This window comes from Geotrypetes seraphini, chromosome 5, assembly GCF_902459505.1.
Source record: "Geotrypetes seraphini chromosome 5, aGeoSer1.1, whole genome shotgun sequence".
NCBI lineage: Eukaryota > Metazoa > Chordata > Amphibia > Gymnophiona > Dermophiidae > Geotrypetes > Geotrypetes seraphini.
In genome coordinates this window covers 220,467,251-220,954,837 of record NC_047088.1, presented here as the reverse complement: position 1 = coordinate 220,954,837, position 487,587 = coordinate 220,467,251, and the positions used below count along the sequence as shown (strand labels likewise).

Sequence of the window (487,587 nt, the reverse complement as noted above, 5' to 3'; positions counted from 1 at the left end):
GTTCCATCTACGAGGGTTGTGCCTGCAAAGCACACTGAACATATACTGAGACAAAGCTGATGGGTAGTTCAGGGTAGTTCAAGCTTTCTATTTGACACCTTTCCTTAAGCTCTTCTAAAAGAAGTCTTTCCTTCCTCACACTTAAAGGTAGACAAAGGTTAATTTCTCAAAATCAAGTGTTGGGGGTGATAGAGGCAAAATTCAACAAGAAAATTTTGATGACCTCAGAATTTAACAGGGTAGTAACTATTCCAGTCAGCCTCTTAAAGGCAGAGAGAATCAAGGAGAAGCACCTGTTACCTTGCTTTTGGATTGTTTTGGCCATTCTTACCCCAGTGCTTTTGGGTCTATACTCCAGTATCTTTAAATGATGGACAGGATATGACACATTGGTTGTTTTGTGGGCAGAGGGACAGAAAGTAGGACCAATTAACAACCCCTAAAAAGGTATTTCAGAGTCCTGAGGGTTTTTGTTTTTTTTAACTCGACGTTAATAAACAAAAATGTGATATAATAAAAAAGACCATTTAAATTAAATGATCAATTTATGGAGCATGTATGGTTGGGCAGATTGGATGGTCCATTTGGGTCTTTATCTGTTACTATGTAATCCTATATAATAAAACTCTAAGCGCGCATGCGCACTTAGAGTTTTATGATTCCTGGCTCCGTGAGGTGTGTCTCCGTGCCGAATTCGATTTTCGAACACGGAGGCAGGCCAGAACACGGAGCAACTCTCCCCTCGCTGTCACTCACCGCCAGAGTGCCGCCTCACTGCTGCCGCTGATTCGGAGGGGGGGGGGGCACAGGCACACCTGCCAGCATCTTCTTCTCACCCTCCTCCCTCTTGCCTTCTCACCCACCCGCAAAGCGCTGCGCAGTGCTGCCGCTGGCCTCGCCATCTTCTCTCCACTGAGGCCCACCTTCCTCCAACGGACTCTTCTCAGCCTTTGTAAGCGGTACCGCTCGCCCAATTCCCCTTATCTCGGTGGCAGCAGCAGCAATGGTGGCCCCGGTGGTTTTCGCAGCCTTCCATCACCAAAATGGCCCTACCGGCCGAAGTTTACTTTTAAGTTAAAAGCCGCTGCGGCGGCTCCTCTCATGAGCCTCAACTGCATCGGAGAAGGCTTCCGACGCAGGTGGCGATCGTGAAAGGGGCCGCCATGGCACATTTAAACTTTTTCCTATGATCGAGGTGGAGAGCAGGGAGGACAGAGAATAAAGCTAATCCTGCATGCTATATCGCGGCAAGGGGGGGGGGGGCAGGGAGCTGGCCAGACCACGGGAAGGGAAAGAGGGGTAGGGGGAAATGCTGCTGCTGCTGCTGCACAGGGATATGGAGGGAAAGCAAAATACCGCTGCTATTGCTGCACAGGAAAGTTGGGGGGGGGGGGGGAGGGAAATGCTGCTGCACAGGGAAGTGGGATAGGGGCAGGGAGACACAGATAGACCAAGGACAGAAAAAAAGACAGGGGCAGGTAGAAAGACAGAAAGAAAGACAAACAGACATAAATTCTAGCACCCGTTAATGTAACGGGCTTAAAGACTAGTAATATCATAATAACATAGGCAATGGTCCATCCAATCTGCTCAAGGTTGACAGAGTTGTACCTTCCACTGCTCTGTATTCATGGTATTCTGTTTACATGTTTGTAGGAGTTCTTTATATTGTGTGGGAGAACGAGGGAAAAAAGGTAATTTATATTCCGATTAAAAGGCTGTTCTTGCACTGTTCTGCTTTACATAGAAGCCTAAGGGTCAAGCATAGATCGGAACACGTGTGCTGCAGAAAAAACTGTACAGCTGCCCCAAACACGACATTTAACAGCCCTCAGAACCGCTCCAGGTTCACGACGTCTAGCCACGCCGGATTCTACGCCGAGCTTACATCATGCGCGCGCAATGGGCAATACAACCTGGGCACGCCAGTCACGTGGCGGCATATCGTCATGACAACAGTCCAGCAGCATGAGGTCATGGCTGCGAGCGGGGGGGTGGGGGATAGGACGCCCTTAAAGGGGCTATGCCTCTTAAAAGGGCAACGCGAACGGAGTCGGCGGCACACAAAGAAAAACAAAGCCTCCAGCTACAGGCTTTAAAGGGGAATGCAGAGCGGATAAAGGAGCTCACTCCTTAAAGTAGCAGTAGCAGCAGCGCTCTTCTAAGTGACACACGGATCGAGGTGCACCATCGCCTCGGCGGAGACCGCTCACCATGGGCAACGCGGGGAGCATGGATTCTAATCACACCGATTTCAGGGCTCACAACATGCCTCTGAAGCTGCCGATGCCCGAGCCAGGTGAACTGGAGGAAAGGTTTGCCATCGTCCTGGTAAGTGCATTTCATCTGTGATCTTGCACAAAAAATTAAAAAAAAAAAAAATGCGGCGGCGATTCGAGCTCTTTCTCGGCACCGGGTTTAAGTGTGACTTGATTTGAATGGTGTATTTGATCGTTAAAAATCTGTAGCTTATTAGGCGGTTTCATTTAGGATTTTTTTTTTTTTTTTGCCCTCGCGAGTCTGGCTGCTTCCGAGGACGGTGTTCTTTCCCGGAACATTCAGCGTGAAGCTGCCCCTGCGTTCAGATCTATTGTCTGGCACGCTCGGGAGTGAGGGAAGCTGATTTGTTAGCAGGGAGGTGGCATTTCTTCTTCTTCTGTTTTTTTTTTTTTTTTTTAGCAGGTTTCCAGCGATTCATTCCTCCTTCAAAAACCATGTGGAGGTATTGGTGGCTAAGGGCTGGGTGCACTGCAGTTGCTTCCTAGATTTCCTTTGAATACCTGAGGAGAAGGAATTGAGAGCCATCTGTATCTCATTTGCAACTAAACAAAAAAAAAAAAAAAGGGAGGTGGGGAGGGATGGGATCTGAAGTCCCTAACGTGAAATCGAGAGCTGAAATGTCCCGCTAGTTAGTAAGACTCTGGAGAGCCGGAGGCGGGTGTACTGTGGGGCTTTTCGCGTGGGATATCCCCTTTCTCGTTTTCGCGGCAGGATCTGGCTTTGCTTGCATTTTGTAAGGAGGAAGTTTTAATTTTTCTGAAGTCACACGAATGGGAAGCGTGGGGAAGGCAGAGAGGGTGTGGTGTCTTGAGTTTGTCCTGCTGAGGGATTTTTTTTTTTTTTTTTTTAATGCAATCTCTTAATGTTGGGGTCCGCTACGGGGGCGTTGGAGTTTCCCTAGTTACTTTGTAGGTACCCGATTAATTTTAGGTTTTGCCTACTGGCTCTACACGTTGACTTTCGGGGGGGGGGGAGGGGGGAGAGACGGTACAATTACTTCTCAGCAGTTTGCATTTGGCGTGGAGGTGTGATAGATGGGAATTACTCGCCACCTCGATTCGGTGTACGATTTTTTTCAGGATTAAAAAGTGTAAAATGGGGGGCAAGGGGGTACTAGAACCGGTGGAGGAAGAAGTGAAAGGAGCTTCCTTGCCACCCGCTCCAGGCTGTATTCCTAATAACGTTATGATTCAACTTTCCCCTCCCTGTTCCTTGCTTCATGCTCAGATAATGATCATATTCAGTTTCCTTGAGTGTTAACTTGTCTTAGTCTGTCCAAGAGCAATGGATATAAATGAAGGAAAAAAAAAATCCTTTTGTCTTACTATTTCTCTAAAATGGCTATTATGGCACCCAGATAGCTTTAAAGATAGGGTAGACTATACTCTTTTAAATAACCAAAATAGTATAGCAGCTAGTAAGAACTGCATCTCTTTCTGACCACCATGTGAGAGAAGTTAGGGCATTTCCCTGACCTATGACCTTCATATATGGCTAGCACAACCACCTGTCACCCACTTCCAGTGCACTATTAATGGGGGGGGGGGTGCTATGTTATGCAAGCTTCTACTGGGTGTATCCACTCTTCATAACTTGAAGTAACTAGGATGTATCGGGTCAAAATAAAATTGATTCCAAATAACAAGCATGAAAGTAGAAATTTACATCATGCTTATTGGTACTAACGGTTACAATCCTCTGGCAAGTAATCAGCTAGCCAGTAAGTGAAGTATACGGCCATCCATGCAGCAAATGGCAAAGGGGCCTGCTCACAAATCTTTGCAGCTCCTAAAGAAGCAGCATTAATGCCTTCCCCACTGTTTGTGCAGTGTGCTTTGAAACTTCCCAAATGGCCACTCTAGAAACAGCCATGGCTTTAATATTGCATGTCTAAAAAGCAATTGCAGTCTGCCAGCTTGTTTAGTTCTTTTGATCATAATGGTTAAGTGAATGCAATGCTTCTGTAACCTGGATCTTCCAGAAAACGCCTGGGCCACATGATGCTTGCTCCTCCTGTTTCATGCATCTGGTGCTTGGTCTGAGATTCAGAGTTGTGCCATCCTTCTCTCTTTTCTATTCTAGAATACTGTACTGAGTTGTATATTTGCAGTGCTCAAGGCCATAACTCTACTCCTTCCTCTCCACCAGTGGTACACTTCCCTAAGTTAATTGAAATCTGCACTGCTGTTAGTGAGGAAGTGCCCCAGCAAACTTGTACTTCCACTGCATCAAATGCTACCACGGCTGCCATATTGGAGTGGAGGAAGATCAGGACGGGGAAGAGATTAGAAGAGGAGCATATGAAAAGGCCTTTCTGGTTCAGACCAAGGTCCATTGAGCCTAACATCCTGTCAGTCCAGGTCACAGATATCTGGCAGATCCCCAAAAGTAGGTCTTACTCATAGCTCATGTCCAGGGATGAGCAATAACTCTCTCAAATCTACTTGGCTAAATTTTGTTGAACTTCCCCTCTAGTTACTTGTCAAAGCCTTTTTTAATCCCACTGTGTTAGTTGCTCTGACCACATCCTTCAGCAACAAATTCCACAGCTTCTTGGTGTGTGTGTGTGGTCTTTTTTTTAAAGACTTGTGCCCTCCTTCCACCTCCCACACTCCTGTGCCGACTCCCCTGCACCCTCCTCTCTATCCCCCCCCACTTCTTACATGCCCTTATGCCACAGTCACACCCTCCCTTCCCACCCACCTTCTTATATCTTTGCTAGTGTGAGCAGCTTCTCCAGCCTGCAGTTTGTGCTGGCATAGGCTTTCCCTCTGACATCACTTCCTGGCCCCATGACCAAGAAATGATTTCAGAGGGAGCCAGGCCAGTGCGAGTAACAGGCTAGAGTAATTGCTTGTGCCTGTAAAGATTTTAAAGATGTACAGGGGGCGGGGAAGGGAGATTGCAAGCATGTCATGGGGGATGGAGAGGTGCCAGAGCCCCTACCAAGACTGTGCCCAGGGTAGTCCACCCCAGTGTTCCCTCTAAGCGGGCGGGTGTTGTGAGCAAACTTTTTTCACCGTGAGCCAAAAATATCGGGCGCCAGCAAGTTATGAGCCAACTCGCCCGATTCTCCTCTCGCCGCCCTGCCATCTGCCGTACGCCTCTTCCGATCGTGCGCTGTGACGAGAAACGTGTGCGCTGCGATGTAATATTTTGTGCGCCAGCGCACGCCAGCGCAGCTTAGCGGGAACACTGGTTCAAATGGTTTTATTTATTTCCCCAAATTTATTTTTGTTATACGCATTGAAAATATTTGATATTGCGTTTAAATCAAAATCTCAATAAACTTGAAACGAGTGCCCGTGAGATTGTGGGAGGGTTAAATACTCAAAACTTAGAAGTTTTTGCTACGCCAGCTTTCTGGTATCTTTACATACAGTGGCGTACCTAGCATATGTAACATCCGGGGCCCATCATTTTTTGGCACCCCCCCCCATCTGTAAGAAAAACATGATTTTTAGTAACAAACCACACGTCACACATGAGTACCTAGGAAAAGGCAGCATCTTACATATTGCAGTGAGCAGTACATCAATACACCCATTGTAAAACTAAACAAGCCAGACCAGCACAGATCAATCCTACACCGTCAATCCTAACAGAAAACCATGTCTTTCGAACACACAGAACACAGAAAACACCTTCGCCTAGTAAGGAATATGTAATCACAAACTAACCCCTCCCTCTTTTACAAAACTGTAGTGTGGATTTTAGCTACGGAGGTAACAGCTCTGATGCTCATAAAATTCTGAGCATCAGAGCTGCTACCACCAAGGCTGGTGCTAAAAACGCTTCACAGTTTTGTAAAAGGGGGGATAAAATAAAAATACATAGACAAAGGTTAAATTGAACCAGCAAGAAGCTGGACTCTGCATACAATGCTTCACAGAAACAGTGACACATGTCTCCTAAAGCAATAAATAAATAGAAATTTTTTTCTACCTTTGTCTTCTGTGGTTTCTCCTTTCCTCATCTTCTTGTAACTCTCTTCCTTCCATCCACTGTCTGCCGTCTCTCTTCCCCTATATGGCATCTTCTCTCCTTCTATGCCCCTTCCAGAAACTGTATGCCTCCCCCTTCCATCTCTCCTTTCACCCCATTGGTCTGGCATCTCTCTCCTCGCCTTCCCTCTCCCACACCTCTCCTCATAGTCTGGTATCTCCCCTTCCCTGATTCTCTGGCATCTCTCTCCTTTCCTTTTCTTCCATCTTTCGCTCCCCCTCCATGCTCTCACATCTCCCCCTTCCTTTTCCCTTAGACTGGCATACCTTCCTCCTACGCTCCAAGCCCTGGCATCTCCTTTAATTCCCTCCCTCATCTTCCTTCTCCCTCCAGCTGGGTACCGCAACACTCTTCCCTGCAGCTCTGCACTTCCCCACAATTGCCATGCTTCGGTTCCTCTTCTTCCTTCCTTCCTCCCCCCTCCCCCCCCGCGGGACCCTGCGGCACCATCAACTCTTACTCCCTCTAATGTCGGCCCTGCAGCTCCAGACTTCCTCGCACCTTCTCCCCTCCCCCTTTGGATCGCTATTATTTTAAATGTTATAGCCGCGGAGCTGTATCCATCAGTGGAGATGTCTAACCTCGGCCTGCCCCGGAACTCTTACTGCAGCAGCCGCCCGTCTAGGCAGGAACAGGAAGTCACTGTTGCAGTAAGAGTTCCGGGGCAGGCCGAGGTTAGACATCTCCACTGATGGATACAGCTCCGCGGCTATAACATTTAAAATAATAGCGATCCAAAGGGGGAGGGGAGAAGGTGCGAGGAAGTCTGGAGCTGCAGGGCCGACATTAGAGGGAGTAAGAGTTGATGGTGCCGCAGGGTCCCGCGGGGGGGGGGGGGAGGAAGGAAGGAAGAAGAGGAACCGAAGCATGGCAATTGTGGGGAAGTGCAATCCCCCCAATGCGTCCCCTTACCTTACCGACGCGTGTGTGCGCTGTGAAGAGAAACTTTGCGCTGCGATGTAATATTTTGTGCGCGAGCGCAGGCCAACGCAGCTTAGCGGGAACACTGGTCCACCCTCCCTCCCCCTTTACTGCGCCACTGGGTGTAAGTTCTCGTATCCAAAGTTGGGCACAGAAATCCACTCTTAAGCAGGCTGCTTTAGCACAGATCTTAACAGCAGCTGATTTTGGACACCATTTAATGAATTTTTACTGAATGGTCTTGTATCATTCACCAATTTGACCATTTCACTTGCCATTCCTATTTCTAGATCATTCATGAAAATGCTAAATGGCCCAGGTCCCAGTACAAATCTGGGAATACACCAGACTCCCCCCCCCCCTCCACCCCCATGTGAGTAACTGACTACATAATCCTGCTGTATGTTTCCTGATTTAGCTGGTTTGCAGCCCACTAAGGGGCATTGCCTTCTATCCCATGACTCTAATTTTCTTAAGGAGCTTCTCATGAAAATCCAAATACACTGTATCAACTTGCTCACCATTATCCACATGTTAGTTTTTTAATTTTAAAATCTGTTTATGAGGTCACTAGTTTTTCATGACATTGGTATGGGCCTTACAAATCTATAATTTCCCAGATTACCTTGAGAGCCCTTTTAAAAATTAACATTATATTGACCACTCTATAATGGCTATTTTGAATAATAAGTGACAGATAACTTGTAATGAATAGATTAGTAATTTCATGTGTGAGCTCTTTCAGGATTCTCTTCTTATATTTTAAATTCTTGTAAACTGTGCCGCGCTCCACTTTGTGGAGAGGATGCAGTATATAAGCTTAAGGTTTAGTTTAGAATTCTGGGGTGAGTTAGTGAGTTCTGATTTACTATAAATTCCAGACTTTTGATGTACTTCTGAATTATTCCAGTCAAATAAAGTACTGTGGTGTGGGTATGACCCTCAACATCCTCAGTAAAAATCAAGACAGAGAACTTTAGTTTTTCTGATATTAAAAAGTTTTTACTACTTTTTTTTTTTGTCTCATTTTAAAGCAAACTTTATATTCAAAGTCTTTCTTGGCTTGTCTTTTATTATTCTTTTACATCTAACTTGCCAGTACTTGTAACTCATTCCTATTTTCTTCTTTAGGGTCTGCTTTCCATTTTCTGAAAGATGGCCCTTGGCTTTGATTGCCTCTATCTTGTCATTAAACCACACTGACTGTTTAGCTTCCTGTATACCTTTTTTGATACATGGAATGTATTTTTGGGCTTCCAAAATGGCTGTTTTAAAAAAGGCAATTCATCTAGGAAGAGCATTGGACATTTGGGAAGAAGACGATAAAGGAACATAAAACAAATGAGGGAATGGAAGATTGGGAAAGAGGGTAAGAAGAAAGAAAAATTGGGAAATAGGATGGGAGTGAAGGAAAAAAGAGGTAGCAATAGCTGGAAAAAGGAAAAAAACAAATAAACATAGTGTAGGGAAACCATATTAAAGAATAGATATAGGAAAGGAGACAGGAAAGATGAAGAAAATCCAAAGAGGTAGAGAAATGTTTTTGATGTACAGATATTTATATGAATTGTCATCTTGTCCGTTCATCACGAATCGTATTTCCATTGATGACCATATTTCATCTACTCTGTCTTAAACTTCAGCAAGATCCTGTACCATACAAGGACTATCCTTATTTTGTGTGGTCTACAGTCTGATTCTCGCCACAGTTGCAGTTCTCAAGACTGGTGGAGTATTCCCACTTTGCTATGTCAGCCCTTGACTTTCTAACTGAGGTACAGAGGTAATTTTAGGACTTTGCAGGAGGTCTGTTTGTAGAAGGTGCTCCATGGCTCCAATATCGGCATTAACCACAGTGGCAGGGTTCTCTAAGATGCACATCTTGGATGGTCATAGTTGCAATGTTATGGTGTTCTTCGTGCCAACAGAAATGATTAAGCTTCTTTGCAATGTTGTGATTTTTATTCAGAATATGCATAGAGGCCTCTGGAGGTCCATGACTCTCTTTTTAGATGTCTGACAGTATTTATTCCAGTAATAGTATATAAACTGTAGAAATTTAGTTGCTTTAAGGCTGCCTTTGATAACAAATTTTAAAAGATAAAGCATACAAACTTCTTTTTAACCTAGCACTGTGCTAGTTGGACAACAGTAGTTCTGACAATTTTCTCCCCTCCCCCCCGGCCATGTGCTATTGGTTTGTTTTGACTCCGTCACCCAAGTCCATATTTCTTTGCAATGTTCTGCACTCTTGTGCGATTTGTTGATTGTTCTAGCCCCTAGCTGGGGCATCCTGGAACCAGAATACTCGGTATCCTGGGTAGAACTATATTGACCTGTTGATGCAGGGCTGTAATTTGCAATTCCAACTGAGATTGACTGTGTATTGAATGTGAAGATGCATGACTGGTGAGTTTATTAACTTAAGTGAGGTAAATTCATTAGAACTGCTGAGCTAACCACTTCCAGGAAGGAGACCCCTTATTTTTTTTGATCCATCCTAATTTTGAATTTAAATCCCAAAGCAGTGTGGTATCTGTAGTCCCTGCTTCTGCTGAATGCTTTCCATAATGCATCGGTCATTATTTTTATCAGCTAATGTGATTTTACTGGGTGTGATTGTGTTGTTAACTTGCTAGGTCAAGTAGAAAAAGGACAAGTCGATATTTGATACTCAGTTTGTAGCAGCTGTGAAATCAAGCAGGGTCATTTTATGTGTGTTAATTCTGTTATTGTATACAGTACTAGTATTAAAACACAGCAGATGCGGAATGCCCCTGGTCATTTCCTGGAGCAGTAATTAATGGGTGAAAGTAAAAATTGTCAATATTTTTAATTTGTAGTGAGCCATAAGTATTTTTGACAGTGTTTCCAAACCTTCTCCTTTTTAAGAATGCTGCTCTGCTCATGTGGAAACCCTAGAGCAGTGTCTCAAACTTTCTCGAGCCGAGGCAACACTAAAGGTAATGGCCACGGCTTGAGGCACCCAGAAGTGCGCGGACATTGCCGTGATGACATCATGCATATGTGTGACATCACGTCGTCCGCATGTGCAAAGGCCCTCCAGATGGGCCCTGAGACGCCAGTAGGGGGTGCCAGCAGGGAAGAAGGCTAGAGAGAAGGAGAGGCACTGGCGCCAGCTGATTGCCTGCAGCAGTGTTTCTCAACTACTTCAAGCTAAGTACCCCCTAAGTCTAACAAATATTAATTGAGTACCCCAACCACAGACCTCCCTAGGCCTACCCAAGCTCTGCCCCTGATCCCACCCCCTTTACTAATTGTAATGCAATTTTTCCATTCATTTTTCATATCCACACAATATACACAGCAGATATAAATTCTCAAAACTGACACAAATCAATCACTACATTGAAAAGAAAATCATTTTACCTACCAGCTATCCTCTACAGGCTGCTGTAATTAGCTTTAAAGGTGAGACCGGGAGGCCAGGGGGGAAGCTGGAGGACGCTAGAGAGAAGGGTGAAATATGCAGGCTTTCGGCAAATTGGGCATCCTCCTGTGTGCCTCGGCACACAGTTTGAGATACATGTGCCCTAGAGCCACATGATCACCTGATACATTTTGTTGTTTTTACCATATTAGAAATGCACCTGAGGCAAAGTACAAGACAGGCCAACATTAGAACCTGAAAAAAATAATCATTCTATATTATTGTGTATGATGACATCAACCCCTCCCCCAATCATTGTGCAAACAGATGGTGAAGAAAACATGCATAAACTAATCGTATGACCGTTCAGTGCTATATCAAGGGCTATGTGTGACAAATAGGGAGGTGCACATAATTACTCCTAGCCCATCATCTTCTCTTATTGGCGGGGAGGCACACTAGTGGGTTAGTTGCACAGGGTGAATCTGTGGCTCAGTAGGGTCCTATAAGTATATGTAGGAGACTAACAGACTATGACACATTTAATTTTATTGAAGCGGTCTATGAAGTTCATCCAGGCTGGTGGCTGAATCCTAGCTGCAGTGCTTCGGAGTCGGAGGAAATTTCGGGTACCTGGAATCGGAGTTGCCAAACAATGCACCGACTTCGACTCCGACTAAATTTAGATTGGAATTAAAAAAATGCAAGTTTAAATGTCCCAATTCACAAAAAGTTATAATTAATGACTTCTCTACTGTAAGAATAAAGACCAATGCATGCAGTGCCTTACGTAACCGCAAAACGAACACGTGCTTCATTATATGGCACGCAACGCACAATTTGGAGCACCAATACTTATAAATGTATTCTCCCTTGTTGTTGTTTACAACTTATTTCCAACGTTCAACAAGGTTTTCAATACCTCGTTGGTAGAAATCACCTGGTGTAGACTCGAAAAATTCATCCAACCAAGCTCTCCCACCATACGCACAACATCTTTTTACGCGGATGAAGATCTTGTTTCACGCGCGGGGTCGTTTGTTTACCGGAGTCGGAACATTTATCTACCGACTCCACAGCCCTGCCTAGTTGTGAGAGGTGCTGATGGAGGTTCAGTGCTCTGCTGTGGAGAGAGAGAACCACTTTCTTTAAAGGGGTCCCAGTTTTCTCATATCTGACCATGAAGCTTTATGTTGCATGCAGGTAGAAATTTGTGATAGTAAATGTGACAGTAGCAAGCTTCATTTCAATTTAGAAACATAGAAACATAGAAAAAGACGGCAGATAAGGGCCGCGGCCCATCTAGTCTGCCCACCCTAATGACCCTCCCTTATTTAACTCTGTGCAGAGATCCCACATGACGATCCCATTTCTTCTTAAAATCAGGCACGCTGCTTGCCTCGATCACCTGAAGTGGAAGTCTATTCCAGCGATCAACCACTCTTTCGGTGAAAAAGTATTTCCTGGTGTCGCCGTGCAATTTCCCGCCCCTGATTTTCCATGGATGTCCTCTTGTCGCCGTCGGACCTTTGAAAAAGAAGATATCTTCTTCTACCTCGATACGGCCCGTGAGGTATTTTAACGTCTCGATCATGTCTCCCCTCTCTCTGAGTTCCTCGAGTGAGTATAGCCGTAATTTATCTAGCCGTTCCTCGTACGGGAGATCCTTGAGTCCCGAGACCATCCTGGTGGCCATTCGCCTCAGTACATCCTTGCGGTAATGAGGCCTCCAGAATTGTACGCAGTACTCCAGAAGGGGCCTCACCATGGATCTATACAACGGCATAATGACTTCAGGCTTGCAGCTAACGAAACTCCTACGTATACAGAATAAGAAAACCATTTTAGAAAATGGGGCTGCTATGTGTTTCCCTGCTGATGCGCCCTGGATATCATATAGCAGAGCGGTGTTAACCCTGAATGCTAGCTACAGTAGACTAACGAGTTTATTAAGCTTTCATATTCTGAAGTAGTCAAAACTGTTCCAAGTTGCACAGACATGAAGTGCCCGTTGTGGGTGTATTTTGGTGCAAAGTTTATCAGCATAGAGTCTTAAACTTTAGTTCCCAAGGACAAACAGGAAGCACTACAGACATTTTGGCTGCCAGCTGACTCCATTCTGTTTCGGAACAGGCTAATCCAGTCCAGATTTTTACCTCACAGATTTGGATCCCATTTTATTGTGGGGCAGTGGATCTCAACACATTCCTCTGGACACACCTGGCCAGTTAGGTTTTCAGAATATCCACAGTAAATAAGCATGAGAGAGCTGCATGCATTATCTCATGCATGTTAATCGTGGATATCCTGAAACCCTAACTAGCTGCATATTGCCTGAGGACTGGGTTGCAAACCCTTGCTATTTTTTTTTAAATTAGAATTTAAAATAATAATAATTTACAAGATAAACTCTTGCTTCAGAAAAACAGAAATAACATAACAAGAATAAAGGAGAGACAAAAAATTATTCCCCTTTTAAACAAAACAAGTAACAATATATCTTCCTTAGACCACAATACACTCAAAGAGAAAAGCCCAGATATAGTGAAGCGAAACCAAAATAGGAAATCCTATATATATAAAAAAAAGGAATTGACCTAACAGCTAGTTCCCGCTATTTAAACTGCTGTTCCCTGTTGACAACTTCTTCATATCCAGAAAAACTCACAACTGCTTGGGTGAAAAATACATATTTAACTCCAAGGTATTTGATCATACATTTACATGGGTAGACCAACAGAAAAGTAGCACCAAAAGTCACTGTTTCAATTCTCATATCCAAAAATAATTTTCTTCGTTCTTGTGTTTGCCTAGTTACATCCAGATAGATCCAAACTTTTTTTTCCCCCCATAGAACAGAGCTTGCAAATTACGAAAGTTTAGTCTTAACAGATCATTTACATTTTGTTTGAACAGAAGGGTAACTTTCTGATGTATCGGATACCGTAGTTTCAAGCAAATCAGTAAAATTCAATGGCTCGCCTTCAATAAGTTCCTAGCTCCTTCCTCTGGGGTGGCTCCTACTTCTTTCTTAGCAGTTATAATAATAATAATAGTAATAATAATAATAATAATAATAGTTTATTTTTATATACCGCCATACCCATGCGAGTTCAAGGCGGTTTACATTGAGTTACATTAGGGTCTGCATAGACAGGCAGATTTACAATTATTTGTCAGAATTACAGATTTGTTATTAGAATTACAGAGTAACAGAGTTTCAATTATTTATCAGCTTTATTTGAACTAGACAGAGGATGAGGAAAGAGGGGAAAAAAGGGGGAAGGCCTCATAAGGGGGCCAGATTGGGGAGGGGGGGAGATATTGTCAGGGGGGGGGGAACAATTCGGGTCTTGTTTGCGGAATAGGTAAGTTTTAAGTGATTTTCTGAACCCGAGGCGGAATATTTTCAGGGGAATATCTTGGCACATCGATTTTAACTTTTTTTTTTTTTTTAACAGTTCTATAGGAGTTGCTCCCAAAGACTTCGGAAAATTTTAAGGAGATGTACATTCAACCTGCGGTTAAAATTCTCTAGTTGCTCTATTTTTCTATTAAACAGAATTTTGTCCTTTACTATTACAGAGGATAAGTCTGAAGACCTTCCACCTTCTCCTTTACTTGTTTAAGCTCTAAGGTAAAGTCTTTTTTTGTACCTTTTTTGAGTTTTTTACCCAAGGTATTCAAAGTACTTATGAGTGTCTATTTCCTGGGAAGACTTGTTGACAGAGGTGTTGAGCTTAGAGAGAGCCTCCCAGAAGCTCTCTGTCACCATCGCAGGTTTTACTAACTGGGAAGGAGCTCCCATTCTCTCTCCCACTGCTCCTCGATGACTCTTGCAGCTTCTGTAATTGGGACTTCTCCACGAAGAAAGGTTCCACCAACTTAGCCGCAACTGACACAGGATGCGGTGGAGGAACAGCCACTGGAGGGGAGCGAGAAACCTCCAGGTCTGATTCCTCAGCCTCTCTTCCTGCCGAGGACAATGCTGGACACTCCTCCAGAATCAAACTCGGGAACTCCTATGAACAGCAATGAACTCAGAAATAGAATGCTACGCAGGGGTAGACGTCCGAACAACAAATGATTCGGTTCGGATGCTCCACTTTGAATGGGGCATAATAACTTGTAAATAATTTCGAGCTCCTCTGACCAATCTCTCTGAGACGCCAACACAGAGCTGCTACCATTTTGGGCTCAAAGCAGAACAAATGACAATATTTTGAATATCTCAATCCTGGAGCTGTATCAAAATATCTGTCTCTAACTCAAAGCTCCAAATGTAATGTGTTTTGCTATGTGTGCGAAACATGTTGGGGCACAACTCCTGTTCTAAGGCTGAGCTAAGTGCTTTATATTAATATTTATCAATATAAGTATATTTTGTTATACTATTTCATACTATTTATACTCTATAAATGACCTAAACAACAAAGCTATATTTACATGTTGAGATCAATGATGAAAGGCACCACGTGATTCTTCCCGCTTTTGAATGATCTACAGCGTTGGAGTGGTGGGGCTGAGGTCTCCTTATAGTGAAATATTGGATACTACTAGTGGTGATAAGATTACATTTGGACCATTTTGGGCTCAGCATGTTTTCTGCAAACCCTTGCTATTGATGGTCCTTTTTCATTCCCACCCTTGAGCTATTGGATTCAAGGAGAGGCATTTTAGACGCATGCTCAGGGCACTCTAACTCAAAAGATCAGTGATTTGTACTTAAGTATTGTTAACGTTTCCTGGTCATAGTGGTAGTGCTACAAATAAGCATGATATTACCATGTTCCCCTTCCCTCCCACCCCCCAAATCTGGCTGAAGATTTTAAAATACAGATCATGGCAGGCAAATTATGGGGCTCATTTTCAAGGTACTTTGTGTTTCTTAAGTGCTTTGAAAATGAGCCTCAACACCTCGTAGAATACTTCTGTGTATCTTTCTTTATTTAGGTCTTTTAAATGAATTCTTTTACATCCAGATGCTCTCTGGTGCTTTCATTGCATTATGTGAAAGTTGCGCGTGGGTGAGGGAGGGAGGGGTTTCCCCTCAGGCATGGCAAAACTTAACATACTGAAGAGAACTTTTTGATAGAGAAAAGTAGTTAGTTTAGGCTCCTAGGAATTGTGTAGTATACAGACATACTTGAAATTAAACACTGCCAAGTTATTTCCGGCTCAAGAAGAGAGTTTGAGGCCAGTCTTAGCCTTTGCCTCTCTACCCCAGTGCATTATGGCATTCGTAGACCTGCTTATGTCGTGTGAAATAAGTCACTGCAGTTAGCACTTATGCATCAGGATGGAGTCGGATATCCGGGACCTATTGGCGCTGACTAGAATAGAGATTGCTGAATATCCATTGAGCAGACCATCACATATATGCCAGAGCTCGACTCTGTGCTCTCTATCTCCACCTGCTGGTAGGTGGACTTCACCCACTTGTCTGGATTCATCTGCTGCAGATACAAGGAATGTGACTGTATAAAACATGGGAGTAGCTTATGACACACGGGCACTTGGCACGATTCTATAATTTTTAAGGCATGCCCATTTAGGCCAAGGAAAACCAGGCATAAATAAAATTCTATAAAAGTGTGCCTAATTCTTAGGAATGCCCATGATCTACCTGTGCTGCTTCCTTTTCAGGTTTGCACACTAGTACTGATGCACAGCACTTTATAGAATGTGTTTACCAAGTTATGCGTGTAATTTCTAATTAGTACCAATTGGCATCAGTTATGAAGTGCCAATTATAGGTGCCAGTTAGGCCTGTTAAACAGTTAAGTTGTGCGTGCAAGATATCTGTTTGCACAATTTGCGCATATAACATAAGACACCACATACAGAACTTGGGGGTGGGGGGGGGGGTGGGGTAAATGTCTTGAGAGTGTATACATAAAATTGCAGTTGTAGAGGGTTTCATGCTTGGATTTTTTTTGACTTTTACTGCACCTCGATTTACCATGGGAGTCGCTAACTGGTGGTAGCAAAGTACCATAAGTTACTGACTCGGTAAATGAATATTGCTGCTTTGAGCCACTTCTCCAAGCAGCAACAGTATTCCTCCATCCTGGAACCATTTGGGCTATAAAGAGGCAGCCCAGTGCACCCAGGCCCTTCTTAAAGGGACTGGCCAAACAGGCAAAGAGCTCCCCTGACACAGAAGCCCTCTCAAATAGCTCAAGTACCTTTTCCCCCAAGTCTACCTTTTTAAAATCTCTGGTGTGTAGGTATGAACAATTGCCAGGTGTTTCTGCAGTTGCCGGTACCAGGTTCAATAACCCCAATAGTAAAATACCAAGAATTATATTTCCAGCTATAACACAGCTGGCGGTCAATACTTAAACCACATTCTAAGATTTAAGTAGCAATGGAGTATTTTGCATGACAGACTTTTTTCTCTGTGTTATGGCAATGTAACTTGAATTGGTGCCTTTTTAAAAACATGTTAAAAGAGCAAGCAACAAGTGGTACAAGTTGTAACTCAGCTTGAGAAGCATCCTTAGTAGATGGGAGATTCAATGAATAAAACAAAAAGTAGGATTCTTTTTATGGACGGCAAAAGACACTAAAGTGCTATAAAGAGAATTAATAACTAGGAAATGTCTGCGTAAAATGCAAGAATCCTCTGCATCAGAAATGTATTAGAAGACCTAATTTGCATAGGTTCTTACTGCTTGGTTCAATATATATGGTGCACTGAGCCATCCGGGTGCTTACAAACGGTTATTGATAATTGGCACTCATTAAAATTTGCATGCTATTCTCTAAGGCATGGGCCATGGCTTTGGAGTAGATAATATAAGAATAGCCATACTGGGTCAGACCAATGGTTCATTTAGCCTAGTCTCCTGTTTCCAGTGGCCAAGTCACAAGTATCTGGCAGAAACCCAAATACACTGCCCCCCCTCTCCATATTTACAGGTGTTAGGGGCAAAGCCAGCCCGTGAGTAACTTTAGGGCCAACTCTGACGCCTCCTGGACCCCCCCTCTCTCCCCACAACTTACTTAGGGCTGACTCTGTGCAGAAGGAGCTCGGAACAATTTACATGAATTTATTCAGGTACTCTTGACATTTAATTCTGTCTGTCCCAGGGGACTCACAATCCATCTAATGCACCATGGTCACAAGGAGCACTTTGGGTTTGAACCCACAACCATGGGGTGCTGAGGCTATAGCTTTAACCACTGTGCCATACTCTCCCCTTTTTTATAATAATTTTTTTTTTTTTTTTAAATCCTTTAGCCTTAAATTTGTATATAAGTGGTTATTTCTGTCTGTTGTATGTACATGGCAGTCTGTACTCAAAGCATCCCTATTTCTAACACGTACGCCCAAGGCAGGTAAAGGTTGCAGACAGATCACAAAAGAGGTGAAAAGCAGTAGGAAACAGAGCTGTGGAGTAGGAGAATGACACGGTGACAGAATTCATCACCGTTCCCGTCCCCGCGGATGACCGCAGGAAACCATCCCCATGTCATTCTTTAAGGAGAGAGGGAAGAATCGGAGTGTGATTGGGCACAACCACTGACCCTCAAGCCTTGAATTGAAGACTTCTGGTGTAGAAGGACTGAGATAAGACACTAAAGAATGACACGGGAAGGTTTTCTGCGGGGACTGGAATGGTGATTAATTCTGTCATGTGTCATTCTCTACTGTATACACCAAACCTCCGACTCCAAATCCTAGAGAAATTTGATCAGTAACAGAAATATAGAATATTCCCATTTACCCATCTGCTCTAGAAAATTTGTTTCATCTGTCTTATCCTTGAGTTCACTAACCATTTGTTTAGGATCAGATAGCTGCATGCCAGAAAGGACAAGTTGATCTAGTCTCCGTTTCTCCCTGCTGCACTTATGGATTTGAAATCCTGCTTTTCTTGAGAAACTGGACTTAGAAGGGAAAGCAGAACTGACCTTAGCTCCATGTGATAAGGACAAGGCCATCTGATCATGTTATAGTTACGTGAAAACAGAGAGGTTGATATTCAAAGCCACTCCTCTGGTTAACAACTGTTTTAATTAGTTAAGTGTCGGCAAGAGGGGATAATTCAGTGACACTAAGGGGGGGAATTTGTCAATGTGTGCTGCTGTTAGGCGGGTTATTTTACCACAAGTCATGTTATTTTAGGCACAATGGGCTAGATTCACTAACCCTCCGATCCGTTTCCGTTTGCATGCAGGCTGACGAATTCACTAAAGGCCTGCATGCAAATGGAAACGATCGTTGACACGCCCCCAGCCAACTGCACGGATCGCAAAAGCCCTGACAGTAGTGACAGGAGAAACAGCCTCCTGCTCCTTAGTGCAAGGCTCCCTCCATCTTTGGGAGCAGGGCGGCCAGAACAGGAGAATCGGGGCAGAGAGCAGGGCGGCCAGAACAGGAGAATTGGGGCAGAGAGCAGGGTTTTAGCTCCATCGATTGGTCCTCACCAGTCGGTAAGTTTAGGGAATTGCGTCCTTCCTGCTTTGCATGCGCGGATCGAAATCGGATCGCAAAACAGGTTAGTGAATACTGCAGGAGGGAAATCGGGTCACAAAGGGCTCACAAACCGATCGGTACACGATCAGTTTGCTTAGTGAATCTAGCCCAATGTTTCATTGGACAAATTGAGACCCTGTGCTAAAATAGCACGACTTGTGGTAAAATAACCCGTCTTTAACAGTTTTACACACTGAATTTCCCCTAACTGGATAATGCCACTGAATGTCCTCTTACCACTACTATCCAGAATGGAACCCAGATACTATTCTTTTTTTCTACTATCAAGATATCTTTGCTATGCTAATGGCTTTTTATCACATTCTCTGGCAACAAATTCCAGAGCTTAATTATACGTTGAGTGAAGAAATATTTCCTCCGATTTGTTTGAAGTGTACTACTTAGTAACTTTATTTCATACCTCCCTAGTCTTTGTACCTCTGGAAAGAGTAAACAAGTGATTCACATCTACTTTTTCTACTTCTCTCATAATTTTAGAGACCTCTTTTATATCTTCACGATTTGTGCAGGGTTCACATGCGATAGTCTCTGTTCTGGAGTGTTTTTTTAAAAAATTCCTTTCCTAACATTCTATTTGCTTTCTTGGCCACCACTGCACGTTGAACAGTTTTTTTTTTTTTTTAAAATTCCAATGAATCATCAAATGACACCTAGGTCCTTTTTCCTGGGTAAAGACTTCTACTGTGGAACTCTGCATCACAAAGTTTATAGTTTTGGATTGTTCTTTCCTACGTGCATCATGCAGCCACTTTTCTTCCTGCTGAACACTGGTTACCCCCTTGAATCAATGGTTCCCAACCCTGTCCTGGGGGAACTTCCTCCATTGCTTGCAAATCGAAGTCATGAATATTCATTGCAACATAGAAACATGACGGCAGATAAAGGGCAAATGGCCCGTCCAGTCTGCCATCCGTAGCACTCATTATCGTCTCTCCCTAAGAGATCCCACATGCATGTCCCATGCTTGCTTAAATTCAGACGGTCTTTGTCTCCACCACCTCTTGGGGGGGGGGGGAAGGCTATTCCATGCATCTACCAACCTTTCTGTAAAACAATATTTCCTTAGATTACTTCTCTCACTCTGGAGTTTCCTTTCAAATGAGACTCGCATCATGTGTGTTTATGCCACATAGATATTTAAACGTCTCTTATCATATCTCCCATTTGCCACCTTTCCTACCAACAACCATTTTAGTTGCCTTCCTCCGAAGATCGTACTTTCAAAAAGATATAAACAGGATGGAGTCGGCCAGAACTGTACACAATATTCTTTTTTTTTTTTATTTATCAAGTTTTTCATCATTATCATTTATACAGATAATAATAAAGAAAGGAAGATCACAAATAAATCATAACTACTACTAACATAAAACATCTCACTAACTCCTCAAGTCCACATAATTGGGAGAGGATATCCTAATAATCTAAACAAATCTATCAATATAATCCTTGATCAAAGACCAAACATTAATGGTGCATCCTTACTTTAAACTCCAAATATTAATTCACGTGATGTCTAACTAACTTCATTAAGTTGTAAAAATTGTTCCAACTGAATCGAGTCCCAATATACATATTCAATATCTTTAAATTTAATTAAGCATTTACAGGGAAATTTTAAATAAAAAGTGGCTCCCAAAGCCAACACTCTTGATTTCAAAGCTAAAAAAGCTTTTCTTCTCAATTGCGTGGATTAGGCCACATCTGGAAAAATCAGTACATTATCTCCACAAAATTTCACTTGCTTATTCCGAAAATAAGCTTTCATTATTAAAGATTTATCTATTTCTTTTGCACATGTTATCAATAGGGTAGATCTAGTTTGAATTCTATCTTGAGAATCCTCCAGGAAACCAGTTAAATCAAAATCAATTTGTTCCAATTGATCTACACCCAATTCTGTGGAAATTTTCTTTCTCTGAGGAATATAATATAAATTAGTTATGGGCAAATTCTCTGCGTCAGTTAAACCCAATGTTTCCTTAAAGTATTTCTGAACCAATATTTCTGGGGATAATAATTGAGTTCTTGGGAAATTAACTAACCGTAGATTTTTTGCCCTTTGAATGTTTTCCATTTTCTCAAATTTCATATGAGTAATATGAGAATCTTTAACTGTTGTTGAGATCACTGCTTGCAATGTAACCACATGAGACTCAGTTGTTCTAATACATTTTTCCATAATTTTCAAATTAGAATCAACATTTTCCAACTTATCAATCACTTCCTGTGAAAATTTTACATCCTGAGTCACCACTGACTTTAATAACCCCTCCATTCTAGTATTTATTTGCCATAAATCTTTAAGCGTAACCTCCTGTGGCTCTACCTGGGAGTCTCTTGCAAATAAAGCCTCATCTTGAAATGATAAGGCTTTAGGTATGGCCCCATAAATTAATGAGGACAACACCTGTTGCACAGGTACTCCAACAGGTTGAGAACTGGAACCTGAATTAGGATCCAAACCTACTGGAACATTTGGTGGAGGCGGTGGAGTTCTTCCTGGGGGACTAAGAGACGCCCCTGATAGCGAGTCAGCTCCCTGACTTTGGCCCAAGGCACTGGTTGAAACAAGGTGTCTCTCTATGGGACCAGGCAAATTAGGTGTTGATACTTTTGGTTTCCCCTTTCTTTTCCCCATAGTAATTCAAAAATACATACAGTTAATGGCACTTCCCTTGTCTCCCAGAGTCTCCAAGGGGCTCCCAAGGGGCTGGCCCCTTAGGGCACGCCCCTTTGGCCACGCCCTGCGGCCGCGCGCCGCAGTCGCAGCGTCCCTTTCACTGGCAAGGAAAGGACCCGCGTGACATCAGGGCAGCTATCCCCACAAGTGCCTGCAAAGATGTGCTCCCGACGCTCTGACTCGGGCTGTTAGGTGAGTGCTGCAGTCCTGGACAGGTATAGTCCACCACTTCTGGCACCTCAAATAGAATATTTTCTCCAGGGGAATGCAGTCGCGGCATCCCTTTCACTGGCAAGGAAAGGACCCGCGTGACGTCAGGGCAGCTTTCCCCGCAAGTGCCTGCAAAGATGTGCTCCCGACGCTCTGACTCGGGCTGTTAGGTGAGTGCTGCAGTCCTGGGCAGGTATAGTCCACCACTTCTGGCACCTCAAATAGAATATTTTCTCCCTGTACACAATATTCTAAATGAGGTCTCTCCAGAGTCTTATATAGGGGCATCAATACATCCTTTTTCCTACTGGCCATGCCACACCCTGTGCACCCAAGCATCCTTCTAGATTTCACCATCGCCTTTTCAATCTGTCTGGCCACCTTAAGATCATTACATACTATCATACTCAAGTCCCGCTCCTCTTTCGTGCACAAAAGTTCTTCACCCCCTAAACCAGTGTCTCACAAACTTTTTTGAGCTGGGGCACACTAAATTTAGTGTCCCCGGCTCAAGATGCACCTGAAAGTGTGCAGCCGTCGGGTGATGATGTCATGCACGTGCATGATGTCGGCGCGCTGCCATCAGCGCACGCGCAAAAGCCCTTCAAACAAGCCTTGCGCAGAAAGACCCGTGCTGGAGAGAAGGGCCGGCAGAGAGAAGAGGTACCGACTTCAGGAGATTGCTTGCAGGACGTGCCTCTCTTTGCGAGAGGCACGTCCTGTAGACAGTCATCCGGCACTGGCACCTCTCGTCTTCCCCAGTGTACCACGGCACATCAGAAATCTCGGGAGGCACACAGTTCGCGATACACTGCCCTAAACTTTACTGTTCTTTTGGGTTTTTGCAGCCCAAATGCATTACCTTGAATTTCTTAGCTAGCTGTCAAATAAATGTCGGACCATTCCTTAAGCTTCACTAGGTCCTTCCTCTTGTTTTCCACACCATTGGGAATATTTTCTAAATCTGACTGGCTGGGGCTTCCCCAGGACAGGTTTGGAAACCACTGTGTTAATAGTTAAGATTACCTTCAAAATTCTGATCTTGGTCCATAATGTGAAATCTACAGGGGTGCTCCTCTTTCTACTTCCAGTCTCGTTGCCATTGTCCCTTCCAGAGCCTGCCAATCATCACATCAAGCTTTCTAGTTATACCATTTTAAACAAATTGGACTAGATACAACTCGGCACTGTCTTCAGTATTGTGATAGGGACAGAATTTGGTCTCCGTCCCCGCAGTTAACTAAGGGACACCATAGTTGTATCATTCTTCAAGGAGAGAGGGAAGAATCGGCGTATGAATGGGCGCACAACCACACACCCTCAAGCCTTGCATTGACAAATGCTTGTGTAGAAGGGCTGAGGTTGAGATAGACACTAAAGAATGACACGGGGCTGGTTTTCCTGCAGTTATCCATGGGGACAAATTCTGTCCCTATGTCATTCTATAGGCAAGAGGTGTCTTCAGGCTGCTTTTAAAGATATGAAATGAGACATTTATTTCAGGATATGTTAATCTTAGTATCATGAGCCAGTTACTAATGAACAGGGTAGGATTAATTCTTCGAGGGTCCCTAGGCACACAAGTACACTGGGCCCCCTCCCCTGTTCTGACGCACCCTGGCAGAAACGGGAAGCTGCGTCAGAGGGAAGCTTTGGGCAAGCAGCACCGCTTGGAAAATTATAGTTGGTGTTGCCTTTCTTACCCATGTTCCTTGCTCATCTTACTTTCCGTCGATGGGGGGGTCCATTGCCGATCAGTCCGTCGATTGGGGAGGGGGGCCTGTGTTGCCAACTGGGGGGGACTGCATTGCTGATCGATGCTGGGGGGGGGCCCATTGCCATTTGGAAAAAAAAAATACTCTCCTTCATCGAGGCCTCCCTGACCATTTCAGGCCCTAGGCATGTGCCTACTGGATCTATTCGTTAATCCTGCCCTGCTAGTGAAATGGGGTTTTGGGGCCTGGGGTGAGTGTAAGACTTGGAACCAATATGTAGACTGCCTCTGCTATCGGTTAATATGTAACTTTTGTTTCTCTTAGATCAGTGTAGTGCAAAACTGTGTGCTGCGGCACACTAGTGTGCCTTGTGAGATTCCAAGTGTGCCGCTGCACACTGAGGAGGAAGAGAGGTGTTGGCCAGCTGACTTGCCTACAGGATGTGCCTCTCACCGAGATCTACCATATATACTCTATTATAAACCCATCTAAATATAAACTGATGTAATCTTTTTACCCAAATAAAAGGAGAAAAAAAGGTTGACTTGAATATAATATAAACTGACCTTGTGGCAGTCTCGCGAGGCTATTGTGGGAACTTGTGTCAGGGGGCAGGAGCATCGAAGGATCACTCTTGTCTTGGCTCGCCAGTGGACCAGCAGAGCTTACGGTAGGGCTGGGGAGAGGCCTGTGATGGGTCAGAGAGGGAGAGGGAGGGCTCCTCTTCTTGCTGGGCCTTGAGCATCTGCGCATGCTCAAGGCCTGCGAGTTCACGTTTTCTCCGAGATCTCCGAGAATCTCGGAGAGAGTGTGAACTCGCAGGCCTTGAGCATGCGCAGATGCTCAAAGCCCAGCAAGAAGAGGTGGCTGATCTTCGGGTACCGGCACCAATGCAGAGGACATGCTGGTGCTGGTGCTGAGGCCCAGATGACAGTAAGAAGCGGGTTCAGGTGGGTCGGGGGGGACTTCAGATTGCGGTGGGGGGGGGGAAGAGTGCCGGATTGCGGGGAGTGCTGCGTGCAAATTGAGGCATGCTTGGTTTCTGAGGTGCCGATTTTGTGAATGTTTTGCTCGTCTTGCAAAACACTCACAAACCGGTGCACTCGTAAACTGAGGTACCATATACCGCCAAAGCCGTAGTAGTTCGAGGCGGTTTACAGTAAAGAACTGGACAATCAGCGAATATAGGTACAATGTAAAGTCATCAACATACAGGTGGGCAGGATGCAGGAGGTAAAGAGAAATTGAGCAACAATTCGGTTTGTATTGGAGAGATAAGGCTTAAGTCTTAGGTTACAAATCGGTTAAACAAGTTTATTTTTACTAATTTTCTGAAATTTAGGTAGGATGAGGAGTGCGTGATAATATACTCAGCCAATCGTTCAATATGGAGAGGGGTGAAATGAATCTTCCACTGGAATTCTACATATAGGAGGAGGTTGGTTTACAGATGGAACACTTCAATGTCGGAACCTCTCCCCCTTGATGGGAGAGGGAGAGGTTCTGTTGTTGAAACGATTTGTCCCTCAAGTTAAGACAAATTGGGAAATTCTCCAGAGCTATAACTAGTTTTTGGTGTAGTGTTCTCTCCCCCCTCCCCGAGTCACTCATCCTTTTTAAAGACATTCAGATTCTGTTTTTAAGCAGTGGCTATATAATATATAATAGCCAACAAAGCTAGTGTCTGTTCCATGAGTTGCTTTGAATAAAGAAATAAAACAAAACAAAACACCAAAACAGCCAGAATACACATGCACAATGTCTTAAAATAGGTCATGCATTTTTGTGCTGTGCCATAGGGCTGCCTAGTGCTTCTCCATAGAGGGATTGTGAAGATCCATGTTTTCAATTGTAGCATATTGCAAGGGCTACAGATCTATGTGTGAAAAGTGAGGTGTTTTGTTTTGTGTTTTTTCTCTCTCTCTTCCCTCTTTCTATTATTATACTGATGGGGAAACATGCTTAGCAACTGGAGTCTCCAAATTGTTGTTTGGTTTGAGAGTTTTGCCATCTTTTTCAGCAATTGATTTTGTGGTCAAGTTTCTGAATTTTTTCATAACTATTTCTAAAATCAGAGGAAACAAACTCTTTAACATTTCTGCTTAAAACGCTGGCTTTTAGGAGCCATTTTACTAACTTGCAACTAGTGCATGTTAGATGCAATAATTAAAACACAATAATTGCAGAGCATTTGTGATTAACTTTATTATTTTTTTTTTGAGGGGGGGGGGAAAGGTGTATGCTCAGCATTCGCCCGTGCTGTTAACTTGAAGAAAATACAGGGTGTCCACAAAGTCTCTTTATAATTTCAAGATTTTATTAAAAAAAACAAATGAATAGACAAATCCTCTGGAAATTATAAAATGAGGAGTAGATATTAAAGGTTGTCTTTTTTTTTTTTGCCTCATTTAACACACCTCTATACGGATGGAGTTTTGAAGGCGAACGAGCAAAGGATTGTCACTCCTTTCTTTATCCAATGCTGTCCCTGTCTACATAAATTTTTTTGTGCCGTGCATGAATTGACAGACGTGACAGTGGATTTTTTCCTTACTTAGTCCTGTAGTTTCGCAGAGTCTGCGTATCCGATTTTGTTTCAATAAACCATGATACACATTGTGCCTTTTCTTGAGGAGTAACCATTTTTTTTTTAGGGGTTTATTCAACAGCCTCTTTCATCAACAGGGTACCTGAAATACCCAAATGCAATGTGTTTACAAACTTTGATAACGACCGAGTACATAGGACAAATTTGATTAACATATCTCGTCAATTGCCTTTTTAGAATTTTTTTGAAATTGTAAAGAGACTTTGTGGAGTATATTTGGAATCGGGGCTGACTTTTACCTATGGGCCAGGTGAGGCTCTGGCCCAGGGTGGCAAACACCTAGGGCCATATTGTTGCTGGCCCACAAGTTAAGTTATAAGATGGCTTGAACACTCTCTAACTTCTCTCTCCTCCATTGATGCTCAGTCCTGACAGGATGCAGCTTCATAAGCCACCTGCCCTGAGGGGGGAGGGCTAGTGTTGGCATCGGAGGAGAGGGGTCCACTCTTGGGAACAGCTAGCCTTTGAAGCCATATCCTGTCGGGACCAAGCAGTAGTGTTGGAGGAGGGGGTGGAGCATTGGCGAGGGGGGGGGGAATCGTAACCTTTTGAGCTTGCCCTGTTTACAGTATGCTTTTTAACATGGATGTATTTGGTGCAAATCACTTGACACCTGGAAAGACGGTGCTGATATGCAGTGCCAATAGTTGAAGTGTAGTAAGTTTGCAATGAGCGAAGTCCATGCCCAGTTCCCATCACATGCCATGTTACGCACTGAATGTGTATTAGCACTAAGCATTATTTTCTGATTTTAGATCCTCTGTGTTCATCCCACGCTTCTTTGAACTCCGTCACCGTTTTCCTCTCCACCACCTCTCTTGGGAGCGCATTCCACGAATTCGCTCCTGAGAGAGGTGGTGGAGAGGAAAACAGTGATTGAGTTCAAAGAAGTGTGGGATGAACAGAGGATCTAGAATCAGAAAATAATATTAAATATTGAACTAAGGCCAGTACTGGGCAGACTTGTATATGGCCTTTTGGTTGAGGATGGGTTGGGGAGGGCTTAAATGGCTGGGAGGGTGTAGATGGGCTGGAATGAGTTTTGACGGAGACTTCGGCAGTTGGAACCCAAGCACAGTACTGGGTAGAGCTTTGTATGCTTGCCCAGAAATAGCTAAGAAGAAAAAATTTAAATTGAATCAGGTTGGGCAGACTGGATGGACCATTTGGGTTTTTATCTGCCGTCATCTACTATGTTACTATGTATCTGGCCAGTGTAGGAAGAGAGCACCAATTCATAACGTGCTTAATCCATTTTACTAAAAGGTCTTCTCACTCTTTTTGGTAGTCTTATTTATTTATTTATTTATTTATTTTATTATCTTATTGTAAGAATCCAGCAGAGAAAATCCATGTGTCAAGTGTTACCACAGCATTTGGTCAGATAATTCACTTGTGAAGCACATCTGTTCTGAGCAACTGTATATTTTTAAGTCCTGTAATGCTACTTTTTATTTTTTTTTGCTTTGATTTATGATTTGAATGTTGTAATAGTAAAAGAGAGAGAAGAAATCAGCAAGCAAGACCATATTTCCTTGCCAACTGTATTTCAACTCCACTTACTTTTGGCAGGCATTTCTGGGGCATCATTTCCTTTGTTGCAAACAGGACTATGATGTAAATTTTTTTTGTCTGGAAGTTTTGTGAGGTAGATTTGTGGCTTGGTGAGGAAAGTTAGAGGGCCCTGAAAACATTGTTCTTCCTCCCTCCCTTCCCTATGACCTCAAGTGCTGGCCTTACTTCAGAGGAGGCTCCCCCTCCCCCCCCCCCACCCCCGAGTTCAGCATTGTGGTGAGAGAGAGTCCAAGGCACAACCATGCGGCTTGAAGCCCATGTGAATGTCGGAAACTGAATCGTTGAAAAATGTGCCGTTTGATCCGGAGTTGCTGAGATCTTGACAGGCACTTGCACTGTTGCTAATTTAAAAAAAACAAACTGGACTTTAGCAAAGCATTCGATAGCGTACCACACCGCAGGTTGCTGAGCAAGATGAGTTCTATAGGATTAGGTGACACATTGACAAAATGGATTGGGAACTGGCTTGGAGGTAGGCTTCAAAGGGTGGTGGTGAACGGCACACCCTCTGAAATGACGGAGGTGATCAGTGGAGTGCCACAGGGCTCGGTCTTGGGCCCAATCCTATTCAACATCTTTATAAGGGACTTGGCAGAAAGGCTTCGGGGTAAAATAACATTATTCGCCGATGACGCCAAACTAAGTAATGTAGTGGGCAAATGCACAATAGATGATGTACTCCTACTGGAGCGCTGGTCTAGGTCCTGGCAACTCAACTTCAATGCCAAAAAATGCAAAGTTATGCACCTGGGCATCCAAAATCCATGCAAGACTTACACCCTAAATGGAGAGATCCTAACAAGAACTGAAGCAGAACGTGACCTAGGGGTGATCGTCAGTGAGGACATGAAGGCTGCCAATCAAGTGGAGCAAGCTTCATCCAAAGTAAGACAAGTCATAGGTTGCATACGCAGGGGTTTCGTCAGCCGAAAGCCGGAAGTCATTATGCCGCTGTATAGATCCATGGTGAGGCCCCATCTGGAATACTGTGTGCAATTCTGGAGGCCGCATTATCGCAAGGATGTGCTGAGACTGGAGTCGGTTCAGAGAATGGCCACCTGGATGGTCTCGGGACTCAAGGATCTCCCATACGAGGAACGGCTAAACAAATTGCAGCTATACTCTCTCGAGGAGCGCAGAGAGAGGGGGGACATGATCGAGACGTTCAAGTATCTCGGGCCGCATAGAGACGGAGGAAGATATCTTCTTTTTCAAGGGTCCCACGACAACAAGAGGGCATCCGTGGAAAATTAGGGGAGGGAAACTACGAGCTGAGACCAGGAAATTCTTTTTCACAGAAAGGGTGGTTGATCGCTGGAATAGTCTTCCAATGCATGTGATCGAGGCCAGCAGCGTGCCTGATTTTAAGGCCAAATGGGATCGTCACATGGGATCTATTCACAGGGCGAAGGTAGGGGAGGGATCTATTCATAGGGCGAAGGTAGGGGAGGGACATTAAGGTGGGCAGACTGGATGGGCCTTGGCCCTTATCTGCCGTCTATTTCTATGTTTCTATATTTCTCAGTATTTTACCATTTTCTATCCTGAACAGTGAGTTTCCCTGCTTTTGAAAATGTTGAATTCAACCCCCCCCTCCCTCCTTTTCTCAGATGGAAAGAGGCTGGTGGTGGGATTAAACATCACCTAAAAAGCCATACAATTTTTTATTGGTGAAAATTCTAATGCATAGATGCAGGCCTGTCATGCTTTCTGGTCTCTCTCTTTCCTTTGCTCTGAAAATGTACTGTGGGGCCTGCACAGGAACTGGGCCCAGAGTGTGGCATAGTGGTTAAAAGCTACAGCCTTGGCATCTTGAGATTGTGGGTTCAAACCCACGCTGCTCCTTGTGACCCTGGGCAAGTCACTTAATCCCCCCATTGCCCCAGGTACATTAGATAGATTGTGAGCCTGCCGGGACAGACAAGGAAAAATGCTTAAGTACCTGGGAGAACGGTATAGAAAATTGAATAAATAAATACTGACACATATATTATAATTTATTGGTGACATATAAATAGTCCAAAAGTGTGGCATTCTTCTTTTATATTGCCAGCAAAACCATAGTAAGAAACTTTTTTTTATTTGTTGTGAGACTACATAAGGGCAAAATCATACTCCAGAGGAGACGAGCCACAAATTCATACCAGAGAAATAATTCGCTAATAATAATAATAATAATTGTATACTGCAACAACTAACAAGTTCTGAACGGTTTACAGTAAGAATAAACCAAATATCAATTGGGAATGTACAATTTCAAAAAGGCATAAATACTACAATATCTACAATCTAATCCAATTTTTTATATAAGTAGGTTTTTACCTGATGTCTAAAAATTAAATAAGATTCAGTAAAAGGAGGATGATCAATTAGCTTTTTCCAATATCATATCAATTGATATGCCAGCAACTTCTCAGTTATAGCATTGATTAAGTCGGCTAAGAAGCTGAATGCTTCCCTCACCTTGCCTCTGGTGGAGGAGGGGAGACTGATGTCCTGCTCACTGCTGGAGCTACACCTGAGAAGCCAGAACAGCTGTTGAAGGGAGGCATAGGTATGTCGTATTGGGAGGAAAGAGATAGGGATACTTTGTAGGAGGTGAAAGAAAAGAGAGATGGGGAGGATTTGGTGAAGAGGATATACCGGGAGGGGTGGAAAGAGGAGAGATGCATGGTGAAGAGGTCCATGAATAGGACCATCTAGAGTCCTATCAATGCTGTCGATGCTTTTAAAAGTGATAGGACACTAAATAGAACTTGGTAACCCCTTGCCTAGAATCTTAATCTGCATACAATATTTCTGTACTGTTTTTGGCTTTTGTCCTGTTGCCAAATATAAAAGCATATTTTGGGATAAATAGAGACAAGGATGGGGGTGCTGACTTATATGCATGCCCCATGGATTGCCAATAGCAGACCAACCCATCCTGGAGAGGGCCAACAGTGGAAGTATATGCATAGATTTTTCCAGGAGAAGCATTGCAGGCATCTGTTGGCTAGCAGGACTGCAAACTACTGATGTTGTTGGCGTCCGTGAGGAGCCCTTTTGTCCAAATCTGTTAGTGAGCGAAGTAGGTTATAAGAGCAGCATGTTATGTATGGATGGTGGAGTTTTTCTCTTGTGCTCTTTAGCACAGTACAACTCTTGTGTGGGGTTTTTTGTTGTTGTTGGGTTTTTGGTTTTTTAAAAAAAAATATTCGGCATATTTTATTTTATTGCCAGAATTGCAAAGTAAGTACAACCACATTGGGCTTGCAAATCCATTGGTTAAAAAAAAATGCACTATTTCAATTTTCATCATCTCTATATAGTAATAACCATTTTTGTATACCATGTTCATTGTAAAATGTTATACCCATATGATCCCTACCCCCGTAACATAAGTGCTGAGTGAGGATAGAAACATGATGGCAGATAAAGGCCAAATGGCCCATCTAGTCTGCCCAGCCACACTAACCATTATCTCTTTCTCTCTCTGAGAGATCCCACCTGCCTATCCCAGGCCCTCTTGAATTCAGACACAGTCTCTGTTTCCACCTGCTAAGGGGAAGAAAGACTCCATTGGAATATCTTACCTGCTGGCATTCAAACTTGGGAAAAGTTGCCTTTCAGTTAAACAATAGTGCCTGATTAAAGAGCAAAGTCAAAAGGTCAGGATCAGTGCAGAGTGCTTCATCCAGGAGATGTAGCCAACATCGCTTTCACTTTAGAAGCACAGCTGACAAAAAAGGTAACCCAGACCTCAACTGCTTCTTGTCCTGAAGAGGTGCTGAGTGAGGATCTGCTAAGGCAGTGTATTGCAAACTGTGCTGCCAGAAGCCAAAGAGGAGGAAGAGAGGCGCCGGCTGACTGCCTACAGAACGTGCCTCTTGAGAGGCACATCCTGTGGGCAGCGCCTCTCCTTCTCGCCACGTGTCTTCCCTTCCAGCACCTCCCACTAGTGGCTCAGGGCCCCGTTAGAGGGCCTTCATACATGCATGGATGCCTCGAGCTGTGACCACCACGTTTAGTGTGCTGCGGCTAGGCAAAGTTTGAGACAGTGTGCTAAGGGGAAGAAAAACTCACTGGAATATCTTACCTGCTGGCATTCAGATTTGGGAAAAGATGGCTTCAATAGGTTATTTTTACTTTTTATTTTAGTTCAGTACTCTACTTTTTCAGCAAAGTCAGTTTAGGCAATAGTGTAGCCTTTAGAGTTTCTGTTATGTGTTTGTTTTTTTTTTTTTAATAGTCCAGATTAGTATTTTAGGTTGCATTTCAGAGCATAAGATAGGATCAGATTAGGGCACAGATAGCCGCTAAGTTCCCACCCACTCCTGGCCCGATCTCCGATTTATAGGCCATTGAACCAATTAGAAGACTAAAAAAGTAATTGGCTAATCTCTATTAGCTGGTAATTACCTGAGCTCTTAAGAAATAGGTTACCCTCTGAGGATTTCTTAGACAATCAATTACAACATTACAAAATAATAATAAAAATTAAATATTACTATAGCCTAACATATAACTAGCGATCTTAGGGGATCTTGGTGTACATATTCAACTCCTGTAGCAATTTAACAAAGAAATCGCCAATATTAAGATGCAGGCAGCAGTCCAGCAGCAATGTGGGGGGCTATCCAGTCTTTTCCTTCGAGTGTCCCTGGACAAAGACAAATGAAGGCTCATGGTGCCAGATCTGGCCTTGGTTCTAACTGAGCTAGAAGCTTTAAGGAGCAAGAAGGAACACAAGTGCTATTTTTCAAAAGAAGAAACGAATCCATGCCCTCCTGCTATATGTGAATACTTCTCTCTTAAAATCTTAGAATAATATGGATTGGTAGGGGCATTGGGTAACATTGTCAGAGGTCCTTGGTAGCAAAAATTGTAACCAAGGACTGGATGCACAAAGCTCTGACACTTACCTGTGGTGGGAGTGTTTTTTTGGGTGGGGTTTTTTTTTTTTGTTTGTTTGTTTTTTTTAACTGGCAGTGCTCAGCACAATAGCATGCACATTTTTATATGCATACTATTTGTGTGGAGAAAAGCCGGTAAAATGGGGAAGAACGGTGCCTGGCACTCAGATAAGCAGTCACTAGGCACAGCTCCTCCCTCCTGTCAAGCTGCTCTCCCTGCCCCAATCAACTGAGTTGCAGATCTTCCCAAGGCCACCAGTTGCTTCAGGGCTTCCCCTGCTGGCTTAGCTATTCGGGGCTGGCTCAGCTGTTATCATCTGAGCTGGCAGGGTAAGCCCTGAAGCCACCGATCGGTGGCTTTGGGGGAGCCCTGCAGGCTCAGCTGACTGGCGGGCAGGGAGAGCGGAAAAAAAAGTTGACAGACAAAACCCTGATGGTCTAGTGGGCTGTGTGCTGTCATGTGGACCCTCCCAATTCTGCAAGCCCCCCCCCCACACCCCTGATCTATAAAAAAAAAAAAAAAAAACTGGCAGGAGGAATGCACACTCCTTTTCTTCCACAGGTCTGCCCCTCCCACCATGCTGGGATCCCCCCTCTATACCTTTTTGTTAAAAGTTGGGCAGGAGGGATGTCTACTCCTTCCTGCCGGCAGGCCTGCCTCTTCAGAATAGTGGGTCTTTCCCCTTCCCAGGACATCCTGGACTAAAATGGGAGGGGCCTTCAATAATAATTGTAAAAAAGGTATTGTTTGTATTCTTTTTGTTTTATTTTCTTTTTTACTTCTACATATCTATTATGTAGGAAGATTACAGTAGTGGAATAAGTTAATAAAGTAGCTGACAGAGAACAGATTTGGAATAAAATAGATTTATTTTAGAGAGCAATATTTTGGCTCTTGTCTTGTTTCATTGAGCCCAGGTATATCAAACATTCAGCCCAAGTCGTAGTATCTAATAAACATTTATGATGATATACAACAACTGGTTAATTACATAATATAAACTTGGATCCTAAGTAATTGTAACGGGAAGAATAGGAAGGATGTATATGTGGCTGCCTTAGAGACCATCATTAATCATGATTTTGACATACCTGATTTGGCCCTACAAGCTAAAGACAAGAATTTTTAAAGAAAAAGCTGTTAAATAAATGACAGGATCTTTATTTCCTGCAGTGATTTTTTTTTTTTTTTTTTTTAATGTCTTATCAATAGTGTCTGATTATATGAGCCACTGTTTGAATGTTTTGACTGGAATAATGTACTTTTACTGGGATAATGTCAACAAAGTTCATATTCACACAGCCATCTGTGATCAAGAACCTTAAACTTGTACAGTTGACTCTGCTTAAGTGCAAGCTCCTTGGACAGGTTTGCCACGTGCGCTTAAATGGAGTGGGCTCTTAATCGGAGTACCATGTGAAGAGAATCGAGTATCATTTTTCTCATGAGATCAGTGGCTCGGGGGCAGGATTCCGTGCTTGCATCGATCACTGCCATCACATATCTTAGGACAAGTGACCTGTAATCACGTTTGAAGTTTGTGATTATCCCTTGGTTGTTTTTTTTGTTGTTGTTGCTTTCATATTCAACAGGCAGACACCTTGAAGCCAACAGCTTCGCTACGTTTGAAAGCGGTGTATAGGTCTCTATCGCTTTAATTGGGAGACCATACGTGAAAGACCTGGAGTTATATCATTCTCGGGGGGGGGGGGGGAGGACAGGCCCTTCTAATTTATGTATAAGTACTGTAATAACGCCAAAGTGGCGTCTGACATCAGCATGGTGGGCACGTTCAACCAAAGACAATGATTTTTGTCCACGCGATGCCACGGTGCAGTTCCAAAAGTTCGAACACATGGCCAGGCTTAGACTGCTGTTCCAAAAAACATGGATCATCTATGTGATTGCTTTTAACCGGAGTGAACTTTACATGAAAGAATACAGGTGGGACCTATGACATCAGTGCGCATAAGCGGATTGTGTGCTTATCAGAATTGCAAACATTCAGAGTTTACGTTCATTGACTTTAATGTTAACCCCCCCCCACCCAAAACCAGGACCATGGTGGAAGCGTGTGCTTAACCGCCGTGCACTTAGGTGGAGTCAACTGTACATAGAATGACTAGCATGTTATGGCAGCTCTGGATGGGGAGCCCAGCTCCAGTTCGTAAGGGCTACAGATGGATATAGTAGATGTTAGGGGAAAAGGTTATGCAAATATTGTGTGTATCCTTGACCAGATGTTTGTAGCTGTGGCTTGTATAACTTTCTTTGTGAATGTTCTGAATGCTGGGCCAGTTTGGGGGGCCCTGAGGACCTGGAATTGTGCAGCCCTGCTTTAGGGGTGTGGTTGTATTTGGGTGGGTATTACTATTACAGCACTGACTTGGCTGTGCCTAATGTTTGAATGCTCTGGGGATGCTGGTTCCACCCTTGTTATGCGTTATTACTTAATGGGCCTGTCTGCTTTCTGACTTGCAGAGAAAATCTATTTAAGATGAAATACTGTGTCAGTCTGGTATTTGCTCAAGGAAGTCTTCGCATCCAAAACTCCTGTATCTGACATGTTATCTCTTTAGAGTGAACTGAAGTGGTGGCTGCACACAAGTGTCATAAATGGATCTCTGTTATACTCTGCTTGTTTTCATGCTTCTAAACCAGATTTTGAAATGTATTTTAAGCCACTGAAATAGAACTCTTTTTTTAATGTCTTTGCAGTAGACACCACAACTAACAGCTTCTGGTTAGTAATGGAGGAATCTTCAACCCAATGGGAGTTTAAACATTGCATAAAAGTGGAAAAAAAACCCTCAGCACCTAGACATGTGACGCAGCAACAATGTTCATAGACGACAGCCTTAAATAAAAAAAACGCATCGTAAGTCCAAGAAAAATATTCCACTTAGCAAATACATAGCCCCATTAAATTGAAAGATTCACTCACAAAATAAACAGGAGGTATCAAATAAGAAATTTAGCATACCAGAGCATTAAAAACAAAAAAGAATTTTGCTTCATGCTGATTTTCACAGATTTCACCCAAAACTCTTGGACCTATGATGACATTTGTGGGGGGGGGGGGGGGGGAGGAGGGTTTAAAGGCTGTCATTAGTGCACACTGTTGTTGTGTCAGATGCCTATGTGCTGAGGTCTCTTTAATCTCTATAAGTGTTTAAGCTCTTATTGGTTTGAAGACTCCTCCACTAATAAGCTGTTGGTTGTGGAGTTTATATTGAAGCTTCTGTCTCGAGTGTGAGTTTTGACTTGCAGTAGACGCACATTTTTCAGAGCATGTCTCTGAGATCAGTTTAGACAGTTTAGGGTTTTTAATCGCCGGCCGCTGTGGTAAAAACTCTGATGCTCATAGAATTCCTTTGAGCATCTGAGCTTTTACTGCAGCGGCTGGCGATTAAAAATCCCTAAGCGCTGAAAGGCGTATGTAGTGCAGTACATTTAACATGCAATAGGTGGTCCCTTCTCAGAGGAGCTTACAAATTAGACAAGTCGTAAGTGAATAACTACATATCTTCCTTCATATTCACAGGGGTTAAGAGGCACAGCTCCCTCGTGACTATCTTAAACTGGTATGAATCTGGGAAGTATAAGGTAGAAATATATGAATGTTTTCTATGTAATTCCTGGATGTCTCTTGTTGTTCAGTATATTAAATTTGTAATCCGCATAGAGCTGAGAGATCTAATGGTGGAATATAAGTATTGTATTGTGTCCCACACATACTTGTATATAGGCACTGTATTTGGAATTCTGAAATTCAGATATCTCAGGCTTTGGCCTGCTGTGTGTTTTATTTTCTATCCTAGTAGCTGTGGTGTGGGGAGGTGGGGTTCCATTTTTACTTTGTAGGAGATGGGATAGCAGGGTTGATATTTTGCCATTAGGGTACAGACTCCTGAAATGGTCAGCTTGTGTTTAACATTGAATGCACGCTTTGAGGCTTGCACATGTTTCCATGCAGTGCTTCGGTTGCCATGGAGTTGAGGCAACAGAAGGCTTCTATAGTACTGGGGATGCAGCTTCTCTCTAGCCAGGTTTGCTAGCAGCCCCGGTGCTGATGTCGGAAGGTTGCATGTTTTGGCTTGGCCGTGAAGTGATCCTTGTTATACTTGTAATGGTAACACAGGATTTTTATATACCATCTTATTAGCTCAGCACGATTAACAAGCGGCATCATTTCCAAACGCCAATTGCAAACATACAACCAAAGTAATATTACGACTAGAGGGTAAAAAGACAAAATCTAATAAGAATACTTAGTAGGCAGGTTTTCATGAATTTCTGGAATCTCATATAATCCTGTTTCTGTCTAATTTCAGTAGGGAAGGCATTCCAAAAGCTTGGAGCTACTACGATAAAAACATTTTCCTGCGAGAAGATATCAAAAGGAGGGAAGGGGGAAAGCTGCTGGAAGATCATCTGTTTATAGTATATGAACCAAACATTTTGATGAAAAATCAGAGTTAACCTTTGTTAAGGAAGTCATACAAAGACCATTACTAGACAATATTTTTAAAGCAAGACACTGTTTTAAATTTGCAAGCAGCCACAGGAATGTATGATTTTCAAAAGTCTAAAACCCAAAGCCCATGTATGTAGTAGGATATATTTACAGCCTTTGAAGAAATTCACTCGAGGCAGTATACAGCAAGAATAACTCAAAACATAGGCAATAGACAAGTACAGCAGTAAAAATATTCAAATAACAGTATGGGTATGGCACAGTATGCTATAGCATAGGGTATGAGCAAAAATGGAACATTATAGAGTGTGGCGCAGTTGTTAAAGCTACAGCCTCTGTACCCTGCGCTTGGGGGTCCAAACCCACGCTGCTCCTTGTGACCCTGGGCAAGCTACTTAATCTTTCCATTGCACTAGGTACATTAGATAGATTGTGAGCCCACTGGGATAGACTGGGAAAAATACTTAAACTGTACTGGGAGAACAGTATAGAAAATTGAATATATAAATAATGTGAAAAGTTTCTGCTTCTGGTAACCAGGGCTGGCATTGTGATGTCATTAATGCCTCATTCCACCAGTGCCTACCTCATCAGTGATGTCACAATGGCTTGATTGTCCTATACTTGGCTCACTTTTACTACATTTTGATTTCTAGAGTGGCTCGGTGGTTAAAGCTACAGCCTCAGCACCCTGAGGTTGTGGGTTCGAACACAGAGCTCCTTGTGACCCTGGGCAAGTCACTTAATCCCTCCATTGCCCCATGTACATTGGATAAATTGTGAGCCCACTGGGACTATTGGGGGGAAAATGCCTGACTGCCTGAATTAATTCATATAAAACCATTTTGAGTTCCCCTGGGAGACCAGTATAGAAAAATGAATGAATAATGGAATTTAGAAAATAAGAGGACTAATTTTAAATAAGGTTGCATGAGGGTTCAGAAGGGTGCTTGAATAATTAGCTCAGCTAGGGTCGGTGTCACTCCTTTTGTGTGTGACTAGCAAGCTAGTTCTTCCATTAAAGACCTGACTAAAGAGCTAAGCTTTCACCTGCTTGTGTTAAGCTAAACCTTTCATTCCAGTGTGGGTTGGTACTCCGGAGAAGGCTCACTGGCAGGTATGACATCGTGTGATCAGTGGCCTAGCGAGGGTGAAAGGCGTTGGGCTGATGGTGCCCATACCCCCTCCTGCCAGGTGCACGCACCCCTTCCCTACCCCGTACCTCTTAACTTCTCCGGCGCGAGCAGCATCATCAACTTGCTGCCTGCGTCGGCTCTTCCTCTGATGTTGCGTCCTAGGTGCGGGACCCAGAAGTGACAGAGGGAGAACCGACGCTGGCGCAAGCAGCAAGTTGGAGTTGCTGCTCGTGCCGACAAAGAGATACAGGTAGGGTAGGGGGAAGTGAAGGCACGCATGTGGCAGGGGAAAGAACGAGAAGGAGTGGGAGGTGCAGAGAGAGAGAGAGAGAGAGGAGGAGGGGTGCCGGTGCCCTCGTGAAGATAATGCCTGGAGCGGACTGTCCCCCCCCCCCCCCCCCTTTACTATGCCATTGCATGGATGTCCTTTTGGAAAGGGTATAGTTAGGGATACTTCTTGAGGACTCTAGTGATCTTGGAGGAGTGTAGAATGAGATCTGCTCACGTATTCGAGACCCTTGAAGGAAGTGGCCCTGAAAATTGGAGTTTAAATTTAACCCTGTATTGTACTGGTTGCCAAAGTTTTTTTGCAGCAATTGTGTGATGTGGTCACATGGCTTACAATCTTCCATTGTTCTTGTTACAGCCTTCTGAATTATTTGGAGCTGGTGTAAACCATTTGTAGTTGGACCATTGTAGAGTCATCCAGACTTGATGTTATGGTGGTACGGTATGCACAACCGTGACAAAGACTTGCTTCTAATCATTAGCGACAATTGTGTCGCCTCTCTCCTCACATTAAAAAGGAAACTCTTGAAGATTGCTTGGATTTTGGGGGATCAGCGCAAGTGTTGAGTGAAGCTATATTCCAAGGTTTCCTGTCTCGGTTCCTGTGAAGATCTAGTAGGGATAAAAGGACTGTTTTTGCTCCATAACTGGGTATGAATCCAGGTTGGTTAGAAGAGAGAAACAAACGTGGTTCTTTCTTTTACATAGGATTTTTTTGGACCCCAGTTAGTTTGCAAAAGTTGGACAGTTCAAAGTCTAATAGATGTTGGCATTGTCATCTTGAAGTAGGGACACTGGATCATTTGTTGTGTTATTGTTCCTTGATGCTCAGTTTTTTGAAATCAATATGGGGACAAATTAATAGGATATTGGAAACATCGATTCCATTGTCCTATGATGTGATCATTTGTGGGACATTGTTGAACGTTAAAAATCCCATTAGACAGGTATAAAAGTGGACTCTAAACTAAACTAAACTAAACCTTGGGTTTATATACCGCACCATCTCCACGAATGCGGAGCTCGGCACGGACTCCTTATAATTATGACAGGGATTGCCATGCAAATGATTACTAAGAATTAGAAAAACTGGGACGGGCTAAATTTTTCCTTTTGGTGGGAAACTTTGTCTGTTATAAATATGAAAAAATGAATTCAGAAATATTGGGTCATAATAAACTATTTAAAACAACAAATTTTGTTAACTCTAGTTGTATAATGCCTTTATTTCCTATTTGATTTGCACACACATCCAGGTAGGGAGGGAGGAAGTAAATTTTGTATTATTCTTTGATCAAATGTAATGATATTAATTGTATGTAAAATTTATTGAAAATCAATAAAGAATTAAAAAAGGAGAGAAATGGATCAGATCCATGTCAATCACTAAGTTGAACACACGCTGTTTGTTCTATAAGTTTTTGGGTTTTTCCCCTAGAAATGGGGTGTTAGATACTGGCTGGCAACTTTAAAGCTTGTCTTGGTCAAAGTAGTGGCTCTTTAGTAAAGAACACACCACTGCTTTTTTTCATGCTGTTGGTAGTTGACCATTAGAGAGGATTTCATGATTTTTTTTTTTTGGTCCCCTTTTATGAGGCCCTGCTCTTTGGTGGTTAGAGTTTGAGGGAGCAGGTAGTTAATCAAAGGCTTCTTTAAAATTTTGGCAAGGTACTTTTATTGTTGTGTTAAGAGTCCTATACGTCCGTGTCGGGACGGAGCAAGTATGTGTGCTCCTGGTTAGCTGACTGGAGACTGGGTGGGACTGCAAATAGACTTAAGTTTGTTGACAAAAAATTATGCAGCAGACTCGTTGCAGGTCAGCTTTGACTAGACAGGCTGGTTCTGTTATGGGGGTTACATTTAGGCTCTTTGCTATGCTTAACAGGTGCCTGGTGGAATTGGCAGCCTGTTCAAATCATTGACAGAAACTTTGTTTTGTTGGCTGCAGTTGAAGCTTGGCATCATGCGTTTCCTACATCCAGGCAAGATTTATGTCATTTCCTTTACAGTTTCTGACCTTCATGTTTTAATGGTCTGAAGTTCTAGAGAAACCCAAAATGAGGTGTTGGTGAGTGGTACATAAGACCTTAGTAGTGCTGTTTTCTTTAGGGTCTTGGTATGTATTCTTTAGGGTATGTATTCAAAATATCAACCTGTTTCGACAATAGTATGCAGAGCAAGTTGAAATGAGATGACCATGATATAAGAGGACAAGATGGGTCAGTGTTAACCTTCTCCTTTGCTTCAATGTCCTTTTGTACTTCCAACTGTCTTGCGGAATGAAATGGAGACCTTGCAATGATGTTGTCCAGTACCTGTATCATCCATAAGATGCCAATCACAGCATTGTGATTCAGCAAAACAGAGCAACCTGGTTCCTGAAGATCCTTGTCCACAAAAGACAAAATACTCTGATCCCACAGAGGTAGACACAATAGAGTGATTATCATCAATAATCTTCTCCAAAGTACCCATGGATATAGGGGTTCCTCTAAGGTCATCCACCTTGAACCTCTCTTCTTCGTGCTTTTCTTCTAGTGACTAAATTTCTTCTTGATTTCTGATAAACTCTTCTTCCACCAGCAAGTAATCTTTAATTCACTCTAATTTCAGTAACTCCAGTCTGCACTCCATGTGAGGTGTAACCAGGGGAGGTTTACTGGCAGTATCTGGTCCTTTTTGGTTTTTCTTCTTCCCAACTTTGGTTGGAACAGGAGGCTCATATTTTCTTCTTGGTTTATCCTTATCCTTTTTGTCTCCTCTAGGACCTGTGGTGCTGGAAATGCATCATTGGACGGTGCTCGTGTTGGAACAGACAGGCTTGAGGAGGCGGGACGCTTGGGGAAAGTGTGGAAGGGGGTGGGCAGTGTAGGCAGTGTAACCATGAGCAGAATGGCTTCTGTCCTTAACCAGCAGAAACAGTGTAGTTACGGTAGCTGACGTCAGCGCTCACTTCAGTGTAAATGATTTGTAAAAAAAAAAAATTTGATTGGGGAAAATACCAAGAATATTTGAAAGTTTATATTAGACAATGCGTACCTGAATAAATTCACATAAACCATTCTGAGCTCCCCTGGGAGAATGGTATAGAAAATTGATTGAATAAATAAATAAATAAATGAGGTTCTTTTGTTACAATGAATGAGGAAGGGGTTTAACTGCTTTCTGCAAAGCAATAAGCTAGTGGCTGAAATTACGCATATAAAATCTAGCATGCATGTCTTTGTGGGCAGCAGCACTCTATTCCTAAAGCCATGTAAATGATGATATATATGAAGAACACTTTGTTCCCATGATTTTCATCTGCAGTAGCCTCTCTAGACTTCATTCTTGCCAGTGCAGGGCCCCAGGGGAAGGATGGCTGAAATGCAAGCCACCTCCAAGACTTATCATTGATGCCATCTGGCAGTCGCTGGGAGTTGCTTTTGGCTATGAGACATTCTCCCACCACTCTCTGGTGCCTGAGTCAGAGCTCTGCAATATGCTTGGACTCCCGGGTTCTTCTGATCTGCAGTACATACCGCAAAAGCCTCGCTACGAACAAATATTCTTTATGGGTCCCCAGCTCATATTCTGAATGTGATTTCCTCCCAACCTGCTGCCAGATCAAAACAATTAAATCAAGAGATGTGGAAAAGGAATAAGCTAAACTTTTGAGATTTTATACAAATGAATGAAACCATTGAAGGCGACCAATTACAGTTTGCCTTTTAAGTTGAACTCTGTTCTACTTGCACTGCTGATGTTTAATAAATTCAATACCACAGACACTGAAAATGAGGAGGGCTGAATAGGTGTTGCTTGAGTGCCTGGACATGTGGATGTTGGTGCCAGACTGGGAAGAGAGTCTGTTACTTAAGAAAACTATAGGAGAAGAGATGTTACTACTGCTGTCTTCAGAGATACGTTGCTATTTTCATAAGCAAGGCCAGGGCCAAGGAGAAAAAACCATGAACCATGACTTCCTCCCCTGCTTTGGTCACCAGTAAGTTAGACTACTGCAATTCTCTTTTAGCTGTACACTGCAAATTCAATCTGCAACATTTTGGAGCAAAACATGGCAGCTAGGTTAATGACAAGAGTGTAAGAAATTTGAACATATTACACCTGTGTTGTATTAACTGTGTTGACTGCCTGTAGCCGCATAAAGTAATTTGAAATTCTTTTGTTTGTTTGTTAGTATTTATATACCGCTCTTTGTTACAACATCGGTGCGGTGTACATCAATTTAAAAGAAAAGAACGCCAATCTTTAAGTACAGTTACAGACAGAGAGAAAAAAGTATTAAAATTAAATTTTTTTAAAAAGTTTATTTGGTTACTATATGATCCAATGCCCAAATAAAATTTAAAAACCATATAAATATTTAAAAATCAAAACTAAGAAGAAAATGCCAATTTGCCTGGTATATAAATTGTTTCAGGTGAAACAATTGATGACTATACTTCTTACAGAGATCTTTACTCATCACTAAAAAGCCTTCTGCCGGTCTTGATGTTTAAGCTATCTACAACTAGGAAAAGAGCATTGTCATATGTGGGACCTTCACTCTGGAATTCTCTACCTGAAGAACTCTCGCCAAGATACATCAATCCCCTCTTTAGCCTTTACTGCACCAACAAAAAATCCCGCAGAATTCAACTGTTCGCCTACCCCTCACTAAAGCTTTGTCATCTCAATAGATTCCTAGACAAAACCTTTGCCTTCCTAGCAGCCAAGATGAACCCATGGCTCGCCCAAATGATACTCGAGGCCCCCACTTACCTCGGCTTCAGAAAAACTCTCAAAACTTACCTATTCAACAAACAAGACCCGTAACCGCCCTTTCCGATATTACAGGGCCCCACTCGCGGCCCTCTCCCCCCCCTCCTAAACGCTTTCTTCCCTCTCTTCTACCCACCCCCTTCTTCATCAGCCAAGTTCGGCTAAATTTTGTTGTTAATCTAATAAACTGTTGTAAATCGGCATGTCAATGCGGATCCTAATGTAATTAATGTGAACCGCCTAGAACTCGAAGGGTAGGGCGGTATATAAGAATAAAATTATTATTATTAAGATACTTGTATACCACACTTCTCAATGCCATCAAGATGGTTTTACACTCAGATGTTGTTGTTTTTTTTTCATATATGTCCCTGTGTGCTCACAATATACCTATGGTACCTGGGACAACAGAGGATTAAATGACTTGCCCAGGGTGACGGGGCGTAACACAGGGATCGAACCTGCAGCGTCCAGGGTTCCAAGGTAGCAGTTCTAGCCCCTAGGCCACTCTTCTCAGCCTTATCTAACCTTTCATAAATAGCTAACGGCCTCCTTTTACAAAGCCATGCTAGCGGCTGCTGCACGGCAACAGCCCGGAAGCCCTTTAAATTTCTATGGGATTTGGGGCCGTTAGCGCAGGCGGCTTTGTAAAAGAGGCCGTAAGTTTTTTTTTTTTTGTTTTTTTTTTAACAATTTTCACAATTTTAATTAATGTATTCTGATTTGCTGTTTTATGGAACAGCATTGTAGTCATTGTTAATTTTGCAAACTGCTTTGACACTAAGCAAAATTGTGGCATATTAAGTCGCTAAATCCAACCCAATTGCGCAGTTAGAGGTGGTACTAGAGCCGAGTGTGTGGATGGATGGGAAGATGCTGAAAAAGGTTGGAATGGAGTCTGGAAGAGGAAAAAAAGGAAATGCAAATTAAAGTAAGCAATAAAAATAATAATGTCTGCTCCTCCCCCCCCCCCACACATACACAAAACTGGACAAGGCAAAATAAGAAATTTTACAGAAAATAAGCAAAAAAACCCAACAACAACCCAGGACAAATGTGGAAAAAAAAAAAATCAAAGAGCATATTTTTCCTGGCTTCTAAAAACTGTTTAGTTATCCCAGGACAAGCAGGCATGATATTCTCACATGTGGGTGACGTCATCTACGGAGCCCCGGCGCGGACAGCTTTTCAAGCAAACTTGCTAGAAGTTTCAAGTTTGCACACTGCACCACGCATGTGCGTGCCTTCTGCCCACTAGAGGGCGCATCCCACCTCGTGGTCCTCAGTTCAAATTTTTCCGCGGAGCAAGAAAGCCCTGTGGATCTGAGCTCCAGTGTTTTTGCCTTCTAGCTGCCGCGTTTAGTTTGTTTATTGATCGGATTAATCGCGGTGCTGCTTTATTTTCCGTTTTACACCCCGAGGCTCGCCTCGGCGCGATCGTTCCTCGTCGTTCGGGGGCGAGGCGCTGCAGGTGTCGGAGTTGCGCCTCGATAATCCGAGGCTCCTCCGCTCACCCCGGGGAAAGTCTTCCCGTGCCGCCTCGCCGAGGAAACGGGAGAGGACCCCACGGACCCCGGGATCCTCCCCCAGGGACTCCCCTAGGAGGATGATTTCACCCTCCCCCTCGAGGGCCGTGGAGAGAGGATCCTGGGATTCAGGATCGGTTAGGAATCCTCAGTATTCCCATGAGGCCTCCCCCCGCTCCTCAGCGGGACGGTCGAGAACCCCGTCCCCCCAGGCTAGGCCGTCCTCCTTCTCATCTTTTGTCCAGGACATGGCCCAAGCCCTGGGGATTGACCTGATGGTAGGTTCCAAATATTCCAAGGAATTTCTAGAGGAACAGGACCTTCCCACTCCCCCTAGAGAGGTACCTAGACTCCCTCTCAACAGTGTCCTCCTGCAGACCTGGCTGAAGAACTTGTCGAGCCCTCTTACAGGCACGTCTGTCCCGTCAAAAATGGAATCAAAGTATAGGACGATTCCCCCGAAAGGGTTTGATAAGGCGCAGCTCTCCCACCAGTCCCTCCTGGTGGAATCTGCCCTTAAAAAATCACAGCCCTCACGGGTTTCTGCGGCGGTTCCACCCGGCAGGGAGGGGCGGACCCTGGACAAGTTTGGCCGTCGCCTCTATTCAAACACTCTGATGGCCACCAGAGTTCTAAATTACTCCTTCACCTTTTCCTCCTACTTGCGTGGGATGGTGAAGGACCTTCCTCAATATCGGAACTCGTTACCGGACTCCCAAAGAGCAGGATTCGATAAGTTTATGTCCAACCTGTCTCAATTGCGGTTGTACCTATTCCATTCAGTGTACGACACCTTTGAGCTGGTTTCGAGGGTGTCGGCCCTCGCAGTGGCCATGCGCCGCTTGGCCTGGCTTCGCACCCTCGACATGGACCCAAACCTGCAGGAACGTCTTGCAGACCTGCCCTGTGTGGGGTCCGAATTATTTGACGAGTCTTTGGAGGCGGCGACCAAGCGGTTGTCGGAACAGGAACGCTCTTTAGCATCCCTGGTCCGCCCCAAACCTAGGCCCCCGCCGCAGAAACCTTTCCGGCCTCCGCCGCGCCGGTACCCCCAGAAGTCGACCCCGTCTTTCTCAAGACCGCCTCCGAGACGTCCGTCTCAACGAGGCAGAGGGGGACAAACCCAAGCCCCGGCGCAGGGCCCTTCTAAGCCCGCGCCTTCCTTTTGACGGGCTGAGCGGACGGGGCGGGTTCCCCTCCGCACCTTCACCAGAACCCCTTCCCATCGGGGGGCGTCTTCGGTCCTTCCGGAAGGCATGGACCGCGATTACCTCAGACGCTTGGGTGCTCCGGATCGTCTCCGAAGGCTACTCGCTCAATTTTGTGTCCTCGCCACCGGACAGTCCCCCAAATTTAGCCTTGTGCAACCGGTCGCAACTACCGACCCTTCTGACCGAAGCCAAAGCTCTCCTGAAGCTTCGGGCGGTCGAGCCGGTCCCCAAGGACCAGTGGGGGACGGGATTTTACTCCCGTTACTTTTTGGTCCCAAAAAAGACCGGGGACATGCGCCCCATACTCGACCTCAGGAAGCTCAACAAATGCCTGGCCAGGGAGAAATTTCGAATGCTATCTCTCCCGGTCTTGTATCCTCTTTTGGAGGAAGGGGACTGGATGTGCTCCCTCGACTTGAAGGAAGCATATACCCATGTCCCGGTGCACCCCACCTGCCGAAAATTCTTACGATTCCAGGTGGGAGACCTACACCTCCAGTACAGAGTCCTGCCCTTCGGCCTGGCCGCGTCCCCACGAGTATTCACGAAGTGCATGGTAGTAGTGGCGGCAGCCCTGAGGTCTCGCGGGCTCCATGTGTTCCCTTACCTGGACGACTGGCTCATCAAAGCCCCGACCAGGGAGGAGGTTATCTCAGCGACCCGACAGTCTATTGCCTTCCTGCAAACCCTCGGATTCGAGATAAACTTTCCAAAGTCTCAGTTGAGGCCGGCTCAGTCTCTTCAATTCATAGGTGCGGTGCTGGACACGGTGCGCCTGCGCTCCTACCTTCCGACCCAACGGTTGGAAGTCTTGGTACGGATGAGCCGCCAGGTCTCTCAACTACCAAGGGTGTCGGCCAAGCGCATGATGATGCTGCTCGGCCATATGGCCTCGACGGTACACGTCACGCCATTTGCGAGGCTGCATCTGAGGATCCCTCAGTATACACTCGCATCACAATGGCGCCAGGAGTGCGATCCGGAGTCGCGCCTCATTTCGGTGACTCCGCTTTTGCGGAAATCGCTAAGTTGGTGGACAGACTCTTCAAATCTGTCCACGGGACTAATGTTTCGCACTCCCCCATTTCGCAAGGTTCTGACCACGGACTCCTCGGACTACGCGTGGGGAGCCCACCTCGACGGTCTTCGCACACAGGGCCTGTGGTCGGCAGAGGACCGTCGCTGTCACATCAACGTGCTAGAGCTTCGGGCCATCTTCCTAGCACTTCGAGCCTTCGTTCACGTAGTACAGGACCAGGTGGTCCTCGTCCGCACGGACAACCAAGTAGCAATGTACTATGTGAACAAACAGGGGGGAACGGGGTCGTGGCCCCTCTGCTCCGAGGCCCTTCGCCTCTGGGAGTGGGCGGCCTCCCGGAACATCTTCCTCCGGGCGGTCTACATCCAGGGGGAACTGAATTGTCTGGCGGACAAACTCAGTCGACTCCTGCAACCCCACGAGTGGACTCTACACTCAGCAGTTCTGCACGAGGTCTTCGCTCGCTGGGGAACGCCACAGGTAGATCTGTTCGCCTCTCCGGAGACACACAAACTACCACTGTATTGCTCTCGGATGTACTCGCGGGATCGTCTGGAGGCGGATGCCTTCCTTCTCGATTGGGACGGGAAGTTCCTCTATGCATTCCCTCCTTTCCCTCTGATCATGCGAACGTTGGTACATCTCAGATCGTCCACGGCCACGATGATTCTCATAGCTCCTCGGTGGCCGCGTCAGAACTGGTTCTCCCTACTGCTCCAACTCAGCGCCAGGGAACCCCTTCTTCTGCCTGTCTGTCCTTCTCTGCTATCTCAGAATCAAGGATCCATGTTACATCCCAATCTGCAGTCATTGCACCTGACAGCTTGGTTTCTTGTTCCCTGACCCCTCCGGACCTGTCTCAATCAGTGAGGGAAGTGCTGGAAGCCTCCCGCAAGATCTCGACGAGGCTTTGCTATTCGCAGAAATGGACCAGGTTTTCCACCTGGTGCTCATCTTTCCTCCTGGACCCGGTATCGGCCCCGGTACCCTCGGTTCTGGACTACTTATTCCATTTGTCGCGCTCTGGCCTGAAAACCACTTCGGTGCGTGTCCATCTTAGTGCGATTTCCGCCTTCCACCAACACCTGGATGGACGCCCTCTGTCTCTCCATCCCTTGGTGACACGCTTCATGAAAGGATTACTCAGGGTTTGTCCCCCGCTCAAACCTCCCCCAGTCGTATGGAATTTGAATGTGGTTTTAGCTCAACTGATGAAACCACCCTTTGAGCCACTCAACAAGTCCCTCTTGAAATTTCTGACTTGGAAGGTGGTGTTTCTGATTGCCCTCACCTCCGCTAGGCGGATTGGGGAACTACAAGCCTTGGTTGCGGACCCACCCTTCACCGTATTCCATCATGACAAGGTGGTCCTCCGCACCCATCCTAAGTTCGTCCCGAAGGTTGTTTCTGATTTCCACCTCAATCAGTCCATTGTCCTTCCTGTGTTCTTCCCTAAGCCCCACTCCCATCCTGGCGAGACGGCGCTTCACACGCTTGACTGTAAGAGGGCGTTGGCATTTTACCTTCAACGCACCAAGTCCCATCGGAAGGTCCCGCAATTATTCTTGTCCTTCGATCCCAATCGATTAGGGCACCCAGTTTCCAAGCGCACTCTGTCTAACTGGTTGGCGGCGTGCATTTCCCTTTGCTATACTCAGGCTGGCCTCCCTCCCCCGGGTCGAGTCACGGGGCACAAGGTCCGAGCAATGGCAGCTTCGATAGCCTTCCTCCGTTCCACCCCGATGGAAGACATATGTAAGGCTGCCACTTGGTCTTCGGTTCATACATTCACCTCTCACTACTGTCTGGACACTCTGTCCAGGAATGACGGCCGGTTTGGCCAGTCAGTTTTACAAAATCTGTTTTCTTAAATTTGCCATCCTCCCACCTGCCCTTTTTGGTTTGGCTTGGAGGTCACCCACATGTGAGAATATCATGCCTGCTTGTCCTGGGATAAAGCACAGTTACTTACCGTAACAGGTGTTATCCAGGGACAGCAGGCATATATTCTCACAACCCGCCCACCTCCCCGGGGATGGCTTCTAAGCTAGTTATGGAACTGAGGACCACGAGGTGGGATGCGCCCTCTAGTGGGCAGAAGGCACGCACATGCGTGGTGCAGTGTGCAAACTTGAAACTTCTAGCAAGTTTGCTTGAAAAGCTGTCCGCGCCGGGGCTCCGTAGATGACGTCACCCACATGTGAGAATATATGCCTGCTGTCCCTGGATAACACCTGTTACGGTAAGTAACTGTGCTGTTTCCTTTGTCGAAATGGTTTAAAATCAAGAAGCATGCCTAATAACATCTGTCTGATAGACTGGAGTCACCTGTGTTTGTTTTGCCAACATATTTACACCGTGGCATACAGAGCCCCATATTTAGTGGACAGCTGTTCCTCCTTCTGCATAATTCTCTTTCTGCCATTTAGAAGTGGCACCGTGTTTTATACGATAGGTTAGCTGTTGCTTGAGGCATTTCACGCTGCTTTGGTTTTAAGTTGGAATGTCTTAATGTCTCTCTTACATTGGCTGCCATTCTTTTGAAATTCTTTATACTGCTATGCACATATATTTTTGTGCAATATTCTGAAGCTCTATAAATGCCTTACCAGCTCAATGTGCTAATACTCCGTGTAATTTAAAATTTGTTTAGTCTGGTTTATGTAAACCCAGACCCTTTTTGTTTAATTGTGCTTTTTTTGTCCTGGCAGAGATTAATAGCTCTTGTCGACTTCCTCATTGGCTCATATGTGGCCATCACACCCTTGAAATATTTAAGTTGAATATCTATGCTGAAAACCTGGAAGACTTAACAATCTGGTTTGCGTTTCAAATGCACTTTATGCTCTTGAAAAGTACCGTACAGAAAGTTGGACCAACCATTCAGCTGTTTTGCCAAGAAGAATGAGTGTGTGATAATAGCCGGTTTGATGCTAGTGATTCATTAAATATTTGGGCTATGAGAAAAGGCTGTATGCTACTTATACCGACCACCCTAAAATCTAGTGAAAGATCAAACATCTTTGCTTTTCATCTGCAGTTTCTAAGTTGATAACTAGTTGTGTCAAAAAATATTGCACATGTTTTAAATCCTATAGGTTATACTTTTACAGTTCTAATATGTCAGCTTTGCACAATTCTTGGCCCAATACATTTATTGCAACTAAAGAACCTATCCCCCCTTCAAGAGCCAACAGGGCTTACTAGAATTCTGCGGGAGATTCCATGGTGACACTAGGAAGTACTTCTTCACCGAAAGAGTGGTCGACCTTTGGAATAATCTTCCACTTCAGGTAGTTGAGGCCAGTAACGTGACTGATTTTAAGATCAAATGGGATCAACACGTGGGCTCACTTCAAAGAGGAACTTAGAGGGGAGGGTTATTTGAGTGGGCAGACTTGTTGGGCCGTAGGCCCTTTTCTGCCGTCATATTCTATGTTTATAGCCAGAAAGCCAGAATTATGAACACACTACCATGTTAGAATTAATGCCTGTTAGTTTACCAGCAATCCTATTTTGTTCAATATAATGTGTTGATGGTGTTGGTAACTCGGGTAGCAGTCTGTTTCTAATGAACTACTCTATTTAATTTGTTTAATTATGAAAAGTTGGTTTCTATTCTGAGTATCAGTTTTTCAGACTTAGTGGTCATTGTTAATGATGGCCTTACTCTTTCCTCAACTAATGGGAATTCAATTGTATTACCTTTTGGTGCTTAGGGATATTTTCTTTTTTTAAGTCATCAGGTTTTACTAGCAGAAAGTCAGTGATAACCTGTCGGAAATCTATATTTGGTTACCAGCTATCAAAGTGGCAATAGAAACACCTAACTTTGACTTGTAGAAGTGGATAGTGCAGTGGAAGATGGAAATAATTGGATGCTAGTGAAGGAAAGTTATGGGAGGGAAATGGGATACCTACAGAAAATGTCCAGCTCCGAGGGTGATAAGTCTGTGGTGGAGGGCTTGATGAACAAATTGGCCTAGGCTAACTGTCTAGATAGGCTGTTCATGATGCCTGGTCTGTTGCTGCTAAGAGCATAGTATAATCTCTTCTGGTTGATCACCACAAGCTATATTTTGGCACCCTGTGTGTTTTGTGGGAGAGATGCAAGGATATATGTAGAGACTCATTGTGGGACCTCCATTTGCATAAGTCTGTAGAAACACAGGACCATGTGCAAAACAAGTTGCTCAGTGCTAGGGCCAGGTTTTCTGTGTACATCAGCTGAAGACATTGTCTTGTAGTATATGTGCTTCCCATTTGGGCTGATTGGAACACTTGACAAATACACAATGGAAATACAGCCATGGTGGCATTTAATTCACGAAGGCCACTATCGTGTGTAAACACAATTTCATGAGAGATTCCAACTTTGATTGTAAGCTTTCTTTGTATCTGAATTATAAGTAACCATAAATACAGGTTTAATTTCTTTGAATAAATTTAGGGGTCTTTTTACTAAAGAGTACAAGCCCTAATATGGCCTTAGCATGGAAATAACAGAACTACCACAGAACACGTTAAATCGCTTAGCATGGGCAAACGGGCATAATACTATCATGTTAATTATCGGCTGAAAACCATTTTATAGGGGAGTGTCATGGGTAGTAATTGGGGAGTTCCTCTATTAACCAACTAGTTTGTTCACATTAGCGCATACTAACTGGACATCTTTGCATTTAAAAAATTGAATATTGGATATAATTCTGACCACCGAATCTCAAAGATACAGCAGAATTAGAAAAGTTCAAAGAAAATGAAGAGGATGGAATTTCTTCCATTGGAGGAAAGACTGAAGAACCAGGGCTCTTCCTTGTTATCAGCAGCAGATGAATCCAGAGACAAATAGGTTATGACCAACCAGCAGGTGGAGATAGAGAACACCAAACTGAACTCTGTCGTATATAGCTAATTGATAATCCAGTATTCTCCGTCTCCAGCAGGTGGATGGATGGTCTTCTCAGGCTCCTGGTTTCATCTGCTGCTTTGCCAGTTCCCTACCCTATACCCTGTGGCCCCATGTGAAGTCCTTCCTGCACTCTTTGCTCCTTCCTTATGAAAAAAAAAATGTTCTTAAACCCAGCATGAGTGCAATGTACTGAGTACAAAGTGATTTGTCACTCCTCCACAGGTGTATGTTAGGGTGTAAATACCTGCTTTGCATTTTCTTTCCCATAGGACGTGGTTTCCGGGTCCATTCATCTGTATGCCAGCCCTTTGACGTGTGGTCCATTTGTTCACGGCCATGTTTTCCACCATTGGCCTCTGCTGGTGGTCTTTTTTTTTTAGGGAGAGAGATCCTCTGGGACTTGGGCTTGTCTCCTTATTTCCTGCCTTCATGCGGGCTGAGCCTCAAGTTGCAGGGGTTAGCCTCGGTGTGATTTGGAGAGTAAAAAAAAAAAAGAATAAGCAGGCTCATCAACAGCGGTCAGTTTGCAGGCTGTTGGCAGATTGTGGAGGTTCCTTGCTGGTCAGGCTTAGGATCCCCACCTTTCAGCCACCGACATTGTGATTTGGTACTGGAGCGCCTTCTCCATGTTTATTGCTGTCAGTGGAGTTTTGGGGGGGCAATTCCCTGCATCAGCCTTCTTGTCAATGCTTGCAGTTTTCAGATGGCTCGGCAGACATGCTTTTGCAATCGGTCATCTTTCTAAACAATAGTATACTGTATACGCATGTATATATAATATTATTTTTTGAAAATTTTTTCATTTACTTTGAGGAACATAGAGGCCAAAAGAGGAATTGGACAAGTGTTGAAGGTACATGTTTTGATATTTATTAGAGAATGACATGGGGAAAAAATTTGTCCCCATCACCACCCCGTCCCTGGCCGACTATCCTCTGCACCGCCCCGTCACTGCCATTCCCTTCACCGTCCCGTCACCGCCACCGCCATCCCATTCACCGCCCCGTCACCGTCACCGCAGCATGCATAAAAGCCTCAAACAGGTATGATTTTATATACTTATCTTTATTAACGTATAAAGGAAACATTCTTTACAACTTAGTTAACTATACAAAAACAAAACGCAACCTGTACTTTTAATTGTCCTTATTTTTTAACCCGTGGATGAACAACAAATCATCCACAATCTCTGGATTCAGTCTAGTTCTCCTTTCTTCCACAGTCCTTCCTGCAATAGAGAATGCCCTCTCTGAAGATGTGCTAGTAGCTGGAATGCACAGTATCCCTCGTGCAACTTTTGCTAATTTTGGCTAGCATTCTTGTTTATTTCTCCAAAATCTTAAAACATCAGCATCAACATCAGTAGAACAAAGATAGCTATCCACCTCATTAACAGCAGCCTTCTGAGGTGATAATGTTTCAAAAAAGTCACTCAGGAAACCAACGGTTGCATCTATTTTCCTTCTTTTGGAGGGACCTGGCCCTGGGAGTTCATCCACTGTAGCGATCTCTGGAAGTGTGGAATGTTGGTCCAGATTTGAAGTTGAGGGGGCTTCCATTTCAACCTCTTCATACAACCTCTTTAAAGATATGATTGCCTGTGTTTTTTCATCTTCTGGGAAGATAACTGAATTATTTTTCAGACATGGGTTTAACAGAGAAGCAATGCTGTGTAATGGATAAACTGGGAAATAAGTGTTGATTAACTGTTCAAAATGTTTCTTTATGGAAGCAATAATTGATGAATCTGTTGCAGTAACAGTTAGATGTTTGAACAACTGAGCATGTGTTGGAAGGACATTGCAGAGGGTAGGTGTTTTATCAGCAGACAAGGCAGTTGTAGCTTCATTAAAGTTGCGCAAGACACAAATTGTGTCATTTAATAGTGCTTCATTCAAATCCAAAAGCAGCCTCTGCAGTTTTTTATCCCTATACTCACTGGCCAGTTCTTTAAGATGTGGTAGGTTTTGAGACACCGATTCCAGCATTTTATAGATGCTATTCCATCTTGTTGGAACAGCCTGCTTAAGGCTAGTCTCTAGCTTGTGATGCATTTTTGAATGCTTGACATGTGCGACGGTGTCTTTTGCAAGATTAATCAGCACACTTACATCGGCAATCGGAGAATCAAAGTTGTCATTGTGCTTCAATCCATGAACCAACACAAGATTCAAATTGTGGCCTGCACATGATAGCCACTGTTGATCTTTGAAGGCAGCCTTAACATTAGCTCCATTGTCAGTGATATAGACATTGTTCCGACGATAAGCCCCAAACTCTTCCAAGATTTCCCTCACAGTTGATCGAATGTTAGCTGCAGTGTGCTTATCAAGCAGAGTTCTGGTGGCAAGAATTATTGTGTGGAGATGAAAATTGTCGTCTACATAGTGTGCAGTCACGGTTATGTATGGCATACCAGTTCCATCTTCAGTCCACAGATCAGTTGTAATGGCAAACTTATTTTGCCGAACCAACACCTCAGACAATGCAGCCTTTTCTTTTTCAGCAATTGCTGAAATATGTCTGGACACTGTTCTGGCAGAGGGGAGTACTAGATCAGAAGAAACTTGACCATATTTTGCACCAATGGAAATCAACATGTCGGCAAGGCGAGCGAATCCTATTCCCTCGACAAGAGAAAAAGGTCTGATGTCCATGGCGCACATCGAAGCAACTGCATTAGTAACATCTGCTTTCGCTGCTGTAGGCAAGGTACTTCTGCTGTAGTCTTCCTTCGGATTCTCTTTATGTAAAAAGTCCTTGATGCTTTTCGTCACAGCAGTATACTTTTGCCCAGTACAGATTGCTGCATGTGATTTCAGGCCACTGGTACCATCACGCGACCTCCACCTCAAAGCTGACTTGCACTTCTTGCACATGGCCAAACTGCTGCATTGACCATCCACGTAGATGACAAGAAAGAACTTCCACACCGGACTAGCTCCATTATTTTCCATCAGAGACAATCGATTGCTTTTGGTAATGATGAGATTCTGCACGGTACTTTTATCCATGATAGTCTAGAAAAAAAACAAAAAAAAACACTATGTGAATGACCAAATAAACAAAAAAAAGCAATACCAAAAATAGCAGCAAATTACAAACTGCTACTTTGGATTGATTGAATTCATTGCAGCAGTTTGCCTCAGTCATTGTCTTAAATATAAATACTCACCTTTATCATTGAAAGAAGTATTGTCATTTGGCAATGTTTGCCGAATGACAGTATCTTTCAATGAAAAGCTTTAGTCGAACAGCCCGAATTTTCTTTTACCAAGTAAAAATTTCCTAGGACCGACACGAAAAAAGGAAGTATGGTTATGAGACAGTGTAACACACTAAAAGACTAAACAGCACATTTTAATTTCTTTATCATTTAGAAAGCATACAGTAGATATACCGGCTGGCAGCACCAAAAAAATAAAACTAAAAAACAAACAAACCATATGATAATCAATATGTACTACTACCAATCGTGGAGAAAATGGAAGATGGAAAATAGAGAATGACACGGGGACAAATTTTTCGCCATCCCCGCAAGTTCATTTCCATTCTCATTAACAAGTGGGTTAAAATGCAAACCTGCTACCATGAAATCTGATTTTTAAGGGCATGCATTCATGCAATTGTGCCACAGCAAATGGACTTTGGTGCATTTGCCAAGGGAGAATCGCTACTGTGGCTTTGTAAAAGGGGACCTTACTGAGTGAAGTCCATAGTCACCTAGACCAGTGTTTCTCTCATTCAAGTTTCCCAGGCCAATCTCCACCCCTGACCCCCATCCCCATCATAATAGTAAATAGTATTGTAAATTACTAATTGTAATGCAATTTCTTCCATTCATTTTTCATGTACACTACTGTATATAATATTAATTCATTATGGTAACCACAAAATTAAAAGAAACACAAAGCACACTGTATGCAGAGAAAATATTAATTAATATTTGTTTCATTTTTCAAAGAGGTCAAGACAGATGACTAAAATATGCAATGTCACTTCAGAAACAACTATAGAAAAATAGACAAATATAATGCAAAATATAGATAACTGATATAAATTCTCAAAACTGACACATTTTGATCACTAAATTGAAAATAGTCATTTTTCATACATTTTTCTATCACTAATCTTCCCTCACCCCATATATATTCCGCAGGTTTTCAAAGAGATCAAGGCAGATGATTTTATGCAATGTCACATCAGGAACAACTATACAAAAATAGACAAATATACCCCCCTCCTCTTTTACTAAATCGCAATAGCGGTTTTTAGCGCAGGGAGATGCGCTGAATGCCCTGCACTGCTTTCGATGCTCATAGGCTCCCTGTGCTAAAAACCGCTATTGCGATTTAGTAAAAGGGGGGCCATAGTGCAAAATATAGACAGCAGATATAAATTCTCAAAACAGACACATTTTGATCACTAAACTGAAAATAAAATCATTTCTCCCACAAGTGGACATGCTCTATGGCTGCTTTAACTGTAAGGCGCCTGAATCTAAGGCTATATGCTACCATTCTGTAATGGAACCTGGGAGCCCATTCACTGCTATAGAATAGGCGTTCCCTGTACAGTCTCAAGGTGCTTACGAGGAAGAACCCACTTGGAAAATTGCCCCTTATTTTTTAAGGATTACAAAAACAGAAGCAATACTATGAAAAACAAAACCCAGCCTTAAAACAGACTGAATTAATTTGTGAACCATTATTTAAAGGATACTCAGAAAAAATATTGTTTTCCCTTAACTTAAATGAAATAAACCTATTCCTATCCATCATTTGACTATAGCTAAGGGCAAAAGAACCTCATAGAGCTGCAGTGAAATAGAAAAGTGATTTTGTTTTACTGTAATCTCTGCATTAAGTAGATTTGCACACCCCAAGCTCCTTAAATCCTGATGCACTTCTAGCTTTTCCTGTATCAGACTTAGATTAATAAATGGAGTATTCTTCTGCCTGCCAGTTAAAGGATGGAAAAAAAAAAGCCTATAAAGTTCAAATCACAGCTTGACTAAACTCGAACTTTTTTGATTTCATTCTTCCTGGCTGACCACAATAAGCACCAAGGTTGGAGAAGGGGTAAAACGCGGACCTGACGGACCTCGCGGATCTAAACCCGTACCGCCTTAAAAATCTGAGGTCCGTGTCGGTCCGTGTCCGTGGCGAGAGCAAGCAGAATCAGGTCCAATGTCCGTGCGTTTTTTTCCCCCCTCAAATTGTATACCACTACACTTGCTGCTTTTACTTGCTTCGGGCCTTCCTCGTTGCCGGGACCTGCCTACTTTTTGTTTACGCGAAGGTAGGACCCGGCAGCGAGGAAGGCCCGAAGCAAGTAAAAGCAGCAAGTTGTAAGCTTCTCTCCGGGGCTCTATTGTGTGCGTGTACTGGCTTCCCTTCTCTTCCCTCCGAAACCAGAAGTAGCATCCCGGGGGGGGGGGGGGAAGAGAAGGGAAGCCGGCACGTGCACGATAGAGCCCCGGCCCGGAGGGAAGCTTACAACTCGCTGCTTTTACTTGCTTCGGGCCTTCCTCGCTGCCGGGTCCTGCCTTCGCGGAAACAGAAAGTAGGCAGGATCCGGCAACGAGGAAGGCCCAAAGCAAGTAAAAGCATGCTGGCAAAAAAAGGCAGGCGTCAAACAAAATTTTCGGCGGCGAGTTAACCTGGGAAGGAGCATCGGCGGCAGCAGCAGGATTAGCTGGGTGGTCATCTAAATCACTTACTTGTACCTGACGAAGTGAAACGAGTGAATCCAAGCGAGGCAGCGACTGCAAACAAAATTCAAATCCTGGGCTCGGCTCCGAAATCCAATCGCTACTGCTGCACTACAACCCATTAAATATCAGGTGTGGCAGTAGCGATTGGTCCCCTTCTTTGAGCAAAAAGAACTGACCAATGAAGAGCCTGTATATTAGGGGGTGGAGTCAATGCGGCAATGTGCAAGTCGGGTAGAGACTAGAGAGTTGAGGAGACAGACCACGCGGAGACAAACATGGCCACCGGAAAAAATCTGACACCCGGTCCCGAACCAAAGACTCACGGTGAAGACAAGGTAAATAGCGGTACATAGAAGGGGGTACATTTGCCTGCGGGGACAAATCTTTTCACTGTTTTTGCAGGCAGTGAAAACTTTTGTCCCCGTATCTGCGGCGATTTGGCTATGGAGTCTCCAAAGCCCGCAGCCATGCCGCGGCTCCCTGCGGGGATCGCTCCCTGTGTCATTCTCTAATATTTATCCTAGAGAAATGACTGCTTTGGAATTGGCATGCAGTTTACTATCTGATTGTGTGTGGTGCAATGGTTAGAGCTAGTGCTGCCTGATTCACGATTCGAATCGATTTGGTTTGGCAAAAAATCGAACTCACCGATTCAAGATCCATTCACGGCGTTCATGCTTTCCCTCTGCTGCTGCCACCCACTGGAGTTGTCCCCATCTAAAGTAGTTACATCAGAAGGACTTGGGGAGTGCCGAGCGGAAGTTGTGCTGGCTTTCTCCTTCACGCCGCAAAAACATTTCTCCTCTCCTCCTCGCGATTCCCAGTATAAGTTTGAGAATCAGGCAGGGGGCTGGGGAAGCTGAGAATTGGGCTGGGGAAGCTGAGAATCAAGCAGGGGGGGGGCTGGGGAAAATTAGAATCGGGCTGGGGAAGCTGAGAATCCAGCAGGGGGGCTGGGGAAGCTGAGAATCAGGCTGGTGAAGCTGAGAATCGGGCAGGGGGCTGGGGAAGCTGAGAATCGGGCAGGGGGGCTGGGGAAAATTAGAATCGGGCAGGTGGGCTGGGGAAACTGAGAATAGGGCAGGGGGCTGGGGAAGCTGAAAATCGAGCAGGGAGGCTGGGGAAAATTAGAATTGGGCTGGGGAAGCTGAGAATCAAGCAGGGGGAGGGGGGGCTGGGGAAAATTAGAATCGGGCTGGGGAAGCTGAGAATCGAGCAGGGGGGCTGGAGAAAATTAGAATCGGGCTGGGGAAGCTGAAAATCGAGCAGGGAGGCTGGGGAAAATTAGAATTGGGCTGGGGAAGCTGAGAATCAAGCAGGGGGAGGGGGGGCTGGGGAAAATTAGAATCGGGCTGGGGAAGCTGAGAATCCAGCAGGGGGGCTGGGGAAGTTGATAATCGGGCAGGGGGGGCTGGGAAAATTAGAATCGGGTGGGGAAGCTGAGACTCGGGCAGGGGGCTGGGGAAGCTGAGAATCAGGCAGGGGGGCTGGGGAAGCTGAGAATCGGGCAGGGGGGCTGGTGAAGCTGAGAATCGGGCAGGGGGCTGGGGAAGTTGATAATCGGGCGGGGGGGCTGGGAAAATTAGAATCGGGTGGGGAAGCTGAGACTCGGGCAGGGGGGCTGGGGAAGCTGAGACTCGGGCAGGGGGGCTGGTGAAGCTGAGAATCGGGCAGGGGGCTGGGGAAGTTGATAATCGGGCAGGGGGGGCTGGGAAAATTAGAATCTGGTGGGGAAGCTGAGACTCGGGCAGGGGGGCTGGGGAAGCTGAGAATCGGGCAGGGGGCTGGGGAAGCTGAGAATCGGGCAGGGGGCTGGGGAAGCTGAGAATCGGGCTGCCCGATTCACGATTTGAATTGATTTACATGACAAAAAATCAGCCTCCCGATTCGTTGACTGACCCCCCCTCCCTAAAGCAGGAGCGGCAGCGCTGCCTCTTGCTGGCCTGCTGCTCCTGCTTTAGAGGGCGAGTGGGGAGGGTCAGTCGGGAAGTGTCTTCCCCGCATCAATTTACATAATTTCAGCAGCCTGCCCTGCAGAAGATCACTGGCTTTTGAAGACAATCAGAGCCTGGGACCAACAAGATTTGAACAATGACCAGACAACAAAAGGTAGAAAAAAATAATTTTTTTTTCTGTTTTGTGATTACAATATATGTCAGATTTGAAATGTGTATCCTGCCAGAGCTTTTGTTAGACCACAAACATGAGCTAGGATTTAACAGAGAGAGGAAAAGTCTTTTTTGTTTATTTTGTTTACACCACAGCGCCAGTGTGGTAAGGAGAAGGCAAAGGGGGTGAAGAGGCTATAAAATAAACCTACCATGATGTTTGATAAAAACACCCAATTGGGCAGGAAAATCAAATTGAAAAATCCATTCAGTAGGCTGAATCGAATCGAATCCAATTTTTTTTTTTCTTTTTTTCTTCCTGAATCGGCCAGCACTAGTTAGAGCAACAGCCTTAGCACTCTGACATTGGTTTGAATCCTACTCTGCTCCCTATGACAGAAACAAACTAAAACAAAAAAGGGGGATTAAAAGATAAATTAAAATACAGTAAAACCTTGGACTGCAAGTAACTTGGTATGCATGTGTTTTGTAAAACTTTTTTATTAAATTTTAACTTGATAAACAAGCAAGGAAAGTACACACATCACATCATCACAACTGAGCCAATGGTTCTTCTCTCTCTGACGCAGTGGGACTGTAGTGACTGTTCTAAATGAGCAAGGTCTTGCAGTACAAGTATGCATGGTATTTTGACTAAAGATTTTGGGTTGTGGAACGAATCGCCTGAGTTCCCATTATTTCTTATGGGGGAATTCGCTTTGATATACGAGTGTTTTGGATTACAAGCATGTTTTCGGAATGAACTATGCTCGCAAACCAAAGTTTTACTGTATAATAGTGGTGCTAGCATTTCACTGCATACAATTTTAATGGAAAACAGCATAACATCGCCGTTCTAATGACATCATAATAATGAGTCCTGATAATGTTATAGACGTTGTTTAGATGTCTATGTGACACCTCAAAGGCGATTCTGTAAATGAAGTCTCACTATTTAGACGCGTCTAGACTTGCTGAGCACGATTCTCTATAGTGCGTTTATATATTATAGAATCGCGCTCAGCTGGACGTCTAAATCGCGCCTGAATTTTAGATGTCCTTTACAGAATTTGGCCCTATGAGTAGCAGCACAATCTAATAGAGGCCAGTAACTGACCTGAGCTGCATTTTGACAAGTGACATGAAAATACTTCGATAAAACCACCAACGAAAGTTTTTCCAACCCTGTATGTGTTCAATCTGATCTGTCTGATAGCATTTCAAGGACAGAATTACATTTATGTGAAAAAAGATTATGTAACATGTTCAGTGGATTTAACAGAACAGATTATCCAATTGGATTAGCCTTCTATTAATCCCATAAAGTAGTTCATGAAAGCTTTGTTAGTGCTGTGTGATGATGGATGCTGCACATTCTTGTTGGAAATATTTTAAGATAAAGTTTTATTTTTTTAGATGCTTACACCTGATCCCTTTTTCTTAAGCAAATTGGATGCGAGACGTAATCATGGTACTTATCTCAAGTGTATTTCCACTTTCCTCTTTGCCCTGTCGCATATTATAGTTTTGTCCTCTTTCCTTCACCGTTGTCATTTTCTGCTCATGTCTTCAACCTCTTTTTGTTTAGTACGTGTGTCAGTCGTTCCTCAAGGGCCACAATCCAGTCGGGTTTTCAGGATTTCCCCAATGAATATGTATGAGATCTATTTGCATGCACTGCTTTCATTGTATGCTAATAGATCTTATGCCTATTCATTGGGGAAATCCTGAAAACCCGGCTGGATTGCGGCCCTCGAGGACCGACTTTTGACACCTATGGTTTAGTACAGTGGTTCCCAACCCTGTCCTGGAGGACCACCAGCCAGTCAGGTTTTCAGGATAGCCCTAATGAGCATAGGGCAGATTGGCATGCCTGTCACCTCCATATATGGAAATCTCTCTTATGCATATTCATTAGGGCTGTCCCAAAAACCCGACTGGCTGGTGGTCCTCCAGGACAGGGTTGGGAACCACTGGTTTAGTATATAAGCCACTCAGACATACTCATTGATGGGCAGGATAGGAAGTCATTTAATAAACTTGTTAACAGTGGAATGCTTTTATGCTGGAAGGGACAAACCCACCAAGCTCTGACCTTGCTCCTCTATCTCCATGGCTGCTGATGCTTTATGGGGCAAAAGACTAGAACCATGGTGTCTTGTGACCTACCTGATTCTACTGCCTGTAACCTCTAGTGTGCTGCAGAAATTGGATGCGGGAAGATGGGATAATTTGGTGCTCAAGTCCAAAAACTAGGAAATGGGACCTGCTGTTGAATGGAGGAGTGACCTGAGGAGCGGGGGAATTGGCTCTTTATGACCCTAGGCCAGTGGTAGGCAATTCCGGTCCTCGAGAGCCGGAACCAGGTCAGGTTTTCAGGATATCCACAATAACTATGCATGAGATAGATTTGCATCTCAAGGAGGCAGTACATGCAAATCCATCTCATACATATTCATTGTGGATATCCTGGAAACCTGACCTGGCTCCGGCTCTCGAGGAATTGCTTACAAATCACTTGGTGTGCTAAATGCTAAGGTGCCCTTAGAATATAATGGATGCCTTTAGCATTTAGCGTGCACTAAATGGGTTAGCGCACGCCTTAATAAAAAGACCCCTTTTTTTTTTTGTAACCAGAGAGGTGGTATATCAAATCCTTTTTCCTTTCCCTGTTAATATAGAGAGAGGCTATTCTTAGTTTACAGCGTTTTATTTCCAGCATTTTCAAATATGCTTCTGCTTTGAAACATCTTGGCATTTAAAGAATAATCTCGGTATTAAGTCATGGTAATATAAAGAAATAAAACAAATAGCAAAGGAAATACGGTAATACCTTTTTTTTAAAATTTTGTTATATTACCTTGGAAAGTAGACTAACGGGCCACCACACCATTTCACTCAAGCATTTATTAATCAAAACTATCCTAAATTTGCTTAGCTTGATATTAAGGACCTTGATTTTTATGCTTTTTCATCTTTTAGGTGTGTGTCTTGACTATCAAACCAGCTCACTGTACTTAAGTCTACTACATTTGTTTGTTGGGTTGTTTTTTGGTTTTTTTTTTGCTAGGACCAAGGCAAATTCCACATATCTCCAAGCAGAGCATCATTTGGGGTAGCTGGAATGAGTCCAGCCTCCCACATGTGTTCACTTGTCTGATTCAAGAAGGTCAAATTAAGGAGATGTGGTGCTCATGGAAGTTACCTGGCTGCCTTCCATTCTCTTTGCTCTGGTGACCGATTTCTGGAGGCTGTTTCTCTGTGTTTATTCCATATGAAGCAATAACAGCAGTCACAGTGGGTTTAGCTGGTGGAAAGAAGCCATAAAATCATTGAATCCAGCCCTCATTAGCTGTGATTGCCTGGGTTCAGTGAAGGGTGTTCAGTTTTGTAAATCTTTTTTTGGGTAGGACTGTTAGAAAGTAGTAGAAGAAGCAGAAAGGAATTTTCCAGTACAAATTCCCATTTTAGGAGGCCTTTTACAGAGCAGCCAGGTTATCCAGATCCGGGATTTCTAACATCTAAGTTGTGGTGCGTTATGGAACTTGCAGCACTAATTTCAATACAGAACACTGGACTACACATTCCAAACTACTTTGGGATGTCATTTCAGAACCAGGACATTGGCCAGTAGCATAGCTGCAGGTGAGCCTGGGTGGGTACAGGCCTACCCATTATTGGCTCAGGCCCACCCAAGACAAATCGGTAGTTGCCGCCTTTCTCTCCCACATCTGGATCCATCTTTTGTCCTTCTTACCAGGCCACAACCCAGCATCTCCCACTCCCTTTCTAAACACCCCCCCCCCCCTCTTCCCAGTGTACCTCATTACCCTTGAAGGCAGGGGCAGTGGCACACATCTGCTGCCTGCACCAACCTTGCAGACATTCCTCTGCTGTGCCCTGCTCTTGCAGATGTCGCTTCCTGTTTTCTTTCTGTCATGATGTTGCAGAGGAAATCCTGCGGGGCTGCCGCATGTGTGTTGCTACTGGGCCATGAACAAGGCAGGATGACATCAACTGCCATATCCCTAGCCAAAAGGAGAGGTTTGTTTCAGTGAATGTGGCGGTGGCAGTTTGGGAAGGCCCACCCAATATAACGGGTCTGGCTAAGTTACTGGGACTGGCCAAAAAGTCTCCCTCCTGAACTGGATAACTTGGCAGCTCTGCCTTTATCCTTTTCATGTTTTTTGCTAAGGCTCATAAGGGGGGGAAACTGCAGATATTTTAAGAATCTGAGTCTTCACCACAGGTACTAAAATAATTCTCAAATCACAATTGTTTTCCATAAAAAAACGAGATGCTGAGAATGATCGAGTTGATGACTGACTTGTATGTGTGAAGGGTGGTACTAGGGAACATTATTGTTGTTGTTATTTTTTTTTTCAAAGAAATGTTGACTGGCATGGGGGAGTACTCTAATGGTTCAAGCAGTGGGCTGGGAACCAGAGAAGCCACAGCTCAAAACTCACTGTGGTTGCTTGTGATCAGGGAAAGAGAAATACCTTGCGCTACAACTGAAAAAGGCATAGGCTAAATCCAAATTGCTTTCTTCTTTTAAGAACTAAACAAAGGTCTTAGAAGCTGGGGAATAAAATTTCCTTTTGGAGGGTGTGGATTTTTTTTGTTTTGTGTGGGTTTTTTTGTTGTTGTTTTGTTTTTTTTTTCATTCCTATTTTATCAAAGCTTCTTTGTTGCTTCTTTTTTTTTCTCTCTCTCTTTTTAACATAGTTCTTGCTGTTGCTGTCCCCTTCCCTTCCCAAACTTTCTACTCTGTTCTAGGCTTTCTTTTGCAGCCTGGGGATAGCAACTCCTTAAAAGCTCTAGTCCTGGCTGTTGCTGTTCCTCAGTTTGGTAGCAGGTGCCCTAGAATTCCTTGGTTGTTTTAATTGATATAAGACAAAACGGGGTTAGGATGGACTCTATAGGTACATTTGGGTTGGGTTTTTTTTTTTTTTTTGCTCGGAGACGGGAACAAGCAGACTTCTTCCAGGGCACTAGACTTCTGGCATTTTTAATATACTGTACACTGGTATTCACGGTGGCTGTGGTTTAATTGTGGAAAACATGCAAGATGTGCAGTTGACATTTATTTTTTGTTCAGTGCATTTCTTTCTTTTTTTTAGTTCATTGACTAGATTGCTGTAATTCAGAGATGTTCAAATAGCAGACTAACCCTACCGAGGCATATTTCTCACCAGACACAAGCACACTGAGCAGGGGCTATCTATTTCTGCTTTTTATTTTTTTTTTCTGCCTCCTCATGTTTAATGCAGAAGGTACTTTCTCACATACTTTGTGGAGCTATCCAGATACAGTGCTTTATATACTATTTAGAGGATTTAATGAGGCGGCAAATCATAAGATCCCCCTTGGGAATTTTGTTTGGGAAGTTAGCAGCTTGTGGCTCCTTTATGTAAGTGTGGTGACCCCCCCCAAAAAACAAACAAACACAAAACAAAAAACCTACACTGGGAAAAAAACAAACAAACTGTGTGGTGGATTTTTCAGGTGGTCACTGAGACTTTGAACACAATTTCAATAGGAGCAGAGGGGGGGGGGGGGGGGGGCAGGTGTAAAAGGGACAGCATTAGGCAGTTCAAGCCAGGCTTCTGGTTGTTTTTCCCCTGCCAGAGCCCTTCGACTCCAAAACTTAATTTGGGAGAGATCAGAGACAACGAAAGGGAGCCAGGCTTTTGGATGTTCCTAGCCCCACCAGAGCTCAATGACCTGAGGGGACTCCTAATTTTCTAGGAGGGGGAAAAAGCCTGTGCTTACCCTTGGCTCTTGCCCAGGCTGGCTATTTGGAGGGAGGCTTTCCGAGTGGTCAGAGGAACTGAACTGTTTGTATGGAGAAAAAGGGAGTCATGTGGCCTGAGTGATTTACCTGAATCAAATTAAGATTTTGTACATAGTCGCTGTGAAGCACTACAATCAAGTTGATTAAACCGTTGTGTTTGTTCCAGTTACCTCTTGGCTCTCGCCTGCTTCTTGCCATCCGAAAGAGGGAGAGGCTGGGTGAGTGATTGGAATCTTGGAATTGTCCCTCTTCCAGCCTACCGGAGTAATCCGGCCCCAGCCTGCACCCAAGCTCGAGTGTGAGATTGAGATTGAGAGTGACTGTGACCATCACCATGGTGGTAGTGAGTAAAGATGAGTTTTTTCCTTCTTTTTGTGAACCCTGGTGTCGGGCAGGTGATCTTCCCAACTCGATGAGCTGCCTGGAGCCCCTATGCCGTATGGAGTGCGAGACCAAGGAAAGGGGGCTTACAGGGCAAGGCATGTGTATTCAATGTTGGACAAATAGTCTCCCCCCCTCCCCCAACATACAGGCAGTAGAGAAATGCTGTCTACACTTTAATGGCACTGGCAACCGGAGCAGACTGACTGTGTTCTAGTCCCTTGTTCAATAAGGGCCAGGAGCCCCTAACCACTTATCAAAAGAGATTAAATTACTTGGTGAGAGTGGCCTCCCTAATGCTATGGGCCATCAGGCACTGCTCTATTGTTCCAATGGTCAGCCTGCCCCTGTTGGATACTAAAGACACATGCCACGTGCTCAAAAAAAGAAAGCATTTGGGTCAGTTTGGAGGTTTATGTTCATTCACTTCCTGCTAGAATATGAAGCAGGATTTTACATGGGATTGTAATTTAGTCTTAATATCCAATCTTTTCCAACACTGGCACCATTTTATATAAGGCAAAGGGGAGTGGGGATGGGGACCTTTTGGTGCTCATACAGCAAATGGTTCTTTTGTCATTTATCTAAAATCACATTAGAGATTAGAGCTGACTAGTACACAATTTAAAGAGACTATATTAAACAGCTGACAACTGTGAAGAAGCCCCAGCTATCGTCATGCATTGGTTCTCAATTCAGTCCTCCAGATACCCTCAACCAGTTGAGTTTTTTCAGGATATTTCCAATGAGTATGCATGAGATCACATGCATTGCTGCCTTTTTATACGTCAATCTATCTCGTGCATATTCGTTGGGGATATTTTGAAAACCTGACCTTGTTCAGTATACTTCAAGGACTGGGTTGAGTGGGTCCAGTGGTTCTTAACCCTGTCCTGGGCGACTCCCAGCCAGTCAGGTTTTCAGAATATCCCTAGTGAATATGCATGAGTTTCAAGTTTCTTTATTTTTTATATACCGTCTATCAAAATACATGTCTAGACGGTGTGCATATAAAAGATTATAGGAAACGATTAAAATAGGTAAATAAAAACAATAATTTATCAACTATTAAAAATACTGGACAAATTCAGATTAACATAAAGGAAAGTAGGGGAGGGAGAGGTTGTTTAAAATACATCGAAGTAAAATTAATAAAAAGGATGGTAAGTGGGGAGTGGTAAAGACATTAGGAGGGGAATCACTTCAAAAGAAGTACCGTATTAGATGTTTCAAAGCTACACATGAATCAGGGAATTAAGAGGCAGAGGTTGATGCTAAAGAGGAAAGTTTTTTTTTTTAAAGTTTGGTTTTAAATTTTCCGAGTGAGTTCTGTAATTGAATGTCTAGTGGAAGGGCATTCAACAGAGAGGGGGCGGTAACTGAAAAGATGGATTTGCAAGTAGTATCGTAAGACAATTCCTGCATTGACGATATAGAGTAAATTTTGATTATTTGATCGTAGGGCCCTTGATGGTAAGGGATCAAAAGTTTATCTATGAACACCGGTTGGTTAGAGTTTTTTGTTTTAAAAGTGAGGAGGAGTATTTTATAGGAGAGACGATGAGTGAGGGGTAGCCAATGTGTTTTACGGAGGAGAGGAGTGACGTGGTCAAATTTTTTGCGTGATAGATTAGTTTAACAGCAGTGTTTTGCAATAGTTGTAGATGGCAAATTCTTTCTGAGTTATGCTTTGATAAAGGGCATTACAGTAATCTATAGTTGAAATTATTAGGGAGAAAGATTTGCATATAATGGAGACAGACATGCAAATGTGTCTCATGCATATTCATTGGGGATATCCTGGGAACCACTGCTCTAGCCTAATAGCTCATGAACATAACAAAACAAAATTTCTTATATACCGCAGCTACCTCGCAGTTCTGTGCGATTAACAAAAATTAAAATACAAATGTACACGGTATAAACACAATCTACTGTCACCTTGTAATCGCCCATTTCTTTCCCTGCTCCCCCTACCTTTTTTAGACTGGCATTGTAATGCTTTTAAAAATTTTCATATTACTGATGAATTTCAACTTTTTTCTTTTTTTTTCTTTATTCTGTTCTGACCCAAAGAAAGAGAATGTTGGGTCCTGTAAGCTTGTCAAGAAATGTGCCACATTTTAGTTCAATGAAAATGTATTATCTTGCATTTTTTTTTTTTTTAATTGAAAATTGCCTCTAAACACGGTATTTTACACCCTTGACCTGAACATGTCCCTAGCAATGCCTTTCTTTTAATGAGATTACATAGGCGCACTGAGGAATCCGTTCAGTTAAGGGAGACAGAATTTCAGTCGGACTGTTTTTACCCAGGCAAATACTTACAGGGCCTTGTAAAAATTGCCCTATAAACTAAAGCTCTAATAATAGTCTGTCTGCCTGTATGTAACTTTCAGGGTTGCCTATTTTTAATAAAAGTAAATGAAGAAAAAACAGCCTACCCCTCACAACTTTGCTTACACCTAAAATAAAAACTTGTTTGAGACAGGACCATCATAAATAAAAGCTCGTTTCTGACCATCGGTCCATTAGTTGAACCTTTTTAAAGTATGTCCTGCATAAATTATTCTAACAGTGATCGCTACCGATGGGGTTAGTTGCATAGCAGGGTAAAAAAAAAAAAAAAAGTTTGGCAGAAAAGTCGATAGCCTGCTATTGAATTAAAAAAAGCCACTGTTTCCCTGAGATTGGTATCACGGAATATTGATACTATTTGGCTTTGTCGGGTACTTGTGACCAGCCACCGAGCTAGATGGACCATTGGCCTGCCTTACTATGGTTATTTTTATGTTCAGGTGACCCTGTGAAACTACACGTCCCAGAATGTGAAGTAAGGGCAATTCTATAACTATGTACATAGTTAATCATGCCTTGTGCATGTTAAAATGCACAGAACATCATTACTTACACGTTCACTATGCACTTTGCTATGAAGTTACGTGCTGCAGAAAATTATCTAAGCTTATTATGAGCAATCAGATTGATGAAGAACTGAGCGAATTACAAGGCAGAGTTCCCTGTATGAAAAGGGTCGCTGCAGAGATCTCAAGGAAAACATAGGATGATGATGCTTCATGAAGATAACTTGGGCTCCCATATACATCCCCAGTAGCATGCAGATGCTAACAGACATTTTGCATCTTTTCTGAGGGTGTAAGTTATTGGGGGTGGGTTTTTTTTGGGGGGGTGATGTACCACACAGTATAGCATATGTGCACACATCACAACCCTGCTTCCCTTCGGCCCAAACTATTCCCCCAGGAATTCCTATAGAAAGACAGTAGGAAAACATACTTTGAGGTCATGGCATAAAGTGGGCATCGACATTTACATGCTAATTAAAGCTCAAAAAACTACCTACATATTCTGTAAATACATTCATATTTTACCCAGTGTAAATTCTACAGTTATGTGGAGTCTGGGTGGGATTCAGTCTTATGCATATAACTCACAGTATTCTTTAAGTTATGTGCATAGCTCCTGCATTTTTTCCAACAATACTACCGTGTTTCCCTGAAAAAAAGACCTAGTGCCTTTTTTTGGACCCAGAATTAATATAAGACCATGTCTTATTTTTGGGGAGGTCTTATTTTTTTTCATGTACAATGATTATCTCTCCCTTCCTCTCCTCCACCCCAATTCTTCCTATTTCATTTCTTTCCCCCACATGTGCAGCATCTTTCCTCCCTCCTTACCCATCCCCTGTGCAGCATCTTTCTATCCCTCCCTCTTCCTCCCATCCCCCTGTGCAGCAGAACCCTTGCAGCTTCTATCCCTCTCTTCCTCCCATCACCCCCTGGAGCACTCTGCACCTCCCCCCTCTCCCTGCTGACCCTTTCATCTCTCCCACCCATCCGAAACCGACTGCGAGACCAAAATACAGTACTTTATAACAAACCGCATCGTTGGCAGCACAGATCCCATCGCGGCTTTCTCACGCCCGGGTATTCCTACGCTGATTGTGTCTCTAACCTGTTATTTAGTAAAGGAAAATGGATCTCTACTGTCCTTTACAGAATATGCTCCAGTTGGGAGCCCTCTGAGTTCTTATACAGAATTTTTCTCTCTCTTTTTTTTTAACTTATGGATGTGGTTGTAGTTTTGTAAAAGTCCTAGTTTGCATATACTGTAAACCATGTTTGTATATGCAGAAAAGCTGGATTGGCCACTGTGAAAACAGGATACTGGGCTAGATGGATCATTGGTCTGACCCAGTATGGCTATTATGTTCTTATGTTAAACATTATAAAATGAGCCCCAGAAAATGGATTGGTTGATAGTGGAACAGAATTTGGGTGCTATTAATAACATATATTGCAGAGCCCTTTCTGGATGAAATGTAAACAGGACAGGACTGGCCCCATCCTGCACTGTCACACTCTGCTTCTGCATATACATCCGAGGAATTTAACACGCATTCCTTAACATCCATTCTGATCCAAAACATTCAAGTGCTGCATGTGTTAGTTAAAATAGAGCTGGGGTTTATCTCTTTTACAAATGTTTTGTTACATTTAGGGTGAGTTGCCTGCTCAGAATAAGTGTGGATATGAATGCCTTGGTGTGTGGTGTGTGTGCTACGGAAAATTATCTAAACTGAGTATTTTTTAAGAAGCGATATTGTAATAAGTGTGATAAAGAATAAATTTATTATGAACAATCAGATTGGTGAAGAGCTGCGCAAATTACAAGGCTGAGTTCCCTGTATGAAAAGAGCCGCTGCAGAGACCTCAAGGAATTCAGAGACAATTTACCGATGCTCTTAAAATGCTCAAGCATGTGTTTTGGGTTGTATATTTTACATCAGCGTTCTTCAACCACCGGTCCACAGAAATTTCCTGCCGGTCCACAGGGCCAGCACGTGCATCAGGCCCAAAACAGTGTTCTTCAACTGCCGGTCCACAGTGCAATAGATGCGGTTATCTTCGAGCCAGCTCCCTCTTCCTCACTGATTCAGTGCACAAAGCCACAGGTAGTGGCTCCTACGCGTGTCCTGTGCCTGAACCGGAAGCCTTCTCTCTGACGTTGCAACGTCAGAGGGAAGGCTTCCAGATGAGGCACAGGACGCGCAAGGAGCCGCTGCCCGCAGCTTTGTGCACTGCCTCAACGAGGAAGAGGAAGCCGGCCTGAAGATAACACCGGGGGTGGCATAAAATGGCCAGACAGGAGCAAGCCAGAAGGTAAGGCACAGCATGGAGGGAGGGAGACAACAAAGGTAGGGGGGAATGATTTTATTTTTGAATTTAATGATTGAATTATGTCAGTTTTGAGAATTTACATCTGCTGTCAGTGTGCTTTGTGTAGTTTAATTTTGTGGTTAACCATTATGTGTTGTTAATAAGATTATATTGTGTATCTGTGAAAAATGAATGGAAAAAATAGTGTTACAATTAGTACTATTATGGGGGCGGGGTCTGGGGTGGAGATTGGGTAGAGATGGGCAGGGTCTGGCCCACGACTTAGCCCAGTGTTCTTCAACCGCTGGTCCACAGAATAATTATTTTATTTCTGCCGGTCCATAAGTGAAAAAAGGTTGAAAAACACTGTTTTACATAATAGAATTGTTACTCGGGCACATGGTACTGGCATGCCTAACTGGAGGTGCCCTGTCAGAACTGCTCTCAGGAGCTGTATATACATTACTGGGATTTAGCCTAGTATCCTGGTTCCACAATGCACAGTCCAGGTCATAAGTACCTGGACAAAATGCCAAAGAGTAGCAGCATTCGATGCTACGAACCCCATTGGCAGCGATCACGGATAGAATTTTTTATGCAGGACATACTTTAAAAGGCTTGACTGGTCGGAAACAAGCTTTTATTTGATTATAAATAATCATAAAGAAAAGCTTGTTTATGATTTATATATATGTAAGTGTTATGAAACCCAAAATAGCAGACATTCGCCTTTGTTTGAAAACAAACAAATCCCATTATCTGTATTTCATTTTTCTGGCAGTTCGGCTGTCAGTTTAACTCTCTGCTAACCTTTTTGTTTGCAAAATAAGTGTCCTGTGGGATGTTCAGAATTGTCTTGGGACAATTGTTACTTTTATTGAGAAAAGGACGTGCCCCACATGTTGAGTTTTTGTTTGTTTTTACAGTAGAATAGTTCCTTTGTGATGCTGCCATGCATTGTGAAAGTTACTTTGCCAGGGCCAAAATTTTAGAAACACAATGCTGTGATTGTGTCTTTAGCCTCCTTGAAGACCACTTCTCTGTTGCCGTACATTTAGAAAATGACACGGGGACAAATTTTTATCCCCTTCCCCGTGAGTTTCGTTGCTGTCCTTGTCCCTTTCCTGTAAGCTCTGCCTTAACCGCACAGGCCTCGACCACTTATGATTGAGGCTTGTGGAGATGAGAACAGAGTTTGCAGGAATGGGGCAGGAAAAGAACTGGCTGGGACGGGAAAATGAGTTCCCGTGGGGACGGGGAAAAATTTGTTCCTATGTCATTTTCTACTTTACATTACTTTATAGAATTGCAACTAATACTGCTTTTAGGCTGGCTTTCAGGGCTCGCCACTACCGTATTTTCTCGCATATAACGCGCGCGTTATACGTGGTTTTTACAAACCGCGCATACCCTTGCACGTTATACGCGTGAGTGCGTTGTACAAAAACTTTTTTACATAGTTCCCCCCCCCGACGCCCGATTCATCACCTGGAAGGAGCGCTCGCACTCCCACCCCGAAGGACCGCTCGCACCCCCACAGCCTTCCCCCCTCCCCCATGGAGAAGCTGTCTACCTTGTTTCCGGATGCCAGCCCAGCTGCTTCCTCTGCCGGCGGTCCTGCCCCTTCTCAGAGCCCTGTGCTGCGCTGCTTCCTCTTCAGGCGGTCCCGCCCTTTCTCTGATGTCAGAGAAAGGGCGGGACCGCCGGAAGAAAAAGCAGCACAGCAGGGCTCAGAGAAGGGGCGGGACCGCCGGCAGAGGCAACAGCTGGGCTCGCTGGCATCCGGAAACAAGGTAGACAGTTTCTCCATGGGGGAGGGGGGGGAGGCTGTGGGGGTGCGAGCGGTTCTTCGGGTGGGGGTGCGAGTGGTCCTTCGGGATGGGAGTGCGAGCGCTCCTTCGGGTGGGGGTGCGAGCGGTCCTTCGGGATGGGAGTGCGAGCGGTCCTTCGGGGTGCGGGTGCGTGCGAGCGGTCCTTCGGGGTGGGGGTGCGAGCGGTCCTGCGGGGGGGGGGTGAATCGGACGTCGGGGAGGGGCATCAGGCTTTCAGGGTAGGGACAAGACTTCAAGGAGGAAAGGAGAGTCGGGGCGGGCGAAAACAGAGTCAGGGTCTCCAGAGGAGAGTCGGGGCGAGCGAAAGGAGAGTCGGGCAGCATGCGCGGTATACGGGTGTGCGCGGTATATAAAAATTTATGTACATAAATATGTGTTTTTTGCACGCTATACCCGTGTGCGCGTTTTACACGGGTGCGCGTTATCTATGTGAAAATACGGTAACCTATTTCAAGTAGCTTTCTCTTGAGCAACCAACCAATCAAGCTCGACTCTTTCCAACCACTGGTACGTTAGATAGATTGTGAGCCTGCCGGGACAGAGAGGGAAAACTGCTTGAGTACCTGAATAAATGCATGTAAACCGTTCTGAGCGCCCCTGGGAGAACGGTATAGAAAATTTAAGAAAAAATACCCCAAAAACCCAGTAGCTTAGATTGTAGTTCCCTACTTCTTGGGCAGACAAGGTAAATGCTTTGACACGTATAGAATTCCTATGAGTGTTGGAGCATTTACCTCGCCAGCCCACGGTAAAAACATGTACCGTGGCTTTGATTGCCTATTTTAACAAAAAAAACCCAACTAAGCAATCAATGTACAATATAATTAAAAATAAAGCGCAGGAAAGGAACGCCATTCTCTGATGGGAAGGACAACAAGCGCACAAACATTTGCCATAAAATACAATCTGAAACTGCAGTGCCATCCAATCTCTCCACCAGTAAGCCCTGATTGTTATTGTCCGAAAAGGCTCTTTTTTTTTTTTTTTTAGAAAAAGAATTTTGTGCAGGATCTTACAATTTTTCAAAGATTGCTATGTTCGAATTGACAATGGGAGATTACTCCATAAATAAAAGGCCAGGAAATAAAATGCACTGGATTCATAATCAGCCTGCTTAGGGCTTAGCAAAATGAGTCTGCGATTGTTCTTGGATCATAAGAACATAAGCAATGCCTCTGCCGGGTCAGACCCGAGGTCCATCGCGCCCAGCAGTCCGCTCACGCGGCGGCCCAACAGGTCCAGGACCTGTGCAGTAATCCTCTATCTATACCCCTCTATCCCCTTTTCCAACAGGAAATTGTCCAATCCTTTCTTAAACCCCAGTACCGTACTCTGCCCTATTACGTCCTCTGGAAGCGCATTCCAGGTATCCACCACCCGCTGAGTAAAGAAAAACTTCCTAGCATTTGTTTTGAATCTATCCCCTTCCAATTTTTCCGAATGCCCTCTTACTTGTGATAGCATGTACAAGACTTCCTTAGATTTAAGCATAGGAATAGCCATGCTGGGGGTAGACTGATGGTCTATCTAGCCCAGTAGCCTGCTTCTAAAGGTGCCAATCCAGGTCACAAATACCTGGTAGAATCCCAAATAGTAGCAGGATTCCATGCTACTTATTCCAGGAACAGCAGTGGCTTCCCCACTTTCTATCTCAATAGCACACTGTGGACTTTTCCTCCAGGAATTTGTCCAAACCTTTTACTGCTAGAATTGGCCAGGACTTTGAATGCTTCTGAAGTGGATTTCGATATCTATGTGAAGGGGAACTGTGTACTTCCAGTATGGTAATATCTGGTGGCTAGTCTGATGAGCTCTCTTGGCTGCAGTGATCTGATGCATCTAGAGAATGATATATAGGGGACGGGCAGGCAGGGAATATTCTCCACGGCGGCCAGGCCATGTAGCCCGAACCAGTGGCCCTCGTACCCCCAAGGGTACATGTACCGTGTATTGAGAAACACTGTTGTATTAGACCAGGGGTGCCCAAATGGTTGATCGCGATCGACCAGTAGATCGCAGAGGCAACGCAAGTCGATCGTGTTGCCTTTGTGATCTTGTTCTTCCTGCCTCCCCGAGCCAGGCGAGGCACGTACAAGCGCCGGACCCACAAGCCTTCACCTCCGAAGTCCATTCTGGACCAGCCAAACGCTGCTTGGCTGGCCTGGAACTTTCTCTCCGACGTCAGAATTGATGTCGGAGGTGAAGGCTTGTGGGCCCAGTGCTTGTACGCGCCAGGTCTGGCTCTGGGAAGCAGGGAGAAATCGGTGTGGTAGCTTGGGGGGAGGGCAGGGGGAGAGAAAAAGAAAGAGAGACAGAAAGAAAAGTGGAAGGGGCAGAAAGAAAGAAATATTGGATTTACAGAAGAAGGAAGTGCAACCAGAGACTCGTGAAATCACCAGACAAAAAGGTAGGAAAAATGATTTTATTTTCTTTTTAGTGATCAAAATGTGTCCCTTTTGAGAATTTATATCTGCTGTCTATATTTTGCACTATGGCCCCCCTTTTACTAAACCGTGATAGTGGTTATCCCAGGACAAGCAGGCATGATATTCTCACATGTGGGTGACGTCATCTACGGAGCCCCGATGCGGAAGCATTTTCAAGCAAACTTGATTGAAGATTTAAGTTTGCTCTGCTGCTCCACGCATGCGTGCCTTCCTGCTCCACTAGGGGGTGCATCCCCTCGTGGTCTCCAGTTCAAAATTTTCCGCGAGCCTAGAAGACGTGTTTTTCAGGCTCTGCCCCAACTGCCTTCTAGCACCGCGATTTTTTCTTGTTTTTCCACGATTAAGTCGCTGTGCGCGAATTCCTTACCTTTTTATTTGATTCCTGCTTCGTTTTCGACGACCCGGAGGCTTCTGGGTCCCCGTGGCCGCGTGGCTAATCGAGCCGCGGCTACTTTCGATTTAATGTCCCGGCCTTTGACCGGCTTTAAAAAGTGCACCCGGTGCGAGCGGCTCCTTTCTCTCACAGATCCGCATCACCGGTGCATCCTCTGTCTGGGGGCGGCTCATCCAACCGACTCCTGCCCCCAGTGCGCTACTTTCCAAAACAGGGCCCTACGCCGAAGAAAAGCCCGCATGGCGGACCTCTTCACCCCGGACCAACCCTCCACCTCGGCCTCGAGGTCGGCCTCGGCCCCGGCCTTGACCTCGGCCCCGGATACCTCGGCATCGCCTCGAGACTCGACCCCGAAGTCCTCGGGACAACAGAAAGCCTCGGCTCCGGGTAAGTCCCCTCTTCCCTCTTCAGGTTCTGTAACAGCGAAGAAGCCAGCCTCGGGGACAATGGCGACACATGGCGGAAGCCCCATGCTTTCAGCCCCGTCTAAGCCCTCCAAGCCTTCGGGCCGTGCCTCCACCACATGGGAATACTCTGATACGAGGTCGCCCCCGGTGGAGCGCACCGAAGCAGTGGACATGCCATCGATGCTGTCCGTGCCCGTCTTCCAGGACCTACTCCGAGCGATGATCACGTCGGAGTTGTCCGCTGCAATGGCCCAGTTTCAATCGGCCTCGACCGCGAATGTGCCAGACCAGCCTGAGCCTCGCACCGAACAACCTCGAGGAAAGGTGCGCAATCCTCGCCGCATCCCATCCTCCTCGGACTCTTCGCCAAGGCACCCGAGACGTTCCCCCTCCGCAGACCGCCGAGGGGCAAAACGTCGAGCTAGAACGACAGAAACCTCGAACCGCCGTACCTCCAAGAAGGCCCGAGGTTCACCAACTCTACGAGGCCGTTCCCCCACACCTCGTACGGGACCGCTCAGGGTGGCGGAGTTATCACTCTCCAACCCGCGCATCCTCCGAACTCCCCCTCGGACGTATTCTCCGAGGGAGTCCGGTTCGGGGTCACCGATCCGACATCGATCGGTACCCCTAACCCCGGCATCGTCTCCGAGGGGCTCCTCGAGACGCCGAAGATCGACAACCCCGGAACACTCTCACAGTGCTTCCCCAGTCTCGGAGCATGGATCAGAGCATGAACCTCGATACTCGAGGGAAGCCTCCCTATCCTTCTCCACCCGACGAAGGTCTCGTTCCCCGACCCCGCACGGGGCCCCGGGGACATCTCGCCCATCCTTCACTCGCTTTGTCCAAGACATGGGCCACGCATTGGACTTAGACCTCCAGTCCGACTCCAGATACTCCAAAGAGTACCTGGCGGAACTGGATATGCCATCACTGCCCAGAGAGTCCCTTCGCTTACCACCCAACCCGGTACTCCAACAGGCCTTCTTCAGGAACCTGGAGACCCCCTACATGGTCACGGCCGTACCCTCCAAAATGGAGGCCAAGTACCGCACAGTACCTTACCCGGGATTCGAACAACCACAGCTCTCCCACCAATCGCTGCTAGTAGAATCCTCCTTGAAAAAGGCTCACCCGTCCCGGGTCTCAGCAGCGGTGCCCCCAGGCCGAGAAGGCCGAACCCTGGATAAGTTCGGCAGGAGACTATACCAAAACGCAATGATGGCCTCTAGGGTGCAAAGCTACACTTTCACCTTCACATCATACCTCAAACACCTCATTGGACTATTGAGAGCCTTTGAGACTGACCTACCGGCCTCCCGGCAAGGAACGTTCGGCCTGCTCTTAGGGTCCCTCTCCGACCTGCGCCTTCATCTATTTCACGCGGCCTACGGTGGCTTCGAACTCTCCTCCAGAGAAGCAGCCTTCGCTATCGCCATGCGCCGACTAGCCTGGCTGCGCCTGGTCGACATGGACCCCAACTTACAGGACCGGTTGGCTAACCTCCCCTGCGTGGGAAAGGAATTGTTCGATGACACTATCGAGGCGGCGACAAAACGCCTCTCCGAACATGAACGCTCGTTTGCCTCCCTTGTCCGGCAAAAGCCCAAACCGCCAGCGTCCAGGCCATACAGGGCCCCTCCGCGCCGCTACCCACAAAAGTCCACCCCTGCTTTCTCGCGGCCCCCACCCAGACGTCCGCAAGCCCACCACAGGGCCATGCCCAAGTCTCAACCGCCCGCGACCACCAAACCACCCCCGTCCTTTTGACGGGAAGCGCGGAAGGGGGCGGGCCCCCTCCGCCATAGTCCCAGGCCACCTTCCCATCGGGGGTCGACTCAAAGCTTTTTACCCTCACTGGGAACAAATCACGTCGGACGCATGGGTCCTTGGCGTGATCTCATCAGGGTACTCTCTCAACTTTCGGGCCATTCCTCCGGACAACCCCCCAAGGAATTGCCCTCCCAACCGGACTCAGCTACCCCTACTCCTCTCCGAAGCTCGAGACCTGCTTCGCCTGAGAGCAGTGGAGAAGGTTCCCCCCGACCAACGGGGGAAGGGCTTCTACTCCCGCTACTTCCTGGTACCGAAAAAAACAGGAGACCTACGCCCAATACTAGACTTGAGATGCCTCAACAAATTCCTGGTACGGGAAAAGTTTCGGATGCTCTCACTACCAACACTTTACCCCCTGATCGACGAGGGCGACTGGCTCTGCTCCCTCGATCTCAAGGAGGCGTACACACATGTCCCAGTACACCCCGCTCACCGCAAGTTCTTGCGCTTCCAAGTAGGGGACTGGCACCTACAATACCGAGTCCTCCCCTTCGGACTAGCATCATCACCTCGGGTCTTCACCAAGTGCCTCGTGGTGGTAGCAGCAACCTTACGTTCCCAGGGCCTCCAGGTATTCCCCTACCTGGACGACTGGCTAATCAAAGCCCCGTCCAAGGAAGGGGTTATCTCAGCGACCCAACAGACTATTACCTACCTACAAAGTCTGGGGTTCGAAATAAACTTCCCAAAATCTCAGCTACGCCCCTCGCAGACCTTACAGTTCATCGGAGCCACGCTGGACACGGTTCGCCTCCGTTCCTTCCTCCCCCCTCCGCGCCTGGAGGCGTTAGTAAGTCTGAGCCGAAGGATCTCCCTACTGACCTCAGTATCAGCTCGACAGATGATGACTCTTCTGGGCCACATGGCCTCCACCGTCCATGTCACACCCTTCGCCCGCCTCCATCTGAGAATCCCTCAATGGACCCTGGCGTCTCAATGGCGTCAAGACCGGGACCCGATCGACCACTCAGTGACAGTGACTCCTTCATTGCAACGATCGCTCCGCTGGTGGGCCGACTCTTCAAATCTTTCCAAAGGTTTGCTCTTCCTCACCCCACCCCACAGCAAGGTACTCACCACGGACTCGTCGGAGTACGCTTGGGGAGCCCATCTGGACGGTCTACGCACCCAAGGAATGTGGTCAGCACAAGACCGTCGCTGCCACATCAACGTGCTAGAACTTCGGGCCATCTATCTCGCAGCTGTAGCCTTCCAACATCTGCTCCACGACCGAGTGGTTCTCATCCGAACCGACAACCAGGTAGCGATGTACTACGTAAACAAACAAGGGGGGACAGGGTCTTGGCCCCTTTGTCGGGAAGCCCTGCGCCTCTGGAAATGGGCAATCTCCAACAACACCTTCCTTCGAGCGGTGTACATACAAGGAGAACAAAACTGCCTGGCGGACAGACTCAGCCGTCTCCTCCAGCCACACGAGTGGTCACTACACTCTCAGACCCTGCGAGGAGTGTTCGAACGGTGGGGGACACCTCAAATAGACCTGTTCGCGTCCCCTCACAATCACAAACTGCCTCTCTTCTGCTCCCGGATATACTCCCCGGACCGACTCGAGGCCGACGCCTTCCTCCTCGACTGGGAGGGAAGGTTCCTATACGCGTTCCCGCCGTTTCCTCTGATACTACGGACGCTTGTCCACCTGAAAACAGTACAAGCCACCCTGATCCTGATTGCCCCTCGCTGGCCGCGCCAGCCGTGGTTTTCCCTGTTACTTCAACTCAGTGTCAGAGATCCACTGCCTCTGCCTCTGTTTCCCTCTCTACTGTCACAGGGTCAGGGTTCACTGTTACATCCCAATCTTCAGTCTCTTCATCTGAATGCTTGGTTTCTCTCCCCCTGACTGCTCTCCCCGTGTCTCAATCAGTCAAGGAGATATTGGAGGCCTCCAGAAAAACCTCGACGAGAACCTGCTACTCCCAAAAGTGGACCAGATTCTCAACCTGGTGCTCCTCCCACAGCCAGGACCCGGTGTCAGTCCCCGTCCCCCTGGTCCTGGACTATCTACTTCAACTATCTCATTCCGGCCTAAAGACCAACTCCATTCGAGTACACCTCAGTGCGATTGCGGCATTTCATCAGCCCCTGGAAGGGAAAGCCCTCTCGCTCCATCCCTTAGTCACTCGCTTCATGAAGGGTCTGCTGAACGTCCACCCCCCTCTCAAACCTCCCCCGGTGGTTTGGGACCTTAACGTGGTTCTGGCTCAATTAATGAAACCTCCATTTGAGCCACTAGACAAATGCCATCCAAAATTCCTCACTTGGAAGATAATCTTCTTACTCGCGCTCACTTCCGCGCGGCGGGTTAGTGAGCTGCAAGCGCTGGTAGCGGACCCACCCTTCACGGTATTCCATCACGACAAGGTGGTACTCCGCACCCATCCAAAGTTCCTACCTAAAGTAGTGTCTGATTTCCATCTCAATCAGTCCATTGTCTTACCTGTGTTTTTCCCCAAGCCCCACTCTCACCCCGGAGAAGTGGCGCTCCACACTCTTGACTGCAAAAGAGCGTTGGCCTTTTACCTCCAACGCACTCAGCCACACCGGAAAGTCCCACAACTGTTTCTGTCCTTCGACCCAAACCGGTTAGGCCACCCAGTTTCCAAACGCACCTTGTCCAACTGGTTGGCCGATTGCATCTCCTTTTGCTACGCTCAGACTGGTCTCGCACTACACGGTCGAGTAACGGGACACAAAGTCCGAGCGATGGCAGCCTCCGTAGCGTTCATCAGGTCCACACCTATTGAGGAAATCTGCAAGGCTGCCACATGGTCTTCGGTTCACACCTTCACCTCCCACTACTGCCTGGACTCCCTGTCCAGAAGCGATGGCCGGTTCGGCCAATCGGTATTGCGAAATCTATTTGCTTAAATTGCCAACTTCCCTCCATCCCTCTTCAGTAAGCTTGGAGGTCACCCACATGTGAGAATATCATGCCTGCTTGTCCTGGGATAAAGCACAGTTACTTACCGTAACAGGTGTTATCCAGGGACAGCAGGCATATATTCTCACAACCCGCCCACCTCCCCGAGGTTGGCTTCTTGGCTAGTTAAGTGAACTGGAGACCACGAGGGGATGCACCCCCTAGTGGAGCAGGAAGGCACGCATGCGTGGAGCAGCAGAGCAAACTTAAATCTTCAATCAAGTTTGCTTGAAAATGCTTCCGCATCGGGGCTCCGTAGATGACGTCACCCACATGTGAGAATATATGCCTGCTGTCCCTGGATAACACCTGTTACGGTAAGTAACTGTGCTTTTTTGGCGCAGGGAGCTGCGAGAGGTATTCAGCACGGCTCCCTGTGCTAAAAAACACTATCATGGTTTAGTAAAAGGGGAGGGGGTATATTTGTCTATTTTTTTTGTATAGTTGTTACTGAGGTGACATTGCATATTTTAAAGTCATTTGCCTTGACCTCTGGGAAAAAAACCTCCAAATACAAATGATAATTAACATTTTCTCTGCGTACAGTGTGCTTTGTGTTTTTGTTTTAAAATTTTTTTGTTAGTAGATCATTTCGACTAGGTCATTTTTAAAAGTAGCTCGTGAGCCAAAAAAGTGTGGGCACCCTTGTATTAGACTCTTGACAAAGGCACGTTTGCCAAAACACTGCCAGTATCGAGTCCATCTGTCCACCCCTTGTCTACCAATAAAGAATACCTTGGATTACCCATCGCTGAATACGCAACATCTTTTGTTTTATGACTCCCCCATTTGCAAAATACCTCTTGCACCAGAATGCAGGCTACAACTGAAACGGTATTTGAGCTAAATCCAAAATCCTTACTTATCCTCCCAAAGTTGTCTACCCTTTTATTTTAAACCAGTGCTTCTTAACTTGGTTCTTGACACATGCCCAGATAGTCAGGTTTTCAGGATACCTACACTTGACTAGGCTTATGTATTGATTATTTGGTTTTATATTCAGTCCTCCCCAGAGACCTCAGAACAGGTTACAATATTACATTGCATAGGGTTACTGTTAACACTCGTAGGGTTACAATAACAGTTTATGCAGGGGTGTCCAACCTTTTGGCTTCACTGGGCCGCATTGGTCAAAAAAAATGTTTCTGGGGCTGCACAAACGTGCAAACTCTGCAGCAAGACAGAGGAGGGAGCCAGCAAGACGGTAAACACCCGGGAGCAGCAGAGGAAAGCACTGCATCGTCCTTGACCAGGGCCGCACAAAATACTTCACTGGGCCGCAGGTTGGACACCCGTGGTTTTATAGGGTTACTGTTCAGCAGTGCATGGTGTCACGGCTTTGCAATCAAGGTGGAGTTAGATCGGTGGTTTCAAACTCAAACCCTTCCCAGGGCCATATTTTGGATTTGTACTTGGAGGGCCTCAGAAAAAATAGTTAATATCTTATTAAAGAAATGACAATTTTGCATGAGGTAAAAACTCTTTATAGTTTATAAATCTTTCCTTTTGGCTAAGTCTTAATAATAATATTGTAATTTATAGCTAAAGAGACATATGATCAAGAAACTGTTTCACTTTACTTTTGTGATTATGATAAACATACCCAGGGCCTCAAAATAGTACCTGGCGGGCTGCATGTGGCCCCCGAGCTGCGAGTTTGAGACCACTGAGTTAGAGGGATCTATCTAATGGTACAATCTAGCACAACTCCTTATGGCAACATCTCTACAGAAGCTAATGTATCGTAACACTTTTACAGAAGCTCATGTAGACCGATCTGAATTGACTCCCCAGTCATTAGTTGCAGTATAGAAGCTCTCAATCATAATCGTATGTTCCATAGGGATTGAAATGGCTTGGCATAGACAATATATAACTTCCACAAGTGATAAAGAACCAGTGTTAATAGTGAGCTTAACTATGCATACATCAATGCTCAGGTATCCAGGGATTTTCAGACAGCCACCCGAGTAGCATAACTCATGGTGGTAAAATCCTCATTAATCCTAATTCATAATGCTTACATGCTTCAACATAGTCTCTGGCAGCTTAAAATGGCCGCAGCGTTCTCTATCACTCTAAAATAGGGCAACTCCGATGACATCATCCCCAAACCAGGCCAATCACAAGCTAAAGAACTCAAAAAAAGGGCGAAAAGCAAACCCAGGCACGAGGAACGAGCCCAAGGAACGAGCCCAACTTCAGAATAAAATCCCTGGATACTTGAGCACTGATGTATGCGTAGTTAAGCTCACTATAACACTGGTTCTTTATCACTTGTGGAAGTTATGTATTAGCTGATTTGGTGAATTGATAAAGAGGAAAGAAGTTTGGAAATTGGCATAGACAAGACAGGCCTGACAAAAATTTGGCTATCAAGGCAAATAATCTAACACAAATGCGCCATAGGAATTGAGCTAGCTAGCATAGGCATGATGTGAGAGAGATTTGCATACACCACCTCCGTCATATGCAGACTTACCCCGCCAGTCCAGTTTTCGGGGATCTCACGTGCATATTCATTGTAGGCATGAACCCCATTACTATTGCAGCTAAACTGACTTGGCAGTAGGCTGCTTGCTGAGAACACCTAACTAATAGGTCTGGCTCGCTGAGAGAGCAGAGACCAAGAAAAGCGGAGGGGGGGAGGGAGAATCAGTGGATAATTATTTGTGTTGGGTTTTCTTCTCGGAGTATTATAGATTTATTGTAAACCACTGTGCTGCACCCAGCTGGCTTCTTTCAGCTAAACCAGAGCGCAGCTTTACAGATGGCTTATTAGAGGAAAGGATAATGAGAACCTCCCACATTACAGTAGGTGATTAATTTGCTGAATATTTTTTTCGGTGGAAGAACTGTTGCAAGACAGCGGTTGCTTCTTTTTGCTATCAGTACACACATGAGAGTAAATGGTTCCCAAGGGCTGAGTAAACTCCTCTGTAGCTTCTTAGTTGGAGATGACTTATTGCTTTGGACACTTTATAGGGACAAGTCTATTTTTTATTTATATGAATTCATTGAGTTCACTAGAGGAGTCATCTTCCCTGTCTGAACAATTTAATGGCAGAACAGACGAGGCTTGTTTAGACCAAAACTGGATTCCCTTTTCCCTCCAGCAGGACTGAAATCCATTTGCCTTTAAAACAGGGGTGTCCAACCTGTGGCCCGAGGGCCGCATGCGGCCCCATGAAGTATTTTGTGCGGCCCCAGTCGAGGGTGATGCGATGTTTTCCTCTGCTGCCCCCCGGGTGTTTACCGCCTTGCCGGCTCCTTCCTCTGTCATGCTGCAGCGTTTGTGCGGCCCTAGAAAATTTTTTTTCCCAGCCAATGCGGCCCAGGGAAGCCAAAAGGTTGGACACCCCTGCTTTAAAACCTGTATTAACGTGTCCAGTTAACACTGTAAAGCTCTCTCAAAACATAGGGCCTCTTCTATCAAACTGCGCTAGCGGTTTTTAGCGCAGAGAGCCGCGCTGAATGGCCTGTGCTGCTCCCGGCGCTCATATTCAGCGTAGCTCACCGCTAGCGCAGTTTGATAGAAGAGGCCCATAGTATCCCAAGTCTTTGGAGACATGAGTAATTTAGTTGTTTTGACACCATGGGTAACTGTACGCTCATAACTCGTAGAGGAATTCTTAAATAAACTGCATCCTTGATTTGGGCTTTGATGTACAGTTTTCTAAAAGATAAAAAGAATGCTCGTTTGCAAATAAATCTGGTAGTTTTTTCAGATGGGAAACACATGTTTCAGCATAATAGGCCTCAATAGAGTTTTATTTATTGTATTTTATTTTTATAATGAATATTCAGGGAGTAGAAAATTGTGTACAAAGATTTGGTTACTAGCCAAAAGCTTTTGGAGAATGTTACTCTCTTATTTTTCTTTCTCATAATTACTTTATTTATGATTATTCTATTTTATTTCCCCCCCCCCCCACTTTCCCGAGGGAGTATGTTTATTTTTATTTATTTTAATGCTTTTCTTTGCTTTTCTTCCCTTCATGGCTCCATCATGCTTTTTGAGTTCTGCTCGCCCTGAAATTAGAAGGGTTTGAAGGAGGCGCAAAGGGTGAGAGGGAACTGTATGAACTTTTATCTATTCTTCTCTTACCCACCAGAAGTTTTTTATTTTTTATTTTTCTTCTATTAATATTGACTACAAGATCATAAAAAATTTCTTCTGTTTTGGCGTGTCTGCTTGATTTTCTGACTCGTTGTCTCATTTTCTACCCTTGTTTCTTTTTCATTTTTTTTTTTTATTTCTCTTGAGCCCTAGTATGTCATTTTTTCCCCTTAATCACTACCATCTCATTGTTTCTTCATCCCTCCCTTTTTTCCTTCAGCACACATTGTAATACTTTCTCTTCCTTTTAGTTTCTATTATCCTTTGCCGTCTTTTTTTTTTTTGTTTGTTTTGTTTCTGGACTCCTTGCTTGCTTCTTTCTTCCACTGCTTATCCTACCTTCTCTCTCTTCACTGTTTCCCCCATAACCCAACAACACAATCTTGTTCTCTTTATCTTTCTTTTCCCTGCTGTATTACTTTCCTCTGTCCATATTCCATACCTTGGCTCTTGCTACTGATTTGGTTAAGTTTATCAAAATTATTCCCTGTTGTGCAGTCCCTCTAATCTCCCCATTAGGTTCTGATGGGTACTGCCAGGTGACCTAGACTGGCCACTTTTGGACTCAGGAAGTAGACACCCCCACCCCTTGAAGAGGCCACTAGAACCCCAGACTGGTTCGGTTACCAATATGCAATTCTTTGTACTCCATGGATCAAGGGCAGGGGGTCAGATGAAGAGGTGTATTTTTTGTTGGGGGTTTTTTTTGTTGCTTTTCTGAAGTTGAGGAAACCTTCAAGAGATCTGATTTGTGAGGTAACTGGACCAGGGTGGTGTGTGGTTTTTATGTGTGTCCTGACTCTGATCATGCCATTCCTGGCATTTTTGGGAAAGCTGTTCCATGGTTGATGTAATGGAAGTGGGCTGCTTCAGACAATATGCAACTGCTCTCCATGAAATGCACCATTGATGCACTCGGAGGCCTCTGTGGCCAGCCAAACAGTGGCTATTTTCTTTCTCTCCTGATGGAGCATGGCACTTAGCTCTCATTGAACATTCAGTGGTCTGATATGTCGGTATAAAGCTTGCTAAGGGATGATAAGCCTTGAAAAAACCTTCTGTAGGTGAAACAAGTTAAGTACCCTTGAAATATGCTAGAAGGGTTGTTAAATAAAAATTTAAAAATAAAATTTGTGAGTAAAAATTGATAACAGCTCCAGTGAGAAGGTAGTACATAAAGCCTAGGGCTGTGAAAGCTTTTTACCCCAGGTGGTACTTCTGAGGAGCTGGGGATTACTTATTGGAGGTGAGGAGTTTGAGATATATACTGAGCTTGGTATATATCTTGGTGAGAGTTTGATGGGTGTAGAATAGGGGGTTAATAATAATTTAAAAAAACGTCTAAAAAGTGTCCTAAATGGCTACTTGGACGATCAAAAAGCCTGATCGTCCAAGTACCCATAACCAAAGTACCCATAACCAAAGACATATCTAAAAACAGCTTAGGCCTTTCACCTGCCACTAAACGCACAGAGAGAAAAGAGGTGTTTAAAGGAGGGGAAAAGGCGGGCAGTGGGCGGGAGGTGGGCCGACCTACACCTAGGCGTACAACAGGTATAACCAAAACATTAACAGGTTGCCTAGTCGGCACTTAGACCTTTTTGACTTAGACGAAGTCAAACCAGGTCTAAGTGCTGAATAAGGGGCCGCTGAGCTGATGGCCGCTGGTGCCATCAGTTCAGCGGCCCGGCAACCTACCCACCGCAAGCATCGCGGCAGGAGAGATGCCTCATCTCCCCTACTACGATGCCATCACTCCTTTATCCGAACTGCCGCGACCCGCGGCAGGAGAGATGCCCATGGGCTGGGGCCTATTCTGATAGGCCCAGGCATCATAGGCCCCACCTATGGGCAGGGCTTTGGGACGGCTTGGCCAATCCGGGCCCACTCTGGCGTCGGCTGCCTGCTGGACGGGCGGGTTTGGCACCCGTATGTCCGGCCAACTTTAAAAGGTACGGGGGTGGGGGTCATGGGGGCGATTGGGGGTTCTGGGGGGGCGGTCTTTGGGGGTAGGGGGGTTGCGTCGAGGGCAGGAGGTCCTGGGATCCCTCCTGCCCGTAAGGTGGTGGGGGGTAGGGGGTCGCCGGGGCCAGGAGGGCTTGGGCTCCCTCCTGGCCCAATCCGGTCACGGGGGGGGGGGGTGGTCACCGGGTCCAGGAGAGCTTGGGCTTAGAGAGTTGCGCGGGGACAGAAATCCCACCCGTCCCCACCCGTCCCCGCCAAAGTCCCACCCGTCCCCACCCATCCCCGTGAGGAATCCCACCCGTCCCCACCCATCCCCGTGAGGAATCCCACCCGTCCCCACCCGTCCCCGTGAGGAATCCCTCCGTCCCCACCCGTCCCCGCGAGGAATCCCCTCCGTCCCCACCCGTCCCCACGAGGAATCCCCTCCGTCCCCGCCCGTCCATATAAACTTCAGAAATAGTTATTTCATTTAATTATGCTACTGAATTAAAGGCTCTGGTAGAAACCCATTTACAAATAAGCAAAAAGACTTTATTAATTTGAAAATATTAATTGGGAAGAATACATACTTTGCAAATGGGTTTCTACCAGAGCCTCTAATGTTTATAAATTTTTATCAACACAACTAATATACTACTTTATCCTGAAGCAAAATAAAAAAAAAGAAATATAATTATTTTTCTACCTTTGTTGCCTGGTTTCTGCTTTCCTCATGTTCTCATTCAATTCCTTCCATCCACTGTCTCTCTTCCTTCTGCATCTTCCATTTGCTCTGTTACTGTGCCTCTCCCTTTCTTCCCCCTTCCAAATTGGTCTGGCACCCATCTTCTCTCCGCTCCCCCCATAGTCTGGCATCTGTCTTCTTCCCTGCCAGCGTCTTCTCCCTACTCTCTCTTCCCCATTTCCTTTCAGCGTCCTTCTCCCCCCATCTTCCCCATGTCCTGTCAGCGTCCTTCTCCCCCCTCTGTCTTCCACATGTGCTTTCAGTGTCCTTCTCCCCCCTCTGCTTCCCCATGTCCTTTCAGCGTCCTTCTCCCTCTCTGTCTTCCCCATGGCCTTTCAGCATCCTTCTCCACCCCCCACCCCCGTCTTCCCCATGTCCTTTCAGCGTCCTTCTCCACCCCTTTGTCTTCCCCATGTGCTTTCAGCATCCTTCTCCCCCCTCTGTCTTCCACAAGTGCTTTCAGAGTCCTTCCCCCCGCCCTTCCCATGGCCTTTCAGCGTCCTTCTCCACCCCTTTGTCTTCCCCATGTCCTTTCAGCGTCCTTCTCCCTCCTCTGTCTTCAAGTGCTTTCAGAGTCCTTCCCCCCCCTCCTCCCGTCTTCCCCATGGCCTTTCAGCGTCCTTCTCCCCACTCCTTCTCTACCGCCCCGGGTGCAGCACAGCCGGCCAGGTCCCCTTACTTTTGTGGCACTTCCCCGACCGACTGACAACAGCCCCGGTCCGACAAACCTCCCTGCCCTTAACTGCGAATCTAAATTACCTTATTACAGCTGCTGTAAGAAGATAATTTAGATTCGCGGCTACAGGGCAGGGAGGATTGTCGGACCGGGGCTGTTGTCGGTCGGTCGGGGAAGTGCCACAAAAGTAAGGGGACCTGGCCGGCTGTGCTGCATCCGGGGCGGGGTGTGGCGGGGCGGACCGCCCCCTCCCTTGGTAGCCACTCGAACCGCGAGGCTACTCTCCTCCTTACCTGCACTGCCTGCAGCACAGAGCCAAACGGAAGTCTTCCCGACGTCAGCGCTGACGTCGGAGGGAGGGAGGGGTTTGTTTAAGCCCTCCCTCCCCTCCGACGTCAGCGCTGATGTCGGGAAGACTTCCGTTCGGCTCTGTGCTGCAAGCAGAGAAGGTAGGGAGAAGAGCCGCGCGACTGAGTACATCCAGCCCCGCAGGAACCCCGCGACCCTAGGGGGCGTCCCCACGGGATCCCCACGACCCTAGGGGGCGTCCCCACGGGATCCCCGCGACCCTAGGGGCGTCCCCACGGGATCCCCGTGACCCAAAGGGGGAACCCGCGGGATGCCCGCGGGTCCCGCGGGATTCCCGTCGTCCCCGTTCCCGTGCAGCTCTCTACTTGGGCTCTCTCCTGGCCCGATGTTAATCGGCAGGGCAAGAGGGCTTGGGCTCCCTCTTGCCCCGATGTTGTCGGGGGGGGGGGTCGCGGTTCAACATGGCAGGAGGGTTTGGGCACCTTCCTGCCTGGATCGTTGTGGGGGGGAGGGGTTCTGTAACCGGTGTTGTTTTTGACAGACACCGGTTACAGAATCCAGCTTTTAGGCGAAGGACTGGCTCCTCCTTCGCCTAAAAGCCCTTCTGTTGGATGTTTGGGGCTTAGGCGTTTTTTTTGGTTCATTAGGCCAAAAAGTGTAGACGTCCTGGGGATGTACTTTTAGACGTAGTGGTGATCTGGGCGTTTAGTAGAGGCAGACCATAATCAAAACAAGGACGTTTGTTTTGGTTATGGACACTTTCCCTGCTTCTGCTTTGAATGTTTAAGGACTTAGGCCAAAAGGGGACTATGACGTTTTTTTTGATTATGCCCCTCTAGGCATATGTGTTAGTGCTAACTGGTCAACATAGAGTTAATCTGTGTGTACTTACTGCCTCTTAAATAGGAGGCAGTAAGGGTTCCCACATTAACTTTTTTTACTTTTTTATTTTTTTTTATTTACAAGGACTGTGTGCTGATGTGAAATTAGCACTTGATTTGAAATTGCAAAGAGAAAAAATGCCATAAGTACTGCATTAAATCCTGGCTTTTACTAAAGCCTGGTGTGCACTAATAGGCATTAGCATATATTAAGTGCCATATAGCCCATGGGTATAAAAAAGGACATGCAGCATTTCGTGTACACTAATTCTGTTGAGTGCACTAAATTTTAGGGCAGGGAAACTCTTGCATTTCAGCACATTATGCCCGGATTTCAGAACACTTCAGTAAAGAGCCCCTATGCTCACAAGGATTTTAGATAAAACACATCATACTGTAGCTTGATCATCTCTTTCTGCTGCCCTGGCTCTTCCCCTCCCCAGTCCTGTCAGATTGCCACTGTGAAGACGTAAATTTATTTGTTGTGCTCATGGCACCGGGCCCTTTAATTTTATACGTTCTTTGCTTTTCTGCTGCCTCCTTTTTAAAAACGAAAGCTCATTTACATTCACATCTGTTCTTGGGTGCTGTGCTGTAGGAGCTTGGCTGCATTAAGCTTCGCTGGAGACACAATGTAGATCTCATTTCAAGAGTCTGCAGTGCTGTTTCCTCTGCCAAGTGAATGTGGCCAGAAGTGCCAGCAGAGACACCAGCATTTACAAGACTTTGGAATAGAGAGATCTTGTCACTTGGCTGGAGGCTGTCCAAGCTGTTGCCTTAAAGTTTGACGTTCCATGACACTAACGTTACTGCCACAGAGTGCTTTGATACAGCGACTGGAGCTTATAAAGTTTCCCTGTAGCCTTCTAGCAAGATATACATCCAATCTGAGACGACTGCTTTATATTATTCTGTTTGTGGTTTGTTGCTGCTGTGTAAAAATGATTTTGCAATTGTGATAGCGAGCACTTTCTGTTCAGTTCTTTCACTTCATAAAGAAAGAAGATTTAGAGCCTACAAAATAATCTCAATGGTGGTTTTTTTTTTTTTTTTTAATTTTGCAGTTTTAGTAGCTTAGCTTTTTAAAAGGGTCTTCTTTATTGACAGGAAAATTGGAGAACGTATGTGACCACCTCTGGAAAAAGGTGGTTAAAGTCTTGAAATGTGGGTTTAGGTGTAGATTCTCAAAACTTTAATGTAGTCGCTAAACTGGTTCCAGACAGCTTAGCGTTCATGTATTGTAGCGGCGAATTATAAAAACAGCCTACCGTGGTCTTTTCCGAGCTTCCTAGCCGTCTCCAACTCTGCCATGCAAATGTATTACAATGGCAAGGAGGTCATTTAATATTTAAACAAGTGTTCCAGGCGATTCTCTTTTTTTTTTTTTTTTTTTATAACTTATATTCTGCATATCCTACAATTCTATGTGGATTACAAATTATTCAGGTACTCGAGTATTTTTCTCTAACTGTCCTGGTGGGCTCCCACTCTTTCCGCCTTCAAGCACTCCCCCCCGCCCGCTCTGCCCCTGACCTTGTTTACGAAGGCCAGCCAGAGTGTTGCCTACTCCCTCCAGTCAGCAGGCCCGCCTTGTTCAAAATGGTGGGCCTTCCCCTCCCCAGTGCATCCTGGTATATGTCAGGGAGGGGCCTAAGGCTCTGATCGGCTCAGGTTGCTATGGGGGTAAGGGGTGGATCGTCGGGGGCAAGGCTGTGGCAGGAGGGAGTGGGCATCTCTCCTGCTGCCAGTAGGGGTGTCTGAGGGAGATGTTGCTTGATAGTATTGGTGGGAGGGAGTAGGCATCTGTCCCACTGCTGGGGTAGAGGGAGTTGCTTGACAGCAGCAGCCGGAGGGACTGGGCATCCCTCCTGCTGATCTTCGATTTATGGTCTCTTTTTTGTGTGTGTGTATGTGTGTGGGTTTATTCTGCGCATGTGCCAATCTCTATCGCCAGCAATAGGCATATGCAAATTTAGCGACCATCCACAAACCTCATTTTCATGCACAGGTTTTAAAGAATGACTCGCCTTTTTTAAATCGTTACAGTAGCCGCTGTAACATCGGCCTGTCGGATTTTACCGTGATCATTTTGAGAATCTTTCCTTTAGTGAATTCTTTTAGAGCAAACAATTTGTAATATATCAGTCCACACCCCATCCTTTTTAAATGAAAAAAAGTTACAGTAGTTTTAAAATGTGTAACTTTTTTTTCTTCTTTCTTTCTTTTTTTCTTCTTTCATACTCTTTATAGACACTTGCCTTGAAAAACTGGCCATCCTCAATATTTGGATCTGAGACGTTAGCCACCTTTCCCAGAGATGGCCACATTAATATAGGTTTTTCTAGCATCTCACACTTTAACAGATTTCAACATAGTTTAGATTTGATTTCATTTCAGAGAGATACTAAATCAAGACCCTTTCTTCTGGAGTTCATAAGATGTAACGTGGATAAGCAACTTTATCCAGCTTCACTTGGAAGCTCTTTTTGATCAACTTTGTGGCACCCAAAATGATGGGAAATTATTTCTGTACCTTTCTGCCACATTTTCTTGGTCTCGGTCTGCATTTCCTGGTACTTGAGGATCTCCCCATGATTCACCAAGTAATCACTTGCAGTGAGCAGAGTCATTGTAGTGGTGGGGTGGGGATAGACTTTCACTTATGCCTGTATTACTGTTTTGTTTTGTTTTTAAATATGCACATAGTGAGCCTGTGTACCATGAGACACACTAGTTGACCATCATCTTTTTCTGATGGACTACAACTTTTTAAACTTTATGTCCCTTTTACCTATCATTTTAAATTATTTTGCCTTAACTTTTTAGCTGTGGTAGGTAGTATGAATCTGCCTACATTTAGGTATCAATTACACATGCTAATTTTATAGAATACCAAAATATACCAATGTGGACTCGGGCTAAAACAACATTAACCTATGTTCTTGTTGCTAAAGGAAAGCCTCAGCCCCACCACTCCACCGCTAGTTATGAAATTCAAATGCGGGAAGAATTATGCAGGAACTCATCATTGGCTGCCAGTAGCGTGTTTTATCAAACTAATTTTTTTGTGTGTATATATCTTAAATGCTTATATAGTCAACGTTTTCAAATGTCATGTTTTTAAAGCTTGTACTTAGCTCATTCAATTACAGCCAATATCCAGGAGTGGAACCCGACATGCATGTTTCGCACCATATAATAGTGCTGTGTCAAGGGTCTCCCTAGGATAAAAAGGGGAAAAAAAGGGGCCATTAGAAACATTCATAACCCCCTCCCCCCACCTACAAAAGCGTTCACATCAAATTTATCACTATACTCATGCCTACCAGAAACGCTCATGTCATCCGACTCCACTAGTTAAAGGAGTAAAAGATGGCTGCGGCGTCCTGACCGGGAGTTTAAATAACCCGCTCGAACAGAGTAAAAGAAGTAACGCCCCTCGAGTCCCATTGGCCTAAACTCTTAACCAATCAAAGAGACCCACTCAATTTCACCATTTAACCCCCGTGGCTCCACTGTATCAAGCATAAAAATATGCCTCTGTTCGCATTCATTAAGTTTGAAAGGATCCTTTTCCCCGTGTGCCCTTGTGATCTTCTTTACGTTGGCAGAACAAGTAGGGCGATTCGGGTTCGTCTTACTGAGCACAAGTCCCGTATCGCCAATTCTGTCATCCAAGCCCCCCTGGTTGCCCATTGGTTGAGACACCAACATACAGTGGATCAAATTCGGTGGCGAGTTATTGAACAGGTGGATGGGAGGGATGGGGGAAAAGGATCCTTTCAAACTTAATGAATGCGAACAGAGGCATATTTTTATGCTTGATACAGTGGAGCCACGGGGGTTAAATGGTGAAATTGAGTGGGTCTCTTTGATTGGTTAAGAGTTTAGGCCAATGGGACTCGAGGGGCGTTACTTCTTTTACTCTGTTCGAGCGGGTTATTTAAACTCCCGGTCAGGACGCCGCAGCCATCTTTTACTCCTTTAACTAGTGGAGTCGGATGACATGAGCGTTTCTGGTAGGCATGGGTATAGTGATAAATTTGATGTGAACGCTTTTGTAGGTGGGGGGAGGGGGTTATGAATGTTTCTAATGGCCCCTTTTTTTCCCCTTTTTATCCTAGGGAGACCCTTGACACAGCACTATTATATGGTGCGAAACATGCATGTCGGGTTCCACTCCTGGATATTGGCTGTAATTGAATGAGCTAAGTACAAGCTTTAAAAACATGACATTTGAAAACGTTGACTATATAAGCATTTAAGATATATACACACAAAAAAATTAGTTTGATAAAACACGCTACTGGCAGCCAATGATGAGTTCCTGCATAATTCTTCCCGCATTTGAATTTCATAACTAGCGGTGGAGTGGTGGGGCTGAGGCTTTCCTTTAGCAACAAGAACATAGGTTAATGTTGTTTTAGCCCGAGTCCACATTGGTATATTTTGGCATTGTTTGAATGACCTGGGCTTTCATTATTTTGCTTTAATCTAAGCCATTTATTTTGAATTTTATAGAATAGACATGCGTACACCTGTGGATAGGTTGCAATTCAGTGCTAGATGCTATTCTTATCGCAATATTATAATTATTCCAAGTGTATTACCACTTTATTTCAACTTGTGAACAGATAACTTCGGGCCTCGGTACCACCATCCCACCGCTCCTAATAATTTTGCATGGCCGGGAGTGACGATTTTACACGTAATTCTCCCCGCCTTGCAAAATTATTAGGAGCGGTGGAGTGGTGGTGTTGAGGCCCGAAGTTATCTGTTCACAAGTTGAAATAAAGGGCTCCTTTTACTAAGGTGCGCTAGCGTTTTTAGCGCATGCAGGATATTACCGCATGCTACATGGCTAGAACTAACGCCAGCTCAATGCTGGCGTTAGCGTCCAGCGCAAGCGGCAATGCCCTAACGTAGCTTCGTAAAAGGAGCCCAAAGTGGTAATACACTTGGAATAATTATAATATTGTGATATCTAGTAGACTTCCAAGTATATTTTAAAATAAAAATAACATCATTACTTTGGAGATGCTATTCTTATTCATTGATTACAAAAAAAAAAAAGTTTGTTAGGAAAAATAAAGCATGTCGAGCCACTCCAACCTCTTAATCCTTGTACTAGGCAGTATTCTATAAAACTTGCACACTAGTCGCAGGGTGCGTAAGCAGCTAAAGGGCTGTGCCAGTGGGCAGAGCATTGGGGGTGGCGTGGATGTTCGCCTAGCAGTGCATGCACCTTATTGAACAGTATCAGATGTCCACATTGTGAGGTGCACTTAGACGTACCAACTTATGCGTGCTATTGATCTGGCATAAGATGAGCCTAAATTTTGTCATGCTAGAGCGCCATTGTGCTACTAGTTTATAACGGGCTAGGCATGCCTTAATACAGTTATAGACTTGGCGATAAACACATTTCTTGGCCGTGCCACTTTGTAGAACTGCCCCCGATAATTTGTATGGATGGGATTATTTTTTTTTCCAGAGAATTTTGCAGGTGGAATTGTTTTGCAGGTAGGTGTGGTGGGGCCATTTTTAAAATAAAAATACGGGCATGATGTTGAAAATCATTGTAAAGTGTGTCCTTATTTGGATTTTAAAAAATAGGAGAGCTGACGACAATATTTCTCTTGTTTGAGGCACTACAGTTTTGTCTGCAAGGATGCCAGTGCTGGTAAAGAGTAGGGAAAGATGCATTACTGTTATATAATGAAAGTGTAATGGCTGTGTCCATGGCCAGCAATGAGTTTATAGATGTTTCCACTTAACAGAATTAGGACTCTTGACTTCTAGTTGTGTGTTCGAAGGCAAGAGTTTCAGCTTGTGTTAATTACATTCTTTGGTACTTCAGGCAAATCTAAAATCCCTTATTCATGAGGAGAGATGGAGTAATAACATACCAATTGGGGAGAGGAGAAGCTTCTTTTTTCTGCATATATTTCTCCAGGGCAATGGTAATGTAAATGTAAGGTTTGCTAGAAAGGAGCTGACGTGAGAGAGTTGACCTGAAATGCAAGCACCTGCTTCCATTCCCAAAGAATGGTCTTCAAGAGACCAATATGAAAAATAAGGTGTTGGGTGTGTGCGTGCAGATAAAGTAAATAGTGCACACAAACATTTTTCTTTTTCTTTCTCTTTTTTTTCTCTTCTCTTTCTTTCTCTTTCTTTTGTTCTCTTCTCTCTTTTTTCTCTCTCTTTCTCTTTTCTCTCTTCTCTCTCTTTCTCTTTTCTCTCTCTTTTTTTCTCTCTCTTTCTCTTTTCTCTCTTCTCTCTCTTTTTTCTCTCTTTTTTTCTCCAGCCGCAGCCCTGAGTTTAGTGTGCCAATGCTTTTAAAAAGTTTGTAGGGCACTGGGTTAGAGCTACAGCCTCGGCACCCTGAAGTTGTGGGTTCAAACCCCAGGCTACTCCTTGTGACACTGGGCAAGTCCCTTAATCCTCCACTGCCCCGGGTACATTCAATAGATTGTAAACCCTTCGGGACAGATAGGGAAAATGCTTGAAGTACCTGTATGTAAACTGTTTTGTGTGGTTGTAAAAACTGCAAAAACGCGGTGTATAAGTCCCGATCATTATTTGTGGAAGCTTTTTTTAACAGATGAAGAATACTGTTTATTGGGAAAATATGGATATAGAATGAATACTTTTTATGCTATGTTATTGTCTAGTATGCTATTTTTTTTTGTTTTTTTTCTCTCTTCATTTTATGTATGTATTCTGTAATCCAGTTAGGTGAGGTATAAGTCTGTTAAATAAATAAATAATTATGAATCTGAACGTTTGGACTATAGCAGGCTCTGTACAGTGCTATATTTTTTTTATTTAACCGAGACTCCCTTTAATGCACTAGTACCACAAACAAGCCACTTTTGGGTGTGCTGTTTGGCTTCATCAAGCAATTGGAAGAAGCTGTGGAAAACAGGGAAGCATGGCAAGGACTGGCCTATAAGGCAGTGGTCCCCAACTCTGTCCTAGAGGACCACCAGGCCAATCGGGTGTTCTGGATAGCCCTAATGAATATGCATAGAGCAGATTTGCATGCCTGTCATTTCCATTATACCGGAGCTTTACAGCGCTCTCGGGACTAGAGGCTCCGGCTCTAGCCCCGAGAGCGCTATAAAGCTCCGGTTCTGGTCCCGGTAGTACAAGACAGCACAGAATTAAGGAAGTTCAGGAGTGAAAACAGAATAACTAAAGCACTAAAGATAAGTAACCTTCTGTTTTTCAAATTCTGAAGCGGTCTGCACTTTATTAGCTATTGTGTAGAATAAGAGATATAAGTTATAAAAAAAAAAGTTCAAAAAATAGTTTGAATTAGTAGAAGCACAATACGGATAACAAAGTAAAAGAATAAGAAAAAGTTTTAATCAGTAAAAGTATACCATCAATAAAAAACGCACCTAGCGGGTTTTTGGCCAGTGATTGTAGTATGGAGTACGTGTTTGGAATACAACTAAGCCGGTAATGATTACCGATGAGATTATAAGCGTAGTACTCCCTATTTCTGAGGCCTTTTCCTGTGTGAATACCAAGCTCTAAGCACAAGTAATAAGAGCGGAGTGCGATTGATCGAGTACAGACTCCTTCATATGAGTGGAGAATTGTTTTTTTGTTGTTGTTGTTGGGTTTTTAAAAAAATATATACTGATACTACTGTCAACATAACCTCTGCGGCCCCTCGGTCTTAGTGCAGAGACAGGGCTATGTTTTATGAGCAATCATATATCCCGCTGAATCCTTACAAATTGGAGTTCTAGACAGGTTGCAAGTAGAATATCACTACCTAGTTACCCATAGAATCATAAATGCTACATTAAAATTATACATGCAATGTAAAATAACATATCTAAAAGAGCAAGTAACCCACTAACATTGCTGTATAGAATAATCATTTATTATAAAGTCTGAGGCTCTTTAAGTCCCTAACGAGGACTTCTTGAAAGCCATTAAAAAAATTTTTTTTTGCAAAATACTGCAATAGGAAGTGCGTGGCACACTTTCGCAATTTGGTAGTTAAATGATTTGCTATGAGATGTCTTATTTTATATCTTTCAGAGTTTGGAATGATAGGTTCAAGTGGTCAGAGTTCAATGGTTAGCAGATCTACCTAGTAGTTCATTAAATCTAGGGAAGCTGTTAGGGGTGTTGCCATATAGCGTTTTGAATGCTAAGCAGCATATTTTCAATTCCATTCGCTTTTCTTTCAGGAGCCAGTGTAGCTCCACAAGTAGTGGTTTGAAATGGTCAAATCTTGATTTGTAATTTTAGTTTTGCTGCAGGGTTTTGTATCAACTGGAATTCTCATTAGGTTCACAGCAATTTCCTGAATGTAGTGCATTGCAGTAGTCTAGGTAGAGAGTATAGTCGACTGTACTAGTATTCTGTAATATTGTTAGACGAAGTAAGAGCTAACCCTTCTTAATTTTTGTAGTGTTAAGAGAGGATTTCTGAACTAAATTGTTAACATGGTCTTCAAAATTCAGCAAACTGTCTAGAGCAGTGGTCTCAAACTCGCAGCCCGGGGCCACATGCAGCCTGCCAGGTACTATTTTGAGGCCCTCGGTATGTTTTATCATAATCACAATAGTAAAATAAAACAGTTTCTCGATCATATGTCTCTCTAGCTATAAATTACAATATTATTATTATTAAGACTTAGCCAAAAGGAAAGATTTATAAACTATAAAGAGTTTTACCTCATGCAAAATTGTCATTTCTTTAATAAGACAGTAACTATTTTTTCTGAGGCCCTCCAAGTACCTACAAATTCAAAATGTGGCCCTGCAAAGGGTTTGAGTTTGAGACCACTGGTCTAGAGTGACTCCCAGAACCTTTGAGATTTTCTCAATGTTGGGTAGACAGAATTAGTTGTCTGTCACCCAAACTGTAATAGTTTGGGGTTTTTTTTTTTTTTTTTTTTTTGTTTAGTTTGAGATGGTATCTTATCAACTATTCTTGCACTTTGGCTACCATACTGTCCAGAGCGTTAAATGTTCTTGCTTGGTTCAGATCCAAGGGAATTGATAGAAAAACATTGTCTGCATATGAAAATAGCCATTCCCCAGGTCAAAGAGTGATAAAATGTAGTGTGGTCATAAAGATGTTATATAATGCTAATTCTGTATGTAATGTTAGTTTTACAGAGGCTCATGTATTTATAACATTACAGACAGACAGAAACTTGTTCTTGTCCCAAGTGAACAGTAGCTTGATAAGAGGTCTAATACGAAGAGAACCCTTCAGAAATCTGGCGATGTCAGGATGAGACACAAGTGAGGAAGAATGATCCTGGGCTCTGAAACAGGAGAGCCAAGTAACTTGATCCAAAGGTAAGGCCTTTATCAAGACCCACATGGAGGAAGATGAGAACCACTGAAATCAGAGCGGTATATGGCTCAACCTTTCCTGGTTGTACCTATGCTGGAAAGTCTTTCAAGCCTTAGCATATGCAGACACATTAGTTGACTTCTTAGACCTCTAAAACTGCTCTGAATTGACTTCCCAGTCATTAGTAGTGATATAGAAGCTTTTATTAAACATAATAAGTGATAAAATTGTAAATCCTTGTGATACACTCCATGGTGGAGACCAGGAGTCGGAGAATGATCTTTCTTTTAGTACTCTAGTATCTTTTCATTAAAAAGCCTTGAAACCATTGTAATACCAGTCCTGAGATTCCTACCGTATATACTCGAATTCACTAAGCAAACTGATCGTGTACTGATCGGTTTGCGAGCCCTTTGCGACCCGATTTCCCTCCGACCCGATTCACTAACCTCTCCTCCGATCTGATCCCGATGTGTGCATGCAAATGAGGAGAATCGGCATGCAAAGCAGAAAGGACGCAATTCACTAAACTTACCGACTGGCTGGCCAATCAAAAAACTAGTGACTGGTGAGGACCAGTCGCTTGTGCTAAAACCCTGCTCTTTGCCCCAATTCTCCTGTTCTGGCCGCCCTGCTCTTTGCCCCGATTTACCTGCTCTGGCCTCCCTGCTCTCAGCCCCAACTCGCCTGTCCTTCCTCGTAGTGTGAGCCTGTGGTTTTAACCTGCAGGTTAAAACCACAGGCTCGTGAAGTTAAAAAAACTACTTTAAAAAAGAAACAAAACGGGCACGAAGGACCACCAGCGCATGTGCAGACCATCTACAGTCTAAGAAGATGGTCTGCGCATGCTCAAAGATTGCTCTCCAGTGATCCATGCAGTTGGTGGGGGGGCGTGCCACCAATCGCCTCCATTTGCATGCAGGCCTTTAGTGAATTCATTGGCCTGCATGCAATCGGGCACAGATCGGACGCGGAAAGGAGGTTAGTGAATCTAGCCCCAAGTGACTTTATAGCCAGGTTAATATCTATTTGAAAATTGCCCATTCTCTTTTGTGGTAAAGGTGTGAATAGGATGAATGGAATTTGTACTTTTTTTACTCGCAGGAAAAGAGATGTTTTCAGGAGGAGATAGACTGGGGGAGGCAGTAACACACTTTCAAAACTGCATGTTCTTTTTAAAGAAGTACAAGCATTGTGGAGCGCATTTGGAAAATTACCATCCGCCGCTCCCCTTTGTTACTATTCCTCATTATTTCCCTTGTGTACGGGGAGCAGCCGCTTTCCTTAAATGGACTGTTCTAGTGGCCCTGAAATGCCTTATGCTGAACTGGCTTGAAGATGCAGCTCCAGATTACTCTCTTTGGAGATGCTGGATGATTTCCCTTTTGATGTGGGAACGGAGAGATCTGATTGACCTATCTTCTCCCCCAGGCTGTATCTTTCAGCGAACTTGGGAACCATTTTGGACAACTATGACCCCCGCTGGCTCGCAGCCGCTTGTTGAATTGTTGAATTTTTGTAATTTGTTTCCATTTGTTACCCCTGGTTAACCTGACCATTGTTTGATTTCTCTGAGTGTATATTGCTTGCAAGGAGGACCCTGGGGGGGGGGTATTTATTTTGGGTAGGGTTGCGTTGGGATGGGGGGGGGGGGTTTCTTGGGAGGCTGTGCTCTGTGGAGATCGGGTATTGTTATTTAAAATGCTGAGCTTGCTGTTCTTGGTTTATTTCCTGTTTGTTGATTTTATTGAGCTCAATAAAATATATTTGACCATAGAAGTACAAGCAGAAAAAAAGCAGATGTCTTGGTGGGGTTTCCTCTCTCTTCCCTGGGCATTTGCAAATGGTTCATAGACAACGGCGCGAAAGACAAAGGCGCGCCCAGACAATTGAGCGCAGCGCGGAGGTGCGTGCCGCTCAAAATTACTATTTTTAGGGGCTCCGACGGGGGGTTTTGTTGGGGAACCCCCCCACTTTACTTAATAGACATCGCGCCGGCGTTAGGGGGGGATTGGGGGGTTGTAACCCTCCACATTTTACTATAAACTTAACTTTTTCCCTAAAAACAGGGAAAAAGTGAAGTTTTCAGTAAAATGTGGGGGGTTACAATCCCCCACACCCCCCACAACGCCCCCACAATGCGGCGTGAGCCCTAAAAACAGTAATTTTGAGCGGTGCGCACCTCCGCGCTGCGCTCAATTGTCTGAGCGCGCCTTTCTCCTGGTGCGCTTTTGACCTGACACCTTTGCAAATACTGCTTATTTGAGAATTGGTGCAAAAATAGCTGGGGACTTTGCTCCTGCCTATACATTTTTGAAAATCACCTTATAAATATACTTTAATGTTTTATGATGCACTAATAACATTAGCAGTTCTAAATTTGACGTTTGGAAAGCTGAAGTGTAGCACAAGATCAAAACCATGTCATTTTTTCTATTTCCATTTGTAAGATTTAATTTTGACTTCTTTGAAAAATCTCTGCTTCAGTTTTGCATTCTTTCAAATGGCAACCCATTAAAATCTCTAAAGGTCTGTAACTTTCATAGCACTCTTTGCTTAATGAAGGATTCTGAGTGGTGAACTTGTGACCTTGGGTTTCAGAGAGCTGAGGACACCATAGTGTGAACCGGAGCATGACTGGGTGTTAACTGCAGCTCCCACTGAATTGCTCTTCTTTCTTCAAACACAATTACTGAATGAAAAATCTTTGTTGGAATAAAAATAGAGGCATAGCTTCTAGGAGTCTGCTTTTAGATTAATTTAAGTAGTAGGCAAAGGATGACACAGATTATTCTAAATATAAAGATCCAAAGACTAAAGGTAATACCTATTTTCTTGAGCTAATTTTCTTTTTAAAAAAATATCTTTATTCATTTTAAAGCCAAAAATAAGTGCAACATATTTTACACTTTAACAACACTTAACTTCTATCAAATTATATTTATGACAAATACATATATCATCCCCCCCTTTATACATATCCAACAATAGCACTCTAATTAAAAGTATCTCCCCACCCACCCTGGACATCTATGATCAAAAATTAGTTACAAACATATTAGTCTGATAAAATTATAATAAAATCCAATAATATATGTATTTTATGTTGTAATCAGATATTAGATATATCGATATAAATTGAATATATCAGATATATATGGGATAGGGACTTGCGCACCGCCTTTTTGTAGTTACACAACCGCATTCAAAGTGATTTACATACAGGTACTCATCTGTCCCTGTGGGCTCACAATCTGTCTAATGTACCTGGGGCAGTGAAGGATTAAGGGCTCCTTTTACTAAGCTGCGCTTTCGGTTTTAGCACGCGCTACAATGCCGCGCACGCTAGTCGCTAACGCCTCCAATGAGCTGGCGTTAGTTTTTCCGCATAGCGTGGGGAGGGGGAGGGGCAGCACGCGCTAAAAAAGCTACAGTAGCTTAGTTCAATTTTCTCTACCGTTCTCCCCAGGGAGCTTGGAACGGTTTATATGAATTTATTCAGGTTCTCAAGCATTTTTCCCTGTCTGTCCCAGCTGGCTCACAATTTATCTAATGTACATGGGGCAATGGGGGGGATTGCCTTATTTTCACGCATATAACGTGCGCGTTATACATGGTTTTTACAAACCGTGCATAACCTTGCGCATTATACGCGTGAGCGTGTTTTACAAATTTTTTTTACATAGTTCCCCCCCCCCCCCCGACGTCCGATTCACCCCCCCCCCGCAGGATCGCTTGCACCCCCACAGCCTCCCGACACACCCCCCCTGCTCATCATGTAGAAGCTCCTACCGGTGTCCTGCTACTTCCTCTTGGCGATCCCGGCCCATCTGTGAGCCCTGCGTCTGCGCTGCTTCATCTTCCGGCGGTCCCGCCCTTTCTCTGACATCAGAGAAAGGGCGGGACTGCCGGACAACGAAGCAGCGCAGACGCAGGGCTCCCAGAAGGGCCGGGACCGCCAAGAGGAAGCAGCAGACACTGGTAGGAGCTTCTACATGATGAGCCGGGGGGGGGGGGTCGGGAGGCTGTGGGGGTGTGAGCGGTCCTTCAGGGTGCGGGTGTGTGCGAGCGGTCCTTCGGGGTGCGGGTGTGTGCGGTCCTGCGGGGGGGGGCATCAGGCTTTCAGTTTGGGGACAGGACTTCAAGGGAGAGAGGAGGGGCGGGGGAAAGGAGAGTCGGGGTGGCCAGAGGAGAGTCGGGGCGGGCGAAAGGAGAGTCGGGGCAGCATGCGCGGTATATAAATTTTTTTAAACATATATTTTGGTTTCCCGCGCGCTATACCCGTGTGCGCGTTTTACACGGGTGCACGTTATCTACGTGAAAATACGGTAAGTGCCTTACCCAGGATTACAAGGATTAGCATGGGTTTGAACCCAGAACCTTAGAGTGCTGAAGCTGTAGCTTCAACCATTGCGCCACACAGTCATGCTGTGTGTTCTACACTGTAGAATTATTTTTTTATATTTCTAACCTTTTGGGAATGTATGGGTGGTTGTTTGTTTTATTTTTTAAGATTTTGAAATGTTAAGCACTTAGTTATCTGTAGAGAATAAAATTTGTTTGGTTGAAGCGCACCTTGTTAGTACGTCAACTGAATCCAACTCGGAGAAGGCAAAGATCAGTTTCACTGTGCCTGAAACAAGCTGTGGTCAATTTTCAGCCCAATACACACTACATTAGCGCAGGTCAAGGAACAATTGGAAAGGGTCAGTCACTCCGGGATCATGCTAAAAATGAAGACATTGTGTAGTGGACAGGCATTCCCTTGTTTTGAACTGAGCTTTGTTTCTGTTGGTGCTAGAACCGCTGGTACAGATCATATCGCTTTTGTTGCTGGGAAAGAATGAGAGCATCCAGCAGATGCATTTCTGTAATTTTCCTGTAGTAGAGTTGCATTTTTTTATTGACACAGATTCCAGTGGAATGGATTAACTAGCCATGTGGCCGTATTTCAGTCTTGTGTACTAGCATGCATTTGTTATGTTAATTGTATGCTTGTTCCGTGGGCCTGGCTGAATTGTAAATTCATAAATCTGGAAATTGTACTTCTATTTGTCATTTGGCAGAGTTTATCACCTTGCAGCCACAGATCACGGTAGAAACCTAAGAGTAAGGAAAATAAATGGTCGTCTTGGAGTCTATAATACTTCGAGAATACTACGGTCAACTGAACAACATCTATTGGTTGTTCCTTCGTTAAAAGTTATTGGTACACGACGTCATTCTATTTTCTCAGTTACGGCTCCCCTAGCCTGGAACGCCCTGCCAATTTATTTAAGAGAAGAAAGAATTGCAGATAAATTTAAGAGCAAACTTAAGGGATTCCTTTTTAAAGACGCTTTTAGTGATTAATTGAATTTTTTTCATTTTTATATTTCATATTAAATCTCTTCTCCTTTTCCCAATGTTATTCTACCTTCATTGTTTCTTTTATATTGAACTGTTATTTCTTCCCACAACTTCACCTTTCATTGATGAGATATGTTAATAGGCTTGTTGCTTATGTTTAGTTATGTTATTTTATGTCATGTACTTTTATGACATTTTAACATGTTTAATATTAATTTTTATTAGTTATGTATGTTTACCCTAACTTTGTAATTTTTAGCTGTACATCGCTTAGAACCTGGAGTAAGCGATTAATCAAATCTTATAATAAACTTGGAAACTTTGAAACTTGTGCATCAGGGTCTGCTTTAAAACAAATAAAATGGAGAAGTGTAAAATATGTTGGCAATGAAGAACCAATTGATCTACCCAGTGTATCTATTGATATTTTGCTATAACAGATTCCATTTACCCTGCTTTCCCACTAAAATCCCTTTCTATTTGTTGCACTTATGTTTCAGTTCTTTTACTAAGAACATAAGAATAGCCTTAGTGGTTCAGACCAATGTCCATCAAGCCCAGCAGTCCGTTCTCACGGTGGCCAATCCCAAAAGAGTAGCAACATTCCATGCTACTGATGCAGTGCAAACATTAGCTTCCCCTATGTCTTTCTCAATAACAGACTATGGACTTTTCCTCCAGGAAATTGTCCAAAACTTTCTTAAAACCAGCTACGCTATCCGCTCTTACAATAACCTCTGGCAATGCATTCCAGAGCTTAACTATTCTCCTAGTGAAAAAATATTTTCTCCTATTGGTTTTAAGTATTTCCCTGTAACTTCGAGTGTCTCCTAGTCTTTGTAATTTTTGACGAGTGAAAAATCGATCCACTTTGTAGACTTCAGTCATATCTCCCCTAATTTCATTGCAACACTCAATAACAACCCAGTATAAATTGTACCTCCAGTTCTTAAAATACTACAAGCTGTCTTGGGAGTATCTATTTGGAAAAAAACAGGCTAAAAAATATCAGTTGCGTCTGTCTAGCATTTATGCTGTAATAAGAACTATCAACCGTTGACCACTGTAGGTTTCAAGTTTCTCGTCCAAGTAGCATGACATAAGGCCTAAGGTGTATAGTTCATAGTTTATTATTTAAAGTCTGCTTTTAACAAAGCAGATTACAGCATAACATACATAAATATATCAAGCCAAACAAAACAAACACACAAAATCATAAAACTTTTCCTCTCATTCACATTTCTCTGCGTCCGAATTTCATTTTGCAGCACAAATAGCGCATTAACAGTTTTTTGAACGAGATTGAGCCTTCTTCACTTCCAAAGATCATGCTTATTTGGCAGAAGGGCTTATGTGGTTGACTTCAGCATGGACAGGTTCATGTCCTCCTTTCATGGAACTGCTAAAACTCTTTAGCCTTTACTAACGTCAGAGGCAAGGGACTCGGGTTGTACCTGGACGAAAGAGTCGAAGAGAGGGAGCCCAAAGCACACACCAAACAACAACAATAAAGACAAACACCAAAGGCCTTCAAGTTTGGGACAGAAGAACTGGCCATTTTATTGATGGGTGAAAGTCACCAAACCACAAAGAAAATCAGTATGTAGCTACAAGATTTTTTTATTTTTTTATTACTAAGGGCTTCTTTTACTGAGCTGCAATGGCGGTTTTAGCACGCGCTTAGCACATGCTGAATTGCCGCGTGTGCTAGACCTTAATGCCAGCATTGCGCTGGCGTTAGTTTTAGCCGCGGCACGTGCTAGAATCCTGTGTGCGCTAAAAACGCTATCGCAGCTTAGTAAAAGGAGCCCTAAAATGGTACCATAACAGAGCACAGAAGAACCTTCAAACAACTGATATTCTTTAAAAATTACTATTTGCCCTGTACTGACATTTTTATCATATTTCTGGGTTTTTATGTCTATATTTCTGACAACTGTGGCCAAGAAAAATGGAGTATGACAAACATCCAATTTTTAGTCATAGTGGTAAATGTAAACATAAACCCAACAGGACCTAACACGGCCAATGTTTCGGTGATGAGGGCACTTTCCTCAGGGGCGCAAAAAGTCACCGAACCTCACTGAAAATCATTCCCAGTGTTCAGTTCTGCCAAAAAAGCAATGCAAGGAAAATAGTGCAAACCAAACTGAAACCCTCTCGGTCCCTTTCTTTTGAGTGACACGGACAAGTGTCACGTAAAGGGGGGTGGGACTTGCTATACCACTTTTTTCTTTTTTTTTTATTTCTTCAAATTTTACAATTTTACAAGCAAGAATCTTGACAATGAAAATAGAATCACAATGCAATAAAGTAAAGTAAATTCCTTATCCAACTAGGAAAAACTATAAAGTTAATTTAATGCAATTCTAATTACACCTCATCAATATAAGAAAACCGAAGACAGGGAGGCAAGATGTAGAAAAACCATGGAACTAAAGTAAATTAATAATGGAAAAAGCTTTTATAATCGGTGGGTTAGCACATATAACTATCTATGATTCCGCTTCATTTACATTTGAAGGTGTGGAAACTGCTATTGGAACTAGAGGTTTCCTTGAATCCAAAAAATTCTGTAAATGTAAACGGTCAAAGAATGCAAAAGTTTTCTCTTCCATTTTAACAAAACATTTACATGGAAATTGGAGGAAAAAAGACCTTTTGAGGTCCAATACTAGAGGTTTAAAAGCTAAGAAAGCCTTCCTCCTCTGAGTGGACCTGCAAAGGCCAGAAAAAATCAAAACAGAGTTACCCAGAAATTCTACATCCTTAAATCTAAAATACATTCCTAATATCCAGTTCCTATCGTATTCTAATGCAAATGTAGCAATAAGGGTAGCTTTATTCAATGTTTCCTCTGATTTTTTTCCAAGATATACTACTTTTTCTGTGTAGTTTACACGGTCAAAACAGTTTACATGGGGCAATGAAATGTTAAGTGACTTGCCGAGAGTCACAAGGCGCTGCATTGGGAAATAAACTCACAACCTCAAGGTGCCGAGACAGCTGCTCCAACTGCTAAGCCACTCCTCATTGGGATAAAAAGAACTGCAGGGTGGTTTTTGTTTCCCCAGGAGGAGCTGAAGAAGTAGCGGACACCCCTCCGGTATCATGTTGCTCAAGAGAAAGGGACTGAGAAGGCTTCAGTTTGGTTTGCACTATTCCATTGCTTTTTGGGTGGAATTGGATATTGGAATAATTTTTTCAGTCCCGACTCTTTTTGGACCCCTAAGGGAAGGTGCCCTTCTCACCGAAACATTGGCCATGTTGGGTCTACTTGGGTTTGTTTACATTTATCACTGTAAAGAAAAGTTGATGTTTGACCTCATCTCCAGAGTGGAAGCATCTTTCTGTCCCTACTTTCTGGTTTCTTTTGGATTTATCATGGGGATGGTTTCCTGTTTTTTTGTTGCTGTGTTATAATAAAACTAATATTAACCTAATATAGCAAAAACAAAGCTAACAAAGTGGACATAAACATCACAACTAAAGAAAAAACCTATCATCCCATATGCTTGTTAATTTATGTTGAAATATATTTATTCAATATCAAAGTGCATGCGAACATGAATAACAAAATAAAACAGGCTTCTTGAAATTTGCACAATAAACACCCCCCCCCCCAACATACAACCCTACACAGCAAAGAATGTGAGCCTGCAAAACAATTACTACTCCAAGTCAGACATTCAAAAGTCTATTCCAGGCATGAGGAGTAAGGTCCATCCAAAAATGTTCCCAAATCAGTTGAAATAGACGTCCCGGACCCCCATCCAGAGATGTAAAGTGTCTACGCTCCAAGGAGGCTTAGACGATCATCAGAGACCTCCAATGACTATACGTCGGAGGGTCAGTTGACAGCCAACTGGTCAAAATGGCTTTTTTCCCCCCCAACAGCAACACTCTGGCAATAAAATCTGATGTTCCTTTAGGTTTGGGAGACGTTATCTGGTAAAATCCAAAAAGTGCTCTGGGCGTGGGCAGCCAACGCCTCCCCCATAAGGAAGTCGTGTAGTGTCCCAAACTAGTCCACAATTGCTAGATACACGGGCAGGACCAAAACATATGGCCCAGTGGACTGCTTGTCAATTTATACATATATCATTAGAAAGTCTAGGGGCTTCCTGTTGTCATTTAAAGATGATAAACTTTGAGTCATGTAATCAGCAAACATCGGGACAATAACAGAAAGTATGAGACTATAGTCTCGCTAATAATAGTGTAGATTAATTTCTTTCCTAGTCTAAGATCCGTTTGCTATATGATTCTAAATAAATAGATACATGTATGATGGGTCTAAATACTTGCTAATGACATTCCGGGGGAAAAAACCTTAGGCGTTTAAAGATGCAGCGAGTATCGGGAACCTGTATCATGTTTAGTCCTATTACTAGGTTTTTATTGCATATTATTTTTATCGAAAAGAGCTCTGCAAACAAAGAACATGAGAGACTGTACACTGAGACTGTTCAGCGCTATAAACCATATACACAAATAGCTGATACAAAATAAGATGTGATTTCAATTTTATTTATAAAGATAACACCCCCCCAATAGAATTATCTACAACAGTGAACATAAAACCAAATATGTAATATAGGTAGTTTGATTTGGTGGGATTTGCCATTTCTAAGTTTACTTAATTGGTTTCTATTTGGCCTTACTACTGTTATGTTAACAAAATTGTAAGTTTTATGTTAAACTGTACTGGTTCTCTTCATAAATGTGGTTATTAAATCTCAGTGAATGAATAGGGTGAAGGAGGTGGGAGGAGATGATTTGCTGAGGGTAAATACAAAACACTGCCCTCAGACTGATCTGCTCCCTGAGAAAATATGATCATATTACAACTGCCTTCCTAGACTCTCACTGGCTACCTATGCAAGCACGAATTCAATTCAAATTCTACTGTCTATTATTCAAAGCATTAAACGGCTTAGCCCCCCCCTATCTAAACAACCGACTAGACCAGATCCTCACCTCAAGACAAAGAAGAACTCCGAACCCTTTTGCCTTTCCTCCACTCAAGGGCACTCAGCGCAAAAAGATGTTTGATAACCTTCTGGCGACGCAAGCAGCAAAACTTAACCACTCCATCTCCAACCTGTTGACGGCAACGGGTGACTTCAAAACTTTTCAAAAAGAAATCAAAACCCTACTTTTCAAAAAATGTATCCAGATATCTTAACCTAACCCTTCCCCCTCCTCCTAGATAAATTCTCCCCCAAAACCTCCACTTAAATAATCTCTTCCTCCCCAAAACACCAACCAAGTATTCAGATCCCTGAAATGTAACGTAATCTTATTTGTACTCTAACTGTAATCTATTTGTTATATCACACAGTAACGTACAGTCAATTTAATGTCCAATTTGCAAGTTCTTCCAGAATTAATCCAGGTACCTCTCCTCCCTTGTAACCAAAAAAAAACAAACCAAAAAAACCCCAAAACTGTTGTAACTTCACTGGAAATGTCCAGTTAGCTCTTTTGTAATCCGCCTTGAACTGCAAGGTATAGGCGGAATAGAAGTCCCTAATGTAATGTAAATACTTTAGATGGGACAATGGAAATTGATTAAAAATTTCTGCATTTTGCCTTTGGAAGCCAGTTGTTCGATTTAACAGTTCATAATTTGAATTGTGGACTAGGAGATTAGAAATTTGCTGAAACATTTTTCAGAAAAGTTTCAGAACAAAAGTGTTGCTTTTAACGAAGGATTTCTGTGTTGTCATACTAGTTAATAATATAGTTTTCTGTACTGTGTGCAGAGCTTTTCAGTGTTGCTCTTTCCAACTTGGCTGGGCTCCCTCCTTTGTTTCCTGTACCGGTAGTCCAGATTTCATTTGTATCTTCCGGACAGTGGCCCATCACAGGATACCCCTCTTGCTCTTAGTGCCTGGTCACATCCTGTAGTTTTTCCTTTTTTTTTTTTTTCCAAAGAGGAAAATTTACAAACCTTCTCATGAAATATGCGTTCTGAATAAAGTCAATCCATGTCATCGTTCAGTTTAACCCTGTTGGAGGGTCTGAATCTGCAGGGAAGTGGCTAAAAACACACTTCACCACTTTAATATTCTTTTTAATGTAAGGCCTATGAGCCAATAATAATAATAATAGCTTTATTTATATCACGTCATACCTTTTCAGTTCAAGACGATGTACAATAATAGCAGAGTACATTGAGCTTACCGTGCGAATAGGTAGGCATTAGTTTAGAGTGGGAACGTACAAGTAGAGCTTACAGCAATAAAAGAAGATACAGCAATGGATTAAAGGAGGTTCCTTTGATGCTGGCTCCCATCCCATCTCCTTCAGATACTCCCTCAACAGCCCTCAGTTGTGTACCCCCCTCCCCCTCACACAATTCACCTGGCACTCCTTTGACTCTTTGACAGGGGCAATGCCCAATTGCTTCTGTCCTGGCACTACAGTCTTTTGAAATGTCAATGCCTGAATCTAGGGTTACCAGAGGTCCAGATTTCCCCAGACATGTCCTCCTTTTCAAGGACATGTCCGGGGGGGGGGGAGGCGGGAGGGGGTCCAGACGGCTTTTCAAAACCCAGCACTTTGTCCGGGTTTTGAAAAGCTTCCCGTCAAGAATCGCGTTGGGAAGGGGCATCTGCACATGCGCAGCCATACCGCAGTGATGTCATGTGTGCGTGATGTTGTATCGTGTCCGTGCATGTGTGGATGCTGGCTGTGGGTAGAACTGGGCGAGTCTGGGGGCATGGCCATGGGTCTGGATTTTCCTTCAGGAAAATCTGGTAAACCTACCTGAACCCTAGTGGTGTATTGCAAGACACCACTAGGGGTCAGCCTTCCAAATAAGGCAAAATGCTTGAAGCGCTGAAAGATGGCGGTGTTGGAGCAGAAGCTAATGGGCAGGGGTGCCCACACTTTTTTGGCTTGCGAGCTACTTTTAAAATGACCAAGTCAAAATGATCTACCAACAATAAAATTTTAAAAAACACACTGTACGCAGAGAAAATGTTAATTATCATTTAATGAGGGCTAGATGGAATTTCTGATTTTGTAATGATTTTGTAATAATTATGTAAAACGATTTGTTATGTTTCCATATCCTGTTATGTTTCTTTGTAAACATTATTTGAAATTTCAAACAAAAATTATCATTTATATGTGTGTGTGTGTGTGGGGGAGGTTTCCAAAGAGGTCAAGGCAGATGACTCTGCAATGTCACCTCAGTAACAATTATACAAAAAAAGACAAATATACCCCCCTCCCCTTTTACTAAACCGCAATAGCGGTTTTTACCACAGGGAGCTGCGCTGAATGCCAAGCGCTGCTCCTGATACTCAAAGGTTCCCTGTGCTAAAATCTGCTATTGCGGTTTAGTAAAAGGGGGTCATAGTGCAAAATATGGACAGCAGATATAAATTCTCAAAACGGACACATTTTGATAACAAAATTTTAAAATAAAATCATTTTTCCTACCTTTTGCTGTCTGATTTCAAGAGTCTCTGGTTGCACTTCCTTCTTCTGACTGTAAATCCAATATTTTTTTCTTTCTGCCTTTCTTTCAGCCTCCTGCATGCTTTCTCTCTAGACCTCATTTCATTCTCCAATCAACATCTCTCTGTCCCTTCATGAATCCAACTTTTTCTTCCTCTCTCTCTCCCCCCTTTCTTTTTTCTTTCTCTCTCTGCCCCTTTTTCTCTATATATTCCTGCCCCCCCATTTCTTTCTTTCTGTCTGTCTTTCTCTCTCCCTCCCCTCCAAGCCACCGCTGCTGATTTCTCACTGCTTCTCTGATGCCCGGCTAGACGCATAGAAGCGCCGGGCCCACAATCCTTCCTCCCCCCCCCTGACGTCAATTCTGATGTTGGAGAGGAAGTTCTGGGCCAGCCAGGCAGTGGAACTTCTTCTCCAATGTCAGAATTGACATCTTGGGGGGAGGGGGGGAGGCTTGTGGTCTCGGCGCTGGCGTCAGGGAAGCAGAGAGAATAGAACGCAAAGGCAACACGAGTCTCATTGGCTCGCGTTGCCTTTGATCTACTGGTCGATCACGATCGACCTTTTGGGCACCCCTGCTATTGGGCATCACTCCTGCTTTGAGAAGTGGGTTAAAATCGGGGATAACTGTGGAACTGAGATTGTATTAATTATAATAGGTGTAAAGCAGTATGACTTGATTAGTTCACTACTAATTTAGCCCTTCTTACCAGGATCATTGAAACATGGCTATAGTGATTGTCGGGTCAAATCCTATCAGCTTTTTAAGATGGGAATTCATTAGCATATATTTGACTCCTCAAGGTGCCTTAAATTAAAATTTTTTTTTTAAAATGTGCTTTAACATTCATTAATGTACGACTTCTTACCTGTAAAATCTATTCCAGTGTGTCGACATTCTAATGCTAGTTAAAATTGTTCTTATTAACCAAATATATAAAACATGTCAAGAGGTGTTTAGTGTGTTATATAGTCCAAGAATTATAACATTTGAACGGTAAAATATTTTGGAGGGTCTTGACTGTCTCCACGCCTTCCTGTCTTCTCCTTTTGTTTTCCGGATGCATTGGCAGATGGCTATATAAGAGCTAAATGTGTCTATGGAGTGACCTTTTATCAGTTGGATAGGTAAATCACTGCTAGCAGTTCTTTCCCAGAAGTCTCTGAGGACCTTTTCCCTATTGTTACAAACAAACCTAATTAGAGATGAGTCTTGCAAGTTCTTTTCTAATGTTTTAATTAGTAGGCTGGAGTTATTTTTATCAGGATGCATTCCCTGGAAAGGAAAAGATGTATAGAGAAATAAAAGAATTGAGTTAAAAGGAATGTTAATCTGAAGAAAATAAAATAAGTGGGGAACAGATGTATGTAAAGAATAAAGATAACACGATTTGAGCAGTACTGAGGGGGGTCCTTCTAGATCACCTGTAACAGTGCCTCGGTAACCCGTGGAGCTTGCGCGATAAAACAGTCTGTAGCCCTGTGTTAGTACACTGCTGGGTATATGCAGCATTTCATAATTGTGATAAGAATGTATGTATTGGAGAATATAAACATCAATGTAGTGGGTAACTAAGAAAGCATTCATACCAATACATCAAGAGAATTGTAGCAACGGGAATTCAGATATTGACCTTAGAGTTTAAAGTACTCATCCGGTCTGTCATTCGTCATTAATCCCTGCTGATATTCTCATATTTTTTCATATTTTTGTATACTTTTTATATTCTTTTTGTTTTATATTTTATCACTTGTATTATCAATAAAATAGTATTGTCAATAGTATAATGTTTAGATCACTTAGCTATTATACTATTGACAATACTATTTTATTGATAATACAAGTGATAAAATATAAAATAAAAAGAATATAAAAAGTATACAAAAATATGAAAAAATATGAGAATATCAGCAGGGATTAACCCTTTCAGGACCATAAGGATCGTAGGCCAATTTTTGTGGTTTTGACGACATTTTTATGGTAAAAAGGGCTTGCAGATGCCAAAAAATTGATTTTTTTTTTTTTGTGAAATATCATTATTTTTTTTTTTAAAAATCAAACTTCTGGCTTATGGACAGTGTGGCAAGTGAATCTTCTCGTCAATCTGGCAACGACGCTAATGAATGAATGTCGGAACCAGTTTGTTTACATAAAGGCAGTATCATATGGAATCCGTACATATCAAATTTAGAACTGTAGACTATCCCAATCAAAATTTATAGGATTTTAAAGTTATGGGACAAATATGTCCCTTGGTCCTGAAAGGGTTAATGACGAATGACAGACCGGATGAGTACTTTAAACTCTAAGGTCAATATCTGAATTCCCGTTGCTACAATTCTCTTGATGTATTGGTATGAATGCTTTCTTAGTTACCCACTACATTGATGTTTATATTGATGTTTAAAATTGAATGAAGATACCCTATACTCGAACTATATGCATTGGAGAATGACATGTGGACAAATGTTTCCCCGTCCCCGCAGGAACTCAATTTCCCTGTCCCATCCCCACAAATTTTGTCATTGTCCCTGCCCCATTCCTGTAAGCTCTGCCATCGCCACACAAGCCTCGAACACTTATGATTTTAAAGTGTTTGAAGCTTGTGCAGATGAGGACGGTGCTTGCAGGGACAGGAAAAGAACTCGCCGGGATGGGAAAATGAGTTCCCGTGGGAACGAAGAAAAATTTGTCCCCATGTCATTTATCATACTAGGTATGATAAATCAAGTTTCAAGTTTCAAGTTTATTGACTTTTTAATATACCGACCATCACAAAGTATCTGGCCGGTTTACAATAAGATTTATAAAAGTTTAAATATAAAATATAGTGAGTGAACATTAAAACATAATTTGACTAACATGAACGTGTGGATAAGAGGGGAAGGGAGGGGGAAAGTTACATATTTTAGAGAAGAAAGGGAGAAGTAGGGATGGGAAAAAACAGTTTGGGTAGGGTCGCTTTTTTAAATCCTTGCAGAACCAACAAGAGAGCTGATCCAAATATCGAGGTCAAGGTGAAAAAAAAAAAAAAGATAACCAAAAGGTGAAGGACACTTGTCATCTAGGCACCCTCATTTGGAAGAAAGAAGACAGGAGATTTAAATATCTCTGCGGCATAAATGCACAGGAGGCAGATCCCTTTAAGAAAGCTTGGGAATGAGAGGGCATAAGATGAAGTTGAAGGATTGACTCAAAAGTAATCTAACAAAGTACTTCACAAAAAGGGTGATGAATAGGTGAAATGACCTCCTGATAAAGGTGGTTGAAGACGACCTTTTTTTGAATTCAAGAAAGCATGAGATAGGCATGTGGGGGTCTCTTGGGAGGAGGGGGAGAGAGCAGATAATATGGATGGACAGACTGGATAGACCATATGGCCTTTATCTGCTGTTAGTTTCTATGTTTAATCAATGCAGCAATTGGACATGTAAATGTCTGAATACTAGCACTTATACAGGTATGTGTGTGCTTAAGCACACTTGAAGTGCTTTATTTGGTAAGTGTATCTCCCACTTATGCACAAATTGTACATAATACTGCAAGCTACATGTGCTGCTGCTGCATTGAGAAATCTGCATAAGAACATAAGAATTGCCGCTGCTTAGTCAGACCAGTGGTCCATTGTACCCAGCAGTGCGCTCCCGCGGCGACCCCTAGGTCAAAGACCAGTGCTCTAACTGAGACTAGCCCTACCTGCATATGTTCGGTTCAGCAGGAACTTATCTAACTTTTATCTTGAATCCCTGGAGGGTGTTTTCCCCTATGCCACACTCCGGAAGAGCGTTCCAGTTTTCCACCACTCTCTGGGTGAAGAAGATCTTCCTTACGTTTGTATGGAATCTATCCCCTTAACTTTAGAGAGAGTGTCCTCTCGTTCTCTCTACCTTGGAGAGGGTGAACAACCCGTCTTTATCTACTAAGTCTATTCCCTTCAGTATCTTGAATGTTTCGATCATGTCCCTCTGTCTCCTCTTTTCAAGGGAGAAGAGACCCAGTTTCTCTAATCTCTCACTGTATGGCAACTCCTCCAGCCCCTTAACCATTTTAGTTGCTCTTCTCTGGACCCTTTCAAGTAGTACCATGCCCTTCTTCATGTACGGCAACCAGTGCTGGAAGCACAGCGGCATGATATCCTTCTCCAATCTGTTCGTGATCCCTTTCTTAATTTTTCCTAGCATTCTGTTCGCCCTTTTCACCGCCTCTGCACATTGCACGGACTGCTTCATCAACTTGTCGACCAATACTCCCAAGTCTCTTTCCTGGGGGGTCTCTTCAAGTACCACCCTGGACATCCTGTATTTGTGTATAAGATTTTTGTTACCGACATGCATCAACTTACATTTATCCACATTGAACCTCATTTGCCATGTTGCGGCCCATTTCTCGAGTGTGTTTGTTATGTTGCAGATCTTCGCAATCCTTCTGCGTCTTCACTACTCTGAATAACTTAGTATCATCTGAAAATTTAGTTACCTCACTCATCCTGCCAATTTCCAGATCGTTTATAAATATGTTGAAAAGTACGGGTCCAAGTACCAAACCCTGCGACACTCCACTTGATGCTTTTCCAGTCCGAGTATTTTCCATTTGCTCCCACTCTGTTTCCTATCCGCCAGCCAGATTTTAATCCACGTGAGTATTTTACCCTTGATTCCATGGCTCACAATTTTTCAAAGTAGTCGTTCATGTGGAACCTTGTCAAATATCTTCTGAAAATCCAGATTTTCAATGTCGACTGGGTCACCTTTGTCTATCTGCCTGTTTACTCCCTTGAAAAAGTGCAGTAAGTTCATCAAGCAAGATCTTCCTTTGCTGAAGCCGTGCTGGCTGGGCCTCATCAGATTGTGTTCGTCAAGGTGCTCAATGATGCGGTTCTTTATCAGCGCTTACGTTTTCTCTGGGACTGGGTTAACTACAGGCACCTAAATGTTAGGCACGCCGATACAAGGTTACGCTAGTATTTTATGTTTAAACTTTTTTTTTTTTATATTGGTAAAAACTAATATTAAAATAACCCCAAACTTATCTGCATACAAAATTGAAAGATAGTAGTAGAATAGAAACCATCACCAGAACACTATAAAGAGTCATGAGACAATTTTCAAAATTAAGTAACCCGCTCCCATCCCTCATCCAAACTAAAGGTAAAACCATCCACCTTACAAAAACAAATCTGCCAAAAATAATATTGCAGTTTACAATGTAATATGTAATCAAGTACCCATCATCTCTGCTCCTTAGCCTCCCCCAACTGAAATTTGGTTTTTATACATCAGAACTTTTTATATCCTTCTGTGGACTTCCAAGTAGGGAAGACCATCTACATTCACACTTCCATCTTATGCATGGCAAGGTGCCTGGGACTAGTATGAGGGGGTGCTGTAAAGTTCTCAGCCCAACCAATAGAGAATGATGTGAATATGGTTCAATCAATGATCTGAAACAATGGCAAAACTTAGAATTTCGTTTCTGCAGATTGGTACTTAACAAAATAAGATAACACTCTTTTTTTTTTTTTCATCTACCATGACAAAATAACGCTCAGAATTTAGGACGTTGATAAGTTGGTGAGAACTTTTCAGCACCCCCCTTGTACTCCTGTGGCACACCTTTTAATTTGAGTACATGAAAACCGGAGGGTAATCTGTGAGGTAAACGACACAAGGAAAAGAATTAGGAAGGGGGTCTCCTTGCTCCCTCTTTCATGTGTGTTATGGCACCAAAGTGATGTGTACTAGGAGCCTTCTCTTTCCCGACCTTGGAAAATGCACTGTTAACAAAGTGTGAAAAAAGATAGGAAATAGAGCTCCATAGACAAAACAGGAAAGCTGTGAAATATAAACAAAATGGATGATAAAATGCTTCATATTTAACTTACTCTGATACAAGGAAACTTATATAGAGAGCATCGATTCACTAGTTTTACTGTAGTGGCAGCAGGCTTGACGTTGACAGGTTTTGCCCAATTTGTTTCGCTTTACTTTAGTTAAGTCAACACAGTAAATCATTTAAGCAATGGTTGCACAGGTTAGAGGCCGAGGAAACAACTCCTTTGGCTTGTCTCTTGGGTATTGGAGACTTGCAGAGGTCTTATGCAATGTTTTTAAGAACATTGACACAGAGGCCAGGAAGGTGGCCATCTTAGGTTCCAAGAGTCCCTGATTACCATGATGCACTGCAGCTGGTGATTGCACACTAAAGATGATGGAGGAGGCCTGTACGAATCTCTGACTGACCCCCCATAGCTGCAGATGCTGACTTAGAGGCCCAGCTGCAGCATGTCCACGTTAGAAGGAATGTCTCATTCTCGATCCAAGTTTCACTTGTTCTCACACTGGTGCCTTTGTAGTACCGCTTCTTTCATTAATCTAAATTGGTAACACGAGCAGTTCTGAGCTGTCGGCCAACTCTTGTCTCTCTGTCTGCACTTTCCTTCTGAATGGTGCCTAAACCCATGTAAGATTTGAGTGCTTCACTTTCCCTCTTCCTCATCCATAAGCTTTTCCACATTTTTCTGTTTATTGACTTATTTCCTGTTTTGTTCCCTGAGTGAGGTTAAAAATTTGTTTTAAAATGTGTGCATTTACATGTTTACTTAACCAGTTCTCTGTGATAGCAGCCTCCATAGTGCCTATAAAATACCTGATGTTTGCCATCTCTTCCATTGTGCAGTTTTTTGGTTGGTTTTTTTTTTTCCTTTCATGCATAGGATTTTGTGAATGATTAATCTCTTTAGCTTTTGCTGTTCTTTATTCATCTATTGAAACTCCCACAAAGTGCTGTTGCTCAACTTTTTGTGTTTTTTTTTTCTCTCTCTCTGTCTGCCTCCATATTTCCATATTTCTCTGCTTATGGCTTCTTTTCTCTGGCTCCCTGTCAAATTTAATTCAGTCTTCAAATCTGCAATCATGTCTAAATATATTCACAATCTGGCTCCTCCCTGTCTTTACTTCATTCACAGTCACTCTGCCACACGCCCTCCATATCTCAGACACATTAAGTATTCCTCGGTCTGCTTTCGTGACATGTTTTCCTCTGGCATGATTTTCCTTCTGACATCCATGGTGCCAGGTCTAGGTGTTAAAACTTGCCTATTGCCTGCTTTTTTGCTCAATTTCCTCAGTATTGCTTTGTTAGTGTTCCCAGTTCCTTTTTAACTCTGTGTTTTGTGAATGCTGTCACGATGTTAGGTGCCCTGAGTAAGGTATTATGTAGGAACTGAAGATACTCGTAAATTAGCTGATTGTGAAATAGAGATTTACAAAAAATTGGATAAGATTTTTTAAAACTTCTATTTCATTTCAACCTTCTTCACCACTTCTTCTTGCTTTAGTAATTTTTTGGAGATTATAAATTTACTCCTTCCGTTTTATGAAGCCGCGTTAGGCTTTTTTATCGCTGGTCACATCGGTATTAGCTCCGATGCTCAAAGAATTCCTGTGAGTGTTGGAGCTAATACCACTGTAGCTGGTGATGGGGGGGGGGGGCTTCATAAATACATGGCTTCATAAATACATGGCTTCATAAAAGGTGGTGGTGGAGGGTTAGTTATTTATATACTATCTATTAATTGTCTAAGTGGTTTACATTCAGGTACTCGGTCATTTGTCCCCAGCTGTCCCAGTGGGCTCACAATCTATCTAACGTACCTGGAGCAATGTAGGATTGAGTGATTTTGCCCAGAGTCACAAGCAACAGTACAGGGCTTGAACCTACAACCATATCCAAGTCATTCTCTTCTTGGTTGGGCTGAGAACTTTACGGCGCCCCCTTGTTCTAGTCCCAGGCACCTTGCTATGCATAAGATGGAAATATGAATGTAGATGGTCTGCTTCCAGTTTTTCACAGGGCAGACTGTATATAGATCATGCTGCTCTTTATCTGCCATTTGTTATTAAGTTATAGCCTCATTAGAGGAACACTATACGACCTGAAGAATTAAAGGATATTTGTATGGTGAGCATTAGTTGGAAGCAGGCAGTAGGATAATGTCCCCTACTTAGGGCCGGATTTTCAAAACTTATCTTGCTTTTCACGATTGTTGCTGAACTGGTCTAGCCCGTTTAGCATGCCAGGATTGTACCACCCAATTATCGCACGGCTCACTGTGGTGTTTTCTGAGCTCCCTAGCCGACTCTGCCATGCAAATGTAGTACAATGAGGTCATTACTACTAAAATTGCATTAAAATAGGCTCATAAATATTTAAACGAGCACTCGTCACCGGGTGATTCTCCAAACGAAGCGCTGGCTTTTAATGACCAAAAATTATTGGTTGTCCGGGGGTGCTGGTACTGTGAAAAGTGTGTCTCCGGCTATGGCTTATAATAAAAATTTTAAAAACTACACTATTTACATAATTTACAGTACTATAGTAATCGGGAAAAAAAATCCCTAAAAACATGCATCTCGAGTGCATGTATTAAAGGTATGTCTTTATAAACACTTGTTGAAAGCCAATAATTGCACCTCCCTTCCCCTCCATCCAATAGCACTGGTATTCCTATGATTGACACAACGATGTAGAATTTGCTGGTAGTTCTCTGCCCCTCCTATCAACTCAGCACATGCACATATTTCTGCCTCTTTCCATGGACTATTATGTGCATGTGCCGATTGCCATCTCCAGCAACTGATCTCATGTAAATTTGACAACCCTCCACAAACCTCATTTGCATGCATGGTTCATTGAAAATGGCTTTTTTTTGAATTGTAAGATTTACAGCCGCTACAGCGACCCGCTTGGATTTTACCAGTGATTTTAGAGAATCCATCGCTTAAAAGTGTTTGAAGATGACTGATTTGCCTAATGGGATGTAATTGAGCAAGTTAAGTAGTCCAACAGATTATAGAGAGGGACTCTGCTTTCTTTCTCCCATTCCCAAAAATATCTTTTTATTGCCTTCATGGATTATTAGGACCAGCTTTTTTTATCCAAATAACTGTTTTCTTTCATTCCTTCAGAGTGAAATTAACAGTTCATGTTCAAAGGGCTTCCCACAGGCTTTATAATATACCCCATCTGCTTCAGTATACTGAGTAGTTAATAATTCTAGCTACTTTTAAATGTGCCACTGAGCAACGAAATTGACGTTTCTGAATTGTGGCCTAATAAAAAGGATTGAGTTCAGGCCTAGAAATAATAAATAACGATCTCCCAGTGACTCTTTCATGCCTAGTCAGTAAATATTATGTACAGAGCAAATATTTCAAATGCTTTTAAAGCCTTGTCCAAGGGGTAGTAATAGAAGTATAATAGATAAGTCAAATGTACAAATTGTGTAGCTTTGTATTACTGGAAACCTTTCGCCGAGTTAATTTAGCCTCTATTTAAAAGCTTGTTGTTCTGCAATAAACTTTTTCATTTCAGTGGGTTAAGAATTAACCAGTCAATATTCAGCCACTGGCAGTCAGTGTGTTTTTTAAAAGCTCACCTCCACAAGCCCTGATATGTACAGTATGCCATGTACAGTAGGCCATGTCCAGGCACTAACACTGAATATGTGGGGCTCACCAGCTAGGAGTTTGTTGATTTAACAGGTCCCAGGCCAATATTCATTTGGGCTCTCATAAGGCACTACAGTACAGTACAGTGGTACCATGGATTACGAGCATAATCCGTTCCAGTAGCATGCTCGTAATCCAAAATGCTCGTTTATCAAAGCGAGTTTCCCCATGGGAAATAATGGAAACTCGCTTTGATAGGTTCCCACCCCCCCCGAGGCCAGCAGCGCTGCTCCCCCCCCACGAGAACCGGCATTGCTCCCCCGAAGGCCCCCCCGCGAACCGGCACCCTCCCCCCCACGATCTGCAACCCCCTGCCGCCATCGGGCACCCCCCCGCTGCGAACTGAGGTCTCCCCAACCCACCCGAACCCTCTTCTTACTTTTCTGTAGCCTCCACAGCAGCACCAGCATCAGCATGTCCTGTGCGTGCCAGTGCCTGAAGATCTGCTTCCTGTGCTGGGCCTGAGAGTTCACGTTCGACGTGAGAGTTGGATCGTGGGGGGGGGGGGGGGGAGGGTGCCGGTTCGCAGGGGGGGCGCTCGCAAATCGAAGCGTGCTCGGTTTCCGAGGCGCCTATTTTGCGAATGTTTTGCTCGTCTTGCAAAACACTTGCAAACCGGTGCACTCGTAAACCAGGTACCACTGTACTTTACTTTTTTTTAAATTTTTTTAAAATATGGACCACGGCTGAATATTGGCTTGGATCTGCATGGGTTTCGTGCCAGCCCCATTTTATTCCCCACTACAAGAGCAGGGATACCCATAACAAGAATATCCCCTCTTATAAAATAGGCCTACAAAAGGTAATACTTGGTGATTTATGGTCCAAAGGGCAGGAGCGATGCCCACTTGTTCTGTCCTTCGCAGATCCAAATTCAAAATGGCTGCCACAACCCTTTAGCAGCAGTCTTCCAGTACTAGTGAGGATAGGACTGGGGAGGAGGTTCTAAAGTTCTTTGAAGATTGGAATGGGGGGAGGGGATGGATTTAGGCATTAGAATGGAGGGTTGGGGGTGGTTTGGACAAAAAGGGCAATGGACGACCTGGAGAGCTGTGCTGCCATGGTGAGGAAGTAGGGGAAAATTCACCCCTTCCTCTCTGAGCACACTACCCGGACTCTTGCCCACACTCTCGTAACCTCGCGCTTAGATTACTGCAATCTACTTCTAACTGATCTTCTACAGTACCGCCTCTTCCCCCCTGCAATCTGTGCAAAATTCTGCTGTACAACTCATCTTCTTCCAACCTCGCTACACTCATGTCACCCCGCTCCTTATAATGATTTCACTGGCTCCCTATCCACATTTGCTTACAATTCAAGCTCCTATTGCCGACCTACAAGTATGTTCATTCTGCTGCCACTCAATCTCTCCTCTCTCCTTATACACCTTCCAGAGAACTCCATTCCTCAGATAAGCTGCTCTTAGCTGTACCCTTCTCTTCCACTGCCAATTCCAGACTTCGTTCCTTTCATCTAGCTGCCCCTTTGTCTGAAATAAATTACCCGAGTTTGTCCACCAAGCCCCTTCCCTTACCTTGTTTAAAAGCAGACTGAAACCCCACCTTTTTTATATAGCCTTCAATATAACCCTACTAACCCTATCCAACAGATTAACCGTTCCCCTTAATTGTATCCGTGACATCCTGTTTGTCTATCTTGCCTGTTTAGACAGGTTGTAAGCTCTTTTGTGCATGGACTGTCTTCTTTGACTCTGTACAGCACTAAGTATGTCTGGTAGCGCTATAGAAATAATTATAGTAGTAGTATTTGGCCTTCCGTGTTGTTTTCTTCTTACAGTAGATAGATGTGATAATCTTGGGGGACGAGAAGGAGACTTTCACCATTGAGATCCAAAGGGACATCCTTGATTTCTGAGGAGGGAGAGTCCCTCCCCCACATCCTACTTGTAAAATTGATGTGTCCTCTAGTAATAATTGTACTAATGTTAGTTTCTGATCATTTCTTGGAACAAGTCATCCTTACTTTCTGTAAACTCTAGTCCATATTAAAGCCCATTTCCAGAGCTGTTGGCAGAGATACTTTTTTTTTAGGTGTTGAGATTTTTATTGATGGATGTAAAGAGGTTATGTCAAATGGAGGAGTTGCTCTGGGAGACTGTTCCCTAGCTTTGTTTTTAACTACTAATGCAGTTAGGAAATTTTCAGGTAGTATAGAATAAAGTTCCATTATTGGAAAAAAAAATATGTGTGTGCTCCATCTTAGGGTTCAGTCCCTGCAGGAGGTGAATATAACAGACTTGGTACCCCACAAGATGGATTTTATTTTTTTTATTTTTTTAAGAATATGGTAAGGATTAAGAATTTGAGGTTTCTTAATGTTCCTATAACTCATCTTCTGGCTCCTGATATTTTGTTCTGAAGGCACTTCAAGGATTAGGTTTTACACCTAGTTAACTCTGATGAAGTATCCTTACATAAATGTTTACTTGCCCAGATTCCTTTTGGTTAAGGAAAGGCTAGAGCTAGGGAGGACCTAAATGCCTTTTTTTTTTTTTAAAGTTCTCAAGATAGGCTATTTTTCTGGTTGCTTTCTAAAAAGGATTGTATTAAAGGCCTGCATTAAAGTAAAGAAGATCTTATATAGACATTCTGGCCCTGATTCTATAAATGGCGCCTAACTTCTAGGCACCGTTGAGTGTGATTGTCAATCATCTGCTAGGTGCCATTTATAGAATTGTGCCTAGCAGCGCCTAAGCAGTCTTAAACACCATCAGGCTTTGAATCCTTAAGCGCACTGCCAAATGAGTACGCCTAAGTCATACCACTCCCCAAATCTGCCTCAAATCTCCTAACAGTGCCAATTGCTGATAGGGGCCTCAGTAGGTGCCTACCACATTAAGGCAAGCATCTACACTAACGCCCCCCCCTTTACTAAACCGCAATTGCGGTTATCCCAGGACAAGCAGGCAGGTATTCTCACTAGTGGGTGATGTCATCAGACAGAGCCCCGGTACGGACGTCTCACAAGCACGTGTTGCTTGTAGAAACTTAAAGTTTCTAGATGCCCGCACCGCGCATGCGCCGGTGCCTTCCTACCCGGAGATCCGGGCGTGTCTCCTCAGTTCTTTCTTTTCCGCGGAGCTGAGAAGTTCAACTTCATCATGCGCTAGCTGAATTCAGTTAAATTTGCCTTCCTTGTCCGCGTTTTCGCTTTCTTTTAATTACAGTTAACAGTTCTTTTCTTTTTCAAAAAAAAAAAAAAAAAAAGAAGATTATTTCCTCCGGCGGGTCGAACGGGCCGGCCACGTGGCTCAGGCCCACTGGCTTCGACCTCGCGGCGGAGATTTTCCGGCCTATGTCCCAGCCAATCACCGGGTTTAAAAAGTGCAGCAAGTGCCAACGCGCGATTTCACTCACGGACCCTCACTGGCGCTGTTTGCAGTGTTTGGGCCCTGACCACATCCCGAAATCGTGCAGGCCTTGCTCTACCCTTACGGCACGCTCATTCAAGCGGCGTTGCCTATTGTGGGAATCGATGTTCAAGATGGACGCAGCTAAGGATCCCTCAGCCTCCACTTCATCTGATACCTCCCCGGTTCGGGCGAAACCGGCATCGACCCCTCCTGCATCGAGTGTGGTGAAACCGGCATCGCTCACCCCGACACCATCCACGAGCTCGACGTCGGTGCCTGCCCCGGTCTCCTCGGTTCAGGTACCTCTTCCTTCCACAGTGCCACCAATGGTCATCAAAGTGCCGAAAGCTACTAAGCAGAAGCACTCGGCCTCGAAGGAGCGCGATGTCCGTGCAGGAGGACCCCCTTTCGGTGCGGATCCCTCCTTATCGGCTTCGCTACGGTCCGTGCTGGAAGCTCAATTCGTTGAGCTCATGCAGACCATCGGACCCGGGCTCATCGCTGCCATACAGGGTGACCTCCCGGTACCGGTCCAAAGGGGCGGTCCGCCCCCTCCCCCTCCCCCACACCGTTCGACCTCGACAACCGACGAGGACGAACGGGGGAGGGCGGCGATGCCCACGCGGCAAGCCTCGCTTACCGATATGCCGCCATTAGAACCCATTACGCCTCCGCGCCAACATGGGACCAGACCTCCGATCGATACTCGAAGCCCTGGGCATAGTCAGGAAGAGTTCTTCCGCACTCCTTACCAGACTTGGGTAGCATCGCAAGAACCCGCATCGCAAACCCAGTTGCGATCCACCGCTTCCAGCCCTATCCACTTGGGGGCCTCGGGAGACCATGCGATGCACAGACGATCCCGATCCCCGTCCCGCCACCGAGACGGGCACCGATCGAGACACTCATCCTGGCACTCCTCACGCCATTCGGAGGTGTCACCGCAGAAAAAACTGCAACGTATGGGATACTCCTCATCAGAGGTGTCCCCTCCGGGGGGCCCAGAGTACGAGGAGACACCGGTGCCCGATTCTCCTTGTCACTCCCCGATGTCCACGGACCTGGAGGCCTCCTCCTCCTCCAGCCCGTCCCACAGACCGACGCTGGCGGAACAATTGTCCTTCTCATCATTCCTCCGACAAATGGCGGATGATCTGGATGTGACCCTTGACACGGGCTCCCGATACTCCAAAGAGTATCTGGACACCATGCATTTACCTAACCCTCCAACGGAGTCGCTTCGGCTCCCCTTGCATAAATTACTGGACCAGACCTTCATGCAGTGCTTCGAAACACCGTATTCCATACCGGCGATCCCCAGCAAACTCGATGCTCGATACCGCATCGTGCACCATAAAGGGTTCGAGGGCCCTCAACTCTCCCACCAATCCCTACTGGTCGAGTCCTCCCTTAAACGCTCTCATCCCTCCCAGGTCTACGCCTCTGTACCGCCGGGCCGAGAGGGGAGAACGATGGACAAATTTGGTAGAAAATTCTACCAAAACTCCATGATGGCGTCACGGGTGCTAAACTACAATTTCTTTTTCTCTTCCTATCTGGAGTTCTTCTTGCCGGTGCTCCGCAAGTTCACTCCGTTCATAGACAACCAAGCTCGATTCGAGTTCGAGGAAGTGGTAGCCTCCCTCTCCCAATTACGCCTCCAGCTGATGCAATCCTCCTTCGATGCATTCGAACTCTCGGCATGCGCCGCCGCAAGCGCGGTAGCTATGCGTCGCCTGGCATGGCTCCGTACAATCGATATGGATCCCAACCTACAGGACAGACTCGCCAACGTACCATGTGCTGGAGCTGACCTGTTCGATGAGTCTATCGAAACTGTTACCAAGAAGCTGTCGGATCATGAAAAATCCTTTCAATCCATCCTGCGGCCCAAACCCAAACCTCAACAGTCTCGACCTTCCAGGCCACCCCTGATTTACCAGCGGCGTTACATGCCCAGACAATCGCCTGCTGCGAGACAGCCTGCGAAGAGACAACCTCCCCAGAAGTCTCAGCAAAAACCTCAGCCACCGGCTGTACCTAAGGCTCCCCAGCCCTTTTGACGCCCCTCCCGGGAGCATAACCTCGGCCTCTCCCATAGGGGGCCGCCTCCATCTTTTTTACCATCGATGGGAGGCCATAACCACGGACCTATGGGTCCTCACCATCATAAGAGAAGGATACTCTCTTCAATTCCACCGGGTCCCCCCGGACCATCCTCCAAGAGAGTATCCTTCAAGCTCGACGCAGACCGCCCTTCTTCTTCAGGAAGTCCAAACCTTACTTCAGCTTCGGGCTGTCGAGCCGGTCCCGTCAGACCAATTGAACCGAGGGTTTTACTCCCGGTACTTCCTCGTCCCGAAGAAAACGGGCGACCTGCGACCCATTTTAGACCTTCGGGCCCTCAACAAGTTCCTGGTCAAAGAGAAGTTTCGCATGTTGACTTTGGCTTCTCTATACCCCCTCCTCGAGCAGAACGACTGGTTATGCTCCCTGGATCTCAAGGAGGCCTACACTCACATCCCCATTCACCCGGCCTCCCGAAAGTTCCTCAGATTTCGGGTGGGAAATCTGCACCTACAGTATCGAGTGCTACCATTCGGCCTATCTTCGTCCCCCAGAGTCTTCACAAAGTGCCTGGTGGTAGTGGCCGCAGCACTCCGGGACAGGGGTCTACAGGTGTTCCCATACCTCGACGACTGGCTCATCAAGGCCCCGTCAGCCCCAGAGGTCACTTCGGCGGCCTTGGCTACAACCTACTTCCTCCAGAATTTGGGCTTCGAGATCAACTTCTCCAAGTCTCATCTACAACCCACCCAGTCCCTCCCCTTCATCGGAGCGGTCCTGGACACCACCCGACTCCGAGCATTCCTGCCTCTGCAACGCATGGAGTCTCTTCTTCATCTCTGCCAGTTGGTGTCTACTCGCCAAACCCTACCGGCGAGACAACTGATGGTGCTCCTGGGCCATATGGCCTCCACAGTACATGTGACACCCTTTGCCAGACTCCACCTCAGGATCCCCCAGTGGACCCTGGCATCACAGTGGAATCAGACGTCCGATCCACTATCCAAACGCATCTTAGTCACACCTGCTCTTCGGCAGTCTCTACTTTGGTGGATGACCTCTTCGAATCTATCCAGAGGTTTGCTGATGCACTCTCCCCCCCATCAGAAAGTTCTCACAACCGATTCGTCGAATTATGCATGGGGGGCCCACCTGGAGGGTCTCCGCACCCAAGGATTCTGGACCAGTGCGGAAAGACTACACCAAATCAATCTACTGGAACTCAGAGCCATCTTCAATGCGCTCCAAGCTTTCCAACACCTACTCCACGACATGGTAATCCTCATTCGCACAGACAATCAGGCCGCCATGTATTATATCAACAAGCAAGGAGGCACGGGCTCGGCCCTCCTTTGCCAGGAAGCTCTACGAGTCTGGGACTGGGCGGTGCGCCACAACGCCCTACTCAGAGCAGTATACATCCAAGGGGAGAACAACGTCTTAGCAGACAAACTAAGCCGTCTGCTACAACCGCACGAATGGACTCTCCATTCCAGACCCCTTCACCAAATCTTCACGCAATGGGGGACGCCTCAGATAGACCTCTTTGCGGCTCCCCACAACTCCAAACTGCCTCAGTTTTGCTCCAGGATCTACACTCCACATCGCCTCGAGGCAGATGCTTTTCTACTGAACTGGGGGAAACGATTTCTATATGCGTTCCCACCATTCCCGCTGATCCAGAAGACCCTGGTCAAGCTGAAACTCGAACGGGCCACCATGATTCTAATAGCTCCTCGGTGGCCCAGACAACCTTGGTTCTCCCTCCTACTTCAACTCAGCAGCAGGGAACCAGTACCACTTCCAGTGTTTCCTTCACTACTTACTCAACATCAAGGATCACTACTTCATCCCAACCTGCAGTCTCTCCACCTGACAGCTTGGTTCCTCTCAACGTAACCCCTCACCAATTCTCACAAGAAGTGAGGGAGGTCTTGGAAGCTTCCAGGAAGCCCGCCACTCGACAATGCTACTCCCAGAAATGGACCAGATTCTCCTCATGGTGTGTTTCTAAGTCAAAGGAACCTCAGCGAGCTTCCTTATCCTCCGTGCTGGACTATCTCCTACACCTATCTCAATCTGGGCTCAAGTCCACATCCATACGAGTCCACCTGAGCGCTATTGCGGCGTTCCACCAGCCCCTACAAGGGAAACCCCTCTCGGCCCATCCGGTGGTCGCCAGATTTATGAAAGGACTCTTCCATGTTAACCCTCCTCTCAAACCACCCCCAGTAGTTTGGGACCTCAATGTAGTCCTTTCCCATCTCATGAAGCCCCCGTTTGAACCACTCAACAGGGCCCCTCTTAAGTATCTCACCTGGAAAGTGCTTTTCCTTGTAGCCCTTACGTCCGCTCGCAGAGTCAGCGAACTCCAGGCATTGATGGCGGATCCACCATTCACAGTATTCCATCATGACAAGGTGGTCCTCCGCACTCACCCGAAATTCCTGCCTAAGGTGGTCTCCGAATTTCATCTCAACCAATCCATTGTACTTCCAGTATTCTTCCCTAAGCCTCATTCTCACCACGGAGAATCGGCCCTTCACACTCTAGACTGTAAACGTGCCTTGGCTTTCTACCTGGATCGCACCAAGCCACACAGAACCACTCCTCAACTTTTTGTCTCCTTCGATCCTAACAAGTTGGGAAGACCCGTATCAAAGCGCACCATCTCTAATTGGATGGCGGCTTGTATCTCTTTCTGCTATGCCCAGGCTGGACTATCACTTCCTTGTAAGGTCACAGCCCATAAGGTCAGAGCAATGGCAGCCTCAGTAGCATTCCTCAGATCAACACCAATCGAGGAAATTTGTAAGGCTGCCACCTGGTCCTCGGTTCACACATTCACCTCACATTATTGTCTGGATACCCTCTCCAGACGGGATGGACAGTTTGGCCAAACAGTATTGAAAAATTTATTCTCTTAAGTCGCCAACTCCCCCTCCATCCCACTGAGGTTAGCTTGGAGGTCACCCACTAGTGAGAATACCTGCCTGCTTGTCCTGGGATAAAGCAATGTTACTTACCGTAACAGTTGTTATCCAGGGACAGCAGGCAGCTATTCTCACGTCCCACCCACCTCCCCTGGGTTGGCTTCTCAGGCTAGCTACCTGAACTGAGGAGACACGCCCGGATCTCCGGGTAGGAAGGCACCGGCGCATGCGCGGTGCGGGCATCTAGAAACTTTAAGTTTCTACAAGCAACACGTGCTTGTGAGACGTCCGTACCGGGGCTCTGTCTGATGACATCACCCACTAGTGAGAATAGCTGCCTGCTGTCCCTGGATAACAACTGTTACGGTAAGTAACATTGCTTTATTAGCGAAGGGAGCCACGCAGAATGGTCTGCACTGCTCCCAACGCTCATAGGAACTCTATGAGCTTTGGGGGGTCTTACTGCCATGGCTGTCACTATAAGCGCTAGCGCGGTTTTGTAAAGGAGGGGGTAGGGTTAATGTAAGCGTGTGTTTAAAAAATTGTTTTTAATGGCACTTTCAATTATCAGTACTGATTAAGCCAATTAAGAAAATTTAAGTTAGGTGCCTAGATCATCTAGGTCAGGGGTAGGCAACTCCGGTCCTTGAGAACCGGAATCCAGTCAGGTGTCTTTAATTTAGACACTCCTGCGCGTTTCAAAAGCTCACCAAGTATATCGTCCCAGGACCTCGGCGATAACTCAGGGCTCAAATACTCTCGTAAAGCTTTATTTATCAGATCGTCAGAGACCCTTAATACAGGTTTTTTCCTGCACACTAAGGCAATTTTAATGCAGCTGGAAATTGTCCGATTTTCTGGCTTTTTTGGAGTATGGTGTTTTGTGTTGTTGTCTTCAATTACCTGTAACCCGTTCTTGAGCTCTTTGGGGAAAACGGGATAGAAAACAAATTAAATAAATAAATAAAATGAGCATGCGCTAATACTGCCTTTACTATACAGCCACTAAAAAAAAAAAAAAAAATTACTGTAGGGGCACTTACGCCTATTTTGGATGTGTTAAGGGCTCTTGTGTTTAAAAGAGATGTATTAACTGATTAGTGCTGGAGTGCTTACGCTCCAATCCAGACGCACCTCTTCTTGGTAAAAATAAAAAAAAAATTTTTTGTACGTGAATGGCGCGTGTCGATTTAGGAACTTACAGCAGGATACCTGAGCACTTCCCTTTGTAAAACCCTTTTAAACTGTGATAAGATTATGCTACTGCTTCTCACGGCTTAGTAAAATGACTCCTGTGAGATGTAAATTTTAGAAATTCTTAAAAAAAACAAAACATTCCATCTTACCCTGTCTCCACCTGTTCCTTTTACGTTTATTCAAAATTATCAAGATCAATCAGCAACATATGAACAGAACCAAAATACACAGCAACAAAATCCATCCTCCCACCCCAACTCAAAGAAATAAAATGTCTCTCGCGCTACAATCAAAATCAAGATGGTGCAGTTAACCATTTAACAGTTTGCTGCGTGCAAAAGGCGTTAAAGTTTGCCAAAAAGGCTCCCACACGAGCTGATGTCGCCGTCCCTGAGGGGAGTTTATGTCCACAAAATCACGGCGCTCCAAAGCAGCCTGACCAATCATGAGGGATCTCCAAAGAGAATAAGAAGGTGAGCCATGCTATCAAAATCGTCTTCAGTCCCAAAAGGGCAGCACATGCTATAAAGGCAGACATTCCCCCTTGCTTTGGAAGAGAGAGCGTGTAAGTACCAAAAAGAGCACCTGTTCCTTTTAATCTCTGAATATCATTTACTCATCTAATTTGGAAGTAAAATACTAGTGGTCTTGACCGCATTCTGTGGAGTCGCCCTCGCCTTTCGAAAAATAAATGAAAATAAACAGTGCACACAAAACCACAACTGAAAGCAGTATAAACCATAACACACAAATTTCAAGCATGCACACACACACACACACACACACACGTGTACACACATGTACGCAGTTTGCAGAGGGTTAGAGCGCTGCATGCTTTCACTACTTGTCTCTTATGTGTTTAATGTACAGCACTACGTACATCTGGTAGCACTATAGAAATAATAAATAGGGTTACCAGCTGTCTAGATTTACCCAAGCATGTCCTCCTTTTCTGAGGACTGTGTGGGTGTCTGGACAGATTTTTAAAAAGTAGCAGTTCTTCCAGGTTGTCAAGTTCGCATCTGTACATGCTCAGAGGCCTTCTAGATGCGGATCTGAACTTGGGGAGAAGAGGGGTTTTTTGGGGGGGGAGTTGGGCAGGGGTGGAACCACATGTCTGAGTTTTACCTTAACAAAATCTGGTAACCCTATGTTGGCTTATTTAAAAAAAAATCAAAACAAAACAATATGAAGGCTGTCCTCAAAGAAATATTACAAGGTCTTATGTACTAAATGGCGAGACCTTGGTTAGGACCACGGCGGAACGCGACCTAGGGGTGATCATTAGTGAGGACATGAAGGTTGCCAATCAGGTGGAGAAAGCTTCCTCCAGGGCAAGACAAATGATGGGGTGTATCCGCAGAGGTTTCGTCAGCAGGAGACCTGAAGTTGTGATGCCGTTGTACAGAGCCATGGTGAGGCCTCACTTAGAGTACTGTGTTCAGTTTTGGAGACCACACTACCAAAAGGACGTGCTGAGGATCGAGTTGGTTCAGCGAACGGCCACCAGGATGGTCTTGGGGCTCAAGGATCTCGCGTATGAAGAAAAACTAAAGAAATTGCGGCTTTACTCACTTGAGGAAAGAAGAGAACGGGGAGATATGATTGAAACGTACAAGTACATCACGGGACGCATCGAGTCAGAAGATGATATCTTCTGGCTCATGGGACCCTCGACCACCAGAGGGCATCCGCTGAAAATCAGGGGAGGGAAGTTTCATGGTGACTCCAGGAAGTACTTCTTCACCGAAAGAGTAGTGGATCATTGGAACAGACTCCCACTCCAGGTGATAAAGGCCAGCAGCGTGACGGATTTTAAGAGAAAATGGGATACTCATTTGGGATCTTTAAGGGAGTAAATCCAGGGGGGGGGATACTTGGAATGGGCAGACAGTGGACTATAGCCCTTTTCTGCCATTTTTTTCTATGTTTCTATGTTTTTTAATCTGTTCTTTCCTGCATCTTATTCTTAAACCTCTTTCCTTCAGAGATGGTTTTCTCTTCTATGCTTACATTTCCTGGGCATAAAAAGTGGTATCGTTTATTACTGCTGAGTCTGTGTTTTCAAGCTCTTGCCCTAGAGTCGGTTTCAGCTTTTTCTGTTGTATTCATATTTAATAGGGATGTTCAGTTGTTTCATATCATCTTGAAATGAAAGGGAAACAATGAATGACATTTCTTCTTCTTCTTCTTTTATTTTTTTTAACTCTTATGTGGGTTGCTGGCGGAACATTCTATGTGTGGCACTGAACTACTTCTGGCAAAAGTGTTTCAATGGATGCAAGGTGCTAAAACAAGAGTAGATCTGTGTGAAAACGCATGTGCCCGTTTATAGAATATCTCATAAAGTGTTCCGCATGGCTCTGCAAAAGGGGTGTGGCCACAGGCAGGTCAGGGAGGGTTCCTTTAAAATGCATGCAGCCCAATTTTCAAGCTGGAATTTTTATACTTGGTTTCAGCTGGTCTAACTCCTTGCACTCAAAAGCTTAGCATGCAGTGCCTGGATCTGTGCTTTTCTCTAAAGCAGTGGTTCCCAACCCTGTCTAGTAGACTCCCAGCCAGTCAAGTTTTCAAGATATCCCTAATGAATATGCATGAAAGAGATTTGCATATAATAGAAGTAACAGGTATGCATATTCATTAGTGATATCTTGAAAACCTGACTGGCTGGGGGTCCCCCCAGGACAGGGCTGGGAACCACTGCTCTAAAATATGCTGATCTTGGAACATCTATTATAGAATATCGTTTGTCTTGTATTGTGAGCACCATTTATAGAATTTCCCTCTTAGGGCACTCTATGCTCTTAGGCCTTGATTCTATAAATAATGCCTAAAATTAGGCGCTTAGATCGATACACCTAACTTAATTTTCTTAATTGGCTTAATTGACACTGTTAATTGAAAATACCATTTAAAATAACAATTAAAAATTGTTTTTTATTTTTTTTATTTTTTTAATTAGCTGTTAGGTGCCTACCATTTCAAAGTAGGCATCTACTCCAAAGTGCCTACCAGCAAGTAGGCTTAGGGGCAGATTTTGGGTGTGGTTTGACTTAAGTGCACTCATGTAGGTCAAGAAAACACTGATCTAAATTGAAGTGTGCCTAAGGTTTCATTGCCTACTGCACGATTCTATAAATGGCGTCCAGTGAATGATTGACAATTGCACTCAACGACGCCTAAGAGTTAAGGGCCAAATTCTGTAACCAGCGCCTAAAGTTAGGTACCTATTTCGGAGGCGCCCAACTAGAAAGGCGCCTATCTAAATTGGAGAACAAGCTCAATTAAACTTTTTAATCAGCATTGATTGAAACATAGGCACCTATCAAGAAAGAGTGATTCTGCAATAAGGCGCTTCTAAAAATTTAAGCGGCCTTCGAAAAAATAGGCAAGGGAGGGGAGATGGATGGATGCTGGACCCATAAGTAGGGGGAGAAGGGGGGGAGAGAGAAAGTCACCCTGAAAGAAGGGAAGAACAGATGCTGGACCTACAAGTGGGGATGACAGTGAGGTGGAAAGGGAGACAAAACTAGTTGTACAGTAACTCTCAAGCAACCAGAAACTACAGTTATTCAGCATCCACCAATCCCCATGGGTGCCGGATACCTGAAAGTTTACTGTAATGGCTTATGAACTTCTCTTTTAGGAAATGAGCCAAAACTTTTTAAAAACCCTGCTAATCTAACTGCTTTTACCACATTCTCTGGGAACAAATTCCAGAGTTTAATTACACATTGAGTGAAGAAATATTTTCTCCGGTCCGTTTATAAATTTACTATTTTAGTAGCTTCATTGTATGTCCTCTAGTCCTATTAAATTTTGAAAGCATAAACAAGTGAGTCGCATCCATTTATTCCACTCTTCAGTATTTTACAGACCTCTATCATAAGAACATAAGCAGTGCCTCTGCTGGGTCAGACCAGAGGTCCATCATGCCCAGCAGTCCGCTCACGCGGCCCCCTCAGTCATCTCTTCAATAACTGAAAAGCTCTAGCTGCTTTAACCTTTCCTCAAAGGGAAGTTATCCATCCACTTTGCTGCTCTTTGTACCTCTTTCTAATTCCACCACCACTACTACTACTGTTAATTATTTCTATAGCGCTACCAGACGTACGCAGTGCTGTATAGATTCACAAAGAAGAAGACATGACACTTATTGGGGGCATTAACAGTATTTTCTATTCCAGGTCGTATGATGCTCATCAGTTTTGGTTGTATTAATTCTGTCCTATTGAAGGGCTTCACTGGTTCATGTAGGGATAAATCTGAGTGCAGAAGAATGGCTTCCTTCACCCCTTTTTCTGCCTTGGTCTTTCATAAGCGCAGAACAAAGGCATACTCAAAAAATTTGGGAGACCCACCCATTTTAAAGGGCCTGGCATGTCTCCCTACTCCTCTCACTGGATGTGGCTAGCAGAAGTACTGGTCAGCAGTGTGTGTGTGGGGTGGGGTTGGGAAGGGTGTGTGTGTGTGTGTGTGTGCGCAGGGGTTGTTCCTATCTTGTATCAGCAAGAAAGGAAGACAAAATGCTCAGCAATCTACAAATATAGACACGATTTCTTAATAAAACCAGGCTGCTATGTTTATTTTTAAATATCAAAAAAGAGCCCACATAGACTTTAAGAGTGCATGAGTTCATATTTTCAACTTTTTTTTTTTCTGTCAACAATAGCTAATGAGGCTGTTGACCTACAAGAGAAGCTAAAGATCATCTAGCCTGTGTACCATCTGCCTGCATAGTTGCTGGTTTTGAGGTTTCTGGTCTGACTTAAGCAGGCATGCAGCTTGGATAGATCCCACGTTGTCTAATGGTTTTCCTATATTCAACCTTTGTCTTATGTAGGTTTCAAGTTTCTCAAGGTTTTATTAAAAATTTGATATATTCACTTATCAAAACTACTAAGCGAGTTACAATTAAAATTGGGGGAAATGACAAGCATAACTGATTTTTCCATTAAAAAAAAAAATAAAAAAATTAAAGACAAATAAGGACAAAACTGAACAAACGGACAAACGTGACATGAATGGCTAATTGAGTAGAATTACAATTTTAGATAGGCACTACTTCCAGAACTGATTCATGCTTTTTATTTATTTATTTTTTTAATACATAAGTTATAAGAGTCTGAAACAGGAACCTCTGTCTACTAATCGCAATCATTCAAGTAGGGAGAAAGGCCTACAAACACAGAAGTTTAAAAAAAATTTTATTCTTAAATTGTTGCAGCCTAGCATAAAATTGAATGTGGCCTGGAAGTTTATTCCATAATGTGGGCCTGCCACAAAAAGATACAGGCTGATGTATCTGTTGATATGACTGTTCCTGTACCAGGAAGATGAATTTCGAAGACAAGATTCTCAGCAATACCAGTGCTAGCCTTTGGACAACCCCCTAATCTGAAGTTAAACTGCTGTGAGAAGCTCAAAAGGAAAACAATGGCACAATCCCTGCAATATACCAGTCTGCAAACTGTGCCAGTAGATATCAAAGGACCCAATAGTGGCGTAGTGAGGGTAGGAGGTGCCTGGGGTGGTGGCTCCCCTGCCCTTTTCTCCCCCCCACCTGTTGTGTGCATGCCTTCCTCCCTCCCCCCCCCCCCCATATCTCTAAGGGCCTGTTTTACAAAGCCGCGCAGCAAAAGCCCCGAAACCCTTTAAATCTCAGTGCTGCAGCCACTAGCGTGGCTTTGTAAAACAGGCCCTAAGTCTTCGCTGCCATGAGAATCTCCAATCTGCTGCCCACACTGGCCTCGGCTCTCTCTCTGATGTCACTTCCTGGTCCCATGAATAAATTGCAGGGAAAAGATACTACCGTTGATTCCTTAAAGCAAGGCCTTACCTTCAGCTAATTTTGGCAGCCTGCAGAGAGGGTCGCCTTAGCTGTAGCAATCCTTGCAGGCTGCCGTCGTCCTGAACACCACATTCCCTCTGCCGCTATCCCGCCCCTCTTCTGACGTCAGGGTATGGTGACTGACTTTATGGCAGTACTACACTTATTGTGAATTTTGCTGCCACTTTACTCTGAGGCTTTTTTTCTCCATCTTGTTGTAATTATAGCAGTGGCTGTTAATTGCTCACTCTAAGGTTCTTCATTACCTTTGTTTTATTTATTGTTCACCAGTTGGGACCCTTATTGTTTGTGCCTTAACTTGAGCGCCAGTAGGTGCCCTACCAGTGCTTAATAGGGAAACGCTTTTTGAAATGGCAAATAGCTTTAAATTTAAAGTGCCTACCGGCGCCTAAAGAAAAGGTGCCAGAATTGTGCCTGTGGAGGTGTCTTTTGGTGCCTAATGCCACTATGGGCATGGATAGTACCAGAAGTGATGTCAAGTGTTCTAAATCGCCTACTTAGGCACGATTCATGACAAAGATAAGCGCTGGAAATGTAGGCCTTGGAAAACCCTGGCCTACATTTCAGGCACTCGTCTTTCCCAGAGGCGCAATTCTCTATAAGGCACTGTCATTAATGAAGTAAGCACGCTGCCTTTGGCGGCCCCGGAAGCTTTCCCTCTGCTGCAGCTTTCTACCGTTGGGACAAAAAGCTGTAGCAGAGGGAAAGCTTTCAGGGCCACCGAAGGCAATGTTTACTTCATGCGGCCCAAAGAGTGCAGGACTGTAGAGCTGGAAATAAAGTGCCGGATCCCGACGACAGAATGACATTCTGCACAGACTCCACAGGCCACCACAGAGGTCTTGGAGGGCTGCCATTTGGTCTCGAGCCTTGCAGTGAAGACCACTTAGCTAGAGGAAAGATTCTTTGCTAGGGATACAATGCATTTTTTTTTTTTTTTTAAGAGTTGGCAGAACAATCCACCCAGCATAGCTGGGAGTCGGCCAGCTTGAAAGAAATTTTTCTGAATCAACATAAGTCATTTTACTATTAAAGCTAGTGAATCAGACATCAAATATGAGGGACAACTATCCGGTAAACATGATCTTGATAATTTCTTCAATAAGGAGCTTATTTTACTAGTTGCAATAGGGTGGGACAGACTCAGACAGAAAACAGTCTGATAAATGAATAACTGTTGTCTGCTTCCAGATCGGAAGGAATAATCTCCCTGATTTTATCAATCTTTTCTGAGAAATATTGTGGTAGATTTTCCACCAAAGGAGAAGACACTTGTATATCATATTGATTCAAGGAAGCATTGGTCATAGAATGAAAATTTAAATAGTTTCCTTTGAGCTAGTTTCCTTTGAGCTAGTGATCTAATTGTTTATCTTCAGTCTGTAGGGAATTAGGAGATGGATGTTAGGTGCACAGGGAGGGAGTGGAAGAGGACCTGGTCTGAAAAATATTTTTTTTCTACCTATGGTGGTGGTACTGTCAGGTGGGGGAAGGTTTTAAGCTGGTCTACATGGATAGTGAGAGTGAATTTGGGTGGGTTTAGTAGAAGGAAAGTGTTCAAGGTTGGAAGGGAGGGCATGGAGAAATATAGTAGAGGGGAGGTATGGGTCTGCAGGGAAGACATGGGTGGGGGGAGAGGATACAGAGGTGGTAGGTTTCAGGTAGGTCTGCAGTAGACAAAGGAAGAAACAAGAGTGTCTTCCAGGAATCTTCCATGATACCCCTCAACTCCTCCCTGCAAACCAGGGGTATCGTGGAAGGTTCCTGGAAGACACTCTTGTTTCTTCCTTTGTCCCTTAAGTTTAGAAAGAGGTGAACACAGTACAGACTACTTTTACCTCCAGCTGTGCTGCCCTGCTACCTCCCAGCTCTTAAAGCAGGTCAATGGGGATAGGAAGGGTATAGGACTTGATGTACCATCTTTGGGTGGTTCCAATCAAAGCGGTTTACATATTATGTACAGGTATGTATTTTGTACCTGGGGCAATGGAGGGTTAAGTGACTTGCTCAGAGTTGCAAGGAGCTGTAGTGGGAATTGAACTCAGTTCCTGTAATGCTAATCACCAGGCTGCTACTCCACTCCAGAGCTTCACCTTGGGCGACCATGGGGCTGAAGTCTTGCTGTATGAGCGATGAGATCTCACTACTCTTATTGTGGGACTTCAGCACCATGGCAGCAAGAAATGGGTTCATAGATAGTAACGCGGAAGACAAAGGCGCGCGCCGACAACTGAGCGCAAGACGGAGGCGCGCGCCGAAGAAAAAGACTGATTTTAGGGGCTGCGACGGGGGTTTTTGTTGGGAGCCCCCCACTTTACTTAATACATATCGCGGCGGCAGTGTGGGGGGTTTGGGGGGTTGTAACCCCCCACATTTTAGTGAAAACGTAACTTTTTCCCTAAAAACAGGGAAAAAGTTAAGTTTTCAGTAAAATGTGGGGGGTTACAACCCCCCACAACGCCCCCACAACGCGGTGCGATCTGTATTAAGTAAAGTGGGGGGGTTCCCCCCACACCCCCTGTCGTAGCCCCTAAAAACAGTCTTTTTCTTTGGCGCGCGCCTCCGCGCTGCGTTCAGTTGTCTGCTTGCGCCTTTGTCCTGGCGTGCTTTTGACCTGACACCCAAGAAATGAGGAACTTCAGGGCTTTATTTGCTGCCAGGTCCTATAGGGAAGAGTTTAATGACTAATCAAGAGGTGGTGCAGTAGGACAGCTGTAGGTGGGTAGTGTGTACTCTATTCACCTCCTTCCAGCACCTTCACTACTTAGAAGTAGCTCAAGCCAGTCTGCTGCCTGAGGCGAGGGATAAGATAGTGTCCCTTTCCAAGCCCTCCCCCCCACCCCCATGCACCCAAAAAGAGGTCCTCTGGAAAATATTTGTAAGGGAGGAGAGTAAGAAGGTTCCCTTAGTTAAAATACTGTTCAGGCAGCTACCCAAGGGAACCCCCCCTCAAAAACAACAACAACAACAAAAAAACCCCAAAAACTTAGGATCCAGGATGTGCACTAGAACAAATCTGCAAACATTGGCAACTCTGCAATTATGCAAATTATTTAACCTGGAACTCATGTACATACAAAAAAACAAAAACAACCCTAACTAAATAAATAATACTGAGAAGGCAAGAGCAGCAGGCCTTTGAGCATGTGCAGATGCTCAAAACTCTGCTCTAATTCAGTTGGTGGATAACTTTGCCAGCATGAACCAGGGTAGCAAGTACCCATAAGTGAAAAGCTGATTATCTGGGGTAAGGAGGTGGGAAATCTTTGTAGTAGCAGCAGCAGCAGCAGCAGCAGCAGTGTGTGTGTGGGGGGGGGGGGGGGTCAGAAAAAAATGTCAGTTGCTGTTGGGGTGGAGGCAATGGGGAGGCAGGAAATGATGGATGTTACAGCAAAAAAAGTAGTATAAACCCGGGGGGGGGGGCTTATATTCAAATAAAGTTTTCCCCCCTTTTGGAGGGGAAATCTGTTATCTTGGTTTATAGTCAGAGAGGCTTATATTCAAATATATACAGTAATGTAAAACCTTGTAAAAATCTCTCAGGTTCTATAGAACAAATGTGTTATTCCCATAACACTTTCATTGAGCACTTTCCTAGGGAAAGCAACATTTATAAATATTGCAATGAGCCCTTGAACACCAGTACAATGGGAAAATTGAAATTGAACAAACAAGCTGGATTGCTACAGATTCCCACAGACACTTAGGCACCATATATAGAATTTAGGTGCTCATAAAAAAAAAATATATATATTTAGTGTAATTCTATAAAAGGCACTCAAAGAAGGGCATGATTTTAGAACAGCATTGTGTTTTTGTGTGCAGGGGTTTATACCAGTTAAAACCTGATGTAAATTCCCTTGCCTAAATTATGTAGGATATTCCTTATTCTTTAAAATTGTGTGTAAATTCCAGGTATACCCCCTGAACCACTCATATTCCTCCCCTGATCGTTACCCCCATTTTTGGATCTACATGTAAAACTTACAGGTGGATCTTGCTACCTAAAGATGGCAGCCTTGGTTCTGTCTTGCACTGGACCTCTGCTCTGTATGCTAACAGAAGTTTTCTGGGGTATTTTTGTTTTTCTGGTTCGATCCTGCACAGGAGATGCACTATCCATCACATTGTAGTAAAAGTTGTGTAAAGGCAGTAAACAGTCCTCTCGGATCCAGTCCATCAGAGTTGGCTACCCAGACTTGCTGCAGCAGCAAAGAATGCCTCCTTGGCCTCGTCTTGTTTTGTTGTTTTCTTCAGAGACACTGGGAGCGATCAGGAAATTACGAAGGAAACCAGTAATCTGAGAAAGGAGCGTGGAGATTCAGGACCCCTCCAGCTTGGACTCCAAGGTTTTCCCAAACAGCTGTGCTAAAGACCATTCCTTGCTTGCTTTAGTTTCCAATTCAAGAGCAACAAAAGCTTCACTGTGTTTCTCTCCCGGGGTGTTTCTGCCCTGAGAGTCCCGGGCCATGCAAGGGAGGGGGAAGATGTTGCATTGTGTGAGGGGGGGGAATGCTGGAGAGGAAGTGGATTGAATTAGGAACAGCAAACAAAGCAAATGCAGGATCCAGAGGAATCGGCAAAAAACTGCAACCAAAACAAAGCGCACCCAGCTGCATGATGAGGATAGGAGCAGCAGGCAGGCTTTGTTTTGTAGCACTTTACACACTGGATGCAGTGCATTTGGTAGCGCTATCTCTTCATGCTTAACGATTAGCTGTAAAAGCTGTTACCTGGGAAAGTGAAAGTTGACGCCTGTAGTGATTGTATTGATCTCTCAAGTTTGTTGTGCCTCCTTTATGTTGCTCAGAACTTCCTCTTTATCTACATTTACCTGCTAATTATGCATTGTAGATTATTCTGAGTTTAAAAGCAGGTCAGGTCCTGACATATAATTTGGCAAGAGACACTGCAGATTGGCCTAAATTAAGAAAGTTTAGTAGACATGGGAGATAAAACTTGGAAGCAAGTCTTGTTTTTGTTTTCTTTTTCTATGTTCTAGGTCAGGGGTGCCCAACACGTCGATCGCGATCGACAGGTCGCTCGCTCAGGCGACCCCAGTCGATCGCAGAGCGGGTTCCCTTCTTCCCTTCTCTTTTTTCCCCTCCTGACTGGCCTGCTCCTGAATTCTGCTGCTGCCTCCGCTGCTCAACATTTAGAAAAAAAAACGGCTTGGAGAATTTATGCTCCAGGGGCTAACGTGTGCTTGTACCGGCTTCCCTTCTCTTCCCTCTGAAACCGGAAGTTATGTCCGGGGGGGGGGGGGAGAGAAGGGAAGCCGGCACTCACATGTTAAGAGCCCCATTCGCGGGCTAAAGCGGGAGATAGGTCAGTGAAGCTTGCGATTTGCTCTTCTTGCTGCCAGGTCCTGCCTACTTTCTGTTTCCTCAAAGGCAGGACCCAGCAGCATTTCTCCCAATAGGTCGATCTTGGGCCGATCAGCCTTCCTCTCCCCGACGTCAATTCTGCCGTCGGAGAGGAAGTTCTGGCCAGTGGAACTTCCTCTCCGACGGCAAAATTGACGTCGGGGAGAGGAATGCTGGTGGGCCCGAAGCAAGGAGAGCTTGGGCGGCGGCGGGCGGCTTTGGGGGCCTGTTATCCGATGGCAGCGGCAGTGGCAGTGGCTTGGGGGAGGGCAGGGAGGGAGAAAAAGGGCAGGCAGGGAGACAGAAGGAAAAAAGAGAAACAGAAAAAAAGAAAGGGGGCATGAAGAGAGAAAGAAAGAGAGGGCAGGGAGAGAAGAAGAAAACGTTGGGGGGTGGGTGGGAATGAGGTCAGGAGGAGAGGAAGCATACAGGCTAAAAGAAGGGAAGAAAGATTGGATGCACAGTCAGAAGAAGAAAGTGCAACCAGAGACTCATGAAATCACCAGACAAGGTAGGAAAAATGATTTTATTTTAAATTTAGTGATAAAAATGTGTCTGAATTTATATCTGCTCTCTATATTTTACAATATGGTCCCCTTTTACTAAACCGCAATAGAGGTTTTTAGCGCAGGGAGCCTATGAGCGTTGAGAGCAGCGCTGGGCATTCAGCGCAGCTCCCTGCGCTAAAAATTGCTATCGTGGTTTAGTAAAAAGGGAGGGGGTGGGTATTTGTCTATTTTTGTATGGTTGTTACTGAGGTGACAGTGCATAGAGTCATCTGCTTTGACCTCTTTGAAAAAATGCGTACAGTGTGCGTTGTGTTTTTTAAAAATTTTATTGTTGGTAGATCATTTTGACTTGGTCATTTTAAAAGTAGCTCGCAAGCCCAAAAAGTGTGGGCACCCCTGTTCTAGGTTAAGAGGGCATTTTTTTTTTTTTTGTATACTTTAAGCCAGATGCACAAAGCATGTCCCCCACTTACATAAAATGGAAAAAATACTGTTTCCTTCTTATCAGTAGCAGATGAATCCAGGTGAGTGGGTTAAGTCCACCTACCAGCAGGTAGAGATAGAGAGCATAAAGCTGAGCTGTGCTCACTGGTACTTCAGTATTCTCTATCTCTACAGGCAGATGGATGGTCTCCACCCTGCTCCTAGTCTTATCTACTGCTCAGCATGGTGTGCTAGCATGGCTCGGTCTAGCTACTGCCGCAGATTTGCTCCTGTTTTAGACTCTGCTGACTCAGCATAGGGAAAGGCTTCCTTGGTGCCTCTTGGGGGTATAGCTGATGATGCTAGTTTCTTGTCCATCCCCTATATCCCCTTCTGCTATATCCTGCACTCCTTCCTCCCTCCTCTCCTACTAAATGGGCTCGGTGCATTTCTGGAGCAAAACTGGTTCCAGCAACTGCAGCATAGGAACTGTTTTGCACACATGCTTTACCTACCACTCACCTCTATGGAGCTGCTCCACCTTTAGCTCTGCTGGGTTGGTTGTTAGTGAGTCAGAATTATATTTCATTTCATTTGTTGAAACTGAGCCTTTTAGTTAGGGTTACCATATTTGTTAAAAAGAAGAGGACACATGACTCTACCCCACAAAACTCATCTGTTACTCTCTTTCCCTCCCCTCTCAAGGGATGGGTAGTTCTCTGGTAGCAGCAGGGAAGGGGTCATCCATGGGTGGAAGCTGTGTCAGTCACTATCCTGCCATGGGTACTGGTGGTTCAGGAGTAGGAACTCCTGTTGCGAGCCTCTGGAGGCTCATTTAACACTGGCTGGAGGTGGCAGGAAAGGCCCTGGCTCTGCTTGAGCTTGGGGCCTGCATCTGGAGGGCCTCTGAGCATGCACTGGGGTTCATTTCTGACCACAGAAGAAGCCATTAGACCACCAGGGCTTGCTTATTAAGGTAGGGCCTATGGGTGGTTGGGTGGAATGTGGGGGTGGAGAGTGATGCAGGGCAGGGGGAAGATGGTGTTTTTGGCTGACACTTGGATTTCAGGCTGGTTTTGGTGCTGAATCAGAAACGGAAATAGAAATTTGGTCAGCCTCTAAACCCTGTGGTTATATTAACTGCTTTGGCTGTCACAGTTAAGCTTAAGCTATTGTGCACTACATTTAATAGCCTTCATGGTTTGTCTTCATCTTAAAACTGTGGTAATTCTTGGGTAAGTAGGTCTTTATATTCTCTTTAATGAAATACTCTTGATGTACTTTCTGTGTATGCTGTGTAGCACGTTTTGACACGTTCTCTCGGGGTTTAAGCAGTTGTACCAGGCAGTGTTGTGGAATACGTTGACTTGGGGCTAGATTCACTAAAGTTAGCGACTCAGTCGCTGTTGGCCGATTTTCCAACAGCGATTGATTCTCTATCAACTTTGCATGCAAATGATTTGCACGGAGGTGCCAGTCATTTGCATGCAAACCCACTGACTCAATCACTCAGTGAGCAATTGACACAATGCAGAGCCCTAACAGTAGTAACAGGGGAAGCAGCCTCCTGTCACTGCTGTCAGGGCTTCTGCTTTTTTTTTTTTTTTTAATGGAACAGATATTCTGCGTGACTTAAACACACGCCATCTGTCCCACTGAAAAAGGCCCCCCCCCCGCTAGCACCCCCGAACCCTGTCCCACTCACCCCCTGATGCCCACTCCCTCCTGCCAGGAAAGACCTCCCCCTTACCCTCCTGAAGAAAAAGCAGGAGGGATTCACCGCTTGACCACCAAGGATACTAAAGGTTCGCGTGGGAGGCAGGAGGGAGAGAAAAATATTGGAAACTGGCTGGGACAGGAGGCGGGAGTGATACCTCCTATCCCAGTCACTGCTGGACTACCAGGTTTCATGGCAGGCCTTCAGGGGACTGCAGTCGACAGAGACAGAGACCCCTATTTTTAGTTCTCTTTTTTTTTTTTTGCCCAAAAATCTTGGTTTATATTAGAGAATATATATGGTAAAACGTTTTAAATAAGTACTGTTTTGAGATGGTATTCTAATATTGTTGATAAAGGTTGTGTTTCCTGGAGAATCTTCCAGCTCAGTAGGTGTACATTAGTGGAAAATGTGGGGATATCTGCATAGCTCTTCTCTTGTCTATCTTCAAATTAAGGTTATACTTAGCGTTTCTGTTCTTAGATGCTTAATTGTAAATGTGGGTGTTTATTACCCTGCTAATTAGAGGCTCTATCAAAACATACCTCTGTGTGGAGAGGAAGTAACACTTGTTAAAATATTGTACACGTCATTCAGCGTATTGTTAGAATGTTGATGGGGTTTTTTTTTAACAAGCATAGTAATTTTAAAGATGAATACTTCTGTCATGAAATACTAGTATACCATATGATCATTCTGCATTGTACTTTACTGGAAATGAGGGTGTTCTTCCCCATCTGTTTGAAAGTGTCCTAAAACTGTTGCACAATCCATGGCAATGCACTATTCTTTCATTGTGCTTTGTGCAGTTTTTTTTCCCCTTTAATAGGTCCAGAAGTATAATTCTTTTCTGCCATAGTATGTCTTGAAGAAATGGGAGAGAGCCAGAATGACGTACTTTTTGCAGGCTGTGAAACATTTTTTCCCCATGCATGCATTCATTCTATCTGCTTTCATTTTTCCTGGAAGGAGAAAGCTGTTTTCTGCAGTATGGGCATTTTATGTAATTACCCCCTTCTGATTGCACTTGGATAGATTCCCCGTGGTAAATAACTTTTTTAAAGGTTACAAAAAGAAGGCAGTGCATTCTAAAAACACCCAAGTTTCCCTTAGGATTCCCATACCAGCAAAGCAAAATTGCTATTCTAGTTTGGACAAGAAGCATGGGAAGCAAATGTTGTTTCTGCAACTGTTTCTGTGAGAATGGATAGCAACCAAGTGTGATAGTATATGCAAATTTCAGCTTGTTGTCAATTGGTGGTTCTTAATTGCCAGTTCTATGGCGGCTGACGTTTAGAAAAAAATTGAAGCGTTGAATCATCATTTCCTGAAGAGAAGTTTGACCACGTGTCTTAGAAATTTAAGAATGGTCGCATATCTTTTCAATTTATTTAATTTCAATAGACCTGGATTTGCTATAATCAAATGAACACTGAATAGAAGGTTGCATCACCTTATTCTCCTAGGCTATGCTGAGGCTGATAATGTCAGAGCCATGACAGCATTGGAGTGACTTCAACAGAGGAGATTTGCAGGGCTGTCACGGATTTCTGTTCATTCATATTCCATTATATTTTAGCCAATAGATATGACAGCATTGACCAGTCTGTCCTGCAGAATGCCTTTAAGGGGTAAAATTTAAATTCAGTCTTCTATAGGGCCCCTTTGTATTGTGGTTGTCTTTTTTTTATTAAAAATAACAGAAAATAAAATTGAGGAAATTACCATTACCGTTACCATTGAGGAAATTATTAAACCCTCTTTATTGGAAAGCAGCCCTTTTGCTAAGGATGCTTACATGTGTGGGCTAAACTATCATGCTTATTAGGAGCCAAAGTAACAGATGACAGCTGTAAAGAAAAGAGCTCTGCCTTATCTGGCTTGCTGCTTTTGCTCCATGACTCGGCTCTATCTCTGATGGGAAAAGGAAGGAGAAGAATTGTGCTGTCCCTTCTGATCCAGCTTGAGTACTTGGGTCAGTGTAGATGCTGCTGGAGGGCTTTAGTGTCCTTTCCTGAAATGAAGGTGAAGCCAGTCTGACTGGGATTGAGACTATCGGTTGACTACAGCTCTGAAGGGGAGTCACTTAGCCCCAAAGAAAGAATGGCTCCATCACGACCCAGAAACACTTCTTGTTGGGAAGAAGGTACAAGGTCACCCATGTGCTCAAAAGCTGGGAGTTGAGTATTCAGAGGGTACTCCAAGAAATTCTTGGTGTAAAATCTGTTTTCCCAAGTGGAGGAGGCTAGCACTTCCGGGTGTGGTTGTGGATGATGGAAAGACCAGCTGTTGTACCCTTTAAACTAATTCTGAGATGCTGTCGTAGAAGATTTGGATTTTTTTCTCATCCTTTGTTCATAATTTTAAACAAGATTTAGCTAATGTTTCTGGGACAGTGGAAGATGAGGCTAACCATTGAATCAGCATACCATTAGGTTGGAGGTATGTGCATGTGAATGATCGCCTCATCCGAATCAACTCAATCAGACCAAGGAGAAACCAAACAACATTCATCCACCCCCCTCTCAAAGGCACACAGCGCAAGAAAATGTATGATGGCCTACTAACGACTCGAGCAGCGAAACTAGACCACCAAACCTTCAATCTACTGATCTCAACTCCAGACTACAAAACCCTCCAAATAGAAATAAAAACCCTGCTATTCAAGAAATTTGTCATGACAAACTAATACTATACCTTAAAAATCCCTGCGAACTTTGGAACAAATCTCGATCCTACAATTAGTCCTTGTAATCTTTTCTTGATCATGTAATTCACCTGGAAATGTCCGGCTGACCTCTTTTGTAATCCACCTAGATCTGCAAGGTTAAGACGGAATAAAAGTCACTAATGTAATGTATATGTGGATAAGCATAAGCAAGTCCTGTTGCTGTATGTGCATTTGACTGATGTTTTTTATTTTATTTATAACCCGCTTTTCCCAAAGCGGCTCACAAGTATTAACATACATAATATGAGTACATAAAATACATATAAAAACAGTCGCACAAACAAGCGATCAGCGCTTGCACCTAAACAGCTGCCTTAATGCGCATATTTCATATTACAAATGTTAATCTGTGTGTGTCTGACTAGCTATTAAAGGCTTTGGAGAAATCGGACTTCTGAAGAGGTTCACTTGCATGTGACACTCACTCATACTCTTAACCATGCCTCCTCTTACCTTGTCTTCCTGCACCCATTGTCAAATCTTTCATTTCCAAGTTCATTTATCATTTTGATATACAGTAGAACTTTGGTTTATGAGCATAATTCGTTCCAGAAGCATGCCCGTAAACCAAATTGCTCGTATATCAAAGCAAGTTTCCCCATAGGAAGTAAGGGAAACTGCTTTGATTGGTTCCACCTCCTCCCCCCCCTCCACGAGGCTACCAGCGCTGCTCCATTCTCCCCCCCCTTGAGGAATCCGACGCTGTTCCAAACCCCTCCCCGCGATCCAGCTTCCCCCCCCTGCGAACCAGCATCCCCCCCTGCTCGCGTTGCCCCCCCTCCACTGCGATCCTACTTTCCCCCCTCCCGAGCAGTCAATAACACCCTTTACCCGACTTGGCACCAGTGCCGGAGCCCGAAGATCCTCCCTCTTCTGGCGCAGCTGGGCGGTGCGTCGGAGATCCTCCTTCTTCTGGGCTGGGCTGGGCTGGGCTGGGCTGGCTTTGAGCATTTGTGCATGCTCAAAGCCTTCTGGTTTCGCTCCCTCAAAGATTGAGAGCGAGACCAGAAGGCTTTGAGCATGCGCAAATGCTCAAAGCCAGTCCAGCCCAGCCCAGAAGAAGGAGGATCTCCGACGCACTGCCCAGCCCAGGCCATGCCAGAAGAGGGAGGATCTTTGGGCACTGGCACTGGTGCCAAGTTGGGTAAAGGGTGTCATTAACTGATCGGGGGGGGGGAAGTAGGATCACGGTGGAAGGGGGGCAATGCGAGCGGGGGGGGGGATGCCGGATCGCCGGGGGGGGGGGGGCGCTCGTACAGCGAGGCAAGCTCGGTTTACGAGTCACCAAGTTTGCAAATGTTTTGCTCGTCTTGCAAAACACTCGCAAACTGGTGCACTCGTAAACCAAGGTACCACTGTACCGTCCATCGGTTATCGATGGTTTACAATCATAAATGAATAAAAACATGTAATAAAATGAAATCCACATACAGATAATTAGGACTTGCTAAAGTGTGTGTGGGGGGTGGTGGTTTACAGGACCTGTAAAAGTGACTGGACAGAAGGGAAAGAACATTATTAAGGGCTCCTTTTACGAAGGCGCATTAGGGCCATAACGTGTGGAATAGTGCGCACGCTAGCCACTACCGCCTCCTCTTGAGCGGGCGGTAGTTTTTCAGCTAGCGCGTGCCAATCCAGTGCGTGTGCTAAAAACACTAGTGCACCTTCGTAAAAGGAGCCCTAAGTAGTTGAAATACATTGAGATTAAAAAAAATTAAACTGGGAGGAAGAAACGGATAGTACATGAAGGGTGGGATCACTTCAAAAGGAGTGTTTTGTTGAGAGCCAAGAAGAAGTCTTTAAGGAGGAGCCAAAGGTTCAAGTATTAAAGGCACCCTTAAAATGGAAGGCTTTAATTTTGGACCAAAATTCATTTTGAGAGGGCTTTTGTTTAATGAAAAGGGGAAGAGCATTCCAGAGCGAAGGTGTCGCCTTTGAGAAGACGGTTTTTCGGGTGGAATCGTAGAAGATTTCGCGAGTGGAAGGGACTACTAACAGATTTTGATTATTGGAGCGTATTGTTCTGGTTGTGGAATAGGGAATCGGAAATTTGTCAATAAAGGATGGGATCTTGGAGCATTTAGTTTTGTTTGTGAGAAGGAGAATTTCACTATTCTATTGAGAGGTCGCAGCTTTCCTCTCTTACTTCTCGAGGCCAGGCTTTTCATCCCAGACCTCAGGACAACCGGCCTGACAGGTTTTCAGGATATCTATGATAAATCTGCAGGAGATATACTGTGTATGCATACAGTGGGAGGCACTACATGCAAATCTCTTTTGCATATTCATTGTGGATATCTGAAAACCTTACCGGCTGGGTCTGTCCTGAGGATTGACTTGAGAATCACTGTTGTTGGCATAACTTTAATCTTATCTATTGTTTTGCCTTTCTATCATTTAAATTTCTCCAGAATTCTACTGTTCAACGGCTCCCCCTTCTGCTTCTATTCCTTTCTCTCCTCTCTTCTACCTTCCAAAGTATTTAGATCAATGCTGTCTTGTTAAAATGTTTATTTTATTTTTATTTTTCCTCTAACTCTACTTTTCACTTCTCTATTACCCTCCAGGTACTTTAGTTAGATTGTGAGCCTTCGGGATAGTAAGGGAATTTTTCAAGTACCTTTCTTATTTCTAATCTTAATGTATATTTTCTGTAAACCGCTTAGAACCTAACGGATGTAGCGGTATATAAGAAATAAATTACATTACATTACATTACATAACTTCTTCCTTCCAGGGTTCCCAGTGTAGTGAAAATTTATAAGCCTTTAGTGCATATTAATGATGCTTTTTGAAATGAATTCAAGTTTCTAAAAAGAACCAGATCTCAGGTAGCTAGGACTGTGCTTGTATTAGATCTGAATGCATTTGATTGGTAACTGGCACAGTATTTCTAGATGCAGCATTATGCACTGGGATTGTATTGGGAGCATTCATAATACCTCTCATTGCACCTATATTGTTGTCTGGCCAGATGCTCTTTTTAAACTTCTGAGCATATCAACTAGGGCAGTGGTCTCAAACTCAAACCCTTTGCAGGGCTACATTTTGGATTTGGCGGTACTTGGAGGGTCGCAGAAAAAAATAGTTAATGTCTTATTAAAGAAATGACAATTTGCATGAGGTAAAACTCTTTATAGTTTAATTCTTTCCTTTTGGCTAAGTTTTAATAATAATAATATTGTAATTTATAGCTAAAGAGATAAGATCAAGAAACTGTTTTATTTTACTTTTGTGATTATGATAAACATACCGAGGGCCTCAAAATAGTACCTGGCAGGCCGCATGTGGCCCCCGAGCCGCGAGTTTGAGACCACTGAACTAGGGTATATCCTTTTACTGAATTGCCCGAATGCTTTTATTTGCTGCAGGATAGGGGATGAGTATGATCATGTCAGCAGTGCTCTGGTAGAATTAATTCTGCCTGTCATCTTGGTAATGCGCTAGTTGACTTGGCTGGGAGTTCTTAGGAACATGTCCACTCATTTTGATTCTCTTTGGCGTTTCCCTTTTGTGAACTGCTTAACCTAATCGCCATCATAGAGATTTATTTAACAGGATGCCAAGGTTGCCAGGAAGAGCCAAAGCTATATTAACTGAGATACGTTTCAGCAAATCTCGGAGCATTCCGACATGACTTCCATAGGGACTTATTCACTAAAATACATAGGTTTTCCATAACAATGTCGGAGTACACCTGATATGTAGTGCATAGATGGCCTGGCCTGCCTCTGACTGTGCGGCTCATCTAGGTGTGGGCAGGGAAGTGCAAGTGAATACATACTTTGCAGGCTCACACTGTGGGGAAGGGCAGGAAAATCGGGGAGGCAGAGAGCGGGTTTATTTCAGAGCTGCAGGGCTGGCAGGACAGTCGGAAAGGAGGTGACTGACTGGTCCCCAGCAGTTGCTTCTTGGTGATCGGCCAGCCCTGTCGGTGTTCAAGATTTTTGTTTAGTGAATCGCATCCCTGCCTACTTTGCATGCCATTTCCCTCATTTGTATGCACGGATCGGATCGGTACACAGCTTAGTGAATCGGGTCAGAGGGAAATCGGGTCGCAAAGGGTTTGCAAACTGATCGGTACACGATAGGTTTGCTTAGTGAATCTAGCCCAAAGTATTTTACGTTCAGACTTGACCACATATCTTGGCTGAAAATCCATATAAAGATGTGAAAATAAATAATTTATTTTGCATTTCCCATCTCCCAAAGTAACTAAAGGGCGGATTGTGTTTGACTCTTTCAGAAGCTCAACGGGTAGAGGTATAGTGTTGTCCTTTTGAGCACTGTGAGCCCTTTCCTAAACTGTTCCCGAGTTTCACCATCACACATAAGATGCATTAATTAGCTCGCATCATGCAGTGGCCAATTTACTAGTTAATTTGTGCTTTAAAAGTGCTGAGTCTTTTAAACTTTTATTGCTTCAGAGGCCTTGCAGGTTCCTTTAGTGGATGTTGACATTTTAAAGTGATCATCAAAGTCTGTAAAGTGAATTAGAGAAGCTGCTAGAAAAGAGACTCGTGGTTCACAGTTGGATGTGTTCAAAAGTACTTGGAAGAGGGGTGGTGGTCGAATTCGTACTGCAGAAAGAAGATGGCAGTGTGCTCTAGTGCAAAATAAGCCAAAAAAACTGTGGAAACAGGTGTTGCTGATTGAGGCTTTTATTTAAAAAAATAGAAGGATCAATTGTATCCACGTCTTGGAAAAGGGGTCCCAATATGGTTTGTGTTTTGACCTATGTGTCTTCCTCAGGGATCCAAGTGTGATCACAACACTATAAATATAAATGAAATCCTAAATGCCAAGAGCACCACCAAGGTGTTGTCGGCTTTGCACTGCTCTGGGAGGAGGAGGAGGGTGGCCGCTGTCGCTGGAGGGGCCTGGGCCCGGAAGTGGGCTCCAGCGACAGTGGCCGCCCTCCTCCGCCCGTCCCAGAACTGCTAAACTGGCTGGCAATAACAAAGCCAGTCACCACGGGGGCCTTCCCTCCTGCCAAATCGCTAAAGGCTCTGTCAGTCTCGATCCCGCCCCTCAAAATCAGGAAGTAACTTCAGAGGGGAGCGGGATTGAAACCGGCCGTGCCTTCAGCGATTTGGCAAGAGGGAAGGCCCCCCATGGTGTCTGGCTTCGTTATTGCCAGACAGTTTAGCAGTACCGGGACAGGACTGGAGGCGGGCTGCTCACAATCCGGATGCGCTGCTGACTCCTCACTCCCACCTCCTCCCGGTGGCTGGCAAACAGCATGGAGGACTGCCGCAGTGGCCACAGGGAGGAATCGGCTGCCTGCCTCGCATGCTGGGCCTGCCCCTGACCTGCGACTCCATTCCCCACAGCCCGGTAGGCTTGAGTTTGGATATTTTTTTAAACTAAGGTAGAAGACTCAAATATAAACAGAGATCCCCATTTTGGGGCCAATTTTTTTTTTTTGGGGGGCCCAAAAATCTCAGTTTATATTCAAGTATAAACGATAAGAAGGAGTAACAGCAGCCAAAACAACTTAGACAATAGATCGGGGAGATGGAAGGGGGCCTGGATGAGCTTCAGATCCCGGTCACAGTCTCAGGCTTAGAAGAGGTACTGTCCCAATCTCATATACAGAAAAAAATGTCATTAACATGCTTAATTTTTTTTTTTTTTAAACCTTTTGAACCATGCAACAGCTCTGTAATGATTACTGCTACACTGCATGCTTTTTCTAAAATTTATTCTGCCATACATGGTGGGGTACCTACCTCTACTACAGTATCTTCTCCTACCAATAAATCGTTATTATTTTTCGCCAGTTCCTTCTTAAGTGAATGGTGATGATTCAAAAGTTATTTGTCTCTCCTCTCTGACAAATCGCACTTTGCACTTTATCCATACCTGGTCTTACTATCTCGCTTCCCCCTCCTTTACAAAAGCGCGCTAATGTTTTTAGTGCTGACCGCAGCAGTAACAGCTCTGACACTCATAGGAATTCTATGAGTGTTGGCGCTGTTACCATTGCGGCCGGCACTAAAAATGCTAGCGCGGCTTTGTAAGGGAGGGGGTTTACCACTTCAGCTATCTTCTGCTCTCATCCTCTACTGTCCTATCAGCTCTGCTTCCCTCTCTCCCCATGTTTAGCAGATAAAAACTATGTGAGTTCATGAAGAAAAGTTTTGTGGGTTTTGTTTTTTTTTTATTTTTTGAAAATCAGCAAATGCGAGGCATACATGCTAGAAGTGCCCACATAGTATACAGCTGTGGTTTGCAGAGGAGAAATCAGTGTAAATATGTACTTTGGAACCAATTTCCATGGTCTGTTTTCTCCCCACAGTCCTCCACCCCTGGAAGAATGCCTCTCTTCCTAATAAAAATGAGTATGATGTGGAAAACTATATGTGCTCTTAACCACTCTGTGGAGAGCAAATTTCAAAAGGCTAATTTTACGGCCTAGTACAACACACTTACCAGGATAAATGGCTTTGAAAGCTGCCTTCTGTGAAAGCTAATCTTTTCACTCACTCCTATTTATTTTCCTAACACAAATACTTGTGGCCATTACCATAGCTCTATTTTAGCCAACTATTTTGCTTTACAAGTATCTTCCCACCCTGACAGCACATCTTTAATGTACTATTTTTTCCAAGCTGATACCCCTGAAGTCCTGAGCTTTAATAACTGTATATCCTCTCCACTTTGGCTCTTCAACACACTCATACCATTCAATGATCAGTGGATTTCAGGTGACCATCTACCAGACAGGATGTGAGACAGCAGTATTGCCTCGTTTTTGTTGAACCAGTCCAAGTGGCATCTTAAAGACTAACCAATTTATTGAGTCATGAGCTTTTGACAGAGGATTCTGCTTCTCAAAAGCTCATGCCTCAAACTGGTTTGCCTGTAGAGTGTGATTCTACAGCCAGGCAGGTCCAGTCAAGCAAAAGAAACACCTCCCCCTTCTCTTCCATTAGGTCTTACACACCTCATTGACTGGATCTCTGTTCCACTATCTGTACTACAGTCAAGGTCACTTTATTGTACATGAAAGGGACTCTCTCACATCCCACAGTTACTTTAATATTTTGGGAGGAGGAGGGCTGGCATTTCGGGCCGTATTCTGCAAACAGCACCGCAATTGGTGGCCGCCTGCAAAAATAGTGCCGCTCACCTGTCAATCACATTACAGCACCAACGTCAATGGTCGGCACCAGAAATGTAGGCCAGGGTTTTGATGGCCTATGTTTCTAGCGCCCATCTTTGACGTGAATTGCATCCAAGGTCATTGCCAGCGCATACCATTCCTACATCAACTAGGTGCCTCTGTAGACGTGATGCCAGTGCCATTTTTGTAGGCGCTTCTGGATCTAAGGGTAATGTTGGGTCTATACACATAAAATTTCTCTCCTTAGAGACCTATATTTTCTGTTTTTGTATCAACGGTGAAACTAAAGAAAATAGAATTGCTAATCAGTGTGATGGATGTGCTTGTTTTTGAGTGCAAATTAAAACGCAGCTCAATAGTCGACAAGCAAATACGCATGTCATCATCCATCATCTGCAGTTCTCTTTTTTTTTAATTTAATTTGTCTGAACTGAAGATCCAAACTGCAACAAAGCCTTGATTGCTTTGTTCCTCAAGTTAGGATAGCTACTGCAAGTTAGGATGTCTTACTGTTAGTTTTCAAGGACCAATCACGTCAAAGAATGATGCTTGTCTGGGAGGTTGTATCCTTATGCAAAGAGATGCTGTTAACATTGACAGACTCCGCCCCTAAGCAGTCTTTCTGTCCTCATCTCCTCTGCCGCCGCGAAGCGGCGGCCCGCCGGACTCCGCCCCTAAGCAGGTCAGCGCATGTCCTATATAATAGGTTCCTTTGCGGCGCACGCTTTGCACTACAACTCACCTCACCAACTGGCTGCACGAAGATTTTATTGTCTTAGCGTTTTATTGATTTTTTACCTGTGAATTTTAATTTCTGTGCTTATTTTACTTTGTAGTCTTTCTGTCCTCATCTCCTCTGCCGCCGCGAAGCGGCGGCCCGCCGGACTCCGCCCCTAAGCAGGTCAGCGCATGTCCTATATAATAGGTTCCTTTGCGGCGCACGCCGCAAAGGCGCGCGCCTTGCTCCTTTAGCGCGCTCCTTCGGTCGCGCCCCGAGGACGCGCCCATTAATGATCTTTCTACTTCAAGTTCGATGCCCCTGATTCCCAAGTGTAAGGGAATGATTAATACCTGGTTAGTTTTTTTCTTTTTTCTTTCGTTTTGTTTAAATACTTTTACTAATACTTATTCGATCAGAAATATGGATCCACAAAACATTCCTGTCCAACTATACAATAGACCCAACTATGTTAGACCTCAAAGATTAATACCAAGTTCAATATTACCAATAACCATTAATAACTTTCAATTAAACACTTCAGAGTCAAATAACATATCACAACCTCAAATTTACAGTAACCCGAAATATTTAAACCTAAAACTAGGCCTAATTAATTCTAGATCCCTTAAAACCAAATATCATCTGATAAAAGACTCTATTCTTCAACACAATTTACACATTCTCTGCATTACCGAAACTTGGCTATCTGAAGGTGAGGAAGCCTATCTTTCTTTTTGCTGCCCCCCTAATTATAATTTCATATGGAACCACCGTCATAATCGGAAAGGTGGTGGATTAGCTATAATATTCCAAAATAGCCTGATTATTCCTCAAGACCAATCGATCAATAACTCAACAATTGAATTCCTTCATATCAAAGTTAACCTGAAAATAAAAATTGATCTTCTCTTAATGTACATTCCACCTCCAATTGACTATTCGAAAATAACATTATTCCATAACTTACTTTTTGACTTTTGTTCAACTGCTACATGTCCAATCATATTGGGAGACTTTAACATTCATTTTGATAACTGCAATAACCCTAATACCTCTGATACTTTAAACCTTTTCAAAGACTTAGAATTAAAAACACTGATTCATGAACCAACACATCAAGCCCAACATATCTTAGACATGATCTTGAGATCCACGAATCCCTTAATCTCCAACTCAGCACCAAATATTTTGGCAGTCCCATGGTACTCTAAGGAATTATCCCAAATAAAAACGCAACTCCGTACCTCTGAAAGGAAATGGCGTTCTTCAAAAACTCTCATTAATCTTCAAAGATTTAAAGACATCGCCACTTATTACAAAGACAAAATAGTACAAGCAAAAAAACATTATTACAATGAAAAGATCCAAAAATCAAAAAACACTGCAGTCTTATATAACCTTTTAAAATCATTAAATCCCGATAAACAAAGGAACAAATCAACTCAAAAACCAACTTTAACTGCTCAAGACCTAGCAGAATACTTTTGCAATAAGATTGAAAAGATCAGACAAAAATTCAATATCACTAATAATACAATAATCCTTCCTGTACCAGAAAATCAAAATACAAATACTATCATTCCAGTAGCAAAATGTTCAAACCTCAGAGTTCCAACTTTAGAAGACCTAGAAAGATACTTTAAATCAATTAACCTAAAAGGCTCATCCTTGGAAACCATTCCACCGTACTATTTAAAGAAATTTTTCCAAAATTTCGGTCCTTTTATTCTCTCCCTTATTCACAAGAGTTTTTCATCTGTCACTGTACCAATCTCGTGGAAATCCTCTATCATTACTCCAATCAGGAAAAATATGAAAATCAACCAAGATGACATATCCAATTACCGTCCTATCTCCAATCTACCTTTCCTAATGAAGCTCTCCGAAAAAATTGTCTTTGAACAATTGACGGACTTCATTGAATCCACAAATGCTCTACATCCAAACCAAACCGGTTTCAGAAAACATTACAGTACAGAACATTCTATGATTGGTCTGGTAACTAACATTCATTACTATCTTGACAATCACAAATCCGTTGCGCTCTTTTCTTTAGATTTATCTGCGGCATTTGACACAATTGATCATGATCTGCTGCTTAGCCGTTTGCAATCAATAGGCATACAAGGACAAATTCTAGAGTGGTTAACGTCATTTCTATCTGACCGGACCTCTAAGGTCAAATTCAATGATGTTTTCTCTGAAAGCTTTACATTATCATATGGAGTCCCCCAAGGCTCTATATTATCCCCTCTTTTATTTAACATTTTTTTATCCCCGCTTATTACCACAGCACAGTCACTCGGTTTCACAGCTTTCTCTTACGCAGATGACATCCAACTCATGCACCCTCTTAATCCTGAAAAGGCAGAAGAAATAAAAAATATCAACGACAAACTGGATCTAATAAAAAACTGGTTAATTGACAACAAATTATCCCTGAATGCTCAAAAAACTAAAACAATGCTTTTTACATGGAAAAGTGATATAACTCTAAAAACTCCATTCTTACTAGATGATTCCCCTCTTGATTCTGTTTCACAAATGAAAATTCTTGGGGTAATAATCGACACGGACCTTTCATTTCATTATCATATCAGCGAAACAGTTAAATCCTGTTTTTACAGACTCCGTCTTTTACGCTCAATTTCTACTTTCTTAGACCCAAAATCTATAAACATTTTGATTCACTCATTAATTATTTCAAAATTAGACTACTGTAATTCTCTCCTAATAAACATATCTCAGAAAGAAAGGAGACGACTTCAAATCATACAAAATACCGCTATCAAATTAATTTACAAAGCTAAGAAATACGATCATGTCACCCCCTTACTCATCAAATCTCACTGGCTTCCAATCTCTCACCGAATCACCTTTAAAACTTTATTCCTAGTTTATAAAACTTTAATATCAAACGAACCCCTTTTTATATCAAAAATGATAGTTCCGTATAATCCTCCACGATCCTTAAGATCATCTTTATCTAACCAACTTTCAGTCCCTTCATTAAGAATTATTGGCACTAGACGTAAAGATATGTTTTCAGTGGTAGCCCCCTCATTATGGAACTCTCTCCCTAACTTTATTAAAAATGAAAAGGATCTTGTCTCTTTTAAAAAATTGTTAAAAACCTACTTGTTTCAAGATGCATTTGACTTATGAAATGATCTTTCTTATAAACTCATATGTTTTTAAGATTCTCTTCTTCTTTTCTTTCTTTTTTTTTAAATTTTTTTTTTTTTTTTTTTTTTTTTTTTTTTTATTTCTTACCTATTTATACCCATTGTACTTTCCCCTTTATGTAAATTTTAACAATTAATGCAACTGTAACTTTCCCCTTCCTTCCTTCTCAATCATGTTTGTCTAAATTCGTTTTGTCAACTGTCCACAGTAGTAAAATTGTATGTATTACCACAATCTGTTGGTTTTTAAATTGTACATCGCTTAGAAATTTGTAATAAGCGATACATCAAATGTAAAATAAACTTGAAACTTGAAACTTGAAACTTGATATATGTGACATTATTTGATTCCCCTGTGGGCCTTCAGGGATCGTTGAAAATACTGTTCCTGGGCAGGGGTAGAGGAGACACTTTATTTTCAGGGTGCACAGGCCTTGAACTGAAGCTCTGGCCTGCGTGCCGGTGCCAGACGGGGTGGGGGTGGGGTGAAAGTTTAAGTTGTTTGGATGGGGGGGTGCCGGTTGGAGCGAGGGGGCCTTTGCGAGTGGGGGGGAGCAATGCCGGTTATCGGGGGGGGGGGGGTGCTTGCAAATCAAGTCAACACTCAGTTTGCGAGTCAAAAGTTTGCTGAGTGTTTTGCAAAACACTCGCAAACCGGGTTACTCGCAAACCGAGGTTTGACTGTACTTGGGAGATTGTGGGACAATTTTAAAGCGGTTTTAGCAGGCAACAGAAAAGGTGCTGCTACTCAGTACTGATGAGAATCTCCTGAAAAAAAAAAAAAAAAAAGACAGGGATATGCTAAATTCCAGCACAAGCAGTGACTTAAAAACCGCTGACCTAGAACTGCTGAGTGTTACACCCTCCACCCTTAGGAGGAAGAAAGTTATGCTTGAGAACTTTGTAGTGTTTGATTAGCAAATATTAAGATGTCCCACATCAGTTACAGACTTTTCTGTAGATTTATGGCTTTGAGATTTTCTGAGCAACTTCCCTGTGGTGTCTCCAGACCTCAAGGTTCTTTCATGCTTGAGAGAGCAGCATCTTATTCTAAATCTAGCGTGTGTGAAATAAATGAACACATACATTTGAATTACTTTGACACAGCTTCTGGCTTGTCCTGCACCAGTCACAATAGGCTAATGTAGCTTGCTGTCACTAAATGATGGTCTTGCACGATCTACAGTGTTACCAGCGTTTTTTGACAATAATTAAAAAAAAAAAAAAAATGTAGTAATATACTTTAATCAATGACTAATTAAACTCCCATGATGATTCTGTAGTAGTATACAATGGTTCTCATTTTCAAAACTCACATCTTAAATGTCTAAAAAAAAATCCTCCTGCTAAAGATGTCCAAATACTGATTTTAGAAACTCCAGAATTTGGACGTTTCGCCTCAGTTTGTCCAAATAGCATGGGGGAGGGGGGGGGGCAAGGTTGGGCCAGACTAGGAAAAGCTCAAAAAGTAGGACATCCAACCAGGCTTTTCAAATGGGAAGAAATGTCCATGTTTAAAAGGGGCATTTGGGGAGCCTTGTCCTACCTATAAGGATATCATTGAGGGGAGCCGATTGTGGATTCCTGGCCTCCTGCAGCAGCACTTCTTTAACATTTCTCACCTACAGAGACGGACCCCCTGACATCATCGGGTCCGTCTCCAACTCTTCAAAAGCAAGCCGCTGCCGCGGTTGTGGCCGCAGGGCGTGGCCCTTGGAGCCACAAGGAGTCCGGGAGCGGGAACTGGTCGGTAATATAAAAAAATTTTTCCTATAATTTTTACATGACAGTTATAATATGGGTAAAAGAAAAATCAAACCAAAAAGCTCTACACCAGTGATATCAGGTCCAATGGATAGACACTTAACACTATTTTCTGATAATTTACCTGGGGCACCACTAAATGCTGATTCCTCCCTGTCAGGAGCTTCAATAAGTCCCCTCAATCGCACTCCTCCCCTTCATCCGGTACCCAGTGATAGTGGGAATATAAACCCTACTATATCCAATGTTCAAGTGGTTTCATCTATCCATACTAGTAATTTAGAATATGCTGCAATACCTAAACCACTGACATTTTCTGGAGGAGTTGATGAAAACCCAAGAACAGAGGAAACACAGGATATTACTTTGAAGGACTTATGGTTAGGAATATCCAGGGTTGAAGGGTTTCTCAGGACAACGATGGAACAAATGGGAGATTTTTCTCAGTTGGTTTCTTCTAAATTAGAAAATGTGGACTCAAATTTAGGTCGTTTGGATAAACATTTAAATGTTGTTGAAACTCAATGTAATAACTTACAAGCTGTCTCGGTATCAGCTGTTAAAGATTCTACAGTGATACACTCTAAAATTGAATCTATAGAGAATATGAATAGAGCGAAAAATCTCCTTTTGGTCAATTTCCCAGTAACTCATTTGTTGTCGCCTGAGATTTTATTGAGGAAGTTTTTCAAAGAAGTACTGGGAATGGCCAATGCGGAGAACTTTCCAATAAATAATTATTATTATATTCCTCCTAAAAAAGTCGAATCTGCCCAGGATGTGGACCATCTGATCACACCAGAGGTAAATTTGACTGAGTTTTTGGAGGACACACAGGATGTGATTCAGAGTCGGTCCACCCTGGTAATAACATACATGAGCGAGATGGACAAGATGCTGATTATGAAACTTTACTTTAAAAATAGGCTAATGAAATTTTGCGGGGATCTGGTTAGGATTTTTCCAGATGTATCTAGAACCACTCAGTTGAGGAGGAAAGAATTTTTGAAATTGAAAGATAAGAGTGTTGGCACTGGATGCATCCTTTTATCTGAAATTTCCGTGTAAATGTTTGATTAAATTACAAGATATTGAGTATTCATTTTGGGACCCCATACAATTACAACAATTTTTAGTTGCAAGAGAATAAAAATATAAATGAGATTTGTTTCACCTGGCTGAGATTATGAGGAGAATTAATAATAAATATCCCTATTTTAAGGAATGATTCAGGGTTCTTTAGTGGGAACCAAGAATCAATGTCCTTTATTTTCTTTAACTTTAGGTATTAGAAATATCAAGGTACTCCCCATTAATGTGGGCTTAAAAGGAATTATGTATGTATATTTGATTATGTATTGATTTATGTGATTTTCCTTTTTTCTTTTGAAGTATTTTTTCTTTTGAAGTATTAGATATTGTAATGTATTCAAAATTATAAATAAAAAAAAAAAGGGGCATTTTTATCTAGACCTGTTTCAGTTATGGCTAAGTTACAAAAAGTTTGTTTAATAGAGCAGCTAACCACTGAGATTAAGGCATGACTAAATAACCATTTATTTTTTTCATCAAAAGGGGACATTATTAATTGTCAATCTTGCCCTAACCCCACCCCAATCCTACGCTAGACCCGCTCCAATCCCGCCCCCAATTTCTTCCATTCATTTTTCATGTACACATAATATCTTATTAATTCATAATGGTAACCATAAAATTTAAAAAAAACTACAAAGCTCACTATATGCAGAGAAAATGTTAATTATCATTTATATTTGGAGGGTTTCAAAGATGTCAAGGCAGATGACTTTAAAATATGCAATGTCACCTCAGTAACTATAGAAAAATAGACATATATAGTGCAAAATATAGACAGCAGATATAAATTCTCAAAACTGACATTTTGATCACTAAATTGAAAATAAAATCATTTTTCTTACCTTTGCTGTCTGGTGATTTCATGAGTTTCTGGTTGCGTTTCCTTCTGACTGTGCATCCTTTCTTTCATTTCTTTCTTTCTGCACTCAGGCCCAAGAATTGTCCCTTTCTATACCCTCCCTCTTTCCTTCCCATGTCCTTAGTGCCCCCGGTGCCTCCTTCCCATGTCCTTAGTGCCCCCGGTGCCTTTTTCCCATGTCTTTAGTGCCCCCGGTGCCTCCTTCCCATGTCCTTAGTGCCCCTTCCCATGTCTTTAGTGCCCCCAGTGCCTCCTTCCCATGTCCCTCTCACTGCCTTCCAGACTTTGTCCCACCCCCGAAGCCAGCCTGCCTGCCTGTCTACCTCTCTCTCTCCCTCCCTAGCCAAAGCCAGCCTGCTTGTCTGCCTACCTCCTTCCCTCCCTGCTGCGCAAAAAAAAAAAAAAAAAAAGCCTCCCTCCTTCCTTTCCCCCGGTCCGCTATTATCTTACCGCCCTGCTGCTGCTGCTAAAGCTGACAGGAAGTCTTCTTTCCGACATCAATTCTGACGTCGGAGAGGATGTTCTGGGCCAGCCAGGCAACGATTGGCTGGCCCAGAATGTCCAGCATTGGGTTCAAAATGGCACCAGTGACTCTTGGCAGTTCCCCTTATGTGGCAGCTTGACCTCTTGCTGGAGTACCACAAGACTCTACCACTAGAGTAGGAGGGTCAAAGTCCCTCCTTGAGGGCCGCATTCCATTCGTGTTTTCAGGATTTCCCCAATGAATATGCATGAGATCTATTAGATTACAATGGAAGCAGTGCATGCAAATAGATCTCATGCATATTCATTGGGGAAATCCTGAACACCTGACTGGATTGCAGCCCTCGAGGAGGGACTTTGACACCCCTGCACTAGAGCAATGGTTCCCAACCAGCCTTTTGGTTTTTTAGGAATATGAATATGCATGAGAGAGATTTGCATATAATGGAGGTGACAGGCATGCAAATCTGCTCCATGCATATTCATTAGGGCTATTCTGAAAAGCTTGACTGACTGGTGGCCTTCCAGGAGAGGGTTGGGAACCACTGCACGAGAGGTTGGGGCACCATTTTGAATCAGGTGCCGGCAAGAGCAACCAGGAATTTGCTCCTGCTCTGACCCCAGGGGTAGAGGTCTTTGGAAATGGGAGGGGTAGAAGTCTTTGGAAAGGGGAGGGGGCATTGATAGGAAGGGGTTTTTAGAGGTAGGAGGGGCCAGGACCTTTTTAGATGTAGCCCAGGAGCTTTGGACCACAGGTTAGCAGTCCTAGTATTCCAGGTACTGCTGGTGGATTAGAGAGATGCACGGGAACGGGGACGACGGGAATCCCGCGGGTTCCCCCTTCGAGTCGCGGGGATCCCGTGGGGACGCTTCCGAGGGTTGTGGGGTTCCTGCGGGGCTGGATGTACTCAGCCACGAGGCTCGTCTTCTCCCTACCTGTCCTGCCGCAGCACACAGCTGAACGGAAGTCTTCCCGATGTCAGCGCTGACGTCGGAGGGAGGGCTTAATCAAAGCCCTCCCTCCCTCCGACATCAGCGCAGACATCGGGAAGACTTCCGGTCAGCTGTGTGCTGCGGCAGGGCAGGTAGGGAAAAAGCAGTGGCGTACTAAGGGGGGGGGGGGGGGGGGGGGCGGGGAGGGTTGGTCCGCCCCGGGTGCAGCACAGCCGGCCAGGTCCCCTTACCTTTGTGGCGCTTCCCCCGATCGACCGACAACAGGCCCAGTCCGACAAACCTCCCTGCCCTGTAGCCGCGAATCTAAATTACTTTCTTACAGCAGTTTCAATACTCCAGCTGCTGTAAGAAAGTAATTTAGATTCGTGGCTACAGGGCAGGGAGGTTTGTCGGACTGGGCCTGTTCTGTTGTCTGTCGGGCGGGATAGCGCCACAAAGGTAAGGGGCAGGGAGGGAGAAAGGGAGGAAAAGTGGAGTTGAGAGGAAAAGACGCTTAAGATAAAACTGAGGGGGTGAAGGACGCTGAAAGCACTGGGGAAGACAAAGGGTTGGAGAAGGACGCTGAAAGGACATGGGGAAGATGGGGGGGGAAGAAGGACGCTGAAAGGACATGAGGAAGACGGTGGGAGAAGGATGCTGAAAGGACATGGGTAAGACAGAGGGCGAGAAGGACACTGAAAGCACATGGGGAAGACAGAGGGGGAGAAGGACACTGAAAGCACATGGGGAAGACAGAGGGGGTAGAAGGATGCTGAAAGGAAATGGGGAAGAGAGAGTGGGGAGAAGACGCTGGCAGGGAAGAAGACAAGAGATGCCAGACTATGGGGGGAGCGGAGGAAAGAAGATGTGTGCCAGACCAATTTGGAAGGGGGGAGAAAGGGAGAGGCACAGTAACAGAGCAAATGGAAGATGCAGAGAAAAGCGAGACAGTGGATGGAAAGAATTGAATGAGAACATGAGGAAAGCAGAAACCAGGCAACAAAGGTAGGAAAAAAATTATTTCTTTTTTTTTTTTTTTTTTGCTTTAGGATAAAGTAGTATATTAGTTGTGTTGATAAAAATTTATAAACATTAGAGGCTCTGGTAGAAACCCGTTTACAAAGTATGTATTCTTTCCAATTAATATTTCCAAATTAATAAATATTTTTGCTTATTTGTAAATGGGTTTCTACCAGAGCCTTTAATTCAGTAGCATAATTAAATGAAATAACTTATTTCTGTAGTTTATAGGGACGGGTGGGGACGGAGGGGATTCCTCGCAGGGTCGGGTGGAGACGGGTGGGATTCCTCATGGGGACGGGTGGGATTCCTCATGGGGACGGGTGGGATTCCTCACGGGGACGGGTGGGATTCCTCACGGGGATGGGTGGGATTTTGGCGGGGATGGGTGGGATTTCTGTCCCCGCGCAACTCTCTACGGTGGATACCATATTTACCCGAAAATAAGGCCTAACTGGAAAATACCATATATACTCAAATATAAGTTGATCTGAATATAAGTCGAGACCCCTATTCCCCCCCCCCAAAAAAAAAAGGATGGAAAATGGTTGACTCGAATATGACGGGGGGGGGGGGGGCTTAATATTCACATACCATGCCCTGCCAGGATCTGCACCCAGTGTCTCCTCCCTCACGCCCTCCCCTGCCAGGCTATGCACCCAGCCCCCTTCCCTCCCTGCCCTTCCAGGCTCTGAACTCAGCCCCCCTCATTCCCTTCCAAGCTCTGTACCCTGTCTCCACTCCCTGCCAGGCTCTGCACCCTGTCCCACCTTCCTTCCCTGTACTCTCTTCCCCCTCTAGTTGTCTAGTGGTAGGCCGGGACAGGAGGGATCCCTCCTGTCTCCCATCCCGGCCCATACTAACAATTTTTTACCCCCCCTCCCCCACCCCACTTACTTTTCCATGGTGGTCCAGCGGTGTATGGGTAGAAGCAAGCTTTCCACACTTCTGTCCGGCACTGAGCTCCTCCTTCCAATCTCGCGGCCAGCGGCACACCCAGGTCTGCACGCAGGAGCAAGCTTTTCGAACTCCCGCCTTGCCCTGCGCTGCTCCCTGAATGGCTGCTGCTATTTCTCGCGGTCTTGTTTTCTGGGAAAAATGGTAGTATGAATACCTGGTCTGCCTGTGGTCCTTAAGGACCGGAATTGAGTAGCCCTGGTTAATTGTTTACTTGTAAAATTGGTGCTGTTCTGTGTTATTGCTGGGGGAATTCTGTGCATCTGCAAAATGCAGAATTTATGCAGAATTTTACATCTCAGAATGCAGAGATTTCTGCCCAGGCACCTGCATCGACTGGTCTCCTCAATCTCTCTCCCCCTTCCCTCTGAGACTGCTCGACAAGAGAAGCAGGAAGTAAACCACTGCACAGCTGGCTACTTTCTTCTCCAGGCTCTGCCGGTCTAGACTCGACTGCTTATTTGGACCTTGGGGCTGTACAGAAGCATCCTTATTTATATTTTATAAAGGCTTTGTGTTTAGCAAAGCCTTTTGTAAAATACTGGGAGAATAGTGCTATGTCAGTGTGATATGGAAATTATTCTGATGTCCTTCAAAAACCAAAGGTTGATTGAAATACCTAAATAACACTCTGGATAAGGACTTCGGAATTTAGTGGTCCTATATTACATGGCTCAAGCTTCATGGAGAGCCACATGGAGGTAGGAAACAGCTCAGTGACAACACAAACAGGATATTCAAGACAAGCAACACTGCCCTAAGAATAGATGTGTATACGCTGGACACGGGGTGGGGTGGGCATTGATGACATGTGTAAACATGCATACAGATGGATGAGCAAATGGACAGATGGACTTTGATCCTTGATGGTAGGGTTTTGAGCTTTTGTGCGAGAAACACCTAAAAGCTGTGTATGTATTAAAAAAAAAAAGTACTCTAAAAAGTCTTGAGAATTTTAGGAATGTCAAATAGCCCCAGCCTCAGTTTCTTCTTCAGAGAACATGTGGTTATATCCAGGGTAGAGATTTCCTTAACCTATTTAATGCAGTCTTGAAATTGGAGTTCAGTTGACTAGTAAATGACACGTTATATAGCCTGTGCTAACTGGTTAACAGGCTTCCTGGCATTCTTGGTAAAAGCCGAATTAGGCCAGAGCGTTAAGAGATTGATAAGATTAAGACTAAATGAAATTGCAAATGTTTTGGACATCTCCCCTTCAGATATAAACCCAAATCTCTGCCCAATAGGACTTTGGCGTTTCTTATGTTCTTATAACAAGGTCTTCATCGGGGAACACCTGGCTTGGCCTCCGCGTGTGCGGGTCACCCGACTAGATGGACCAAAGGTCTGATTCGGTGAAGGCGTTTCTTATGTTCTTATGACTTAGTCTAGTCAGGAGCCTGTGAGATGACTAGTTTTTGCTTTCTAGCAACAAGAATTGGTGGGTAAAAGCAATGGAGAATCTCTCTAGGGTAGTGGTCTCCAACTCAAACCCTTTGCAGGGCCACATTTTGGATTTGTAAGTACTTGGAGGGCCTCAGAAAAAAAATAGCTAATGTCTTATTAAAGAAATGACAATTTTGCGTGAGGTAAAACTCTTTATAGTTTATAAATCTTTCCTTTTTGGCTAAGTCTTAATAATAATATTTCCATTTATAGCTAAAGAGACATGATCAAGAAACTATTTTATTTTACTTTTGTGATTTTGATAAACATACCGGGGGCCTCAAAATAGTACCTGGCAGGCCGCATGTGGCCTCCGGGCCGCCAGTTTGAGACCACTGCTCTAGAGGCAACACAGATGCAGTTAAACTCCCTTTTTTTTGTGTGCAGCTGGTGCAGAGATCATATTTATTTAATTTTGTAGAAGGATTTGATTAGAAAGCACTTCTTGATTACTTTTTTTTATGTTGCCCCCGTTTTGTATCCTGTCACTATATCTTAGGTAGGAAACCTGGCCCTAGAAATTCAAGTCTGGTTTAAAATCTTTGTTTTATTAGATGGCTTTGAGCCATAACTCCTTAGGCCTGAGTGGTGTGTGGGCCACTGCTCTCTTGGTATCCCCTGTCCCTTAGTTGGATGTGTGTGGCTTTTATAGTTTTTGTTTCAAAAAATGTTATACAAATTTTGCTTCCCCTGTCACTGCTGTTGGGGCTCTATGCATATGTCAATCGCTCATGTTTGCTTGCAAACTTGATGGCGCTTTGATCACTGCTTGAGAATTGGCCAGAGAATAGCGATCCAGGTGATATCTTTAGTGCATCTAGCCCAGGGGTGTCAAAGTCCCTCCTGGAGGGCTGTCTTCAGGATTTCCCCAATGAACATGCATGAGATCTATTAGCATACAATGAAAGTAGTGCATGCAAATAGATCTCATGTATATTCATTGGGGAAATCCTGAAAACCTGACTGGATTACTGTCCTCCAGGAGGGACATCGACACCCCTGATCTAGTCCATTATTCCTTTAGAACAGGTTTGTAACTCCCCCTTGTTAGGTATGTATTTTCAACAGAGCTATAAGATAGTGTTTCCCAAGTCAGGCCTAGAGTACACACCCTTGCCAGTCAGGTTTTCAGAATATTCACAATGAATATACATGAAAGAAATGTGTATAGAATGGAGGCAGTGTATGCAAATCAAGTTCATGCATATTCACTGTGGCTATCCCGCAAACCTGACTGGCAAGGAAGTATTCCAGAGCTGACTTGGGAAGCACTGCTTTAGGAGACTAGACCCGAGATTTAGGCCTGTTATTCACTTTCCTAATTGTGCCGAGTGCTTAACTTACCTGGTGGCTTCTAGACACCAAGTTTATATTTGCAATTTTCCAAATCTAAGCACTTAACCCCAAACATTAGACATCTAGAATTAACTATTTATCTGGTTTCTTTGATACCACAAAACATTTGGTTACCTGATAAGTTCTATGCAAATAGTAAATGATTTTTACCGATTGCCACTTCTTGACCTCTTTCTCCCTGTCCCTTTTCTTATAATCACTTTCTTTTCTTTTCATCCTTTTTAACCATTGTTCTCAAGATTAGCGTTCCTCCTTTGTGATTTGACAGTTATTTTACTGGGCTCAGGACTGTTTTAACATCTGATAGCTGGTTTACTTGAATTTTGGTGATCTTCTCTGTGCTTTAAAAGTGAGGTTATATCATGTCCACAGAGCCTAAGGGCTCTTCTTACAAAGCCGCGCTAGCGGGATTAGCGCACGCTAGCGGGATTAGCGCACGCTAGCCAAAAATCTACCGCCTGCTCAAAAGGAGGCGGTAGCGGCTAGTGCGCGTGGCAATTTAGCGCAGGTTTGTAAAAATTGAGTGCCTCAACAAATTAATGTAAACTGTTTTGAGCTCCCCTGGGAGAACGGTATAGAAAATTGAATGGATTAAATAAATAAAATAAGATCCCTTATTTATTTGTTGGGATTTATTAATTCTTTTTCATGAAAAGATTCAACCAAAGTGGGTTTATAATTTGTATGGTACTCAGGTTCTCTTGCGTATTTTCCCTATCTGTCCCAGCAGACTCGCAATCTAGCTGTGTTACCTGGGGCAATAGAGGGTTAAGTGACTTACCCAGAGTCACAGGGAATAGACTGGGATTGAACACACAACCCCAGGGTGCTGAGGCAGCAGCTGCAACCATTCCTCCCCTCCCTTCCCATGGGTTCATAGACAACAACGCGGAAGACAAAGGCGCGCGCCGACAACTGAGCGCAAGATGGAGGTGCGCGCCGAAGAAAATTACTGTTTTTAGGGGCTCTGACGGGGGGTTTTGTTGGGGAGCACCCCCAGTTTACTTAATACAGTGGGGGGGGTTTGGGGGGTTGTAACTCTCCACATTTTACTGTAAACTTAACTTTTTCCCTAAAAACAGGGAAAAAGTAAAGTTTTCAGTAAAATTTGGGGGGTTACAACCCACCAAACCCCCCACAATGCCCCCACAACGCGGCATGATCTGTATTAAGTAAAGTGGGGGGGTTCCCCCCCCCCCGTCGGAGCCCTAAAAACAGTAATTTTCTTCGGCGCGCGCCTCCGCGCTGTGCCCAATTGTCTGCTCGCGCATTTGTCCCGGCGCGCTTTTGACCTGACACCCTTTCCATGTACAAATTCTTTTCCATTATATATTTGTATACTTCACTGCAATTACCACACAAATGTGGTTCATCGAGTTTTGCACAATAAGAGCAGGAAAAGGTTATCCTATTTCCCCCTAAATGTTAAAACATAATTCTGTTTTAAAATCCCATTGCCATTTTAAAAATGATTTTGTAATATGTTACTTGTGCTTACCCTGTTTGCCACAATCAGCTCTACACATTTGCTTGAAAACACTGTCCTCTGAAGCATTTAAAAAAAAAAAAAAGAAAGCAAAAGCACAGAATAGTGTAATTCTAAATCATTATCTTGTGCCTTTAGTGTTGGTGTGTGTATATGGGTCTGCAGAAGGAAGTGATTGCTAGAGATACAGCCAGGAGACATGTAATAATCAGATGTATGTTATAGTCATGCTGAGTCTGGTTGTTCTTGTGTCTAATAAGGATTGCGGACTGGATGAGAGGAGAGTGTGGTGCAATGGTTAAAGCTACCTGAGGTTGTGGGTTCAAAAACCCATGCTGCTCCTTGTGACCCTGGACAAGTCACTTAATCCCACCATTACCCCAGGGACATTAGATAGATTGTGAGCCCGCTGGACAGACAGGGAAAAATGTTTGAGTACCTGAATAAATTAATGTAAACTGTTCTGAGCTCCCCTGGGAGAACGGTCTAGAAATTGAATAAATAAAATGTTTCATGTTTTTTTAAAATTTGATGCAAACGCTTATAACATAGTTTCAAAGCGAATTACAAATATAAAAAAGGGGTAATAAGAACATATCACACATATGTTAACCAAAAAATAGACAGACTTACAGAAAACAATGGGGAAAGGGGGTGGAACTCCAAAATTTTTTGAGAAAGATAACATTGAAGGGTCAAACAATGTGGAAGGGCTAAAAACAGAAGCAGACATGTTTAAAAGTTTTTTGTTTTTTTTAAAACATTTCTTTTGAACGATGCTTTCGGAAATTAAAATTCACCAATCAAATTTTTTTATAGGTCTTTAGAGCGGATTCTCCTCTGATATATCCTGGCAAAATGTGGGACTGTTTAACCCTTTCAGGACCAAGGGACATATTTGTCCCATAACTTTAAAATCCTATAAATTTTGATTGGGATAGTCTACAGTTCTAAATTTGATATGTACGGATTCCATATGATACTGCCTTTATGTAAACAAACTGGTTCCGACATTCATTCATTAGCGTCGTTGCCAGATTGACGAGAAGATTTACTTGCCACACTGTCCATAAGCCAGAAGTTTGATTTTTTAAAATAAAAATAATGATATTTCACAAAAAAAATCAATTTTTTGGCATCTGCAAGCCCTTTTTACCATAAAAATGTCGTCAAAACCACAAAAATTGGCCTACGATCCTTATGGTCCTGAAAGGGTTAATTGAGCATCAAGGAAAGAGAGACAAAAGTGCTGCTATTGGGTAGGGTAGACCTCTCATGACATCAGTTAAATGTATGCACTAGTTAATGGGATGTAGCTCATGCTGGGGGAGGGGTCCTTTTGAAACTAGGAACAATACATGTAAAGGCATTTTGAGGACGACCATTGTTGTAGCTCCTGACTTCTTAAATAGACCATGGCTATCTAACGTTACTACCTACTCCGGAGATGTTGTGATACTTCCACTAAATTAATTTTGGTAAAGTAGCTTTATACTGTTGTATTCGTAGCTTAAAAAAATCAAATGTAGTAATAATAATCTGCAGATCCTTTTTATGTAAAATAGCTAAGGTGAGATTGCCATGGGGATAGACTATGATAGCTGTGACACTGTGCTCGTTATCACTCTGGGGCGCGCCAAGCTTATATTTGTGCCAGAGAGCTGGCAAATGGTCTGGCCAAGTTGAGCTTTCATGGGAGCTGCTGCTTTGTTGAAAACTCAAATACGGACAGGCTGCAGATTAAGGCATCACTAACACGTGAGGAGTCGGAGCAATGTGATCAAAGAGAGAGAGGGGAAAAAAAATAGGACAAACAGTGTACAGAAGAGAACAGATAAACCCGAGGGGTTTTTTAAATGAAGGAATCGGTCTGTGATGGAAGGAAGCCCAGATTCAGATGTTGGCGTAGCACTGTGGATCCTTTGTGACGATTGTTGCCGAGTCAGCTGAAGCCACGAACTGTGTTCTTGATGCACCATCAGCACCTAGGGCACCTCTGGAATTTCTTGATGTTAGGCTTTTGCACGCTTCTCCTTCCTTGTAAAGCAGTGGCCTTTGTTCCAAGTCCGAGGGCTACGACTGGGTCAGGTTAGCAGGGTGAACTCCTAATGAAGATGCATGAGAAAAATGTGCATGCAATGGAGGTTTTAGGCATCTAGTATCTCTGAAGCATATTCATTTGGGGTACTCTGAAAACTTGTCCTGTTGGTAGTGGGAGTTGCTGCATTGCATCTCCTGAGCAGTTTAGCTCTGTGTCAAAAGGTTGAACTTGTTTGTAGGAAGAATATGTAGTATCGTGGGTGGCTGTGTTTTGCCCTTTTCTTGTAGTCTAATCTAGTCTTCAATTTATATACCGGGTCATCTCCCAACAGAACTCGACTCGGTTCTCATGTAATTAAGACTAGAGTACATAAACAAAAGAGCATAAAAGAAAAAAAAACAGCTGGATTATCGTCAATTTTTTGATACTAAAGTTAAGCCATTGAAATGTTGTGTAAACAGCAGAGTTTTCAGGGCTTTACGAAATTGTTGTAGCTGGCCTATCAGTCTAATGGAGTCAGGAAGTCCATTCCATATCTCTACCAGCTTGAAGGCAAAAGATTGACTAAGCTTTCCTATAGATTTAATACTCTGTCCAGAGGTATTTAAACCTATCCTGGGGGACCCCCTAGCCAGTCGGGTTTTCAAGACATTCCTAATGAATATGCATGAGTGAGATTTGCCTATAAAGTAGGTAGTAGGCATGCAAATTTCTCTTATGCATATTCATTAAGGATATCTTGAAAACCCAACTGGCTGGGGTCCCACTGGTCTAGAAGAGACAACTCAGGGGTGATATGATAGACGTCTATAAAATACCGAGTGGAGTGGAAAGGGTAGATGTAAATTGCTTTTTTACTCTTTTCAAAACTACTAGGTCTAGGGTGCACGTGATAAAGCTACTAAGTAGTAGATTTTAAAACAAACCAGAGAAAATATTTCTTCACACAATGTAGAAACATGGCGGCAGATTACATGACGTGTAATTAAACTCTGGAATTCACTGCCAGGTAATGTGGTGAAATCAGTTAACTTAGCAGGGTTGAAAAAAAGGTTTGTATAATTTCCTAAAATCAGTCTATAGGCTGTTATTGAGATGGCTTGGGGAAATCCACTAGTTATTCCTAAGATAAGCAGCATAAAATCTGTTTTACTACTTGAGATCTAGCTAGGTATTGGGACCTGTGTTGGCCACTGTTGGAAACAGGATGCTGGGCTTGATAGACCTTCAGTCTGTCCCAGAATGTCAATTCTTACGTTCTTATGTACTTAAATATATTTGGAAGATAGCTATATAAAGGGTGCCTAATTGGGGCCTATTCTGTAAAGGAAGGTATAAGAGAAACTAGGCATCTAGTGTACTATTGTAACATGGCATATATGCACACATACATTTAAGCCTGCCATAGAGCTGGAGTAAATGCTTGAAACTAGATTAGAGAGATACACTTGTAGCTTATTGTAAAAATGTGCCTTTTTACAGAATGGCATGTAGATGAAATATTACATAGAAACATGATGGCAGATAAAGGCAAAATGACCCATCTGGTATGTGGCTCCATATATCGCAATATCCTGGTGGTTTACACGAGTTGAGATGCCTTCCTTAAAGAATTGTTTCCTTAAAGTATAATATAGAATGTATGCATATAATAAAATTACTAGCCGAAAAAGTAGCAGTGACCTCATCTATTGCGAGGATAATTCAGGAGGACAATTTTGACAGGTTCGCAATCTCATTTTCGGAAGTTCCGCCAGTTTACTCTTTAAAACTGTGGATAGCTTGCAATGATTTGTACTCGCATGCCTATGGCCTGCCTCTGCTCTGCCTATATGTACTTCCCTTTACAAATACTTGCTAAGCAAATTTGATGCATAGGTCCAGATTCTATAAAAGGCGTAAAGTTAGGCTTCTAAATCAGCACACCTAACTGATCTAGGGCCTAACTTACTTGAAAAGCTTAATTGGCACCAATAATTAACAATTAGGATCTCATAATTGGCTTAAATTAAAATTAATTGGATGGTAGGGGCCTAACTTGGTAGGCACCTACCAGGAAGTAGGTGTGGTTGGGGGGCGGATCACGGGTGTGTGTGATATGGTATATGCCTAATTTTAGGCACTGTTATTTAGGCCATATGACACAGCGATGTCACTCGAAGCCCGAATGATGAAGTTACAACTGTCTTATTCTGGTCACACTGTCAGAAGAGAAAGATCATTGGAGAAGGACATCATGCTTTGGAACATCGAAGGAACCAAGTGGAGAGGGCGACCTGCAATCAGATTGCTGGTCAAGTTGAAAACAACTATGGGGATGACACTGGAGGACCTTACTGGACTAGCACAAAACAGATCTCTCTTTAGATCTGTAATTCATCAAGTTGCTAGGACTCGAACATGAGCCAATGGCACTTAACTAATTTAGGCCAAGAAAACCCTGGCAAATAAAAAGGAGAGCTTAAATCTACTTTAGATGTGATTCTATAAACTGCGCCTGACTTAAGATTGACATGCATTAAGTGCCTTGTTCCTTGGCACCTATCTTTTAGGCACTGTTTATAGAATGAGAATAATACTTTTTATCAGGGCTGTGGAGTCGGTAGATAAACGTTCCGACTCCGACTCCTCAGTTTTTTGTACTTCAGACTCCGACTCCAACTCCAGGTACCCGAAATTGACTCCGACTCCACAGCACTGGTTAATTTTCAGATCGTTAAAATGGAATGTCAAGTTGAGAGAAATGAGCATTTTCGACACCACCTTCTTTTTGCTTTTAATCAAGGTTCTAAGGCCGCAGAAGCTGCTCGCAACATTTGTGCTGTGTATATAGTGGGTGCTAAAGCTGAAAGAATCGCTCGTGATTGGTATGCCAAGTTCAAAAATGGAGTCGGTAGATAAATGTTCCGACTCCGACTCCTCAGTTTTTTGTACTTCTGACTCCGACTCCGACTCCAGGTACCCGAAATTTCCTCCAACTCAGACTCCACAGCCCTGCTTTTTATAAGACACTTGTGCGCATAACATAAATGTTAATTGTTGTTGCTAATAATATGTAAGTTCTAGAGTTCTTTAACCCATGTACTTATTTGGCAAGCAGCATTAAGTCAATTGGATGCTCTGACTATAATTCTTTTTTTTTTTTTTTTTTTTAAGCTTTGCAATTTAAAAATCAGTTTTCAGAGCTGTTTTGAATAATTTGTAATGGTTCAGTGCAGTAGAGGCAGAGTCATGGACAATCACCCCGTCCTCTGCTTTTCTAAAATAATTCCATCAAGCAGAGAACCAGGAAAGCCAGAGTTTAAATCCTACTTTTCCCACTGATCCTCCTTGTGGTTGGGGGCAAGTTATTTCACCATCCATTGCCCCAGGTAACTGCTTAGACTGTAAGCCTATTTGGACAGGGAAATAACTTGTCTTGAGTTCTGATCTGGCAAAGGCAAGTAGATGGAAAAAAAATCTAAAAAGCATTTTTAATAACTATTCCAGAAATGATCAAACCCACAAGATTAGCTGCTGGTTTCTAAACCGGTTTGTCTTCTCACGATGTTCCAACGTAAAGATGAGTCTTAAGTAATGCAAAAGATGGGCATTGACTGAAAGTAAGCAGTCCAAAGGCTACATTACTTTGCAGTGGTGACGCAAAAGCCTTTAAGATGGATTAATTTCTGATTAATAGAGGAAGTACAGTAGTTTTCATTCATTCCTGTTAGCTCAGTTTTCTTGCCTGCTCTATACACCCACACATTTTGGAAAACAACAAACTTAAGATGTAAAAAGGAGATTTCAAATGGATTTCTACTCTGTTTTATGTACCATGGGCAACATCCAACTGTCTCCTGTGGTATTCCCCCCCCCCCTTAATTCTGTCATTCCCTTTTTTCTAAGTGTCTCATAAGTTCTTTCACCCTGGTGGTAAAATGTGTTGTTCCAAGTGAAGATAGTATGACAGCAGTATGGAGGACATGTCAGAGCAAGCTTCACTAGTTGCCTATTGAATGGAAATTCACTCTAAGATTCTCTTTTTTTAATTTTTAAAGTTGTCGGTAACTATTGCCTGAACTATTGCGTAATATAAACTGGCCGGACTTATCGGTTCATCAACACAAGACCTATTTGGATGTTCTTTCTTTTCATTCAGTTAAACTGGAGGAATATGGAAATTCTATTTTTTTTATATTGCTGGCCCAAAACTATGGAACAGCTTAAATACCAATATGAGATCAATTAAGAACCTAGAGGCTTTGAAATATCTTGCAACTTTATTTTATTTCAGCAAGTTTTTGATGGTATGTAACTTATTTAATGGGTGTATATCAGTGACAGGAATCTTAAATGGTGTTTGTGAATCTACTGTTTTAATGTTTGTTTATACCCTGTCTAGATTTTTAAATAGAGTGGGTAACAAATTTTTAAAATAAAATAAACTTTAAGATTCACTTGTGACTTGGGCCATAGAGAATTGTGCTAATCAGGACCAAAATCACATCCCTAGACAAGGACATGAAGGGCAGGGGACGGGCTGGGACTTATGTAAACAGCTTCTCAGCAAGACCTTTTAGCTAACTACAACACTAATCATCCCACATCCTTTGAAGAGGAAGATTCTCAAAACTTTAACATGGTCGCTAAACCGGTTCCAGCTGGTTTAGCATTCATGTATTTTAGCAACACATTATCAAAACGGCTTACCATGGTCTTTTCTGAGCTTCCTAGCAGTCTCCAACTCTGCCATGCAAATGTATTACAACGAGGTCATTAATATTTAAATGAGCACTCTGTGTGATTCTCTTATCGCCAAGTGATTCCCTAACCTCGCTGTCCTACATTTGCAAGCAAAGTTTTCTAGCAGGTCTGAGCTGTTCTAGCCTCACTTTCTGATCATTGCCTGAGCGCTGATGACCCCCCCCACCCCTCCCCTTGTTTACGAAAGCTGCTCAAAATGGCGGGGCTTCCCCTCCCCAGTGCATCCTGGGAGGGACCATAGGCGTCTGGGCCAATCAGAGCCATAGACCCCTCCCGGTGCATCCCAGGATGTACCGTGGAGCATCTCTCTGGCCAGCCTTTGTAAACAAGGTAAGGGGTGGTGGTTGTCTGAGGCATATGGGGGTCGTCTGGGGTATGACGGCATCTGGGGATGTTGGGGGGGGTTGCATGGTGGGAGGGAGTGGGCATCCCTCCTGCTAATCACATACGAGGAAAGGCTGAACAGATTGTGGCTATACTCTCTCGAAGAACGTAGGGAGATGGGAGACATGATTGAGACATTTAAGTATATCACTGGTCGTGTCGAGGTGGAAGATGATATTTTCTTTCTTAAAGGACCCTCGGCCACAAGAGGGCATCTGCTGAAACTCAGGGGCGGGAAATTTCATGGCAACACCAGAAAGTATTTCTTCACAGAGAGAGTGGTTGACCATTAGAACAAGCTCCCAGAGCAAGTGATCATGGCCAACAGCGTGCCTGATTTCAAGACTAAGTGGAATGCCCACGTCGGATCTCTACGAGGGCAGTGTAAAGGTATTGCAACCTGAGTGTGATCTCTAGGAGGGTAGTTAGGGAGGGTTAATAGAGTGGGCAGACTTGATGGGCTATAGTCCTTTTCTGCCGTCATTTTCTATGTTTCTATGTTTAATCTTCAATTTGGGGTCTTTTTTATTTTTATATTTGCCAATCGCTATCACCAGCAAAAGGCACCTGCAAAATTAGCGACTCTCCGCCAACCTCATTTGCCTGCATGTTTTTTAAAGAATGACTTGCCTTTTTGAAATCGTTACAATAGCAGCCTGTCAGATTTTACCGCCAACAATTGAGAATATTCCCCTAAGTTTTGTGAATCTGGACTTCTTGTTGTCAAGATTTCTACCCCAGGTTTATTTATTATTGACTTCTGATTCAGATTCTGGCCTGAATTCCTGGTTCAACTTCAGATTGCTTCCAGCTTTGCTTATCAGAAATGTACATCTGTCTACACAAGCATAAGTTTCTGATTTCTGGATGCTTCCGACTTGATGCCTAACACGGCCTGTATGACCACACCAACTGCAAGCCCTCTACATACCACAAAGTCAGTAACCTTGCTGACACAACACTCATCACACCTGGCCTGGAGCTTGAGCCTTCTATACATTCTTGAGGTCTCCTGGATACTGCTCCTTTTGAAATAGGAAGTTTGGAAGAGGCAAGACCCAGAGAGCTTTGAACATGCTCAGATTCTCAAGGCCCCACACTGGGTGCAATGAGTATTTTGTCAACAAGATAACCAATATGCTGGTGTCACCATGGAAGAAGTAAAGAAGGGAAGGGAAGCTGCTGAACACCAAGGGTAAACATAACATAAGAATAGCCTTACTGGGTCAGACCAGTGGTCCATTAAGCCCAGTAGCCCGTCCTCACAGTAGCTAATCCAGGTCATTAGTACCTGGCAAAAACCCAGAGTAGCAACATTCCATGCCACAGATCCAGGGCAAGCAGTGGGAGGGAGAGGGTGGAGGATGGGAAGATGCGGAACATAGATATATTGGTTGTTACAACTGTGCCCTTCTCCCAAATTATACCACCCAAGGTAGATACCTAATCCACCTAGTGGCTGGGCCAGCCTGAAGGCAATAGCATGAATTCTCTTCACAAATCTCAGCATGTTTCATGAAGGACATAACCCAGGGGGAAGATAAAGTGGACAAATGCCAAGAGTTGACATGGCAAGGAAAGGATGATAAGGACGTAGCACAGGACAAGGAAATGAAGACAAGACAATACCAAGACTTAAATTGCATGTATACAAATGCGAGGAGCCTAAGGAACAAAATGGGGGAATTGGAAGTCATGGCCATAAAAGAGAACCTAGACATCATTGGGGTCACTGAAACATGGTGGAATGAGGAAAACAATTGGGACACAGTACTGCCAGGGTACAAACTCTGTCGCAAAGATAGGTCTGATCGGAAAGGAGGAATAGCCCTATACATCAAGGATAGCATACACTCGACCAGAGTGGACACAGTGGCAGGGAATGACAAACTGGAATCGCTATGGGTTAAAATACCAGGAAGGAGCGGGCCCGAGTTAAGGATGGGCCTGTACTATCATCCACCTGTGCAGACCAAAGAAAACGACGAAGAAATGGAAGCCGAACTGAGACTGGAATGCAAAAATGGTAATAACATTGTCATGGGAGACTTCAACTATCCCGGGATAGACTGGAGTCTTGTAAACTCCATATGCGCTAGGGAAACTGGATTCCTGGAGGCAATCCAGAACTGCTTCATGGAGCAGCTGGTCTGAGAACCGACGAGAGGTAACGCAACTCTGGACCTGATCCTAAATGGGCTCAATGGACCTGCAAAGGAAGTGGAAGTAGTGGGATCGTTAGGAAACAGTGATCACAATATGATCCAATTCAAAGTCGATGCAGGGATATCGAAGGGGAAGAGAACCACAACGACAACTTTTAACTTCAAGAAAGGAAACTACAAAGCGATGAGGGCAATGGTAGGAAAGAAACTAAGGAACAACTTACAGAAATCGCAGACTGTGGAGCAAACCTGGTCTTTATTTAAAGACACGATAAACACTGCACAAAATCTGTATAGCTCCAGATTCAGAAAGGGATGCAAAAAAGACCGAATAAACGAGCCGGCATAGATAACTAAGGAAGTGAAGAAAGCGATAGGAGATAAGAAAAAGTCATTCCGGAAGTGGAAAAAGGACAAAACCAGGTAAAACTGGAAAGAGCATAGGAAGCATCAAAAAGAATGCCACCGCAAGGTTAGAAGAGCAAAAAGAGAATATGAAGAGAGGCTAGCCAAGGAGGCATGAAATTTCAAACCAGATATTTTAAAGGGAAGCAGCCGGCAAGAGAGGAGGTGAGACTGCTGGATGACGGAAATAGGAAAGGAGTAGTGAAGGAGGAAAAGGAAATGGCAGATAGATTAAACATGTTCTTTTCATCAGTTTTTACAAAAGAGGACACATCCAGCATGCCAGAACCTGAAAGGATCTTTAAAGATGATCAGGCAGAAAAGTTAAGATCCATGGAGGTAAGCCTCGAGGACGTGCTCAAACAGATAGGCAGATTAAAAGCTGACAAATCTCCGGGCCCAGACGGAATCCACCCCAGGGTATTGAAAGAGCTAAAAGTGGAAATAACGGAGTTACTACAGCAGGTTTGTAACCTATCCCTGAAAACAGGGATGATTACGGAGGATTGGAAGATAGCAAATGTTACACCCATCTTTAAAAAAGGTTCGTGAGGCGACCTGGGGAACTACAGACCAGTAAGTCTCACATCGGTTCCGGGGAAGATGGTGATAAAGACACCATCGACAAGCATCTAGAAAGGAATAAACTGATGAACATAACCCAACATGGCTTCAGTAAAGGAAGATCGTGCCTAACAAACTTACTACACTTCTTCGAAGGAGTAAACAAGCAAATGGACAAAGGAGGCCCCCATAGACATTGTATACTTGGATTTCCAAAAAGCCTTTGACAAGGTACCACATGAACGCCTGCTAAGGAAACTAAGGAGCCATGGGGTGGAAGGGGATGTACATAGATGGATCAAAAAGTGGTTGGCAGGTAGGAGTGAAGGGCCACTACTCGGACTGGAGAGGGGTCACGAGTGGTGTCCCGCAGGGATCGGTACTCGGACTGCTGCTGTTCAATGTTTACATAAATGACATAGAAACAGGGCTGAAGTGCGAAGTTATAAAATTCACAGATGACACAAACTTTTTAGTGGGGTTAGGAGTAAAGAGGACTGTGAAGATTTACAAAGGGACATGAACAAACTGGGACAGTGGGCGATTAAATGGCAGATGAAGTTTAATGTAGAGAAATGCAAAGTCTTGCATGTAGGACACAGAAACCCGATATACAGCTATACGATGGGGGATGGGGGGTGGGGCTGGTAATGGGTGAGAATAGCCTTGAGAAAGACTTAGGGGTAATGGTAGACAAATCAATGAAGCCGTCGGCGCAGTGTGCAGCGGCCTCAAAAAGGCGAACAGAATGCTAGATATAATCAAGAAGGGTATTATAACCATAACAGCAAAGTTATCCTGCCGCTATATCGGGCAATGGTGCACCCTCATCTGGAGTACTGCGTTCAATTCTGGTCGCCTGACCTTAAGAAGGATATGGCGATACTCGAGAGGGTTCAGAGGAGAGCGACGCGACTGATAAAAGGTATGGAAAACCTTACATATGCCGAAAGATTGGAGAAACTGGGCCTTTTTTCCTTGGAGAAGCGGAGGCTTAGAGGAGACATGATAGAGACCTACAAGATCATGAAAGGCATGGAGAAAGTGGAGAGGGACAGATTTTTCAAAATTTCCAAAAATACAAGAACGAGGGGGCATACGGAAAAGTTAAGAGGGGTCAGTTTCAGAACCAATACTAGGAAGTTCTTCACCCAGAGGGTGGTGGACACCTGGAATGCGCTTCCAGAGGGTGTGATACGACAGAGTACGCTACAAGGTTTCAAGAAGGGTTTGGATGATTTCCTGAAGGAAAAGGGGATTGAGGGGTTCTATGCAGGTCCTTGACATGAATGGGCTGCCGCGCGGGATGGACCTCTGGTCTGACCCAGCAGAGGCACTGCTTATGTCCTTATGTTGTGGTCTTCTTAAATCTCAGACAGCTCAGGAACTTGTTTGAAGGAAGTTCCTCAAATTCCAGTTATAGACTGGGGAGCTTTGGTAAACAGATGGCAGGCTTGTGATTTCAGGAAGAGCACCTACAGAACTAAAACCAGCTAAAAGAATAATCTCTGCCCAGAAAACAAGAAGGAATCGGTTAGAAAGAAGTTTGCCCCTGGAAGTTTTTTTGACCATCCAGTGACACAGCAGTTGTCGCAATCACAGAATATAATTTTGGAGCGATATTCAGCCATGGCAGTCAACATTTGTTTTACACGCCAGCTGTTACAGTTAAGTTACACCTGAGTATTTGATGCTAACTGTCTTACGTTATCCAGATAATGAAGCATCACCAGCCTCTGGTAACTCCTGGACCCCTCTGGCGCTATCCAGACAGTACTGGGGCAGTCTGTAGAGAATTTCAGGAGCAGTATCGGGATAATGCTGCTGAAAATCCAGGTGTTGTGTTGGTCAGCAGCACTTATCTAAGTAAGAGATGCAGATACCCTAATATCAGGCCATTTATGCCTTAAAATGTATTGGTAAAGAAAGTATTTTTCAAATTAAGGGTTTTGCGTTAGATTGAAAAATTTACTGTCAAAGAGTAATTTCAGGATGCCTCTAGTAATGCCATTATTTGATTACTGTATTTTTTTGGTGGGGGGGATTACCAACTTATCAACTGAGATCTTTTACAGGTAGCTCAAAAAGCAGCAGCACGGATAATTTCAGGTTATCTTTAGGTTTGCTCATATAACCCCAGAATTGCAGAGACTACATTGACTTCCCATAAAGTGGCGGGTACAGTTTAAAATAACATTGATATACAGGGCTGTTCATTGTGATACACCTCTTCGTTTGGCTACAGCCTTGAGAATTTATTGTCCTCTGCAGCCTTTTAAGGTTAATTGATAAAATGTTGAATATCCCAACATTTAAACATTGAATTATAAGATGTAGGTCATCGTATTTTTATGTTGAAGGAGCAAGGTTATGGAATGGACTTCCTGATGACTTAAAACAAATCAAGAGCTATTTACAGTTTAGGAAGCTGCTTAAGGCACTTCTTCAACAGGCTTATTAGTTCGGCTTTATTTGGCTGTGGTAATACATAAGCTGATTTTAATTGGGGTGCATTTTATGCTTTAACTGTACAATTTGTTTAGAATTTAAGTATTATGAATGTATTTTTGTGAAGCACCTAGGACTAAATATAGCATGATATATAAACTTTATTATAATAATTATGCAGTGGTATAGCCATGGGTGGACTTGAGTGGGCATAGGCTCATCTGCTTTGAACTCGGATCTACCCAGCAGCAGTCCCCAAGCCCCTGAAGACTCCTGGTATCTCTTCCTCCCCCCCACTCTCCAGGTAATTTGGGGTTCTTAACTCCACATTCACAACACCCAGTACCTTTTGAAATCTGTTTTCGCTGGCAGTGACTCCACGTGCTGCATCACTGGCACCAAGCTTTCCCTCTAGGACACAGCTTCTGTTCACAAGACAGGAAGTTTTATGTTGTGTTAAGTTTACAAGTCGCAGCTCACTGCTGATGAAGAACTAAACAACTTAAAAGGTAATGGAGATTGGGGGAGTAGAATTAAGATACCCTCAATCACCTGGAATGGGAGAGGAGGAAGAGATGCTCATTCTCATTGGGCACTGGCCCATCCAAAATTGGATGTCTGACTATGCCCCTGTTATATTATCATTTATGGAATAGATATGTCTTGATTTATAAATATTTTTTTAAGGTTGTTTTTAAGCATTTTCATATTTGATTTTTTTTTTTGGTAATGTTTTATGTTTGTATTTTATATTTCATGTATCACATTGGGCTTTATTGAAAAGTGATTTTTAAACCTAATAAAAGGAAACAAGAGGGCTCCAGCCTATTGTTACCATATGGCTCAAGAAAAAATTGCCAAATGATCGGGATGGTGTGGAGCTAAAGTAGAAGGGGGGACTCTTTTCTTGATACAGCCTTCGGGTGAAACATGTCGGAATGACAGGTCCCTTCCCGATAATTACTGACAAAGGGAAAACTCAGAAAAAGAAAAAAAGATAAGTTGAAAGATTAATTATTTATTTACTCAAGTATTGAAGCACTAATGCACTAAAACACTTTATATAAAACACAATGGTCTGATGAAGAGGCTAGTGTCACATAGTATTTGGCCACTCACATCAAATGGCTAATACTGGCACTTCTGAAGACCAATGAATAAGTAAAAAGCTATAAGTAAACATACTGTGAAGTACTGTTTTTGGAGAACACGAGTGATGGTATAACAGTACAAAGGATTGCTGCACACATTACTTATTCAAGAAAAAGGAGGACATCCTGGTTTTACAATGGAAGTAAAATCCGGATGTCTTGATCTTTCTAGAGCCATATGGTAACCAAACTATAGCCACTCCCTTCCCCAAAGATAGCATATGTAGATGTTACTGGTAAAATACGGAATGGTCAGAGAGATATCTCTTCCATCTGTACCATTCTTTAAGTCTGGCAGGAGCTGCCCCAACTTCGCTCCCTCTGTCCCTTGAATCAAATCGGACCTCAGCTAACCTCACTGGATAGCAAACTCGAACTAATCTATACTAGTGCTGCGATTATCAGTGGCAACATGGCATGAGGCGTGAGGAAAGACTTTTTAGTCTCCTTTAAATTATCAAAATACATGAGAGAAAAAGGGATATTTTTTAAGTTAGTTTGCTCTATTACTGTTCCAAATACTTTAAGAGTAATTCTATAAGCTGCTACCTAATATTATTTTTTACTGTAGAAAAACAGAAGGAATGGTGGCGTTCTGATGGTCCAAATTAAATTTACATGCACAATTCTACCAGGCAAATAAACATGAGCATTTTTTGTATACTCAGAAATATCACATATTATCATTACACTTACGTTAGAACAAATAAAATATAGTAGGAAAAAGCCTCAACAAGCTGCTAGCAAGAGGAGCAGGTCTTGTTCCTTAGGCCCGCTCCTTGGGGCTTGTTCTGGGGTAAACGATGGGGCAATTATAGAGGGCTTATCTGCTCTTATTCCGGTTTTGACCGGGAAAAGGCCAGGCCAGAGTTATATTTATGATCCTGTTAAACCGGTTCGGTATTTGAAACCAGTTTTATTAAACAAAGATAAGGGGAATTCTAGATTAGTTAAGCATTTTAATTTCCTCTTGGTAAATTGTAGATCAGTAAATAATAAAAACTGCAGCTATATCTGATTTTGTGGAAAGCAGAAATGTGGATACGAGTGTTGTGTGTTTTACAGAGACATGGATACGTACTGATGAGGAAGCTTATTTATAGTGAGCAGCGCCTGCAGATTTTGAAATACGGTACTTTCTCATTCTAGACCTTGTAGGAAAGGAGGAGGGTGGCTATAGGCTCTAAGACCTCTTTACAGGAGTTTGAATTAACATTGTTGATTTTTTTTTTTTTTTATATAAAGAACTGCTAATAGTTCAAATTAGTAAGAAGCTCCCATAAGAACATAAGAATAGCTTTGCTGGGTCAGACCAGTAGCCTGTTCTCAGTGTCCAATCCAGGTCACTAGCACCTGGCCAAAACCCAAGGATCCAGGGCAAGCAGTGGGTTCCCCCATGTCTTTCTCAATAACAGACTATGGACTTTCCTCCAGGAACTTATCCAAACCATTCTTAAAACCAATTTATATATCAGTTTGTTTTTTTAATTGGCTTATCAGCTAATACTTGGAATAATATATCAGATTATAGCAGATTTAACAGTGGCTTTTCCATAGTTGATAATAGTAGGAAATTTGAATATTCAAATTGATTGGGTGATTGAGCGTAGACAAAACAAAAACTTATTAAACACTGACATATAAAACCATGAAAATTCAATTAAAAAAGTACAATGATAACAAATACAGTAATAAAAATCCAACCGGACCTTACACGGTCTGTGTTTCGTCAAACACGCCTTCCTCAGGGGCCCAATGGTTTGCAAACTCACATATAAAGAATTGGACTGAAAACAGTCTATTGTCTTTAAACCTGTGAGCAAAGAACACTGCAGACAAGCTGAAGTAGCCAAAAAAATGCTAAACAATGGGTTGATGTAGTAACTCACCAAAAAGGTCACACTCTGGATGGATTTAGTGCTGTCATCAATTAATATTAGTGGAAAAATTTTTCAAGATTAGAAATTGAATCACTTTCAAGGAGTGATCATTATGCAGTTAGCTGGTTACCAGTAAAATTACTTTACGAATGTAGAGATGATGCGGTATACAAACCTAAGGTTTCAATTAGATTAGCTGGAGTTTAACTTTCCATAACTGAAAAAAATTTAGGACGGAAGACATTAGATACTATAGAGTTTTACATTCTTTTCAGTTAAATTATATCCCTTCTTTCTTTCCTTCCAATTTTTGTGAGGTTTTATTATCAGATCAAGTTAAAATTTGTAATACAATCTTAAAGCAGGTTTTAGATGAAATAGCACCTTTAAAGGTAGGGAAAACAATGGTAAAAGATAATAGATGGTTTCATGGAGGATTATCCTTACTTAGCAGGCAATTAAGAGCAGAAATGATTTGGAAAAAGAACAAAATCAGCTTCAGGTCATTGTAGGAATATTCAAGGTATTTATAATAAGGAGTTAAAGAAGGCGAAAAAAGGACTTTCATATGGAAAATAAAAAATGCGAAAGTTCCAACTAAACAACTCTTTTCTATTGTATCAGCTTTGAAAGGAGGGAAATCAAATATTAGGAATAAAGTTGGGCCAGGAGTAGAGGATTTAGCAGATTTTTTTTCTCTCTAAAATTTCATCTTTACCTGCAGATGGAGGGATTTATTTGGCAATTTACAATATTGATGATTCAAGCATAGCAGGAATTGAAGAGAACGTTAGCCTAGGGAAATCAAGTTGGTCAACTTTTCAAATACCTTCTTTGACAAATTTAGAAAAAAGTTTGGATAAAATGCGTGTTACTTATTTAAAAATTTATACTCCGCTTAAACCTAAGCGGTTCACAAGATACATACACAGTTTTTAAACACAATACAATGAATATTTTTTAGAAAAACCTCTCAAACAGTATGAGCAGCTTTCAAGAAAAGGCCTGTATAAATAGTCATTTTTAACACCTTTTTAAATCTCTGAATGTCAGAGAGCATCCTAAGTGACCCGGTCATATTATTCCATAGTGTCACCACCAGTGTTCCCTCTAAGCGGGCGGGTGTTGTGAGCAAACTTTTTTCACTGTGAGCTAAAAATATCGGGCGCCAGCAAGTTATGAGCCAAATAAATATGTTGCTTTCTACCACAGAACTTCCTTACGTTTGTATGGAATCTATCCCCTTTCAACTTTAGAGAGTGCCCTCTCGTTCTCCCTGCCTTAGCTACTAAGTCTATTCCCTTCAGTACCTTGAATGTTTCTATCATGTCCCCTCTCAATCTCCTCTGCTCAAGGGAGAAGAGGCCCAGTTTCTCTAATCTTTCGCTGTACGGCAACTCCTCCAGCCCCTTAACCATTTTAGTTGCTCTTCTCTGGATCCTTTCGAGTAGTACCGTGTCCTTCTTAAAGTACCAGTGCTGGACGCAGTACTCCAGGTGAGGGCGTACCATGGCCCGGTACAGCAGCATGATAACCTTCTCTGTCTCTTCAGTCCAGCATCTGCCCCTTCCATTCACAGTCTGTCTTTCCCTGCCATCTCTCCTCCTGCCCCCCCCACCCCCCAATTTGGTCTAGCATCCATCATCTTCCTTCTGTTCCCCTCATGGTCTGGCATCTCTATCCTTCCCTCCCCCCTGTGGTTTTTAGCATATCTCTCTTCTCATTTCCTCCACTCAGATCTGATCATTCTCTGCTCTCTCTTCCCTTTTCTTCTCTGGTCTTCCTTCTCTATTTTCTGCCTCCATCTAAATTAAATTCTTTCTTACTATTTAGTCCCGTTTCCCTCTTTTCACTGTGTCTACACACAGCTTGTCACCCCTTTCCCTCACCCCTCCATTATCTTACTATTTTCTTCCCCCTTTATTTATCTCCTCCTTCCATCCAGTATGTGTTCTTTCCCCACTTCCATTCAGCATCTGCTCTCCCTTCTCAACTGACATCCATCTGCCTTCTGCTCTCTCTCCCTTCTTCTCACTTCCATCATCTGTCCCCTTCTCTCTCTCTCTCATCTCCTCCATTCCATCATCTGCCCCTTCTCTCTCTCTCTCTCTCTCCCCCCCCCAACTTCCATCATCTGCCCCCCTTCCCCTCACCTTTGTGGGTCACTTTCTTTCCCCTGAGGGTGGCTCATGTCACAGGGGAAGCTTTGGCCGAGCAGAACCGCTTGATTGACAGTGGAACTTACTTGATTGATGTCGATGCTGGGGCCCGTTGCCGTTTGAAGGAAAAAAAAAAGGTGGAAAAAAGGAACCTGTAAAGGCGAGAGGAAGGGAAACCTCCAGGACAGCTGCTTTTTGCCCTCCTTCAGCGGCCCAAGAGTTCAGACCAGCAGCGGCAGCTCTGTATGCTTTTAACTTTGGCACAGAGCTGCCCCTAATCAATAGTTTAGCGCGGTTTCATGAGGCAGCCTCGGGGCCTTTGATAGCCGGCCCGCTTCGATGATGCGATGTGGGCCGGCCTAGCAAAGGCCCCGAGGCTGCCTTATGAAACCGCGCTAAACTATTGATTAGGGGCAGCTCTGTGCCGAAGTTAAAAGCATACACAGCTGCCGCTGCTGGTCTGGAGGTGCGGAGACAAGGCAGGAGGCAAACGCGGTGGAAGGCAGGAGTCCCGGCACAGCGACTGCAACAGGAAGTTGCAAGTCAGCTGACGCCGGCCTTTCGTTGCGGCGGGGACCGAATCCTTCGCGGACCGGCAAGATTTTGTTTGCGGACCGGCGGTTGAAGAACTGTGCTCTACACTGTGTGCGCTGTGACGAGAAACTTGTGCGCTGCGAGGTAATATTTTGTGCGCCCGCGCACCCCAGCGCAGCTTAGCGGGAACACCACTGCCACTGAGATTACTGAAGCCCTTATTTTTGCTTAATGTACACTTGTCAGCCCTTCGCTAACTACACATAATGTCCCCTCTGACCTCAGGGCTCGACCTGGTTGATATACTTCTAGCACCTGAGTCAGATACCAGGTGATATGAAAGTGTATCGGTTTAAAAATCAACAGAAGAACTTTATAAACAATCCAGTATTTTACTGGTAACCAATGAAGTCGTTTCAGTAAAGGTGAGATACGATCTGCTCCCTCCACAGAGCAGGTTTGGGGAAGCCCTCAAAGCAGCCTTCTGCTGTTGGTGCTTTTGTCTTTTTTAATGGCACAGAATGCACTGGGAAGGCTCGCCATTTTGCTGTGGCAGGCCTGAGGAGCATCCCTCCTGCTGTCAACTAATTTACAGGTATGGTTTGGGGGGTTTGGGGAGCTTCTAGTGGCAGGAGGGAGTGGGGAGAGGGGAAAGGTTGGATGGGGGGGGGTGTTCGGTAGGCAGGAGGGAATGGGCAGCCCTCTTGTCCAAATCTTTTTTTTAAACCAGCTACGTTGACCGCTCTCATCACATTCTCTGATAATGCATTCCAGAGCTTAACTATTCTTGGAGTGAAAAAAACTTTCCTCCTATTGGTTTTAAAAGTATCTCCCTGTAACTTCCTCACGTGTTCCCTAGTCTTTGTAAATCTTGATGCAGTAAAAAATTGATCCAGAATTTTGTAGACTTCAATCATATCTCCCCTCAGCCATCTCTTTTCCAAGTCAAAGAGCCCTAACCTTTTCAGTCTTTCCTCATACGAGATGATTTCCATCCCCTTCATCTTGGTCACTCTTCTTTGAACCTTTTCTAGTTCTATTATATCTTTTTTTAAATAAGGAGACCAGAATTGAATACAATACTCAAGGTGAGGTCGCACCATGGAGCAATAGAGGCATTATAACATTTTTTGTCTACAAAATTACTGTGGAGCCTCTTAATGCGGTTGACAATAAGCAGTTACTATGTGATAAATCATGCGTTAACTGCTTAATGTAATTTAACGTCTAGGAGCCCTTTTGCTAGTAAATAATCTCTTGAGGGGTTAAGGTAAAAAAAGTCTGTTTATAGACGATAGCTTAATAATTTCAGAATCTGTAATAACTGTTTAAGCTTGAGGATGGAATGCAGATACATTTTTTTCCACTTTTCTCCAGATGCACGGAATGGAGATGGACATTGTGATAGAATCAAGAAAACCTGGGATAAACATAGGAATTCCTGGTGTATAGACAGGAAGAGGGAAATCCAGAGAGAATTTGGGGTCAGTTAAACAAAAATGAAACAGGGCAGACTAAATGAGACAACTTGTTGTCATCTGTTGCCATATTTTATTTTTCGGTGTAATACGGTAGAAATAATTAACCGTTATTAAAAAAAAAAAAAAAAGGTTAGAACATTCCTGTCAACGACCTTCAGAAGAAATATGGCAAAGTGCATAGAATGATTTTTTGGCAGTGTTAGTTAAAGGTGCCACGCTAGAAAGGAACTTGTCATAGTGCTCTAGCAAGCCTCTTCTAGAAAACTACATGGGGGGAATTCAGCGAATTAAGTTCTGAAATGCATTGCCAGAGGTTGTGGTAAGAGCGGATAGAATAGCTGGTTTTAAGAAAGGTTTGGACAAGTTCCTCGACAGGTTCCTGGAGAAAATATCCATAGTCCGTTATTGAGAAAGACATGGGGAACCCATTGCTTGCCCTGGATGGGTTTTGGCCAGGTACAAGTGACCTGGATTGGCCACCGTGAGAATGGGCTACTGGGCTTGATGGACCATTGGTCTGACCCAGTAAGGCTATTCTTATGTTCTTATTACACATTAATTTTTGCATGTAACATGCAAGACATTTAAACTTTACTGCATTTTGGTAAAAAGACTCCCTTAGTTTGAAATATTTTTCGGGCAAGTAGATGGGATAAAAAATAAGTTTATTTTAATGTAGCTAAAAATCAACTATGAATTCCTGTTTAAAGCTTTCCATTAAAATAAATGTTATTTATGATGACATACTTCAAGTATATGCACATTTTCTTGAAGTTCAAGATCTGTCTGCAAGCTGAGTGACTCAATTAGTATGATGCCCGGTACGTTAGATAGATTGTGAGCCCGCCAGGACAGATAGGGAAAATGCTTGAGTACCTGATTGTAAAACCGCTTAGATAACCTTGATAGGCGGTATATAAAATCTTAATAAACTTGAAACTATATAATGCCTTCTAGCACTGGTTGATGAGTTGGTTGCTTATAAGTGCAGCTGTACAATGGAGATCTTCACTTGGAGGACTTTTTACAAACATGTTAAAGTATTTTGTAGTGTTTTGGTTGCACTAACTTGCGCATTAATGAATTTTTTTATTATTGTTTTGAAGGCGTGTGTCGGCTGCAGAATATGGGTATTTCTGATTTATCCAGCTAGTGCGTTATGATTAGTGCATGATAACTGGATAACAGACCCCCCCCCCCACCTTTTTACAAAACCTTGAAAGCAGTTTTTAACGCAGGCTGGCACGCTGAATGCTCTGCGCTGCTCCCAAAGCTCATAGGAACTCTTATAAGTGTAGCGCAGAGCATTTAGTGTGCTAAAAACTGCTTTTGTGGTTTTGTAAAAGGGGGGGGGGAGAGTTAATGCAAAGGACTGTGTACCTCCTACATAGGCGAAGGTGAGGGGGAATGGGACTTGTATATCGCTTTTTTGTGGTTACACATTCAAATCGGTTTACATATATACAGATACTTATTTTGTACCCGAGGCAATGGAGGATTAGGTGACTTGCCAGGGTCACAAGGAGCAGCGCCGGGATTCGATCCCACCACTGTTTGAGGCTTGTGCAGGATGAGGACAGCGCTTGCAGGGGTGCGACAGGGACAGAACTCACGGGGACAGGACGGGGGATGGAGATAGATCCCACAGAGACAAATTTGCTCCTGTGCCATTATGGAAGGCATGGAACAAAACAAGCATAGATGGCAACACCAGTATTTGAAAAGCAAAGCCAGTGCTGGGCAGACTTCTATAGTCTATTACCCCAATCATGGTTGGAGAGATTTGGATGGGCTGGAGTGGGGCTTCGATGGTTCTTCCGTAGTTGGAAAACAAAGCTAGTGCCAGGCCAACTTTTACGGTCTGTGCCCTCAGGATGGCGAGGAAAAGTCAGGATCAAGTACATATGTGTAGTTTCACATCTTACCTTATGCTATGAATTTGTCTCTTTGGGCAGACTGGATGGACTATGAGTATACTATGTTACTGTGTTTTGGTAAAAGAATCCTTGAATGTCCCTAGTGTGCAGGGACTGTACATGGATTGCTGGGTAGCATCTCTAGCAGTACGTTTCACTGCTTTGGAAAGTGAACTTGAGATTATAAGCTGCTCTGTGTGCAGTCTAAACCCTGAGTTGAACAGCAAGGCTTGTCTAATCTAATCTAATCTGTGGTTTATATACCGGTTCATCTCCCAGTGGAGCTTGACTCGGTTCACATATAATTAAGACTAGAATACATAGCAGAAAACATAGAAGGAAGAACTAATTAAAAACTAAAATACATAAGAAAAGCGTAAGAAAAATAACTATAATATTATCATTTCATTGAAACTGTAGTTAAACCATTTAAAGATTGCGAGAACATCAAAGTTTTAAGGAATTTACGAAATAATTGCAGCTGGCCTAATGGAGTCAGGAAGTTCATTCCAGATCTCTACAAACTTGAAAACAAAAGATCGACTGAATTTCCCAGAGAAGCTTGAAGATTATGCATGTGCATTTAAACTGGATCTTAAAGCAAACTGGGAGCCAGTGAAGCTTTATCAACAAAGGGGAAACATGCTCATACTTCCATTTCCCAAAAATGAGCTTAGCTGCAGTATTCTGTATTAACTGAAGTCGTTTTAGACTGCCCTGCTTAAAGCCCAGATAAACTGAGTTACAATAATCTAGCTGAGAAAGCACAGTAGATTGTACCAACAATGTTCTTGATGGAAAAAAGAGCCCAAGAGCTGGTCTCGATGGGCGACTATAACGAGGGGCTGGATGGCCCAGGTTGGTCGACTATGGAGAATCAGCTTATAGGTGATGGGAAGGGGTGGGGAGGGGTGGAGGAGGAACTGGGCATGATGGGAGAAGGTGGAGCAATATGTGTCTCTGTGATTCAGGGTCTTTCCTGTTCATCGGAGGCAGCTTTGCAGGTACCGTGTTCCTTGCTCTCTTCTCTGTCTAATTCCCTGTTGAGCCTTTGCCCTTGCATACCTGCTAATAGTTTGCTGTCTCCATGTCTTCATTCATATGGGATGGGGTGGTTTGCAGGGCAGGAGTTGCTGCAGTTGTCGCCATCTGCCTGTTGGTTTGTACCGGCCTCGGGTGCTGCACGTGCCTGGGGCCTATGGATGAGCGCCGTTGGGGTTGTGGTTGCGTTTGTTGTTGCATTTGTGTGGATGGCCGAGACTGTGGGGTAGTCAATTTCACCAAATTCTGCCTCCTCAACCTCTCCGTATTGCTTTGAGCTGCAGCGGTTTGGGATGTGATCTTGCTGTCTGTTGGGGTGCGGATTGCTTCGCACTGTGGGTGTCCTGGTGCTGGCTTGAGGGCGGGAATTTGTGTTGTTCTCCCGGGCGGGCGGTGGTTGCCTGGGGGGAGCAGTGCGCCAGGCCTCTGGTTCAGCGGGCGTCCCCCGGTCTCCAGCAGCTCCCTCCTGTTGTGCAGCTGGCGGTTCTGGCCGTTCCAACAGTGCGCGGAAAGGGTGTGCATTTGGGGACAGTTGCCTCATTCATGCTTACATGGGGCTTGTTTCGTGCAGTGGGCGGCGCTGGGTGAGTGCAGTGGGGCTCACGCTTGCTGCCCCTCTCCCGGCCGCCTTAGCAAAGGATCCTGGATCACTGGGGGCAGGAGTGGGGGTGCTCGTTGTGTGCTGCCTGTTTCTTTGCAGGGTTGCCGGGGTAGGGGGTGCCGGGCTGCTGTTTTTGACTGCCTCGTGGGCGGCTGCTAGGCCTTTTGGTGTGGCAGTGGGGCGGATTTTGGCCCCCTTTTCCTCTGTACCAATATATTATACTGAACTATAAAAAAAAAATAAATAAATAAAACCGAAACCAAACCTCATTGAATCAGGTTCCTCAGCCTGTGCCTGATTGGGGGGGAGCTTGGGGCGTGGTGGATACAGATTCTGCCTTGGCCCCTGCAGTGGGGGGTTTCCTGCCTTGTGGCTCCTCTCAGTGGCTCTTGCACGTGGGCGCTGCTCTTATGCGCGGGCTTCGGGTCCGTGCGGCAGGAGTCGGGCTCCTTCTGTTGGAGGGCGGGTGCCTTGGTGGCAGGTGGGGGAGTTCGCTCTGGTGGCTCCTTGCTCTAGGGCCTTGTTCCCTCTTCTCTATGGGCTTGCGGACTCCTAGTGAGTCGGCTCCTTCACCTTCTTTTCCTTATTTCCTGGGGCAGGGGTCCAGATGGGAGGGGGGACTTGGCCTGGGAGGTGGGGATGACAGTAGGGGATGAGGCCACTGGCGGGTGTTCTATCGGGTGTGGATGCTTTGGGAGTGGGTCTGGGGCGCTTCTGGACAGTTGCTGCTGCTCTTTTGGTTTTGTTTCAGGTCTGGTGATGGCTGTCTCCGGGGATCGTCTCTTCTTTGCTGGTGGTCCGTGGACAGAATATCGGATCCTTTGGAGCCAGCGTGCGACGGGGTCAGCAGGCTTGGTGGTTGCTTCGGATGGCGCCACTGCCTCCCGGGTTCCTATTTGCTTCGCTGCTGAGCAACGGCTAGGACTGTTAGAGCCGTTGGTGGCTCTGCCCCTGGACGACACGGATTACAGCTGGGGGTCAGCGGACACATTGGTTGCTGTGAACGGCGCCATCCTTTCTTCCAGTCTGGTTTTGGGATCGCTGAGTGACTGGTGGTTGCTTTGAGGGCGCCACTGCTTCGGTGGCATGCCCTTTTGCCAGCTGTCTGCAGGACATGGAGTTGTTCTGTGGCAGCAAAATGTGGCTTGGTTGGTGGCCTGGCTTCCCCTTGGGGGATTGGGCTGATCTGGTGCTGTGGACCCTCCGGGAGGACAGGACCGGGCGGTTCTGTGGTCTCTCCGGGGGGGGCGGTGCTAGGACGGTTCTGTGGACTCCTCGGGGGGGCAGGACCGAGGTGGTTCTGTGGACTCCCGGGGGGGCGGGACCGGGGCGGTTCTATGGACTTCCCGGGGGGAACACCCAGGGTGGTTCTGTAGACTCCCCGGGGGGGCAGGACCAGAGTGGTTCTGTGGACTCCCCGGGGGGGCAGGACTGGGGTGATTCTGTGGACTCCCTGGGGGTTGCAGGACTAGGGTGGTTCTGTGGCCTCCCTGGGGGGGCAGGATCGGGGTGGTTCTGTGGCTCCTCGGGGTTGCAAGACTGAGGTGGTTCTGTGGCCTCCCTGGGGATGACAGGTCCAGGGTGGGGTTCGGCGGCATCCCTGAGGTGGGAGGACTGGGGTGGTTCTGTGGACTCCACGGGGGGGGCAGGACTGAGGTAGTTCTGGGCCTCCCCTGGGGGCAGGGCCGGGGGTGGTTCTGTTAACTCCTGGAGGGGAGGACCCAGGCAATGGTTCCGGGGACTCCCGGGAAGGGCTAATGCTGGCTTGGTTTGGATGGTGTCCTTGGGGCTAGCTGGGGTAGGTTCTTTGGTATCCAAGGATGGGGCGAGCTTGAGGAGGTTCTGGTGATCTCCTTAGAGCACGATTGGGAATGGGTATGGTTTAGAGACCTCCTAGGGAGGACTAGGTCAGTCTGGGGGTTTTCCAGTGCGGGCTGGGTGGTGCTGGTTGCACGCCGCTGGTGGTGCAAGGCGTCGGCCTGAGTTCCATGGGTTTGCAGTGCCCTCCCCCTAGGGCGAGGGGTGGTGATGGATGGTTGGTGCTTGTCCCGGATGGAGCGGGTGCTCCTGGTTCGTGGGGGGTGCTGTGGCTGAGGGGCCCTGGTTCCGATGCTGAAGGACTTTATTCCCTGCCCTGCAAAGTGGGGCTATTTCGGGGTGCCTCGGTGGCGGGTCGTAGTTGGACTAGGTGTTTGGTGGTTTCTTGGGGGCAGGGGCCCAGGTGGTGCGTGGGCTCGTTGCTGGTTGGTGGGTGTTGCGGAGTTGCTATCATGGTTCCTCTGGTGATTGGCTCCTGTTTGGTTGTTTTCATATTTCGGGCGTGCGCTGACTTGTGGTTGGTCTGGTGGTGGCAGGAGTGGGTGGTCCTGGTTCTTTGGGGCGCGGGCCGTATGGGGCCGGTGTGATATAGGGTGCGGTCCAGGCGCCTCGGTCTGCGACCCTTTCTCTCCCCCTTCCTCCTTTGGCTGGCTTGCCGCTGTCCGTGGCGCTGTTCTTGGGTCGTTTTGGGTAGGCAGGGCTAGGGTGGTCCTGCAGTATCTCGCATTAGCTCTGGGAATATCCGTTCATTACCTGGTGGTGGGTCCCGTCCTGAGTTTATGGCCATCCCTTTTTGGACTTGGGGTTTTATTCGGTGGCCCCGTCGGGTTGGAGTAGAGTTGTTCGGTGCATGCCCGGGTGGGGCTGTGTCGGGGGGAGGCCCATTTTGGATTTGGTTAGTCTCAGTCGGTTCCTTCGGAGACTTCTTGGGGCAAGACTAGTTTGCTGGATTTGGAGCCGGATGCGGACGTGGTATTCCTTGTCACCCCTCCGGTGTATAGGTGCGAATTGGGCTTGGGGTCTTAGTCCTGGTTCTTCGGGTTCTCCTGGCGCCTTGTTGGCGTTTTTGCGATCGGTCGGATCGGCTCTCTTTGTGCTTGGTGCCGGTGGGGGTGTGCCTGGGTGTGGGTCGGCCGCTCCCTGTGGGGGGATTGCCCTGCGGCTGTGTTCTGTGGTGCCTTCCCTCCAGTTTTTCCAAGCTGCTATGCTGGGCAGTTGGTGCCTTGGGTTACAGTCTGGAGATTCAGGGGCAGGGGGCTGTTCTGGTGATGTCCAGGGCTGTCGACTTGATTTGTCTCACTTGGGCTTTGTGGACTGTTCAGGGGGTTCCTCCATGGGGGAGGTGCGGGGCGGGCAGAGTCCTTGCCGTCCTGTTAACAAGGTGGTTTCAGCAGGGTTTGGGTCTCGTCCTTGGGGGTCCGATTCTGGGTTTCGGCCCGCCCTCCTGGTGGGTCCTGGGGGCTTTGGGGTTGGGCTTGGAGGTCAGCTGGCCTGGGTTGTGTCTTTCTGGGCTTCTGCTTTGTTGACGCCTCGTGATTGGCTAGTGCAGGGGTGTCCAATGTCGGTCCTCGAGGGCTGCAGTCCAGTCGGGTTTTCAGGATTTCCCCAATGAATATACATGAGGTCTATTTGCATGCACTGCTTTCATTGTATGCTAATAGATCTCATGCATATTCACTGGGAAAATCCTGAAAACCCGACTGGACTGCGGCCCTCGAGGACCGACATTGGACACTCCTGGGCTAGCGGGTGTTCCATTCTTCTGGCGGTGAGGCAGGTTTGCCTGTCAGGGGTCATGTGTTCTGCTGCGGGTTTTCACGGAGCGTGGCTAGGTTTGGGGCCACAGGTGGTGTGAGTCTTCCGCCTTTTCTGGAAGGTTTTTCGGGTGTGCAGGCTCATCAGTGTGCGAGTGGAAGGGCGCTGATTTGTGGCGGTTCCAGTGCGGGGTGTTACTGCTGGCCTTGTCCTGGGGGTAGGGGATGGTTCTGGCTTTCCTTCGGCCATTCTTGTGGTCTTTATCCCTTCGGGCTCCTGGGTTTGGGGGTTCAGTCCAGGATTCAGTGGTGGTCCAGGGTGGTGGTCTGCCGGTATTACGCATGAGTTTGATGGTTCCGGTTGGGTGGGCTTGATTGCCGTCGGTGGTGTTCTTGGCGGTGCCCCTCTGGGGGGATGATGGCCTTGTGGTTGCTCAGTCGCGGAGCTGGGGGGGGGGCTTTTCAGTGCCTCACCTTCCTGGGGGTCGCAGCTTTGTTTTTGGGTGGGGGGGCCTGTAGTTTACAGGCCTGTGGCGGTGATCCCGAGCTACAAGCTTTGGCTCATCAGAAGATGAGCGGTTATGTTGTAGTGTGATCAGATGAGGGATGACGTCACGGGTCATGTGACCCGGCAGGGGGGGCATGGAGGTACATGCCTTACCCCCGCAGGCTCATCCGGGGATGAGCCATTAGAGGGAAGTGAGCTCAGGGGAGCTAATGGGCTTTTAGCCACGTGTCACGAAAAGGGGCATGGAGGTCCATGCCACCCCCTAGACTCTTGCTTCATGGCGGGGTCAGGTGGAATTTAATTTTGATTTGTCAAAATTGTAATGTTTTGTAGCTCAGGAGGTGACGCAATTGTGAATTGCTTATTTACTTCTTGTCCCAATAAACAAAGCTGCGGCCTGGTTATGACCATCAATAAGAGTCTGTGGTTATTTAAGGTTGTCATTACTGTGGAGGTGATAAGGGATCTGATAAACTGGAAAGCTTGGAGATTGGTGTACATAAAGGTAAGGGGGCGATGGGTGAGGTGGGGCGACAACTGGGCCATTCCAGATCCATACGTTATAGTGATCTGACCTTTCTCAACATGCGCTTGTCCATGTAAGATTCCAGTGATGAAAACACGTGGCCTGTCATTTGGCAGCAGTGAGCAGATTCCTTCACTTCCTTAGCATGTTGCAAACCAGAACTGTAAAAAGCCTTTGACCTCTGCATTAGTTCATTTCACATGTCAGCCTTCTGGCTTTGACCTAGTGTAAAGCGATATCTCTGTGGTGTCAAAGAACATAGCTGTCAACAAGTTGGCAGTGTGGAAGTGTTTGATTATGTCAGCAATTCCTTCCATTCACTTAGGGACTTGGCCTTCACTCCATGTTTACAAGGTTTTCAGGATACTCCTAATGAATATACACAAAGGAGATTTGTATGCATACTTACCTCCATTTTATGCAATTTTTTTGCATGCATATTCATAGGGATATTGTGAAAATTTGACCTGTTGGCGGTCCTTGAGGGACGGGAAGTGAAGACAAAGGGTATATATAGGTAATGCAGTTGAGAGGGAACACAGTTAAAATGGCAAGCATATTAAAAACACCTCTCTAACAATGTATTTTCATACAGTTTTTTCTGATTCTTCAATTGTATACATCAGGGGTGCCCACACTTTTTGGGCTTGCGAGCTACTTTTAAAATGACCAAGTCAAAATGATCTACCAATAATGAAATTCTTTTAAAAAACCCACAAACCAACAAAGTCAGAGAAAATATTAATTATCATTCATATTCTGGGTTTTTTTCAAAGAGGTCATGGCAGATGACTCTATGCAATGTCACCTCAGTAACAACCATACAAAAATAGACAAAACCCTCCCTTTTTACTGAACCACACTAGCAGTATTTAGCACTGCTTTCAATGCTCATAGGTTCCCTGCGCTAAAAAACGCTATTGTGGTTTAGTAAAAGGAAGCCATAGTGCAAAATATAGACAGCAGATATAAATTCTCAAAACGGACACATTTTGATCACTAAATTGAAAATAAAATCATTTTTCCTACCTTTGTTGTTTGGTGATTTCATGAGTCTCTGGCTGCACTTTCTTCTTCTGACAGTGCATTCAATCTTTCTTTCTTTCTTTCAGCCTCTTGTATGTTTCCTCTCCTCCAGACCTCATTCTCTCCCCCAACTTTTTCTTTCTGTCTCCCTGTCTCCCTGCCTGCCCCCTTTCTTTCTTTCTCCCTGCCCTCCCCCAAGCCACTCAGTTTGCTGCCACCGCCATCGGGGAACAGCTCCTAAACCACCGCCACCCCAAGCTCTCCCTGCAGAAGCGTCGCACTGACCAGCATTCCGCTCCCCGACGTCAATTCTGACATAGGAGAGAAAGTTCCGGGCCAACCAGACATTTCTCCACATTCCATCCAGCCTGAGCCCCATCTCTCCTTGATCCAGCATTTCCCTTCTGTGTCTGTCAGAATTACCATTCCACCTATTTTCCAGCATCACCCTTCTTTGTGTCCATCTCACCTATATCCCTATCTCACCACTTTTTCAGAATCTTCATTTGTCTTTGTCCTTGTCTTTACTCCATGTTCACCATTTACCCTTTCAATGTCTTTATCTCCCCCCCCTTTTTCAGCATTACTTCTATGTCTCTATTTCACCTCCTCTTCATGTCCCCTCTGTATCTCTATCCTTATTCAGTAGGTCCTGCTTACCCTTTCTCTTCTTTGTGTCACTATCTCCATTTTCAGCTTTCTCCCCTTTTCCTTTGTTACTACACCCTGTAGCCAAAATCTTTCCACCCTCCCTCCACTCCGGCCCAGCCCGGTATGAAATATTTCCTTTTGTTTCCCTCCCCTCTCTCTTTCTCTCTCTCGTTCTCCTCCCTCACCCACGAGTCCTGCATCTGGCCCTCTCCCTTCCACCTGCATCCAGCCACACACCCTGCCCTGCGGCCCTCTTCAGCAACTCGTCAGCAACGGTGATCAAGACAGGCTGCCGACATTGAGGCCTTCCCTCTGTGAGTCCCGCTTTTGTAGAAAAAGGAAGTTGAAACAAGCGGGACTTGCAGAGGGTAGGCCCCGACGTCAGAAGCTTGTGTCGATAGCTGCTGCTGAGTTGCCGAAGAGAGTCGCGGAGCAGGGGGTGTGGCCAGATGCAAGTAGAAGGAGAGGGCCAGATAGGAAGGCTGTAGAAACTCCGGAGCATGACACCGACCCCAGCCAGGGTGATTTCTTTTTCAGGCTGCTGCCGCCGCAACCACCCTCCCCCCCCCCCAAAATGACAAAAAACAGACTAAACTGGATGCCCGGCATCGGCGTCTTTGACGTCGGGGAGAGGAAGGCTGATCGGCCGGTAGATTGGCAACACGAGTCTATCAAGGGATGGGCTCCGCGATCGACTCACGTTGCCTTTCCGATCTACCGGTTGATCGCGATCGACGTATTGGGCACCCCTGTTATACATTATAAAGCTTGAAATGTTAATAAAGATTTACAAAAAAAATAGGTTATTTTTGTTTCCAACAGTTTACTTTTAACTGAAGCTATTCCATACAAAAGGAACAGCCTAGGGATGTTTGAGGTCTAAAATGTCACTCAAAAGGAGAAGTTTATAAATGGCCAGATGCTGATCCCCCAGGTGGATACCTGAAGGAACCTTGGGGTCATGGACACAGGCTGAGGTTTGCACCACAATGATTGGGCAGAATTGTGAGGGAGATATAAAATAGGGGTGTCCAAAAAACAACTCCCCCCCCCAAAAAAAAAAAACAACAACAACCTAATAGCTGTGAAAGAGGACCCAGTTTGATTCAGATGGGAACCCAAAGGAAACTGCTAGTCCAAAGAAAAATAGCAAAAAAGGTCCTATTTTTTAAAGTTGCCGTTTACCGTATTTTCACGCAAATAACACGCACCCGTATAAAACGCGCACACGTGTATAGCGCGCAGAAATCACGCTGATAAGCACAAAAACTTTGGTATAACGCGCTCACGATTATACCGCGCATGCTGCCCGACTCTCCGTTCACCCCCCTGACTTCCGTGCACTGCCCCGCCTCTCCGTGCGCTGTCCCGACTCTCCGTTCACCCCCCCTGACTTCCGTGCACTGCCCCGACTTTCCGTGCGCTGTCCCGACTCTCCGTTCACCCCCCCTGACTTCCGTGCACTGCCCTGAATTTCCGTGCGCTGTCCCGACTCTCCGTTCACCCCCCCCTGACTTCCGTGCACTGCCCCGCCTCTCCGTGCGCTGTCCCGACTCTCCGTTCACCCCCCCCTGACTTCCGTGCACTGCCCCGCCTCTCCGTGCGCTGTCCCGACTCTCCGTTCACCCCCCCCTGACTTCCGTGCACTGTCCCCCCTTGAAGGTCTGTCCCCATCCTGAAAGCCTGATGCCCCCCCCCCGACGTCCGATACATCCCTCCCCCCGAAGGACCGCCGACTCCCCAACAATATCGGGCCAGGAGGGAGCCCAAATCCTCCTGGCCACGGCGACCCCCTAACCCCCCCCCGCACTACATTACGGGCAGGAGGGATCCCAGGCCCTCCTGCCCTCGACGCAAACCCCCCTCCCCCCAACGACCGCCCCCCCCCAAGAACCTCCGACCGCCCCCCCAGCCGACCCGCGACCCCCCCTGGCGACCCCCACGACCCCCCCACCCCCCTTCCCCGTACCTTTGGTAGTTGGGCCAGAAGGGAGCCCAAACCCTCCTGGCCACGGCGACCCCCTAACCCCACCCCGCACTACATTACGGGCAGGAGGGATCCCAGGCCCTCCTGCCCTCGACGCAAACCCCCCTCCCCCCAACGACCGCCCCCCCCAAGAACCTCCGACCGCTCCCCCAGCCGACCCGCGACCCCCCTGGCGACCCCCACGACCCCCCCACCCCCCTTCCCCGTACCTTTGGTAGTTGGCCGGACAGACGGGAGCCAAACCCGCCTGTCCGGCAGGCAGCCAACGAAGGAATGAGGCCGGATTGGCCCATCCGTCCTAAAGCTCCGCCTACTGGTGGGGCCTAAGGCGCGTGGGCCAATCAGAATAGGCCCTGGAGCCTTAGGTCCCACCTGGGGGCGCGGCCTGAGGCACATGGTCGGGTTGGGCCCATGTGCCTCAGGCCGCGCCCCCAGGTGGGACCTAAGGCTCCAGGGCCTATTCTGATTGGCCCACGCGCCTTAGGCCCCACCAGTAGGCGGAGCTTTAGGACGGATGGGCCAATCCGGCCTCATTCCTTCGTTGGCTGCCTGCCGGACAGGCGGGTTTGGCTCCCGTCTGTCCGGCCAACTTCCAAAGGTACGGGGAAGGGGGGTGGGGGGGTCGTGGGGGTCGGCCAGGGGGGTCGCGGGTCGGCTGGGGGGGCGGTCGGAGGTTCTTGGGGGGGGGACGGTCGTTGGGGGGGAGGGGGGTTTGCGTCGAGGGCAGGAGGGCCTGGGATCCCTCCTGCCCGTAATGTAGTGCGGGGTGGGGTTAGGGGGTCGCCGTGGCCAGGAGGGTTTGGGCTCCCTTCTGGCCCGATATTGTCGGGAAGTCGGCGGTCCTTCGGGGTGGGGGTGCGAGTGGTCCTGCCGGGGGGGGGGGGGATGTATCGGACGTCGGGGAGTCGGCCGGGCAAGAGGGCTTGGGCTCCCTCTTGCTCCGATCGTGGATGCGGGTGCGGGTGGGAGCGCGTGCGAGTGGTCGTTCGGGGTGGGGGTGCGAGTGGTCCTGCTGGGGGGGTGAATCGGGCGTCGGGCGGGGTGGGAACTATGTTTGAAAACTTTCGTATACCGCGCTCACGCATATAGCGCGCGAGGGGTATGCGCGGTAGGTAAAAACGCGTATAACGCGCGCGTTATATGCGTGAAAATACGGTAATAACAACAAAGAACCAAATTCAAACAGAAGAAATGTCAAAACAAGACAGCATCTCATATTAATGTTTTTAATTACATCCTTAAAAAAAAAAAGGAAGACTCTTCAGTTGGTATTAATGATTTTACTGTTTTTATTTTGTTTTGCTTTATTAGACAGCTAATCTTTGACACAAGGTGTAATCGGCCATCTTTTTTTTCTATTTTTATTGAATTTTTAATTCAAATCGCATACATTGTGATAGTAGGGAAAACAATAGAAGCCGCCCCCCCCCTGAATATATAGGAAATGAACTTTTCCTTCATAAAATAATTACACTCGTCCACATCAAAGGAAAATTAGATCCAAGTCATGAGCAAATTATCTACAACAGATAATATGAAACCATGGACCTAATAACTAATGTCAAAGCCTCCTCTTACAGTGTGTTTATCCTCTAGAACAGGGGTGTCAAAGTCCCTCCTCGAGGGCCGCAATACAGTTGGGTTTTCAGGGTTTCCCCAATGAATATGCATGAGATCTATTAGCATACAATGAAAGCAGTGCATGCAAATAGATCTCATGCATATTCATTGGGGAAATCCTGAAAACCTGACTGGATTGCGGCCCTCGAAGAGGGACTTTGATACCCCTGCCCTAGAACAAACTACCTGGACTGTCAATTCTTCCCTAGTCTGAACAAAATCAGTCAGCTGTTTATGGATGAAAACCAAACAATTCTTGCCCTCATTAACTATCAAACAATTACAAAGAAAACATAACAACAAAAATGGCATCCAGGGCCCAGAGCTTTAAGTTTCAAAGCCAGCAACTCCTGGTGCCACTTCTGAGAATTCTTAGCCGAATCAGAAAATATATGAATTTTCAAACCCCAAAACAGCCAATTTTGGTGGGTTTTTAGACATATTTCTGTTTCAATTATGAGCCCCATACCTCTTTTCACTATAGTCTCTTACCCTTTACCCCCTTTTTCCTAAACCAATGCTTCTGCTAACTTGATCTAAATCTTATTGTAGACTGCTTAGATTCCTTGCAGAGAATATAAGACGCTGTATTGTATTGTATTAAATGTAACTTGCCTTAATCATTACGAGTCTACTCATGCCGCTGCTTCTTGTTTCTTATCTCCATCGCTCTGGAATGGTCTTCCTTCTCACCTTCATTCAGAGTTATCTTTTCCAAAATTCAAATCTCTATTGAAGACCCACTTTTTTTTCATATTGCATTCAATACCCTTCTTCCACAGTAGCCTTTTTGGGTGGCGGGGGGTCAGGAGCAGTGCGCACGGTGAACAGTTCTATATAATTGTTCTTTTATACGATGAATATTACCCTGGCCTATTTACTAATGGTGGTCTTTTCTTTTATATTTTATGGGGCTTTTCTTGTAAATTGCTATGTCTTATTGCATTAGTGGGATATCTAATAATTTTAGGGCTCCTTTTACAAAGGTGCGTTCGCGCCTTAACGCGCGGAATAGCTCGCTCTAAAATTCCCCCCGCTTGGTAGCCGCTACCGCCTCCTCTTGAGCAGGCGGTAGTTTTTTGGGTAGCGCGCGCTAATCCGGTGCATGCGCTAAAAACGCAAGCGCACCTTTGTAAAAGGAGCCCTTGGTAAACAGTACTTGTACTGCAAAAGAAGTAGGTTAAATATTTGAGAATTAGGGAACAGCTTTATTGGGGCCTTTTCTCCTGAAACACCTGATGAATTGGGCCTTGCATGGATAGTCATTACTCAAACTTGCCATCTAACTGTATCTAGACAGTGTACTTGATATTGTGAACATTAACTTGGATGATAGTCCCAAATTCAAGTTATTTATATGTAGAAATTGTATTTGTGTAGTATTCTGCATTTTTTTTAAATCTAAACTAAACTAAACTAAACCTTAGGTTTGTATACCGCATCTTCTCCACAATCGTAGAGCTCGGCACGGTTTACAGAGTTAAGATAGAAAGGACCTCCAAAGGAGGGTTATAGGATTAAGTGTAAGGAAGATAAAGGGGTGATAGGGTACCAGAGAGGGGGGGGATGTTACATTTTTGAGAAAAGCCAAGTTTTCAGATGTTTTCGGAAGAGTTGGAGGGAGCTCAAGTTTCGGAGAGGGGATGTAAGGTTGTTCCAGAGCTCAGTGATTCTAAAGGGGAGGGATGTCCCTAGTTTTCCAACATGGGATATACCTTTTATAGAAGGGAAGGGTAGTTTTAATTTTTGGGAGGGTTTGGTGGAATTAGGATTAGAGGAATTCAGAGATAGTGGAATAACGGGAGGAAGAATGCCGTGAAGGATCTTGAAAGTTAGGCAGGCACACTTGAAGTGGACCCTGGAGATAACTGGAAGCCAGTGAAGCTTGGACAGAAGTGGTGAGACGTGATCAAATTTACTTTTTGCGAAAATAAGCTTAGCCGCGGTATTCTGTATCTGCTGGAGTCTGTGGAGAAATAATTAATAGTAATAGTAGTAGTAAATATTTGAGCTATTTATTGTATGGCATTTAAAAGTCTGAAGGGCAGCAGCTTTGAATGAAAATATTTAATAGAACAATTTTTAAATGATATTTCTATGACTTTTTTTCTTTCTTTTTTTTAATATCTTTATTCATTTTTAAATTAAAATCAGTGCATACAGGTCATACAATATCATCTTTCAATAATATTCATGAAAAACATTTTCACCCCTCCAATCTCAATGTAATAAGTAAACCATTCAGTATTTTGTCTGTATATATAATTTAAAAAAAAAAACAATCCCAATATACAACCAGAATCAATGAAATTAGTCAATGGGACCCATGTCAGATTGAACTACTTATTATTGCCTTTTTGATCAGAAAATGTCTTCTCATATTGGTAACATAAGCATAATAAATTCCATCAGAAGGTGAAATTCAGTTGGTCATAAGTTTTTCAATTTTTTTTTTTGTAATCATAACTCTTTCAGTTGTTAAATCAGGAGCCTTAGAAGAAAGATGCTGAAAAATATTCCTTTTGTTTCCAGACTGTCATGTCTGTAACCTCCAGTGTGTCGCTTGCCATATCCCTTCAGACAGGTCCTGTGCTTCTAAGCTGAATTGTTCAGTACAACCCTGGTGTGCGTGGGACTTAGAAATTTTGACCTTGGAAACTGGAGTCAACTGTCTGACCTTGAACAAATCATCGAAGAACTCTGCGCATAAACTTGGCTTTTGAGCTGATTGAAGCAGGGTTATTTTAACCCAATGAATTATGTTGCACAGTAATGTATTCTATGTCAGATCCTCTGACCGCATGAAACCAGTTTTGCAAAAGCATTACTGGCTCTCTGCTTAGAGTAAGAGTACAATTAAAAGCAAAATAGTTTCCTGAGTAGGGTTATCATATGTCTTATTTTAAGAGGACATGTCTTCATTTTGTACTTCTTCAGATATGTCCTCCCAGATTTTTTTTACGTTTTAGGAACATATCCTCTTTCTTTTATGTGCTTATAACCAATATACCTACTAGTGCTACCCGATTCGCTGATTCAAATCGATTCATGATTTCACTTCAGTGAATCGATTCGAATCAATTCGTTTTCCCCCCAAATTGGACTCGTCGATTCTGGGACAACTCTCCTTCCTGGTGAGACCTGACATACCTCCAGCTTCCTAAAGCAGCAGTGGTGGTGGACGGCAAGCAGAGGCAGCGCTGTGAGCAGGCTGCTCGTGGCCTGCCTCGCCAAGGCCTTCTCTCTGCTGCATCACTGATGACATGGCTGAGGGAAGCCCTGGCAGGGCAGGCTGCAAATGGCCTGTTCAGAGTACTGCCTCTGCTAGCTGTCCACTGTTGCTGCTGCATTAGGAGGTCCAAGGGTATGTCATATCACATTGGGAGGGGGTGTTGATCAGAAGATGCAGCACAGGGAGATGGGAGGGAGAGATGCCAAACTGCTGCACAGTCCAACTTTTCTTCCTCTCTCCTCCACCCCTATTGGCATTATGTCTCCCTCTCTCTGTCTCACTGTCCATCTGTCTTGAGAGATCCAGGCATTTCTCCCACATCCAACATTTTTCCCTCTCTCATCCGCTGGATCATATGCAGCATTATTCACCACTGCTCACCAGCCCCATGCCCATTTCTCCCTTTATTACCCCTCTCCAGCTCAATGCCACTTTTCTCCCTCCATCACTATGTCCAACATTCCTCCCCCATTGCATCCCCTTCAATCTGCTCTGTCCACCACCATATCCAACATTTCTCTCTCTCATCCTTCTATTCCCCATGCATCTCTACCTCACTCCTCTCTCTCTCTCTGCCCAATTTTCCTTTCTTCCTTTCCCCATGTGGACCATCTCTCATTCACACACTCATGCCCATCAATTTTCCCTTTCTATTCCCTCCCTCTTATGTCCCGCTTCGGGGGGGAGGGGGGGCAGACCGGAAGGCATTCCTGGCGGGGGTGGCTTCAGCAGGAAGCAGGGAGGGATCCCTGGCTACTGCCAGGCCACGTACCCTCAACAGGCGGCCCGCATACCCCTAATGGTGCGCGTATTTTGTGTTGAGAATCACTGCCTTAGATTACTCTGGAGCCTATCACCTCTTAACTTCATCCTATGCCCTCTCATTGCAGAGCTTCCTTTTAAATGAAAGAGATTCGACTCGTGCGCATTTACATCGCGTAGGTATTTAAACGTTTCTATCATATCTCTCCTCTCCCACATTTCCTCCAAAGTATACAGATTGAGATCTTTAAGTCTGTCCCCATACTCCTTATGATGAAGACCACATACCAGTTTAGTAGCCTTCCTCTGGACCGACTCCATCCTTTTTATATCTTTTTGAAGATGCGATTTCCAGAATTGTACACAGTATTCTAAATGAGGTCTCACCAGAGCTTTAAAATAAGTAATAAAAGAATCAGCTTGAAATCAGAGAGCAAGTGTTTGTTTCAATAAGATTTAGCACAGAAGAGCCCCAGATTATTCATATTCAAATTTAAACCACTGTTCAGCCAATACAAATAAAGTATTTGGGGCACTATTTAGGTCTGAATCAAGTCAAATATGATTCTTCCCTATCTCCTACTCTATATGGATAATTGTTTCTCAAATTTTTATAGCTTGAAGAAAGAATTAGCTAGAACTTTAGAATTGTGGGGTGATCCAATACTATCTAATCAGTATCTTTGGGGCTGTTTTATGGAGTGCAGCCAACTTTTCTATTTAGCATATAGTAAGGGTTCAAATTACAACTCGGTAACTGCAAAGCTGATGTGTGAACTGTTAGGGGTTTTCCTAGAATTTGCCTATGCAGTTGCCACATCTAGGAAAAATCTTTACCACACATCGAAAACATATATATATATATATATATATATATATATATATATATATATATATAGTTTGAAAAAGAAAACCCATAAATATAATTTACCATACTATTATATTGCTGTAAATTTTTATTTTGAAGCTAGTCAGTCGGTACGTTTTTACAGACTCCAACTCCTTCCAAAATTGTTTCCGATGTGTGGTAAAGATTTTTCCTACCGTGTTTCCCCGATGATAAGACAGGGCCATCAAATAAGACAGCCCCCCCTTTTTAGAAAAAATTGTAAAATAAGGCACCCCCCCCCGCAAATAAGCCACCCACCGATACCTGCGCTTACCCGAATCGGGTGGTACGGTGGGTGACTCCGTGTGGTCCCTCCGTCTACCGCGGGGGTCGGCAACCCGCGGCTCCAGAGCCGCATGCGGCTCTTTTCCACCTTTGCCGTGGCTCCGGTAGTGTGTCACGCAGGCATGCATCTTACAAGTCCGGCGTCGCGGCGGGAAATAGCCATGCTGAGTGAGCTCAGCACGTACACAGATGAAAGCCTTGCTTGCTGATTGGTCCGGCGGCCGTGCCGCCGGACCAATCAGCAAGCAAGGCTTTCATCTGTGTAGTGCTGAGCTCACTCAGCATGGCTATTTCCCGCCGCGACGCCGGACTTGTAAGATGCACGCCTGAAAAAGAAATCATCCTGGCCGGGGTCGGTGTCATGCTCCGGAGATCTACAGCCTTCCTATCTCCCTCTCCCTTCTACCTGCTTCCGGCCACATCCCCTGCTCCGCGGCTCTCTTCGGCAACTCAGCAGCAGCGATCGACACAAGCTTCTGACGTCGGGGCCTACCCTCTGCGAGTCCCGCTTGTTTCAACTTCCTTTTTCCACAAAGGCGGGACTCGTAGAGGGAAGGCCTCGATGTCGGTAGCTTGTCTTGATCACCGCTGCTGACAAGTTGCTGAAGAGAGCCGCGGAGCAGGGGGGTGTTGCCAGGTGCAGGTAGAAGGGAGAGGGCCAGATGCAGGACTCATGGGTGAGGGAGCAGAAGAGAGAGAGAAAGGATAGAGATACAGAGGGGACATGAAAGGGTAAATAAGGCATCCCCCCGAAAATAAGCCCTAGAGCATATTTTGGCCTTCCAAAAAAAATAAGACAGTGTCTTACCATCGGGGAAACACGGTAGATGTGGCAACTGCATAGGCAAATTCTAGGAAAACCCCTAACAGTTCACACAGTAGCTTTGCAGTTACCGAGTTGTAATTTGAACCCTTACTATATGCTAAATAGAAAAGTTGACTGCACTCCATAACATAAAACAGCTCCAAAGATACTGATTAGATAGTATTGGATCACCCCACAATTCTAAAGTTCTAGCTAATTCTTTCTTCATAGCCAGTTAGGATTTCAGGATATCCACAATGAATATGCATGAGATTGATTTGCATATACTGCCTCCATTATATGCAAATCCCTTCCATGCATATTAATTGTGGATAGCCTGAAAATCTGACAGACGAGGGAGTACTCCGGGACCAAGTTGGGAAATACTGGTCTATTAGACATATTTTTTTTACACAGGGAAATATTGTAAGTTTCTCTTAGATTTACTATACATAATAGTTGTCTGAGTGGGGGTCGAACAGTAGAACAATAGAGGAGTCAGAGTTGAAGATTTGGTGTTCTGATTCCACAGCCCTGGTTACCATGTCCTAACTCCAAGGTTCAGTCCATGCCAATTCCTTGCTTATAAACTAATTATTTCCTTCCCTATTCCACAGTTGCCAAGTAAATTAGCATTGAGCTGCAGTAACCGCTGCATCGTCAGGGCAGCATGTACTAATTCTGATGGTTTGCCTCATAGCATAACTTATCAAATGGTCTCATTACTTATTTTTTTCTAGAATATGAGTTGAACTGTTTCTGCTTATTCTTGCCATAATTCTGACCCATTGCCCATACTAGAATGGATTACCCAGATCTCTTTCCCAAGTTATTATATACTTTAGTCTAAAGAATAAATCTTCTCTGCAGTTCTTATAGGCTGGAAATCGATCACTTTGTTTTGAAACTCATAGGTGATTTTTCTCTCCAGGTGTATAAATGATCCAGAAAAGAATTCTTTTTTTTTTTTATTTTTATTAAATTTCCAAACTACCATTGTGCAAACAAACAATTTCAATATACATAATATTACACAAAATGCACATTAAACTTATAGACATTAATGCACAACTAATAATCAGAAAAAGTACATACCTACAGGAAATCTTCCATATATTCCCAGAATGAAATTCCAATGCAAAACCCTCCCACCCACTCTGGATGTGTATGCTTAAGGGTCAATAAAATAAAATCAGTTATCATTCCTTATAGAACTTAAGTCAATGGTTCCCAAACATCCATAAATTTCTTATACCGTCCTTGTTGTACGGCCATCGAACGTTCCATATTAAAAGTATAACAGAGAGATTCCCACCGGAAAGTGTAATTTAACCTATCCCAGTTCTTCCAATTCTTCAAAATGAGTTGAATGGCAACCCCTGTCATTATAAAGAGAAGTTTATTATTTCGAGCTGGTATTTGACTTTTAGCTCTCATTAACGCACCGAACAAGATGGTATCGTACATCAATGCCTCTGGATTTTCTAATAAATTTTGGAGATCCACTTGGGATCAAGTGAACAATTTAAGTATCAAGGGACAATAATATAGTAAATGATCCAAAGTCCCAGCTTCAAGATGACAATGAGAATTCTTGGCTGTAACAGAATGCTGTACTTGGAGAAATGGAAAATAGTGACTCCCAACATAAATCAAATCATTGTTGATTATTAAGTGATATATTTATGGTTATTTGTATGGATATGTTATCACACTTATTATAAGTTTAAAAATGAATAAAGATTTAAAAAACAAAAAAAAACAAAAACCAAAACATTTTTAGTAACCACTCTCAAAAAAAAAAAAATTTTTTTTAGTTCAAGTTTAAAAAGTAGTAAAACTTCTGTCAGAGTAAAATAGCTCAGTGTTTTCAAAGCCAGTCACTCCCACTCCTGTATAATCTGGAAAGGATAGTGGGAGGAAAGACTAAATTATTAGTTTACAGTTTTAGAGAGGAAGAGAGTGTGTAATTCATAATCCATTTACTTAACATTATTGCAGACTATACAGTCAGCATATGGGACTATATTCATTCTTCAGCAAGCGCCTCGGGATCTGCGTAGTGCCCTCCAGTTGGTTGTCCTTCAGGTCATAATGCTCAGTTTTCAGCCAGCTCTGCTCTAATATATTCCACGCTGGAATAGTACTTGCTTGATGTTATATTAATAGTTCCCAGCCCTCTCCTGGAGACCAGTTGGGTTGTTAGGATCACCACAAATGAATATGCATCAGATTTGCATACCTTGAGTTTCCACTGTATTTTTTATGCGTATTCACTCAGGTAATCTTGACAATCCAGCTGGCTAGCTGTGTCTCCAGGAGAGGTTTGGAAAATACTGCATTATTATACCAGATTTGGTATTTTCAAACCACAGTGTGTGTTATCCTAAGTGTGGCTTCCTAGCAGGCTTTTTCTTAAAGGTAGAATTCAATCTACGGGTCAGAAATATCACAGAAGAGACAAGTTAATCTAATCATGTATTTTTTTTAACGAGTATAATTTATGGGCAGACTGGATGGACCGTTCAGGTCTTTATTTGCCGTCATTTACTATGTTACTATGTAACTTCTCTACGGATTCTTTACAGGCTGCCCAAAGTTGGGCACAGAGCCCAGATCCATGTGCATACTTCTCAATTAGATGCTAACGACTAATTCGTCTCCAAAGAGGCTGCAAATTCTATTTCCCAGTGTTTTTTAAATTTACACTTCGCTATGTATGAGCATTCTATCGCTTGATAGTTAGTTATACATAATCTTAGGCTTTCCCATCTGCTTTTGATTTTCACATTTTGCTGCAGTTAACATTACTGTGTGTTCTAATTTATTAGGTTTCCTTTTTCGTATCTAAAATATTAATATAGACAACATATCACGGCTCTGTGCGCATTTATTGATTTTAATGGAGCGGTTCTGTTTTTGAGCATTTACTGCTTGCCTCCTTCACAGACATTACATTTTATTAGATTGGGGGGGGATTCAAGCTGATTGACAGGTGTCTTCAGAAACAGAAGCCTGCAAAAATAAGATATTTATGAATAACAAAGCCTGTCTTCAGAGAAGCCTCTCAATAAAGTATGTGGATTGATATATTTTGTGGAATGGTTTAGATTAAAGCGTCTAGACAAAAAGTTTAAAGAAAACTGAGTAAGCCTGAGTAATATTTTCTTGATGGGTCTCGCTGACTGTGTTGCATCTTTTCAAGGCTTTTTGTTTTCTCTTTTTCAGAATGCAATGAACCTGCCACCTGACAAAGCAAGACTGCTACGCCAATATGACAATGAAAAGAAATGGGAATTGATCTGTGACCAGGTAATTAAAATGTAATAGAGACTATTGCTTATATGCAATATGTAGGGGAAAAAAGACAGTCCTCTACATATGGCAACCACAGAAAATAGAGTAGAGGCAGACCAGACAAATTCTAGAACAAGGGTTTTATTAAACACAAAACAACCTGATGCAAATCTATGCCGAAACACAGAAGTGCCTGCATCAGGAGTCAACAATTTTAAAAAACCCAAACATTATAATTATTATTCATTATATCTATTTTATTGAAATTATACATGTGGTTTTATTTTCATTATTTAGGGGGGGGTGAAAATGTTTGTTGTTGAATTATTTGTATATTTAAAGTGCTTTTGTTTGATTCGTTTATGTTTAAATTCAATGTATTGCACTGTTAATAATTGAAAACTAATAAAGACTTACAAAAAAACAAAAACAAACCCAAACAAAACCAAATGATATATATGTCTATAATAATAAAATGGTAAGCGCGCATGCACTCTAAAGCCATGTTCCCTGTTCCGTCACCAGCCACCGATCGCCTCCACAAGCCGGGACCGCAGCCAGCCGCTGATCTCCCTTCTTCCAGTGGGGGGGGGGGTCTCGGAGGAGAGGGATCGCGGCCGCTCAGCGCCCCCACCAAGGAGCCCAGCAACTTACCGCCCCGGCTCTTAAACTGACCCTGCCGCCCGGGACCCGAGTCCTTTGCCGCCCCCCCCTTCCCTTCCCGCGGGCCCAACTACAAACCTGGCAATTCCAGCAGTGTGTGCAGCAGTCTTCACACGCTGCTTCGGGCCCTTCTACTGCCCTGATTTACTCTGCCGCGTCTCTGATGATGTCATCAGGGACGTGCCAGAGTAAATCAGGGTAGTAGAAGGACCCGAAGCAGCGTGTGGAGACTGCTGCACACGCTGCTGGAATCACCAGGTTTGTAGTCGGGACCGTGGGAAGGGAAAGGGGGAGTAGAAGAAACGCTAATGCTGCTTCACAGGGAACTGGTGTGGGGGGAGGGAAATAGAGGGGGAGGGAATGCTGCTTTGGACAGACAGACAGACAGAGGGAGGAAGGGAGACAGAAAGAAAAGAAGAAGGACACAGGGGCAGGGAGATACACAGAAAGACAGACAGACAAAGGGGGCCAGGGACAGAGAGACAGCGGGAGTCGCGTCAGGAGGGGTGCGGGATGCGGCAGAGGGAACTTTTTCAATGGGTGCAACTGGGCGGCTGTCGGGAACCTCTGATCAGGGGCAGAGCAAGGTAAGTGTATCATAGGGATAAGAAGGAGGAGGGGGGAGAAAAAGGAAGGGACGCCTACTGCTGGACAGGGGGAGAAGGAAAGAGGTGCTGATGGACAGGGGGGGTGAAGAAAAAGGAACGGAGACCTAATGTTGGACAGGGGGAGAAGGAAAGAGGTGCTGCTGGACAGGGGGAGGTAAAACAAAGGGAGAAGGGCTGCTGCTGCATAAGGAGAGCAGTGAAGGGGTGGTGGTGGACACAGGGGAGGTAAAAGGAAGGGAGAATGGACAGGGGGAGCAGGCAAGGGGTGGTGATGGACAGCCAAGGAAAAAGAAAGACAGAAAGAAAGAAAACGGCTAAGGAGAGAGAGAGAAAGAAATAAAGACAGACACACATATATTCTAGCACCCGTTAATGTAACGGGCTATAAGACTAGTTTAGATATAAAGACATAGATATATCAGATGAATGCATGCATATAAAATAAGAACATGCAAATAAATTATTAAAAAAAAGTCGTTAATTAAAAAGAATAAATGAGCTTACACCCAAAAAATAACATATTAATATAAATGTTAATACATACAACATTCATACAAATGAACTAGAAATGTGTACATATAACAAAAATGTTGTTGGTTAAAGACCAACAAACTGGTTCTTAGAACCTCAAAAACTGCTGTCTCTTGGTTTTTGGGTCATTTAACGCCACTATCTGCCCCAATTATTCTCTAGAATTTTCCTATAATACCTGCTAAATCATTTAAATACTTGGGTGTCGTCGTCGGTGGCGAATTGTCATTTAAACATCAAATATCTTCTGTAATGCAGAAAGCCTTCCAGGTCATCAGATGCCTTAGTTCAGTTTGTCGCCTCTTTGATTTTCCTACATTACTTTCTTTGATCATCTCACTGCTTCTTTCAAGACTCAATTACTGTGATCTGGTTTTTGCAGGATTTCCCCAGTATCAACTGAAACATTTGCAATTATTGCAACATACTGCAGCTAGATTTGTTTACAAGGCTACATCATGTTTCGATCACATCTCACTCGCTCTTGATAAAATTACTCTGGCTTCCGATCCAATTCCGTATTCAATTTAAAATACAGTGGAACCTTGGTTTACAAGCCTAATTCGTTACAGAAGCATGCTCGTAAACCAAATTTCTCATATCAAAGCGAGTTTCCCCATAGGAAGTAAGGGAAACTCGCTTGATTGGTTCCACCTCCCCCCCACCCCGGCCACCGGTGCTGCTCCACCCCACCACATCCCCAAAAGACCCCCCCACCCCCAAGGCCACTGGTGTGCTTCCACATCTCCCCCCCTGCGAACCGGAATTGCCCCCCTCACAAACTGGCATCCCCACCCGCCCAAAATGAAGGCTTACCCCCAATGTAGCACCGGCATGCAGCACCAACCCACAGGAGGTGCCGGTGCCCTAAGATTGTGCTGCTTGCTGGACTGGGTCTTGAGCATCTGCACATGCTCAAGGCCTTCTGGTTCTCATTCTCTCCAAGAATCTCGGAGAGAGGCGGGAGCCAGAAGGTGTTGAGTATGCACTGATGCTCAAGGCCCAGTCCAGGAAGAGGCATGATCTTCGGGCACCGGCACCTCCTGTGGGTTGGTGCTGCGTGCCGGTGCCACATTGGGGGGTAAGTCTTCAGTTTGGGCGGGCGGGGGATGCCAATTCATGAGGGGGGGTGATGCCGGGTCACGGGGGGGGGGCCGCATTTGCGTGTAGGGGGGCCATGCCGGTTCGCGGGCAGGGGGACTCGCAAATCGAGTCAATGCTCGGTTTGCGAGTCACGATTTGCGAAAATGTTTTGCTCATCTTGCAAAACACTCGCAAACCGCGGTACTCGTAAACCGAGGTTTGACTGTACTTACATTGACACATCATACTATTTTTGAACAATCTCCACCCTATCTTGCTAATCTTGGGGTCCTTTTACTAAGGCACACTAGCCATTTTAGAGCGCCTTAGTTAAAAGACCCCCTTATTACTACTGTATCTTCAAATTATCCTACTATCGTCCTCACATGCTCATCTGGAATCCACCCATCTTACAGCGTATTTTTACATTTCGCTATTATTTTGGAATGCTCTCCAAGTCTCCATCCATAAGGAAGTATCCATGAAAAAATTTAAGATTCTGTTAACACATCTCTTTCATACAGCATTTGGGGACTCTCTGGGATCCTACGTTTCTCGGGAATTGTCAGTCTTTTACTATAACTATTTTTTTCATTTAAATATGATTGTATCCTGTTGTTGAATGATAACTGTCCTATTTTAAATGTTCCTTTTCTGAACTCCTTCCTTTTTTATTTTTTTATGTACACCACTTTGACCTGCTTGTCGGTAAATGTCGTATATAAAGTTTAAATAAGCAAACTGCAGAAACACTAGAAAAAATAATACATATCAATGTAATGAATAAATACATTCAGCAAAGATGTTAAAAGGAGTACCAGAGAAGTACTTAAGTGTATATCAAAATGCTCTTGTAGACAAGGGAGCAAACCCAATCCATAAAACACATGAGTGAAACGCATATTAAGACGTGCAGAAAGAGAGAATGAACTAATATATTTGTACTTTGTACATCCCTTAATATAGTCCAATTGAGGTTGGCTCTGATTGAGCTGAAAGGCCAAGGAAGCAATAGGAAGGAGCTGGGCCAGCTCTTCTCCGCCCTCCCTCCACCAACATAAATGAAATGCCAAAAGCACTGAAGGGAGATGTGCAGAACTTGATTTTATGGTCTGAGCAGTCCTTGTCCTTTCTAGACAGATTTTTACTCTTTTCATGCCAGATACACAACCTACTACTAGACTAGGGCACCTTCGATGAAACTGCAGGGAAATACCTTTAAAAGCAATAGGAGGAAATATTTTTTTCACTCAGAAAATAGTTAAGCTTTGGAACACATTGCTAGAGGTTGTTGTAAAAGCAGATAGCGTAGCTGGTTTTAAGAAAGGTTTGGACAAATTCCTGGAGGAAAAGTCCATAGTCTGTTATTAAGACATGGGGGAAGCCTCTGCTTGTCCTGGATCGTTAGCATGGAATGTTGCTACTCTTTGGGTTTTGGCCAGGTACTAGTGACCTGGATTGGCTACCATGAGAATGGGCTACTGGGCTTGCTGGACCATTGGTCTGATCGTGGCCTAACCATGTTTTATCGGTCAGCAAAAGAAGAGACCAAAAAAAGTGCTGAATAGTAGCAAGACTGAGGAATTTATAGCAGTATGGACACATAGTTGCTGACGAATCTGTGTTATATTGGCCAGGGAAGCCATTTTTACCTGGTGCTTCCAGTAGGGATTAACTGCTCATTCTTAAAAGAATATCCAGCAATTGAAGGCTAATATCTCAAGACTTGGAACTCAACCAATCTCTCAATAACCAATTCCAAGTATATGCTTCTTACTTTTACTCCTGTATCATATCATTTCAGACCTTCTAGTTATACTTTTTTTATTTATTATTATTTGCTTTCTTTTGGACCTCAGAACCACCCTCCTCCATCCGTTACTTTCGAATCTCAAAACGGGGAGCTTCACAGGTGTAATATCCTCACTGGCCCATATTAATTATTCAAAAGCAAACTTAGCACTGTCTTAACACTTTTTCTTATTGTTTTTTCTACATTTCAATTTGTACTTAGCTTTTTTATTAGTGCAGCGGTAGGACCCGACATGTTTCGCATCCGTTAGCGGCTTGTAAGGATCCCTGACGAAGCGGATGCGAAACATGTCGGGTCCTACCGCTGCACTAATAAAAAAGCTAAGTACAAATTGAAATGTAGAAAAAACAATAAGAAAAAGTGTTAAGACAGTGCTAAGTTTGCTTTTGAATAATTAATATGGGCCAGTGAGGATATTACACCTGTGAAGCTCCCCGTTTTGAGATTCAAAAGTAACGGATGGAGGAGGGTGGTTCTGAGGTCCAAAAGAAAGCAAATAATAATAAATAAAAAAAGTATAACTAGAAGGTCTGAAATGATATGATACAGGAGTAAAAGTAAGAAGCATATACTTGGAATTGGTTATTGAGACATTCTTAAAAGAAGGCATCTTATCTCATGCAAGTGGAGCGTTTGCTAAATTGGGTTCAGATGAACTCTTCAATGTGCTTTTCTTCTTTCTTAAATGGAGGTGACATATTTTTTTACTTATCAGCTCACCTCTTCCCTTAGTGGTGATTGCTTTGACTTTTAGTACGCTTCCACATCATTTACCAAGCTGGGACACTGGAGTGTTGTCACCCTAGATTGCCTTCATGCAGACCTGCACCAACATTGTGAATGTGACCCCCCTCGAATTTGGCTATCATGAGGAGGAAATGGCGTGTAACTGTTCTTTCACTAGATATCATTTCTGATTATGCTGTAGTCTGAGAGCTGATAGCATTAGTGCAGAGTCTGGTTAGTATTTAATAGGTAGTTTTCTTCCAGGCACAAATCTTCAGTTTGCAAAAGACAAAAGCAGTTTAGATAACAGACTGTTTGAAGAGGGTATATTATCTTGTGGTTAGGTTTGGCCTCTAATAGACTGAGTAGGGATCTATTCAGCTAGCACAGAACTGCTGACAGGTAGGTTAGGCAGTACAATTTCTTTGCAGGAATATTGTATTGATTATTTGAAATAGCTGAGGTAGGGCAGAATTGCTGTTCAATTATGAAGAGATGGGTTTGAAAAATGCCTTTTTTTAAAAAAAGTGTGTCTTGCCATCAGATGGTCCTATTAAAGCTCCTGCAACCAGATATTTTGGCAGTGGATCCATTTGAATCTGTCCTCCAGTGTCCTAAAAGACACAGTAATCAGGGAGAAAAAATTTGGGGGTATTTATTTTTTTTCCCTCCTGTGACGGTCTGAAGTGTTTGTTAAAAGCAACTCTCCCATTTGTCCTTGTGCAGTGGAATTATACAGTTCTTCCAAAGCTCTGATCCGAGAGCTCACAGAAGGTTTCAGACTCTCATTTTGGGGAAATTCAGTTTGTGAAATAAATCACAGTCCAGGACTGACTGTGTAGTGTGCTTGGCCGTCTGTCTTAACATTCCTTACATTGCTTGCATTCTCTGCACAGCTTTGAACGCTAAGAACTTTATGGATTACTTCTTATTTGATACCTATAGAATAATTGAATTTATTAATGACCAGGGTTTTAAATTTTCTCTTATCTTTAGTATTGACTGTTTCCTCTTATCCTTCAATGGGGGGGAGGGGTATTTAACAACAAGGATAGGAAAATATTTTCTTTTCATCTTACCCCCTCTTTTACGAAACTGCGATAGACGTTTCTAGCGCAGAGAGCCGCACTGAATGGCCCGCGTCGGAAGCAGCGTGGGCCATTCAGTGCGACTCCCTGCACTAGAATCCGCTATCGCAGTTTCATAAAAGGAAGTCTTAGTCATTTAGCCACTACCCTTTAAAGAAGAGTAAAACATGTATTTGTGAAACTCTGATCAGTTATATTAAAGGGTTATAATTTTTAGCAGTGTTGATGCGAACATCTAGCTTCACATTTTAGCAGTGCCTGTGAAAACTTCGTGGAGGAATTGAGCTCGACTCAGCCACTGCTCAGGAAACAGAGCTTAGTAACTGAAATATTCTGTCGAAATCCATGTCATTTATTGCACTGGTGGGGGTTGTATTTTTTTAAAAAATTCTAAGAGGCAGGGTTAGTTATTGCTTTTTGGAACGTGTATAATTCATCTCCAGTGCTAAGATTTGCTGCCGTGCACTGGGTCAGGCAGTGGTAGCTGCCGCTCGTGACTGGGCCAGACAGAATTGTCAGCCTAGCAAATGCTGCAGCATGGTTTAGACGGGAGCTCAAGAATACAAACTGCTGCTTTCCTATGGTAGCAGTTATGACATGTAAAATTAGGCTCCTTAGCATTCTGCGATTGCTTTGTCTTCCTAATTGCTTTGTTGTCTTTTCTTGACGTTATTAGGCTGATTGAGTGCAGTACTAATTTTCCACCCTAATTATTAGTCTGCATTTCCTTATGTAATGAGACTTTTTTTTTTAAGAAGCTCTGTTGAAACCTTGGTTGTCTTGTTTCCTTAGTCTACATGTGTCTTATGTTTATGTTTATTTAACATTTGATATACACTTCTCCCTTGGTATTCGCGGGGGTTAGGTGCAGAGCCGTACCGTGAAGTGTGGAAAATCGCGAATAACTTCTCGGCCGGCTCTGACCTACCGCCGCCTCCCTCCTGCATCCCCGGAACCTTACTTGGTGGTCTGGCGGTGAAGCGGGGCAGGAGCGATCTTCCTATGCTCCTGCCGCGTGCAGAGTCGTTGTCAGAATGGCTGCTGTGAGATCCCGTTGTAGTCTTGGGGAGGCTTGGACGGCTTAAAAATAGCCAAAAAATGAAAATAGTCTTTTTGCAAAAAAATCGTGGATACTGAAACCGTGGATTCGGAGGGAGAAGTGTACCGCTCCTGCATTTTACTTACCTAAGCGGTTTACAATGTATCAAACTAAAATGAAATTAGGTACTTGAGAAAAACTACCCTATATGTCCCGAAGGCTCACAATCTCGCTAAAGTACCTAATTAAAATAAAAATATGTAATACATTTCCAAGATCAAAAATCAAAGAAATAGAAAATAGAAATAATGAAAGAAGATAAAAAAATTAAATATAAAATAAAACAAATTTTAAGAGATAGAAAAGTCTCTGAAGCGGCCTGATAGCAAACAGTCATATTTTAGTGCAGGTCTTAATACAACTCCTGGCACAGCCCATTTCACAGATCTATCACTGGCAGAGCTTGAGAGCAAAAAAGAAATTACAGACCGGTAAGCCTGACTTCAGTGCCAGGCAAAATGGTGGAAACAATTATAAAAAATAAAATTGTGGAACACGTAGACAGACATGATTTAATGTGACAGAATCAGCATGGGTTCATCTGAGGGAGATTTTGCCTCACCCAATTTACTTGATTTCTTTGAAGGTGTGAATAAACATGTGGATAAAGGTGAGACGGTTGATATAGTGTATCTTGATTTTCAGAGAGGCTCCTCGGAAAATTAGTCATTTTTTTCTTGGGCACTGACCCCTAAGGTGGACATTGGCATCTGATAACTATGGCCTTCTTTTACTAAGCCGCGATAGAGAGGCAGGGGGTATGATTTGGATTATTCTTCCCAATATGATCATTTTGCATTTGTCCACATTAAATTTCACATTTGGATGCATAGTCTTCCAATTTCCTAAGGTCTGCAACTAGGTGTCATCGTAGACAATATGTTGAAACCTTCTACCCAAACTGCGACAGAGACCAAGAAAGCAAACAAGATGCTAAAAATTATTACAAAAGAGATGGTAAATAAGAAAATAAGAATAGCCTTACTGGGTCAGACCGTTCTCAAAGTGGCCAATCCAGGTCACTAGTACCTGGCCAAAACCCAAAGAGTAGCAACATTCCATGCTACCAATCCAGGGTAAGCAGTGGCTTCTCCCATGTCTCTCAATAACAAGACTATGGACTGTTCCTCCAGGAAATTGTCCAAACCTTTTTTTTAAAACCAGCTACACTATCCACTCTTACCATATCCTCTGGCAATGCATTCCAGAGTAGAGAATAATACGGGGACAAATTTATCCCTGTCCTCACAAAAACTCAATTTCTCTGTCCTGCCCACGTGAGTTTTGTTGCTGTCCCTGTCCCATTCCTTTAAGTTTTGCATTAACTGCACAAGTCTCAAAACACTTATGATTTTAAAATGTTTGAGGGTTGTGCAGATAAGGTTGGAGCTTGCAGGAATGGGGCAGAGACGGGAAAAGAATTCATGGGGATGGGGAAAAAATTGTCCCCATGTCATTCTCTCTTCCAGAGCTTAACTATTCTCTGAGTGAAAAAATATTTCCTCCTATTGGCTTAAAAAATATTTCCCTGTAACTTTGAGTGTCCCCTAGGCTTTATCATTTTTGACGGAGTGAAAAATGGATCCACTTGTACCCGTTGTACTCCACTCAGGATTTTGTAGACTTCAATCATATCTCCCCTCAGTGGTCTCTTTTCCAAGCTGAAGAGCCCTAACCTTTTTAGTCTTTCCTCATACGAGAGGAGTTCCATCCCCTTTATTATCTTGGTCACTCTACTTTGAACCTTTTATAGTGCCACTATATCTTTCTTGAGTTAAGGAGACCAGAATTGAATGCAATACTCCAGGTGAGATTGCACCATTGGGCGATAGAGGCAATATAACATTCTTAGTCTTGTTAACCATCCCTTTTTAAATATTTCCTAGCATCTTGTTTTCTTTTTTTGATCGCTGCTACACATTGGGCGGAAGGTTTCATCGTATTGTCTGCAATGACACCCAGATCCCTTTCATGGGTGCTTCCCTCCAAGTTGGACCCTAGCATCCGGTAACTGATTTGGATTATTCTTCCCAATGTACATCACTTTGCATTTGTCCACATTAAATTTCATCTGCCACTTGGACGCCCAGTCTTCCAATTTCCTAAGGTCTGGCTACAATGTTTCACAATCCACATGCGTTTTAACAACTTTGAACAGTTTAGTGTCATCTGCAAATTTAATCACGTCACTCGTCATTCCAATTTCAAGATCATTTATAAATAAGTTAAATAGCACTAGTCCCAGTACAGATCCCTGCGGCACTCCATTGTTTACACTTCTCCATTGAGAAAAATGACCATTTAACCCTACCCTCTGTTTTCTATCCAATAACCAATTCCTAATTCACAACTGAACTTTACCACCTATCCCATGACTAATTTTCCGAGGAGCCTCTCATGAGGAACTTTGTCAAAAGCTTTCTGAAAATCAAGATACACTATATCAACCGACTCACTTTTTATCCACATGTTTATTCACACCTTCAAAGAAATCAAGCAAATTGGTGAAGCAAGATCTCCCTCAGATGAACCCATGCTGATTCTGTCTCATTAAATCATGTCTGTCTATGTGTAACATAATTTTATTTTTTATAATTGTTTTCACCATTTTGCCCAGCACGGAAGTCAGGATTACTGGTCTGTAATTTCCCAGATCGTCCCTGGAACCTGTTAAAAAAATTAGCTTAACATTGGTCACCCTTCAATCTTCAGGTATTACAGACTATTTTGGCGACAGGTCAGCAATTTCATGTTTGAGTTCATGTTTAGTACCTTGGGATGCATACCATCTGGTCAGGTGATTTATCACTTTTCAGCTTGTCGATTTGGCTTAGTATGTCTTCCAGATTCACAGAGATTTCTTTCAGTTTTTCTGCATCATCACCTTGAAAACCATTTACAGTTCAAGTAGATGTTACATCATCTTCCGTAAAGACTGAAGCAAAGAATTCATTTTCTCTCTGCTATGAGCGCCCTTTATGCTCCTTGATCATCCAACGGTCCCACGGATTCCCTCACAGGTTTCTGCTTCTGGTGTATCTAAAAAAGGTTTTGCCTCTTTTGCAATTTGCTCTTCATATTCTTTCTTAGTTTTCTTTATCAATGCTTTGCATCTAACTTGCCAGTGCTTGTGTCTCTTTCTTATTGTCTTCATTCGGATCCTTTTTCCATTCTTTAAAGAAAGAGGGTTTTTTTTTTTTTTGCTCTAAATAGCCTCTTTCACTTCACCTTTTAACCATTCCGGCTCTCGTTTCCTCGTCTTTCCACCTTTGCTGATAAGTGGAATACATCTGGTCTGGGTTTCTTGATGGTATTTTTAAATAAGATCCACGCCTGGTTTAAAGTCCTAATCTTTGCAACTGATCCTTTTAGCTTCTTTTTAACCATTTTCCTCATATAATGCTGCTTTATCACCCCATTGTGCGACCTTACCTTGAGTACCGAGTTAAATTCTAGTCGGCATATTTCAAAAAGATATAGTGGAATTAGAAAAGGTTCAAAGGAGAGCGACCAAGATGATAAAGGGGATGGAACTCCTCTCATACGAGGAAAGGCTAAAGAAGATAGGACTTTTCAGCTTGGAAAAGAGATGGCTGAGGGGAGATATGACTGAAATCTACAAAATCCTGAATGGTGTAGAATGGGTACAAATGAATAGATTTTTTTTTTTTTTTAACTTTATCAAAAATTACAAAGACTAGGAGGCACTCGATGAGGTTACAGAGAAATACTTTTAAAACCAATATGAGGAAATATTTTTTTCACTTAGAGAATAGTTAACTCTGGAATGCGTTGCCAGAGGGTATGATGACAGTGGTTAATATAGCAGAGATGCAGGCAGCAAGTTTGTGATGCTGCTCATGCTGGGAAAATTAAAGTTTCAAGTTTTAGGTTTTTATGTACCACTTATCCAGATTATCTAAGTGGTTTTACAGTCAGGTTCTCAGCCCAGTGGGCTCACAATCTATCTAACGTATGAGGGAAGGAAAGGGGCACATGCGTAAAGCAGGAGGGGGGGAGGGGTGGAGAGGAGGACTAGTGCCTATGTCCCACATGAAGACGGCGCCTGGGGCAGACTGCCTCCTCCCTACTATGCCACTGACTTAGGCTTCAAACAAAGATATTCCTGGCACCTAAAAATAGTTGCCCCTTTATATAATTACTCTCCATCTGCCTATAAGGCCTATAAAGAACAGCTAATGCCATCTCAAGAAATATAGCTTGCCTTTTTCTTATCTACCCTGCAGTTAAAGGGAGGTAATGGCCTTTTTGCTGTGCTTAATGCCTGGCAGCCCTCTCAGAAATGCTAGGAATGCCCCATTATTTACCACAGAAGTTTGCAGTTGCTGTTTTTGTCTATTGCCATGTGGTAACCTCCAAAACTTTGTTCAACTGATCAGCTTCACTGAGAAATGAACCTCTTCGCGGCACTGCTCGAGGCAAAAACTTTTCTACGGAGGAAGAACCTCGGGTTCAAAGAGAGCTGAATAATCAGCTCAACTTCAGACATCGCTGGTGTGAAAAGCCCCTGGAGCTGATCAGTTTTGTTTCTCTATTTCTTTTTTGCGTGTTTGATTTTGAACCTCAAAACTTTGCCACGCTTGCTTAAATATGGTCCTAAACCAATTTAGTGTATGTTGCATTAGCATTTTGTTTTTTAAAATCAAACATATTGAAATGAAACGAAAAGGGAAATACATCTCTAATGCTGGGTGGGCTGAGAGAATTCAGCAGGGTGGATGAAGTAGACAGTGGAATGGTAAATGCATTAGAAGTTTACAGTAAAAGAGGTGGACAGTGGAATGGTAAATGCATTAGACACAAAGAAGTTTGCAATAGGAAACGCACACGTATGTATATCTTTTTAATATGCGCTTTTTTTTTTTTCTAAAATGGAAAGTAAATTGGATTGGAGACAAAATATTGTTTTGAAATTCATTTTTTATATAAAAAAAAGATCATAATTGACTTAATGCATATAAAAGATGACCAAAGTTTAAATCTAGATAGGGTTTCATTTGATTGTGTTGGTTTTTTCATTGTACCTATTTTTGGAAAGTAATTTGAAATGCATGTATTTGTGTAATTTGGAGGCCCTGCATCCAGTAGTAGGTTTCTTACTTTTGTTCTATCAAGGATGATTTTTGTTCTTTGAGGCCTTACATTTTCTAGAGATTTATTTTTTTCGGTTCCTAATTATGTAAAATTTACAGAAGTAGCAGACGTTCCTTGGTAATTGTGGTTAAAAAAACCTCAGTGGAAAATGTCTGCTACTATCCATATGTTTGAGCCTCAATTTGCCGTAGAGGTCCTAACCATATTATGGTACATCATGCCAAGAATGAGAGCAAAGGCAAGTTGAACAAAAGTTTAATGTCTTGTGCAATGGTACATTGATTTTGTATTGTGGTTCTAAATTAGGTAGGAGTTGCTAAGATTTGACCCTTAAACTAATCCTTGCTATAATGTAGAATTACTCTGTTTCATGACAGGAAAGATTCCAAGTGAAGAATCCACCGCATACTTATATCCAGAAACTAAAGGGTTACCTCGATCCTGCAGTAACTAGGAAGGTAAGATCTTTTTGACTCATAACAATAAATAAATAAATAAAGAGAGAGAGACAGCAAATAAAATGTTAAGAATTATTAGGCAAGGAATGGCAAAACAAAACTGAGACTATGATGACTTAGGGCTTCTTTTACTAAGGTGCGCTAGCGTTTTTAGCGCGTGTAAACGACCTGCTTAATGAAAAATACTAACGCAAGCTCTATGGAGGCGTTAACATTTAGCACGCACGCTCTAAAACCGCTAGCGCGCCTTAGTAAAAGGAGCCCTTAGTATCACTCCATGGTGCAACCACGTCTTGAATACTATGTGCAATTCTGGTCACCACATCTCAAAAAAGATATAGCGGAATTGGAAAAGGTACAGAGAAGGGAAACAAAAATGATGAAAGGAATGGGATGACTTCCTTATGAGGAAAGGCTATGAGAGAGGTCTATAAAATGCTGAGTGGAGTGGAAAGGGTAGGTGTGAATCGCTTGCTTACTCTCTTCCAAAAATACAAGGACTAGAGAGCACACAATGAAATTACTAAGTAGCAAATTTAAAACAAATCATAGAAAATATTTCTTCACTCAACATGTAATTAAACTCTGGAATTCTCTGCCAGAGAATGTAATAAAGCAGTTTATATAGATAAGGAGATAGATACAGATGTTTATATCTGTCTACGGTATGTCTCTCTCTTTTTAGATTTGTAATTCATCAAGTCGCTAGGACTTGAACAAGAGTTGATGGCACCTAACCTACAACATACAAATATATATGTATTTCTGTGTATGCGTAAATATATATTGTAGCGGGGAGTAGGGACAGCAGGTAGCTGGACCCTAATCCTTAGCACTGTACTGGAGTGGCCAAGGGAATTGCAAACTCAAAAAAAGAAAAGACAAAAACACACATGTGCAAAAATTAGACTTTTATTTCCTCAAACCCTGGGGTATTATGTTCAGTCTCGTGCTTCTACCATACACTGATTTATTCTAAACAACAGTTTCAAAACAAAGCATCAACTTCTTGTCATAAATGAAAGGCAAGTTGCTACAAACACAGTCTATAATGCAAACTCGGGATTACTTTTCTTCTTGATTCCATTTTCAATTCACCAACGACTACAATTCCCATGAGTCTTAGGTCAATCAAATATAGTGGCTTTCTGACAAAAATTATGCACTGGTGCTGTTTAGACAGTTCATTTATAGGCTTTGCTAATTATGCTTGAATCATGCATACCGAGAGAACTAATAATAATAATAGCTTATATACCGCAATACCGTGAAGTTCTATGCAGTTTACAGAAGATTAAGCAAAGGTAACAAATTGAATTGACTTTAAGAGGGGAGGAAGAAAGAGAATTACCGTATTTTCACATAGATAACGTGCACCCGTGTAAAACGCGCACACGGGTATAGCGTGCGAAAAACACAAATTTATGTACAGAATTTTTTATATACCGCGCACACCCATATACCGCGCATGCTGCCCGACTCTCCCGTCGCCGCCCGACTCTCCTTTCGCCTGCCCCGACTCTCCTCTCCCCCTTGAAGTCCTGTCCCCACCCTGAAAGCCTGATGCCCCCCCCGACGTCCGATTCACCCCCCCCACAGGACCGCTCACACCCCCACCCCGAAGGACCGCTCGCACACACTCCCACCTGCAAGTTTCAAGTTTCAAGTTTATTAAATTATTTGATTAAACGCTTTTCAGGATACAAAGCGTTTTACAGAGAAATAAAATTGGATTTCTTAAATCACAAATACATCATAAATAAAAATAATTACTTAAAAATTAAAAACGCACTGGGGTAACAAACACATGGAACAGTAGGAAAGTGGGGAAAAGAAAAAATACAATAAAAATAAAAAAAAAATGTGTTAATCAGATTAGGTTAGAACATAAGGATAATGTAAGAAAAGGATTTGCAAACTGGAAAAACTAAAAAAAAAGGGGATATATAATCAGAGTTTAATGCAAAACAATGAGTATAGGAATTAACCGAAAAATAAACTTTTAGTTAAAGGCTTCTTTAAAAAGAAAACACTTTAAACTAGTTTTGAATTTATTCAAATCTTGTTCAAGTCTTAAATAAAGAGGGAGTGAGTTCCAAATAGTAGGGGCTGTAACCGAAAAAATCAGGTCACGGCGAGTACCAATGATTTTTAAAGAGGGAACGTATAGGGACGCTTGTGAGGAAGATCTAAGAACTCTTGACGGGCTGTAAGGAATCAAAAGCCTATCTATAAATGCAGGAGTATTATTTCTTATTGTCTTGAAGACTAATAGTGCTATTTTATATGTAATCCTATATGAAATTGGTAGCCAGTGAGCTTTTTGAAGCAGAGGTGTAACATGATCGAATTTTTTTGAACCTGAGATTACCTTTATTGCAGTGTTTTGTATGATTTGGAGGCACCCCCACCCTGAAGGACCGCTCGCACCCCCACAGCCTCCCGACCCCCCCATCATGTAGAAGCTCCTATCGGTGTCCTGCTACTTCCTCTTGGCGGTCCCGACTCCCCGACATGATCGGGGCAAGAGGGAGCTCAAGCCCTCTTGCCCCCCTGACTCCCTGACATGATCAGGGCAAAAGGGAGCCCAAGCCCTCTTGCCCCGCCGACTCCCCGACAATATCGGGCCAGGAGGGAGCCCAAGTCCTCCTGGCCCTGGAGACCCCCCCCCCCCCGCTAGTTGTTCGGGCCAGGAGGGAGCCCAAGTCCTCCTGGCCCTGGCGACCCCCCCCCCCCCCCCGCTAGTTGTTCGGGCCAGGAGGGAGCCCAAGTCCTCCTGGCCCTGGCGACCCCGTACCCCCACCCCGCACTACATTACGGGCAGGAGGGATCCCAGGCCCTCCTGCCCTCGACGCAAACCCCCCCCCCCCCAACGACCGCCCCCCCCCCAAGAACCTACGACCGCCCCCCCCAGCCGACCCGTGACCCCCCCTGGCCGACCCCCACGACACCCCCACCCACCTTCCCCGTACCTTTGTGTAGTTGTCCGGACAGACGGGAGCCAAACCTGCCTGTCCGGCAGGCACCCAACGACGGAATGAGGCCGGATTGGCCCATCCGTCCCAAAGCTCCGCCTACTGGTGGGGCCTAAGGCGCCTGGGCCAATCAGAATAGGTCCGGGAGCCTTAGGTCCCTCCTGGGGGCGGGGCCTTGGGCACATGGTCGGGTTGAGCCCATGTGCCTCAGGCCCCGCCCCCAGGTGGGACTTAAAGGCTCCTGGGTCTATTCTGATTGGCCCAGGCGCCTTAGGCCCCACCAGTAGGCGGAGCTTTGGGACGGATGGGCCAATCTGGCCTCATTCCGTTGTTGGCTGCCTGCCGGACAGGCGAGTTTGGCTCCCGTCTGTCCGGCCAACTACACAAAGGAAAAAAGGGAAAAAACTACACAAGGGAAAAAAATAACCTGGAAAAACTGGACAGGAGAAAAAAATTCATTGAAAAAAGGCACAATGGATGACATAAATATGTACTTATGTGAAAATTATTGTTGAGAGCAAAAGAACCAATCAAATGGCACACTGCCACTCAATAAACTCATTTAGCCCCAGTGGGTGCAATGATTGGAGCTCAAAAATCCAGTATTGTTCCCTCCGCTGTAAAAAAGTCAATTTGTCACCATCAAAGTCCTCGGAAACCTGCTCAATAATCGTAAATCTGTAAAGATATGGTAATAGTCACTCGAATAAATTTTGGTAGGTTGCTCCTGTTGGGCTGTCTCTTCCCCTCACCCTCGTTTCTTGGGTCAGGGGAGACTTGTTCTCTTGATATATTTTCAGTACTCGTCTTATTGGGTTTTTTTGTTGCTGAATCATGCAGACAGCGTCTTGTCTTTGCACTAAAGCTCTCCTAATCTTGATAAAGAACTGGCTACTGAGCCCTTTACGGAGATTGCCTGAACTCAGAGAGAGGGCAAACCTGCCTGGCTTCAATTCAGATTAGGGCTTTATCTTTAGGCTTTAGTACCGCTGCAGCAATGCTTGTTAATTAGAAGGACAGAGTTAAGGATTCCCTTCCCTCCAGTAGATCTTATGGGAACTGAAACGGCTCTGAATAGTGTCAGCTTTACTCTTCAGTGTTTCTCACTGTAACACACATTCATACAACACCAAACTCATTCTTATGCTCTAGTCCCCTGGCTCCCACTGCATTTCATTATCCTCCAACAAGCTTATTATATCACATTCTCCTTCACTCATGTGCACGTCACACTCTGGCTGAATATCACTTTCCCCAAATAAAGAAACTAGGACTATATCTTGCCCACCTGCTGCTTGGGTTAAATCCTGACCAGACCTTTCTATAGAGCTGAGTTTGGAAAGTTTCCTTGCCAGAAGTCCTGGGCTAGCTAGCTTTGGTTTCTCCAGTAGCTTGACCTCCTGACTTCTGCCCTGTGGCTTGTGTGCTGTATCAGGAATGAAGCTTTGGTTGGAAATGCTTTAGCTTCTGTCATCCTACCTGTTTATTTACACCTGCAGGGATAGCTGGAGTTCTCACTGGCTGTTCCTTAACTAGCCTGCCTGCTTTGAGTAAAGCTTTCCCCGGTGTGTTCTTAGGTATGATTATTTCCACCCCACCCCTTCCCTGGGTTTTCCCTTTACCAGGAGAAGTGGGCTTTGGAATAAACTGCTGACTAGCATGCTTCTCAGCTGAAGACAAATAATCTTTTATTACAGAGATGTCTGGCTTTTGAAACTCCAGGTTTAACTTGAGTGACATTATATAACGAGAGAGAGAACATTTATGGGTGTTTTCTTGGTCTAATCCTGACCTGCCTTTCATTTGTGACCAAAGCTGTTCACACCTAACACTGAATTGGTGGTGGTTGCTGCCCTTTGGGTAACTTTTTGAGGCCCTTGGGATGAGATGTCAAATTTTGTAGATATGTTGACAGGTAATGCAGTTTGATATGCGATCAGTGAAAGGCATGACTGACTGTCAGCTCTGAGTGTAATATTGGTTTCCTTTAGCCCTTTATTTGGCATTGTTGCTCAGAAGCAACATGTGTTTTCTATGGCTCTTATGGGAGATCTGCATGTCCAAATGTTTGTTGACTTGGCACTGTTGTTCTCATTCAACATCAAGTTACGTAAAGCAGCCGTTTTATTATCTGCCAATTAAAGGGTTAACTGTCCACATTTGCAAGCCCTGCTCAACAAATGTCCCAGCACTTCAGGCATCAGGTGCTCAGTTATCCCAAAGGTGATTTTAAAAAATAGGTAATAGTGTAAATTGTTTCTGAATTTCAAAACCAATCGTATCCAATATTCTCTAATGGGTAAAGGATATTATGATTATTATATGATATGATATTCAGGTTTACTTATACATGATGTTTGTGATACAAAGCAGCACACTTATTAATTCTCCCGATTATCTCAAAGAGTGACTTTACAAATTAAAAAGAAAATAATAAGCAAGACAAAGTGGCTGAAATCGAAGGGAGTTTTCTAATCATGAGTCAGTTATTATTCCAGTTGTTCTTTCTTTCTCAAGACGTTTCAAAGCCACAAAATTTGTTAGGTGCATTGGATCAAAGAAAATTGGGGACTATAGATTGCTTAAGTGTGAGAGAATATGTTATATGTTTTCTTATTATTATATATGTTTAGGATACAATCTTGCTGTACAAGATATAATGCTTGATAATTTTTTTTGTAAAATGATAAATAAATAATAATAATTAAAAAAAATTATCCCGAGCATTTTCTCCAAAAATTTGTGAGACACCGTCTTCAGATTTCTTTCATTTTCTGACCTCCACACTTCACGTCTGCCTTATGGGGGCAGGCGGTGGACTCCAAACTCCAAGAGCGCTATTTGGCATCTATTTGATATCTCCCCTAATCTTAAGGGCATGTCAGCATTTGTGGCTCGCGTTATGCTGCTGGGCAAAAAGACTATTCTGACTGGCTGGCTATCCAGTGCACCTCCAACTTACAGCCAGTGGCACTCGGCAATGATTGAACAAGCCTCTCTGGAACGCAGACAATTTGTGGATCTTGAATCTGGTGCCGGAGACCGCTTCCGTCTGATTTGGGAGCCTTTTTGGAGAGAAGTCGTCTCTTGAATACCTGATTCATTTTCTGTTTACTTGTATTTTGTGCCTCGGTTGGGTTGGTTGGAGAGGGTTATGGGAGAAGGGTGGGGGGGGGGGGTGGAGGTGGGGTAGGGGGTTTGTTTCTGGTGCTCTTATACTAAGAAAAAAGTTGAATTTGGCTGTTGCTGTTCTATTGCGCACTTTGTTCTAATAAACACATTTAAAAATATATTTTTTCTGACCTCCACTTCACCATTGAACAATGAAGAATGGTAATAAGTTATTCTTATTTACTTGTCCAAATACAAACACGTTTGCACATGTGTGGAGAAATTGGAAAGAATTCCTTGAAACGCGCTCCGCATGCTTTCCCTTCTTGTTTATTGGTTTGATTGTATGGAGTTTTAAGAGATGCTCTCGTGCATTCATGCATGACGTTGAGCTCATGCCAAGGACCAGCTGTGTTTTAAAAGCTTAACATTTTTATCCACAACTACTTTTTATAGAACTTCAGGAGGCTGTTCTAGATTAATCTTAAAACTGTCTTGGGTGATATGTAAAATGAATCTATTTTGTGATAAGATATTGGTGGTTTTTGTTATCAGCCTGCCACTTTCTTGTGTGCAGAGACAAGGCCAAATCCATTTTTCAACCGTTTTCTCGATATAACTTTGATGAAACGCATTTCCTCCAGCTTGCTACAGCCAACAAAAGCAACACGAGACACTGCCAGTTTGACATCATCTCAAGATCTGTTGCACAAAAGGATGTGGTCTATTAATTTTGCACCAAAATAGCCATGGAAAATCTTTTCCTGGCTGCAGTTCTGCTGCTTGGAAAATATAATTTTTGAGACTGTGACTGTGCTAAAAATGGCTCTTGCCCTAAGTCCTGACCGTAGTTGCACACCTTTTGACTTTCTTTTTTTTTTTTTTTTCCACTTAGGGCCTCTTTTACAAAGGTGCACTAAGCGTTTTATCACAGATTTAGCGCACGCAGAATCAACGTGTGCGCTAACTGTTACCGCGCGCTAAAAAGCATAGCGCACCTTTGTAAAAGAGAGGGTTAATTTTGATTTGCCTTGTATAAATAAGTAGTAGAGCATGCCAGCTTAGCTGTTGCTGTAAAATATGTAGCCCGACAGTGTGGATACAGGCGTCAAATGGTGGTAAAGTAAGCAGGGGTTCCTCAACATGGTCTCTGCCTGGCACCTCCTGCAATGGTTATCAAGTTATCTTTCCCATCACTGCTTCTTACTTTACCTTAGTGGTGCCAGGGCATCACTTAAACCCTGCCACATCCCTGACCTTATTATTTATTTAGATTTCTATCCTGTCCTCCCATGAGCTCAGAACGGGCTGCAAAAACACATTCACAGAAGATTACAGTAGATACATACAGTCAATTATATTAGATATTCATGGGATGTGGTTTGGTCCGGTGGTAATTGTATCGCTGAACTTGATGGTGTGCTGTCTCTGCTCTCCACCCGCGTCCTCTTCCTCTCGCGAAAGAACCCTTTGAAACACGATCTGTGTCGAGGAAGCAGAGTTTGGATTTGCTGCATACGCATGGACTATATGGATTCTTATTGATTTTAATTTTGATTTTTGTGTTTGTTTGTTTTTTGTCTTTTTAAAAAAATTTTTGGATTACTCATTTTGAATTTTACTATGGATTTTTTTTTTTTTGGGGGGGGGAATTTGACACACACGCATTTTTATGCCAGCTGGTTAAGGACATCATTGCATTTTATGCTTCAGCCCCCCCTGCCTCGAGAAATGCAAGAGCCTGTAAAGATTGCGATAAGTAACTTAATGTTTTAACATCTTGGGCTTTTACACTGATTAAGATACATCTTTATGATGGAGGTAGAGAGGGCATGTGCAATGATGTTATGAGTTGAACTTCTACCAGCCTTCCAGTGGCTTTCAGATCTGTTCACACCACTGAGCACATATATATTTATTTAATTGATTTTATTTTACTAAGGTCTCTTGAACTAGAACATTACATAGGACAGCCATGGTAGTGTAGGGCATGACGGGATGTAGAGAGGTTCATAGCGGTCGCAGTAGGTGTTTCCTGTGCTGTAAGAGCCCATGCCATGCTAATTAATTCTGGGCCAAGGCAAAGGCTGGGTTGCAGCAACGAGCCTGGGTTGGGGGGTTGGTACGGTTGGGGTTAGAGAGTTAAGAAAGAAGTGATGACATCCTGGACCCCCAGCTAATCCTAGTGCAATACCTAAAAGGAAGCACATTGTTTTCACTCATTTTAACAGCTAATTGTACAAGGATGGCGTTGCGACTTTTAACCTGGATAGAAGAAATGAATGTTGCCTGTGATCAGTGGTGTAGGCGGGGGGTGCAGACTGCCCCGAGCGCCATCACCTCTCCTCCTCTCTGCCCCCCTGTGTACCTGTTAAAATGTCTGCTGGCGTGAGCGGCATCTTCCACCTCCTGTTCACACCGGCCTTGGCTCCCTTTTGACATCACATCCTGGTCGCAGGATCAAGATGCGACGTTGGAAGGTTGCTGAGGCCAGTGCAAGCAGGAAATGGAAATTGCTGTTTGTGCTGGCGAACATTTCAAGTGGTGTGCAGGGGGGGGGGGTGCTCAAGTGACATGGAAACGAAGGGGGCACACGCTGCGGCAATGCCAGGGGCCACCACCCCGGCATTGCCGCAGTTTCTTTCCCTCACTACGCCTCTTCCTACAGTAGATAAAAAGCATAGCTTTGGGTTATATCGGGCATAAATTCAGGAGCAGAAGAAAAATTCTATACCAAAGATGTGTGTATCGGGAAGGGGAATCCTATTTCTGGTGTGGAATAAGAAGGAATATGTAACATAATGTTCTCCATTCTGAAAAATCAAATTTTATTTCTGTTCAGGGAACCCAGATGTGCCCATATCTCAAACTGTGGTTTTGTTTTTTTTTTAGCAGTCAAAGAGAAGGACAGCAAGTAGAATGCTAGGGATTATTAGGAATGGAAGGCAAAACTGAGGATATTATAATGCTTTGTATCACTCCATGGTACCACTGCACCTCAAATACCATGTGCAGTTCTGGTCACCGCATCTCAAAAAAAGATAGAATTAGAAAGGATACATAGAAGGGTGACGAAAATGATAAAGGGGATGAGGCGACTTCCCTATGAGGAAAGGCTAACGCGACTAGGGCTCTTTAGCCTGGACAAGAGATGGCTCAGGGGAGATATGATAGAGGTCTATAAAATACTGATTGGAGTGAAACGAGTAGACCTGAATCACAAAATACAAGGACTAGGTGGCACGTAATGAAGCTACCAAGTAATAAATTTAAAACAAACGGTAGAAAATATTTCTTCACTCATTGTGTAATTAAATTCTGGCATTCGTTGCCAGAGAATGTAATAAGGCAGTTAGCTTACCAGGGTTTTAAAAAAGGTTTGGATAATTTCCTAAAATAAGTCCATAAAACATTATTCAAATGGATTTGGGAAAATCTATTACTTATTTCTAGGATAAGCAGCATAAAATCTATTTTACTCTTTTGGGATCATGCCAGGTACTTGTGACCTGAAAATGGCCACTTTTGGAAACAAGATACTGGGCATGATGGCTCTTCGGTCTGTCCAAGTAAGGCAACGCTTTTGTTCTCTTCTCTTCTTTTTTTTAATGAAGAATCATTGCTTTGTGTTGCTATACAGTTGAGCTACATCATTGTCATGTGAGCAGCTCTGCAGGCTGGCTCATACCTTCTTCCCTTCTCTGCCCCAGTAAAGCCCTTGATGAAGGATATACAGATTTTAGAAATACCGTATTTTCACCCATATACCGCGCACCCGTGTAAAACACACACACGGGTATAGCGCGCGGGGAACACAAATTTATGTTTAAAAAATTTAATATAGCACGCACACGCTAAATTTAGTATACCGCACATGCTAAAACCTCCTCCCACCTCCTCCGAACCGGCATCCTCCCCCCCACTCGCGTCACCCCCCTCCCCCACGATCCTACATCCCCCCCAGCACCGCAAAGACAACTCTTACCCGATTGGGCACCGGCACCAATGCACAGGATGTGCCAGTGCCAGTGCCCGAAGATCCTCCCTCGTTGGGTTGGGCTGGGCTGGGCTGGGCGGTGAGGTGAGGTGCGAGAGAGATCCTCCTTCTTCCTGCGCCGGGCTGGACTAGGCTTTGAGCATTTGCGCATGCTCAAAGCCTTCTGGTCTTGCTCTCTCAGGCTTTGAGCATGCGCAAATGCTCAAAGCCTAGTCCAACCCGGCGCAGGAAGAAGGAGGATCTCTCTCGCACCGCACCGCACTGCACCGCCCAGCCCAGCCCAGCGAGGGAGGATCTTCGGGCACTGGCACTGGCACATCCTGTGTATTGGTGCTGGTGCCGGTGCCCAATCGGGTAAGAGTTGTCTTTGCGGTGCTGGGGGGGATGTAGGATCGTGGGGGGGGGGGGGTGACGTGTGCGGGGGGGGGAGGATGCCGGTTCGCAGGGGGAATGCCGGATTCGAATGAAAAAAAAACATGTGTACAACGCGCTCACACGTATAACACGCATGGTTATGCACGGTTTGTAAAATTGTGTATAACGCACGCGTTATATGCGTGAAAATACAGTAGTCTTCCTGTTGACTTTCAGTGTAATGTCCTGTTAAACTCTAGCAGCGGTGCCTGTCAAGTTTCTCGGGTTTTCTTTTAGGTCATCTTATTCTTGGGTCTCCTATCCCTTACCAATCTTATTTTGGAAGAATATAGGTATGCACCTGCTGTCTGCAAGGGAAATGCGTCATTCATTTCTGGACAACTGATTAAAAACCACAACACCATCCTTGTCCGGTTGCAGAATACAGCTGCTAATGTTATTTTAGGGATATAGATGGGAAAGAGCGTACTCCTTTCTTAAGCTCTCACATTGGCTTCCATTGGAAGCCCGGGTAGATTTTAAGGGCCTAATTTTATAAATGGTGCCTAATTTGGACACCTAGGGCTCCTCTTATCAAGGTGGGTAGGTGGTTAACGCGCGGAATACCGTGCGTTCAACTGCCTGCCGCGCTAGTCGCTAATGCCTCCATTGAGGAGGTATTAGTTTTTTGGCTTGCCGTGGGGGTTAGCGCGTGATGAAATGTTCGACGCGCTAACCCCCATAGTGCCCCTAGTGATGCCTAAGTCAACCATGCCTGTTTTCCGCCCCTAACTATGCCTATTTTTCAGGTAGGCGTCAGGTGTTGGAAGGCACCTCGACTTAGACGTCGCTAAGTGTTGCGTGGAATTCCGCACCTAACTTGAGGCCCCTTTTACAAAGGCGCGCTAGGGCCTTAACGCGTGGAATAGCGTGCGCTAAATTGCCATGTACGCTAGCCGCTACCGCCTCCTTTTGAGCAGGCGGTAGATTTTCGGCTAGTGCGCGCTAATCTGGTGCGTGCGTTAAAAACGCTAGCGCACCTTTGTAAAAGGAGCCCTTAATTTTGAATTTTAAAAAAAATTAATTGTTCGATTAACTTCAGCAGCACGGTCAATTTCCACACCATTTAAGCTAATTAATTTAATATAGGTTAGGCACGTATTTTAGTTAGGCATCGCTAGGCGGCCTCAATTATAGCACCTTGCAGCATCTTAACTAGGACATCCATTTATAGAATCTGGCCCTAAATTCCTCTGTTTAACTTTCAAAGTGGTGTTTGGAGTGTGCTGTTCTCGCTCAACTAAGAAAATCAAGAGGAAAGAAAATCCCACATTCTCCCCAGACATATCCATTGGAACCCAACTCTCATTAATCTACCAAATTAAATGCTATCTTAAAATACGTTTTTAAGTTTAATTTTGCCAACCAATTCCCAATATCATCAATATCTTATGATTATTTATTATGGATTCTCAGATGGCCGCCACGGGTTTCAAATTTCATCACTCAATTATGCTGCCTGCATCTTCATAGGTCCATTTTTTTTTTTTTTTTTTTGCTTCCATCTGCTGTGTCATAGGTCATTGATTTTATAAATTTCATAATATATTCTTTACTTATCTATCGCCAGTTTTGGTTTTTTTTTTGTAATAATCATCATCACTTATCTTATATTTGAAGCCTAAAGCGCTGTACAGTCATTCTCCCTTCAAAGCACTACCTGTGCTCGAGAGACGACCTGAATAGTGCTTTGAAGCGAGAATGATTGTACGTGCTTTATGCTTCAAATATAAGATAAGTGATGATGATTATTGAAAAAATAAAAAAAACAAAGCTGGTGATAGAGAAGTAAATTTTGATGAAGATGCAGGCAACATTCTACTACTACTACTACTACTACTACTACTACTATGCTCGTAAGAGCTTACAATCTAAACAGACAAACAGGATGTCATGGATACAGTTAAGGGAAATGGTTAATCAGCTGTCTGGGTTGGTGGGCAGAAGAGTAGGGTTAAAGGATTGAAGGCTATATCAAAAAGGTGGGTTTTCAGTCTGCTTTTAAACAGTGCTCTCTTCCTTCCTATTGTTTTTTCCCATAATTGTCTTATCTACTATCAACAACTTGTATTTCTTTTCCCATTCTTTCCTCTTGTTTTAAATATGTTTGAAAGGTTAGTCTTTAAATTGTTCTGCAAGGTTTAGTTTTTCGTCTGTTTTGGTAGCCCCCTAAAATTTTGAATAAGCAATAAATCAAATCTATAATGAAACTTTAAACTTGCTTGGTGGACAAATTCAGGTAATTTATTCCAGGCATAGGGGCAGCTAGATAAAAGGAACGAAGTCTGGAATTGGCAGTGGAGAAGAACGGTACGGCTAAGCATAATTGTCATTATTGCAGGCAGCCATCTGAGGATCCATTATAAATAATTCGGTCATTTTGGAAGCCATTGGTTTCTGAAATAACTCAAAGTTTAATTGTAACTTTTTTTTTTTTTTAAAGATTCTTCTTTTGTAAAGCGTAAGTAACCTATTCCAAAGTGCTTGGGCCAACCAGAATAAAAGCACTATCCGTGGTTGGTGCCAAATGTGCTTTAGAAGCACTGGGGTATGATCATGCTGATATCACTGGGAATACATGGGACTGCCACAGTTGAGACAAGTTCACACAGCCCTTACCTAATAGACGAATGCCTGTATTTTGAAGCTAAAAGGGGATAGATTCCGTACGAACATAAGGAAGTTCTTCTTCACCCAGAGAGTGGTGGAGAACTGGAATGCTCTCCCGGAATCTGTTATAAGGGAAAACACGCTCCAGGGATTCAAGAAAAGGCTGGACAAGTTCCTGCTGAACCGGAACGAACGCAGGTAGGGCTGGTCTTGGTTATTAGGGCACAGGTCTTCGACCTGGGGGCCCCCTCGTGAGCGGACTGCTGGGCGCGATGGACCACTAGTCTGACCCAGCAGCGGCAATTCTTATGTTCTTATGAAGCAGCTGGAGTCCCTTTAACTTAGCTACCGAGAACCCTGCATAAACTGGCTATGGGTTACCCCATAAAAGCCCTCGTTTATCACGCTGTGGTAGCGAGCGTCGCGCAGCAAATGCACTGAAACCTATTCAATTTCTATGGGCTTCAGTGCCTTTCCTGTGGCAGCATTTGCTACCGTGGCTTTAGAAATGACTGTGCATCTAAGTTTAAATTGAGCCTTAAAGCTTTTCTATTCCAAGATGCGTTCAGTACCTGAAGCACCTCTCCAGCCTTAAAGTGTTTTCTCATTAGACTTGTTGCCTCTCTCCTGTTCTCTCTTCCTTTTCACATTATTCCCAGCCTCCTGTTTTGTCCCCTTCCCGTCTCTTTTATTTAATATGATGTATCCCTTTGCCATTTTCCCTTCTGTGTCCAGTATCATCGTTTAGTATTTTAGGCAGTGTATGTCCCTCCTTTTTTAATTATACCCCCAGAATACCTTCCAAATAGCCAATTTTCAGTTTGGCACTAACTGGTTATTTTCAGCAGCAGTAACTGGTCAAGTGCTACTGAAATTAGCAGCCCTGAACAGGCGATTTTAAGAAGCCAGGAGCCATTTATGGCTGGTTAAAGCACTTTTGAATATCGACCCCTAGGTTTTTAAGGAAAGGAAAGTAGTTCTACAGCCTGGATCTCTATGGTCTTGCTTTACATAGCAATATGACTGCAGATAAAGGCCAAATGGCCCATCCAGTCTGCCCATCCGCAGTAACCATAATCTATTTCGCTCTCTGAGGGATCCCACTATCCCAGGCCCTCTTAAATTCAGACACAGTCTCTGTTCCCACCACCTCTTCAAGGAGACTGTTCCACGCACCTACCACCCTTTCTGTAAAAAAGTATTTCCTCAGATTAGGGGCTGGGGAATCTATCCCAAACTATTTTTAAGCAAATCGAGGGGTATTGAGCAGGAAAAGAGGATGTAGTGTGCAGGAGATTCCATGGCATATCATGTGCTTTTTGAAGCTATTACTAGATATAAATTAAGAAATGGGGTTGAGGGCTGGGGGTATGAAATGGGGTTAAAAATGTCATAAATAAATATTTAGTGTCACCTTGTGTTTTCACAGCAGTTAATGAACACAAGAATGATTGGTAATTTCCTGTTTACAGACATTTTATTTTAGGGCCTTGTTGATGAATCCTTGAGGACGCATTATCTGTCACAGCCATGGATTATTCAGAATATTTCACTCACCACTGTAAAATATGTCTTCTGACTAAAAACTTTTTTGGCAGTGTTGTGTATGTATTCCCTTTCTGGTTGCTTTTGTGAGTTGAAATGAAGTCATTGACAAGACACAAACCCTATTTTGGGTCCTTTTTCACTAAAACATCTTGAATAGCTGGACCATCTATTCTAAATATTTCAAATTATTCCTGTATTCAACAGATTAGGGTTACGGTAAATGGTTAATGATAAATAGTTGAAGGGGGGGGGGGGTTATTTTTATTTACATTTGCTATACCGCAAATTCTGTACTGGACAAGTCTAAGCAGTTTATAGTCTAAGAAAGAGATTGGCCAGAGTGGGAAAAGAATGCCATTTTGTAGATTAGAAAGTTGCACAGGAAAGTAGCAAATCGCTCATTTAGCATGTAAAAATTGAGTAGAAGACGAGAGATTTGGAGGACAGTCTAAAAAGGGATTCTACCTGTTGGGAGTAGAATGTCAGAATATAATTTGTTCATTATATAAAGTGGGGTGATAGTCAAGAGTTAGGAATGCAATTTTGTAGAAGATGAATCTGCATGAGTGGTCTGGCTATGGCGAGGGTGTTCATAAAATTTATGCTAAGTGGGTGGGAAGGCTTTGCAATAGAGAATGACATGGTGGCAGTTACCCGTGGCTAGCCGTGGGTAACCCGCTGAAACGGTGAGGGGGAAAAAGTGCTCACTGCAGGCGCGGGGACAAGGCCATCCACCGCCCCATGGAGCGGTGAATGGCCTTGTCCCCGCAGTTAAGGGAGGGAAGGCGCGCGGTCACCTCCCTCCTTCCCTACCTACGGCCAAATCTATCTCCTTCCCTCCCCCTTACCTTCACGGCGCTTTAGTAAAGAAACTTCCGGTTGTGTCAGAGGAAAAGCTTCCGCCCACACACACGCGTCTGCAGGCACAGGCAGGCAGTCTCCGCCAGCTTCAGTAAGTTTCTTTACTAACGTGCCACGAAGGTAAAGGGGAGGGGAGATTCTTGGGCCGCTGAAGGGCGGTGAGGTGGCGAGAGGGAAGTGTGGATGCTGTGGGGACGGGGACTGGGCGGTGAAGGGGATGGTGGTTCAGTGATGAGGACAGATTTTTTTTTTCCCCGTGTCATTCTCTACTTTGTAAACAGCCATGTCTTGAGGGCAACTTTAACTTAAGAGAGGTAACCACTGATGGGACCACTTTAACATATTTTATAAATGATCTTGAAACAGGAATCGTAAATAAGGTGATCAAATTTGCTGATATCACAAAGATGTTCAAAGTTATCACTGTAAATCACTAGAGGATGGTGAAAACTTGCAAGAGAATGTTACAAGACTGGGATATATGACATACAAATAGCATATGAACAAGTGCAAAGTGATGAAAGTAGGGCTGACCAGGGATTTTTTTTGGGGGGAGGGGTATGTGTGTGTGTGTGTGCTTAACCCTTTCAGGACCAAGGGACATATTTGTCCCATAACTTTAAAATCCTATAAATTTTGATTGGGATAGTCTACAGTTCTAAATTTGATATGTACGGATTCCATATGATACTGCCTTTATGTAAACAAACTGGTTCCGACATTCATTCATTAGCGTCGTTGCCAGATTGACGAGAAGATTCACTTGCCACACTGTCCATAAGCCAGTGTGGTAGTTTGATATTTTTTTTAAAAAATAATGATATTTCAAAAAAAAAAATCAAATTTTTGGCATCTGCAAGCCCTTTTTACCATAAAAATGTCATCAAAACCACAAAAATTGGCCTACGATCCTTATGGTCCTGAAAGGGTTAATACAAGCACCTTTTCCATTGCTTGATAAAAATGACCCATGGTCCTCAAGTAATAAGAGCACAGGTTCTGCACATTTATTGCTGCCCTTTCACAGATTCTACGGCTGGTTGCAGGGAGCCTGGCTACTGTTGGGTGGGTCCCTTAGTGATCACCCTGCTGCTGAAGAACGGCCTGGTATTTGAGTACCTGCATCTTTTATTTATTTTTTTTTTTTCTAGAAAAAATGCTCTGGGTTAAAGGAACCCAAGCTATAGCTGTGTGATGCAAGACCATAACAACATAAGAATTACCGCTGCTGAGTCAGACCAGTGGTCCATCATGCCCAGCAGTCCGCTCAGGCGGCAGCCCTCTGGTCTAAGACTAGCGCCCTAACCAAGACTAGCCCCATCAGCATATGTCCTTGTTCAGCAGGAACTTGTCTAACTTTATATGACAGACTCCAGAAGATTGTTCGTTTTCTACCACTCTCTGGGTGAAGAAGAACTTCCTTACGTTTGTATGGAATCTGTCCCCTTTCAACTTTAGAGAGTGTCCTCTCGTTCTCCCTACCTTGGAGAGGATGCCTAAATAAATATGCCAGTTATTAGTGCCTTTAAATATTGGCGATTGGTAAATTTACTTTTTTTGAAATTTAGCCCCAAAACAAAAAGCAAGCCCTAGAGCTAAAATTAGCAATTTTCGAAGAATCCGCCTTGCTGTTTATACTCCATATTCTTGTGTAGCTAATTTCCAAAGAGAAACCACTTTGGTAGTTTCCCTTTGAAAACTGCATCCATCTGTGTACCTGCTTTTTGTCTGGGCAAATTTTGGCTCGGAATTGACATGTATAAGCTTGTCCCCATATAGTTTATGAGTAAACCAACTATTTTAGTAGTCACCCTCTTGACTGACTCCATGACGTGTATGCTTTTGTCTCGCATTCAAATGGGGAAATAATGAAGAAAATGGCAATCAAACTGCATAAATTTTGGGGAGCCGAAATCCAAACACAAAAGTGAGGAAGAAAAGCCACTAACCAGAAATATGTCATCAAATGGAAAGCACAGTTACTTACCGTAACAGGTGTTATCCAGGGACAGCAGGCAGATATTCTTAACACATGGGTGACGTCACCGACGGAGCCCTCGGTACGGACCTTTTTAACTAGAAGTTTCTAGTTGGCCGCACCGCGCGTGCGCGAGTGCCTTCCCGCCCGACGGAGGAGTGCGTGGTCCCCAGTTAGGATAAGCCAGCTAAGAAGCCAACCCGGGGAGGTGGGTGGGACTTAAGAATATCTGCCTGCTGTCCCTGGATAACACCTGTTACGGTAAGTAACTGTGCTTTATCCCAGGACAAGCAGGCAGCATATTCTTAACACATGGGTGACCTCCAAGCTAACAAAGAGGGAGGGGGGATGGTTGGCCATTAGGAAAATAAATTTTGTAACACAGATTGGCCGAAGTGTCCATCCCGTCTGGAGAATGCATCCAGACAGTAGTGAGTAGTGAACGTGTGAACTGAGGACCAAGTGGCCGCCTTGCAGATTTCCTCGATGGGCGTGGAGCGGAGGAAAGCCACGGAAGCAGCCATAGCTCGGACTCTGTGGGCCGTGACAGTTCCTTCCAGGGAGAGACCGGCCCGAGCGTAGCAGAAAGCAATACAGGCAGCAAGCCAATTTGAAAGTGTCCGTTTGGAGACAGGACGACCCAAACGGTTGGGGTCGAAAGACAAAAAGAGCTGAGGGGCTGTTCGGTGAGCTCTGGTACGATCAAGATAGTAAGCAAGGGCACGCTTACAATCCAGCGTGTGCAACGCCTGTTCCCCAGGATGCGAGTGAGGCTTAGGGAAGAAGACGGGCAGCACAATGGACTGGTTGAGGTGAAAAGCTGAGACCACCTTGGGAAGGAATTTAGGGTGGGTACGCAAAACAACCTTGTCATGGTGAAAAACAGTGAAAGGTGGGTCGGCAACCAGTGCATGTAGTTCGCTAACCCTCCTGGCAGAGGTGATGGCAATTAGGAAAAGCACCTTCCAGGTTAGAAGCCTGAGAGAAGTTGTGGCAAGAGGCTCAAACGGAGGTTTCATAAGAGCTGAGAGAACCACATTCAGGTCCCAGACGACAGGAGGAGGCTTGAGAGGCGGTTTGATGTTGAAGAGGCCTCTCATGAATCTGGAAACCAGAGGATGAGCCGTGAGAGGTTTTCCGAAAATAGGCTCATGGAACGCAGTGATGGCGCTGAGGTGGACTCTGATGGAGGTAGTTTTGAGGCCAGCGTTGGACAGAGAGAGCAAATATTCCAAGACAGTTTCCACCGCTAAGGAGGTGGGTTCCTGATGATGCCGGAGACACCAGGAGGAAAATCTGGTCCACTTCTGATGGTAACATTGGAGAGTGGCCGGTTTCCTGGATGCGTCCAAAATGAGGCGGACCGGTTGAGATAGGTTCTCCGGAGAGGTCAGCCCGAGAGAAACCAAGCTGTCAGGTGGAGCGAAGACAGATTGGGATGTAGCAGAGACTGATGCTGTTGCGTAAGTAGAGTAGGAAACACAGGAAGAGGAATGGGCTCCCTGGAGCTGAGTTGGAGCAGGAGGGAGAACCAGTGTTGGCGAGGCCACCGAGGTGCGATGAGAATCATGGTGGCGTTGTCCTTGCGGAGTTTGGACAAAGTCCGCAACATCAGAGGAAGTGGAGGGAAGGCATACAGGAACCGATCCCTCCAATCGAGCAGGAATGCATCCGGGGCCAGACGGTGAGGAGAGAAGAGTCTGGAGCAGAATAGGGGCAGCTGATGATTGTGAGGAGCTGCAAAGAGGTCCACCTGCGGAGTGCCCCATCGAGCAAAGACGGAGAGCAGAGTCGGGGGGTCCAACGTCCACTCGTGGGGTTGAAGGATGCGACTGAGATTGTCGGCCAGAGAGTTCTGTTCGCCCTGGATATAGACCGCCCTGAGAAAGAGATTGCGGTCCGTGGCCCAGGTCCAGATGCGCAGAGCCTCCAAACAGAGGGGGCGAGATCCGGTGCCGCCTTGCTTGTTTATGTAGTACATGGCGACTTGATTGTCCGTGCAGAGGAGGAGGACTTGAGGGCAGAGGAGATGTTGGAACGCCTTGAGGGCGTAGAACATGGCTCTGAGTTCCAGGAAATTGATGTGATGACGACGCTCCTGTGGGGTCCAAAGTCCCTGGGTGCGTAGATCTCCTAGGTGAGCTCCCCACGCATAGGGGGACGCATCCGTGGTGATGATCATAGAGTGAGGGGGTAGATGAAAAAGTAGACCCCTGGAAAGATTTGAGGAGTTCAACCACCATTGGAGAGATTGCTGAAGAGATGATGTCACAGAGATGGGATGAGAAAGAAGATCCGTAGTCTGTGACCACTGGTTGGCGAGAGTCCACTGAGGCGTGCGAAGGTGGAGACGTGCCAGAGGAAGGACATGCACCGTCGAGGCCATGTGACCCAGGAGGACCATCATCTGTCGGGCAGGAATGGAGGGATGCATGAGCACCTGACGACAGAGGTGGAGCAGGTTCCGCTGACGATCGGAGGGGAGAAAAGCCCTCATTAGTGTGGTGTCCAGAACTGCTCCAATGAATTGAAGTCGCTGGGTGGGAAGCAGATGCGACTTGGGGTAGTTGATCTCGAACCCCAGGAGGTGGAGGAGAGAGATGGTGTGATGAGTAGCCTGTAGCACAAGTTGAGACGTAGGTGCTTTCACCAACCAATCGTCCAAATAGGGGAACACCTGGAGGTTGTGAGACCTGAGGAAGGCCGCTACCACTATAAGGCACTTGGTGAAGACCCTGGGTGAGGAAGCGAGGCCGAACGGTAGCACCTTGTACTGATAGTGATGGTGCAGTACCTGGAACCGCAGGTAGCGGCGAGAATTTTGATTGATGGAGATGTGAGTGTAGGCCTCTTTGAGGTCCAGGGAACATAGCCAGTCGTGTTGAGAAAGAAGAGGGTAGAGCGTGGCAAGGGAGAGCATTCTGAACTTCTCCTTGACCAGACACTTGTTGAGGTCCCTGAGATCGAGAATGGGACGGAGGTCTCCCGTCTTTTTGGGTACCAGGAAGTAGCGGGAGTAGAATCCCTGCCCCCTTTGATCTGGAGGTACTTCTTCGATGGCATTGAGAAGGAGGAGGGATTGAACCTCCCTCAGGAGGAGGGGGGTTTGAGATGAGTTTGAAGCAGACTCTACGGGAAGGTTGTCCGGAGGTAGAGTCTGGAAGTTGAGAGAGTAGCCGTGGCGGATGATGTTGAGGACCCACTGGTCCGATGTAATGATTTCCCAACGGCTGGAGAAAATGGTGAGACGACCTCCGATGGGTTGTGGAAGAGGTAGCAAGGGTGGATGACTGGCTATGCCCTGGAGAGAAGAGTCAAAAGGGCTGAGTTTGTTTAGTAGGCTGAGGAGGCTTAGAGGGTTGAGAGGCCTGAGATCGAGCCTGAGCGTGATGTTGCTGTTGACGGGGCCGCCTAGATTGCTGGGGAGGCGGATTGAGTGGCCTGGCTGAGAACCTCCGTTGATAAGATGTTTGTGGCCGATAAGGTCGGGTAGGCGGTGCCTTCTTTTTCGGCTTGATCAGGGTGTCCCACCTGGTCTCATGGGCAGAGAGTTTCTGGGTGGTGGAATCCAGTGACTCTCCAAAAAGCTCATCCCCGAGACAGGGGGCGTTGGCCAGACGGTCCTGGTGGTTGATGTCCAGGTCGGAGACTCTGAGCCAGGCCAAGCGACGCATGGCTACAGCCATGGCAGAGGCCCGAGAGGTGAGCTCGAAGGAGTCGTATATCGAGCGGACCATATACTTGCGCATTTGGAGAAGGCCAGAGATGTGCTGTTGGAATAGCGGGACCTTGCGCTCAGGTAGGTACTTCTGAAGGGCAGACAGCTGTTGGACCAAGTGTTTGAGATAGAAGGAAAAATGGAAGGAATAGTTGTTTGCCCTGTTGGCAAGCATGGCATTTTGGTAAAGCCTCTTGCCAAACTTGTCCATGGTCTTACCTTCTCTGCCAGGAGGGGTAGAGGCATAGACACTGGAGCCCTGAGTCTTTTTTAAGGTGGATTCCACCAGAAGGGACTCATGGGGCAATTGAGATTTGTCGAATCCAGGAATAGGGATGACACGGTAAAGGTTGTCCAGTTTACGGGGAGCTCCCGGTACCGTGAGGGGATTTTCCAAGTTTTTTTTTTTTTTTTTTTTTGCAATTCAAATAAAAAGGAAACCCGAAGGTAGAAGGAGAAAAATTTAGAACAAAAGCGCGAGCGGGAAGGCAAAAAGTGATTTCAACGGCCGTTGAAAAAATACACGCGTCTTCTTCGCTCCGCGGAAACGAAGAAACTGGGGACCACGCACTCCTCCGTCGGGCGGGAAGGCACTCGCGCACGCGCGGTGCGGCCAACTAGAAACTTCTAGTTAAAAAGGTCCGTACCGAGGGCTCCGTCGGTGACGTCACCCATGTGTTAAGAATATGCTGCCTGCTTGTCCTGGGATAACCTTTATTAGGTCAGGACTCAGCACGGCCATTGTTTTGGCACCTGTGCCTTTTTCAAGAATTAGCCTCTTCTCTTTAATACACTTTTTTGTGTTTGGATTTTCGTTTTTGTCGTAGAGGTGTTTATCTGGTCCTACTTTTGTAAATTTTGGGGAAGCCAGTATTTTTTTTAAATTATTATTGTTCCCTGGATATACATAAGTTTCTAAATTATTTAAGTCTTTTGGACAGTAAATACTGTAGCTCTGGATGTCTATCCTTTGCAGTTGAGAAAATCTTTTGGACTATTTAAAATATTTTTTTCTTTGGCAGCCAAAACTGAACATGAAAGGGAGTATGTGGGTTCCATATGTGTTAGTCTAAATAAGAGTCAATCAGAAATGGTCAGGAATATGAACAACAGGGCAAATCATGCTACTAATGTTAATGAGTTGGTTTTTTTGTGTTTTTTAAATATAGAAATTCAGACGACGGGTCCAAGAATCCACACAAGTGTTGCGAGAACTGGAAATTTCTCTGAGAACGAATCACATTGGGTAAGTATTAATTTTGAAAAGAAAAAAAATGGAATTCATGGTTTCTATATGTATTTTAAAAATACTGTTTGATAACCCAGTTCTTTGGAACTGGGGGAGCTGTATCTTGGAAGAGTATAAGAGTCTGAAGTTTTCTAAGTTTTTGATGAGGTTATGTTTCGGGGAGGGTTGGATTGGGGAGGGGCAAATTTATTTTTTGTTGTCCTTTGCTACCTGGGAGGGCGATTTTGCTACCCTCTGTGGGTTGTAATAGTGTTTTCTGAAGTATTGATATATATATTTTTTAAGTCTTCCTGACAGTGTTTTGTTTGTGCTAAGCAGCTAAAGTTTATTTAGGTTTTGCACAGATTTGTGCTCTGTTAAATATGAGATTTGTTCAGTATTTTGTTATGGTCTTCTCTTTTGCTCTGTTTAACAGTAGATCGTTTACCTCTTTCTTGTGTGTGTAAGGGGTAGGGTTTCCGACATTTGTCATTGATTATAGATCCAGTTCTGTATTGGCATGAGGAATTTGTAAGGTTTTATACTCTGTTTATTCTTTTGAAACTCAATAAAAATTGTTGAACATAAAAATACTGCTTGATTAGGTTCATAGACAACCCCGCGAAAGACAAAGGCGTGCGCCGACAACTGAGCGCAAGACTGAGGTGCGCGCCGAAGAAAATTACAGTTTTTAGGGGCTCCGACGGGGGGTTTTGTTGGGGAGCCCCCCAGTTTACTTAATAGAGATCGTGCCGGCGTTGTGGGGGGTTTGGGGGGTTGTAACCCTCCACATTTTACTGTAAACTTAACTTTTTCCCTAAAAACAGGGAAAAAGTGAAGTTTTCAGTAAAATGTGGGGGGTTACAACCCCCCACAGCCCCCACAATGCCCCCACAACGCGGCACGATCTCTATTAAGTAAAGTGGGGGAGTTCCCCCCCACACACACCCCCATCAGAGCCGTAAAAACTGTAATTTTCTGTGGCGTGCGCCTCCGCGCTGCGCTCAGTTGTCTGCGTGCGCCTTTGTCCCGACGCGCTTTTGACCTGACACCCTTGATTATGTAGTTGGGCAAGTTGTAAATGCCTGAGTGGCCATGAATGGGACCGGGCATGGCCTTATAAGAAAACATGGCTGGGCTAAGATGTAGTGGACAGTATTTCCAGTATTAGACAGAGGACCTAGAAGAACAATAACTCTACTGAGCTCTCTATAGTGTCTGAATATCCATAACCCAAAGAGGCAACTTAAAACCCACTTACAAAGTGTGTAAGAAAAGAGTCCTCAGCTATATGTGCAATACAGACACAAAAGTGTCAACGTGTTATATGAGCAACCATGAGCCTAATCCAGGGGTGGGGATTGAGGGCCGCAGTCCAGTCGGGTTTTCAGGATTTCCCCAATGAATATGCATGAGATCTATTTGCATGCACTGCCTCCCATTGTATGCAAATGGATCTCATGCATATTCATTGGGGATCTCCTGAAAACCTGACTGGAATGCGGCCCTTGTTGCCCACCCCTGGCCTAACCCATTTTATATTCTGTGCTCCATGCTCTAACACACTGATGCCTATAATATCCCTGGACTCATAATTCAATAAGCCCTCCATGGAGGACAATATTCATAAACCAGGAGATAGAAGCTGTAGGGTTCACCAACACAAACTACTATAGCATATCTTTCTATAAGTTCTGGCTTTAAAATTATGTACAATACATGCAGTAATACAAACTGGTCCAGCTCAACGAGGTGATCGCTTTCATTCCTTCATCAGGAGCCCATAACGACCATATCCACAAATAATCAGCCAAAGATAAGAGACCCCCCACAAAACAAAATGTTACAATATGTCATTGAATTTGCAGGTATGTTTTGATTTAGCCTCACCTACTACTGAAATCCTAATTCATAAATTTTCTGTGACATGTAAGAGAGTTCAAGTTTCTTTTTCTCTGGGTTAGCTAGCAGTTTCTGCCTATGTGAATAACTCTTGATATGCCAGGCTGAAAGTACGTTGCACTCTTGAGTACCTTACTCCTCATTAATTGAATATATCCTCATGCCCCCTTGACTTGACAAGTGCAAAACTGTGTGCCAGCACTGAGCCACTGCTATGATACCCAGTCTAGGAGGCAGCCGCAGGCCTCTTTCAGCAGTATGTGTGCTCTGAAAAGATTCAGTGAGAGTATAATGGACACTGTTGAAAATCTCGTTAGCAATAGAATTAGAAATGCAAGTATCTTTACTTGCAGAAAAGCTCCTTCTAGGTCATTTTCAATAGTTCCCTGTGGAGCTGAATTTTTTTTCCTGTTTTCATGCATGTAATTTCCATTTCCTGTTGGAAACAGCACTTTGAGAGATTGTTTGACCAGAGATGAACCTTAAAGCTTCAGGAATGTGTTTGACTTGTGTTTATGGAGAAAGCATTCGATAATGAGTTCTTGAGCCTCATTTGATCCTATAATTTATTTATTTACAGCGTGGATTTGAACCCACAACTTCAGGGTTCTGAGATTGTAGTTTTAACCACTCTCCCCCATGCACAGAAAATGAGAGGATGACTCAAAGATTATGAGTAAAGGGGATGGGAATGATAATAGTATTTAAAGACATGGAGGGAGCAGACTGGAGGGCTGTGGAGGAATGAGGAGCAGCTCAGTTTTGGACATGTTTAGTTTCAGGTGGAGGCAGAACATCCCATAACGTTAAAGGGCGTTACAGGGCTGCTGACATCGAGGAGTGTGATTCAAACCTGTCACCTTGGTCTTCTAGCGACTATCCTGACTTGTCTGCAGACAAGTTTTATGGGATTCCTTCTGATCCATCTCCTCCACCGCCTTGTTGAAGGTCTGTGTTTAACAAAGTTTCAGACAAATGGGGTAGGTGCTTCCAATTATATAGAATATGAGTTGGAGAAAAACTCATGGATGCTCTTGACTATAAAGAGTGACACAGACTCCACAATCTTATGAAGGCTTAAAAAAAATCTGGGAATATCCACTCTCTGTTCCATTGGTTCCATGAAAGTTGGGCATCCTGTACAGAATCCAGTCTTGCACAAGCTTTTTCAGATCACAGTTACTGCTGCTCTTAGTTGTACCCTTCTCCTCTGCTGCCAATTACAGACTTCGCTCCATTCATCTAGCTGCCCCCCTAAGCCTGGAATAAATATCCCAAGTTTGTCCACCAAGCCCCTTCCCTTGTTTAAAAGCAGACTGAAAACCTATCTTTTTGATATAGTCTTCAATCCATAACCCTTCTTCCCACTGCTCTCCAACCCAGCCAGCAGATTAAGTGTTCCTCTTAATTGTATCTATGCCATCCTGTTTGTCTTGTCTGTTTAGATTGTAAGCTCTTTCGAGCAGGGTCTGTCTTCTTTGTGACTCTGGTAGCGCTATAGAAATAATAGTAGTAGTAGTAGTAGTTACAACATCAGTCTTTGGTCGTAGAGTCTGCCTTGAAGCGTAAGAACTTAGAAAACACCTAAGAACGACCAAATGGTATACTAAATTCGACTCTACATGCGTGCATCTACCTAAGAAATTCCAGCTATGTGTAATTGTATCCTGTATATCAACCTAAGAGATCTAACTATAATGTACAACTGTAAATTGTATCATGTTTGTCTACGCATTATGTATGTCAAGCTGTAATCCATTCTGAGCTCATTGGGGAAGCCAGGTTATGAAAAAAACCAAATGAAATGAACATTACATCAATGAAATATTTCAAAAATCCATAAGCCAATCATCATACTGAGATCACCCTAAATACAGAAAAACCCTTCATTTCAGTTAAATTTCTGGACCAAAAATTGGGGTTGTAACAACTTCATAAAACCCAACACATTTTTATGGAAACGTAAAATCCCAGGCAAACTGTGCCACAAAAGTGGTCTGGCCACTGAAAAAGAAGGTTTTTGCTGTATCAGCATAATGTATCTTTCCCCTTCTTTCCTACTTCTAACAACATAAGACTCTCAGATCTCAATGTACACCAGGGGTGTCAAACTCAATCACATTAAGGGGCCAAAATCCAAAACGCAGGCTAAGTCGTGGGCTAGACCCCGCCCAATCTCCATCCAATCTCATAAAAGTACCTGCATAATGTAAAATACATGCATAGTATAAAACATGATAACCCCCCCCAATAATAAAACATATATTAAAAAATGAACAAAAGCAAATGTAAAGGATATCATAAAAAGGAACATCATTAAGTAATACAAATGAAACATAAAACTTTTAAAAAGGATAACCTAAAAACAATGAACAACTAAAAGTATATTCTGCAATCTATAAAAACGTATGTATCAACAAATGGCAAAGAAGTCAATGCATAATGATTGAAACTGTAATGTGAATTTTGGTGGGCAAACTTATGCTCCAGCTACAAGTATGAAAAAATGAATGCTGAGATGTTAGGGAATAATAAGGTATTTAAATTGGTGTGGGGCTGTTGATATCTTTTATTGCTTCTACATAGTTGTCATTTCTCTCTATTTTCTGTTTGATTTCCATACACATCCAGGGTGGGAGGGGGGGGGGTGTTGGAATGTATTACTACTTTAAATAAGAGTGGGTTATTTGAAGATTAAGTGTATTTATATCATTGACTAAGAAAAAGAGGTGGGGAAAATGATTACTTTGAATATCTGTAAGTTAAATGTGCTTTTCTTGATTTGTTACACATTCAGATATATGTATATTGCACTGTAAATACTTGAAAATCAATAAAGATTAAAAAAAAAAGAAGCTGTAATATGAAAAAGCAAATAATAAGACCTGTGGGATGAAAGGCACCAATACAAAAACAGAAGCACCCAAGTGAAAATGAATGCAATAGAGCAAGAAAATAACTAAAAGCATGTCGAGATACCCCATTGATCAACCTTGCTGCTGTATTCTGCACTACCTGTAATGCCCATATTTCAGATTTAGCTATACCCAAAAATAAAACATTAAAAAATCCAATTTTATAATAACAGGACTCTGTATCACTGTCCAAAAATCTACTACCGACATTAGTCATTTATTTATTTATTTTTAAAGTTTATATACCGCTTGGGTCTAAGCGGTGTACATATCAAACATACACAATTGTAAAAACAAACAATATACAGTACTCCCCTAAAATTCATGGGGGTTCTGTTCAGGAACCCCTGTGAATTTCAAAACCTGCAGTTTTTTTTGCCTGTCAAAAGGCAGGAGAGGGCAGCTGGGGCGCCGGTGGGTGCAGAAAAATCACTCGTGGTATGCTCCGACCGCCTCTTCCTGTTACTAAAGTCAGGCTACACCAATCAGGAGCTGCTTTGACATGCAGCTCTTGATTGGTGTAGCCTGACTTTAGTAACAGGAAGAGGCGGTCGGAGCATACCGCAAATTAGTGAGTCCGTGATTTGTGAACCGCAAATTCACGGGGGAACTCTGTAGTAGCAACAAATACAAGAATACTAAAACAACAAGTAATAGAAAAATAATAAAATTAGCAGTCGATGAAGCGTTTTAAAGTGCTTTAATAGATTAAAATAGTTTTTTCCTTAACCTTAATCTTCACTAAAAATTGAAGACTACCCAAACCTGGAACCATTAAAACCCACTGAACATTGGACATATCCTAGAAATGATTCGCATCTGCATAAATGCTCCTTATGCAACATGTAAAATGTGCTCTTGATGAACCAGTTTCAAGATCTTATACTGTATATGAAATTGTACTGGAAGCCAATGATGTTTCTTTGAAACCTGTTTTATACATGACAATTACTTTTTTCTTTTTAGAAAGCAAAGAATCTTTTATCATCCCATTGTTTAGACCAGGGGTGTCAAAAGTCCCTCCTCGAGGGCTGCAATCCAGTCGGGTTTTCAGGATTTCCCCAATGAATATGCATGAGATTTATTAGCATACAATGAAAGCAGTACATGTAGATAGATCTCATGCATATTCATTGGGGAAATCCTGAAAACCCAACTGGATTGCGGCCTTCTAGGAGGGACTTTGACACCCCTGGTTTAGACCTATACAAGATTTCTTTACGTATCTTTCTATCAAAGTCCCCCCTCCCCTGGTTTTGACCTTTTTATGTCCTCTTTCCTATACTTATTCTAGTTCTTCCCACATCCCTTATTTGCAAGTTTGTAATGTCTTTTGTCTCCATTGTATTTTAAATAATATGAACCCCTGCCTTTAATTGTAAATTGCTTTGAAACTATAATATTACGATTGAATCAAAATTTTAATAAAATTTGAAAACGTAAAACTTGAGCTTTGTGATCAAAATGTGATGTCCCCTATCAACATGCGAGCAGCAGCAGAGTTTTGTATAACCTGTAAAGCTCATACCCAAGTTGCTGCAGTACCCAAATAGAGAACATTGCAATAATCCAGCTTTGATAGCACCATGCTCTGTAATACCTCTCGAAAACCCCATCCAGTGAGCACCATCTTCAACTGACACAGCATTCTCAAAACAAAATAAGCCATCTGAACCGTCCTTGGCAACGTGCGCACCCATTGTCAACTTCGTGTCAAGTATCGCCCCTAATAAAGTAATTTCCTTCTTAACCACTATCAAATGATCATTCACACAAATACTCTCAGGTTCGCAATCCGGTCTTTGGTTTTCAAAATATCCACAGTGAATATGCTTGAGTGGTTGCATCTCTTGTATGCAGATTGACCTCATACATATTCCTTGTGGATATCCTAAAAACCTGATTGACTGGATGTACCCCAAAGTTTAGGTTGAGAACCACTGTTCTAGGTGATAGCTCTTGAACAGGGGTTAAAACGTTGGCATTAGGGAGAGAGTGTGGCACAGTGGTATAACTGCAGTCTCAGCACCCTGAGGTTGTGGATTTTTAGAAGGCGTTCGACAAGGTTCCACATGAACGACTACTTCGGAAAATTGCGAGCCCTGGAATCGAGGGTGAAGTACTCACGTGGGTTAAAAACTGGCTGGAGCATAGGAAACAGAGAGTAGGGGTAAATTGACAGTACTCGGACTGGAAGAGCGCCACCAGTGGGGTGCCACAGGGCTCGATGCTTGGACCCGTGCTCTTCAACATCTTTACAAATGATCCGGACATTGGTACGACGAGTGAGGAGATTAAATTTGCAGACGATACAAAGTTATTCAGAGTAGTGAAGACACAGGGGGATTGTGAAGATCTGCAACGTGACATAATCAAACTCGAGAAATGGGCATCGACATGGCAAATGAGGTTCAATGTGGATAAGTGTAAAGTGATGCATGTCAGTAAAAAAAATCTCATGCACGAATACAGGATGTCCGGGGCGGTACTTGGAGAGACCTTCCAGGAAAGAGACATGGGAGTTCTGATCGACAAGTTGATGAAGTCATCCGCACAATGTGTGGTGGCGGTGGCGGCGAAAAGGGCGAACAGAATGCTAGGAATGATAAAGAAGGGGATCACAAACAGATCAGAGAAGGTTATCATGCCGCTGTACCGGGCCATGGTGCGCCTTCACCTGGAGTACTGCATCTAGCACTGATTGCCATACATGAAGAATGACCCAGTACAACTCAAAAGGTCCAGAGAAGAGTGACTAAAATGGTTAAGGGGCTGGAGGAGTTGCCGTACAGTGAGAGATTGGAGAAACTGGGCCTCTTCTCCCTTGAAAAAAGGAGACTGAGAGGGGACATGATCGAAACATTCAAAATAGTGAAGGGAATAGACTTAGCAGATAAAGACAGCTTGTTCACCCTCTCCAAGGTAGGGAGAATGAGAGGACACCCTCTAAAATTGAATGGGGATAGATTCCGTAGAAATGTAAGGAAGTTCTTCACCCAGAGAGTGGTAGAAAACTGGAACGCTCTTTTGTTATAGGGGAAAACATTCAAGACAAAGTTGGACAAGTTCCTGCTAAACTGGAACATACGCAGATGAGGCTGGACTCATTTAGAGCACTGGTCTTTGACCTGGGGGCTGCCTCGTGAGCGGACTGCTGGGAACGATGGACCACTGGTCTGACCCTGCAGCAGCAATTCTTATGTTCTTGTGACCTTGAGCAAGTCACTTAATCCCCCCATTAACCCAGGTACATTAGATAGATTGTGAGCCCACTGGGACAGACAGGGGAAAATGCTTGAGTAGCTGAATAAACTCATGTCAACCTTTCTGAGCTCCCTGAGAGAATGATATAGAAAATTGAATAAATAAATAAATGATGCTTTATTAGTGATCCTCTCCTACCCATCTTGAGTTGTGTAATGCATCCTTGGTATTATCCTCAACACTGTATAGGGAGCAGATGTTCTAGTTTGGGGGTTTAACCAGGGACCTTCTATACTGTAGACTTCTATACTGTGCAGCACTTACCATGTGAGTCATAGGGCCAGCTTTCTCCCTCATCCTTTACTTAGCCAGGAAGAAGAATGTTTGTAGAAATTTCAATATGAGAAGCCACAGTATTGCTTTCTCTGTTCTGTCTGAGTAAGAGGGAGGGTAAGAATGTGTTGGATTTGAGGTCGCTGTATGTTGGATCAAGTTTAATGAAATAGGAGACACCGCTGCCTTAATGCATTTTAATGTCTGTTGTAGATTTCCTTTTAAATTACATGTTGTACTATAAATTAATAGCTGCTGTGACAGTTCTTCCATAGAGTGGGAGCTGGAGAGATGTTAAACAGAGCCAAATGGGTCTGGTCTCCAGAGCTGCATCAAATTAGCATTTTACAGGATTAGGGATAGCATTACCCATTAACTCCACTGAAAAAAATTTGGTGTTTTTTATTTTTAATTTCTTTATTCATTTTAAAGCCATAAGTAAGTGCAAAATAAATACAATCATATAATTCTATAAAAGCACTTAAATACATTACATTAGTGATTTCTATTCCACCATTACCTTGTTGTTCAAGGTAATGGCGGAATAGTAATTACAATTATAATCTATGACAAAAAGATTATCACCCCCCACCCCCCCAATAATTATATCTAAGAACTACACTCAAATTGAGAATTGAAAAATACATTCCAACCCGCTCTCCCACCCACCCCCCTGGACGTGTATGACCAAAAATTAGTTATTTTTGTTTTATATTGGCAGATATTTAGGAATATATCCAGAGCATCTTTATTTATTCATAAAAATTTGTATACCCTCTCCTTTGCAAAAAAACAATCAAGATGGCTTATAGCTCCAAACATAATACGATGACAAAAAAGCAACCAGATAAAAAAATGTGATAAAAATCAATCAAAAATGTAAAAAATGAAATTTAAAACAAGTAAAGGCATCTAATTCGGGCCCCCTTTACAAATCTGTGGTAGAGGTTCCTTCTGTGAGCCGGCGATGCTCTTAGGAATTATAAAAGCCAGCATAAGTCTCTTTTAAAAACAGACAATCTTTCATTCATTGGAAGGAGGAATGAGAGAAATGACATCAAAAGTACTGTATACACATGGGAAACATATTCCAACAAATCCATTATAGAAAATTTCACATATCCAAGAGAAAAAGATAAAGAAACAAACAAAATGAAGCAGAAAGCCACTACAATCGAGTTCCAACATACCGTAAACCCTGGATTTACAACTGCTTCTATATTAAATGAATACTTCTTGGGATACCAGTGTTCCCCACTGCCAGATCAGAAGAGGTTTTCATGTTTAGGAACGTCCTCAAATGTCTGGTGTGTTAGAAAATATCTTGTTACAAAATTTAACGCACTATTTGCAGGAAAGCCAAAGAAAGATCCAGCTCCAAGAGTCCTCCTATGGATTGATATTTGAATCTGGTGGTATGCATTTTATTTTTAAATGTTAGCCGCAGTTGTGTAACCCCCCCCCCCAAAAAAAAATAAAAAAATTATGGAATGTGTTCTCTGTCAGCTGTGTGGAGGGATAATTCTTTGAGCTTATATTAAGACGCCATGAACCAGGGGCATGTTCGAGGGGCTGGACTTGGAAGCGAACTGAGGTTGGGTAACATATCCCCGTTCCCACACCCCTACCCCTCATATTAAAAATAATAATTTTGCAGGCACAGATAACAAAACCCCACAGGCCAAAGAAATTCACTGCTGAATTTCTCCCCTCCTCGCGCTTCTGCAGTAACCCGAGTGTGCTTATTTCTTTCATGAACTGCGCATATACGAGGGGACCCAGCAACAGCAGCGCGAGGAGGAGGGAAGAAGCTCAGCAATGAATTTCTTTGGCCACCAGGGCATTGGCATCTCTGCTAGCCATGCATCTTTATTGTCATTTGATATATTGCTCAAGTGGTCTGTAAGGCATCAAAGTGGTTTACTTAAAAGTACAAGTAAACACGCAGTTTGCAATTTTTCAATACAGGTGCAGTAAAGGTTTCAAGTGGGCCTGAGCCAAAGAGGGTGGAGCCTAGGCCTCCAAATGCTCCTCTGTGTCTATACCACTTCCATGAACTCAGCAATTTAGCACCTATTCTGTGAAGAAAAAGAGCATAAGAATTGCAATACTGGGATAGACCGAAGGTCCATCAAGCCCTGTATCCTGTTTCCAAGTGGCCAACCCAGGTCCCAAGTACCTGGCAGAAACCCAATGAATAGCAACATTCCAGTGCTGAGATTGTGATGTCATAAAAATGCCTCATTCCACGAGTGCCAAAGAGCCAAACTCATCAGTGATGTCACAGTGGCTTGATTGTTCTATACTTGGCTCACATAAGAATATAAGAGCTGCCAAAGGCCCATCAAGTCCAGTAGCCTGTTTGAAACAGGTCCCAAGTACCTAGCTAGATCCCAAATAGTAAAAAAGATTTTATGCTGCTTATCCTAGGAATAAGCAGTGGATTTCCCCAAGCCATCTCAATAATGGCTTATGGACTTCTCTTTTAGGAAATTATCTGTAGAGGGCTCAAGGCAGTGGCAGCAATTCACATAGGCCATTGCCACTAACCCTGGAGCCTGCTCTCTGCTGCATCCCATCCTTGCAGAAGCCGGAATTTAAATGAAAAGATGCAGCAGCGGAGCAGGCAGAGAGCAGACTCCAGGGTTGGCAGCAGGCAGCTTTTTCAAATTGCCGCCCTCATCCCTCTACAGAGAAATGCTGTTTTGAGGTGGGGGAGGTAGGACCATGAGGGCGGGTAGGTTTCATAGAGAGGGGTCAAGCTGGGACAGGGCCCCTAGGAACACGGGGCCCTGTGCTGCTGCTTCTATCATCCCTGCTTAAGGCTGGCCCTGTCCAGGAGTGCCGGATGCAGTGGTACTGTTCTGTTACCAGTTTGAGGCACGCGTGGCTATCCTGGGCTACTGTGATAGGCAATCTATAGGGCAGACACTTTTTACCAGGTTCCTCTTTATGTTCACCACTGTTTGAACGTTTGCTGGAGACTACATAGAAAATCAGAACTGAAGCCACAAGTTTTTTCTCCCATGTTCTTGCCCTAGAAATGCTGTGGTTTTTCTGCTTTCCATACACAGAAGCATGTTTTTGATTTTTTTTCTGCTGTGGTTTGACAAAGAGTGGATTTAATGGTTGTATTTATTTTATTAAAATTGATGTTTCTTGGAAAAAAAATAAAATGACATAACTCGAAAAATTGAAGTAAGGCAATTCACTTCTGCTGTGTGATTTTTCTTGGCAGATGGGTAAGGGAATTCTTGAACGAAGAAAACAAAGGCCTGGATGTTTTGGTGGAATACCTGTCGTTTGCACAGTACGCAGTCACGTAAGTTGTCGGACATTTGCCTACCTCCTCTGTTCCCCCTTCACCATCTTTAGGCCTCGCCCTCTTCCCTACGTAGTCCTTTCAGTTCTGGATGCTGGGCTCCCTACTGAAAAAAAGGCTGTCATCTATTGGAGGATTGGTGGGTTTTGAAAGCTAGTTGGAAAATATTGTTAGTCTGGAAAAATTAAACCCCTTGTCATCTATAACTTTTATTGGTGGCTGTTTATTTCTACACTTTTCAAAGTAAAAAAACAAACACTCCCCCCCTCAAACACTCCCCCCCTCAAAGACACCCCCCCTCAAAGACCCCCCCAAAAAACAAAACAACCAGTGGCCTTTAGGAAGGTATTGTGACCTATTTTAGCCTTCCGGCTAGGTCCGCAGTTTTGCTTTGTCATCCTCCTTTTTTGTGTTATCCTGCATGTGTGTGTGTAGGTAATTTACACAATGTTAACCTGTGCACATTAGTAGAATACAGCCTAATCCTATGTCTTTGTCAATGAACTGTTTGATTTCTTTTGGGACAGAAGTTTTGTACAGCTGAGTAGATGTTTATCTTAATTGCTTTCATGGCAGGAAGCCACAACTGCTAGCGAACTTGAGGACAAAACCTTTTAGCTGCCTGTAGGTTACTTATAGGCCAAGTACAATAACACAAGCCTTTGTGATCCGCATCTGCAATACCCCAAACTCCTTAAGCGATAAGCTCAGGGGCACGTTTTGTTTTCCACTGTGACAAACGTTACAGCTGGCAAGCCTGTTTGGGAAGCAGATGTGTTATCAGAATAAACCTTTTCTAGGCTGTTGGACAAATAAAAACAAAACAACTGAACTGTTCTGTTCTTAGTCTGTCCGTGCCAGATAGAGGCAATGTGGTTTTTTGAAGGCAGTAAAAATGCATTTGGAGAAATGTAAACCCTGTGTCTACAGGAAGCACTGAAGAATAGTCACTAAACTTGTCGATGTTTGGGAGGTTGTGGAGTTGTTAATTAGTGGATCTTTCTAGGGACAGCCGTTCTGTGAATGACATTACTTTTGCTTGAGTGAATTTATGTGAAATCTGGTCACGAGCTTGTCGCCTGGGAAAATCATTGTGGAAGAGGAGAGTTGGCAGTGCAAGAAATGAAATGGAGAAATGGAAAGTCGGGAAAGAGAATCTGAAGAGAAAATAGCCTCATTTGAATTCAGAAAAGCAGGAGGCTGATGCTCAAACCACGCAAACTGAAACTCGGATAGCAGATCAGGGAGACCTTGGCGAGGCAAACTCCTATGGCCTGGCATTAACTGCAGGGCCATGGTGGTGACCATAAAGGTGATTCTGTGGTTGAGAGCTCACCTATGCCTTCTACAAAGTGCCTACTGATGCACTGGTTCCCCCCCCATCCCATCAGACTCTCTCTAGACCAGGGATCTCAAAGTCCCTCCTTGAAGGCCGCAATCCAGTTGGGTTTTCAGGATTTCCACAATGAATATGCATTGAAAGCAGTGCATGCACATAGATCTCATGCATATTCATTGGGGAAATCCTGAAAACCCGACCGGATTGCGGCCCTCAAGGAGGGACTTTGAGACCCCTGCTCTAGACTGAATTAGTGTAGACAGCAGAGGCACACCAGAGTTTGGTGGCTCCAGCAGAACCCACAGAACCCACAGCGCAGAACCCACAGAAATAGAGAATCATGACAGCAGATAAAGGGCAAATGGCCCATCCAGTCTGCCCATCCGCAGCATCTACTATCCACTATCGCCTCCTCTCCTAAGTGCCCGCCCCATGGTTTCTGGAATTCAGACAGTCATTGTCTCCACCACCTCTACCAGGAGACTATTCCAGCATCTACCACCTTTTCTGTAAAAAAATGTATTTCCTTAGATTACTCCTGAATTTCCTTAGATTTACTCCTGAGCCTATCACCTTTTAACATTATTCTATGTCCTTTCACTCTGGAGTTTCCTTTCAATTGAAAGAGACTCGCCTCATGTGTATTTATGCCTAATGCGACCATTTATTTTTTCATCAGAACGGGACATCTATTAATTTTCAGTCGCCCCCATCCCAGCCCCGCCCCCAATTTCTTCCATTCATTTTTCATGTACATACAATATCTTATTAATTCATAATAATAATAATATCTTTATTTTTCTATACCGCCATAGTCAGACGACTTCTAGGAGTTCACATCGAAAGAAGGCTTGGACATTCAGTGAATTACAAAAGTGTGAGGGGAATGTTGCAGAAGAAAGGGTTGAAGGGGAGGGAATGTAAGAGGGGTTGTGAGGGAGGGGATTGGGATTGCCTGAGAGATTGCTTCGGGTTTGTAGGGGAAAAATGCGTAGAGCGAAGGTCGGTCTGTTTAGGTGATGAAGGTTGGTCTGTTTAGGTGATGAATTTGTCAAACAGAGTGGTTTTGATAACCATATGGTAACCATAAAATTATAAAATAACACAAAGCACACTGTACGCAGAGAAAATGTTAATTATCATTTTTTTCAAAGATGTCAAGGCAGATGACTTTAAAATATGCAATGTCACCTCAGTAACTATAGAAAAATAGACAAATATAGTGCAAAATATAGACACCAGATATAAATTCTCAAAACTGACCCATTTTGATCACTAAATTAAAAATAAAATTATTTTTTTTGCCTTTGTTGTTTGGTGATTTCATGAGTCTCTGGTTGCACTTCCTTCTGACTGTGCATCCAACATTTCTTTCTTTCGCATCCAACATTTCTTTCACAATCCAGCCCCATCCCCTTTGGGCCCAGGTCTCTCTCTTTTCCCTCTGTTACCCTCCCTAGATCCAGTGTTAGTTCTCCTTTGTACCTTTGTTCCAGGTCTCCCTCTCTTTCCCTCCTCTATTATGATCTTGCATCTCTGTTCTTCCTCGGTCTCTCCCTCTCTGTTTGCACCTCCCATTGTCCATCTTACTACCAATTCTTCTTAATAATAGCTTCAAGATATCTCAATACAAGAGTAGTCACAGAGTCCTATAAAGAGTTAACCCATATAGAATGAGTTCTTAATGAGGTCCGAAAGGGGTATCAGACAGCCCAACAAACAATCTAGTTTGAAGGGAATAAAATCTTCATTTGCCCCACGGTACCTCCTCCTCCGTATTAATTCTTTTTCTTTTTTTCAATTATTGTTATCACTTTTGGTCATTTCTAGTGCTTATATCTTATTATTTCATACAATTACTCATGAATATCAATTCTGAATACTTAGCTTTCAGCCTTGAAATCATTCCCCTGAACGCCAACGCGTTTCGGATTCTTTGTCAAGGCGACATGGGGAAAGCTACTTTTGAAAAGTCTTGTGGCGGTACGCAGTGTATGTTCACAACAGTAGCTTTCCCCATGTCACCTTGACAAAGAATCTGAAACGCGTTGGCGTTCAGGGGAATGATTTCAAGGCTGAAAGCTAAGTATTCAGAATTGATATTCATGAGTAATTGTATGAAATAATAAGATATAAGCACTAGAAATGACCAAAAGTGATAACAATAATTGAAAAAAAGAAAAAGAATTAATACGGAGGAGGAGGTACCGTGGGGCAAATGAAGATTTTATTCCCTTCAAACTAGATTGTTTGTTGGGCTGTCTGATACCCCTTTCGGACCTCATTAAGAACTCATTCTATATGGGTTAACTCTTTATAGGACTCTGTGACTACTCTTGTATTGAGAGACCTCCCATTGTCCAGCATCTGCCTCCTGTCTTTCCCCTTTGGTTCAAGCCTTTCTCTCTCTAGTCTTTTTACAACCCCCCCTTTCTCTCCTTCCTTCCTCCCTCCCTCCCTCCTTCCTATATCCCCCCTCACTGCCTTCCAGCCTTTGTCCCACCCCCTCCCCGCCGTGCCAAAGCCAGCTTGCCTGTCTTCCTCCCTCCAGCGCCGAAGGCTGGCCTACCACCAATTCTTCCACTGCACGCCCACCGCCACTGCAACTGCAGGAAAGGAAGGTCCAGGCGCCAGCCCACAAGCCTTCCCCTGACGTTAATTCTGACATCGAAAAGAAGGTTCGGGCCATCCAATAACTGCCTGGCTGGCCTGGAACTTCCTCTCCGATGTCAGAATTGACATTGGGGAGAAGGCTCGTGGGCTAGCTCCTGGCCCTTCCCTTCCTGCAGTTGTGGTGAAGTAGGGAGAGAGCCCAGGCTCCGTGATCGCCTGTCCCGTTGTCCACACGCACATCTTCGGGATGCTGTCTTTGAAAACAGGACATTTCGGCATCTCGAAGTTGTGCATAGGGACAATGGGACAGGGGATCTAAAAACGAGACAGTCCCATTTAAAACGGGATGTATGGTCACATTATTTATGCCACATAGGTAGTTAAGTCTCAATCATATCTCGCCTCTCCCACCTTTCCTCCAAAGTATACATATTGAGATGTTAAAGACCTTATAATGAAGACCGCTGACTGTTTTAGTTGCCTTCCTCTGGACCAACTCCATCCTGTTTATATCTTTTCGAAGGTGCGGTGTCCAGAATTTTATTTATTTATTTCTTCCATTTGTGCATCGCACATACCTATACAAGCTGTTGGCGACATTACAGAGGAAGGAGTTAGAAGAGGGTAGGGAGGACAATGGAGGGCAGGAAGATGCAGGAGGAAAAGAGGATACAAGTGATTAGGTGCCAAATAGATGAGTTTTCAGTTTGTTCCGGAATTTGGTGTGGTTAGGTTCCGTCCTGGTCATTTCAGTAAGGTCATTCCAAGTTTTTACGCCTAGAAAGTCTCACCAGAAGCTTATACAGGAGCATAAATACCTCCTTTTTCCTACTGGCCATACCCTAGCATCCTTCTAGCCTTTTCAACCACTTTAAGATCATCACATACCATCACACCCAAGTCCCATTCCTCTTTTGTGCACAAAAGTTGTTCCCTTAGGTTTCTGCAGCCCAAATGCTTGCCCTTACATTTCTTAGCATTAAATTTTAACTGCCAAATTTCAGACCAGTCCTTGAGCTTCACTAGGTCCTTCCTCATGTTTTCCACACCATCGGGGGTGTCTTACTCTATTGCAGAATTTGGTATCATCCGCAAAGAGGCAAATCTTACCCGACAGCCCTTCAGCAATATCACTTACAAAAATGTTAAGAACTGGCCCAAGCACTGAGCCTTGAGGCACACTACTGGTAACATCCCTTTCCTTAGAGCGATCTCCACTGACCACTACCCTCTGTTGCCTTCCACTCAACCAGTTCCTGACCCAGTCTGTCAGTTTGGGCCCATGCTGAGGACACTTACTGGTAGTTTATTTATTGGATAACTGTGTGGAACACTCAAAGGCTTTGCTAAAATCTAAATACACTACATCTAGCGCTCTCCCTCTGTCTAATTCTCTGATCACCCAGTCAAAGAAATTGATCAGATTTGTCTAACAAGACCTGCCTCTAGTGAATCCATGTTGCCTTGGATCTTGTAGTCAACTGGATTCCAGAAACTGCACTATTCTCTGTTTTAAAACTGCTGGGTTTTGAAAAGCCATCTGGACCCCTGGACATGTCCTCAAAAGGAGGACATGTCAGGAAATCCAGACGTCTGGTGACCCTACTGAGCCCCGTTCATCTGTGCATAAAAGATAGTTTTTTGCTTGAATAGTAATAAAATTGAATTGAAAAAATTGAATGAAAATTAGAAGAACAATAATTGCTTAGTGGAAGATGGAGGAAGAACAGTGAGGAGGCTAGCTACGTTAACCCTGTAACCTAAATGAAATAATATAGTTCAGGTGTAGCTGCTGAGGTCTACCTCCTTTCCAAAGATAACTAATACTATATTGAATGATATTAAGTTCTTGTTCTTTAATACTAGGCATGTGTAGGGGTGGAGTTTGGGAGGACTGTGGGTGGAGCAATAGGGCCAGTGTAAGTGATCATGCCTTAATGTACACTGCTAGGCACCTACCATATTTTCACTCATATACCGCGCACCCGTGTAAAACGTGCACACGGGTATAGCGTGCGGGAAACTGTAATTTATGTAAATAAATTTTTATATACTGCGCACACCCGTATACCGCGCATGCTGCCCCGACTCTCCCGTCGCCGCCCGACTCTCCTTTCGCCCGCCCCGACTCTCCTCTGACCACCCCAACTCTCCTTTCGGCTGCCCCGACTCTCCTCTCCCCCTTGAAGTCCTGTCCCCACCCTGAAAGCCTGATGCCCCCCCCCCGACGTCCGATTCACCCCCCCCACAGGACCGCTCGCACCCGCACCCCGAAGGACCGCTCACACCCCCACAGCCTCCTGACCCCCCTCCATCATGTAGAAGCTCCTACCGTTGTCCTGCTGCTTCCTCTTCCGGCGGTCCCGGCCCTTCTGTGAGCCCTGCGTCTGCGCTGCTTCCTCTTCCGGCGGTCCCGCCCTTTCTCTGACGTCAGGTGCGGGTGCGAGCGGTCCTTCGGGGTGGGGGTGCGAGTGCGTGTGAGCGGTCCTTCGGGGTGGGGGTGCGAGCGGTCCTGCGGGGTGAATCGGACGTCGGGGGGGGGGGGAACGATGTTAAAAAAAATTTATACAACGTGCTCATGCGTATACCGCGCAAGGTTATGCACGGTTTGTAAAATCGTGTATAACGCGCGTGTTATATGCGTGAAAATACGGTACTTTTCTTAGGCGCCATTGCAAGTGTCTTTGGTGAGCACCCTGTTAATAGAATTACCTGCACACGCTGAATGAACAGGAAAACTGTAGCAATCCACTTGTCTTGAGTACTTGCTAGACATTTCTGTTTCCTCTTAGGTTTGACTTTGAAAGCTTGGAGAACAATATGGAGAATTCGATGGACAAATCAAAGCCATGGAGCCGATCCATTGAAGACTTGCACAGAGGAAGTAATTTACCATCCCCAGTTGGCAATAGCATATCCCGCACTGGCAGGCATTCGACTCTACGGTAAGTGGTAGGAAAGCAACCACTCTGTACTGGATTTAAATTGTTTATGAAGACTCTATTTGGCAGATCTATTTTCTAACCAGCAAAGGTAATAAATAATAAACCTAATACACATAACCACAGTCACTTTGCTTTTACCATCCATCTGCAGATGTGCTTGTTAAGAGCACTTCTTACAGATTGAAAATGTGAAACAAAAGAATTAAAAAATCACCAAAACACAAAAATTCCCAGTGAAGTGAATATGCAATCATATATTCATACTGATTACAGGGATATCAGAGAGACCATGTGAGGTGAAAACACCACAGAGGCCTTATCTATCTTCATTTATCCCCTATAGCGTAATCATAGTTCAATTTGTTGTTATATAAATGAATAATGACTTAGCTTTTTATCAGCATTTTATTCTTTTTTTCTTGTTATTTCATAATTTTTCGAGTAATTGCTTCTGCTTTCTCCAGCGTTCTGAGTAGATCGTTCCCCTGCCAACGCGTTTCGCCTATCTTTGTCAAGGCATGGGGTTCTGAGTCCTAACAGGTGCCTAACTTATAGCTGCAGCTTTTGAAGCCGCTGCAGCTATAAGTTAGGCACCTGTTAGGACTCAGAACCCCATGCCTTGACAAAGATAGGCGAAACGCGTTGGCAGGGGAACGATCTACTCAGAACGCTGGAGAAAGCAGAAGCAATTACTCGAAAAATTATGAAATAACAAGAAAAAAAGAAAAAAAGAATAAAATGCTGATAAAAAGCTAAGTCATTATTCATTTATATAACAACAAATTGAACTATGATTACGCTATAGGGGATAAATGAAGATAGATAAGGCCTCTGTGGTGTTTTCACCTCACATGGTCTCTCTGATATCCCTGTAATCAGTATGAATATATGATTGCATATTCACTTCACTGGGAATTTTTGTGTTTTGGTGACTTGTTAAGAGCAGGCACTTTGCAATAATATGTTATATCAATCTCTGCATATATGGTTAAATTACCTTCAAATACAGTAAAACATTGGATTGTGAGCATTTTACAAGACGAGCAAAACGTTTTATTAAGTTTTAACTTGATAAATGAGCGAGGTCTTGCCCTATAAGTATGTACAGTATACGCACGTCACGTTGTCACAACTGAGCCGATGATTCTCTCTCTGACGCTACGGGAGTGTAGTGACTGTTCTGTACAGTACAGTATTTTGTATTAAAGTTTTTGGGTGGTGGAACGAATCGTCTGAGTTTCCATTATTTCTTAGGGGGGAAATTCGCTTTGATGTACGAGTGTTTTGGATTGCAAGCGTGTTTCCGGAACGAATTATGCTCGCAAATCAGTTTTACTGTATTTGTTTGTATTGGAGAACGGTGGAGTGGTTAAAAACAGGAGCAGGATATATGTGAACTGTGTCTGTACGGTGGTTTCCCAAATTAATCACTTGGGCTAATGTGGCATTTGTAGCAGGGCTGTGGAGTCGGTGTCGGAGGAAATTTCGTGTACCTGGAGTCAGAGTCAGAAGTACAAAAAACTGAAGAGTCGGAGTCGGAACATTTATCTACCGACTCCATTTTTGAACTTGGCATACCAATCACGAGCGATTCTTTCAGCTATAGCACCCACTATATACACAGCACAAATGTTGCGAGCAGCTTCTGCGGCCTTAGAACCTTGATTAAAAGCAAAATGAAGGTGGTGTCGAAAATGCTCATTTCTCTCAACACGACATTCCATTTTAACGATCTGAAAATGAACCAGTGCTGTGGAGTCGGAGTCGAGGAGTCGGAGGAAATTTCGGGCGCCTGGAGTCGGAGTCGGAGTCTGAAGTACAAAAAACTGAGGAGTCGGAGCATTTATCTACCGACTCCACAGCCCTGATTTGTAGGTGTGGAACAGCTTTCTTTGTTGATAGGTGCTGTTATTGATGTCCTGTGTTTTGTTAGAAGCTGCTGGTTAAGAAGACTGCCCTAAAATCCGGGCCCAGTATTTCAAAGCGTTTAACAGGGCAAGAGAAATTCAGGGATGGAGATGGAAGTTAGGCAGGTTCCGGCTATATTTTGGTGCTGTTGCTCACCCAGTGAAGTGGTCAGAGAGGACCACATAATAGCATGTCCTAATTTTGGCCGCTCAGCTATTCAGGTGCCAGTACACCCCCACAAAACTTCCAGATGGTTGCCCGAGTATCCTTATCCCTTCCTGTAAATCTCCCCTAACAAGTGCGTTGACTCCTTTCAATCCCCTGCTGTCCCAGAGCAGGCCCCATCCTGGAACTCCTAAAATAACCCCTCCCACTCCCCTGAAGGTCCCCGTGGCTGGGTGGGGGGTGGCCAGGCAGTTCCTGCTGTAGTGGCCAATGCACGCACATATATTGGCACGCTTAACACTGTTTTAGGGGAGGGAAAATAGGAGCGGCACCAGGGATTTAAGATGCCGGACAGACTTCTGTGGTCACATATATGGCAAGACAGATCAGGGGTGGGGGTGGGGAGGACTGGAGTTAGCTGTGACAACAACTCCAGTAGTGGGGCTGTGTGGGGCGGTATAGCCATTGTCGGACAGACTTCTATTAGCAGTCCCCCCCTCACTTCTGCCCCAGTGCCTTCCTGCATTCAAAACAGTACTGCTGACCCCTGGAAGTAGATTCAGGTTAAATCTTTAATCCTTTATGTGACAGCTTGAACCTCCTTGCTGTTGTACAGCCGACGACAGCTAAGTGTTAACAATGCCATCTTGAAGACAGCTGGTAAGATGGGAGAGAAAGTAGGGATCATTCCAGGCCCCTGTTATCCCCGGGATTTCTGGGTAAATTGGGATTTTGCAGATGGGCGAGGGAGTGGGGAGCGGGTTGGAAGGGAGCTGATGCAGGCAAAGGGGATGGAGAGGACGTTGGCTGAAAAAAAGGAATTGGTGTGGGCCGAAAATTAGAGAGTAGAAACTGGCTGGATAAGAGCTGAGCCCAAAATGAGAGGGGGTGCAAAAGTTGGCCCAGGATGCCTCAGCCCCTTTATCCAGCCCTGTTCTTCCCCCCAAAGGGTTTGTGACCGCTTCAGCAGTATCCTCAGCCCCAGCCAGACTGGCCAGAGTGGTAGCCTAAGCCAGGAAACAAACGCCAGGCACTGTCTGTGAGCCACCTTGCGGGGGTCCCTATCATAACACTGAAATAGTTCTCATAATACATTAGCTGGGTGGGCTGATAGTAGAAAAAAGGTTTGCCACCACGGCTGTAGGGTGTGTGTAACTTCATGTGTGGCTGTCTCAATAAGAAACTTGGTCTTGCTGCATACTTTGGTCTAGTATGTGGTGGTGTTATTGGGTGTAGTGGAAAGGTCTGTAGAGAAAATGTGTTTAAAGCTGTTGGTTTGGTTACGGAAACGGCCCGCAGCCCTTCGTAGTGCAAAAGTGCTGAGAGCGCATGGCATTAAATCGGAGAAAAATGTAGAATCAATAGATCGTTAAGGGAGTTGGGACATTGATATATTACATGGTGTGTGTATACGATAATATATGAAATTACATATGTAGAGCTTGGTACTGTTCCAACCGTGATTAAAGTCTGTATGACATGAGGTACATTTAAATCTAAAACAAATCACTCTTCTTTTTGTTAATAATATCTTATCTGTAGGTTTTGGGATAGCTCTAGGAATTCCTGTTTAGTGTAGAATTATAAATGCAATAAAATATGATGACAAGTACAGGCTGTCTAGTGTGTTGCACTGTCCTTTTCCTGTAACAATAGTATGGGGAATCCTGTCTCTAATTTAAACTTTATTTATTCTCAGCTAAACCTTCTTTAATACCTATATCGCACTTTCTTTAATTCTGATACTGCTCTGACTGTATCATCTCCGGTGGGAGGCTGTTTCATGAAAAAATACTTCCAGAAAATTGGCCTTCTCTATCTGGCTAAAAGTACATGTGGGCTATCGGCAGTATGCTCTTTCATTGTCCAATAGTACAGGCATTTTGGAAGGAGATTTGGGGTCATGTTAAGAACATAAGAACATAAGAAAAGCCTTCACCGGATCAGACCGAGGTCCATCCAGTCCGGTGATCCGTACACGCGGCGGCCCCTTTAGGTACTGCCGAATGGAGACCCAGATATACCGTAGCCCTCAATATGATTTGCAAGAAGGTGTGCATCCAACTTGCGCTTGAATCCCAGAACGGTAATCTCTGTCACAACATCCTCCGGGAGAGCATTCCAAATTCCCACCACGCGCTGTTAATATCCCACCAAGTATCTGTTAATATACCTTTAACATATGCTGGAGCTTTTTTCAATATCTTTCATAACTCTTTTGTTATAAAGAAAAGTTATAAGAGACTATTGGCTATTTTGACAGCAGTGGCTATTCAATCAGCTTTAAGAGTATGGAAGGACTCGGCATCATTATCGTTTCAGTTCTGGTGGAATTCTGTTTTGTCTGGTTGGAAAATATGAATCGGTTGTTACGCCAGTCAGGGAACCCCTTCTGAATGGCCTGTTTCAACTGCAACCATTTATAAGCTTGAGCTTTTGAAATGCCGAATGATTGTTGGGCATTTTCCCATTAGCGAACACATCCTGCCTGCAGCCAATGTTTCCAGAGGATTTTAGACGTCGCCAATTTGAATCCTGGAGTTTAACCATAAAGATTGACACGTGGATTGTTGTATCGGAATAGGTGTTAAATTATTAATAAACCTTAATGTATTCCAGGTAGAAAATAGAATACTATTATCCTTATAAATCCTTGGCAGCTTGATACTTTTATTGACTTTTTTTCTCTTAAATCTGGTGATTCAGATTAGCCAAAACATGCTGCACCGGTAGTACTGGAAAATGTAGTTCTCCATTTAAAACAAAACAAAATCCCAAATATTTTTGCTAGAATAGCGTTCAAAAGACTCAATTCTAGAATATACAAAAATAATTCAAAAGTATAATACAGTTAGGAAAATACCAAATAATAAGTAGGTGATAAAAGGACCTTGGTGTTCAAACCCTAAAGCAACAGTTTTTTGGGTAAACACTAGGGGGGTAATAATAAAAAAAAAAAAACCACGTCTAAAAAGTGTCCTAAATGGTTACTTGGACGATCAAAAAGCCTGATCGTCCAAGTACCTATAACCAAAGCTGGTTTTTAGACATATCTAAAAACAGCTTAGGCCTTTCCCCTGCCACTAAACGCACAGAGAGAAAAGAGGTGTGTTTAGAGGAGGGGAAAGGGCGGGCTGTGGGCGGGAGGTGGGCCGACCTACACCTAGGCTTACAACAGGTATAACCAAAACATTTACAGGTTGCCTAGTTGGCACTTAGACCTTTTTGACTTAGACGTAGTCAAACCAGGTCTAAGTGCTGAAAAAGGGGCCGCTGAGCTGATGGCCGCTGGCGCCATCAGTTCAGCGGCCCGGCAACCTACCCACCGCAAGCATCGCGGCAGGAGAGATGCCTCATCTCCCCTACCGCAATGCCATCACTCCTGAGCTTGGGCTCTCTCCTGGCCCGATATGTCGGGGGTGCTGCGGTTGGCCGGGGCAAGAGGGTTTGAGCTCCCTCTTGCCCCGATGTTGTCGGGTCGAGGTTCGACATGGCAGGAGGGCTTGGCCATCCTCCTGCCTGGATCGTTGTGTGTGTTGGGGGGGTTCTGTAACCAGTGTTGTTTTTGACAGACACCGGTTACAGAATCCAGCTTTTAGGCGAAGGACTGGCTCCTCCTTCGCCTAAAAGCCCTTCTGTTGGACGTTTGTGGCTTAGGCGTTTTTTTGTTTCATTATGGCTGATAAGTGTAGACGTGGTGTGGGTGTACTTTTAGAAGTAGTGGTGATTGGACGTGTAGGCAGAGGAAGGCCATAATCAAAACAAGGACGTTTGGTTTGATTATGGACACTTTCCCTGCTTCTGCGTTGAACGTTTAAGGACTTAGGCCAAATGGGGACTTAGAAGCTTTTTTTGATTATGCCCCTCCACCTTTTTAATCACAGGTCTATAAAAATCCTCCTCCACCAGTCATACAAAAAAGGCCATTACTTCATCTGCAAACAAACCAAATTTTAGTGTTAACAGTCAGGTTAAAGATTAACGTTTTCAGGCCAATTCCACAAAAGCTCATTTTGCAGATGAAGAGTGCTGCATTAGGGGCAAACTGCTAATGCCTTCCCTGAGACAGTAGCTTAGCGGTTTGAACACAAAGTTCTTGGTTTCCTTCTTTATTTATTTGTATTCTTGAATTATTCTTAAGCCTATAAATTCCAGGACATATAAAAATAATTCATTCTTTTTAAAAATAATTCATTCTTGGAGGCTATTCTAGCAAAGCTTTTTTTTTTTTTTTTATAATAATAAATGGAGGACTACATTTTGCAGTACTGCCAATGCAGCACATTTTGCATAAACCAAATTGCCAGATTTAAAGGAAAAGTCAATAAAAGTGGCTACTTTGAAATTGCATACAGTTATAGGCAAAGGTGAAAAAAATCCTAAGCAACCCCTGCCAGTCCATACTGAACAGTATATATTGGTAAGAGGCCAGGGGGAGGGAAGGGGGATGTGTGCAGAGCCTGACAGGGGTGGGAGGGGGCGCTGGGTACTGATTCTGGCAGGGCAGGGCACTTGGATATTAAGCCACCCGACTTTTATTTGATATTTGAGTCAACCATTTTCCTTCTTTTGGGGGGAAAAAAGGGGGGCTCGACTTATATTTGAGTATATATGGTAATTTTTTACTTTATACATCAAATAGTCTTGCATTCTTTCATCTTTGGTTTCTGTATTTTAAGTTCCCAATGTAATTGATAAGCAGTATCTCAAACCTCCCTCCTGTAAGATGTGCCCTGAGCACTAAATCAAATGAGTTCTTGGTAAAGAAGTATGTCTGGGCTTTATATTTGGTTGGTGTATCTCAGGGCTCTGTCCTGGACCACTTCTTTTTTTCCACCTACACTTCTCCCCTTGGTGCTCTAATTTCCTCCCATGGCTTTCAGTATCGCCTCTGTGCCGGCGACTCGCAGATCTCTCTCTCTCTCTCTCTCTCTCTCTCTCCACCTGAAATCTTGACAGACATTCAGGATGGGTCTCAACCTGCCTGTCGGCCATCGCTATATGGATGTCTCGCCGACATCTCAAATTAATCACCGCCAAGACTGAGCGCCTTCTCTTTCCTCCCAAACTTGCCTTTCTTCTTCTCCCATTCTTTATTTCTGTGGACAATGCCCTCATCCTCCCCATCTCATCAGCTCGCAACCGTGGGGTTAATCTTTGATTCGTCTCTCTCCTTCTCTTCACAAATCCATCAGACTGCCAGAACCTGTTATCTCTGCTTAATTGCTTACCTTCTACCAAATTCTGTGGGAGAAGAGACAGTTGAGAGGAGATACGATAAAAGGTCTATAATCCTGAATGAAGTGGGTAAACACAAATCATTTTATCACAGTGTATCATAAACTGTGTGCCATGGCACACTAGTGTGCTGCCCGAGATTCTAGGTGTGCCACGAGACACTGGGAAGGAGGAGAGGCGCCTGCTAATTGCCTACAGGACATGCCTCTTGCGCTGAGAGGCACATCCTATAGGCAGTCAGCCGGCAGCAGTGCCTCTCCTTCTTGCCAGGCCTCTTCCCTTCCAGCAACCCCAACTGGTAGCTCAGGGCCCCGTCTGAAGGGCTTTCACGAATACGTTGACATCGATGTGATGATGTCAGGCACGCACGTGATGTCATCGCATCGACGTCCATGCACTTCCGGATGCCCTCGAGCCACGGCCACCACGTTTAGTGTGCCACAGTTTTGCAAAGTTTGCAAGACAATGGCTTATCAGAAAGAACCAGGACTAGAAAGCACTCTGTGAAGTTATAGTAGCACATTCTAAACAAATAGGAAAAAATATTTGTTCACTGAAGCTGTGGAAGTCATTACTAGAGCAAGTAGTAAAAACAGTTAATCTAGCTGGGTTTCAAAAAAAAAAATAATATTTTAACAAATTCCTGAAGGACAAAGTCTATAGACCTAGGGAAAGCCACTACTTATCTTTTGGATTTAGTAGTGAGGAATCTTGTCAGTTTTTGGTACTTGTGTTCTGGACTGTCTACTGTTGAAAACAGGACACTGGAGTAATTATATGTGTGAACCCCATTTGCTGTCCAATTTTGCCACTTGGTGTGTTACTTAAAAACAACTCTTTCCATGTATAAAACTCAGTTTTATGTGTGGAAAGCCTTTCAAAGTTATCTTTTGGATTACTTAGAAATTAAATTTTTATAAGTGAAACGTTTTTCAGGGCTATGTCTATTCCATGCCTGTACAGAGCAGATAAATCTAGAGTCCATCAAAGGCTCCCATTTTGCTAATGTTGCATCAGAGACCCGGGTCCAAAACAGGAAACCATCTTTCATAATGTTAAATGAAGGAAGGGGACATTACTTCTAACAGCCTTTAATTTGTCAACCTTCAAAGTTTGGACGTTGAGAAGGGAGGTCTGTTTTATCGTTTTCACTGTAAGAAATTCCCTAACCTCTATTTGTCCTGTTTTAATTAGATTGTAAGCTCTGTTGAGCAAGGATTGTCTCTTTCATGTACAGTGCTGCATATGTCTAGCAGCGCTATACAAATGATTAGTAGCAGTATTTCTATCATCTGGTCTCTTTGATAAAGTAATGAGAAAATCTGTGGTAGAATGCGGGTTTCATAAAATCTGCCTGACGCTTCTGTACGGAACTATAGAAAAAAACCCCAGAACATTTAATGACGGTGTTTTGTCCTGTCATTTTGTTTGTTTTTGTGACGTGCTAATCTTAATTCATTATGTATAGCTGTAGTTGCTGTGTTAAAAGAACGTGTTGTCTCATATCCTCACTTGCACAAATCACACTGACTCATCAGATTTAGAGAGAGTAGGAAACCCTCGGGACATTCCATTGCTGTGACAGATGAGATAACTTACGAAATCAGTCTTTATCGTGTTCAGTTTTCAAACTGATATACCGGAGAACCTTCTGGAAATGGTTCAGACATGTTTGTAAGTGAGCAAAAGGTGGTGAAACCTTTTCTACGTTCTTGGCCACACCCTTAGGAGTAGACAGAAAGCACGTTCTTCTAAAATTACGGCTATGGATATTGTAACTCACCTAGAGTATTTAGGGGTCTTTTTTTTTTTTTTTTACTAGGGCTGTGGTAAAAGGTGGTCCTAACAAGCTTTACATGGGGTTTTCCCCCACTAAGGCCATCTACAACTGGAAAATAGATGATTTCCTATTTTTTCTATTACCATGCTGTAATTTTTCCATTATTTCATGGCCGTCAGAAAGAATTACTACAGGAGCACTTACCAACACCAATTTTGTAGGTGATAAGGGAAAGGGAATGGGGTCTTGTGTACCGCCTTTTTGTCACTTTGGCATTTCAAAGCTGACATTCAAAGCGGGTGGGCACTGGAGGATTAAGTGGCTTGCTCAGGGGCACAAGGAGTAGCACCGGGACTTGATCTCGCAACCTCTGGGTACAGAGGCAGCAGCTCAACCAGTGAGCCACAGCCCTTCCTCTGGCTCATATGGTAATCCATGCAATAACTCATTAGCATGTGATATTGTGAGCACGGTAACTGGTTAGCGCAGGAACACCTAAACTCTGCAACCAGGCATGCCCTCTCCAACAAAAATCTAAAACATTTTTTTTAGTGCATAGGTAGCATGCACAGATTTGGAATTTACTGCAGGATACCCGAGTGTGTCCCATAGTAAATGCTCACTAGAGCTTATTGGCGCTTTAGTAAAAGGATCCTTTAATTATTAGATGTGCAATAAATGGAAGCAAATACAATAAATGCAAGCCCTGTAAAAACTAGAAGCCCTGGTGGAAACATAAGCACTCATTTAACATGGTCTGTCTTGCATCTGTACAAGGTACATAGGAGGCTCACTGGTAGTGCAAACTATTTAAAGTTTGGTGTAGTAACTAACACTACCACCCCTTTTTTTACAACACCATAGCGTGGTTTTTAGCACTGGCCATGGCGGTAACAGCTCCCACACTCATAGGAATCCTATGAGCATCAGAGCTGTTATCACCATGGCTAACATTAAAAACTGCGCTACAATTTTCTAAAAGTGTGTGTGTTGAGGGGGGGAGGGGTTAAGTAAAAATTACTGTTCTTAAGTGCAAGGTTTGCTACTTTTACTTGTAAAGAAGTACAGAAAACATTTCTTACTTTGATAAAACCAAGTTTTACTACTTTTACTTGGTTACATCTGATGCTTGCAGTTAAAAGTAGAAGCAAGACGTAAGTAGTTGCTTGGTAAATTGAATGAAGCAGCATAAATGAAATAGGATTTTGCTTATGTAAATCTCGTCATGCAAACAGTGGATCACCTTATCTTAAATTTTGCTGTTGAGGGAATATAGCCTTTGAGAACAGTGTAGTTACATGAGAATTGCTGCTGGGTCAGACCAGTGGTCCATCGTGCCCAGCAGTCCGCTCCCGCCGCGGCCCCTAGGTCAAAGACCAGCCCTACCTGCATATGTTCTGGTTCAGCAGGAACTTGTCTAACTTTGTCTTGAATCCCTGGAGGGTGTTTTCCCCTATAACAGCCTCCGGAAGAATGTTCCAGTTTTCCACCACTCTCTGGGTGAAGAAGAACTTCCTTACGTTTGTACGGAATCTATCCCCTTTTAACTTTAGAGAGTGCCCTCTCGTTCTCCCTACCTTGGAGAGGGTAAACAACCTGTCTTTATCTACTAAGTCTATTCCCTTCAGTATTTTGAATGTTATGATCATGTCATAATAAAATAGTAGATGACGGCAGATAAAGACCCGAATAGTCCATCCAGTCTGCCCAACCTGATTCAATTTAAATTTTTTTAAATTTTTTCTTCTTAGCTATTTCTGGGCAAAAATCCAAAGCTCTACCCGGTACTGTGCTTGGGTTCCAACTGCCGAAATCTCCGTTAAAGCCTATTCCAGCCCATCTAAACCCTCCCAGCCATTGAAGCCCTCTCTAGTCCATCCTCCCCCAAATGGCCATATACAGACACAGACCATGCAAGTCTGCCCAGTACTGGCCTTAGTTCAATATTTAATATTATTTTCTGATTCTAGATCCTCTGTGTTCATCCCATGCTTCTTTGAACTCGGTCACCGTTTTCCTCTCCACCATCTCTCCCGGGAGCGCATTCCAGGCGTCCACCACCCTCTCCGTAAAGTAGAATTTCCTAACATTGCTCTTGAATCTACCACCCCTCAACCTCAAATTATGTCCTCTGGTTTTACCATTTTTCTTTCTCTGGAAAAGATTTTGTTCTACGTTAATACCCTTCAAGTATTTGAACGTCTGAATCATATCTCCCCTGTCTCTCCTTTCCTCTAGGGTATACATATTCAGGGCTTCCAGTCTCCCCTCATACGTCTTCTGGCGCAAGCCTCCTATCATTTTTGTCACCCTCCTCTGGACCGCTTCAAGTCTTCTTACGTTCTTCGCCAGATACGGTCTCCAAAACTGAACACAACACTCCAAGTGGGGCCTTGCCAATGACCTGTACAGGGGCATCAACACCTTCTTCCTTCTACTGGCTACACCTCTCTTTTATACAGCCCAGCATCCTTCTGGCAGCAGCCACTGCCTTGTTACACTGTTTTTTCGCCTTTAGATCTTTGGACACTATCACCCCAGGGTCCCTCTCCCCGTCCGTGCATATCAGCTTCTCTCCTCCCAGCATATATGGTTCCTTCCTTTTATTAATCCCCAAATGCATTACTTTGCATTGAATTTTAGTTGCCAGGCATTAGACCATTCATCTAACTTTTGCAGATCCTTTTTCATATTTCCACTCCCTCTTCGGTGTCTACTCTGTTAGAAATCTTGGTATCATCTGCAAAAAGGCACACTTTTCCTTCTAACCCTTCAGCAATGCCACTCACAAACATATTGAACAGGATCGGCCCCATCAGCAAACCCTGAGGGACTCCATTACTCACCTTTTCTTCCTCCGAGTGACTTCAATTAACCACCACCCTCTGGTGTCTGTCCGACAGCCAGTTTCTAACCCAGTTCACCATTTTGTGTCCTAACTTCAGCCCTTCAAGTTTGTTCAACAGCCTCCTATGTGACCACTTTTGTGAATAGGGACCACATCCGCTCTCCTCCAATCCCCAGGAACCACTCCCATCTCCAGAGATTTGTTGAACAAGTCTTTAATAGGACTCACCAGAACCTCTCTGAGCTTCCTTAGTATCCTGGGATGGATCCCGTCTGGTCCCATCGCTTTGTCCACCTTCAGTTTTTCAAGTTGCTCATAAACACTCTCCTCCGTGAACGGCGCAGAATCTACTCCATTTTCTTGTGTAACTTTGCTAGACAATCTCGGTCCTTCTCCAGGATTTTCTTCCGTGAACACAGAACAGAAGTATTTGTTTAGCACATTTGCTTTTTCCTCATCAGTCTCCACATATCGGTTCCCAGCATCTTTTAGTTTAACAGTTCCATTTTTCATCCTCCTCCTTTCACTAATACATCTGAAAAAATTTTTGTCTCCTTTTTTACATTTTTAGCCATTTGTTCTTCCACCTGTGCTTTCGCCAGACGTATCTCTCTCTTGGCTTCTTTCAGTTTCACCCTGTAATCCTTTCTGCACTCCTCTTCTTGGGGTTTTTTTATATTTCACAAACGCCAACTCTTTCGCCTTTATTTTCTCTGCCACTAGTTTGGAGAACCATATCGGCTTCCTTTTTCTCTTGTTTTTATTTATTTTCTTCACATAAAGGTCTGTAGCCATTTTTATCGCTCCTTTCAGCTTAGATCACTGTCTTTCCACTTCTCTTATGTCCTCCCTTCCTAACAGTTCTTTCTTCAGATACTCTTCCATTGCATTAAAGTCCATACGTTTGAAATCTAGGACTTTAAGTATCGTGCGGCCGCTCTCCACTTTAGCCGTTATATCAAAACAAACCGTTTGATGATTGCTACTTCCCAGGTGAGCACCCACTCGAACATTAGAGATACTCTCTCCATTTGTGAGGACCAGATCCAATATCGCTTTTTCCCTCGTGGGTTCTGTCACCATTTGTCCCCCTCTTTTGAAGGGAGAAGATGCTCAGTTTCTCTAATTTCTCGCTGTATGGCAACTTCTCCAGCCCCTTAGCCATTTTAGTTGCTCTTCTCTTGACCCTTTCGAGTAGTACCGTGTCCTTCTTCCTGTACGATGACCAGTGCTGGACGCAGTATTCCAGGTGAGGGCATACCATGGCCAGGTACAGCGGCATGATAACCTTCTCCGATCTGTTTGTGATCCCCTTTTTAATCATTCCTAGCATCCTATTCGCCCTTTTTGGTGCCACCCTTTTTGCCTGTGTTTGCTGAACTGGTTACTGGTTTCCAGCCAAACAGAGAAAATATAGAATGAAGTAAAAGGAACAGAAACCCCACGTAAAATTCAGCAAAGAAGGACAAGTGGGGAGTGGGATAGAACACATCAACCTTCAGACAAACAGTCTTATATTTCTATAAATTCCAAAAAATACAGGAACACTTGAATAATAATGCATGTATAGAAAGTCCTATGAATGTGACATTCTAATGTTGAAAAGATCCGGTTGAGGGCCCTATGAACGTGATGTTCTAATGTTGAAAAGATCCAGTTGAAGGCCCTCAACTGGATCTTTTCAACATTAGAACATCACGTTCATAGGGCCCTCAACCGGATCTTTTCAACATTAGATCATCACGTTCATAGGACTTTCTATACATGCATTTTTATTCAAGTGTTCCTGTATTTTTTGGAATTTATAGAAATATAAGACTGTTTGTCTGAAGGTTGACGTGTTCTGTCCCACTCCCCACTTGTTCTTTCTTTCCAGCCAAAAGAACAGTAGAGTTAGATCACTTTGAAGTAGAGGCTGAAATGAAGTTGGTTGTAATTCTTGGTGCACAGACATGTCTCTGCTCATGATCTTCCCTTGGAAAATCTTACATCGGAATGATTGTTCATTTCCTGCCAGTTCAGCTGTTGTATACTTTATGTTGGATCAATAATGATTCACAAGTGCACCTGGCATAAGTGATGGTCATTTATACTAAAAGCAAATAAGTAAATTGAGTTGTGGAGCATTAAATTGTTGGGATTAAAACATTAACAGCTGCATTCATTGTAATTGCAATACTTTTATGTTTACTCAAAAAGTATATTAGGCAATAACTTTTACATTCATTTAAATAATTTTTAAACGTTTTTCACTGTATTTTTATTTAAATATTCAAATACTGAGATGTGGTTCTTTTGAACAACCCTGGATATTTAGATAACTGTGAATAAAGAATGTAACCCCCCCCCCCCCTTCCATTTTACAAAGCCGCAGTAGTGGCTGCCATGTGGCAAACACTCCGACACCCATTAAATCCCTATGGGTGTTGGAGCGGTTACCGCAGCAGCCACTGCTACCACTTCTTTGTAAAAAGAGCCCATAGCTAACAGCTCGGTCTGACTGGCAAACTGCAAGTACCTAAAGCAGTTTTTTCAACATGAAAATTGTGTGGACTTTCCCTTTTGAAAATTGTACAGTTTGCGGGTGGAACGTACCCCAAGACTTTGCACATTGGTGAGCTGTTTCCAAAATTGCTTGTAAAATGGTATTTCTGCTTTCATTTATTTATGGGTTTATATATTAAGCTGAAAGGATGGTAACAATAAAACTGATTAGTATAATATTGTTAAGCTGTCATTAAGTGCAAAAAATGTTCTCTCTGTGGTATGAAGCTAGTTTGACAATATTTTTCCCACTATGTAAAAGAAACCAGATTCTTCAGCCCTTTATGGCACTCATTCCTTTTTCTTCGGCTTGTAACCGGTAATGGCGGAATACAAATCCCTAATGTAATGTAACGTAATGTAATGTAACCAGTCTCTTCAGGAAGCTTTGTTAAAAAAAAATGTAGGTTATTTGCAGTCACTCTTAATGAAGCATCTCAGTGAATTTAGAAGAATCATCTAAAGTTTGAATCCTTTTAAATGCTCTGCTTAAGTGAATCTCAGTCTGGCTTTCTTCCCTTACTGTTGTCCCGTTTTTAGTTGGCTATCACCTTCACCTCTGCAACTCACTAAAAGTACTGAAAGCTCAGATTTCTGTAGTGTCAAGCATGCATTTTTTATTTTTCACCTACACCATGCTCATACTTGTTCATGCATTGATTGAGTAGACTAGACTACTGTAATGCTCTCTATAATTAACTTCCTTAAACAGGATCCTGATGGTTCAGAATAGTATACTTTATTGAGATTTCTCCAACGAGTCTGGAAGTTTTTCTATTACCCTTTTGCTCATGGAAAGTCACTATTCAAAATTTTTAGTATGACTTGTATTTATTTATTCATTCAGTTTTCTGTACCATTCTCCCAGGGGAGCTCAGAATTGTTTACATGAATTTATTCAGGCACTCAAGCATTTTTCCCAGTTTGTCCTGGCAGGCTCACAATCTATCTAATGTACCTGGAGCAATGGGGGAATTAAGTGACTTGCCCAGGGTCACAAGGAGCAGTGTTGGTTGAACCCACAACTTCATGGTGATAGGTTGTAGCTTTAAATACTGTGCCACTCTAGAAATCATAATGTAGTAAAAGTGAGCCAAGTATTGGGCAATCAAGCCATTGTGACATCATTGATGAGGTTGGCTCTTAGGCATTGGTGGAATGAGGCATTATGACATCACAATACCAGCTTTGGTTACCAGAGGCTGAAACTTTTCACACTGTTTATTTATTCCATTTTCTATACCATTCTCCCAGGGAGCTCAGAATGGTTGACATGAATTTATTCAGCTACTCAAGCATTTTTTCCTGTCTGTCCCAGTGGGCTCACAATCTATCTAATGTACCTGGAGCAATGGGGGCATTAAGTGACTTGCCCAGGGTCACAAGGAGCAGTGAGTGTTTGAACCTACAACCTCAGGGTGCTGAGGCTGTAGCTTTAACCACGGTGCCACATTCTCCCTTTATAAGATTATAAATATTGGAGTACCATTAGGCCCACTTGTATTCTACCTTCTCAAGTACACAGGCTGCTTGCTGTCCTTTCCCCTTCATGTCTGCATCTCAGCTGTACTTGTGAATCAGCTCTTTATGCTTTACCGCCCTCCCCTCCCCTCCCCCCTTATTCTTACTCTTTGGAATTCTTTCCCTCAATTTCTCAGATTTAAAACATCTCAATAGAAATGTAAAGCAACATAAAGGCACATAACTATTGCATCGGTGTGTAGCCTGGACTCATGTTCGTGGACTTGGGAGGAGCTCAGCACGTGTTTTCCTATTTTTCACAGCTTTTTGCTTTTTACTTTACTTCTTTGTAGTTTTGTTTCCCTTTCATAGTATTGGCACTGCATTTGATATAATCAAAATCATTTTTTAAGTGTTTTTTTAAGAGTTTGAGGACGTAATCATTGTTAGAAACAAATCAAGAAGATGCAACTTCAAGGTGTATGTATATTCACAAAAAGTGCAACATGCAAACGCACCCTTAAAATGATTCGATATATCAAGGGATGAAAGGACTTCAGAGACCTTTAAAAAGCCACAATGCTGCTTTAAGTTAGCAAATGAAGCAAGTCGTGTCTCAATCACTGGTCAAAACCCCATGTGATAATGTGCAAAATGCAGAATAAATTTTCAATAATTACCGTAGTTTAAATGCAAAAAGGATTGTGCTGCTGTGCTTTGTACTGCTTTCATTGAGAATGCCATTTTTCTCAAAAGGGTCCAGAGAAGAGCAGCTAAAATGGTTAAAGGGCTGGAGGAGTTGCCATACAGTGAGAGATTGGAGAAACTAGGCCTATTCTCCCTTGAAATGAGGAGACTGAGAGGGGACCTGATCGAAACATTCAAAATACTGAAGGGAATAGACTTAGCAGATAAAATCAGATTGTTCACCCTCTCCAAGGTACGAAGAACGAGAGGGCACTTTCTAAAGTTAAAAGGGAATAGATTCCGTACAAATGTAAGGAAATTCTTCTGCACCCAGAGAGTGGTGGAAAACTGGAACGCTCTTCCGGAGGCTGTATAGGGGAAAACACCCTCCAGGGATTCAAGACAAAGTTAGACAAGTTCCTGCTGAACCAGAACATATGCAGTTAGGGCTGGTCTCAGGGCACTGGTCTTTGACCTAGGGGCCGCGGCAGGAGCGGACTGCTGGGCACGATGGACCACTGGTCTGACCCAGCAGCAATTCTTATGTAACTACACTGTTCTCAAAGGCTATATTCCCTCAACAGCAAAATTTAAGATAAGGTGATCCACTGTTTGCATGACGAGATTTACATTGTTGCAAAGCTGCTGCATAATTAGAGGATTTGACGGTATACTTATATACCGCAATTACCCTGCGTTTCTATGCGGTTTACAACTCAAGAAATACTAACAGAATAGTGAATCATACAAATTTAAACAAGATATTTACCAAAAAGATATGTTTTCAACTTGAAACTTTTCCTAAAGGCTGAGTGGGAAGTGAAGAAGGAAATATAGGTGCTAACTTGTTTTTCCCTTGCAGATAACACAGAGCAATTAACTATATCTATTTAGATGGTGCTAACTGCAGTGTTATCTGATTTGTTAATAGTTAATGCATCATAACTACCTCCATGTTAAGTGTAAGGTACAATCCTTGCCTGGTCTCTGTCTATTTTATGCCCTGTTCTCTGTTAGCAGTTAATATGAAAACTACCATGCATTAACTGCAGTAATGCCATATTAACTGCTTGCATGCATTGGTTGCCACATTAATGGCTAGCACAGCTTCGTAAATAGGCCCCATAGTGTCTTATAGTCAAGCAGTGCCTCGGTGGGCTTTATGGCCACAGCGTCGCCACAGTCTATCGAGTAGCCATCTAGAGGCAGATTGGGAAGGAAATTACTTGGCAGCTGATCTTGATATGAAAGCCTTCATGAGTTATGGTTTGTTTGGAATGCTAAATTGCTGTTGTCAAGGTCACACTTCTATCATATTAGAAAGTTCATAAATGTATTTGTAATTGAGGACTGATGGTCACCGAGGATGTTCCCTTCAGAGTTGCTATTACATATTTGAATTGCACTTGGTAAACAGTTTGCATAATTCCTCCCGTCCTCGCCTGTCAACTTTCTGGTGTTTGGTTTTCTGTGAAAGCAATGAAATATAGAACAAACTGCAGTTTACGGAGGTTTTATCTGCTAAGTGCACTGGAAACTGAAATTGTTTCAGAAGTGCTATCAGCACTTAAAAGTGAAGATTTTCTAATACTGAAGTCTACTTGATGGATGTCACTTGGAATCTGGATGTAATAAATCAACAAATCAGTGACCATGAAAGAATCCATTTTATTGCTGCTTCATCACAATAGTGGAAGAGCAAAGAGGAGAAGCCAACCGAACTGAAGCAAAAGATGTCCCAGACTGTGTAGGGTCTTCTACCATTAACTGAGATGTATACAGCATCTCTAGAAGGCTACCGGTGGAGGCAAGAATCACCTTTAAATTCGCTTGCCTCTGCTTCAAAACCTTAGCAGGCTCTTCGCCAATCTACCTATCTAAACACCTTGAAATTGCACGCCCCTCTCGCACCCGAAACACCTTCCTGTTCTCCTTTCCCTCCCTGAAGGGCTGCCTCTACAAAAAATTCCTTGACCGATCTCTAGCATTCCAAGCGGGCAAATGGAACAAATGCCTCTCTACCCTCATCTCCAATTCCCCCCACTATCAAACATTCCGGAAACTAACCAAAACCTACCTCTTTGACAAGTTCCTCTGATTAACCCTCCCTCCTCCTCCCTTCCCTCCTGACCTCCCCCCCTAGACCCTTACCGCCTCATGCAACACTGCTATCTGTAACGCTGCTGTATCTAACTAACCTAGCCGCCAAAATAACTTCACAGGATATTTACTGTCAAAAATGTAAAGGTAACTTGACCGAATATATATCTTCCAAAATGTAAATCTAATATTAACGAAATTGTAATATCGCTGTAAATGTACAGTCTCTTCTTCTGTTAACCGCATAGAACTTCCATGGTAATGCGGTATACAAGAATAAAGTTATTATTATTATTATTATTACATCTCCTTCCAAAATGCTCACATTTCCATGTATCCACATATCGTACCCGCAGAAGCCATGTGAAAAATATGTTCCAGAAATCCTTAAAAGATGAAGAAGGAAAAAAAATGGAACAGCTTGACTGGATAAATGTTCAGCTTTCTTGTTCTTTCATAGCAGTTCTAAGTACTGTAATATCTGGTATAATTGACTTGTCTTTGAACACACTCCAGGGGACTCAGCCCTAAGCTTAAAAAAAAAAAAAATAGAAGGTTAAAAAGTCTTTGAGCATCCCAGACAGAGGCCCAGCTTCAATTCAGTTGGAAATCTATATCATGACCTGAAGGTTGGAGAGAGTGCTGATGGACAGCAAAGAGCTTGACAGAGATTGAAAAGAATGGGCAAATACTAAACGAGGATGTAGCCAGAAGTTTATTTTTTGAGGTTCCGAATAGTGGACTGATTGGGAAGGGAGGTCGGTATTCTCTCCCCTTCTCACCCACCCCTGCCACCACCAATACAATAAAATAATTACCTTTGCTAGTTGGAATGCCAACTCCCATTACCTGAAGACATCTCCTGCATGAGTCCTGCCTATGCTGAACAAGAAGCACTTAATTCAGCAAGCACACTTCAGCTGCTAATGCTGGCTCTCCGTGCATGCTCAGACAGAGAGGAGCATATATAAGAGAGCCACACTAGTTGGTGCTGGTATTCTAAGCGCCATATATTGAATCAGGCCATGAATGAAGAAATATGTTCTCCTCCCTATCCTTCTATTTTAGGAAAATGTTTTGAGATCTGAAAATAGTATGAAGTTGAGTTTGGAGGGTAAGATGTTAGTCTCTCATGTTAAGATTGGGGTAACAATGCTGTCTGTAGCAGGTGCCAAGCCCTGGAATGCGCTGCCTGGTATTCTGCGATTCTGTGATGGGTGACTGAACTTTAAGAAAACGTTGAAAAAACACTATTTGTCAGCGCCTTCATGTGTTGATGCTATTTGCTGTTCATGCTTTACCGTCCTGTAAATGTTTTATGGGATTTTGTCTTTCCATCTTGTAGGATGAATGTGAAAGAAGGTTTTAATAATGATATTGTTAGTTAATGTTTTATTGTGTTTGTCTTGTCGAAACATGTTTAGCATTTTTAATATGTATGCATGTAATTTTGTAAACCGTATAGTTTTTATGCGCTATATAAATTTTTAAATAAATAAATAAATCAATTTGCATTTAAGTAAACAAGTGATTCACGTCTACCCATTCCATTCCACTACTACTATTTATCTATTTATCATTTCTAAAGCGCTGAAAGGTGTCCACTCATTTTATAGATCTTTATCATATCCCACTCAGTTGTCTCTTCTCCAAACTGAAGTGTCTCTTTAACCTTTTCTTCATAGCATCCACTATCTCCTCTTCTCCCTAAGAGATTCCACATGCCTGTCCCATACTTTCTTGAATTCAGATACAGTCTTTGTCTCCACCACCTCTAATGGGAGACTATTTCACGCATCTACCACACTTTCTGTAAAAAAAAAAAAATATTTCCTTAGATTGCTCCTGAGCTTATCACCTCTTAACTTCATCCTACGCCCTCTCATTCTGGAGATTCCTTTCAAATGAAAGAGATTTACCTCATGTGCATTTATGCCACAGAGGTATTTAAACGTCTCTATCATATCTCTCCTCTCCCGCCTTTCCTCCAAGTATACTTATTGAGATCTTTAAGTTTGTCTCCATACGTCATTTGATGAAGACCACCGACCATTTTAATAGTCTTTCTGTGGACTGATTCCCTCCTATTTATATCTTTTTGAAGGTGCGGTCTCCAGAATTGTACACAATATTCTAAATGAGGTCTCACCAGGGACATCAATACCTCCTTTTTCCTACTGGCCATACCTCTCCCTATGCACCCAAGCATCCTTCTAGCTTTTGCCGTTGCCTACCCTTCACCCCTTCTTAAACCAAAGCTCCTGTTAACCATGTAATTTAAGAACTTGATCTAAATCTTATTGTAATCCACATAAGATTCCTTGCAGAAAGTTGTCGTATATAAGACACTGTATTGTATTTTCAACCTATTTGACCACCTTCAGATCATCATATATTATCACACTCAAGTCCCGCTCCTCTTTCGTGTACAAAAGTTCTTCATCCCCCTAAACTTGCCCCATTTCTGTGGGTTAATGTTTTCTGTTTCCACTCCAGCCTTATCTTCTCCCAGTCAGAGTGTAGGGTTGGGAGCCTGAAACAGATGTCCTCAGCAGCAGATGCACAATACAAAAATGATGCAAGCAAATTGACTTCCCAGTGTTTGTTTTTGTATCATTTTTGCCCTGCTTTTGCACAGTCCTTACATTTGGCTTTTTGGACTATGATCAGTCCTTCCATTCTGCTTTTGGACTAAGGTCATGCTAAGAGAGCTCTCTTCAGACACTTGCAAGTTGCTGGGATTGAATTCATGATTTTCTTTGAATTTCATCCTGTTTTCAGTTAGATGGAAAGAAGTGGCGCTTCATTTTGTTTTCTTGGCGTGCTGTGACCCATCTGAAACATCAGTTCCCCTTTTGATAGGCTTTGAACAGAGGTAGCTGCTCCTTTTTAATGATATGACTACACAGAGTTTGTAACAGCTCCAGATGTTTGAGAAGGCTGCAGCACAGCTGATAGAAAGCTGTAAGTGGCATGATCACATCACACCATTCCTGCAAAAACTTCATTAGTTAACGGAAATAAATTTAAAACTAACTATTCTTTGAGGTCCTTAAAGGAAATGGGCCAGACTAGCTTGAGAACAGGATCTTCCTCTATCCACTTGCAAGGTCACTTACGTTCCTCCCTACCATACTCTCTCCAAAGGAAATTATATGATGTGACCACAAGCCTTCTCCAGGGTATCTCCCACACTCTGGAATGCATTCTCTGAAAGGCTTTGCTTTAACACAGGACTATCTCTATTCAGGAAGCAGAAGAAAACTTGGCTCTTCTCCCAAGCTTTTAATAGTACTGTAAAAGCAGCTAACTAGGGGTGAGTGGTGGGGAGCAGTGGTGAGAGCTATAGCCTCAGCACCCTGAGGTTGTGGGTTCAAATCCCTCACTGCTCCTTGTGACCCTGGGCAAGTCACTTAATCCCCCCCATTGCCCCAGGTACACTAGGTAGAGTTTGAGCCCACTGGGACAGATAGGGAAACATGATAAAGTGCCTAAATGTAAAAACATATAAGTGGTATATAAATAAAGTAAAAAAAAAAATTAAATAAATAACTAGTCATACTTATAAGAAATAGCAGCATAGGGTGAAATGCAAAGATGGAAGAGAGAGATAGGTAAGATAGAGTAACAGGAGTAAGAAATTAAGGTGTCTAATTTAAATAAAGTTACATGTGAGGTCAGACAGGTGCTTGAATATTATCTCAGCTTGGAGTGGATAAACAAGTCCTGATATAGTATCTGCAGCCTGTGTCATTTCTTGTATGCCTAGCTTCCAGCTTTGTGTCTGCTAGGGGTACTGAAGCACCTCAATATCCTTTCCAGCATTGCTCAAACATCTGAGCTGAAATCTTCCCAATGTAAATCTGTAGGGGAAAGCAAGAAGAAAATCAGTTACTGCTCCCGTCTCCTCCTGCAACCCATTAGTCAGACATTTCTCAGCTAGCCAATAAGCCTCAAAGGAAGCAGAACCAGTAGCTTAGGAGACACCATTAGTCAGACATTCCTTAGCCAGCCAATAGGCTGCAGGGGAAAGCAGGACTGAAGGTTGGTGTCTCCTAAGATATTGGTCCTACCTCCTGTGCAGCTTATTGGCTGGCTAAGGAGTATCTGAGCAATGGGCTAATAACAGAGAGCAGAGAAAAGTTGCATTGTAGGTAAGAGAGGCTTCTGAGGGAAGCATTGGAAGGAATGAGTAAGGAAAGAGGTTACCAGATGTATGGGAAACTCGGACATGTTCTCTTTTTAGAAGTCTGGCTGGATGTCGGATGAACTTTCCAAAACCCGGTAGTTTGTCCATGTTTTGGGAAGTCCCAACCTTCTGGCTGCATCTGGAGGTCCTCTGAGGATGTACAAAGACCCTCCAGATGTGACCCGGAAGTTGGAAAACAAAGATGAGGCTTTAAGGGGGTGGGGCTAGAGGCAAGATGGAGTGGGGCTGGAGGTGGGATAGGGCATAGGGCATGGCTAGGGGTGGAATGGGGTGAGGCCATGTGTTCAGGTTTCTCCAGACAAAAATCTGGTAACCCTAGGAAAGAGTAGACAGGGATTGAGAGCTGGAAGGGTTGTAAGAGGCTGAAGGGTGGAGAGATAGAATGCAAAATGGAGGACAGCTGAAGTGAATGCATGTTGAGGGGGCATGGACTGTGATACAAAGATAAGTGGGCAAGGAATGTGCTGAAGAAAGAGAAATAGATGAAGACAGGAAATGTGGGGTTCAAAGAGAAGGGGGCTAATAAGGGAGATAAACTGAGAAGAGAAGGGGTCAGGTTAGAGGGATGGAAGTGGCAGGAGAGGTGAAAATAGGAAGAAAAAAAAATCAAAAACAAGCAAAGAAAAGATAATTTTCAGATTTTGAGGGGTATGATTCAAATCCATCAGCTGCTCTTTACAACTGAGTAAGCCCAGGAATCACTGGGTGGGAATGTATTATTTTGTTAATTGAACTGGGTCAGTTGAGTATCTGCTCTTTTTCTTCCAACTTTGCCGTCACAGGAATAAATAAGGTATTTCATTAGAAGAATGGGGAATGGGAATGAGGTTGTGGAAGCACAGAATTCTATGAACTGGAAATCTACCTTTTTAAAATTACTTTTTCTTGGCAGCTGTGATATTAAGAGGGGCTGTGGTCAGGGATAGAGAATGACATGGGGCCAAATTTTTCCCCATCCTCACAGGAACTCATTTTCCCATCCCGGCGAGTTCTTTTCCTGCCCCTGCCCTGTTCCAGCCTCAAACGCTTTAAAATGATAAGAGTTTGAAGCTTGTGCAGTTAAGGCAGAGCTTACAGGAATGGGGCGGAGTGAGTTCCTGTGGGGGCGGAGACAGATTTGTCCCCGTGTCATTCTCTAGTCAGGGATTAAACTGAGGAGGAATGAAAAGTAGCACTGTTCCAATTCTTCAGAAAAATTAAAAATATTATTGCACACTATATCCCTCAAGAGGTGGAAATTGGCTATGTGAGCCTAAAAAGTAGCATAGCAGCAGGAAGAGGTTACAGGAGATCATTGAAAAAGTTTGGTTCCCTAGTGTTCTTCATGTTTAATTGCTAAATACTAGTTAAAAAATGCTTCTCGTTACTTTGGAAACTCAGAACCATCAGAAAATACTTTGATGCAACATCTTTCCGCTTACTGGTTCAATCTTCCATCTTAAGCATGCTCGATTATTGCAACATCATTTACTTGGGATCCTTCAAAAAAAACATTCTAAGACTCAGAGTCATTCAAAATTCAGCAGTTTGACTGATTTTTGGGCTGAAGAAATGGGATCACATAAACCCCTATTATCAAAAACTCCATTGGCTGCCCCTGGAGGCGCGAATTCTGTTTAAGTTCTCTTGTCTGTGTTATAAATCAATATTTTGTCTGGCCCCCACTTACCTAGTTTCCCAATTTAATCTGGCACGTTCTATTAGGCCCACATGAAGAATACATCTGTTCACCTACCCAACAGTAAAGGCCTGCCACTACAAAAGATTCCTGGCCAGAACCCTCGCCTTCCAGGCAGGCAAATGGAACGATTGGCTGAGTAACGTTATCACGCACTCCTCAATCTACCTCAATTTTAGAAAATTGATAAAAATGAGTTTGTTCAATCGATTTGTAAACTAAGAATTTTATAGCACTGCAAATTCAACCATTAACCTTAAGAACTATATAGCTTTCTACTTCTTCCTTCATATAAGATTGTATAGAAGTCTTTGAATTGTTGACCTCTTCGCTGATTGTCCAGCGCTTCTTGTTGTAAACCGCCTCGAATCTTTTCATGGCTTTGGCGGTATATAAAAATAAAATTATTATTATTATTATTCCTCTTTTGGTTCTTGGTAAAACTCTGCAGCAATCTTCCAGATCAACTTGGCTCCAAAAAGCCCTTTTAACTTAGGCACCTAACTTAAGGCGCCGTTTATAGAATATAGGCCTCCATGAATATATACCCTCATGCTACATAATTAAAAACTAATCCTTATTTCTTGATGAATAGCTTTTGGACTATAATGTATCTTTAGATAGATTTTCCCTCAATGAAGAATTAAAACCCAATTTAAATTAAAAAAAAAAATCAGATTAAAAAAAAATTTTTTTTTAATTGTTGATTTTTCTCCACCCTGGTTCTAGGTTCTGGAGGGAGCTCTGAGTTGCTATTTCCTGACTGAGGACTGTCTTTGGGCTAGACAAGAGAGAGATGAAAGTTAAGCACGTGTCCAAAGAGTTGACAATGAGGAATTAGGACATTTTTATTCCAATAGAGGCTGGTTCCAAAGCAGAGGGAGAAAGTGGCTGGGCCAAAAAAATAAATCACAAAACTTTGGTGTAAAATGCAAAAGTTCTTGTAGATTCCGCAACTGCTACATTCCTTTTTTTATTAAAAATAAATAAAATAAACATCAAATGTTATTTCAGGCAAAATTGGAACAGTACCAGTTCAACAAAGTGTACATAGTACCATTACAATCTATAACAGGGCTGCCCAAGTCCTGTCCTCGAGATCTACTGGCAGGCCAGGTTTTCAGGATATCCACAATGAATATGCATAAGAGAGATTTGCCTGCACTGCCTTCTTGGTATGCAGATCTCTCTCATGCATGTTCATTGTGGATATCAAGAAAACCTGGCCTTCCAGTAGATCTCGAGGACTGGACTTGGCCAGCCCTGATCTATAATCTTTCCTCTAAATATTATCAAACCTATACTCGTCCATCATCCCTTCCGTTAGTTCTTCCTTACTTTTTGCACCTCCAGACTAGAGGTCTGCATGGGAACGGGGATCGCGGGAATCCCCCCTAACCCACGGGACTCCCACGGGGACACCCCTCTGTCCCATGGGACTCCCACGGGGACCCCCCTCTAGCCAACGGGACTCCCACGGGGATGGAAGGCTTTGGAAGCAGGGTTCGTCCATATAATATAATGGACACGCCAGCCTTAGTAAAAGAGGGGGTTTATAAGTTAATTACTTGAACAGGAAAAAAAAAGGGTTCCACCAAAGAGATTCCACAAGGAAAACAGCAGCGCAAACACAAAAGAAACTGTGGAATTGATGATCCTGTCAGAAGTAATTGTTGCTTTTTATGGGGACAGGCGGGGATGGAGGTAATTCCTTGCGGGGATGGGTGGGGACGAAGAGGATCCTGGCGGGGCGGGCGGGGATGGGTGGGATTTCTGTCTCCATGCAACTCTCTACTCCAGACCCCATACCACCCAAAGTATCCCTATCCCTCCCCTTCTTACTTCGTATTTCAAGCATTCGTTACAGTAGGATTAGTATTCCTGAATTAATTTGTTCATTACTCAATTCAGCTGTTTGTTTCATAGGAAAAAACAAAACAGTTCTTGCTTTGATGAACAGTCTTTTCTTAAATTTATAGGTATAACACTTTGCCAAGCAGACGAACACTCAAGAATTCAAGATTAGTGAGTAAGAAGGATGATGTCCATGTCTGCATCATGTGTTTACGGGCCATAATGAATTACCAGGTATGTCCAGATTTTTGATGGATTAGAATTAGGAAGAATAATTAAAATAAAACCATTCTAATGCAATGGGAAATTAATTTCACAAAGAAACCGTTGAAGAACCTATATACAATTCTGAGTTCTATTATTTTAATCCTGGCTAGATGTTACTTCTCTGAACTTGTGAAAACCTCTAGACATTCCCCCATTATAAATCTAAAGAAATCAAACAACATTGGTCTAGATTCACTATACTTACCTACGGGATCTGATCTGTGACTGAATCTTTCCAGGCAACTGATTCACCAAGCCTCCCCATACAAATTAATGCGATCGGAGGCACGCCCCACATCGACCCCAGAGTGATCCTGCATAGCGATCCTGACGCATGTGCAGGCCATATTTTTTGCCAGTAGATGGTCTACGCATGCGCTAGCTCTCCTGCCTTCCCTCTCACCAGCTCCTTCCCCAGCTCCAGCGAGGAAGTCCCGCCCATGACCACTTTGACTCTCCCGGTTCCTCTGCCTTTCGTCCCTCCCTGCTCTGGTGCCTGAGTTGTGGTGGCACCGCCTGCTGCTCTCCCCCCTCCGCTTTTTCGGTTCTCGATTGAGGGCAAGAGGCACATCTCTCGTTGCCTACGATTGGATACGCTGCAGAGAAGGGTTACTTGCGAGTCCGTGGTTTAAAGCAGGGCTGCAGTACGTTCTGGAACAGAACACGCTGTGGTGCAACCCCGCTTTAAACCCACAGGTTAAAACCATGGGCTCTTACTGCAAGGAAGGGCGGCAGAGACCAGGAGAGTCGGAAAGGACGTGAGTGACTGGTCCTCAGCAGTCGCTTCTTTAGCCCAGTCGGTGTTCCTGAAATTGTTTAGTGAATCGCTGCCTTCCTACGTTTGCATGCCATTTCTTCTCATTTGCATGCGCGGATCGGGAGGAAGGTTAGTGAATCAGGTCGGGGTCGCAAAGTGGTTGGGACACGATCGGTAAGGTTAGTGAATCCTGCCCATTGTGCTGACCTTCGGCAGAACCCCCATGTAGAACCCCACTATTTATTTATTTTAACTTTCTATTCCGCTTATAACCTAGCGGATTGCAGTTTACATTCCTCCCCCTTTTACAAAACCACAGAAGCGGTTTTTAGCGCAGGCCGGCGCGCTGAATGCTCTGCTCCTGACGCTCATAGGAACTCTGTGAGCATCGGGAGCAGCACAGAGCATTCAGCACGCTGGCCTGCGCTAAAAACAGCTTTTGCAGTTTTCTAAAAGGTGGGGGGGGGGGGGGATAAATTGCATTGTCATAAGGCACATTAATAAACTTCTTTCTCTGTCCCAAATGGGCTCACATTCTAAGTACCTAAGGAAATAAAGAAAAACTTTAAAAATATTATAAATATACTAGTGTTTAAGCCCGTTACATTAATGGGTGCTAGTAAAGCCTCCTTCCCTCACATGTCCCCTATTTTCAACCCCAGCTCCAGCTCCAAACCCATTTCCCCCCCCCCAGCCCCCTTCTCACATCTTTTCCCTTTCAGCCCCAGCCCCCTTTTCTTACCCGCAGCATTTCCCTCCCCACCCCACTTCCCTGTACAGTAGCAGCATACCCTCCCCCTCCATTTCCCTGTGCAGCAGCATTTCCTTCCCCCAACCCCACTTCCCTGTGCAGCAGCACCTTTTCCATGCTCCCCTGGCCCTCTTCCCTGCTCCCACAGTCCAGCAGCACCTCTTCCATGCTTCCCCTGTCCCTAGAAGACAAACTCACCGAGCACGTCTGGTACCGGGCCACGAAGCAGGCGTCGTCCCCGTAGCACATGCCGTCCGCGGAAGAGGAGCAGAGCGCGGGGAAGAGGGAGGGTGAGCCTGTTAGAGCCAGTTCCTGCGCATCTGCTGTGAGGTGAGCCAACCCACTGCCATCTTCCACTTTCGACGTTGTGTTCCGGATGCAGTAGCCGGGGAGCCAGGCCCCCTACGCCCACACTCCATTAATATTCAGATGCGATCATCTCTCTGTCTCGCAGCTGGCTTACCGGCTCCGGCCAGACAAAGTAAATTTTTAGTTCAAAGCCAACGCTGCGTCTCCTCTCTCCATCCCCTCCAGAGTCGGAAGTCTTCTCCGACTCTGGTGAGGTTCAATAGAGAAGCCACGGCGGGAGCTTTGAACAAAAAAATGAACTTTGTGTGGCTGGAGCCGGCAAGACCGCTGCGAGACAAAGAGATGCATGGTAAGCGCGAATGCGCACTCTGCCAGGCACAGAACTACAGATCAGGCAACTCGGCATTAAGAGTGCGCATGCGCGCTTAGCGTTTTATTATTATAGATACATATCCAGCAAAAAAAAAAAAGAAATAAAGGAAATAAAACAGGAAGGCAAGAAATTAGACAATACCCAACAGAATATGTTTTATTAACCTTTGTAGTGGACTAACACAGCTGCTTTATCCAGCATGTTGAAAGTGGGAGCTGAGACCATGAGCTTTGGATTTTGTACTTTTAAATAAGGGTATGCTAATAATTAAAGTGACATAACATTTTATTTAAAAAGTAAGAGTTTAGAAATATCGGCCCATATTCTATAAACAGTGCCTTAAGCTAGTTTAAAAATGATTAATATCATTTGTTTTTAAATGTAGGCACCTGCATCACAGCTAGAGAAGCAGTTTGCGATGCCTAATGCCACTGTAGGCGTGGCTAATGCCGGAATTGGTGTTAGGCATCGTAAAGCACCTCCATAGCTGCGATTCATGTGTAAGGTAGGTGCCGGAAATGTAGGCCTGGAAAACCCTGGTCTACATTTTTTGGAGCCTACCTTTCACGAAGCTGCGATTCTATAAACGGTGCTGTTAAATGATTGGCGGCTGGTTTTTTTTCCCGGTAGCCACTGCCAGCGGCGCTGTTTATAGAATCTGGCCCATAATGCTGTGCCTTCAGAGAAAAAAAAAAAAAACGGCCTTGGTGATGGAAAGACGGGAAGCCGCAGCTTCAGAAACCCATCCAGATTACTAATTTCTTTTTATTACACATTATTCCTTCCTGGTGCTGCTCGTACAGACTGACCTTCACAAGCTGTTCTTAAACAGTTTGCATGTTTACGGCTGTGCAGGCCCTGAGGAAAGGATAGAGGGTTCTCACAGTTCGGATGTTTATCTTCATTCCTTGTAACCCATGCCCATTTCTGGCTGGAAGGGCCTTCAACTCCCTTGTTGATAAGTGAATTTTTGAACCCACCCACCCATGTTTTCACTGCTTCAGAGCCAAGCTGTTTCACTCTTTGTTTTGCATTTCAGTACGGCTTCAACATGGTCATGTCACATGCGCATGCTGTTAATGAAATTGCACTAAGTTTGAACAACAAGAATCCCAGGTAAGGCGCTTTTCTGCCCGTAGGACATCTCAAATGCTGACTAATCATGGAACATGTGTCATTCTCCTTAAAAACGTAGTGCAAATGATTTGGTAGGTGGTATCTTTGTATTAAAAAAAAAAAAGAAAAGAAAACAAATTAGCTTTTTTAAAAAAGTTAAAGTGTGGCCTGCTCTTACACAGTCGAGTATATCTTGTTAAGCAGTACTCTGGGTTTTTCTTGAGGGGGTACTGAGTACCGGCACCTATTCCATTGTTTTATAAAAATGACCCATGGGACTCCCCAAGTATTAATAAAAGAGCTCAGGTTCTGCACACTCAATGCTGCCTTTTCATGAAGGCAGGGGGGCCTGGCTACTGTGGCCTGGGCCCCTTAAAAAAAAAAACACCCCACTCTTAAAGAATGGCCTGGTATTTCAGGACCGACATCTTTTTTTGCTAGAAAAAATGTACTGTGATGTGAGGGAATGCATGAGGTGAATAATTGGCAACTCATCTTACTAGAGGTTACATGATAAGAAACATTATACACCATTCTATTATTATTATTATTATTCTGAGTCTTGGCTTGTTTACAGTGATTTTAACGTGTGGTAAAAGTGTCACCAGTGTAGTAATTTGAGGCACTGCATGCTGGCTGATGCTTATGATCCCATTTCCTTCAGGATCTTAATCATCCAAAATACAGGGTGGGCCACGGAAAAGTAGCCCGCCTCTAATACCGGTGCCAGAAAGAATGGTGATTATGGAAGGCTTTGCACAAAGTGGATTGATTTTAAGGAAATGCAATAGGCTTTCGCCAAGTACCCAGGAACAAAACCACCAGCTAAATAAAAACAATCCACTTGCTTGTTCATCTTGTCATAATATCGCCGGTGGCTCACCCTGTACTTTTTAGGTACAGAATGGAAATCAAAGCCCTTGAATCATATTTAACTTTATTCTTTGTTTTTAACTTTGTGCTCATTTTGGACGCCATAGAAACTTTGGGAGGCCTACGGTTGAGGTGTAATCAGTGTTATCATTAGATGTTGCTTTGAGTACAAATGAGCTTTCAGTGATTGTCCTTTACTGTATTTTCACTCACTTGAAAAGCTTTAGTGTTAATTAGCACTTCCAGCCATCAAGATCTGTCTTACAAGAAGATATATGCCACCTCATTCTATAACTTGTGCCTAAATTTAAACACCATTTTCTAATAGGTAAGTGTGCTTGGTTCTATGCTATGAATGACACATATAGCTCTTTTTGGGGTCCTTTTACTAAACAGCTTAAAACGCCTTCTCAAATGGTACGCATAGGCGTCCTGCAGGAATTTTGGCATCTACGTGCTACTCGTGCACTTAAAATTTCGATTAGATTTTTTTTTTTTTTTTAGTGTTAGAGGGGGAGATTAGGTGCGTTGCCCGCTAACTGGTTAGCACAGCTACAATGCTGTGCACTAACTGAATAGTTCATGATTAGCATGCGAGCTCTTTCTGCATACAAAATAGGTGGCAGTAGGAGCTTAACACGCTCATGGGAAAATTAGCATACAAACGTTCATAGAAATTTTTTTTTTAATTCTGCCATTTTACCCATGTGGAAAATATGGCCTTAGTGCACGGGAATGATCCGTGCAAGCACGCCCTATGGTCACATTTTACCGCAAATTGGTAAAATGGCCCCATAGCATATAAATTTTTATTTTATTTATGTAATTTCTTATATATTGCTGACAAGCCCAAAAGATATCTAAGCGGTGTACAATCAGGTACAGTAGATATTTTTCTCTTGCTGTAGGGCTCACCTGAAGCAGTGAAGGGTTACGTGACTAACGAGCAGCAATGGGATTTGGACTGGGTTTTCTCTGGCTCTATTAGGCCACTCCTCCACTCCAGTGCAAAGGGGAAGGTGTTCACATGCAAAGCGCATGGGAGGACCAACATTTATATGTGTAATTTACAGGGTACTGTAAGTTATGTACTAAAGAAGCACATTTAGGTGTATGCATCTACACCTGCTATTGACATCGTACGCGTGGAATAGCGCACGCTTGCAGCTTATCGCCTCCTCTTGAGCAGGCGGTAGTTTTTTTGGCTAGTGTATACTAATCCGGTGCATGTGCTAAAAACACTAGCGCACCTTCGTAAAAGGAGCCCTAAGTGAGTGAGCCAAAATGTAGATGCATTGGTGCTGACTTATAATATTCTAGAAAAGAATCTTGGCGCTCAGATGCCAATATAGAATTTGAGCTTGGTGTACTATATCTGGCCATCTAAATTGTGGTCCTGTTACAGGATTGCTCCTGTCGAAAGTAATTCTATAGCAGGGTGCCTAGTGAGATCTTATTCTATAAAGGAACCTAAACACCTACTTTCCTTTAAAAAATGCTAGCCTAACCAGGTATATAGGCACCTAAAAGGTAGGCGAGAGCACTTGCTCTAGCGTAAGTGTTTATGCCTAAGTGTTGGAGATGTGCGTATAACTTTACAGTATCCTGTCGGGTGCATAAGTGGGAGCCCTACCCATGCTCCACACATTTCTATGCCATCCTTGCAATTCATGCTACGTAGGTTAAGCAGCTATTTGCAGAATAATGCTTGGCACTTTCACATGTAAATGCCATTAATCTAAATATTCCATGGGTGTAGGAGAAAGTTCTATAGCTGGATGACCATTTTACGCAGGTGATGAGCCTATTTTATAACATCACTTATGACCTTCATTTAGCTGCTAACATTAACCCCCAAGTATATGACTGCTGTAAATATGAGTACTTATGTGCAACATTTGTGCACATATCTCTGGATTCTATATATCTAGTGCAATGTGTCTAATTGGCCTGAACCGTAGGGTCTTGCATCTTAACCAGCAGGTTGCTTACAGAAAACTGTTATGTTTTCGACTCCACCTCCTTCCCAGGGAGCTGCTCCTGCCCCCTTAGTTTGTTTTCTGAAAGTAAGTTACTCAGTGATATTTCTGATCTGCTCTATGGTTTTTTTTATTTTCAGATATTTTTTTCGGTATTTGTTTGGAGGCTCGGTGCCCAGAGGTTTCTACTTGTTGGTACCTCTGCCTGGGAGAAGACAGACTCCTGCAACAGAAGTTTGCTTCTAGCAGGATCAGCCCCTCAAGAATACATGACTAGCTAGCCTGCTGGTATTTTTTATAGCTCAGGTACCATTCACTGCATAGCTTCTTGCATCCCTGATTCAGTCAGGAGCTTGAGTTCAGGCTGTTTGGACTGCTTCTTGGCTTGGTTGAGATTAATAGTGGGCCAGCTGTGTAGTCCTCCCCCACTTCATGACGAGGTGGAGTTGAAAACATTATTGACAGTTTTCCGCAAGCAACTTGCGGGTTTAGATACAGGACCCTATTGCTCAGGACCTCTAGATGCATGTACAAGAAAGAAGATTATTAAACTAAACTAAAACTTAGTTTTGTATTTCGGGTAATCGACCAAATAAGGAGCTTGACTCGGTTAACAATTATTTAAAAAATACAAAAAAAAAAAAGATGAAAAGAAGAAACAAAGTCAGGAGAAATATTAATGGGAATGGTTTCCAAAATATTTAGCAAACAAAATATTGTAGTTTTTAAAGTTTTACGAAAAAACTGAAAAAAAAAAATTATTGACGTAAGATCCTAATCTTTCTTTCTCAACTCGATCTTGAAGTACCCCTTTGCAGGTTATATTTTCAGGATATCCACAATGAACATGCATGAATGAAATCTGTATATAATGGAGGCATTGTATGCAAATCAAGTTTATATGTATTTATTGTGGATATCCTGAAAACCTGAGTGGCAAGGGGGTACTGCAGGACCGAGTTGAGAAACCCTACTATATATGGTGTACAAATTTGGGTTCATGCTCAATTTATGCACACAATTTCATTGATTAACGAACTAACCACCCAATCAATAAATAGGTAAATAAGTGCCATAATCCATTATCAATGCTAATTGACAATAATTAGTGTTTAGATGCATACTTCATATCTTGCTAGGGGGCTATGCTATAGAGATGGGCGTATAAATTGTTGTACTTGGATCTATGGCCATTGGAGAAGCATGGGTGAATTGTGTGCATTCTAAGAATTTGCGTACACTGTTAGCTGTTACAAAATATGACCAATCTGCATCTAATTTAGGTGTGGGGATTTATACCAGGTTTCAGTTGGTGTGGATCTTGGTGTTAGGCACTATTCTATACTACTATTACTACTACTACTAATAATAATAATTTATTTTTTTATATACCGCCAAAGCCATGAAAAGTTCGAGGCGCTTTACAACAAGAAGCGCTGGACAATCAGCGAAGAGGTCAACAATTCAAAGAGATCTATACAATCATATATAATGGAAGAAGTAGAAAGCTAAAAAGTTCTTAAGGTTAATGGTTGAATTCGCAGTGCTATAGAATTCTTATTTTGCAAATCGATTGAACAAGCGAAGAGGTCAACAAATCAAAGAGATCTATACAATCTTATGTAAAGGAAGGAGTAGAAAGCAAAAAAGTTCTTTAGGCACCCAGCTCACAAGTGCCATTTATAGAATAGCACGTAGTACTCTTTTTTTTTTTTTTTTTGGCACCATATATAGAATTTGGTCCATAATTTATACTGTTCCATTAAGATAAGTATGTAAATTTTGGCCCCGCCATGAACATCCTTCTTACAATTATACACTAAACTATTTTAGAGCATAATTACAGAATAGTAGTTGAGCTCACTAATGCTATTTATGGATGTAAATGTATATTTAGGGCCAGATTCAGCAAATGGAACTGAAAAATCGTCACTCGGCACTGTCTTATAAAAAAACGCTCTGGGATGGATTCTCTTTATAGAATAGTGCTTAGCATGAGGGGACTCCTTATGCAGGCTGAAACATGGTGTAAATCCTAGCGCACAATCGATGGCTTAACGAGGGAAGTTTGCGCCTGAGGTGGAGGTGCCCGGCATTGCCACACAGTGTACTCCCCCACTTCCCAATGCACCTTTCTCTGTGTGTCCCTTACTAAGATTAACATGCACGCATTAGCACACGCTAATCAGTTAGTGCATCTTAGTAAAAGAGGGGGTAAGTGCTATGGAGCCCATTATTCGTTTAAAGGGCCCCTTAGTGTGTATTTGCAAGGGGGGGCAGAGCATGGGTGTGGCTCCCATGTACGCATGTAACTTATAGGATACTGCAAGCTACATGTGTGCTTGCCACATTTAAGATCTTGGATTTTCACCAGCATTATGACTAGCATAAGTGCAGATGCCTCAATGTTTGGTGCTTCAATACCATGTTACGCTCATGGGGGCTGATTCTCGAACCGTACACCCCGATATTAGGCAGCAGTAGGCGTCATACCGCAGTTCAGCAGCCAATCGGGATGCATGTTTTTAGAAAAAAATGCTGCCGACGAAGGATGCCTGTGAGGAAGGCATCTGTGGTACGTTTGCAGAGATGCACAAATACACTTAAGCATACCCAAGGCATGGTGTGGTCATGATTTCACCTGGAAGTGGCCTTGCGTGGGTTTAACGTCGATACATGTCTCCGTAGATGGGAGACAGATGCCTTAAATGTAGGCCTGAAAAATGCTGGCCTACATTTAAGGCAGGACCCAGTTCTGTATAGGATGCCGCTGTGCGATTGACATGTGATCAGCAGCCGCTGATACTGGCGTCCCATACAGAATCAGGCCCGTGTTCTATAACAGAATTTATGTGCCTAGATTCCTTTATAGAATGGACTCCTACCATTCTTAGTGCTCATTGTTGGTCACCTATGGGCCTAACAGGCCATAGCTTTCCAGTATAATCATGAAATTTAATCTATAACTATTCCAATATTTGTACATGTTGATTGTTCACAGAAAGCTAAAATATGATTCCATAATTTCAGAATTGATTCAGTGATTTTCACAACTCTTTGGAAGGAAACATATTGCTTAATATTAAATCTACCTCGCTGAAACATTGAAAATCACGCATGGGTACCTAGTGATTGACTTATTAAGCTGTTGAAGTGCACTTGGGCCAATAATATTATACAGTGCTTTGTCACAGCAATTGTACATGGGAAGCAGATGCTACTTCATTACATTATCATCATTGATTTTTTTTTTTTTTTTGTCTTTTGTTTTCTTTACAGAACAAAAGCTCTGGTCTTAGAACTATTAGCAGCCGTTTGTCTCGTTAGAGGAGGGCATGAAATAATTTTATCAGCCTTCGATAATTTTAAAGAGGTAGGATATTCCGTATTACCACAAATTTCACTGCTGTTGACTTAGAGGAACAGGGACCGTTGTGTTCCAATGATGATCCTGAGAAACAGAAGCTTTTTGGGTTCTGAGTGATTATTGTACTGTTTTATGCTGTTTTCCAAACATGGGTCATTACTACACTGAGAGAGCCACTACTAAATGTTTTAGTATAAATGTTGTTGCTGTAGTTTATAATGAAATGGTGTCATTTATTTATCAAACGTATGTCCCGCATAGCCCAAAAACCTATGTGGGTTACAATAAAACACATAACAAGTCACACTGATGATAAATACAAACAAATACGTGACTACATATAGTGAAATGTTACTTTAAAAATGTTTACTTTTTCATAAGTTCTTTAATTTTTGGGGTCTTGATAATGTTCAACTTTAAGATTGTATAATGAGCAAGCTTAGAGAGCTCTTGCATAGAGAAATCAAAAGAGAAAAATTAATGAAAACTCTGGCTAAATGCTCCATTTTAGCACCCATTAATCCATCACCGATTGAGAGTTTATGATGTGGTCTTTGATTATAGTTAGGGTTACCAGATATCAGGATTTCCCCAGACCATACCATCTCTAACTTGCTGATATCTATGAGCGACCTCAAATCCTTTTGAAAAGAAATCAAAACCTTGCTATTCAAAAAATCCATCCAGACGTCTTAACTCTAACCCTGGTTTTACCTTCCATGTATTTTCCCCCCCCCCCCCCCAACAACCTCTCCTCATCTCCAGTTATCCCTTCTCTTCAAAGCCTCAAGCATGACTACTGCACTCTGTACTTACTAGAATTGCACTGTACAGCACCCCGAACTGTAAATGTGCTGGAATAGCCCAGTCATCTTTTCTGCTTCCTAAACCCTAATTGCAATTCTCCAATCTACTGGTAATCTCCAATCTTCTTGTAATACTCCTGGAAATGTCCAGCTGTTTCTTTTGTAATCTGCCCAGAACTGCAAGGTACGGGCGGAATAGAAGTCATTAATGTAATGTAATGTAACTTGTCCTCTTTTTGAGGACAAGTCCAGGGGTCCGGACAGCTTTTCATAACCCAGCACTTTTCTGGGTTTTGAAAAGCTTTCCTCCACATCTTGTCTGGCAGGAGGGCATCTCTGCCTGTGTGAATGTTCTCCTGCCCGACGAGAGCAGGCAGCAGAAAGCGGTGATGGAGTGGGAATGGATGAAACAGGGCGGGCCTAGGGGTCTGGATTTTCCTAATGGAAAATCTGGTAACACTAATTATAGTAAGATTATTAAGCTAGAGATTCTGGGCTCAGGGAAGTTGTGCAAGGCAGACTTGCTGATGTGCCATTTAAGAGATATTCTTGTTTCAGAACAAGGTAGAGGAAAACTTAATGTGACTCAAGGATAAGGTGACCATACGTGGGATTGGGGCGGGGCTAGGGCAGGATTGGGGGCGGAACTGACAATTAATAGATGTCCCCTTTTGATGAAAATAATAAATGGTCATGTTACCCAAGGACCACTAGGCCAATTTTCAGATCTGCTGCCTCTTACTCTACCTGCCTCATTCAGAAAATGTAATGGGGTTGTTCTCTGAAAGAAGTTTTTCCTCCCAGGAAACATTTTCCTGAGCCTTCTCAGCCATGACGCTAAAATACTGGACCTTGTTTATAGAGGTAAAGTGGCTTATATTTAAAGGTGTGAGTCAGGATTTTATTTGGTCCAAAGGAGGTAACCTACAGTTTTCTGTAGATGCTGAGAACTTCCCTTGAGAGGAGCTCTGGGAGTTCTACAGATTGTACTTTTTCTAAAGCCTTCCAAATTACCCTTCCCAAAAAGCATTAAAACTTTTACCTGGTGAAAATCTAACCAAAGTTGGTAATCACCCTATTAGAGGATCATGCAGTCAAACCAGATCCTCTTCAAGAAAGAGGGTAAGGGATTTTCTCCAGGTACTTCCTGGACCTCTTTCCCTTTCCTCCTCAGAACTGGAAGATTTGGACACATTTTGGAGGTAAGGGACTGGAATCTTCTTCCAAAAAAGGAATAGTTTTCTCTGCAGATTACTTAATTTCTAAATCAAACTCTACTCTTTCACTCGCCCGAAACAAGTGGAAAATGCAAGACATATTTGTAGATGTGCATCATTTCTCAGTGGTATGGAATTTCCTTTGGCTTGCTATAACTTATCGGGTATCTATCAAATGCCTTAAGAACATAAGTAATGCCTTGCAGTAGCTATGGTCCACATTAAGATTAGGAATATATTCTAAGCATTCTAATCATCAGAAACTGAAGCCCAGATTCTATAAAGGACACCTAAAGATGGGCACCTACACACGCAGCTCCTAATTGGTGTAGCCTGAATTTACTACAGAAAGAGGAGGTCGGAGCAGACCGCGAATGAGCGAATTTGCGAACAGCGAATTCGCGGGAGGGACACTATTTTCTTTTTAGCTCAAAAGAAATAATTTTTAAATATAATTTGGCATAATTTTAAAAAATTGCTTGCCTTTGCCCCCCCCTCCCTCCTCCCCAAACCAACCGCTGCTCCGAACATAGCTAAGAACATAAGAATTGCCTTACTGAAGAACATAAGAATTGCTGCTGCTGGGTCAGACCAGTGGTCCATCATGCCCAGCAGTCTGCTCCCGCGGCAGCCCCTGGGTAAAAGACCAGTGCCCTAACTGAGACCAGCCCTACTCAACAGTGGCCAACCCTGGTCACAAGAATCTGGCAGAAACTCAAATAGTAGCAACATTCCAGAGCTGAGATTGTGATGTCATAATGCCTCATTCCACCAGTGCCAAAGAGCCAAACTCATCAGTGATGTCACAATAGCTTGCTTGTTCTATTCTTGGCTCACATAAGAATATAAGAGCTGCCATACTGTGACAGACCAAAGGTCCATCAAATCCAGTATCCTGTTTCCAACAGTGGCCAACCCTGGATCCAAGTAACTAGCCAGATTCCAAGTAATAAAACAGATTTTATTCTGCCTATCCTAGGAATAAGCAGTGGATTTCCCCAAGCCATTTTAATAATGGTCTATGGACTTCCCTTTTAGGAATTTATCCAAACCTTTTTAAAACCCCGCTAACTTGATTTCATAATTACACATTGTGTGAAGAAATATTTTCTTCGGTTTGCTTTAAATCTACTACTTAGTAGCTTCATCGCATGCCCCCTAGTCGTCATATTTTTGGAAAGAGTAAATAAGCGATTCACATCTATCCTTTCCACCCCACTCAGTATTTTATAGACCTCCATTCATATAGCTGAGCCGGATACAATTCTTAATCTTCCTGGAGATGGTAATTACAGAATCCATCAGTCAAGGATATTCTCCACACCATCCCTGACGGGGTAGAAGATTGCGTTTATTCAGGTTAATCATCGTATGTCATGTTAGAACCATGTTTCTCAAGTAACGGCTACTTTCGTTGCCAACCTGAGGTCAGCCTTCTTAAAGGAGATTGCAAAACCAGCAAAATGACAATTAGGCCTTAGATTCAAAACGTTATACTGTTCTGATATTCCCTTACGCTTAGGGCTCCTTTTACTAAGGTGCGCTAGCATTTTAGTGTACGCAGGAAATTACCGTGCGCTACGCTTCTAGAACTAATGGCGGCTCAATGCTGGCGTTAAGGTCTAGCGCGCGGGGCAATTCAGCACGTGCTATTTCGCGCGTTAAAAGCCCTAATGCATCTTTGTAAAGGGAGCCCTTAAATTTGAGATTGAACTTATCTGTCCTGCAGGCTCCTTTCTCTGGAAAAAGGCCAGTTTTACTCTCCAGGGTCCCCCCCCTTTTTTTTTTTTTTTGTTGTTTCTAGAGTTGTTTCCTATTCCAGTGCTTGGCATTTCATTTCCTTTGGAAAAAAAAAAAATCCAACCAAAAAACAACCCCAAAATAAAACTGGCTCTTCTCACAAAAAAATATTTTTGGATTCTAGCCCATAGCATGTTTTGCTGCACTTCCTATTTTTCTTTTCATATTTGAAGGCAACCCTTAATTACGTAGAACAGGGGTAGGCAATTCCAGTCCTTGAGAGCCAGAGCCAGGTCAGATTTTCAGGATATCCACAATAAATATGCATGAAATAGATTTGCATCTCAAGGAGGCAGTACATGCAAATCCATCTTATACATATTCATTGTGGATATCCTGAAAACCTGACCTGGCTCTGGCTCTCGAGGACTGGAATTGCCTACCCCTGACCTAGGATGTACCTGTTAGCAAAGTAAAATTATTTACTCCAAACAGCCACTGAATAGATTCACATAACCCTTCTACTTACCTCTTTTAGGACCAGCTCTTTAATATTACTGTTTTTGCTATTAAGGGGTAGTTGGTTCATTGCCTCCTGCTTAGTACGCATCTGAAAGCAATTTCTGGAAAACTCTGGATGTTCAGCTCATGAAGCGTTTGTCTGGGTCAGGTGCCATATTTGTGGTTCCAGTGAGCAGCTGTTATCAGTGAATGAACATTATAGGTACCTAATTTCAGTTTAATATCCTTTCTGTTTTTCTGTTTCCATAGATATTCATTTGCTGCGTCAGCTATTGCACTGAAGCACATCCAATCATCTTCAGGTCTTCCTATTAAGTAGGCAAGGTAGCTGGAAAGTGTGTAGTGGGCAGGCAGAGTGGTGATAATGCACGCAAATTTTACTCAGGAGGATCATAAATTAACTCAGACTGGTTAATAGACTGGGTGAAAGCATTACTTTTGCAACCCTGCATTAACTTTATCTGTGCCTCCATTCATAAGCTGCCTTTGAAATTTATTAGCTGACATGCTGCAGGGTTTCTGGATGTGGCCCTAATGTGTGAAGCATTTTTTTCCTTTGTCCTTTCCAATAAATCTCCGTTGCATACTTTGTAAAAGTATCCTTTAAAAATGTGGAGGTTTCTGGTTCTCGTAACGATACATTTCCCATTTTCAGTTTTTATTTCTTACGGAAAAGAAACTTCCCTCTCATGAAAGAACTGATCAGGATTAACGCTGGTACTGAAGCTCTGATGAATGAGAGAGTTTGCAGATGAGTGTGATGCACCTCGAATGAGTGAGGCTTGGCTTCTCTGTGTATGTATGATTGGCTTTCCATATCTGCAGGTTTCACATCCGTGTATTTAATCAACTGCGGTCCTGACTGCAACTCACTGTCTCCTCCCCCCCACCATCTACAGACACTCAAGTCCACCCAGTGTACCTTTGCAGCCAGGACCTGACCATAGCTTTGCTGTCTTCCCCCCCTCCCCCAAATCTGCAGACACTCAAGTCCACACAGTGTACCTTTGCAGCCAGTCCCGGCCCTGCAGCAACAGTGGAAGCTGTATTCAAAGGCTGCCTGCCCCTTCTGACACAACTTCCTGGTGGGTCAGATCAGAGGTGAATGCCCAGTGCAGGCTCCAGGCAGGACCAAGACTGGCTGCAAAGGTACACCAGATGGACGTAGGCATCCGTGGATATCGAGGGATGATTGTATATTTTCAGATATGTAATTCGCAAGTTGTATTTGGCCGATATAGGAGTGTCAGTGTCAGTGTTCCACTTTGTGTTGCCTATTTGCTCTATATAGTACAACCTAGGTGTACATCCTTAGATTTAAGCAGGACTGTCCATTCTATACCATGGATACTAACATGCACCTCTTATGAAAGCAAATGTTTAAAATTATGGCAGTTGCTCCCCTCGTCTTTTGCTTCCAATTTCTTCCGGCAACCCGCTTCTTTTTCCACCATCATCACCACCATCGGACTGTGCAGTGCAAGCAGCAGCTCCATGATCTCTCTGTAAAGGAGCGCATGAGTGGCTGCACTTCTCAGAGCAACAGTCTGGAGGGCATGAGAAATCACGGAATGAGGGAAAGAGTGGTGCCGAGAGCGGAATTTCACCAGAAGAGCAAAACGCTAGAGGTGGGAAGAGGAATAAGTGGCAGCAGCTGGTGCTGGTTAGTGGATGGAAACTTTCTTGAAACTTGTTCACTTCCAGTGCTCAGGGGCTGCAAAGGGGCCAGGCTGTTAGGGTATCCCTAATGAATGTGCATGAGAGAGACTGGCATGCATGCAAATTTCATGAATATTTATTAGATGCATCCTGAAAACCTGATCTGTTTATAAATCTTGAGGACCAGGAGTGAAACCAACTGTATTAGAGTCTCTATGTCCCCTTCTAAAAACACGTCAGAACCTAGTCAAACATCTATGAGATTTAAAAAAAAAAAATGCCAGGTATAGCACATAGTGGTTAGGATATGGTTAGAGTGTTGTGGGGGGGGGGGGGTGTATGTATACGTATCAGGTATACATATACCATATGCATGGAACAGGCTGCCTGAATCAATACATCATGCTCCATCCCTAGCAGTAGTCAAATCCAAGCTAAAAGCCCACTTTTTAAAATCTGTTTTCAACTGCTAACTCCCACTCACTGCTGTCAGATATCTATACCCACTATCATTTCCTCTGCCATAATCTCCCCAACCCTGAAATGTCCTGTCTAAATTAGATTGTAAGCTCTTCTGAGCAGCGACTGCCTATTGTATGTTAAAATGTACAGCGCTGCGTACGCCTTTCAGCAATTTAGAAATAATAAATAGTAACATATCTAGGTGACAATATCGGGCTCCTATACATATAGGGGAGCAATTCTGTAAGTGGGCGCCATAAGTGAAATGGCTAGATGCAGCGCACTGAGAATGGATTCTAAAATGTCACCTGGGTGCCAAGATTCCATGTTTAGAATACTAGCATAAATTTATTAATTTAATTCATTTTCTATCCCGTGGTCCCCAAAGAGCTCAGAATGGGTTACAGGTTAAACATATATAATATATAATTAACAGGTTACGATTTGCACTGAATTTATCCTAATTTGGCACATACTAGGGATCTAATACCAATATACATAGTATATAGGTTACAATTTGCCATAGTTCCAGTGCAAGGTTCTTCAATACAAGTTTTATCCTACTTGGCATCTACGTGCCCACATTTGGTCACACCCACTTTTACCATGTCAGTGGCAGCCATAAATACGCTCCCAAGTGCTGCATGTGAGCACATAACTTGTGCAAATGCTTCTCTACTCAGTTCTTGAGGCACACAGGTTTTCAAGATCTCCGCAATGAATATGCACAAGATAGATTTGCCTGCACTGCCTCCTCGGTATGTAAATCCTATCTTGTGCATATTCATTGTGGATATCTTGAAAACATGATGGGACTAGGTGTGTTTCAAGGACTGGGTTGAGAAGCACTGTCTCACAGTATCCAGTAAATTACGCATCTAAATGTTGGTCCCGCCTATGCTCCTCCCCCTATGGATGCTCCTTGCATTTATGTACTGAGCAAGTCATGTGCATCGTCTTCAGAATAGTGCTGTGTGCGTGCTTGATGTGTACATGTACACTTACTTACCCATGTAAGTGTAGTCAGGCAGTCTATACAGGGCCAGCTCAAGAGGTTGTGGCACCTTTGGCCAACTTTTGTTTTTGCACCCCCACCCCCACTCCACCCTACTCTACCTCGCTCCAGAATATTTTCTCCTCTTTTTTTGCCAGTTTTTGTCCCTCCAGCCCCCTTGAATAGTTGTTCCTTTTTCTAAGCTTATACTTTCCTCTGACTATTTTATTCATCTTTTCCCAGCTTTACTCCCTCCAGCCCCCTCCCAAATATTTTCTTCTGCCTCAGTGCCCTGGAATATTCTTTCCTTTCAACAACCCCCCTTACCCAGCTCAGCCCAGCCCCTCCCTAATTATCCAACATATCTCCTTCTCCCTTCCCTTCGTTAAGGTCCAGCATTTCTTCTCTCCCCATCCAACCTTCCTCCTCTCTCCCCTCTCCATATGGGGCAGCATTTGTCCCTTCCTCCCCTCCAATGGTCCTGCATCTCTGCTTTCTATTCTCTTCACATCTGGCAAACTGGCAATACCTTTTCAAAAGATTTCTTGTTATTAGTATTTTTAATGCTTGGATCAGTGCAGCAGCTTCTCTCTGATGGTGCCTGCCTATGTAAAAACAGGAGCTTGTCAGACTAAACGCTGTAGGGAGGGTGCCAGAATCACATTTGTATTACTGCTATACTGTCGGCTGCTGATCCAAGCATTAAAAAAAAAAAAAATCGTTAAAAAAGATACATCTAGAGCTGGGGGCTTGAGAGGACAAGGTTGATGCTGGATCACTGGAGCATTGACATTACTGCAACAGGAAGGAAGGAAACTGGGAGGAAATCCAAAGCCAGACTCCTCCTTTTTCCTGTTTGTACATGTGCGACCTCTAGGTAAGCTTTCCGTGCCTCTGGGGGATCTGGGCCAACTGAACCAACGGTCTGGTGATGTTACAGACTCAGGCATATGGCTCCTTTTATCTCCAATGCCCTGGTTTAGAGCTTCACCTAGTCCATAGGTTAAACTGGCCCCGAGTCTGTATTTTTAGCATGCAAATAGCACTTAAATTTCTGTGCTGAAATTATAGAATGAGGAGGATAGCTTATGCATTTGGCTCGGATGCAGAAAAACAGATGTAATTTGAGCACTCCAGGCAAATGTATTGGCATTGTGTTCATACGTACAGTACTACCAATAACTCCGTGTGTGTATTTAGTGACACTCACTATACATCAGGAATGTCGAACTACAATCCTAGAGGCCTACAAAACAGTAATATTTTCAATGGGAGGTTGTATGTGCTGCCTCCACTGTATGCAAATATATCTCATGAATATTCTAGGGATATCCTAAAAACCTAACTGGTTTGCAACCCTCTTGGCTTGCAGTTTGACATCTCTGCTATACATATCGTGCCGCTAAATATACAAGTAAATTGAAATGTCCTGTATTAGCCCTACAAATTATTCCCCAAACATCTTGCTTAATATTGGACTCTTTGTGGTCATCTTGGATTAAAAAAAAAAAAAGTATGACTGAAACTTGGAAAATGCTACCAACAGTCCAACAGGTCATGAACCCACAGGTAGAGAATGACACGGTGGATGTTGCCTGCGGCTAGCCATGAGTAGCCGCGGGTAACCCACCAAGACGGCGGAGGGGGGGGAAAGGTGCTCACCGCAGGTAAGGGGACTAGTTACCGATCACGCGTGGCCCCCTCCCTCCTTCCTACCTACCCACCCGAATCTATCTATCTCTCTCCCTCCCTCCTTCCCCCTTACCTTCGCGGCACTTTAAGGTTTCCATCTTGTTGAAAGCCGCCGGCGCTTACGTGGGCTGAAGCTTCTCCTCTGACGCAACTTCCAGTTGTGTCAGAGGAGAAGCTTCCGCCCACACACGCATGTGACTGCACGAACACTCCGGTGGCTTTTAACAAGATTCAAACCTTAAAACATGCCATGAAGGTAAGGGGTTGGTAGGGAGATGCACGGATCGCGTGAGAGGTGCCAGAGGGAAGAGTGGATGCTGCGGTGGCGGGGACGGGGCAGTGAAGGTGACGGTGGTCTGGTGACGAGGACAGATTTTTTTTCCCCATGTCATTCTCTACCCACAGGTACAATGCAGCAAGGAAAACAGTGAGAACAGACAATGAGCATATTATTTGTACGTCCTGGATTGAAATAAACAAGGCTTGATTCTATCCCGCTGGCTCCTGTGGCTTTCTCATTGTCCGTTCCCACTGTTTTCCTTGCTAAACTTGGAAAAGCCATTTATAATTTGCGCACTACGGACACATTTACTGGAGAGCCCAGTAGGGTCTACACTAGGGGTAGGGAACTCCAGTCCTCGAAAGCCGTATTCCAGTCGGGTTTTCAGGATTTCCGCAATGAATATGCATTGAGATCTATTTGCATGCACTGCTTTCAATGCATATTCATTGGGGAAAACCTGAAAATCTGACTGGAATACGGCTCTCGAGGACCGGAGTTCCCTACCCCTGGTCTACACATAAATCTGTGCTGTGTGACCATAGTGGAAGAGGAAGGGAAGCAAAAAGGTAAGAGGAGAGAGAAGGAAAGGGAGGGAGTTTGGATGAAAGTGGTGTGGACAAATTTGGAGAGATTTCTGGGATTAGCTGGGGGAGAGAGGGATGGGCTAGTGGTGTAGGGGCAGGAAATGGAGAGACACAGGTAGAGCTTTCATTACTTCCCTAGCTCTTCTTTAGTCCAAATGAGTTCTCTATGTCCATGCTGCCTTTTCAGGTCCGCCCTTTTAACAATGAGCCACCGAAGGCACCTATGACCCACAGACCTACGTTCTTCAGGTTAATTATATGCAACTTAAATATGGCGTATCGCTAACTGCTTCGTGCACTGCATGTGATGCTGAATCGGAACCAAAACTTTGCCCAGTGGATTACAACATGGCTATAGCAATTAAGAAATATACCATTGCTTTACAGCCTTTGGGCTATGATCCATTAACAGAGTTTGAGCCATCAGCTTAGGATGGTCCTTTCCTAGGTTTTGTTTTTTTGGGGGTTAAGACGGAGAATCTGTAAAATATGGACTGATGGTGGTTTCATGACCTGCCACTCAACCCTATTGGGATGTAGTGATGTAGAGACCATTACCAAAGCAGAAGGATTGAAAATGAAAATAAAACTGGAGCCCATGATGTTTCAGGTGTTAGATACTTGGTTGATGGATCTAACCTAAACATGTTTGGTCTAGTGCACAGGGTTACCAGATTTTACTTTAGTAAAATCTGGAAACCCACCCCAGGCCCGCCCAGTTCCACCCATCCCCATCCCAGTCCTCCCCAGCCCAATCCTGCCCCCTGCTGCCTGCTCTCGTCAGGCAGGAGGGCAAACGCGGACGCGATTTTGATGGAGCTTTTCAAAACCCAGACAAAACGTCTGGTAACCCTACTAGTTCATATTTCAGGCTATCTTTCTACTTGGAGGACCTAATTTTTAGCTATTGGACAAGCTCTGCATAGAGAGAGTCTGTTGTCTACTTTGACAAAGCCTGTGGATCTCGATGCATTATTTGTGAAACAAAGGCAAAAAAAGCACTCTGTTATCAGTCCTAGCTCTTGTATGAGATTGAGCACTTCTGTAGTGAAAAAGTAAGTATCAATTTCACACACAGCTGTGATTTCTGAATAGTCCTTTCCCCCTTCCCCTCCCCTCATACCATTGTGCAAAGGATCTTTTTGTGCAGTTCATAAAACCTCTAACATTTCCACAGAGGAATATTTATGACAAAGTGAATATGAGAATGTTAGTTATTTTCTTTCAGAAAAAAAGAAAGTAGAAAAGGCTATACTTCCTTGCAACAGGATCCAATCTACGTGTGTGTGTGTTCGCTATTCTATGGTCCTTGGACTCTCCCCTAGACTCTGTATAGGTTCCCAAAATTTGGGCACAGATCCCAGAATCATGCGCAAACGAATTAGTTAATGAGCCGTTAATCAATAATTGGCACTCATGTGGGTTTACATGGGGATCTGCCTTGGATTCCTGTGGCATAGGAAGACACTGCAGCCATAACACATGATGCCATTGGCCAAGGAAATTCACGTGCATGCAACAGCAGCATCAGGAATCTGTTCAGGCTGACTAACCAGGGCCACATGGGAAGGTAGACAGAAGGAGGAATTCTATAAACGATACCTTAAGTTAGGTACTGGGAAGATCCATGCTAAACTGGTATTCTACAAAGGATACTCTGTACAGATTGCCCTTATGAAATACTAGCTTAGTGTGGATTTTGTGCCTAACTTTGCGTACCGTACTTACACCTAGTAACATCGTGTCTAATTTCTGGGATCACCAGCATTTACTCATGCATACACATGTGTGTACCTGCGCCTAAGTGCTATTTAATAAACTACTCTGACATACTAAGAGTGGTATATATCAAGATTTTAAAACTATTAATGGGGGGGGGGTCACGTGATGCAGCATGTCTGAGCAGACGTGAGAACGGAGAGCTCCTGCCCCACGGACACGTAATCCGCGAATAAAGTCAGCTCTTTCTGCACCCGGGAGGGGACTGCACGATCACCCAGTTGGAAAATCCCCTCTGCTTTCAGGCGGCCCTTTCGAGCGCTCAAATTGGAACAGGGCATGCCAGTAAAATCCGCGAAAGGCACCCGGGATAAGCCCACTCTCACCCCCTCCAAGATGGCGGCAGAATCGGCCTCTTTCACTATACCCGCCGGAGACTGGATCGCTGACATTACGCGATCGGTCTCGGCGGTGCTGGCTGACAGGCTCAACAAGATTCAGTCAGCTGTGGATGAGATGCACGAGAAATTTGATTCCCACAGCCGACGACTGACGGAAGTAGAACAGCGGGTGTCCGACCAAGAGGACACGTGCGCGGGCCTGACCGCCCAGGTGGCGGACTTGCAGAAAGCTTCCCAGGAGTTGCTGGCCTCCGTGGAGGAGCTGGAGAACCGAAGCCGCCTAAACAACTTGCGGCTAGTCGGGCTCCCGTAACTGTATGTAACCCTCGAATTAAATAATTTTCCTTATGTTTTAGTATTGTCAGTTAAATCCCATTTAAGGTTTAATTTTTCTTTTTTGTATTTGTATTTATTGTAAATGATATTAATTTGTACATCGCCTAGAAATGTGAATAGGCGATAAATCAAGACATTTAATAAACTTGGAAACTCCCGGAGGCGGTAAGCGACCAGGACCTGTACACAGTCTTCAGCAAGTGGCTGCCAGAGCACCTGGATTTGGCGGGAGGCGCCGAGGGCTTTGCCTGTGAACGCGCTCATCGCATCGGAGCCCGGCCTGCGGAGGGGGGGGAGAGCGAGGACTGCAATAGCCCGCTACACCTGCTGGAGGGAAAAGGAGATGATTCTCCGGGCCTTTCGCAGGGCGGGGACCCTGGATTACAAAGGCTCTCGGGTTCTCCTCTTCAATGATTACTCCGTGCGGGTGGCGGCCCAACGCAAGACCATGGCGCCCTTCTGCACGGATCTCCACAATAAGGGAATCAAGTTCGCACTGGTCTACCTGGCAAAACTCCGGATCTGGCATGATGGTAAAACCCTCAACTTAACCACCGGAGAGGAAGCTAAGGCATTCCTGGCGAAAACTGCCAGCCTGAAGATCTCGGCGTAAGCACCTACACTAACTATTTTCTGCGTTTCACACCGGGCTGAGCTGTGGTCCCTATAGGCCCGGGCCGCTGGGCTGACACCCATCTGCACACTTCAACATGCACAGTTTGGGGATGAGAGCCACAGTGATGGGACCACTTTTCCCTGCTCGAAACCTGCTTTAGAGGACTTGCCCGGGAGGACTGCGCAGGGCCTTTACGTTCAGAGCCTGAAGGGATTTCTTTACTACCTCTATGCCATGTCCCATCTTGTGGACCCTTTGAGACAGATTCGGAGGTGGAAGTCATGGCCAGCTCAGGAGCCCCCTGGTTATAATATAGACCCTGTGCAGAACTTGCCATGCACTTGTTGGTGACCTATTATTATTATTATGACTTATGACTTATGACTTTTACTTTCTTTTTGGGTTGTGTGGTCCTCCGGGATGCAGAAGGGGAGTTTAATGGGGGTGGGGGGAGGTCTCCGGACAGGCTGGGGGGTACACATGGGTATGTATGCTGGCAGGGAGGGTGCAGCATGGGGGGTTGGGGAAGGGGGTGGTGGGTTGCTGGGGGGATTTGGGTTGGTGTGTGAGTGGGGGTTTGTGTCTGATTCGGTGGTATGCGTGTGGGGGGGTTGTGTGGGGGTCTGCTGGGCTATGGGGCACCTTAATAGCGAGGGCGGCGGAGCTGAGCTGGGAGGCTTCGCATGCGCCTAATTGATCTACTTGTACATGTTTAGTCCCTGTATGGCTTGTGGAGAATGGATGATCCTTTATACTCTCGGAGGGATGTCTCCCTCTGGGTTTCTGCGAGATATATTGTTTCCTACACTTTGCTATGGCTGATTTAAAGGTCGTCACCTTCAATGTTGATGGCATCAGGTCCCCAGTTAAAAGATCTCGCATACTCACTAGCTTGCGTAAACTGAACGCGGATGTGGCTTTTCTGCAGGAGACCCACCTAACTCAGATCGAACATTCCAAATTGCGGAGACAATGGGTCGGGGATGTCTACTCCTCTACTTCTGGGGGCCGACAGCGGGGAGTGGCAATTTTGCTCCATAAGCGGTTGCCCTTCGTCCTGCATAAACAACTGACGGATCGGGAGGGGAGATATGTTATTGTCCTGGGGGAGGTCTGGGGTCTAAAGCTGCTGCTTTGTAATTTATATGCCCCGAACTCCTACTGTCATAAATTTTTCTCCACAGTCCTCTCTATGGTGTCGGCTTACCCGGATTACCAGGTGATCCTGGGGGGAGACATGAATATCACTGCAGATCCAGGGGTGGATTGCAAACCTCCTAGGGGCAGCTTAAGGGATCACGACAACAAGGGGGTGGGATTCCTGGCACAGCACTTAGGCCTGGTGGACGTCTGGCGGGCATTACACCCGTATGATTCGGACTTTACCTTTTACTCTCATGTCCACAAAGTGTACGCCCGACTGGATTATATCTTACTTGACCAGAGGCTGTTCTCCAGAGCTACTAGGTCGGACATAGTGGAATCCACAGTTTCTGACCACGCCACCGTGGATCTTACTTTGACTCTTGCAGCTGGTAGCAAGGCTTCTTCCTGGAAAATGGCACTGTATCTGTATCATGACCAGGAATTTCGGACCTACCTGCGGGCGCGTTGGGTAGATTACCAGGCCACAAACGATACTCCTGAAATAGGGCCGGTATCTTTTTGGTACGCCTCCAAGGCAGTCCTGAGGGGGCACGTGATTGCATATACGGCTGCCAAACGCCGGGCTCAGGGAGCAGAACTTTTATCGCTTACGCGACAACTGCACCAATTCCGCAGGGCCCATATTTCCTCTCTGTCAGACTCTGATAGAACGGACTATAAGAAAATACTGAGAACGCATTGAGATTTTACTTCATCAGCGAGCGGAACAGACACTTGCGTTTCAACGGTATAATATGCATAGGTGGGGGGGCAAGACGGGGAAACTTCTGGCAAATCTAGTGCGACCATATAAAAAACGTCAACTCATCACTGCGATTCGTGACACTATGGGAACCAGGCATGAGGGGGAAAGCCAAATTGCAGAACAGTTTGTCAGGTACTATGAGACCCTGTATGGTAAACGCCCGCTGGATGAGACTGCTCTTGCAGAATTTTTCCGGGGCCTATCTATACCACACCTGGAGGAGGATCAGGCTGAATCGCTGAGCCTACCTATATCCGAGGCCGAAATCCGCGTATCCATTCGATCTCTCAAACTGGCGAAAGCGCCAGGTCTGGATGGGTTCGGACCTGAATATTATCGGATTCTTGAGGACCTGGTGGCGCAACCCCTGAGTGCAATGTACAACGCAGTGGCGGAGACGGGAGGCTCCTTTCCGGATAATATGGCCCACATAGTTATGCTCCCAAAGCCGGGCAAGGACCCGGATCTGGTGGGGTCGTTTCGTCCCATCTCCCTTCTAGATCAGGACATAAAACTTCTGGCCGTGACTTTGGCGCGGCGTTTGAACTGCTTTCTTCCTGATCTTGTTCACCCAGACCAGGTTGGGTTCGTACCAGGCCGCTACGCCTCTATGAATTTGCTGAAGGTCTTGGGCCCGATTCAAGACAGGGTGGGTCGGGGTGGCCAAGAGGCGGTGGCAGGACTGGATATGGAAAAAGCGTTCGACAGCATCTCCTGGGATTACCTCTTTTGGGTCCTGCGCAGGGGTGGCTTTCAGGGCGAGTTTCTGGCCTGGGTGACGGCTTTATACCATAACCCCAGGGCGCGCTTACTGATTAACGGGGGTCTGACTGGGGATTTTGGTCTGCAGAGGGGTACGAGACAGGGCTGCCCTCTATCCCCTCTTCTTTTTCTTTTGGCTATCGAGCCCCTAGCAGCTAAGGTCCGACAGGATGAGACCATCAAGGGCATTGTGGTAAGGGGGCAGGAATGCAAAATCAGCTTATTTGCTGATGACATCTTACTTTATATGGACCAGGTTTCCCTGCACCTGCCCAGAGCCTTGGTGGTGATTCGAGCCTTTGGAGCCTTGTCTGGTTTACAAGTTAACTGTAGCAAGTCGGAACTCCTACTGCTGTCAGGGGGCCCGGCACAGCCTTGGCACGCGGTGTTGCCCATTGCACCCACGACTAAACCGATGCGCTATTTGGGAATATACCTTAGTACTGATCTGCCTACTCTTTACAATGCCAATATTCGACGACAACTTGATGCTATCGGAAAATTGTGCCAGGCATGGCAGGAGTTACCATTGGGTATCCTGGGACGGGTAGCTTTGGTAAAGATGGTTTTGGTTCCGAAACTTCTGTATCCCCTGCAGACTATGCCTCTTTGGCTTAGCAGGCGGGACGAATTTGCTTTTAAATCTACTATTTCTCGCTTCATTTGGAGGTCCCGAACACCTCAGATAGCGATGTCCAAACTTACATTGGACAAATGCCTGGGGGGACTTAATGTCCCGGATATTCAGCTTTATAATGTAGCGTCTCTTATTTGCTGGATTCATGAGGGTTATACAGGGTGTTATCGTTATTCTCCCCAGGGTTGGCTAGCGGGCTGGAGCTCCCCCTTTCACTTTATGAATACATTACACTGTCAGGACGATCCCGGGAGGCGATACCTAATTTGCTTTCGTTTTTTACGACCGTTTAGACTGGCATGGCGATGGTGGCGGCGCAGACAACAGTTGTCGACGGAGGTGTCTCCTTTTGTATGTCTGGTAGGCAACTCCAGGTTTCAGCTGGGTTGGGGTAACTCAGTATTTCAGCAATGGGCGGCTCGGGGCTGCGTGATGATGGAGGACCTACTTGATCCATCTCCTGCTGGATTCCCATCCTTCCAACAAACACGGGACACGTGGGGCCTTCCCTCTTGTTATTTATTCTCTTACTTTCAAGTGCGTCACTATTGGGATGTTGAACGTAGAGGAGGTGATGGAATTTGGGTTAAGAGTCATCTGGATACTCTTTTCTCGGCTACCCCGCCCATAGCTAACTCCCTTGCTCACTGGTATCGAGTCCTTAAAGCGTCTCTTCCCCTATCGGTGCTTACCCCTGTGCGCTCCTGCTGGGAACGGGATTTGGGACAGGATATATCTGAACCCCAATTTTTAGCTTGTTTTAGCACTTTATACTCTTATACTAAGTCCGCTGGCTTCCAAGAACTCCAGTATAAGCTTCTCCACCGGGCCTATTTCACTGCTCAGCGAGGGGCGCGCCTAGGGTTTTGGGACAGTGATTTCTGTGTTAAATGCAAGAACTGAGTAGGTACGTACCTTCACTCTTTTCTGGAATGCCCCAAATTGAGTATATGGCGGGAGGCTCTCACCCTGCTATAGTGCGCTGCGCAACGTACTGTTGAATGGGACTATGGGTTTCTTCTTCTGGGTCTGCAGACCTCCCTCCAGGATCAAGGCTTCACTATCCCCCAATATAGATTCTTCTATAATGTAATACTCGTAGTGAAAAAATTGATTTTGACTTATTGGATGTCGGTGGAATCGCCTCCGATACCCCACTGGAGGAGTAGACTTCGGGAAGTGGCTCAGTTTGAAATTCGGTTGTATGCTAGGTCTCAGAGTGTGCTTAAGCAGCATTACGTTGGCCTGTGGGAGAGACTGAGGGACTTGGTGCCATCACATGAACAGGACGGGGGACCGGCGCCTGTCTAGTTTTTACTCTTTGTTCTTCCTGCAACACCCCCGAAATGCTCCATTAATTCTTCTTTCTATTATGCTTTGAAGCCCCAGGGTTGGGGGGGAGGGTGGGGAGGAGGGGAGTGGGGGAATGCGTGCTCTGCCTGAGAGGTGTGGATGGTGCAGTGTGTGAGTGGTGCTGCGAGCTCTTTGCGGTTTGCTTGGGTTAAGTGTATAATATATAATAAGATGGCCGTCCCTGCTGGGCGACTTTATCTATTTCTGTTGTCCTTTATCGCTTTTGTTTCCGATGCCCTCGATGTCTCTTTATACTTGTTACATACTGTATCTGTGCGGGGGGATCTGTTTGGGAGGCTTTGCCTCTGCTACTATACTTTTGCTTGTCATGGACAACTGTTGCCCTGTTGGGTGGTGTATCTTTCACTGCTAATAAACATACGTTAAAAAAAAACAAAAAACTATTAATGCAGTTCAGATTTCAAGAGCGTGGAGTACCCCATGCCCCAATGTAAATATGTCACCAGCTTCCCTAACACATATATTTTCTTCAGCCCTTTTGGAAGGGAATGATGGCTTATCTTCACTTTGTGTTGGACAGGAGACTGCCCGTTAGGCAGACATCCAATCGTTTTCTAACTTTGTTCCCCTAAGATTAAGAAAGGGGATGCTATCTTTATTCCAAAAGGCTTTTTTTGCTGGCCCAGAAATGTATTTTGAGTTTCTGAAGACAATGTACTGGCCCCTCTGCGACAGCTTGAAAAAAAATGAACTGAATCGGCTATTGAATTTGGAAAGGTTGGATGCTAAGAGAGGCTCTCCAAGTGCACAGACCATATCTCAACAAACTTGATCTCTAGTGTGGGACAGGCTTTCTCCCAGAGCTTGTAGTTGCTTGCTTATATGCGACATGGGTAAGGGAATGGGGGTTCATAGACAACCCCGCGAAAGACAAAGGCGCACGCCGACAACTGAGCGCAAGATGGAGGCGCGCGCCGAAGAAAATTACAGTTTTTTGGGGCTCCGACGGGGGGTTTTGTTGGGGAGCAAAGCTGGGACAAAGGCGCGCGCAGACAATTGAGCGCAATGCGGAGGCGCACGCCGCAGAAAATTACAGTTTTTACGGCTATGACGGGGGGGGGCGTGGGGGGAAACCCCCCCCCACTTTACTTAATAGAGATTGCGCCGGCATTGTGAGGGGTTTGGGGGGTTGTAACCCTCCACATTTTACTGTAAACTTAACTTTTTCCCTAAAAACAGGGAAAAAGTGAAGTTTTCAGTAAAATGTGGGGGGTTACAACCCCCCACAACGCGGCGCGATCTCTATTAAGTAAAGTGGGGGGGTTCCCCCCCACGCCCCCCCGTCATAGTCGTAAAAACAGTAATTTTCTGCGGCGCGCGCCTCCGCACTGTGCTCAATTGTCTGCGCGCGCCTTTGTCCCGGCGCGCTTTTGACCTGACACCGGGAATGGGGGCAGGTAGGGAGTCTGGATAGGTTAGGTAGGGGTCATTTGGATCACCATGAGAGGATCACACTTGTGATCTTGGAATATATTTTATAATAAGAGGGGGGGGGAAGGGGGTGTACATGAGATGTGTTTGTTTCCTAAAATAACAAAAATACTGCTCAAATTTCTGGGTGGCACGGAATAGTTTATAGTTTTTGACAATTTGTGCGGTGTAAAAGATAAATAATTTTTTTAAAACTTAGGCGCTCTTTTACTGGGGTGCGCTAACCGATTTGCGCGCGCTAAACGCCAACACGTGCATGTTAGTCTAATGGGCTAGCGCACCTTAGTAAAAGAGGGGGTTAATGTGTGTTTATTGGAAGCTTCTATACCACTACTAATGACTTGGGAGTCAAGTGGTTTGCATGAGCTTCAGTGAAGGTGTTGCAACATATGAGCTTCGGTAAAGGTGTTACAATACATGCAATGCACTACATGACTATCTTACACAGCATACATTTGACAGGTGGGCAGAGCATGTTCAGGACACTTAAGTTACACACACATCACTAGCATCAAGGTGCCAGCACGTGCACTAGCTCGTTACTAAATTGCACACAAATCTAATTTTTTAAGCTAGTATTCTGTAAAAGGAAAATAGGCACCTATGTTACAGAATAAGCTCCTAATAGCTGCCCTCTAAGGTTCAAGTTTATTGAAATTTTGATGTAAATGCAATATCAAGTATTTTCAATGAGTATAACAATAATAATAATTTGGGGGGACTGATAAAACCTTTTGAAACAATTAACATACAATTTTGAAACAATTAACATACAATTTTATCCATAATTGATTAGTGATACATAAGGAAGGCAGGGATAAATTACAATTGTTTAAATAAACAACAACAAAACATTTAGGGAAGAACGGCATCAGGAGGGTTATTAAAATTTTTTTTTTTATATAAGACTTGGTCTAAAAATAAATAGATAAGACTTGGTCTAAAAGTAAATAGGAAAATCAATGACCTATATACAGATCTGGTTAAAGTTAAATATTTCGTCCTAAGATTATTAATAGAAACCCCCCCCCAAAAAAAAAAAAGTTATCTAGGCACCTAAATCTAAGCGCCCCTTGATAGAATTGCCCTCTCTGTGCCTTGTTTTTTGAGTGTGATGGAGTTGCGTTGATCCACTATCTAGCGATACTTTTTCTCATGCTGCAGAGCAGATGTTTGAACAGACTTTCGTGGTATTTGTCTGAGCTCCATGAAGATTTTTGACTCCCGCATGTAGTGTAACTTTTGGCACATCTTTGAATTTGCTCTAGATGATTTAATCAGCACCTATGCAAATTCAACCCAGTGAATTCCCTTGGATTATGAAATATTCAGTTTATTATATGTATATAATACACAGCAGAGGTGTTGATTGTAGCTAGCACACATTTTGATAATGTTATATTGCTTCTAATGCCTTTGGGGACGAAGGATCCAGCACTGAAAAACATATTCCTTATTAGAATTTATGGCATGTGGCTGCTGATCTGAAACGGTGCTTTCACATTAAAAATTCCTGGGTAAATTTGTTTTGTGTACAGACCCTATTTATTTCCTCCGAGAGCAGTAGGCGATATATTAATATGAATGAGAATTACTCAATTCATTGTTTGCCCATGCTGTTAAAATTTTTGTTTGGTTTACCTTCTATTGTTAAGTAGTAATATTTTTTCCCCTGCCATGCTGTAAATTCTACTTCAGCTTTCCAAGTCTTTATTTGTACAGTTGCTTGGAGAAGCAGGAGCTGAATTGGGCACAGCTACGCGGTCACAGAAGCACCAAATATAGGCCCCCTTTTATCAAGCCGCGTTAGGGGTTTTTATCGTCAGCCACTGTAGTATAAGCTCTGATGCTCATAGAAATTCTATGAGAGTCAGAGATTTTACCGCAGCGTCCAGCAATAAAAAAAAAAAATCCTAACGGCTTGATAAAGGGGGGACCATAATGAAAGATATGGGCTGTATAGCCCATTTAGGCTTCAGTTTGCTTCCTTTTGCGGTGTTCCAGGCCCCAGATCGTCTCTGGCTTTCTTTTTTGTATTTTCACAGTTCAGAGACCTAAGAACATAAGAATTGCTGTACTGGGACAGACTGAAGGTCCATCAAACCCAGTATCCTGTTTCCAGTGGTGGCCAACCCAGGTCACAAGTACCTGGCAAGATCCCAAGGAGTAAAATAGATTTAATGCAGCTTATCCTAGGAATAAGTAGTGTTTCCCAAAGTCCATTTTAATTATAATGGCTTATGGACTTCTATTTTATGAAATTATAAGAACATAAGAATAGCCTTACTGGATCATACCAATGGTCTATCTAGCCCAGGGGTAGGCAATTCCGGTCCTCGAGAGCCGAAGCCAGGTCAGGTTTTCAGGATATCCACAAGGAATATGTATGAGATGGGTTTGAATGCACTGCCTCCTTGAGATGCAAATCTATCTCATGCATATGTATTGTGGATATCCTGAAAACCTGACCTGGCTCCGGCTCTCGAGGACTGGAATCGCCTACCCCTGACCTAGCCCAATATCCCGTCTTCACAGCGGCCAATCCAAGTCAAAAGTACCTGGCAAAAATCCAATTAGTAGCAGCATTCTATGCCACCGATCCAGGGCAAGCTGTGGCTTCTCCCATCTCTGTCTCAATAGCAGTTTATAGACTTTTCCTCCAGGAACTTGTCCAAACCTTTTTTTTAAAACAGCTACATTAACTGCTCTTATATTCTCTGGCAACACATTCCAGAGCTTAACTATTCTCTGAGTGTAAAATCTTTTCCTCTTATTGGTTTTAAAAGTTTTACTCTGTAAATTCATCGCATGTCCCCTAGTCTTTGTAAATCTTGATGCAGTAAAAAAAATAAATCCACTTGTACCGTTCTACACTAAGGATTTTGTAGACTTTAATCATATCTCCCCTCAGCCGCCTCTTTTCAAAGCTGAAGAACCCTAACCTTTTTAGTCTTTCCTCGTACGAAAGGAGTTCCATCCCCTTTATCATCTTGGTTGCTCTTTGAACCTTTTCTAGTGCCGCTATATCTTTTTCGAGATAAGGGGAACAGAACTGAGATGAGTATCCAAACCTTTAGTAAACCCTGCTAAGTTAACTGCTTTCACCACATTATCTGGCAATGAATTCCAGAGTTTAATTACGCTTGGGGCTCCTTTTATGAAGGTGCGCTAAGCGTTTTAGCGCACGCACCGGATTAGCGTGCGCTAGCTGAAAATCTACTGCCTGCTCAAAAGGAGGCGGTAGCGGCTAGTGCGTGTGGCAATTTAGCGCGCACTATTCCGCGCGTTAAGGCCCTTACGCGCTTTCGTAAAAGGAGCCCTATGAGTGAAGAAATACTTTCTCCGGTCTGTTTTTAAATCCACTACTTAGTAGCTTCATTGCCTGCCCCCCTAGTCCTAGTATTTTTTTGGAAAGAATGAACAAGTGATTCACATGTACCCTTTCCAAGCCTCCCGTCTATCATATTACCCTTGAGTCGTCTCTTCTCCAAGCTGAAGAGCCTTAGCTGCTTTAGCCTCTCCTCCAAAAGGAAGTCATCCCATCCTTTTTATCATTTTCATTGCCTTTCTCTGTTCTTTTTCTAATTCCGTTATATCTTTTTTAATAATAATAATAACTTTATTCTTCTATACCGCCACAATCTTGCGACTTCTAGGCGGTTTACAATCAAGAGAGCTGGACATTCAGCGAGTTACAATGCAGATAGTCAGATGAAATACAGAGTGCAGAAACATTAAGGAAGCAAAATTATAGATATACAATTTGCTGAGCGAGAGTATAAGGTATACAGATTGGAAGAAATTTCCAAGTGGGCCTGTTAGTAGAAGGCCATGCAATTCAAAGAGTACAGCAAAAATTACGATAATAACAATTTATATATATCACAGAACCAGGTGTTCTATGTGGACTTAAGAGGGGAGAGAGGAAAAGGGTAAGAGGTCAGGAGGACCGTTATTGAGGAGAGAGGGAAGAGCAGGTCAGTTGTTTAGGTATTTCAGGAACAGGTGTGTTTTTAGGCGCTTCCTAAATTCCTCGTAGGTAGTGGGCGAAAGCAGTTGATCTAGGTCTTTACCCCATAAGGCTGCTTGGTGTGAGAGAAGGTGATCATGGTGTTTTCTCAGTTTGCAACCTTTAATTGGAGGGAAAATGAAGTTTGAATGTGTGCTTCTCTTATGTTTGTTGGTGGAAAAGGAGAAAAGGTCAGTTATGTATTTGGGGGCTAGTCCATATAGTACTTTGAAGCAGAGGCAGGCGAATTTAAACTTTACACGTGCTTCCGTCGGCAGCCAGTGCAATTGTCGGTAATAAGGTGTCACGTGATGGAATTTCTTCAGCCCGAAGATAAGTCTAACCACAGCATTTTTCATCATTTGAAGACGACGTATATTCTTTTGGGATACGGTAACCAGAACTGCATACAGTATTCGAGGTGTGGCCGTATTAGAGCAAAATAAAAGCATTATAACATTTTCATTTTTGTTTTCCACTCCTTTCCTGATAATTCCTATTTGCTTTCATAGCCGCCGCCACACACGGAGCTGAGGGTTTCAACGTATCCACAACCATGACACCTACCCCAAACCATCTCACCTTCTGTTATTAGTACTACACTTCTCCCTCCGCATTTGCAGTTTCGATTATTTGCAGTTTTTAGCTTGCTGACTCCTCTCCCTCCCCCCCCCCCCACACACATAACGTCAGCTTGCATAGAGAAATCACTGATTCCAAGCATTTACAGAGAAGAATTGCCAATTTCCGGCACTTTCTTCACTGTGTTTTTGCCTCTCCTTCAGGAAAAGGCCAGGTCTCCCACCATGTTGTTCACGGTTTCACCAGATTCAAGATGGTTTTTCATAGAAAAGAGTGAATAACGTGAAAAAGTTATTCACGGTTTTTCTGTATTCGCGGGTCGGTTAAGCCCCTGTCACAGCGAATACGGAGGGAGAAGTGTACTACTATTTCTGTAGCGCTACTAGACCTATGCAGTGCTGTACAGATTACAAGCAAGTACCTTCTCGGTCCCTAGTGGGCTCACAATCTGCTTTGGTACATAGTTTATTTGAATTTTGATTAAACGCTTCTCCAGAGGTACAAAGCATTGTACGTAGTAATTTAAAAGAGATAGGAGACGAACATATTACATAATTAAACATAGACCAACAAAACAAACATACTTATGATATGAAAACATTGGGAGAAAAGGGAAGGACTACAATTTATTACAAAAGAATACATAAAAGGAAAATGCAATAGGGAGGGGAAATTAAGTAATGCAGAAGTAAATACATATGTAAGAAATCAATTATAGGCGTCTTTATGTTCAAATCTGTTTTATTATTAATACAAAATAACAAAACAACAAAGTCAAAGGAAATATCATCCAACAATACAAAAGTTGGTTCAGTAGAAACCTCCTGTCCCCCGAACTCCACCCAAGCAGCAATAACCACTTGAACAAAATCCCCCCTCCCTCCCTAATCCCTTAAAGCATACAGAAATCAACCTACAAAACTCCAACATGCCAAAGGCCCATGATCTGGTGGCCCTTGGCAGCCGCAATAGGAAAGCCGCCCCCCCCAGCAAACAAACAGAACAGCAAAACTAGAGAATGACACGGTGACAAAATTCATCACCGTTCCCATCCCCGCAGATAACCGCGGGAAACCATCTTCATGTCATTTTTTAAGGAAAGAGGGAAGAATCAGAGTATGAATGGCCACAACCACTGACCCGCAAGCTTTGCTTTGAATAATGCTGGTGTAGAAGGACAGAGGATGAAATAGACACTAGAAAATGACATGGGTTTATTTCCCGCGGTTATCCACGGGGACGGGAACGGTGATGAATTTTGTCACCGTGTCATTGTTACAAAACAAGAGTGCCCGCGGTGACTGATCCTGGGAGTGAGGGCGATGGACCTCAACAAGGCTAAGCAAGAGGATTCAAAAGGAGACTACGACCTTGAGGAGATAAGGAATCCAAATAGACTCCCCACACAAGCAGAAAGCGACGAGGGCGACCAACCGCTTCTCAGGCTACGTTTAAATTTCTGCAAGTTTTGTTAGGCTCTGAGGTATAGAGGGAGAGTTCCAAATTAATGGTGCAGTTACCTGAGAAAATGAGAGTACGACGAGTACCAATTATTTTTAAGGATGGGACATTAAGGGAATGTTGAGAGATTGATCTTAAAGTTCTGGGAGGGTCATAAGGAATCGATAATCTATCTATGAATGCAGGGGTATTAGCCTATATAGTTTTAAAGGTTAAAAGAGCAGTTTTATAGGTGATCCGGTGTGAAATAGACAGCCAATGAGCTTTTTGTAACAAAGGGGTGACATGATCAAATTTTTTAGAGCCCGAAATAATTTTGGGAGCTGTATTTTGTATGAGTTGAAGGCGTTTTATATCTTTTTGCCCAGGGTCACAAGCAGCTGCACTTGGAATTGAATCCAGTTCCTTGGGATCAAAGTTCACTGCACCAACCATTGGGCTCCACTGTTATTGCTTTTCCTCCCCTGGGAGGCCATTCCACATATCCACTACTCTTTCTATGAAGTTGTCTTTTTTTTTTTTTTTAAATATTTTACTGCCGTTTACATGCCCTCTCTTCTACCATTTCCTTTCCATTATATGTTTGGTTTTTGTGCATTATTTCTTCCTTAGGAAGTGTTAGAGGCAATACAGCAGAGGCATTAAGCCTCTTCTCTCCTCTAGGGTGTACAAAATGAAGCCCTTAAAGTACTTTGGAACGCAGTCTTGCCACTTAGTTCACTAATGGTTTTGGGACGTTAACCATTATTACATAACATATGACACATATGGGAGCAGGAAGTGGTTTTACTGCACCGGAGCATGTATTTGTCCTGTTGATAGTTGTAGCTTGTGTCTTTTGTGGATAAAGTTTAAAAAAAGGTGGTATACAATCTTAAACGCTATTAAAGCTTTGCTCAGTATGTGTTGGGGTTAGCCATTTGGATGTAGGATCTGGAATATTTCTCTAATGAACCCTTATCAGCAAGTGTTTCTGTAAGATCTTTAAAGCACTTGAGCTAACATTCAGCTATATAAATTATAACATAGAAAAGTAACTGTATCTAACATTAAAGAGAGTGTTTTGTTTCATGCTAAATTAGAAAAAATGGAGAACTATATGAGAGTTAAGAATCTTCGATTTTTAAATTTCCCGATAACGCATTTCCTTTCCCCTCTGGAGCTAGTAACAATGTATATGAAGGAAATTTTGCAATACTCTGATGTGGATAATTTTCAACCTGATAACCTCTATTATGTTCCGAGGGCTTCTAGGGAGGAGGGAGCGGAAGGGGAAATTGATAAATTGGTTTCTCCAGATAGTTTAGACTTATCTCGGTTTCTTGAATCATCCAAAGACACAATTACAAAACGTGCTACACTTTTGGTAACTTTTAAAACAGAGTTAGAAAAAGCAAACTATTTTGAAATTATATTTTACCAAGAAACAGGCTCTGTTTTGTCGTCAACAAATTCTGCTATTTCCAGATGTCTCTAAACAGACCAAAATGAAGAGGAAGCAGTTCCTGGGCCTAAAGCCTTAGCGGTGGGAGCGATTTTCTTCTTAAAGTTTCCATGTAAATGCCTTATCTCATATTTAAGTGATAAATATGTTTTTTTAGACCCCGTCCAGTTAGGTTTTCTGAAGGATAAACCGGTTCAAATAGTATCTTAGAATTAATTTCCTTTATGTTTAATTTCCAATTAGGGAGGATAAATGAAGAAATACATAGGTGTAAGCCACATTCTGCCTACTTAGCTGTTTTCATTATATTAAATGTATGTTGCTAAAAGGAATGCACTGTCGGTCAGATAATGTGGACTAGATCATTGAATGGTATTAGTTTCCTTTTAAATGTTTATGTTGATGGTTATAACTGGATATTCCTGAATTTGTTATATAATTTGTTATATAATGAATAAAAAAAGAAAGAAAGAAAAGTAACTGACTCCGGCAGATCCTATTGCAGGCCAAGGCTGTGCTTATTCTGTTTATGAAATAGATCTAATTACAAAAAAAAAAGGGCTAAAGCAAGAAACCTGTTTAAACTGCATTGTTTATATGAATCTGTATAAACCACGAGGTGGGATTATGACTTGAGAGCAGAGATTTGAGTTTCATTCCGGTGATATTCTTTGGTTCTTCGATCACAACTGTAATTTTAAACATTGACTTTTTATGCTGCACACGAGGAATGCCATAGAGCAGCAGTGCTCAAACCTGTTCTGAGGGATCAGGCATGTTTTCAGGATATTCAGTGAATGTTCATGAGAGAGGTTTGCGTGCACCATCTCCCTTTGCATTCAGATTTATCTCATGTATATTCATTGTTTAACAAAAAGTATACAAGCTGAATATCCAAAAAAATCAAAAAAATCACCAACAAATATTCAGAATAAAGCTGCTAATAGTGGAAGGAAACAGGCTGAAGGGCAAGTAACTAACATGGAGAAAAAGACCTCAGTGTTTCAAGGAAACAACCAAGAAACTATATGTTCAGTTATAAACTGCCATACAAAACACATCCCAGGTCAAAAAACTCCATGGAAAAGATTCATAAAGATTCAGTTTAAAATACACAAGTTAAACTGCAAAAAAACAGCAAAAAACTGTAAAAACTTGCACTTATCTTCCATTCATCTCCCACAAGCAGTGGAAATAAATATCCGTTGCTCCAATACGGAACCAGACACACTTTTCAAAGAATGAACTCAGTATTCCCGACAGGCCCTGTTTCGCCAAGTGGCTGCGTCAGGGGAATATCTGAAAAGACAAAAAATTAATCAATAATAAAGAATATATAATGCTTAAAGCTTTAAAAGTTCAGGTTACCTTTAGAAAGAGATCAACTGCTTCAAAAAATCTTCCACGGGAAAATAGCACCCCGGCATTAGTCCAGAGCTTTATATCCATGTGTGCTGACCTAAAGTTAATTGGCAAGTAGGACGGCAAGCACTCGAGGCCGATCGATTATATTTGCTCTTTTTTGGCCTCGAATGCTTGCCGTCCTCCTTGCCAATTAACTTTAGGTCAGCACACATGCAGTGGCGTACCAAGGGGGGGGCGGGAGGGGCGGTCCGCCCCGGGTGCCAGCCCTGAAGGGGTGCTCCCGGCCTTGCCGTTCAGTCCCCCCACACCCCCGAAGGACCGCTCGCCCCACTGACCTTCCTGCACCACCTGTGAAGCAGCAAGCAGCAGGATCGCGAGGTCAGCTATCCCTGAGCTGCTTGGGCGCTGCTTCCTGCGCCGCGGTCCCGCCCCTCCTCTGACGTCAGAGGAGGGGCGGGAACGCGGCGCAGGAAGCAGCGCCTAAGCAGCGCAGGGATAGCTGACGTCGCGATCCTGCTGCGGCTGCTTCATAGGTGGTGCAGGAAGGTCAGTGGGGCGAGCGGTCCTTCGGGGGTGGTGGGGACTGAACGGCAAGGCCGGGAGCATAGGTAGTGCTATTTCATAGGTGGTGTGGGGAGGCCAGGGGGGCGAGCGGTCCTTCAAGGTGGGGCGGGTGGGCAGGCAGGCAGGCAGGCATTCAAGGGGGAGGGGGGGGTGACAGACAGGCAGGCCTTCAAGGGGGGGGACAGGCCTTCAAGGGGGGGGCAGGCAGGCCTTCAAGGGGGGACAGGTCTACAAGGGGGAACAGGTCTACAAGGGGGTGGGCAGGCCTACAAGGGGGTGGGACAGGCCTTCAGGGGGGGTGCAGGCCTTCAGGGGGGGTGCAGGCCTTCAGGGGGGGTGCAGGACTTCAGGGGGGTGCAGGACTTCAGGGGGGGTGCAGGCCTTCAAGGGGGGGACAGGCCTACAAGGGGGGGACAGGCCTACAAGGGGGTGGGACAGGCCTTCAGGGGGGTGCAGGCCTTTGGGGGGGTGCAGACCTTCAAGGGGGGGACAGGCCTTCAAGGGGGGGACAGGCAGGCAGGTCTTCAAGGTGGGGGGACAGGCCTTCAAGGGGGAGGGACAGGCCTTCAAGGGGGGGACAGGCCTACAAGGGGGTGGGACAGGCCTTCAAGGGGGGTGCAGGCCTTCAAGGGGGGACAGGCAGACCTTTAAGGGGGGACAGGCCTTTGGGGGGGACCCTGGTTTAGAAGTACACGGAGGGAAGGGGGTGTTCAAAGAGACGTGCATATGCCAAACTTTGGGGGGGGGGGGGATGAAGAAATAATGGGTCTGAAAATAGAGGAGAGGGAGAGAAATGATGGACCATGAGATTTAGGGAGGGAAGGAACTGAAAGGGAGAGAAATTGGACACAAGGGATGGTGTGGAGGAGGGATAGAGATACTGGATAGGAGGGTAATTGGGAAAAGAAAGGGAGAGATGGTGGACTCTGGGGTGGTGGGGAAGGAGGGAGAGATGCCGGATGAAAGGGTAGTTAAGAAAAGGTGGATCTGTGGAGGGAGATGAAAAAAAGGAAAGATACCAGACTTCCTGGGGAGGGAAGGGAAATGGAAAGGGAGGACAGAGTTGGCAGATGGATGGTTAGCACGCAGAAAGAAGAAAGAAGGAGACCCTGGCAAGCAAGTTATCAGAAGAAAATCAGAGCCTTGGACCAACAAGATTTGAAATATAACCAGACAACAAAAGGTAGAAAAATTAATTTTATTTTCTGTTTTGTGATTATAATATGTCAGATTTGAAATGTGTATCCTGACAGAGCTGGTGTTGGACTGCAAACGTGAGCTAGGATTTAACAGAGAGAGGAAAAGTCCTTTTTGTTTCTTTATTTTATTTACACCACAGCGCCAGTAATGTAATGTAATTTATTTCTTATATACCGCTACATCCGTTAGGTTCTAAGCAGTTTACAGAAAATATACATTAAGATTAGAAATAAGAAAGGTACTTGAAAAATTCCCTTACTGTCCCGAAGGCTCACAATCTAACTAAAGTACCTGGAGGGTAATAGAGAAGTGAAAAGTAGACTTAGAGGAAAAATAAAAATAAAATAAACATTTTAACAAGACAGCATTGATCTAAATACTTTGGAAGGTAGAAGAGAGGAGAGAAAGGAATAGAAGCAGAAGGGGGAGCCGTTGAACAGTAGAATTCTGGAGAAATTTAAATGATAGAAATAGAACAAAACAAAGACAAAAGGCAAAACAATAGATAAGATTAAAGCTAAATCATAAGCTGGAAAGAAAAATAAAATAAAACTTTGTTTTCAATCCACGGTTTCAGCGTCAGTGATGAAGTGGAGAAGTAAGTTTAGGAGGAGCGATTGACGTTTCCAGAAAGGGCTTCTTCAGGGAAGAGACTTGGCAGACAGTCCCAGGATGCCTATGTCTCCTCCCCTGCGATGTTCTCCCATCCATGCATTCCCTCCCAGACACACTGCCCGTGCCCCAGCCGCTCCAAGGAGGCTGCCTCAGATGAGGCCCACGGTGAATGCAGGATTCTCTCCTCTGCGGGAAAGCCGCCCGGAGCCGACAGTCGATCTTCTTAGCGGATTGCATGGGGGGAAGAGTTCACACTCTTGGTAGGATCGGGTCTGTGTGCTCTCGGTGGTTGTGGCTGGTCTCGTTGCTGCTTAGGTGTAAAAGCAGTTGATCTCCACTGCTGCTGATATTTAAAAGCAGGCAGATTGATCTCTTAAACGGGATATAGGGAGAGGAGCTCACATGCCTGGTTGGATCGGGGCAAGGGCTCCTATTATAAGCAGCTGGTCTTGCTGCTACTTAGGTGTTAAAGCCAGTGTGGTTAGGAGAAGCCAAAGGGGGTGAAAAAGCTATAAAACCCACCAGGAGTTTTGAAAAAAATCACCCAACTGGGCAGGAAAATCGAATTGAAAAACCAATTCAATAGGCTGAATCGAATCAAAATTTTTTTTCCTGAATCTGGCAGCATTAGTTTGCGCTACTGTCTTAGACTTTAGGACCTGGGATTGGGGAGAGATGGCATCCTCAGTACTTTATAATGCAAGTGAAACGAGGATTTGGTCAGACTTTTGAAGGGTCTGCAGAAAAAAAATATTGTATAGGCCGGGGACATGAAACAGCAGGAAATGGGAACTTTTCTTCCTTCTATTTTTGTGAATGGAAAGGATGAGGATGTCAGAGAGTTCAGTTAAAATATGTGCTTTATAAGAAAATATAATAATGTGTTTTATAAAGTTTATAGCATAGCTGGCCTACCCAGTGAGGTGTTTCTAGTGGTGGTGGTGGCAGCGTGTCAATGTGTTGAGAGGAAGAGGTGGTCTGGGAAATTCTGCTGAGCAAACTCCGGGCCCATTTCCACCCCCCAATTAGTCCACTCCACTCAATTGGTTCACACACTGAGTGGGTCTTTGGGTGTTGTGTTGGGATCTCTTCCAGTGGTTTATCAGTATCTCCTTCTGGTCCAAGGATGGAAACTTTGTTATCCTTAGCATTGACCTACAGAATATGTTTGTAACAGCGCTGCTTGTGTGGCATTAGGCTATGTAGTGATCGAAAGAAAAAAACAGACCTGTGCACATTTTTGCACTATATGGTGGGTGTATGAGGAGATTCACATTTCCTGCACAGCTAAGTCCATGTGAAGTTACCTTGTGCTGTATTTGACATCTAACAAGGTCTCTGTTTGAAAGGAAAGATCTAAACTTAAAAATGAAGTGGCCAGAAGTTATGGTAAAAGCAGATAGTGTAGCTGGTTTTAAGAAAGATTTGGACAAATTCCTGGAGGAAAAGTCCATAATCTGTTAAGACATGCTTGCCCTGGATCGGTAGTATGGAATGTTGCTACTCTTTGGGCTTTGACCATGTATTAGTGTCCTGGATTGGCTACCATGAGAATGGGCTACTGGGCATGATGGACCATTGGACTGACCCAGTTAGGCTATTCTTATGTTATGTTCTCATCTGTAGGGGCCTTTGTTTTCACTTCTTATTTTAATGTATTTTTTTTCTGGGAACTTATCAGTGTTTTTTATAATGGGAACAAAAATGGAAGAGAATTAATGTGTGTGGGATGAGGGGGTAACTAATTTCTTCAGCTAAATAATTCAATCCACTTCAAACAGACGTAGGAGAACTCACGCACCATTCACACATCCTCCAACCAAAAACGTCGAAAGAAAAAAACTGTTCGACAACCTCCTAGCCATTCGAGCTGCAACACTCGACCCCCAACTCTACAACCAATTGACATCGACCATAGACTGCAAAACCTTAAAAAAGAAATAAAAACCTTTCTATTCAAAAAACACATAAAACTGAACTAACACAATCAGAACTGTCCCAAGCATCACCTGCAACTACTCCATATGTACTTCTGATGTCATGATAATTCAGACATAATTTATGTTATATTATGTTTGGAATATAAGAAAATTTTCACTGCCTGTTTCTATTCTGACCATTTATTCCGTTTCATGGTCATTACAAAAAATATTTTTTTACATGGGGTGTCAAAAAATGATGGGCCCCGGGTGCCACATACCCTAGGTACGCCACTGCACACATGGATATAAAGCTCTGGACTAATGCCAGGGTGCCATTTTCCCGTGGAAGATTTTTTGAAGCAGTTTTTTGACCTGGGATGTGTTTTGTATGGCAGTTTATAACTGAACATATAGTTTCTTGGTTGTTTCCTTGAAACACTGAGGTCTTTTTCTCCATGTTAGTTACTTGCCTTTTAGCCTGTTTCCTTCCACTATTAGCAGCTTTATTCTGAATATTTGTTGGTTATTTTTTTGATATTCATTGTTTAACACATAATATACAATTAGAAGAAGAGAACGTGCTACATATACTCAACAATTCAATAATAATTTATTTAATCTCCCACTCTTTACCCTAAATATCATAAATATTATAAATATATCGCCCACTATCATTAATCATTAACACCTTCTTCAAAATACCGGCTTTGGCCTTGCTGCCTTGAAAACCTGGATAATCAGTTCCTCATAGTCCACTTTTTTCAAATGACTTTTCCATGAGCAATGCTCCAAACTTGTGTTTCATGGACTAAACTCCTGATATCTTAAAACGATCTCATTCATTCTTGATGACAACTGTTCCACAGCCAGTTTGTATATTCATTAGGGATATACTGAAAACTTGACTGGCTGGGGCGAGGTCCTCCAAGACAGGTTTAAAAAACACTGGCTTAGAGTTAGTCAGCAAAGGCCAAAGGCCAAAAATGCTGGTACATGCATTTAGGTTTCAAACAGAGGCTAACTGAATTTCAGTGTTGGATTTGGCACTGAAACCAACCTGAAATCTGGGTTTGGGTTTTGGCCAAAAATGTGAAGTCATTTTTAACTGAAACAGAAACTTTCCATTCCCTGAGCCTCCCTACACCCCCCTACCTCCCCCCTCCCCCCGCGGTGCTGCTGCCCCTCCCCCTGAGCATCAGTGGTTCATCCCCAGGCCTACCTTAACAAGCTCTGGTGATTTAGTGGCCTCTTTGAGAGCAGGAAAGAACCTTACTCTCTTATGGCCATATTGAGATTATATTTGCATAGGCTGGTGCCAATCTCAATATGGCTGCCGAGACTGCTGCAGAAATGTTTGGTAGTCATTTTAAAATGGCAGCAGCAACTGCAATGGGCAGAGCAGCAGTCAGGAAAGAGTAGGTTTTTTTCCTACTCCTGAAAAGGCCACTAAACCACTAGGGCTTGTTAAGATGGTCCTTGGGAGGGCCTACTGATGCCCAAAGGGTTTAGAGGACTGCAAAAGTGGCCTGCAGGGATCTGTTCTCTGTCGGGGAGGGGCAGTCACAACATAGGCACAACTTCTCGGTTTCAGCTTCAGTTCCAGCCAATTCCGAGCCATGGATTTTGGCCATGGATTCAGTTTCAGCTGGAACCAAAACAATTGGTTTTGGTCAACCGCCTAGTTTCAAAAAAAAAAAAAAGGGGGGGGGATCAATATGGCATAGGGGACAAAGTTCTGTGCACAGAATAAGAGGGGATTCATATATGATGATCTTAAGGTCACCAAACAAGACAACATCAAAAGCCAAAAAGATGCTTGGCTATATTAGGAAAGAAATGGCAAGTAGGAAAGGGGATGGTGCCTTTAGTACATATCTGAGACCTCTTTGAAGCACCGAGGGGCCGATGCTCAAAGTCAGCCCACGACACAAGAACAGCATGAGAAATAAGTAAACAATGCTCGAAGGAAAACGTATGCAAATGATAAATGTGGTATCTTTGCACTAGTAAACAGAATGTAGGGGGAGGAATGTGCCTGGCACAAGCGCGCAAAGTTTTAGTGGCAAGTGTGGCCGTTGTGCATATGCCCAGATGAGAACCAAGCAGAGCTAGCGCATGCTGGTGCTGCTTTTCTGTGCTTTTAATACGAACCTTTCAAGAACTGTTTTTGCATTTTAAATTTTTGAAAGGCTCATATTTAAGCGCAGAAAAAGAGGAGCCCTCTGTGTGCTTTCACTTTGTTTTGATCGAACAAACGCACATGTTTCTCACTAGTTGTACTTACTTCCATGGGCTTCCTTCGGCTTGTCAAATGAAACAAAATCTACAGTTCAGTGGGAGATTTTGCCAAGAAATCCTATCTCAAAACTTTGTTACGCAGCCTCTGAGCTTGGCAGTATGTGTTTGGCGCTATAGGCCAAGCAGTCACAAAACAGAAGAAATATCTACCGCAAGTCCACAAGCAGGCAAAACAGTGGAGGAGACGGTAAAAAGTACAACCTATAAGAACATAAGAATAGCCTTACTGGGTCAGACCAATGGTCCATCAAGCCCAGTAGCCCGTTCTCATGGTGGCCAATTGAGGTCCCTAGTACCTGGCCAAAACATTCCAGAACCCCAAAGAGTAACAAAATATTCTAGAACTCCAAAGAGTAGCAACATTCCATGCTACTGATCCAGGGCAAGCAGTGGCTTCCCCCGTGTCATTCTCAATAACAGACTGTGGACTTTTCCTCCAGGAACTTGTCCAAACCCTTCTTAAAACCAACTACGCTATGCGCTCTTACCCCAACCTCTGTTCCAGAGCTTAATTATTCTCTGAGTGAAAAAAAATATTTCCTCCTATTGGTTTTAAAAGTATTTCCCTGTAATAGATGAATTTATTGAGTCGACTTTGTGAATCAATAAATTCATCTATTGGAGCGTCATAGGTTGTACTTTATTCCATCTCCTCCGCTGTTTTGCTTGTCCAGTGTTATAAGCCATCATTTGCTTCTGCACATTGATGTGCTTTTCTCTGAGCATTCTGGAATTATCTAGTGATCTCATTAGCATCCACTTAAATATATTAATGCAATTTGTAGCCATCTTTAGTGCCCACTGTAACACCGGTGCTTGAGTCTTCTGTGCATTGGGCCCTTATACCATGCACACAAATCCGGCAGTAACTTCACAACCCTTGTGTACTTTCTGGAGATTGCACCTTCAAAAGGATATACATATGGTGGAATCTGTGCAGAAGATGGCTGCTGAAATGGTCAGTAGTCTTCAAGCCTAAAGGGACAGATCAAAAGATCTTTATATCTTGGAAGAAAAGAATGCATGCGGTTCCTGACTCAGCAGAATTGGAAGCTAAATCAACATTTAGTTCTACTTATAGACCTCTGCCAGTTTCATAAAACTTTTTTCACTGATAAAACTGTGGTTCCATATCTATTAAAATCAAAATCTTAAAACTGATATAGGAATAACTCATCAAAAAGGATTTGATGATCACTTTGAGGATCTTATGCAGACTTTACTCCAGAATTGAAAACTGGAAACCAAATAGGCAGCCGTGATCTAAATAAGTCTTTCGGTTTTCTTGTGTTAAAGATTGCTATGATTCTGTTTTCTTTGTTGATCTGATGGTTTCCTAGCTTGATTGGACCTGGTTTTCACTGTGATATGAGCCACCAGACTGGATCCTTTACTTAAAAATAATTAGGCCCATATTTGCAGACATGTACAAACAAACAAACAAAAAAGCTCAACAAAATTTTAGTCATAAATATTTAGCATAAAGTAGCATCTTACATTACATATTTGCACAATAGTCATATAATTTATTTTTATTTTGTCAGGTTTGCGGAGAAAAACAACGTTTTGAAAAACTGATGGAACATTTTAGAAATGAAGATAATAATATAGACTTTATGGTAAGTGCCACTTATGGCTGTTGCTTATGCATGTTAAAATCTAAATACAGTGGAACCTCGGTTTGCGCGTAACCCGGTTTGCGAGTGTTTTGCAAGACGATCAAAACACTCAGCAAACTTTTGTCTCGCAAACGAGTGTTGACTCGCTACACGAGCTCTCACTATGGTGGCCCAGGGGTGAGTACCTGCCTGTGGGTGCCGCAGCCCTTGTAGCGTGGTGGCTTCCTTTCCCTGGGGATCGTGGGGCTCTCCTCCCTCTTCGGCCGATGCCTCTGCCGTTCACCAGCGCCTCCCAGCTTCTGAATCAAGCCGGCCATCCTCCAGACGCATGCGCAGGATCTCTGAACTCCCCCGTCAAGCCGGCGCCGCTCCAACAACACGCGCACCACGTACAAGCACGCAGGACGTGTTGTTGGAGCGGTGCCGGCTTGACGAGGGAGTTCAGAGGTCCTGCACATGCGTCAGAAGGATGGCGGCCGGCTTGAATCAGAAGGCGGGAGGCGCTGGTGAACAGAAAAGGCATCGGCCGAAGAGGGAGGAGAGCCGCACGGGGACCCCGGGGAAATGAAGCCATCATGCTACAAGGGCTGCAGCACCCACAGGCAGGTACCCACCCTGGGCCACATAGTAAACCTTGGTTGTGGAACGAATTGTTTCAGTTTACATTGTGGCCTATGGGAACATGTGCTTTGATGTACGAGTACTTTGAATTACGAGCATGCTTCTGGAACGAATTATGCTCGTAAACCAAGGTACCACTGTATTTATGTGGAGCAGATATCTGGGTTTGGATGGAGAGAACCCTTTCTTAAAGCCTCACTTATGCTGGGTTTTTACTAAGCATTTTGCTGTGAGCTGGCGAAGCAAATGTCCCGACGCTTATATGAATTCTTTGAGATTAGAAGCTCTTACTCTGCTTAGTAAAAGGAGCCCATACGGCCTCTTTTACAAAGCCGTTCTAGCGGCTGCTGCGCAGCAACAGCCCCGAAGCCCTTTAAATCTCTATGGGCTTTGGGGCCATTAGCGCAGCGCAGCTTTGTAAAAGAGGCCGTTAGTGTCCAGAATTACTCAGATAGCTTCTTTAAAGTATCAGTGTGTTTGGGGAGCTGCCAGTTATATCCAAGACCTGAATTTGCTCAAAAGAGGGGGGGGGGGGGGAATTATTTTTTAAAAATTTGTACATATTCACTTATGCTATATGTTTTGGAGAGGAAGATTGGTTGGTTTTGTTTAATATTTTATTTTCAAATTTTTAATGTTTTGGGGCAAAAGCTGTGCAATCATCAAGAACCCTGTTAAGTCTAGTTTACACTATGTAACATAATTTTTGTTCCTGGGCAGTAAATGTAATTTCTTATTTGTACATACCTAAAATGTATAGAAAATGTCTGTTGTTTTCATAAAACTGTTTTTGTGACCAGGATAGTCAAAATTTTGCAATTTACCTATTTAAAATGTGAAAACTACTACTATTTCTCATTTCTATAGCGCTGAAAGGTGTACACAGCGCTGTCCATTTAACTTGTAATAGACAGTCCCTACTCAGAAGAGCTTACAATCTAATATGGACAGACAGGACATATAGGGGTTGGAGACTTCCTTGCAAAGGTAATGAAAGGATGGATATAGGTGTCTTATGGTGAGTAGGAGGAGTTGAAAGCAACCTTAAAAAAGTGGCTTTAATCTTGAATTTGAATACTGCTAGAGGCGGAGCCTGATGTATTGATTCAGGCAGCCTGTTCCAGGCATATGATGTAGCAAGATAGAAGGGATGGAGTTGGCAGTGGAGAAGGATATGGATAGGAGGGACTTACCTGGCAAATGGTGTTCACGGGGGGGGGGGGAGGGGGGAGTGTAGTGGGAGATAAGTGAGGTAAGATACCGAGGGGCTGCAGAGTGAATGCAGTAGGTTAGTAAGAGGAGTTTGAACTGTATTCAGAAATGGATGGGGAGCTGAGTTTCATCTATTCATTCTTACAAAGTCATAAAAAAAATATGAATCACAATTAACATGTATTTATATTGAAGTTATATAAAGATGACCACAGAAGATTTAGAAGTGAGTATTTTTTTTGAGATTTGCAATTATATTGTAAGTCACTTTCACAAATTGGTCCCTAGATATAGACTCCCATCATGTTCTCATTATATTTTCCTTAGTAGTGGTGATCGAAGTCCAATATATCTTGGTAGAAGCATTTGCCTTGCTCCTCTGAGTATGCTCCCATGTTCTCCTTGAACGTCTCAAGATAAATATCAAGGACATGAACTTTGAAAAACATCCTACAGCCCATTTTACTGTAATTCTTCACCAGATCCTCAGCCAACTCCATGTAGTTTTCAGCCTTGTGATTACCCAGGAAGCCCCGAACCACTTCGACAAAGCTGTTCCAAGCCGCTTTCTCCTTCCTAGTTAGCTTCTTGGAAATTCCTTGCACTCCAGGATCTTCTTTATCTGTGGTCCGATGAAGACACCAGCTTTGGCCTTTGCCTCAGACAGATTAGGGAAGATGTCTTGAAGGTACATGAAAGCTGCTGACTCCTTATCTAGAGCTCTGACAAATTATTTCATTAGGCCCAATTTGATGTGCAGTGGTGGCATCAGCACCTTCCAGGGGTCCACCAGTAATTCCCATTTGATGTTGTTTCTCCCCACAGAGAACTCGGTCTGTTGTGATCAGTCCCGCCTTTGGTAGTATGCCTTTGTGTCCCTGCTGTCCTAAAGATAGAGAGAACAGGGAAACTTGGTAAAATCACCTTGGAAACCCATTTTGAGTGCCACCATTTTGAAGTCTCCGATGACCTCCTAGCCATACTCCATTGTACTTCAAGGCACCTAATAAGGTCTTGATGCTGTTGTAATCCTCTTTGAGGTATACTGAGTGAGCAAGTGGAAGAGACAGGTACTTGTTCCCATTATGGAGCAGCACGGCTTTGATTCTCCTGGATGAGCTGTCAATGAAGAGACACCACTCTTTTTCGGGTTACAGGTGATTCCAATTGCCTCAAACAGACTGGTGACATTGTGGCAGAAGCAGAGCCCATCTTGATGGGTGAAGAAGGTGGAAAAAGCTTGGTGATGCTTCCTCTGCTATGTGAGTTGAACACTTCCATCCAACAAGTTCTGCTGCTTGAGCCTAGACGTCAAAAGGTCCCCTAAGTTTACTCAGCTTGGAATCAATCTGGAATGTTCTGCAAAAAAGGTAAATTTCAAAATATCAATGTTCTGGTCACAAAAGCAAAGTTTAAGGGGAATAATAGCCATTTTCTATATTTTTGTGTAAATTAAGAAAGAATTCTTATTACCCAGGACCAAAAAAAAATTGTTACATAGTGTTATCTGAAAAATAAGACATGAATATCTTTTATTAGACTTGGAATGAATAAGTATTGTTGCATTAATGTCCTGTACAAATAATCTACCTATGAGTGATGCAGTGTTTAGAATGAAGTAAGAATACATTTGAACAATTTTTCAAGAGTTTTGCTTCCTTCATCAGGTCAGTTTTAAACTTTAAAACATCCTGTGATCAGGTAGATCTTTTCCTGGGTTTACCTGGATCTTTCCAGCCTAGTAAGGAATAGGGGATGGGACTTGATGTGCCACCTTTCTGTGGTAACAAATCAAAGTGGTTTACATATTATATACAGGTTCTTATTTTGTACCTGGGGCAAAGGCGGGTTAAGTGACTTGCCTACAGTCACAAGGAGCTGCTACTCGGTTCCTCAAGTTCTCAAGCCACTGCACTAACCACTAGGCTACACCTCTACTTGCTCTGCTCCGCTCCTGATGGTTATGATGGACAAGAATGTTGAGTAGATGCAGTGGTATAGTGATGGTGAGAGGTGCCCCTCCCCCACCCTCTTCTCTACCCCCCCTACACACTTCTTCCTGCCCCCTCCTGCTGTGCGCCCTTTTCCTTCCCCCACACCTTTTTAATGTTCCAGGTGTAAGCAGCAACCCCAGTCTGCTGCTCGTGAAATGTCGGCTCTTCCTCTGCTGTCACTTCCTAGGCATGGATCCAGGAAGTGATGTCGGAGGAAGAGCTGACACGAGCAGAAGGTTGGGGGTTGCTGCTTATGCTGGGAATGTTAAGGAAGGAGAGGAGGTCGGGTGCTGGCACCTCCACCAAGACGGTGCCCACGGTGGTCCCCCCTCCCCCCCACCTTTACTATACCACTGAGTAGATGGTAACTCCAGCAGTGGGGAAGTAAGTTCTAGCAGACTTACTGTCTGTGTCCTATGCACAGCAAGACTGGTCACGATGGGCTAGAGTAGACTTTGATGGCAGCTCCAGCAGTTGGAGAATACGGCCAATGCTGGGTAGACTTCTACGGTCTGTTTCCTGAAAATGGCAAAAGAACAGATCAGGATCAAGTATGCGCATTTTATTCCACATTCGTATTGTATGCTGTGAGTGTGGGTGCACATGCAACGTGACCTGTCTCCCCAGTTCTGTGGTGTTCCCCTGGAACATATGGAATGGCTCTTTGCAACAGTTGCATCGTTGTGTTAAGTTATGCAGGTTACAGCAATAGTTTGAAAATAGACTTTGTTTAAACAAACGTGTTCAGAGCATCATACAAATGCAACACTATCGCAAACCACTAATTGCTCATAAATGGTAACTTATACCAGATCTTACAGGGTCCATGTTTTGGCAGAATTTTGCCCTAAGAGTTTCAACTAGCATTCCAACCTAACTGCTCATTTGCAGCATTTTTCCAACCATCAGGACCCCTGATTAAGTCAAAGTTTCGCTGAAACATGGGCCGTGTAGGGCCTGGTATAAGTTACCATTTGTGAGCAATTAGTGGTTTGTGATAGTGTTTTTGCATGATGCTCTGAACACATGGTTTGTTAACCTTGATGCTTTTATATGTTTTAATGTTTGGATATCTCAGTTTTAATAAACTTTTAATATCCGATTGGTCCTGCCTCATTGAGAGACTATTATTCCATTTTTGTTTTGTTTTAGATCCACCAGTTTGTTTGGAACACAGGTCCCTCTTTTTTCTTTTGTGTTTATTTACTCAATTGCAGAATATTTTTTTTAAGTGCTTGAGAGCATTTTCTCCTCTTGGCCTTTCTCTTTCTCTCCTCCACCCCATATCACCCACTACTTTAAAAGTTCTGTTTCCTCTATCAGTAACCTCCAATAGGTGCTTTTAGCATAGACCTTTAAAACAAACTTGTTTTTGTTTCACTTTGGCAATTAATCTTGTTTTCCTCTACAAACAGATTTAAAAATTTTAGGAGCTGTTCTTGACAGCAGTCTTATTTTTTGGGAAAAACAGGTTGCATTGCTTATAAAGAAAGTTTTTCTCTATTTACAGTGATTAAGAAGGATTAGGCATTGCCTTGAATATGACCAGTCTAAATTGATTATACAGACAATTTTCTATGTGCTGGGTGTGGGAAGCTTCAGACATTGCAGAATACAGCAGCTAGGCTGATTTACTCCACTGCTAAATTTGATACAGTTAACCTCATTATCGATCAAAGCTCATTGGCCACCTGTTCAGGCTAGGATTTATTTTAAAGATTATTCATGATTTGGCTCCTCGAATGTAAGTTTTTTTCATTTTGATAATCTTTCCAACCTATAATAGTATTTCAAGGTTGAGAGAAGGTTTTTTTTTTTTTTTTTAGGAGATTTTAAGAAGTATATCAGTCTTTTCTTTGTGGCAACAAAAATGTGGAACAAGCTACCTGTTGGGTCTTAGATATCTTAAAAATTATATTTTATTTCAGAAATCTTTGAAAACCTGGTTATTTGAAAAATATATGTCAAGGTTGATGAAAGATATAACAATTTAGGACCTTTTAAATTTTGTTATCATTTTTTATTTTACTGTATATTTTGATGAGGTTATATCTGTATTTCCCTGGGTATACCTGGTTTCTTTTACAAACCGGTAATTTACACTGAATTTACAAGGTATCCGCGGACTACAAGTATTGCATTAGATTATATAGGATAAAGACCAGAATGCTCTGCTAGTTGAGATTTGTCCACTTTGGAAAGATGTGCATATAAATTTCCATATGCAATCTGACACCAGCTCCCCTAATTTTATACTTGACCTGGAATGGAGTAGAGGAATGGCCCTTAATGGAAAAAGAACTTCTAGCATTAGTACCATAAGACTATCATTAGGAGTCCATGGTCCTGGTGCCAGCGAAGTAAAGAGCTTCTGGGAGTCACAACTGCCTACCCACTAGATCTGAAGGAATTTTTAAAGAACTGGGGGGGGATGGTGCCTTAGGAGGCTATTATTGGCTTGGGCGTGGGACTTCCAGGTAGTGTGGGAGTGTTTGGTTTCGGGTTCAGTTGTGGCAGGGCTTGACTGGGGCGCCTGCAGCAGGGTCTTTTGTTAGGGGAGATGGCTTATGAAAATCTATGATTTTACATGTTGCTGGCCCCTTTGAGATGACTTGGAAGATTATGGTGTGGTATCCTGATGCTCCCAGGCTGATAGGCAACACTGCTTTCGAGGTGAAATCAAGCAGTGTTGATCTTTTACCATGGGAGTCATGGTACTGAAGTAACACAAATTAACTCCTATAGTAAATCAAGGTGCTGTAAAAGCCCACTTTTTACTTGTTTCATAACTTTCTTCCTAAATCTCAAAAGTTTCTCAGTCCTTTTGCTACTACTTCCACATGTGACCAAGACATGCCCCCAAACTGTTCCAGCATCACCATCTTCAACTTTACTGCTACGAGACCAGTTTTTAAGCTAACACTCAGGCTCCCTTGTATGTTTAACAAGTTTTGTAATAATCTACTCAGCCATCAAGTTTAATGAGGCTGTTTAAAAAAAAATAAAAATTGAAAAGTTCTCCCCATTGTATTGAATTTGGATTCTGAAAATAGTCCCTCCATGCAGATCACCTGAACTTGCTTGTATTACTGCTATTTAAGCTTGTAAATTATGCTTTGTGTCAGTTGCCCCAATTAGGGGCCTCATATTCCCCCTGTTTATTATTGTCTCTCAAACGCCAATTTAATACATCTAAGTACAGGTACTAAGGGATTCTGGGTGTACTCATTTCTTGGAACTCTGTTTTAGAGATACATTTAGACTTATGTACAAGCTCATAGGAAGCCTGACTTAATCCTATGTTCTCCCCTAAGGCCAGTTCTTTGTTCCATGCTGTTTTCCCTGCTTGTAGCACTGACATATTTGTAACGGTTTAACCCTTTGAGCTGTAGGTCTTATACAAGGTACTAGCTCATACCAAACTCTCAAATCGAAATTTGAATTTCAATATATTCTAAAGAATATAGGCATTCTGAAAGAATGAGGGAGGAAAGGAATGATAGTTTTATTGTTGTAGTTCTTTTTAGCAGCTAGGGACCTGGATTGGCCACCGTGAGAACAGGCTACTGAGCTTGATGGACCATTGGTCTGACCGAGTAAGGCTATTATGAATAAAAACATGATAATTTTCCAGTGTGGTTCTTATGAAGCATTATAAACCAATAAATTCAATACATTGGCCTACCTTTTACAGGTAATAATTATACAAACTTTCACAGTGTCTTCATCATTTATCTGTCAACATAGAAATGCAATATGCAAAATAGCTTACAGTATGGTCTCTTTGTACATCTTTCTTTGCTGTCCTGTTGCATGGTGTTTGTGACAGATTGTAGAGGTAAGGTACACTTGGTAAAGAAATGTGAACGTTGTGAGACCTCTGGCATATTACTGAGTCATCTGTAACGTGTCAGGACTTGGTTTCATAACATCTCTCTAAGATTCATTAATGAAATAACTCAGTCGAGGCAGGATTAGAACACAATGATTAAACAGGGTGCATTGCCAATATGTATTACTAAACCAGGTGTAATTCAAGTGATTACATCTTTTTCTTTTTGTAAGCCCTATTTTAACAACCATAACTATTGTCATCTCTTTATTTTTTTGCTAAAGATGAGTTATTAGAGCCAAGTGAATTCCAGCTAGTGCTGCTTATCTGGAATATTTTAACCCTTCAGAGAGAGATTGTAGTGCCTTATAAATCCTCACACCCTTGTATATTTTTTTACATTTTGTTTTCTAAAAATACAATAGCTGTTTGTTTCACTAATTTATTCAACATACTCACCATTTTTAAAATGAAAGAATAGTTGTAGAAATACTGAAGGTAGGAAAAACAAGCAAACAGTCTTGATAAAGATGCGAGTCTTCATATCCTTTGTCATATATCCTTTGAATTGGCTGTTTCAAAAACTGCCTTAACGTGGCCTATGTGAATATTCTTGGAAGAAGTTTATGCATTTTCTATTGTGTCAAGTGAATTTGAAGTAAAGGTCTAAACATAGCTTATAGTTTATTTAAAACTTTATATACTACCTTTCACAGCAAATCAAAGCGGTTTACAATAATAATTCAGCTAAAAACAGTAGAAAAGAATGCCAGTTGCCCCTCCCCACACCTCCAATCACCCCCTCCCCACCCTGAAAAAAAGTCAGGAGGAATGCCTCTCCCTTTTGCCACTAGAGATCCCCTCCTCAAACCCCTCCCCCCATACCTTTTAAGTTGGGAGCAGGAGGGGTGCTCAGTCCCTCCTTCTCCGAGGCCGCCAAGTCATAAGAATTTAAGAACATAAGGATAGCCTTACTGGGTCAGACAAGCCCAGTAGCCCGTTCTCACAGTGGCCAATGCCGGGCCTTCCCTTCCCTGGTGCATCATGTGCATAGTGTTTCCAAAGTGTTTAAGGCCTGATGAGAGCAAAGGGACGTTCTTGATCGTAAGTGTTAAGCAGTATGTGTGGTGTAATACAAACAGAGCCCATCACCCTGCTAACACTATGCCATAGTGGTGACTAAATTATGTTGTGGTGGATACTCCGCAACAGTTGGGACAGGAGAGCTTGTGAAGATTGAAGGAAAGATGGATGGAAAAAAGTACAGGCAGATCTTGAGGAAAACCTGTTCAGTCTGCCACAGGATAATAGCAGGATAATACGTAATCCTAAGCAAAAAAACAATAATAAAGAGACTCAGCTTAGTCAAAGACTGAATCCAATGGAAAAACCGGGAAGAGAATTTGGATTTAGCTTCCACTTTTTCAGTTGTAGCTTAAGCTGGGTTGCTTTCAAGTGAGCTATAAGTAAGTCTTCATCATCGTCATTCAGGTATAATAGGTATTTCCCTATCCCCGAAGGGCTCACAATCTGCACGAGGCAATGAAGAGTTAGGCGACTAGCCCCAATCCACAAAAAGTCACAGTAGGCTCTGAACCAGGCTTCCCTGGCCCCTTGCTTTAACCATTAAGGTGGTACACCACTTCTATGCAAGACCTGAAGTCTGCAGTCCACAGTCAGTCGCCTACCATCTTGAGAGAACCTGAGGTACTTTCAAAAAGAATGGATAAAAGCTGCATCATGTCACTGTGAAAAGCTGGTAGACACCTATCCCAAACAACACGTACCTATTATTGCAGCAAGAGGGGCTTCCACCTAATATTGTGTCAAGGAGTGTTGGAGAGTTAATACTTATTTGTTATTATTCATAGATTTTTAAGTAGGTCTTTGATGCTTTCCTTTGTCTGTCCAACATATATGCTACACTTTCAATATAAAGAAACCACTACTACTTTAATGTATTTTAATTGATCTTTTTAGACAGAAGAATTTAAAAAAAGTATGCAAAGGTATGAAAACTTTTACAAAGTACTGTATTTGATCCTTACAGACAGAAAATGAAAAGTTTCATTTTGATGAAGTTTATTATGAGGTATCTGAACGAGTGGAGAGCTCTGTCTTCCCCATGGCCAAAAAAATGTTAACAAGCTCAATCAAGTCAAACAAATGATGACTTTTGCTTATGATCATAAAGGCATCATCATCATAGACAAAGTTCCATGTGGAAGAAGTTTCACAGCAGTGTATTATCATGATTTTTTTTTTTGCAAAAAATGCACAGAAAAATGCACAAAACCCGACCTCAGTTGCTCTTGGCTGGGCCACTCATTCTTCACAACAACACTTGCCCAAACATAAGGAATGTCGTTATTGAAAAACTATGCAAATACGGCTGGGAGGTGTTAGCTCATGCTCCTTACAGTCCAGACATGAGTCCACCAAACTTCGACCTTTTTCCAAAGTTGAAAAACCTATGCGTGGACATCATTTTGCAACTCTGGAAGAGCTTTTTTTTGCAGATACCCGAGCCATTCAGCAACTGAACAAAAACGGTGTCTTGGATGGAATAATGAAGCTTCCTGAAAGCAGGGAGACTATATTAAAGGATTGTAAAGAAATACTTGAAAAAAATAAATTTAACATGCAAATTAAAATAAAATAAAAAAAAAAAATAGTGCGCATTATTTATGAAATGACCCTTGTATATAAAAATAGGCATGCTAGAAATTGGGATACCTAGGAAATGAAAGGGCAGATTTGACAGAAATTCATTAAGATGGTCGGTCTCAGGTGCTTTCGTCTTGTGCTCTAAAGGATGAGATTTAGAATTTGATAAAACCAAATGCATGAAATTAATTTCATTATATTGGATGAGATTAATTTAGAAATTGTTATTAGTCCCTGAGGGGAAACAGTATGGCAACATTAAATCTCATTTTCTCTTGCTTAACTGTGCTCTGCAATACTTAACTCACATTTCACTCAGCTATTGTTATTAATCAAAAGGATACCACACACCAAATAAACATAGTGCTGTACAGAAATACATTGGGATAATTTTATAAAATAAAAGCAGTGACTGGGGGTTGGAAGTACAGTGACATATAAAATTCACATAAACCACAAAACACGCCATGTATCTGGTATATATTAACTAGAAAAGTCAGGTAGTCCAGCCAAAGACTCCAATGGCTTTTTTCCGAGCAGAGCTGGCGGTTTGAGCAGGAATCCCTTCTGATGCAGCAAAGGCGAAACAGGGACTTCCCTGTCGAGGGTATTTTTAACGAGCAGTGGACGTTGAGAAACGGTATGAAGAGCGTCCTGAGTCAAGATAAGTCTGCTATTTTTTTGCTCCCCTTGCTTAATTAATTCCTGCCTGAGAGCAGGGTTTAGATCTGCTTCTTGTGTATCAGGTTGTGTGGAGTGTTTTTTGGCCCAAAAATGTCGTCCTATATTCAAGTATATATGGTAGGTGAATCCAATTTTTAACGAACACAACACGATGTAGAATGTTTGTTTTAAATCATTTTTATTGAGCAAACATCAGTCAACAAAATTACCAACCCAAGCAAAAATACATACAAAGCAAATACTGGAGATTATATATATGCTCAAAAAATTTTGGTACAGTAACGAAACAGTGAAAACCCTCTACCCACCCCAACCCCCAGAAAGGGAGAAAGGGAGAAGACAAAGAGAGAACGCAAGACAGGAGGAAAAAAGGGGGTGGAAGAGAAGAAAGACGAAATCATAGGCATGTCACAAAGCTTCTAACAAATTATTGAAAAGTTCAATATTCTGCTCCTCACAGCTGGAGAAAAGGAAGAAGATATAGAATGTTTAGATGTTCTTGTAGGTAATTAAAAATGATTGAATTGTTAAAACTTTATTTTTCAGGTATCATAATTAAAATATGATCAAGAGTAGTAGTTTAGCTTTAAACATAGAAACATAGAGTATGACGGCAGAAAAGGGACGTCAGCCCAACAAGTCGGCCCAACAAGTCTCCCCCTAAGCATTTCCCCAGAGCGAACCCACATGTTTATCCCTTTGTCCCATGAAGTTGAGCATGTTACTGGCCTCAACTACCTGACGTGGAAGACCATTTCAGCGATCAACCACCCTTTCGGTGAAGAAGTATTTCCTGATGTCACCATGAAGTCTCCCACCCTTGAGTTTGAGCGGATGCCCTCTTGTTGCCGTGGGACCTGTAAGGAAAAAGATATCTTCTTCCACCTCAGTATGGCCTGTAAGATATTTGAATGTCTCTATCATGTCTCCCCTCTCCCTGTGTTCTTCGAGAGAATATAACTGCAGCCTGCTTAGACGTTCTTTATATGGGAGATCCTTGAGTCCTGAGACCATCTTAGTGGCCATTCGCTGAACCGATTCCATTCTCTTCACATCTTTTTGATAAATGTGGCCTCCAAAACTGAACACAGTACTCCAGATGAGGTCTCACCATGGACCTGTACAACGACATTATAACTTCAGGCTTTCGGCTGACAAAACTTCTTCGGATGCAACTCAGCATTTGTCTAGCCTTGGCTTAAGCTCTCTCCACTTGTTTGGCAGTTTTCATATCTTCACTAATGATTACACCCAGGTCCTGTTCTGCGACAGTTCTTGTTAAGTTTTCACCATTCAGGGTGTATGTTCTGCAGGGGTTACCATTACCAGACAGGGGGAAAGGGAGAAGACAAAGAGAGAACACAAGACAGGAGGGAAAAGGAGGGGGGGAGGAAGGGAAGGGAAGAAAGACTAAATCATAGGCTTAGTTAAAAAAAAAAAGAAGACTTGCACAAATTTTAGGAGAACAGGTCTGTACCACTTATGTGGGGGTTCTCTGTCTGTCTCTTATGTCTGGTCATACCATGGAGCAGACTTCACTATAGGAGTCAGCCAGAAGCTGTATAGATGTTGGTATCCATGGACCGTTGATCTGACCCAGCACAGCACATCTTTTGTTCTAATAGAAAAAGGTTTCACTTTGACAGAAACTGGTTCATATTATAGTTTATTTTTTTAAAGCCACTATGAGAACACAGCATGGGTGGAGATATTAAGTGAACAGAATAGGATTTTGGGTGCTTTTACTGTGTTGATTGGAGGTGATGTGTTGATGGGAATGAGTACAGAGAACCGACATTTTCTTAGTAACATTTTGAAAGGGAATTATGCAAGTTTTGAATCCATCATTTTGTGGACCTGGTGAAAACCAACTACCTTTGTTTTAAATGATTGATTATATACATGACTGTGGGGGTTCTTTTATTAAGTTGCGCTAACCGATTTAGCACACGCTAAGATGCCCATAGGATATAATGGATGCCTTAGCATTTAGCGCGTACTTAATCAGTTAGCGCACCTTAATAAAAGGACCCCTATATGATTAAATGATTGAGCCTATAAGTAGCGATCTTGATTTTATTCTACTTTTAATTCATGTTCAGCTTAAAGAGTATTAGTATCCTTGCATTAGAAATTAGATCCATAAAAAGCTAAAAATAACAAATATAATAATTCATCATAACAAATGGAAATCAAAGATCTCCCCCCTTAGAAAGGAAACTTGGAGATCCAAGATGCAGAAATCAGTAAATAGAAATAACATTGCAACCTGGTTCTTAGACTATTTCCCCTCCCCCCCATACTGAATAAAAGAGATAAGAAATTAAAGTACAAGCAAAATAAGAAGTGTCTTCAGCATGTTCCCAGTTTAGTGCCATCGTCTTGATTTTAACTATATTAGCTGCAGTATGCTACATTTTCCTGTAATATTGTATTATATGGCCATTGATACGAAAGAAAACTATAATTATTTTAGGGCCCCTTTTATCAAGCTGTGGTAGAGCATTTTAGTGAGTGCCAGCGAGGTAAATGCTCAGACGTTCATAGGGATTGAATGAGCGTTGGAGCATTTATCTTGCCAGACCGCACTAAAACGCTCTACTGTGGCTTGATAAAAAAGGCCCTTAATGAGTAATGCTACCAAGTTATATATAAAAAGAGTTCTATTCCTATTTGTAAAAAATTGTTTGCATTAATCATTGCACACTGAACTGCCCACAATTTATTTATTTTTTTTCCAGGTGGCGTGCATGCAGTTCATTAATATTGTTGTTCACTCTGTAGAAGATATGAACTTCCGAGTGCATCTCCAATTTGAATTCACCAAACTAAGCCTAGATGAATATTTGGATGTAAGTATAGACTGCATTTCCCTTAAAGATTCCGAGTGTTCTAGATCAGTGGTTCCCAACCCTGTCCTGGAGGACCACCAGCCAGTTGGGTTTTTGGGATAGCCCTAATAAATATGCATGAGAAAAATTTGCATATAATGAAGGTGACAGGCAAGCAAATATGATTCTATGCATATTCATTAGGGCTATCCTGAAAGCCTGACTGGCTGGTGGTCCTCCAGAACAGGGTTGGGAACCACTGTTCTAGATACAATGGCTTCAAACAGAAGGGAAGGCCCACTGGCTATTTACCCTCATGCTGAGTGCCGCTGTATTGTAGCTTCAGATATGCCAGATGGAAAAAATCACATTGTTCTTTATCAGAGTTGGGAAGTTGTCATTTGACTATGTGTTGTCTGTACGTACTATTTTGGGAAGTGGAAAGTCCAAGTGATCAAAAGTCATTTGTTAAAAATAAAAACTTGAATTACAGTAGAAGATATTCCTCCTTAACGCTGAAGCATGAAATGCCTGCCAGAAATCTATAATAACAGTCTTTGTATTCTCGTAATTAGATTGTGGCAACAAATTCTTGAGCAGCTCATTTAGGTCTTTGCTACCACCAACAATTTATTGATTTATAAAGGTCAATTTTCAAACAATGCCCAGAGTACTAAATTATATTTTCAGTTGAAAAGTCACCTATTCTGTTCGCTTGTTGGTCTTTGTATTCTGTATTATTATCTCCAAGGTTCAACGTGAATCGCAAAATTAAGAAATCATCTATCTTCTGAGAGTTCCAGAGTTATGCATAGCAAGCCAGTGTGCATAAAATAGAAAAAGAAACTCTACTTAACTATCGGCATTTTCAAACAAATAAGCTTTCAATTGTTTTCTGAACAAAAAATAATTGTTAATTTGTCTAATTTATAGTGATAGATGATTTCATATAGAACTGTGTATGAGCTGAGCACGTATGGGGAGCTCTCGGTGTCGGTGGCTGGAAGAGAATGACACGGTGACAAAATTCATCACCGTTCCCGTCCCCGCGGATAACCGCGGGAAACCATCTTCATGTCATTCTTTAAGGAGAGAGGGAAGAATCAGAGTATAATTGGGCACAACCACTGACCCGCAAGCTTTGCTTTGAAGAATGCTGGTGTAGAAGGACCGAGGTTGAAACTGTCACTACAGAATGACAGTCTCTGGTATCCAGAGCAGATATTGTGATGTCATAATGCCTCATTCTACCAGTGCCTAAGAGCCAATCACATCAGTGATGTCACAATGGCTTCATTATTCTTGGCTCCCATAAGAATCAGAGTATGAATGGCCACAACCACTGACCTGCAAGCTTTGCTTTGAAGAATGCTGGTGTAGAAGGACCGAGGTTGAAATAGACACTAGAAAATGACATGGGATTATTTCCCGCGGTTATCCGCGGGGACGGGAACGGTGATGAATTTTGTCACCGTGTCATTCTCTAGCTGGAAGCCCTCTCTGCCAACTGACCCACTGGGTGGGCCAGAACTGAACTGAATCTGTGTGTGTCCCTGCTCGGCCAGGCCCACTCATGATAGGGTTACCATATGGTTCCAGAAAAAGGACGGACAGATTGAGACATTCGGATTTTACTTCCATTGCTTTCAAAGGAAGTGAAACCCAGATGTCTCAATCCATCCTCCTTTTTCTGGAGCCATATGGTAACCCTAACCCATGGCTATGCCACCAAGGTGGAATTTTCCTCTTTTTCACCCAATTGGGGTGGTTTATTGATCTGGATTAATGACTAGAATATCATTTTTGTGTGTTTCTTCTGCTTGAAACTAGCTGGCTTCAACAGAATTACTCCATAAAGTCCATTGCTCCCTGAATCACTCCTATGAAACCCTGATTGAAGTAATCAGTTTACTAGTCGTTATATGTGCCCCAGAGGAGGTGCAAAAGCCAATGGGGAAGATTTTTAAAATGTGTGTATTCTCATGCAAAATTGGAACACTGTATGTGTCTAATTGTATTGGACTGCTCATGCCCAGATGTCCCCTTTGAATCTGTATTTATTTTGTGGCCTGTATTATGTCTAAACAGCAGCATGATAGTTAACATTTACACATAAATGCTTTTAATGTTAGATTCTGAAAATTAGTGCTAATTTTTTTTTTTCTTTGTCTTAACTCCACTTCCATTGATACTCGTTTTCTTAGGCACCTAGATTTAGAAACCTAGTGAAATGTGACCCCTAAATATAGGTGCTCTGCCTTAGTCAGTTTTCAGAGGGGCTGATTTAGGTGCGTAATGTCTAGTGCTATGCACCTAAGCCCTTTGAAAATTGACTCCATGACAATATAGGGCTCCTTTTATTAAGGTGCCCTAGTGTTTTTAGCGCATAGGAAATTACCGCACGCTACACCGCGTGCGGCAATGTAGCTCACGCTATTCCGCGCGTTAAAGCCGTAGTGCATCTTTGTAAAAGGCGCCCATAGTCATTGACAGGAGAAAAGACCAGTTTCCCATCCACTTTGTTTCATTACTCCTGTACACAAACTTTTATAGGAAGGTATCCTGGCTGTAAAATCATGCCTATTTGTAGGACATCGCTCTTATTGGTCAGCTGTTTATGCTGCTTTCTTTTTTTGGGGGTTGGTTTTTTTTTAAATCATCCTGGGTAGATGATCACGACAGATCTCATCCCTAGTCCAACATATAGAACCCCCCTCTTCCCTCCCACATGTTCCATAATCTAGCGTGTTGTAAAACTCAGTGTCCATCTTTCTAGTTTTATGTCACTTTACTAGACAAATATCCAGCCAGTGCTACCATGCTAGCACCAGTGCTTTATCCTAGGGAGCTGGGTCCTGCCGGTTCCAGCCTTCTAGCCTCTAGTGACACTAGGCTGTTGCTTCCTCTATCAACTCTTTGGTTTTATCTCACCTTTGCCCTTGCCTCCATTCATTCAGTTTTCTATATCTTTCTCCCAGGGGAGCTCAGAACGGTTATTCAGATACTTGAGCATTTTTCCTGGTCTGTCCCAGCAGGCTGTCAATCTAGTGCCTCCCAGCCCTGTTCTTGATATTGGAATAGACCATAAAGGCTCCCCATCTGATTTATGTGATTTTCCTCACTTCTTTACTAGCAGAGATTGCCTGTTAATCCTACACTTTTTAAAATTCTGTTTCTGTGTTCATTTTTTTCACTGCATCAACCATTTTCCAGTAACAAAATATTTTCTAATGTTGTTCTTGAGTCCCCCACCCCACCCTCCCACACTCCTTGGAGCTTCATTTTGTTCACCTGTCTCAGAAACTATCAACCAATTAATGTTTCCAGGATTCCGATGACATTTGCTGAAGTCACTGAGCTGAAACATGTTTCCTTTTTAAAGATGAACAAGACCTGAGGGCAGATTGACCCAAATTACTTTTGTTATATGCAGGGCTGCTTTTTTTTTTTTTTTTCAGCCAATACACACTGGTACAGAAAATGCCTTATTGACTCCATTACGTTCTTTACTCAAAATCTCCCCCCCCCCCCCCCATTGGTGTTTCAGCCAGCCTCAGATCTGTAACCTTCAGATTCAGAGGCAGCCACCTTTGAGAGATATTCTGGGTCACATGGTGCATATATTATACCGGCTGTAGTAAAGGCCATTGTTATCCTACTCCCTAAAGTTGGCTCTGCATGAGTATCAGTCCCTTTTTTGCTTTGTGGTGGGGCAGGGAGAGTATCATTTATTTGATAGGATGATGCTGTGATATAGTGCAAGCTTGCTTATATTGTTTGGTCTAATTTGGCTTACAGTATTTTTCACTCCATAAGACGCATCTGACCATAAGGCGCACCCACCTCTAGAGGAAGAAAAACCAAGAACAAAAATTCTGAATCAAATGGTGTGCCCTGTACCCTGTCCCCCCTCTGGTAATCTAGTGGTAGGCCGGGACAGGGTACATCTAGTGGTGGGCACGTCTAGTGGTGGACACATGTAGTGGCAGCCAGCCCCCAGCCAGCCTGCCAGCCCCAATTCAGACAGCCTCCAGCCAGCCAACCTCTAGCCAGCTAGCCTGTCAGTCAGCCAGCCAGCCAGCCAGCTAGCCTGTCAGCCAGCCCTCCCATACCTTTTAAAATCCTGCCCACCCATCCCCTGCTCGTGGGCCCATCAGCTCCAACCCATCCCCCTTGCTCGTGGACCCAGCAGCTCCAACCAGCTTCCCTCCCTCCCTGCTGCGGTACCTAGCTTGCAGACGGTGCTCACAGCCTTCATTCTACCGGGCTCCTCCTTATTTCCTGGCCATCGGCACACAGATCAGGAGCATGGACGTCAGGAGCAAGCTTTACACTCTCCTGCTTGGTCCTGCGCTGCTTTCCGAATGACTGCCGTAGGTTCTCTTGACTTGCGAGAACCTAGGGCAGCCATTCGGAAAGCAGCGCGGGGCCGAGCGGGAGAGCGTAAAGCTTGCTCCTGATGTCCACACTCCTGATCTGTGCACTGCTGGCCAGGAAATAGGATGAGGGAAAGATACACACTGGACCACCAGGTTAAAAACGTACACCGATGGGCGGGGAGAGGTTTTTTTTTAAGGTGCGGGGGTTTATAAAAAAAAAGATGGTGCGGCGGCGACAGCGGGCAGGCAGGTTTAAAAAGGTGGGGTGGCGACAGGCTGGTTTTACAACAGTATGGGGGGTAACAAAATTTGTACCTCTCTTCATAAGATGCACCAAGATTTTCACCCACTTTTGGGTGGAAAAAAAGTACATCTTATGGAGCAAAAAATATGGTACTTTTAAAGCAGCACTGAATAACTCATCTTTTCCATTAATTCTCCATCCACTGAGAGTTTGCAGAATCCATTGTCATCATGTGCATCTGCAAAACATTTTTGTAGAAATTTGGCTTGTATCATGAAGAACTAGAAGTCTATATGAAAAGATGGCATTAATAACAGTTGTTAACTTTTTTGTCCTATTGTTTGCCCCGGAAAATTGCTGCTTACCACAGTGACACAGTTCAGCATATTGTAAGACTTAAAATAACTGACAAATATATTCCAAATGTTTTTTATTTTAACAATGTGAACAGACAAACCAAATAGTGCTTCACCATTTTGTTCCAATTCTCAATAAGATTTTAAGGCCACCTTTTATAAAGCCTTGCAGCCAAGAGCCGCGCGGCAAATATTCTAACGCCCATTCAATTCCTGTGAGTGTCGGAGCTTTTAGTACACCAGCCCATGCTGCCAGCTTTTGTAAAAGAGGGGGGTAAGTATCATATTTTGCCAATCCATTGCGTGGTGTAATGGAAACCAGTTAAACCATTGGGGGAACTCGGTACTCTTTTGCCCTGACTTAGTAATTGCAAACCACCTTCATTCTTGAATCCAGCTTTTGCTATCAATTTTTCAGAAGTTAAAACACACGGAGAGTGACAAGCTGCAGGTGCAGATTCAGGCCTACCTGGACAACGTGTTTGATGTGGGAGCTTTGCTAGAAGATGCTGAAACCAAGAATGCTGCCTTGGAGAGGGTGGAAGAACTGGAAGAAAATATTTCTCATGTAAATATAAACCTTTTTTTTTTTTTTTTTAAATGTTGTCTTTATTAAACTTTTAGCATTAAGGCTCCCTTTCATCAAGCTGTGTTTAGGGCTTTTTAACTCAGATCACTGCACTAAAAGCTCTGACGCTCATAGAATTCCTATGAGCATCAGAACTTTTACCGCAGCAACTTGTGATTTAAAAAAAAACAAAAAAACAAACCCAACCTAACGCAGTTTGATAAAAGGTGGCCTAAATCACAAAATAAATCTCTTGTTATAAGTAACTCAGACAAAAAGGAATATTTTGAAAAGAAAAATTGCAAGCAGTATTATCGCTCCATTAGACCACTCTAGGGGGAGTGGTCAAACATAGGAGTAAGGAGACTCAAAATTAACAGGTACAAATGCAAATAAACCACGATAGCGGTTATTAGCGTATAGGAACTCTGTGACTGTCGGGATCAGCATGAAGCATTCAGCGTGGCTCCCTGTGCTAATAACCACTTTTGCGGTTAAGTAAAAGAGGGAGTTAATATGATTAATAGTTCTATTAAATACTAATTCCAACAAAAATGCTCTCTATGTAATTTTCTTCAATTCCAAAAAGGCCTTCATCATCTGTTCTGGTTAATAGAAAACATATTTAGATCCCCAGACCATCTTTTTAATTATTAGCATACAGCTGCAGTCTGAAATGTGCCTCTGCACTGTACAATTGTCAGCGGCATCATTTTCAGCAGATATTGTCTTATTTGCAACTACTTGACTTTATTTTCAGGGAACCTGTTGATGTGCCTAAGGGCTCCTTTTACGAAGCCGCGTTAGCGGCTTTATCGCACGCACATTTTTAGCGCGCGCTAACCCCCACGCTAGCCAAAAAACTACCGCCTGCTCAGGAGGAGGTGGTAGCGGCTAGCACAGCCGGCAAATTAGCGTGCGCTATTACACGCTTTAAACCGCTAACGCGGCTTCGTAAAAGGAGCCCTAAGAGTAAAAGATGTCGTCTTGATATTTTAAAAATTATTTGTTGCTATTTGAGTGACTTAAATGTACATTTATGGTAGAATTGGGTTAGCTTATTTAGGCGTTATGAGAAGATTATAGAGCAAAAGTTATATTTTTATGGGTTCCCTTTTTTTCCCCTTTTCCCTAATATCCCATTGCAAAATTTATTGTAATTTATCCTTATTGTTCTTCCCTTTAATTGTAATACTTTGTTTTCTATTGTTTTATTTCCCCATTTTATATTCATTGTAAATCGCTTAGATTTTAACTTTTTTTTAAATATTTGCGGAATATTAAATAAATTGAATTTGAACTTGAGCACCAGGCACCTTTTGAAATTGCAGATAGGAATTATTGGATAGATATAGGTGTACTGTATAATGGGAAGAAATGTTTAAGGTTGTATGTATTTTGATGTTTGCAAATTGTGATTTCAAACTAAAAAAGGTTGTTTTCTTGATATGACCTGTGAAGGGTAGCTCTACAACACAAAAAAGGTTGTGCTATTCAGCCCCACACGGACAACCAGAAACTATAACTTATTTGCTTACCCAAGGATCACTGGTTGTAAATATGTCCTTTTTGGATAGGTCTTTCATGTTTCAAGCAAGCAAACAGCAGTTGTGATTAGGTAACTACATCAATGGAGCCTGGCTGACCTACGGCGCCTTCCGGAAAGAAATTAAAACTGTACTATTTCATAGATTTATCTCATAAACAGAAGTCACACTAAACTTAATTTTCCCTTCTGTCTATTCTTGTGTAATATGTTATACTTTCACTATATGCATTTTGTAATTCACTGTCCAGCTCTCTTCACTGTGAACCACCTAGAAGTCATCTGACTATGGCGGTATGGAAGAATTAAAGTTACTATTATTATTAATAAAGAAACATAGGTACCTACTTTCCTTTATACAGGGTGGGCCACGAAAAAGTAGCCCGCCTCCAACGATAGTGTGACAAGATGAACGAGCAAGTGGATTGTTTGGAGTTTTTTTTTTTTTGCCAGATATGATTTATTTATTCAAAAAGGTTTTTATTGAGGACAACACAAAAACAACAAACCAATGCAACAACAAACACTTGTCACTCAACTTTTTTATTTTAAGTGGATTGTTTTTATTTGCTTATCCACAAGTTACAACAGATGGCAAAAGTGGTCCCCGTTCATGTCTATGCACCTTTGGGCACGTTGGATCATGTTGGCCGACGCTGCTTTCACCTCTTCAACAGTGATGCTGCAAATAGTGTTTGCGATGTTTCCTTGAGTTCATCCTGGGTATGTGGATTGCTGAGAGAGTCTTCGTGTTGATTTTTAAGGGCTAATTGCAATCTACTGCTGGATGACTTTCGGGCGTCTGGACTGATGGAGGCCTCAATTTCTTCACGTTTGCGACAGAGACGGTTTGACGCCATTTCCGAACCAGACTCTGGATGCAACATTTAGCTGGTGATTTTGTTCCTGGATATTCGTCGGCAAAGACCTTTTGCGTTTCCTCAATCGATCACTATTCGCTGTTCCAGGGAGAACACCATCTTTCTGGCCGGTATTAGAGGCGGGCTACTTTTCCATGGCCCACCCTGTAGAATCCTATGCTAGTACCCCCAAAATGCATGTAACATCGTGTGGAAACATTTTCCCGTTGTGTTTAAACTATTTAGTTTTGTTTTCCAAAGCCTAGGGGAAAAAAAGACTTCAAGGGCTCTTGGCTACCTGACTTTAGAAAGTTCTTATCAGGTTAGCCTCTTGTGAGCTATCATTAGTCTAAAAAAAAAAAACCCCCTTTTGAGCAAATCAATCATTCATTTGTTTATAAATTTATATTGTATTCATATATGAAACAGCTATTATACATTTAACCTATTATACATGTGTGTGGGAGCTCTGCCCATGTGTTCACTGCCTTCCAAATTTGCGCTGTGTAAGTTAAGTGCATATTTACAGAATAGCACTTGGGTGCAATGTTGGGCCTTCTGGACACAAGCACGTGGGGAGCTGAGAGCGGAGAGGATCGGAGGATCAGAGGTGCTGTGTGTGTGTGCTTGAGTCCAGGTGCAGGGCAGGAGAAGCGCAGGAGAGTCGGAGGAGGCGGTACAAGGGGGCGGAGAGGAGCGGAGAAGGCAGGAGAAGCGGCAAAGGGAGCGGACAGAGGCGGGTGGTAGCTCCGCCCACCCCCGACGTCACAGCCGAGATCCCCCATAAAAGGGGGCGAGCTAACGGCGCGCAGCCGTTCGGCGCGCGGCGAAGGCGAGCGGCAAAGGCGCTCGCCTTAGCGAGAGCGCCTTTGCGAAGGGCCTCGAGAAGGACCTCTAGGAGGGGCTCCAGAAAACTGCCAACGTAGGATCCGAATACACAACAAGGCAGAGTACAATCACCTTCACTGATAACTAGCTAATTAACCTTTAACCCAGCTTTTAAGCTATCCCAGCCCCTCTATAACCTCCTATCACTAACTTTCTTAAACTTGCTGCTTAATTTCTAATTTCTTCTTACCAGCAGTCACCCTAACCTCAACTTGCAAACTAATAAACAGGCAGTATAACTAACAATTAGCTGACACCCTTCATCCTTCTAACCTTCATCCTTCTAACCTTCAACTGTCTGACAACTAACGAATACCCGATTAAATAACTTACAAATATCTTAAAAAAAAAAAAATGGCAGGTAGAACCAGAAGCAATAGGACTACAATCAAGGTAGGCGGTCCAGTCACCAAAGGGATCGAGGGGGTGGCCACGGAAACAGAGGGAGAGCTGGGACAGAGCACAGAGGTATCTGTACAGACCGAGGCCATCCCCACAAAAATGGCTACAGTTTCTACGCAGACAGAAACGACGGATCAACTAGAGAACAGCCTTTTACAAGAACTGAATAGCTTGAGAGAGGAGGTCATGCGCTTAAGAAGTATCCGGGACGACGAGGCCTACATCGATGAAGTCATCCAGGAACTGTCCCAGATCACCGTACAGGAACCTGGCAGGACCATCCTCGGGATGCCCAAAACCACCATTCCTGCTTCATTGGGACCAACAATTGGAATTCAGGAGGAGGCTGACGACGCTGACTCCTGGCAGCTGGTAACCTCCTCCACAGGCAAACACAAAAAACCTTCCTCATATACTGTCTCTTTTTCTCACACACAGGGTAGTTCTACATCAACCCCGCAAATCCCATTGAGGAACAGATTCCAGCTGCTTCAGGGAAGACCTGACAATGAGGAACAGGAAGATATCCAGCAGGAGGTTCCAGTCCCAGAGACATCAGTACGGCCCTCCCCTAAGAAGCGTAGAGTGGTGGTAATTGGGGATTCAATGCTGAGGGGCACGGAGGGCCCAATCTGCAGACCAGATATTCAATCGAGAGAGGTTTGCTGTTTGCCAGGAGCCAGGATCCGGGATGTAACCGTCTGCTTCAAGCCCCAGGACCACTTCCCCATGCTTCTTATCCATGTCGGAACCAACGATACCGCCAGGAGCACCCCGGAGAGGATACCTGAGGACTTTGGTGCCCTGGGTGAGAAGCTGAGGAGGTTGGATGCGCAGGTTGTGTTCTCCTCGATCCTTCCAGTAAGGGGCAAGGGAAGAGCCAGAGAGAATCGGATCCAGAAGGCAAACGACTGGCTGCAAGGATGGTGCAAGGAGATGAACTTCGGGTTCCTGAACCACGGAGAGGCACTACAAGGACTACAGGGACCAGATGGGTTGCACCTGTCCAGCAGAGGGAAGAACGTCTTTGGACACCAATTAGCCCGCCTACTCCATAGAGCTTTAAACTAGGTAAGTTGGGGGAGGGCACGGGCACTAATAACCTATCTAATGAAGTAAGCTGCAAATACCATTCAGGATCTGAGGTATATACACATAGCAATCATGGATCTGGGGGGTGCTCACATTTCCGTGTTCGGGGGGGATACTGACATTTTCGAGTCTGGGGTAAGTTCACACTGTGTTTCAGGGTCTAAGGAGAATACACACATTGCAAACAATACCAAAGGAGCCGATGGAGCTCAATCGGGAATATCACTAGATAGCCATAACAAACCTAGGATTTGGAAGGCTATGTACGTCAATGCCCACAGTTTGGGCAACAAGATTCTGGAATTGGAGACGGAAATGAGGGGCACCGACCTAGATGTGGTGGCGATATCCAAAACCTGGCTTACGGACTCCCACAGGTGGGACATGGTCATACCGGGTTACAATTTGTTCCGCCGAGACAGGGAGGGCAAAATGGGAGGAGGGGTAGCACTATATGCCAAAGATGACATCAAAGTTACCAGAATCACAGATGTTAGGTACACAGGGGAATCCCTTTGGGTAAATTTGGCCAGGGGAAAGGACAAATGCCTGTACCTTGGCATAGTATACAGACCTCCAAGGCAACAGGAAGACCTTGATATGGAATTAATCGAGGACATAGAGAATATCACCTTGCGTGGGGACACAGTATTGATGGGTGACTTCAATATGCCTGACGTGAATTGGAACACACTTTCCTCTGCGACCGGCAGCAGCAGAAGGCTATTAAACTCTATAAAGGGAGCAAGACTCAAGCAAATGGTTTTGGAGCCAACTAGGGATCAGGCGATTCTAGACCTAATACTTACCAACGGAGAAAGTGTCACAGATGTCTCTGTGGGAGACACGCTGTCATCCAGTGACCACAACATGGTATGGTTTAACCTCAGAAAAGGTTTCACCAAATCCAACACATTAACTAAGGTCCTCAGCTTCAAGGACACCAACTTCGAGGACATGGGGGAATTCATCCATCAGTCGCTGCAAAACCAAGCAGAGACTGATAATGTAGAGGAATTGTGGTCAACACTGAAAGCTACCATACACGAAGCAACAAACCGATTTATTAAATCTGTTAGTAAACGACGAAGAAAAAAATAAACCGCAGTGGTTCTCTACGGAGGTCTCCAACCTCATAAAAGAGAAGAAAAGAGCATTCATCTCCTTCAAACATTCAGGGAAGCAGGGCTCCAGGGAAGACTATCTGGCCAAGTCAAGAACCGTCAAAACAGCAGTCAGAGAGGCCAAATTGCAGGCGGAGGAGAATCTAGCAAAGAATATAAAAAAGGGCGATAAAGCATTCTTTAGGTATATTAGTGATAGAAACAGGAACACAGGAGGGATAGTACACCTTAGGAAACCGGACGGGAACTATGTAGAATCGGATTCCGAGAAGGCTAAACTGTTAAATGAATACTTTTGCTCAGTTTTCACCCGTGAGGCGCAGGGATCTGGCCCTCAGCTACCAACAGGGGATAGCTCGATAGACCCGTTTTGCAGCTTCGAGTTTACGCCCAGTAGTGTCTACAGTGAACTATCCAAACTCAAGGTTCACAAAGCTATGGGGCCAGACAACATACACCCCAGAGTACTCAGGGAGTTAAGAGACACCTTGGCGAAACCACTATCAACACTCTTCAATCTCTCCCTTAGCAAAGGAAAAGTCCCGCTAGACTGGAAAACGGCTAATGTCATTCCACTCCACAAAAAAGGAAGCAGGACGGAAGCTATGAACTACAGACCAGTGAGTCTCACATCAATAGTAAGCAAACTAATGGAAACTCTAATCAAACACCAATTGGATACGGTCCTTAACGAGGGGAATCTGCGAGATCCCCGTCAACATGGGTTTACAAAGGGGAGGTCCTGTCAATCCAACCTGATCAGCTTCTTTGACTGGGTGACGAGGAAGCTGGATATTGGGGAGTCCCTGGACTTCGTGTACTTAGATTTCAGCAAAGCATTCGATAGCGTACCACACCGCAGGTTGTTGAGCAAGATGAGCTCTATAGGTTTGGGAGATACCTTGACTACATGGGTGGGGAACTGGCTAGGAGGTAGACTTCAGAGGGTGGTGGTGAATGGCTCCCCCTCCGAAACGACAGAGGTGATAAGTGGAGTGCCGCAGGGCTCGGTCTTGGGCCCAATCTTTTTCAACATCTTCATAAGGGACTTGGCTGAGGGGCTTCAGGGTAAATTAACGTTATTCGCCGATGACGCCAAATTATGCAATATAGTGGACAAGAACACAACAGGACCTGACAACAAATCCAAGACCGATAGTATGGCACACGACCTCCTCCTACTGGAGAATTGGTCCAGGACCTGGCAACTAAACTTCAATGCCAAAAAATGCAAGGTCATGCACCTTGGCAACAAAAATCCATGTAAGACTTACACTCTTAATGGTGAGATCCTAGAGAGAACTGTAGCGGAACGAGACTTAGGGGTAATCATCAGTGAGGACATGAAGACTGCAACTCAGGTGGAGAAAGCTTCATCTAAAGCCAGACAAATCATGGGTTGCATACGAAGGAATTTCGTTAGCCGTAAACCCGAAGTCATAATGCCATTATATAGGTCCATGGTGAGACCCCATCTGGAATACTGTGTACAATTCTGGAGACCACATTACCGCAAAGATGTGCTGAGACTTGAATCGGTCCAGCGAATGGCCACACGGATGGTCACGGGGCTCAGGGATCTCCCGTATGAGGAACGGCTGAATAAATTGCAGCTCTACTCCCTAGAGGAACGCAGGGAGAGGGGGGACATGATCGAGACATTCAAGTACCTCACGCGCCGTATCGAGGTGGGGGAGGATATCTTCTTCTTCAAGGAACCCACGTCAACACGAGGGCATCTATGGAAAATCAGGGGAGGGACATTGCATGGCGACACCAGGAAATACTTTTTCACCGAGAGGGTGGTGGATCGATGGAATGGTCTTCCGATGCAGGTGATTGAGGCCAGCAGTGTGCCTGATTTTAAAGCTAAATGGGATCGAAAGGTGGGATCTCTTTGCAAAGGGAGGTAGGGGAGGGTCATTGGTGTGGGCAGACTTGATGGGCCTTGGCCCTTATCTGCCGTCACTTTCTATGTTTCTATATTTAGATGACGGCATTAAAGATCCTCCCTTTCCATCCAGTCTGCCCAAACATGCACGTGTGGTTACTAATGTTAGTATCTGTGTTATAGAATTTTCCCCTTTAGGGTTTGGTTGACTAAACATTTTTTACACCTTTTTGGATATAAAATGAGAGAACAGCCTTCATGAATCAGGCTCTCGAGTTTCATTAGGTAGAGTAACAGGGATTCTGTCGTCCCCTTTTTAAAACTGACATTTATCTCTTTTCACCTCAAATGCCTTGGTGAATTTAGGTTGAGTTAATGCTATGCTCAGTGTTTCGAGGTGATGATGGTCCTTATGAGCCACAGTTGAATTGTTGTACCAGCTGGCTCTGTTTAGCAGACACGGCCGTAATGGGGCTTTTTATGAACTGCAAAAGTTGATCATCCTATAAATTAATTCCTTGTAAATATAGCAAGGCAAAAGTACTATTGAATGAATATTATATTGGTAAAATTTAGGTAGCAGCCAGGGTCTGTGGTAAGTGTAGATAAGGGTAGGTTTGAGGGTGCCTATGTAAGGCAAAGATTGCTAGACGTAGTAATTCTGTACAGCAAACAGAGTAAGCTACAGTAACAGCAAGTAAGCTTAAGAACATAAGAAATGCTGGGTCAGACCAGTGGTCCATCATGCCCAGCAGTCCGCTCACACGGCGGCCCTTTGGTCAAAGCCCAGCGCCCTAACTGAGACCAGCCCTACCAGTGTGCGTCCTTGTTCAGCAGGAACTTATCTAACTTTGTCTTAAATCCCTGGAGGGTGTTTTCCCCTATGACAGACTCCGGGAGAGTGTTCCAGTTTTCCAGACAGCTGTGTTGTTGTTATTCTGACAGATAATCTTTATTCAGAAATGTTTAACCCTTTATTTGGCGTTGTTGCTCAGAAGCAACATGTGTTTTCTATGGCTCTTAGGGGAGATCTGCATCTCCAAATGCCCGTTACCTTGGCACTGTTGCTCTCGTTCAACATCAAGTTACGCAAAGCAGTCATTTCACCATGTGCCCGTTAAAGGGTTAAAGGTCTTCCTTTTCTCACAGAACTTATTCACTAGATATGTTTTGTCTATGTTAATGTGATCTAAGAGCTTGGAATCAAGAATGTAGCAGAGATATGTGTGTTTTTATTTGATCCGTTTTTTAATGTCTAACTTGAATTTAAAATGGTTTGTTATGGTCTGTTTGTTAATTTGTCAATTTTTTTTTTTATCATTAGTTGTAAATTATTTGTGCTATAATCCAAGAAAAGGAACCAGGTCTTAGAAATTGAGTTATTCATCTGGCTAAGTAATCTAGAAGATGCTAATACAAATGCAACGAACCACATCTTTCTATCATTTCATTTGCCAGAGATATACCGTTTCAATTAACAAAAACTGTTAGTTATAAATAGAAGTCAATTGACACTGTTGCCTTGTTTCTCAAGTGTGCACTAAGACTTGGTACCTTTTCTTAGATTGCGACACAAATGTTTTAACCTCTTAGGTTTTTAAGTGGACTATATATGATATAATCTGTCACAAGGCCCATTTCATAAAATGAGCTTTGTGACAGACAAAGGATTTTGTTTTGTTTCATATTTAATTTTCTAGAAACTCTCTAGACATGAGGTATGAAATTAATTGAACCTCTGTGTTAATTACAGTTATCAGAAAAGCTGCAGGATACTGAGAATGAAGCAATGGCAAAAATTGTGGAACTGGAAAAACAGCTTATGCAGAGAAATAAGGAACTGGAAGTTGTAAGGGTACGTTTGCTGCTCCTAATCTATTTTGGGAATATGAGTCTGTCATTTGTCTAGACAGATATGGTGGATTTTAACCTACTTTCTGCAGGGAAGAAATTTTGTGAGAGCACCAGGTTTGCATGTTCACCTCTCCCCCAATAAATTTGGGGTTTGGTATTCCGTCCACCAGTGGCATAGCCAGACAGCCAATTTTAGGTGGGACTGAGCCCCAAAAGAGTAGGCACCTCTCTCTTTCTCTCTCTCCATTCCCCTCCTCCCCCCGCCATTCTGTGCAGGTGAGATGCCATACCAGAGTGGGCAGGGAGATGGGAAGAGAGGTAGCAACTGGGCACCCCTCTACCCCTCCCCTATGTCCATATTTCTCTCTCGTGCTCCCTCTGCCCTCCTCTAAGTCAATCTCTCCCTGTCCCCTTCTAGCCTCCTCTGCCACCTCTCCCTGTCCATCATAAATCTGACCTCTCTGTCTCTCTCCCGTCCTTCCTTCCTCCCTCCCTCCTTCCCTTACCCCATCTCCGGGTCTCGCATTTCTCATCCTTCCCCCCACTCCCTCTCTCAAGTCCAATATCACTCCCTCTCTACCTTCTGTTCATCCCCAAATCTGACATGTCTCGGGAGGAGCCCTATTTCTAGGCAGCACTCTGGTGGAAGTGGCATCTTGCTGCTTGCAGGCATATCTGCTGGTTGGCTCTTTGCTGCGTCCTTTTCCCAGCATCTACTCCTTTTATCCCCTCCCCTGGATGGGCATTCATATTATTCCATCCCCCTTCCACCCCCCGGCACATCACTGGACCAGTATTTGCTCTGTTGTAGGTGTACAAAAAGAATATAGTGAAGAAGCTAGATTTTAATAATAATCTGTTAATGTTCAGCCACATAGCTGTTTATGTAGTCAGTTTTTATAGTAAATAGCCCATATTGATCACTTGTTTTTAGATACGGAATATGATTAATTATTTTTAGATATGGAATATAATTAAAATAAAATCTGTGCTCTAATCTAAATAAATATTGACGGGGAAAAGACTGATTTGACAGTATATAGAAGAAATAGTGTACCTGTTTGTCACTAGGAATAAAACAAATGCTCTGTTTTGTCCAAATAGAACACCCTATCAAAAAGAAAATTATCACTTACTATTGTACCGTGGTGGCCTATTCTGTGGCATCTTCATGCTTGTTGATGTTCGTGTTTTCTTCAGGAAGTTTACAAAGACGCCAACACACAGGTTCATACGTTACGGAAAATGGTCAAGGAAAAAGAGGAAGCGATCCAGAGGCAGTCTACTCTGGAGAGAAAGATTCATGAACTGGAAAAACAAGGGAGCATTAAGATTCAGAAGAAAGTGGATGGGGACATTGCAATTCTGCCTGTTGTGGCTTCTGGGGTATTGCCATCGGGTTCTGAGGCCACTGTGGGTTCTTCATTGGGACCAGTAACTGGAGTCGTGTCATCTGTGTCATTGCCACCTCCTCCACCACCCTTATCCCTCACCTCTGGTGCAGGTAAATGTATATTTTCTGTAAACCGCTTAGAACCTAACGGATGTAGCGGTATATAAGAAATAAATTACATTACATTACATTACATATGATGTATTGAAGCAAATCTAAACATGAACATTTGTGGTATAGGATTCACTTAGAGAAGCAGTGGGTCCTGCAAGTTGATGTTTGCTGAAAGGCAGCTTAATGAAGGGTAGTCTCCCATCGATCCTTCTCCAGTATCCTGTAGATTTCCTCAACGAGGCTTGAAAAGCTTGTTTAGAGGAAGAATAATCACAAATATATTTTTCTTTTCAAGTTTTGTACATTGGGGTGGTGGGAGAGAGTGCTATTTCATAAGAGGATCTGTGTGAAATGTGAAAACAAGAACCTATTTCTGACCATCTCTGGCGAAAAGGTGACTAAAGTTTCCAGAAACAAAAAAATGAGGTTTTAATGAATTCTGTTGGAACAATCAATTTGTAATACAACTGTTCTAACTCCATCCTTTTATGTGAAGAAATATAGTTGCAGAAATTCAAACATGTAACTTTTAGAGACAGCTTATGAACCCATCACATTAAAAATCAGCCATTCTCAGTATTTTGGATCTGCTACTTTAGTCACCTTTTCCCCCAGGGATGGGCACATTTTATAAAGGCAACATAAGCAGTCATGACACTCATTAGTACACAAACCATGAGACAAGCAAGTTGTATGGAATACCAGCTTTTAGGCCAGGGGTGGGCAACTCCGGTCCTCGAGGGCCGGAATCCAGTCGGGTTTTCAGGATAGCCCCAATGAATATGCGCGAGATCTATTTGCATGCACTGCTTTCAAGGCATATTCATTGGGGAAACCCTGAAATCCCGACTGGATTCCGGCCCTCGAGGACCGGAGTTGCCCACCCCTTTCTTAGGCCATACCATAACATTTATATAACCGTATTATCTTTCAGATCCATGCGGTTTGACAAAAATAAAATACTGCTACAACACAAAATGAAATACATTTTCAATCTTTCAAAAATTTCCTAAATAAATAAGTCTTTAATAGTTTGCTAAAATTTTGATATGATATAGATGTAAAGAATAATTGATGAAAATCAGTATCCAAAGTAGCTGCTTGACATGACAACAGTCGATTGATATCTTTTCTGGCGGCAACCTTTGGGCGATGGAAAATCAAAAAGGGAAGCTATCCAAGTAGAATGTCTATGGGAAAAAAATAAATTGATCAACTAAATAGGCTGGAGCCACACCAGATATTAGTTTGTAACACAGGCAACCAAACTTAAACTGACCTCTAGCTTCCATGGGGAGTCAATGCAGCTCCCTGTAATAAAGCATTGTGGTCTGATTTTATTTTATTTTATTTTTTTTTAATATTTAGCTTAAATGCCTCCAGGACCATGGGCTAGATTCACAAACCCCCAATTCAGTGTCCGATCTGTTCCCGATTGCATGCAGACCGACAAATTCACAAAAGGCCTGCATGCAAATGGGGACGATCGTTAACACGCCCCCTACCCATAGCCAGTATTGCTAGAGAGCGATCCTGGAGCATACGCAGACCCTGACAGTAGTGATAGGAGAAGCAGCTTCCTGTCATGCTGTCAGGGCTTCTGCCAGATTTTTTTATTTTTTATTTTAATCAGGCAGATAGTTTGCGTGTATTACACATGAAAAATAACTGCTTGGCTAAAAAATAAAAAGCCCCCCTCCCGAAGTGCCTCCTCCCTCCCCAAGCCCCTAAAAAATGCCCCCCCCCTTCCTGCACTAAGTCGCGCCTTACTAATCAGGAGCTGTGTGTCAAAGCAGCTCCCGATTGGATAAGACCCGACTTAGTGTAGGAAGAGGCGGTTGGAGCATAAAGCGAGTGATTTCCTGCACTCGCCGGCGCTCCGGCTGCTCTCTCCTGCTTCTCCTGCTGCCCTCTCTTTGTCGGCAGTTCGCGGTCAGAAAATACCGCGAATGACCGGGATCGCGAACTGCTGACCGCGAACGACCGGGGGAACACTGTATATTGTTCCAAACAAATGCACATCCCTAATGCAGAGAAGTTTCTTTCTGTTCCTCTGTTTGCGCAGAGAGTAAGTGCAAAGTACACAGGCATTTTGTACCCACTTAAAACTACTTATGTGGTATTTCTTTGATCATTCACTGCATATTCCATAGGCACAGATGCAAATGTGTATCTTGCTGCTACTGTGGTTGTCTTAATGAAAATTACCCCCAGCTTTGAACACAGGGAGGACAGCTGGCTTTCTGAAGGCTGCACAGTAAATGGTAGAATGCAGAACTGAAGGAAAATCTCCAACTACTATACTTACGGTTACCAGATTTTATGATTGTCAAATCTGGACCCATCGCACTGCCCCCCAGGCCTACCAAGTTCTGCCCAGCCAGGCCCTGTCCTGCCCCAGCCCCGCACCCAAACTGTTCTCATGCTTGGAGCTGCGTTGGGAGGCGCACATGTGACACGATGACAGTACACCAGGGGTGGGCAACTCCGGTCCTCGAGGGCCGGAATCCAGTCGGGTTTTCAGGATTTCACCAATGAATATGCATTGAAAGCAGTGCATGCACATAGATCTCATGCATATTCATTGGGGCAATCCTGAAAACCCGACTGGATTCCGGCCTTGGAGGACCGGAGTTGCCCCCCCTTGGCGTAATGTCATCGCGTCATGTCTGCACTTGCACAGATGCCCTCCCAACGCAGTCCCGAGCTGGAAGCTTTTCAGAACCCAGACAAGGTGTCAGGTTTTGAAAAGCCTTCCGGATGCCTGGGCAGTCCTCTGAAAAGAGGTCATGTCCCGGTAAATCCAGATGTCTGCTAACCCTAATTATACTACACTGTTAATGCTGTTGGCCCCAGTAAACCTAAAGGTTCAAAGTACTGAACTGTAGGATGAGAGACCAGATCCAGCACTAATGATCGAGCTTTGGAACTGTACAAGATGCTTTTAACAGTGATTAGCACATGAAATTTCTGTCTGCTTTTACGAAAGCTAAAACAAAAACTGCAGACTATGTGCAAGATGCAGGTACTGTTTATTACAATATAAATGCAGTATGGTAAATATACCACCTTATTACCAACTAAGGGACCCAACACGGTCCCTGTTTTGGACAACACCTTCCTCAGGGGTCCGTGGTAGATAAGGTATATAACAGACTGCAATGAACGAATCGAACAAGTGCCGTTCCGGCTCCAAAGCTAAGTGCGGGACTACGTCGCTACCTTATCTACCACGGACCCCCGAGGAAGGTGTTGTCCGAAACACGGACCGTGTTGGGTCCCTTGGTTGGTAATAAGGTGATATATTTACCATACTGCATTTATATTGTAATAAGCAGTGCCTGCATCTTGCATATGGTCTGCAGTTTTTGTTTTGGCTTTCGCTTGCTGTTTGTTTACTGCAGATTCTGTTGGATATATTTTTTGTGCTGTCTGCTTTTATGAGCCATGTGATTAAACTGATAAGGTGACTGGGATCTGTATTTTACTGTTACCCTCTAAAAAAAAAATTAATTTTGCTTATTTTCATTGTTTCTAGTGCAAAATGGTCCCATGACAGCACCTGCGCCTCCACCCCCGCCTCCTCCTCCACCCCCACCACCTCCTGGTCCCACCACAGAAACACCACCAGCTCCTCCGCCCCCACCTCCACCTCCCCCAGGGGCCCCTCCTCTTCCGGGAACAGCCTCCCCTACAGTGGTCTTCAACTCAGGATTAGCAGGTAAGATGACCGAACTAAGGTTACGAGATGCATTCAAGAGCGGAGAAATGTAGAAACACTCTAGCAAGACAGGAAATGAGACTTGCGCACAGTATATTTAGAATGTCATGCATGTGATTATTTCAGAAGGTGACCTCATTTGAATATTTAATGCCATTTCCTGAAGAAATCATTTCAATTCCTTGAGCAAGTTTTATTTGTGAAATAACTGAATGTAATAACAGTGACTTCTAACCAGTCAGTTGTACAGATGTAATCCTTGAGGTAGTTTTTATAAAGGCCTTTATGCAGGTATATGACATTATATGTGCATAAAATGGTGGTTATTAAAAGTACCTCCCACTATATTGGCTTGGGTTAGATTAGATTGGCTTTATTAATTTTATATACCACATACTGTATATAGTAGTGTCAGCGTTGCGTACAATTTCAATACAATATTACAGATAAAGTTACATTAAATAAAATCTATAACAAATCAATTAAAATGAAACAGCCATGCCTTTTAAAAAAATTCCTTCTAAGCTAACGGTCTCAAACTCAAACCTTTTGCAGAGCCATATTTTGGATTTGTAGGTACTTGGAAGGCCGCAGGTAAAAAACCCAGTTAATGTCTTATTAAAGAAATGATAACTTTGCATGAGGTAAAACTTGTTATAGTATAACGAGTTTTACCTCATGCAAAGTTGTCATTAACTATTTTTCTTCAGCCCATCAAGTACCTACAAATCCAAAATGTGGATTATCTGAAATCTGAAATTATCAGAAGAATTAAGGAAAGATTTATAAACTATATCTGTTATAGTTTATAAATCTTTCCTTAATTGTGATAATTTTAGCTATACACAGCTGAAAGCAGTTGCAACATGCAGAAAATGAAAAACTATCAAAGTATCAACTGCAAGAGACAAGATTTTGGACCAACTATTTTGAGGCCCTTGGTATTATAAAGAATGGAAAACTTGTGCCTTAAGGCCCTGATTCTCTAAAAGTGCGTCCCGATTTTATGCAGCTGTAGGCGTCCTACAGCTGTCTAATCAGCCAATCGGGGATGCACGTTTTTTTTAAAAAAATGCTCCCCAGGCAGGCCGCCTATATTGAAGGCGAGGCCCGCAAGACACCTAGGCCCTGATTCTGTATAGGACGCCCGGGAGAGGCGTCCTATTCAGAATCGGCCTAAACTAAACCCCGATTCTGTAACCGGCGTCCATGTTACAGACGCGGGTTAGAGAATCGGGTTAGATTAGACACGGCCTGCTACACTTATCGCGGCAAGGGATCTCTCTGCCGCTATAAGTATAGCGGGCCGTGGCCCCCTGACCGATCACTGGCAGGAGGGTGCCCAAACCCTCCTGCCCGAAAACGCACCCCCCTCCCCGACACTACCGACCGCCCCCCCCCGACACTACCGATCGCCCCCCCCCCCCCGACAATATCGGTCGCTGGCAGGAGGGTGCCCAATCCCTCCTGCCGGAAGATGCACCCCCCCCCCCCGGCGCTAACAACCCCCACTCCACCAAACCTGTTCTTACAGATGGGTCTTGCACGTCGAGCAAGCAGGCATGCCTCGTCGAAATGAGGCGGGCCCGCCCCTTCCCGGCCCATCCCGCCGAAGCCTAAGGCCTGATTGGCCCAGGCTCTAGAAGCCTGGACCAATCAGGCCTTAGGAATAGCGGGTCCACCCATCCCTACTAAGTCTAAGGTCTGATTGGCCAATCAGGTCTTAGATTAAGTGGGGATGGGCGGACCCGCTATGCCTAAGGCCTGATTGGTCCAGGCTTCTAGAGCCTGGGCCAATCAGGCCTTAGGCTTCGGCGGGATGGGCCGGGAAAGGGCGGGCCCGCCTCATTTCGACGAGGCGTGCCTGCTTGCTCGACGTGCAAGACCCATCTGTAAGAACAGGTTTGGTGGAGTGGGGGTTGTTAGCGCCGGGGGGGGTGCGTCTTCGGGCAGGAGGGATTGGGCACCCTCCTGCCAGCGACCGATATTGTCGGGGGGGGGGGAGATCGGTAATGTCGGGGGGGGGGGTCGGTAGTGTCGGGGGGGGCGGTCGGTAGTGTCGGGGAGGGGGGTGCGTCTTCGGGCAGGAGGGTTTGGGCATCCTCCTGCCAGTGATCGGTCAGGGGCCACGGCCCGCTATACTTATAGCGGCAGAGAGATCCCTTGCCGCGATAAGTATAGCGGCCGCGTCTACTTACAATGTAGACCAGCATTTTGCTGGCCTACATTTTTAAGCTTCTCATCTACTAGGGAGACGCGTAGGGCCGCCTAGGTTCAGCCTAAGGCCCGCCTAAGGCCCTTAGATGAGCTTAGGCATCTTGCGGGTCTCCCTAGGCTCCCGGAAGCGCCTTCAGGCCTGCCTGGGGAGCATTTTTTTTTAAAAAACGTGCATCCCGATTGGCTGATTAGACAGCTGTAGGACGTCTACAGCTGCCTAAAATCGGGACGCACTTTTAGAGAATCAGGGCCTAAGTGTCCAGCGGTCGCATCCGCAATCGCTTTCAGCTCTCACCTCCTCCAGCACCGGACATGTGCACAAGCTGCACTGCCTCCAATCATTGCTCCAGTGATTATCTTATGTTTTGGAACGTTGCCTACCTCACTGCTGTAACCTCATGCAAGCGCTTTCCTGCATCTGTACGCGATTGTTCTCTCCACTCACAATTACATACAGACGCAGGAAAGCACTTGAGTGCGATTACAGCGACCGCCTGACACTTAAGGCACAAGTTTAAGAATCATTCTTTATAATATAGAGGGCCTCAAAATAGTACCTGGCAGGCCGCGAATTTGAGACCGCTGTTCTAAGCTGAGTAGGAGTCCTCTATCTACAGTCCTGCCAGTGGGGGTGCTGTTTCATTGTCACATTTTTAATAGTGAGAAACAGACAACTCTGCATCACTTCAGGGAGCCAGCAATTGAAATCACAATATTGAAGCACTGCCCTTCACTGGTAGCAGTGTAGTTGGAGGACTCCAGCTTAGCTTAGAGGGAACAGTGGTACCTCCGCTCCCGCTTTAAATTATGCACAGTGTAAATAACACCTGTACTTATATGCATGGAATCCAGGCAGAGCTAAGATATATATTCATACGTTAAAAGTATATACCTATATGCTTACTTTACAAGCAAACATTTACCTTTGCTTCCAAGTCGGTGTAAATGTCTGTGACTTCATTTTAGCCACAATTTCAGGAGCTTTTGGGGGGAGTTTTACTGAGACATATAGGTAATTTGTAGGGGCAATCAGTTAACGTAGGCATCTGTGGTGAAGCTCCCCAGGACTACATAATTCAGAGGGATGAGCACCATTCGGAAGCTGCAGTGTGAGCGTTCTGAAAGTGGTCTTTGAACTATGACACAGGGTCTGTCTTATGAAGCATTTCAGCTTCTGAGGAAGCCATAAATTGGTGGAACAGTGGCCTCCGTTGGGTGTGCTTAAGATAAGTGCTCCGCCGATAAAGCGCTTGGGTTGACAGCATTCTGTGCTTTAAGTGAAAATCACACATACAGGAAGTTTAAATTATAATTTGAGCACACAAATATTTGATTTTCACACATAGCTGAATTATGTAAAGCAGGATTTTAATGACCTATAAATGATATTGAAACTGATTTGGCATAGACCTTTTAATGTCTGCCTTTGATAGCTTTTTTCCTCCTTGTATGTGGTCATTTAATTGTATGCCACAGATACAGAGTTAGCACTGTGTAATCTACAAGTTTTTGTGAATCTGATGGAATCTTGTTTTGTTTGGTGGGAGTTTTACACAGACATACAGGTACTTATAAGGGCAGTTGCTAACTAGGCACCTGTGGATAAGTACCCCTGATACTCATAATGCAGGTAAAATGAGCACTTACATACATAAGCACCTATATGAGTATGCCTGCATTGAAACATGATGGCAGATAAAGGCCAAACGGCCCATCCAGTCTGCCCATCCACAATAACCATTATCTCTTCCTCTCTCTAAGAGATCCCACATGCCTATCCCAGGCTTTCTTATATTCAGTCAGTCTCTGTCTCCACCACCTCTTCCGGGAGACTGTTCCATGCATCTACCACTCTTTCTGTAAAAAAAAAAAAAAAAAAAAAGTATTTCCTTAGGATATTCCTGAGCCTATCACCACTTCATCCTTTGCCCTCTCATTCCAGAGCTTCCTTTCAAATGAAAGAGAGTTGACTCATGTGCATTTATGCCATGTAGGTATTTAAATGTCTCTCAATAGAAATTGTAAATAGTAGCAAATAAATTTAAAAAAAATCACAAAAAATGCTACAAGCCAAATGTGGGCTGGCCAAATGAGATACTCATTCACACAAAAAGGTGGAGAAAAAGCCTCAAATAATAAACTTACGGACAGCAGACCATAGCAAAAGTACAACATATTTCTTAAAGATAGTCAGAGTAGAATTATTGTTATTAATATAACTTCTATTTAGGAAATGAATTTATCAAAAAATACAGTCTTAATTTATTTCCGAAATGCGCCGTAAGACAGCCTGGCTCCACTGATGTAATTACCCAACCAGGACTTCTGCTTACTTGGCAAAAAAATTCCACCACGTTGAAAAACAAATCTCAAATCGGGCAAGAAGTGTGGCAGCTTGTAGTCCATATGGTGTGCTGTCAGTATGTTTGATATTTGAGGCTTTTTCTCCACCTTTTTGTGTGAATGAGTATCTCGTTTGGCCAGCCCACATCTGGCTTGTAGCATTTTTTGTGATTTTTTTTTATTTAAATGTCTCTATCATATCTCCCCTCTCTTGCATTTCCTCCTAAGTACAGTATACAGATTGAAATCTAAGTCCACAAAGTCCATGCACCATTTAGTAGCCTTCCTCTGGACCGACTCCATCCTTTTTATATCTTTTTGAAGGTACGCTTTCCAGAACTGTACATGTAACTGCAAGGAGGGCATGACCCTCTTCCAGCTACACACATAGGTCCTAATTCTATATATGTGCCAAAGTCCATTCCTGTGGTCGGTTGGACCGTCCTAGTGACGTAGACCACCCCACAGTTTTTCTGCATTTGGAGGGTTCCAAAAATATCCACGCCAGAAAAAAAACACACTCCACGCTATTTTATATATCACATCTGAAGTTGCAGTTTAATAGAATACATGTAGCACTCATTCCCACAACTAAAATTTTGGCACGGCTATTTACACCAGGGATCTCAAAGTCCCTCCTTGAGGGCCGCAATCCAGTCGGGTTTTCAGGATTTCCCCAATGAATATGCATTTGAAGCAGTGCATGCACGTAGATCTCATGCATATTCATTGGGGAAATCCTGAAAACCCGACTGGATTGCGGCCCTCAAGGAGGGACTTTGAGATCCCTGACTTTACACCAACTAACTTAGTCACAGATCGATTGTATTTTAGTCCAGTGCGTGTAATTTATAGGAACACCCTTGATCCTCTCAAGCCTTTCCCCTGGCTGCACCTCCTTTGAAATCTGCATTGAACTGATGCGCACTGCTATAGAATACACTTAGCAAGTTGTGCATGTAAATTCTAGTGAGTGCCAATTGGTCCCAATAATTGCTTGTTAACTGATTGACTTGTTAACCAATTAAATTGCGTGCACAAATCGACAGTGCACACAGATCTGAACAAATAACTTTAGTCGCCATATATATAATCTGGGGGGTATAGTGCTATGTGCTACATTTGAGCGACTTTAGTTACACCAGGTCAGAGGCTGCTATAACTGTGGGCATGTAAATGAAGCCTATGTGCCCAGAATACACTCCTAGCACACCCTACCATAGAATTGCCCCATATGCCCTTTAAAAAATAGGCCAAAAATAGGTTACTTTCAGCGAGTATAGAATACCTGCACTTAGACAGCAATACTCGAAAACATAAGTTGACATCAAACTAGGTTAGAACCAATCTACATTTTAATCAAAGGGAATCCAGGGGCATAGCCAGATGCCCAATTTTGGTTGAGACTGGACCCAAGTCGGGTGGGCAGATCTCTCCCTCTCCCACCTAGGTAATCCAACTCCTGCCCCAGCACTCCAGTATCCCAAGCTGCCCCTATCCCACCCTGGCACTCCGGTGTCTCAAGCCCACCACTGCTGATGTTTGCCAGCAGTGACTGATGTATGCTGCTCGCGCCAGCCCCACTGCCTTCCTTCTGACACAACTTCCTGTTCCTGCGTAGCTGGAGTACATCAGAAGGAAGGCTGTGGGGCCAGTTCAAGCAGCATGTATTGGTCACATTGCTTGCTGTTGATGAAGATTGGCTCTCCAAAAGGTACGTGGTGGGAGAGATTTCAGGAGTTTTTAGTTGTGTTGCTACTGGGTGAGCCTGAGGCCAAAGTCGGTGGGCCTGAGCCCACCTGTGGCTCCGCCACTGAGGGAATCACAACTGAACCGGAGTAGCTTAGAAATACGTTTAGTTATCGTGGGCCAGATTCCATAAATGGAGCTCGGAAAGAGGTGCTGGAAAAGATCGGTGCTAAGCACAGTTCCTGTACCCTAACTTTTGGCGCCAGACTTATGCCTGCTGAAACCTGTTACAAATGCTGGCACCCAAATGCCATGTGCACAGCTTTTTGGAACGCCCCAGATATACTCATGCCCCTCCCACGACTGCATCCCCTTTTGAGTTGCGCATTCTGGATGTATGCACAAATCTCAATTGATGCCAATTAACATCAATAATTGGCTGTTGGCATCCAGTTATTGTTCATTAATGGCTCATTATCCAATTAAGATGTGTTTGCATCTTGGCAGCATACCCAAATTTGGATCCCCAAACCTGAGCATCCTATATGGAATCCAGAGGCATACAGTATGGGGTTCATAATAATAAAAAAAAAAAGTCTAAAAAGTGCCCTAAATGGCTACTTGGATGATCAAAAAGCCTGATCGTCCAAGTACCCATAACCAAAGCTGGTTTTAGACGTATCTAAAACCAGCTTAGGCCTTTCTCCTGCCACTAAACGCACAGAGAGAAAAGAGGCGTTTTTAAAGGAGGGGAAAGGGCGGGAGGTGGGCCGACCTACACCTAGGCGTGCAGCAGGTATAACCAAAACCTTAGGCAGGTTGCCTAGTCGGCACTTATACGTTTTTGACTTAGACGAAGTCAAAACCGGTCTAAGTGGCAAAAAAGGGGCCGCTGAGCTGATGGTGGCTGCTGCGATCAGCTCAGCAGCCCCAGCAACCTGCCTACCCCCTACAGCAATGATCGCGGCAGGAGAGATGCCTCATCTCCCCTACCGCGATGCCATCACTCCTCTACCCGAACTGCCGCGATCCGCAGCAGGAGAGATGCCCTATCTCTCCTGCCATGGGTCATGGCAGTTCGGGTAGAGGAGTGATGGCATCGTGCTAGGGGAGATAAGGTATCTCTCCTGCTGCGATACATCCCCCCCCCCCCGACAACATTGGGGCAAGAGGGAGCCCAAGCCCTCTTGCACCGTGGCACCGACAGCCCCCCCCTACAATATCGGGGCAGGAGGGAGCCCAACCCCTCCTGCCCAGGTGGACCCCCTATCCCCCACCCCCCACTACAATACGGGCAGGAGGGATCCCAGGCCCTCCTGTCCTCGACACAACCCCCCACAAAGACCGAACCCCCGATCGGCCCCCCCCCCCGCCGACCCCATGACCCCCCCACCCCAATCCCACCCCCCATACCTTTGAAATGTTGGCTGGACGGACGGGTGCCAAGCCCGCCCGTCCGGCAGGCCAGCCGGCTCCAGAATGGGGCCGGATTGGCCCAGGTGGCTGAAACCCCGCCCACAGGTGGGGCCTAAGGTGCCTGGGCCAATCGGAATAGGCCCTGGAGTCTTAGGCCCCTCCTATGGGCGGAGCCCTAGGCACATGGGCCAGGTTGGCATCCGTCCGTCCAGCCAACATTTCAAAGGTATTGGGGGTGGGGGGGTCGGCGGGGGGAGGGGGGCCGATTGGGGATTTGGGGGTGGGGCGGTCATTGTGAGGGGTTGTGTCGAGGGCAGGAGGGCCTGGGATCCCTCCTGCCTGTATTGTAGTGGGGGGTGGGGGATAGGGGATCCACCTGGGCAGGAGGGGTTGGGTTCCCTCATGCCCAATCGTGTAGGGGGGTGGGGGGCGAGAGGCCAGGAGGGTTTGGCCTGATCGTAATCGAGGAGTGCTGCGAGTGACGTGGGGCAAGAGGGCTTGGGCTCCCTCTTGCCCCGATGCTGTCGGGGAGTCGACGGGGCAAGAGGGCTTGGGCTCCCTCTTGCCCCGGTGCTGTCGAGGGTTCGGGGTGCTGCCAGGGCAAGAGGGCTTGGGCTCCCTGTTGCCCTGAACATAGTCGGGGGTTTGGGGTGCCATGGGCCAGGAGGGCTTGGGCTCCCTCCTGCCCGGATCATTTTAAGGTGTGGGGGGATTCTGTAACCGGTGTTGTTTATGACAGACAAAGGTTACAGAATCCAGCTTTTAGGCATAGGACTGGCTCCTCCTTTTCCTAAAAGCCCTTGTGTTGGACGTTTGGGGCTTAGGTGTTTTTTTGGTTCATTATGGGGTATAAGTGTAGACATCATGGGGGGATAAGTGTAGACGTAGTGGTGGTCTGGGCGTTTAAACAGCTGAATGTAGACGCAGGCCATTATCAAAACAAACCTCCTTTTGGACGTATTTTTGGTTATGGACATTTTCCCTGCTTCTGCTTTCAACGTTTAAGGCCTTAGGCCAAAAAGGGACTTAGACGGTTTTTTTGATTATGCCCCTCCACGTGTTTAAATTGAAAGTTCATCCGTCTTATGGCAAAATTTAAATAGCACAAGTGTAGGAAGATTGCTCTTAAAAGAGCAGTGAAAAGCAGTCAGTGTAGAAAACAAATCTCACTCTCTGGCCCCCTTCCCGTAACCCCATGGGAAGAAAAAATGTAAAATTCAATTGAAATAATCTGGAAGACCCAGGGCCTGTGTGCTTAGTCTCCTTTACTTGCACTGTCCATCCTTTTTGTGCCTCAGACTAGAGAATGACAAGGGGACACATTTTTCCCTATCCCTGGAGGAACTCAATTTCCCTGTCCCGTTCCCGCAAGTTTTGTTGCCCCTTTCCTGTAAGCTCAGCCTTAACCCACATATTTTGAACACTTATGATTTTAAAGCGTTTGAGGCTTGTGCAGATGCAGACAGAGCTTGCAGGAATGGGGCAGAGACAGGAAAAGAACTCATGGGGACGGGAAAATGAGTTCCTGTTGGGATGGGGGAAAATTTGTCCCCATGTCATTCTCTACCTCAGACTAACATCGTTAATTGTGTAAGTTGCCTTCCAGAGCAGCTGTAAATTTTCTGGTGAGTAGGTAGTGTGCTGCAGAAGTCATCTCGGATCTCAAGACGTTCATCAAATATTGGTACTTGCTAGAGTGTGTGGCCACCTGTGCAGCTGTCCTTATGGTGGCTCCTTAAGGTCAGGGTGAACTGCACCAAGTTATACGTATGAGCAGAGCAGAAGAGGACAGCTTGATATGTTTCCACAGGAGAGGAGACTGCAAGCCTTGAGGCTTGCCATGCTTTTAATTGAACCAATGAAAGGGTGTACTTGAGCCCAGAAGAGCCTTGGTTCGTCTGGGGAGGGAATTGTGGGATTTTGAAAGTCTATGTACTATGGTGGCAATTCTATAATTAGGTGCTGCAAAAAAAACCCTCCCCAAAACTGCTTAGCACCAGTTCCATTAATGGACCTTAGGCGCATCTAAGCTGTTATGAAATACAGATGTAAGGCAACATTGGCGCATCAAAATATGGGCGCAGCCACTTGCGTGGACTGAATGGCAGGCATAGGTGGGCATGCCTAAATGTACTATGCCACGTGTATAACTTACATTGTTCTATAAATTGTGCGTTGCTAGATGAAATTCCCATGCTCTGCACACGTTAAGGTCCCCCGTGCAGTTCTGTGGTAAGGGACTTCAGAGCACATTTTATAGAATGGGGGGGGGGGTGCATTGTGGGGTTGATCTGCCACAGAGGGCCATGCTCCTTCCCTGAAAACCTCCCCTTGGGAGGTAGGGGGAATTGAGGGGTTGGGAGGGAGATCAAAGGGTTGGGGCCTGGAGAGGGGAGAGAGCCTTGGCTATGGATTGGGGGGAAGGGGAGGGAGGGATGAGAGGTGTAGAGACCTGCAAGGGGTTGGAGGAGAGAAAGAGGGGAGAGAAGCTGTATCTTGGGGGGAGGGAAGAGAGTGAGCGATCTGGAATATCTCAAACCCCCTTCTCTACCTAGTGCGGCTCTTTGTAAATCTTGGATCAAATATTTAAGATAAAATGGCTCTTTGCTTTAAAAAAGTTGCCAACCCCTGGTATAGGAGAATTGAATGAAGGGCATAATTTAGAGCTACAACAAAGTGACAGTTATTTCAATTGTTTGGTTTTAAGGACATGCAGTTTTATGACTGAGACGATCAGAGTTAGAACATAAATTCTGTTTTTACTACAAACATCTGCAAGACAGATAAAAATGGCACATCACAAACCTGACATTTCAAATCTGTCTTTTTCTGTCTCAGGGCGTGTGTGTGTGTATAAGTTTTTTGCAGGCCAGTCCATTTCAAAGTGAAATATCTAATATAATGACTGCATGAAAAAGAATTCATTTTATTTCCTCTTAAGAAGAAAGACCAAATGGAAAAGTGTAATTCTAGAAATATTATATGTGATCTTTAAAGTACTATATTGCTTTTAGCGTTGTGTGAGACTTTTTTCTCTCCAGATTTAGCGCATGTGTAATCCTTTTTTTTTTTTTTAAGAAGCCCATTTTGCAGAGCAATTGAATTTTGAAGGCATGCTGGCACTCCTTGGCAGTGCTTTCACTTTTCTACTTGTGAATCCGCTTGAGAACTGAAGGCCTCCTATGCTTATCGGAAGCTGTGGGATTCAGTGACAGGCCCCTGAAGTGATGCTTTCCAGAGCTGGCATCGGTGTCTGCTCACCGTTCTGGCTGAACTCTCTCCTGGCCTCTCCTAAATCTACAGATTTATTGGCTTACGTGTGCTATGAATCACTGACCCAGATATGTGCTTGGTGTTGAGTCAGTCTGCTGCAATTGTTGATATCATTTCCTTTCGGTCGGGCATGACTTGGGAGTGTAGGCACCACGTAATATCTCGTCTAACTATAGGCCACCTGCTGGCATTTTTTTGTCTGTTTTTAAAAGCTGAATTATTAACTCTGTGCTGCTAGACAGCTTATAAATTGCACACCCACTTCATCTTCATAGAGTGATTAAAGAAAGTTCTCTAAGTATTTTTCAAAAGTGTAATAACAGATGAGATCTAGGTTATAAAAACTTAACAAGATCATAGCTTTCAAAATTTATATTTAAGATGTTATCAATGTGGATGTTTTTATTTGTATAAATATAGGCGTCATCAAACAGCAGGTCATTTTTTTACATTCATGACTGACTTTTCAGAAATGCCACCAAAACTTTTCATTGGTCCATTTCTTCAGAATTGGTCCATTTCTTCAGAATTGGTCCATTTCTTCAGAATTTATATATATATATATATATATATATATATATATATATATCAGGGATCTCAAAGTCCCTCCTTGAGGGCCGCAATCCAGTCGGGTTTTCAGGATTTCCCCAATGAATATGCATTGAAAGCAGTGTGTGCACACAGATCTCATGCATATTCATTGAGGAAATCCTGAAAACACGACTAGATTGAGGCCCTCAAGGAGGGACTTTGAGACCCCTGAGATATATATATATATATATATATATATATATATATATATCTTGTTCTCAACAATTCAGATATTTCTTTTTTACTTATTTCTTAATTGCAAAACATAGAAATTCATATTATTTATCTTTTAGTCATGTAGGGGGATTCATGTTTCATCCAAAAAGCTGTTTAAAGGTACAGTCCTCCTAAACAAAACGAGCAAAAAAAATTTTCAATTTAGATTCTACTTGGCATACTAAAAAAAAAACTCTTAAGCATACTAAAAAAATTCCAACAATCTGATCTTCACTATTAGTGTCTTCTGTACATACTTATTCAGTTCAAATCATGGCAACTGTGTCTTTTCATTTATACTAGTGTTTCTCAACTCAGTCCTGGAGTACCCCCTTGCCAGTCAGGTTTTCAAGATTTCCACAATGGATATGAATGAAAGACATTTGCATATAATGGAGGTAGTGTACGCAAATCAAGTTTATGCAAATTCAATGTGGCAAGGGGGTACTCCAAGACCGAGTTGAGAAACACTGATTTTTACTGACATCAGGACCATGTGATTATTTCAGCCAGTCTTATATCGACTTAGACCAACATCATCCACTCTGTCTCTTTATTAAAACCGCAAAGCTCTATGGAATTCAGCTTAAAAATCCAAAATTGTTCTCTGTAGTTTAATTTCTTCTGAATATCAGCGCCCATCTATAATATACCATTTTATAACTGTAACAGCGTTGTTTATTGCCCAAGTGTTGAACTAAAGGAGTTTTATAATTCATGGTATTAATCTTAGATGTATGTTCAGTAAGATGGGTTTTAATAGGTCTATTACTCCTACCTATATATACCATATTACAAGAACATTGAATTCTATTTTCATTATCACTGCTTTGAAAATCTCATCGCTGATGGTCCTGTAAAATCTAGAGAAGGCTTTCTAAGATATGTAATGTGTTGAAGAGCCATTTTTGAGAAGATAAAACATATCAAAGTGATTTTTGAATTTATAAATGGTCAATATCATTTTGGATATTATGACTTTTGCGAATGACATCCCTTCACCGCACCCTTGGAGAGAATTTGTTTAAAATATTGTTAAAAAAAATAAAAAGTAACCTTCCAACATAGTCAAAAGAACCCCAACCCAGAAAAGACAAATTAACCACTGTATGAAATATTGAAAAAGAAAAGAAATATATTTCTTCAGGGACTGCTGTTCTGATATTGTTATAAATATTCTTTGAGCGGAATCTAACACCATTTTTTGAGACTGGGGTGAAACAGAGTATTGGGGGGGTTATATGATAAAAGTTAATGTATGGGGTATTGAGCTGAAAGAGCTTTTTCCAGTCTGCCAGAATAGAGAAAGTGAAAATGTGAAAACATCAATTTTATTTCAGACGTGGATTTTTAATATGTTCTAGCTCAGGGGTGGACAACCTTTATACCCAGAAAGCCTCATGAATGTTGGTACTATTCCTAGAGGGTCAAATGCAGAATATTGATAAATTTCCCATATAAGTCACTGCCAAGAAAACTCAATTTAATGGCTGAAAGAGCATAAGTTATTACCAGAAAGGTCTGTTACTGTATACTTCTGTCTTTCTAAACAGTTGCTAACACTGTCAAAGAGATGTCTTTTCCTGTTGTATCACTCAACGGTTCCTCTGACGACAAAACTCTGGTTAATGATGTTTGTGCAGGCTGTTTTCTGTTCTAGGCTGCTTAAAATGGCGGGTCACAGGTTGCCCACCCCTGCTCTAGCTTGTAAGGGAGAATGAAAATGTATTTCTCATGCAGGTAAACTTGGGTCATCCCTCCCCTTTAGAACCACTGAGATCTGGAATAACCTTACTTCCCCGCTCCGAACCTCAAGCTCCCTCCAACTTTTCCGTAAACACCTAAAAACCTGGCTATTCTCAAAACTGTAACACTTCTCCCCTCTTAGGCCTCTCCCTCCACCCCTCCCTTCTACACCTACTCTTAAACTCCCCACTGGAGTTCTCTCTCACCCTATTTCCTGTAAACCGTGCCGAGCTCTGCATCTGCGGAGATGGTGCGGTATATAAACCCAAAGTTTAGTTTAGTTTAGTTTATCCAGATTTTACCATTATGATAGCAGTAAGTAAAATGCTCAGAGGTCTGTTTGGCATATATCCTCTTTGTTGGAGAATATTATATAGCTTTTTGATGGAATAATTCATCTGTTTGCACTCAAATTGTAATTTTACAGAATTGTGCTCTTGTGATTTGCTAATTATTGTTGAACTGCTCATCTGTACTGTTCTAATAACATGTTTCTAATGTTTTTCTTTATGCTTTCCCCAAAAGATGGGCCAATCAAACTTTTCTGTAGGTGTCCTCTTGCTGCTTTTTCACGTCCTTGCATGCTTTCCCTTGTTGCCTTGTATATGTGGTGATGAAATGAACATCCACATCCCTCCCCATGCAGAAATTGCATGTGCATTACTATTCAGGATTTAGTGATGTGTCACCCTTAAAGGAACTCAGAAAAAAGCGCCAAGTGTAAACATCAAACCTTTAACGAGGGACCTGACACGGGCTATGATTTTCAACACAAACCTGTCTATGAAGTGTAATCTATATGTTTTAAGTTGCTCAGAAATGTGAAACTCAACAAGGGGAGAACGCACCCCCCTAGAATGGGAACAGAGTTTACCTCCCAGTCATTGCAACTGTTTCTGTAGAGATCACACTTCAAGCCAGGATGTTAGTTAATAAAAAATTGTTACAGTCCTTGAAATAATATAAAGTATAGGATTTTCTCCTTTCTTCTTATGCTTGTTTTATACTTGTCAGAACATCACTTAAGCATGATTAATAGAATCATAATTTAGCTCAAATGAGGGGTTTGGGGTCATTTGAGCTAAATTATGATTCTATTAATCATGCTTAAGTGATGTTCTGACAAGTATAAAACAAGCATAAGAAGAAAGGAGAAAATCCTATACTTTATATTATTTCAAGGACTGTAACAATTTTTTATTAACTAACATCCTGGCTTGAAGTGTGATCTCTACAGAAACAGTTGCAATGACTGGGAGGTAAACTCTGTTCCCATTCTAGGGGGGTGCGTTCTCCCCTTGTTGAGTTTCACATTTCTGAGCAACTTAAAACATATAGATTACACTTCATAGACAGGTTTGTGTTGAATGTGAAGTCAGTTCATATATTATTTATCAAAGCAATTTCTGACTTCTTCTAGTTTTCACTAGTGACATCCCCGCCATTTCATACGGGCTATGATTTGGCATACTGTCGGGGGCCTATCAAAATAACAGGAAAATTGTATACATTAAAAAAAAAAACCAAACATATCAGTAAAAATACTACATAAAAAACAGAAGTCATGCACACAGTCACATCATGAAGTAATAATTACAAATGAACAGTGAACAATGTGGTGCTTTTTTTTCTGATTTGCTTGTCTTTGTGTGCTGTGGTTGCTGTTACCCTTAAAGGAGCAGTAGTTGGGTCCCCAATACTTTCAATTTCGGAGCAGGTGCTGATCTTAATATGAAGCTTTCATATTTTCATTCATTCTGGATCCTGAAGTAGAGATAGTCTGAGAGTACATTGTTCTGCAAATCATTAGGTCTGAAATTGTCTTCATTCAGTGCTTCTAAAAATATAAGGGATGCAGTTATTAATGTGGGCAACTATTAAGACATGCGGTTTTGTCACTAACTTTTGCTGTTTTAGTACAGGTCCCATATTATGTAATGAGATCTAGCTACTAGTAAGGGAATGGGACTTGAAAACTGCTTTTCTGTGGTTACACATTCAAAACGGTTTCCATATATACAGGTACAGTGGAACCTTGGTTTACGAGCATAATTAGTTCCAGAGGCATGCTTGTAAATCAAGTTACTTGTATATCAAAGCAAGTTTCCCCATAGGAATGAATGGAAACTCGCTTTGATTCGTTCTACCTCTTCCTCCCCCCCGTGGCTACCGGCGCTGCTCCATCACCCCCTCCCCCCGTTCTAACCTGCATCGCACCCCCAAGCCGGCATCGCACCTCCCCCACGAACGCTCCCCCCCCCCCCCGAGAACCGCATCGCACCCCCGTGCTGAAAGCGGCATCCGCCCTTCCTTCCTCCCAAACATGCTCCTTACCCCCATCTGCCGGTTGTGCGACTGAAATAAATCTCTCGCCTCTTGCCTGGGCTGAGAGAACGAGAGCCAGAAGGCCTTGAGCATTCGTAGATGCTCAAGGCCCAGCCCAGGCAAGAGGCGGGAGATTTCTTTCAGTCGCACAACTGGCAGATGGGGTAAGGGGCATGTTTGGGAGGAAGGGCGGGCGGATGCCACTTTCAGCACGGGGGTGCGATGCGGTTCTCGCGGGGGAGGGGGGGCGCAATGCCGGTTAGAGTGGGGGGGAGGTGCTTGTGTAGCGGAACATGCTCGCTTTGCGAGATAGAAGTTTGCTAAGTGTTTTGCTCGTCTTGCAAAACACTCACAAACTGGGTTACTCGCAAACTGAGGTTCTGGAAGATTAAGTTACTTGCCCAGGGTCACAAGAAGCAGCGCTGGGATTCGATCCCACTGCTGCTCCTTGTGACCCTGGGCAAATCACTTGGGGTTAACACTGAGAAAGGGGGATTGGGTCTTGCCAATCCACATCTTAATGGTAACCCCTGCTAACGTTCTACTTTACATGGTTAAAAGTTTTCCTACGTTCTTTCAGCTGCATTCTGAGACGGCATCCCCAGAGCTATGTTGAGGATGGGGGAGGGAAAGAGCACACATAGATTGAAATTTTGTCTACATATTTCCTATTACAGTCATAGCCACAGAAAAGCAAGGGTCTTGTAGGCATCTTGTACCTGTCCTGAGTTCTGAAGGGAAAGCAAATGTGTATTTTTCCTTTCAGAACTGGTACAAGCCTGCAATTAAAAAATTCCTATAGACATTTATTTCTAAAATTTCTTAACCGTCTATAACGAAGCAGTTTACAGCATAAAACATTCACAATGATTCAGAGAGCAACATATAACAATACTTTAAGTGCACACGTTTAACCCACTAAAAATAGGGAACTAAAGTAGGATTACCGTACATATCATCAATCGTTAATGAATCGAGAGCATTATTCATAGATCAGATTCCTCTTTAAACATCTCCCTTCCACATAGCATCAGAGGGAAGGCATCTATGTAGAACTGAGTTTTTAGCATTCGCATAAACTGTAATTGATCCGAAAAAGTTGTAAAGAAAGCATCCTTGGTGCAATGTGGACTAGAGTACTGTAATTGAAAAAATAGATTAAATTGATAAATTAAACAAAAGGGGAAAAAAAGCTGTACTGTTCTTACCAACTTCCTCCAAGAATGCATGAAAATACTGTGGAGGGTTTAGCTCCTGTTGCTTGAGCTGTGTTTGATATATGTCTTGTGTTCATGGCGTATGATATCCTGCAGAGCACTTCAGCACTGGAAGAACACAACCCCAAACTTTTCCCTTTACAAAAGATATCGGTTGAAAGTCCTGTGGATATTTTAGCACAGTGGGTTTTCAGTTCTGTCCTTGGAGCATGCCCAGCTACTCAGGTTTTCAGGATACGTGCAATAAATATGCATGAGAGAAATCTGCATGCACTATATTCTGAAAATCCAACTGGCTGTGTTGTACCTTAAGGATTTGGGTTCAGAATCTCTTTTTCTAGTGCAATAGGCACATCATTCTTGAACGAGTGAGTTGTGTATCTCCAATTGCGAGATCTGGTGTAGAGAGCCGTTCTAATAGATAGGAATGAGGCAAGTATTGTGCCACGTATACCTTCTTCCGACAGCCATGCTAGCATGATATTGTCTTTATACAACATGTAAAGCTGTTGAAAGGTCCAGCCGTGCTAACACTGAGGTAAATCCACTCTCTTGGTTTCTGTGAAGGTCATCTATCTAATAGAGCTATGAGGACCATCTCTGTTCTTTAATGGAGCTTATTTGAACCCAGGTTGACATGGATCTAGCCAATTTCTCTTTTCTATCCAGTAAATAAACTGAATGCAGATTCTTCTCTGTTTTCCTAGAAATGGAATGGTAGATGGCGGCCAGTAAGTTTCGAACATTTCCTGGTGAAAGTTGTTCTTCAGCAGAGGATGCACCACTGCACTTTTTAATGTTGTTAATTGTCCAATAAAACAAGAAGAGTTCACAATTTTTGTGGCCCCCCTTCTGGGGGGGGGGTCCCTGCTTGCCTTTTTGATAGGCAGAGGTTGAAGGAGCAGGTTGTTGGCTGAAGGCCCCTCAAGATTTTGTCAAGGCTCTCCTCTGTCATTGGGTTAAGAGTTTCTTAGGGTAATTTTGTAAGAGTGCATATATGGAATATACAGAAAGCAACATGGGTGCCTACATGCCATTATAAACTAGACACTCCAGAACCAATCCCAGGAGTGCAGAAATTTATACTTGCTCCAAAGAAAGTGTAGTGTATTTGATAAACTATGCATCTATATCACAACTGTGCCCCTCGGAATGCCCATGGGCTTGGTCTTTACTCTCATTCCTCAAGGGCCACCAACAGATCAGCTCTTCAGGAACTTCTCTCTTATCATATTCATTAGGGATGTCCTGAAAACCTGATCTGTTTGCCATGGATTTGGATTCACTGATGTGGTGCTGATCAGTGCAATTTATTTTATTGCACACCCAGATGAAATTGCCAGGTGTAAGTGCTGAGTGCAGGCTGCCACATGTGGAAAAATAGCTCATAGCCTTCCAACTGGACCATATCTCCTGAAATTAAACAGTTCATCCTTCAACGTGCACTGAAGCCCCCCTGAAGAAGAGACAGGATGCACAACACTGAAAAAATATATTCACAGGCTGTTTCCCTTTTTGGAATAATAAAAATAAAACTCGACAACTAAAACCTATCATTCATGCAGTACAGAAGTCCTGGGCTGCTGGTAAGACGTTAAGAGCGGGTAAAATGCATGTTCTCTGCATGTTCTACTGAACGTGCGGTATTGGATATAGTAGGTTACCTTATCCAGGTAATCGCACTGCTTTATTCATAAGCTAGGAAAATCACTGCTATGCATTTCCCAAGAAATAAGATTGAAAAGTACAAAAAGCATTTCTCTGAGTGTGTTTAAGTGAACAGAAAAGTCTTGTGCGTAAGCACGCCCCGCACTGTTCTTTCTGGATGCAGCTTAGATTTGCCTTCTGGTTTTATATTTGTAGTATATTTTTAAAAAAAAAATTGAACTTGGAACTTAAACTATACCGCATAACTGCAAGGGATGTGTATACATGGGTGGACCATGGGAGAAGTATGGGCAAGGCTGCCATTACGGATAGAACTTGATATACCACTTTTTCTGTGTGGTTTATATGGGGCAATGTTGTGTTACGCGACGTGCCCAGAGTCGTAAGGAGCTGCAGTGGGAATCGAATGCACAACCTCAGGCTGCTGAGGCAGCTGCTGTAACTACTACCGTGTTTCCCCGATGGTAAGACACTGTCTTATTTTTTTTGGAAGGCCAAAATATGCTCTAGGGCTTATTTTCGGGGGGATGCCTTATTTACCCTTTCATGTCCCCTCTGTATCTCTATCCTTATTCAGTAGGTCCTGCTTACCCTTTCTCTTCTTTGTGTCACTATCTCCATTTTCAGCTTTCCCCCCCTTTTCCTTTGTTACTGCACCCTGTAGCTAGAATCTTTCCACCCTCCCTCCACTCCGGCCCAGCCCAGTATGAAATATTTCCTTTTGTTTCCCTCCCCTCTCTCTTTCTCTCTCTCTTCTCCTCCCTCACCCACGAGTCCTGCATCTGGCCCTCTCCCTTCTACCTGCACCTGGCAACACCCCCCTGCTCCGCGGCTCTCTTCAGCAACTCGTCAGCAGCGGTGATCAAGACAAGCTGCCGACATCGAGGCCTTCCCTCTACGAGTCCCGCCTCTGTGGAAAAAGGAAGTTGAAACAAGCGGGACTCGCAGAGGGTAGGCCCCGACGTCAGAAGCTTGTGTCGATCGCTGCTGCTGAGTTGCCGAAGAGAGCCGCGGAGCAGGGGATGTGGCCGGAAGCAGGTAGAAGGGAGAGGGAGATAGGAAGGCTGTAGATCTCCGGAGCATGACACCGACCCCGGCCAGGATGATTTCTTTTTCAGGCGTGCACCTTACAAGTCCGGCGTCGCGGCGGGAAATAGCCATGCTGAGCAGTGAGCTCAGCACGTACACAGATGAAAGCCTTGCTTGCTGATTGGTCCGGCGGCCGTGCCGCCGGACCAATCAGCAAGCAAGGCTTTCATCTGTGTACGTGCTGAGCTCACTGCTCAGCATGGCTATTTCCCGCCGCGACGCCGGACTTGTAAGTTGCATGCCTGCGTGACACACTACCGGAGCCACGGCAAAGGTGGAAAAGAGCCGCATGCGGCTCTGGAGCCGTGGGTTGCCGACCCCCACGGTAGACGGAGGGACCACACGGAGTCACCCACCGTACCACCCGATTCGGGTAAGCGCAGGTATCGGTGGGTGGCTTATTTGCGGGGGGGGTGTGCCTTATTTTACAATTTTTTCTAAAAAGGGGGGGGCTGTCTTATTTGATGGCCCTGCCTTATCATTGGGGAAACACGGTAGGCCATTCCTCCACAATACCATAAGTTATATGTGTGACATGCAGCACATAGGTGTGTCCATTCAGGCCTACATGTAGGCGCATGAATGCGAGTTCAATTATAACAGAAGCCGGGTGCCCGGATGCCATTATAAATAGGTGCTCCTTGCAGTGAATTAGAGAGCCTAAATGGGGATTCTAGAATAGTTTATTTACTTACAACAAGGAATATGAGAACATAAGATGTTCCATACTGGCTCGGACTAAAGGTCTACGAAACCTAGGATCGCATTTCCAACAGCGGTCAATCCAGATTACAAGTACTGGGCAGGATCTCAGAGTAGATTGTTCCTTTGTAGAACATGGTAAGAGCCGTTTCTGCTTTATGGTTATGCTGCGGACCCAGGGCGTGGATGGACATTCAGTTGCCTCTTACAGTTTGATGGTTTTCTTCTGGTGCTGGAGTGTCTTATGCAAGGTCTGATGTTATGCGAGTTCAGATGTTTTTCCAAGTGAAGTTTGTAATTTCTTGAAAATCTTGATGCTTGCAGCTGTGAAAATCAAAAAACCAATCAAGACTAAATTCCGAATGCCAGTCTTCAATTGGGTGGCCCTGAAACCCAATCAGATCAATGGGACAGTCTTCAATGAGATCGATGATGAAAGAATTCTGGAGGTAACTTTGGAGAAATGATTTTGTGGAAAGGTGGAGAAAATATTAGGCATGAATATGTGGTCTGTGCTTGAATGAACAATATTAAAATACTTTTTCAGCATCAGTTAGTGCTGGACAGGTACTTCTTTTAAAAGACTTAAAGGTTGAACCTCCTGCTTTAAGGAAGTCACTTTGACAAAATTAGGTATTTATTTACCCCTGCTTGGAAATAATTGCTCATATCTGTAGCAGGTAGATTAGATGAGCCATTCTGGTCTTTATTTGCAGTCTGCTACTATGTATGTGTGTATATTAACCAAAGTTTCCCAAGTGAAAATATAAAAAAAAATTATCCCCTCTCTGATATTCAGCCGATAGCATGAATGCTTTTCTAAATACTGACTGCCACCAGCTAAACTAGATCTGGACATTCAATGTCAGGCGATGCATTGGCATTGAATATTCGGGTCCGTTGTGATTCCCAGAAATTATGTGGGTACAGCCAGTATTCAATGTTAAACCAGGCAAAGTTAAGACCACTATTTACACAATACTGGTTAGGTATGCAACCACTGGCACTGGATAGCTCTGATGTCCATATAACTTCCAGGACTGCCCCTAGATCACTTTGGCACTGCCCAAACAGTGCCGCAGTAGTCAAAGTCAGTATTGAGGGACACTTCCTGTTGTAGTACAAGTGAATAGCAGCAACTAGTTAACGCAGCATATAAGCACACAGAAATCTTTTCTGCCTGCTTAAACCATGCTGCATATCTACCCTTATATTTTTGAAGGCCTTTTCAGCTCTTCCTCCTCTCCGCCACCCAATACTTACACATATTTTGTGATTGGTCTGGCGGTATGTAAGAATAAATTATTATTATTATTATTATTATTATTGCATTTCCTCTGTTCCCATTGTTATCCATGCAGTCAGTGGTTGTAGAGCCTTGTGTAGATACCATAAGGGAGGGAAAGGGATTTTGGATTTAGCTCTCAGCTTTTTCAGTAATAGCTCAAGATGAGTTATATTTTGTTACAGTAGGTATTTTCCTGACCCCAGAGGGTCTTATCTAAGCTTGTACTTGAGGTAACGGAGGGCTAAGTGACTTGTCCCAGGTCACAAAGAGCAGCAGTAGGATTTGAACCCTGGCTTCTCTAGTTAGGTACTTTGTTCTTATATTTTATATCAACCAATCAGAACCTGCAAGAGCTTCTAGGTCATTCTGCCCCAGTTTGAACCATGGGGTACTTTCTTGCTGTTGCATATTCAGGGGAGGGGCCTTTGGCTAAGACACCTATCAGGGCTTTAGGCCCTTCCCCATGCATCCCAGGATGCACCCGGAAGGATAAGACCACCATTTTGGAATAACAGGACTGCAAGCAGGAGGGACTGGGCATCCTTCCTGCTGTCATCTAGTTTTGAAGTACGGGAAGGTTTGAGGGGCGGTTCAGGGGAGCCGGAGGTATCCAGTGGCAGGAGGGAGTGGGCATCCCTCCTGCCTCTATTTTGGTACCAGGATCGCCGGGGCGGGTGGGGGAGGTCATTGTGAGGGGAGGGGGACGCTGGCATGGCAGGCACAACATCTGTGCCCATTGAAAAATAAATATAAAAAAAACAGGCAGACCCGTCGGGTGTTCCGGGTTGGTAGTACTGATCCGATTCTGGCATTCAAAGTTAGGCCATCAATCTGATGGCTGGTTTTAATACTAATGACCTCATTTGCATGCCAGAATCAGAAAATGTACGACTGCGCAGAAAACCACACAGTGAGCCGTTTTGTGCTTAGGGTTGGCAAATATGATTGGTCACTAAACTAGTCAAACTGGTTTAGTGACGATCAGAAAATTGAGTTTCATGTAGCCCTCAGTAGTTTCCTGAGTCTGATAGTTGCCAGTTTGCCCACCCTTCTTCCTCCATTTGGTTTGAAGTGGAGTGGACTGGAGCCTAGTAATTAGGGCAGCAGGCCGACGACCAGGGAAGCCAGGGTTCAAATGCTACGACTTCCATTCATTCTGCTTGTGACCTCATACTCCACTGCCTCAAGTGCAAATTCAGAGTATAAACCCTCTGGATCAGGGACTGACTTAAGTTATATTTCAGGTACAGTGCTTTGAGTACAGTTTTGGAAAGGTGGGTAACCGAATCCAATCCATGCCTTTAAATGGGGCTTAAAGTTTTTCCATTAACATTGTTTCAAGTAATTTCTTTCACTTTAGGATTTAAATGTGGATGAATTTGAGGAAATTTTCAAGACAAAAGCCCAAGGACCAGCCATTGATCTTGCTTCAAGCAAACAAAAGATAGCTCCAAAGGGGGCTAATAAGGTGATATTACTGGAGGCTAACAGGGCCAAAAATCTTGCCATCACCTTGAGAAAAGCTGGAAAGACATCAGAGGAAATATGCAAAGCTATTCACATGTAAGTGATGACTACCTGAAGAGAAATCCCACTTAAATGCGAGCAGGAAATGTGATTCTAAGGAGGCAATTTCAGGAAGTTTATATGTGAGCAGAGTCAGCCCAAGGGTGTCTCTCAAACTTTTTTTTACCTCTGGCACACTAAATGGAGCAAATGTTTTTCATGGCACATTATAGTTCAAATCATAAAATTGCAAAACCAACAAAAAATTTAATTTGAGAGTTATTTATTTAAAGTTCTTTAAACTTTGTATGGGTAATTGTAACAATGGTGAAAGGAAAGTATATAGAATAGAATTGCTAATCAACGCAATGGATGTGCTTGTTTTTGGAGTGCAAATGAGCTCAAAACGCAGCTTGATAGTCAACAAGCAAACGCGCATTTCATCCTCTTGCATCTGCAGTTGTTCTCTCTTTTTTAATTAATTTCTGTTAGAGCTGAAAATCCAAGTTTGCAAAGATAAGAAGATCCAAACAGTAACAAAGCCTTGATTGCTTTGTTGCTCAAGTTAGGATAACTACTGCATAAAAAAATAAAAATAAAATTGCTTGCCATTAGTTTTCAAGGACCAATCGCATCAAAGAATGATGTTTTTCAGGGCAGTTGTATCTTTACGCTCATAACATTGACAGACTCTTGTGTATGCAATGTACATGTCATCTATTCTAGCGAAGGAAATTCTAAAAAATAAAGTAAAATTTTAGAATCTCTCATAGCACACCTGGAATCTCTTTAGGGCACACCACTATGCCATGGCACACATTTTGAGAGAGACTGCTCTAGGCTAACCTTCATCCATGTATCCCACCCTCTTTGGATGGTTTGCAGTTCCAGAGCCCCCCCCCCTCCGAAAAGATACATACACATATGTCCAGCATCTCTCTTTTCCCCTACTTCCCTCCCATCTTGGTCCCCAGCATCTTTTCTAACCCCAAACCGAGGTCTTCAGCATCTCTCTTGTTCTTTTCTTCACTCTGTTGACCTAACCCTCTGCCTTGGGAGGAATCTAAGCCTTACCACACTTTCTCTGAGGCAGTAGCTGTAGAAGATGTATCGTGGCCAGTTTGAGCGGGTAGAAGCCAGCAGACGTTGAGTACCTGCCAAGACTCAGCATTGCCATGCTTTATCACTAGAACTGCATCAGGGTACATAAGGAAAAAGATGTGCACTGGCCATCATATTGTATCTCTATCCTGAAGGATCATTTATAAATGATCTAGAAATTGGACCTACGAGCGATGTGATTAAATTTGCAGATGAGACTAAACTGTTCAAAGTTGTTAAAATGCATGTGGAATGTGAAAACTGCAGGAAGACCTTAGGAAATTGGAAGACTGGGCGTCCAAATGGCAGATGAAAATCAATGTGGACAAATGCAAAGTGATTTTGCACATTGGAAATAATAATCCAAATCATAGTTATCGGTTGCTAGGGACCACCTTGGGGGTCGGTGCTCAAGAAAAAGATCTGGGTATCATCATAGATAATACGCTGAAGTTGCCTGCCCAATGTGCAGTGGCAGCAAGAAGGCAAACAGGATGCTAGGAATTATTAGAAAAGAGATGGTTAACAAGACTAAGAATTTTATAATGCCTCTGCATTACTCCATGGTGCAACCTCACCTTGAGTATTGCAGTCAGTTCTGGTCTTCTTATCTCAAAAAAGATATAGCAGCACTAGAAAAAGTTCAAAGAAGAGCGACCAAGATGAAAAAGGGAAGATGGAACTCCTCTCATTTGAGGAAAGACTAAAAAGGTTAGAGCTCTTCAGCTTAGAAAAGAGACGGCTGAGGGGAGATATGATTGAAGTCTACAAAATCCTGAGTGGTGTAGAACAGGTACAAATGGATCAATTTACAAAGACTGTAGGTGACATTCAATGAAGTTACAGAGTAATACTTTTAAAATCAATGAGGAAATATTTTTTCACTCGGAGAATAGTCGATCTCTGGAACAACCTGAGGATATGGTAAGAGAAGTTAATGTAGCTGGTTTAAAAAAAAGTTTAGGCAAATTCCTGGAAGAAAAGTCCATAGTCTGTTGTTGATAGACATGGGATTGTAGCATGGAATGCTGCTACTATTTGGGGTTTTGCCAGGTACTTGTGACTTGGATTGGCCTCCATGAAGACAGGATACTGGGCTAGATGAACCATTGGTATGACCTAATAAGGCTATTCTTATGTTCTTATGGGAAGGAGGGAGAGAAGGAAGGGGAGTGAATGTAGAGGCTAAGCATCGATGTGATGCTATCCCCTAATTGTGCCACTCCCCTAGTCTGTATGAGGTGAATGGGCTACATAGAAATATGATGGTAGATAAGAGGCCAAATGGCTCCATCCAGTCTACCTATCCACAGCATTCACTATCTCCTCCTCTCCTTAAGAGATCCCACGTGCCTATCCCATGCTTTCTTGAATTCAGACAGTCTTTGTCTCCACCACCTCTATTACACGCATCTACTATACTTTCTATAAAAAAAGTATTTCCTTAGATTACTCCTGAGCCTATCACCTTTTAATTCCATTCTATGTCTTCTAATTCCGGAGTTTCCTTTCATATGAAATAGACTCATCTCTTGCGCATTTATACCAAGTAGATATTTAAACATCTCTAGCATATCTCCCCTATCCTGCCTTTCCTCCAAAGTATACATATTGAGATGTTTAAGTCTGTCACCATACACCTTATGACAAAAACCACTGACCATTTTAGTAGCCTTCATCTGGACTGACTCCGTCCTGTTTATATATTTTTGAAGGTGCAGTCTCCAGAATTGTACACAATATTCTAAATGAGGTTTCACCAGAGTCTTATATAGATACATCGATACTTCCTTTTTCCTACTTGGCCATACCTCTCCCTATGCACCCTAGCATCCTTCTAGCTTTTGCCATCACCTTTTCAACCTTTTTGTTCACTTTAAGATCATCACATACTATCACACCGAAGTTCCGCTCCTCTTTCATGCAGAAAAGTTCTTCCCTCACTAAACTGTACTATTCCCCGCGTTTTTGTAGCTCAAATACATGACCTTACATTTCGTGGCACTAAATCTTAGCTGCCAAATTTCGACCATTCTTCAAGCTTTGCTAGGTCCTTTCTCATGTTATTCACATCATCAGGGACGTCTACTGTATTGCAGATTTTGGTATCATCTGCAAAGAGGCAAATCTTACCAGCCATTCAGCCTTCAGCCATTAGGGGTGAGAGTAACTGTCATGTATGTGGGGAAAAAAAGTACAATTTACATATTCAAATTGTCATATGTGTATAAGCAATTTGAGCAGATGTACTGCTTATACATGTGTGCATCTGGCATGCACATATTTGAAAGGGGTCAGCTCTTGACACGATTTGGGCAGACCTTAAAATTATACTTATATTTTCTTTATGTGACAGAAAATACTCTTGAAATAAATTTGCATTTACATATGATCTGAGGCATACAGAGCTGTCAGTTGACTGCTTACGTTGACCTGGAATTTGGAGGAGTGCTTGAGGGAAGCCCTCTAACTCATGTATTGTAACTGTAACACCAACACTAAAGTTCATGTATTGTAGTCCCATTACTGAAGCTCCATGTATCATAAAACCATTCTAGAAGCTCATGAAAATCACTCTGAATGACTCCCCAGTCGTTAGTAGTGATGTAGAAGCATTCAATAAACAAACAATTCTGTTTGCTATTTTGGTATTCAAAGCCACCTCAACTTGCAAAAAAAACCCCCAAAAAACCTGAGCCTTGTAGCTTGGCTCCTTAGTTAGGACCCTTTGGGTTGCAGTTTTTCAGAATCTGATAGTTATGAAGAGAGCCAAATTTTCCTCTTACACATGTACGTGCCAGCACTTGTGTACAAAGCCTTGAGGAATGATTCTTTTTTCAAACATGTTTGAACAGTGGCTGTGGTCACTCTACATGCCGTTAATGCTAGTATTTTTCTCATGAGTTTACGCCTGTTTTCTTAAATGCTCAGTGCATTTTGTAAAATACGTACTTTGCAAATTTTTATGTCCCAACTCGGCTGTCCCTTTTCTGACCCAGATGATGTGTACAAAATTAGGCTAAACATCTAGAAAGATTTGGAAAGTTGGAGAAAATCCAAAATAAAGGATTGAAAAGCCCTGACTGCCGCATGCACACATGTGCCAGCATGTGTCACGGTAGAAAGAGTAAGTCGGTGAAATGTGTCTGCTTTTCTTAGCCAGTTCATTTATTTAAAGAATTCTTCTTTAAAGGGCTGCTCTGTGTTTATATGAGTTTTTTGATTTATTTGATCTTCTGTTGGAACTCTAAAAATACAGAGGCTGCTTTTTGTGGTACATTGTTCTTTTTAAGTTTGGTTAAAGTTCTTTTCTTTTTACTTGCTGGTTTGGAAGATTTTCAGTTTGTTTATTTGCCTGTTACACTCATCAGTCTGAGCTAGAGTAAAGTTTGTATGCTTTATGAAAGGCTTGCAGATGTGGTTGGTATAATTTTTAGTTCCAGCCTTTTTCTTAGGTAATATACAGTTTAAGTAGAAATAAAACAAAGAAAGAGAAATGAGATGATACCTTTTTTCTACAAGGTCAAGCAGGCATCATAATCTCACGTGTGAGTGATGTCATCCACGGAACCTGGTATGGACACTACCAAATGCACTGTCACTTTAAATCTTTAGGCAGTGCCCATATTGCATGCGTACTAGTGCCTTCCTGCCCAGTGTTGGCTAGCGGTTCTTAGTTCTCCGCAGAGCCGAAAAGCTGTGTCTTCAGTTTCTCCTCAGTGCATCAAACTTTTTGTGCTTTCTCGGTTTCATTTTCTGGCACATTGTGAGAATATATGCCTGCAGTCCTTGGTGAACATCTGCTAAAGGCAAGTATCTTTTCTTTGTTTGATTAAATTATTACATTTTTTGACAAGTTTTCAAAGGCAGAACCTTAGTCAGGTAGAAGCAAATGACAATATTAGAAACATATTAGTATAACATGCAAAGCAATTCAATGACAGTGTAGAGGGAAAGGTAGGGGGTATGGGGGTGGTAATCAGAAAGTAACAGAGCAGTATAGTTTTATGATTTAAAATTTGATTATTATATATTCAGTCCTGTTGGGTGGGTCATTTTATGCTCAATCCTGAGCTGAGGAAGAAGATTCTGCCTTGGAAAGCTAGTAAAAAAAATGATTTAGTCTGATAAAAAAAATATTGCCTTATTTTCCTTTTTTTAAAATTTCTATTTCTTAATTTTAAAGTGACCTTACACAGCAACTTCAGGGACACCAAAATAGCATTCCATCCATTGACTTCCCCTGACATGCCATGACCCAACAGGTGGGGTAGTTGCACTTGGGGGCATGCTACATAAGGTGCGTTTCCTGCTTAGGACACTCCTGTTTTATCCAAATCTCTTTCTTGGTTGTCATCTTTCAGATTTGACCTGAAGACGTTGCCTGTGGACTTTGTGGAATGCTTAATGCGATTCTTGCCTACGGAAAATGAAGTGAAAGCCTTTCGACTGTATGAGCGAGAGAGGAAACCATTGGAGAACCTTTCCAATGAAGATCGGTTCATGGTGCAGTTCAGTAAAATCGAGAGGTTGATGCAGAAAATGACTATTATGGCCTTCATTGGCAACTTCTCAGAAAGCATTCAGATGTTGACGCCAGTAAGTTCTACTCAGACAGAAAATGTATCATTGTTTCTAAGAATGCCATATCGCTCATCGCATGCCAAGGTTTTCTCAGCAGTATCAGTTCTTCCAGCTCTCCTCAACTTTCCTTCTTGTTTCTTTAGAGCTGTTAGGTGATCTAGCTGTAGCTGCTTCTTCCACTAAATGTTTTGAAGCAGAAACTGACAGATGTTGGCTGATACTGCTTTGTCAGTCTAGAAAAGACAGTAGAGATGACCAAATCGAGCAACAATAAGGAGACTGAGTCCAAAATGGATTGTCCAATCACAGAAAGAGTAATGTGAAGGAACTTCTGTATACCCTTGGGATCTCTATAAGAGAGATCTCTTGGTAGTGTCCAAAAAAAAAAAAAATAGTGTGCAACAGTGATACAATGCTGTTAAGTACTTATTTTCTAAGCTGATGTCTTTTGTAGATGTCCTCAATTATCTATTTACAATTCCTTATTTAAGCTGTGATAAATACCTTCAGATTTTCTGACTTCTGACACAGGCAATTCTACCGAATCATGGCCTGTGTTGAGTCATTGGTTTCCATCTATTGGACTTGGCTAAAACACAAGACCAAGTATCCAAACTGGAACTATTGGAGAATTATCATAAGGATCTCAAGCGCTCACAACTAAAAGCCCGATTTGTTTTTCAAGCTAATAACCAAAGGGTGAGCTATCATTTGTCCCATAAATTCTCCTATTTTAATTTCTTATTTTTTATCAAAAACTTTTTATATAAATATATATATATATATATATTTTTTTTTTTTTTTAAGTATAATATAAATCCTATTTTGCTTCATAGTATTGCAATGCAACTTTTTTCTTTGATTCATATACTGGTTTTCAATTAATAAATAGTACTCTCTCACTCAAGATTGTAACTTAAAGAGTACTTAGCTTCATGACGACGGAAGATCTCCGTTTCGCTCATTATTTTTTATAAGAGCTTCATCAGGAAAAGCACCAGCATTACCGCATATTTGCTTATGTCAACCGAATTATAAAGTTAACATGCCGGGAAACTGCAAATCGCAGAGGCACAAAGTGCCTATCGTTATTTCTCGCCGTCTTTGTGCCTCTGCGATTCGCAGTTTCCCAGCATGTTAACTTTATAATTCGGTTGACATAAGCAAATATGCGGTAATGCTGGTGCTTTTCCTGATGAAGCTCTTATAAAAAATAATGAGCGAAACGGAGATCTTCCGTCGTCATGAAGCTAAGTACTCTTTAAGTTACAATCTTGAGTGAGAGAGTACTATTTATTAATTGAAAACCAGTATATGAATCAAAGAAAGTATTGCAATGCAACTTTTATGAAACAAAATAGGATTTATATTATACTTAAAAAATATATATATATATTTATAAAAAGTTTTTGATAAAAAATAAGAAATTAAAATAGGAGAATAGGAAAACCTCTATTGATATAATTGCTCCCTTCCCTATGCATAAATGTCCACAATGTTGGTAATATATCCCCGTCAATAAAAAGGGGGAAAGGGGAAGGGGAAAGAAAATTCTGCATATATATTTTCACTTGCTTTAGGATAACTAGACATGAATGCACTCTGTTGCATCTTTGTTAATTTCTCACTGCCCTAAATTTTCATAGGGAAACCTACACAGGGTTTCTCTTTTTTAAAAAACTGCTTGCAGTTCAAAAATTGCCGCTGTGGAGGATAATACACAAAACGACACAAAACATACGTTTTCTTTATAAAACAAGCATATCTACTCATACACATTTTTTGATTCTATTAAGGGTATTCAATCTAAAAATGTACTTTCTCATTGTCATTTATTTTTACCACTATTTGGAATAAATTACCAGTCAATCTAAGTTCTTGTACATCTTATCAAGTCTTTCGTAAATACCTGAAAGCTTTTCTTTTTCAAACACTTTTAGAATGATGATCTTAATGTATTATCATTTTGTTTTCAAAAATTCTTACTGTGAACCACTTTGAGCCCTTACATTGGTCAGGAATGATGGCGGTATAACAAGACAAAAGATTAGATTAGATATCTGCCTCTCTAAAATAACCTTTCTGGAAGTTATAAGGCACACACAACTTTGCAGTTTTTTTTGTAATGCACTTAAGTGAAATCCCTGTCGTCGTCCCCGCCCCCCAACTCCGGTGTCAGGTCAAAAGCGCTGCGGGACAAAGGCGCGCGCAGACAACTGAGCGCAATGCGGAGCCGCGCGCCAAAGAAAATGACTGTTTTAAAGGGCTCCGACGGGGTGTGTGGGGGGGAACCCTCCCACACACTTTACTTTATACAGATCGCACTGCATTGTGGAGGGTTTGGGGGGTTGTAACCCCCCACATTTTACTGAAAACTTCACTTTTTCCCTAAAAAACAGGGAAACAGTTAAGTTTCCAGTATAATGAGGGGGTTACAACCCTCCAAACCCCCCACAACGCCGCCGCGATCTGTATTAAGTAAAGTGGGGGGGTTCCCCAACAAAACCCCCCGTCGGAGCCCCTAAAAAGACTCTCTTTCTTCGGCGCGCGTTTCCGTCTTGCACTCAGTTGTCGGCGCGCGCCTTTGTCTTCGGCAGTTTTGTCTATGAACCCCCAAGTCCTCCCAGAAACTTGTGTGTATACAGCGTATATACTAATGGCCCCAATTGTGGAAACACATTAGGCTCCTTTTACTAAGGAGCGCTAGCAGTTTTAGCGTGTGCTAGATACTAACGCCTCCAAAGAGCTTGCGTTAGTATTTTCCGTGTAGCGCGGGGTTTGCGCGTGCTAAACATGTTAGCGCACCTTAGTAAAAGGAGCCCATTGAGTTTTTCGAGCTCGCAGAACTTTATTCAAGTGTTGCTCCAGTTACTTATTTAACCCTTTCAGGACCATAAGGATCGTAGGCCAATTTTTGTGGTTTTGACGACATTTGTATGGTAAAAAGGGCTTGCAGATGCCAAAAAATTGATTTTTTTTGTGAAATATCATTATTTTTATTTAAAAAATCACACTTCTGGCTTATGGACAGTGTGGCAAGTGAATCTTCTCGTCAATATGGCAACGACGCTAATGAATGAATGTCGGAACCAGTTTGTTTACATAAAGGCAGTATCATATGGAATCCGTACATATCAAATTTAGAACTGTAGACTATCCCAATCAAAATGTATAGGATTTTAAAGTTATGGGACAAATATGTCCCTTGGTCCTGAAAGGGTTAATCCTGCAATGTATGATATTTATAAACATTCGTTGATCGTTTATAAACATTACTAGTAATACTTGTTTAGTAGCTTTGTTTATTTTGTGATTTGGAACGACTTTCAGTGATCTGACATCAAAAAGGTCAACAATCGGTCGTGTTTCTTTTGATATGTATTTCTTAGATTTTGAGTGCATACAGTGCAGTAGGTTGTTTGAGTTTTGTTTTGAAGCTCTGATGTCAGAGCTTGTGGATGTTGTCTAAAGGCCTGTTGTGCAATATGACAACATTTGAATTGCTATTTTTCATTAATTGCAATTTAATTGAATTAAATGAATATGAATTGTCTTAATACATCAAAATTACAGCTGCATGCTAAATTTTGCAGAAGAGACTTGACTGGTCACCTAAAAAGAGAGCAACAGCCATAACCTTAACAAAAGAAGGCTACAGTTACCAAGAGATTGCAGCCCAAATTGGTCAATGTGTGTCACCGGCCGGGGTACTGAAACTCTGCAAGCACTTTGAAGAGACTAGAAGCATCAAAAACAAGGTTGGAAGGCCGGTAAAGGGTTACAACACCTCGGTCTGATAAAGGATAGTGAGAATGGCTCTACAGAGTCAGAAATTAACTGCTCCTGACGACAATAAATCACTGGACTAAACAGGGGATGTTGGTGTCATGCCAAACAGTTCACCGGAGACTGGTGAAAGCAAGCTTGCAAGCAAGAATTCCCAGGAAAAAGCTTTTCCCTCAATGCAGTTCAGCATCATAAACATTTGAACTGGGCTAAAGAATGTGCCAGCTATACCACAGAACAGTGGAAGAAGATGTTGTGGAGTGATGAGACCTGAATCTCCATATTTGGCAGCGACGGGTTTCCACTATGTAAGTCAGTGACTAGGCAAGGACTGCTTGCCAAGGTGTACTGCTTGCCTCTGAGTGTGATGGTGTGGGGCTGCATGTCCAGAGATAATGTGGGTTGATTGTAGGTATCTGATGGGGTGATAAATGCTGAAGGATACATAAAGGAGGTTCTTCAGCCCAAGACATCTCTGGCTATTCATTTTTCAATAGGATGGCGCCCCATGCTGCACAGCCAAGAAATGCCTTACCTGTTTCAAAAAATAACAAGGTTGAGTTGCTGAACAGGCCAGAAAACAGTCTAGATCTCAACCCCATTGAGAACCTCTGTGCTAGATTAAAGAGAGCAGTAGCGGCAAAGTGACCATCCAACAAATATGAGCCAACTCCTAGTTCCACATAACATTTATTGATCTCCAAAGACTTGTGGACATCATGCCAAAAATGGCAGTAATCAAGGCTAAGGGATATCAAACGCGCTACTAGTGAGACTGATGAAGTCCCTGGATAATTGGACAAATTATCATTATTAACTTGGGTAGCTTATGAACAGCTACCCTGGAGGGCCTTCTGTGGAGTTCCACAGGGATCACAGCTCTCACCTATTCTTTTCAACCTGTTCATGAGCTCACTTGGAGATATCCAACTTGAAGATGAGAGCATAATGTCATATGCGGATGACATCTTACTCCTCATACCGGTGGCAGAAAATCAAGCTAACACTCCCAAGAAATTTCTGATAATATAGAAAAAATCCAAGCATGGGTAACCGCTCAAAAACTAAAACTAAACGCCGCCAAAACCAAGGTCCTCTATTTCCACAATGCCCAACAAACAGTGCCAACAAGCATCACGCTCCAATAGAGCAGCATACTAACTGTAGAAAAAACCTCTAAAATTCTAGGCTGTATACTAGACTCCACATTATCCATGGAACCTCAAGTATCCCATCTTCAAAAGAAAGCTTTCTTCACCATGAAACAGACTCATCAGACCATACTTCCACCAGCATCACTTTGCCACCATTGTCCAGATGATGATTCTATCCCAACTGGATTACTGCAACTCCGCCTACCTGGGAATCAACGCCACCCTCACCCACAAAATGCAACTGATTCAAAACACTGCAGTAAGACTCATCTTCGATCTGAAAAAATACAACTCCATCTCAACCCACCGCAAACAACTACTGGTTACCCATCACGGCTCGTATAAAATTCAAAACACCCAGTATCATCCATCACATCATCTACGGCAACTCAGCAGTCCCATTCATCAAACTTTTAACTGACGCATGGTCCAGCTCACGCAGAATTCTCAACATGATCCAACTGAACCTCCCCTCGACAAAAAATCTCAAATACAAAAGAATCTTCCAGTCCATGTTCACCATCCTCAGAGTCAAAATCTGGAACGATCTCACAGAGACTATAAGAACAGAAACCAACCATACCCGATTCCGAAAGAAACTGAAAACTTCACTCTTTGGCAATTAATTCTTCTAAGATCATCTTAAGCACCTGACCTTACTTAATTTGCCTAAGTTTTATGTTTCCTGTCCCCCTCCGTTCCTTCCTCCCACCCTACCCTTTTCCCCTTCCATTCCTCAAGTCGCCTAGAGCTTGTTTAGGTATGTGTGACGCACAAATACTAGATTAGATTAGACATTATTTTTTTGTGAAATGTGCCAAATATTATGCAGGTCTTGTTAAATGATTTCAGAATTTTGTTATTAGTCAGAAATTTATGCATTGAATATAATTATGATGTTATAGTCATGATTTTTTAAAGCATAATAGCTAAAATGCTAGGTGTTTCCACAATTTTGACCCTAGTGTATATGCATGTATGGGATGGGTTAGAGAGAGAAAGAGATAATGGTTACTGTGGATGGGCAGACTAGATGGGCCATTTGGCCTTTATCTGCCGTTATATTTCTATGTTTCTATATAAGTCCTGAGCAGTTATTACTCATCAATTTTAAATTTTATTTTTATTCTGCATTTACAATTAAGAACCTACTTTGCTCAGTAATATTATGATGCTCAAACACAAAAATCATTCCATTCCAAACCATATTGTTTCTTATGCCCTGCAAATGTCAACTGAGTGCTAATTGGTTGGTTGACAACCATGCCGAATGGCACCTAGGAGGTTAGACACCATTTATAGAATCCGACCAGAAAACCCCAAATAAAACAAAAATGTCCGTAAACGAGAAATGACGCGAAGCACAGTTTTTTTTTTGGCATCCCATCCCTACTGTATATCACATAAAAGCAGGGGCCTATGTTGCTATGAATCTGCATTTTACACTTGTTTGTAAACTTACCTCTGACTTTTTGGCACCCATTTTCCCTGTTATCTAGTGATTGGTTGGTTTGTTCTCCACCTGTGTCTGTAGAATTCACTGGTGATGAGACAAAATATTAATTTGCTAAAAATTGTAATCAAGTATGACATTTTGCCAGCATTAATTGTGCACTTGTGTTTTGACTTTAGCAACTTCACGCAGTAATTGCTGCATCCGTCTCAATAAAGTCATCTCAAAAACTAAAGAAAATTCTTGAGGTAAGAAAATGCTTAGAAAATGGCTATTTCAGCCTTTTGCTTCCTTCAGAAGAACCACATATGGCAGAGATAAGTTTGGAGTTCAATGATCATCAACAGCTACGTAGTCAAGTCAATTCTATTGTATTTGTAATAGAAGATGCCTGCTGAGGCATCAGGAAAGAGCACTTTGACTCAAATGATAGTGTATGTGAGGTTACTCTTCTGTCCTATGTTCTGTTACATTAGTATTGGCATAATTAACTCTAAAGCCAAGTGCTCAAGATATTCAGTGTACAGTCGACTCTGCTTAAGTGCACGCCCCTTGGACCAGGTCGCTACGTTTGCTTAAACGGAGTGTGCGCTTAATAGGAGGGGAGGGGGAGGCTGTAGCTAAACCGTCTCAGTTTAAATATGGCGCTTGGGCTGCTGGAGCCTAAAGTACAGGAAAGCTACGCCTTACAGTTTGAGGGGAAGTGGAGCACTCACTTTCCCAGCTGTCCCAGCACTCACTCTCCCAGCTGTTCCAGCATTTAAGCTGCTGTGTGAAGCCTAGCCATTCCCAGTCAGAACGTGATTGCATTTAACCGGAGTGAACGTAACATGAAAGAATAGAGGTTGGATCTATGACAGTGCGCATAAGCGGATTGTGTGCTTATCCGAATTGCAAATATCCGGAGTTTACGTCCATTGACTTTAATGTAAAAAAAAAACCAGGACCATGATGGTAGGGTGCGGATAACCGAAGCATGCGCTTAGCCAACGTGCACGTAGGTGGAGTCGACTGTATACATATTATGAATGCATATGAAGTCTACTATTGTTCAGATGTAATGTTCCTTTCTGTTTGCAGAAGAGTGTCAATCAAATCTTTCAGCTCCTCCTCCTTCACCAGTGGGGTATAGTGCCTTTTTCAGTTTTTTTTTTCTGCAAGCTACTTCCTTTTCGGGCTACTTTGCCTGGAAGAGGACACAGACTCTGCAAGGGCAGGCTGCAGCTCACAGCTGCTTTTTGTTTCTTCAAGGCTCAGGGTTCATTCCCCTGGGAGCCAGCTTGCCTTCTGATTTATCAGGCATGAGCACAGGCTTTGGGGCTACCATGTGAATCCCTTTGGATTTCAGGGAGCTGGCTGCATTTTAATTTCCCCCCTCCCATCATACCACGAGGATCTGTGGAGGTGGAGTCCTCAATCTGCGTTTAACCAACTGGCAGCCTGAAGATCTCCAGTTGTGGATGGTTTCCTACAAAGATATGAGGCAGAAAGTCCTCCCTATTCAGTCAGGCTGCTGCAAAACTGACATAGGCAGGCACCAGTAAAGCACAGTGAGTACAACCCATTATTTCCTATGGGGGTGCCTCAAAAAGTTAATTTAAGGGTTCCTGGGGCCAAAGCTATGGTAGTCCTCCTCTAAAATCCCTTACCCTGGATTTTTTTTATCTTCAGGGGAGCCCCAATGGGTTGTTTTTGGAGTGAATTCTCTGCTGGGTTCCATCTTATTCCTGCAGAGAACTTTTCCTCAGTATCACAGAGGCTGGGGTTTCACCGCACACTTGTACCTTCCTTTCTACTGAAGGTTATATCGGTCTTCCATGTCAATCAAGAGGTTCATTTGCCCGCTTTCAGCCTGTAGAGCATCTACTTGGTCTACTCTTCACACCTTTACAAGGTTCTACAGAGTGGGCGTGGCGGCTTGAGAGAACTCCGCTTTTGGATCCTCTATTTTGCAGGCAAGCTCATCTGTCCCACCTGGTCTGACACTGCTTTGGTACTTCACCTAATGTACAGACTCCTGTGTTTATGTAACAGAATGAAAGATTCTTATCTGGATAATCTTCTTGTTAATATACATAGGAGTCCTTATGGCCCACCCTGTGGGTTTGATAATTCACTTGCTTTCTGCCTCGGACAACACTATAATCTGGAACTGAAGTTCTTCTGTCAGTTGGATGAACATGTATGAATAAATTATTAATAAAGTACTGAGTTTGTTGCGCTTTGAAGCTCCTTATGTGTTAGTGCTAGTTGCACACAGCAGGTTGGTCCATGGATACATCTGTTGTAAGTTCATGCTAATGTTCCTTTTCATGAGTTACAGAGCAGAACAGAAATGTATATCTCCAGAGAAATTCCCTGTGCCCCTCCTTTTGCCGCCTTCTGTTACTGTGGAGATCTATTGCTTTGGTATAAACTGAAGAGGACACTATTCTCCACTGGTAAAGGACGAGGAGCTGAAAGATGTGATTGATTCCCTTTTTTAAACAGCTCGCAAGCATAGATTGATCACCTAACATACAGACCCCTGTATATTAACAGAAAGATTATCCAGGTAAGAACCTAATCTTTCATTATGCTAACCAGTTGTATCAGTTGCATTGCTCGTTTTTTTCTTGATATGTTGGCTGTAAATTTAGAGGATTTCAGATACAAGTTGCACTGCATAATTTTTATTTGATATGTTTTATCCAACTTGTAACCTAATTGCAATAGTCTACTTGGCACTGTTGAAAATTGCTTCCCTCGTTTATTTTGCCTGAGAGTTGAGAAGTTACCTGCAGAAATAATATACCTTGTATCTACTGCTTATCGCAGCACATTTAGAATATTTGTACTGATAGCTTTTATGTTCTTCCTCTTTACTCCTACAGATCATTCTGGCCTTGGGCAACTATATGAATAGCAGTAAAAGGGGTGCTGTGTATGGTTTTAAATTACAAAGTTTAGATTTGGTAAGTAAATAATAAAATGCTGCACAGAATGGGACAAAAACCAGGCGAGGTGTGCTGGCAGCTGATGTTTGAGGGAATCAATATGATACAATTACATTAAGTTCATATATTGGTATTTCCTGGGGCGTTATAGTCGTTTCCAAACTTCATATGCCCTCTGCTTTGTGTCAGTAAAATTTGAATCGATCAATAATAATAATAAAACAAAGTTGCTTTTAGTACATAGCTGCTTTTTGAGGCCCTATTACTAAGGTGTGTAAAGCTATTAGTTTGTGAGTATACACATAGAAACATAGAGTATGACAGCAGAAAAGGGCCGGTGGCCCAACAAGTCTGCCCACTCAAGAACCCTCCCTCCCTTGAGAATCCATCTTTTAAGCATAACTCTATAGCAACCCACTACACAAGTGTGCCAACTATTAGTGCAGTATCACGTCAGTTAGCATGTGTGAATTTGCATGTTAGCCACATGTTTATGGGGGTAGGAAACAGGCATAGTAGAGTGTGTGTATGGTGCTTTTGCTATTAGTGGAGGTTTGCTTAGCCCCTCCTGAGTAGGACACACAAACTAGGAATTCTGTAAATTGTGCCTAAAGTTAGGCCCTAATTCTGTGCTCAACTTTTGAAATGGATATAAGACACCAAAACAGGGCTGCAACAGCAGATCAGCATGGAAATACACTTACGTGCCTATTTTGCTTAGATTATGAGACAGAGAAAGTACCTGCATATAATGAATGTACCGCAGAAAGGTGGAAAACGTGAAAAGTTAGGAACAATCCCTTATGTGAGAGTATAGTCCATATGCAACCTTGCTATGTGCTGCCAGCCGACGATCGTTTTGTAGCCAGATATGCTACTTCTTCAAGGTCAACCAAGCTACCATAGCAGTAGAACTGTTTGAAGCGCTGTTCATCTGTGTTCTTCATGTAAGTAATCAAACGTGGTGCTGTGGCGTTCTTGAATGCTGGAGGCAGGCCAGGACAGAACAACTTCCTCCCGATTGGTCCTCCGCCTGCACTAATACAGCCAACCTCGGCATGGAAAAGCTTGTGACGTCAGCTGTAACGAATGCCGCTTTAAATTATTAAAACAGCGCTTAGCCTAATATATGGCCAATCGGCACAGGGTGGAGAGCAGTCCAGTCTTACCACCTTAGACATGGGGGGGGGGGGGCCGCACAAATATGTGAACACTGCAAGCAAGACATGCCATCTTAATAATAATAGAATCAGTCTCTATAAGCATTTAATCTACTTGGCTGAACAGTTTTTAAAGCAAATATCCATTGTTCTCTAAGCTGCAATTGCAGTCAACTGTCCCCCCCCACCCCAATTAATACTAGGGAAAATACCATGTGTAAAAACCATGCAATGTTGCATTAAAGGTGCGTGCAACACAGCCTTATTCAAGGCACTTCTGTGCTCTTTGAGTATTAAATGGAGAGGTCTGGAAATTTGCCCTATGTAGAGCTTTCCACAGGGGCAAATGATGCAATAAACTACGTGATCGTGTCGCACGTTGGCACAAACCTCAAAGCATACTTTTTTTTAATCAAAAGGATTAATAAATTCAGATACCCAGCCACCTTCCCTCCTTTCTCTGTCAGGCTCTACACCCAGCCCCCATCCCTCCTTCCTCTGTCAGGCTCTACACCAGGGGTGTCCAACCTTTTGCCTTCCCTGCGCCGCATTGGCCGATAAAAATGTTTCTGGGGCCGCACACATGTGCAAATGCTGCAGCAAGACAGAGGAGGGAGCTGGCAAGACGGTAAACTCCCAGGGGCAGCAAAGGAAAACACTGCATCACCCTTGACCGGGGCTGCACAAAATACTTCACGGGGCCGCATGCGGCCCTTGGGCCGCAGGTTGGACACCCCTGCTCTACACCCAGCCCCCTTCCCTCCTTCCTCTGTTAGGCTCTGCACTCTGTCCCCCCTCCCTGCCCTGTCCATCATACCTCCTCTGCTGCTGGAATCTCTGGTGGTCTAGAGGTGTAGGAGGCAGGAGCAAGCTTTCCACGCTCCTGCCCCGCTGCTAACCCAGTTGGTCGCTGCCGCGAGTTCCAGCTTCAGCCACTGAGCGGTACCGAGCAGGAGTGTGTTTTTGGCGCTGCTGCTTGCCTCTAAGCGGAACCTAAGGACAATGCTAGGTGGACTTCTTTGGTCTATGGCCCAGAAATGCCAAAGAAAGATGATGTAATTTCTTTATAATGTCACTGGGGTACTAATAGTTAAATATTAGTGGAAGTCAGAAAAATATTAGAGTTCAAATAAAAGAACTGTCTTCTCATTCAAATTGGTAACCAAACTTCAGGATTGCAACCGTCACGTTTGAAAGTCACTCAGAGGTATAGAGTTCTTCAAGAAGATGATGATCAAGTATTTTATATCACATTCATTGTTGGTTTAATTATGAATTGATGGTGAGTGTGACTTTTGGGCAGACTGGATGGCCTTTTCAGGTCTTTATCTGCCGTCATTTACTATGTTAGGACATGGTGGACATGCCCCCAACATTTATCGCACAGCTTTTTCACTTAGTGTGCTTTAATTTTTGCTGATAAAGCATGCTAAGCGCAAAAACATAGCACACTTCAGTAGAAACTCCCCTTTATTATGGATCCACAGAAGTGGTTTGTCCGAAAATATTCCTTCTCAAGCTTCGTTGAGGAAAACTGGATCTGAGTGCAACCACACTAGTAAAGAAATCCATCTTAGAAAATCTTGATGTATTTGGTGATTTTATTGTTTTTACTTCTGGCTAAGAATTTGTTGAGTGGTTCTGCTAATGGAAATCTGTACAGCTAGATCATGGATTGTTTCCTTCATCAAGTAATATCTTCAGTTTTCTCTCCATACAGCTTTTAGACACCAAGTCAACGGATCGAAAACAAACCCTATTGCACTATATTTCGAATGTTGTGAAGGAAAAGTACGAGCATGTATCTGTCTTTTACAATGAGCTGCATTACGTGGAAAAGGCTGCTGCAGGTAGGATATCTCTGATTGGAACAGCTGTCTTTATGCATTATTTACTGGAAGCTAACTCTCTTATTGTGTGAAGACATGACTGTTGACAGAAGCATTGCACATGTCGGAAATCTACAGAAAGAGTTCTGCCCGCTGCAAAATAAACACTAAAGGGGCAGTAGCAGAAGGATATAAGACTAATCTGGTTGATCTGGGGGAAAATGGGGGGAAAAACTGGTTTTGCTTGGTATCTCTGCAATTAACTTGCTGAGTTTTGCCTCTGAAATATTGGGGATCTTGAAGGGGCTATGTCAGTGGTCTCAAACATGTGGCCTGGGGGGCCATATGCGGCCCGCCAGGTACTATTTTGAGGCCCTTGGTATTATAAAGAATGATTCTTTATGAAAAACTTGTGCCTTAAGTGTCCAGCGGTCGCGTTCTGCAATATTGTCCGCCTGACTGCTGTAACCTCACGCAAGCGCTTTCCTGCGTCTGTATGCGATTGTCCTCTCCACCTCACAATCGCGTGCAGACGCAGGAAAGCACTTGCGTGAGGTTACAGCAGTCAGGCGGGCAAAGTTCCAGAAAGTAAGGTAACCACTGGAGGCAGTGCAGCTTGTGCGTGTGTCCGGTGCTGGAGGAGGCGAGAGCTGAAGGCGGTTGCGGAGGCCGGACACTTAAGGCACCAAGTTTTCCATAAAGAATCATTCTTTATAATACCAAGGGCCTCAAAATAGTTGGTCCAAAATCTTGTCTCTTGCAGTTGATACTTTGATAGTTTTTCACTTTCTGAATGTTGCACTGCTTCTGGCTGTGTATAGCTGAAATTATCAGAAGCAATTAAGGAAAGATTTATAAACTATAACGATTATAGTTTATAAATCTTCCCTTAATTGCTTCTGATAATTTCAGATAATCCATATTTTGGATTTGTAGGTACTTACCTCATGCAAAGTTGGCATTTCTTTAATAAGACATTAACTATTTTTTCTGAGGCCCTCCCAAGTACCTACAAATCCAAATTTTTGGCCCTGCAAAGGGTTTGAGTTTGAGACCACTGGGCTATGCAGAAGTTCAGTATGCTTTATGAAGAGACATACTTCCTAGAGTACAGATAGGCATCTTTGTTTTTTTAAAGAACAAGATCCTCATGGTAGAAAGTAATGGAAATGTGGTGAGGTCAAAAAAAGAATCCAAGAGATGTAAAAAATTCATTTCTGTTTACTTCTCAACCACAGTAAAAAAAAAGAAAGGCGATCACTTCAGTTGCATAGTAAGGGGGGGAGTGGACCATTCTGGGAACCATCTTGATGGGGATGCCGGCACCTCTCCGCCCCAATGCCACGCTCGTTTGCACCTTCCCTCCCCCCTGTACCTCTTTAAATCTTCACCAACATGAGCAACTTCTCCGGCCTGCTGTTCGTGACGGCCTGCCTCTTCTCTGAAATCACTTCCGGGACACAGGGCCAGGAAGTGACATCAGAGGGAAAGCTAAAAGCAGTGCGAGCAGCAGGCTGGTGAAGCTGCTCCCGCTGGCGACAATTTAAAGAGGTACATTAGGGTGCGGAGAAGGAGTGGGGGAGTGTGTGGAAGGACCGGGGGGCAGAGAGGAGGGTGCGGGAAAGCATCACCACCCCGGGCGCCTCCTAACCTTGCTATGCTACTGGTTTCTTCACTTGTGAGCTGTTGATTGACAGTTGGACTCCATTCCTTTTTGTTGTGGTTGGTTCTCCTTTTTTGAGCTCACTTAACTTTTTTGAGCATCGTGGACCGACTTTGTTCTGCCATTGAAGGGCAGTAGAAGTGAGTTCATCCATTTAGGCTCTCTAAGACTGCCTCAGTGCCAGGTTGCATTACAGAATGATAATGTAACCCTGTATCGGCAGACCTAACATTTATGGCGCAAGTATGGACAATGACCCATATAACTTAACCGTATTCTGTAGGTGCATAGTGGGAGCCGTGCTAATGCCCAGCCCTAGCGTTCATCTCCCTGCAGATAATGTGCCATGTAAGTTACCGAATAGCAGATTAAATGATCAGATTAAAGAACCAGAATGTAAACCTTTAATAATACTAAACCATATGTTTAAATACACCTTGTCTTGTCTCTCTTTCCTCTTTATAACATACTCCCTTCCCTTACTCTTTTACCCCTGAAAACCATGTTATGTCACGTACTAGATTATGTATGTAAATCTGTAATCCGCCTAGAAACTAAATGATAGTGCAGAATATAAATCCTTCAAATAAATAAATTTAGGTAGCCTGTTGGCACCTACATGGGAAAGCATGCAAATACCCACAAAAGTATTAGTATTCTAGACATTTATGTGCACAATTCACAGGTAAATGCAGGTATCCGATTACAGAATTGCCCTTCACGGGAGGGGGGTAGTAATTTTTTAAAGCCTTTTTGGCATAGTCGTGTAAAAGGTATATGCTCTAAAACAGGGGTAGGCAATTCCGGTCCTCGAGAGCCGGAGCCAGGTCAAGTTTTCAGGATCTCCACCATGAATATGTATGAGATGGATTTGCATGCTCTGCCTCCTTGAGATGCAAATCTAGCTCATGCATATTTATTGTGGATATCCTGAAAACCTGTTCTGGCTCCGGCTCTGGAATCGCCTACCCCTGCACTAAAATATCATATAGTATGTAGACCGCATGTAGGAAATCCCGGGGATGTAGTTTGGGTGGAGTTGTGAGGTATAGGGGTATTTTATAAAATACATGCATATATGCATAGAGAATTGACATCATCTTTGGAACAGGTGTAAATTTGTGTGTGAGGCTTTGCACACTGCTTAGGCTGGTTCAGGTATCTGTTTTATAAAGGCACCGTAACAAAAATATGCAGTAAGTAGCAGTGCTCCCACAACAAATAATCTTAATAAATCACTTCACCAGAATGCCACAAAGAAGCTTAAATTCCTTAATTATTACCAAATTTTAAAGGATATATGTCTCTTTCCTCTCTATAAAAATTGTAGGCGGGACATCAAAACAAGGGAACCATACCATGCCAATCCTTCTGACTTTTAAAGGCTTCTGAAGAGTTCATCTCAACATTTATCTCTTCAGAAAATCCCCAGAGTGCATAATATGAACAGTTTAGATGTTCCCAGAAGTGCTTGCATACTCAAATCATAAATCTTCTCTATATACTTCAGCAGTATTCAGCAATAAACGATGATTAACCCGGTCCAAAGTGCTGCAGCCACAGACCTGACAACCATGTTTTGACAGTTGTTGTCTCCTTTATTCTTGGATCCATGAAGTGCTGGTCTAGAAGTGTGTGTGGCGTTCTGGCTGCCCTTTCTTTAAAGAAATCTTTTCTAATGTCACTCCCAATTTACATACAAGAGAAGTCCTACTTGGAGACTGAGGTGACTCTGATGTGTTTGTATTACGTTTTGCCGTATGAGCCTGTTCTTCTGCAGTCAGTTGAATCATTGTGAAGGACCTTGTTGACGGTAACTGTCCTTGCAAATGGAGGAACTTAAATAAAAAGTAGAATAAAACATTAAATAGTGGGATTGCCCTTCATATGGGTGCCAGGGATGGTGCAGGAGTGCTAGGAGGTCTAAGTAAACCTTCAGCCTTATACCCTCCCTCCCCCTCAGTTAACTTCAAGGCCCTTTGGCACCTCCCTAAGATTTTGATAAACTCAACAATTATGATCAACTTAATGCTGCCCCTCCAAGAACAAACCTGTGAAATGAAGAACTGGATATCACACAAAATATTAAATTTTAGTTTGTATATACATAATGGAAGCAATTCTCTCTCTTTTTTTTTAAATCTTTATTGATTTTCAATTAGTAACAGTGCAATACGTATGAATCTGAACGTATAACAAATCAAGGAAAGCACTTTGAACTTACAAATATTCGAAAGTAATCTTTTTTCCCCACCCCCTTTACTTAATCAATAATATAAATGCAATTATCCTTCCAATAACCCACTCTTATTTAAAGTAGTAATACATTCCCACCTGGATGTTTAATGAAATCAGACAAAAATTAAAGAGAACTGACAACTATATAAAAGCAATAAAAGATGCCAATGGGCCACACATCAAGTTAAATACATTACTATGCCCCGTTAGCTCAGCATTCATTTTTTCATATTTGTAGCTGGAGCATAAGTTTGCCCACCAAAAAGGGAAGTTAAGGCGATCATAGTTCTTCCAATTACGTGTTATCATCTGCACGGAGGCAATTCTTTAAACTGGATCCTCCATTTAGGCATGCTGAATGCCAGTTTGGTACTCTCGAGACTACGACAGGAACTCCCCACAACCATTTCCTATTGGCGATCTACATGGGGCAGGAGCGTAGGAAGATTGCTCCTGCCCCAAAAGCCCGCTAGACCACCAGATAAGGCCGGGACACCAGGAGGAAGGCTAAACTATGGTGTTTTTTTCTTTTTTTTCCCCCCTCCCCCAAAAATCACAAATATGTGAAATTGCGATTGCCGAAACCGCGAATGGGGAGGGGGAAGTGTAATATAGAAAAAGAGAGAACAATTAAGGAAAGTACACTGGGAAGGGTTGCTTTGTTGGGGAGCAGCATGTTTTGCCCTTACAAGGACACTTACGGCCTCTTTTACAAAACCGCACTAATGGCCCTGAAGCCCATAGCGATTTAAAGGGCTTTGGGGCTGTTGCCGTGCAGCAGCTGCTAGTGTGGCTTTGAAAAAGAGGCTATTGGGTTTCAAAGGCATCGACAAATAAAAATGTTTTTAACTTTGTTTTAAATTGATTTAAAGAAGATTCTACAAGTAAATAGTTAGGAATAGTATTCCAAAGGGAGGAAGCAGTCACTGTAAAAATACTCGATCTCATTGTATTAATGAGCTTGAGGGATGGAACTGAGAGCAGATTCTGAGTCATGGAGCGAAGAGTTCTAGAGGAGTTATGGGGGATAAGGAGACTGTCTATAAATTCGGGTTGATTATTTTGATGAGTTTTAAATATTAGTAGCAAGATTTTGTAGCTAATTCTGTGCTCTACTGAAAGCCAATGTGCTTTGTACAAGAAGGGAGAAACATGGTCGAATTTTCTTGCATTAAATATGAAGGCGTAAGTGGTGCATATGTCTAGCAGCAAATTTATAGAATCGCCTGCAATGAGGGAAAAATTCCAACAGCCCATTTACCTGGGTAATGTGTAAAACTACAGGCTGACCTTTTTTTTTGTTGTTCCTGTGACTGTTGGGATTATTGCTTTGCTTTGACAGCAATTGCTGTTTGCTCCCCCCACCCCCCACACGTAAAGAAACCTTCCTCTTTCCTACAGACCATAGTACAAACATTTTGATGCTGACCCATAAAGTTCTTCATACAGGGATGCCTTCATATTTGTCTTCGTTGAAAGTAGACCCTCGCATCCATTGTGCAATTCTACCAGTAACCACTTATCCATTCCTTCTGTTATCTGCTCCATACTTAAACCGGCATGACACTCAACTTTCTTCTTTACAGCTCCGAGCCTTTGGAATTCCCTTCACTCTGATCTTTAAATTGAAACCTCTCAGTCTGTTTTACCCCTAATTCATGCCAGATTTGCGCTTGATGGCCAGCTGAAGAATGTCCTTGTTCTACATGGCATACACGGCTTATCTACTGCCAACCTCACTAAACTCGTCTTACCGCTCTCCTCAAATCACTTAGCTGGCTCCCTATTTGTCAACGCATAAAATTCAAAATCCTATTAATAACCTACAAGTGTGTTCATGCCACAGCCCCTAAGTATCTCTCCTTATACACCTCTCTGAGAACTCCATTCCTCAGATAAGTTGTTTTTATCTGTATTCTTCTCCTCCACTGCCAATTCCAGACTTTGTTCCTTTCATCTAGCTGCCCCATATGCCTGAAATAGACTGAGTTCGTCCATCATGCCCCTTCCCTTCCCTTGTTTAAAAGAAGACTGAAAGCCCACCTTTTTGATATAGCCTTCTATCCATAACCCTACTCCCTATTGCTCACCACCCTAGCCAGCAGATTAACCATCCTCCCTAACTGTATCCCCCACCCTGGCATCTTGTTTGTCTGTCCTTTCTGCTTAGATTGTAAGCGCTTTCAAGCAGCGACTGATTCTTTCATTACTTTGTACAGCGCTGTGTATGTCTGGTAGTGCTCTAGAAATAATTAATAGTAGTATTAGTAATGCAGCATATGAAGGAGGGCAGGAGCATTGTGCTTAGCCCCCCTCTGGTCTCTCTAGGGCAATGGATTCATGGGTTTGGGGGGGAACACCTTCCTTGGAGCCCTCAGACAGCAACTCGGCATCATCTGTGAAACACAGACACATGGAAGTTTCTGGGCCAGTGAGGAGACAAGGAGAGTCTCTGAAGGTCCCTTATTGGCATCCTGTTCAAGGATTTACCCCTGATTTTGTCAGACTTGTTTGAAGCCTATATGGGCTATCAGGGCCCATCTTTGCCTTCTGGGGTCATGCCAGCTGACATGCATGAGAGTTTCCCCTTGCAGAGTATGACTTCCCCTCTGACATTTTCTCATCAGGAGATGGAGGTCCAGTCGGAGAAGGTGTGGGGGATGACTGGGGCTAAGAATCAATGCCTTTACTCCCTCAGGATGAATCTTTGGTTTGGAGGATTTGTGGTCCCAGGCAAGGGCATCCAGTCTGGAGTCGTTGATGGCACTGGACCTTTGGGGAGGACCCGGCAGCGTGCTGCCGTTTTAAGCCGGTGGCTTTATTGGAGGTTATTGCAGAGTCCTTTTGGTTTTGAAACCGGAGTCCCTACAAGTCTCCACTTCTCAGCTTTCTGTTATGAGCAGTTCCAAGCCCCGGACCACCTTTTTTCCTTTGCATCCAGACATTACTGTGATTCTAACGGAGTACTGGGAGGCTCCAGAATGTTCCTTGCATGTTACCAGGACCGTGGCAAAGTTGTATCCATTGGATCTAGATTTTCAGGAGCTGTTTGCCCATCTACGGTTGATTTGTTGGTGGCACGGGTTACTGAGCATACCTTCAACATGGCCCACCCTCCATATTTTCACAAATTTTTACAGGGTGGATGTGGCATGCTGCTTTTGGGTCATGATTAAAGGTAAACAACCCACTGATCGAAGGCAGACTGTGCAAGATGGCGTCCTGAGCAGAAGCAGTGTTGTGAGCTCCTGTTGTAACGGTGATTATCTTCTTGAATAACTACTTCAGTAAATTAGTTTCTATGCCTAAAAGAAGGGGAAACAGAGGGGGTTTCCTCCACCTACCTCTGGCTCTTCAACACCCTGACAGACTGTAATAACAGCCTTTACAGTCCAACTCTACTCAGCGGGCGTATCCGCTGCTGTGACTGGGGCAGAGCACAGCTTGGATGGCGAGCTCTCGCTGAGCCTGCGAGGACCGCACACGCCCCCAAAGCCTGGGGAAGCATCGGGAGAACAGACGATGCAGGAGGGCTTGCCAAACACATCGAGTACGGCACATACTACACTCAAAATTAACCCGGAAGTGATTCTATTGAAGCCGACTCTTGGACAGGAGCCGTTGCATTTTGGGAGCTTAGAACCTGTAGGAGCCAGCAGGGGAGAGGGTGAGGGAGCCCGGAGTTTGCTTTCTAGGGAGCAAGCCCAATGTAATCTGGCAGCCATCTCCCCTTCAAGCTGCTTGAGAAACCACAGGCAGTGACTCTTGACTCTTATCTGGTCAGCGATTGAAATCCTGCACTTGGTTTGTACAAACTTTATTTCTATTACTTGAAACTCTTCATTCAGGATATCCCTTTTGGAGACTTCAGTTCAACAGCAGAAATCTGAACTTTCTAAATTAGAAAAATTAACAATTGAGAATAAAAATTTGGTGACCAAACAAATGACTGATAAATTGATGTTTCTGAGGAAGATAGAAAACCTGGAAAATCAATAGAAAAATTTAAATTTAGGGATTCTTAATTTTCCGATAGCCAGGTTTATGACTCTACAGGAACTCTTTAAGAACTTTTTGATAACAGTCTTAAAAGTTCCGGAATTGAACCTTCCCCCGACGCAGAGAATCTATTATTTAAAGAATGTGCAAAAAGAAAAAGTTTTAGAAACTGAAAATATGTAATTAGATGTATCAGCTATATTGCAATCTTCTGAAATTGAAACATTGGGTCAGGCGACATTGTTAGTCTTTCTTATATTCTTACAGGATAAAGAAATGCTGTTGAAATTGTCCTTTAACTTAAAACAAGTCACCTTTTTAGGTAAAAGGGTATACATATTTCCAGACGTCTCGAAATGGATACAATCCAGGAGGAAAGAATTTTTGCAATTTCGTCCTAAAGTGATTTCTTTGGGGGGCAACTTTCCAGTTAAGGTTTCCCTGTAAATGTTTTATTTCTTATCAAGGGAATAAATATATATTTTTTGAATCTGCCCAATTAGGTTTTTTCTTGGAGAGTAAAGGGACTCCAACGCAGCCAGAATGAATCAAGTTGATCATTGTAGACTTTAGTTAAACAGTAGGTTAACACCTAATTACAGCTCTTTTCTTTAATTATTTTTATTGTACTTATATCCCCTCTCCCCCGGGGGGTTTTCTGTCTTGCCTTTCTCCTTCAATTGAGGACTATATGAATTATATATTGCTCTGTATGCATTTTTTTTAGTCAATATTGGGCTCCTTTTACTAAGCTGTCCATAGAGCTGGCGTTAGTTTTTCCACGTAGTGCAGGGGTTAGCATGTGCTAATCTTCAGCGTGCGCTAAAAACGCTCCCGCAGCTAAATTATATATATATATATTTAGTATTTCTTGTACCATTTTTGGTTGTATATAAACAAATATAATATAATAAAATGGTAAGCAGCGCATGCGCACTTCTATGCGTGCGCCGGTTTTCCATGAGCTGTAGCGACCCATAGAAAGTGCGCATGCGTGGCTTACGGTCTGGCCTGCTCCCTGCCGTATTGCATTTTTTAGTTGAAAGACGCAGCGGTGGCTACTCTCACGATCCCCGCCTGCGTCGGACTTCCGACGCAGGAGGAGATCATGAGAGGAGCCACCGCCGCATGTTTCAACTTAAAAAAAAAATACGGCAAGGCGAGCAGGCCAGACCAGACCGGCAAAAGTCAGAAGTGGAAGCCTAATAGCCCCGGCGGCTGTCGGTGGCTGCAGGCCATGGCGGCTGTCAGCAGCTGCAGGCCGCTGCGGCTAAGCACGGAGCCACCATGGACTCCAGCGCTGGACATCCTGCTCTCCTGTCCGCTCCTCTCAGGAGCCGCACCAGCATCGGAGAAGGCTTCCGACGCTAGCGGGGATCGAGAGGAGCCGGGGTGACAACTCAAGGGGCGGGAAGGGAAGCACCGAAAAAAAACTCCAGCCGGCTGTAACCGTGTCACCAAATAACAGCCTCCCTGTGAAAAAGAATACTCGCGCTGCAGTAGCTGCTGCCTTTCCCTTCAGCTCGGCTCCCCACTTACAAAAGGAGCCTACAGCGAGCCCTGCCGCAGCTGCCTCCGAAAGTAAGGGACACTTGGCAGATTCTTTCCCTTGCACCGACATTGAAGAAAATGTATTCGCAGCCCTAGCAACCGCGTAAGAAAAACTAACTGCCGATTTAGAAGGTTGTTTTTTTACAGCAGTTTGCTGGGCAGGAAAAAATACTTGCGGTTTGTTTTGGGTGAAGGGTGTGTGCTGGGGAAGCTGTGAACTATCGTGCATTGATTAGATAAAGGCCAGGGGTGGGTGTGCTGGGGAAGGGGCCCAGGGAGCAATCTTGCTTTCCATTGTGGGGGAAGAGGTGTGATTTGTTGGGGAAAAGAAACGATCTTGCTTTCCTTTGGGGGGAGGGGTGTGATTTCTTGGCTACAAGAAATTAACTTGCTTTGCTTTAGGGGTAGGGGTGTGATTGGTTGGGGACAGGTAGTATCTTGGACAGGGGAAGCAGGGAAGGGAAAGTACTACTGGACAGGGGGGAGTTAAAAGTAAGGGACAAAGGCTACTGCTGGATGGGGGGGAGGGGCAGAAAAAGGAAGAGAGGCCTCCTTCTTGACAGGGGGAGCAGGAAAGAGGTGCTGCTGGACAGAGGGGGGGAGTTAAAACAAAGGGAGAAGGGCTGCTGCTGGATAAGGGGACCAGTGAAGGGGGGGTGGTGGACACAGGGGAAGAAAAAGGAAGGGAGAATGGACAGGGGGAGCAGGCAAGGGGTGGTGGTGGACAGCTGAGAAAAAAGAAAGACAGAAAGAAAGAAATACAGAAACAGGCTAAGGAAAGAGAGAGAAATAAATAAATACAGACACACACACATATTCTAGCACCCGTTAATGTAACGGGCTTAAAGACTAGTGATAAATAAAACAACAACAACAACCCACTGATCAAGACTCCTATGCTTTTATACTAGAAAAAAGATTATCAAGGTAAGAACTTATCAAGTATTAAAAAAAAAAAATACAAAAAGGCAGTAATCAAACTTTTAATAAATCTGAAGAACTTTATCTCCCCTTCTTCCCTTCTCTTTTCAGCTTGCATGTTAGTTGTGGTTCCTTTTGCTGCGTTTTATGCTGATGTTACCTTTTGTAAAATGTTCTGATGTTATTTTGAAGGATGGTATACCAAGTACTAAGAAACTAAACTAATGGGTGCAACTAGAGAATGACACGGTGACAAAATTCATCACCGTTCCCGTCCCCGCGGATAACCGTGGGAAATAATCCCATGTCATTTTCTAGTGTCTATTTCAACCTCGGTCCTTCTACACCAGCATTCTTCAGAGCAAAGCTTGAGGGTCGGTGGTTGTGCCCAATTATACTCAGATTCTTCCCTCTCTCTTTAACGAATGACATGAAGATGGTTTCCTGCGGTTATCCGCGGGGACGGGGACGGTGATGAATTTTGTCACCGTGTCAATCTCTAGGTGCAACATTACATGTGTCACATGACCAGCACATTCTAGTAAAGCTGGACATGTAGATGCAATGCATTTTGATTTTTTGAGAGGATGACAGCTGGCAACCACATGCACCTTGGGGATATTAGCAGGCTAGAGTTACTCAAACTTTTCTCCAGTTGTGGACTTAACACTTTGGGAGGCATGTTAGTGAAAAGTTATCAAAAACAACTGAATATCACTGTATTTGTTTGTTTAATTTTAGTATCTCTGGAAAATGTTCTGTTGGACGTTAAGGAACTCCAAAGAGGTATGGACTTGACAAAGCGAGAATACACCATGCATGATCACAACGTTATGCTGAAGGAATTCATTCATAACAACGAAGGGAAGTTGAAGAAATTGCAGGATGATGCAAAAATAGCCCAGGTAGGCTTTTTGTTCAAGGTCTCTGTAAATGCCATATGCTAAATGCAGTTTTCACATTTTTTCTAATAGTTCTTTGTTTTTGAATCTAGCAAACCAATTTTGAACAGGGTGTTTCAGAACTTAGTTCATCCTCTGAGGTAACATCCTTCATAAATAGGGACAAGGACATCGAAATTAGACTACATATGAATAAAAATAAAGCCGCCTAACCAAAAAAAAGCATGTCTTGTGATAACCCAAGCAAAACAGCCTGGAGTTGCAGCTGGCACTGGCACAGGGCTGGCACTGGCACTGGCACTTAACTCCACCATCTGTATAGGTTGCAGCACTGAGCTTACATATAATGGAGATGATGTGGTATAGTGGTTAGAGTTACAGCCTCAGCACCCTGCGGTTGTGGGTTCAAATCCCTTGCTGCTGCCTGTGACCCTGGACAAGTCGCTTAATCCTCCACTGCCCCAGGTACATTAGAGAGATTGTGAGCCCACCAGGACAGATAGGGAAAATGCCTGAAGTACTTGTATGTAAACCACTTTGAATGTGGTTGTATAACTACAAAAAGGCGGTTTACAAGTCACATTACCTATCCCTATAATGCAGTCACCGTGCCAGCACTGTTTATTCAGTTTAGGCCTGGAATTTAGCAGAACTAAACTATAATGTTGTTGATTAATCACTTAATTTTGGTGATAAACTGAAACATTAATGGCAGCTTAAATTATTATTTTATTAACACTTAACTACTGTGGCCTGAATTAAGCAACACTCCTCCTGAAGAGGATCCCTCACCAGAGGACTCCTATCCTTGTAGGGCCATTCTGCCTTGGGCCTACCTTAAAGATGCCCTGATGGTCTAGGTTAGGGCATGATACAGCTCCTACCTGTGCCAACTCCAAGTTCAAAATGGTGGCCTTGACCACTAGCAATTGGTTCATAGGGCTACCATTAGCGTTCAGACCCTTAGCACTAGTACCATGAGGCTACTGCTGCCTGCTGCTGCCATAATTTTGAACCCAAACCAGAGTAACTGAGTCTTGCTTCTGCTTGCCCTACTCTAAGAAACTTTGAAGTATAGTGTGGGGGGGGGAGGGGAAGGAGACTTTCTGGGAGTTGGAGGGAGGTCTTTGGAAAGAGGTGGATGCTCGGTGGGGGGATTGGCAAAACTAACCCCCCACTGAGGATATTGTTACTGTTCAATTAACTGCCTGGATATTGCCTTGGAGGTCAGAGGGGAGATTCAGTGGCACAATTTGGACAGCAATTAAAAACGCAATTTTAATCGGACAATTCAGCTATAGTCTAGGCTAAACATATAACAAATCTGGGTAGGAGCTGAATAGGGTATGTCTCAATAATTTTTTCACCCACCCCCTGCCCTGCTCCCTTGTTATGCAGATAGTATCAAGTGATTTAGTAATTCAAATGGCCTAGTGTTATGTGTTCTGTTGGGTTTATTTTTAACACTCGGATAGACAAGCTACACATTCAACGATTAGCAGTGAACATATAGGCTCCCCCTCCTTTTATCAAGCTATGCTAGAGATTTTTAGCACAGGCCGGTGAGGTAAGAGCTCCAATGCTCATACGACTTCTATTCACATTTGAGCATTTACTGCACCAGCCCATGCTAAAAACTTCTAGCGCAGCTTGATAAAAGGGGGGGATAATTAGCTTTAAATATTGACCTGATTGTAAATTAGGTTTCTTTTGGTCATGGTGGTAAGCCCAGAGGAAGCGCATGGACATAATTGTAAATCTCATATAAAGATACAACAATAATACTGTCCAGTTGTGGATTGAAACATTGAGTCTTTGTACAATTAGTTTTTATGGCTCAGATTTGGTTTGTTTTTGTTAGATGGCAGCTTTTTGCACCAGATGGATTCATATGTTTTTTGATTATTTGTATGATTTTATTATATTACCAAGCCAGGACCTTTAATGGATTGTGGGTTCTAAATGATTTTAGATAAATTAAAATAAAGTAAAAATTAGGTTTACAGGAATTATTTCTGATTATGAAGTTGTACATCATTGGATAGTCTTACAGACAAGGGGGCTAATCTTCAATTTTGCCGATTTACGGCTTTTTAGATCTAGTTCATCAAGACATCAATGTTTACCTGTGGACATGGGAACTAAACTAAAAGCCAATGGATTTTGCAGGTTTTCGCACTTGATTGAAAAGGCTATCTCCATTGGCCAGATGAACAGCTAGGCCAATCAGCTCGGGTATAAAAAACGAATTAGCCCATTTGTCCATAAGACTATCCCGTTACAAATCAGATATCTCTCCCGAACAAATATCTTCTGACACCATGAGCAAATGTAAGTTCACCTGTGACAGAAATACAAATTAGCAAATTCTGTAACTGGCGCTACCAGTTAGGCGCCAAATTACACGGACTGTGAACTGTTCTATAAAAGCAGTTAACGCGTGTAGCTACTAGCAAAAATGGACATCTACATGCCAACATGTAAGTGCACCTTCTTAAGCCATGTCAATAACTGGCATAAATGCATGAACTTAACTGCAGCCCTATATTGTGTAGGGTAGAGTATTCCATGCCCCCCCCCCCCCAGGCTTCTCCCCCTGTGCATGCCCCCTTGCAGTTGAGCACATAAATTGCAGAGCACCACTGGGTGTGTGGCTAGCATTTAGGTACAACTTTAAAAGTCACACGTATAACAACTTACGCATTCAACTGGTGCCTAATTTTTGGTGACCTGTTGTAGAATGAGAGGGATAATGGGTTGAATTTTTTTTACATGATTATATCTTGTTTGTTGGTGGTGTTCTCGTATATTATTTACAGATATAAACAAACCTCCCATTTTACTAAACTGCAATAGCGGTTATTAGCACACGGAACCATGCTGAATGCTCCACGCTGTTCCCGGCGCTCTTAGAGTTCCTATGAGTGTCTGGAGCAGCACAAAGCATTCAGTGCGGTTCCCTGCGCTAATAACCGCTATCGCAGTTTAGTAAAAAAAGGGTGAGGGGTGAGGTTAAATAACACCAGTTTTGTGCCCAATCAGAGTCTAATCAGTTTGCCCCAGAGTAGCAGGGTCTTTAGCATTCTGGTGAGCATTGCCATTGTATTTACCATAATATTTAATTTTAGCTTATTTGGTAACTCCTGTAAGTGCGCTCTCTATATACAAGCACTGCAGTCTTTCATTTCATCCAGGTGTGCTTGGTTTAAAAGTGCTTCCAATGTACTGTGCCTGATGATAAATCTGTTGTTTGCAGGATGCCTTTGATGATGCGGTGAAATATTTTGGTGAGAATCCCAAGACTGTGCCTCCATCGGTATTCTTCCCAGTGTTCGTCCGATTTGTAAAAGCTTACAAGGTATATCAGAGGACTGTCCTGTTTTGTAGTGCTGGCATTTCTCTAAACAGGCCGACAACAGTTGTGCAACTGAGAATCCAACTTTACTGAAGTGGAAAACTAGTCTTTACGTAGTTTATGTAAAATAACAGCTTATTTTCAATTTTCTCACGCACAGAAGAGAGGAATATTAACATTTTTACATGTTGTTTCACAGAATAGGGTTGGTATGTGATGATTCACCTATCTTGCATGTATCCAGCATTTACAGAAATGGTGCACAGTGCCAGCTAGTGATGAAGCTGAGTATCGACTTTTTTGTGTGTGGTTTTTTTACTACACAATAAAGTAGCAACCACAGAAATCTGAACACATGTCAAAGCGGAAAAGCATGCTACTTTTTTGATAAGCATAGAACACAAACACACTCACACACAATATACGCTGGGTTAGTTTTTGAGCTTCAGTGGATTTTAAAATATTTTTCTGTCACTTGTATGGCACGGTCTTTGAACATACTCCTTTTGAGCATCTGACCTATGGATTTGTAGCTAGCAAAATGCGTAGCTAAAGGCTTTCCATGTAAATTAACCAGTCATTTTGCTGTTTTATGTTGCGTATGGCATATCATTCACTTCACTCTTATATAGATTAACGTGTATTATAAATTCCAGAGCAGAGCTTCCAAAGTTGTGGATCAGTTCCATAAATGAGGTCACAAAACCTGTGTTTTGGGATCTTGATCTGGGTGGGTTCTCCTTAGTTGAATCATTTTTCTGCACCTCTGGGGGAAAGAGGGGAGTGTTGCACAATTTTATTTGGCTATAATAATTGGGTCATAGCCACAAAAAGACTGAGAATATGGAGAAGTATTATTTTTTTTGAATGAATGTGATATCTGATTTTATTATTTTATGCATGTGATCTAATTGTTAATCATTTTTATTATTTTCATCTATTTTTATTATATGGTTTATATGAGGGTCATTTCATAAATAAAGCACTATATATATATATATTTTTTTTAATTTACATGTTTTATTATTTTTTTTTTCAAGCATTTCTGTACAATCCTTCAATATAGTTTCCCTGCTTTGCAATGACCGAGTCCCAACGTCCGGGATGCTTCAATATTCCATCCAAGACGCCATTTTTGTTCAGTTGCCTAATGGCTCAGGTAATGGTGGAAGAAAGCTCTTCCAGAAATGCAAAACGATGTCCACACATAGGTTGTTTCAACTTTGGAAAAAGGTCAAAGTTTGGTGAACTCATGTCTGGACTGTAGGGAGCATGAGGTAAAACCTCCCAGCCGTATCCGCATAGTTTTTCAATGACGACATTCCCTATGTGGGTGAGCATTATCATGAAAAATGAGTGGCCCAGTCAAGAGCAACTGAGGTTAGGTTTTGTGCATTTTTCTGCACATTTTTTTGCAAAAAATCATGATAATACACTGCTGTGACACTTCTTCAACATGGAACTTTGTGATGATGATGCTTTCATGATCATAAGCCAAAAAAAATCATCATTTGTTTGACTTTTGACTGAGCTCGTCAAAATTTTTTTGGTCTTGGGGAAGATGGAGCTCTCTACTCATTGGACTGTGATTTCAGCTCTGGCTCAAAGTCTCTGACTCACGTTTCATCAATAGCAACAATTTGATTCAAGAATGCCTGACCTTTTTTCAACAACCCATGCGTGGACATCGTTTTGCATCTCTGGAAGAGCTTTCTTCTGCCCTAACCCAAGCCATTCGGCAACTGAACAAAAACGATGTCTTGGTTGGAATAATGAAGCCTCCTGGACATTGGGACTCAGTCATTACAAAGCAGGGAGACTATATTGAAGGATTGTAAAGAAATACTTGAAAAAAAAAATAAAAATGCAAATTTAAAATAGTGTACATTATTTATGAAATGACCCTCGAAATTTGAATGTTGAATTGTTTCTTGCTTTGAGTACCATGTGTAAAGTTGGTTTAGACTGGAAATAACTAGATAAATTTGAGAGCAGTCTTTATCCTACAGGTAGATACCCTCGCTTTTAAAGAGGCTGTGCGATCAAATTTGAAAATGTAATTCTGCTTTCTGTTAATGTTGGTTTTGACAGTATGATTTGAAAATTGATCATCATGAAAACGCCCATAAATCAGTTGGTTGTGTGTCTGTGCAGCAAGGGTCATCTAATAATAAAACACAGTAAAATAGCAGATAACAGCAGATTAAGAGCATAGTGGCCTATCTTGTTTGCCACTCTTTGCAGTTATGCTGTGTGACATATTTGAACTGCTCTTACCTGGTCAGTTTGTTTGCTAAGTCAGTGTAAATAATCTGTGATTAGCTCCACAGGAATGACTCAATGTCAGGAGTAAATTTCTCTCATTCCATTTACTTAAAATGCAAATGAGTTTTGTGGCAATATTTCTTGGAATTAAGACAGCATGAAATTCTATCACAAAAAAAGACAGCATGAAATTCTATCACAAAAAAAGACTGACTAGAGTGGTGGAGTTAAGTTCTCCCACATTTTTTCAGATTTTCTTCGACACTATTCGCTCATAAGATTTTTAGCGTCGGTAAACAGCCCCCAACTATGGAAATCATTGCCCTGTTGTTTATGCCAGGAATCAAACTTCGACAGATTCAAATCTTCCCTAAAGATGCCTTTGGGCTTGACCATCCCTAATTTAGTCTGTTGTTTTGGGTTTGCTGTGCGAGTGCCTCTGCCCTGCATAGCAGCGACGTTCTTCTCTATTCCATGGCCTATGTTATATAACTCAGTACATAGTACATTGGATGCTTTATGTTCAAATCAATTTTTATTGACGGAGCAAAACAGATATAACTAAAGAAATACAGTGCTCAACAACATATATTCCAAACACAACTAGCAGTCTGTACTCTGATGACTCCACTCCAAAAACAGAATCTGGAGTACTACAGAAGTCCATCAAACAGTACATAATCAATAACCCACAATCCCCCCCAGCTAGCGGACTCCCCCTGTCCCCCCTCCCAACGAAAAAAAATAAAAAATAACACCATGATGGAGGATGACCTAAACATGGAAGGAAAATCAGCTTCTCAATGTAAGTCATTCAAAATCAGACTCCATGCTCTATGTGGCAGAGAGTTAAGGTAAGGCTCCCAAATCTGCAAAAAGAGTTGTTGACGCTTAGAGGATGAATGGACATCCCAAGTCTCCAGAAGCAGCGATCGATGGAGTTAATTCCTCCAATGCCAAAAATTTGAAGTATCATGCACCCATGATTGCATAATACACTTATGCCCCACCATACATGCCTTTTGAAACAAGAGACGGTGGCCCTTCCCAAAAAACCCACAGGAAGCTGCTTTACCAAACAGAGTGCCCCGAGGGGCGCCCAATACCTAAGAGCCCCATAAAGTACCCAAGTAGGCAAAAATACCATTCCAGAAAGATTGAATCGTAGGACATTGCCAGAAGGCATGAGAAAATGTATTGGGTACCTGAGCACATTTGATAAACCTAGGAGATGCAACCAAACCAGCTTGGAAAGCCTGCACCTGTGTAAAATAGGCTCTATGGACAATTCTGTAAGTACACTCTCGCCAAAGAGAACCAGAGATAACACGAGGTATCCAATGTATGGCTTGATAATATCGATCGTCTGAATGAGCACCCCTAGTTCTGCGCTCCACCTATGGGCTAGATCGGTATATTGGCGACATTGGATGCTTTTTAGTAACTTTATTTGTTGTGGCTCTAATCAGACAGACCCCAAAAGAAGGTTGTCAAATACCGAAACACAGACCGTGTTGGATCCATGCCACAGACTTTTTACTTTGCACTGATCGGATATGTCAAGTATATGGATTGTTTATATTTGTGAAGACATTTAATTTTGGCAATAAACCTGGTTATTGAGATCTCCGTTTCCACCGTTCCCTTTTGATTTTAACTGTTTAACTCTGCTACTTTTCTCTCTTTCCTTGAACTTACTGTTATTATTTTAGTTTGCTTGCTTATTTATTGGGATTTATTAACCGCCTTTATGAAGAGAGTCACCCAAGATGGTGTACAGCCAAGGTGCCAAGTGCTGATATTAGATAGGGACAAGATGGTTTGTACAGATAGGTGGTTCTTTTCCAGTTTTTTATTTTATTGTTATAAACCACTTGGTTGGTGTCCCCTATGATGCAGTATATCAAATAAAATGAAAACTTGATTTAAAAAATCTGCACGCTGCAATTTCGGCATGTGACTTTGCTAAGCCAGACAAGCCAATGAGCTTTATTTGCATGATACTTCAGCAACTTTTCCCAATTGTAATGAATAGCTTCACAAAATACAAAATGATGTGGGAGAGAATGGTAGAGACTGACAGCAGCACTCTTCTGTGGAACAAACGTTAGACTGTATTAAGCCTGATTAATGCCTGACAACAATGCATCACTGCATGGTGATTCACTTAAACAGCTTGCCGTACTACAGTGGGACCATTGAAATCATGGTTCTGAACTTCAAACTCGCACCATCCCTTCATTCTTCACCCAAACAACTCAGGAAGCTCCTCTTGCCTGGTCCCACTCTCTTGTTCCTCCATCAACTACAGCTGACTTTTCTTCCTTCACTGAAATCTCAGAGGAAGAAACTTCAGAACTTCTGTCTTCAGCCAAGCCTACTACATGCCCATCAAACCCTATTCCCACTCCTCTACTTGACCCCATCTCACATACTGTCATCTCTCCTATCTGCCATATTCTCAACCTATCCATTTCCACTGGTACCGTCCCTATTGCCTTCAAACATGCGGTGGTTAAGCCGCTTCTCAAAAAACCCTTGCTGGACTCCACCTGCTCGTCCAACTATTGCCCTGTCTCCCTTCTTCTGTTCCTATCCAAGCTACTCAAGCATACTGTTCTCCATCGCTGCCTGGACTTCCTTTCAACTCGACAGATTTTTGATACTCTAGAATCTGGCTTTTGCCCCCAACACTCCACAGAGACTGCCCTCGCCAAAGTCTGCAGTGACTTGTTCATGGCCAGATCTAAGGACCTTTACTCAATCCTCATCCTTCTTGATCTGTCTTCTGCCTTTGATACTGTTAATCACAACTTACTCCTCGATATGCTGTCCTCGCTTGGATTCTGCAAATCTGTCCTCTCCTGGTTTGCTTCCTACCTCTCCCATCACACTTTTAGTATACGTGTTGGTAGGTCCTCTTCTATTGCTACCATGCTAGCGGTTGGCATACCCCAGAGTTCTGTCTTAGGACCTCTTCTCTCTCTACACCTCTTCCCTCGGTGCACTGATCTCCCATGGCTTCCAGTCTCTGCCTGTTTGGCTGACACTGCTGTCTAGATGTCCTGCCATCATTTATTTATTTATTCAATTTTCTATACCGTTCTCCCAAGAGCTCAGAACGGTTTACATGCTTTATTCAGGTACTCAAGAAGTTTTCCCTGTCTGTCCTGGTGGGCTCACAATCTATCTAATGTACCTGGGGCAATGGGGTGATTAAGTGGCTTGTCTAGGGTCACAAGGAGCAGCATGGGTTTGAACCCACAACCTCAGGGTGCTGAGGCTGTAGCTTTAACCACTGTGCCACACTCTCATCTGAAACCAAACATGTCCAAAACTGAGCTGCTCCTCTTTCCTCCTAAACCCTCTGCTCCTCCTCCTCTGTTCTCCTCTCAGTAATTAATACTGTCATCATTCCAGTCTCCTTTGCTCGCAACCTTGGAGTCGTCTTTGATTCCAGCCTCTCATTTTCTATGCACGTCCAACAAACTGCTAAGGCCTGTCACTTCTATCTCTACAGCATCACCAAACGCCCTTTCCTCACTGAGCACACTACTCGTACCCTTGTCCACACACTCGTAACCTCACGCTTAGATTACTGCAATCTACTTCTAACTGGTCTCCCTTAGTGCCCCCTCTCCCCCCTGCAATCTGTACAAAACTCTGCAGCATGACTTATCTTCTACCAACCTCGCTACACATGTCCCACCTCTCCTGAAATCATTTCATTGGCTCCCTCCCTATCCATCTTCACATACAGTTCAAGCTCCTATTGCCGACCTACAAATGAGTTCATTCTGCTGCCCTCAATATCTCTCCTCTCTTCTCTCTCCTTATAAACCTCCCAGAGAACTCTGTTCCTCAGTTAAGTCACTCTTAGCATTACCCTTCTCCTCCACTGCCGATTCTAGATTTCATTCCTTTCATCTAGCTGCCCCTATGCCTGGAATAAATTACCCAAGTTTGTCCACCAAGCTCCTTCCCTTCCTTTGTTTAAAAGCAGACTGAATACCCACCTTTTTGATATAGCCTTTAATCCATAACTTTACTCCTCTGCCCACCAACCCAGCTCACTGATTAACCATTCCCCTTAACTGTATCCATGACTGTTTGTTTGTCTGTCTGTATCCATGACTGGTTGTCTGTCTCATCTGTTTAGATTGTAAGCTCTTTCACGCAGGGACTGTCTTTTTTGTGACTCTGTACAGAGCTGCATACATCTGGTAGCGTGTTAGAAATAATTAATAATAATAATAGTAGTAGTAGTAATACATGGCTCATGTATTTTATTTTTTGTTGTATTTATATCTTAGAATCTGCTCTTTATTTTATTGCATTTTATTAATTAATTATTATTTTGGATGATGCAATTGTTTTGAGTGAAGCTTTGATTGAGACAGACAGTATATAAATGTGATTATAATATAGTTTTTACAAAAATTCTCAAAGGTTTTTGTGTGAAATGTTTGGGATTTTTTTTTTTTTTTTTTTTTTTGCACATATCATGTTTGTGAAGCTGTTTACAATCTAGGACATCAACTCTGCTATGGATGCCTGAGAGATTTTAAGTAATGTTTACAATAATAGATTTATTTATTAGAGAAATAAAATGATGGGTTACAGTATTTCTTTTGCCAATGAATACAATAAGGTTTGTGACCATGTTTGGGATTTTTAACAGCTCGCAGAGGAGGAGAATGAGTTGAGAAAGAAGCAAGAACAAGCGCTGATGGAGAAACTGTTGGAACAGGAAGCATTGATGGAACAACAAGATCAAAAGGTGTGTGGAGGGAATAGACTTAGTAGATAAGGACAGGTTGTTCACCCTCTCCAAGGTAGGGAGAACGAGAGGGCACTCTCTAAAATTGAAAGGGGATAGATTCCGTATGAATGTAAGGAAGCTCTTCTTCACCCAGAGAGTGGTAGAAAACTGGAACGTTCTTCCGGAGTCTGTCGTAGGGGAAAACACCCTCCAGGGATTCAAGACAAAGTTAGACAAGTTCTTGCTGAACCGGAACGTATGCAGGTAGGGCTACTCTCAGGGTGCTGGTCTTTGACCAGAGGACCGCCGCGGAAGCGGACTGCTGGGCACGATGGACCACTGGTCCAGCAGCAATTCTTATGTTCTTATAAAGAGCGTTTCTACATATGCAAACAGAGAATAAGTTCTGACAAGGAAGGGCATGCCATAATCTGCACGCTCCCCCAGAAAAATACTAGGAAGCCCTGATGGGAGATCAGTGCTGGAAGTGCAGGTGTACACAAAAATGTTTGTGTGCTTTCTACACTTTCTTGGGACTGGGGAAAATATCAGAAAATGATCTAAATCACCGAAACTGTTCCATGACAATTCTTTGCTTTTAGACCACTTTCGTTTTGATTACTGTCCCATTAATGGAAAAGGGCTGGTTAAAAGTTTGAAAAATTAAGCTATCTGGACTACGTAATTAGTAAAGACTTGTTTTAGTTAAAGCAGTGATGGTTAAAAAAAATAGCAGATATGACTTGGTAATCTTATACTGCAATACAAAAGCAGGTGCATTGTCAGCAGGATGCCTGACTGGCACAGTACACACTTTTGAGTCCACACAAATATTAAAATCGTAGTAAAATGGGCTCATCAATATTTGAAGGAGATATCCAGCTGATTCTCATCATCGCCAGGTGACTCCCTAACCTTGTTATGCCACATTTGCAGGCAAAATTTTCTGACAGGGTCGTAGCTGTCGTAGCCTTGAATTCCAGTCAGTACCTGAGCACCAATTGTCTCAGGCACTGACAGAAAATTAAGGCTTGACAAAAGACGCCCCCTCCCCCCCACACAAATAAATTTAAAAAAAAAAGACTTCTAAATTGAAGGATGGCAGGAGGGATGCCCACTCCCTCCCACCGCAGGGGTCCCCATCCACCCGACACTCCTGGCAGGAGGGATGCTCTTCCTGCCACAGGTGATTCCCACCATCTTCCCTCCCCTTTCCCCCCCCAGCACTCCCAGGCAGGAGATATGCCAACTCCTACTGCCACTGGTGACCCCCGACACCCCTGGCAGGAGAGATTCCACTCAACCTTAAAGCATGTGCTATTCAAGATAAAAGTTTATTTACACAAGTACGTAGGAGCATATTTGGCAAATATGTCCATGTGGATTTGCCAGTATTCTAATGATTTATGCTCATATCTGGTACCTACATTAGTTGCCTTCCATTATTCATGTAAACCACAATTTTATTTATGTAAATTCTGAATAAGCATTTGAAAATTTACCCCCAGTGAATTTAATAAGCTTCTAAAGATGGCTATTTTCAAGCATCATACCTAGGTGCAAAGCCTGTGGGCACCTTTCACTGCAGGATTTTGGACACCCCTCTCCTTAAGTCACTTCACTGGCTCCCTATCTGCCATCACATACAGTTCAAGATCTTATTGCTGACCTACAAGTGTGCTCATTCACTTGGCTTTTTGAGACCCTGTCCTACACACAGCTTTTACGGATCAGTTTATTTCCGACTGGCATTTTTTATCTAAGTATCTTTACCATAGGACTTCATAGGGACCCCTGAAGAAGACATTCTGTTGAAACACGGACCGTGTTGGCTCCAGGGTCCAAAGCATTTCAGCAGACTGTGCCCTAGATGTTTTTATGTGGTTTGCCAAGTTTTAATATTTTAATATTAATAAAGTCCATCTCAGGAACATCATTTCTCCACATTGTTTTTTGTTTCTTCATGCTGCTGCCCCTCAATATCTCTCCTCGCTTCTCTCTCCTTATACACCCCCCCCAGAGAACTCCGTTCCTCAGTTAAGTCACTGTTAGCATTACCCTTCTCCTCCACTGCCAATTCCATACTTCGTTCCTCTCATCTAGCTGCCCCCCTATGCCTGGAATAAATTACCCAAGTTTGTTCATCAAGCCCTTCCCTTCCCTTGTTTAAAAGCAGACTGAAAACCCACCTTTGATATAGCTTTCAATCCTTAATCCTACTCCTCTGCCTTCCAACCCAGCCTGCTGATTAGTCATTCCCCTTAACATTCTGTTTGTCTGTCTTGCCTATTTAGATTGTAAGCTCTTTTGAGCAGGGACTGTTTTCTTTTTTTTTTGTGACTCTGTGCAATGCTGTATGTGTCTGGTAGCGCTATAGAAATAATTAATAGTAGTAGTAGTTTTTCAAATGAAAGACTGATGTATTCTTTCCTTTTGAAAAGTGCACAGCAGACTCTGCACCTTCTTTTTTTGTAGTCTGAATTTTGGCTGGAACATAGAACATACACATTTGAAAATGTAAAGTGCGTGCACCGTTTTCTAATCCTACCCAAAGCACACCTCTAGGAGCATCTCCCCTCAACCCGCCTAAAAGAATAGGTGCTGTGAAGGGTGTCAGGTCAAAAGTGCGCCGGGACAAAGGCGCGCCCAGACAATTGAGTGCAGCGCGGAGGCGCACGCCGCACAAAATTACTGTTTTTATGGCTCTAACAGGGGGAGGCGTGGGGGGGACCCCGGTGTCAGGTCAAAAGCGCGCCGGGACAAAGGCGCGCCCAGACAATTGAGCGCAGCGCGGAGGCGTGCGCCGCACAAAATTACTGTTTTTATGGCTCCGACAGGGGGAGGCGTGGGGGGGGACCCCCTGTGTCAGGTCAAAAGCGCGCCGGGACAAAGGTGCGGCCAGACAATTGAGCGCAGCGTGGAGGTGTGCGCTGCACAAAATTACTGTTTTTACGGCTCCGACGGGGGATGTGTGGGGGTGAACTTTCCCCCCCACTTTACTTAATAGAGATCGCGCCGCGTTGTGGAGGGTGTGGGGGGTTGTAACCCCCCACATTTTACTGAAAACTTCACTTTTTCCCTGTTTTTAGGGAAAAAGTTAAGTTTACAATAAAATGTGGAGGGTTACAACCCCCCCAAACCCCCCACAACGCCGGCGCGATCTCTATTAAGTAAACTGGGGGGGCTCCCCAACAAAAACCCCCGTCGGAGCCCCTAAAAACTGTAATTTTCTTCGGCGCGCACCTCCGTCTTGCGCTCAGTTGTCGGCGCGCGCCTTTGTCTTTCGCGGGGTTGTCTATGAACCGCTGTGAAGCTCTGTGTGCATATTTGCACAGGTTGAAGGTGGGCGGTTTATAGACAGCCCTTCCTTTCAGTTAAATATTGTTTTAATTGGTCGAGGTGAGCTCTCTGTCACATTCTCTTGAATATGTAATGCAAAATGCTCTCATTGTCTGCTCTGTTGCAGTCACCGTCCCATAAATCAAAGAGACAGCAGCAAGAACTAATTGCAGAGCTGAGGAGGAGACAGGTCAAGGATAACAGACATGTTTATGAAGGAAAGGACGGTGCGATAGAAGATATCATTACAGGTAAAGGAAATCTGCGTGTCAAACTGAATGCTAATGTCGGCCAGTTCTGCAAATTCCTAATAAACCTCGTCTTTTAAAGCTAAGCCACAAACACACTTGACTCTCTAGGTACAGTGTTCCCCCGGTCATTCGCGATCGGCGGTAAGGCCCAACTTTAATGCAGGAAGAGGCGGTCGGAGCATACAGTGAGTGATCGCTGCCCTCTCCAGTCTCCCCCCCCGAAACCCCCCCACAAAACCCCTCCGCGAATATCGGGGGAGTACTGTATATAGCTGAGTTTGATAAAAGTCACAGCTGAGATGCATCTGTGTTAGAACTAGGGCTAAGTCAGGGGCATACTAAAACAGCAATTGGTTCTGCAGCGTCACAAACCTGGATTGCAATAAAGTGAATTTGGGCTTGTGATGCCGTAGATCTTAATAGTTATTTGAAATGAACTTTAGAACCAATTTGGCGTTTTATTGTACTCCTGGTACAGCCCTAGGCGAAATATGCCATGTTGGGCATCTGCTTTTAGAACCTGGGAGTGAGATAAGGAGTAAAGTCTACCTTTGTCTTTTTATCGGCTTGCTGTTTTTGCTGTTTCAACATTGGATCTTGCCAGCTGATTGCCTTGTTGTTTTTAACTTGGAGCATGTAGAATAACCGAATGTGAAAGTCTTTTGTACAGAGCTCAGGGTTAAGCAAGCAAAAAAGAAGTAAGTCCTTGTAAGCTGAATGCCAGACAAAATTTTACCAGGATCTGGATTCTAAAGCAGTTAGTGTGAAATAGGCAAAGTTTTGATGAAGTGCCCTGAATGTGAAAAAAAATAAGAGTTCTTATGAAGCTGTTTGAATGGGCCGTGAGAACTGGATTATTCCATTGCACATTTTCTGGAAGCAGTTTTATAAAAAGAAGAACTTCTGTGTCAAACTTATCCTTTCGCAGACATGTACTCGTAGACCTACTGGAAAGAAGGTGCAAATTTGTGGATGGTCTTCATGTATATGCTTATTTTATAGGGTTGTTGATTAATCACATTAATTTTCTGCACTGTTGAAAAGTTTAATTGCAATTAATCAACATCCGGGGCCTGCACTGTACAAACATCACTCCCTCCTTTCCGGCAGCCTAGCAGTTCTCTCTCTCCCTTCCCTTCTCCCTCTCCAGCTGTTTTCTAAATTTGCTTGGGTTTTGGGCAGTTTCTGCGGTGCAAGCAGGTGTCTTTTGCCTGAGAGCCTCCGCTGGTGTGACTTCCTGTTTCAGCAAAGGTGGGACATGACTGCAGACGTGCTTGCAACCCAGGCGAGTTTAGAAAAAGACAAGATGGGGAGAAGGGAAGAGGGGGAAGAGAGAAATGCTGTACCACCTGGAGGGAAGAAGGGAGGTGGTTGGAGGTGCAGATAACTCAAGATTAATTTTTGCAATCGTGAGATTAATCATGATTAAACATTTTAATATTCCAGCAGCCCTAATATTTTATGAACTGTGTGCATACATATGGTAAGTCTGACATTGCTCTGCCTAAGCGATGGCCCCCGGAATGCTTGCAGGTGACTCACAAACTTGTATGCACACATTCAGCCACATCGTTCTTTATCTGGGTGCCTGCATTCATGTATCTCCTGTCCTTTTTTGGGGTAAGTGCGCACGTGTATAAATGCCTGCAGGGTGCCTACGCTAGCATGGCATGTGATTGGCATAGCACATAAATGTATGGGCAAAGCAAGACTTTCACTTACATGCATAACAATCAGAACACTAGAAATTATGCATATCCCTGATTCATTTACATGGCTGCAGTTATGGCAGCTTTATGGTGTAACCTCGGGCATAAAAACAAACGTTACATTACTGTATACAATACTGTAGAATAAGCTCTTACTGCCTAAATGAAGGGGCCCAGTTATAAAATTGCCCCCCTTTATGCCCACATGTTTAGGGGGAATCCTGTGATGTGTTCTCAAGACTCAGGAGGTTAGGATTACCAATTGTTTGGCTTCTTTCACTAGTCAGCAGAATTTTACATTAATGTCCATAAAGTTTGAAGGATAGATTATATGTCTAGACATTTTTCTGTGTTTAAAGCCTCTGTCTGCAGTTCTCTAGCCCCCTCCCCCCAGTCCGCCCCATGTGAGCAAACCTGCCCTACCTTTGTCCGTTGCAACTAGCAGCAGAGAGTGTGGGAAAGCAGTGGGGATGGAGGACTGGACTGGAAACGAAAGAAGCTGTGAGAAGATGTCCTTGATGCAGGGCTTTATTGGGTCAATTGAAAGATGCAATAAAAATCCACATATGCGTAATGTGAGAAGGACCCGGTCTGTGTTTTCGACAAACATGCCTTCCTCAGGGCTCCTAGGTTGTGCTATGAGATCACAGAAAGCAAAATGTGGATGCTGAGAAGTCGGCATAAAACCTTGTAATTAGATTAAAGCCCCAACAGTGCACAAGACGCCAAGACACAATGTCTCTGGAAGCCAGTTCGTTGTTGACTGGACTGGAAGGCAACTCTAGTCACAGGGTCTGTGCTGCAGTGGCGTAGTATGAGGCGGGGCGAGTGGGGTGGTCCGCCCTGGCCGCCATCTTGCTCAGGGTGCCGGTACCCCTCCTCCTGCTGCGCACCCCCTTTTCCCCCATACCTTATTAACTTCGGCACAAACAGCCACCAACTTGCTGTTGGCTTTGGTGCTCTCTCTTGACATCACTTCCGGGAACTGCACCTAAGAAGTGACGTCGGAGAGGGTGCTGAAGCTGACGCGGGCAGTAAGTTGGTGTCTGCTCATGCCAGAATTAAAAAAGGTGCGGGGAAGGGGCACGCGCACGGCAAAGGGGATGATATTGGGGGAGGGCCGCCGCATACTGTTGCTACTCCACTGCTGTGCTGTACAAGTGCATCTGGTGGGAGATAGAAGATAAAAGAATCTCCTTAAAAAAAAAAATGCCCCAATATGTTTCTATGGACCCCTGGTCCGCACTATTTAATGTCGAGGACTAATTTTGGATACAAAACTTTTTATTGATTTGAATAAAAATTCCTGTACCTTGGTCATTTCCTGCGCCACTATATCCAACTCATTTTCTTCCATCACAGCTTCTAGATCCAGAATCTTGTTTCCCATACTTCGAACATTAGTATTTACTGCTTTCCAGATATTGTCCCATTTTCCCATCCATGTAGAGATGTTCAGTGATTTACTTACCTGAGGGCTTATACTCAACTGGGGGCTTTGATCACCCTGCCCCATCACTTCTAGTTTAAAGCCCTCTTCGGTAGATTAACCAGCCTGCTTCCAAAGACACTTCCCTTCTTTGATAGATGCAAACTATCCCTACTCAGCAGCCCTTGGAAAATCATCCCATTGTCCAGGTATCCAAAATGCTCTAGACCAGGGCTGCCCAAGTCCGGTCCCTTGAGATCTACTGGCAGGCCAGGTTTTCAGGATACCCACAATGAATATGCATGAGAGAGATTTGCCTGCACTGCCTTCTTGGTATGCAAATCTCTCTCGTGCATGTTCATTGTGGATATCCTGAAAACCTGGCCTGCCAGTAGATCTCGAGGACCGGACTTGGGCAGCCCTGCTCTAGATGATACCATCCACGTAGCCACACATTCATCTCCAGGATGTGAGCTTCTCTGCCCTGACCTTTACCCTCGACAGGGAGGATGGACGAGAATACCACCTGCACACCTGTCTGCTTCACTTTCTCTCCCAGAGCCACAAAGTAGCTTTTGATATATTTGCAGGGGTACCTGGCAGTATCGTTGGTGCCACCATGGATGAGTAGCATCGTATAATAGTCATTAGGCTTGATGAGTCTTGGCAAGCTCTCCCTAACATCTTGGATTTTGGCACCAGGCAGACAGCATACCTCTTGTGACATCATGTCTGGTCTACAGATGGATGCTTCTGTATTCCTCAGAAGGGAATCGCCAACTACCACTACCTTACGTCTCCTAGTGGTCCAGTAATTTTTGGGATTTCAAGCTTTGGTTCTTCCTTTCCTTGGGATGCTCTTATATCCCCTACTTCCAGGACAAAATACCAGTTCTTCAGTTCAAGGGCGGGGGGAGTCACAGTACCAATCTTGCAGTGTTCTGTAATCTGAGTCCAGCTGTGTTCCCTCAGCATAGCCTCTTCTTCCCCACTGCTGGAAATCTTTGACGCCTCATGACCCATTTCATCGATGTACCTCTCATTCTCACAGATGTTTCTCAGTCTTGCCACCTCCTCTCTCAGTTCTTTCACCTCCTTCATGAGAGATTCAAGCTGAAGACAGCTTGCACATGGAACCGCTTCCTCTGCCTGGGATAGAAGCAGAGATAGAAGTTGTAATCTGAGCAGCAGCTTTGGTGATACGATGTTTCCCAGCCATACTGTGGTGCAGAAGTACTTACACCTGGAAGAATAAAGAAAGGGCAGAAAAATCCTACCAAAGTAATGCCTTGTTCCTGGTTGGCTGAAGAGCCTATAAATCAAAAAGCTCTGCCTTGGGGTAGGCGAGAGGGAATTAAATTAACACCAGAGCCTTTCTTCAACAGCTATTTGTGCTCTAATCTGATATTATGCCTTGAAATGCAACCTAAAACACTACTCTAGGCTAAAACACTGTTTTGTATTAAACCCTAACAGAGACTCTAAAGCAGGGGTAGGGAACTCCGGTCCTCGAGAGCCATATTCCAGTCGGGTTTTCAGGATTTCCCCAATGAATATGCATTAAAACAGTGCATGCAAATAGATCTCATGCATATTCATTGGGGAAAACCTGACTGGAATACTGCTCTCGAGGACCGGAGTTCCCTACCCCTGCTCTAAAGGCTAACTGATTTTGCTGAGCTAAAACAATGAAGATATAACCTATTGAAACCCAAGTTTACCTTTCCCAGACAGTAGTTCACAGGTTGCTTGATATAAAAAAAGTCCAACCAAATCGATTTATAGACCATGTTCATATCTGGGTAATGTAGGGTCAAATATGGTCACTAATTACAGTAATATAACTATTCTTTAAATACAAGTTTATTAGCTTGCACATATATCTTGGAGCGCTTCCATGATTAATTAAAGATATAAAAGTACAAATTACCGCCTGCTTAAAAGGAGGCGGTAGTGGCTAGCGCGCGGGGCAATTTAGCGCACACTATTCCATGCGTTAAGGCCCTAACGAATCTTTGAAAAAGGAACCCTAAGTCTTTTGATTTTGAAAATTATACTATATTTTGCTATTCACATAATAAAAAGAGGGTTTCTTAATGACCGATGATTAAATGGATGTTCCATTCAATTGACCAGCCTTGGAAGTTTGAAATGTTTTGAAGGGTGTCTGATGTCTTTTCCCCTCTTTTTGCATATAAACCTACAGTTTATTGATATTTCTAACATCATAGATGTGATTATTAGAGATTGGGATCTTTTGCTGCTCTACTTTGATGTTTATCTAATGCAGGGGTCCCCAAAGTCCCTCCATGAGGGCCGAATCCAGTCGGGTTTTCAGGATTTCCCCAATGAATATGCATTGAAAGCAGTGCATGCACATAGATCTCATGCATATTCATTGGGGAAATCCTGAAAACCCGACTGGATTCGGCCCTCATAGAGGGACTTTGGGGACCCCTGATCTAATGTATATGTGAAGAGCCAGGCTGTTACATAAACAAAGGGGGGGGGAGGGTTCTATGAGAAAATAAGCTTTTGGAGGAAAAGTCTTTTCAATCTTTCCCTAAGCACTGGAAAACCGCCAACGTAATCCCACTCCACAAAAAGGGCTGCAGGACAGAGACAGCAAACTACAGACCAGTGAGTCTCACGTCTATAGTGTGTAAACTCATGGAAACACTGATCAAACAGAATCTTGACACAATCCTAGATGAAGAAAAACTGCGTGATCCACACCAGGGTAGATCCTGCCAATCTAATCTGATTAGCTTTTTTGACTGGGTTACTAGACAACTGGACGCCGGAGAGTCACTGGACGTGGTATATTTGGACTTCAGTAAAGCATTTGATAGCGTCCCTCATCGAAGATTACTGAACAAGCTGAAATCGATAGGATTAGGAGACACTCTAACTACATGGGTTGGGGATTGGCTGAGCGGTAGACTTCAGAAGGTGGTGGTGAACGGTACCCCATCCGAAGCATCGGACGTGATCAGTGGAGTGCCGCAGGGCTTGGTCCTGGGCCCGATTCTATTTAACTTATTCATAAGAGATATGACGCAAGGACTTAGAGGAAGGGTATCACTGTTTGCCGACGACGCCAAACTTTGCAACATAGTAGGCAAAAGCTTATTACCTGATAATGACACACGACCTACTGTTGCTGGAACAATGGTCAACTACTTGGCAGCTAGGCTTCAATGCTAAAAAATGCAAGATAATGCACCTGGGTAAGAGAAACCCGCATAGAACTTATGTACTAAATGGTGAGACCTTGGTTAGGACCACAGCGGAACGCGACCTAGGGGTGATTATTAGTGAGGACATGAAGGTTGCCAATCAAGTGGAGAAGGCTTCCTCCAGGGCAAGACAAATGATGGGGTATATCCGCAGAGGTTTCGTCAGCAGGAGACCTGAAGTTATGATGCCGTTGTACAGAGCCATGGTGAGGCCTCACTTGGAGTACTGTGTTCAGTTTTGGAGACCACACTACCGAAAGGACGTGCTGAGGATCAAGTTGGTTCAGCGAACGGCCACCAGGATGGTCTTGGGGCTCAAGGATCTCACTTATGAAGAAAGATTAAAAAAATTGCGGCTGTACTCACTTGAGGAAAGAAGAGAACGGGGAGATATGATTGAAACATATAAGTACATCACGGGACGCATCGAGTCAGAAGATGATATCTTCTGGCTCATGGGACCCTCGACCACCAGAGGGCATCCGCTGAAAATCAGGGGAGGGAAGTTTCATGGCGACTCCAGGAAGTACTTCTTCACCGAAAGAGTAGTGGATCATTGGAACAGACTCCCATTCCAGGTGATAAAGGCCAGCAGCGTGACGGATTTTAAGAGAAAATGGGATACTCACGTGGGATCTTTAAGGGAGTAAATTCAGGGGAGGGGATACTTGGAATGGGCAGACTTGGTGGGCTATAGCCCTTTTCTGCTGCTTTTTTCTATGTTTCTAGGACTGCAGGAAGTGATTAAAGAAATATTACAGCAGCAGGACTACTGCTGCTGAATTTTATGTACCAGTGAGAAGTGCATTCTTTGCGTTTAAATACTCTGGATTGTTTGGTAAGCGGTTACACTAGAGAGAAGCTTGCATGTCTGTCTTTCCTCTCAAGTTTTGCCTCTGCTTCAGCCCTCGACAAAACGTGGCCATGTCAGGCACATGTTGCATTAAATTTCTTTTTTTGCTCTCTTTGTATATTTCTGTTCTACCCCTGAATCATCACAGATTACCACTCTTACATCCCCCTGGGATTTCTTAAAGAGCCAGCTTTTTAGATTATTTGGCTATCCTTGGAAATTACAACAATTGTTTATTGTGTAGTAATAAAAAGGGTATACTGGCTTCGAAGATGTATTTTTGCCATATAGATAAAAAGAATTATAGTTTGAGGCTTAAAAAGCAAAAAGGTGCTTTGTGACCCAAATTTTGAGAGCTGTGGTAACTTTACAAGAGAAGGATAGGATCTATCTACAGCAGAGAATGGCAAGACTGCCATTTTACAAGTTGGTACAAACCTTTATCATATTAACAAGTGGAAATTGTCATTCAAAAGAGTCTCAAACTAATTTAACCCACTCGAGTAGAGAACCGCTGAGAAATCCCTACATGATACAGATTGGCAGAGGCATAACAGAATAATACATCTTCCTTGCCATTTTTTTCTGTTAATCTCTTGCCACTCTGTATCAAACCTCCCTGTGAAGGTATTTACTTATTTATATTCTGCCAAACACCGATGTGGATCAGAATCAAACGGATGTAATTCATGAGGGGCATAGAGAGGGTGGATAGGGACAGATTCTTCAGACTGAAGGGGACAACAAGTACGAGGGGGCATTCGGAGAAACTGAAGGGAGATAGGTTCAAAACAAATGCAAGGAAGTTTTTTTTCACCCAAAGGGTCGTGGACACTTGGAATGCGCTACCGGAGGAAGTGATCAGGCAGAGTAAGGTACAGGGATTCAAACAGGGATTGGACAGATTCCTGAGGGATAAAGGGATCGTGGGATACTGAGGGAGGAGCTGGGATGTAACACAAGTATAGAAAGCTAACCAGGTAATAAGTATAGAAACCCAACAGGTCGTGCATGTGCAAGACCGGAGGGTTAGGAGTTCGATGGGAAGATAGGACTTCAATGAGAAACCAAGGTGGCAAGGGAGCCCCTTCTGGTGATTCAGACAGGTCGTAACCTGTTTGGGCCGCCGCGGGAGCGGACTGCCGGGCAGGATGGACCTATGGTCTGACCCGACGGAGGCACTGCTTATGTTCTTATGAACTGGTATGCATCTAAGTAACTTTGTGCTCATAGTTCAAGTTTGGTCGGTCTTTATCGCTCTCAGAATTCTTCTATACACAGTATTACCAGGAAAATGGTTGTCTAAAGAGGAAAGTAGTAGCAGAAGGGATTCTGGGGAAGGACATCATAAGAACCATTTCAAAGACTGCCATTAGTTTGCTTAGCCAGCAGATGGTGCTGTACTCTACATAGTCTAGACTGGCAAGAGATTAACCAAGAAGTAGTAAGCAAGAGAAATTGGAATTTAAATTGGTGGAGATTTGGAACAAACTCCCAGCCTCTTTAAGACTGTTAGGCCAGCTACAGCAATTTCAGAAAGATTTAAAAACTTGACTGTTTATACAATAGTTTTCAAGATTATCAACTGACAAACTGTAATGAAGTATATTTTAGTTTTTTAGCTTTTTAAATTTCTATCTCATGCTTAATTAATAGCACCGATTCAGGAATTGTTACCCCAATAGCACCTTTCTCCATATGATCTATTAATATGCCATTTCTAGCTTTAATGAATTGTAAACCGAGTCGAGTTCCTTCGAGAAATGATCTGATATATAAACTGAAGATTAGATTAGTTCTAATTGTAATACCATTTTTTCCATTCATTTTTCATATTCACACACAATATAATCTTATTGACAACACATAATGGTTAACCACAAAATTAAACTACACAAAGCACACTGTATGCTTCTCAGCATTCATTCCTACCAGAATACAGATAATTACTATGCAAATATGCAAACTAAAAGTACTAATATATACAAAGAAACCCTAAGATTCAAGACTCTGCATGCAGTACAACTCCAGAGAAATAGAAAGAAATGCATATATAGACAGCAGTTGTAAATTATCAAAAGTGACACAATTCAGTCACTAAATCTATATATATAAAATCGGAGGTATGTATGTGTGTATGTGCCGCGATCACGCAAAAACGGCTTGACCGATTTGAACGAAACTTGGTATGCAGATCCCTCACTACCTGGGGTGATATGTTCTGGGGGTCTCGCGGCCCACCTGCACACGTGGGCGGAGCTACAAACTGAAAATCAGATTTCACCCATTCATGTCAATGGCAAAAATGTAAAAAGCTGCCAACGCAAAAACGGCTTGCCCGATTTGAACGAAACTTGGTATGCAGATCCCTCACTACCTGGGGTGATATGTTCTGGGGGTCTCGCGGCCCTCCTGCACACATGGGCGGAGCTACAAACAGAAAATCAGATTTCACCCATTCATGTCAATGGCAAAAATGTAAAAAGCTGCCAACGCAAAAACGGCTTGCCCGATTTGAACTAAACTTGGTATGCAGATCCCTCACTACCTGGGGTGATATGTTCTGGGGGTCTCGCGGCCCACCTGCATACGTGGGCGGAGCTACAAACAGAAAATCAGATTTCACCCATTCATGTCAATGGAAAAATTGTACAAAGCTGCCAACGCAAAAACGGCTTGCCCGATTTGAACGAAACTTGCAACACATCTTCCTTTTCAGTTTAAGAGATTGCAAATTCCAGTGATACTTGCATTCTCTATCACAATCAACAAATCACAGGGACAGACTATTACATACTGTGGAGTGGATTTAAGATCCCCCCTGTTTTTCCCATGGACAACTCTATGTTGCTTGCTCAAGGGTGGGTTCACCCAAGAATTTATATGTTCTTGCTCCTGGAGGTGAAACTAAAAATGTTGTTTATAATCAAGTTTTGTGTTAGTTATATTGTATTCATTTTGTCAAATATTTCACATTATAATTTGAATATTGTACTTTTTATAAAGCTGTAAAAAAATAATTTCATTCACCACTATAAAGTATCTTTATTTGAATCCATTTACAGTGTTATTGCTATAATTAAATACCCGTGCAACGCCGGGGCATCAGCTAGTTGAAAATAAAATCTTTTCCCCTACCTTTGTTGTCTGGTGATTTTGGTTTTCAAACCATCTTTTCCCAGTCTCTGTCTGCACTTCCTTCTGTCTGTGCTCTTAACTGTGTATCCAGGGCCACCTTATCCATATGCTGATTTTCTCTCCTTCACTTTCTGCCATACATCCACCTTTAGCATTAACTTTTAACATTCAACTTTTTTACATTTTTCTGCTTTCTTCTCAAAATCTATCTACTTTTCCATGTCTTCCTTTCCCATCTATCCATGTGTACCATCTCCTCCCCTATTCCCATCTATCCATAAGAAGCATTTCTTCTTATTGGTTCCCTGCTGCACCCATTGCTGTGCACCATCTCCTCCCTCTGTCTCACCTTCCCCTCCATCTCTGTGCATCATTTCATCCCTCTCCCATGGTCAGACAACTCTGTTTTCCCCCTCCCCCCTCATATGATCTGGCATTTTTCTCCTCTCCTTCCCATAACCTAGAATCTCTCTCTTCTCCCATGTTCTGGCATCTCTCTCTCCTTCCCTCCCTCTTCCTGAGGTCTAACATCTCTCCTCTCTTTTCTGCAGTCTGACATCTCTCTCTCTCTGTCCTTCCCATTCCAGTAGTCTGACATCTCTCTCTTCCCCATGCATTTCTACCTCACTCCTCTCCTACCACCATGTCCAATAATTCTCCCTCCCTCCCTCTCTCTGCCCAACATTTCTTCTCTTTCTTCATCTCCTCATGTACACCATCTCTCTCCCTCTCAGACACCCAATTCTCCCTTTCTGTTCCCTCCCTCACCTCAGCATCTCTTTCCCTCACTCTCTCCATTCTTCTATTCTATGGCTCATGCTCCCCTCTCTCCTTCCCTTCATTCTATGTCCCAAGTTCATGTCCCCTCCCTCCCTCCCTCTTTCCTTCTATCATTTGTCCGGTTTGTGCTCCCTTTTTCTTGAGTACCAACACGCCCCTCTCCTTCCCTCCATTCTGTGCCTCAACTAGATGCCTCCCTCTGGCCGGTGATTACCTTCTGGCCGACTCCATCCTCCTCACTGCCACAGTCATTTCTGTGCACAAAGCCGTGGGCACCGGCTCCTACACGCCTGAACTGGAAGTTTTCTCTCTGACATGGCTGGGAGGGTGTAGATGGGCTGGAGTAAGTCTTAACAGAGATTTCGGGAGTTGGAACCCAAGCACAGTACCGGGTAAAGCTTTGGATTCTCGCCCAGAAATAGCTAAGAAGAAAAAAAAATTTTTTAAATTGAATCAGGTTGGGCAGACTGGATGGACCATTCGGGTCTTTATCTGCCATCATCTACTATGTTACTATGTTACATCAGAAGGAAGGCTTCCGGATGAGGCACAGGATGCACGTGCAACCACCTGCGGCTTTGTGCACAGAAACGACTGCGGCAGTGAGGAGGAGGGAGCCATCCAGAAGATAAAACACCTGGGGGCAGCAATGAGGTAAACGCCGCATTGCCCTCAAGCTGGCGCACAGTAACCACGGGCCGCATAAATTGGCCAGGCAGGCCGGATTCAGCTCAAGCACATGTATTGTAAACTATCTGTGTGTCAAATTAGGATAAAACTTGCACTGAAAACCTTGCACTGTAAAGATAACTATGGCAAATTGTAACCAATAAACTGTATATTAATATTAGACCCTAGTATGTATCAAGTTAGGATAAACTCTTGTATTGTAAACTTGGACTGAAATTATGTATGTTTAACCTGTAACCCGTTCTGAGCTCTTTGGGGACAACGGGATAAAAAACCAATTAAATAAATAAATAAAACTTTCTAAAGTTTAAAAAAAGGATTTATGAATACAACAATGATTTTATTTGCTTTCTTTGTTAAGTTATAGTAACAACATTCTTAGATTTTCTTATTAAATTGTTTACATAGTAACATAGTAGATGACGGCAGATAAAGACCCGAATGGTCCATCCAGTCTGCCCAACTTAATTCAATTTAAATTTTTCCTTCTTAGCTATTTCTGGGCAAGAATCCAAAGCTCTACCCGGTACTGTGCTTAGGTTCCAACTGCCGAAATCTCAGTCAAAACCGACTCCAGCCCATCTACACCCCAGCTCCTCTTCCTCTTCCCCTGTAGATCCTTCAGTTGGGTGGCTTTAATATGATCTTTCCAAGACAAGAAAGGGATCAAAATACACAAAAAAGTCAATAAAGAAGTGTTTTCAAGCCAACAGAACTGGGACCAATAATTCTTTATTCAACGAAAGATCCGACACTACCAGTGTTTCGGCCCTTGGCCTGACTCAGGGGTCTACAACAGGGGTAGGCAATTCCGTTCCTCGAGAGCCACAGGCAGGTCAGGTTTTCAGGATATCTACAATAAATATGCATGAGAGAGATTTGCATCTCAAGGAGGCAATGTATGCAAATCCATCTCATATATATTCATTGTGGATATCCTGAAAACCTGACCTGCCTCCGGCTCTCAAGGACCGGAATTGCCTACCCCTGGTCTACAACTACATACAAAAATCTTTCTTAAGAAAATTTTACATATATAAATCCAAATGATATATATATAAATTCAAAAAACATACATAATCAAAAACAAGAACTCAAAATTATTTATACTAAATAAAAAGTTGCCATCTCAAATAGTTAAAATTTAAAATTATTAATATCATTCTACATATTATGCTGTATGTTAATGAGTCTATTTTCACACTATATTCATATCGTATTACTCTTCAAACAACATATATATAAAACATTCTCTAATCAAAATTCATATCAATTAACATATTAAATCAAACAGCATATCTATTCCCATCTTATCCTTCAATATGTCCATAATCATGCAGTCTTCATTATATGTTTTTAAGAATGTTAAAAAAATTTTAAAATATATTTTAATCTTCAATTTTTAATTTAGATTCTATAATTAAAATAATGTACCTTTATGATAGTCTGTCTTATGATTTCCCTTTTGTAAATGATTGTCCGAATGAGATTTTTTATGGAAGAAGTTAAGAGAGAGATATTTAAATGTATTAATGCTAGAGAGGACATTTGATCTTATTGCTACATTGGTTTGAAATTTAAGGTTTCATTTGATATTGGGACAATTATTTACAATAGGGGAAATCGTAAGACAGACAATCATAAAGGTACATTGCAGTTTAACTATTTGAGATGACAACTTTTTAGTATAAATAATTTTTAGAGCTCTTGTTTTTGATTAGGTATGCTTTTTGAATTTATATATGTCATTTGGATTTATATATGTAAAATTTTCTTAAATATTTTTGTATGTTATTGACCCCCGAGGCAGGTAAGGACCAAAACACTGGCAGTGTCAGGTGTTTCATTGAATAAAGAATTATGCCTCCTAATGGTCTCGGATCCAACAACTTTGGGGATTTTGAGCTTTGGTCCTTCATCTCCCTAGGATGATCTTATCTCCTCCACTTCAGGGCTGCATACTGATTCTTCAGTTCAAGGGCAGGTGGAATCACAGTATCAGTCCCAGGTGTCTTCGCTCAGCACAATCTCCTCTTCCCCACTGGTGGAAATCTTTGATGTGTCTTATTCTCACGGATGCTTCTCAGTCTTGCCACCTCTTCTCTCATTTCCTTTACTTCACGAGAGATTCAAGCTGAAGACAGCTTGCACATGGAAACATTCCCTCTGCTTGGGTAACATTTTTTGTCTGCAAAGACCAAAGCTGTAAACTGAGCAACAGCTTTGGTGTGACACGATCTTTCCTAGCCATATTGAGGTTGTAGAAGTACTCGACCTGATTGGGGGGGGGGGGGGGGTGAAGAGAAGAAAAAGCAGAAAAAATCCTACCAAAGCAATGTCCTTTTCCTAATTGGCTGAAGAGCCTAATCTAATCTAATCTGATGCTCTGAATGCAACCCAAAATACTAATCTAGACTAAAACACTTTTTTATATAAAACCCCTACAGAGACTCTAAAGGCTACATACACTTGCCTAAACTGACTTTGCTGAAAAAGCAGAGTGCTGAACTAAAAAAGTAAAAATAACCTACTGAAGCCCAAGTTTATCTTTTCCCAAGGCTGAATGCTAGCAGATAAGATATTCCAATGGAGATTTTCTTCCCCTTAGCAGATCCTTAGCCTGCGCGACAGTGGCGGGTGGGAATAGACACACATGTGCAGTGAGCTACCCAAAGATGCTGGGTACTGTTTCCTTTGCTGGGCTCCATCAGTGACATCACCCACATCTGAGGATTTAAGTTCTGCTTTCCATGTAGGTACATCTGCTACAGGTAAGTAGTGGTTTTATTGAAGCAAGGATGTTGTGTCTAGGTGCTCGTATAGGTTTCATGACCCATATGTCGCTGCCCTTTTATTAGGGTTCTTTAGCCCAAAGGTTTCTCATCAGCTGCCCTGACTGAAGCATCAGTACATATTTTCAGCTAAGTCTTCTTAGACAGGCTGTGTTAGGTATGTAATTTGTTTTATGGACTTTTAAAAAATATATATATATACATAGGATGCTTGCTTTAAATGTATATTATTTAATTTGTATTTTTATGTAATAATTACCATGTCTTTCTATGATTTATATGTATTTTAATGTATCTTCAATATGCTTTATTTATCATTTAACATTTTATTGTCTAGACACCTTTTAATTGCCTGGTGATTTTTTTTTCTCTCTCATTGGTACAATAGGTGTGGTCAGTAAATTGATTCCATAGGAATAGGGATACTTGTGCAGTTGTGCTTGATCAGGTCTTTTAAAAAGGAGTTGCTTGTTCAGATCTTATGTAAATGTTAGATTCTTTTAGTAAGGGTGGCAAAGCAAATGACCCGTTTCAATCTGAAGGCAGATATCTTTAAACATCAGTTGTAAAGTGGAGGGGGAGAAGGCCATGCTAAGGGCATCATAATTTCTTTTTATCTGTCTAAAATGACCAGTTATAAGCTGCAAATCAACACAAAGTCTTATAACCTACAACAGTGTTTGTTTTGGGTTTTTTTCCCTAAAATGTTAGTAGGATTCATTCTTGCCAAAAGCATTATAATATTGAACTTTCCCAAAATCACACGTCAATTATTTTATTTTATTTTTTTTACTTTAGTATGGTAGGTGCTCCAAGATCTTTTCAAACTTAACAGATAGCGGCACATTATGTTTCAGTCAGCATAGGGCATCCTTAACAAAACACTAACAATGTACTAATGCGATAGATCTTTGCTTCTTACTGTCTTCTGTTTGTCTTGTTTGGCTGTTATTTTCCATGCAGTGCTGAAGACAGTGCCCTTTACCGCTCGAACAGCCAAGCGTGGCTCACGGTTTTTCTGCGAACCAGTTCTCACTGAGGAATTCCATTACTAAAACATTACTCTTTCACACCTGATGCTCTTAAAAGGTTGCTGTAGGTTTTTAAAATATTTGTCCCTTTGTATGGATATGAGACAGGGCCACACAAATTTCAATGGATAGAAATGTCTGCTGTTCATTTTGGAGAGGGCCTCACGTTTTATCACACCATTGCATGCTCTGTGAATTCCATTTCTTCATTAACCACGTGCATGAGACAATTTGGCCACGTTTCAGGACCACCCTCAGCGTATCTAAAATATGCCATAGAACAGCAAGTGCCCGTGTCACAGAATCATTCTCACCGAGAAGCCCCTTTTTTGGCATTTCATAGCGGAACAGAATTGTGTCTTCACACACAAATTTGGTTTTGGCAGAAGAAACAGTTAAAAAGTGACCGATCACTTGGATTTTCTATGTATCCATCACAGGGCAAGTTTATTTTGCATGAAATAAAGTGCTAGACTGTTTATACATTTGAAAATGAATTACATAGTCCAAGGACTGAACTGGGCGTTGACATTCTTGTCTCTTATTTTATGAATTATGTTATAATAATATCCTGAATTGAAAGGATCTTAGATTGTCCTTCAAATACGCAGCAACACAGCAATTGCATGTTTATGGAAGCATGGAAGACCGACTAAAAAAGCACCAATACCCATGTCATTTTCATACCTTCACATTTAATTTATCTTTTGTCTTCAGTTCCATGACAATGTCGCTTTACCTTAACTGGAATTCACTGTTCAACAGATCATTCCTAATGACTTCTTGTCGCACACATTTACTGTGATGTTGGCATTCAGTGTAGGCTAACGGTGAATCACAGTCGTTAAGGAAATACAATTTTAGTGGGAGGAGGTTTGACTTGCCAACATGAAAGGTTAACATTTAATTATCTAAATTATGTGATGGTAGCGAATAGATGAGATATTGCAGGGAAAACCTAATGCATCTAGGCTTCTTTATGAAGAAAAGTTTTCTGGGAGACTAATTCAGAAGGAACTTTGATAACTAAACTAAACTAAACTAAACCTTAGGTTTATATACCGCGTCATCTCCACGGAGTGGAGCTCGACACGGTTTACAGGAATTAAAAAAGAGAAAGGAACTACAATGGGAAGGGCTGTTAGATAGGAGGGAAAGAGGGCTTTGAATAATGGGGGATGGGGGGGTGGTTACATTTTGGAGAAGAGCCAGGTTTTCAGATGTTTTCTGAAGTGTTGGAGGGAGGTCGAACTCCGAAGATGGGCGGAGAAGCTGTTCCACAGCTCGGTGATCCTGAAGAGGAGGGATGTTCCAAGTTTTCCTGCATGGGAAATGCCATTTAGAGATGGGAAGGATAGTTTAAATTTCTGAGTGGATCTGGTGGAGTGGGTACTCGAGAGCCAGGATAGTGGAAAGAGGGGAGGAAGGATGCCGTGAAGAGATTTGAAGGTGAGACAGGCGCACTTGTAGCGAACCCTGAGGGTGACTGGGAGCCAGTGAAGTTTAGACAGAAGCGGGGAGACATGGTCGAATTTGCCCTTTGTGAAGATTAGTTTAGCCGCGGTATTTTGAATCCGTTGGAGTCTGAGGAGACTTTTCTTTGTTAGGCTTAGGTAGATGGAGTTGCAGTAATCAAGTCTGGATAAGATGATGGATTGGACTAGGACAGCGAAGTGTTGTTGGTGGAAGCAGGATCTGACTTTTCTTAGCATATGAAGATTGAAAAAGCATTTTTTTACTAGGGAGTTGATGTGGTCGTTAAAGGACAGTGTAGAGTCGATGATGATTCCCAGAACTTTGCTAGAGTGCTCAAGCTGCAAGTTGGTGCCAGAGGGAAGTGGGATGTGGGAGGGTAGCTGATCCAGTTTCTATTAAGAAGCTGTGTGCGGCTTGCAACATGTATTCTTTTGCAGTTGCTTAAGATATAGTTTTCTCATATAAATGGAAAAAAAACACCAACAAACCAACCCAAAAGATTGCCATGGAACTGGAAGAACTCGTATCTTGTGTTCTTAAATGCATATTTTAACAAAGTTAATGCATGTTCAACTGTTGTCTTTGGTTAATAATTAATAGTTACAAGGACAACAGTGTCAATTTCGGGCTAATCCTCTATGTTTATGAAGAGCTCTTTATAGATTGCAGGTGATAATTGGCTCACTATCTCTGTTCCGCTGCCAGTTAACTGTGGTATTAATTATCTCACTGGAGCCAATCTTCAAAGCAGCTTGAGAATTTGTTACCTAGAGAACAGGATGGCCACCGTGTCCTTCTTGTCTTGCTTTTTATCTAACCTTCTCTCTATTTTAGTTTTAACCTTTAAGCCCTATTTGCTTTAGTACCTAACATGCCTGGAGATTTTGAAACACTGAGTTAAGTTTCTTTCATTTCCATCCCATTTTTTATTTAACCATCATTTTGTGTTTTCTCCTGTTTAGCCCTAAAGAAGAATAATATCACTAAATTTCCAAATGTACACTCGAGGGTAAGGATTTCTTCTAGCACACCGGTGGTGGAGGATACACAGAGCTGGCAAGCATCACTTTTTAATTAGTTTCCTCCTCTCTCTGTATGCCAGACCACTTGCTGCTAATCTGTCTAAATGTAATACTGGTGAACAGCCTAAAATCTCTGCTCTAAATATTTAAAATAAATACATGATTTGACAGACAAGATATGTAATTAAAAACTATTTTCTTAACTCTGGTATTTTTTTTAAATATACTGTATAACGGATATATTTTAGCTCACCAAAAATGACTTTATTAGTTTGAACAATAGTGCTTTAGTAGATGTGATATCTTTATTGGTCTCCTTTAGACATTCTAAAGGATCTGAATAGTCCCAAGATTGGTATCGTGTTTCCCTGAAAATATGACCTACCCTGAAAATAAGCCCTAGCATGATTTTCGAGGTAGGTCTTAATATAAGCCCTACCCCCGAAAATAAGTCCTAGTCGCCGGCAGCAGCAGCGCTTCCCCCCCACTGTGGCATATACCCCGCCCCCCCAACCCATCTCTCCCACCCTCCCATCTGAACCGTAAGACAGGAATACCTTATAACAAATCGGCAGCATCGGCACTCGGCAGCAATCTACACAGGCTGCTTCGCAGCCTTCTATCTCCTGGGTGTTCCTCTGCTGATGATGTCATCAGCATGCCGAGTGCAGATGCTGCCAGTTTCTTATAAGGTATTCCTGTCTCGCAGTTCAGATGGGGCGGGGGGAGGGGGGATGTGCGCGGGGATAGAAAGATGCTACACAGGGGAAGGGAGGAAGGGAGGGATAGAAGCTGCAAGGGTTCTGCTGCACAAGGGATGGGAGGGAGGGCTAGAAAGATACTGTACAAGGGGATGGGTGAGAGGGGAGGAAAGATGCTGCACATGTGGGGGAAAGAAAGGAAATAGGAAGAATTGGGGTGGAGGAGAGAAAGGGAGAGATGATCATTGTACAGTACAAGAAAAAAAAAGAAGACCTACCCCGAAAATAAGACCTAGTGCCTTTTTTGGGCCCCCAAATTAATATAAGACAGTGTCTTTTTTTCGGGGAAACACGGTAGTTGTAACTATTTTTATTAAGAACATACTTTAAAATCATTTAAACATTACTCTGATGTCCTAAATATTCTTTTTCTATGCTTTATTTAGATGTTCATATCCTTTTGAGTTGACTGTGATCATTTGATTAACTCAAATGATTAAAATGTTGACAACCTTTTAGACAATTAAAAATATATTGTGCCATTCTAGTAGTACAATAATTATAATTGATCAGACATCAAGAGAAAACCAATTATATTCATTACATAGTTTGTGTGTAGAGCAATCATGTCTGCTAAAGCAATTCAGATTGATTTTATTTTTTATTTTTGCTTATTATGAGTAAACTTCATTAAAAGTGGCAGCACTGGAAAACAGTGATTTGTACAATATACAACAGAACTGTTGGAGAATGTTTTTTTCACCATATCACCAGTATTACCTTTATTTTGCTCATAATTTAACAGGACAAATTAAATTCATTACTTTATAAATTTCAATGATTTTTAAGATTTACACCCTACTCTTTCTACACAAGCTGCTTTGATTGGCTGCCAGCAGGATTCTTTTCTGTTCTAGACGAATTGCTTTTCTTTAAATTACTTCTTGGCTCTTTCCATTTGCAGATCTTAGAAACCAGCCATACAGAAGAGCCGATGCGGTGAGGAGAAGCGTTAGAAGGCGCTTTGATGATCAGAACTTGCGCTCAGTCAGTGGTGCTGAAATACCCGTATAAGCTGGGGGCCTGCATGTAGAAAGCAGATGGTGTACTCGACTGATACCTTTTCCTGTTGACCTATACATGCTACTGTTTAACCGCGGCCTTGAACATAGCAAGATCGCCTTTGAACTCTTTAAGGGCTCAAAGCTCTTGAAACTGCATAGGAAGTTACGTGATGGGCTCTTTACTCAACCATAGCTAACAAGTGCCTAAAATTTGAAATACCTGCTCAAATTAATCAAAGCAATAGGACTTGATTTGACTGGGTATCTTTTTACATCAATACAATATTCAGTATTTTTAACCAAAATGTAAAATACGTGTTTTATTTTTTTTATTACATTCAATTTTAGCAATTGGCCTCCAAGGCTCTCTTTGGTTTCCAGACGGTTTGTATATATGTAAAACTTGGATGTGATCCACTAAGGATTTCATAACCTTTGAAATGCATTCTAACTATCTGCTGAGGCAATAACTGAGTGTCACCTACACCTGATGTGTCGGGAAAGCAAAAGGAGGAGCTGAATGCATGCACAAAACCCCCCGATAAAACCTAAATAGGGTGTGGTAAATATGTAAATCATTGATCCTGTGGAATATTTTCAATTGAGACCTGCCCTTTATTTTCATTTTCTGCTTTTTTAATGCCATTTTGCAGTGTTGAATAATTTATGAGGTATAGTCAAAATGTATGGAAGAGAAAAGTCTGCAGTCATTGAAAAAAAAAAAAGTTGTATTTATTAAATAGCACTAAAGCTATTAACATCTCAATAATCAGTATTAAAGTGTCTGAGGACCATTGCAGTTTAATTTTTAGGACAGTGACATAAGAATGCCCCACTGAAGAAGAATTTTCATACATTACTCTACATTTTAAATGCCCGTCTGCATCCTGGGAACATGTGAATACAGCAGAGACCAGGGGATCCATGTTTTTTGACAATCGCCTTTGTACCATTTGACACAGATGCCCAAGTTTCCGTATAGCAGAGCAAAAGTTATATTGTTTGTAGAATTTTAAACCTAGAACTCATTTGTTTAGCATGAGATGGGAAGCAATTGACGTTCAGAAACCCAAGAAAGAATTGATTGCAGACTACTATAATTCTTCTGTGTAATTTTGTTCTGCTAAAGTAGGGCACTCAATATGTCCCAGTCCCATACTGGTCTGAAGCAGCTCAGTTTGTACTCTGAAGACATTCTGCTTTCTTGATAGCACTGCATCGAAATGTTCATTGTAAAATTTATTGTATAGTATTTAACCACTGAATTTCATTTTGGGTTTGTTTGTTTTTTTAATTGTGCTTATGTGAGCCACTGGTGAAGGTCTCATTTTCCTTGGATAATGTGTAGTTATATGATAACCTGTTTTTAAATGTACAGATATTTTGCTACAAAACTGGTGCAGTTTTTTTATGGTTTTTACACTTTTAATTCCTACTTTAGCCCCTGGAAATATTGTAAATATTGTTTAAAATGCATTGGCCTGTGCTATACAATCCGAATGTTACTTTAACTTATAGTTTTGTTTTGTATATTTAACTAAAAAGACAGTTTGGGAGTTGGAATTACCATCTAGATCCCTACTTGTTTTCAGAAAATTTACTTTGAAACTGCCACCTTTTTGTGACATTTGCACACGTGTGGATGTTACATGTTAAAGAGAACCTGCTAACATTTTTTCCTTCACTGACAGTGGTTAAAGACTGTTAAATTGTTTAAAATGAATTGTAAATTTACTGATAATTTAAATACAGATATTTGCTAATTAACCAAGAAGATCAGTTATCAAAATGAATGAGCTAAAATATTGCTTTCACTAAAAATATTATATACAAATACACTGTAATGTTGGCATGTTCTCTTTGATTTTCCTGTAATAGACCTGCTTCTTAGCAATATTAGAAGTGTTTTACTTTCCTGGTCTGTTCATGGCATATGATCAATAAACTATTTACAATACTAGACAGCAATCTTTGTTGTCTTCATTATGGCTGCAAATTCACAAAAACTACATAAGTTTCAAAGGGGTGCTACTTACCATATATACTCAAATATAAACTGAGATTTTGGTGCTAAAAAATAGCCCAAAAATGGGGGACTCATTTTATATGCAAGTCCTCCCTCCCATCCCCCTGATATCTGAATTCCTAGCATCATCTCTTCCGATAGTGTCCCTCCTCTGTGCAGCTGTCATCCCCCCTCCCCAAACTGGCAAAGTTCTACTTCAGGCCTCCTCAGTTCACCCCCCCCCAGACAGCGTTCTCTCTCCCCCTCCCCCACCCCTAAAAAAAACCAGGCAGCGCTCACCCTATCTCCCTTCTCCTGGATTGTCCACCATGAACACCGGCTATGGGCTAGATGGACCATTGGTCTGGCCCAGTAAGGCTATTCTTATGTTCTCATGATAAATCCCCTACCTACCCCCTCAGGCCTACAGTACTTCTCAGGTGGCCTAGTGGGACATTGGGGCAGGAGTAGAGAATGAGGTGGGGAAAAAATTTGTCCCGGTCCCTGCCTCATCCCCGCAAGCTCAGTCCCCATCCCTGCAAACAGTCTGATCCCATCCGCACAAGCCTCGAATAGTTATGATTTTATATTGAACTTATTTTATTAAAGTATAAAAAAAGAAACAATATTCTGTACAATTGTCATTTTATAAATCACACAATACAGAGCAAGGATCAACAAAACCCCTGTCTCGGCCGGAAGAAGGCCCAAAAGCAGGCCTACGACGTTGCCTCTTTGGTCACTGTAGTTTCTTAAACATTGGTAGGCCCGAGGCAGGAGGCGCAAAGGGGACCAATCCAGTAGGGGAGTCGCAGGGTTTGTTGGGTGGGGGAGGGTTTGCTGGCGGTGTGGGACCCGCGATTGGGAGGGAGGGGGCTGCTGGCTGGGAGGGGAGGTGGGGAGGGAGGCGACTTGTGGCAGTCATCCTTTACTGCTCCCACAGGACAGATAAAAGCCTTGTTCCTAAAACTAATACACTGTCAACCTCTGTGCAAAATATTTAATCAGAAACAAATGCTAAATTTTACCAAATGAATGGAATAATCTTCCACAACAGGTAATTGAGGCCAGCAGCGTGCCAGATTTTAAGAAAAGATGGAATTGGCATGTGGGATCTCTTCATGGAGGTAGTTAGGGGGTGGGCCATTAGTGTGGGCAGACTAGATGGGCCGTGGCCCTTTTCTGCTGTCATGTTCTTTGCTTCTATGAATGCTGAAATTGCTTCTATGCAGAAACTCTCAGGTGCCTTCGCAAAAGAAAGAGCGTTTCTTCAAAGAAAAATGGAACAGTTAGAGAATTACAATAGCAGGCTTAACCTGAGAGTTTTGAATTTTCCTAAGTCTTTAGCATTTACCCCTTTGGACATGTTTAAAAAGTATTTCATGAAGAATTTTAACTATACTGCTGAAACTATTCCTTCAATCTATAGGATTTATCTACCTTCCAAGGAAGAAAATGGATTTACCATCTGAGAGTAATCAGGTTGACAATCCACAATGGCTTGATTTCAACAATATTACTGACATATTGGAAAGCACTCAAGAAGCAATTGAATACCGAGGGACATTATTAATATCATTTGTCTTTGAACAGGACTTAAATGCTTTAAAGAGAATGTTCTCACTATTCTCAGTCTCAATTTTTGGATCAAAAAATCTGGATCTTCTCAGATGTTACTAAAGTCAACGCAGGAGCGTAGAAAGTTATTCCTGGATATGAGGGAAGAAGCAAAAGATTTGGGAGCTCTTTTTTTCAGTTAAACTATCCATGCAAGTGTCTTATTAGATATGCTGGGACTAAATATGTTGTTTTTTTAATACCGGAGCAACTCCATAGTTTCTTGGACATGAAGAAAATAACATAGTTCATTTTCACTTATGGCTGCTATTAAGAAATGAGCCTGGAATGTTAACACGTTAAGCCTTTCCTTTTTAGTATAAAGCTGTTTGAATGACTTATCTTTTTATTCATTGTTTCTTAACATTTCTTGAGGTCAAATAAGAGTTTAAGATATGTTGTTAATTTAAATACCACAAAATATATAAATTATCACAATATTCCCATATATATATGAAAAAGTGTATATCTCTTATATACTGGAGAGTGTATGTGTAGGAAGAGGCCTCAGTAACGGAGCCCACGCACCGTCGTATTCACGAACTGGGATATTCGGCGTGGTTGTGCTGCTCCTTAACTCCAATCATCGACCTTCTTCCTATTTTTATGCGTGTATTCTATCCATAATTACTCAATAATAAATATACTAAAAGTAGGTATTCTTGTTAATATCATGTAAATAAATAACTTTTTTTTAGATTTTTTTGTCACTTTTCCGATGCTAATATCTTTTTTTCTTTTTTTACAATATATCTACACTTTTTCATCTAATTGCATTCAATAGAGACTGAACTGACAAAAATTTTCAGACACATCTGGTTTAGCTGTCGTTAAACACTTTGGTAATGAAAAAAGTACTTAGCTTTAACAGTGCTTGTGTATCAGAGAGATACCAACGTGGCCAGCGTTTCGTGGAACTCAACTTATGTCCACTGCTTCAGGGCCATTTTTACACGTACCAAGCCACTGCAAAAAAAGTCCAAAATTAGTACAAGATAGTCTACTTGAAAGTCTCATATTGTAGCAAGTTCTTACTTACTTTTATGTAACAAACTAACAGCAGTCTCCGTGGAGCTGAAAATGGCGACAGCCTCTATTTCACAGGCTAGGTAACGTGATGACGTCAGACCGACTGACAGCTTGTATTGAAGCATAACTAATTGCCGTATTAGTAACTTAAGAACACACAAACTGAATTTAGAAAAGTTAATAAAAATGTTGCCATTCTATGTGTTTATTCAACCCGTTAGGATATAAGGTATTTAAACGATTGATCCAGCGTTGTTCATGCTGGGCTAAAGATCTGCGAAAATCTCCCCCTCTCGTGTTTGGTCTAAGCACTTCTATAATGGTGGCCCGTAATGTTGAAAAATCATGATTTTTAGCTATACAATGCCTAGCTAATGGAGCACCCAAATTATGGTTCTTAATAGTACTTTTGTGTTCAGTGAGACGGACACTAAATCTACGGGATGTTTGTCCTATATAGATTAAATTGCACGGACATTTCAAAGCATATATAACACCTTGTGTTTTACAATTTGAAGTATGTTTTAGGATATATTCTTTTTTGTCTTTTGGATTCTGAAATCAGTTGGTACATTCCATTATCGCGCACATCGAATATTCCCCACACTTATCATGACCCAGATGTTCCACAACCTCTATTTTTTTATTCTGGGGGGGCTGTGAGGGGCATAGTATTTCTTTCAAATTTCTAGTGCGACGATAAGCAATCCTCAAAGAGTAATCTTTAAACATTCCGGCTATTTTTAGCATCTCCCAATGTTTCCTGAGCGAACGTGCAATTTGAAAACTGTTCTTAGAGTAGGTCAACACACATGTCATCTGCTTCTCACTTGCTGTGATGTCTGTCATTTGTTTAGGTCTTAGTAAAAGTTCACGGTGGTTATAGTAAGCTCTTTTATAAGCTTTAGTAATAACATTCATAGGATAACCACGTTGTAAAAACTTTTCCTTCAACCGATTTGCCTGATACTTGAATTCAATATCAGATGTACAGATTCTTCTAATTCTCAGAAACTGAGAAAAAGGAAGGCTTGTTTTAAGAGACCTAGGATGTGCACTAGAGAAATGAAGAGTTGCATTACAGTCCGTGGGCTTCGTATATACTTTTGTGCTGAATGCACCATCTATAATTTTAATATGCACATCCAAAAATGATATTTCAGTATCACTCTAGACATGTGTGAATTTCACTTTTGGGTGACAGGTATTGATATAGTCCAGAAACGTGTTCAGTTCACCAGGAACTCCGTTCCAAATCATGAAGATATCGTCTATATAACGAATCCACAACTTCATTTTATCATGAAAACAAGAGGAATATATCCATTTCTGTTTAAAAGTGTCCATGAAAAGATTAGCTACCAATGGAGCCATCGTAATACCCATCGCAATGCCAGAACTCTGCTGAAATAACTGGTCTTCGAACATAAAAAAACTTGTTTGGAGAACTATTTTAGCTAGTTGGTAAAGAAATTCAGTGGGAACCTTAGGATTATTTCTCATATCCAATGTGTTCCCAATTATTTCTAGTGCTTCCTCTTGGGGGATGATGGTATACAAAGAACAAACGTCGATGGTAACTATTATAGAATGTTCATCAGGTTTAATCTGATTAATTATTCTCAAAAATTCAGTTGTCTTGGATGTATGAAGCAGTTTTTTTCACTGCATCTTGAAGAAATTTGTCAATATAAATCGAGGAAGCTTCTAAGAGAGCACCTCTATTTGAAACTATCGGCCTACCCGGAGGAGTACTTAAAGATTTATGGATTTTTGGAAGCAGATAGAAAATAGGAATTTTTGGATGCAGAACATTGAGAAAACGGAATTCTTTTTTGGTTAAAAAACCTTTCTCTAGAGCCTTTTTAGTAAGTTTATTAATTTTAAGTTGTATTTCTTCCATAGGGTCTGAAGGTAAAACTATATAGTCTTCATTAAAGAGCTGTTTGTGAGCTTCTCTCAAATAGTCCTCTTTATTCATCAGGACTACTTTTCCACCTTTATCAGCTCTTCTGATGATAAGCTCTTTATCAGCCATAAGTGTTTTAATGGCCATATTCTCATTCCTGCTGATATTATGAGCACGTATGTGCTGACCTTAATTTGTGCAATATCAGATTTCATAAGTTTGTGAAAAGTTTCAATTACTGGATCAACCGGACCCGGGGGAATCCAACTTGATTTAGGAGTCACTACAGATTCAAGCTTCTCTTGTGTGCCGTCTTCACTCTGAGAGAAAAAAAGCCTTGATTCTCAAAGTTCAATAAAATTTTTCAATATCTATGTTGTTCTGAAATGCATCCACTGGAGTCAAGGGGACAAACGATAGTCCTTTAGAAAGTAATGTGCATTCATCAGTTGTGAGCGAATGCTTGGAGAGATTTACAATCAAAGACTCCATCGATGAAGTATTCTCAGTTTGGTCCATTCCACATTTTGGAGTTCGTCTTTTCACGGGAACCTCTGTCCTCGTTGTAGTCGAGTTTGGGATCTTAAATTCGGATATTGGCCTTGATTTGAAAATTGGCCTTGGTTCAAATATTGGCCCTGATTTTGATAACCTCTTTGTCCGCGATTGTTGCCTCTTCGTCGCTGTCCTCTGCGGGAATATTGTGGTTTTGGGCCTAAAAAATCCTCCTCAGAGCTTGATCCAAAATTTGATGATTCAGATGTCTGATCGAATGAGACTTTCTTCCCTTTAGTAGAATCAGCCGAATCCTGAGTTTTCATCCATGGGTAAACTTTATTCTGTAAATAATCATTTTCGTCCCTCTTGAATTTTTTGTATTTATCTTTTTGAATCTCTATTCTAAATTCATCTACTTTACTCTTCAGTTCATCTTGATGCTGTTTGAAGTCGTTTTCATTTACGTTCTGCTTCAAAACTTTTAATTTATCTTCTATTTCAGTTTTGATAATGGTCATGGCTTGTCTGGTACGTTCTATAATTAAGACCATCAGGTCAGGTAAGAACCATAATTTGGGTGCTCCATTAGCTAGGCATTGTATAGCTAAAAATCATGATTTTTCAACATTACGGGCCACCATTATAGAAGTGCTTAGACCAAACACGAGAGGGGGAGATTTTCGCAGATCTTTAGCCCAGCATGAACAACGCTGGATCAATCGTTTAAATACCTTATATCCTAACGGGTTGAATAAACACATAGAATGGCAACATTTTTATTAACTTTTCAAACTTCAGTTTGTGTGTTCTTAAGTTACTAATACGGCAATTAGTTACGCTTCAATACAAGCTGTCAGCCGGTCTGACGTCATCACGTTACCTAGCCTGTGAAATAGAGGCTGTCGCCATTTTCAGCTCCACGGAGACTGCTGTTAGTTTGTTACATAAAAGTAAGTAAGAACTTGCTACAATATGAGACTTTCAAGTAGACTATCTTGTACTAATTTTGGACTTTTTTTGCAGTGGCTTGGTACGTGTAAAAATGGCCCTGAAGCAGTGGACATAAGTTGAGTTCCACGAAACGCTGGCCACGTTGGTATCTCTCTGATACACAAGCACTGTTAAAGCTAAGTACTTTTTTCATTACCAAAGTGTTTAACGACAGCTAAACCAGATGTGTCTGAAAATTTTTGTCAGTTCAGTCTCTATTGAATGCAATTAGATGAAAAAGTGTAGATATATTGTAAAAAAAGAAAAAAAGATATTAGCATCGGAAAAGTGACAAAAAAATCTAAAAAAAGTTATTTATTTACATGATATTAACAAGAATACCTACTTTTAGTATATTTATTATTGAGTAATTATGGATAGAATACACGCATAAAAATAGGAAGAAGGTCGATGATTGGAGTTAAGGAGCAGCACAACCACGCCGAATATCCCAGTTCGTGAATACGACGGTGCGTGGGCTCCGTTACTGAGGCCTCTTCCTACACATACACTCTCCAGTATATAAGAGATATACACTTTTTCATATATATATGGGAATATTGTGATAATTTATATATTTTGTGATATTTTTCCCATTAGGGGACTATACCTTAGGTTAATTTAAATACCTAACAAAAATATATATTGACTTAATATTGGCAATATTAGAGCTGATATTTATCAGTTATTTTCTTTGATTTAGGTATTTTTTCATTTGATAATTAAGATGTAAACACTCTGATTTTCTGAAACAAAAGGATTTCTTGTGTATGTGTTTGTAAAAATCAATCAATCAAAAAATAAATTAAAAAGCCTTATTCCTGGAAAACTGGCAAATCTCTTCCCGATAACTCAGGCAAACTCCCCGATAACTGCCACGGCAAACAGTCACTGTCTCATTCTCTTTGTCAGGAGCAAATAGGAATTGAGGCACCTATTTTTACTATAGAGACAGCATGGGCAGCAACATCTCGCTAGACCACCAGAGAAGAACAGAAGGCCTGGAAAGCTTTCCAGTGGATACGGGAGGGGGTTCACTGATGTGGACGGGGGAAGAAGGTGAGCTGTGCCTGTTTGAGGGAAGTAGGGGGAAAAGGGAGAGAGGAGAACTCTGCTGGTTCAGTAGGGCTGGGAGTGCTGATGGCAGGGGAACTCTGCCAGTTTGGCAGGGGGTTGCTGGCAGTGGGAGCAGCAGCGGAAGTGGGACATCACCGGGAGGGAGGGTGGTAGGAATGTGGACATTGCAGAGATGGGAGGGAGGGGCATGCCCAACACAGCTGGAGACAGTAGGAATGATAGAAGGGAAGTAATGGTTGAATATAAACACATGGTTTATATTTGAGATACCATTTCCCTCTAAAAGATGGGGGGGGGGGAAATTATGATATCTCAGTTTATATTCCGATATATATGGTATATCTTCTATGGCAGCTGTGACTCAGAATTTCTGACATTCATGCAGTTATACAAAACAAAATCAAAATAGCACCAAAAGGTTCCACAAAGGAACAACAAAAGATTGTGGAACAGATTGGATGTACCAGTTTGTAGCTTAATAAGCGTCCAAAAAAACTTAAAACCACAAAGTATGTGTACAGTCACAAGTGACCCACAGGATAGAAACCAAATAATGTGTAAAATACAAATGACCTCCTTGAAATTTTCCTTCAGCTAATTCTCTTGGACCACCTTAAAACCTCCTTTTTAATAGACTTACCTTTGTGCTCTGTATCACATGGCACCAGCCTACATTGGAGGTTTGTGTGCTGTGCTGTTTGTTTGTAGCCTCTTAACTACTTGGATTTTTTTGTGGTAAGTGCTGTTTCTAGTTTGTTTTATTTGTAATTTTACCTTGAGGTTGGGGCTCGTGCACTGCTTCTGTTAGTTTTGTTGTACGCTGCTTCATTTAGACTTTTCATTTAGTTTAGTCTTTACTGATATTTAGTTTCTTTTGTTGCTGGTGTGGTAGAAGAAATACTATTCGTTAATCTGTCTTCGTTAAATCTCAAGTCACACTAGTGTTACCAGATGTCTGGATTTGCTCGGACATGTCCTCCTTTTCTAGGACATGTCCAGGGGTCCGGATGGCTTTTCAAAACCCGGCACTTTGTCCGGGTTTTGAAAAGCTTCCTCAAAATTGTGTAAGGCAGGAGGGCATCTGTGCATGTACGGATGCCATGCAATGACGAAGTGCGCACCACATCCCTATATGTGTGGATGGATTCCCTCCTTCCTCACGAGAGCAGGGGATGGGGCAGGGCTAGGGCATAACAGGGCAGGGATGGGTGGAACAGGCTGGGCCTGGGGGGGGGGTATAGGGGGTCCGGATTTTACTAAAGTAAAAATCTGGTACCCCTATGTCATACCAAAAATCCATTTCACAGTGTTTCTTTAATCATTTCTTGAGGTTCAAACACCACTTTCATAGCCACAGTTTGTTTCTTAGATCTAAATTAGCTATGCGTATTCTGGCATCTTTGGGCATTAGCCTACATTGCTTTCTGATGAATGTTTGTTCACCATAACATTCAGTTAGCTTTGTTTGGTTTTTAGTTTTCTTATATATCGTGGTTCTTACGATTATTCTTCAGTTTATATTATAATGAAGTGCGCAATTTAAATTTCATAACTATATTGTGCCCACACTGGGTTCTTTTGCATAGGTATTTTTTGCATGACCCTTTATTTCTTCTTCTGAAATACTATCGTCGTGTTCCTTTTCACACATGCTTTTTATAGATTGTCTTTTATGCACTGGAGATTTTCATGCCTTCTAATATGTTAAAAAACGGTTGTCTTTTCAGCACTCATTTCAGTTTTCTTGACATCGGTTTTCTTTTTTCTATTTTTTTTTTGCTTTTTCGTAGGATTTTATGTTTTCTTATATTTAATATAGCCAAGGTAAGCTGTTCTTTATGGTTTTAAACATCACTTCTGGTCTTTCACAATGTTATAGGGCCATATTTAGTTCACTCTTCACCAGTTTATTTTCTGTTTCATCAGTCTCATTAGCCCCTGTATCAGTGGGTTATTTTCACTGAGCATTTCCTGCAATGTTGACATCATTTTTCACTTTTTAGAGTTTCATTACCACACCTTTTTTATGGATTAGTGTTTGTCCTGCTTTGCCATCGGCTTTCATCATTCCATTTCACGTTGCACAGCAGTGTATCATTCACACATTCTTTTTTATTATATGTGTACCACCACTTATTCTTGGTAAGTTTTTAAATATATTTTTTCTTCATCTTTTCTCTTTCCATCTTTTAGGTCCCAATAAGACCCCTGGGGAAGGCATTTTTATTTTGTCGAAACCCAGCCCTTGTTGGGTCATTTGCATTTTATACATTATTTAGTTTTTATCCTGTGGGTCACTCTATACATTGTTTTTAAGTTTTTTGGATGCTTATTAATAACTACAAACGGGTACATCCGATTTGTTCACAATCTTTTGTTATTCATGCAGTTAGCACAATTAATATCTGTTTTTGTGACAAAATACCAATGCTATTTTATTCCTTTGTTTCTACTTCTCATGTCTGTTCCCAAATCATTAAAGAACAGAGGGATGAGCTCTCCCTTTTTGCTGATTGGAGAACTTGAGCAGTATTTTCAATTTCTTTAGCCAGAGCACCAACAGTAAACCAGTGTTGTCACAGGTTGCCAGTATGAAGAAATTGAGTGGTTTAAAGCATTTCTGTTTTTGTTTTGATGGGGACACCATTTTTCCACAAGCTGAGTAAATGAGTTAAAAACACTTCAAATAAATGATTTGTACAGTATCCAAGCGTCTATTATTTTGCTTTATTCTCCTACCAGGTTATGTTCAGTAGTATGGAAGACATTTATATTTGCACATCTTGTAGTTAATTTTCAAGGAGAACTCAAATGGGTAATTGATAAGTTACCTGACTATAATTAGAAGAAATGCAGATAAAGACCGACCATATGGCCTATCTAGTTTGCCTATCCATGCCATCTACTATCACCTTCTCTCCCTTAAAGATCCAATGTACTTGTCCCAAGATTTCTTGAATTGATACATTTTTTTGTTGCTACCATCTCTATTGGGAGACCATTCTATGCAAAGACCACATGACTTATCTAGTCTGCCTATCCATGCCATCTATTATCACCTCCTCTCCCTTAAAGATCCAAAGTACTTGTCCCAAGCTTTCTTGAATTGATACATTTTTTGTCTCTACCATCTATATCGGAATGCTGTTCTATGCATTCACCACTCTTTGCATGAAAAAGTATTTTCTGAGGTTACTTCTGAGTCTGTCCACTTTTTCTTTCATCTTATGCCCCCTCATTCCAGAGTGGAAGAGTAGCCTATTGGTTAGTGCAACAGCCTGAGAACCTGAGGAACTGGGTTCGATTCCTGCTGCAGCTCCTCTTGACTCTGGGCAAATCACTTAACACTCCATTGCCCCAGGTACAAAATAAGTACCTGTATATAATATGTAAATCACTTTGATTATGACCACAGAGAGGCAGTATATGAAGTCCCTTTCCTTTCAATTGAGACAACTCATACATTTATGCCACATCAATTTTTAAGTGTCTCTATATTTCCTCTCCTGCCTTTCCTTCAAAGTAAATATATTGAAATCTTTAAGTTTGTCCCCACATCCTTTATGACAAAGACCACTGACCATTTTAGCAGCTGTCCCGCTGGACGATTCCATCCTGTTTATATCTTTCTGATGGTGCGGTCTCCAGAACTGTGCACAATATTCTAAATAAGATCTCGCAAGAATCTTATACTGGGGCATCATTACCTCCTTTTTCTTACTGGCCATTCCTCTCCCTGTGCCCCCAAGCATCCTTCAAGCTTTCACTGTGCCCCCTTTTTACCTGTTTGGCCGTCTTAAGATTATCACATACAATAACACCCAAGTCTCTTACTGTTCCCTTGGTTTTTTTGCAGCTCAAATGCATGACCCTGCATTTCTTAGCATTAAATCTTGGCTGTCAAATTCTGTACCATTCTTAAAGCTTTACTAGGTCCTTCCTTGTGTAATCCAAACCGTCAGGAGTGTCTACCAGCCACAAAAACCCAGATATTTAATGACTATGCCCAGATGTGGCCCGGATTTGAATATCCAAGAATAATGCTAGCAGCGGCCAATAGACCGCTTATCACTACCAGCTGATTATTCCTTAATTTTACTGTGGTTATCAAAGTAGCTAGTAATAGTCACACTGGTATGACACTGTTAGGACAAATGTTCTAGAGGATGAAACAAATGAGCTGGATAGTATACCAGTCCAATATGAGTGCAACGTATTTGATTCACAAGACACAGCAAGATGGCACATGCTGTATCCATGTATTTTATCTTATATCCTATAATCTGCTTTGAACACCCTTGTGAGGGAACAAGGTACCAACTCATATAAGCCTGATAATCTACTCGTCATATTTGAATACAGAGTAAAACTAGAGTGGTTGATATCAAGGTATGCTATAGACTCTGTTTCAGCTGAACCATCCCAAATAATTAAAATATCAGTAGATAACCAATTTCAAAGTTGATTTTGGAAACAAGGGTCAACAAACAAATTGTAGTTAATATACTTTTCTTGGGCTACGTTTTACTAGTTTTTCAGATCTGCCTTAATCAGGACAGTGCAAGATGAGCAAAGATTGATTACCTGACTACCCTAGAAACTTACAGAATATGTTGGTGTTTTCAAAACTAAAAAGTTGTTAAAAGGACTGGCAGATGGGATAGGGTCTGAAGGACCCTTTGAATAAATGGACCTTCTAGCTTTTCTGGGACTGGCACAGTAGCTTTATACAGTGGCGTACCTAGCATATGTGGCACCCGGGGCCCATCATTTTCTGGCACCCCCCCCCCCATCTGTACAAAAAACATGATTTTTAGTAACAAGCCACATGTCACACATGAGTACCTAGGAAAAGGCAGCATCTTACATACTGCAGTGAGCAGTACAACAGCAATACACCCATTGTAAAATTAAACAAGCCTACACCGTCAATTGTAAAAATTAAATCAATCCTACACCGTCAATCCTAACAGAAAACCATGTCTTTCGAACACACAGAACACAGAAAACACCTTCGCCTAGTATGGAATATGTCATCACAAACTAACCCCTCCCCTTTTACAAAACTGTAGTGTGGATTTTAGCCACGGTGGTAACAGCTCTGATGCTCATAGAATTTTGAGCATCAGAGCTGCTACCACCATGGCTGGCGCTAAAAAACGCTCCACAGTTTTGTAAAAGGGGGATAAAATAGAAATACATAGACAAAGGTTAAATTGAACCAGCAAGAAGCTGGACTCTGCATACAATGCAACACCACAGAAACAATGACACAGGTCTCCTAAAGCAATAAATAAATAGAAAATTTTTGTTCTACCTTTGTCTTCTCTGGTTTCTGCTTTCCTCATCTTCTAATTACTCTCTTCTTTCCATCCACTGTTTGCCATCTCTCTGCCCCTATATGGCATCTTCTCTCCTTCTTTGCCCCTTCCAGAAACTGTTTGCCTCCCCCTTGCATCTCTCCTTTCACCCCCATTGGTCTGGCATCTCTCTCCTTTCCTTCCCTCTCCCACACCTCTCTTCTGTAATCCCTTTCTTCCCTCATTTTCCTTTTCAATTTATTTTCTGCATCCATTTAGATTCAAACGGTTTTATTGATGCAAACATCATCAAATACAACAAATATAACATCAAGGCACTGATTACAATAATGCATCAAATATAATAAAATAATATACATAATAAAATAAACATATTCCATTTTCAATAAACCCCCACTTTATCTATATGTGACTATGGGGGTAATAAAAAAAAAAAGTCTAAAAAGTGTCCTAAATGGCTACTTGGACGATCAAAAAGCCTGATCGTCCAAGTACCCATAACCAAAGCTGGTTTTTAGACGTATCTAAAAACAGCTTAGGCCTTTCCCCTGCCACTAAACGCACAGAGAGAAAAGAGGTGTGTTTAGAGGAGGGGAAAGGGCGGGTAGTGGGCGGGAGGTGGGCCGACCTACACCTAGGCGTACAACTGGTATAACCAAAACATTTACAGGTTGCCTAGTCGGCACTTAGACCTTTTCGACTTAGACGTAGTCAAACCAGGTCTAAGTGCCGAAAAAGGTGCCGCTGAGCTGATGGCCGCTGGCGCCATCAGTTCAGCGGCCCGGCAACCTACCCACCGCAAGCATCGCGGCAGGAGAGATGCCTCATCTCCCTTACCGCAATGCCATCATTCCTTTACCGGAACTGCCGCGACCCGCGGCAGGAGAGATGCCCTATCTCTCCTGCCTCAGGTCGCGGCAGTTCCGGTAGAGGAGTGATGGTATTGCGGGAGGGGAGATGAGGCATCTCTCCTACCGCGATCCATCACCCCCCTTCGCAATTAACATTGGGCCAGGAGAGAGCCCAAGCTCTCCTGGCCCGCGGCGACCCCCGAATCGAGTGGGCCAGGAGAGAGCCCAGGCTCTCCTGGCCTGCAGCGACCCCCCCCCCCCCCTGCCGCTACTTGAATGGGCCAGGAAAGAGCCCAAGCTCTCTTGGCCCCCGCGACCCCCTGCCGCTACTCGTTCGGGCCAGGAGGAAGCCCAAGCCCTCCTGGCCCTGGCAACCCCCCCCGCCACTACTCGTTCAGGTCAGGAGGGAGCCCAAGCCCTCCTGGCCCTGGCAACCCCCCCCCCCCCCGCCGTTATTCGTTCGGGCCAGGAGGGAGCCCAAATCCTCCTGGCCCCGGCGACCCCCTACCCCCACCCCGCACTACATTACGGGCAAGAGGGATCCCAGGCCCTCCTGCCCTCGATGCAACTCCCCTTCCCCCAACAACCGCCCCCCCAGAACCCCCGATCGCCCACCCCAGCTGACCTGCGACCCCCCCGCCGACATGAGCAACATGAATGAGGGAGGGAAGAACAGTAGCCATCCTATTTGCCATAATCTTCGCTAACAGTTTGACCTCCGTATTCAATAAGGAAATGGGACGATAAGATCCCGTTTTTTCGGGGTCTTTATTTGGCTTAGGTAACACCAGAATTCGTGCCGTATTCATACCTTCAGACAAAGCCTCTGCACCAACCATAATGTTAAACATGCTAGCAAGTGGTTTAATAATCTCTTCTTTTAAAAGTTTATAAAATTCCACACGCATGCCATCCTCACCTGGCGCCTTCAGGAGAGGGCTATTCTCAATTGCCCAGAACACTTCTTCCGGAGTAATTGGCGCATTCATATGTTCCCTATCACTCTCAGAAATACAGGGCAATTTTATACCATCCAAATATGAACCTGCCAATAATCCCCTTTCTAACGGAGGGCCATAAAGAGACTTATAATAGCGGAAAAAAAATATCTCCTATCTCCTGATCAGTTATAACCTGCTTCCCTTGTTCATTTATCAAGGCCCAAACCCTATTGGGACCCATTCTAGATGAAACCAAATGGGCCAATAGTTTTCCCCCTTTATTCCCTTGTTCATATAGTTGATATTTATAATAAGCTATGGATTTTTGTGCCCCCAGATGTAGAAGGGAATTGAGAGCTATTTGATATACCATCAACTCCTATCTATGCATTGAATCACCCGATTGCCCATATTTCTTCCTAACCTTTACAATATCCCTCTCCAAACGTAAAATCTCCCTATCCTGAGCTTTTTTAACATGACAACTATAACTTATTGTATCTCCCCTCAACACCGCCTTTGCTGCTTCCCAAAATAAAATAGGATCCTCTTCTGCGTGAGCATTATGCTTTTTATAATCTTTCCATGTGCCCAATAGTCGTTCTCTATATTTTTTATCTCTATATAATGCTAGCGGAAATACCCATCGCCATATCCCTTGAGACCCCCTAGCTTCCTGCCACCTCACATATACCCATGCATGATCAGAAATTGTATAAGGACCTATATACGACTGCACCAGATGCCGAAACACCGGATCCGTTACCCAAATATAGTCTATATGGGATTGTGTACCATGTGCTTGAGATACATGGGTATAATCCCTCTCAAAACCATGTAATATCCTCCAAGAATCTATTAATTCCAGATTTCACTAAATTTTTGGATCTCCCTCTCCCCTATTTGATGTAAAGTACCCCCCCCCCGGCCCTGAACAATCCAAATTGGAATCATGCACAGCATTAAAGTCTCCCCCAACAATCAAAGAGACCTGAACAAAAGGTAATAATAATTGGGTTAAGTTGGCAAAAAATGCCGGATCACTATCATTAGGAGCATATACACAGCAAAATACAAAATTCAGCTGCGCTATTACCCCCTGACAGAGCACATATCGTCCCTCTCCATCCTTATTCAAAATTTTTAAATTATCCACTAGACCCCTACGAAACAAAATCGCTGCTCCTCTGTGTTTACTTTGTGCAGAAGTTGCCACACATTCCCCAACCCACCATTGTTTCAATTTCATATGTTCAATATCATTCAAATGAGTCTCTTGGAGAAAGGCCACATCCACCTTGTGACGTTGTAATTGCTGCAAAATTTTTGTACGTTTGATAGGAGAATTAATTCCTCCCATGTTCCAAGTTACAATATTAACCAGGATTCATTTTCATTAACCATTCCACATACTCTTCCTACAATATCCGTGTAACCCGGCCACCCCAGCCTCCGACCAGGTTCCACCCTAACATCAGCTGACCATCCAGTTTCAAAGCTAGATAGAAAGTACCATTTCCTTTCATCCATTCCCCTATTTCCTACCCTTCCCCCACTATCCCTCTATAATTACCCACCCCCTAAACCCTACCCAAAATTGTTTCTCAAGACCTACCATATAGATCTCAAGATCTCTAAGAAAGAAGTAACTTCATCATCCTAACCACCCCAATATACTTCCCCAATTTCCAGATAAACACCTAATAAATCCCCACCTTCAGTATCCCTATCATTCCTTTCAACACACATATTACACTTAAATAGCACACAATCATCCCAGTTCCACCACTATTTAACTTCCCAATCCCTAATATTTCATCACCTTAACCTTAGTAATCCATTCAACACACTTACTACACATCCATTCAATACATTTACTACATTCAAACAGCATTCAATCCTCCCACAATTTAACTTCACAATCCTCCACTCATCCTCCAACCCACCACGCCCAAACCAATAAATATGTCCAGGAATGATAACAATTCTTCTCATGCCAGTTGACTTCCTGCATTTTTCGCTGTGATTCCTCTGGTTTGTCGACGCCATCCAGAAGGTCCAATTATATCTTTTCCATGGTCACCAGCATGTTCTCTCTCCGGGAGATTAGGAGCTCCTAATTTTTGTAACTCCGACAAAGCCTTCACTACTGTTCGAACCTGACTAGTCTTACTCCCCACTGTCAAAGCCAAAGCAAATGGAAAAAGATCCATCTAGATTACGTTCTTACTACCCTCTCATCAATTTCCTTTTTTACTGTCTACCTACAGCTCGTCACCTCTTTCCCTAACCCCCTCCAATATTTCCCTAACTCAATCCTTTTCCCCCATCATGTGCCCTCCTTTTATTTATCCCCTCCTTCCATCATGTGCCCTCTTTCTCTACCCCTTCCATCTAGTACCTTCTCCTCTGTCCACTTCCATTGTCTGCTCCCCTCTTTCTCTCTTCCCATTTCCTTCCTGCATTTGCTCCCTTATCTCTCCCATCTGCACTTCCATCCAGCATAGGCTCCCCCTCTACCCGCCACACTACCATCCAATGTCTGCCCTTTCTCTCTCCATCCACCCCTCTTCAATCAGCATGTGCCCCCTTTCTTTCCCTCCGATCCAATTCCATCCAGTATCCTTCCCCCTTATGTCTCTCTCCCCTTTCCCTGTACATCAATTCCATCAGCACTACCCTTCCATACCACCCTGCCCCCTTTCTCTCCCTGCACCACTCTTTCATTTCAGCAGTCCTGCTCCTTTCTCGCAATGACTGTAGCTGCTGGCTGCCGGTCCACCCCACTCCAACATACTAGCTCTGGAGCAGAGTCGGCAGCCACGTGCTGGAATGTCCCACGATGACTCCAGGCTTTGCTCTGGAAGAAGTAAGTTAAGTTGGAGGGGGTTGACCCGGCAGACGCAGGGAGTTGCGGCAAGGACCCGCAATGACTGCGTCTGCCAGGTCCACCCGCTCTGACATAACTTACTTCTTTTGGAGCAAAGCCGGCAGACGAGTCATCGGGGGACCTTCCTGCACCTCAGCGCAGCTGCTGAATCTGCTCTAGAGCAGTGTTTTTCAACCTTTTTACACCTGTGGACCGGCAGAAATAAAATAATTATTTTGTGGACCAGCAAACTACTAAAACTGAAATTTAAAAAACACATTTCCGCCCCGTCTCCGCAAACTCAGTCCCCGCAAACCATCTGATCCTATCCGCACAAGTGTCAGTTATGATTTTATATTGAACATATTTTATTAAAGTATAAAAAGAAACAATATTCTGTACAATTGTCATTTTATAAATATAAATATAGAGCAAGGACCAATAAAACCCCTGTCTCCCCTCCTCTTCACATATATCCCCTCTACTATCAAGAAAACTGAACAAGCCAAATTATTATAGAATGCTACACAGAAATATCATGCTAACAGAATACTGCAGTCACACAAGACAGGAATAGTGTTAGGGGAGTGCAACTAGGGCAACTTCCCCCTGGTCCAAGAGCCCTAAGCCAGCTAGAAGCTAAAGAAGCACTGCCTGGTCTTTGCAGTCCCCAGTTATGTCTCTAGCAGGAAATATATTTCAAATCTGATATATTCTAATGACAAAATAGAAATAAAATGATTTTTTTCTACCTTTTGTTGTCTCTGGTTTCTGCTTTTATCTTCTTTTCACTCTTTTCCTTCCAGCGTCTGCCCTGTCTCTTCAGTACAGCATCTGCCCGTTCCATCCACTGTCTGCCCCTTCCAGAAACTGTCTGTCTCCCCCTGCCATCTCTCCTCTAGACCCCCCCCCTTTGGTCTGGCATCCATCATCTTCCCTCTGTTCCATCATGGTCTGGCATCTTTCTCCTTTCATCTCTTTCCCTCCCCCTGTGGTTTTTAGCATCTCTCTCTTCTCATTTCTTCCGCTCAGATCTGATATCTCTGTCTCCATCCCCGTTCTCTGGCATCTCTCTCTCCTCTCTCTTCCCTTCTCTGGTCTTCCTTCTTTATTTTCTGCCTCCGTCTAAATTAAATTCTTTCTTACTATGCAGTCCTCAGTTTCCCTCTTTTCACTGTCTGCCCACAGCATGCCACCCCTTGCCTTAACCCCTCCACTATCTCACTAACTCTATCTTCTTCCCCCATCCAGCATATGTCCTTTTTCTTTCTTTCTCTCCTTCCATCCAGTATGTGTTCTTTCTCCACTTCCATTCAGCATTTGCTCTCCCTTCACCCCACTTCCATCATCTGCCCTCTTCTCTCTCCCCACTTCCATCATCTGCCCTCTTCTCTCTCCCCACTTCCATCTTCTGCCCTCTTCTCTCTCCCCACTTCCATCATCTGCCCTCTTCTCTCTCCCCACTTCCATCATCTGCCCTCTTCTCTCTCCCCACTTCCATCATCTGCCCTCTTCTCTCTCCCCACTTCCATCATCTGCCCTCTTCTCTCTCCCCACTTCCATCATCTGCCCTCTTCTCTCTCCTCACTTCCATCATCTGCCCTCTTCTCTCTCCTCACTTCCATCATCTGTCCCTTCTCCCTCTCCCTTCATATGCCCTCTTCTCTCTCCCCACTTCATCATCTGCCCTCTTCTTCCTTCCCCTTCTCCCCACTTCCATCATCTGCCCGCTTCTCTCAATCTCTCCATCCAGCACAGTCCCATCTTTCTCCCTTCCTCACCTTTCTGATTTTGGCAACAAGATCAGCAACCCCCCCCCCCCCCCCGTGATGATGCTTAAGATCGGCAATGGGCCTCCTACCCCCGGCATCAACAGAACTTCAGATCGGCAAAGCGGTGCTCAGTCAATAGCGGAAACAGGAAGCTGAGTCAGAGGGAAGCTTTTGATGTGAGCACTAGAGAATGATACGGGGAAAAAAATCTGTCCCCGTCACTGCACCGTCCCCTTCACCGCCATTTCCTTCACTGCCCCGTCACCGTCCCCACAGCATCCATACAAGCCCCAGTACTGCAATATTTAGCTTGTTCCTTCCTTATAAATCAAAGTTCTGGCTGCTGATCTGGAGAAAGAGATGTTCAGCTGGCAGGGCTTTGTTTATAAATTTTTATCAGCACAACTAATATACTACTTTATCCTGAAGCAAAAAAAAGAAAAATAGAATTTTCTACCTTTGTTGACTGGTTTCTGTTTTCCTCATCTTCTCATTCAATTCCTTCAATCCACTGTCTCTCTTCATCTTCCATTTGCTCTGTTACAGTGCCTCTCCCTTTCTTCCCCTTCCAAATTGGTCTGGCACCCATCTTCTTCCCTCCTCTCCCCCCCCCTCCCCCCCATAGTCTGGCATCTCTATCTTCTTCCCTTCCAGCATCTTCTGCCCACTCTCTGTTCCCCATTTCTCTTCAGCGTCTTCTCCCCGTCTTCCCCATGTGCTTTCAGCGTCCTTCTTCCCCTCTGTCTTCCCCATGTGCTTTCAGCGTCCTTCTTCCCCTCTGTCTTCCCCATGTGCTTTCAGCATCCTTCTCCCCCCTCTGTTTTACCCATTTACCTTCAGCGTCTTTTCCTCTCCACCCCACCTTTCCTCCCTTTCTCTCCCCCTGCCCCTTACCTTGGTGGCACTTTCAAACCCCCCCCCCAACAGGCCCTGTGGCCAGCGATATCTAAACTGCCTTCTTACGGCAGCCAGAGTGTTGTAGTTGCATATGGCTGCCATAAAGGTTGTTTCTGATGCAACTTCCGGTTGCGTCAGAGACTACCTTTACGGCAGCCATATGTAACTACAACACTGCGGCTGCCGCAAGAAGGCAGTTTAGACATCGCTGGCCACAGGGCAGGGAAGTTTGTCAGCCCAGGCCTGTTGGGGGTGTGTGTGTGTGAAAGCGCCACCAAGGTAAGGACCGGGCTGGCTGTGCTTCCCCCTAAGCCTGCACCCAAGGTGACCACCCCCCTGCCCCCCCTCCATTGGTACACCACTGGCTTTATACCAGGACTATGTTGTATCATACCTGATTCTTGGCCCATTGAAGAAGCAGTGTCCCAGCCATCCACATCATCTAGTTTAGTGGTTTCCAACTGTATTCTGTAGACATTCTTACTGGGCCTGGATTTCAGCCTCCAGATTGAATATGTATGACATGTATTTGCATACTTGAAGACCTAGTGTAGCAAATCTCTCATTCACATTGATTGTGGTTATCCCAAAACACCAGACTGGTTAGGTGAAGCCTCAACCTGGGTTGCAAAACACTGATCAAGGCTGCAGACATACCATTTTCTACAAATATGCATAAAGTCTATGTACATTCACTTCCACCACAGTATGCAGATAAATCTCATGCACCACCTGTTGTGGAAATCCTGAAATCCCAACTGGGTCATGGGCCTTAAGGATTGTTTCCCTAACTCTGTTCTGAAAGTTATGTCTCTTAGCTGAGGAATGCTGCAACCAATCATTTTCACTGAATTTTATCTGGCAGCTAAAATTAATCACAAAGAAGTGCAGAGTGATGCATTTGGGGAGCAGAAATCCGAGGGAGTTGTATGTGCTGGGAGGCGAGAGACTGATATTCACGGATGGTGAGAAGGACCTTGGGGTGATGATGTCTGAGGATCTGAAGGCAGTGAGTGTAGCCAGGAGGATGCTAGGCTGTATAGAGAGAGAAGTGTCACCAGCAGATGTTGATGTTCCTGTACAGATCATTGGTGAGACCCCACTTAGAGTATTGTGTTCAGTTTTGGAGGCTGCATCTGGCCAAGGATATAAGAAAACTTGACGTGGTCTAAAGGAAATTGACAAAAATGGTAGGGGGTCTGAGTGAAAAGAAGTACAAGAAGAAACTAGAGGACCTCAACATGTGGGACAGGAGTAATATGATACAGACATTTAAGTATTTGAAAGGTACAGTATTAATATAGGACCAAATCTTTTCCAGAGAAGGGAAATTGGTAAAACTAGAGGACATGAATTGAGGTTGGGGGATGGCAGGTGTAATGTTAGGAAATTTTTTCACTCAGAGGATGGTGGATGCCTGGAATGCCCTCCTGAGGGAGGTGGTTGAGGAAAACAGTGACAGAATTTGAAAAAAGCATGGGATAAACAGAGGATCTCTAGAATATGAATGGACAAACGTTCATGGTCTGAATCCTGCAAAGGAGCTGCTTTGGATAAGCTGGAGTGAGCTGCAACGGCAAATTCTGTAGTTAGAACCCAAGGAGCGTACTGGGTGAACTTCTAAGGTCTGTTGCCCAGAAGAAAAAGACAATTTAAGCATAAAATTGTAATGCATGTAATAGGGTGGACTGGAAGGACTGTTCAGGGCTTTATCTGATGTCATTTACTATGTTATGTAGTGCTACCAGGCTATGCTGTTTGAGGAGTGTGGGGCCAGTGCTGCTTATCCCATGATGCATCAAGATGGGGTTATTGGAAATCCAAGCATGGCTTAAATCACTCTCCTGCAACAAGGTAACTTGGCAGAATTAGTGGGAACACAGGATTGAAATTTTTAGAAAAATACAAATGTGGTCAGGAAAGGATGGTGCGCTATAGACTCAGTAGAGGCTGGTTCTGATTGAGCTCAGTGTCTAAAAGCATGGGGCAATATTGCTGGGCCAAATACCCCAGAATCCATGTTAGTTTAATTATTTTGAGTTCTGGCTTTCACCTGGTATCATTTTTCCCTATTTGATCCTTCATCAGCTTGTTCACCAATCAGTATGAAGGGGTGCTAAATAGTTCTCAGCCCAACCAACTTTCTAAAATTCTGAGCATTATTTTGCCACTGTAGCTGAAAGAGTGTGTTATTATTTTGCAAAGTGCCAATTTGCAGAATCATAATGTTGTTTTGACATTGTTTCAGAACATTGATTGAACCATGTTAATGAAAAGTGTGGAATTTTCAAGAATGGAATTCCAAGCCATTATGAAGTCCCTATTCCTGCAGAAGAAAACTCCAAAGGAAATCCATGAATGCATGATGCAAACATTGAGTAACCAGAAAACAACAAACAGAATGTAGACAATGTACAAGATGCAGGCGTTGTTTATTAGTAAATGCAGTAACATATACAACCTTATAGCCAACCAAAGGACCCGACACGGTCCGTGTTTCGGATGACACGCCTTCCTCAGGGGTCCATGGTGGTTAAGGTATAAAGCAAACTGCGTAAAAGATAACAAACACACGCCAATCATGATCAAATGGGGTCAAGCAAGTCAGGTCCCTTGGTTGGCTATAAGGTTGTATATGTTACTGCATTTACTAATAAACAACGCCTGCATCTTGTACATTGTCTGCAGTCTGTTTGTTGTTTTCTGGTTGCTGTTATTTACTGCAGACTACGTTGGATTTTCTTTCTCCCTTTTGTGCAAACATTGAGTAACAAATATCATTCTCTACAGTGAAGATGTGGTGTACAAACTTTCAGCATGGAGATTAAGACTAAAGATGCAGCAAAGTCTGGGAGGCCTCAAATGGCATCAGCTTCTGGAATTGTTGACCTTGTCCATGACCTGATTTTGGCAGATCGGCAAATATCAGCTAAAACATTTGCTGAGACACTACAGCTATCCAGGGAAGGTGTATAATCCACAAACAGCTGGATATGCAGAAGCTGTCAGCTAACTGGCTGGCCAAATGTTTGAATGTTGACTAGAAATGATGTCATATGGATACTTCCAAGTTGATTTTGCACCACTTGCAGTGAGCTGGTGTCAATCTTTTAGAGTGACTAGTTACTGTTACACCACTGTGATCTGGGACAAAGCAGTCCATACAATGGTGGCACTCAGGTTCTCCAAGGCCAAAGAAATTCAAGACCCAAAAGTCAGCAGAAAAAGCCATGGCCACAGTGTGTTGGGAATAGGAAGATGTTGTAATGACTATCTTCTAAGGGAAGGAGAAGGAAGCTGTGGAAAGGTGTTCATTTTTTGCAAAACAATGCACCTGCTCACAAGGCTGGCAAAATTATGGATGTTTTGATGCAGTTGGGGTTCCAATGCAGACCATCCACCCTACTCACAAGATCTTGCTCCATTTGACTATTTTCTGTCTCCAAACCTTTAAAAAAGTTTGAAAGGGTGACCATTTGAGTTATTTAGAAGTTTTTGCAGCAGAAGAGCAGTATTTCAGTGACTAGTTACCAGAGTATTTTTTGGAAGGGGTACAGAAACTTGAGTTACAATATGCCAAGTGTAGTGAACTTAGGGGTGAATATGTGAAATACCTTGTAAGCTTCCCTTTTTGGCTGGGCTGAGAACATTTCAACACCCCTTCATCATAGCAACCCAAAATAAATAGTGGTCTTGAAATCTGTACAATTGCTCTACTTACACTTACTCTATATGGCATGAATCAGTATAATCTTGTGTGTGTGTGTGTGTGTATGTGGCGGGGAGGGGGTGGTGGTGCTAGCGAAGGAGTTGTCGGGGCAAAAAAAAAAAAGTGGGGGGCCATTGTGTTAGGTGTGGCAAGGGAACACACATGTATATCATAATGTTCTGAAGGCAGTGGGTGTAGCAAACTGATGGTACACTGCTACATTAAGATAATTGTGATTTACTTCAGAATGCCTTAGTGTAAACCAATAGTCCATCCCATTTTGAAATGTAGAGATTTATTTTGTTAAATAAAGCCATTTTGTGCAAAATAATTTTTTTAACCTCTCGCAACAGGGTCTTCTATGGATTTCTCTATCCACAAAGTTTGTTATATTAGACATCTAAATGTTTTGGCAGAGTATACTCATTAGTAGGCATAACTACATCCATTCAATATTTCTTAGATCACCACCAATCGGTTCTCCTAGTTTCTATAGATCTCTCAGCTGCCTTCGACACGATCGACCATGAGCTTTTATTAAACAGGCTCCAATCTATTGGCATTACAGACCAGGTTTTATCTTGGTTTCAATTGTATTTCACTGACCGTACTTCATCTGTGTTATTTAATAATGAAACTTCTGATAGCTTTTCTACTACATACGGTGTTCCACAAGGATCTTTACTGTCTCCACTTCTGTTTAATATTTTTCTCGTCCCATTGTTGACTCTGTGTCAATCCATCGGCTTTAATATATTTGCCTATGCCGATGATATTCAGCTCTTACATCCATTAGACACCAATAACCCTTTGGACACATCATCAATTAATATGAAACTTGAAAAAATACACCAATGGCTGAATACTAATAGACTAGCACTTAATGTCAATAAATCAAATGTGATGCTTTTTCCCTGGAAGGATAATCTAAAACTAAATTTTCCAATTACTATCAAGGGTTTTCCCTTACAACCAGTATGTAATATTAAGATTCTAGGGATTATTTTTGATCACAAACTATCCTTTCATGACCACATCAGTAGCATTGTTAAATCCTCTTTTTTTAGGCTTCGTCAAATTTGCTCTGTTTCTCAATTTCTTTGCGCTAATTCTCTCAATATTCTTATCCACTCTCTCGTGATTTCCAAAATAGACTATTGTAATGCCCTGTTCAATGGAATAGCTCAAAATGAAATCAAACTTCTACAAATCATTTAAAATGCATCCATTAAGCTCATTTTCAAAGCTAAGAAGTTCGATCACGTAACACCCCTTCTCAAGAAAGCGCACTGGCTTCCAGTTGCTCATCAGGTAACATATAAACTATGTCTGCTTACATTTAAATCCCTTCTTTTTAAAACTCCGGCTTTCATCTACAAGTTACTAATTCCATACACTTCCAATAGAACATTAAGATCTGCAGAACAGCACTTGCTGACGATTCCTTTCCCTTAGAATTATTAATATTAGACGACAATTGATCTTTTCTGTCACGGTCCCCCAAACTTGGAATTCTCTCCCTAGCCACTTAAGGGAAGAACCCAATATAGAAAAATTCAAGGGTAAAGAGCTTTCTCTTTAAAGATGCCTTTGTAAATTAGTCATTTAGTCTTTAACTAATTTTATTTTTTCTCTATAAAGGAGTTTTGAGGCTGAGGTAAAAAATTTCCTTTGTCAGATTGAAAAGACTGCTTTTGTTCATATCTGGGGGTTCTAAAAGAGAGGAATACACCCAGGTCTGTATCTTTTTGCATCCTTAAGATAAGGATGAAATTGATTTGACCTGAACAAAACCATAGGCTTATCTGTCCTCAAACAAATGTCAAGTCTTAGAATCCCCCTACATACCTGATTTTTTTCAAGTCCTCTCCAAAAATGCTTTC

The 487,587-nt window shown here is 43.3% G+C and overlaps 1 protein-coding gene across 5 annotated transcripts; it reads left to right on the top strand.

The window, feature by feature from the left end:
• The first annotated feature begins 2,214 nt into the window (after positions 1-2,214).
• Positions 2,215-462,181, top strand: FMNL2 (formin like 2). Of its 5 annotated transcripts, XR_004539577.1 has the most exons (28): positions 2,215-2,331; positions 212,731-212,814; positions 225,903-225,983; positions 248,365-248,441; positions 260,016-260,099; positions 266,844-266,996; positions 293,595-293,703; positions 296,966-297,042; positions 303,174-303,267; positions 339,413-339,487; positions 353,239-353,349; positions 358,726-358,875; positions 368,432-368,533; positions 369,733-370,036; positions 373,578-373,760; positions 394,577-394,701; positions 396,901-397,103; positions 402,512-402,746; positions 409,304-409,372; positions 411,998-412,078; positions 414,941-415,070; positions 426,163-426,326; positions 429,580-429,681; positions 436,625-436,723; positions 440,172-440,295; positions 455,889-456,014; positions 458,395-458,441; positions 460,120-460,212. XR_004539577.1 is itself a non-coding variant. In XM_033945823.1 (27 exons), exons 1-27 carry the CDS (start codon positions 2,215-2,217, stop codon positions 460,156-460,158), a joined length of 3,219 nt encoding a protein of 1,072 aa, XP_033801714.1. In that variant the 3' UTR covers positions 460,159-462,181. The 5 variants fall into 5 exon arrangements, 4 of the variants coding, with proteins under 4 accessions (XP_033801714.1, XP_033801712.1, XP_033801713.1 ...); XM_033945823.1 differs by lacking the exon at positions 455,889-456,014 and having other exon boundaries at positions 460,120-462,181; XM_033945821.1 differs by lacking the exon at positions 455,889-456,014 and having other exon boundaries at positions 458,395-458,488; positions 460,120-462,181.
• The last annotated feature ends 25,406 nt before the right edge of the window (positions 462,182-487,587 follow it).

Excerpts from the sequence above, each read along its gene's own strand:
- FMNL2 (XM_033945820.1), top strand. The coding sequence starts at position 2,215 with ATGGGCAACGCGGGGAGCATGGATTCTAATCACACCGATTTCAGGGCT. Across the intron at positions 266,997-293,594 it reads GGCAGGCATTCGACTCTACG|GTATAACACTTTGCCAAGCA; the intron begins GTAAGTGGTAGG and ends TTAAATTTATAG. Across the intron at positions 397,104-402,511 it reads ATATGCAAAGCTATTCACAT|ATTTGACCTGAAGACGTTGC; the intron begins GTAAGTGATGAC and ends GTCATCTTTCAG.